Source organism: Apteryx mantelli, chromosome 1 (assembly GCF_036417845.1).
Source record: "Apteryx mantelli isolate bAptMan1 chromosome 1, bAptMan1.hap1, whole genome shotgun sequence".
NCBI classification, from domain to species: domain Eukaryota; kingdom Metazoa; phylum Chordata; class Aves; order Apterygiformes; family Apterygidae; genus Apteryx; species Apteryx mantelli.
The window spans coordinates 58,550,583-59,038,169 of record NC_089978.1 but is presented as its reverse complement, the minus strand read 5'-3'; the positions used below and the strand labels follow the sequence as shown (position 1 = coordinate 59,038,169).

Genomic DNA, 487,587 nt, shown 5'->3' with positions numbered 1-487,587 from the left:
AATTAATTGCGGATTAAATGACCAATGGTATTGCTGTTTCCTGTGGTCATCCGAAGTCTTCAAAGTGCAGCTAGTCCCACGTGCTGAATGACCGCTGAAGTAACAGTAACATCTATTCCTCAACAGCTATTTCAAGGCTAAAAAAGTTAATCTTTTCAGCCCCTATCTTTGCAAAAATCCTCCATTTGAAACCATGTAGTTCTCCATATTGAAAATTATTTTTTTTTTTTCAAATGACATTAAAATTTCTAACTTAAGGGTAACACCTAGCTGGGGAGTGTTTTGTAGAAAAATCACTGTTTTGTCTGTAGTTAAGCTGTATTTTTTTAAAGTCTATTATAAACATATCCAAATACAAGCCTCATATAACTCCTAGATTATAAAGTATAATTATGCAAAACATTTCATATTACAACTGATTTCTCGTCTAAGTTTTTAATTATAGAATGTCTTTTTAAAAACATTTTTCTCCTGGAAAATCACCATGTCATTTGCCAGTAAGCAGAACAGAGCAGCCATCTTCTCTCTAGGGAGATTTGACTCTCATCTCTGCTTTGCTTGTTACCTTGCATGCCTGCTTTCAAACTACCTATGCTTTCCCAAGTGTGTGGATTTAATGAGGTCACCTTTTAACCTTTCACCTTTTAACCTTTCTCTTTTACTAGGTGATAGGATTTCCCAGAGAAATATAAATATTTATAAATGTAAGATGCAGAAGCATTTTGCTCTCACCTCAGCCTGTTCATTACCTAACAAGCAAATATCAACAAAAAGAAGCAACATTAAATATAGCATTGTGTCTGTAACAGAATAGCATTAGTAAGGCTTGTCCTGGTAAATTTGTATTTGGAATAAAAGTACTGCTGAAGGGCTTAGACTGAAGTATCTCTTGTAATGTTTTTAGTAAGATATAGAAATGCTATTATAATTTAAGACTTTCTTATGAAATATCAGACTGTTGATACTATGCCTTCATCTCCATGAAAAGGAGATCAAAAGTAAATTTGCTAAACAGAAAAAGTGAACTTTAGTTATATTTGAAATTCTTTTTCTTTTAATTAATCAAAACAGGCAATGATTTGTGGAGACTTGCAAAAATCAAAATAACTTTTATGGGACAGAAAGAATGTACAAGAAAAACTTAAAATCTTTTATAATGAGATTGAGATTAAAAACTTGACTTTTGAAAAACTGTCACCTTTCTGAAACTAGTAAAAATTATGGGCAGGCCCACATGGATCAATATGATCATGCAGCTCTCAAGGACAGGCTTTTTCTGATAAATTTTAATATTCTTAATGATGATTTGCAGACCATGCTTTATGTACAGTTACAACACAGTATGGCCCCATTTATACATCCAAATACCACTCGGTTCTTCAGTTGCGTACAGTGTGTGCAGTTATACTGTAAGGCTGAAAGCAGTCCTAGTTTGAATGGTAGCAAGAGGGTCTAGAGTGTGAGTTACATGCCACTGAGCAGGGACTCCAGCCCTGGTAAATCTACACCTGCATGGGCACAGAGAAAATATAACACTCTCATTTGGTAGGATTTTATGTTCTCTTTATAGAGGTATATGTTACTGTGCAAAGTCCTGTGGAATTAAACTTTAATAAAATTAATTAGATTCTTCAGAAGGCAATGGCTGTAACTCATTAGCCTCAATGAAGGCATGATAAGGGACCACAGTTCCCATCAAATCAATGGGAACCTGACCAGGTTCAAAATGGTTATCAAAAACTGCAGAAACAGTTCAACTCTAACATTTTCCCTTTGAAATTTAACTCCTTTGTGAGATTCTAGTAAGACTTTGACTGTAAGGAAAATCTGAAGATAGTGACAACCTAATTTTGAGAGAGTTTCTCTCTCATAATTGAGAAACTATGAATGTGATTTCTGTCGTTTTCAAAATAAAACAATTACAAATAAGATTTAGGATTCATGTATGTCTTAGATAATAATTCTGCAAGATATTATGTTGTCTGAGTTCACCCAGTATTCAAATAAAATAATCCTGAAGTGATCTATTCCTCATAATATTTTCAAGTAGAATAACTTCATCTGTTAAAAATTACATGCAAGCTCTACTGTCATTTCTATCACAGAACTGCTGATGTGAATCTCTGCACACGGAATTATTTTAAAATTCAGACACAGTGTGTCCCTTCTCCTTGGCACTTCTTAGGTAACATACAACACATTTCCTGAGTTACTAAAAACAAAAATTGGCCTAGTTACCATCTATTTTAAAAGTAAATGTAACAATTGCTAGTCTGAAGCAATGGGCATATGAAACTGTCAGTGGGTTTGTACAAAATGCATGAGTAAGCAGATGATACTGTGAAGCAAAGGCACAAAAGTATGATTTCATTTAGCAATTACCTGTCTGACAAGGTTAACATCTAATAGATCTGTTAATGTAAAATTAAAGTGACACTTACCTCACATTGGTTTCTTTAAATTATTTATCACTGCTTGACCTGAGCTGTTTCAAAACTTTTAGCCAGTTGAGATTTCCAATAAACCAATTTTTCACTGAATAGTGAGTCCCATATGTCTCTCTTGTCACAAGGATACAAATTGCAAAACTGTAACTGCTACATTAATAGACTCATGCTAACTTCGGTCATCTCTTTGGGATTAATTTATTCCAAGTTTTATAGTATATAAACCTCCCATTTTTTGTCATATTAATTTTTAACATTTGCTCTTACTGAACCTTCTGTTTCAATGGCATATTGAATGCTGTATTCTTCCTTTTAAAGTAACTTATGCATTATACAGTCACTATTCCATCTTCTTGTAAAGTTACAATTCATTACTCCAGTTATTAGTTGTCACTTCTGGTGCTTGTCATTCTTTGCCTGCAGGTAATAATTATATTGAGCCTGTGAGCTTGTTTTTATTTCCTTTAGTAAGAACATAAAAATACGGAAGCAATGTTTTCAGTCTAGCAGAGATTGTAATACAAAAGATGTAAATTAAAACATGTCCTTCAGTTACCAGGGCTATTTTCATGCAATGTCCTGAATGTGAGATAGTATCAGTTTACTATTTCTTTAACACCTATACTATATTAATTCTGCATAGCCATATGCTATGGCTTCTGCAAGTCATTCATTACACATTGCTGCTTGTTTTCCTCTTGAGAGAAATAATCACCTATAATCTGATTTGAATATTCATAATTCCACCTGTGTAAGACACTGGCCTAGGACAAACAGAACATCTTAAATCACTTCCAGGATTTACTCATCTATTTAAAATTCATTTTTCTTTTTTTTTTTTCCTGTTCATAGAAATATTATGATAATTTTGTTTAGTTACATTTGTTGGGAACATGGTTTCCAGAAAATAAGAACATTTCTACAAACTTTGAGCTAGACTTTTTAGACCAATGCCAAAAGAAGATGTTTGCAAGTACATCTCCTTTCTATCAGGTAGACTCTTTTACTGTCTTTTATTATCTTTTACTCTTGAACCATTTCCAAAATGAAACGGTGCCTGGGATCATTCCTTGGCATTGCAATGTGATCATCTAGCAGAGTAAAGAATGAAAAAGGCTCTAGCCAGGCTTTGGCATGAGTCAACTAGCACTCTCCCAAACAACTCCTGGGCACAGTTTTGGAGCCCAACCATTCCCAGAACAGCTTTCAACAGGCGTTCAGTCACCAAGATTATAGCATTGATGCAGGCCAGGCCATTTCATGCTATTTGGCCTCAGTGTCCAGGAAGGTTCCTAAGCATGTTTAATTTGCTGTTGTAGACATCACTGAGCATTTACAAATCCTAAATTAAGGAGGGAAAGCTTGTGTTCTCTCTTGCCTTTTGCACTACGGCATAGCTAACTATTATGTAATTTCAGTTTAAGTTACAGTCCATTAGCTAATGAAGAAAATCTCTGGCACGTAGAACCCATTTATGGGGCTTCCTGGAGTCTGCCTAGAGAATGGGATGGTCCCTAGGAGGGAGCCTTGCTGAGCCGTGTTGTCATCAGAACTGTAGCAAGGATGTTGTGGTGGTGATCAGTGATTAGCTTGATGCCTCTGGCTGCTGTTGTTGTTCAAGATATGTGCAGCTTTACAACATGGCCAGATGGACGTGGTGAGTGGGAAGATATTTGGGTGGAGTTACAAATATTTCAGCTATTGGAGGCTGCAATATTGACTTACTAGCAGCAAATAGAGTCCTGAGCAATGTGCTCTAGGTGACCTTCTTTGAACAGGGGGTTTGGACTACGTGATCTCCAGAGGTCCCTTGCAACCTCAGCCGTTCTGTGATTCTGTGAAATGTTGGTCCTGCAGCAAAGGGAGAAGGCAAGGGATATGAAATGCAGGAGTTTTTGTAATCCCAAAGAAACTCAGCATAGGGTTGTTTGTGTACACTCTCTACAATAGGTGGAATCTGCAACACAAAGACAGCACAAGGAAAGCATACAGCAGGGCAGACACAGCAAATTGCTCTCCCATTTCAATTCTGTGCACAGAAAATTCTCGACCTGCTTACAAGCCTTTCTTGCCTTGGAATCCCGCAGTATTTTTTATACAGACTCTAGAGTATGGAGCAGCTTTTGTGATTTATTACAGATCATGTGCATGTAATCTCCACCTTTTCCACTTGTTTATCCAGCCTCAAGTACAAGCAGAAGCGTTACTGATTCTGTTACTGTGAATCACACAAAGATATCTCTACTGTATTTGCATAAGGTCTTCTCTTTTTCTCAAAAAAGAGCAGCCTAATAGCATGCAATAAAATCCCTTTCTCTAAGACTAGCACATCCAAGTCAATGTCTGAGTTCTCAATTTGCAACTTCCTCTCAAGAACTGACTCTGATCAGAGAGACCAGTGCAGAGATCTGTCTCTTCTGGAACTGGTACATGCTTCCTTCTGCCTAACAAAAACCTAACAAGTACCACTACCAGTTTTCCTTCCAAGATCCAAAGCTTTCTTATATGGTAACATACAGGAGTTGGAAGACTGTGTAGCAGTGCCACCTGGTGATATGCACTATAACAATACTTTCTTCCTCCAATGATTGCATTTCTTTCCATAGAAATTATCCTGATTTGATAAGCATTTGGACAGATCAAATGTGTTATTCTAAACAGAAATAAAATAAATAATTTCAAAAATTACTTACCTAGATATATGGGGAATGTAAACACTTTCCTAATAATTCTAAAATGTCACAGACTACATAAAATACTGTTTTGCCTCATGTCCAGTAGACAAAGGTTAGTAATTACAGAAGTCTTGATGGACAGTTTTCACTTTCTCATTAGCAGCTGTTCTCCTTTCTGCCATGCAGTACACTGTAAAAAATTGAGTTTTCCAAAAAAATTACCCTCACACAAAGACCTTTTGCTTCCTTTCAAGTGGCATTAACCTGCAAGTCCATATCAAACAAGTTATCCCACTAGCAGTCTATCCTGAGCATCTCTGCTTGTGTATAGAAACCAAATCACTCAAGTCTGAAAATTTGTTAATGCCATATTTTGTCTTTTCCTTCACTATTGACCTTTAGAGGTGCTGTTGTCTAACTTGATCCAAATCCCCATCACAACTTTGCATGAAGTCTAGAAAATTTAGTGTCTTCTGAGAAATAAATCTGAAGTAATACTAGAAATGATCCGCTAGACTTTCCTTCCCCATTCCCTGACACTTTTTTTGGTTCATCTTTCCAGCCTTTGGGATGTGATGTAAAAGAAAAACCCAAACCCAAACAGCAACAACAAAAAATCTTCCAGGAAGTTTCCCTCTCAAAGGTGGAAAAAATGATTTCTGTAATATTTGATCTCAGAGTCTTTCACATCTTACTTCTGATCTCTGTGGGATACAGATAGAAAATGGAGAAAAGCATTGCAAATGATAGGTCAACTTCCAGCACCTCTATCTGGCTTTCACAACTGTCTACAAGTCTGAACATTTCTTTTATAGCTGACCTTCAACTTCTTACTGAAAATCATAGCAAATTCCAAACCATTACCACTTTCTGTGTTGCTACTGTTTCTTACTAGACCTTTCTTGGATTCATTTCAGTAAGATGGCCTGGATACTTTGAAGTTCGAATTCAAGAACCACACATTTTTTATGTATGGCTCCAGGAGTTTTTAGACCAATTCAGTCCTTTCTGAGAAGGACTCCAACTCTTGTGTGGGGATTTTTTTTAACTCTTTCTCATTCATCTATAGTTCTATAAGCACCTCAGTTACTAATCCCACTTTGGTACAGCTAGGATACTACTTCACTATCATTCTCCTCAGAATCTCCTTTTCAAGTGACATGCTTACTCAATAATAAATTCTGCAAACTACGCCCTTAGTGGAGCTACTATTTGAAAAGTGATGCTCGTCATGAAGAAGGATTTTAGATTGGGGATAGATCTCAGTAGAACTGTATCAAAAGAACAGAAAGGTTGCATACTGTTTGCAAGGTGTACAAAAAGTAAGCTTTTTACCAGTAGCTTTGCTTTTGTTGTCAGTTCGTCCTAATGACTTAAAGGCATGTGATCAGTGATGTGATCACCTTCCCTAAGGTATATAAATGTATGAATGGTAATATTCAATTCTCTAAATTTTCTTATCAAGATCTGTGAAATACTGGTCCTGTTATCAGTTAAAAGTTCAGCTGGGCTCCTGGATAGTTTGAGTGAGAGAGATATTCAGGTTTACTTCTGAAGTGATGTAAGTTACTTCACACCTGAGGCTGCAATAGAATTCCCCATATGACCTCCAATCTGGCCAACCTACAGAAGTTAAAGCTCAGAAAAGTTACTAGTACCTTAAGTGGCAGACTAAATAATCATACTCAGTTTGAAGTCTCAGTTTGAGACTTCTGTCTCCATCCCTGATTTATTTCACCTTATGATCTGGGATTGAAGTATGCTAGGAACTGCAATCAGTGGAAGAACTGGGAATTTTAACCTGCTACAGCAAATTGCAGCAGGAAATGCAGGACTATATGAATAGCTCCTCTAATCCTTAACAGAGGGTAGGATCTGTTGGTCTTGAAGTCTGAGACAGGCCAATGACTAGAATAGAAATACTAGAGGGAAGAGAAATTGTTCAACACTGAGACAGGTTTGAGATGAATAACTGTGAATTCAGAGGGAGAATTAAGGTGAAGACTGTTTGAGTGTTAGTTCAGATTAAAAATCAGCAAAAAATGAGGGAATAATCCCTAGGCTGGCAGAAAAGGAGATTAAAATACAGGTCGGTCAAAGCAGATGCTTTGGACTGGGGGTCTATGGGCACCTGAAACTAAGGTGTTTTAGTGAGGAGAAGCATGTACATACCAACAACTAACATTGCGCATCCTTCTGTGGCCAAATAAAAAGCTGAAACAGTGTAAAAATTACACTGGTAAGAAAGGACAGAAGTGTCCTACAGCTGTGCAGTCACACTGTGGCCTGCAGACCATTGATGGTGATTAAAGTATCCAGATTGGATCTGTAAAACAATTACCATCCCTGCAGAGTTATCCATGGCTATGTGCAAACATAACTGGGAATGAGTTGGCATTAAAACATTTTAAATTGAGGAGTTTATGATTATAAAATAAAAATTTACAAGCTGTAAAACAATTTTATTTAAATCCAAATATTTCTAACTTCATTATCATTCCCTCTTCCAACTGCTAAGAAATAGTAGGATACAAGTAGTCTGGGGATTTTATAAATATGTTCCTTTAATTAAGTGTCTGACAACCATGGGCTTATGGCAAAAAATGAGGAGAATACAGGAATTTACACTTTCTTTTGAAAGCATTTTTGGAACCACTATTTTGGAAAATTTTGCTGGTGTCTTCAGTAGGCAGGATCTTCTTTTTCTTTCCTCAGTACCACAGGGCAGACCTCTCATTTAAACTTAATCCTTTCAAGATGCCTAAGTATATTAGCTAGCCTAATATAATACAGTAAATTGTTCATGATAACTCTCAGAGATAGAATAAGATTATAGTATGAAAAGCGGTTTAACAAATGTGAATGATCAGTACAGGTAGCATATGCCTGACTTAACTTTAGTTAGGCTAAGAAGTTTTTTGATCAAAAAATCCTGGAAAACAGGAATAAGGCCAATTTTTCCAGTCAGAAAACTAGCTTAATCAAAAGAACAGATAAATATAATTTTTTCCTTATTTTAAGATGCACTGTTATATCTGATTACCATATGCATCTGTGTATCATCTTAGAAGTTAGCCAGATATCTGTCTATAGACATGATCATTTTATATTAATGATAAAGATATTAAAAGAGTTCTACAACAAAATAGTGTTCTTCTAGCGCTAACCCTGCTGTCTTCTTTTTCTTCCTTTCTGAGTCTTCAGTGTCCCATAGTCTGGAACTGCACATCCTTGTTCCATAAGCACTAGCCAGGGATGGAAAAAACCTGTCAAACATATCCCACCTGTTTTTACCTCACCACTGAGGTGAGTTTGCATGGCTGGGCATCCCTGTACCAACAGAAAGATACAGCAGATGCCATTAGTAGAAGCTAGCACTTTAGGGGTTAAACAATTTGCATTTTGTTAATAACACTTCATTTTTATCTTCAAAGTTTATCTACATTAAAATATTCTAAATGTAGTGTGTTTCTGTAAGTCTAATTATATGCGGTATGTGAAAACATATTTGATAATCACATTGCCAATTATGTGCAATCACTTCAATACATAGGTGCAAAGCTCCAGAAATATGCATATTTGAATCTCTTCATGTACAGATATAAGCCATTACTTAAGTGTTCAGTGACCAGTTATTCTGCAGGGACTCTGCTTATGTGAATTTTTGAGTGGCTAGTGCTATTTGACCCAAAGAATGTGCTAGACTAATACAAATTTAGGACTGAATTCGTATGGGTATGTTCCAGTGCTAAAAACTGTAATTCATGACTCTTCCACATTTCACAGACATTTTAAATACATTTTATAATTTATCAACTGATACATCATACTGTCTTCAGACCTGTGGGAATCATAATTTATAATTTTCTTACTTGTGTGAGTTTTAATTTTCATAATGTTCCTTAATTTTTGCCTGAAATGACATATATATGTGCATGTGAATGTGTCTTTTCCAGTTTGGATTAAACTTAAGGGACCTTCTTAATGGTTTAATAATAGAAGGTAATATGAGACTTGGGCAATAAATCCATTTTCATTATATGTGTAATAGCTTGTGGCTGCACTTTCTGCTTCTCTTTCATTTATGCGTAGCTGTTATTTTTTACATTGATTTTTAAAGCTGTCTTCACAATGGATTATAATTAGCTTTGTGTATAAATCATAAAAATTGAAAATTTTATATACCCAGATTAATTGAAAAGGACATAAAATATTAATTTGCGTTATTGAAAAGTAATACTTCTATGTTCCCTCTAAGAATATTAGCTATAAATTATTGGAAGTCATTGCTTTAGATGACTTGTCCCTAAGTATTCTTTTTCAAATTCAGGAACTGAGCTGAAATAAGCCCTGCAAGACAAGAAACTATTTACTGGTTTACTAGTAATGTTACCAAAGGGTATAAACATGAAAAGGGACAGAGCAAAAGCTGAACAACGGCATTAGAATTTGTTCCACTAGAAACAAATCCATTACATTTCACACAGTACAGCAGCATGGTATGTTTTCTATCACTAGTTATACAAAGGCTCAGTTAAAATAAATTATATGTAGAGTCACAGAGTAATTCAGGTTGGAAGGGTGAACTGGAGGTCATCTTGTCCTACCTCTGCATAAAGCGAGACCAACTTCAAAGTTACATTAGGTTGCTCAGCGTCGCGTCCAGTCAGGAGTCACAGACCCACACGAAAGGCGGTGTCATCATAAACGTGGCACCCTCTGAAACCCTCTGTTTGGGCATCCGGGAGTCCTAGAGTCCAGGCAACAGGGAGTTATTGCGGAAGAAACCACCCTTGGAGGAGCACTTGCCTCTTTGAGGGGCAGTAGTTCCTGGCTCTGGCTGAGCTTGTAATTCAGCAGCAGCCAGGAGCTGCTGCTTCTCACTACGTCCCAGTATCTGTCTTCCATAGAGGCCATCAGAAATGCAGTCTACACACAAAGCCGCCCAAGTGAAAACACAATCGCAATTCTGAACCAGTTTGGAAGGGTTGATAGAAGGGTTTCTTCAAAGAAAATCAGCGCTTATTTTTAAGTAAACTGGTTTCAGTTAAACTGGTGTAGCTTCTGGAATGCACCCCAAACAACAGTGGTACTGAAAATAGTATTACTCTGTATACTAATTTCTGATTTTATCCTTCATATGGGATATAAGAAAACTACCTACAGAATTAGTGGCAGGAGAGTGATACTGAAGTAACGATGAAAGAAACTGAAATTACTTTAAGATGTAGAGTGTCCCTCACTCTTTTGTAAGACCTAAATAACAGTGCATGACATATGTAAGAAACTCCTATAATCAACAAGACATAAACTTCTTATACTGAGATGTCAATACTTCCCAGTTTATAACATCCCTACATCAATACTTGTATTTTGTTTTAGGTAATAATTCTATGCCATAGGTTTAATGAATGGACTTTTGTTGGAAACATATCTTGGACGAAGTAGCTTCTGATGTGCCCATAAATTACAGCATATATTTTCTGTATCATCTCCATGTTATATTTGTTTGTGTGTAATGTCTTCTAGACCCTCTGATTAAAAGCAGAAGAGGAGAGCAGTTTCAGTGTACAGACTTCAACTACAATAAGATTAACTGATTTATATCTCAGTTGATGGATACAGTGAGATGGAACACATACACCAGCCAGCCTGTGTGACCACTGTGGGAATGTGAATGTCTTGAATGACGATTTTCAGCATATGAACTCCCTGTAATGTTAGTAGGATTCATGTCTTGTGTTCCTTTGTAGGAGTAGGCTCTGTTGAGGAGTTATTTTTGTCTGCTTGCTTTATTTGATATCTATAGATAGTGGTGATGCTCCAGAAGAACATTTTCAATAAATGTCATATCTCATGATTCTGCAATCCTCATTCATGTCAAAGGTGTTCTAGGTGGCCAGAATTGTCCCGAAGCACTTTATTGCATATATCAGCTTATGAAATAATGGAAAAATACTCAACTGAAAACCTTTTATATATATATATATATATATATATATATGCAAACACACCTTTTATATATGTATATACATACACACACACATATATATACACACACACCTTTCATATATATATACACCATATATATGTGTATGTATGTGTGTATATATGTGTGTATATATGCATATATATCTTCTATCTGCTGAAATTACAATTTTCCAAACATTTACATGTGGCATACTACATTTAAAATACAAGTATGGGGGTATTATTTCAGTCAGTAGCAATGATGCTTTAATAGTCTTATAGTACATTTAAGCTAACTTTTGTATGATGTGTATCACCTGTGTATCATTTTCAGACCACATATCACCATTAAGAATTGTTGGACTGGAGATGGTAAATATGTAGAAAGCATAAGTTTTCAGGGCTCCTTTTAATAGGAGGTTAGCTTATTTAACAAATTGAAAATCCATGTAACACCTGGAACATTTGCATTAACTTTCCATTTTAGCAATTGTTCATACTATCTTTGACCTAAACTTCAAAAAATCAAACTGAAACAAAAATGAAACATCCCTTCAGTTATTAGAGTTCCTCTTGACTTTCTTACATTAGTTAGGAGTTAAGTCACTATACTCAGGCTTGAGATGTGAGAAGAATTTCTCCTTGAGCTGCATCATGTGCCCAAAGTGAGTAAACACACTCTTACACCACTTCACTTTATTCTACCTTGCACATGCCAACTCTATGCCCCACAGTTGGAACCACTAAGAGCAAATGCCAGCCTCTCAGATTCAGTTGACATGTCTGCTACTTTACCCAAGCATTCAGGTATTTTGTAGAATTCTAGCTTTACTGTCTAGGGTAAATATTAAGGTCCCATGCAGACCATTTTTCCCCCATTGATTTATTTAGTATTATAGCATTAGTCACCATTGCACTAAGATTGCCTGAAGGATGTCTGTTGTCATCTTTTTTTAAAAGCAGTTGAAGGACACAGTCCTGTACTCCTGACAGATTTATTGATAAAGTTTAGACAAACAGAAGTATACTATTAAAATGTTATCATGTATGTTGCTGTTTCTGAATGATAAAAATGGAAATATGGTAAGACATGTCCTAGGGATTACAAACGTGTCTGGAACCATGTAAAAAGAAGGTTTCCACTGAGACCCCCATGACATACTACAGTACAGTATGTTTCACTGAACTTTCCCTTCTAGAATTCAGACACAAATTCACAAGTTACAATTAGGGAAAACAGGAAAAATGCTTGTTTTCAACATCTGAGAACCTCATAGGTATCTGTAAGTAAGAGAATAATTATGAGAGTACCCCAGTTGATAACATCAAAAGTGCCAGCTCATGTTACATGATGGGTTTGATCCAGTAGGCCAAGATTTGGCATCGTCAGATTCAAAAAAACTGCTTTGTTAAAGTTACCAGTCCTACTGCTATTTGTATTTAGATTTTATTCATTGGTAGAGCTATTTGTCCAGATTTGGCATGTTTTGAACTACTAGAGTTCAGAAAGCAATACAACCACACCATCCTGTTGGCACAACAGTGCAATGTGACATCGCTAATGAACCTAGCTGGTGTATGCTAACGGAGCTGCATTCCCCCTTATGGCCAAATTAGAATATTGTGTTCCACTATGCAGTACAGGCATGCCCAGAAATTCATAGGAAGTCAGCTGATCAGGCCCATAAAGTATATGCTTTATGCTCCTGAGCTAGGTCAATTTAAATAAGAAGTAATTTCTACATTTGCTTTATAAAATAAAATGTTGTTTCAGTTCCTTTTAAGATTAAAATAGTGTTTGAAAGATGCATACTGCACAAGAGCTGTTTACTGTCACTGTAGCTACAGTGTAGGCACATCAAAGCAGCATAAATTCTGATCACAGAAAGCTGCCACTGAACAGCTGCTGTGAGCTGTTGAAGTCACACTTAGACTACTTCTGCGTCATTTTTTTTCTTTCATTTGTTCTTCCCTTCAGATCAAAATGAAGATTATAAAATATATTTTGTATTGTTTATTACATAGTACTATTATACCTAGGTATGCTAATTAAATAATCCAGGTTGGTCTTTATTTTAGATGGCATGGACAAAAAGTGATGCAGTGCAGCATGCTTAGCCTGCTCAGGGAAACACCTCAAATGCCTGCAGCGCTGATAATGACATAAGACTGATATTGATGTGTTTTGAAGAGACTGGCATCCAATCTTGCAATGAGGTGAAAGGATGCCAGCACTTACTGCTCAGGAGGCTGTCAATTAATAAGTAGATAACAGGTATGGTTTTTGACTACTCTTCATGATTTATGTTACCTCTAAGTTAGGGAGAATCTGAGCCTTTTAGCTAGAAGATCCTTTTCGATCTGTAAAAAAACAAAGTTTTATTTTCAGCTAACTGAATATGCTGATGAAGCTCAACTTATTCCCACTTATTGCTACTACTTCTATTAAATAGATATAGCTCACTATGATTTATAATATAAAATATTTGTGTCTTATCAAGAAGCCTTCATTAATCACTTCCTCTGTTCACACTGAAACAGCTATGATAATCAAATCTTATTTGCACAGCTGTGATATGAATAATTACAAAATTTTGCAGTAATTGTTTTCCTGTTCTGCTGAAAAACGATTTCAGAGAACTAAGGATATTTCTCACATATATATGAAATGTACCTACAAGAATGTCTAAGTGTAGTATTTAGAATACTTAATTACATAAAATTCTGCTGTGGAAATGAAGATTAAGTCTGCTTTCCATCTTCTAGTTTGCACACTGCTCAGAAGATTAAAATCTGTCTTTGCTCAAATATAAAGAAATAGATTTTTGAAATGTGAATATTGGCTCTTTGTGCCTGGAATTTAGCTAAGCTACCAAAGAAAAGTAAAAATGGATTATCATGCAAATCTTTTACAAGGAAGATGACACACACTTTCTGTTGCAACACTGTATTTATTTCTGAAGAGCAATCAGAACTGCAACTAACTCGAGCAGTGGAGCAGGCCGTCCTGGGACGCTGAGCAGGCTCCATCCTTGGAGGTTTTCAAAACCCAACTGGACAAAGCCCTGAGCAACCTGGTCTGACCTCAGAGCTGACCTTGCTTGGAGCAGCAGGTTGGACTAGGGACCTCCTGAGGTCCCTTCCAACCTCATTTATCCTAGCTATGATCCTAAATTTTAGACATCTAGTAAAACAAAGTTCCTAAGTTACCTGTTGGATCAGCTGAAAGACAGGGACATCTTGGCAGGGAGATTCTAGCTAATGGTGGTCTCTGAATTTAAGCAGAGAGGATCTTCGGTCATGAGAAAAACTAGACCAACTGTATTCTGTAGTTCAGCACAGACTAATTACCTGACCATTGATTCAGAGCTACCACTTTATGTTGCCACTGAATTCACAGCTATCTGTATTTCCATAACCCATGGCAACAAACTTTTATTTATATTTTTGCATAGCAAATAATAAATCATAACAGCATAACAGCTCAAGGTGAGATGAGTGCAAGCTATTAAGAATTCACATTCAAGCAACAATAGCAGCCTCTTCAATATCAATATAAAACACAACATAACACAGCAATTTTATACAGAAAAGCCATTAATAGATTAGGATAAGATAGACACATCCATCACCACAAATACATAGTATCTTATATAGATATGAAACATGCTTGGTGTATGTATATACACAGGAAACATGCACAGTAAATTTCAGTTTTGGTTGAAGACAAAGCAAAAAGCAACTCATTAGTAATTCCTTTAACCATTAAAGATCTGTTATGTTTTTGATATATGGTCAAAACAAAATAGCTATAATCTAAATACATTTTGTATGGAACAATTTTACTGTAAATTCTTCTAAGTCCAACATACATATTTTGAACTTTGCTAGGAAGTGATAGAAGTGCCTTTTATCAATTCATTGTATGCATTTTTACTTTCTATGGAAAGAAAAGAATTAAGCTGCTCAGACAGTATCTGAGTAACACAGTCTTTTTCCATATAAAGGATGCTGAATTTTCCTATTTTTATTGACCTTACACACAAACCATTTGGAAATTCTCTTGTGCTTTTAATTATTTCCATGGTGGTATATGAAGTCTTTACTAACAGTCTTATGTGAGGTTACTTAAGTCGACTGCTTTGCATTAAAGTTAGCATCACTGGTGTGGCATAGTGATACCTGGAAATTATCTGAAGCATTCTAACAGTATAGATTTGTGGGAATAAGTCAAGAAAAGTCAAAAACAAGGGCCCCAGACTGACTTTCCATCTGAACAACTCTCAAGGATGCCTTCATTATAAGAAACTGCACACCCATCAGCATGTATATACAAGGTTTTTGCTTGGCCAGGGTTTTTGCACCACAGTTTCAGAACACCTGGCAAATGGATTCCTTCCATTTGTATGTATGATGCTACATTATTTTGACTGCTTTGGAGCACGAACAAAACAAACTATACAATCCACAGAAGCTTTGAACAGTTGAGAGGTGATTGTTCAGAAGATAAATCAGGGTGCATGCAGCAGTAAGATTTTCTAGATTTCAGCCTCAAGGCCCATGTTTCACGGGTCAAGTTTTGAAAAAGGCAATACCCCATATATTTAATATAGGTGAATTCTTCCTCCAACAATTAGTCAGAACTGCTCCCTATTCACATCGTAATCCTGCTCCAGAAGCACCTGCACCAGCTGTCTTAGCTTTGCTATACAGGTAAAGAAAAAATGAGGAAGAGAGCAGAGCAATTGTGTTGAGGAAATAATGAGATTTCAAAATTATATTAAAAAAACAGGAGATCATGAGTCTGAAAATCACAAAATAAGTTTAAAGATGGAGATGTGGCTCAAACTATTGTATCTTAGTTTTTTTCCAGAGAGGCTGATATTTATTGAAAGTAAAATTATGTTGGTAAGAAACAGAACATATCTTGAAACAGAAATTGTTTTGGAAAACTTTGCTTTGAGGGAAAAAAATTTAAGTGCTTCCTCCTACCTCTACCCATTTCTATGCAAAGTTACACATCCTTAGTCAGTTCATAGCTATTGTTTTTAATCTGCAGAAGGATGAGAGGGACCAAGGCACATTTAGGGCGAAGCATGGGCAAAGCCATTTGGAGGCTTGGGGAGCATCATGGAAATCATCACATTTGTTCAGGTTCCAGAATAATTTCACAGGGCCCCTGGGCCCCATGCAGTATAAACACTAAAAACACGCTCCGTGACAGCTAGAGACAGCAGGAGAAATTCGCCCCCCTCCAGCTTCAAGTAGTACTAGCACCGTCAATAAAAATACTCCTCGAACAGACCACCCATCCCTAAAGGAACAGCAGGGCCCCAAAAGGGAAAATATAGAGGTGCCTCTCGCAGCACCCACGCTTATAAAGCGATCTGTGAATAAAAGCACAGCAAGAACAGCCGCCCACTAAAGGTGCCGCAACCCGCCGGCAGCGCTGCCCGACAACGGCTCGCCGCGAGCGAGCAGCCGTTAGCCCCGTCTCCGCGCTTGCGCAGGAACGCCGCGCGCGCACGCGCGCCTCTCCCCGCGCGCCGCGTGTCACCCCACGCGAGCCCTGGCTGGGCCCGCTATTTATTTGGCGTCAGCCGCCGGTTGGTCTCTGGGGCGGCCAATAGCCCGCGAGAGAGGGCACGGTCAAGCCAATGGGAGCAAGGCACGGGCTCGGGGGCGGGGCTGGCGCGCGCACGCCGAGGCGGAGGGGCCCAGCCAGCGTCGCGCGGGGCGGCCGTTGTTTTTGCTGCGCGCCCCTCGCTGCCCGCTCCTTCTCATGGCGGCGCCGCTGCTGCTTGCCCTCCTCCTCGCCCTCCTGTGCGCGCGGCCGTGCCCGGGCGGCAGGGCTCCAGCCTCCTCCCCGGCCGTGACGGCCCGGCTGGCGGCGAAGTGGCCGACGACCCCGCTGCTGCTGGAGGCGAGGTGCGTGCGTGCAGCCTCCTCCTCCGCTGCCTCCCTCAACTGCCGCGCGGGGGCCGTTAGGCCGGGGAAGGGGAGCGGCGGCGGCACCACCCCCTGCTGGCAGGGGGGACGGCCCGCTCCGCTGAGGGGCAGGAGGAGGGGGTGGCTCCTTTCTACCCCTCGCCGCGCGTGTTGAGGGGGAGAGTGGGCCGAAGTGCATCAAGAGGTGTCGAAATCTGTGTGGGCGGGCTGCCCAGCGGGTCTTTTCTGCTCCCCAGCCCTGTGCCAGGGTTTTGGCCCTGCTGCCCCCTCCCGGGGTGCTGCCCTGTGCCCCCTGCTCGCCCCTTTCTGCCTCTCAGGGCGCCTTCGGGGCGAGCCGGTTCGGGCTGGAGGAGGGCTGGCGAGCAAGAAGGGGCGGAGGAAGGTGAGCTGTGAGAGGGGGGTGGCTGCATTTCCCTCCTGCCCCCCCTTCTTCTAAATGTGTGTCTGTCTAAGTACTCCTTAGGTAGGAGGCTTGTTTTTTCCCTTTGTTCATAAAATGGCTATAGTATGGACTGGCTGTCCCATATCTGAAGTGTACCGCTTAAATTATTTTGTATTTATGTATCCTACTCAGACGTTTTGCAGGTTAGGTTGAGGAGGCACAATGAGCCAACCTACACGAACCCTATCCAGTACTGATTAACAGTGTCTTTCTCTCACCCCAGTTAATATACTCTCACTCATGAATGAAATAATAATGTATAAAGGAGTTAGTAAAGGTGTGTAGCTGTAGTAGTGAAACCTGTCTTTAAAAGGGTGCTGTTAACTTGTAATCATAATCAAAATATATAGTGAAAGTGGTTTCCAGTATTATGCATGTTCTTGGCTCCTCTGTCAGTTTGGTTAAATTTTTTTTTTAATTTAACAATATTTGCTGCTGTATGAAGAACTGCAATGAATGGGAGAACTGAAAGCTTCTGTAATCAAAGGGCTGGAAAACTTTAAAAGTAAAGATTAGAGAACAATACAGGCATGCTAGCAAGTAGATCTTTTTGGCAGATGGGGAGTATCACAAGTGATACTCCATTAATAACAACAAAGTTGAAAAGTGCTACCACTAAACTGAAAAATAGTATTTGAAATAAAGCAAAACCTCCATAATCTTTTAATGTTGGTAATGATTAACCCATCTTTGAAAGTGTTCCAGAGATTGGGGACCTCCACTGCATATCTAAGCCATCATTGTCATTCATAGAATTCTGTAATTTAATTAAAAATTATAACCTGACAAAGTTTGTGTTCTTATTTGTGTATTTAGTTGCTAATTAAAGAAAGTTTGTATGCTTAATTTGTTTTATACATAACTATATATTGGTATACATGTGGAGAAATAAAGTGAAAAATTTATGTGTTTATTTGAGTATCAGAGAGTAGTCTACTTGCTTTACAACTCTGATTACTGAATTCAGACTGGTAATATCTTGTTCTAAATTTCTTTTTATTTAACCAAATTATATTTATACCAGTATTTAGTGTATTATACTGCAGAGATGTTAGAAGACAATTGAATATTTGGTTATTGCTGTTTCTTTTAAAAAATTGAAAATTTTACTGTGGCCCATGTTTGGACTAAGTCAATCTATGGACAATTCATTTTTATTTCTTAAACAGTGAATTTATTGCAGAAGATGGTAATGAGAAGTTTTGGCAGTTCTTGGAAACTGTACGCGAATTAACAATTTATAAGCAAGGAGGTAAGTTAATAAAAAGCATGCTAGTTTTAATCTATTATCTTGTATTGTATGTGACTTTTTTAAAGTCAAGCTAATGCATTAGTTAGTTGCAGTCAGGTAAAGCCTAACTGTCCCACTACTGCTTGCTACATATTTTTGTTTCACAAAGTTTCATCATACTTCCTGTGGTGTTTCTTTCTGGAGAGGGTTTTAAAAGCAAGGAAGTCAAGATGGGCTGAACTGCTATTACAGGATGGAACAGGAATGTGAAGGTTAAAGCTACCTGCCTTCTTTTGTGATTCAGCAGCAGTTTATGCAATATTCAGACTTGATGTTTTCTGCAAGAAGAATGTTTGTAGATGAGAGAATCCAAGAAAATTACCACAAATACCTAAAAGGAGTGGTATAAAAATGAGAATGCTAGCTAAAGAAAATCGGGATCAAAAAAAGGTTTCATATCACAGAATCGCAGAATGGTTGAGGTTGGAAGGGACCTCTGGAGATCATCTAGTCCAACCCCCCTGCTCAAGCAGGGTCACCTAGAGCACGTTGCACAGGATCGCGTCCAGGCAGCTTTTGAATATCTCCAGAGAAGGAGACTCCACAAACTCTTTGGGCAGCCTGTTCCAGTGCTCTGTCATCCTCACTGTGAAAAAGTTCTTCCTCATGTTCAGATGGAACTGCCTGTGCTTCAGTTTGTGCCTGTTGCCTCTTATCCTGTCGCTGGACACCACTGAAAACAGTCTGGCCCCATCCTCTTGACACCCTCCCTTCAGATACTTGTATACATTAATAAGATGCCCTCTCAGTCTTCTCTTCTCCAGGCTAACCAGGCCCAGCTCTCTCGGCCTTTCCTCATAGGAGAGATGCTCCAGTCCCCTAATCATCTTCATAGCCCTCCGCTGGACTCTCTCCAGTAGCCTCATGTCTCTCTTGTACTGGGGAGCCCGGAACTGGACACAGGACTCCAGATGCGGCCTCACCAGGGCTGAGGAGAGGGGGAGAATCACCTCCCTCGACCTGCTGGCAACACTCTTCCTGATGCACCCCAGCATACCATTGGCCTTCTTGGCCACAAGGGCACATTGCTGGCTCATGCTTAACTTGTTGTCCACCAGCACTCCCAGGTCCTTCTCCGCAGAGCTGCTTTGCAGCAGGTCAGCCCCCAGCCTGTCCTGGTGCCTGGGGTTATTCCTCCCTAGGTGCAGGACCCTGCACTTGCCTTTGTTGAACTTCATGAGGTTCCTCTCTGCCCACCTCTCCAGCTTGTCCAGGTCTCTCTGAATGGCAGCACAGCCCTCTGGTGTATCGGCCACTCCTCCCAGTTTTGTATCGTCAGCAAACTTGCTGAGGGTGCACTCTGTCCCTTCATCCAGGTCACTGATGAAGAAGTTGAACAAGACTGGACCCAGGACTGACCCCCAGGGAGCACCACTAGCTACAGGCCTCTAACTAGACTCTGCACTGCTGATCACAACCCTCTGAGCTCTGCCATTCAGCCAGTTTTCAGTCCACCTCACTGTCTGCTCATCTAACCCACACTTCCTGAGCTTGCCTGTGAGGATGTTATGGGAGGCAGTGTCGAAAGCCTTGCTGAAGTCAAGGTAGACAACATGCACTGCTCTCCCCTCATCTACCCAGGCAGTCATTCCATCATGGAGGGCTATCAGATTGGTTAAGCATGATTTCCCCTTGGTGAATCCATGCTGACTACTCCTCATCATCTTCTTATCCTTCACATGCTTGGAAATGGTATCCAGGATGAGCTGTTCCATCATTTTTCCAGGGATGGAGGTGAGGCTGACTGGTCTGTAGTTGCCTGGGTCCTCCTTCTTGCCCTTTTTGAAGACTGGGGTGACATTTGCTTTCTTCCAGTCTTCAGGCACCTGAGAAGGTTTCATATGTCTAGATGGCATAAAGGCTGTTTTTAGCAGCCATGCTAGTGTCTTAGAGTAAATGTTTATCAGCATCAAAACAGGATATAACTTTGCATGATTAGACAGCAGAATATTAAAACTTGGTAGAAGTTTGAAAAGAAAGTTTGGAAAGAAGAACAAAGCATAAAATCTAGCAAACTAAACATGAAATTACAGTGGGTCACCCCAGAAAATATTTTGGCAATTAACTTACTGAAGTTGTTATAATAATGAAAAATTTGCAAGCCTGCTAGGCTCTCCAACAGGTTGATCGATATTTGTCCATCTGTTGACCTACCAAATAGGTCCAGGTGAAAGACAGAGCTGCAAAACAAGGTAAGGCTGTTTCATTTGCTCTTCACTTCAAAATAGCACAGTTCCTTAGGAATGAGTGTGAGTAATGTTTTCAAACTGACTTACCACTAGAAGAGGTTTTAAACAAATTGAATGTTAACACTGTCAGGGTCCTATTATGTTTGTCCTAAAGTTTTAAAGGAATTTAGCTGTGAACATGTTCAGCTACTAACATGCATGCAGCATGTATGTACAAATCAGCTTTGGAACCAGAGGAAGGGGCTGTCAAAGATGTGATTCCAGTCATTAAAAGCACTTGAGGGATGGTTCTGGGAACAACAAACCAGTAAATCTTAAGTGAGATTAATTACGTAAGATTATGTAAATCAATAGGGATATGCATACATGTAATGCAGTTGATGATAATATACTTCAAAGTATCCTTTCCTGGGTTAATAACTTAATATAAAATACAGGAAACAATATACAAATATGTAGAATTAGTGCAAAAGTCCCCCAAAGGTGATTGCTGAGCTGTTTCAGCTGCTCATAAGAGGTGATGAATAGTGTTGGGGTTGGGGGGAAAGCTAGCTGTTGATAGAAAGTTATATTAATAGTCAAACAAAAATTGACAAGTTGTAGGAAGATCATGCAGGAAATGGCAGGAGTGAATCCGTTATGCACAGAATATTGTGAATGGGATGGAGAGAGACCTTATGAAAAAGCCCATTTCTACAAACACAGTTGTGACTTTGACTAAATATGAGTCAAGAAAGAGATTGTGGTGTCCATGTGGATAGTTTAGTGAAACCATTATTCTGTTGCTCGTCAGTGGCCAAAAATAAAAAAGGCAAATAGACTTAAGGAATTATTGGGAGATGAACAAGGGAACAGTGTGATAAACAGTACCCTTTTGCAGCTTATAATTCTGTGATGTGCTTTTGAGCTGTGTAAAGCATGGCGTTCTAGTTCTGTCTCCCTGCCCTTTTCACCTTTCCCTGTATTTTTCAGAAAGGATATCATAGAAGAAGATGTACAAAGAACTGTATGATTATAGTTACGGGGTAGTAATTAGAGAGGTAAAAACACTTCTGTGAGCTAGTGAAGGCTGGGGATGGTCTGAGATCATAAGTATAAACAAAAGAAAGCAGAGACAATTGCTGAGAATAGTAGGCCCAGCTGGTGAATGCTGTTCAGAGCCATTCCATGTATGGGTATGAGAACGTGTAAAGCAGAAACAGGCCCCAGAGCCTTACTAGTAATTGGCTACTGGCAGCATTTGTCAGGGATCAGTACTGTGGCCAGTGCTATTTGATGTTTTCTCAATGCCCTGGATGGTGGCAGGCTTGCACCTTTCACAAGGTCCTGAAAGACTGGGGGGAGAAGTTGAGATGCTGGAAGGTGGGGCTGCCATTAGAGGGACCTTGACAAACTGGAGAGATGGGCTGACAAACATGAGGAAGTTCAAAAAGTGTACCTGCAGACTCCTGCATGTGGACTGGAATAACCTCAGCAAGAGTGTGTGCTGTATACTGACCTGCTAGAAAGCGGTTTTGGCGAAACAGCTTTGGGCATTCTGATCAGCAATGAGTTGTAGTGCACTCTTGTGCCTGTGAAGGTCAACCACATACTGGGCTGCATTGGCAAGAGTGTAGCCAGCAAGTCAAGAGAAGTGGTTAATCCCCTGTGGCTGGCGCTTGAGACTGCATCTGGAGTACAAAATCCAGTTTGGGGCTCCCTATTACAAGAAAGACACTGACATACTGGGGATCACCACAGTAGCTGGGGGCCTGGAGCACATGACTTAGGAAAGACTGAGAAAATTAGTTTTTTTCAACCTGGAGAAGGATAAGGGGAGATCTTTTGTCTTCAACTGCCTAATAAAGAAGGTGGAGCCAGGCTTTTCTTGAATGTACACAGCAATAGGACAAAAGGCAATGTGCACGAGTTGCAACAGGAAATTTTTATTAGCTAATAGGAATAATGTTTTTGCCATGGAAGAAGTAAACGCTGGAGCAGGTTCCCCAGGGAGGCTGTGGGATCTCCATCCTTGGAGGTACCCAAAACTCTGCTGTGCGAGGCCTGGAACAGCCTAATCTAGCATTGAAATTAAAACCACTCTGAGTGAAAGGTTAAACCAGATGACCTCCAGAAGTCCCTTTCAATTTAAATTACTCTTTTATTCTATGAATGGTTTAGACATACATAGCTGATCTTGCCCTGAGACAAGACTGGTGAATTAGATGATCTGCCAGGACTTTTTAATCAGCACTATCTTCTCAGCTTGCTTGGACCAACTTTCCAAGGAATTTGAAACTTCAGTAACAGTTACTCTTAGTGACACAGATATCTGTTAAAATTTGCTGTTAGTTACATACTCTACTTAATTTACCTAGATAAAATCAATGTGAGGATTTATATATTACCAGCAGGGTAATGTGCATGGTCTATCTTGCCAGTAAAGAATTAGAAAGATGCTGGTAGCAGAGATGTTTGTGAATGTGATAAAATATTAGTTTAACCATATTAAACATTTGGTATATATATTTATTTACCATTAAGGTCAACAAACTCCTGTATTTATAATGCAGGAGAACTTCAAGTTCTGACACAAAGTGTGGCTCTCCTAGAATTCAGTTCATAGTTGAGGTAGTATTACACAAACAAGCCAATGCTCTTTATGAATGAGATGGGAAGGAAAGATTCAATTTTAGAGAAAAAGTAGGTGGTTATTTAATAACAAAATCACATCAGTGTTGACTATTTGAACTTAAGGAAGTTGACTTCATATTGAAGTCAACATGTTAAGTGTGAAATGGAAATATTACAGGTGTCAAATGTATCTAGCAGTAGTTAAGTTGCTTTAGTGCAGAAGTCTGCATTAGGCATCTAAAATGAAATGGTCAGCTAGAGTAAAGAGTATTAGTACTGAGATACTGGAGTGGAACTGTTACTGAGGGGTGTGTAGTAACATACACCTGAGGAGAAACTGGTTCTTTGCATGTCATATAGCAGTCTCTGCTTTAGCCTGTTACACATTAAGAGACATTGACATAGAAGAATGTACATGACTTACTAAGGCTGAACAACAGTCTAACTGCTTAAGCAGATTAAAGCAGCTGGCTTAAAAAAGGGTTAGTTGGTGGTTAGTTAGTTGGAGGGTTCGACTTCAGTTGTGCACTGGGCGATGTGAAGAGTAGATAGGATGAATAACGAGGAAATAAAAATACTCTTGTTTTTAAGTATAAAAAATTTCCTAGCAGATAAAGAAATACTTGATTTGGAGCTCAGTTTATAGAAGATAGACGGTAGATTTTTACCCCAGCCTACTGTTGATTATTTCAGAAGCATCATAAAATATTAAGAGAAGCTAAGAGGCAACTGAAGAATCAAACATAGTGGTTTGTTTCTTTAAATCATCCCCTAGGTGATTTCAGATCTGTTAATTGTAAGTTCTTAAAATGTGTTGTTTTAAAATCAGAATAATCAAATCAACGCCAGTTGTTAATGTGCTCATTTCAAATAGTCAGCTGTAGCAAATTTGGTCTATTAATGGTCTGTTTATGATACAGATTTTACAGGGTTTTGATAGGAGCAATGTATGTGGAATTTGGTGAAGTATTTAGTAGGCTGAAATATTTGATTGCTTGTCATAAAATTTTATTTGATACAAACTCAAATCAACTTGGGAATGATTGAGATCATGTGCTATGAAAGAGATCAAAAAGGATAATAATGGGATACACTATATTAAATTAGAGTGAGGTCTTCAAATAGTGTGGACAACATTGTGCATTTCTAATTAATATACAGCATATTGCTCCCGGGCTTCCTGCAGATATGGTGGTGTAGGTGATCTTATTTTGGCCTGCTTGTATGTTATAAGGAAACCAAGGCCGTAAAAATTTAATATAAAAAACCAGCACAATTACAAGACCCTAAGGATTGCAGTTTAAACTCACTGCTGTTTTTACATCTCTAAAGGTTAATTTAGGAATACAGAGTGAAGGTAAGTAGCCAGTTTCCTGCTGATAACTAATAACTGAGCATTTACTGTCTTCCTAAGTGGTTCAGTTTACATTTGCCTCTTAAAATAAAATAAATAAAAAAAGCCACAGGCATATTAGTAGGGAAGCTATTTTCTCTGAAAAAATTATAACAGTATATAACATATAAACAACAATCATGCAAATTATTTACTGTAGTTTTAAAGACTACTCAGCACATACTGTGTTAGATGAGAATTATTCACAACTAAATTAGATAGATATTTATTATGCAAATATCAACCTTACAGATTCAAGAGGAAATAGTACAGTTTCACAAGCATTACATTTTTCTATAATAAGCATGTAATAAAATAAAGCATTTCATCTATACTGGTGTCTTGCTTGGATGTCTTGGGGATTTGACTGTTTGGCCAGTGGTTGATTGAACTGCGGTTTCCTGATTTGTTTATTATAGTGCAGTGGAGTCTTAGGCTGCAAAATGTAGTCTTTAAGATTTTTATATTTGTATCTTAGACCATTGAGCAGATTATTTTTTGGCAGAAGAGCTAATAAAGCCTGATTTTTTTTTTTTTTTTCTATGTCCTGTGGCTAAAGCAGAGGCCTATTGCACCCATAAAAGTAGAAGCATTGGCCTAATCTGTCAGTCTTTGAAATGATCTCATCACACAGATCTCTAATTCCCTGACAGATCTATAGATGTAGATATACACATACGTTCAGTTTGAACGATCCCCATGCTCTCCTTTCCTCAAAACAATAACCATATCGCCCCATGCTCTTCCCACTTAATCACATCCCTTATGTTTACTCTCTCTGCCTCCTGTGCATCAGTATTCCAGTTTTTCTACAGGGCACCTGCATATATTCAGATTAATTTTGTACTGCATGTGCTCACTGGAATGGACTCTGAGAAGCTGTGATAAATACCTTTCCTTTCGTGTCCATCCTGGTCATCTCATCTTATTTAAACATTTTTAATAAACCTGTGGTATGAGCTACAGCTCTAGATTGTGAACACTAAATTTAGATGCTTAAATATGGGTCTACTTCTTAGCTAGCTATTTCAGGTATTGTAGTCAATGGAAGTCTAGTCAATTCAGCCACAGGAGTTTAGACAGCTATTCGTTTGACAAATTTAGGCATCTTCTTTAGCATGACCTAAATAATAGCTTCACAGGTTCTGTTGGCTGTTAGACTATAATCTCTATTGGCTAGAATGGAAGTTTACAGATACGTGGCTCATGTACACGTGTTTAGATGTCTGAAATCTGGAGCTAAATGGTGTCATTTATTTATTTCTTAATCAACTTTATTAATGAGTTTAGTGATAATATGCTATCATGCAGCGTTTTATGATCAGAAACAGCTGTTTGTCTTTAGTTCCATGCAACATCCCAAAAAAATGTTACTGCTTCTACTCTTTGGCATTGAGTGCATTGTTCAAATGTGCCTGGAGGGTAAGCAGTTATCAAGTTTCAAGGAACAAATACTACATTAAAATAATTTTCAAGACTGAAACTGTAGTTCTGTACGTAGCAAACTTAAAAAGTGTTCTTGGGTGAGATGGATCATTTGGCATTTGATGTGGATCAATTCATCTCACTGAAGTTTGAAGAAGTACAGTGAGTCTGAATGAAGCTAGCAGTGTTAGTATAAGTTGTAGTAGTAGAAATGGATGCATGATTTGATAAATGTATCCTTGTCAATATACTATGCAATTATTTTTGAAGCCACATTAAAAATACTCTTTTTTTTTTACTTTACCTATTAAAATCATCATTGCCTTAATCATCCTCCAGACAAAAAGAAATCTACCTCTTTTATATGCAGCAGTGAAAGCACAGTTGGAATATGTAACCCAAAAAATGTAGAAACCTGTGAAAATATTTTATTAAAGTAGTATCTTCAGAATTGTATATTTAGCAACTCTTCATTGTGTCCAGGAGAATGTAATTTGGAGCTGAGTTGAGAGAGATAAAATTTCAGATGCAATTTTTATTTTTGTGGAGATAATTGGAAGAAAATAGGAAAATAAAGTTACTGGAAAGACATTTCAGTCTGGAAGTATTTGCTACTTCCAGAATTTTTGACATTCACTTCCTGAAACCTGTGAAGTCAAATCTATTTAATTTCAATTCTGCCAGGGTTATGGGTAGCTGTAGAAAGCAAAGAAGAAATGTTTTTTGTCCTGGGAATTTAACGTTAGACAGTAATGAATGTATACAATTTATGGGAAGGCAGCTTTCTGGAAATGTGGATTGTGCCCTTTTGTATCCTAGTTTTTTTCTGGTGAATTACAGCAAACTCAGCTTTTATAAATAATGCATTTTAAGAAGGAGGAAAAGGCAGAAAGGAGACCCTAGCAATTTTAAGAACAAGAGAAGGTAAGAGGTTGTAGAGGAAAGTGAGAGGATAAGAGGTTCTTAATTATGTAAATTCTTTGTCAAAGGACTTGCCAGTGGTAGGGCAAACAGAAGGAGAAAAGGTACTTCAGTAAACCAGTTTGGATACTGTGCTACTAGAAAGATACTTTAAAAGAAGTTTGTCTTTTTTTTTTTTTTTTTAACAGATTCAGAGCATTCTTACTACAATTTAATCTTGAAGAAAGCAGGACAATTTGTATCCAATTTGCAGATCAACCTATTGAAGTTTGCACTTTCTGTAAGGGCATACTCTCCAACTGTTCAGATGTTTCAACAGGTATGTATGTTATCTGATATATTTGGTATGTGATTTTATGTTGAATTTTGGTTTCAGAGTAAATAATTTTCATTATTACAGTTCAGTAAAATATCTGCAGGCATTACTTGAATCAAACCTGATCAATATTACAAAAGGTATAACATGATGTTTTATTAGCTGTGTTTAAGTGTGAAGAACAAATATTCGTATTTAATTGTATAGATAGCTTTACTTTCAGAGTAGGTTTTTTTCAATCCTTCTTTCTTAAAGCTCAGGTTTATTTTTTTGCATTGCTTTAAATATCCTTATGGGAATTCAGACATTCCCAAAGTTGGAAATTTCCTGTAGCTTCAAAACAGTTAATTTGTTACTTAGTGGAGTTCTCATCGTTCACATTATTCTAATATTTCAGAAGCTGGAAGATAGAATAGTCAAATATTTGCTTTGCTACTGATGAAAAAGTGGGAGGATATAAATGCACTGTGCTTCTAGCCTAAAGCCGCACTTCCTGTCAGCAATGCATCCTTCAAGATGAAGAGAGAAATCTGTTTTTGAATGAGGTCCTAAGCTTTGAGAGAGTTAGGTTTTTTGCGGGTGTTCTCTGGTGGAATATGGTCATCTCAGAATCAAGTCTTTTCATTATTATCCTTCCTCTGCTTGTGAGCAAAGAGTCATTGCTATGCTTAAGAAAAAGAGATGAAGCATCATAGTCAAAACTTTACCTGGGAATGGCTGAAAAGGGTTCTAAAAAAAAAAAAAAAAAAAACCAACAAAAACAATGGGGAGGGAGACAGAGAGAGAGAATCAAAAAACAATGTGAATTATTTAGGATTTATTGGTTAGTCATGTCTTTGTCCTTTAACGTTATTGCTGATAGCAACTAAAATAAAAAATCTCTTGGAGTGCATTCTGTGATTTCAGCTTTTGGACAAGATTTCTCAGCCTTGTCTGCAAAATGTTAATGGACTTGCATTTTCTGGAATATGACTGCATTTGATAGGCTACAGCTCACTAAAGCTTGTAAGGTCACAATCTTAATATTTTCCATTACTTTTTTCACATATACCCAATTTTGAATGGACTTAATTAGAAACACAACTCAGTGGCAGCTGTTGAGTTATTTTAATCAAAGGAATGTGTGTTTAAGTTGAACTGCAATCAGAGCAGTCTGGTTGAGTGTAATTGTTGAAATACTAGATTGCAGCTGATGAACCTCCACCAGAAGGCTGCAGTGCATTTGTGGTTATCCATGAGAAGCACACCTGTAAGACTAATGAAATAAAAAAGCTTCTGAAGAAGGCTACTAAGCGGTAAGTGTAATGAACTATTTTAAGAGGAAAAAATAGATAGTATTTTGAATTTGTACTTTCTACATACTTGATCTTACCAAGCCCTTTTCATTTCATATTTAAGGTTCTCCACTTTTAAGATATATTTTATTTCAAAAGAGTTACTTTTGGTTTTGATATAGTTTAAATGCTGCTACGAGAATTCATCAATTATGAATCAAAATAGCATTTTAAAATAAAATCATACTGCTTTTCTCCCCTAACCACATGCATAATTTTGCATTTTAGTCCCCTTTTTTTTTTTTTGTATGGGACAGTGCACTTTCTGTGCAAGCTTACTACCACATGCGTCTGAGACAGTACTTCTTATGACAGTACTTTCTACATAGTCAATGCCACTGTATTTGAGCCTTTCTGGATTGTAAGGGCTTGACACAGGAGTGGAAGAGGAGTCTACCTCAGCTGGCATAACCTTTCCTCAGCCTGTGCTAGACTCTGCATCTGTCAAGACTGCAAGTTTTGTCCTGTGGAAACTAGCATCAGTCCAGAATGAATTTGGGCCATAAAACAGAATATGTAAAATCTAGCAAAATAGAGAGTGCTTATCTAAAAATGATGAAAGGAAAATATTTAACCTGTATAAAAAGAGAGTTCATATAAATTTTTTAAAGACCTATATGTAGCATTATTTTGTTCTTTTTCCTGCAATGGTTGATGTCATCATAATATACACTAGTGTATATACCCTCAACTACTTCATGGAGGTGTTTAGAGCAGAAAGATGCTTGAAGAGGACATATTTCCTGGATTCTGCTTTCTATAAAATATAAACCGGGAAAAAAAAAGAATTATACATTTGTCTCTTTGGTGACTTGGTTGCTTCCAGAAAAAATTTTATGTCCTACATGTGTTCTTTATATTTTCTAAACCTACTGACAAAATTAAAACCTACTAAGTCATTGTCTTATTCAGTATCCAAGGTTTTGCAAAAACACTTCAATGTCTGGTCTACAATATCCCATTTTTAACTATTATGTCCAGCCTATCAAGTGTCTCTTACTTTCTTAGGATTTATACCTTGTTTTGGCTTTTAGAGCAATGTTGAATTCTTCTGGCCATATATTAAGGCATCTTGAGACCTTAGCATTTTACCATAACCTCTGAATATACTGCTCTTCTGAAGCGGTTAACAGCCCCTTTAAAGTGAATTCAGCACATTCTCATTTCTGGAGATATTATCTGCAAATTTACATGGTTCTAGAAAGTCAGGATAGTAAACAATAGTATTCTGAAATGTTCACAAATGAGAATGTTAGACTACTAGGAATCATTAGATTAACTTTAAAAACCCACACTGAAAGCAAAGCTTTTTTTATTAAATTGGCTTTGTGCTTTGAATGGTTTTGTGTTCCAGTCTCATTACAACCCTGAGAGCTGCAGGGACAAAATCTTGCTAACTTTCCTTTCCTTCTCCCTAGCCTGTATAGTTGAAACACTCAAATATTTACAACTCTTGAAGCTAGATGTGAGGAAAAAAAAATGCCTTCCAGTAATTATTCTTATTTACGTTTATACTCTGGGTAGCATATGCTCAATCATTTGTACTGGAGACTTTCAGCCTAAGTGATACAGGTAGGGCTGTTCTCCTGCTCTACCTTGGTGAACATGTTGTATATGGGACAGAGGGTGCCATCTTGCTGTTGATTTCTCTCAACCGGTCGTATGCATTAGAATGTTCTTTTTCTCTGTAGCTTTTATGAAAGGTGATCCTACTGTTTTTTGGGGTTTCTTTTGATGTGTCCTGCTTCCTTTTTATTTCAAACTATTTTCCTTTTTGTTTCATTTTCTTTTTTTTTTTGCCTTTTGTCTGTCATGATTCCTCCAGCCATACCAATAGGCTTTGAGTCCTTAAGTTCTGCTTATTGGATGGGGACACTAAGAAATGTTCTGTTTTTAGGGATCTTGGTTTCAAATCTGACTGGAAGACAGAGAAGAAGCTCAGCCTCAGATCTAGGAGATCTTGGGCACTTGAGTTCTTCATTAACGCCCAGGCATGATTGTTCCATCCAATTAAAGGGAAAAAGTCTTCTCAAAGCTTGACTCTGCTCTGAAGCCTAGGGATCAGTTCTTTGTGAGGCACTCACAAACAGTGCTACTTCGACTCTGTGTTTCTCTTAAGAGAAATACGTAGAGCCCAAATGGATAAGGTCTACGTGTCTCAAGGTTTTGCTTCATCCAGTCCTTTATGCAGCAGTTACCATGATTTGGTCTGTTACGCTTTCGGTCATGTTGCAATGGATTTCATGGCTCTAATTGTAAGTACCTTGTATGGAGATGCAATGGGCTGCTAAAGTGCTCTGGACATTTCAAAGGAAGAGCTTGAGTGGTAAAATGGTTGAGATTGCATACTTTGAAAACGACACTAAGATTTGTGGGGCTTTTACTGCCCAGAGCAGGCAGCATCTGATATGATGGAGGTCAAATTTTGTGCAAAACAATTAGTGCCTTTAAAGGTTTGTCAATAGACATGATATCTGCTCGCTTCTGTCCCTAACTTTCCTTCCTCATCCCCTTTTGGCAATTATCTAGCCAAGCGTATATTTGCCTGTACTGATTAATGGGTGCTGGACTACACATCCATGTATTATTGTTTTATCTTTTTTTGCCTGCCCAACTGCTGTTCCTTCCCTTTCAGGCAGCCTGAAGACAAGAAATTAATTGTTTTTTAGCTCTAAGGGCAAGAGAACCAGTTCCTCCTCACTACTATTTGGTGTCAAAGAGAAACAGAAAAGGGAGGCTCATCTTGGATTTATAAGGGCTGACACTAATTCTCAAATTCAAGGTTGTTATGGTAGCCTAATGCACTGTTATTTCACTGCAGCACAGAGGAGATTGAAATGCATCTCTTAGCTTTCAGGATGTGTACTTTCACATTGCAGTCTGCCCTTATCACTGAAACCATCTTAAGTTTTTAGTGACGTTTGGTCATTATTGGTATGAAATACTTTCTTTGAGACTGTCAGTATTCAAGAAGGTCGTAACAGCAATCGATTCGACCGTTTGAGAACAGAAGTCATTCTTCTCCTATGGCTAGATGACTATCTAGGAAAAAGGAAGATCCTTTGATTTAGGTTTTTAGCTCTGTGGATGACTGAGGGAGTTTTTGTCTCTCTGGATATGAGAATGAAGTTGCAGAAGTCACATTCCAGATGTATGCTTTTATCAGGGCAAATCTGTATCTGGTCTTGCCCAGAGCTACTCATTCAAGAATTTTTTCAGCCTCCTTGATGACACCTACTTTGTCTGCCCTGTCCTGTGATGACAGTGAGAAAGCTTGCCTGGTATTTCTACGGCACATGGCTGCGTGCACCAAAGATAATTTTCAAACCAGGCCCCTCCTCATGTCCTGTCTGTCTTACAGATATGGTCTCTGCATACCTATCAAGCTTATATAGGATGTTGATGTTAAGGCCCTGAGCAACCTGATCTAAATTGGCCCTGCTTTGAGTGAGGGATTGGAGCGGATGACCTCCAAAGTTCTCTTCCAATTTAAATTATTCTGTGATTCTATATTGAAGATATTCTTAAGACTTGCATCACAGAAACTGTGGATTGTGGAGTGCTGCTCACACCTTTCCCATATGATTTTTAAACAAGCATCTAGCTACAGTATACACATTTCTGCAGTGTGCGTTGGATTAGAATTTCTCAACTTGTCCTGGAGAGGTTTGAAGGGAGGTTACTGGTCTTTCAAGTATGACTATGCAAAGGCCATTTTGAAAAAGAAATGTACTTACTGATAATTAGCACTTTATCCATATCGCCTGCTGCTTTTTCCTCTTTCCCAGGGTTTTATTCAAAACATGTTTGCCATTGTCTAAGCATTTATTGCAGACATAGAAAGCATAACTTCTCTACAGTCATGGCTTTGAACGAAGAGGGTAAATAGGCAAACAAAATTAGCTAAATTAGCTAAATTAACAGAGCTTGACGGTGTCGGAGAAGCAAAATCCCATTAGCTTTCATGTGCGTTGGCAGCTTTCTCAAACTTCAGTGAATACACCTCTGCTACTCTGTTACTCACTGATTCTCTGTACTCTAGTCATAATGCATCATATTGAATTCAAAGGTTCTAGCTGTAACAGACTGTTGCACAAAATCTCAAAGCTCTGTGCTTTTTATTTTGCTGTTTGTGTTGTGATTTGATAAAATATATTAAAATTATGTATAGTTTATGCTGATTTTTTAGTTTCTTAGACTTTCATTTGGCAATTGATGTTGCAAGATCTTTTGTGAGCAATCATGACAATTTGTGATGATTATAACACTGCTTGTATACTTTTAACATCTAAATCTTTAATAACTTTTCAATTATGAAGTAGAAAAAAAGTCACTGTTTTTATTTCATTTCTGAATATATATAAATATCACAATTATTTGTTTTTAAAACCAGACCCAGGCCATATCTTTTTAAGGGAGACCATAAATTCCCAGCTCTCAAAGAGAATGGTCCAGTGGTTGTCCTTTATGCAGAAATGGGTACAAAAGACTTCATTAAATTCCACAAGATTTTATCTGAAAAAGCGCAAAAGGAGGAAATTGTTTATGTTCTCCGGCATTATGTTCAGGTATGCAATTCAAATTGACATTGAATCAATAACCCACCTGCTAGTATTGTATCTTTATTTTTCTTGCTTTTTGACAAAACACATCGTCTCCATTTATTTTTGTATTTGCCTAAATCATGTGTAGTACATATTCTAATTTTAAAACTTTCAGATGAAATAAATCACCTAATACAAACTTTGAAGCTGAGAAAAAAAAGATAGTGTCATTTGTTTTCTACCAAATTTTAAGATAGCTTTAATTTAGTAAAATGAAAAAGCAATGGCATTAGAGATAAGTGTTAACAAAAAAATGCTTGTAATTACTGATTTTTTTATGTATATGTATGCGACAGTGCTACTTTTAGTTCAGAGAAATTGGTAAAGGCTCAAGAAAATGTCTCAGTTAAGAATGTAACCACAAATTTGCAACCCATTGCATAAGCTGCTGCTTAACATTTGGAGTTTTCTAAAAGAAGAGTTCATTAAATGTTGATCTTTGGCACATCAATTTGTTCTTTTTCTTTTAAATGCTACTTTTTGTTCATCTGAACAACCAAGTTTCCTGTTCCTGTGTTTCATCCTTTCTTCCTTATTCCTTTTTCCAAATTAATTTTCATTATTCTGAGCTACACCAACTCCTTCTAATCCTGCACACAAACACTGTTTGCATGACTAGTTGATCTTGGAACACCTACCTTTGGTCATACGTCTGTTTTTTGTTCATTATACAATGATCTTGGGTGAATCTTGGTACAGCAGGCTAAACATATTAGTAATAAGAGTCAGAAAAAAATGAGAGCTAGAATTAGAAAATCAAGCTGAAAAAATCAATAATTAATTACACTTGTAATTTTATATAATCTCCGTATAGTCTTGTATGTCACATTAGAGTATGGCTGCATGGTCTATCAGACTCTACGGGGTTGGCCAGTTTTTCAGCATGTGCATTTTCACAGGATCATAATGTTTCTGAATGCTTTTCCTAACTTATTCTTTTCCCTGAAGCAAAACAAGACATAGCAAAACAAATACCAGTACATGGAACCATGTTATCCCCCAGGTTTGGTTATCAGTAGGTTTTTGTAATTTATATTCAAAGTACAGCTTTTAAATGCTGCAGCCAAGATAAGAATATTCTGATGCAGTGAGCAGTTGCTGTGCATTATGTAGATCAGGCATTTCAGGGAGATGAGACCCATAGTTTGCTGGTGACTTTTAGTTGTTTGCTCACACTAAAGAAATAGAGAATTTGAGAAAGCTAGTCTTAAATTCTAAATTGTATAGGGGCGTAATTTATACCCATCTTTCTGTTCTTCTTTTTTTTTTCCTTTTTAATAGTCTCCGTGTTATTATCTGCTTATTCGCCATGGTCTCCCAAAATGTTTGTTGTTGTCCTCCCTGCATTTTCTCTCTCTTCAGACTGCTCTTCCCTTTTTTCTCCTTCCTCACAACCTCCATTTTATTCTTGTGGTTCCCACTGCAACTGCTTTTTTTCTTCTTTTTTTCATTAAATGCCAGAAGAGGGAGCATTGAGAGCAGAAGAGGAATAGTCTTTCCACTGTCATTTTGTCTTTGCCAGTACTACTGAGACTGCTTAGAGGATGCACTTTTCACTCTGCACTGAGATTTGCTTAGAGGACCAATAGAGAAAACCCCCAACCCTGCTGGGTTTTCAGTCTTGGGCTTGACAGTTCTCAATACAGAAAGAGTCTGAGAAATTGTAAGCTAAAGCTGAAAGACTTTCAAGAAATTGCTGCTGTGCATGTGCAAATTGCATTTTGGAAAGAAGATTCTTGTACATTTTGGAGAAATTTGGGTGTGTTTTCAGAAAGAAGTATGCATCGAGCAGTTGTTACCCTGCTGAATGTTGGACTTCCACTCCAAAATTGGAAACACTTTTTCTTCTTAATAAAGGACTTATAAGATGTTTTTAGCAGTGACATTTTAATACATTTTCTTAATCTTCCTCACAGAAACCACTTAACTGTTTCCTTAAAGCTTTTCAAAAATATCGGCCTGATGCAAAAAATAGAGAATTTCCTCCTGAAATGCTGAAGTCCGGCAAAGTTACAAAGAAATGAAAAGATTTTAAAGCAAGAATTGTAAGGCATCATTAATTGCATAGGGTACTGCCAGTTCTACCTGTTCTAGTCCCTCTTTTAATATTATGTGAAGGGGCTACTATTTTGACAGCCTTTCTATGGTCTTTAGGAAGTAAAGGATGACTTTACTTTTTGTCACACACATTCTCAATGGTATAATGGACTGTCAGTTTGACTTACATGACTCTTCCCATGTATTTCATTTGATGTGGTGTTTTGTACCTTGAATCATAAATTGAAAGATCAATTTAAGTTACAGCTGTCATAACATTTTAAGCTTACTATAGTAGATGTTGTTAATCTTCTATAAATACAGTTTAAGTTACATTTTTTGTTCTGTTAAAATGTCATCAAACAGAAACCAAGTTCCAGAAAAATGTATTTATCTGGATATGGTGTAGAACTTGCAATAAAGAGCACAGAATATAAAGCAGTAGATGACACACAGATTAAAGGTATGTTTTTGTTTATTTATGATATCTTATTGGAGATAGTATTAAAAACATGTTATCATCTTCACTTATAAAGCCAGTAATATTTTGCAGGTTATACTTAATTTCTTTTTATAGGCTTTGTTAAAAACATTAAGAACTAAGACATACATGGGGGCATTTGTGAACAGCTGTGCTTAAGATATAGTTCATTGCTTAATCATTGTTATCTGTAGCTGTACTTCAAAAAGTAATCCATCAATAAGTATAGGATTGTGCTTGTTTGACCTTTGTTCTTCAATTACTTTATGTCAGTTGGCATCTCTAATATGTTAGTTAGCACAGTATCTGCACATTATTATTATTTTTTAATTTACATGGGAGTACTTTCACATTCTTCTGTAGAAAAGATTTACTGGAGCATAGGATTTGGTAGCACTATCTGTTATTATGTACTGAAGTGAGACATACACTACAGAAAGTAGTAGCTGTAGCATTCTGACAGAGAGTAATTACTTTGTGTGGAGATTTACAAGGCTTAAAGAAGGTTACAGTTAACCCTCATGTTAGTTTTGGTGAGGCTAATGTTCAGTAGCTGCTGAGCCACTACAAATTTAATTTTGGTTTTTTTTAAGGAAGAGAAACAGATCTCTGATTTGCATCAGATGCTGGCTGGGGATTCAAGAGGTTTAAAGTCAGCATGTTTTCCAAGCATAAATCTGGTATTACTTGGCTGATGAGTGCTATACATTACCACTTGATCAAACTGAGAAATGACTCTTTTGAGAAGTGAACTATTTAATGTATAATTTTCATTTATATTGAAAATGTAAACATTGGATGAACTACATGCAAAATTAATTTGAATGTTCATAATTTCTGTAAAGTGATTCATTCTGTTGCCAAAATATGAATGTACACATCTAAATCTAATTGAAATTACATCCAGGAATGACCACTTTTGGATTGTACATTTGTGTTAACAGTTTTATAATTCGTAAGAACATAATACATCAGTAATTTGCTTGTTTTATATTGTTTGTGTATGCTGCATGTTCAGGAACAAATGACACAACAGAAGAGGAGGAGGAGGAGGAGGAAAGTGATGTCCAAGGATTTGTCTTTGGCAGATTAAAGTGAGTTGACATAAGTTAAAGTTTTTGAACCTGAAACAAAAAATAAAAATCCTTTTATATAAAAAGTGATATTTATGTTGGCAATGACTTTGTTTGCCATTGGTCAAAATTCTGATTTTTTTTTTTTGTCTGTATGTCTTGTGAGTGTAAAGATGGAAACTTATGTTGTTTATACTGTTCATTTCTGTTTATTGCTTTTAGCATTCTAATTCTCTTGGAATGTATACAATAAACTGTTTTTAAAGATAAAAATTCCCTCTCATCAAGAGCCACAAAAATTTAGATATGAAAATGAAAATATGATGTTCTACAGTAAACAGCTGTTACTTCTTCTGTTTTCAGCTAATTACAATCAAAATGTTGGTTTTCAAAATGCAAGTAACAGCCTAACAAATCCAAAACCACATGTTGTAGCTACAAAGGGTGTTTTTAAGAGGCAGAGTCATTCGTTTCTAAGGGTTAAGGGGTGATATTTCTTAAAAGATAGGCCTATTATAAATGTCTTCTTATTTTGGAGTTCATTAATTTGTGTCCTGTTCTGGCAGGAACTCATATCTCTATGTTACGATCTGTTGGTCCAAGCGATTGATGAAATCAGATGCAACCCTGTTGAGAGCATAGGCTGCTTCCAGTCCACTACTGGTGGATTCTTTTCATGATTGCAGTCAGCAAAAGTGCTTCCTTCAGACTGTAGCAGATCCATGCAGTGAATCACAAATTTTGGCTTTTTCTTCAGCAAGAAACTTGAGAGTGTGGGTCTTCTCTGGTGTCATTCTCTCTCTCTGTCTTTCTGTCTTTCTCTCTCTCCTCCTCCTTTAAAGCAGAGAGTAAACTTGTTTGTAGTTATTCTCACCAAGCTGTAAGTCTTCTCAGAGTTCAGAGCTGATAGTGCTGTCTAAATTCTTGGAGTTCTGAGAGGCTATTCCCTTTCTGCCTTTTTTAAGGTAGACATGTTGAGGTAGAAGTGCACCCAAGTCTGCAGTCTTTCTTATTGTTTCTCCTATCTGTAGCGACCTTCAGCAGCAGGTAATATCAAATGCTTATGTCATACTGGCAATCTGAACTTTCTTCTTGGATCACGCTAGGCTTAGCTATACTTAGGTTCTTGGTGTCACATGGTGGCTACTTTGTAAAGCTGTCAAATATTTACTTGGACTTTTTGACCATTTCTAGACTCTGCTATTTTTTTTCTTCTCCTTTTCTTTATATGTGCTTGATTTTGTGCCCACGTTGACCTTTAGCATAAGTGAACGAGAGAAATGAGGCCCCAGGGATCAATACTAGATTTTGATAAGGGCTTGCAAGTAGGCCTTATTAGTCACTTGTCCTTCATTCACAGAAGAATAGATGGACTGAACAGAAAAAAATTAACATCAGGATAAATTTGCACAGAAGGAAGTTAAAGCAATAATTGAAGAGCTCAAAACTAGTTAAAAATTTGCTACTTCACAGAGGCATTTATAAGAATATGAACTATGATTGTCATTTCTAGGCTAGTGTTACAGGTAAGGAGCAAAAATGGAATTTTCTGTCTTTGCTCCTCTTTTCAGGTGAGCACGCGGTCTTTGAGGAACCCGGATTGCATTTTAATCACAGAATGAATAGCTCTAGTCTCCATCAGTGATTTATTTTCTTTTTCTGTAAAGGACAACAGTTAATGTCATCCAACGGCTATCAAATGAAACAGGGGAGGGATGCCTCACGAATCTTACTAATATCTATAATGCAATATAAAATATCACAGAAATGAAAGTCTTAATGCTTTAGATGTCTGGGTTTTTTAACTATTTTAAACTATTTTTGCTTCTTATTCTATACCTTTAGTGGAAGAGTCTTTAGAAATCTAATGGAGAATGTTTGCCATTGGAGAGTGTCTTGTCACAGGGTGAAGTCTTTGCACTCAAAACCCAAATTATGTTTTGGAAAAAAATAGCCAAGCTTCTGGGCATTGCGCTCTTTACATCTAACTAGTGATTTGTGTGATCAGTAGCTTGATTTTTGTCAGCAATGTTAATTAATAAAAGATGTTCTCTCTCCCTACAAACCTTGGCTTGTAGTGGGTAATACAACCACAATGCAACAAGCTCTGTATAACTGTATAGTGACAGTTAATATATAATTAACTGTATATTATGCTATGTTTAACTAACTATACAGCTACCATGTGTTAATGCTATTGAGATTTTGAATTCATTTATTCCATCAAAATTAACGTAACAGGGTCTGAGACAGACCACTACAAAACAGTTGAACTCCTCCATGAGATTAACAAGTGCTTAGTCTTTCTTGGTATCCTATTATGCTCTCTCCATGCACCCCAAATCCTCATCTTTGTTTCAAGAAATGAATTGAAATTTTACTTCTTCTTTGTTACCATAAAGATACAATATTAGCTGTAATCAATACTGCAGATATAAGCAGACACTGATGGATGTCATTGATTTTGTCTTTGGTTTTTGCATGTTTTGATGTAGACAGATGCATCCTAACCTGAAAAATAATCTGAAAGAGTTTAAAAAACATCTCATTGAAACTACAAACAACATGGAACCTCTGAAGGTCTGGGAGCTACAGGGTATGTATTTCTTTTTTTCTGAGTTAGTACCGCCCTCTGTTTAACTCTTCTTTGTTATGCTGGTGTATAAATATTATAATAAAGGCTACTTTTTTAAAAGAACATATAATTTCATAAAAAGATAGTATTGTATTAAGTATTTAGAAACATATTGGTATCTTGTCCTATTATTAAATGCTAGAAATTAAAGGAATATTGAAGTCATTTTATAAGGTAGAATATCATAACTAGCTTTACTGAATTTAAAGACAGAAGCTAAGTTGCCCAGTTTTTTGCCTGAAGTATTATCTCAGGTGCTAAATTTAGTTTAAGATGGTTTTTGACAGGAGGTTGAAAGCATTTAAGCACAGGGATGCTGTTTGTTCAGTGCCAAGGAAACTGGTGCTGACTTTCCTGTAATAAATAGATTCACTGTCTTTCCAGATAGGGGGCCTTCAGCGCCCTGTTTATGGTGCAGTTGTTTTGATATTCTTACTCTTGACATGACTGGGTGTTTTCTCTAGCTCATTCTCAGTGCCTAATCCTACTGGCTGAGTTAATGACAGCTACAGTCCGATTTCCTTTTATTAGCCTCCGAGTAAAAATTTAACTAAGTTTAACCAAAACTACTCCTTCAGCTGTAGGACATACTTTTATTTATAAATGATCCTAAACACCAGCAAAACTTTTCGTGTAAAAAAGAAATTTGTTTTTCAGGACTTCTCTTTTAGGAATCTTATGTTTTAGATAAGTAATTAGATTTGCTATTCATAATGAAAAATGATACAATGTGGTATTCCCCTTAATAATTTATTCTTCTGTCTGTGTGAACTGCCACTTGGTCCTCTTGATCTCTAGTGCTTCAAAGCATACTTTGCGATCTGCTTTAAGCACAGGATCATCTTTTCCCTGAGGTCTGCCTATTCTTCTTTCTCAGCTGTGTAGCGTACCACAACCGGGAAGTCTGCAAGTGACAGCCCCAGACCAGTGTACCTATCATCATCCTTTCTGATAAGCTTGCATCACCTCCTTCTTCCTGTATCCTAAACGATGATGAGTCAGTAAGAATGATTACAGAGAATATCAGACATGCTGGATAGTCAAATTTAAAACTGTCCAGGATAAAAGGTCCACGGGTTTATTGCATACTGCTCTGCTTGAGATGGGCGTAGCATTTACAACTCCCACTTACAGAGCAGCTGCAACTGTTACGGTAAACAGTGTATCTCTCACCAGAGAGAACCAAGCAGGTAAAAAGACATGTCAGTTTTCTTTAGTGGAATTTGAATATTTGTACTCTAAGCTATTCACCATAACATGGAAGAGATTAACAGTTTATGAAGGATTATGCAGCCGTCTTTTAAGCATACACCTAAGTGCACAGCAGATAAGGCATCAGGATCTGTAGTAGTAGCAGCAATCAGGTATTCCTTCAGCTGATCACAATTTATTGGGCTGCCAAAAGAGATCTGAGATGTTCTTTTTGAAAACAGTGATCTTTTTATGTGAGCTGTTGTTAAAAGTATTAAGAAATTTCCAGTTAACGGTCTGTCTCTCAGACCAAAGTCTTTTCCAGCCAAGGTCTGTCTTGTCAGGCTAAAAATGGTATGCATGCTGTCACCTTTTCTTCTGGCTATTTTTTTAATTCCTGACTTCTTCCAAAGGCTGGTGCAAAGTTCTATTAGGCAGCATGCGTCAACTTATTTCAAATTGAATAACTTGAGGCCTTCAGTTTCTCGTTAAATGTCTTAACTAGCCACTTATTAGCAAAAGATATCATTGCCCTGAGGTAGTTAGGCAGACTATATCCAAAGTAGATAGAGGCACCTACTGTATTATTTCCTTACAGAATAAGTGCCAAAATTTGTTTTTCCCCACTCTTATGTGCCAAGTTGTATTACACCTAAGATAAGCACCTAATGTAGGCTAATTAGATTCCAATTTTTTTTTTCAGTGGGTAAACAAATGAATTATAAGCCATGCTGATGTGTGCAAATTTACTTCATTCTGAGAAAAAGGGTAGAGAAAAAAATGACATCCCTTAAAAAAAAATTCTGATAACCTTTTCTTTGAGACATACTAGACACTTATGAGAACTGAAATTTGACTTTTTTTCATAAGTGCGCCATTTTCAGTTCTTCTGAAAATGTTGCAAGCTTTTGAAAATAGTGCATCTCACAAGCTCAATACAACCTTCTTAGATTTAACGTATCTGTTTGCTGAAAATCCTGTGAAGTCCTGGCATTGAAAAGATCTTGTTCTTTGTTGTAGTTACAGGCTGTTGTGGATTGGTCTGTATTTAGGCTTGAGCCTGATATTCTTGAGGTACTGGTACATGACAATGCGATGCATTGTATTTTTTTCAGTGTTTTTTTTTTTTTAACTTAGAAATTACATGTACAACATGTATACTCAAGATGGCCAAGCAGAACTTGTGTGAGAAGCCCGAAATTTGGCATTTCCAACTTTTAAGTGCCTGTCTTTTCAACCTTAATAATGTTACTTTATAAATACTTTAATGTGTAATTGAAACAAAAGGTATCTAATAATGGGGGTGAGTATATGGAACAGTTTTTCTGATTGTAGACAATATTGATTGAGAGTGGTCTTTCCAGTGATTTTTTTTTTCTTTTTTACAGATCTTAGTTTTCAAGCAGCTGCTCGAATTATGTCTACCCCTGTTTATGATGCCTTAAAGGTAATGAAAGACATAGCTCAGAACTTCCCAATAAGAGCCAGGTATGATACTTACGCTTGTTTTTCGAATATTGATTTTATGTTTGTATTTGAATTTCGTGACAGTAATACAGATTTATATCCAAATCCTGCAGTCAGATAATCATGTTTTACAGCTTCTTAGATAGATTTCAGGCAATTTCATTGAGTAGAAAATAACTCCTGGGAAAACTCATGATTGGTCTCTTAAGTGTTTCCTGTCTGAGGCATGAGATGCCGTGTTTTACCAAAGCGTTCTAATCTTTCAGGCACTTAAAACAGAAAGCCTAGTCCTTCAGGTGTTTACTGGAGTGGACATTTTGCTAGGTACAAAATTCTGTTAAATTAATAGCAGACTACTCACAGTAGTTAGGGGCAAAATTCTGTTAGTTTCCTAGTGGGTCTGCCCACAGTAGTAGGTTCTAAGCACAACGCTGCTAATAAGATTGGGTCCCAACTGCTGTATGTTGTTAGACTTCTTACTGGGGAAGATATACGAATTACTCAACAAAAGATAAAAATCAATCTTAAATAAACGAATAACATTTTCCTTTGTACTAATGTTAAAGATTGCTCTTTCTGTGAGCCAGTTGTATTATAATTGAGAAATGCTTTTCTTAACATTTCATAAATTCTTCATGTAATCCTAATCCTATCAAGTAATATTTGTCTGAGTTAATGAATTAAATGTGTTGCTAAATATGGTTTTTAACTCAGTGCTTTCACATTTTACACCCTTATTTAATCATCCCATTATGTTTTATTATTACCTGTGATTTTCCTTTAAAGAAAATATGCATCATAATGGAAAAACTACCTGTGTAACATCTTGTTTCAAGGAAGAAAAATAACTTTTTAGATGCCTGAAACATAATCATTGTGAAATAGTCATATGTGAGTTTACAATAAGATTAACAACCAGAAAATGCAACTTTTCAGTAAAGAGTAGTGGAAATGTACATAGTGTTGAACTGTAAGACCAGTTCTGTTCTTTAAAAGACAAGGAAAAAAGTCAATTTGAAGTACTCTTGGTGACATTTAAGTCATTGATTTAAAAAGTCATTTAGCTATTACATCCTACTCAAGACTCGTTTTGTGCAGTGTATTTGTGGCACAACGATGCTACTTACCTACTCTTCAAACAGTTCTTTTTTATTTTTCTGGGTAAAAGTATAAGACTTCAATGCTATTAAAAGGGGAATTACAGTTTCTGCCTTGTGTAATTTATTCTAATATGCTAATCTAGAAAGTCATTTTAACATGAGAGATTACAAATATTTAAATAATTTGAAAAGTTAGAGGGTATGTATTGACAACAATCCTAAATTAAAGGGACATTGTGTAAAAAAACTGTGCACAAAATAAAAAAACAGTGCACAAAAATTCCCCAATAATCTATAATCTAATCACGCTTCACCTGGCAAGTCATGAATACTAGTTTCAAAAAATAAAATCTAGAATAAAATGGAAATGCAAAGATATTGCGTAACCCCTTTAGTTAGATAACTGAGCCTTATAACAGTAGTCTTTTTAAATTGTTTACATTTCACTCAGTTTTGATATGAATAAAACCATTTTTTATTAGTGCAAATTTTTTTAGGTTGAAAATGCTGTATACAAATTTTTAGAATTACAGTTGTGAAAATAAAATTCAAGTATTATGTATGTTCCTTAAAAACCAAAGGGTCCTTTAGACCATAAAAAATTAATATACAGTTCCTCTGGAAGTTTCTTGTGCTTTCTAGTTTATAGGCTGCATTTTCATGTCTCAGTATTTCCAGTTGAAAAGGCTAGTCTGAGGTAGATTTTACAAAATGTCATCAGATATACAGACAGTATAACAACTAAAAAATTTCATCTCAACGTTTTGATAATTAATTTCATAAGATTTTTTCATCTTTGATTTATTATATATCGTGTTATAAATATCTTGCTATTATGTAAGAATGCAATAATAAACATGATAATACCCTCCATTTCTTGCTAGACATTCATAATTCATGAGTATTCCTATTTTGAACATAGGAATAGTTTCCTTTTTTCAGGATATGCAGCACTACATAGTTACATATTCTTCCAGATAAGAGTAAAGAAGCATAAAATTATGTGATAGGTACTATTATAACCTTAAGCTGATACAAGAACATTCTTAAAACATGGAGAGCCATTAGTGTATGTTATTTTCAGACAGAAAGGTATTTCTGTTTGGTGAGTCCTCATCAGTGAATATTTAGAAAAACAACGTATAAAACTTGACAAATCTCTGAACAAATGGCTGAACTCAAACTGAGCAGGCGTCTTTCAAAAGTATTTTTATGCGTGCTACCTTCAATGTATAAGGTCAAAGATCAACCCTCATACTTTCTCTTTAAATCTTTCTATAATCCTGCCACGAGAAGCTGCCATGCATAGACCAGCAGCTAGTTAATTCTTCTTTTATATGTTGCTGTCTTATTACAAAAAAAAAAAAAAAAGCAGTAAAGCCAACCATATGCTGATAAGTATTTTTACATCCTTGTTAATGTTTGGCCAGCTTTGTCTTCTCCTTTCTGGCTTTTCATTATTTTCACTTTCATCTTTTATGTTTCTGCCTTTCTATTCTAAGGTACTTGGAAAGGTTTAACTTGTACTTTTTATCTGTGTACATTTTATCATCAGTGTATGCAGAATGAACTATTAATGCTGAGGGTTATAGGCCCTACTACAAACTATGTTGAGTTTAACAGGATAAAAATTATAACTTTTTTTTTTGCAGAGTCAAAAGAATAGTTGTGTTAGTACTGCCACGCATTTAAATTTCCAGCTTCCTGTTGTGTCCTCCTTTTAAATAGCTTTGTTGGTCCTTGACTAAATAAACTCTCAATAATAATTCCCATCAATTACAGTTTTGTTTTTTTTTAATGGAGAAAATATGATGTAAGCTCTGTGGTGTTTCTGAAGGATGTTTATTGTGGGTAGAAGGTCCCTTAAAGCAGTGTCCTACAGAGTCAGCTTTTGAGACTTCTGACTTAATAATGTTTTTTCCTAATCCTTCTCCATTTTTCCAAATTTTAAATTAGGCTTCTTTCTTTGTACTCACATTTTCTTTTAATGTTTTTTTAATCTTGATCAGTAATGTGTCTTTTTAACCAGAAATGTTTCTAGTTTCTGGCCTCCTGTTCTACAATTTTTATTTCAAAGCTAATGAACACAGTAGGTAGTAGAGTATAAGGTGTATTTCCTCAGTATTGAATATACCCAGAACATTCTTCATGTTCATGCACAGTACCTAGGCAGTGATTTTAAAGACTTTATGAGAAAGAGTTTTGGATTAGTTGAACAATTATGAGCAAGTTATGAAGCTCGTCCTCCAATGTCTACCAATAATAATATATTTGAACCATGCTGTTTTGTAATGCTGTCTTTGGCAATGCAAATTTTGACACAAAGGATACCCACCATGTAGGGGTTTGTACATATACAGCTCCTCCTTAATCTTCTGCTGCTCTGTCGTGATGTGGTTCAGGAGAGATTCACAATGACAATCTGCCATAGTATTTACAGGGAATGGATGGAAAAAGGAATTTACGCAGAGAAAGATAAGCTGTGATATGTTCTGTAATATTTTAAACAGGGCTTGGAAATCATATTGATTGCATGTATCAAGTAATCTCTTTGATCGCCTGGAAAGCTTGAATATTTGTTTAAAGTAAATTGTTGTTATGTCTTATTTCTTACATACTGTGAAAAATATGTGGGGTTCTTTAGAAACATCTGTTCTAAACCATTTTTTTCTTTTTTTATTGGATCATATTGTTAAATGACTGCTTTACTGTCCATAAGTATTAAAGTTGGCTTAGTAGTATCATTCTCTGTTTAATTAACTTTCAGGTTTAAGATTACCCCAGTTTTTATTGAAGCCCCATTCATAGTTGCAAAAATATATACAATTGTGTTTTGAAAGAAATTACTTACATATGCAACTACAGTATTTATTTGGGAATTTATTGGGAGAATCAGATTTGTGTTAATATGGTTTGGGATTTCTTAAAACATGGTGAGATTGATTTACTACCAGGAGTATTTTGTCATAGCCTAGCCATGTTCTTGAAAGGTAAAAAAGGTGAATGAATGAGTTTTCTCCTAAAGATAAAATTACTAAAGAAAATAAATTTTTGACTGAAGCAGTTATTGATACTTTGCCTTTGGATATTTAAAATTTTCAAGGGTCTCAATCGTTACTTTTTTTTTCTTTTTTTTTTATCAGCCATTTTTAAAGTGGTCATTCTTTGCATACTTTCCTTGCCTTTGTCAATGTCAAACTGTGTCCCTTGGCCTCCTGTACTGTAATGTTGAGTAGCATGGGGTTAGTAACATTAACTTAAAATATCCAAATATGACAATTACATATAGGATGTTAGAGCGACTCCTTTGTTTATAATACACATGCTATTTTCCAGAAAAATAAGAGGAAAGATTGAGAATTCTAAAAATATGCTGATACTATCACTTCAACAAAATTTAGCATAAACTTGAAACTTAGGTTTACTAGAATAACACACAAGAAAGCATTTGTTTGGAAAATAGAACACTTATGACCCTATGCATTACTCTTTTTAATCTTAATTACTGCATTCTTCAGTTACAGTGCATTAGATACAGTATTAATAAATTTCATTTTACTTGATACATTTTAAAAAATATAATGGTTGAATGATACCAATATTTTATTTTTCCAGATCATTGACCAGAGTGCCTGTAGACAAGCAAATGCGAAATGAAATAGAAGAAAATCAGAAGGTTTGCTTTTGTTTCTTGAAGTACGCATAGAGTTACTATCATATTGCTGCTTTTGGAGATTTCTGTTAGTATAGCAAATTTTACCTCATTTCTATCAGAGAAAAAAAGTTAATAGCTTTAAATATCCTCTATTAATAAGTATCATTAAATACTTAATTCAGATTTTTCATTTTCTGTTGTTCATGTACCATGGTGCTTTTTCCCTTCCATTTTTTCACTTTACAGAATTTTGGCAATGATGAACAACTTTAATGGAGTGTTGTGTTCAGTCCTCATAAATTTTATGCCCTGAAAGCAAAATAGTTATCAGTTGATCTTTTCTACATATATTACGGCTTTGTTGTTGACGCTAGACCCACTGTCAGCACAGGCAGGTTCGAGCTTTCCAAATTCTTAGAATCACGCATGCAACTATTCTGCAAGGTATTTTCAGCACTGTCGGTGCTAGATGGTGGTTTAATATTCATTCTTGATTAACTGTATCTTTTGTGCCTTATATCACATGAAGAATCATTGTTAATGTGCTTTTGACTAATCTGAAATGCGTTCTAGGGTCACTTTACATTTGTAGAGTTCTCCTATTTTCTGTCTCAGATCAGAATTTGGATTTGTTGTTTCAAACTGAGTGTTAAAATTAAACATTAGCCACTATGCTTTTAGGACTGGTCTCATGAAATGGCAGGTCCAAGGTCAGCATTCTTGTATGTTTAATGAATTTTGCAAGACCTGTTTGTGTCTATGTTGCTAGACCATATGAACCTTGTCTTTCAGTGATTAGTACCTCCATATCACTGTCCTTAATCTTTCTTTAGTCACAGAATGTTTGAGGTTGGAAGGGACCTCTGGAGATCCAACTCCCCTGCTCAAGCAGGATCACTGAGAGCACGTGCCCAGGACCCTGTCCAGATGGCTTCTGAATATCTCCAAGGATGGAAACTCCACAACCTCTCTGGGAAACCTGTTCCAGTGCTCAGTTACCCTCACAGTAAAGAAGTTTTTCCTCATATTCAGACGGAACTTCCTGTGTTTCAGTTTGTGCCCGTTACCTCTTGTCCTGTCACTGGGCACCACTGAAAAGAGTCTGGCCCCATCCTCTTGACACCGTCCCTTAAGATACACATTGATGAGATCCCCTCCTGAGCCTTCTCTTCTCCAGGCTTAAGAGTCCCAGCTCTCTCAGTCTTTCATCATCTTCGTAGCCCTCTGCTGGACTTGCTCCAGTAGCTCCATGTCTCTCTTGTACTGGGGAGCCCAGAACTGGACAAGCACTTCAGATGCGGCCTCAGCAGGGCTGAGTAGAGTTAGAGGATTATCTCCCTTGACCTTCTGGCAATGCTCTTCCTAATGCACTCCAGGATACCATTGGCCTTCTTGGCCACAAGATGAGTGTTTCTTACCTAGTTTAGCTGACATTGCTGTTGACTTGAAAACTGTCTCCAATCAGTGTCTGAACTTCATTTTACATGACTAGAAAAACTGCTTGAAGTAATTATTTCAATTAAAAAAAAATACAGCAGTCTCAAATCTGGAGACAAGCTGGGCATGCAGGTCTGGTGGCATTATCTGAGACAATTGTCATCTTCCCTGATACTGTCTGCACTGATACCAGGGAGTGTTTTTTTAATCCTTGTTGAGGCCCTGTGATCATCCTTGCATGTGTATTTAGGTTTGGCAGATACAGCCTTTTTGTGCCTGTTTGTTTACCATTTGGTTAGGGAGGTTATCCCAGTTTGCCAGTTCCTCTCCCTTTATTTCCTGAATGGATGAAGCCCAATATGCCTTCCAAATCTTCTGAGTTGCTCCGTGGTCATTGGGCATCTTCCTGTTTTGTTCCAAGAAAGAAGCCTCCCAATTTGTACCATGTAAGAGAATTGGGACACCTTATATGAGCTCCATGGCCCAGCAACCTCTGCAAAGTAGGTATTTCAGACAACCTACATGGAGGCAAGTCTTTCATTACCTCACAGCTCTAGCTTTCATAACTAATGGGGTGTTGAGACAGCAGCTCTGAAGATGTGTTTGATTGCTTTATAAACTCTCCATTACCTTCTGAGTTACTTTGGCATTTCACAGTACGCTTTGAAGCAGACTGGCAAATGTACTGTAGTATCAAAATTACTGAATCTTTGGGACAGCGTGAGTGAAGATCTGCTCTCTCTTGTAGCCACATCAAAACCCCCTCTGCCTTTTTGTAATAATTTACTTCATCAGGAGGTGGAAGCTATGCTGTCATTGAGTACTCTAGATCCGGTTCTAATGCACCCAAGTGGCAGACATGTCTACAGTGGCTGTTTCCTGTCAAAGAGGAAGGATAGTGAGCAATTTCATAAACTGATTTTGATAAACTTGAATTTTTACATGCAAGTTAAGTTCTGAGTGTTAACATTCACCAGCGTTCTCCTGATTTTTAGAAGGACTGGTTTGTGACTTGATCTTCAGAGTATGTATTTTCATATAGTATTAAGACTGAACCCTAGTGAAGGGATGTATTTCTTACTTAAGGCACTCTTGTGCTTTTGCAACTTGTCCATATATCATTTTGCTTTGCATCCATTCAGGTCTGTTCCTCTGTTTTGCCAAGACCAATGTCTCCAGGGGAATGCCTTTCCAGTTTCTTCCACCTTCCAAAACAGTGAAAGTAGACAGCGTCCCTCTTGGGTTGCACAGCCCAGTGATGCAGCCTTCTTGTAGACGCTGTCATTTCCAGTGCAGCTAAAATTTCACATTAATGTGTTAGAGCTCTCCACCGTGTGAAATTAATTTAAGGCTTGCTGGTCTTGAGAATGCATGCCCAAATAGTGAGAGACTCAAGTGTTATGTACCTACAAAAGGTTATGCAAACAATTGTGTAAGTTCTTTTGTCAATAGATGATTGCATATAGGACTGGTGACAATAGGATTCATTAATCACAGCAGTTCATCTTCTTGGGTCCTTCAGCTTTCTTGTGAACAAGGTGTCAGGACTGTGTGTTTGATTCTTCAGTATGAGATGCACTCCAGTGTTTTAATAAAGTATGACAAGTGGACTCAATGTTGTGGAAACCTCTTGCTTCTTACACTAGGGCTAAATGCCATAGTTTTTGCTCAAGAGAGCAAATCAGTGTCTTCAGCCCTCTTCATTGCTTTCTGGATCCAGCTAAAATACGCATTTTCCTGTATCTCTTTTTTGCTACGGTGGCTATAGTCAGGATAAAGCAAAACAAAGTCTCGATGATCCTGATTTCTCCAGAGTGTCTGAGTGTTAATATCAGGACCTTATTTGTTCCTTGATGAGGTCTTCGCAATGTTTAGCTCTAATGTCAGCTTTTTTTTTCAACATAAAAAACAAAAACTTCTTAAGCAAAAACTCTCTACTCCAAAATACAAACAAATTAGAGGTTTATCTAGAATTAAAATGGCTATGTTTACTAAAAATGAGAATCACTTGGACAAAGGAAGTAATATTTAGTTTGAGATGAAGACACTTGCATTTAATAAGATGTAGTCAATGGACAACAAAAACAATAGCTCGCTCTACAGTTGTCATGTGGGGCTTGACTGAGTTGCCTAAACCTGACTTCAGCTGTCATTTGAGATGCTGCAGAGTATCCAAGGTATCTGCACAGACCTGGCAGAGGTGGTCGTTCCCTTCTGCCTGGCCTCCACTTTCCAGTCCCAGAAGCCTTATCTTGAGACATCTCAAATGACATTGGATATCAGTGTGACTGGTCAGCTCAATCACTTTCTTAACTCCATAGATTATACTGAGTACGTTGACTGTACCAGAATCTTAGGCACCTATCACACTAAACGTAGGTCTTGCACTAAGTCTTGTCTGAGACTAAAGGCCCTTAGCTAAAAGCTAAACTCTGTTTAATAAGAGTAGGGAAACTTCCTGAACACTGCTGCTAGAGCACAGTAAATTGGCATGTGAGTTCATGAACTGCAGCACATCCATCTAGCAGCAGGAGAGATATGATCTTGTACTGGGTGTAACTGAATGATTTCCACGCAAGATAATGAAAGTTGAATAGGAAGTGTAATAGGAGAACATAAAGGTATTAAAAGTTGAAAGGCACGTTATGATTTAGATGTAGTGAGTTGATATCTAACTAAGAAATAGACAAAGAACTGCTATTGATAAAAGGAAAACAAAAATCCCATTAAACACAACTCATAACTTCTGGTGTAGTAATTTGCTGACAGTTTAGCAAGAAAATACTATGTATTATCAACATCAAATTCTAGTCTTGGATGCCTAAATACTCCTTCCATCAAAGTAGTTACGGCAAATGAGTCCTCTTCTGAACAACCAAATGCCTAGTATCAAAATTACATAACGAGTCCCAACTGTGATTCAGCCAGTGGCTGATACTTTTATCTTTGTTTTTGCATTTAGTTTAGTCAGTGTGAGTTTTTGCATGACCAAAATTAGCCAGCTGCAGTCTTACACAGTAGTTCTGTTTATCTGAGTATCTGGGCTTGTAGGAATGAACACTAAGCTTTCAGTAACAGTACAAGAACTATTATCGCAAGTGCTGATTTCAGTGCTTCAAGGAGAAGACCTGTTCTAGCTCCTTGGCCTTTCACACAAGCCCTGATGGGTTCCAGCCCTTCCGACTGCAATCTTTCTTATAATTGTTGTTCAGTCCCCAAGTCCAGTGCCATTAAGGGGGAATTTTGTGTGTTCACTGCCCTTTGTGGCACAATCGTGGTGTTAAAACTGCAGTTGGAGTTATATTTGCTAACTAGATGAGAGTTTCAGTTATACCTTGAATGTGGGGTGCTTCTATGCACAGTGCAGATGTCTCACCACTGTGTCATGAGACTGGCTGTTTTCTTTTGTCCTTTCTGCCCTTGTCATTTGTGTTCCTGAATCAAACCTTGTGTAGGAAAAATGACCAGGCATTCCAGCTGCTGCAAGGCCACTTGGCATTTTTAGGCAGCCTGAAGTTGCACTGAATTTTGACAGCTTGTAAGAGATGTATGGAATGACATCTCAGGAGTGTTGCAGGTCATTACGAAGATTTGTCAGCTAAGGTTTGGGTAGACATAGTATGTCCTACATTGCTTTTTTATACCCTGGTATGTGGCCTTGTTTTTTTTCTTTTTTGGTCTTGCTTGCTATTACTCTGATCAGTGTGAAGTGCTTTATTGGAGCCGCTACCTAAGAAGTGAGTGTTCTAAAATTTGATTGCCAGAGGTGGAGGAATCCTTAGTATCTCCATAAGCCTTTTCATACTCAAGTCTTCATTTATTCTTAAAGTCAGACCTCTTCCTGTGATTTGAATGTTTTGCAGTTTTGGCCTTTCCAGCTTTCTGGGAAGTAACTGCAGGACAATGTTTTCAACCTTTCATCCTTTTCATCTGTTAGCTTTAAGTTGTACGAAAGTCAGTCTTGAAGAAAAGCCAGTCTCTAAGTAAAGGCTTTATAAGCTTTATTGAAATAAGGGTCTTTATTCATTCTCCTGAGTAAACTGTATGGTTTTTAATGTGATTATTGAGAGTTTCTCACCTTTCCTTTCTTAAGTCCTGTAGCATAGGCCCTAACTGTACATATCCTCATGGTGATATCTTGAGTAAATTCTGTATGAAAGTGTGGTAGGAAAAATGTAAGTGTAAAATACCAGCTACTTCCTCCAGTTTTTGTTTTCATGGTTGCATAAGGTTTAACAAATGTAAGTGTAAAGTCCTGCACCTAGGCTGGAGTAATCCCAAGCAGCGGTAGTTATAAAGGTGGAAGTCCTCCATCTTCTGTCCCAAGTTTTGGGATGTATACCAAAAATCATTTCCTGACTTTAGATGGATATATAATTTGGAGTAAAGTGAGTTTTATAAATCACAAAAGTAACTGAATGATCTTTATCCTTTTTCTTCATTGGGACACAAGAAAGCTACTGCCATGTATTTATGTTACTCGTTTTCAGAAGGCCTGCTGCCTTCCATTTCTTAGCTGTCTACTAGAACAATTTTCATGAAAGATAATAACTACCTAACTAACTTCAAAGAATAATATTTTTTTTGTTTTAAAAAAGACTATCTGATCACTTATTAGCAATAGTGAGAAGGCTGCAATCCCCCCAGATCCACCATATTCTTCATTTTATGTCAGAGTCTGAAAATACAGTTACAACTACAAAGACAATAGAAGTAATCAACAACTGGGTTCAATATCCTCCATTCCTTTCATCTTCAGGATTTGTCAGTGTTAGCATATTTAAATACTATTAAAACAAGCTCAAATAATTATTATTTAGTCTTTCGTAAATCTACAAAGAAAAGCTGTGAAAGCTCTACAAAGTTGGGACTGCACAATTAAAATGATAAAGGCAGGAAATGAAGAGTTCTCAGTAATGGGTACTTGGAGGCATTGTAGCAATTTCTAAAGCTATTTTTCAAGTAACAGGGTAGGTTTTAGACTCATAAAAGTTGCTTTTGTGTTAGGCTCAAGCTTATCACAGCTGCATTTTTCCTTCATAAACAGCCTTTTCTTTCATATGCTGATTTTAGGTGCCATTACATATTTCCATTCTACACTGGTTGATGAAAATGTTTAGACAGACTAACGAATACGGTACCTTTTCAATGAATGATTGGTAATATGCACTCATGTTAGATTTCAAGGAGCTTGAAGTGAACTGTTGTCTCATTTATGCCGGGGTTGCCATTTAATGCCACAATCTTTAAGTTTACTGACATGGTATTCACTTATATTTAACTGTATGAATAACTGCGCTACTTTAAAGGGATAGTATCACTTTCAATGTTTTTCTGTTTTTTCTCTCTTTTTGTTCAGTGACAGTCTCATAAGTGGAGTAATATACACAGCCTGAGTTGTCAGTTGCTTGCCTTAAGCGTGTTTTTGTTCATAGGCAACAAGTGGGAGCAAAATGGAAAAAGAAATCTTTCTCAGCTGTTCTTTTTTCCTGCATAGTTTTGGTGCTTTCCCATCCCCGCTGGGAGTTTAGGTGAGATCCTGGAAACCTGGCCGCTCCTCACGGTGCGAGTGGGGAGCAAGTACTGCTGTTGCTCCTGTTGCTTATCTTAGCCCTATCTACAGCCACTGTAGATAGTTTGAACAGTGTGGTGCCTCGCTGGTCCCTGAAAAAAGCGATGAGGCCTGCTTTCTTTTATTTCTCCAACTGATATCCATCCAAAGTTGGATGACCCCTGCTGTTCTCAGAAAGAAGCACCTCGCTCACAAACTACTTTCTTCCTCTTGTGTTTGTTTATTTTATTGTGAATTTCTTTTTTCTACTTTATCAAGCAAGCATATGCTGTTCCTTTCTGACCTGGCTTTTTTCCAAAGTTCCTCTTATAGATGAGGTTGTGTGCTTCTAGTCTGTTTTTCTTCCCTCCCATCAACAATTGCTACTGCATATTTTTGGACCTATGAAAGATTTTTAAGATATTAAGAAAGCTATCTTCCTGTGAAGGACTCATGGTCATGTATGGGGTCTCCTTTGTCCCTCATTTGGAAGTGAATGAATTTGTAGGAGGAATGTTCTAGGGGTAATTTTTCAAAAACTTAAGAGACGTATTTATATATTTGTGTGTATTTTCCCTTTCAGTTGGCAGACACTGAAAATGTGTCATGATCTATACATTATGCAGGTAGAGACACTGTAGGCTATTTTTGAGTGTTTATACAACTTTTTTCATTTGTATTAAGCCTTGAAAGTTTGTAAAATAGCATTTATAAAAGTACACTTTTAATATTTTACCTATTTTACACTATTTAATATTTTAATATTTTATTCAGGAAAAAGAAAATATTATATTGAAGAGAATTCATGTATCTGTTTTGTAGAAAAATTACTTAAAGTTCTATGTGTATAGACATGTATGTTAGTGTTGATATGTATCTAGGTAAGCTAGCAATACTTTTTCTTTTTAAGCATTTTTATGAAATACTTGGACTCCAACCTGGAGAAGCACGCTTATTTCTAAATGGACTTCATATTGACATGGATTTTCATGATCCATTTAGGTAAGGATACATTTTGTTTGAAAATTACAGAATTACTGATACTACAGGAAGAGTTGTGCTCATGGTGATAGATAATCTCATCTGTTGTATTTTTGGGGCCAGCAAGTACTCCAGTATAGGGAATATTGGTTTACAGTGGTTTTACTTTGAATATGAACATTAAATAAGTAATATAAAATAGTACTTTCTCTTGGAATATCTATTTTATGTTTCATTTACTATTTTAAACTTACCATGTAAAATTAATTTGCAGATGGAAAGAATCTGGCTTGTGTATGTTAAAGATGGGAAAAGCACTTTAAAAAAATAAAGTGCCTACACATCTTTGTTTCTTAAAAATGACAAAAAATTTTTAGGCATCACGTTTAGACATTCTGGATTATTTTTGGCTTGCTCGTGAGTCTGTGTCTGACCATTTTTTAAAAGGAGTCCTTTTGCTAAGATCTGATATGCTTTTTTATTGTAAAAGATCATTTTCTGGTTTATGTAATTATAGTGTACAGTATCTTTTACATGAAGAATCCGAGTTTTCATCTTCTAGAGAAGTGATTAGAAAGGGTCCTTGGAAGGGGCCTCTTGGAAGAATTTTCTTTTAAATCAGTAGTTCCACAGAAAGATGATCGCAACTTTTTTTTTTTTTTTTTTTTTTTTTTTAAGCACATTGAAATAAATCATTTTTGCCTTAGGTACTTTCCATGTATTATCTATGGGAACAAGTGCCTCTTTTATGCAAGTGCTCTGTAAATTTTAGACATTTTACCTTGTATTCTCCTGTATGTTGTCAACAGCAGGACCAATACGACTACTACAGTTTCCTCTTTGGTGGCCTGTAGTCTCTCAGTATATCTGCCAGTGCTAAGACTGAAGTTTTTTTTCACATTCCTATAATTTGTCAAAGGTTCTACAGATCTTTTTCTTTTTTTAAAAACATCCAAAACTTCTTCACTTGTCCATTATGGAGATTCTTAAACTTTCTTGCCTTTGGCATTTATAGTTACATTTTTTACTTAAATGTTTCTCAATATGTTGAATATACACAGTGCTTTGCTTGCTGTCTTAAAATCATACTTTGGAGCTTGATTTTTCTTCAGGTTCTCTGTGTGTGTGTCTTTGTGTAAAGATGTGTTCAGTTGTAAATCATGTAAGTGAATGTGTAATGTTTTTCTCAAAATAAGCATTGCATAATATTTAGAAATGTGAGATGTTTAGGGTGACTTACAAATTTTTCATAGTTGAATGCATTTAGGTTGACTTCAAACACATGACTATGTATTTATCTGAATTGCCTAGAGAGCTGTGGCCCCCTCTATAGTTAGTGGACAGAGGGTAGGCACCTTGAGAGATGCATGCAAGCTATTTAAAATATAAATTGCTCTGGAGTCACCACAATTATATTGACTACAAGTTTTAATGAAACCTTGAAGGACTGCGTTTCTAATTTTAGTCGCGGGTGGCCAAGTTTTAAGTGAGATGAATTGAAGCATTGATGTGTATCTATAACATAAATAAAAGTATTTGAAACAGGTACATTTTTAGCTCAAATTTGGATATTTGCATTTCTTATGTTGCCAAAATTCTCACAGTGACTTAACTCTTGCTAGAAGAATGTCCTTCAGCCTTGTGCTGCAACACAAATCAGCCAGAGTTTTGAGATGGAGCAACTTGCATCTTTTCTTTATAATGAGCATCCCAAATATTAAAAAGGATTTTTAATGCTAATGCTAGGTTTGATTTGAATATAATGTAGAAGTCTGTGTCCTGGCATGTGACTCCTTTCCTTCGGGTTTGTTTCCATTCTCATATTGAATTTTCAGAGAGCAGCAAATCTTACATAGTGCAACTGGGGTTGCTGGGAAGCAGTTTTCTTTACATCATCTTAGAGATATAGCTCTGTGTTTCCTCCCTGCTCTTTTCAGAGTTCTTGCAGTCACTGCCATGATGCAGACTTGCTCCTTGTCTGTCTCCGTCATTCGCTGCCTGCCCCTCTGCCCGCTCGAGAAGCTTCCTCTTAGGGAAGGAGCAGCCTCCCCCTCTTCTGGGGTTCTGCCTCAGTCGGGACAATACAAACAAGCAGCCTTCCACTCTGCTGTCCAGCCACAGCTTATTAAAGATGGATGATGTTTCTTTATATACAAGAAATGTGAATAAAGTGTTGTATAATCTGTTATAGTGTTTTTTTGAAATAAGTTAAAGATATATAGGTGTTGGGCTATTAATTAATTTTGTTTTAAACATTGGATTGCAGGAGAATTTTAAAATTATTTATAACACTAAAAATAATCCTCACATTAAGTCTTCTGAAATACTTTTTATGTCATGTTAACATTTATATGTAGATGCTATGCATTTTGTCTCCCTGAAAAAGTATCTTAGAGACTCTTAAACTGGAAGGAAAAGTGATGCATGGTCTTCATGAACTTGGAATCAAAGAGGAGATCCTAAGTAAATTTATGAGATTGCATATACATTCTGCAGATGACAGCTATGCACTAGATATTCGTCACTCTTCGATAATAGTGAGTCATTAAACAATTAGTTTTAAATGTTACATATTTGATTTGCTATGTATGAGAGAGTCTACCCTTTTTGGTAGTGTGTTTTCTGTTTTGCAGGAGTTTCCTTTGCAATAATAGACATAAAAGCCTGAGATATCAGTAAGCAGTGTAAAATACTTTAGAAGATGGTATCTCTTTGACATGGAGGATGTTTAAAAGAAAAGAGGAATGTATCTGTTTTTAAGAGTAGTTGCACAATTGCAGAACTATCTAAGAATTTGGCTTTATAGCAATTAATTTAGCTGCACACTATCTTTGTATTATGCAAGACTGCTAAATGTAGTTTACAAGTAAGACAGTTAATTGTAACTTAAATGTCTTGTCTCTAATTGTCCAATGATTCGACCTACTTGGGAATGGGTCCGATATGTTTGTACTGCTTCTTTTCCTCATCTTTCAAACTTTATACAGTTTCTATTACAAATGCTATATGTAAATGAAAAAGGCATAAAATATAAATTATTTTTCACCTGATAGAACCATATTTCACTCTTTTGTTTACTAACTATAGACAGGCTTGCACAGAAAAAAATATAAGAACAGTCCACAGTAATAAATGATAATATGAAGTAAAACGGAAAAAGGAATACTCATAATACTGTATTTTTATAGAGAGGCATATACAAATTGGCAGTAATTGGCCATATACTAATTATTTAGGTATTTTGATACATGTTAAGTGCACTCTGAGTGATAGATAAATATTTTATTTTTCTTACAAGATAGTTATGATATGCTACATACATATCTGATATATGTGTGATATGTTGTTATTACAACTTTTATACTGTAAAAGTAGTTGCCAGACTTGGGAAATGCTTTTATTTGCATTTCCTTTTCCATCCTAAATTAGTTTTATTATATACTGTAAATAAAAAAAAAAAAGTTCAAAAAGAAAAAAAATACTCATTTTAGAGGCTATTTTCTGTTACGCATTCAAAAAGAAGATAGATCATTTTACTCTTTTGAGGTTGTGTGCTTTAAAATAACTTTATTTATACATATATATTTTACTCATTGTTTAATGTTATGTGTTTTTTAAATGACTGGCCTTTCTGTTTTAGTGGGTTAATAATATAGAAAAAGATCACAGCTATAGCACATGGCCTGCAAGCTATCAGGAGTTGCTTAAGCCAGCATTTCCCGGAGTTATACAGCAGATTAGGCGCAATTTGTATAATTTGGTAAGTCTGGAAAACTTAATTATTTGCATAGTATATGTATTAATGTATGAACAGACAGTTTATCAAAAATGCACATGCTATATTCACTCTTAGATAGGCTAGAATTTCATGTATTATATTTGGGTCTGCTAATAGTAGTGAAATTTTTTTGGTTAGTAAGTCGTATATAATTATTAGCCTGATTTCCAGAAGTGTTGTTTCCATCTTTTAACTAATAACTGTAACAGACCTATATTTGGTAAAGTGTTTTATTTCTATAAAATGTTCCTAGTATTAATGTTAAATTTTCCATTCTATTAAAAAGAACTTCTTGGTACTTTTTTTCTAATTAGGATGAATATACATATGCTTCATTAATATATCATATTTTTCCGTATAATTGGCCATGTAACAAAAGGATAATAATAGACAAAAACAGTGGAAGCATTCAATACTACATAATCAAATTAAATACTTCAAAATGCATAAGGGTGAGAGGGCAAAAGTGAAGTTGACATGGAGACCCTGAGACTGGAAGTTCACAAACCTTTGATCATAACAGTTGAATATTCTTTATAGCAATAAGAAACTATTTTTACAGGTGCTTGATTTCTCAGGACAATTAACTCATGAACATCAAACTCAGATTTATTATTTGAGAAATTTTTTATTTTAGATGCTGCCATAAGAAGGGCTGTTTTAATTCCTTATCTCTTTCTCGGGTTTCAAGATCTGAAAGCAAGCTGTTAAGCTTCTGTATTAATACTAGTCTAATGTATTAATACTAGGCAAAATATATTTATATATATATATTGCCTAGTGTACACACACACACACACAGAGTATGTATGTATATATATTGCCGTGTGTGTATATATTTATACTTTAAATTAGCCTCTTGATTTATTGAAATCCTTGATAGAGTCACCATTATGATGTGTGAAGTAACGCTGTGAGTAACAAGAAGATGGAAATTTTGCACCAGCAGGCCACCAACTTTTAGAGGAAAGCAGGAATGTGTGGCCCATTTTAAGACTATTTTAGAACACTGCCAGTTTTATGGAAGATTCACCACCGACTTGGGTTTCCATTTCAAGGAACGAGATTGCTTTTATGCATCACTGAAGAATGCCAGTTGGAGATGTAAAATAATGAAAGGTCTGCTTTTGCTGCCCTGCCATATAGTTTAGGAGATGCAAACAATGCATAGGTTCAGCACTGAAGAGTATATAGGAAGGTCAGTTATTCCAGCCTATAGGGAAAAAAATCTTGTGAAATTCTTCTGATTTGTGGGATAACATTCTCACACTCCTTAACCTCTCTGCCAGGGAAATGGTGGAAATAAGGTTCAAAATGCAATATTGATAGAGTTTGACAGAGGAATGTGAACTCTCGTATCTCTTTGAGTAAAGGGGAAAATGAATCATGAGCTACTTCCACATGATGAATAAAGCACCACTGAGCTTATTTGCAATTTTTGATGAATGCCAGCATCCAGTCAGTGTTTATCTGGGAAAAATGTGAAATACAGTTTGTGTAAAAACTACACAGCAAGAATATTATTCTGGGGAATGGGAGGAAGCTCTGCTTGCGCGACTTTAATATTCACTCCCTTGTTCATTATAGTAATACATACTTTGACCTGTATGACAACACAAACTTTTTTTCCAGAGACATTTTCTACGTTCACTGCAGAGAATAGTGTATACTCACTGATTGGAAAAATACTAAGTATTTCATTTTCTCCTCCGCATTTACTTCATGACTTTCTGCCTTATATACTATATGATATCTAACTTGGGCTCAGGTTAGAATGACTTGTTTTGTCAGGAGCTTTTCTGTTCCTTTCCATGCTACATATAGCACACAACTAGCAATGAGGTAGTAGGTGATCATAACCATCCTTATTTTAGAGCTGGTGAACTGAGGTACAGCGAGATGAAGCTGAAAACACACACTGATTATGAATGTCTTGTAGCCTAATTTTTCCTCTGTGTGTAGCATTTGGTATCACCTAATAAGCTAAGGAAACAGCTGGTACTGATTTAATTTGAAAATTTATTTGCAAAAAGTAATCATATGAAGTTTAGTACAAAAATTTAGTGATACAAAAAGACAACAAAAGTTCAAACAATATGTAATAAAAATGTACATGTTTATAATGAAATATAAGACTGTGTAATATGGGGTGGTTTGCATTTGTATTTACAGTTAAATACTGATATTGATGTATCAAATAACTGTATTGTAAAAACCTACAACAAAAGCATTTATCCATTACTGGGAGGGGTGGGTCCAAATTTTTTAAGTTCTTCTGCTACATTTCAACTACTGCGCCATAGTCATGGTAAATTCTAAATTGATTTGCAGTGCAAAGCTGAATAAATAAAGTACTAATGTCATAATTAGATCTGCCTAAGTATAATTTACCCATGCTAACTGATCCTAGTTTTAGATTCTGTGCATGTCTGAAAGATCTGATCTTACACTTCAAGCTACAGTAAATTAAACAATGATTACAAAAATATTCAAGACAAGAAGAAAGAATTCTTTCCCAATACTCTATTTTTATTAAAGTTTTAAGTCATTAATATATTCAGTTGTGTTTATTTTAGTTTGGTTTTCATGTCAGAAGAGAGTTAGTTCCAGGAAATAATAGAAAATTAGTATTACATCCCTTTTTAATTATGTATTAATTTTATTACTAAAATAATAACATATTAGTACAAAGTTGTTCAAAAGAAAATAGTGTTATCACTGTCGGTTTAAAATTTTTTGAGCAGTTAAATCCCGTTGTTCAGCCTTTGGCCCAAATTCATGAATTCTGAAGTTGTTTTCATTTACAATCTTAATATTTTTCTATGATGAATGTTCTAGGACCTTGAAAATGGTTGGGATGCACAGCTCCTTTGGAAATTTCTGTTCTTATCTTAGATTTGAAAAAAAGTAGATAAAGTTATCATGATCTGAAAAAAGTAGAAAACAGGCATCAGGAATAAATATTGGCTGTATAATACTTTTTCTCTTATTAGGTACTTTTTATTGATCCCATCCAAGAAGATACAAATGATTATATGAAACTGACAGAATTATTCTCTCATCATAATGTACCACTTCGGTAAGGAAAAACTATAGCCTTAAATGAAAGTTGCTTTACTTTTCCTTCTTCATCCTCTGTTCTGCGAGGCAAAGATGTGAACTCAAATGGAGTTTTTGCATTTGTCCAGAGAAAACATTCTGACAAGCCACATTGATCAGCTACTTGTGTTAAGCTTACTAGAGTATTCAGTATTCTTGAGCAAATAGGTTGCAAGGGTTATTATGCCTGGGTGCGTGGGGAATGAACTGAAAACATGTTGTAAGAGATTAAGTTTCTCAAATATTCCCACTGGATGACCATGTGAAGTTACATTCTAAACAAAATATTCTGGAAGCATGCAGGTAATTAGTATAATGTAATTTGACGGTGTTTTTGATTTTAGTTCTTCAAACTAAGTTTGCTTTACAGCATTTTATTGGGCTATAAATACTTAAAGACCAAAGCATGATGAACCTCACTAGGTTCTGGATTTCTAAAAATTAGTCATCTGAGTTTGAACTAGTCATCTTAGGAGAGAAATAGGCACTTCTGAAGAAGAATCCAATCAGTCTTAGAGAGACTATTTTAAGAGAAAATGAAAGAAAATAAGGGTATTCAACCGAGATCAAAAATTAGTGAGATGAATCCCACTTTGAATATTTAAAATCTCTCCTTGAAATGCTTTTTTTTCTCCAGGGTTTTAAATTTTGAGTTTCCTTTAAAATTTTACTATTTCTGATCATAGTTTTTCTTTGTTTTTTATCATTCAATGACAGAGAAGTAATGGAGGACAAATATTACTTATGTGTGTAGTTTATCACTGTTGTTTTTGCTGGAATGTGTGGGAGACATAACTGCTTCAGTCCTTCAGGAGAGTGTGCTATAGATCCTAAGAGCAACCAGATTGGATCAGGCTAACGGTCCATTTAGGTGAATCAGTCTGCAGCAGAGGCCAAAAGGAGCTGCCTAGCTAAGAGTATAAGAACAGGGCAAGTAGGTACTTCGCCTGAGTGTTTTCCAAATCTTCGGGCATTTGGAGATCAAAGAATTCCAGACCTGGATGTGATTTCTGAGTATTTAATAACTCTCAATGGATTTGTCATCCAGGAACTTTTCTGGTTTGCCCTTGAATTTATGTAAAGTTTTAGCATCCACAGTATCCTTTGCCAAGGTTTTTCACAGTCTAGCTGTGTGTTGTATGAAGAACTTCTTCCTTTGTTTGTTCTGAGCCAGACTTTCAATGGCTTTATTTACTGCTTCCATAGTTCTTAAAATTGAAAAAGATGCTGAAGAGTCTCTCTCAAGCTCTCAATGTCAATCATTATTTTATAGAGCTCTACCATATTCTCCTGCAGTCATTTCTTTCTATAAGTTGCATATATATATATGTATGTATACATAATTATTCTTTAGCTGTTCTAAATATTCTTTCATTGTCTTTATTGTCCTTCTCTGAACTTTCTTAGTTTTTATATAACCTCTTTGAGATGAGGACACCAGAACTGTACACAGTATTCAAGATGTGGGCAAATGATGGGTCTATGCTGTTGCATAGTTTTTCATTTTATTGCCTGTTCCTACTGTACCAGATGAAACAAGACTTTAGGAAAAGATATGAGAGATTTCATTTCAATCATTCCAAACTATCTGATGTGCAGTGACTATCCAAATGAAAAGCTGACTTTTTAAATCATTGAAGTCATTAAATATTGCTTACAAATATGGAGATCTTCTGAAATGCGTACTCAGTGTTGTGGATTAGTATCTCATGTTCTTGTAGCGTCTATAATGGGGCTGTGTGCTCTGTGGAAATATTTCCAAGATGCGCAGTGGTATGTATAGTCAGCTTTTAGTCACTGTGATACTCCTTTAGATGTCACACTCAGAAAGACTGTGATTCCTCTGTTCTGGCTTATAATTCACCTCTTTTTGATAGCTGGCATCATTTTCAAGCTTTTAACTGATAGCTGCATATAGAACATTATCCTGTGCTGAGATAGTCATGAATAGGCAGCAGCTTTTTCAGCTGTATTTAATAGATGGATGTGATTGTATAAGTCAGCACGTTACTGAGTGGTTTTGCTTGCAGTTTGGCAGCCAGAGGGATCCCTGCCTGTAGATTTACTAACACGTAAATGTAGAGGAGGCTGAAGAGGAAAATGAGAACAAAGTTGGATAGCTGCTTCAGTAGGGATTTTTCATGGAACACATTTTTTTGTGCACTGCTGGTTTTGTCTTGAGAGAAGTGACAGCTAGTGATAGAGGATTTTGCTGCAGACCTAGTATGACTAGGAGTAGCTGCAGATATTCAGGATGATTCAAGGACAATTTCAGGAACTCTGCATGAAGTTGATCCCTGAGCTCTTGCAGCAGCAGCATGTTTATATAAACTCAGAGTTTCTGATTCATAAAAACATCTGTTTATGGCCATCTTTTTTCCATTCCTCTCTCTCAGGCTTAATGTTGGAGTGCAGGGGACGAGGTCTGTATTGTTAATAAAATGTGTTAATACCAAATAATGGAAGGCTTGCAAGTCGTTAGAAGGATACTGATGGCTTTACCATCACAAAATTCAGGGTGACTGGCAGAATCCACCTTCCTATTCTTTGTCCTTAATACAGACAACTGTGTTCATAAACAGGTATTTCTCTTTGTGGGAGTCTGTATATTCTAACTACAGATGTACACGTGATCTGTCACTTGAGCCTGGGAATTCTTCCTTTGAAATTTCCACAGAGGGCTCTTGCTTCTCCTCTCCTATTGCTTGTGACATGTCATGCAAGATGGAGTTTGTCTACTCTCTTTCCTTTTTCCAGTGACAGAAACTGACCTAGTGTTATTCTCGTCTGGGTGAATTTCTCAGTCCCAGAAATCCCTCAAGAGAAGGATCATTTTGTCCTTTTACTATAACAGCAACGATGCAGGGCTGACTTATGATGATCAGAAGTCCTTGCAAGCAGTGTACTAGAGACCAGAAGGATCTTTAAGTGTTCTTCTCAACAAGGAGTATAGACTCGAACATCTTCATTTTTCACTCTTATGGGTCTGTGAAGGACTGTGCTTTAATCATTGTACCACTTCAACATTTGCAGTGCTGTTTGACCAGATTGTCTCATTGCTCAAAGCTTTTGATCTCTGGAGAAACAAGTTCTTCACATCAGTATCTTGGATTTTTGAACTTTCTGGAATGTGTGCCAAACGTTTCAGTGACATCTTCATGAGTTGCATTTGCAAATAATGATGTTCAGTTCAATCCTAATGTATTATATAGACAAACAAGTGGCTGTTAGGTTTGAATTTCCGCTGATATTGTAGAAGACCAAAGCTCTGTTACAATTCATCCTTTATGGATAGTACATCCCCATCAATCCATCCAGTTTTGTTCCCCAAACAGTATCAAAATACCACCTCCACTAGGAGTTTTGTGTGTGGTTTTTTTTTTCCTCTTGAGCCTCATGTTTTAAAGGCTAATCTGTATTTCACATACTTGATGCCAGTGCTCATTCTTGATATTTTCTAAGATCCAGTTTTTGCTGGAAATTTCTCAGCTTATTAATTTCTGGCAGGTTCAGTGGCTTGACTCTTCCCATACAATGACTTTTGAAATAAACAGTGGGCTATATTAAGACTTGCTAAGAAACATTCTGATGGATGGACCAGCCCTGCAGTGGTCAGTGTGCATTATATCTGAACCCAAGTTACTTCAGTGGCAATGCTAAAAAGTGTCTTGATTTCAAATCTTAACCATGCAGCAGGCTGTCACAACTTTACCAAACATGCTCTCTAGAGCTCTGAAAGTCAACACAGTGGTTAGTAGAGGGGGTCGTCAGTCGTTCTGCAATGCATTAGACTCTTCCCCACGTGAATAGTTGGTGCACAGTAACTACACCAAATGAAGTTGTCAATAATTAAAAGGTTTATGTGGATTTACTTAAAAGAAAGGAAAGTTATTAACCAATGGTTATTATATTTTAGGTAGTTGTTTCTGTAGTTGAGAACTAATTGAAATGATGGTAGGCAGACTCAGCCATCATGTGCCGCTTGTGAATTAGGAAGAAGGAAGAGAAGAGAGTAGACAGTCTAAAATACTGTAGGAGAAAGCCATCTAATCTCAAATGAGGCACAAATATATTCATAGTTAAAATGTATATATGAGCTTCACGTCTTTAAGAATACCAGGTCCTGGTAAGTCAGCTTACCTCCCCTGTTGTGTTGCAGGACCTATTTCAGTTTGCCAGTGTGATACATTTACCAACATGAGGAATATTGGTATTGAATGCTAAAAGTTAGCATTGCTAGGATTTTCAAATACCCTGATTTATTTTCCTCCGATGCAAATGTAGAGGACTGTTATAAGTCTGTTAAAGTTGATATGACTGGAGGATGAATGGGAATGTATGGGTAGGGAAGCTCCAGAAGAGGGGGGAAAAAAAAAGGCAAGAAAGGGCTAATAAGTATGGCATTTGTTGATGACAGCTAGGTCATAAAGACTCAAGCATGTTTACATGCTCAGGACGACGAGATCAGAGAAAATAAATGACAGGCTGTGCCCAGGCTAAAACAAAGACTCAAGCCATCAAGAGATTATGCCAGGAACATAAAGAATAGGATCACAGTCTTCAGACACTCAGATACAGACGCAAAGGGCAGTGAGTAAACCCTAATAACTCACAGAGATCCTAATTACTGTCAGCTTTAAAGGGTATAAAAAAGCATATCCAAAGCCAGCGCATAGTCAGTATCCTAAGCATCATCTAGAAGATCTGATGAGGACTGGATAGCTGGCATCCCTTGTCCTCAGTGTCACCACAGGAAGTCATGACAAGCACCACCTACATAAAGGGGTCTTGATGTCTACTTGCTGGACTGATTACTTGAATGTAAACACCTTGTTCTGCTATGTGGTTAATGACTAAGTATGAAATTGGTTTTAAAATGTATGGTTTCTTTTTGTTTGTTTGTAGAATTGGATTTGTTTTCATTTTAAGTACACAAGAAGAAATTGATGGAAATGAAGATGCTGGAGTAGCGCTCTGGAGAACTTTTAACTACATTGCCGAGGAGACTGACACCTCTCAAGCCTTTACTTCTATAATTAATGTTAGTTCTTTGACAAGAAATCTCTTTTTTTTAACTTGTTACTTTTCTATATAGTTACAATTTTGCTGCTATGTATCTACATGATACATTTGCAGTTACTTTACGTGGAAACAAAGTGTTAAAAAGTATATAGCATTAATTTACTACAGAATGGTTTGCAGAAAGATTTTCCTGCTCCCCAAATCGACTTATTCATGTCTTTTTCCATGTCTGCAGGCTTTCCTCAAGAATGTAAAAAGGTAGATGCATATCTTATAGCTGTTAGTATTTTCTTGTGGAAAAATGATTCTGCATCATTTGTGTTTGTGGTGTGCCTGCCTTTGTATTCTGCATCTCTTGGAATACCAGCATTCCAGAATTGCTTTGGCAATTCTATAAGCTTTGCAAAACCTTGGTTGGTTTGTAGTGTAGGAAGTGGAACAGACTAAGATAAGTTCTTTTTGGTTGTTCTTGAGCTATTCATGGATGTAGAAAACATGGAAATATTCCAGGCTCACAAATTAAAAGGTGAGTCTGGTTTTCTGTATGAGAGAATGTGGGTTCATAGAGATGGGAATTTCAGAGACAGAGATAAGTGGAGGGAAATGAAGTAAGTGTTCTATGTGAAGACTCTGAAAGCAAAATTATATCAGCGAATATGGTATTAATAGACAACATTTTTTTCTAACTTTTGTTTTCTATTACTCTTTTCAGTGCATGGGGGAAGGTCACGAACAAATTCAGAGAGCTTAAGATAAAAAGGAATTAGAGTAATTAGGAGTACTTTGAAAGAGAAATAGAAATCCACAGTGTTAAATTCTGGTGCACCTGCAGGACTGTTACCCATAAATAGTCACAAAATACCAAACTACAGTGTGCTCTTTTGAAAATCTTAATGTGTTTGTTTATTTAGGATGTTTCATAATATAAAAGGAGGGGATAATAAATTAAAAGATGGCAAAAAATAGAACCAATAAAACAGGTCTGAGATACTTAGAGCTATAGAGAGAAATGTACTGTATTGTCTTCAATTAAAAAGCTATGGATTGAATAGTTTTATCACTTCAGATTTCTTTTGTATGTTTGAGAGATGAAAGTAATAAAATCTCATGCCATGAGATAAAGCATTGGTAAGGACTTACCTTATTGTAGGAAAAGGTACTGTTGACTTATTCAGGCTTGGTTTCATCCTATGTAGATTCAGATAACTAAGGTTAGGTAGTCTATATTAAGAGTTTAGATTCCTTCTCTGATCAGTGGAGAGAAATAACTTCTGGTAAGTTATTCAGCTCACATTAAGTGTGTTTTCTTTACCACTTTAGATTTAGGCTAAAGTTATAATGGTAGATTAATCAGAGCAGTGCTCTGATGAAAAATTATGCATGTGTATGATGGTGATAATTATTAAAACAATATTAATGTGTGGATGAAAGAGATTTATTTTTTTCTGTTATGTAATTTTTACAGATGTACCATGAAGTGAAAGATGGAAATGTTCTAACGGTAAATCATGTGAAAAATGTTCTTAGACATGAATTCCCCCACGCTGATGTTCAGAGTATATTAGGTGTTCACTCTGAATACGATGAAGGGAGGAAGGTATGTTGAGAGCAAAGTGGTAAGATATATTGCCTACTGCTTTCAGGACTGCAAGTTTTTTCTGATAAGCTTGTCAAAGGGTGTCTCTCACACCAAGAGAGACATTGTTTACCCAGGTGTTCTGGGTGAGGAACAGAAGCCTGTCATCTAGGCAAATCATTATTTCCTTTAATTGTGCTTTCTGGTTATAGTCTACTTTGGGGAAGACAGCTATGGATTTGCATTTAAAGAATGTGGAGAAGAGAAGAGAGGTTTTTTTATCTATAATTGATTATGTAGATAATTTTCTGATAAAATATATAAAAGTTCTGTTTTCCTTCATGTATCTTCAACTATGCCTATCTATAGAATGATGTATATTATGTTCCTTTGAAAGGATTTGTCTGGGCAGCCAAAAAAAAAAGGTGGTGTTTGCCTTGTACTGGTTGCTCTTCTCTGGGTCACATGGAGTCTTCTGGAGAGAAGGGCAGTTTGTATCTGCCTTGGAAAAAACTGAACACACTCAGGGGAGGAAAGCTCCCTATATATAATATTAAAGGAAGAAAAATAGATTGACACTCAACAAGAGGAAGCCCCATGTACAAGTAGGACTATAAGACTGCAATGAAGAGCAGCAAGGAGACAACATCATAGGCCAATGGAATGACAGAAAGATGGACCTTACTCAGAGATACACAGATATTGCATAGAGTTTGTAGCAATCCAGAAAGTCCAATAGAAAGAAAACAAGGAAAAATGCATAATAGGAAGGGCAGGGAATTGTTTACAATACCTCTTTATTTCTATTTGTCTTACTGAATTTCCTCTGTAACCTGTTCTGCTTCTTGCCAAATAAGCCTTGGCTTCTGAGCATAAAAGCCTTTTGAGTTTTTTGGGGGATACTGTCTTTGGGGAATCTACCTCAAACCATGAGTGTCTCAAGGTCCTTTTCCAACATTATTTGCTTAATATTTTTTGTTACAAATGTTAAGCATAATAAGAGAATACTTATCAGCAAGATGATAAAGCAAAGGTTTAAAAATCTGTATCTAGATCTATACAATTTTTTGTCATTCCATTTTAAGAAATGAGTCCAATATATCCTATCTGGTTTCTGTTCAGTCCGCTGCCCGTAAGAATGGGTGACAGTGAATAGTACTTGGAGATTAGAGTTCATTGTCTCTTGATATTAGATTTATTTCTTGTTTCAGTCTGCCACAGTCTATTTAATCCTGTGATATTTCTGATATGATCAGGCAGGAGCAACCTTTTATAAAAAGACTGGCCTGGGTCCATTGCCTCAAGCTCTGTTTAATGGCGTGCCCTTTAACAGAGAAGAGATGGATGGTACAGAGTTAGAGACAGTTATTCTCCAGAGGATTATTGATGCCACCGGGTTCTTCCAGAGGGCGGTTTTCATGGTATGTTTAACATTTCTAAGTGAATACAAGATGAAATATTTGGCAGTGGATTGTTTGAGTCATGTTTATATTCTGTATTCTTTATAATGAGATGGTTCAAAATTAATTGTATGACAACTGAAATTATATTGTTATGTTAATTTGCAGTCGTGGTTTTGAGACAGTGTATTTCGATTATGCAAGACTTAAGGTTCAGCTAAGCATATACTAATCATTTGGGATTTTTCAGCCAAAAACTGAGAGTATATTGTAGTTGTTCATTGAAAAACATGTATCTAATATTTTGAAATACTATCTGGGTGATATTTATACATTTTTCACCTGAAGTTGTTCAGAACTTGGTGTATATAGAGGCTTTAAGCTCAGTCGAAAGAGTATGTAAATACTTGGCCTTTTTTATCTTGAAACTATAGAATTACAGAATTTGTTTTTTCTCTTAATACAGGGTTTGTTGAATGATCATATAAATGCAATAGATTTCCTTATGGAACAGCAGAATGTAGTTTCCCGTATAAACCCGATCATTCTTGGAGCAGAAAGAAAATACATACATTTCAGATCCACATCTGGTAACTACCTTTCTTGAGTTGACTGTTATTATGATTTTTCCTTTCTTAATTCTTAATTAACATGTTGTGTTTTACATTTTGCAGTTCCTTTTGATGTGCAAGATTTCTCTACTTTCTCCTTTTTGGACTCACAAGACAAGAGTGCTGTAATTTCAGATGACATGAAGTATTTAACAAAAAAAGGTATATTAATTTTGTATATGAGTTGGTATTACAAATAGCTGAAATTTGCCAGTAAAATATCCTAGAATAATATTTACATAGGTATTTGGGATATGTAGCAAATATCCATATTTGTCAATGTCAGTATTTACTGAAAGTTTGTTTCAAAAATGTTACATAGATGTGATTCCTAATCTGTGTTGTTTGCACTGCCTGCAAGTATTTCAGGATTGTGAGCTTGATGAATTAGTTTGAAATTAGTAAAAAGACAGCTCACATATTTACTAAAACAATACCTATAACGACAGATTAAGTAAAACAGCAAGTAATTACGACCAGTTAACAAATTGTTTCCAACTAATAAAAAAAACCTATTTTTGTTAGTCCATTTTTCACTTCTAACAGTGTGATTCAGCTCTAGTTTGTGGACACCTCAGAGAAGTATCTGCATGTGATATAAAAGCCTAAGTTTTCATTATAAGTAGTGGACATCTAATCAATGCAGTCAGTGGGAGCTGGAAAACAATTCAAGTGGCTTACATGCAGCTGTATAGATTCTTTTGACTTTATTGATTAAGAATTTGGTTTAGTTGCCTATATAGAAGTTCCTGCAATATACAAGACTGCATGGAGTCAGCAGGTAGGACTTGGGACCTTCAAGAGGCTTGCACCATTATGGACTGATGGATAAAAAACAGGTGGCATCCTCAACAGCATCATAAATAGCACTGGACACACATGTTTAGGCAACTGAATGCTGCCCTTGACCTCTACTGATGACCTCCCACTAATGGGAGTGTAGACATTTAACTCACCTGTACTTATTTTTATACATCTCCTTTCAGGAGCCAAATCATACCTTAATATTCTAAAAATGAATAATGACAACATGAGAACCATTTCAGATATAGTAATTTTGAAATGAGATGGTTGTCATTATGTCATTTTAAAAAGCTTGGTACTGAACCATTAGGAGTTGAAAAAGTTCCAGGCATCTGAATACCTGTTTGTGTATGCACACGCATACACACATGCGCACACCCACACCTTTTTTTCCAGTTTCTGGGTGGTTTTCCTTTCCTCCTCTAAGAAGAAACGTAGCTACTTGTTAAGGGGTTGGTTGATTCTTGTTTTATAGACATGAAATAAAAAAGTTTCAGGAAGATTTTTGCAACTTCAAAAACGGACACAGTTTTTTGACTTAGTTTGACCAGTTGACCTGGTTTTACTTGAGGATATTAAAGAGGATGTATATTCAGTTTTCAAGAGACCCTTAGTTGCAGCATTATCAAGTGAAAACTTTACAGTCTTTGTAATACATATGTATATATGTATATATATACACACACACATACATACACCTATATATATATGTATAAAAACTATGCATTTCTGCAGTTTGAGGAATAATTGATTTTATTTCTTATTTGTTAGTGTTCAGTATCAGTTTGTTATTTTTCCTCTAGTTAGATTGCTCAATTTTTATATTTTGAGGGTTTTTTTTCTATAGAAAAGGGGGGAAAATTATATTCTGATGGATTAGCACTCATTTATATATTTTGTCTTGCATAAAGTCATGCTTTTTTGTACATTTAAAATATATTCGATATGAGATGTTTTTATTGCATATGCAAGTATTTCCCTGTCTAAATTAGAGGAAATTATGAGTACAACACTTGGGGACATGATACTGCACAGAATTTTGCATCAGTCTATGCCTTGTTAACATCTAGGAGTAGACAGTTAGCAACTGCTGATTTACATCAACCTATCAATGGACAGAATAATCCTGTTAGCAAAGTGCTATTCTTTCCATAATTTTTTTATGATATTAACATAGTTTTTACTTATTCCTTTATCAGAAAGAAATGCTGTATACTTACATTTCTTTAGAATAAAATTATTTGACTCTGACTCTCCTTCTAAAACCTCAGGGACATAGCAGTTAGTTATCAAATGATGACCAGGTTTTAATTTATAGGATCACTTCTGAGATTCAGATCTCTTGTGTAAAATCTATACCTGGAGGCTGTAATCCACATTTCAAGTTTCTGTCCCCAGTGTTTTTTTTCCAGACCCCTACAGACCATAATCATACCTCTTCCTAGAATCTCACCAAAACCTTCTAAACTTCCAGTCAACACATATTACCTTTCAGGAGGCATATGATAGTCCTGAGCAGATTGATATTGTTCTAGAGATAATTTTGCAGAATTTTTCACGTACCATTGCCTTTTGATAGAGAACATGAGGTTATAGACCAGTAGGAAAAAAGAAAATTTTTCTGAATATACACCTGTATTATAGTTTACCTTCTTTGGGATATATTTGGGTATATTCCTGTTTGTGTCCAGAAATGGTAAGTTTTAACCTGCTTTTCTCTCTTTGCTGTTGGAGAAAGCAAATGGCCTAGCTTCTGGATTTTTATAACTACTTAATTCTTTTTATGTCTGACTATGTGACCAGCTTCCATCAAACGTTCACTAGAATCTCTGATAAAGCTGTTCTTATTTGGAGATAGGTTATTATTTAGGGCCATCATGTTTCAGCGGAACAACAGCAGTTCAATGATTTTAGTGATTCTCTCATATTAACATGATAAAGTACCTCCTAAATTTTTTTTTCCAATTCAGACAGCAAAAGATACTGATGTGGCAAAGGTTAGTCTTGCACTTGAAGTTAGCAGTCAAACATACGCATAAACTTTAAATCTCCAACAGGATTAATTCATTGTTCATGAAAAAATTCTTTAGAATGTAATGCAGGTTTATCTCCAATTTTCAGATGAAGATATATTATATGCTGTTACTATGTGGATTATTGCTGATTTCAATAAGCCAGCAGGAAGACGACTGCTTTCTAATGCCTTGAAATACTTGGTGAGTTTCTAGCAGTTTTTATTAAAGTAATTATTTTATTATTATGTTCTAACAACACTGTGCACAGCACAACTTTTAAAATTATAATTTTAAATTAAGGTACAATGATTTTTTTTGTGGGTCAGCTTTGGACTCACTAGCAGGAGGCTGTGTGCTTTCATTGTGCTTTGTTGTACTACAACACTGACTTCATATATTCTTCCTAGCTGTTGCAAAACATTATGGCTTCTCTCTGTTTCCTTTGACCCCATGTGCCAGATGCAGCTTATGGGTCTGCAAACCATCATTTGATTCATGGTCTCCTGAAGCAGGATACAAACTATGATACTGTTAATCAAAACAGTATATTTCTTCCCAATTACAGACCTTCTCCTAGAAAGTGGCTTGGACCAGGGAAGTTAGGATAATGCCTGTTCATGTGAACCATTGTGCTGTGTTCTCCTGTATCATACGACATAGCTGTGGCCATGAAGTGACAGTTTTCCCACATACTGGATCTTGGTGTGCTTCTAAGACAGATTTAGGAGGATAATCTGCATTTATGAGCTTGCTTATTCTTCAGTATTCAGTATTCTTCAGTAGTTCTTCAGTATTGATGATAGGATTTAAAGGATACCAGTAAATGCTACCTGAATATAAATGGCAAAAAAAAAAACAACAAAAAAACACCCCACAGTTCTAGGGAGTATAGAAGAGTAATTATAGACTGATATTGGGAAAATGTCTAGCTTTACTAATCAGGAATGAAATAGGAAGCACTCTAAGAAAACTTTGAAATAGGTATGTTGCAGGTAGCTTATAATACCAAATGTGTCCTAGGAAGAGGCTTGGAAAACTGCAAAGGTGAATACTTGGTACAAGTCCCTGTTACAGAACAGTAGTTCATTTATCTGACTGCTAGATCTGTGACCCAAGCTTGATAAATAAATGCCTTCTGTAGCTTCACTTTTTTTTCCCCCTTAAGTGAGGAAAATAGGATAGAGTTCCTAACTCTAGGAGGTGAGAACTGTCTGGGCCAGTCGATGTGTCTTAATGAGGAGAATCTAGAAAAAGAATTAGAAAAGGGCTTTCTGAACAAGGTTTGTTGGATCTTCTACCAAATAGCAGTTTAACTGGTTATTTTCATTCTGAGATTTGATTTGGATAAAACTCATTTCCATAGGTACTGTTTGGTCCTGTGATTTCTAAGTTTTATGACAAAAAGACCTAGAACAGACTATTTTTTGAAGTCCATTTATTTGTGTATTGATTTTCTACTCTTTTCCAGTCCCTTTACTCTGCTGGCTCAGGGTGTGGTAGAATTCCTGATGGGTGTAGAACTGGCATAGGCAATTCTTGCACATAAGTTGCCACAGCCCCTTGAAGAAAAGCTTGTAAGAGGCTGGGAAGGGAAGTGGCCCAAGGGTACTCAATTTTAACTATTCCAGCTAATATATAATGATGTTGTTTTGAAAAGTGCTGCTAGTATATTTTAACTTAATTTGGAAAAACTATAGGTGTCTTCACTGGAAGAGACATCTAGAAGTTATCTGGTTCAGCCTCCCGCTCAGAGCAGGACTGTTGCCATCTTTAGATCAGGCCAGCTGTGGCTTTGCCTGAGTGAGTCCTGAAAACTGCCAAGGATGGGGATTGCACCCCCTTCCTGGGTAAGCTGCTACAGTGTTGCACTGCTTTCCTAGTGAAGTTTTTCCTAATGTATGCTGAGCCACAGTACATGGCCATTATGCCTTGTTATACAATTTCCTACTCCCAAGAAGAGTTTGTCATCTTTTTAACTCCCCCTTCGTTAGTTGTTGGTTGCTGTTAGGGTTGTCCTTAGCCTCCTCTTTGCCAGACTGAGCAAGCCCAGCTCCTTCAATTCCTCCTCATAGGCTCTTGCCTGTCTTGGTAGCCTTTTGCTGGAGCCTCTCCAGTGTCTCAACATCTTTACTGTGCTGGGCTGGGCCCAAAACCAGGCATAGGAGTCCAAGTGCAGCCTTGTAGGCACCAAGGAGAGAAGAACTTCTCTTGATAAGCTAGTCACGCTCCTCCCAATGTAGCCTAGTGTATGCAGCTCATCTTTTTTTGAATGAGAGCATACTTCTCAGCCACAGTTTGAAGAACAAGTTTTCAGGCTTTTTAAATAGACTTCTTAGCAAAACTTTTCTCTAGGGCTGCAGTTTAAAGTTTCTGGTTTAAGTATGTTCAATACCAGTGGTTTCATCCCTTAGTTTTTATCCTTTATTACAATAGATTCCATTTACCTTTTCTTCATTTAGTGAGGCCATTAATTTCCATGTATTTGATCCTCTCCTAGAGTAAAGATTTCTCATCAATCTCTGTAGTAAGGTTTAATTGTCATCACTGGTTAAGGAGCTTCCTGCTGATTAAGATTAAAATGATATGTGAATAAATATTCTTGTATGTATTTTATGCCATTTAAATTTTTTTTGAAAAAAAGAAAAAAACTTCAAAACCAATTTTGTAAATGAACACTTCTGTATGTCATTTATTAAAAATACACTTCTGCAGAATGCTCAGAGGTAATCATTCTATCACAAAAACATTCTGTTTAAAATATACGTTACAGAGTAGGCAACTCCTTTCCAACAGAGTTGTAATAAATATGCATACATTAGGCAACAGCAGGTGGAACTGTAAAATTGTGTATTATTCTGTATTCTTTGCAGAAAACAAGCAGACATACACGACTTGGGATTTTGAACAATCCTTCATCAAAAATAAAGGAAGATAACACAGCCATTGCAAGAGGAATTTTGACAGCTTTTTTAACCCAAAACAACAGCAGCCTGAAAAGTTTCCTAAGTAAACTCACTAAGGAAGAAACAGCAAAATCCCTTGCTACTGGAACTAAAATTGTTAAATTCCTCATCCCAGTGAGTGAACACTAAATTAGACTACTACTCACTTCATTTTTTTTTTTTCATTTTTTTATATTTTGTTGTAAGCAGATGTAGTTGAAAGTAACAGTGTTTGGCTAAATGCTATAAAATATTAAATTAGGGGACATTTTAACCCATATGCAGTTTCTGGGCCAGAGATTTGGATTTTTGACAACTTTTATGTTACAAAGAATAGAGAATTTCTTTAAAGTAAAGGAATCAAATGAACATTTAAAATGACTATTAGTTTTTACAGTAATCTAAATTTTTATACCTTTTTCCTAAAGGTGAGATTTAAGCTCAAGTTCTAACAGGCAGTGGTAGATACCCTACTGTTTTTAATGCAACTGTGTGCTGAATCTTAGAGAAAGTGTTTCAACTCAGGCTCAGCTTTACTCTCATGGTTCTTCACAGTTGCTCAAGGGTAAAAAATGCACACTAGCTAGTTGGGAGAGCGCATGGCTCCACACCAAAAGTCGTATACTTAAATGAAGCTGAAGCTGTTTTATTTAGATTTTTGATTACCACATAGCTTGAGAAAATCTTTGCTTGCTTCAGCTGCTACAAAATTTGTTTTTGCTTAATCAGTCCACCATCTCATTCTTTACATTTGCTTTAGGGAATGGATGACGATACTTTTGAGAAGAAGTACAACACTTTAGGACTGGATATAATTAAAACCCACCAGATGTTTTGCCAGGAGGTTCTTAAACTGCTTCCTGGGCAAATGGCTGTTATGAGCAATGGTAGGGTAAGTAAGGAAATAAATCATGTCTCATTCTTCATGTAGGTACTTTTTCTTTCCTGGAACTTCAGTTTCATGCTAAAGGTAATATATTATATTGATCTCTCACTTTTTCAGCATGTTAGCAGAGAACGGTGTAAATGTTTGCCACATTTTTATTTTTATGTCCTCCTAATTTGTTATTAGCTCCATTCTGTTGGAGCTACTATGTACTTCATTCCCACAGCTATTTAAGAGATAATATGAAGAAATAGATAAAATGCCCTAATTAGGTTAGTATTTGATGTATTATTAATGATATTTAAGAATAAATTTTGAACCTGAAGTTATCTATATTTTACAGAGTTGGTATAGGATAAACATGTATAATCAAAATATATTTAATATATAATGAAGAATAAATTACAATGACTAGATGTAGTGTGTTCAAGCTCTTCTCTTTCAGGTAAAAAGCAAATAGTTTATAAATATTTAATTGTTATATGATCTTAAATCTTAATATTCAAGTAAAATATGGTACTTTTGTTTTTTCAATTTCAAGTACATATTTTTTAAAACAAATAGCTTTTATTACAATACAGCTATAGCTTGAACTGATTAAAACTACAGTATAGGGTTCAGGATTTAGTAGCTGCTAATGACAGCCAATAGCTTACATTACAAAAAAAAGTTATATAAACTGCTTCTTGAATCAAGTCTTTCCTGTTTGTTGTTCCACCATTAGAAGGAAATAGGGATACTATTCTAGCATCTCATTACTGGAAACTCTCTTTAAATTGTGTTCTTAGCCATTCTTGTGTATTTTAAATGGCTTCTGAGATACCCCTGAAATACCACTAAGTAAACCACAGAAAACATTTTTGTTGATATAGCACAAAAGAATTGTGCTCATTTTTCTGTGATTTAAAAAAAAATCGTAACTAAATATGTAATTATATTTTATAAATGAATGGATATTACTGTTTTCCATGCTTAAAAAAGCTAAAAAATGTCATGTAGTAAGTTTTGAGGAAATACTTGCCCTGTAAATACTTGAATAAATTTATTCATGTGTATTCATTCATCTGAAAGTTCAGTTTCACTTTAAAAGCTGACTGCTAAAAAGGACACAGGATATGCTTTATTTATATCCCAGTTATTTCAGCATTAAAGTTTTGTATTTATTAGCAAAAAGATTTTTTTCTAATTCCCACCTCTACAAAATTAGCATGGTATTTCATAATCAAGCTATGGTTCTCTCTATCTTATGCATCAATAATAGTAATAAAAAATTGAAAGCTGAATTTAGTAAAATCACCTCATTTCTCAGAAGCAATTGATTTTTGGGAAAGAGGCAGTCAGCAACAAATTTAAATCTTGATATTCTACCTCCTGGGGGCTTAAAGGCCCTTGAAATTGCCCTGGGTCAGTTTAGCCTAGTAGACTGTGAGTAGGAAATCCACACCCACATCCTCAAAGCTATCTTCTGGGACTTTGAGGCACTTTATTTGCCTCAGATATCCAAAAAAGTGTTAGTTCTTCTGTTCCCTGTCTCTGAATATCCTGCATTCCTTCCTCTTTGCTCTCTGATGAATTCCATTCTATCCATTCTGCTCCATCTGAGAAGCTTTGAGAGGTGAAGATTGTAATCACAAGATTAAACAACTAAAGCACCTGATAGGAAGGTAGTAGTTTGTATTTCAGTTTAAAATAATGTAACTAACCAAGCTTTTTCTTAAACTTAACTTTGTTATTTCTAAATAGTGTAGTCCTTTACATAGGTATGTATAATGAAAAATACCTTGGATATTTGTGGATATTTCCATTATGACTGTTCCTTGTGACTGAGTATTCTTTGCTTGAATGAGATTTTTCTTCTAATTCAATTAGAGATACTCCCTCAGAAGAAGCTGTAAAAACCTAAGTGTTTACAAAATATGAATCCTATATAGTTACTATGTAGTTATTAATATAGCTGTGTAAAGGGCCAGGGTTTTGCGTATTTTTGCTTACAAAAAACCTATCATATTACTATGCTTAGTAATATCACTTGTTCTCTGTCTAAGATACTGGGTCCTTTAGATGAAAATGAATTCTATGCAGAAGACTTTCACTTGTTGGAAAAAAAAACATACAGTACCTCAGCAGAGAAGATTAAAACTATTGTCAAAGAGATGGGAATCAGTACTAAAAGGTAAAATGTTTGGGGGAATTGAGGCTTTATTGTCCACACCCATGAAATACTGCTTTGTTTATTGCCTGTGACTAATTAATAATCCTTTTGAATGTGGAACATGGACAAAAACTCAAAGTCATAGTACTCTTTGTGAATATGCACTCTATATGCACTTAGTTAAAGTGTTTGTTGTTTCTGTGCTATATCTGCACTATCCTCTTGCTTCTCATCTGAGTACTTCTATGGTAAACAGTCCTAATTGTCCCCTCCTTTCCTTTTTAGGATTTCCTTTATAGACTTAGCATACTTACCTACTCAAACGTGTGCCCTATTTTCTAGAAAAAAAGGCATATCTACTGAATTTTATATCCCTTTTTTTGCTTGTTCCATGATGCTATGTAACATAGATTTTCACTACCTGTATAAGCTATATATCTTGGTTTTCAACTATACGAATCATTTTCCCTGCTGCTGACACCCTGTTTAGTACCTCATTGTTCTTACAATGCAGACCAGAAAAAAAAAGCCCTGCGTTACTCAAGAGCCATGCACCCTTGATCATTGATCATGTATGTGAGGCTTAGGCGTAAAAGATCACTGCTTATCCAAGAATCATATCCTCTCCAAATTGCCTCGTAACATGTTTACAGCTCTGCTAAATTGCTCCAAATACTTCAGCTACTTTCACTGTAGTTGCAGCCAAGAGACAAGTTAATCTAACTGGAGTCAGTTCCTACTAGCTTTTGATTACTTTGTGGTGACTGGGGAAAGGAAACATTGTTGAACACTGTAATTTTTTTTTTTTTATATCCTGGTCTTGCAAAATTTGAGTTTTGATGAAGACTGTCCTGGGAGGTTGGAATGACTACCTTGGTGAACTGAGCTCTTAAACTGAATCTGCAACAAAGAGATTTTTCTCAAGAGAAATAATGTTTTCTTCAGAGATACTGGTTTTTTATTTCATTTTTTCTCAAACAAGATAGCATGTTATAGTTCACTGTAATACCTTTTTTTTTTAATTCATACTTTATAGTGTGCACTGAATGATGTATGAGCATACAGACTTTTCCCTATTTACTTTCTTTGTGACATCCTGTGCAATAAATGAAATGAGAGTTCCAAATAAAATTTTTATTAAAAAGATGGGACTAAGGACTTGAATTTTCAATTCTGTTCTGTTAGGAAACCACTATGATGAACGTTATGTTGGTATATCTTTTATTGTGTCAGGGGAAGATCTTTACTCAGATATGGCTAATGAGGCGACAAGAGGGATCCTTTGAAAGTATTTAAGAAGAATGTTATGGACCCATTAATAGATTTTTTTGGCACTGATTTTTACTTGTATGCCTTATTAGTCGTTCTTTAGTTTCAAAGAGTCTTTTAAGATGGAGCAAAAGATCACTAAAATGTATTTGTGCAAATCAGGAGCAAATCAAACAGATTTTCTCTGGAGAGAAAGGTAATGCATGAAGTTGTTATCTATACCTACAGTTCCCAATTATTCCAGTAATTAGTAAACAATAATAATAAACTTGATAAAATGCAGTGCATCTTAAAAAAACTCAGTAATATTTGAGTATTGATTTTTTAAGTAAGAAAAGTGTGTTGTCTTTGGGAATCATTAGAAAAGGAGCCTGTAGTTGCGATGGCAGATGCAGTGCTCTGACACACTGCTAGAGAACTGAAGGAGTATAAAGAGGAGTAGTAGCCAATTTCTATTCTAAGCATCCAATCTGCATACAAAAAGGGGGGCAAAATTATATTACTTTTACAAGCCAACTATGGAGAAATTTCTGCTGAGTGTTTCTGTATTTCTGAGTATCATTTCTGTTATTTGGGAGGACTAGCACAACTGAGAAAATAACTGCCAGAAAAACAAAATCAAGAAAATGTAAAAAAGAGGTAGAATTGTCAAGGAGATAAGTACTGAGGCACAAAGTATATATTAAGACTTGGTGATGCTGAAATAAAACTACCAAAGTTTCTAAGGAAATTCCAGGAAGAAATACAATAAATATAAAAGATGTGGCCAAATAAACTTTGTTCATTTTTGTCTGCTTTTACAAGTTGTCATAGAGGATTTTCTTTTCAACCAAAAAAATGCAAAAAAAGGTATAAAGAGTTATAAATATCAGAAGAATGCACCATGCAAACTGTGAGGCTGAAGGTTAATTCTGCATCTGTTAAATTTAAGAAGCATACACTTCCCAAGCTCTAAGGCACTAGTGGTTCTTGGCCATTGTTGCGCTAGAAATTTCACTCAAAGCTACAAACCCTGAGGTGATGATCTTTTTAAAGAATCCAGGTTTGGGAGGTGGGTTTTTAAATATTGCCTTATATAGACAGACATACATTAAAATATGAATGCTTCGTTCCTTTTCTAATGAAAAACATAGCAAATTATGTGTGCCTCATTTAATATAGTGGCAGTGATTTGATTATGAAAATAGATGCCCTACTGTCGTCTTTGCCTAAAACAGAGATGAGACAAGATGCTGAATTACTCAAAGAACAGCACAGGTAAGTTCTGTCTCTCATGATAATGCACATATAGTACTTTGATATTAAAATTAGAATGTACCAACTATAACTTTGTTATACTTGTCTAACAGTTTGTGGATTAGCTGTGTCACTCTTGACCACAGCTCGTGTGCTCAGCATAACCATAAAGTACAATCAGATTAGACCCTAAAATACAGCTAGATTTCTTACAAATGCAAAGTGATATAGCTCCTCAGCACCTAATTCATTAAGAACTGGGCAGACTGTCTTCAGCTGACAGATTTACAGTAGGAGAGTTGTATTAGTGGCATTAACATGCTTATGTATGTTGACTCCTAGTGTTACTAATCATAGATTTAGAAAGTCAGTATGCCACAAATGTCTTCTCTTGTTGTTATGGAATGAGACCCCAAATCCCAAGATTTACATCTGTGACTCTTAATTGGAAGACAGGCTTTGGGGGAATTCTGTCTTCTTGGTAATAGGATACTGGCTGTAGCCATTTTTAATTTAAGCTCTCCCACTTTCTGGGGCAAGGAAGGGTACATTTTTTAAAAGGACTTAGCACAGGAATCACGATCAAATTAAAAAAACAAAAACCTTGTTGCAACAGTATTTCCAATTCCTTACTTTTTTTTTATGGGCAAGGCTGCTCTAGCATGCTGTGCCAAAGTGCTGGCTCTGTCTCTAATACTTGCTGAAAAGACAAGGAGCAAAGTCAGCAGCCCCTTTTAAGTGGCTAAAACCTTTTTCAAGGCTATACTAATAACATGGAATAAGTAGTATGTTACTGCTTTATTGGAAGGCGTGTGACATCACTAATGCTAGTTATGTTTCTAGATTTTATTTTATTTTATTTTTTGTGGAAAACAAATTAAAATACTCCAGTTTGTGTATTTGCAGCACATGATTTTTTCGAAGTGAGGTTTACTACCATTTCCTTCCTGTGGATCCAGATTCATTTAAGCGGGGTGGTCTTGACTTCTTTCAACCAAGTTTATCAAGTTACTAAATTCTTTTCTGGAAGGCATAAAGCTAATTCATTGTATCAAGTTTCACTTTTCTCAGTTAACATTTTTCCCACTGTTATTTTAAAATTGTGTCATCAATGGCACTTCTAAAATATTGATACAAGTAAAAGAAACTGTAAAGGATTCTAGACACTGTTCTGTGTTTTATTTTATTGAATTAGTAATGCAGTATATATTTAACCCAGTAACCCTTATGGAGCTACGTAAATTAATGTTACATTTTAATTGCTGTTGATTTTGGTGTTTCTAGTGATATCACAGGAGGAGACAATGATAAATGTTTGAAATGAGGGAAGTGTCTTTGTGAGCAATAAAGTCTAAAGCAGCTCTGATATTACAGATTTGTGCCTAAAAATGTTTGTTATTTCCACAAATTTAATTTAGAGTTTTCATGTCACTTATTTATTAACATTTTTTTAACAGCGTAGTAAAAATAGATCCTCAACAGAATCAACCATTCTATGATGTTATTGCTATTGTTGATCCATTGACAAGAGAAGCACAGAAGATGGCTCATTTATTGATTGTAAGATGGTGGTGATTTCTTTTAATTTGCATATTTGTAGTTTAGTTTGTATTAAACTTATTTTCTTGTTTTGATATACAGTGTAGTCTAGCATTTATGGGGCAAACAGAATTTAGATACTTTTTAAATATGTATTTGATGATTTAAATTTATATTAAAAAGTTGGGGATGATTTAATCCGTCCTTGTAAGCACCATATTTGCAAGTAAAATTTAGATGTCCTGTGAACCAGTCCTCTTACAAGTAAGTGCATAAATGTTCTTTATAGTCAATAGAAGGAAAGGGGGAGAATGTCTGCCTAACTTACAGGGAAAGGGTCTTCCATCTCAGAATCTTTAGAGGCATATGCTTCTTTCCATTAAACAAAAGCACCTGAATTTTCCAAAGTACCTAAATGAGGTGGACTAAATCTGGCCCATAACACCGTCACAAGAAGATTGGACTATAAACCTTTCAGCTCGTGGAAGGGTATTTCTCAGTTGATTAATGGTACCAAGAATATCTAAAAATCTTTCACTGTATATAGCTATTGATCATCTAAAGAGAGACTGTCCTAGAATCACAGCTGCTAAAATGATTTCCTTTCTTCACTAGCTGCGAAATACCATTCTACCTCAAGTTCCTTTATAGTTTCTCATAAAAATGTAAATTTTGTCTTCTCTTTACGGTCTGTTAGAATTTTGAAGTCTGTATCTTGATTCTTACTGCATCCTGTTTTATCTTTTTTTCACAATAATTATGAAAGTTTCATAAAAACTTCCATTTTCATACCCTTTTCTATTCTTTGTATGGAATGTTCAGGCATCCAATTGCTCTTCATACATAAAGACTTCTTTAAGCTAAGCAATACACTTAAAATTTTCATGAAAATTTCTGCTATTGCAATGCTTACTTTTGTTCTGAGATTCTGAAATATTAGCTTTTCTCCAGAACCAAATCTCCCATTTCACCATTCTCAGTTGAAAGGAAAGTTTGATTTTACCAAATGAAAATCTTTTGATTGTGGAACCTGAGAAGTTTCTCCATTCAGCCAAAAGTTTGTGTTATGATAAGTTGCCTCAAGGTCCCTTTAGCTCAGCTCAGAAGTCTCCATTCTCCCTAGAGCAGGTTCTCCGATGAGCAATACACATGTCTAGGCAAATGACTCCCATGATGTACTAAGTTTATTTATCAAACAGGGATGCTTCATGGTTCATGGGAGCTATAGCCTTATTCAGGAAGCCACCCCTGAAGACATAATAATGAAATTCTATTGAAACTAAACAAATCAGAAATATTTTAATGCAGACAAAGCTCTTTTCAAATTAATTTTGTTTCTTTTTCCTAATCAAATTAAATTAACCTGCACATTTAGAAAATTCTGATTATCTGAAGAGCAACCTCTGTCAGGCATACAGACCTTCTAGAAGAATTTTAAACAAAATATGCAGACATACACCAGAACTGAAAGTTCCTAAATGGATGCCTCTTGGATTGTCTTGCCATATGTATAGGTGACTTAAATACTGAAAACTTTAAAGGCTGGGGTATATTTATATTTAAAGGATCTTTTTTGAACAACATAACCGTAGCAGTGCCCAATATATTATGATGGTAACTATTCATGATGCAAAGTTTGTGTAGTGACTACAACAGCAAAGAACATGATTGGTGCCCCAGTCCATGCTGAATGTGCCCACATTATGATTTTTTTTGCCCTGGTGAAAACATGCTATCATATTATCTTGTGTCATTTAATAGTCACTTCAAAGAAGTTTTTTCATAATATTTTTGAAATAAAAACAAACATCTATTCATATTAAACACAATTGAAATTGAGAAGGAGTAAATGGCACTAGTTAACCTACATGCTAACTTTACTGCCTAGTTTGAGGAGGCGGCAGTTTGAGGCTTAGGGGAGATATGAGTGAGACCGTGAATGTGTTAGAACAAAGCCAAGGCTTTTATCCGTTTTTAAGAAATGATAGTAGATTTTATCCTAAAAACTGCTCTATATCCTTGCTAAGGAGAGGCTGGTAATACTTTTCATATAGCCCTTGTTTTTGCATTTTTCAAAAACTTTTGTCCCAGAGCTCAGTGTTGAATATTTCCAGACAAGACAACAGTCACTGTCTACAGCAGATCCTGAGAAACTAACCTTAGCTTGACCAGGATTTGACCACATTAGCCATCAGCAGAATACATGGAACAGCTAATAGGTCCTAAAGTTACAAATGTGGTCCCTAAGGTAATGTGAAAATAGGAGAACTTGCTTCTTCTAAAGATGAGGACAAAGTGGAAGAGTTGTTTTGCTCATGATTCACCAAAAACATATGAAAAAATATTATTCACAGTACCATTGAACAAACTACCTCCCCTCAGACTTCAGTCAGTGGATTTCCTAGCCTAACTTCTCTGCTCCAGCAATATAAACTGTTGGGACCATCCTGCTCTTTTTTATCTTGTTCCAGCAGCTAGCTATTTAAGTCAAAGAGCTCAAAAATGTTAAGAGAAAAATCAAACTTTTTCTTTCTTTCTATCAGTTATCTTTTGCCTTTTTCCTTTGTTCTTTCTGTTTTCAGGGGAGAAACCTCTCCTTATTCTGTTCATAAAGTAAGGAGGAACCTCTGAAGGAGCCCTTTCTGATAATCTAGTCTGATTTCCAATATAACACAGGTCACAGAACATCTTTCTATCAGTATGCATTTGAAGTAGAAATAATTTTTTAAATCTAATCCTAATTTAGATATTGCCAGTGGTTGAGTATGCATCACAGTTCTTACTGAGCTTTTTCCAGCAGTTAATTAACTTCACTGTTAAACCCAGACTTTAAATTGCAAATTTTTTTTTTTAGCTCCATGCTGCAGGCATTCATCTTCTCATCATTTTGTCAGTTATATTGAGGATTCTATTATAAAAGTTTGTTTTCAGTGTATATGCTTCGTATTATGGTGTTGTTCACAGTGTTCTCAGTGACTGGTTGAATTACCATGGTTTAGTGAGTTAATGCTTTTCGGATAAGGTATGGTAACTGACAGTATGCATTTTGCCAAGTCATTGCACATGCAAGCTGAAACTTGGGTTTAAATCACTTTCATGCCATGTAAACTGAAGTAATTCAGTCATTTATAATAGTATGAAATACTGTCTGAACAAACCTCCCAGTCTCCCCTGAACATTTTCTTGGTTAAAGTAAGCAAACTGAGCTCTTGGAATACCTTGCTGTAAAAAATGCCTTCCAATCTTGTAACCATTTTCATGTGTTATCTTTGAATACTCTCTGGCTTTTGATATCCTCATAAGGTCTAAATAACAGAACTGAATGCAGTATTCCAGAAGTAGTTGTGCTGCCACACAGAAGTAATACGTTGTCTTAGTCCTGTTAGAGAGTCCCTATTTAAATTCCTATGAAATTTTAATTAAGAATGACATTATTCTTTTGGCTACAATACTGTACTAAATTTCATGATCAGCTAATATCTAGCATGATAACTTAATCCTTTTCAAGGTCACTTCTTCCCAGAAGAAGACCTGTCTAGTACATGGATGTGTGACTTTTCATTTGGCCATGATTAAATGCATAAGGGTTGGTTGTGCAAGGTAATATTGTGTACCAAGTTGTTTGAAATGTACGTGCTGCCTTATTCATTATTTATCATTTATGGTAATCTTTTTGCCATTTTAAGATTGTATATTTTCTCCATTAAAAAAAATCTCCGAGATGATAACTATAAAACTGTCCTTTAGGATCCTTCTGAAAGCAGAGCCCTTCGATAATTATTTTAATGTATACAGCTACATTTTAAGAATTGTTGAAAAAAACATCTTTTCATCTACTCATTGAGGGTTGTGTTTCTATCTTCCACCATCTTCTAAACTTCTATTAGCTGTTTTTTTAGCATCTACCAAGGTTATTTTTGGCTTAAAAAGTGTTTTATTCCCATCTCTAGCATCTCCAGACTTCATTTGTCTTTTTCTCAAAACTGGTATATAAATATTTATTGAACATATTGGCCTTTCATCCTTTTTATTGATACTTCCATCAAATAATAAATACCATTTTCTTAGATGCTTTTTGTTTACAACTTACTTTAAAAAATTTTTATCCTGTTTTGTACTATCTGTATATTTTGCTTTCCTTACCAGTTTCCTACAGTTTCTACCTTTGCTAATACCAGGTTTTCTCTTTTTCATTTATGATTTTCTTATTTTTTACAGTTGCCTCACTTCCCTTCTAAATCACAATTTTTCTTGGTTTTGGATTTTTTTAAACCAGTGCTTACTTCTTTCTCGGTGATTGGACATCATTGGTTTGAGCATCTGATAAAGCAATTTTGTGCAGTTTCTAATGTTTATTCATGTTTCTGATTAAACTCTCTCCCTTGTGATTTAGCTTTTTCCAGGTGTGTTAAATTGTCCCTTTTAGATCACCAAGCATACATAAATTATTGATTTGGTCTTCATTCTGCATACAACAAACAATATCATTCCAGATTGCTGAAGTACCACTAACATTGTTATTACTCATGGGAACAGAAGCTAAAGTCTAATATAGGTTTCCATCATTTTGGATGTAACATTTTTATTTGGGAAATTATCTTTAATGTTAAAAATTCAGAGTATGCTTTAGTAGATGAAACGTAGCACTTCTTACAAATGCTTTTTATTCTGAATGGTAGATGATTCAAGAGTTGCTCACTTTGCCTTCTATTTTGATTTTGGTGGTCTGTAGCCAACCCTAAGTAATACTTTCCCTCTTTATGCTTTATTTATTAGGATATTAATCAAGAAACATTAAAATTCCTTTATTTCTGGAAATAAGGAAACTTAAAATGCTACTTACTCCTCCCAGTTTTGTCCACATGCTCTTGTTTTGCATCATTTGTTGTATTTTATCAGTCCAAATATTCACACAACCCAGCAGGTTTCAGAAATGCCAGCTAGTTTGCCTTTAGGCTTAAAACTTCTATTTTCCTCTTGCTCATGGCCCCCACAAAATTTCTTCTTACTATTTGCTCCTTAATTTTTTTTTTAATATTATGAACTACTAGTTTTGGGATATGAATGTATGGATGGAATATGCATATATAGCTATGCCTTTAAAAAGTGTAGATCAGACAACAATTATAATAATTCCTAAACTTTATTCTGCCTTCAAATTGTTCCTCAAGCTTCCTCTGTCTAGGAAAAGATTTACTTGTAACTTTTACGCTGTAAGCTACAGGTATTGTATAATGAAATTAATTCTGAAAAATTAAATTAATTCTAAATTAATATGTTAATCTCATAAGCTTTTTGAGGATATGAAAAAGTATTGATTAACAGTGCTGCTTAGGTGGGTTTAGGAGGTCCTCATTTCTTTTTCTTCACTTGTTCTCATCCTTATGTCACTCCCTAGTCTTTTTTTTTTCTCAATAGTTTTTCAGTAATAGTATTTCAGAGTCACAAAGGATGAGAATGAGAAGCTAGGAGCAGAACAGATCCCTTGGACTATGTAAAGTTGTTGCACTATAGTAAAGAATACGTGTAACCATAGGTTGAACCGGAGAAAGAAAAATGCTGGTTATCTTAACAGAGAGATTTAAAGAAGATCATTGTCTTGTTTCATTCCTAGTTTACTTACCGTTATGTAATTTTAGCCTTAGTGATAGCAGTTTTTTATTTATCTTTATTATCATATTTATTTTTCTAATAATAACCACAAAGGTAGACAAACCTGCGTTATGCTTTCAAATAAGCAATTTGGGTCAGAAACCTCAGAAATGAAGATAACTTGGTAAAGGTATTTAGGAGCACTTCAAATAAATTAATGATTTTGTTAATTTTAAACAAGTTAGATTGCTCACAAAAGTAAGAACAAAATGCTATCCTAACACTATGGTTCCTATATAACAGCATCCAAAAAAATAGTATTTTAGAAATTAATAGGAACAGATCAGGAAACTGAGAAAAAGTAGACATATTTTAACTTTTTGAAACATTTTGAAAGTTTAACTCATCATTAATCCATTGCTGACATTATTAAAATAATTCTCTGAACTTTCCTGTATTCAACAGTTTACTATATACAACAATTTAGGAAGAGTGAAAGTCATTGTTTTAAGTTCAGTTATTGAATAAAAAGCATGTGCTGTACTTATAAACTTTAAAGTGCTTTAAAAGCTAGAAAATAATATAAGAAAGAGGTAGTAATATAATAATTTACTCATGCATTGGAAGATGGGGATAGCTGCTCTTTAAAATACTGTATCAGTAGTGAAAAACATTAACATTTTGAATATCAAGAATATTATGTGCTAAATCACACAGTTTTAGAAAAGGTCAAATCTTTATTTGAAATAACTGACAACATCCCTTAATACGCAGATATATGTAGGACTTTAAAATGTTTAAAATATCTACTGAAGCTGAGAAATGACAAAAAGATACATCACCATATAATAACTTTGGCTTGTTTTTAAAGTTGGATAATTACCAAGAACCATTTTTTACATGGAATGTTTTTCTGTAGGTCCTCAAAGACATTATCAATATGAAGCTCAGGTTGTTTCTGAACTGCAGATCTAATCTGTCAGAAGTGCCACTGAAGAGGTAAGTAGTTTAGAGCTGCTCTTACAAGTATGCCATCTCACTTGGTTTAGAAAAAGCCTTAACAGTATATATTCCCTTAAAAATAAACACTGGTTTATATTTCTGGTTTATTTGTTGTACTAGTTATTTTCTTTAAATATATGTTGAAGATTACAGAAGCAGTTTGAACTTATCTAGAGAAAAAGACATTCTAATTTAGGTGCATAATTAAAGTACTGTCTCACTAAGATGCTAAGCGTTGTATCACAGGAAACTGATCTAGTCCATCAAATACATCTCACCTAAAAATTTCTTGTACAAATGAATGGAGAGTCTCTCATGCCTGTGAAAACTTTCAGAGGAAGATTGTCTGCCTAACTTAGTCACTTCTTACAATCCACTCACTCTGTAATGAATTTCACAGATCCAGTCCACTTAATTTAGAGATGAAATTCATCTCACTAAATGTACAGTCTATGTTTGAGATGTTACCGTAAGATCTCATTATAGTTCATTAAGAATATTGTACCCTAAAAATTGTGCCTTAAATTAAAGTTTCTTTAACTGGCTATAAAGACCGGGGTTGACTTATTTAGTTATAGACATTTATGCTTAAGTGAACTCCCCAGAGAGGTTTCCTTTCCTTCTAAGAAGAATGTTAGGCACTGCCAGCCCTTTGGTAGCTATTTTACCTATCCTTTTTATGAGAGAGAGCCTACCCTTTAGCCAGTAGACTAGAGAATAAACCACTTGCCCACAAAACACAAGGCCTTAGTTTCTACTCAGTTGGACGGGAGCTGAACCTCATATATTGCAAGGCAGTGTCATCATCATCAGTCTTTTGAGTATCCTGTGTGAATGTTCTCATGATCACTTTTAAAGCTAGCTACATTGCAGGTTTTAATGCCTGGTTCTTTCCATGGGCTTGGGAAATGTGAAAGGAAGAAATATTCTGGTCCCTGCCCTGAGGATAGTTTGGATTTTTCTTACAGCAGTGTTTGCATATAAAATACATCCATATGCACCCTAGTTCAAATTCTTAGTGGGAAAATTTTCTTCGTCCTGGTGATGGGTGCTGACTCTTTCTTACCTTTTTACTTTTTTTTTTTTTTAGCAATTAAATGTTATTTTTTCTATATGAAGTACTCATTAATTGTTGCTTTCAGTCTCTCCATCTTCAGTGCTCTTCCTTCTCTGTTGCAATTCTTCTTATTTTGTTAAATATCGGTAGAGGAAGGAAGGAAATCATCATTATTTTGTTGCTCCAGGGATCTTTTCCCTGTGGAATAGGGGAAGATTTGGTTAGAAAGAGAGAGACTGCTCCTTTTTTCTGCTCTCTTGTTTTGCTGCAGCTAGTGTCAGGAACTGTGTTCCCAAGGACACTTCTTTTAGCAGATTGCTGCTTCTGCTTAGTCTAGTGACAGATTCTTAGAAGCCAAGACTGTCCACATTCAAGATGTTTAGATGCCCCTCTTGGGCATTTACCTTCCCAGCCGTTGAGAATGCAAGTGGGAGACCTGTGCTTTCCCGGACAAAATCATCAAAAGTGAATTGTTCTTCTGTGTTCATCTACCAACTCATTTGAGGTGGTATAGGTATGATTTGACCATATTTCTCAAGAACAGGAAACTACCATGCCTGCAAACATCATTAATTTGTTGATTGTTCAATGTAATCAAAAATACTTTTGAAAGACTTTTTACTTGGAACTCAGCCTTCATACTTTAATAAATGTATTTTTTGAACACTTCTATTTTCAACAGCTTCTATCGGTTTGTTCTGGAACCAGAATTAACTTACGGAATCAACAAACACCTTCCTTCTGAACCTCTGGCAAAATTCCTAGAGTTGCCAGAATCACCCCTTTTGACTCTAAACATGATCACTCCTGAAAGCTGGTTGGTTGAAGCAGTGAACAGTTCCTGTGATCTTGATAACATTCACTTGCAGGACGTAAGTGACAGTTTGTAAACATTATAAAACTTATGTTGGATCTTTTAGATCAAGAGGGGAAAGGAAATCTTTGGGGATTTTTGTCTCTGTTTTTCAGAAATACTTACTATGGTAATTGATTATTTGATCAGTCTGTTTCTAATTTCATCATCTTTCTTCGTATTTTCTCTTCTAAAAATAAGTCTCAGAGGAAAGCAATGAAATAATAAACATCAGAAAGCAGAATAGAAGTAACAGCAACTTATCTGCTATGTTGAGCTTTATAATGTTTATGAAAGTATTCATTTTTTGAGCAATTAAACAAGGGGTACTGTGTGTTCTCTATTTCCTTTTAATTTTTAATATTTTAATTTTTGGTAGTAATAGTGTTGATATAGGTGTATTTCCAAATAAATCTGAATATATTGCTGTTTTTTAATTCAAATTAAAATACATTTGACCCTTTTTTAGTTCAGGAATTGTTCTACTATATTTTTAATTCCTCAGCTTCAAAGTCACTAAATTTGTTCCAGTCACTAGACTTATGCAAAATACTGAAAGTGTTTAATCCACTAAAACTATGCCTTTAAGCAGTGTATTGTAAAATCAAAGGTTGAGAGTCTCAGTTTTCTTTCATAGTCAATGTAGAGAGAGAGGTGCTTCTACAGAGTGGTTGGTCCTCTCTATCTTGGATACCAATTGTAAACTGAGTGAATTTCCCTCTGGAAGGGCTTTTCTCTTTTTGGCAGTTAAAGTTAGTTGAGGTAAATTCTACTCAAGATGTCTGTTGTTGTAATATGTTGCTTTTTCACTTAGTTAAAATACATATTTTAGTGACTAAATGTTCCTTCTACAGATAAAAGGGACTGTTACAGCAGAATATGAACTAGAATATATATTGCTTGAAGGACATTGCTTTGATATGACAACTGGACAACCTCCTCGAGGGTTACAGTTCACTTTGGGCACAAAGAATAATCCTGTCAGGGTTGATACTATTGTGATGGCCAATCTGGTAAGTATTAAGTACAGAAATAGTCATCCCAATTGCACACTCTTCATGAAAATTCTTTGAGATTCTTGTTCTTTAAATCCATTCCTCTAGGTTGCAAATTAGAAATGTTAAAAGTAACAATAGTTATTCCAGAATTGAGATCATCTACAAAAGAAAAAGTACATCTCTAATTTTCCCAGCTTATTTTCCTGTTTTGATCCAGGATAGGTTTGGATTTAGCCTAATTTTAGACTCATAACTGAAGTGCCTAAACTAGCAATCTAGTTGCCTTAAGCTGATGATAGCAAATAGATATCTTCAGATGGAGATTCCACCAACAAACATAAGGTATGAATTATATTCTGATTAAGGTAACCATTTTTGTCACATAAGGGTCCAGGCAAAGAAAGCGCCTATTTTGGATGCCTCAGTTAAGCGCTTAAAACATCAGTGGGACAAGTCCACACCTGAGAATTTCTCTGGTCATCCAAAATAATTGTTTTTGTTGTTAGTATCCTGCTAATTAGTAGGTGATATAGCACAGACAGTAAACTCATGTTTGTGTCTTGTTCAGAAACACATGGCCTATAAATATACTTTTCAAAAGCTCCATGCAAGAAAACCTGAGCATTTGTGCTAGGTGGCAGTGTGAGATCCTCCAGGTAACACTGAGGTGTGCTACATTTTTCTTCATCAAATAATCTGTATCTGCATTAGGTCTCATAAGAGTTATATATATGTTTCCTTTGTTTTTGTATGAAATTGGGTTTTGTATGAAATGTGTGTTTCTTAGAGCTATTGAAAACTTTGGTCTCTGTTCTTGCACAAGGTAAAAGATAGGAATCATAAGCAATGGGACAGCATGATCATATAATTTTGGGGGGAGAAGAGATTAAAAAATAGGATTCTGAGGTAAGAAGAAATTTCAGTGAAAAATGCATGTGCAGCCCAGTGAGTCAGCTTTTGAAAAAAAAAAAAAGCTTTAACACAACAGATCACTATGTGCCTAGTGAATTCTGTCATACTTACTGCATTTTAGCTATTGTATTTGTATTGTTTGACCAACCTATCACTGCACCTGCAAAGTTTGAAATGATAATGAATAGCTTAATAATTAGATTTACTTGGAGCAAGACATTCCTTGTTTTGAGATGATTTTCTATGCTGGTTGCAATTCTAGGCATTTTCCAGTGAATACAAATCTCTGACAGCACCAATTTTTGAAAGAGAAACTTTACTACTTACAATTACTTTGAAAATACTGTCTAGTTAGAACCTTCTTTCTGCCTTTAGCTCATGGTCTGGAATGTTTGATTCTGGATAGGAACTTAGACATTGAACCAATATTTTTTGCTTTTATGGATGCTGTGCATTAATTGAGATATATTCTCCAGTTCAGCCAACAATTCCCTCTTGAAAAGCATGACTACAGGAAAATATTGTATCTTGAAAATGCCAATTAATGCTGCCAAGTGGGATTTCTGTAATCTAATTTTAGACATATTTAAAGTTAGGAATCTAATTCAGGCTAATCATCAATGCTTCCTTTATACTTAATAGAAATCAGCAGACACATCCAGAAAGCAGTATTTTGAAAACACCACGCAGATTTATAATATATAATATCATTTTAATCATATTGTCATATCATTTAAAATAATAAAATAATCATATTGAATTTTTAATAATGAGGGCTATATAAGTCATCTGGATACTATGAGACTGAAAACAAGCATTTATAATGATTGCTTAAAATGCAAATAAAAACATTAGAAGAAAAATGATCTTTTCTTATGTAATTTAAATTCTTAGTCTGTTCTTTTTCTTTTTCTTTTTCTTTAAAAAATATTTTCCATTTTAGTACTTGGCTATTGTAGAGCAGAAGTTCTTGTTATTTCTGAAGTGAAAGGTTAATTTTGTATTGGCTAAGGTAATTTCATAGGGAAATATTGATTTTGACATGTAGGACCTGTTAGCCATCTGCCATTCTCTGTTCTTTGTGAAAATTGTATCATAAGGAATAACATATTTAACAAAATGTGAATCTTTGGCTTTTACATGAATACTGATTACTTTCTCAATACTAGAAGGTGTTCAACATGACGAAACTCTTAATGTTTCTTCATGTTCCATCCCTTGTTTTGTCTGGGATTCACATAGTGTAGCTGTGTGCAGTGATTCTAAATTGTGAAAGAGCTGTATTGACTAGGAAAGTTGTTCCAGACAAAAATTTTAATTTTCAAAGAAACTTTTCATCCTAGGATCTGTTTAATAGTTAATTTCTTTACTGCTTGCTTACTTGTTATTGTAGATGGAGATTTTGTATACATCTCAATTTCAGCTAGAAACAAATGGAGCACTAAGAGACATTAATATGGACATAAAGGAAAGATGATACTTGGCTGCATCACTTCCAAGGCTAGCATGGCATTAGGTTAATAAGTTTGGCTGCAGTATTGAATGTTGGATAATCGATGTTTGTGTTTGTACATGATGGATTTTGAAAAGCTAACAGAACTGCTTTCTTTTTTTTTTGTTTCTTTTTTTTCATAGGGATATTTTCAGCTGAAAGCAAATCCAGGTGCTTGGACACTGAGATTGCGTGAAGGAAGATCCAAAGAGATTTATCATGTTTTTTCGTAAGTAGTAATCTATCTTTAGAACACATACATATACCTTATAAATGAGTTGGTTGAAATGCACCATATTTTTAAAAATTCTGAAATTACTGAAGAAAAACAAACAAAAATAACATGCAACAGTAGAACAAGAGGCAAATGATCATTTAAAGTTGATAACAAATACCTTTATTTGCTGGAAGGGTAAGTGGGAGGAATTATAAAACCTAAAACTAACATTTAAAGTCTCCCTTTTCAGGAGGATTTTTGGTAAAGTAGAGCTCAATAGCTACAATTTTACTATATTTCTGCATAGCTAAGTGGCAAAATAAAGAAGTGTTCTGTATAATCCCTTTGGGGATGATCTAAAATTGCATGTGTAAATTGAGAGCCTGGAAATAAAACAGACTGTATGTGATAGGAGTCAGACTATATTCCTGATATTCTAAATACCATAACAAATTTTTATTTCTGCCTGGAATCACAAATTCTGAATTTCCAAGACCAGACTTGATTTATCTGTGCGATTTTACTGATGATTCTGGCCTGATACTGTTTTTAATCAGGTTCTGGTTCCGAACAGAGATAACTGTCTTTCATTTCAGACTAGTTGTTTTGTGAGGATGTTTTTGTAATATCTAGCACTTCTTCTGAAATCATCATTGAGGCAGTATATTTTGTTTAAAGCCTTGATCTTTTCAACATCCTTTTAATATTAGTTGCCTTTTTTGTTCTCTTCAGCAAATTCTCCATTCTAATTAGACATCTGTTCTATTTACACTATACTATGCTGTGTTTTAAAATTTGAAATCACTTTTGTTTCCATAATTGAAAAATAGCATAAAGCTGAAGCACTAAATATTCACTGGTTTATAGTTTTCAAAGTATTGTTTAAAGGCATGTTTTATTAAGAAGAAGGAACTAATCCACTCTACGTCTAGTTTTCTGTTTGAATTTACCTGACATAAATACAATTATTTCTCTGTAATAAATGTGGATGGATTTGTGTTCATAATATTATAAACCTCTTTCTTATTTTCCTTCAGATTTCTCATTGCTAAACTGAAAAGTCCTAACACAGTCTTTCCTCTTGCAGAGGCCGTCCCTATCTCTGATCATCATTGTTGCTCTTACCTGTGCCTTATCTCGTTCTGCCCTATCTTTTTGAGAGGAGTGACCAGGAGGAAAGACACATTCATGTTGTGGTTGCAGCATGCATTTACACAACAACATTGTTAAATTCCTGATTGGTTCTCAATTCATTTTCAAGTAAATACTAGCATCCTATCTTCCTTTTTCAATATTGCTAGACACTGAGCTGACATTCACAGAAAACTACAGAGATCTACAGTCTCCAAGATCTCTTTCCTGGGAAATAAGAGCTAATTAGGTCTACTTATTGTATAAGTATCATTAGGTTTCTTTTTTTCCACATGCATTAATTTGCATATGTTTCTACTACCAACTTCAAAGTAGTATCTGACTTCCTAGTTAGATCAGGTTACTCAGGACCTTGTCCAGACTAGTTTTGAGTATCTATAAGGATGGGAGATTCCACACCTTCTCTGGGCCACCTGTTTCAGTGTTTGCCACCTTCCTTGTGAAATTTTTTTCCTAATATCTGATCAGAATTTCTCTTTTTGCAGCTAGTGTCTATTACCTCTTCTGCTTTCACTGTGAACTTACAAGTTTAGTCTGATTCTGTCTTCTCTGTGACCTCCCCTTGGGTAGCTGAAGACAACCATAAGATACCATCTTAGTCTTTTCTTGTTAAGACTAAACAAACATGATTTTCTCAGCCTCTCCTTGTATATATTGTGCTTCAACTTAACTGTCTTGTTGGCCCTCTGCTGGGCTCCCTCCAGCATGTCAGTGTCTTTTTCATCCTGTCACACTTGCTCAACTTTCTGCCCACTGGAATGGACCGTTCTTGTACTTGGAGGAGGTTGTGCTTGAAGACCAACCAGCTCTCCTCAACCTCTTCACCCTTCAGGACAGTCTCCCAAGGGATCCTGCCAACCCTGGACAGGTCCCTGAGCAAGAGGAAAGCTACTCTCCTGAAATCCAAAGCTGTAATTCTATTTGCCTTTTTCACTTCTCTCAGGATGATAAGCTCCACCATCTCATGGTGAAGCCAAGGCTGCCACTGACCTTCTATCCCTTCTTCCTTATTTGTGAGTAGCAAGTCCAGCAGAAAGCCTCCCCTACTTTTTGTGTCATTCACCTGTGTCAAGAAACTGTTCTCTACGCACTTTGGTAGTCTTTGCTTGTGTCCTGCCATGTTGCCTTTCCATCAGATGTTGGGATCTGAAGTCCCTCCCAAGAGAACCAGGGCCTACGTTAGTAAAGCTGCTTCTGGTTTTGTAAAGGCTTCATTTACTTTCTTTTCCTGATCAGCCTGCTTAAGACACCCACAACAATGTTGCCTTGCTCTCTTTGATCCTTACCCATAAACTCTTAATGGGGTTGCTCCCTGTTCCATGGCAAAGCTCTATGAATTCAGCCCACTCCTTTGTGTTGGGCACAAACCCTCTTCCTTGACTTCTCTGTCTGTCCTTCCTAAGGCGCCTTCATCTGTCCATCAAAGCACTGCAGTCATGGGAGCTCTCCCACCATATGTCTCTGATCCTAATGAGATCATAGCTTTTTGGCTGTGAAACTTGTAATTCCTCATGTTTGTTTCCCATCCTGAGTGCATTCATGGACAGGCACCCGAGATGAGCCACCATTCATGCCACTTTCTCAGGGGAAGTGGGAGAGCCTCCTGTATCATGCTCTCCCTGGAGCACTCCCTTATTGCCCCCATACCTCTAATTCTTTTCAGTCTTTGGTGACCATTCCCTGACAAACCTGTGGACAAACATTTTAGGGTACAAGTGTTCTACAGGGTGCCCTACAGTTCTTGTTTCAGTGGGTGCATACAGGCCACATGCTGACTTCCAAAAAATGTGCACATTTACACTAGAGTGCACTGTAGTTTCCTTCCAGTCCTTGAGTCCTGTCACATCTTGATATGGAATCAAGACATGGTCAGAGTTGCTGTGGAAATACAACAGTGTGTGCTCTGTGAGATGAATTTTTATCTATCCAACTAGATTGTTTTCTACACGTTTCATTTACTGCTTTGTTCTTGGTGTTGAAACTCAACAATATCTCACTCCTCTTTGATATCTTATCTAGAAAATCTTGTAAGATCTGAAGAGGCATGTCTGCTATGGAAAAATAAGCAGTTGTTTGAAAACTCTGTCTATACTTGAATCCATTTTGATACGTTAATACGTAATATGCCTAAGGCACTCAGCTAGGTTAGACACTGGCAGAATCTCTTACCACATAGCTACACAGCTACCAGACTGCCCTGTCAGTTCAGAGCATGGTTAGCATTATCATGCAACCATCTGCACTAAATTCTGTAGAAATGTCTCTAGCATTTTTGTTGATTAATATTTTGATATTCCTGATATACCTAACGTGTAGATTCACCAATATGTCTGCCTGTAGCATTGCATACCTAACCCTCCAACAGTGTCTTGATCAGCTTGAGCAAGTACCATCAATTTCCCTCTCAGAATTTTTCAGCCCTGAGGGTGCCTCTGAAAGCAGTATTATTTATGAGTAGCATCCCTTTTGAACAGAAGCATTATATTCATTTCAACTCTAGGCATTTTCTTCAATCAATTCAGCGTGATTTTTAGTCATCTAAGAATCACTGTGGTTGCACCTTAATGTAGGGACTTAGAAGCACTTTTCAATTCCTTGGACTGATTCTGTACCCTGATTGTGTTTTGACTGCACCATCTCTCTTGAAAGAAACTCCTGTGTGTGGAAAGAAAAGTCATATTGTACTGCAGTTACTGGCATTTAGGTGCCACCTATGGGGCTTACAGAGCTGTAATTTCCATGGTCAGCTTCCACAAGGAACATATGCTAGCTGTCATTCCAAATATTCCTTAGCATCTTCTTTTTCTCATGTTTTATGTGACAGCATAGATCTGTAACTTATTATGGTTCCTCTTGAAGTTTTGGATCTGGTTCCTTCTAGAGAAACAACATTGTTTTATTTCAGTTTCCATTCAGTTTTTTTTTCTCCCTGTAATTCTGTGGGCTGAAACAGGTCTATTTCCTTATATGATATTTATTATTACTCAGATTTCAGGAACATACAGATTCATATGATGTTTAGTCACCAGCTACTGTTAAAAAACGAAAAAAAAAGATGAATGTTTGCTGTTTTGATTATTTAGTTAATGCATCAATTTCAGTGTTTCAGGAAGTAATGTTAATGGCATGTTAGGTTCATCCCATTTCCTTGCAGTTTTCAATTTATGTTTTTCCAGAAACCACTCACACTGTGTCGCAAAAGCAGAAAAAAATTGTCTTTATCTTAAGAAGTTCACTTAATCTCCACCAACTGTAGCTGTATCGTTTGTCTAGTTTAAGATTCAAATCTTAAAATATATTAAGTGATTTATAAAAGATATCATGGTGGAAAAAAATGCAGCATGCAAGCTATTGTTGAACAGAAAAATGAAATAAAATGGAACAAAACTGCTCTACTTTCTAGGTTTAATCAAAGGGAACTTAAAACATCTGCAGTTTTTTAAGACTACTGATTTTCTTTAAGAAGAAGTAATACCAATAAGCTTGAAATGAGCTCAGCTAAGTTATGTAAAATTAATACGGGATGAAGAATATAAACAATAATGTTTATTTCATTTGATTATTACAAACCACAGGTTTAGAATACAACAGCTAAACTATGTTTGGGAGTTGCTGTTAGTGATGTCAATGTTAGTAATATCAAAATGTCACCAGAACTCCAGCAACAATTTGACAGCATGAAATTTAGCCAAGAGGTATTGCAGGATATAAAGATATTCTCTATTCTTGTATACAAGTAATACCCTCTCATTCAGTTGTAAGATGGCCTGTTCTCTTTGAGGCACAGGCTTGTACATTGTCATAGGAGTTTTAGGGGTGAATAGGATTTTGAAGTTACAGCATGTATCACACCTCAAGGCATATTTTGCTTCTCTCATTTTAGCATCCAATATAGAGGTAATTTATTCGTTGTCTGTGTAAATAGACAGCTTTTGGAATAAGCATTTTTTTTCAAACACTACTTATAACAAAGATCATTAATTTGAAGCAGTTATACTTGTAGATGAATTTGTAATTAATAAATAACTCTGAATGCTAGCAATACTAAAATTGATATACTCTGCAGCAGTATTTTAGTCTGAGTGCTACATATTTGAGCTTTAACTTTGTAATGTTGGTAGGAGAACTTAGGTAAGTATCACAAAATCAAGACTTAGCAGAAAATTGTTTATAATAAGAACATATAAGTTCTTACTAAATATTTCATTTTGAAAAAGAAAGGTGGATATATTGTTATGCAGACTGTGTAACTGAAAGTTGTATTTTTTGTAATTTAGGCAAGGTGGGGGTTGTTGTTTTTTTATTATTATTATTATTATTATTTTAAAGGGTCTTCATTTATTGAACTTAAATGTTCTTTTCTCCATGAAGAAAATTAAAATGCATTTATATTAAAAGTATCTATGTGTTTTGAAACAGAGCAAAGTTTTGACCTAACTAGTCTGCTAGACATGTTTAGTTCTATACAACAATTATACAACAATGAAGTCAATATGCAAGATGTTTTGCAGAGACTTAAAAAGGAAGCTGTGCCTACCTTCAGTGAGTTTACAAACAAAGTAGTTATGCTAACAGCATCCAAGAGTGCTTTAGGTACCTCACTCATGGACAAAACACAGCATTCCTTACTGGACTTGTTAAGGGAGTTTGTAAATCATGATCCCAGTTCTTGCAAACACCAGCTGACATTCAGAACCTTACTCCCATAATCACTCATGTGAAATGTGTATCTGTACATGAATAAAATTACAACATCCAGAATATCATTCACACAAAGAAAAGGAGAAGAGGTCCTGTATAAGATTCAGCACACTGATTTAAGATTAGAGGACAGTATGTTGGACTCAATTTTCTTTCAGAAAGATACTTACCTAAAAGCAAGAAATATCTTAGTTTGTAAGTACCCATTGAGAATATAGTTGGTTTCACTAGAAATAAAGAGACAGACTTGGTCAAGAAAAGCTGTTACCGTAGTGTGATAGTGGGAAGTATACAAAGATGTGACTGGAGAAACAGACAAATTGGATCTTGAGACCAGGATTAACTATCCAGGGTAACTAATGGTAACTATCATTATCTTCATTACATTGTTCATATTAGGCTGGAAATTCATCACTCCGAGTGAAAACATCACACAGAGTGAAAACAGTTGGAGTTGAGTAAAGATGGAGTTGACAATGAGGGATCCAGTGAAGAGATTTAGGGAGGCAAAGTTAAATTAAATCATTAAATTATTAAACTATTAAATGATTAAATTATTAAATTTATGGCCAAACCAAATATTTTTAGAGAATATTGTAAAGACTTTGGAAGATTATATTCATCCTTAGAACTGCAGCACTAGCTAAAGAGTTCAGAACATGAAGATTTTGAGATAACTTAGTGAACAATAGAAAAAAATTGTGGAAAAACTGACAAAAAATTGAAAACACTCTTTAAAATTTTGACTGTGCCAGCTGCTTGCCTTGCAAAAAGCAGTTTGTGGTTGGCTCTGATGTTACCATCTATAGAGCTTGTTATCACATAGTTTATTTAAAGTAGAGATCTGTGCCCTTTTGTTTTTAGTACTGTATATCCCTGTGATAAAAAGACAGTTCTTGGCCCAGTGTTCATATATGTGATATTGTAAAAGTGTGAAAATATAACTAAGAGATTGGAGAGGTCAAGATAATGCTGAGCAGATTCTTTTGTGCAGGAATCAGCCATCTCCATGAAACTTAGAGACTGTAGGCACATTTTATAAAAAATAGTTGAATAGAAAATGTGTGTAAATGTATAAAATCCTGTCATTTTTAGGTAAGTACCATGAAACAGATTGAAGCAAAATTTGAATAGTTCTCTTTTCTAGACAAAAATAAGTCAAGACTAAGGGGTAGCAGATTACTTTCTGAAATCAGTATTTCATCCATTTAGTCTTAGCAAGTAAAAGCTAATACTGCAAAAAGAAAGAAAACGACTGAAGGGAAAGTATAGGGGCTTCTGAGATACAAAAACTATGGGATTTGAGAAGTATGTTATTACACTACATCAGAGAGAGATGGCAACATTTTTCATACTTCTTTCTCAGTGGGCTGCAGTACAGTTTGGAGATGCCTGAATGGCTTTAAACTGGCATTCAGTAAGACAAATGTGCATATGCTGCATTGCTGCAGCCATGTCAGTAGGGATACAGTTACCAAAGTCAACCAGTTGAAAGCCAATCTTAATATTTCAACACTGTGGTGCAGCTTGCCCCAGACTTTAAAGCAGTTTTATTTTAAAAGTAGATTTAGTGCAGTCATGCGGCAATTTCTAGGATATGTGTGGTTTTTGTATTTGAAAAATAATAGACAGTTTAATGTATTTTAGTATAATAAATACCTGCATAATATACAGCTTTAGATGTCTGGTTTTCTTGACTGGTTGATAAAATTTCCTGTAAAAATCCAAATTAAAAAGTGAGGGCTACAACTGTGAACAATGTCTAGTGATGAATAAAACTCAGAAAGGTTCTAAGGTTAAGATATAATTAGGTGCAAGTGAAGAAATTTTGTTTCAGTAAATATCAACAGTCCTAAACCTTATACTGTAATTAAGCACAAGTGATAATGCATGTGTTAATGAGGCAGTATGTTTGCATGGTGTTTTTCCCCTCACAGCCATGAAGGAACAGATTCTGTAGCTGACCTGGCAGATGTTATTGTGGTATTAAACAACTTCAGAAGCAAAATTATCAAAGTCCAAGTATGTAAAGAGATCCTTTCTGTCTGTTCTATTTTTTTATATCAAACATGAATAATGCTCACATGTCTTAGGCTATATTTAATTGGAAGATGCATACTGGAATATAATCTTTAGATTTTGTATAATTAAATAGAGAAGGGATGTGTGAATTAATGTAGTTAATTTAATCCACTTGGGCTACACTACTTGCATGGAAAATCATTAAATAGTTGTTAAAAAATATGTATAGGATTCATCTCATCTAGCTTAAGCTATATGTGTATCTGTCTAAGGTATGATGTGTAGTCTGAACTAGTTGCCTTAAGGTCCCTCTGCGGTCAGTGTAAGGAGGAAGACAGTCCAGAGGACTTTTCATCCAATCTCAATTATGTATTTAAAATAAGGGGGATGAACCCCCGTCTAGAGCCACCCAGTTGTCTCCAATGACTAGGGAGTGGAGGTGGGGGTGTTAAATGAATATTTTAGTCTAGATGCTAAAGTTTTTGGAAGCTAAAATTAGGAGTGTTAAATTCTACTCTAAGTTACCAAATTTATGTAAGTGAAATTCCGTTATTTTCATTCTTCATGATACATCAAAAATAGATAACGAAACATAAATTATTTTAAGGAGAAAGAACCTCACAGTATTACATGTCTTCTACTTTTTTTGTGAAGATTTGTTTTGTGTAGGTGCGCTTGGCACATTATATCTTAATTTTAGACCTTGAGAGGGAGAGAAAGCAATGTAAACATAAATACAAAGAGGAAATAAGAAAGCCACATATTTTTCCTGAGTCTCTTCCCCACTCCTGTAACTGAAAATTTCCAGGACCATGAGAAAATTTGTAACTCTCTGTGAGGGGTGCAGAGCCTGCCTCTAAACCACAGAGAAAAGGTAAAAGGGTACCATTTGGGTCAAAATAGGAAAATTATTTTAAGTGAAAGGTCATGCATGTTAAGCTAATAACTAGAATATATACATTATATCATGTCTGATTTAAATTCAGTTGAACTATAGAATCACTTCAGTCATATCTAGGATATGGCTTCAGAAGCATTAGCTAAAAAGGCACATGATTTAGTGTGAGTAGAAATCTGTATGTGTTAGCTTGACAGTATAAACAAATGAAAATAATATGGGTATAACTGAATATATTCAAACACTTAATTTGTCTATTTGAGTTTCAAAAATAATAATCTTTTAATCAAGGAGTATAGTCAGCCAACAAATTAATTTTGAGCCTTTATTAAGCATCTGTGTAAAACAGCAGAAATTGCATAAGTTATATGGGTTCAGTGACAGATTTGTCACTTTCTCCTTGTGAACAGGTTATGAGAATCACAATTTCCCTTCTTCCAAGTTCCTTGCATGATGCAACACCCTACTACCTTTCCTCTGTCAACTGATAGCGGATCACAAAATCATGAGTTAATCTTTCATCAAGGAGGAAAATGAGCCACAATTCAGCATAATTTTAGTTACTGTTTGCATAAATAAGTACAGAGGGCTTGAACATGCTGTTTTATTTCAGATAGGAATCCCCATTTAGTCTTTCATAATTGATTACTTTGCTTCTCTTTACAGTAAGTTCTGTACAAAATACTTTAAAAATATGAAGTAACATTTTTACAGTTTGTTTTAAGGCAGTTCTGTAATTATTTTACTGAAATAGGAATTGATAAGATATTAGTCCAGCTAACTAGTAAGTCCACCATAATTAGATATTACAATTGAAATAGTAATTATCAGCTAACTTTCCAAAGTATGTGTATTCATTTATTTTGATGACTAGGTACAGAAAAAATCTGATAAAATGAATGAAGATCTCCTTACTGATGGAGTAACAGAAGAAAAAGGAAATTGGGACTCAGTTACAAGGTAATGAATAATTTGCTTATACTTTAACCATTCCAGGAAGTGCTTATTATTATGCATAGCAAAAGTGTTCCTTAGTTGATAGTGATAAAAATATATAAAAAGGCTCAGTGTTACCCCAAGGGATTTATAATAGAAATAAATGTTGAAGAAAGACAAGCTATAATGTCTGGTATATCTCATTATTTATTTCTTTTTTGTCGCTCCCTTCCATTTCTAGTTCTTGTTCATTTTCTCTATCAACATTACTTTTATTTTGTTGTGGCAGGGAATCAATCTCGGTATGAAAATCTCAGCCAGTTATGTGGTACTCAGATATATCAAATTGAACATCTAAAAGCAGGCTATGATGCTGCTTGTCTGTTATTTGATATAATTCATGAAAGCTCAAGAAATGCTTTCATATTTGTCAGCCAAATACCTTTTACTTTAAAGTTTGCCTTCATTATAAAGTATTATAATAATAAACACATAAAGCATATTTAATACGTAATCATTTGGGGCTAATGACAATGCAATATTTAATGTGTGTTACACCATTGTAAACCTTTGTTTTTAGGTGCTCATAATGTTGCTCAGAATTCTGTTGTCTGTTCATGGTGTCTGGTTTGGGCTGATTTTTTTTTAATTGGAATTCAAATTTTATTCTGAAAATACAAATTCTTATGAAATTGTTGAATCATTTTTTAGAATGAGGTTATGGCAAAAAAGGATGTTTCATCTTTGTTTAAAAAAAAAAAGTCTGACTTTTTTTAATAGACTAGTACATCCATGCTGTGTCAGAACATAGGAGTGTTATATCATTTTCTGAGACATGTTAGATGTCCTTTCAAGAGTATTTCAGTCAGATGACCTTTGATCAGTATGTTTGAGAAACAATGGCCTAGATGCTTTCCTAACATTCCTTCCTTGTAACTCTTCAGAGACATTTTGCACAAGAAATATCTTAAAAAGATAATGTTCTCTAGTTGAAAGTGGGAGTGCTCCAACTACTGGCTGAATTCCAAATGACTTGCTGAGTCATTTGTTCTCAATATTTCTTAACACTGAAGAAAAATGAGTTTGGGTCTTTAATCCAGAATGCTGATAACATAATAAATTCAGCTGCTGTTTCAATGTGACAACTGTAATGCATTTTCAGGATCTTCAAGACTGTCTTTTGGCTCTTAATTTGCAAGACCTTGTTTCCACAGACAACTATGAAATTTATGTTCTTATGTTCCAAATCACTTATGTTATGAAGATACTACCCCAATACTGTCCAGTTCATAGGAAATAGTCCTGTGTGCTGATTCCAACACAGCGTTTGTTTCTGCAGTATGCTGTGAAACACTAAGCTGTCATGGCTGTCTATCTGTTATGGCAAAGAACTGAAAATAATGTGTTCTGTAACTGCCAATTGAGTGACTTGATTCATTGACAACTATATTCAGTGGCAATTCAGTGACTTGACTATATAAACAACTTAATCCAAGTAGTCATGGACCTCTTTGCCTCAGAAGAAAAGAGAAGCTGCAATACTAGTCATGGGGCAGATGTATCGGATCAGCCTCAGATCTAAGTAGCTTTGATCATTCAAGGTCTACCACAGAAGTAAACTCTGATTCCTCCATTGTTCAGAAGAAAAGAACATCTTTGGACTGTAAGTCAGCTAGTACAAAAGGGATAATTTCAGGAAAAGGTATTTAAGGAGAGTAGCTTTTTTGTCATTCCTTCTTTTCTCATACCATGAAGACTTTCTGGCCACAAGGGATTGCTGCAAGGCTCAAAAAAGATTTTCTTCCATTTTCAGTAGCCTTGACCCTGGTTGTGGGTCACAAAGACATCTAAAAACGATAAAGAAAAGGCATAGCAGGTCTACTTTATCTAGTAAACAGTTGACTCCCATTGATCCTCAACACAAACATATTTGTTGCTAGATCCAGGACTAGCTTCTGTTTCAGCTTATCTTCTCTCCTGACCAGACCCATCTTGTGTCTTGCATAAGTACCTGGACATTTTGTCTGAGTCCCTGTTGCTGATTTGTTGTTTACCTCCGTTTAACCACAGATGATTTTACTATTACAATATTGACCAGATTCAGAAAGCCTCCCAGAATGTCATACTGCAACTCTCAAAAATTCTAACTGAAGCCACAGGTCAGGGAAATGCACCCACATTTCTGCATAAAGGTGACCTCTCTCCCAAAATGATGTTGGTCAAAGGAACTTTTCCTCATCTTCAAGCTTCCCACTAATTGGCTGCAGTGAAAGAAGTAGAAGAAAAAAAAAGAAGTCATCAAAACCTTAGCTCCCTCCAAGTAGGTTACAAGGTCAGAGGTCTCATGATGTTTCAGGTCTAGCCTTATTTCACAGTGGGTTGTTTCATGAACATGTGTCCGGCTCAGCACTTGACTGGGCTGTTGAAGTTCCTCACCCAATAAGGGTCTGAGTTGATTTTTCCCATTCAAGGTTATAGCTCAGCATATCTATACGGAGCATGATTTGAGGTCTGTGGTTTGTCTGTCAGCTACTTCCTATCTAGGAACTTGTTAAATAAAGGCCCTTCCTCTCTGGTATCACAGAATGAAAAGTATATCCCGTTAGCACACTTCTCATTAGAGGAATGTTCATGTGTTCTTATGTGCAACATGTCGCAAATGCATACCACAGCACACAAGTCTGTTCGTAACTGAACTGACCCCCTGCAATTGACTGCTTTTCCCATGTCACCTTACTGGCATAATCAATATATTCAAGATCCCTGCATCAGAAACTGATTTTCTTTTTTCACATCTGTCTTTGTAATCACATGTGGTGACAGTAGCGTTATAAAGAATGGGACAGTGTTTCAGTCCTGCTATCACTAGGTGTAAGAAATGGGCCAAAAAAGGCAGAAAGAAAGAAGACAGGATGTTCAGGAATGTGAACTACAGCCTATTTTAGCCTGTGAGAACTCCATGTTGAGGAGATGTGTTCTCTGGAGATGTCACTCCGTACAGTCATTGCTGCTCCACTTATGTCCTTCTTTTGTGTTTGCCATAGTCCTCATCAGGTATGATTGTGCTGTCTCCTTTTGCTCTTCCTGAGTGAAAACTTGAGTTTCTCAAAACATTCGTTAGTGTCTTGACACCACTTACCACATTGCAGCCTTATGAGTCTCCAGCTTTGTATTATGAGTGATATGTATCCTTTAAATGCTTTGTAAATCTGAGACTTGTATTATGTGTTCCATGAAGCTTATGAGAGAGATTTATTTTTATACTTTTTAAAACATATCTAAACACATGAAAAAACATTTCCTGATAGTTGTAGTCTCAACTAAAAGGATCTGGAAAATTGAGGTCTCTGGCTGTGAAATGAATAGAAATGGCTCACTTAATCTAGGCTCGTCTTTGCCTCAAAAAAGGAGTACTGAAGGGAATCTCCAACAATATCAAACCATGCTGTAACCAATTTGGCTAAGGCAGCTTTTGCAGTTCAGAGATCTGTAAAACATCTCTCTGAGGGAAACTGCAGCTATCTTTCCCTTAGTTGTATGTGCTGGAAGGCACACGTGATTAAAGAACAAGTATTGGTAGACTCTGATATTTAAAAAGATTTCAGTCTTAGAGGCATAGAATATCTGAAGAAACAGAAAATCCCTTGATAACTTAACTTTGAAGATCTACAGTAACTATAGGGAGAGTAAATGGACAAATTCATGGAAGAATCCAGCAAGAATTATGAAAAAAACACTTCTTGCACAGGATATGCCTTTAACCACAGGCCACTGAATGTTGTGAGAGTATTCTCGGAAATACAACTATTGCTTGGCCTTGTCATCTGCTGTTGGCCACTATAGAGAACAAGGTACTGGTCACTAAATATGTGATTTTACCTGGCATGGCCATCTTTGTTATGTCCAGTCTGTATTTCAGAGTATGTTTTCACCCATCATCATTCAGATCAAATGCTACTTGAAACCCTGGTATAACTACATGGCCGTGCAGACATCCTCAGGAAAATGCTTTGGTTCTTGTGATAGGAAATACAAGTGGGTGAAGCTTGAAAAATAATGATTATTGATTTTAAAATAACTGGTTCCTCAAGATATTTTGGCTTTGTGTATTTCTGATTTCTACTTTGCTGAAATGCTGAGTTCTTGTCAATTTGGATTCTGTTTGATAGAAAAAATTGCAATTGTTCCATAATTTGTCCTGAATGACTGGGTACTGATGACATGCAAGGTGAGGTGTTGTTCCCAAAAGATTTTAGTATTATAGGCATGCGCAGTGGAAGAGGAATATAATTGTATTCAGTTACTGTAGGGTGTTTCTTTTGTATATTCTCTGACTTTTGATTCTTTACAAGCTGAACAGTAATGTCATAGTATATTGTTTCTACAGAATATATACTTTTATAATTTTTTTTTTGGGGGGGGGGTTCAGTTTTTCAGAAGAAATGCCAGTAGAAGAGATGGAAAAGAAAAGTGATATTCTTAACATTTTTTCAGTTGCTTCAGGCCATTTATATGAACGGTTTTTAAGGTAAGAAAAGGTAAAAGGGAAACAAGAATTTCATAGAGATACTGTAGATGTTCATCCTAAAGTTAAGCAATTTAAAAAAGCTAACTTTTTTAACCAAGCATAAAGAATAAATTGTTAAAACGTAGAAAAGTTGTAAACAGTGAGGACCAAATTCAGCTTTCTTTGAAGACAAAGTGATACAATGTATAGATGTTCAAAAATATCATTCTTTTCTGGAGAAAAAAAAATATTCCTCATGCCTTTCATGATTGCATGGGCTAGTTGTGAGCATAGAGGATGAAGTTCAGCCTCTTTATGAAGATGTAACACCACTGACTTCTTTAGAGTTCTATCTGCTTATGTTTTGTCCAAACTGTGAATACTACTATATGCATATATATGACCTTACCTATAGCTCAGTGGGTTATTCAGTAGGCAATGATTACTTTGAAGGAACTCTTACGGTGAAGTACAATTGTATCTCTGTTACTTTTCTGATTTCTTTATTTACGTACAGATGTCAGATTTAGTGATTTTCTTATCCTGAAATGGAATTTCACAACTCTTTCATGCATACTTATTTGGAAAGTAGTAATATGTATGTTTAATCATTATTTCTTAGTAGGTCTGACTGACTTTGAATATTCATCGTTCTTTTCCTTCAGGAGTCTTTGATAAGCAACCCACAACAACCTTCATAAGGGAAAAGACTTCTTTATTTTAATGGAGAAAAAAATTAATTTTAAAACATTCTCCATGCTTCTTTATTTCAAGGCTTATTATTCCTTGATTTTTAAGGCAGACTTAATCTGTTCATATGATTCATAAGGTGTTGCTTATCTGGTTACACCAGCAAATGCTACACTTCTGAAAAAATTGAACCCAACATAGTTATTTAACTTTTTCCACATACCCGGACTTTCTTAACATTTATCAAGGGTTTTCTCGGAAGTTTCTTAACTGGAACTATGTGTTCTCTTTCCCGCTGTTTTTCTTTTCAGCTACCTATTAATCTCAGCCAATATATTTCTAAAATAAATCATCTCAGTAGCCAAGTTAACATATGGTATTAATAGTTACTTTAATTCTGTCAGGCATCTGTCTTAGAAAAAAACTTGTTAGAGGATCCACTTTTAAAAGTGTTCCTTCTAATTTTGCTTAGTCGGTGTGGATCAAATAAATCTGACTCAAAGTGGTCTTGAACACATACTCTTTCTAAAGCATTTATTAAAACTAGACAGAAATTGCTGCTTGAACTGGGATAACACACATTATAATTAGAAAGTTTTAGCACCTTTTTAGGTATAGTTGAAATACAATGACATGTGTATTCATTTGTTTATTATAGACTTATGTTTTCACAGAATTATGATGCTTTCTGTTTTACGCCATACAAAAACACCAGTTAAATTTTGGTTTCTGAAAAACTATCTCTCCCCAACGTTCAAGGTACAAGAAATGTCTTCCTTTTATTAATTTTTCTTAATAATTCTCAATGGTTAAATAAAAATTATTACAGTTGAATAATTATGTAATTAAAATTAAATTTTCACAGTTGGAAATGATCTCTGAATGTATTAAATACTGAGAGCCACTTTTAAAACTCTCATGTGTAAGGTTCTTCTTTTCTGGAACCCAAAGCTGAGTGGTATATTATAATAATTTATTTTCTGACAAATTCTTATCAGCTTGAAAGAAATGCTTTTTTGTTTATGAAGCTAAGGGTACTGCTAGAACTAAAGAAATATTTTAAAAGAATGACTAATGTAATTAATAAGGTCAACAGAGCTGTAACTGTTTTGCAACATTTTCTCCTTTTCCTTTTAAGTGCTTGTGTGTCACATACACATGCAACTAATATTTTTTGGATCTTCTTCTAGGATGTTATTCCTCACATGGCTAAGAAATACGGATTCAAGTATGAGTTAGTACAGTATAAGTGGCCCCGCTGGCTTTATCAACAAACAGAAAAGCAAAGAATTATCTGGGGCTACAAAATTCTTTTTTTGGATGTTCTTTTCCCTTTGGCTGTGGATAAAATAATATTTGTGGATGCTGACCAGGTAAGAAAAAATAATATTGTATAAATGTATCAGTTGGTCCAGTCTTATTCCCTGTGGCAGCTTCATCCAAGTGTTGGTCTCATAAGACTATTGTAGTTGTATGAGCAGAACCAGTAGTGATACATAACATGGAACAAATTCATCTCACCTGTCTTCAGTCATCTAGAAGTTAAGAGTGCCAGCTCACCTAATTGCCCTAAACAGCCTCTAATGTCAGTGAAAAGACAAAGGCACCTGGAGAGGTATGTGCCACCTTAAATGTGCCTTTCATCTGAGGCTCTCTGGGTTGATTTTGAAAGGATCTCTCCATTGAATATGGAAAGGGTCTAAGGTGATTAGTTTACACTGGTTGTCCAACTAAAAGTTGGCTAAATTTTTTTAAGATGAATCCTGCCTGTTGTTCTTGAATCTGTAGCAGTGTTTCACTGATAAATGAGTATCTCGTAATAAACTCAAAACCAAAATGCTGTCTGAAACAGATGAGAGACTGAACAGTTAGTCACATGATTATTAAAAATCTCAGAACAAACATTATGTATTTTGGTCCTTTTCCAATGCTTGTGGCTAAATTAAGTTTAGATTTAGCAATCCAAACTGCAACTTTGAGCCAATTCATCTGGATACAGTATTATTATTGGTCATTTGTCCTAACTGTTGTAAAGGATTTCTGTGTACTCTGAAGAAAAAATTCTTACCACTGATAAATTAGATTAGTGGGGTTTGAAGGAAGAATGATTGATTAATAAAGAACATTTGTAAAATGTCCTGAGAACCTGTTCTTAAAAGTACATTTCTACTAGAAGATTTTTAAAAGTGTTAAATCATTTTGCTGCCTTAATTTTTGAGTGCCCAAGTTTATGTAACAAGGAAGGGGATTTTTTTTAGAAGGGAGATGCTCAGTAGTTTCTGAAAATTATACTAATGCATCAAGGAATTTAATATTGTGCAACCAAAAACACTGCTCTATAAATTAAAAATACTTTGTTTTACACAATTTGCTTATTAAATATGATCCACAGATGGCCACAGAGCAAACATTTATTTTTTTACTGAACAATAATTAGGTAGGTTGCATTCTAATGGAATAATGAGTGGTTTCTCAGATTTTTTAAAAATTAAAATTAAACTTCAGAAAGTTTGCTCCTGTCACATGCACACCTTACAAACATAAATTATAAAAGTAAATACAGGTTTTCTTTTTTTTAGATTGTGAGAAGTGACCTAAAAGAACTTAGAGATCTAGATCTAAATGGAGCTCCCTATGGATACACGCCTTTCTGTGACAGCCGTACAGAAATGGATGGGTACCGTTTCTGGAAATCAGGATATTGGGCATCACATCTTGGGAAAAGGAAATACCACATTAGGTAGGAAAACTTCTACATATTTTTTGCAGTTTGTGAAACTGTTTAAAATGTTGGTATTGATCACTGAGGCATACAAAAGAATTGCATTATAGTAGATCTCAAACAGAGGTGAATAAGGCATGAATTCAGATGATAGATTGACTTCACTTCTTCTATAGTAGCTTTACCTATTTTCTTAAAATCATATTCTTTTAATATGTGGACAGTATTGGTTTCTCATTATTTCTTTTATTGAAGTTATCAAAAAAAAGGTGAAACTGCACAAATCTTAATTCATTTTTTATTTTTATAGTGCCTTATATGTTGTGGATCTTAAGAAGTTCAGAAAGATTGCAGCTGGAGACAGGCTTCGGGGCCAGTACCAGGCCCTTAGTCAAGATCCAAACAGTCTATCAAATCTAGATCAGGTATATATGGGTTCAATAAGCGATTTGTTTTTTAGTTTTCTTATCTTTCTCAAGATACATTGGTTTATTTTGTATCCCAAAATCTATATTAAATAATTCTCAAACTAGTTGCCATTTACTGCTTTTTTAGTATGTTTTCAGGTAGGCATATGAGTACTGTTAGAAAACAGAATACTAAATAATTATTACTGTAAATGATCCTTTTATACGAAGAGCACTGAGGAAAAAATAGCATGGGGACAAATGTACCCAAACTGTATTGCACTGCTGTCCTTTATTTGCAGTTGTTCTTTGTACCTTTGTGCTTTTTTAATGATAACCTTCTATTCTGATAATGATAATTCTTATTTGGCAAGCTCTTTTCTCTATTTCTTTTTTTTTCTTTAACATAAATTTAATTTACATAAGCTAACTGCTAATGGCACTACAGTGGTTGCTGTATCTCACAGAATCACAGAATGGTTGAGGTTGGAAGGGACCTCTGGAGATCATCTAGTCCAACCCCCCTGCTCAAGCAGGGTCACCAAGAGCACGTTGCACAGGATCGCGTCCAGGTGGCTTTTGAATATCTCCAGAGAAGGAGACTCCACAACCTCTCTGGGAAATTTGCTCCAGTGCTCTGTCACCCTCACAGTGGAGAAGTTTTTTCTCATGTTCAGATGGAATTGTCTGTGTTTCAGTTTGTGCCCATTGCCTCGCGTCCTGTCACTGGGCACCACTGAAAACAGTCTGGCCCCATCTTCTTGACACCCTCCCTTCAGATATTTATATACATTAATAAGATCCCCTCCCGAGCCTTCTCTTCTCCAGGCTGAAGAGTCCCAGCTCTCTCAGCCTTTCCTCATAAGAGAGATGCTCCAGTCCCTTCATCTTCTTTGTAACCCTTCGCTGGACTTGCTCCAGTAGTGTCACATCCCTCTTGTACTGGGGAGCCCAGAACTGGACAAGTTCTTCAGATGTGGCCTCACCAGGGTTGAGTAGAGGGGGAGAATCACTTCCCTCGACCTGCTGGCAACACTCTTCCTGATGCACCCCAGGAGACCATTGGCCTTCTTGGCCACAAGGGCACGTTGCTGGCTCATGCTTAACTTGGTGTCCACCAGCACTCCCAGGTCCTTCTCCACAGAGCTGCTTTCCAGCAGGTCAGCCCCCAGCCTGCACTGGTGCATGGGGTTATTCCTCCCCAGGTGCAGGACCCTGCACTTGCCTTTGTTGAACTTCATGAGGTTCCTCTCTGCCCACCTCTCCAGCCTGTCCAGGTCTCTCTGAATGGCAGCACAGCCCTCTGGTGTATCGGCCACTCCTCCCAGTTTTGTATCGTCAGCAAACTTGCTGAGGGTGCACTCTGTGCCTTCATCCAGGTCATTGATGAATAAATTGAGCAAGACTGGACCCAGTACTGACCCCTGGGGGACACCGCTAGCTACAGGCCTCCAGCTAGACTCTGCACTGCTGATCACAACCCTTCGTGCTCTGCCTTTCAGCCAGTTTTCAGTCCACCTCACTGTCCACTCATCTATCCCACACTTCCTGAGCTTGCCTATGACCATATGGGAAACAAAAGCCTTACCAAAGTCAAGGCAGACAACATCCCCTCATCCACCCAGCCAGCAATTCCATCATAGAAGGCTCTCAGGTTGATTAAGCATAATTTCCCCTTGGTGAAGCTGTGCTGACTACTCCTGATCACCTTCTTCTCCTTCACATGCTTAGAGGTGGCCTCCAGGATGAGCTGTTCCATCACTTTTCCAGAGATGGAGGTGAGACTGACTGGCCTGTAGTTGCCTGGGTCCTCCTTGCCCTTTTTGAAGCCTGGAGTGACATTTGCTTTCTTCCAGTCCTCAGGCACCTCTCCCGATCAACATGTCCTTTCAAAGACGACTGAGAGTGGCCTTGCAATGATGTCTGCCAGCTCCCTCAGCACTTGTGGGTGCATCCCATCATGGCCCATGGACTTATGGATGTCAGGTTTGCTTAAATGATCTCTAACCTGATCCTCCTCCACCAAGGGAAAGTCTTCCTTTCTCCAGACTTTATCCTTGGTCTGTAGGGTCTGGGATTCCTGAAGGTCAGTCTTAGCAGTAAAGACTGAAGCAAAGAAGGAATTCAGTATCTCGGCCTTTCTGTATCTTTTGTCACCAGGGTCCCTGCCCCATTCAGCAGTGGGCCCACATTTTCCCTAGTCTCCCTTTTGTTGCTGATGTATTTGAAGAAGCCCTTCTTGTTGTCCTTGACGTCCCTTGCCAGATTAAGATGAAAAGACTGATATAACAGCAGCAGTCAGGTCTTACCTGAAAAACTTTTCTGGACAATAGAATAAATTATCATCCCTGTATCTCACACTTAAAGAGTCCTGATGTGATGAGTTGTATTTTTTCATACATTGTCTTATCCGTATGCGCAATGTGTTTTCAGAAGGACCCCTAAGATTCAGAAACTGGACATAAGGGTTCCAGGATAATGCTGCTTCTCGGAAATAGTCATTAGTTTTGCCTAAAATTCTCAAAATATTAAAAAAAACTGTGTGTTTCAATTTTAAGCTTCTTATATTTTCAATTACAGCATAACTGTTGATAGTATATTCTCTCTTGTAAGTCTGTTAGATCAAATCCAAGCCACCTAAGTATCAGCTACCCATCTCTCAACACATCGGTACTGAGAATAGACATTAAGGTAGCTAAATCTTGGCAGAATGGAACTGGAATTAGTATGGAAAGGGGAATACTTCAAAGAAGCAATGCATACATGGTAATCTGCGTTCTGATTGTATTGACACCTTCTGGCTTCACTGCTCCTGGTTACACCAAATACAGCATCAGTTCCTAAAAATACGACGACAATACTATACATTTTACAAGAGTCCTGGGGGTCTTTTATCTACTGATAGGGATGCTTGATGATACTTTTTTGTCTTTTGATTTTATTTATTTATTTTTAAGTAATTTGTAATCCTGTTTGCACAGTTTGTGCTGTACAAACTGCCCTTCTCAGGGGAGAAACAATCTTCCCTCACCTCTTTCCTGATCTGCCAGCAGGATGGCATCTTAGCCAGATTTTGTACCCCTTTAAAATGATACAGGTTATCTGACTAAGTGTGAAAACTCTCATATTATAAATCATATTGAAGAACAACCTTTAAATGTTGCTTGTGAAACAAATGAAGTTCTTCATTTCAGATGCTTACATATTTTGAATGAAAAAGAATTCTGGCACTTACAGCAAAAACAATCATCTGGTTTTACCCTTGTTCATTATTTTTCTGATTCATTAATATTTCCTCTTTGATCTTCCAGATGTATTTTAGTGTTTTTGACATGAAGTCACTTTCTTTTGAAAGGAGAAACAACTTTAGTCTAGAAATATTAAAATTTTCTAAACATATTTGCTTCTATTTTCTTTAAATCCTAGAGTTAATAGCTGATTGGCTTTCTAAATGAAATCACAATTCCTGAGTTAGTACAGTAACTCTAAGTTTTAAATTTACAAATTGTTATATGGAATAGGAAGTAGAAAATAGCTACAGAGAACAACAGAAAAAGTCTCTTCTGTCTTGAAATTGGGATGATGATAAACCATTTATTTTATCTGTGTAAAATTCATAGAAGGTTTTCAAAAAGAAAACATTTAAGTTAATGTTGATGTCTTGATTCTCAGTTTATTGCTATTTGATTTAATTTTTCTGTACTCATGTCAAAATAGGTTCAGTAATTCTATGTCTGTATTTAAATTGCATGCTATTTGTAATGCAACTATGTACACTGTCTTATTCTGTCATTTTTAAAAATGTGAACTGGCAAAATAAGACATAACTAGTATGTCTTTGGTGCTGACATTTATTTTTTAAATATAATGTACGGATTGTGCATGTAAAGAAGCTTATGAATGAATGTACCAATTACACCTATATTATTTTTAGTGGTGGCCAGAGTGCATGCAGTGTTTGCTTGCCTGTGACTGTGTTTATTTTTAAATGCTATTCCCTACATCTAGCATGTATGAATATGTTCAATGTTTTCATAAACATCTCATATATTGAGAGTGCCTCACTATACAATAAAGGTGAAAAACAAGAAAATTTAAGTTAGGTAAGGAAGTTAGCCAGAATAGTGGTTTAGTGGCTTTTCCTTTTCAGATTTGTATTTCTGGAAACGGTTTTCCTAAAAGAAGACTTAAATTTAGAGCAGTGGCATAATCTTGGATTATATGCTTTTGAACTGTTTTTGCAGATTTCAGGAATAGAAAGATGGCTAGGTTTATGCTTTAATAATTTCACACAGTTTAATTCTGCTGAGTAGTACTTATATTAAGACATGCAGTATCTGAACCATAAGTATTAGACAGTACTGTTACTTATGTCTGTCCTTCCTTAGCTTGACATAAGTACGAGAAAAAATTACTTTACTTGAGAAATAAGAGGCGGAATTGGCCACAAAAAGTTAGTATTATCAGTTTTGAATCGACTTGAAAAAGATCTAGTTGAGCATGTAGAAGGAAACTTTGTAGAAATGATAATAGATATCCTGTGGAGTCTCTTTTAAGTAATTGTACTGCAGTTCAGCTCTTGATAATCAGTTACCTCAAAATCCAGTGCTAATTTATGATTTTACAAAATTTGTACAGGATCTTCCCAATAATATGATTCATCAAGTAGCTATTAAGTCTCTCCCTCAGGAATGGCTTTGGTGTGAAACCTGGTGTGATGACAAATCCAAAAAAAAGGCTAAGACAATAGACTTGGTGAGTTGATTTTAAGTTAAATGATTTTCATAGATTAAAAAATTGGCTACAATTACTGTGGCTTTTGAGATTTACATATGTGATTTCATGGAGTCAGCCTCACTGGAACACAAGTTCTATTTGGATAAATCCATGAATATAATGTACATACTTAAAATACTACTTCTCCTTTCCTCTGAGACCTCTCCCTCTTGCTGTGTATGACCAAATTTGCATATGTTGAAGCTGAAAACTGTACCCCAAAATTAAATGTTGCTGGCTGTACTGTACCTCAAATCAGGGTTTTTCACTTCTGTATATGTATTTTCCCTTGTTTTTTTCTGTATTGAGCCTCGTTAGTAGAACCAGTTCACAGTTTATTGTGAATGTTGTGTGCTGCTATTGCACCCTCTAGAAAGCAGGTTCCTCCAGAACCTAGTGTTTTAGAGGACCATTATTTGGTCTTTTTTTTCTGTCAGTCTTATCTCTATAAACTGGAGATAAAGCATAGTTTAAAAAGCATAATGTTGAGGAGACTACACATTTGGAAAGAAGAAAACATTTCTTCTTTGGGTGTTGAAACAGAGAGGAAATGTTCTTCTCTGTCATTATTTACCCCTGCCCCCTAATTTTTTTGACAGTCCCCACTCAGTGCAATGTGATACTTTAGAGCCAGAATTCTGAAGAAAAATAACCATTTAGAATCTGCTACAAAGATTAAGTATATGAATTATATAGTTTTCTTTGTCTTTACAATTTTTAAAGTAATTTTTTTTTGTCCCATTCATGGGTACTCTTCTAGAAAGTGGAAGATTAAAATTAACTACTAGACCATCTTTCAGTCCTCTTTATGATGTTCTACTGTTTATCTTCACTGAGGCTGAGGAGGAGATCACTTACAGTTCCTTGGAAAGGTGATGTTGTCACATTTGTTTTATTTACACATAATTAATATATTTTAAATTTTCAGTGCAACAATCCCCAAACCAAAGAACCCAAATTACAGGCTGCTGCCAGGATAGTTCCTGAATGGATTGAGTATGACTCTGAGATACGAGAGTTAATAGCAAAAATTGAAGAGGAGAATAAAAATCGAACATCATTCTTTCAGAAAGGTAATTTGCATGCATATTCATCTATTAACTCTTTAAAATAAATACTAATATGATTGAAATGAAGATTGTAGTCAATAGATACATTATTGTATTCATGTAATTTTCCCTCTCTTAGCGAAATTTTTTAAGAGTTGTATGATGCTTTTCTACATGGGAATTACACTAAGAGTATAAAATCTTTTGTTTCATGTCAAAATCTAAGAGAACAAAGTTTTTTTTGTGTTGTATTCTTAGACCACGAACACAACCAACTGGTCCATGTGATTTGATCCACAAATATTAAATAAAGCACATTAGCTTTGCATTCTGTGAGGCATAACCTAATGTTTTTTAACTCAACATAGTCTGCTAAGCAGCGGGTTACAGAGTCTCTATTGGAATATAATAATTTCATTAGTTCACAATAACTCTTTCAAAAATTTGAGTCCTCAGAGTCATCTGTATTAATTCAGTAGTAGAGGTATCCCATATATTCTTTCTGCTTGAAATTTGCTTGAAAGCCACTTGTTTAATTCTCTAGTATGAAATTTTGTAGTTTGCTACTCCTGTTCAAATTTCTTAGTCCTATTGACCCAGTGCATATTCAATTTATAAAATGTGAGAAATTTTAAAATAAAAGACAAAAGCTGTGGTGAAGAGTATCTTTATAAGGCTCCGTCACTCCAAAATTAAGAATGGCCAAATATTGAAGCATTAAGATAAATGTGATAGTTGATATGTGCTGGTTTGGTGAGTACTGTTTGTCTCAGCTTCCCTTCCTCCTACGTGAGCAGAATTGTCCCCTTCACTTTATCATAGTTTCACAGTCACAGTCTCCCCGCTCGGACAGTTATGCGCCTCTCCTTTCAGATGTTACTCATTCTCTCCAGAAATTTCCATGTCACTGTCCTCTTGTCCCATAGCTTTTCTGTCTTCAGACCGCAGTTTTCAGGTTTCCTCGCCTGTATCAGCCTCCAGTCCTGTTTTCTTTCCTGTCGCCCCACGTCCCAGTGTGCTCCACTCAGAGGCACCAAAACCCGGGTGCGTTTTGGCAGTTTTCCTCTCTGCATCACCCAGGCCAGAGGGGGGGAACTGAGAGCACAGACACTGGGGGCATTTCTAGACTGGAGTCACTGGGAAACGGTGGGAAGTCCTGAGAAGGCTGCTGAGCTTCTCTGAACTGCAGTTTTCTAATATGTTATAACATGGCCAAGTTTGGGCGATTTGTCACAGGGATAGAAATAGGCATCTTGGTGCCAGTTCAGATCTCCGCTGGAACACATGGGAATGCTGCTGCTTCTTAAATTAGAAATCAACAGAATGTTTTCATGGACAAACTAGTATATTTTTTTCCTAACTGCTGGTGTCAGAAGAAGCTGAAGTTCTCAGAAATAAATCTAATGTGGCAGATACCTGCCATGAAAACAACTTTTAATAAGGACTGGCAAAGTTACTAAGAATTGAAAACGCAATCTGGTATGCCTACAGGATGTGGCAGGCAATTTTCATAATAACATGCCACAGTGCTATGCCTAGTAGCATATACTGTTCCTTTTAAAAAAAAAAAAAAAAGTGAAATGACAGTATAAATGGGGTTTTAGATTACAAATAGGTTTTTTTTGGTTTTGGGTTTTTTTTTTACTTTTTTAGGAAAATAGTTGTAAACTGGGTTAGTTAAATGGCACAAGAAGAAAAACACAAAAAACCTCAGGACTTCTGATAAGGTGTGACTGCTTGGAGTAATATGTGGTCTGCAAAAGCCTCTTATTTGTTTAAAAAAGATGTTCTCAACTGTCCAGGTTGAAGAAAAACTTAGCAGATAAATATTGAAAAGACTCTAAAGTCAAAAAACAAAGTCACTTTTCATGTTAAAGAATTTTTAGTAGTTTCCTTCTTTGTGAAAGCTTATGGCCAGTTTTTAGCGAGGCTTTAAAATGAATTTTGTGTTTAGGAGTAAATAAAAAGTAAAGGGCTTTCTCTGTGTTTTACAAAACTGGTCATTAAGTCTCATATAATTGTTTTATATATAATTTTTTTTTTTTGGTTGCAGGTCTTAAGCACGATGAACTTTAGCATCACCTGTAAACAGCAATGGTGACAGCTCAGTAGTCTTCTGTGAAAGACTGAATGGAAGTTCTGAATGTTACATTGGCACTATTTTTAACATTCTTCAATGTTAAGTCAGATATTTTATAACTTATAATGTTATTTAAAGTTTTAAATGAAAGAAAAAGAATAGAAGAGACAAATCCCCAGGTACTTGATATTTTTAACCAGTATAGAATAGCTTTCCTAATTTTTTGGTTTTTATTTTCCTTCTCTAAAAGACAGTTTGCCCAAAGGATTTCAGAATATAAAGAATGATGTATTCAACTCTTCAAAGTTATATTGTGCCAGCTTTTTTGGGAGGTGTGGGGAGGAGGAGGATTAAATAGATACATGAACACTGTTTTATGCCTATTACATGCATTAAGCTAGTGTATTTAAATATAAAGAATTTTGATTATATGTCTATAATTTGGTCCCTGGAGAAATGCTGTGGTCACAAGACAAATTCTTAGTGCAGCAAAGTTATCATGTAAGAAGTAGCTTGTTAGTGGAATTTAAACCACACAAATCTCACTAAATCAACTTTGAAGCTTGCTAAAGCAAGGATTTTTAATTTATTATGCAGCTTGCTGCACCCTTATCAATTTAAAGGAATAATCTCTGATTCTTAGGCTGTTTTTGGTCAATTAAATAGTACGTTGTAGGATTGCATTATCTTTTTTGTTTAAGATGATTTTCCAACCAGTGTGCGTATCAGGAAGTCAGTACCTGCAAGCTGTTTCCGCTCAGTTTTAATCATCATCATTCTGTTTAAAATTTGAAATAAAATAATAAAATTCTTGATTAATTCTGACTATTGATGTTGTCTACTGTAATTTTATAAATATATACTCACATAACTATTGATCTAATGGGCCACTGACATTTTAATCCTCAAAAACTTGCAGTCAGAAAGTTCCTCCAGTATGCATATTTGGAAACAGGTAATTTATTAAATTGAAATTTTGAAAAATTGAAAGAGTCTTAAATACTGTGTTGCTTAGGTTTCCTGGTTTTAAAATAGACTGGATATTACCACAAATTCTTTTAAGAACAACTTAATGCAGTCTTTCAATCTGAATGCACATAATTATAGAAGATAACGTAATTTGCACTAAGTGGGTGAAATCTCCATCACCCACTCAGTGATCATCAACCCATCTCCATCAGTTTCATAATATTTGCATACCAGCAAATAAGTGAATAAATAGTAAGAAAAATGAAGCACATTTTTATGCACTGTCATTGTTCTCAGGTGGGGGGCATTTAAAATTGCATACTGTAAGAGCACATCTTTAGAATCAGGCTTTACTGAAAGTTTTCAAGTCTTAGTAATATGAGATATGCAGATCCTTACAGGATTTTATACTTATCTTTGTATTACGTTTATGCATTTTAGTAGTCTTAAATATTTGAATAATACAGTTTTAACATGTCACATATGGATTTTGAAAGCTCTTTTTGGTAGGCATTTTCTTTGTAAGAAGCACCCAATGACATATTTTTTCCTGTGTAACCCAATAGTCATAGTCAGATAATACTAACTTCAGTCCTCTTAAGCTCTCCCATTTCACTACAATATTTGTCTTGTTACACTTCTTCTATAACATAAAGTTAAGAATATCAAGCAGTGAGTGAAACACTAAACATATGTTTTAAGTTGGTATGTTTTATAACATACAGATGGGCATATAATAGACTGAGCAAATATGTGCACAGTTACTATAAATTTAATGTGTAGCAAGATAACAGCAGATACTCCATATACAAAGAGTAAAAAAAAAACCATTAGTCAACTGCTTGCTGTTTGTGGTTTTTTGTTTTTTTTTTAAACTTACATACTGGCATTTAATTTACAGCAGTGTTTCACATTGATCTGTCTTGGAATTTCAAACTTAAAGCATACATTAGAAAACTTTTTTTAACACAGATGTTAAAGGTTCTGTATCTTTAAGAAACCTTAGTTCTCTTTCTTTAATTATGATTATCTGTGTGGGAAACTTCTGTTACGAAGTATAAAAGGTGGATAATTTATGCAGTGATTTCTTGTTCATTTTATCTGTAACATTCTGTTCTTTTTAAAATTGGATTACTTCTACATGCTTTAAAAAGAACTATCATCTCCTTAAAAAACAATTTCCTTTAGATTATTTAAATGATTAGAATATAATTTATGAAAAATGTAATTTTCTGAAGATAGATACTTTGAAGATTTAAAAGGTTTCATGCCATTTTCTACAGTGTAGTATATGTTTGTAAAAATGTTTTATGGCTTTTCTTTTTTCTGAATAATAATCATATTTTCAAGGAAAGTTCTTTTTTTGAAATGATGTATTGGTTTATAAAGCAAAGAGGTCCAGCAAATATATTAACTACTTTTCAAAGATCTGTTTAAAGCAGCACTTTGAATAATTAGCATATCATTATATTTTTAATAATAAAAGAATGGATTGTATATGTTGTACAAAATATTAAAGATGTCACTGGAGAAAAAAACTATTTTTTGTTCTCGTATTTTATAGTATACAATAAATATTAAATGCTTGGTTAATATACCAATGGAAAAAATTGCCGCAATTCCTCAAATGTCTTTAACTGCTGAAGAAGTTGTTTATGCTGGGAAGCAACAGCAATATTCAAAACTAAGAATCTACTGTAGGGTAAGACCGTAGAGATACAGAGAAAGCTTATTTCTAGTTTCAAATTTGTATGCTCTACCATATGAAAGGGAAGAAAGCACATCCTGTATAATAGGAATATTACTGAAAACTGGTTCAAGTCAATAAAGCAGCATAGTAATTCTGTGTGATGGTGGACTGTACAAATTAAGAGATTATATAATTTGTACTAATATTACTATTTCAGTGTCTTTTCTAGAGCATGTTCTTAATGTCAACAAGTAAGCCCTATTAAAAAAGAAAAGGAAGAAACCAGACAGTAGTGCAGTATTGTTGAAAAGATGGAGCTTCTGAATTGAAAGTATTTCTCAATCTTTTAACCTTGTTTTAAATCAAACTCCTGCCTTCAGACCAAGAATTTAGCTTTCCAAGCTCAATAGATGATTTCTTCTTTCCTAGTTATGCCTTGTCATTATTATTTAATATTTTGAAATCTAGATTTAAGCATACACAGGAAAATTTGAGAGGAAGTACTGAAATGTTGTTGATGGGATAACAGTTAATATCTAATTTTATTACATTGGATCAAATGCTTAATCAGTTTAATCCAGCATTATGTCTCTTAAAGAGATTAACACTGAGCACTGAAATTGCATAGTGCCATATACAGGTTAACCTGCTTCCCACTGCGATCTTTACTAACAACACTTAAAGTGTTAAGAGATGGGTAGGGGATTGCGATCTAGACTGCATTGGTTTCTCTAGTAGCTGTTTGTCAGCATTTACATTTAGACTGACATGTTAACTAATTTGTTTTCATGAAGACCATACTCCTCGCCACAGCATGTTGCAGTCGGTTTCTGCTTCCACCATGCTCGAGGTGGCGGATGGGGTGAGTACTAGCTGTAGCCTCCATAAGCAGCTTCGGCTGCAGGGTGGGGAGGCCATGACCCTCCCTTCCCAAGGGAGGGCCTTCCTCAGGGCAGCAGAGCTGTAGCTACTCTCTTTGCTCAGGCTTTTGCACCTGTTTGGAAAATAACACTTTCTTCACTGCTTTTGTTGAAGCTTTTCTGCCTAGAATTGCTCTGAGGCTTGGCAGTAGCCTTGTGCAGATGCACTCTCGAGATGTGTGGGTTTAAATTCCCCCCAACCTCGAGGGATTCAGGAACAACTTCTGAGACAACTTCTGAGTGCTCTCACTGAGAAGACAAGGACAGTCTAGTTCTACCAGCCTAACTCTTAAATTTGGACTTATGCTAGCTATTCAATTCTGAATTTTAGACACATCCATTTGAGATAGTTCCTAGCAGCTCCTTTAGACATTTCTCAGCCTACTGGGTGTTTTAAGTCTCAAGCTGGTTTGTGAATTCCCATTTTGAAGGCAGGAATCCAATACCTAATTACGGCCATAATCTCTACCTAAATTGCTCTCTACTGCTGGTGGTCTCAGTTCTTTTGCATTTGAATCCTTACTCCTTTGAATGAAACATTTTGGCAGCTTATCATCACACATTGCCAGAAGCCTTGAGAAGTGTTTCACATAAATAGCTTCCTCCAGTAACACTCTTCAGTATATCACCACGTTTTGGCTCTGACACCAGTAAATTATGGATGGGCAGATGGTTTTGAAAGTGCCTTTTATAAAACAGTGAAATTAATTTATTTATATTGGCCTGGCATTAAAAAAAAAAAAAAAAAAAATCCAATGCTGAATTCTTTTCCATGCAGAAGTTTTTAGGAAAAAAAGAGAGATGCAAACAAAAATTGTAGAATTGGCACATCTGCTGAACTTTTTTTTAATCAGATGATGATTTTTCTCCTTTCCCCAAAATCATGGTCTTATAGGGATGAATATTAATGAAATTGTTTAGTCTCACTTTTATCTAACCCTTGAGGTGTTTAATCTCCAAGGACACTGTACCATAAAAGTCAGTTTCCTGGTCTAGGCAGATAGGATTGAGCTGTATGTAGATGTTGCAAGTCTGCTACTCCTTGTGCTAGTCACCTTGTGAAAGGCTTATAGTAGACAGTCTGAGCACAAGTAGTACAAACTGCATCCTGAGGCAACAGATTTTGTGAAGAGCAAATGTTTTTGCTTTCAGCTGTTTTCTTTCATGACAGAACAGTGCAGGTGAAAGAAGTAACCAAGCTTCTGCCTCAAGGGGCAGAAGAGTAGTGACTTTTTCAGCAAGGTCTTTCTTCCTCCCAGGTTCAGTTCTGAGAGGCTTTCAGATATCTTTAGCAAAAGGGTCATTTGCTTTTGGTCAGCTCATCCCCTTTACATTGGTTTTTACTTCCAGATTGAAAGTGATAAGAACTATGGTATTAGTACAAGTGGAGTAACAGGCATTTAAAAGGTTGATGATACCTTATGCTAAAGGAGTCTTGATTCAACTTGACTGTATCTTCTCTTCAATGTAAATTTGTCTTTGTCCATATGAGTGTATGTAACATGTTTTAGTAGTAGTGTTTGTTGGGGCCTGTGTTTTAGCTTCTCATTCAAATGTATAAAAGGCCTATTGTCATTCTGCTGTGATTTACTTTCCATACAGACATACCAGGTTTTCAATTCTTTACAACTTTGCCAGCCCTTAATATGAGCTACTTTATAGCAAGCATCTGTCAGTTAAAACAGCAGGAAATTTGTTTTGCCTCAAAAAATTTTTTTGAGTGCTGCAAGAGATGCACCTTTCTTCAGTCTTGTGGAAAATTGCCAAAATTTGGCCACTTTATAAGCCCTGATAAACAACTGTTCAGATGTTCTCTTGGCTTCTGTCCCTATACACTGCCTGTCTGTGCTCTCCTTAGATAGTTGGATGCTCTACTTAAAGCTATTAGCCTGAAAAAACACCCCCAAACAACAACCCAGCACTCATACAACAACCCAGCACTCATACAACTTCCTCCCCAACCCCTGTACAGTACACAGCCTACTAGAGCTGTAAATATACATAAGACAGTATACTGTAAGTTGCTTTCAACCAGTAAATACTAAAAATTAGCAGTTTATAAGGAAGAGGTTGGGATGTTACCATGATCATAAAATGCATATTTTGATGACTGATAGGAGCCATTTTACTTATTTCACACTCATCTATACATGTGTATAGCATGCATATATATACACACACACACACTTTGGATGACTTCAGGCAGGATTGCCACCTAGACTCCATAGATACAACTCAGCTTTATTTCTTATGTTGCTGCACCAGGGTCATACTTGGTGACCAGATCAAGCTCTCGGTGGCTTCTTTATGGCAGCCGTGAATAGACATGTTCAACAAGGTCACTGATGTATTTCAAGCCCTAGTGGAGCACTTTGAGGGCAGACCGGCCCTGAGTCCCATAATGCAGTTTCCACCCCAACCTCTTACCCACTCAGCCTTTGCAGAGATGGCAGTGCCTCTCCTTCTTGTCAGCTGGCCTTGAAGTTTAGCTGAAAGAGCTAGTATCTGAAGAAATCAAAGGATGTGGCTGTGACAGCTAAAGCCTGCCCCAGAGCTATGAGCTATACCTCTCCCTATAGTAATTAAAACATAATTATAAGCCCAATCCAGTGCTTGTTGTATCTCACACCCTAAGCAAAAGATAACCATGGCAGAACCAGAGCAGAGTCCAAACCAATTTCATTTGTAAAAAAGGGTCTTCCTCAGACTGACTGACACAACACAGTTTATCTTCTGAACAGGAAGCAACTGCAGCACCCCAACTGTTAACCATCCATGTCTGCTAGCGATTCCTGCTCCCCGCTCCCTCACTACAGCACAGCCTTCTTCTCTAGCTGGTGCGTTCTTTGCTGATGCAATTCCCACCCTTCTCTGAAGCAAAAATTCTTTGTCATTAACAAGAGCTCCCTTTCAACCCTTCTCTGCATCGTGTGAATATGGAGGCAGGCCCCTTGGAGGCACCTCACCCCTCAATACAAAATATTCCCACACTCTCACAACAGAAGCCATGGTAGGTATTTCTCAAGGACAAAGCAGCAGTAAGATGTGACATGAAGGTTTCACTCTCTGCAGCTCCTTTTCCAGGCCCCAGGAACACCTAAGGTGCTGTCCCCAAAGCTAGTGAAAACTATTGAGGAGTTGTAAATTAATTTTGGTCTTTACCAGATGAAGAAGAGTAAGCAGACACCTGCTTAGGCAGAGTCTGCTGTTGTGGCTCCTATTATAATGCTATATGATAGCATTATAATGCCCTCCTCTATAGCTGAGGACTTAAAGGTGGGACTCTCGCAGGCTCCTTCACACCTACCTTGGAATTCTGCTACTTTCTTCAGCCAACTTGGAACATTCACTGGATACACAATCATTGTTCGAAGTCTTTTTCATCATTACTTGGACTACCTGCATGTCTTAGATGTACTACACGTACTCAGCTACCCACCTGCCTCTCCAGCACTTGTGGGTTGAGTGCTGATGTCAGGAGGAAGGGGACAGGGATTCCTCCTTTTCCCCATGTAGCACCAGCAACCCAGGGGCGAGATGCTCAATAGAGCTTGCTGTTCAGAAAGACCCACTGCCTTGCTAACAAGACTGCTGTTAAACCAAACAAAAAACAAAAAAAACACACACACACACACACACCATCCACACAAAACAAAAAACCTCCCCCACACCACTCTTAACCTGACTGTACAGAGAACCGGATTTCTCCCCACACCCCTCGAAGAACAATACGAGGTACCAGTCCGAGAGATTGTCAAATGCTGTCTTCTACCATCATAAAAACATTTCACCACAGTGCTGCTAACTGTTCAGCTACAAGAAGAAAGGTCTACTTCAAGATACAGTAATTAGCTATTTCCTACAGAACTAGAGGATGACTAAGTTTTGAAACCAAAAATATGAAATATACAAATGCTATTTCACCTTGCATTTTACTTTTTAAAGCCTGTCAACTTTCGTATTAGCTGCCTAAAATTATTTTAATTTAACCCCAAAGCTAGTGTTTTGACAGCCTCTTACTGCACTCCTATGCAACTCCAACTTTCAAAACTTAGAGTGGGATGGGGAAGGAGGGATAGATAAAAACACTGCAGTGCATTCTTGTCATCATAAATATCTTTATTGTGAAAAATACCACAAAATAATTCCCACAGTTCTAGAAAAAACAGTTCTTGCTTTTTAGATTTCTTATGATTTTATATAAAGACATTTTATGATTTGAAACATTTGATAAATCTCTGGCTAACTTTACTTACCCTTCTTAAAACATAAAACTGCAGTGGGCAAAAACAAAAAAAAAGAAATCCTCCCATCTTTTTAAGTTTTATGGATAAAAGTGTATATTACAGAGCAAACAAATAATACCTTACAATAAGGCACTTTTAAATACAACTAACCTGCTATGCTACATTGGCTAATTTCCAGCAAGGCTCCTACAAGTCACAGCCCTAAACAGAAAAATAATTCTTATTCCACAAGTCTGAAAACTGAAATAAACTTTGAGTAAGCTGACATTTTCTGCTTATATCACAAGTTGAGCTCTTAAGTTTAAAACAGATTCAAAATGAATTTTAATACTGATTAATACATCAGTATTAAGCATGTATCAAGTAAAATACATTTTCCCACCCACCTCCATTTTAAAACACACTGGAAACTAGTTTATAAAAATTAAGCTATAGATTTTAACATAAAGAGTTTGCATCTACCTACAGGCCAATTATTGTAATGATGCTTCATGCACATTTTAGGGTTTACAAACTGTCAAGACATTTATTTCAATGTTCAGTTATTGAACATTATTGCACTACAGACACCCATTATAAATAAAAAAGTGAATTCAGCTTCCTTATATATCGTTTGCACCATTAACACTCTGTTATCAGAACTTCATTTTCTAAAGCCACATCAGCAAATACATCACTGTATCTGGAAACTGTTGAAATGAAAATGCCTTTGCTTTAACACAACTTTGTCCCTTTGTATTTTCAAAAGTACCTTAAAGCTAAAAGCCAGCCTCTGCTCCCTTAAAAACAGCATCTAAAACGGTAACATCTAAAATGATAACATTTCATATAATCAGTCAGCTTAATGTCAGGAAACCTCATCCTCTATTGCCATTTTTGTTTTCATTTTCAAGATCGTCTTCCACAAAAGGAATTAATGAATAGCATTCAAGCATTGCTTTTCTTCCTCCGCTGACCAGACTTGAGCCTTTTTTTTTCCCCTACATTATTTTCTTATCCCATTCATCCTCAAAATTGAATATAATCCCTTCTGTTACTGATCACTTCCAATATAAGGCAGAACTGTCCACTTTCCAGAGAAAGAATGCGCTGCTCTAACATCACTGCATGGTATGAATAATGTACCTAAGAGAGACCATCCTTTTCCTTCCCTAAAAATGATAAAAGAAATAACCAGGCAACTGGATTCTCTTAGGTACGGCCTTTAAAACTGAGAAGGGAGAAGGATAAGAACAAAAAAAGCTGAACAAGGGCTGTCCTTTAAAAGAAAAGGCAACATTTCTAGCACCTCTCTAGCACACAAACATAGCTGTCTGTGGCATTTACTGTGACTTCCTGAAACTGAACACCACTCCTGTCTGTACAGGCTTGCAACGTATTGCGAACACTGATCATTCAATAGTATTTCAAACCCAGCCCCTCCTGTGGTGAATAAGGCTATATACACAGAGCACAGGCTCACACACAGATGCCTAACTGCGCAACAGGCAATCCATATATAGAAGCCATTCAGCCTGCAGCAAGTGCAAGTAACTGGAGCTAGCTTATCAAAAAAAGAAAGAAAAAAAGTGTTTTAGTGACAAGCAACAGGAAGGCAGCTGAACCACCTAATCATCTTTTATTTATTGTGAGCAAAAAGCACATGTGCAGGAGCCCTCTGCCTCAGCTGATGCTGCAGAGTACCAGGTTATTGTGTAGCAAGTTCCTGTGTCTGAGCCCCAGAGGCCCCAAGAGAACCGGACCAACCTAAAAGGACACAAATGATGCCCTGAGCATCTTAGAGCTTAAAGATAATCTGGTCAAAAGTAGATGCCAAATTTCTAGAAAAATAATTCAACTTGGAAGATGCCTGACACTGGAGTTTAAGATGCTGCTAGGGTATTTTTGCACCAGCACAGATACCATAAGCTGCTAGAAGTGACCAAATACATTCTTCAGCTTGAAGATTAGTTTCTGCTGAACGAACACTGGCCTTTAAATTGCTGTCAAAAATACATTTTAGCAAGCTACATGATTTCAAAATTATGTCCAGAAGTACTTGGGGCAGGAGAGAAGGGTTATGCTTCAATAGCAACTGCACTTCAAGTAATAAAAATAACTTTCAGATTGAAGGTCTTATCTGCTCATTTTCTGTGTTTTACTGAGGCTGCTCATGCTTTTAAATGCAATGAGGTGCAATGAGAGAAGATTCCTATTAACTGATTATTGTTTTCCAGTTAAAATTCAAATAAAAAAATTAATGAATGGTAATTCTGGCATGCTAAGGAAATGGTTGCTGATGAAAGTCATCAATAACCACTGTTATATATTCAATTACAGAATGAAAAGACTACCTCACTCGATAGCAGCTACAGTCCTGGTAATACCTCATACTCACACACACACACACACAGTCCCATCAATACACTAAACCAATTTTACCTATGTGTATATAGAAAAAAAATAAAATCAGACTTTTGGCTAATAGAAAGTTAGTCACTTTCTGTACACAAGCAGTTGTTTTTGCAGTACAGTGGCTGTTACACAAAATATACAACTACTTCGAACAATTGCACAGAGTTAATTCATACTCATGTCACCCAGCAGAAATGAAGTTTAAAAAAAGGGGGGAGGGGAGAGAGACTAGAGTTAATATTTTATTCCTACAGTCCATAGTACTCTCACCTCACAATCTGTATCGGTTCTCAAATTATATATAACAATACAGAGAAGTTGCAAACTGCTGCATAGTTGGGAAATGTCACATTAAGCTGTTTTGCTCATATCTCATGCAGATGCTGTGTTAAAAAAGTACAAACCACTCAAGAATGATACTTCAGCTTCCCAAATTACATTCAGAAAAAGTGATCAAAAAAAAAAACATGTATTTTTTTTACTTTCATATTTGACAATTACTGCCAAGGAAACCATCCCAATCAAAAGTTAATGAATAAAGTGAGTAGATATTTTCAAGTCCCATTACTTACACACAATCTTCTTTAGAAAAGACTGTTTAGACTCCTGTAGCAGTCTCTTCACCCTACCTATGGCACTACCAACAGTAATACGGCAGATGGTCACCAGGATTTCCTTTTACCAATACTGAGAGATGGATCATTCTGCTGAGCACAATGACTAACAATTTGTTAATACAGAGACTATCAAAACTACCCTTTCCACATTTATTATTAGATCTTGATTCAGAAAAGTATTTACATGCATTTTTGCCTTTAAGCATATATTTTAGTCCTAAGGATATGTTTAGGTGCTGTCCTAAATAGCCTCTTACTGTTTTTTCATCAATAAGAATAAAGATTTTCTGCATACCCAGAACAAATACATAAGCAGTAACAAAACCCTTATTCAACCCACCCACCTACCAGTATAAGCCTGTCAAGTTCACCACAAAGCACGCCCTCTGAATACTAAAAGAAAGAGCTAGCCTTCTTCTAATACGGTAAGACTCTGGGTTAAGGACAACATTAGAAATTAAGATTTGGGGTCTTGAACTGAGAGACTTTTATTTTTAAACAAATTAAGTAAAAAACAGCAGCAGCCACCAAAACCAGTCTTGGCTCTAACTGAAGTGGAATTTGAATGTAAATGGTCCTCCTCCCGAACCAAAGGGGTTGAATCCTTGCCATGTGTTCCAGTTCCTGTGGAAAGGGTTGCCCCCACCCTGCTGACTCTCTGCATCCAGAGGGTCCTCTCCCGCATCAAACTTCCGCCTCATTTCTGAAGGAAACATAAAAACAAGGTGAAAACATTGCACAGGAGTTAGGACAATAAAACAAGCATCTTTGATGACTAATACTTAATACCATTTCAGAAAGCCCTCAGGGCTAATGACAACTTGCATTAACAGCATTTGGAGGAACCTGCCTAATTATAGATGCATTGATTTTTCAAAGTGTCCAGGAGACTGACAGAGGGAAAAAAAGCCTTCAATTCCCTTACAACACTGTAGTAAGATTTAATTCAAGCAAGTTGTTTAGTTTAAAGCAACAAGAGACAGTACCTGCCTATATATGTCCAATAGGACATATGTGAATTTCAACAGGGACAGCCACACTTTGGCCAATTATGTTCCACAAATAATTGGGACATTTTGTTCTTGACTGCGTTGGACTTGCTCTCCCACAACCACACACACTCAGGATGGGTCAGGGAACACAGCATGCTGTATCCTTCCAACTTTTTTTCAACCAGTATATATTGCAAAATTGATCCTTCAGCAATAGTATGAGGGTCAGTGAGCAGAGCCCCAAACTTTTTCAATCGTCTCCATATGCCATTTATGCTGGGAGATGGCACAGCTTAGAGCCAGAAAGTGTCTTCCTGAGGTAATTTTGTATCTGCACTGTCCAGAGAGGCAAAAGTCGAAAGCCTTCCTGAAGGCCCAAAGACCATAGACAAGTCAGAGTCTACCCCACTACTTTGTGGTTTACACCTGGATATAACTTGCAAGCAGTCCGCAGGCCCTGCAAATCCTACAAGGTTTTTGACTCTTTGGCCCTTTTCAGGAGACCCATTTCATAGACAAGTCAGAAAAGACAGCAGCAGAGTTAGTAAGGAGAAATAATGTGACCAGAAGTGGCAATGTGGAAGATTGCCTGAGGCAAAGTACACCAGAGCCCTATGACAACCACCTTGCAAATAAAAGCTCAGAGATCCAGCAGACCACAGGTTTGTGGTGTCTTCTTACATGACATGTCTACTAGAGCCAGAAAGTGAGCAGGAAAAATATTTAGAGGACAGGAAGAGAAAGACATTCCAGTCAGAGAAAGAATGAAATGCAGGTAGAAGCTCATCAAGAAAGCCAAGTATGACCAGTGCTATTTTTTTGCCCAGTTGGTTTGACAGGAACAGTAAATATGACATCAAGAACAATGCCAAGGAGAAAACAGAAGAACATATTCTAGAAATGCTGACAGGGCAAACAGCATCTTAAACACTACCAACATATAAATCCCCTAATACATATATATAATTATGAGCAAAGATCACGTCAACAAAGAATATGGTTTTCTAGTAATCAAAAGTGCTCGTAATGCAGTTCAGTACTTTTAGCTCCCTCCTTGCCCCGAGAAAGTTTGAGCCCATCTACTTAGCTATCACTTAGCTGACCCCAAACATTTGGCGAAAATAAAAAGGATCTTCTGATACCTGCCTCATTTATGTGTTTCTTTTTCCAGTGACCATCTAGGAACAGTGCAAGACAAATCTAAAAGACTGCTTTGGCTGAGGCTTTTTTCCCCCGGGGAAGCAAAATAAACTCGCCACCTCATTTTCTATAAAAATCTTCACTTCAGACTAAATGGTCCACTGCCTCAGTGTATCTCTCAGTTTAAGGGACCAGATGTCCTAGTCACTGCGCCATGGGGTCTTCCCAAGAGCATTCTCTCCTTTTTCCCTTCCCAAAAGCTGACCAGCAAACAGCCAGGCCTGACAGGGACCTCCTTGCTCCTGCTGACTGAGCTGGCCCAAGGAGCCAGGCCCTAGCCCAGACCGAGGGAACCCAGTCTTCTGCTCCTGGGGCAGTGCTCAGCCAGGCTATGATACACACAACAACAAAAGGACAGTTTTGAGGGTTTCTCTGGAGTACTTCAGGGGCTGTCTATCTAAATTTAGTTTGACACAGAGCTGGGCAATGCCAGGAACCTCTGCAAGGTTGTATCCTAAGAAGAGACCTCTAAAATATTTTATTTTTATCTTTAAAACAAAAGTCACTGAAATACAATAAAAATTCCAGGTTGTTACTGGTCCTTTAAATTCTACCTCTGGTGATTGAAAGCATCTAGTTGTGACCTTGTGCCTTACACTATATCTGTGACATATATGATGGACAACAAAACAAACTCAGAACTGGTTTAAGAAGAGAAGCAATTAACCACCGTTTTCAAGATTTAATACCATTCTTGGTCAAAAGGGTGGGACAAAAGGTACAATAACAGACTGATCTTGAAGCACAGTCCAAAGCTGGGGAGAAATCCAATAATTTTTTTATCTGACTTCAGACAACAGATAGTTACATCCAAATTGGGCATTGCCTTCTCAAAACAGATATTGGGGGGGGGGGGGGTGCTGTTAACACTTGTTAAGACCTACATTTGCTGCATTTTACACTGATGTAAAAAAAAATGAAGCCACAGCATATGAACCACCATTACCTGGGTCAGTGAGGACTTCTTTAGCAGCTGCTATATCAATGAACTTTTTCTCTGCTTTCTTCTTTTCTTCCTCACTCTGGAAGTTATCAGGATGCCACTGGGATGCCAGTTTTCTGTAAGCTTTTATGATTTCTTGCTTTCGAGCATTTCTAGGTGGACAAAATTGTGATAATTTACAAGTTTTCTAGTTGTTCATGTGCCACACTACTGAATCTACAGGTTTATTTTAAACAATAAAACAGAATTAAGGGCTTCAAAAAATTAAGCTGTTACTAGTTAACCTTTTGCAGATGGCACTCAAGACACTTCACACAAAACCAGAGGAAACAGGTTACTACATTAAACAAAAATTACTTTTTCCTCCATCACACATTTACTTTCTTTGGAAAGATGCTATTAGGAGCTATTATTCAGAATACGGCTCCCGGTCTGAAGAATTTAAAGAGGTGAGACACAAAAAGCAGAAAGAGACTGAATTAGTTCATGACTAGAGGGGTGACCAGTACTAGTTCAGAATGGAACATTTGGTTGGTTATCATTAAAAAGAAGTCATTAGTTTCTCCAGGTTAATGGCAGAAGCATATTTAGGTACCGCTTTCAATCAGTCCTTTCAAACTCACCCAGTCTATCATAGTATCTGCCACAAATTTTTTTTTTTTGCGTTCCATAATTCTTTCCAGCTCTAGTCTTCATTTTTTCCTCAATTTGTTCACCTTATTGTTGATCATCTCTACTACAAATTTCTTGCCGATTTATTTCCTTCCTTCTCAATGGTGCTTTTTCATTAAGTAGTGTTTGTTTAAAACTCCTTTAAAGCTGAATACTGTCCTCCCTCTTCCCATCCCTGTGCTGCAACAGCTAAGCTAGTACAATAGGAAAGTAAAGGTAGTAGAGACACATGAATGAAAAGTAACATGCAGCACGACAAGTTCAGGTGATCAGTCCTAGAGATACTGATTTAATAACCAGCTTTCAAGTAAACACCTCAGATATTAATATCTTACCTTTTCACTCCTAAAATTTTGTAGTAATCTCTTTTCTGTGATTGCTTCAACATCCTCTGGGCTCGTTCTAGCCCCTCACGAATCTGCTGGTCATTTTCACTATTGGCTTGAGCAGTTTCATAGTCTTTAATAGCTTTTCAGAAAAAGTGAATGAAAAAAGTTACATAGCTTCTTAAACCAAAGTTTAAATAATTCAAGCCATCTCCAAAACTGAAGTTTTGCTATTACAGTTTATAAACAGCGCAACTTCCGACTTTAACTTGCTAAGGTTCCCCCACCCAAATAAGAAAACCCTGGGGCAAAGGAAGTTATAACTTTCACCTATTCATTAGATAGTTTTATTTCTTTAGGTTCATCATACTTTTTGGAAAAGGAAGAAGAAAAGGGAGGTTACTAGCAGCAGGTCAGAACTATTTTTAGATGTTGCAAAGTCATATGGAGAAATACAAAAGCCTCTGGAACCCAGACATAACAGGAATCAAGCAGCAAGTTTCAACGACCAGTATTTGAAGAGCTAAATTCACAATCAATTAGTCCCAAATACTGCTGTGCAACTGAAGAATGCATTATACAAAATCTTTATACTAAAATTTCTTCCTCTCCCACACTGCGCTCGATCCACACAAAACTCTTCCTCTTCAATGACAATAAATATAAATTTCAGATTACCTGTATGTTCATTTACATAATACTAATTATGTAGCACTGTTAGTGAAAGACATAATAGAGAGTTATATTTTTAATTCTTATTTCAAAGACATGCTCTCCTGCTTCTATTTTAAGAATTGCATTTCTCAGGAATGAAAACAAGGGAGGGACTGTAATGCTTTTGTGTATTTTGAAGAGATCCTGCTTCTATACATTTTTTGAAGCAAAACATTAATATAAATGATAACTGAAGATGAAAGATACAAATTTTAAGTATTCTTTGATACCAATATTCATCAAGGGGAGCAACTGTTAAGCTCTGTTTAATGAGAATGCTCTTCTTTCACTGCTATAATCCTGAAAGTCTCATTTGCAGATCCAAGTCTCCTAGGTTTCCCAAGTTAGACAACGTACTTGCATCAGATTATTTTCAAGCAGATGCTTTTTCTCAGCAGGTGTTACATTTGTTTTTCACTGTTTCTGAGCAAGAAAGCAGGAAGTGCTAATGAATTTGTATTACTCAGACATCTGATACCACTGCAACCTTGTTTTGGTTATTGAAAAATTTCCAGAATGTATTTCCAGTGCCTCAACAATTTTATATGCTATTACAAACAAAATACAAACTTCCTGTTCATTTTCACAACATTGGGCATTCTGATTTGCTGCTTGAACAAAGCATTTCACTTTCTGCTGATATTTCCAACAATTTGTCCAGTCATTTAAAAAATCAAAAGCCTATACCAGTGTACGTGTGTAATATATGCTACTGAAACTGATAAAAATAATGAAAAAGCAGGGATTTCATTATGCTGCCTTACTGCCCCAGTAATTCTAAGCACCAGTGTACTTAATCTGCTTCATGTAATAAGGGAAGGTCCCATGGCAAAGTCCTGAGGAATGTGTATCAGATTTGCTCAGCTTCACTAAGCATCCCATCATCTACAGCATGCATCACTGCTGGAAACCAAGCCGCTTAGGGGTCACATATTTGCACTGACAGTACTAGCTTTCTCTTTTTTTTTTTTTTTAAATTGACTCATTTAAAGACTGCAAATGTTAAATATGTGGTAAGGTACGTTTTCTAGTGCTGCACACCCTCAGAGGAAGCACATTCTGCACTTTCTCTCAGTTGGAGGAAATGCAAATTTTGATGGCATTCTCCAATGCAGGAGCTTTTTTCCTCTTTCCTCCCCCCACCGAGGAGACCAGCTTGGGAACAGGTGTATCTGAAGCAGGATGACAGCTTCACTCACCACAAAAAGGTTGTTACAAAAGCAAGAGACTTATTACTAATTCAAGGAATGTTAAGTGAGTTACAGTTCCTTTTAGGCACTATTTCTAAAAGCAGCGATACCTCACAAGCTAACACAAGGATCACTACCTTTTATTGGCCTCTTATTTCAGAAAGCATCCTTTCTTCCTTTCATCCTGTCCCACAACATTAAAGGAGCAACAAGTTTCTAGTATCCTTTTTCATTTAAACACCTCAGTCAAATCCAACTCTCCTTCATCCTCACAGGAAAACTCAGGAAGTGCAGGCTAGATGAGCGGACAGTGAGGTGGACTGAAAACTGGCTGAGCAGCCTAGCTCAGAGGGTTGTGATCAGCGGTGCAGAGTCTAGTTGGAGGCCTGTAGCTAGCGGTGTCCCCCAGGGGTCAGTACTGGGTCCAGCCCTGTTCAACTTCTTCATCAGTGACCTGGATGAAGGGACAGAGTGCACCCTCAGCAAGTTTGCTGATGATACAAAACTGATACGCCAGAGGGCTGTGCTGCCATTCAGAGAGACCTGGACAGGCTGGAGAGGTGGGCAGAGAGGAACCTCATGAGGTTCAACAAAGGCAAGTGCAGGGTCCTGCACTTAGGGAGGAATAACCCCCGGCACCAGGACAGGCTGGGGGCTGACCTGCTGGAAAGCAGCTCTGTAGAAAACTACCTGGGAGTGCTGGTGGACACCAAGTAGACCACGAGCCAGCGATGTGCCCTTGGGGCCAAGAAGGCCAATGGCATCCTGGGGTGCATTAGGAAGAACACTGCCAGCAGGTCAAGGCAGGTGATTCTCCCCCTCTACTCAACCCTGGTGAGGCCGCATCTGAAGAGCTTGTCCAGTTCTGGGCTCCCCAGTACAAGAGGGATGTGACACCACTGGAGAGAGTCCAGCGAAGGGCTACAAAGACGATGAAGGGACTGGAGTATCTCTCCTATGAAGAAAGGCTGAGAGAGCTGGGACTCTTCAGCCTGGAGAAGACTGAGAGGAGATCTTATCAATGCCTATGAATATCTGAAGGGAGGGTGTCAAGAAGATGGGGCCAGACTCTTTTCAGTGGTGCCCAGTGAGAGCACAAAAGGCAATGCGCACAAACTAAAACACAAGCAGTTCCGTCTGAACATGAGAAAAAACTTCTTCACTGTGAGGGTGACAGAGCACTGGAACAGGTTGCCCAGAGAGCTTGTGGAGTCTCCTTCTCTGGAGATATTCAAAACCCGCCTGGACGCGATCCTGTGCAACGTGCTCTAGGTGACCCTGCTTGAGCAGGGGGGTTGGACTAGATGATCTCCAGAGGTCCCTTCCAACCTCAACCATTCTGTGATTCCTCTCATCACCAGAGTCTTTACAGTCTCTCAAACAAATTGCAATGCATCTTTAACCATCTTAGCTGGCTTTCCTATCTTGCCTGAATCTTTAAGATAAAGTGACCAAGACTGGCCATTATTCCATATGCAAAACTACTCTTCTATCAAATATGAGTAAAAGTAGATAACATGTCCATGCCAATTCTATTTTAAGTGAATAACTGAACCAGTGATGCTCTTGTCTGAAATAGAAACTGTCTCCTCCACAGTAGCAAGGTGGGGAAAAAGAAGAATTTCCTGAGCAATTTTGAAGTGAAGCAATAAATGTGATATGTTTTTTTTTCTTTGGTAAAACTTGTGTTACGTACTTTACAGACAGATGGACTCCTGTACTTATGTGGTAAGCCAGAAAGCAATTCATTACACATCTGTCTTCATACACAAGTCCTGGATCCCACGTGATTATAGAGTAATTAAAATCATTTAATAGGAATCAGAATGCAGCTACACATTCTGAATTGCATCTTGAACATTTAACAAGAACTTCCTTCAAATCTTTAAGTACTTTGAAATTACCTGTCTTTAAACAGGAAAATAGGTGCCGCCATCTGGAAATTTTCTCAAGAACAAGAATCAGTTTACCCCTTTAAATACCATGGAGGCTATGATTTTAAGTTTCTTCACTGTTCTCTACAGCCAAGACAAAAAAAATCAGCCATCATTTTATTGCAGTTAACACTGAAGGATAAATGAAGACACCTTCAGGCAGACTAACATTAATGAACTGTAACTTTTTTTTAATGGAAGCTGTACTGGAAAGTACAGCCAACTTGATATTGTCAAGGGTGGGAAGAAGGCAGGGATATACTGAATAACAGGGATTTGAGGGGGAGCTTGTTCCACATGAGCAGGGTCCTTTGCGCAGAACCAGGCCAGGCTAAGCACAGCAGGCTCCAATCCTGGAAATAAGCTCGGCCAGCTCCCAGGTATGTCCTCACCATGATTCCTCATATTCCATAATAAGGGTGCATTTGCTCCAGCACAACACTGAGTTGGTTCTGTGCATTTGTGCTTTACCTTGTTATAAGGCTTTTTATCTCTAATTTGCAAGAGTTGCAAGACATGCTCACTGTAGAGGAACCTGAAGTAGATGAAGATTTAAGAGAGTATAATGCTAAAAGGATCCAAATTCAGATTCATCAATTTAGAAGAAAACAAGCAGATCAATTCCATCCACTTGTAAGAAGCACAAGATGCATCTATTAAGAGGACTCGCAAAGGGCAGGGTTGTTTGGCTTACCCTTCTTGTACTTCTTTAAGTTGATGACTCAAACCTGAGGAAAACACCCTTAATTTTCTTTGTGTTCTTCTATCAGTGCACCTTTTTCTTAAATCAGAACTCTTCATACAAGCTGTAATCTGATGTAGATTTGTCTTCTGGATCTCAAACTATTTTTAGGGAGTTTTTTTTTCTTTATTCATTTGTAAATCCAATTTTCCCAACAGTGAATGAGTTTATCCAAGTACAGAAGAAGATGGAGAAATGCCTGAAGGGGGCATTATCACCACGAGGTCCTCTTGAGACTTGCTTTTAGGCTGAGACTGCAGTTCTAAATAATCGATAAAAAAAAGAAAACACCCTTACACTACCTGAAAAAATACAGGAAGACAGTCCTGGCATAAGCTTCCCCTCCATCTTTTTTTTTTTGTTTTTTAATCAGGTCCTTTGTAAAAAAGGCTATCAGTTGTTCTCAGAAACGCTATTGTTTTCCCCTCTTTTTCTTAAAAAGCGAAAAGCTTGCTGGCCTCAGCAGGGAAGGACTATTTCATCACTAGGTCACTTCTGAGGCACAAACTCTACAGGGCTGATGAACAGGAGTGCCTGAAAGAACACCAGTCCCGTTTACCTCACTTTCAGGCACTTGAATCAAGGAGGCCTAAGAAAAGAAGAAAACAGATATCTTTCTTCTGAAGTTCATTTGAAAAGGTGAACAATAGCATCTTTGTGATTAGTTTCCCAAAAAGAAAAAAAAAAGAAATCCAAGTGTGCCATTAATGACAACAGCTGTTCATGAATGTTTAAATTGAAGAGAATTTTGTTCAGTTGTGAAGCTAAAGATCCAGTACCAGCAAGTGGAGAAGGAGAATTGTTCTATGAGTATTAAAATTAATGGAACCAGTTTTCCAGCAGATTTAAGGCCTACAAATCCTATTCCTTATCACATTTGACTGAAACAGCCCAAGGCTTCAAGAACTACTGCATGAGTGAGCACTGGGGGGGCAGAACACATAGATTGTCCAAGTCTCACTCTTGGCCTAGTTTTTCATGGAAACAAGATTCACCACATTAAATTTTGAAGATTCTTATAGCACAATAGCACTTAGTACTCTTAAAGAGGTTACAAAACAATGTAATGGCATACACTCAATGACGCCAATTAGTTCCTACTTTCCAAGGCTGTAGATGGGACCAAGTAACAGTCCTATAGTACTCTGTCTTTGGGGAAAATAAGGAACGGGCAACAGGTCTGGCACGATCCCAGCAGAAATTGCTGGCAAGAAAATTCCAGAGAGAAAGAAAAAAAGAAAATTAAGTACTCAAAGATTCAGCTCTTTTGCCACTTTCCCTGCTCTAGAGTTGATTTTTACTCTCACAGGTCACAGAAGATCCACAGAGTTGATCTGAGAGAAAAACGGCTATCACTCTCCTTGCTAATGCTCTTTGGAAGAGAAGAGGGTTTCTTGATGTCAAAAGGCACAGAACTACAGCCACTGCCAGCTTGGAAAATAGATACTTCTAAGACTGTTTATGCAGGCAACTTTCAGCAGCAAGCATGCCTGCTACAGCAGGGGGAAGTCCAGTGGAGCCAGCCTCTCAGTCAGCTAAAAGGGTATCCAGAAAAATTTGAACCTCAGCTCTAGCATCATGGACCACATGAAGAGCAGCAGAATGAAGCATAACCACAAACTAGGACTTCCCCATGCCACCTGCCTCTGTCTGTAGTCAACATCATCATTCACTCTGCTCACAACAACATTTAGTTGTTTTTCCAGGTCCGGCCCTGTGAGATTCCTCCCTTACAGCCTCATCAGCACAATTCCATAATTCAAGAAAAGTGAGGTTCCACAATAACTTCTTTCCATGCAGGGCACTTTGCCCCTCTTGAAGTTATGTTAACAGAACCAGTCACTTCCCCTCAAACTCACACCAGTAACTGCATATGCATTGCAATTTACGTAACTATTCCCTGTGAAGTGAGCAACCTCCAGTGAAGCATCCCAGGGTTTTCTGCCCCTCAATACATTCATCATCCTATTATCTTTCTCAGAAAACTCAGAAATTTAATGACACTGAATTTTTAAAGTGCTTGCTGTTCTTCTTGCTGTGTTTCAGACTGCTAGATACAGTCCCATGTTAAGGGTTGCCAGTCCGCACGCACAGAGAAATACACACCAGTACACACTTCACGCAAACCCTGTACAGCAAATGCAATCTCAAGAGCAGATTCAAGTTACTGTTCCTGGCAGCATTACAGGGATTCAGGGAGGTGAAGCAGTGTGTGATCTCTTCCCCTGCACTGAAAACATGCCAGGGAGAAAACAATTTTGTTTCATGCTGTTATGTACTTCCATTTCTCCAAGCACTCACCTAACACATCCAAAGGCATTAAAACAGAGTCCTCCCAATGGATTTATATGACCCTTACTATTATTACCATTTACCTATAAATGGAATTGTTCGACATTGCTGATTATTTAAAATATATTTAAGTAAGCCTGAGTAAGCTGTATCCTTTTCTAAAGGATCCTGGACATAACCCACCATTTCAAAGACAACTCTGCTGAAGCTAGAACAAGTGCAAACCACAAACTAATCAAGATAAATTTAACAGGAGATACTTGTGTAAATCTGTAATTACTAGCACTGACTAGAGGTGAAAACATAGTGTAGAACCAAAGTGCATGTTAAAAGTTTTTGCAACACTGACTGCATCTTAAAGGTCCCCCAAATTTATGTAGGAACTGTAGATAACTGTACCTTCCTCATATAGGTCTTCTAACAAATAAGCTTCTGCTCTGTCTTTCAAAGCATTCACATTTGTTGGTTCCAGCTGAAGAACTTCTGTACAAACTTTTATGGCTTCTGTAGCCTGCTGATTCTAAAGAGAAGGAGGAAAAAATTCCAAATTGTGTTTTCTTTCTTTTTTTTGAAGAAAGAAACTTACAGAGGGACAGAGAAGTAGAATTACCTTTGATAAGCAGTGGCAGATCCTTTCTTTGGCACGAGTAGCATAAATTGGGACTTCTGGCTCCGTTTTCATCACAGAATCATATTTACTGATAGCATCTTCATATCTGTTTTAAGCAGAGATGAGCACGGTATCATGAAGTTTAATAACTATTTCAGACTGCTGTCAGAGAAATTTAGATTTTCACATCTTTCTAGCAATGCATCTTAACTGTAACAGCCTTAGGGGTCCAGTGCGAGGCAGCACTATGAAGAAAACTTTCAGCCACTTTAGGAATTATATTCCCATTCCCTTTTCTGTGCTATGAGACACAACAGGCACTATGCTGCGAGCACTGTATTATTTGCCTTTTTTGGGACAGGAAAGAAAAATTTCCTGACACCAGTTTGAACAAGGCAGTTGGGTTTTTTTCCACCTTTTTCTCAGCAAGTCACATAGTAAAATGTATTTTGCTGTGACAGTTTTAAGAAGGCTGAAGTTCAACAGTTAATAAGACGTGCATCAGAAAGTATTACCTAAAAATGTTAGTGTGTGACTGAACTCCTGGGTTGCTACAAGCTAGAAACAACTCAAGCTTTTAGTTCTTGGATGGCTCCCTGAAAATGTGCTGATACTGGGTTAAATGAAAGACTAGTCTTCAGACTAAAAGCAGTAATAAATCAGCAGTGTATCTTTAAGGCAAAAGTCTAAAGATATGGTGCTGCAGTATCTGAGAATTGACAAACATTATCCTCATCTTCTCCGCAAAGAAGTTAGATAAGCAAAGGTAAGACAGTGGCATCACAAGGATTTAGAATAGGATTGTCACTGCATGAGTCAATATTTATTTTAATCATAATTCGAGAGCTGTGTTCACTTATCCACTTCAATCGACAGATGCAAAAAGCATCACTCAAACAGCTCTTCAGTCAATAATGAACTGGTGCCTCAGTAGCGATCCTTTTCTATAGAATGAACACTTACCTGCCTTCTCTGATGAATTCTTCTGCTGATTCAATCTGTTTATTGAGTTTCTTTACTTGTTTATAGAGAGAGAAACATTGCTTATGGTCTTGGTCAAGTTTCAGACACTCCCGGACTTCACTTTTCACATGGGGGAGGAAAAACAAAACCACCACACATTATGGAATTCCATATGAAGACACCATGCAGTATCTATAAGCTATCCAGAACAATGACTGACTGCTTTACACACTTTCCCTCCTTCATTCAAAAAAATTCACTCCAAGAATTTAAAGTGAGTGAAAAGAGAGTCTTCCTGAACTCAGGAAATATTCGTTTGTTGTTGCTTTTAATTATTTTGCATTGCCAAGTATTACAAAACTGTAAAAGAGTTATATTAGTAACAGAAAAACAGCAGAAAAAAATATACCCTGGGAAATAATTTATATCCAGCTTTTAGCAGATACAATCATTTGTAATTTTCCTGTACATTTAACTTTGATATATTACAGCAAACTTATGCATAAGCATATTTAACACTGCCTGAAACAGACAAAGTTCAGGTAAGACCCAAAACTCTACTTCACAAAATATCAACCAAAACTTAGCCTGATTTTTCACTCTGAAGACTGTTTAATCAGGCCTTGATTAAGGCAGGTATCCTTTTAAAGAGACAGTGGTCTTTAAAAGTCTCCAGAATGCAGTCATTAAGGAATAAAAGTTGTCTATTCATAAAGAGTCATCATTACACAATCAATGTGGGATTTTCAGAAAAAGATAACAAAATGCTACACTACTCTTAAGCAAGGAAACAAAATGTGAAAAATCATTAAGTCTGTACAGGGAAGAGGAAGAAAATAAGAGAAAGACTAGATTAATTACCCACTAAATCCAAGAGCTATAAGACTTCTACCTTTCTTAGTACATCTTAGGATGCAAAAAGTAATATCAGAGCAGAATAAAGGAAAGATACCTATTCTTTCATTCTAATACCATAACATTATTCAAACAGCTCTCTCAAGTGCATTTATAAAACCTTACATTTGGTTATTAGCATGGAAAGTCCTTGTGTGATTTCACAGGACAAAGTGGACTATAAGCTCCAGAGATTAAATATATTCTAGAAAGGGGATCTCTAATGCAAACAAGTTGGCTAGGTGGTATCTACTATGACGAGCATATATATTTTTGCCCAGATATAAAATAAATTCATGTAACTACAGTCACACGCTGTTTGCACCACCTGCCTTTGCCACACACTGCCAAGACAAGACAAACTCAGGCTTTTTCAATTGCCCTCACCTCCTACTGAATAAGTTTTGTGGCAGAAACTATACTGGAAAGAGAACTCTGGAGATGCAGGTAATGCATCTGAGACCATGAGCTTCACAGAAACTGCTCACACGCGACACAACAGGATTATGCCATTTGTCCCAGCTGAGCTCAAGGAATATGAAGTGAACAGGCTGGACTGGGCAAGGGTAGTTATCCCACAGGCCTGATCAGGGACATAAGGGAGTAACACCTAAATCTAACTGAAGAGGAACAAAAGGGTAAGGGGTTACAAATATCATCCAAAGTACTGGAAGCCATCGGCAAGAACGAAAGACTTAGCTCTAGATCCCCAGCTCCTCAAGTCTGGATACTGCCTTTTGTTTTTGTTTTTTAAACAAACACACACACAAACTTATAACCCTTTATTTCCACTCTTAAAAATAAAAACCTGACCCTAAGACTTACCTTTGCTTGTTTAGTAAATTTAGCTCGAGTCAAGGTTCAGGGGAATCAAAACAAATAACTAAAAAACCTCTCCACCAAAGCAAGTTTAGAGAAGCATATTCTTCCAGGGAAGAGAAAAAAAGAATAAAAATAGTAAATGTAAGCAACTCTGATAGACCTGCACTATGGCATTTATTTAACAGAACAAGATGCTAGGAAGTATTGATGGCTGGCCTGCAAAGAACAAGCATGGTGCCTTCACTGCCAGATCTTAGCACCTGAAAAGGGTTAGATTCAGAGTAGAGTTGCTACTTCATCAAAAAACAAAAACAAAAAAACAAAAAACCCACAGCCAAAACAGACAACAGGGATATTTCACGGCTCATCATGAACTACGGAGTTTGTCACACTACGTTTTCTGTCTTAATTCTTACAAATACAATAAACAGTAAAATTACCTGAGTGATAACTCATGGTCCCCAAGCTGATAATATATTCTGCTGATTTTATAGAAGGCTTCAGTGTTATCATTCTTTAATTTGGCAGCAGCTTTCAAGTCACTAATGGCTTTACTTGGTTCCCCTTCCTTTATATAGCACTCAGCTCGAAGTTCCCGAAGCTCTGCATCCCAAACACAAACCTTGAGAAATCAAAATGAAAGCTTGACTTTGGTCCATAAACACTTCACTTCTCTCTCCCCTCCACCAAAGAACAGTCCCATTTAATTTCATTTTGCCAACTGCAATAGCATAAGGTTCAAGCGACATGCGGAGCACATGAAATCAGCATCTCCGCTTCCTGGTAGATGCTGTGATGCACCTGGCCAAATAGAAAACAAAGGCCTGAAAAGATTTTTTAATGATTCAATGAGCTCATGCAGGGAGATGAATTAAATCCACTGGCACTGCTTAAACTGGGACAGTCTGCTGAACCTCAAAAATCATAAATTACTGCATCTTTGCAAAACAATGAGGGAAATGAACAGCAAGAACCAAGCTGTCAGCTGTCTTTTAGAAAGACAACTGCAGGTAAGCTTCAGCTATGCCAGACTTCACCTCAGTATCTGGATTTTAAAGATTTATACAGAAGTAACTATGTCACTTAAGGCCAAGGATAATCACTTGCAACAAATTGCCTTGCATAATTCATTTTATAGTATTTACTCATGGTTTTATTTGTTTTTAAACCATGGTTTTAGAGAACTAGGCTTTTGTCTCTTCCGCTTTTCCATGCTCCTCTCCATAAGCAAACTTTGGCAGTTTCTTCACTGAAAGATAGAAGTGCATCATAAATCCCAAATCAACAATGTTAATTTGCACGTAAAAAGTCATAGCAGTTAACTGTCTCTGAATACATATTTCTGTAAGACACAGGATGCTTACATGATTGAGTTATTCACACTTAACAGACTACCAGACTACCTTTACTGAATGAGGTTCATCTACAAATATAGATATCTGAGGAACAAGCTGCGAATATGGATAGCTATATACATTTTGACCTTTCATTACTTTATTTTCTCAAGAGAAGAAAGCACCCACTCCACAGTGAAGATATGCCTATCAAGTATGATATTCAGCACAAATGAATTGCCTGCATATAGCTTAAGAAAAACCTAAATGTAAAAGACCCACGCCTCCTTTATTTGGCAAAACACCATTGCTTTGAGAATAGCTTTTTTCCCTAACTTCCCCAAGAATACTGAACCATGGAATAAGGGAAACCATATCAAGAAAGTTATCTACAATAGAAGTTTGGCTGAAATCATACCTTTAACTAACTACAGTGACCTACTATTTTAGCTTAGCTGCAGCTAGTGCTCAGCTTTCACTCTCCAACTTCATTATGGACTGCTGGTGCTCTGCAAAATTGAGCCAGTTACACCAACTGTTTTCACGTTGGTGAAGAAGTTGTTCAAACAAAAATACACGTCAGACGGAAGCTCTTACTTCCCTTTCACAGTACCATTTCACTTAACACTTACTGCCAAGATTTCATCAAGAAGAGAAATAGCGCCTTCGTAATCCTCTTGCTGGTAGGCAGACAATGCTTGTGAATGCAGGCGCTGTAGCTCATCAGATTTTGTCAGCTGAGACTGGGCTTCTTTTTCCTCATTATTGCTGGGATTGGATTTGAGCTGCAAACATTAACGAGAGAGACTGAACTGTTTGTTCAAGGATCTCTGTCCTATTAATAAAGATATCATGGAAAACTGACTGAAGCTGCAAATTAAGCAAAATGAGCTTTAAAATTCCACTGGAAACATTTTCAACTCCAAAACTGAAAGAAAAGAGTTCTTGGCCTCTGTACAAGTTGTCAGAAATCAGAGAATTCTTAATTCCTCCCCTCACCCTCCTTGATCATTTACCATTCGATATACGATACACAACAACAGGGCCCTTCCTGGAAGTCATGGACCTCCTCAGCTGTAACCTAATTCATCTCTTTGCAGACAGTTATTAAACATAGGATTTCTCAGTACCATTTACCAAGTATATCCATGCAACATATTAGATGCTCCATTTCAAGCAGGATACATATTTATAAATTCTTTACAGAAACAAATGCAAGATGTCACAGCTAGTATTACTGTATGACTGCATTTATTATTATTATGCTTTCCCAGAAAGACTGGCTATAGCAAAAAGTAAAGTTGCTTCAGATGGGTGAAGGGCTCAGCTGGGAATTCCGGCACTTTGCTTTATGTGAGGCTTCATATAGGTCTAAGGTTCTGTCTCTAAAGGCCCTCCTTTCTCAAACCCTTCGGACCAAGCAGGAGGAGTTGTGTTGGAATTACCTCCATTTGCATATGCAGCTTTACATGTTCAAAGAAAAAAACAAACCAAAATTCTCACAGACAACTCTGCTACTACATAGGAGGACAAATAGGGCCAGGAAGACTCATTTATTCCCTTGCAAAACCAGGACATCATTTGTAGAATTAGCGTAGCTCCAGTAAGACACTGGCTTCACACTTGCAGCTGATCAGAATGTCTTCCAGAGAGTTTTAAAGGGAGGGATCAGCAGGACTTCAACTCATTTTTATTAAACTTGCATGACCTTGCATTTTAAACACATAACTTCTTCTAAAATTACAGAGTTCTCAAAGTCATCCAGTACTTGCTCTTTCCTCCTTTACCTTGAAGATGCCTTCCTACATTTTTCTCATCAGCAAGTTCTTGAAATGCTCATATTAAGTCTCTAATGTAATGTAATAAGATCAGCCCTAAGAATTCCTTTAACAAGATTTCCCCTGGTTCTAACACTTAAATATATGAAAGGAAAAAAAGCTGAGCAAATGCAAGCCTAAATGCAACATCAAAAGCATGCACAGATCCCACCTCTGTTTTAGATTCTTCATTTAAGATCTCTTTGAACCTTATGCAGTTATTTATTTAGTCTACCAAAAATCAAGTTGCATTTAAACCTGAAATTTCTTACATTCCTCTTACACTTTTTCCTCTCTCAGCAGCAGGAGGGGAGTGTGATTGGAATTTTTTTCTTTGTAGGCTGATGCCCAATAGGTGTCTCAAAAATGTTTCTGGTTCGAATAGAAACTCTGTAAGTCCTCACTGCCGTGTATCTTCTTTCTCCCCAAATCTGGGGCTAGCAGCACATCCAAACTTCTGCATTGTCAATTTAAAAAGTTCCAGGACTACAAACCTTTTTCAGAAGTTCTGAACTCTTTAGTTCCAGCTGACTTTCTTAGTTTCCTCCCTTGATTTTTCAACCCTTTAATTCAAAAACCAGGAACCTTTGCTACAGATAACTTCATGCTTCCATTTAAACTGAATCAATTCAAGTTATTTTCCACAAACAGTTTTTCTACTAAAGTCAAATACTTACAAAAAAAACCTCACTCAAAACATCACTCTCCTTTCAGGGAATTTTCATGGACAATCTGTTAATAAACAAATCCAAGAACATCATGTCTAATACTACTTCAATAACTTCAGTTTTGTATTACATGCCAGTAGTTCTCATTCTGTTTTGTAGGCTCCTTATACCAATGTACAAACATTTTCTGACCATGATAACTGAGCAGTCTCTTTAGTAATAGTATTATCTACTTGCGCTAATAAAGAAAGTATACATAAGTACTTTCATCTTACTATCCATTCATCCACCACATGGCTGAAGCCTCATTTTCCTCTTTGAGACCTCCCACTAACCACTGAGGTCACACTACTGAGTCTCCCTAACACCTCTCAAAAAACTCACATTCAATCATTCTTTCCCTTACTTTGACCATCCTTCACTCATCTCATGAAAACACTGTGCTCCTTAGAATCGCAATATGTTTCTTGTAGCTTATTTGCAGCAAAACATCAGTGGAATACGGAAAACAAATGCTACAGGGGATTATTAAAATAAACTCCCACTGGCAGGCAACAAAGACCCATTTGAGTGAAACATCCTAGATAATTTTAGGTAGCACAAACTGGCCAGTAACAGAACAAAGGGAAATCTTTCAAACCATCGTTCAAAGCCCATCAAGTGTTTGTATGCTACAGTATAGTGAAAATATACATTCAGCAGAAGCTTTTAATAAGTAATTGGTATTTTGCCATGTCACTCTAATCTATGATGTTAATTAAGGAAAAAAAGCCTGTTCATTAAGCTCCCAGAAAATAGCTGGAAATGTTGTTTGATATTCTCATATTGGTTTACTTTAAACAATTTTTCCATCCTTTTGCCCAGTGATCAGAGGACTGTCACATCACTACCAATAACTGAACTGCAATTCAATTATTCCTTATTCTCCTTTGAAACACTAAGCTCGAGGGTGACAAGTCAAAACAACTGCTTGCATCTTTTCAGACCCCAGACAAGTCAGCAAAGAACAAGCACCAAGTGTCTTAAATTACTAAGAAAGGAGTAAAGGATTAATAAATAAAAACTACCTCAGCTGAATTAATACAGGTCTAAGGCAAATCTAATAGTCCTCCATGTGCTTCATCAAGGGCCTCAATGCACAGATTAAAGGTGTGCACTACTCAGGACTGCTGGACAAGTCCATTGCTACTGGTGAACATGTTCCAGAATGGAGTGACTGCTTTTCAGCGCAGTCCCCAGTAAACATTAGATTTAAATGGACTGCAACAGTTAGTAGAAGCCAGAGAGCTAAGACATGCAGTGTCTACCAAGGATGATGGTGCAGATCTCTGAATAGCCACAGTGCAGCAGCCCATGGAAGATACAGACCCTGGAGCATCTTTGTATTAGGGACAATACTTGGGAGGTGGGACCAGTAACGCCTGCATCCAAGGCAAAGGCAGCCTGCTAAAAGGGAACTTAAGTTATTTCCCCAATTCAGAGCAAGTATTTGCAAACTGCTATACATGTGACACCACCAGTAAGCTAACCATGTCAAAGTGGTACATAGAACCAACCAAGATCAACCCTCGCCCTCTAAAAAGTCTTCTCATTTTTCACTACAGGAGACAGCAAATCTTTTCCCATGGTCTGGCAAAGAGTTGGAAAGTCACGTGTTGCCTCCATTTGAGCAAAGCGCAAGACTAGAAGCAGCGTGTGCCTTCCAGACACACACGTGACAGTACAGAGCAAGAAGCTGCTGTAATCACTACTACTGCTGTGGGTCAACTCACTTTTTTTGACATCATTTAAACAAGTTAAATTTGAGAACCCCTTATTTAAATAAGTTTTTGATCAAAATTTCACTTTCTGCAAAAGACAGTGCCCAAACTAGAGTATTACAAGTATTTCAAGAGCAGCTACATGCAGACCAAAAGCCTTGGAGATGTTTATAGCTGATACAAAGGACTGTCAAAAGGTTTGAACCCCAAGCATTTAGAGTTTGGCAGTTCACCTGCTGTTCCAGTGCAGGAAGTAAAGCAGTTTACGTTCCAGTAACAAGCACTAGTCATCTTTTACAGCAGCTTTCATTCACTACAAAAAGCAAAAAAACCCCACTGCTATTTCCTTTACAGGAAGCAATGAAGGCCAGTATCAGGGAATGTCTTTATTACTAAAAGAGTAATTCTCTATCACAGGTTTACTACTATAAACACTGCTTTATTTTTAATTTACAGTCTAATCTCAGTATATGGGGCAAATATTCCAGAGCAAGCAAAACCCCCACTTTTTTGCAAGTGAGCAAGATTAAAGAGAACAAAGTCATGATCCTCATCCTATTCATCAAACAGAGCTTTAGAAGCATTTGAATTTATATTTTTCTCTTCTTCATGACAAGTGAGGAAGCTGGCTTCTTCCGCAGAACTTTCTAACTCAAAGACTTGACACAAAAACTTTCCAACATTCACCTTGCTGCACCCAGGACATCTGCAAAAAGATATTAGTAATTCACTCCTTCAAAACCAGCAATTTTTGGCACCTAGGAAGTGCTTAGTTCATTCCTACTTGAAGTAATGAAAACCACACGTATGGCAGGCTTGTATTTGCAGTCAAATATCCAGTATTTACAAGTTTTCTGCTGAGAAAAGCCTTTTAACAAGCTAAACAATTAATGCTGTTATTCAAGAAACAACTTTAAAAAATCCTCAACCCTGCCATACTTCATTATATTTCATAACTTTGTCAACATGACCTTTCTAACCATACACAAAAAATTACAACAGCCACATACAAAGCTACAAAGATAAATATAATGCAGCAACATTATTGCTTCAGAAAACACTTAGCTGGTATATTAGCAGTGACAAAAAATTGAAGCTAGACTGACACTAAAACTCCATGGGATCTATTTGCATTTTATGTGTCAGATGCAGCTAACCTGAAGACACCACGTGCCAGTCTGAGTTAATTCAACTCTTTACTGCAGTGTGTTGTACCCACATGTATCTTACAATTATATTCTTTGGATCAGCAATAAGTTTTTTATTTAACAAAGCTTTACAATGTTCTCCATTATCATGCTAAAGAAAGGATCCTCAAACACAGAAAACTTGTTACAGAACACACCACTGGAAATCATGAACATGGAGCATGTGACTGTCTCCTAGGGCTGGTCAGGACTTCCTGCTTCAGGACCTTTTTTTTCCCCCCCTCCCCTCCTCACTCGTTCCTCTTGAAGCTTAGGGAAGAGTTACAAAATATGAGTAAGCTGATTGGCTTGCCATGAACCTGTCTGGCTTCCAGCTATATAGTCCCACGTCTTCCTTTGCACTGGCTCTGAATATCTAGCTTCTCATTAACAACACAGCAAAGTTTTGCATTTAACACAGGAATCCTAAGGAAGAATAGTAGTAGGTATCTTCAGGGAAAGAAAAAAAAAGTCATAATCTATGTGCTCAAGGAGTCTAGATTAAAGACATACAGGCAATTCAGCTGTAGCATTTGTGCCATAGTACGTATTATACACAGATACTAACATAAACATTCTTAAATATTGTTGCTTAAAAAATAGAATATTAAGAAACTCCATGATGCAGTTTTCCAATAAATATACTTTTTTTTTTTAATCTAGCTTGCTTACAGTGAAGCAATGCTACTAATGTGGGCAGACACCTACAAATTCTGGAGCCATTTTATTTGTTTTTCCACAGTGGTGAACACAGAGACAACAAAGTAAATTGATTAGGCTTGTGAAAAACATTGAGGGGAACTGAAGGAAACCCCATAGCTTGTGTTATTTAAGATGCAAACATCCATAACCTCAGGAACATATCACGAAGGAAAATTCTGTACTGGCAGAGCAATATATTAGGGTAGCACAGCTATAGTTTTAGAGAGGTGGAAGAAAGGAAGTATTTAAATACCTTTTAGTCTTCAAGCAGAAAGCTACAGATGATCACATTACCACAGAGGAAACTATTAGGAAACAATCTAACACTAACTGCAACTTCAATCTCCTAAAAAAACCTGACAGTGTAAGTGAACTTCAGATACCCAACCTGATCTTGTTTAGTACCTTCCTTACAGTACTATAAGTTAATCTGAGTAAGATGGTCTCCTTCACCTACATCCAAAATAATGTTATTACACATATCAAGCAACTATGGAAAAATATTGTTCAGTATATTTTGCAGCAACAGACAGCTTCTCCATATTAGAAAACAACCATTTGTAAGTCTGTAACACTCAGTCGCTTAGTCTTGGCTGACATCTAGTGGAGTCAGAGGTGTCACTTTCCGTTTCCAGCTTCTAAATGTTTATGTAATTCCGTCTCTCTTGGAAGCATATTTAGGACATCTCAGTTTATGCTGTTTGTTGCCATGAACTGCAATTGTTAACACTACAGTGAATCTAAAAAAATGAAGAATTTAAAAGAAATATGACAACTTGGCCCTTTCCGCACTTTCTAAAAGCACAGGCAGAATTTCTGTGTTAACACCTCTTGGATTTTCATGCCTTCTACAGAATTCAGTAGCTTGCACTCTGCCACTGCCTTCCCTCACAAGTAGGGCCACAGGCAATACTAGAAGGCACACAACAGGACGCAGCCAGGACTCATACCACTTGCCTCCTTTTCAGAGGGCCTTCATCAAGCAAAGCACACCAGTATTCCTTTTATTTTCACTAAAAATCACGTGCTTAAATAAAGACTTTCTTGGACTGAGGCCTTGGATGTGAATGTTGATATGCCCTCAAATCTGCCCTGTTGACTTTTGTTATTTAGAAACCATTAATCAGAACAGGAGGAACTTGGAATTATAGCATACGAACAGCTGGCCAAAGTCGTAGCAGAGAACTACCATCCCTCCACTGTGAGCAATGGACTTTCCAAAACCAAGGAAGGACATCTGCTTAAGCCCCACTCCATGCTGGGCATTCCAAAGACAAGAATTAGATCCCCTTGCTGACATCTGTTAAAAGTTTTTTCCACCCTCTAGGTCCTAGGTTTCCAAACTGGCAACCAAGTTGCAAAGGAAAAGCTATTTTTTCCAGAGAGTGAGGAGTACTGATGGGTGTGTGTGCACATGTGTGCATGTGCGTGTAGAAGGGAAAAAAAAGTGGCCCATGTAGGAACCTCATCAGCCCAGCACATCTGTTAGCAAAAATGAGAGATTTACAGAAATGCAGTTTTGCCTAACACATCCCAGGATAAGTCTGAGTCACCATCCTCCTCTACCCAAGCCTCCTAATGATTCATTTCAGCTAGCAGGGAATAGAGGGGTTTGACAGACCTCTACAACACACAAAGACAGAGAAAATCGCATTTACAGGCAGCTCATTACATTAGTCACTTCAGTTTTGGCAGGTAACATTAGTTACACTGACCCTGCTACAGCAAGTGTCACACAAGGAACTCCAAACGGCCTCACTCCTACCTCTGTCCTTGAGTGGTCCAAGTGGAACTACTATACTTAATTTCCCCACCCTCATTTGGTTTCTCCAACTCAGAAGTTGGGAAGATTCTAAAATCTGATCTCCTCCCTTAAAATCAACACCTGACAAACAGAAAAAAAATTTCTAGTGAAATCACACAAGAGAGAACACACCTAACACCATCCAAAGGCATACAATCTACTTCTAGGAAGGCTGGCCTTAACAAGAACGAGTCCATCTCCCCTACACAATTATTTGCTTTAAGAAAAGGTCTAACACAAAGTAAAAGCTGTCATATTAAAACAATCAGAAATCCCCCGTTCATTCTTGTGGGCCTATGACATCCTCAGAACCTCCTATTCTAGATAAGGTCCAAGCTGAAAATCTGCACAGTAAGAAAGTAGATGATTTTTCTTCAAAATAAGGAGACTTCCTTTGCAGTTAAAAAAAAGTGATGGGGATTTTTTTTTTTTAAATACAGCATCTTTTAATTATATTTGACTTCTAAAGGCTCAAATGTATGACCAGATTGCATGTCTAGTGAGTAACAGTGACACTGTTCATAGACTTAGAGCGTACGCACAAATACAGGACAGCCAAAGTCTTACTATAATTCAGCTCCAGATTTGGACACCTACATTTGTGTGTAAAACAAAAAACGAATTAACATGTTAACCTATTATAAAGGATTATTTTAAATATTGTATTTTATTGAAGATTATACCCTTCTCAAAGAATACAGCAAACAATATACTGTATTTTGAAGTTCATAAGCAATATCATTTATAGAACCAAAGAAAATGAAACTAAGATTTAGGACCAATATGGTATCTTTGTATTAGTCATCCTCCAAGAAGAGACCCTGCTCTCCTTTAGCAGATTTAAAGCTTGGCTAAACCAAGGACTGAAACCATTTGACTGACTGAAGGCAGTAATCTATAAATTTCTGCAGCTGGTTTGGAAGAGAAGTGAGCTACTTGACAGTTGATAAGAGAAGCATTTCCATATGTGGTATTAAATAACAAATACTCAGAGAAACAGTAATTGCAAAAAGACACACACACAAACTCAGAACCAACAGTGACATCATGTAATTGCTATTGCAATGACTACAACCTCAGTTAATCAGAGCTGACTGACATTCTCCCACATTTGCAAACAGCAGGGCTGCACTGCAATCAGATGTGCAGCTGCAGACTGCACACTCACTCTTAAGTAACTTACTGAGGAAGCAGCAGCAGCAAGCAGAGCCACTGCAGTATCGATTTCAGAATAAGCCACTGCAGGTTTGCTGCCAACTCAAAGACTGTTTGGTGCATCTATACCCGCAAGTGTCACTCCTCCCAACTGCCCTGCAGATGTATCTTGAAGGATTGTAAACCATTCTGTTTTAGTCTTACATACTCATAAGATTTCCATTAGACATCAGTAGCCTGCATTGCAAAACTGCTTTCTCACTCATACACTTCAAAGAAAGCCAACAAGACAGCATATAGCTACACTTAAAAATTCTATTTATTTTGGCATATGGGACAGGCAAGCTGTTCAACAAAACAGCAACTCCTGAAGAGTAAACAAATGTAAGAATGAATACTATGAGTAATATCTAATCATGTTTGTATGAAAGCTCTGGGCACATCCTGGTCACAGAGAGAAAGTATTGTTAATACTTCCATGACTGTTGGGGAACTGCTTTGCAGATGAGAAGAGATGCACATGCACACCATTTGGATTTATCCATTTTACCTTAAGCCAATCATAGTAACTGAACTAAGGGCCCAGAATCCTTCTGTAATCAGCGGAAAGATACAGGAATCTTCAAAAGTTGATCCATGAGGTCCCCACTGATCTCCCAGTGGGACCTGGATATGGTGATGTAAAGCTGGGTTCAATTATATACTTTGAGTCCCATGTCACTATAGTGGTATTATTACCCTTTTTTCTGCAAGAAGACTGCTCCCTAGTACAGATGTCATCAAGCAGAGATCATGAAGTGCTAGACACAAAAAAGGACTTTTCATTCAAAGTGCTGTGTTACCTCATACAACACCTTCTGAGTTCATCTTCGTTACTCTACTGAAATGTTATCAGTTGTTTATTTATACAAGATGGCTTAGCTACAGCACTTTTAAAGAAAAGAGCAGGCTCAAACTCAGGTCTGGATATATATATATGCATATGTATATATATATGTATGTATATGTATACATACACACACATACATACATATACCCACATTACACACACACATTCTCTAGAGTGTCAGAGCTGAGATGAGACCTTGGCTCTGAACTCAAATTTAAAAGCAGTGATGTAGTTCTTCAACTTAGGCCTCCAACTTACCACATTTTTAAAGTCATCCTCTGCTTCATCAAATTTTCCTTGCTTGAGCAGTAAGTGCCCTCTCTGTAATCTTGCCTGAAATGAAGAGAGATAATTTCTTTTGATTTGCAAATTGGAATACAGGAAAGTATGAAAATAAGTTTCACTTCCCTTTAATAGGAAAAATGTTTACTTTACTACAACTAACAAGCTGAATCAGAGATGACAACACCTTTTCTTTGCCTTATCAATTTGACAATGTTCTTATTAGGCCTCTTTGATGTAAGCTAAACAGGACATGCTACTGCAAATGGATATAGGAGGTAAGAAAAAATCAGATGGAGAAGACTCCAGCATCAGTCTCCAACTAGTGAGGCAGTCCCTCCCTACATGGTGAGCAGAAATGAACAAAAGGTAAGTCAGAAATCCCAACAGTCTCACAAGAAGGCAGTGATACTAGGACAGGTCCTGTGGAGAAGAGACATCTCAAATCAAATGCCAATTAGGACAAAAGAAAGCAGAGGCACCTGCTCCTCCCTTTCTCTGAGGGTACAGCCTTGGCAACTGAGAGGAAAACAGCTAGCTGCAAGTGAGAGAAGGAAAGTGTTCAATAAAAATCTATGGGAAACATGAACTCAAAATTATTATTAGCTATTAAAATAACTGGCTAGACTGTACTCAGTTGTTTTAAGTTGAAGCACATGCCATTGCTATTATTTTTCCTATTTAAAGCCCTCTGTACTTTGTTTAGCAAAATCTGAAAAACACCTTTGAAACAATTTTTTATGCTTGAACAATTTTCAATTTCAGTAATACTTACTGATGTGAAGTCCTGCTTTAATTCAACCACTTTACTTAAATCACGAATTGCTGCTTTAGATTTGCCCATGGCTAAGTACACTGTGGCTCTTCTGTAATAAGCAATGTAGTTATCTGAGTCTCCCTCTGCAAGTGAATGAACAGTAATCAGAATACTGTCTCAAAGCAATTGAACTTTTGGGTACAGCTGAACTGTAGCGACTAAAAATACATTACTTGAGTTTTAACCCACTGGGAAAAGGTATTTATCAATAAAAAATAAAATTTGTTCCAAGTAATATTTCTAATACAGTTTGATTACAACAATACACATAACAAACACAATAAATTCCAAATAAGAAAGTTTAAGGTGAAACATGTACAGGTTTTTCTGCTTTGTACAGGGGGAAAAAAGTCACTGCATACTAAGCCTTTATCTCAAACTGCAGGCCCACTTCTGAAAGCATGTTAATTCATCATTCTCCTTCCCAGTCCCTGTCCATCATACAGGATGCAAACAATCCCCAAACGACCAATCTATGTTAGTCCAGCATGGATACAGATGCAAAAACCCTTTATATCTTTCATTTAGATAGTAGCAACTTATTTAATATTAAAGTGGGCACCAAAACCCTATCTTAATGGCAGACAAAAGCATGAAGAGTATCTGAACTAGAAGGTCAACTTTGAAGCTGACACATTACATGTTGCTTGCTGGTTGAACTTCAAGATTCAGCAATTTTCATACTTTCTAGGCCAGCACACAGGCATATACCCTTACAGGAGACAGACATGAGCCTCTGAACACAAGACCACTAAAAGGATTTTCTGAATATTCCCCTCTATACAGTATTTCAAACAAGCAAATGACAAGTTACTGTGGGCTCTCGGTGGGGGGTGGGGAGGGGAATTGGGCTACCCAAACAAATATACACAGTGCATTTACAAGACAGTAAACTTTTTATTGTGCTATTAAAATCAACTCAGAGTTTGTAGAGAAGAACACACATATCTAAGGAACAAAATGGATATTCTCTTCCTCACTTCATTTGAGGTTAAAGCTTGACTTCAAAACGAATGGAAAAATATTATTGCCAAAAGTCTTATGGTAGGTAACTGAGTTTCATAGATGGCCACCTTTATAACCAACACACTAGTTCAAGTCTCACTGTAAAAAGATATCTGTTTTCTTCCTCTACAATCTTTTGACCACCAGAGTATTAATATCCTGCATCAAAGTTTAGTAAAAGCCCCCAAGATGTGTGCCACCTTGTACACTAGCATTACAGATGTCAGCTAAATTCAAATGCTACCATCTTCAAAATAAAGAACAAGTTGGTATCGAGTCCTACTGTATACAATTAAAGGTGTAGACTAGGCACAAATCAATAGCTGAAATTAAGGAACTTAATGCACACAGAATGAAAGAAGATAGGAAAGAGCTAACCCTGAAAGCATGTTCCAGCATCAGGAATGATGACCTTTCTGAGAGCCAGAACATAGTTTTGACTCAGAGTTCCCCAGTAACAGCAATGAATAGGAATCCATATTTACCCAGAGAGAAGGCATAAGCCATCAATTTGATGGGACTGAAGAAAGTGTTAAAAATAAAACTGAAAAGAGGAAAAAAACTGGACAATAGCTTCATTTTAGATGTTTGCAAAAAGGAAAGGCGGCTGGCTAAGGCCAGACATAAGATGACCTATTTACCTCACATATGCTGCGATGCCATACAGGCAAAAATAAATTTCTTCTCTTCTATAAACACAGTACGTAAGCTATGCTTAAAATCTTTTCAAAAAGGCAAAGTACAAAAAGCAATCTGACGAAGTTTAGGCCATCAGACTCAAAACAACATTGTACTAAAAATCCCAGCAAGGTAGGAAGGGAGGCAGTCACACCGTAGTGGCAACCAACTGCTTGAGCACTGCTAGCAAAGGATGGGGGTTCATCCCCTGCAGGCACCTCACAGCTTGTCCCACTTCACACCACTTCCTCCTTTGCAACACCACCAGCATTCACATGGCTGCAGGCCACCTGGTGGACTGTTCACCAAATCCAAACTAAAGCTTCCCAAAAAAAATAAAAGAATGAAATACATGGTTAACATTAACTCCACTCAAACCACACAGGAATTTTTGCCAGGAACACAAGGAGCAAAAATAATAAGAGACCATCCCCACAGACAGAATATTTCTATAGCACAAAGAAAGGGGAGGTTCCCCTGTCCACTCCCCTTTTATAAGAGAAGTTGATCTTAGAGAGCTCAAAGGAAATACTAATAGCTCAGGATCAGCAGCTGTTTCATTTGCATTTCACTTTTAGAACATGGCATAAACAGAAAAGTCTCAATAGTATGACTAATTACTGTATAACACCTTGGTATTTATTCTTCTCGCAGAGAAGACACTGCACTTGTATGTACACAATATAACAAAGTCTATCAAATAAGAACACACTTAATCATCAAATTGCAGCGCTACCAGCCGTTGTTCTTCACTGGTGTCATTGTCTGCCTCTGTGTTTCAATTCAAAGACTCAACCCAGCAAAACTCCTTTAAAATTTATACAAGCACATATTTAATTCATCAGTTTGTTGATAACTCAAAACACCTGAACTCATTCACTAGCTGAGTACAAGAGGGACAGTTAATTACAGAATAAACTCTTCACTACTAGTTTAACATCTCAAGCCTGTAGCATCATTTTAATTGAGATTATCACCCACTATAAGATTGAAAAAACGTAAGATTATATTTTTAATGGTGCTGGAGAAGAAGAAAGTATGGACAAACTCCACCACTCAAAAACAAAATTTGAAAAACTTTGTAAAGATGAAATCTGATCTTGACAACACAGGGAGCACCTCATCAGATGGTAACACAGTCTAACTGCTTCCAGACAACCAGCTTGGAAAACAGCAATGACTTGGTGTTCACATATCATGTAGCTTATTTAACAGTTTCTTTTATCAAAAACAAAGCATAAATATACTACTGCATCTCTGCTGGCTCCTGGTCAAGATCAAACTGCTGCATGAAGGTGTCCTGATTTCTGTGACTCATGCACTGCAACTTGTAAGAAAGCAAGCTACTTAAAGCAAATACTAGGAAATAAGAGGTATTTCAGTGCAAAAGTCACTTTCCTCAAATACATACCTATAGCTGCATGAAAGTGAGACAAAGCATCTGCTAGCTGTCCAGCAGCCAATAACTTCTTTCCCATTTCAAGCTGTTTTTCTACTTCTGCATTTATCCCACATTCAGCTCCTTAAAGAAAAAGAAAAAGATCAATACTTTGATTGATGAGTTTAATTATACCAAAAGCCATACGATAAAAATAGTTACTGGTAAAAAAAAGTCACATTTTCTTGTATTACAACAACCTGCAGCCTAATAAACTTTCGATATATTTTGCTCTCCCCAAAGAGGATATCAAAGTGGATAAACACTGTAATGCACTTTATTACAAGAAGTAGCAGAATATACATATCCATTCCCATTCTATACATTTGGCACTATTCTTTTGCACATCAGGCTTTATACATCACCTACAAAAACAGCTTAGTACAATATATTTCTGTGGGCCTTCAATTTCAGAAGAATCTGGAAAAACACTCATAATGCACACATAACAAATACACAAAGGTTTTAAGCTAAATTTCATGACCCTGCCAATAACTTAGCACTCAGCTGTGAATTGTTAGCCACTTCAGAGGTTGGCTTACCTACTGCATACACTCTTGTCTCATCTTTATCATTTCCACATCAAACTGTTTTCAGAGGGCAAGCTCTGATATATACAATTAAAATTCTCACTCCCTTTTTAAGTGAGTATAAAAACCATACCAAAGTGGTATGTTTCAGAAGTGCTAGGGTTTTGAAACCTATAAATTGCTGCTGCTCAATCACCAAGGGAAGGAAGACTGCTGAGAAAAAGTGAGCAGAGAACTGCAAATATATGTTGAAATGATCGAAATCATGAATTCTGCCATGGAGGTCTTTATTTTGTATCACTTCCAGCATTTTCTTTTTTTTTTTCCTTAATATCGGGACAGATTTCCACTAAAACTTGTCAGGTTGCAACTATTAAACTTTCACAGCATAAACTGTCTTCTTTTACCAAGAGCATGCACTCCGCATGCATTTAAGCAAGTTAATATATTAAAATCCAGAACAACACATATTAGAAAATAATGAATTAGAAGGTATCAATTTCTTTTCCTCAGGTTTTGTAATGAGCTAATTTGGACAGAAACTACAATTCATCTAAAATACAAAAATTCAACAGCATTTTCAAGTTGTTTCTTAGAGTTCAAATAAAAATGTTACACTGTTCTGTTACATTAAAAGAAAGCTTATCAGGCCTTCTCACATTGAAAGTTGATTAAACAAAAAATCAAATATATGTAATGAAAAGTCATTTCTGATCACCAAGTCATCAAGACTTTAGAACTAGCAGCCTTCAACAGCTGAGATCTCATTTTTATTTTCCCTTCCCACTCCTTAATACAGTTCATAATTTTTTCAATTCCACATTATAAAAAAACCTCATTGAGCAGTCTATATTGAAATGAAGAAAACTCTCTGCATCCATTAAAAAAGCTATATCTGTTAAATATTGTTAATAATTCAACAAACTTTGGATTCAAGGGCTTCAGTTCAACTGTTTGCTTTAGAACTAGGACAGCAAACAAATCCCACCCACCCTTTTTTAAGTTAATGCAACTGACTTTACAAATATGTAAAGTAAGTCAATAAAGTTTTTGTTTAAATAGATGAAATTAAGATAGTAGTATTACTCATATACTCTTCTTGCAAGTCTTATTAAACTATGGGTTTCAAAATCCATTCCTAGTGCAAACAGCTCTGAATAAAATAAATAGCTCCACTGACAGTGGTACAGAAGTATTTCTTGACAGTACAGTTCTTGAATACAGTATTTCACTGCAAGGTAGCTTTTATGTGAATGTCTTGTTTTCAGAAAAACGGACTTTATTTGCCACTTTACTTTTTGCTTCTGTTCTGGCTCAGTTTTGATCATGAGTAGCCCAAAGTCTGTCTTTTATAATGACAAAAGTTGAAAAAATGACTGAAAAGTTTGGGGGGGGGGATTTTTTTTCCCACTGTCTTTGGAGGTATACTAGCAAAAAAACAGATATCAAACCATAAACAGATCAGTGTTTAACAGAAACTAAATGAAAAAAAAAAATTGTAAGCTTCAACCCCTGCTCTCCCTCCCCACATATTCATATTTGAAATCTTTCAAAACTCGTCAATTTGGAATTGCACATTTAGTCCTCCCATCCTGAAACTGGGCTGTGATTTACTCTTTGAGGAAGGAGAAAAGACAAAGCTATCAAAAGGGATTCTTTCTTCCACCTAAACATGGCATTCAAGACTCAGAGTCTCAGCCTCCAAAGGAGCTTCCTTGTTTCACCTTCAGTCACAGGATGACAGCTCTAAGAATAGGTTGCACAATACGATGCACCAGTACTATTCAATGCCTTTCACATGCATTATGTTCAATATAGTTTTACAGTTACATAATACATTAGGCAAGAGAGACATTTTTTTCCCTTGAAAATACTGACGATAATGGTGGCAAATAAGAGAGATGAGAAATGTGACCATTAACAGTAACCCAGTAAGTAGATATAGGATAACCAGGTAAGCAGAGTATAAGAAAAGAGCGGCAACATGGATAGAGCAATGAGGGAACCCATGAAGGACTGTAGGTTCCCTGATCTCTGTAGAACAAGGTTAATTACTAGACATATATTAAAACACGACCCTGCAAGTTGCTGAGCATCACAGAACAATCCCGGATCTCCAGAAATGGCCTATATAGTCAGTGCAACCATGATGGAAAGTGACCTGTACCACAACCCTTCAGGAACACTGTACACTGATCTAGTTATTGGGCTCTTTATTCATATATGTTGCTTATTCATTTTCCACATAAATGTATTGCTTATTCAGTTTTAACAATGTTTCTAAATAAACCACCCCACAACAGACATCTAAAGATTGTTAATGGACACAGGAGCTAGTACTACAGGCTCTAAGGAATCAAATTCTGTGTAACCTATCTGGGACCCTATTCATCTCCAGGTCTGGGAACGGGCACAAGGACTCCAGCTCAATGGGGGGGAAGGGAAAACAAAACCCAACCCCCCCCAAACAGAGCTCTTTCCAGCAGATAGACAGTGACTAAGGTGCCAGATATCAAGGACCCAGCAGTACAGCTGAAGCTACGTATGCTCCAGTAAGACAGCAAACTTAGCTTATACAAAAGATATGCAAGCATAACATTTATTATTTTTAAGATTTCCAAGTATTTTAATTTGAATAGTATTATTTCTAACAGCTGTGATTTGTATTATTTCTAAAAGCTGCTATATTCACCACTGGCCTCAGATTACCACATACAAGAGCCCCACGTGTCAATTCAAGTCAGATTTTCTGAAGAAATTCTGAATCTAAGGCCTGATGCAGGAATGGAACAGTGAAAAACACTCCTCTGAGATAAGAAATGGTACCAGCCCTGACACCTGAAAAGGAGCCAGTCAGAAGGCACAGTAAAGACACACAGGTGCAGCTAACCTGTTTTTCCAGTTAAATAGACTCACTGCAAATAAAACAAAAAAACTACCAGGAAGTTATAATTGATTAGAATAACTGGTGCTAATATGTTTGTACATAAGTATATGAACTCCAGCTATATCCTTATATAGTAACCAAACCCACAACATAAAAGCCTGAAGAAAACTCCGCAATTTCAGAAGAGTTTCAAGTTTCACATTTGTCTACACATTCCTCTCATGTTTCCTATAGAATTCTCCCCTACAAAATACTTTTTAGAGATCTTGTCTCTGAGCTGGGTAAGAAGCCTTTGAAAATAAACAGAAGAAATTATAACTGTGTACCAGAAAGACTTGATACAAAGTCACAAAGGAGTGACATACAGGCCGCTAATCTTAATTACAGCCATTTAAATTTTCTGCCAAAGCCCCCATTTTTTACCTGAAAGTTTAATGATTGTTTTATCATTTTATCGGGGGGGGGGGGGTGGTGGTGTCTCAGCTGTGTGATGCTTTTTATTAGAACCACCCTGCACTTAGCTTCAGTTGTAAGATTGTGACTATTTTAAATAGGTTGGTGGGGGGATGAAGGCACATTTTGGGAGCAACACCAAACAAAACAAGAAGTAGATGAGCAATCACAAAATTTCAGGAATAGTATGAAAGGATTCACGAGAAGCCTTAGAATACAGCAGCTTCCCCCCCACCCCAATTAAGTTGCATGTAATTTCAGTCCACAAAGTTTGTTACCTCCTCAGTTCCCAAAGAAAGTTGATAAATATAACGGAGATTGGCAAACCAAAAAACCATACCACAAAGACACCTCCTCCTTCCCAGAAAACTAGTTTCTTCCTCACATTAGTATCCATTGCAGTTTGGGGTGATTAAAAAAAAAAAAAATTCCCCAAACTCAGAAATATACAGAAAAAAGAAAATTCAAATAAGTTTAGTGCTCTGAAAATAATGAGTTGAGCTCTGTACACTGAAAGCTCATTTCTCTTTCCCCTAATTATATTTCCTTTTATCACTAGGAAGGAGAGGGGGAAGAGAAACCACACTCCTCTGTCCTCCTCAGTCATCTCTTTCTGTTGCAATAAGGCTGGACAGCCATCCGGGAAGGCAGAATCTCCCCAAGAGGTGATTAGTGTCAAATGAAAGCTTATTCAGCAGGCAGAACTCAAGGTATTCCAAAATGAAAAATTCAGGACATAACAACAGTAAAGGGTGAACTACAACTTGCTACACCAACAAGTATTCCAAAGCTTTTTACTGAACTCACCCACTAGCCAGATATAAATTAGTTTTCACTCTAACACCCAAGCTAATATAGGCTCACTTGTCCCACAGATTCATGATGGCACAATGAAGACTTCTACAATCAAGACAGCAAGACGTAAACATAAATGTGAAATTTAAGGCCTTTGAGTTTAAAGCCCAGTAATGCTGGAAAGAGAAATCTAGATACTTGAAGTAACATAAGAAAGTCTGCACCTCTTACCTGAATTTCCTGGGAAATGAGCTCATAATAAGGAAGTAAATAAAGTCAAGAACCATCACCTCTCATCCTATTACTCTCTTTCAAAACATATTTATTAAACTATCAAAGTTCCGTTAAGAAAATGTATCCCAAATTAGGAAATGTGGCTTTGGTAATTCCACAAAGTCATTAAATTGTTCATTTACAGAGAATATACTTGGAATAGGTCAGCACTTCTGAATAAAGAATCATCAGCAGGAACACCATTGCCAGAGTAGGGTTTTTTTGTTTGTTTGTTTGTTTTTGGGGGGGAGGGTTTGGGGGGTTGTTTGTTTTTACACAGTATACTTCGACCTTGATTAGGTTTTTTCTTCTAACAATAGCAGAATGTAAATCCAAAAAAGCAATTCAACACCACAGCACGTACTCATATACCACGGAGCATCTTTGCTACACTGTGTTCCTGTCACCACTTGGCCAGCTGAGGCTTTCTTTCATTTAGTACATCTTTCAACTGAATTTCTAGTGTCAAGCCAGGTTAGTTGCAAGTCCATACACTTATTCTGAGCAGTGACAGTTACAGTTCCATCTCAATCTACCCTTAACAGTAACAGGCTGTTCCTCAGGTACAACTGTGTTTCTGAAAAAGTGCACAATTGTATGACCAAGTTATAAACTTAACAGGAGCTTGTGAATATAGGTTTGACTAAACAGGTGTTGCTGACAGCATACTCTGAAAGCAAACCAGTTGCACAAGGTTCAGATAAACTGCTCTGCTGAACTTCAAATACCCATAGTCATACAAAAACCCATAAACAAATGAAACACAACGTCAGAAACCACAGGAAATTTGCAGGTTAGGCACTAACAACAGCTGTGGGTTATGGAGATCAAGGGGGGGGGGGAAGAAACTTTTAATTTGAAAACTGCATAAAACTGATACAGAAGCATGAAATTTGAGGTCAGTACAGAACTGCCCAGTGTTGCTGCACAGTTGTGCTGTAGGACACCACAACATTTCCAGTTAGCTCCCTATCAGGGGGCCACGGAAAATGAAACACACACCAAACTGCCTTAAGCAGCGCTGACTAAAGTTACAGTAAAGCGCAGTAGGTTACAAGCAGTGCCCGTGCCATTCATTACACACACCCTTTGCATTAACTCCGATGAGGTGGCAGTTGGGTATCGCCTTTTTCCTCCGACTCCTTCCAAAACTATTTTCTTTCCGGACGCCCTGCACGGGTTGCCCCGACGCCTTCCGCCGGCCTGGCCCCGCCAGCTGCCTCGCCTCGGGGAGGCCTCCGCTCCGCTCTGCCCCGGCCCCTCGGCCCGGCCATGGCGGCTCCCTGCGGGCCGCGCGGGGCGGGGGGAAGGGCAGCAGCCCAGGCGCCCCTCGGCCGCCGCGACCGTTAACGGCAGCGCGCAGAGACCAAACGCAGCGGCCAAACGGCGGCTCCCCGGGGCCGGTAGCCGCAGCGCGGGCCCAGCAGCGGCGCCGCTGCCTCCCGCCGCGCTGCGCCGCGCCGGGCCGCTGAGGGAAGCGGGCGACACCCGCCGCTGCCCCCACCCCGGCCAGGCAGCGTCCCCGCGGCCTCCGCGCAAGGCGGCGCGTCCCCCCCCCCCCGGCCCGGCGGCGCTGCGCCCCCTTTCCCCGTCCTCACCCTGGTACTGCAGGTCGAAGAGCACCAGCAGGAAGGGCAGCGCGGAGCCCAGGCGGCCGGCGGAGGCCGCGGGAGACACCATCTCCGCCGCCCCCCGACGCCCGCGGCGACACTGGCGGCCCCGGCGCCGACGAGCTCCAACTTGTCCGGGGTGGGTCGTGGGCGCCTCCGATTGGCTGCGCCGCGCCCCCCCGCCCCTCGCGCTGGGGGAACGTGGAGGCAGCGTGAAGGCGCCCGCCCGCCCAGCACCGAGCCTTGCCGCCGCCACTGCGCCTGCGCGGGCAGGAAACCAGGAAGCCGCCGGCGCCACCGCGCCTGCGTCGGACGGCGGCCGCTCGGCGCCTGCGCGGGAAGGCGGGGGACGCTGCCGCCCGGCGGGCTTTGCCCTCACCGGGGATGGCGGCGGGGGGTGGTGTGGGCCGCTTGGGAAAGACTGTGCCCCGCCGCCCTCGAGCAGGAAGATAAATGCTGAGTGTGTCCGCCTGCCTCTACTGTTTGGCGGCTTGCTGGCCAGTGTCTGACTGTCCTCGAGATACAGTCCTGTTTTCCACTCAGACTGAGCAAAGCCAAGAAAATCAGTATGCCCTTAACTGTATGTTGTCCTCCAAGTGTGCCAAAAAAGTGCTAGGGGGCGTACCCGGCTGCAGATAAACGCGTGGTCTGGCTCGGCAGTGCACAGCGTTTTTGTGCTTAAAAGTTCCCACTGGAGCTGTAAACTGAAAGCAAAGCTTGGGTGAGATAGCCTACCACCCAACAAACAGTTTTGGAAATATCTTTCCTTTTTTTTTCATAATGCAAATATAATGAGTTCTCAGTTATCACAAAAAGGGTAATCTTCTATGGGCCTAGTTTGTCGTTTCAAATTATCTGCTTTATGTTGTTGGATAAACCTTTCACATTAGGGGCCTGTTATATAATGTTATACCCCATCAATGTTAAAAAAAACCCTAAATCTTGTTCTTGTTATGGAAAATCAGGCTCGCCGGCCTCCATAACAGGGTCCGACCCTAGGTTCCTGCTGAGGCAGAAGTTCGAAGTCAGATTGGAGAGAAATAAAATTTAATGATACACATGCGGTAATTACAGCTCGAGCTGGGTGCCTCCAAAGAGGGACCCCGAACAAAGAAATCCCTGGGCAATTATACCCTTACAATCTAAATTCCCCACCCCTCAAGCGATAGTTTGGACAAATAGTAATAGTTAGGTCTGGGGTCTTCCCCTTCTTCACTGGGCCCCTCCATTTGTCTCTAGGCAGGCTGCTTCTTATCTTCAAGGTTGGCTATTCCTGCTGTCAGTGTAACTTCTTTATCTCTCCAGCTTGACCCGGCTCTGGGGCCCCCTTTTACTTATCTAAGTAAAAGTTCACAGCAAGTTCACAGCCTGAGGCCTAAGGCTTCAGCAAATTTAGCTACTAATGCTAAGCAAGTTATGCTAAGCAATTAATTCTAGACAGCTTCAGTTCAATATTCTCTGACAGTTCTGATGAGAATTCTGCCCAGCAAGTAACAAACTTGAGGCTAGAAATCTGATTTGGTGACCGCAGACTTTTTTTTTTTTTTTTTTTACATTCTGAAGATTTGGTCACATCACAGAATCACAGAATGGTTGAGGTTGGAAGGGACCTCTGGAGATCATCTAGTCCAACCCCCCTGCTCAAGCAGGGTCACCTAGAGCACGTTGCACAGGATCGCGTCCAGGCGGGTTTTGAATATCTCCAGAGAAGGAGACTCCACAAGCTCTCTGGGCAACCTGTTCCAGTGCTCTGTCACCCTCACAGTGAAGAAGTTTTTCCTCATGTTCAGATGGAACTGTCTGTGTTTCAGTTTGTGCCCATTGCCTCGCGTCCTGTCACTGGGCACCACTGAAAACAGTCTGGCCCCATCTTCTTGACACCCTCCCTTCAGATATTTATATACATTAATAAGATCCCCTCCCGAGCCTTCTCTTCTCCAGGCTGAAGAGTCCCAGCTCTCTCAGCCTTTCCTCATAAGAGAGATGCTCCAGTCCCTTCATCTTCTTTGTAACCCTTCGCTGGACTTGCTCCAGTAGTGTCACATCCCTCTTGTACTGGGGAGCCCAGAACTGGACACAGTACTCCAGATGTGGCCTCACCAGGGCTGAGGAGAGGGGGAGAATCACCTCCCTCCACCTGCTGGCAACACTCTTCCTGATGCACCCCAGGATACTGTTGGCCTTCTTGGCCACAAGGGCACATTTCTGCCTCATGCTTAATTTGGTGTCCACCAGCACTCCCAGGTCCTTCTCCACAGAGCTGCTTTCCAGCAGGTCAACCCCCAACCTGTACTGGTGCATGGGGTTATTCCTCCCCAGGTGCAGGACCCTGCACTTACCTTTGTTGAACTTCATGAGGTTCCTCTCCGCCCAGCTCTCCAGTCTGTCCAGGTCTCTCTGAATGGCAGCACAGCCCTCTGGCGTATCAGCCACTCCTCCCAGTTTTGTATCGTCAGCAAACTTGCTGAGGGTGCACTCTGTCCCTTCATCCAGGTCATTGATGAATAAATTGAGCAAGACTGGAGCCAGTACTGACCCCTGGGGGACACCGCTAGCTACAGGCCTCCAACTAGACTCTGTGCCACTGATCACAACTCTCTGAGCTCTGCCATTCAGCCAGTTCTCAATCCACCTCACTGTCCACTCATCTAACCCACACTTCCTGAGCTTACCTATGAGGATGTTCTGGGAGACAGTGTCAAAAGCCTTGCTGAAGTCTAGGTAGACAACATCCACTGCTCTCCCCTCATCTACCCAGCCAGACATTCCATCATAGAAGGCTATCAGATTGGTTAGGCATGATTGCCCCTTGGTGAAGCCATGCTGACTACTCCTGATCACCTTCTTTTCCTCCACATGCTTGGAGATGGCTTCCAGGATGAGCTGCTCCATCACCTTTCCAGGGATGCAGGTGAGGCTGACTGGCCTGTAGTTCCCTGGGTCCTCCTTCTTGCCCTTTTTGAAGACTGGGGTGACATTGGCTTTCTTCCAGTCCTCGGGCACCTCTCCTGTTCTCCATGACCTTTCAAAGATGATGGAGAGTGGCTTAGCAATGACATCCGCCAGCTCCCTCAGCACTCGTGGGTGCATCCCATCAGGGCCCATGGATTTGTGGGTGTCAAGTTTGCTTAAATGATCTCTAACCCACTCCTCCTCCACCAAGGAAAAGTCTTCCTCTCTCCAGACTTTCTCTCTTGCCTCCAGGATCTGGGGTTCCTGAGGGCTGGCCTGAGCAGTAAAGACTGAAGCAAAGAAGGCATTCAGTAACTCTGCCTTCTCTGCATCCTTCGTCACCAGGGCACCCACCCCATTCAGCAAAGGGCCCACATTTTCCCTAGTCTTCCTCTTACTGCTGATGTATTTGAAGAAGCCCTTCTTGCTGTCCTTGACATCTCTAGCCAGATTTAATTCCAAACGGGCCTTCCTCGTCGCACCCCTGCATACTCTGACAATGTTCCTATTTTCCTCCCAAGTGGCCTGTCCCCCTTTCCACTTTCTGTAGACTTCCTTCTTCTGGTTGAGTTTTGCCAGGAGCTCCTTGCTCATCCATGCAGGTCTCCTACATCCTTTGCTTGACTTCCTACTCATAGGGATGCACCGCTCTTGAGCTTGGAGGAAGTGATATTTGAATATTAACCAGCTCTTTTGAACGCCCCTTCCTTCTAGGGCCCTCACCCATGGGATTCCTCCAAGTAGGTCCCTGAAGAGGCCAAAGTTTGCTCTCCTGAAGTCCAGGGTTGCAATCCTACTTAGTGCCCTGCCTCCTCCTTGCAGGATCCTGAACTCCACCATCTCATGGTCACTGCAGCCAAGGCTGCCCCCGACCTTCACATCTCCAACCAGTCCTTCTTTGTTTGTTAGTACAAGGTCCAGCAACACACCTCTCCTTGTTGGCTCCTCCACCACCTGTGTCAAGGAGTTGTCACCAATGCTCTGCAGGAACCTCCGGGACTCTTTGTGCCTAGCTGTGCTGTCTTTCCAGCAGATATCAGGGTGTTTGAAGTCCCCCATGAGAACCAGGGCCTGGGATCGTGAGGCTACTTCCAGCTGTCTGCAGAAGGCCTCATCGACTTCCTCTTCCTGATCAAGTGGCCTGTAGTAAACACCCACAACAGTGTCACCCATGCTAGCCTGCCCTTTAATCCTTACCCATAAGCTCTCGACTCGCTCTTCATCCACCCCCAGGCACACCTCGATACATTCCAGTTGCTCTCTCACATAAAGAGCAACTCCACCACCTCGCTTTCCTGGCCTGTCTTTCCTAAAAAGCATGTAGCCATCCATGACGGCACTCCAGTCATGCGAGCTATCCCACCATGTCTCTGTAATGGCAATGAGATCACGGCCCTGCGACCGCACACACATCTCTAGTTCTTCCTGTTTGTTCCCCATGCTGCGTGCATTGGTGTACAGGCATTTCAGAGAGGAGATCAAGCATGCAGGTTTCCCAGGAGGGGTACAAGAGGATCCTCCATAGCCACATCCCATGCGCACTTCCCTGGCTGCATTCACCTGCTGGAGGCATCCTGACTTGAGCAGTCTTTTGCCAGCTACCCTGGCACTATAACTCTCCCCTTCCCCCATCTTTCCTAGTTTAAAGCCCTGCTTACCAGCTTGGCCAACCTGTTGGCAAAGACCCGTGTACCCCGCCTCGTGAGGTGGATCCCATCTCTCCCCATCAGTTGTCGATCTTCAAACAGGGTCCCATGGTCGTAGAAACCAAAACCCTGTTGCCAACACCAGTGGCGCAGCCAGTCATTAATTTGGAAAGTCCATCTCCTCCTCCTCTCATCCATCCCCCTCACTGGCAGGATTGAGGAGAAGATGACCTGGGCTCCCAGACCCTTGACCACCATCCCCAGAGCTCTGAAATCCTGCTTGATGGTCTCCAGTTTGCCCTCCACATTACCCTTCTTACCCTAGATGATCAAATTTGCAAACTTTCTAGGACAAGTTTTTCCGGAAAGATCAGCCTAACAAAGAAAACTGCACGTTTCCCATTTTGAACGCTTCATTTTGAAGATGGTGCTTCAGAAGGATCACCTTGAAATTTTGCCTGCAGAAGATATTCAGAGTTAAGAACTTGAATAATAGAAGTGGTAGATGTGAAATGAATAATTGATGGCTTTCTAAAGATGTCAGCAGGAGGAAGAACATGACAGCTCTGCAGCACTATGGACAAGACCAAATATGAAAGCCTAAAACTGAATGCGAGCAGAATGCGATCACTGTTACAACAAATGAATTCCTGTGATTTTACCTTAGAAAAAAAGAAGTATTAGACCAAAGCCAGATAAAGTGAATATGATAGGGAAAATTACACCTGCAACCGCCCCCCCCCCAAATAACTGGAAATGATAGTAAGGATAGCAATCTACTTAATGGACCTTCAATAACAAGATTAGGAGAAAACAATCTGGTATCTGAAGAAAACTCAAACAGTAGCTGATATTGGAATACCAATCTGAACAGACTCTCTAAGCGTAACAGTCCAAGCATCATATTCCTTAAAACAAAGTAAAAGCATTCTGATGAAAGTGAGCAAATACCATTCTGAGTATACACTTAATAAGGAGTCAGTATTTAATAAGGGAGGTCAGTGTTTCAGTATGCCATAGCAGTATATGAAAACAGTGTGTAATGCCAACACTACAAAAGGCTGGGCTCAAAGAGAAGTCATTTTTCATTGTCACTATGTGTTAGAGATGTCATCAATGTCATCAGGCACACTGATTGCCTATGCAGTATTTCTTGAAAGAGACCATAAACCATGAAGGAACATTCTTGATGATTGTAACTCCTAAAGGTATAATTTAGAGATTAAATATAAGTCTGGGAGAAGAAAGCACGTTAACACATCTTCCCTTGTGCAATTTCAGAAGCAGACAAGATGCAAAAGAGGAGAAAGACTTAAAAGAAAAAATGCATATGACATGCCAGCATTATTTTTTAGAAATAATTTGAGAAATAGCAAGCCAACACAGCTGTAATGCAATAAGTCTTTCGAAAGGATCAATAAAAATTTAGCTGACTGGGGCCAGAAACAAGTTTCCTTAACAGCCTTGAGTTTTGGAGTAAAAGAGTTGATGGCAAAGACTACGCTGATGTTCAAAGTGGTCAAAAGAGGGAAAGCCAAGGAATTTTCTCCGAGAGTTACCGCTTGTAATATAGATAGTAACAGCAGAGGGCATCAGTTAGCAAGGAATGAATTTTTAAGATCCTCATTGCTTCTAATAGGGATGGGGACCTGAATATGGTGACAGGTGTGGATTTAGTTAAATCTGTAGTTTCTGTTTATTAACTGAGAAACCTACTCAAATATAAAATGGTGTGGTGAGAAGTCTGGATTAAGCTTGAAAAATCACAAGGTACTGGGAAGGACCCTGCCCAGTACTTGTGAGCTAGTATTCTAGGCAATACATTTTAATTAACAATCTCTGTTCAAAAAAAAAAAAACCAACCAAATCAATCAGTTTCCTAATACAAGAAAAGAAGCAATATAACGGACTATTATGTTAATTTCACAGTCTTGTATGAAAATATGTGAGGAGGTTAGAGAAGATGATAACACAGAGTTACTATCCTCAGGGCTTCTTCTTGTAAGGGATCTCTCAGGCCTTACACTTTGTTTTTATCCATTCCCATCTATGTACAACCCTATCAGAAACTCAGCTGTGTTATTAAATTGGAGTGATGACTGAGCTAAATGGGATAGTAATGTACATCTCTGCTAGCAGGATAGCATAGGATTATTGTTTACCTAGTCACAGCTTTTGGTAGTTCCAAAATTTCCCATTTTGGGTGATATTTGTAAGAGATGACTATAATGAAAACCATTTTCTTGGGCTCTTTTTACAATAAATGGAAAGGAAAAGTCTCCTACAGAATGCAGTTCAGCACAAAAACTTAAGTACTGTAAATTTGCACTTGGAGAAGCTTATCTTTGTCCATGGACTTTAAAGAGAGTGTGAGGAAGCAGTCCTCTTGAGGGGAAGGTTAGCCTCTGTTAATGCTTTCCCCTCCATACTGTCATAACCAAATTCTACAAGTATATCTTAGTCATAACGGTGACGGGAGAACCACTTTTCTAGTGTGGAATTATTCAGCCATCTGTGCTATGACCTTGAGTTTTGATACTATATAAAGATATTAACTACTATCTGTTGTTTATATCGCTATAAATAGGCTCTCTATAGGTCTTTTGGTCTCATTTAGGCTAAGCTTGCTATAATACAGGTCCTTAAGTCACTAAGCTATATTGCCATAGTTGATTATCAACAGGGCTATGTGTGGTGAGACAGGCAGGACAGAAGTTGGAAAGGGGAATTAGACACCAGTGTTTCATTTTACAATTAAATTTATTTTAATCAGTGTCATGTATATTATATCTGCAACTTTTCTTACCAACAATGGCAGCAACAATGAACTCCAGAAAATTCCAGAAACATTTCAAATTCACACCTAATTTAAATTTGAAACAATTCAAAATGAAGCCAAAACAGTATTTTTCAAACATTTTGTTTTAAAAGCCACTTTTGTTGATTTCAGGAGGGTGAAGGCTTGACAGAAAGAAAAATATTATATTTATTACAAAATCACACTTACCTCTTTTAAAACACTTATTTTCATTTTTTAAGATGTAGAACATTTTAAAATGCTACTCTGAAATTAAAAGTCAAAAAGCTTTGATTCAAACATTAAAATATTTTTATATTTCTGAAGTAAAGCTTCCTGTTTTGAAAATATATGAAATATTTTAACATTAATGAACTCTTTTTTTTTTGATTGAAACTAAATTTATGAAATTCAGCCTATTTTCATAACTAGTTTTGATTCCCCTGCAACTGTTTTTGGTTTACCTATTATTTATTAAAAATATCTTTCCCAGCTGAAGTCCAAAAGCTGAAGTTTCAAATCTACATGATGACTCCAAAGTGCTTAAGTGTTTCTCTTAATCAAACATGTCTCTTCAGTTTTTAAAAAGTTGAAAAATATCAGTGACAAAGCACTATGTTATCAGTTAAGGTATCCATTCCTATCGTATGTCCTGTCAAAACACCAAGGTCTGCAAAGTTCACAATTCTGAGAATTCGGTCTATGTAGCAGAAGTGTGTACGTGTGCAACCTTACCTCTGCCTGCTGCGACACCTCCGTGCTCCCAGGATATGCCTACTACCCTTGTATGCAGGGGCAGTTGCCTGCGTCTCATGTAAATCACTCAACCCATCCACCAAAAGAATACTGCTTGTGCAAATTTTTACAAGCATGTAAGCCGTAGGCACATGATGCATTCTAGCACTGTCCTGTATTTACCCATCTCTGAATTAACGGGCTTCATTTATCCTCCGACTGCCAAAAATCCAAAAGATGACAAAATTTGTGCATTGCATTGCTGATGCGGCAATGATGGCATGGTGAAATGAGGCACACTGGATCTCTCTGATAATCAGATACCCAGAGGTCAAGCAGAGGAGATCTTCTGCATATATTGCCCCTCCTCACAATCACAAGTTTGCTCCAACTGATCCTTTTTACCATTCAATATAGCAACCTATAGGTAAGTGTAACACAACAAATACAAGTAAGATGTTGTATACTTACTGCAGAGTGGATAGTATGTCTATTAACTCTTCATTTCTTTGTTTTCAGAAATTTCAGAGTTTTGCTGAGTCCAGGATTTTGAAAAGTTCTAATGGGCACTTTGGGCCCTTAGATTTCTGAGTAACTAAATTGACAAAATTTGAAAAAAGAAAGGGGAGAGTAATATGTTCCCTTGTATGTTTTTCAGCTGAGGTTCTAAGGCTGAGAGGGGATTGTTCTTTTTCCTTTTTCATACAGTTTGTTTCCTACCTATAAAAATGGTTGTGTCCCAGTCAGTGTACAACTGTAACCTAGCCAGCTAAAAAAAGAGCAACAATTTAATGCATGCAATTAAAAATTCACCCAGAAGTTGCTAAGCATTATAAACTAGGTCCTTGATTTAGTGTTTATTGACCTGTCTATTGCTGCAATTATATAAACGATTTCTAAATACAGGTAATTTAAATACCATATAAGTCAGATGATAGACAGCAGTGCAAATCTGAGCTTCACTGAGTGGAGATCACTGAGTGAAACCCATGCATTGGAGTAGGGATATCCAACCTGTCTTGAGGTGCAGACAGCCTGAAAGCGGTCCAAATATGGTTCTTGCTTCGGAGTTGTGTCCCAAGATCAGCGGCAGGGCTCTGGAGTATGCTGACTCATTAGCTATGGGAGGCAGTGAGCCAGGCTGAAGCTGTGCTTGATGCACTTGATGCATGCCCAGAGGCTCCCAGGCAAGCTCCACTGCACACAGGAATGGCAGGGTCTGAGGGGAATCACGGTCTTCCTGCCTCTGCTCCCTGCCTGCAGCTTGCCACCTCCTCCTCAGCTCACAGAGGTACATATGGCCCTCAGATGCTTGGCCATATGCTTATTTTGACAGGACAAGAAAGGGGTTTGAAAGGTCAAAAAAGTATCCCTGGGATAAAACTATGGTGCACTTTCTGTTTTAAATACCTGTAATTCTCTTATTCTTGAGATACTGAAAAAGAAGTTAATGGGAAGGCAAAAAGTCATCAGATATGAGACAGTGATTTCAGGTTACATCCACATGAACGAGAAGTGAAAAAGCTTCATAATCCTGTTATGAGTGCGATTTTTGTGTTCACTGGAAATAAAACAGGAAGCTATTACAGTAATACCTATATGTAAAGTAAATAAAACTCACAATCTGTGTGTTTGCAGACATTTCTGAAGAGTTAAATTGAATTCCTTCCATGTCTAGGAGAAAGGAAGATAAATGAATTGTATTGTTGATGCAGTGAAATCAGCTAGACCTGTTAACTGACGACAAACCCTTAAAAGAGACTGTTTTATCTGAAGAAAAGAAGAAGATTTAGTTGGGGAAAGGTCTAAAGTACCCAAACTTGAAAATGAAATTTGTTAAACTACATGGGGCACTGTCTCTTCAGACTGATTAATCATAGTTGGTACTGGTGTGTTGGAACTAAGAAGGAGGCACAGGAATCTTTTTGACAAAGGAAACTTGGGAGAGTTGCTCATCCTACCTTTCTTTGCACATGCTCTATTATTCTCTGATAAAAATATATATTTTAATAATTTTCTCATGTAAAATAAGTGATGGAAAGATTGAAAGAATGAAATGACTACAGGCATTAAAATGTAAAAAATGTGCAGTAGAGAGAGCTGACAGGAAGGAAAAGATTAAATAACCTTAGAATCTGGCTAGACTCATTATTATACCTGTAGCATGTTAAGTCAACTTTCCACCGGAGTTAATGATTACTGGTGTGCGTCACTGTAAGATTACTGTAAGATTTCAAGAGAAAGATTGCTGAAGGGTCTGTTTTTCAGTTCCCGAGAAAACTTTCCCCCGTCCTCTCAGATTAAAACACCTTGCAGAAAAGGTATTGCATACCCCTCCATTCTATAAAACATGCAGATAATTCTTTCAGTTAATGCATTATGGATGCAAAAAATGCCTTCTGTCAGGTCCTTGGGGGCACCCCCAGCCCCAGCCCCATCTCAGCCCAGCCTGGGGCCATCAGTCCCTGCCCCTGCCCGGCCACAGGCCCCCCAGACCCCCACCCCGACCTTGGCCTTGGCCCGGCCCCACGGCGGTGCCCGATGCCCCGAGGGGCTGGGGCTGCCCCAGCTGCCCCCGGGCCCTGATCCCTTGGGGTAGGGGGATGGGCCCTGGCAGCCCCCGCCACCACCTTCCCCCACTACCCAGGACACTTCCCAAATAAGCATTACCCAGATGTTGGCATATTTCCCCCCCACAATCAGAATATTCTCTTTGCTTTGTGCTCTCCGATTGCAGATACCCTCTATAAGCCTCACAAACACCTTGCTCCAATTGCAAAATTCTAGGCTTGTACTTTAAATCGCTTATCCCATTTTGATTCTTTAATTCTTAACTTTCCTCACCAATTTCCCCAACGAGAAACTTTCTATTTCCTACAGTCCTCATTTCTTCCCTTTTCTCTTTTACTGAACTACTAAGAAAAAAACATACTCAACATTGCACTGTGTTAACAGAATATGGAAAATCTGCCTAGAACAACAGATAATACAGAATCATTTCACAAAACTGTAAGGCAAACAAACTACCCCTAGAGGGCTCTGTTAACTACGCAGTCTGCATTATTTGAAAAATGTGGACTGCAAACTGGCAATGATTTTTACATAAGCAGTTCCCTGTAGTAGGCTAGCATGTGGGAAATAACATCCTAGTGAGCAACAAAAAGGCATACTGGCTAGAACAGGAGAAACATGTAAATTAGCCAGGGTTTTCACACTTCATGAAAGAAGCTGGGAATAAAGCACTGAAAAGGGAAGAAGAAAAAGCTTAGGGTTAGGACTGTGCAGTCTTAAGTGCCTCAGCCTAAAGTTGAGCTTCCCCAAATCCCCATTCAGCTATCATCTATTACTGTAAAAGAAGATTAGAAGCTACCTGGAGAAGCTAACATTTCACTGTTTCACTAAGCACCCGAAATGCTGTAACTGAAAATGCCCAGAGCACCCAGTCTTCAAGAAATGAGCCGCTTCAAGTCTTTTTCAGTGCTTCATGGTGTTCACAGACTAGGCATATCCCTAAGCTAGTTCACGTGAGCAGTACTATCCCATATGTATTCCCACTGTACATCTGCTAAATTGCCTGGCAGAAAATATAACAACGATTACTGAACTTGAAGGCCAATGGAGCAAGTTTACCACCTCTTTAGACAGTATTTCAGAGGCTACATCACCCATCCAGATGGGTATCAACTGAAACCTATATTTCCAACCTTCTTGGCAGACGCAGATGTATTCTTGATCCCTGTCAGAGGCAAGAAGAGAAGAGGAGGAAGGAGGGGAATTGGGGAGAGACAGCACAGCAGTGACTGCACCATGTAATATGGGAATTTAGAACATTTTGCCCCAGAAAATATTTAGCAGGAATAAAAGGTTATGTGCATCATGTAGTATGTGTGTAATGAAAGAAAGAAACTTAAGTCTTACCATGTAAGTACTGCACAGATGGCCAAAATATGCAGACTGAATGCACGGGAGATCTGACATGTTCTGGACTTGTTGGATTTACGGTGATTGCACCCTGCTATCTGCTTTTGCATGAACAATAATCACCTGTCTGCTCTGACCAAACTGCTGGCTGTCCTAAACTTTCAGGTAATGTCCAAATGCACTGCCCCAAATCATGCTGATGGGGAAAAGCAGAAGGATGCTAAAAAGCTCTTGGTCCTCTCCTAGTAAATCCACACTTGTTTTAGGGGAATACCTTCTTCACCAAGCTATCTGATATAAGGGGAGGAAACAGGCACTAGGCCGGGGGTAAAGAATACCTATCCTGCCACTTGAGGCTGTACCACTCGCAGCAAATAATTAAAGATTAATTGGGCTTTGGCAAGAAGTAAGAGGGAGCAAATGATACTTCATCTAGCACGGTGAAGCCCTACCTTCACAGAAGAAAGGACTTGGTTCTAGCTCTTGTTCCAAGGGCTGTTTGTGTATTTTATATTAAACAGGTATTAGAGTAAGTGACCAAGATCCAGGTTTCCCTGCACACTTCATACACACCTCCCCTAATCAACTAGCAAGAGTCTTGAAAGTTTGCTCACCCAATCAGCATTTATTTTTATATATAAAACAGCTTTGGCAAGAGGCTGAACAGACACACACAGAACAGTGTTGTTGCTAGGGCATTAAGAGAAGAAGGATATACAGGTATAAAACTTCTCAGACACAGAAGGGATTAAACTTGCACGTCTCCCTTTCTGAGTGACTGCTCCAACTATTCGCATAATGTGCTCATCAACTTGTATTACATATTTGCCTCTAGGCCTGATCCATAGAGGCTGCAATTGTTACATTGCCTAGCCACAGAGGAAGAACGAAGTTATAACAACTGCTGCTTTTAGTTTTCAAAGTCCTCGCTTCAGTATTAGTGTTAATTAAGGTTTATCACACTAGGGCCTTGATATCCCCGTCTTCCTCTCGCAATGCCTGTTTTAGCAATGAGTGTAACCCAAAGAGAGTGATCTGTAGAAACAGTACAGAGTATTGAGTTCCCAACTTCCACATTTTACGTGTGTTCAGGTTTTACTTCAGGCTAGCTCTAGTCCAGGCCTATGGATTGAATGTCCATTAGTGGCTGCAGCTCACTGAGGTAGCCTTAGGACATTAAAAACTGAGGCATTCAAATCACTGCTTCTTTTTTTAAATCCTGTGTATGCCGCATGCATGCCCGCATCAATGCTATCTCATAACAATTTCACGTTTCCGGAAGGAAAGATAGTGTCTTGGCAAGCCTTTGGGTATGCATGTTAAGAACCAACGTTTTTTCCAGAACTTGTTGCCTACATACTTTGGAAAAAAAAGTGGTGTCTTCTTGAAAAAATTGAACTCCTGAATGAAAATTAAGTGTAGAAAAAAAAAATATTTGCAATAGTCATTCCTTCCACTGAATTTGCAAGAGTACTTTATATTAAAATATAAAATATTTGAGATTGTCATCCTCGCTACAAAGACTGCAGAAGAATTAAATCTAGTTAATAGCATTTATTTTGACAGGCACAATTTAAAATCTTACAGGGAAGAGGAAGAAAATTAGGAGGTTCTGAGGTAATCTGCAAATAAATTTAGCTGCTACATGGATTCTACCTGTACTCTGCAAATTTTATTTGAACCCAGTTTCTTCATCTGATTCAGACTCTGAGCACAGTTCAGGTATCATCAGGATATCACTGCCTGTGCCGTAAGAGGATGCTCTCACTGGAGGTTGGTGTCCTCTTATGTTGGGACACTTCAGAAAAACACTTATAGAAGAACCACCTCATCCATAAAAGTTAAAATTACCTTCCTAAATAATCATCTTAAGTCTTCTGAGGTCTTCATGGGCAGGAGTAATCCTGCTTCTGTGCATTACTGACATGGGACAGGATATCATGATTCTTCCTGTCCTGATGGGGAGCCTTCTCCAAATGCAGCAAAGACTACTGGCCTCACAGAAGACTATACTGTATGACAAGTTTAAATGTATTAGTGCTAGTCACTAAATGATTAAAAAGTGCCTTTAATTACAAAAGACAAGCTTCCAAAAGCTTCTGTTAACTTGCTTTTTGTTAAAAACCAAAGATCCTTCTGGTCAGAGAAATTTAGGTGCCGTGCCCGGGCTAGGATCAAGACAAAGAAAATCCAAGCTATGAGAAAACATCTGCCGGGCAGTTTGGAGAGCTGAGGCGCGGGACCCCCCTCCTGCGCTCCCCAGCCCCAGCGCGGAGCCGGGGGGTTGGAGGGGAACCGGCGGCTAGGCCGGCGCTGCCATGCCGGCTCCGGGCCGCGGCCGGCGCCGCCGCTGGGCCTCGCCCTGCCGCCTCCCCCTAGAGGCGCGGGCCGGCACTGGCGGCCGCCGCCGCGGCCCCGGCAGCTGCTCCTGCCCCGACTCATCCGCGGCGGCCCGTGGGGAGCGGTCGGCGCGGGGGGGATGGGGAAGCGGGCGGCGCGGAGGAGGGGATGAAGGAGGCAGCGCGGCGCAGGGGGAGCTGCCTCCCCTCAGTGACACGCACCAGTAACCGGCCGGGGCGGGGGCGGGGAGCAGCCGCAGCCCCGGCACCCCTTAGCGCCCGGCGGCGCGGCGCGCTCCCCCCCCCCCCAACGCCGCCGAGCAGCAGCGCGAGGTGAGTGGCGGGGCGGTGCGCGCGGGCCCGGCTCCTGTTGCGCCGGCCGCGGCGCTGCCCCCCTCCCCCCCCCCAACCGCCGTCAACGGCGGTTGCGGGGCCGCACGTGCCGGCCGCGCTGTAGCGCGCGTAGGGGCTGCTCCCCCCCGCGCGGGGATGCCGTTGGGGCGCGCGCCCCTCCGTGCGGCGTGGGGGAGGGGAGGGCTCGGCGGGGCCTCTCCGCAGGAGAAGGCGGGAGGCAGAGAAGGAGGGAGGGAAGGAGGCCGCTCTCTGAAGCGGAGCCGGAGTTTTTTTGGCTGAGAGATGGAGGCCGAGGAAGCGCTTCCCGCAGGTCCGGCCCCGCTGGAGTCTGTGCGGGCTCGGCCGCCACCCGCGCCCCCCTCGCCACCCGCCTGGCGGGACCTTCTCGCTCGGCCACGCAGGCGGGCTAAAAAGCCGCTTTTCCCCCCCTTCCCCGTGTTTGGGAGTGGGTAGGCAGGCGTGCCTACCGGCTTCAGGCCTCCGCTGCGCAAAAACACCGAATTAGGGCACTCCCGCACCTTGAAAAGAGCGCGCTTAAGTCAGGTTTCAAAAACTGCTGGTGTGGGTGAGAGCAGGACTTCTGCATCAAAAATAGCTGGCTGTGTTCCAGGTGTGGAAAATGTCTCAGCAGGCATTACATCCATTAACTAAAAAATTAGTTCTTTGGGCCTGGCCTTTTCAATCACTTTCTTTGTCTTCATTGAACTCGGCTATTTTTCTCCTGTCCTTTTGATCTACTCCCCAGTATCCTTCCACTGCCACCTCCCCTCTCCACCTGAGTGACATAAGGAAGCACCGTGGACAGATGCCATAACAGCTTTTCTGTCTCTTCTGTGTTTTATCATGCAGCGCTTCAACATTACATTCAGTTAAAACAGACTTAATTAAAACGGTATGAAAGTCTGCAAGGATATTCCCAACTAAATATGTCAGTCAAGGAAATGAAGCATGTCCGTAAGTCTGGTTTAACTTTGCTGGTTTTAAGCAACATTTTTTTAAAAACTTGTGCATCTGTGAATTAAAATATTTCATGCGTTCTTTTTCAGGCTCCTTCTGCATAATACAGTGAAGAAAAGTGCAAAATGCACGTTTTCTGTATAAGAAATTTCTCCTATATATATTAAAGAGCATGTGTAAGGCTCAGAGATCTTTGGGAGATAGATTTCATTATGTACTATTTAATAGTTCCTTGATGAGGAAAAACATCCTAATTTACATTTTCCAAGATGTTTGAAGGAATTCAAGGCATGAACATTTTGGACAGTTGCTATTTTTATTAAGTATTTGAGCATTTTTTTTTAATTTAGCTGTTTATAAATGTAAGTGTGTTTATATACTGTAAATGGAATAGAGTCTGCAGTAAAATACAAATAGTTGTAAAGGAAATTAGCAGAATATTTTCTAACTATTTCAGGTGTCAGAGCAGTGCAAAGTTCAGTGATAACCCAGGCAGAGCTATATTTGATATATAGCAAAAATGCTAAATAAATTTCTTCAAAGATAGCAATTGCTAGAGGCACTGTTCATGGAAAAAATGAGGTAGCAAAAAATGCTTCCTTGTAGGAGAAGACTGCAGTGTTACACTGCAGTATTGCAAACGCAACACAGGTCAGATGAAAGATGAAAAGTCTCAGTTGCATTTGCATATGCACAGGATGTCTGTGCATATAAATTCTGTTTGTGCTGGATAATGGTGAGTTGAAAATCGGATCACAGAATTTCCTCATTTCTGGTTGATTTGCCTCTTTCCTGAGATTGATACTTCATTATGTTAAAATTTTGTTTTTATAGCCCTCTGCAGATATTTTTCTGAATTAAAAAAGCCATGGCAAGTGATGGAAGATACTGGGGTATCTTCCTGGGGCATTGCCTGAACTTTAGGTATTGCAGTAAAGTGTGGCTAGTAGACTTGAGGTTAAAGGTTCGAAAAAACGAATTATAGTGCCAAATATTTTGAAAGATTGCCTTCTAGGGTGGCTCGAGTCGACAAACAGGAGGGCTCAGTATCCTTTGCTAATGTTAGCAACCTAACTGTTCAATCTTCCAGTATCCTGAAGTTCATTTGGTAGATTAATGAAACCCCCTGCTATGCCTAGATGTATTTTTGGAAAGACTCATCTTAAACTCATGTACAAAAGTGGGGAAAATAGAAGGGTGTAACTTTGTATGTGTGTGGACAAAGCAAGAGAGACATTCTCCTGTTTTTCCCTGGCTATGGAAAGAAAGGAATTTCCTTCAGTTTTCCCCATGTGCATGGCTACAAGTGAGTCTGAAGAATGAGAGAGGCTGGTAATATTTGAGACCTTAAGTTGCTGAAGTGAGTGTCTAACCTTTCCTGAGACAGATTTGGGTCTTTCTGATGTGAGATGCGGTAAGGGTTTTGATATCTGAGAGTTAAAGGAAACGCCTGGGTCTCCATGGCAATCTGTGCTGTGAAGCAGAGGTGCACTGCAGTGTGCCTGCGTCCGTGGTTGTAGGGTGTGCATGCTGGTCGCGCTGACTGCAAGGAAGACACGCCTGCTGCAGGCATTCAGCCCCAGGCCCCCAGTCCTCTCCATCAGGGGCCCACCTTGTCGAAGTCTGCTGTGTGCCTGGATTTCCTTTAGGAGGAAGGGGTATGTGACGTTTCCTTGTTCACTGATGTGGAGTCAGAATGCAGCCAGAGTGCGTATGGAGACCAGACCTTATGGTGGGTACCGGAGTGGTACCACCATGGGTACTGGTGGGTACCTCTGCCCCAAGGGTTGCCCTGACCATAGGTTGAATGTATATACAGAACCTATCTCTGCTGAGATGTGGAGGATTAAATGAGGTCAAATTTGTAGGGAGATATGATATATTTTATTACATCAGTTCCTGTAAATAGAAAAAACAAGCTTCTGGGCACAACAAATGACCATAGCAAACTTGCAGAGCTACCTAAAACTAAGAGCTTTGGTTTTTTTTTTTTTTTTGTGAGGGAAAGCTGTCCTTACTCTAGTGCATATAACAACATTGCTGTTGCTTGCATGGAAGTAGATGTGTGTTGTGTACTCACTGTGGTCAGATTACAGTTTGTATTGGAAGAACAATGTAAAATATGCAGATGCGAGGTGAGGTTCACTGGGAGTTGTATGTGGAGTGTTTCTAGGAGATGACTGAAGGTGAGGAATCTTACATTGAAGGGAACCTGAGAAATGTGGAGAAGCTGGAGGGGGCAGGAGGAGGGCTAACTAGATGGTTAGGGGTCTACAGCACATGATCTTCAAAGAGAGTTTGAGGGAGATGAGCTTGTTCAGTTTGGTGAAGAAGAGGCAAAGGGGCACTCTTAATAGTAGCCTACAACTACCTGAAGGGTAGTTACAAGCATGTCAGAGCCAAACTTTTCTTGGTAGTAGCAAATAGTATAATATGGGGCAGTAGCCACAAATTGCGACTAGGTGGGATATTAGGAAAAATGTTTTCATGAGGAGGATGGTGCAGCCATCTAACAGGTTGCCCAGAGAGGTCATGCTGCATACCTCCTTAGGGGTTTTCAAGACTGGGCCATACAAAAGCCACAGGTGACGTGATCTAGTGTCAGTGATAGTCCTGCTTCGAGCAGAAGGTTGGACTAGATTGTCACCAGAGGCCCCTTATAACCAACATTTCTATGAATCTGTGATATAGTATATAGAGGGACCTGCGGAATGGGGTGTGTTATCAAGTACAGTATGTGTTGTGTGAATCCTCCTGGAGAGGTGTGTGTGTAGGAATGACTGGAGGGATGAGAAACTGAAGGGTGTCGGGAAGGGACTGAAAGGTGTGGATGTAAACATGAAACATGGGTGAAATGGCAGAGGCAGCAAAGGGGACTGAAACACTAAGAAGTAGTAGCAGGAAAAGAAGGTTTTGGAGAAGAGTAGTAAGGATGAGTGAGGGGTTAGGATAATGTTGTATGGTGGAGGGGAAGGATATTTGTTCCTGAGGACAATGTTTGAAGCCACTGAGGAAGAGCAAGGGAATGGAAATACCAAGCTGGAAAGTCCTGGAAATTGTGGTGAGGCAGGGAGATAGGCACCAATTGTTGGATGCCTTTGAAAGAAATCATTTGGGGATGGGATGGTGAAATTGGTGTATATACACAGGCTGTGAGATGCTTTATGGGGATGAAGTGTTTGGGGATGTTGGAAATGAAGCAGGAATGACAGGCAGATGTGATGAGTCAGTAGAACTATGCAGTTATAAGAGATGGGCTAGCGCGTGGTGTGAGGAGTGAGGAAAGCACGGGGAAGCATCACGCCAAAGGTGTATGAATGTGTTAGGGTGAGAAGGTATGTGAAAGAAATGATGGAAGTAGCAGGTAGTGGTACTGATTGTGGGGAGGTGGCAGATGTATGTGGAGATCTGATCTGCGAGATGAATAGCTGAGGCTGGAGAAGGGTGTAAGATAGCATGTGGGTAGCAGAGTGTAATGTGGCAGAATAAGATGGGTTTATGAGTCACGAGTGACGAGGAGTGACAGAGTAGCAGGTGGGGAGGTGTATTGATGCAGTTAACTGAATTAGGTCTGTTGGGTATCATGTACAGACTATTGATGAAATGAGGTAAAGGGAGTATGGAGAAGTAAAGCATATGGTGTGTAGCCATGGTAAGAGTCCGTATATAGCAGAGTATAGTTGAAGGTGTATTTATTAATGAGTACTGTGTGGAGATGCTAACAGGTGTGCAGAGTTCAAGGCAGAAGGAGCACTGGGGTGCAAGACAGAGGGTTAATTGTTACGATGATGCCAAGAATGCCATGGAGAAACTGGGGGAAGAAGATACCAGGATAGGGAAATACAAAGATGTATATCTGGGGTAGGTGAGCATATGCAGCACTGAGTGCACATTCACACGGGGAGGTCTGGAACGGGGGGCAAAGGGGCGACATCTCCGAAGCGCACAACAGTGGCGAGCTCTTTGCACACTCCAGAATATTGCAGCTGCAGCAGCTGGGGGTGCAGCGAGGCCAGGCACACACCAATCATTGCCGAGCTGACGCTTCAGGGCCATGTTTTTTAGAGAGGAGAAGCAAAGGTTACATCGGCACGGTGGGGAGGAACATGACTGATTCTGCCAAGGAAGGGGCTGTACCAAAGCCCCGAGCGTAGGGTGCATTTGAAAGGAGATATTTGGGGATAAGGTGCGGTGGCAGGTGTGCTGGGTGGTACGGAGGCCCGGCGAGTGGACTGAGGTGTTTGGGTGCAAAGCGGGGAGGCAGTGGGGATGTCTAAACCTTAGGAGGTGAGCGGATGCCTGGCAGGAGGCATGGAATAGGGAGTGAAGTGCAGTGAGGGGATGCATGAAGCCCCGGAGCGGGGCATGCGTGGGTGCAGTCAGGGTGAGCAGTGCCTGCACCAAGGAGCCACAGCAGCACCAAGCCAGAGGGGAGGGGAGATGCACAACGAGGACGAGCATGGTGGGGGGAGCAGAGGGGGCCAGATAGGGCTCCCTGAGGGAGGCTGGAGTGCACAGGGGACGGCTGGGGCAGGGAGCGGGGGGGTGCTGCTGGGGTCCTCACTGCTGCTGTTCCCGCAGGGGCGGCCGGGCTGCAGCTGCCATAGCAACACAGAGGATGCCGGCACTCAGCAGTGCCTGAGGGAGCCCCGGCACACCACAGCCGAACATGGTAAGCACCAGGGCGGCGGGCAGCTGGCGGCCCGGTGCAGTCGACCCCCAGCTGAGCAGCGGTGTTTCTCCCACAGCCCTTCACTGAGCGCGCCTACTACCCAGCAGTGGCAGTGGCAGCGGCAGCGGCGGCGGCAGGGGGAGCGGGGCCAGCGCCATTTCCCACCTTCCAGTTCCGTGGGCGCCATGAGAGCCCGGACTGGCGGCGGCTGAGCGCGGTGGACGTGGGCAGAGTGTCACACGAGGGCGATGTGGCGACCCTGCAGGAGCACCTGGGCCATGTCACCTTCTGCAGCGCCGAGCAGGAGCGCTGCCCCCACTGCCAGGGCCCTGCCGACCCGCTGCTGCTCAAGCTGCTGCGCCTGGCCCAGCTCTGCACCGAGTACCTGCTGCACTCACAGGAGTACCTCAGCACCCAGCTCAGCAGCCTGGAGGAGGCCCTGCAGGCGGCGCAGGCACAGCGTGACCAGCTGGGCCAGGAGCTGGCCCGCAGCTCCCAGGAGATCAAGGGGCTCAAGGAGGAGTGCCGTCGGAGGAAGAAGATGATCAGCACCCAGCAGATGATGCTGGAGGCCCGTGCCAGCTACCACCAGGTGAGAAGAGAGGTCCTGGCAGCCTGGTCATGCGCATGCCACAGCCTCACCAGCTCTGTGCCCGCTGAGGACGAGCAGCAGAGCAGCCCCTCCCTTCCAGGGCATGGTTGCCTGCTGGGCGAGAGGCTTGTGCTGCAGAGATGGGGGACATCCCGAAAAGGGAGTGCGTCACTTGTGGGTGTTTTGCTTCACCTCTGTGTTTCACAAGCTTTTGGCTGGTATCTCAAATTTTTGAGAATGCTACATCTGATTTTACAAATCTTCTGTTTACCAACAACTGTTCTATAGATTCACTTTTGATGTGTCTAAAGCGTCCGATATGTGCACATACATATGCAGCCTGTGATAAATGCGTTGTCACTTTCTGTTGCTGTCTTTTCTTGTCTGTCTACTGCATGGTCAGAAAACATATATAGCAAGTGCAGCAGAATTGGTGATGAACAGTAACCTGTTTGTATGCTAGTCTTCACTTTCCTGTAGTATTCTTCCCCAGGCACCAAGTTTCTGCCTCTGTGCATGACTTTGAAGTGACTCAGATGTACAGTAATGAGCACTGGAGGGTTAGCTCATCCCTAACTCCACAACAATCTGTTCCTTAAGCATCTTCCCTGAGAGGCTTAGTACATTGGTGCCCAGACTCTTTGTGTCATGGCACTCTTCGGTTTGTTCTTTTTTTTTTTCTTTTTGATCTGAATATAATAGTTTGAGGTAGCTATTTCTGGAATGCATAATTCAGCTTCAAATGTCTGAAATCTGAAAAGCCTACTGGACACAGACTTGACACAGTATTTCAGGCCAGCTTTGTGTCTTTGTGTCTACAAGCTTAAAGTCATTTGTTTGTTTGTTTGTTTTTGGTAGTTCTTGAGATACTAGCAGCCCTGATTGTCAAAATTCTCCTTAATCATGGAATAGTTACAGCATAAAACCGATACAAGTTTTCTTACAGTATGTACAACCTTATACCCACAGTATAATAAAGATGTCAACAGACTGGCAAGGTTTTACTATTGAGACATTCTGAGCAAAGACACCTCCCACAGCAACTTCCATTATCCCATAAGAAAACAAAAAAAGCTATATATTTAAAAACAAGTTAAGGCAGTCATCATTTTGGAGGCTCTTAGGGATGTCTGCACAGCTACTTCCAAGAGCAACAGAGCTGTGTGAACTGTGGGAAGTAGAGCTACTTAGAGAGAGCTGGGGTTTTTGCAACTTTCTGGTTGCAGTAGACAAGTTGGCTTGAGTGTTTCCGTAAGGAAATACATACCTTCTGCCTCCTGTGTAGAGTTGTACATATGTTAGACTTCATGGGAACCCTGTCTTATGTATGCATTTGAGTATTTGAGTCAGGACAAGGGCTTGATGTGGCTTCCTTTTAAAGATCCTTTATACATCTTACAGAGCAGTGTGTCTGTTCTGTGTTGCAAACTGATCACCTGCATCATTTTACCTGTCAACTTAAATAGCCAGCTAAATATGTGATAGCCAGGTAAATATTACAAAGCTTTCCCAAAGTACTTGTGGGCTACAGCTGTCTCAGTGGAAGCAGAAGAGGAATATGGTAGTGAGCTTGGCTTATCACTAATCTTTTTTCTGCTTGGTGGTATTTTAAGAAAGCCAAGATGGAAAGCTACTTCTCTTTTTTATTTCATTTCTTATAAAGTAAATCCCTGCCCCTCCACTGCCCCCCCTTTTTTCCCTCTCTATTAGTAAATTCTTACCTCTAGAAGTTATTTAGATTTATGTGGGATAAATGAGTTTAGGGAGTGATGTTGAATAATTCCTACAAATTCTACAGTGGTTCAGGATTCTGAGTCTGAATGCAAGAGTTAAATTAAACTCTTTCTAGGATTTGTAAATACAGGTCAGCAGTGTGTTCAGTAAGCAATAATCTTATATTATTATCTATGCCTTGATTTCATCTGCTGACCTGCAGTGCCTGATAATAGGAGTTTCGCTGGTGTTGCTGAGAGGGTAGTCCAGGTTCCCTTAAAGTCTTGGCTGTTTTGCAAACAAGCTCATAAATAGTTATTTACCTTTTTTAGTAGAGACGCACTTTATTTCTAATGAGAGGCACAGTAACCATGTTTTGGAATTCAAGTTTAATGTCTTTAATCCACCACCAATGTAAGTTCAACCGATAAAATGCTACCATAAAATGATACTGTTACCCACATGTCATAAATTTAAAACTCTTTTGCTCAATACCTTCATCTTAATAATAAAACTTCAGTTTTAAATATTAGTTTTTCACTTTTTGATACATTGTGCAGAAATCTATGTGCGAGTATTGTGCATGTGCCTATAGGTGCACATTGCATCTAACACTGAAAAGTATTTGCAAAAATAATGTCATGTGATTCAAAACCTGAATATTCCCTGTGTTTATCCTGTCTCCTGCAATAAGAGCTTTCTTCTACTACCAGCAAGTCAAACTGACATGAAGTTTGTGCTTGAATGGACAACATTATTTCACAGCAAATTTCATTCCATAAATCATGTGCAATCTGTTACACTGTAAGTTCCCTTCTGGTTCTTTGCTGCATACTATATTTCTTAGCTTCAGTTTTATGTTAGTACTTTCTTGCATTTATCCAACAAAATCTGTCTTAATAATTCATGGTTTTAGTGTTTGTTGTAAGATATTTATATTTAATAGCCTACTGGCTATCAGTAGCTGTATTTTAAATATTAGATGACATCTGGGAATTTGATTATAATGACATGATCTTGAATCTGTTAAATCAGTTCTTAAGTGTCTTTGCATTCGTATCATGGTGAGGAAAATGGACTCAGCTGAGTAGTTGTGGCTTGTTAACATACTGAGAGACAGGTAGTGAGCTGCCCTACTTTACTTAAGGAAATTAGGAGCTTCACAGTCTGACTAGTACATTCCACAGTCTGCAGATGTGGTTCAGGTTTTATAATATTTAGCTGTTTTTAATATTCTGTAAATTAGTGGAATGTACTCTCAAGATGAACTGAAAATCTTTTGAACTGGGGTCAGATCCAAATTTCACTTAAAATATGGTTGAAAAGAAGAAACTGTCATATATACCATTAGAATGCAGGACAAGCAATAATGAACAGATACATTTTTCTAGTGTATTTCTTTGAAGTTAAGTTTACAATAAAGGAACTTGGTAAAGCATCTGAAGCATTTTCCTGGAAGTTCCTTAGTTTGTATTATACCTTGTTAAGTTTTGAATCTTAATAACATAAACCTTCAATTTATAAACATTCAATTTTCTACTTGTCTTACATCTTCCACATGACTATCACAGATTCTTCTTTTTTCTATCTGATTCCCTTTGTGGATGTGTGGGAAAGTAATGATGCAAGAAGACAGTCTAAGAACAGTCTTTCTGCAAATTAAATACAGATTTTCAGTACAGAATAGAAAAAGGCGATTTGGGCCTGTGAGAACAGAATAAAGGGAAAAGAAGCAGATTAGCTCTTTTTTGTTTTAAAAAAACTTTGTAGCATGGTTTTAATTTCTAGCCATTTTATTAACAGAAAAATGATGAAAATTTTGAAATGAAGCTAGGAGCTAGAGAGACTTTGAAGAGAGAGAGAAAGGTAGATTTATGAGAAGATATTAGAGATCCCATCTTGCACGATATCTGCTACAGTTTGTGTGTCTTCTCATACGTTTAATAGAACTTAATGGGGGATTAGGAGTATTAAAGACATGGTTTGACTTGGTCGTGAATAAGTATCCATTGGCAGAAGAATTCACAGCATAATAGAAAGACACTAGCTAGGGATAATAGAATTAAATTAAAAAAGAAAAAAATTGACATGAGATATTAGGGAAAGGCTTCCAGATAGTAAGTTTTATTAACAAAAAGAGTAATTTTTCAGAAGTGGAGGTAATTTATAAAAAAAATCCATGTTGATGCATTTTCGAAGCAGCAATAGAACAGTCTATGGGATTAGCTAGTGGACTACTAGGTGTTTTCTGTCTCTAAGTTTGTTATACTATAATTCAGTCATTTTCCTGTTTCCTAAATCAGCCTAATTAAATATAGACTTTCAGACTTGTTCAGACATTATCAACTTACATGGGTTCAAGGAAGAAGCAAAAGTATGGTCATACTTTTTTACAGTGGGAAAATATTCATGTTATTTTTTCTGTCTTTTTAAACTCCTAATTATGACATAATTTTTCTTCAAATTTAAATTTTCTTTTAACCAACCACAGAAAACATGAACTCAAATGGAGTTGTAATTTAAAAATATTTAGTAAATAATAGGACCAGTAATTTGAACAGTTTTATGCTTTAGAAAGTGGCTGCTAAATAGCATACTAATGGGTGTATATATCTTTTCTTACAAAATTATCTACTGTTACTGTCTTTGGGCTGAAATAGTTGACCTTTTTATGTGTCTATGATCTTTCTAGTACTTTTATCTTACAACTCATTAATGTTTGTACTCAAACCCAGCTTCAGCGGTTGTTCCAAATATGTGTGCTCTCCGTTGCTGTGATACTTTCAGGAATCGTAAGAATACTTAGGCTGTTAGTAGGCTGGACTCGATGTGTATTTTGCTGAGCAGTGTTGTCTTAATTTTTCCTTATATTCCTCTACCTGCCTGTATTCATCTCGTCTGTAGTTTATATCTGAATTTGAACTTGCCAGGTCACAGTCTTTTATGTTCAAAGTTTGTACAGTGTCTAGCATAATGGGATTCTTGTCTGTGACCGTGACTGACAGACATTAAATAACACAAATATATTAATAATTTTTATGGAAATGTGACACTGTGAGAATTCTAGTCATCATTCTTTTGAAATGGAATTTATTAAAGTTGCCTTTTTTTGACATTGTCTGGACAAAATATCGTAACCTGTTAAAAACATTAACTGCTGTGCTTTCCAAACACAGAAATTACTAACAATGTAGTTAGTAATAGTTGTGTAGTTAGTAATTAGTAACAATTAGTAATACTAAAATGTTTTTATTTGTTGTTTTTTTTTTCTAGTGTCAATTTTGTGAAAAAGCTTTTATGAACTATTCATTTTTACAAAGTCACATGCAAAGGCGTCATCCAGAAGAATCTCATGTTGGTATGTGATTTAATATTATCAAGAAAATTATTATAATAGTGTAGAAATGTGTAAATATATTAAGGCTGTGCAGTCTACAATTTTGCGTAGCTGGGAAAAATGATTTTGACATTCCATTTTTAGGTGGCAGATAACAATTTGTGTGAATGTAAGCAACATGGACTGACAAAATGTATTGGGCAAAATACGTTTCAGTCCCTGGAAAGTAGTTGACAAAAACTTGTACGCCATATTTACAGTACCTTTTCAAACTTACTTCCCTGCTGAATAGTTTTTTTCAGAAGCAGAGTTCAGAGCACAGTTTTTCTTTAGGTTTGTGAACCTAACATGCTATAAATGTGTGGGTATAATGAACAAGATGCACTAAGGAAAATGTATGTTTTTATATGCAAATTATCAGCAACGAAGTAATCCAGCTCTCCTGAACTCAGTTTGAATAGGATCAAGCTCTCCTAAACTAAACTGTGTAATATAGTAAGCAAAAGAAACTGTCAAGAATAATCCAACTTCATATATCTATGATAGTTTTGGTTGCTATACCACTATTGTATATACTTTTGTCTCTGTTCCTTGAAAAATGTTTAGGTTGAAAAACACTGCTCTCATTGTTTCCGTCATTCATCCTAATTTTTTCCCTTCCTGTTAGGCTGCATGCTTATGATTTATTGCTAAGAACTAATAAGTAGTGACCAAGGATAGTAATTAGAAAAGAGTTAGGAAGAAAGAGCATTTGAGGGGAGAAAGAGTAAGAAGAATCTGGTGAGGTTTGAACTGTAGTTGTCAGTCAAATGAAAGAGCAGGAACAGTGAGGGGAATCTTGAATAAGCATCTGAGGAAGCATTAATATATTGGTAGAAAAAAGAAGCTCTTGTGCAATTGTGCAAAAAAGATAGTGGAAGGAGTTGCAGAACCACTTAAACTAAGTATCAAAATAAAAATCAGTCTGAAATTGCTGTATGAGGGAAATGCTCCATGCAGTTATATCTGAAATAACTTATTCCCAAATAATATTTGGCATTGTACTCAGATTCCCAAATGATGAGCAGCCTAGTAAATCCTTGGTAAACTGATAACATGTTTCAAGATTAAAGATGGTTATAATTTTTGCATATCTTTAAACTGTTTTTTACTGTGATACTCCAAGTGAAACTTAGGGAACAGAAGTTCTGCCTGACTCATTACAAATAAATGAAAAGTTGAATTCCAAATGGACTCATTACAAAAATTGGTTAGAATAAGTTAAATTAGATGTTAATAAAATCATATAATTGAGATTCATTTTATCCTTCATCTGTCCTTTTTTGAGCCTGTGTTGCTTATATTTCTGTAGTACACATTGAAATTAGATGATACTTTCCCCAAGACTTGCCCAATACTTTTTCTTCTAAATATTTCATAAACTATTTCACAAGTCACTAATGCTGTTATTTTTTGATCTTTGAGAATAAAGTTAGCAGTCCAGAGGACATACCTATTTAAAGGCATCTGTGGAAAATCATGTGGGAGGGGAAATGGTGTATAAGAGTCACACTTGCTGAAGATGTTATTGAAACACTGTAGAAAAGCATTTGCACTAAGTATCACATTTCCAAAAATGACAACAAACGTTTTTTAAAATCTGTGTTTCTTTCAAACAGAACAAAAGAAGAATGCAAAGACAGACAAGTTGCAGGAAGAGATCGATAAACTGAAGGAGCAGTTACAGCTCACCAAGTCCCAGTTAGAGGCTGAACAACATGCTAATATGGTTAGGTTTTCTAAGGTAATTATGTAGGAAGTAATGTGAACCTCTCAAAAGAGTTAGTACTTTGGACTGTGTTTGCTTATTTTGTAACTAGAACAGAATGAAAATTTATCTACAGCTTGCCTGCTTGGCAGCAGTGTTGCTTGGATGTTAGAGCATAGCCATCCCAGTAGTTTTAAACATCCCTTTTCTCCTTACTTTGATTTTAGACATATTTTAAATGACTACGAAAGACAACCCTTCTGTTAGCATTTGCCAGTTCGTAAGATAAGCATAGGCTATTGTTTAAGCAGATAGAATTGGCTTTTGCTAAGAGAGGCATACAGCAGTTCAAGGAAGGGAGACTGAGAAGAAACAGACAAATTATACAGAACTTACGTGTTAGACTTTACATACTTAGAATTTGGCTGATCAGAGAACCAGAGCAGAAAGTAGTCTTAGCTATTACTGAGTGAATAAAAAAAATTAAAACAGAGTAGCTTAAAGCAGTAATAATGGGTTTGTAATCACATGCAAGGGTTTTATTTAGGATGGTGTTAAAATTTGTGGTAATGCTTACTGACTAGTAAAAAGAAAAAAATAATCCATGGGTAACGTATTTAAGGTCTTTTACAGTTTGATAATTCCAGATTATGTCACAGTTTTTATTTTTATTTAAGTAAATACAATCAGATATTTTGCTATCACAGCAGGGGTGGAAAAAATTTAAAAAGTGGGGAGGGGATTTATGATTCATTTTGAGAAACAAATTTGTGGCATAAGAGACAGCATATTTCTAATGACTGAATTAAAGACCAATCTCGATACTGCAATTTGCTCCTCCTTATTCTTGTATCATGCTCAAAAGCAGTGTTAAATTGTTGTAAACATAACCCATTAGAACCTTCTTTTGATAGATCACCCAATATTCAGAGCTTCTAAATGGCTTTCCTTGTATAGTTTGAGGACCTTCAAACATAACACTAAACATTAGGTTTGGAAAGAAACACTAAATTTTGAATTTAACAGGAATAAACCAAACATTGCTTTTACTAATTGTTTTCTTCTTTATTTCCGAAGGAAGAAAACAATCTTCTGTAAAACACGCAGTGTTTCCTTTCCTGAACACAGTCTCAGTCTCTCTCTTTCCTTTCTTCAGTCCTCCTATTTTTCTTTTCTCAGGACCGTTCATCTTTCTGTTTTTTTTCCATTTCCAAAAGTACTGAATGTTGAAAATGAAGAGCTGGGGTAGAGTTTCACTTAGGAGTGCAAGCAGCTATATTTCTAATTACACTACAGCAGATATCTTTTTCATGTTGATTCAACAATATATCTTATTACACAGTGTTATTAACTTTTATCCTGCAACATCATCATATAATATATTCAGATTAGCCCACACTTGGTCTATTTATTTTATAAATTGCGCTATATCTTTTTTTGTTGTTTTTGAATTTTTCCTGTCCCTTGCAACTGTAATTCTGTAGACCACAGCCATAACATTTTTCTAACTTCGGCTGGAAATCTCACTCTAAAAACACCACTTTCACATTCAAGAGGCACTGCAAAGACGCCAAGAGAGGAAGAGCTGCTAACTCTGAAAAAACAAGCAACCAAACAAGCAACCTAATTTCCTATGGAAGAACCAAGAGAATAAGTGCCCTATGGCTGTAAAAACAGCACAGCCACCTGTTTCCAAGAGACAGTCCTCTCTGGGTAGAAAGCATTCAGTGACTGCCATAGCCAATTGATTGTCCCCTGCTGTCATTCACAGCGTCTGAGCTTTCCCTCAAGGTGCCTTTACGCTAATGAGCTTCTTGAGCTCCTCTTTCTAGCAATGTAGTGAAACAAGTATAGCAGATGCTTAGACGTCCATGCAGTTTAGATGGTTTTATCCGTGCTTGCTTATGCTATCCAGCTACCCATAGCAGCTCTAAGTCTTGTGATGCTCTGAGTGTTGTGCTTCTTGGTTTCTTGTGCTGGCTTCATGAAGTCTGTAATTTACAGATCTATGAAACTATATCTTTAAAGTTTACAACTTGGTCTATAACTGTATCTTGAACTCACACTTTAGATAGACATTATAAAATATTCTGATTAAAGTAACTTTGATGGAAACTGTGTTCCATGAGGAGTTTCCTTTACCGGAAGAAGATATAGGCTGATCCCTAACTTCTAGTATGTGTCAGTTGCCAACTTTTTCTCTGCACTAAAGTGGGTCAGTGAAGGCAGTTAGAAATGAGACAGTGCCTCAGCTTTATTTAGAAGTATTTGAGTGGAGAACTGCATGAGGGAGCCGGAGCCCCTTTTTTTTTTCTCATTAAAAGCTCAGGTAGAAAGATAGTTCCTTATTCCTGGAAGCTGAAGCTTTCGTCTAAGGTTACCAAAGAAAGACTCAGTGTCAGAATAATGGGCCTGAACTTACATGGGCTACTGCTAGATACCCTACTCATTCTTTCTGTACCTCACTTTTCAGAGGTACATCTGTAACACATTTCTCCTGCACCTAAAGCATGGTTCTTCTCATGATATAGAATCCAGGGTATTCGTAACAGTGCAGCATGGATTTTTTGGTGCCTTAGGGGCCTATTCTGAAGCCAGTTGTCTTAGCTGAGACTTGTAACTATAAGGGTCTGCCTTCAATATCCTGAAACTACTGCCTTCAGTGTTACACAACAAGAGGCTTTTGAAGCTTATATGTTTTTCTGGGATGTAGGGGAAGGTAGGAATTTGAAGTGTAACTGGTTGAGGCTTGTCTGCTGTGACTGACATCCAGTGTCAATTTAGGTATCCTTTTGTTCAGGAGAGAATAGAGAAAGTCTTTCCCCTGTTTTTTCAGGGGTTCCGCTATGGGAGAGGATTCAGACGGAAACTGTACTGCTTCCAGCTGTTCGTCCCTGCTCCTTTGAGCTGAAAGGATACTGGAGATCCTTTGCTTCTTAAGTGTCCAGATACTAGAATGATTGCTTTTTATAGATAGCAGGAGAACAAATTCAGAGTGAATGCCTTGAAGGAAAGGAGCAGGGATTGCCAGAAATGTGTATATATTCTGGGCAATGAAAATGCAGGATTTTGCCTGAGAAAGGGTTAAAGGCAGTGAAGGAGTGAGCAGCTGTGCTTGAGAGGACTCCCTTTTCTTATACAACTAAATACTGTAACACTGGAGCATGCCTGGCCTTGTTCCCCCTTTGCCTCTTCCTGTTTTCCCCATTCTCCTAGTAAGTGGAAGATAAATGTGGACTCAAAACTTGAACTAAAATAATCCTCATTATAGTATAACAATAAACACATTTAAAGGAAAAAGTATTTTTTATAACAATGGGAATGAGAAAATGAGATGGCAGGAAAGAGGAAAAACAAGGTTGGTGTGCACTGCTGGAAAAGTGAAATGGATTTAGAGAAATCTCTGTTTTATTTTACCCTTTAAAGCTTGATTGTTACATATTTTTGCCCAGGAAGGGACCTATACTGTCACTTCTGAAGAACTTATCAATAAACTAACAGTATGGGCAGTTGGGCAAGTCCAGAGTGTCTCATGCCGCTTTCAGATTTTACTTTCAAATTTGCTTTCGAGGTTTTTGGTCTGTGGCAACAAAACATTTCAAACTGATGTGCAGACTTCTTCAGAAATGTCATGTATATATACAGACTTCTGTTAAGTATCTGTGAGCCTGCTATTTTGGGGACTCTTAAGTAGGCCATGAATCACAAACAGGAAATGACTAAGGTAGACTCACAGCAGAGGTAGTCATTCTGGTTATAGCTTTATTATTTTTGTTCATTTGGAATTATATTCCATATCCAGAAGTTATTAATTTTTTCTCAAATATAACCCAAATATGAAAAAAGAAGCTTTTTTTTGGCATCACTGGCATTACTGAACGTTTTAATCCACTCAGTTCCTTTTATTCCGTTCCTTTAGCTCCCTGTTCTGTATAATGCAGAATTCTGTAGTGAAGGTACAAAATTATATTCCATAAATTGGCTGTGGAGACTGAGTTCTTAAGAAGAAATAGATAGGTTCTGAGGCCTGGGAGACAACAGGATTAATTCAACCTGTGTTTCATAATAGATTTCCTGAGGGAGTCCTCAGATTAATTCAGGGATCTGTTCAAGAACCTGTGGTGTTCAACATATTCATGCACAACTTGGAAAAGAGAGTAAGCAGTGAGGCAGCAAAGTTTGCTGATGATACTAAGTTATTCGTCCTCCTAAGAAGAAAGGCCAAGTGTTCAGAACCACAGAAGGACTTTACAAAAATGAGTGACTGAGTAATGGATGGTAAATGAAATTTAACAGCTAAAATAGGATACATGCATATGGAAGAAAACTATTCTGATCTTCATCTACAAAATGATGGGGTTCTGAGCTGAGCGTCATTATCAAGGGCAAGATCTTAAGATTATGATAGATGGTTTCATGGAAGTGGCAGTCTAGTGCTTAGCAGTGATCAGAAAAGCAAAGCAAATATTATAAATAATTAAGAAAAACCACTGTGTAAATCCGTGGTTTAGCCACAGCTTAAATACTGTGTGTAAGTCTGGTCCCTTCATCTCTAAAAGGATATAATAGAATGAAAAAAATTCAGAGAAGGACTACAAGGATGGAACAAAGTTCCAAAGCCTGGAACAGCCTGTCTATTTAGAATGACTGAGTAGGCTAAGAGTTGTCAGTCTGAGAAAGCAACAACAGCTTGGTTGTGGTGGGGAATATTGATGTCTACGAAGTCGCAGGTTACACAGATAGAGTGAATAAGTATCAATTCTTCAAAATTTGTTCAGAATTGTTCAATCCAAAAGTAGTTGGTACTTCATGCAACTTGTAGTAGACCTGTGGAGCTCATTGGCAAAAGATATTGTGGTTGCTAAAAGTTGACACAGCTTCAAGGGGAGACTGGAAAAGCACATGAGGAGAAATCTGTTGGAGGTCACTAAATTTACAGAACCACATCTGGCTTAAGAAGTCCTCTGAGCTGAAAACAGTTGGCAGCTGGGAGACTGTTACGAAGAACATTCATATTTGCTGCTGTAACTGTCCTTTCCCAGCTATCTACTGACAGCCTCTTTGGGAAGCAGGATAGTGAACTAGGTGAACCTTTGATATAACCAATTAAGGTCATTCTTGTGTTCTTATGTAATGAAAAATAATGAACTTCTGAGACTTCCTGAGGCTTACTTGTTTTGCTAGCAAAATGTATAGTTTGTAATTCCAGAATTTTTCAGAAACTAATGTTTTTTATGTTTTTGATGTCACAGTGTTGCCCATTGAAAGTGACTGCCACACATAGTTTGACAATTTGGATGCTTGAATTAGTATTGTATGTGGGGGGAAAAATGACAAATAATGTTTTTTAAATAATTTCAGGAATGTGTACAGCAAAAATCAAAAGAAGAAGAAATTCTACAATCATTTCATAAATGGAAAGAGGAGGAAAAGGAGAAATTGGCTGATGAAATAGAAAAAGTGAAAGAGATGTTTATGAAAGAGCTTAAAGAGTTATCTTCAAGAAATTCAACGTTAGAAGATGTAAGTGGTTTAAATTTTTCAACATTTTAAGGCATAAATATCTTACAGTAGAAAGTAATGAACTTGACATGTTTGAAACATGATGTAGTCATCTGAAGGGCCTTCTTATGAAATTTCTAAAAGATGGTTGAATGATAGCCATAATTGTATCCTTGTATTCTGGTATTTTATACACATAATTGCGTTATTTTGCTTGAAGGAGTTATGCCATCAGAAAGCTTGTCAGTGTTTTCTTACTCCTCAACCACTGAGTTCTTGTTTATGTGTTAGTAAACATTGTTATTATTGCTGTCTGTTAGGCATCTCTTATATTAACACTCTTATGAGTGACATGGAGAAGATTAATACTCCTGACAGTAGAACTGCCTGTGTTTTCCGTACAGTCAAAGGAAGTGCTTTTCAGAGATTTGTCTAGAAAGAGATTTGTGAAAGAACAGCTAGATCAAAAAACAAGCACGTGTGGCTTTACTGAAGCAGCTTATATTTTGTAGCTGCTGGTTCCTGTTTATATTTACATGGTATATTCATATAAAATGTATGTATTAATAATCACATGAAATTTGATAAATGCTGACCTCATAAGAAATGTGTGAGAAAAGTCTGATACAACTCTTTGTACAGTTACCTTTAAAGTAAATTTCATATTAAATGACAGTTTTATAAAACAAAATCTGTATACATATTCTGGCCTTAAATTGTTTTTTTCATTCCTTTTAGCAACTGTTAGCATTACAAAAGTCCAATGTGCAACTAAAATCCAACTTAGGGACATTAAAAGACAGTCAAGAATTTATAGAAGAAAAACCTCAGAATCCTCAGGATTATCACAATGTGGTTAAACTTCTTGAAAAACAGGTAACATAGTAACTTAAAGTATTGCATCTGACGGATTGCTGATTTTTTTTTTTAATTTTTACATCTGTGAATAGGATTTTAAATTCATCAGTGAAATTCTCACCCTTCTGTCTAAAATAACTAGGTTTTTAAATTTACTACTATTTAGTACAATCTCTGTAATGGAAATGAGGGAATTATTTCTCTTATGCTTTATAATTAAATTTATTGTTATTTATTTATTAATATTCTCTTATTCTTTTTTATTAAAAGTATCTAGCCATACCAGATATGCTCTGTTTGCAGTTCAGTGCCCAAAGGCTCTAATAAGCCATTTATGTTTGCTAATCTGTGAGGCCACTTTAGAGAAATAACAATAAAATTGGAATTTTCCATTTTCCATGATGAAAAAATGCTAAGAAGCTTTCAGGCAAGATTTCCCAGCCTGTGGCTTTTAAACTATATGAAGCTATAGAGCTCATCTGGTGCAACTTCTGTACTGGAACTATATCCTCTGCCCAGCACAGATGCTGGTGCTAGTGCAAAGTTGTTGGCCAATACAAAGTCCTGTCTGTCAGAAAGATTGAGTTAGGAAGGGCCACTGAGGCCATGATTGTTGCATTGCGCTGAGACTCACCTGCCTGTCCAGGCTGTTGCTCTCAAAAAATTGAGTTGTGAGGCTGTTGGCACCCAGCAGCCTCTTCTCCTTGACTCTTTCAGTTGTGCATTATATATCTCATGGTTCTTGGGATATGCTGCTGTCATCAGGAAGTTTGGTCACTTATGCGCAAAGATGTGAAAAACAGTGAATTTTACTTTATACTTTTAATTTAATCAAGAAAAATCATCTCACTTAAAAATTCAGATATTAAGGTTGTTTTTTATTATCACAATATGCAAAGTACATTGTTAATGAGTGTTTGAAATAACATTATTTGATTAAAAGAAAGACCCTACTCTTATCACTCCTTATTGTTAGTAAACAGAGATGTATCAAAATACTTGTGTATTTCTCAATTTCAGTCACTACATATACAAATCAAGGCCTTTTATGAACAAATACGTAGTTTACAGACTGTTTGGTAACAACACTATACCTGCATATATGAAACATGGTGATGACTGTTCTAGGTCTTAAATATGGGGTTACTCAAGTTTCATATCATCAATAACATATTCAGTACATATGTTTTATTTATAAAAATAAAACTGCAATATGTTGAAGTAAATGTTAATGTGTAATTAGCAAGAATTAACATTGGTTTCCTTTATACAGGAAGGTAAATGGACATCTAGAATACAAGCCCTTCATCAGGAACACGAGACAGAAAAGAGTCTGGTAAGTTGCACAGCAAACCACTTACACCAGCAGGAGATATTTTCTTATTTTCTTACTCTTGCAATGGTTCTTGATGTGCTATAGTACATCTGTTAGATTAGAAAGCCTAGATCCCGAGAATTTGGTAAGTGTATCCTCCTAGGTGTTTTTATTATCTTTGTATTTCTGTTATGCTAGGATCTTGAAGTTTCAGTGACCACAGCTGAAATGGAATTTATCATTTAAGAATCTGACAAACTCCTGAAACTATGCCTCTGTTTTGAAGAGCTCACAACTGTACTGTTCTGTGAACACTGTTTTATACAGTGTTTTCTGTTATGTGGATATGTCAAGTATTTAAGATGCAACTTGCTGATATGCAGTTTTCATCTACCCTATACCTTTAGCTACTGTGGACCTATGGCATATGTCTCAATCTTTTTTCTCTTTTCTTTCACTTCTCTGTTTTTTGTGGTTTTTTTTGCTGTAGCTGTCTAACTCAGAATCTGTTGAGCTTTTCCAGGAAAGGGTGCCATAGCATTTTATTTTGCATCTGTTTATATGTTTTACTAGACAAAGTTTTATTCCTCAAGTGTTTTTATATGTCTGCATTTCTTTTTAATGCCTTTCCTACTTTGTTTCTGTTACCTCCTTTCCTTTCATTTTCTTTCGTCTCTGTGAACATATAAGAACTGAGCAGGTCATAGTGGTCTGGCCAATACTTCTCCTCCTCTGGCAAGAGAGCAGTGGGGAAGAACCATGGAACATTCCCCCAAAAGATGTAGTTAATGATACACCCACATACAATGCAAGAATAGAATAAGGGAGGAGTAATGTAAGTATTGCTTTTGAGATGGTACACCTAAAATATTGTTCCTCTTCTATATTTAGAGCTAATATATTAGGTTTATCATGCAAATTCACATCTTGTTTCCTTAAGATGCCACTGTTTGACACTGCTCATAACCAAAACATTTTTATACAGTCATATGCTTTTTCTGTAATCTTATTTTTAGGCAATCTCAGCAATGTGTTGGTATGTCCTTTTCTTTCTACTGACATTTAGGTAGTTCTCCTTGTGTAAATAAAAAATGATTCAGGCAGCTGTTTTGTAATATATGCAAGTCCCAGTGGAATCACATGTGACATCGCATCCCTTGTGAAAAAAAGCCTTAAAAATTTTTTAAACATGACTCTTGCTTGTTTAAACGCAGTAGCATCGAAATAGTTGTATATAAGATTAATATCGAGTTACTTTTCTGCTGTTTGTTTTCTAGCTTCTGTCACAGATTGAGAAGCTTAAATCATCAGTGAGAGAAGACCTGAATAAAAGTAACACCTTTTACAAGAGGAGGATAGAAGAGTTGGGGCAGAGGCTTCAGGAACAGAATGATCTAATTATTACTCAGAAGAAACAGGTCTGTTTTGTGAAGCTTTCTAGGTTTCAGGGAGCATAGGACACAGAGAAACATTTTCCTAATGTTTGATCACTGATGTATCTCCAGTTGCATGGGTGATATTCCCAATTGGTAAGAATGTTACCAGAGTATTTTGGTTATATTTCAGAAATGATGTTGATAAATAGGAAAAGATCTGGAAAAGAGACACAGAAATTAAAGCATGATTTAGAGTGAAAGATTTAACAAACAAAATGTTTTTAACAAGTTTAACACAAGTTAAAAGATTACTAGATCACAGTCTCCAAAGACCAAAAATGAAAAATTTCTGATAGTATACAGGATTTAATCTGTCACAAAATGATCATAATGAGATCTAGTATTTGAAGTCTGAAACTACATGATTTCACACTAGAAATAAAGTATAATTTTTATTACTGTGGGACTAACTAATGAAATGATTTATTTGAAAATGTTTTGATTTTTCTTAAAAATATACTTTTATTCAAATGTAACAGTGAATTTTTTAAGGTGAGCACTGGGTGAAGATCTATTTCCTTTGTTAGTCTGGAGTTTAGACTGAGACATCATTATGCTGTCCTAACAATCTATTCCTGTATTAATTATGTGTTTTTTACAAAACACACAAAATTTTACATACTTTTATGAGATTAATGATAGGCCTGTACATAAGTATTTACAGATTTGGAAAGACAGTTTTTATGTCTCCATCTTAGCAAATTTGATAGGTGTTCAGTGAAGGTGCAATAGAGGAGGACTTAGTCCTAAACAAACTACTTGAAGTGACCCTTTTAAAAAAAGCGAAATGTAAAATAGGTTCAGAGGAATCCAAGTTTGCTATTTGTGAAATGTAATTATGAAGATCTGTATTCTCAAAACTCTAAAATTGTAAAGGCTTGAGAAATAGCTAACACTTTTGTAGAATCCAAACTGGATAGACCATGAATTGAGGCACTGCTGGCTGTGCCTAAAGTGCTGAACAAAAGAGGCCAGGGTCCAGTACCTTGTGCCAGCACTAAATGGTACTGACCAAGTATCTTTACTGTTCAGGTTTAGCTTCTGGATTCACCAGTTTCCTGTTTTCTCTAGACTGAATTGCAATCAGCTTGCTTCCTCCAGGCTCTCAGATTTGTTCAGTACATATTTTGAGTAGCAAATAGGCAGAACTGTAGAGCAGACAGGAGAACTGTTCATACAGCTAAAATCCACTGTGTGTTTAAATGTTTTCCTGGAGTGGAGCTAACTTGTAAAACTGAACATGAATGCTGAAGCAGAAGGGATTGGAGCTGTAAGTGTGAAAGTGACCTGTAAGACCACTCTCATTTCACTTTAAAGCTTGTATTATAAATGGTGTACACAGCATGAAGTCACCTAAGATAGCAAACATAATTAATGAATGTTTAAGACTTATTCTGAATGAAGTATTCATTAGGTAGTTGAATAAAGGAAGAGAATAATAGTTTTCTCCCAAAATCGTTAAAAATAGTTTCTGCCATGGAGTAGTACTGAAACTAGGTATTTCATATTAAATATGCATTTCTAGATATTGATAGTTTGCATTTCTAACCATTCGTGTTCCTGTCTTTTTTTTTTTTAGATAAAAGAATTGTCCACAAGGTCAGTTGCAAGTATCAAACCATATGATGGTAAGTGCAAACTGTAAGAAAAAGCAGATTTTGTTTCTGATTTGAAGAGTTTGAAGCATTATAATTTATTAAAAAATATAAACATCAACTTTATTAAATCTTGAAATCAAATCAGTACTTACAATTTATTTGTGTTTCTCAGAAAACCCACCTGTAATACTGTGTTTCCATGCCTTTGTATTGAGTCCCAAAGTTCGTATTTTGCAGCTATAAGGTCTTGTGATGTACAAAGTTGATCTCTTGAGTAGTGAAGAGACATGAACTATGGTAGCTGTATTTTGTATTATGTAAACAACTTTTGGTTTTGCTTTGTAAAGTATAAATTGTTTTTTTTTTCATATTTGACTACTTAGGCTGTAGAATTCATAAAAGGGCAAATATTGAAAGGATAGACAAAATTGATTAATATATCAGTTAAGATGCAGATTTTTAAGAAATTTAAGGATTCTAATGATGATTTATCTGTGCCATGACTTTCACCATTTCACCGACATCTCACCAAGTCCATTCATTTCCAACATTTCACTGAGTCTATTACAAATAGCTAAACCTAGTAATACTTGTGTTTCAGGATGCAGTCCTAGACAGTGGGTACCCTTGGATGTTGCAATGACCTGAAATAGGTTTACTGCAACAGATGATGACAGCAGGATTAAGACTAATTCCAATTTGGAAACCATCTTGCTCTGTTAGCAGAGCATTGGCTCGAACTGAATCTAACAGCAGGGCGTAGGTTAGTTTGAGGATCACACAGTAACAGAATGGCTGTATGGCCACACTGGGCACAGACAAGTGTAAGCCCATGGCATACAGGTGGATTTGCTCTTAGGCTCCAAAGAGATGTGAGCAGTGCAGAACTGATGTGATAATTCAGTCCAAGGTTACACTCTATACATTATATAGGTAGGATTTGTACTCATTGATAGGAAATGTGGATGCAGCACATCCTTTCAGGGGATACTAGCCTTGATCAGGCTAGACACAGGCTAAACTTCACAAGGTGGCTTTGCATCAAGTCTTCTTCTGTGGGGCACAAAAACAGAGTAGCTGCATAGCCAAAGACATGATCTGGCTAGTGCAGGTTTACATTCCAGTTCAGTGACAGTTCAGTTACTAATTTCTCTTCCTGCTTCTAGAAATATTAAAAATATCATACATATCTAGAGATGGTACAGTAGTACTGTGAAACACCATTTTTTACTTTGCAAACTATTGTTTATTTTTTTCCTATTGAAACCGAAAATTATGTACTTCATGAATACAACTAAATGTTGTTATATTTATGAATCTGTATACAGCTGTGACTGTTTTTTTATAACATTTACTATAATACATTTACTTTTTTTTTTTTTGCTTTTTCCTATTTTAGCGAATGCTACTGTACAGCCTCTTGTAGAATGTAAATCAAGTCTACCAGTGATGCATGGTAAGTTTTTGTGATAGGTTCAGATTCAGTACTTGCTGATCTAACACGCTGTCTTATGAAAGGTGTTATTTGCTGAATCATAGCTGTAAGAAGAGTTACACTGAAAGAACTTAATTTGAATGGCACTGCTGTATGTCTTCATTGAGAATTCCTGTGAAATAATTGTAAAAGGGACACTGTTGAAATGTGTGACACTGTTTGGATATGGAAAAAATAGAAAATAATTTCAGAGTATTTCCTAGGAGATGGATAGTATTGGAGCACTTTATATTCAATGAAACTAACTGTGAAGGGGAGATAATATGATTTCTTTTAGAAAATACGTTTGTTTTGTGGTATCTGCATATACTGGAATTTGCATAGAGAAAAATGTGAAGATGTTTGTTTATAGCAAGTCTTGAAATACTCTATTTTTCATGTGATTTCAAATATCAAGGAGGAAAAATACAGCAGAAATAAGCAAAATAGACAGTCATTCCATCTAGACAGTTCTTCTAAAGTAGAGCTGTACTCACCTATGGATCACTGTTTGGTTATTTTAACCTGTGGCATTGTGGTGATGTGTAGTAGTAAGGAGAAAGGAGGAACCTACTTTGACATTGTTCTGTTTTGTGAAAGCAGCTTTAATTTTTTGTCAGTATGCAAAGTATACTAGAGAGTATTGTTTTAAGACCAATGTTCTGTGTTCAATTAATTCTTTACTTTCATTTCAATTAGGAAAATAATATAAAAATGACTTTGAGCAAATAAAATGCTTAAATGTTAAAAATAATAGTTAATTAATTATTTGAATTATTAAATAATGATTTATTATTATTATTTCTCTTAGTTTTAAAACCTGCCAAAGAGAGAGGAATGTAATTTGTCTAAGACAAATATGCAGAATTTTTCTTTTTCAACAAATTCAGAAATTTTTAAAATGGTATGTGAGGGGAAGAGGGAGTAGTATACAACAGAAGCTTTAGATAACTTGATGAGGAATGAAAAACTGATGAAAACGAAGTGCTGATTTCAAAATATTTGATATGACAAATATTAAACTAAGGAAAGGAGATTTTTATTTATTATATGGTAAAATTATTTGAATAATGCAGAGATTTCTTATTAGCCTACGTGAGGTAGCTGTTCATTAAGAAGAAGCGTTTAAAGTGAAACTGCATATAGGTGGAATATTTGTGTAGTGAAAAGTAATAATGTATTAATAATGTTATTGATAATAGTATTTAAAATAGTCCTCTTATTTTTCATTCAAACAGCTTTCACTGCACCAAAACAGCAGTGGTGGTTCTTGTTAAGACATCTCACAGCAAGTAGCTTAGCTATTGCCCTGAATTTAAAAATCTAGTTTTATGAAGAATTTTGCTTCTGAGGGCTTACATGCTAAATTTGTCCAGAACTATTTTTTTAGTCCGTCTCCTTTCATTTGGACTGAGTGGGAAAACAGTTCGGTGAACATCAGTATTTTTTGTACTATGACAATTTAAGTCAGCTCATTCAGATTTTTGTTTGTGTCTTGCTGCTCCAGATAGGAAGTTTGTGACAACTTAAGATACTTCTGAGATAGAAAAGGCTGTTCCCGCCATTGATATAAAAAAGATTCACTATCAGTTTATTATGAAACATTAGAGAAGGTGTCTCCTTCAGATTCCTTTGCTGATGATTATTTTATTTATCTCTGCAGGTCTCTCTGTCCCCTTTCTTCCCTTCCTCATGGATTTTTTTAAAACTTATCTTACCTAATTTCTGGATATAAAGGTTAGCAGAAATTCTCGTGTCTTTCCCAAAATTGTAGGGTGCTTCAAGGGATTGAGTTACATACTGGATTAAGATATCATGGCTGCATCTGATGCCATTATGAAAATGAAAGTGCCTGCTGGTAACTTCTGAACACAAATTTATTTAGCCTGGAGCATCTCTGACATCAGAATATCTGTAGTTTTCCTGTCAAAATGTTCCTGATTTCTTAGGATAACGAGTAATATGTCTGGAATACCATCCTAGCATAACTGTTCTCTGAGTTTCTGAGCTAGCTGTACTGTGTTGTGTAGATATAACTTAAGTGTTATTTTCAAAGATGACTTCAGTCTCCTGAGAAGGCTACAGATGAATTATGATTTTTTAAATGGTCTTAGGCTCTTGTATCATTCTTGAAATATTGATACGTGCTCAATATTTAATCTTTCTTAGGTTGATAGCATTAGGTGGAATTGAAGACAGTAGTTAAAAGGCAAAGATATTAATGAAATTGTGCATTGAAACATAAAACTCGGTCTTCAAACTTGCTGTGAACTACAACTGAGCTATCATTAGGGACTTAACTGAAGCATCTGAGGCAAATCCAGTCATAGCAGTCTTCCAGGACAGTTAATGGAGGAAGGGGGCACCTTCAGATTTTGGTTCAGCTGAACTAAGATCTGAATTACTCCTTGAAGTTGCCTGTGTCTTTTTGTTGACTGTAGAAGGAATCTGAGGTGACTAGGATCCTAACTTAGATGCCTCAGGTAAGCGTCCAGAATTTGTCATATTTAATAATATTGGTTTAAAATTAATGTTATTATAAGCATATATTTAGGCTGCTTATGTGCAGGATATGGCTTTCCACTGATTAGTTAGAAGGAAAGTATATGAAGCCCATTGATTCAAAGATGACGGTCAAAATAATGGGTATCACAAATTAAGTCTGGCAGCTCTTTGGATGTGAAATCTGAGTATAAATCAGAAGAAGGTTAAAGGAGTAGATTGTGTTTGTAACCATGGCTTACATTTCTTACATCCTTAGGAAGAGCAGCAAATTACAGCAAACAAATCTTAAATTTTATCCTTAGTTTCCATATTGCAAGTGCAAAATGCTTACTGTAGGCATTACTCCACTATAGATAATTGTAACGCTTCTGTTCAGGCTAAAGGCATTTTATATTTAATGGTAGATAGACAGGATTTCTGCTTCACATATTGGTCAAAAGACTGCTTTTCCAATAGTACTGTCGGTATATTAGTTTTTTTAAACTACTAGTTAAGAACAGGCAAGTAATACATGATATGCTTGAAATATACATAACCTGAATTTATTAAATATATTTTCCTATTCCACTTGCAAGGAAATTGTCTTCAGATACTATTTAAAACAGATATTTAATGATTTAGCAAAGTATGCCAGGGGAATCATTTTTTTAGCAGTATAATTATCCACTGAAGAAATTAAGGCAACCTGTACTTTTGATGCATCTTATCTATATGAGCACAGGTATTAGCTGGCAGAGAAGATATTCCGGAGGATGTGGGAAGACAGCTACATCACTGTAAAGGTTGTCTTCAGGTTGCTGGGCTTAGCTAGGGCTAGTATTAATATGGCTGGATTCAGGCCAGCAACAGCCAGTGAGATATGACTATGATGGTATCCACCAGCCTGTGTTAAGACTGGTGTTGGCAGCTACCATTGAGCTAGGTTTAAGTCTGAAGCTGACAAGAATAGATTCTTGTGAGGATCAAGCTAGGATTAGTTTTAGGACTGAGGCTGGCTGAAGACACACAATGAGGGATATGAATGGGCCTAGAATTTGCCACTGGGCTCGGTATAGAGTTTAGCAATGGTAGCAACATGAGCCATTTGGCTGGAGTGAGGTGTAGGACTGTTGTGGAGGACCAAATAGGATTAGGTTAGGAGTTAAGATGGTTCAGATCAGCAGAAGCTGGTTTATGGCTACGTCTACAAAGGGCTGATTTTACCAGGAGACGTCTGGCTATTGCTGAATTGTATTGTTTTTATATTGTTACTGTTACCGTATTGGTTTTACAGGGATCACTGGGTTTGAGTTAGAATTAGGCTTAGGAAGATATCGATTGGCAAAGAAGAGTTATGGTTGAGTTAAGAAGGCTCAATTAAGCAAGGCAGCAGCAGCAGGGCCTGCCTGAGTAGGTTCGAGGTTGGTATTTATCACAATTTTATAGCCAAGAAAGGGGTGGAGATTGCAGTCAGGGAACAAAGTATAACTGAGGTTTCAGCTGAACTACAAGACAGATGTAATCTCTGGTTCTGCTAGTTCCTTGATAGTCCAAAGTAGGTGATTTGTGCAGCACATCCTGCCTCCTTCCTTGCCTCAGCCTCCTGGGGTCCATTTCCAGTAAGGCAAGGAAACAGTTTGCGTGCTCATCAGATGTGTTCATCTGGAGCAGGGAACTGAGAAGTGTCTTGGAGCAAGTGGTTCAGATGTAGGTGTGAGTCCAGAGGGGAAGGTTGTTGTTTGTCTAGGTTTGGCATTCAGTCTAGGACTAAAGCAAGGAATAAGATTCTGGACTGCAAGGTCTGATGTTGAAGATGTTGATGTAGAGCAGAGTCCACTAGGGTCAGCCAAACTAGATTTAGAGCAGGTAATTGACAGAAAGGCAAATGTTGATAGTCAGATTTAAATGATTCCTAAAAATAAGATTGTTAATATTAGAATGTTATCTGTAGATGCTGCTGATTTCAAGGATGGGTAAGCGCACTAAGCCAAGAGCTAAGAGGTCTGATCAGGTAGCTAGAAGAAGCACATCTCTGACAAACATAGAGAGGGGCTCCTTAGGAGCTTATCTCCCCACCCATCTACATAACAGTGGAGTGGTGAACCAAGCTGCTTTTTCTTACATTGGATTCCAAACTGATGATTAATAAATGTCTCTTAATATATGTGCACAGTAGGAAGAAAGAAGAGGCCTACTTACATTGGAGTAATTGGTGTTTCTAGATGTTCCACTCCCCCATGTCTCAGGATTTGATCTCATCTGTCATCAGGCAGTGAGCAATGATATTATACACAGCACTAATACCTTTTCAGCTTTTGCTACTGTAACTCTTTTACTGATTTTAAATTCTTCTGTTTCTAGTATACTGAGGAAGAGAAACACTTACCTTTCTGATATCAGCAGACTATTTTCAGGTCTGAATTCTGGGGACTGAACTTTTCTTGTTACCGTTAAGTTACCTCACAAGGGCTTGTGCTGAGATGAGTCAGCTGCTTTAAGCAGATTGCATTTGAGTAAAGTACAAGTAGAATGTGTATAGATTAAATCCAATTACACAGTAACCAGCTAACTCTGTAGCAGTTCCAGCCAACAAACTCTGAGGCTATGCTCCTGCAACTAAATTAAATCTCCCCAGGAACATCCCTCATCTGTGCTAGAAGCTTTGTTCTTCAAAACAGGCTGGCTTTTGGGAATGTTCCCAAACTGTGCCTGTATATCGTTTGGGAGAATCACACAGAATGGTTGAGGTTGGAAGGGACCTCTGGAGATCATCTAGTCCAACCCCCCTGCTCAAGCAGGGTCACCTAGAGCACATTGCACAGGATCGCGTTCAGGTGGGTTTTGAATATCTCCAGAGAAGGAGACTCCACAACCTCTCTGGGCAACCTGTTCCAGTGCTCTGTCACCCTCACAGTGAAGAAGTTTTTCCTCATGTTCAGATGGAACTTCCTGTGTTTCAGTTTGTGCCCATTGCCTCGTGTCCTGTCGCTGGGCACCACTGGAAAGAGTTTGGTACCATCCTCTTGACACCCTCCCTTCAGATACTTGTACACGTTAATAAGATCCCCTTCCCGAGCCTTCTCTTCTCTAGGCTGAAGAGTCCCAGCTCTGTCAGCCTTTCCTCATAAGAGAGATGCTCCAGTCCCCTAATCATCTTTGTAGCCCTTCGCTGGACTCTCTCCAGTAGTGCCACATCCCTCTTGTACTGGGGAGCCCAGAACTGGACGCAGTATTACAGATGTGGCCTCACCGGGGCTGAGTAGAGGGGGAGAATGTTAGTTGTCACAGGGCAACAGCGTGTCCAGAACAGCTCTATGAGTTCAACAGTGTGGAAGATCATATTCTGATGCCCAGGAATGCTCTGGCCACTGTTTAATTTACAGCCTTAGAGACTGAAAGACTAGAAACCCATATGCCAGTCAATCTCTCTGAGTTTTGTTTTTAAGAGTTCCCATACAATATACTGATTTTTACATCTTGTTAGCATCTTTTAATGATACAAGAAGCTTTTTTTTTTCCAAACATTTATTTAGTGCAAATTATATTGGAGTAAATCTTAAATCTTGTAACCTGCCTGAAAAAGCGGGTCAGAGGCTGCATATAACTGCAAGTATGGAAGGCACAGAGAGAGCAGTTACTATACTGAAGCATTTACAACAGACTTTTTAGTCCCTTCACATTGGGAATATTAGAGGTGTGACAATAAATGTTACTTAGCTCCAAGTGCTCATTTCGCTTTAATCCACCACAATGCATCCATGTTTGTACCATATCGTACAAAAAGTACTGAAGAGCAGGCATGTTTACTGGAATGTCACTTCCCTCCTTCCGCCAACAGAGAGTAACAATCATTTGTAGTGCCAAAGGATTTTTGTGCAAATTTGCAAGTCTAACTAATACAAGAGAACTTGTTTAAGTACTGGCCAATAAATTGTTTTTTCCTATACTGCCAGTAGTTGAATGCTGAAAGTACACTTCGCACATTCTTCTGCTTTTGTCATAAACCCCAGAAGAAACTCAGGTTCTAGTTTTCATTGAAATAAATTCATTTATGCAGAGTGAATATTAACATTTAAAACCTTCATTTTTATTAATCTACATATAAGCATTTTCATTCATCTCCTCTTACATCTCTTTTTGAAGTCTATAAAATTGTAAAGAAATTGTACTCTGGCTTCATTTGTATAAAGCTGGTTGTGCCTGATGGCCTATAGAATAATAATTCCTGTGTGCTTGGAAAGTTGTTTTCAGCAGAGGACATTTCAAGATCTTTTTAAGGCACATGACAATACTGAAGCTCACTATAGTGGAGTCACTGAAGATTTTTTAAACTGATCTTATTGGAAAAAAAGATTTTAACTCTTGAGTTCCTATATATTGATAAGGTTTCTCTCTGTCTTGCACATATGGACTTTCTACTTAATAATCCTCTAGATTAATGATTTAACTCATATTTTTTGCCATATATTTCTGAGGAATTCTATATCCATCCATTTCGTTTGGCTTTTGCAAACTTCTAATATCAAATTGCATATAAACAATATTTTAAAAACACATTTTAAAGTTAAAATGCATCTTATAAGAAATTAATGACAGTGTTCATTTACTTAATCTGAGGTGGCCTTGTCATCTTAGATGACTAAAAATATCCCACCTGGCCTCTGAGTGCTATTTTAGAAGGGCACAGGTTTTCTATAGGTTCTGTATCTTATCAACCAGCCTTGTGCAGATGATTTAGAGACTCTGTTATATCTCAGATGACACTAGACACCTGTGTTTAGGTGCCTGAATCACTCCCAAAGTGGCATTAGGGTCTCCCCTACAAAAATTTTCCACCAAGGTGGTATTTAAGACTGTGAAGAGTCATGTGCATTGGGTTTGTGATTGTTAAGCAGGATGTCAGAAACCAGGAAAATTGACATCAGTGTGTTATTTTGCTCAACTTTCCCACTCTGGACTTGACCTTCTTCTATCCTGTTTGTCTGGTGTTCCTGTTCTTCCTCGTTATTAGAGCAGGCACCCTTGGTACATATGCTGGAGCCCATAGAGGAGCTTTCAGAAGAGGAAAAAGGTAATGGTTGATTCAGATCAAAATGTAGTGGCATGTTTTTCTTGAATTTCTGATTTGGGTGGGAACAGTCCTTGTATGTGTTAATTTACAGTTTGGTTTTGGTGCTTGTAAATATTATGATTTCCTTATCCAAGTTCAATGTTTTTATGGAAATCTGAAAAATTTTCTTAAGCAGGCATATTATGAATGTCTAAAGGCTCTTCAGATAAGCAGAACAAAAATAAGTGATGGAGAATACCCCCTTACTAGGAAATTCTGTGGTGTAATCTGGTAGTGGTGGTGCTTTTGCCATGTATGCTCACTTCTTTTTCAAACTCAGCATAAGAGGATAAAGAGTTCAGGTAGGGGAAGGAAGTTTGTGGTGAAGCGGAGCTTGAAGCTGTTCAATTGTCTACTTTAATAGATGCATCAAAGGTACTTTTACAAGTAATCTAAGTTATGACTACCTCTAAGCAGCCATAACTCCAGCCAGGGTTGTGCAATTCTGAATGAAATTCTGTAATCCAGTGTTTGCAGCTGTTCCTCTTCTTCATCTGAGGAAAACTTGGACAAGACCATATTTACAGTGACAGAACAAAAAGTGCTGGTTCATCCTGAATGGTATTCTTCTCTTTGAAGCAACTAAAAGCTAATATTTTAGATAAAACACCAAATATCTGAATAACATAATAAGCTATGCACAGATATATGTAGAAATAAAAATCCTTCTCAGACCTTATAGCCAGTGAGTTTAAATATTGAAGGAATGCTGCTGCTGCTGTTTTGAAAACAAAAGTGTCATTTGAACACATCTGTGCTTACAGGAGAGATTTTCCCAGGGAAAATCCAGTGACTGTACAATTTGAAATAAGGACTGCTCACATTTTTGTAGTTCTTTCTGCTATTTCTCTTGCTTGCTATCTTCTCTCTTGATGGATTGTCTTTGATTCTTATGCTGTGCCTAAGGGCATGCCCTGCAGTACAATAGAAAGAAAGAATGCTGTCTGAAAAGATAGACCAAGATGTTTTTGTTTTCAGTGACAGCCGTTTGTAAGGGAGAGTGTGAAAATTCTTGATTTGGCAGAATATTTCATAAGCTTATGTAGGAGTTGAGACATTGGTCCAAACTCAAGGTCTCCAAAGATGCCAAATCTAGGGGTTTTTTTAAAAAAAGAAATGAATAAGAAAACAGTTTCTTGCATAGTAGGTCTCTCCTGCAAAGAGGGATTTGTCTTAAGTTAACTAGCAGGAATTAATGTTGTAATTAATTAGGATAATGCTGAATAGTCTTGTTACCCATGTAAGTATGTAGTAATTATGAATTAAACAGTGATTTTAGATGGATCTGTTTTATTGCAAGGATTAACAACTGAAAGGGACAGGATTTTCAGAAAGCTCTTTGGAGCCTTCCATGAAAAATAAGATGTCTCAGGTTGGGCTCTTTGGGAGGACTTCATACTGCCTAATGCACCTCTTCGTGATTGGAGATAGCTTCATAGGTTATAGCACTGCCACTGCATATCTTCCAGCAGGCTGCCACTTCTAGGACTCAGCTCTCCAGCCAAGTCACTTTTAATCCTGCCTCTGTCAGGTGGGATTAAATCCCACACAGTTCCCAAAACCGGATAAAGTTTCAGGCAGATACTATCCTTGTCAACCCCAGATCTCTTAGTACTGGACTCTTTTTCAGTTTTCATTTCCTACAGTTCTTTCCAGGATCCATCAAGAGCCACTTCCTCAAAACAACCTAGATATGTCATTTATGTATTTCAAACCTTTTCTGGGTCCTCTTTTTTTCTTTTTGGTAAATAAAATTAAAATTAAACTAAATGGAACTGCTTTTTAAGTAATCATTGTTCAAAAATAGGAAAAATGGCACATTTGTTTTGAAAGAAAACATTTGAAAGTTGCAATATAGAATTATTCCTTCAGTTGTCTCCTTGTCTGTGGGGTGGCAAACGACTCTACTGCCCCATAGGGCATGTTGGAAAGAGAGAAGCTCCTGACCTTTTATGTCAGGGGAAAAGGTGAGAGTGTGGTTTATAGTATGCGTTCTGGGATGTTGTATGCCCCTCTACGTATGATTTGCAGCCTTTGCTGACCACTACAGAACAGAAGTGGTTACCATGGTCCCAGAGGTTCTTGGTTTCACTTGGTATAAGATTTATCCAGTAACATTTCCATCTTGCCAGAGCCACTTTCCAGGCAGGTTCCAAGTGACAGTGTTTTGCTTCCTTACTCCTCTGTATGACCGTACATTATTTAGGCCTTATTTATAGGTGAATCTTTAATTTAGGTGTAAGGATCTGTCTAGATGATAATTTCTTGTGTAAGAGTTCATGTCATTATGTTCATTCATTTCGCAAAAAAAGCAAAAGAGATAGAAACTTCTTCCTCTCCTTTTAAGTATATATGGTGTCGTAGACCTGCATAGATGAAAACATGACCCTGAACTTTGTATTTGGAAGAGTTTTAAAGATAAGTAGTATCAGTCATGTGTATTCTGTGAAATGGTCTGCCTCAGACTAACATTTTTGAAAGTATTATATAACTTTCTGAAGACTTGATCTCAGTAGGCATTTTTATCAGAGAACATTGCATTTGAGGCAATGTTGAGAACAAGTCTGTTGTATTCCTGTTTTAATTTCTACTTTTAGAGAATTTAGTTATCAAAGATAGTCTTTATCAGAAGTTCCAAGGAACAGTTCTAAAAGTAGATCTTTGTTGTTAAATATTCAGGTGTATATCTTTACAATGATTCTGTAACAAGAAAAAGAAGTCACTTATGATGGTGAGTACTAGGTGCTGAGTTAGAGATTCTAAGTAAGCTGACTTTTGTAAGGTGGCCCCAAATTTGAAAAAGAATACAACTCTGTGTAGACAAAAAGTACACACATATATCTATGGTGTTTCTAAGAAATGCATGTTTCAATGCAGTCTCATTTACTGTGGCTTTTTCAAATGTCTTTTAAAAGTAATTTTCCATTCTTATTTCAGAAATTGAGAAAGGTGATCATAAGACAGGTAGAAGTAACCAACAGTTAATAAATGCTTTGAAGACTGATCCATCTTTAACTAAAGAATTACGAGTTGTTTTAGAGCAAGCCCTGGAGGAGAAGCTGGAATCCTTGGGAATTAAAGCAGTAAGATTATTTTGAATTATTCAGAAGAGGGGAATCTTCGCCTTGCTTTTTTGCTCTTCTCTTTCACTTCTGTACTGCACTCCTCAAGCTAGAAAATCCAGAGCAAAATTTCCAGCCATTACAAATCAGTGTAATTCATTAACCTGAGAGGTTTTCCATCAAATTACAGCAGTGGAGGATATGGCCTCACCTATGATCAGTGTTATCAACTTTCGTGATTTTGTCACGAGCTTTGTAATATTTGAATTTTTATGGCTACTGTAAGAGTGTATATGGTTGTAGAATACAAATCCCACCTATATTAGCCCCTTTGCTTACAGCACAATTTGTTTCTTTAGGGTGTTCGTGGTATCCCAAATGATCGCTTAAATAGAATCTTACATGCTATTGAATCTGCTAGAGAACACAAACAGAAGCAAGAGCCTGACATTCAACGAATTCGAGAGCATCTTGAACGCCAAGTCCGCTTTAGGATCGAAGAGAAATCATCATCTTTTAATAGATTTGTTTCCTGCCCTCATCTTCCTTCAGAAGGTTAAAAAAAATTTAATTAATTTTTAGTTCTTAGGTTTTTTGAAACCCTTTGTAAGTCTGTGACATAACTATCACACTTAAAGGATTTTTAGATCCATTTCTGGGTAGCTGCTTTCATAATTTTTCACATAAATATTCTGTATAGTTCTGGCCAACTAAACTATTTTCTTTAAAGATTTCTTGATGTTTTGTTTAACTCCAGAAATCTTGGCTCTTATAATTGGCAAGATCCACAGTTGCTTTGAACTGCTTTGAAGAAAAAATAACTGTTTTTCCTTCCTTTTTTGTAACACCATAATCTGCAGCAGTGACATCTTTCATTTTAGAAGGAAATCAGATTCTAATATAAAAGATACCAAACATTTTTTTTAATACTGAGGCAGATAACTTCTCTTGTAGATAAACAAAAATTCAATCAATTGAGAATTTCTTCATCTGCAGTACCACAAAACCCAGTAAAACGGTCTTCAACAGCTGTCCGCCCAGCTGGACAAAGAACAACCATCGCTGAGAATACATCTACACCAAAGTAAGAAATGCTATTTCTCCTAGTATTCCTACCACAGGTAACAATTTTATGAGTTTGTTTTTCTTCTCGTGCCTTGTCATGGATAAGGGAACTGATGTGAATATTTCCTGCTAATATTATAAGAATTGAGCAAAGAATTCATGTTACTTCTTTATAAGCTTTCTGCTTATGTAGTTGACTACCAATCTCGTCTCATTGTTTTTTAGATCCAGGAAGCTCTTTGGAGATGGAGTTTCCAGAAAAACATCTAGTATCACGTATGTTTTGTTCCCTTGTATTTTAGAAGAAAGCATTTTTGGTGACTGGATATTGATATGCTTGCAACATAAAAAAAAAATTAGTTAAAATTATAAACACTTTCTGGACTGTATGTTTCATATTTTGTTTTAAAATACTATTCCATTTGAGTTTTTTGTTACAATCCCTGAAAGATAACACATACTCATTTCAACAGATACATTCTTGTGAACCAGATGGGGCAAAATCAGGTAGTATCACTACTTTTAGTCTCTCCCACATGCTTTGTCTGAGCCAATTAAAAGCGTTTGAAGACTTTGGCCTTATTTTTTCCAGGATATTGATAATTATCTTACTATGACCGGAATTAACACAATATTCCAGATTCCAGTCACATCAGACATACTACTTTGTAATTTGCAGCACTATAATTTTTCTTCTGGATACCATTCAAGATACCTTTTCAAACTTGTCAAGACAGAAATAGCTTGGTCTGGTTGTTACATCTAATGACTTACTCAACAGTTATGGTAACTTGGGAAACCACACTGAAAAATTCGTAAATTATTTTATGTAACAGAATATCGGAACAGACTTTTTGTAGTGGAGAGTCCTTGGTCCTGAACTTTGCTCTCCCTGCTGAACCATGAAAGCGTATCTTTGTTTGCCTGGCAAGACTTGCTATATACCTGGGGTGTTGGTTTTGTAGACAGTTGCCTAGACAGAGATAATCGTGCCTGTATAAGAGATCATTTTGTGATAACTATTTCAGTTTACTTAGTAATGTGATTTCTTTTAAATAGTTTTACGTATACTGAGAATTTATGGAAGTTGCTGTTTTTTCAAATAAGAAAAACGCTCACGTTACTGGAAAGGAAAATACAATGCAGTTTAAATATGTGTATTCAGTGCAGTCACTGAAACCTGGTAAATTCTCAGGTCTTATGTGTTTTGGCTTAGAACTCCACCATTCAGTTCAGAGGAAGAAGTGGATGATGATGATATTAAGCAAGCTTACATATCACCAGAATTGCTGCAAAAACAGTCAAAAACATCAAACAACAATGTCAATGCTTTTTGGATGGCTTCTGGCAAAAGTGATATGGATGGGACTGAAGAAAGTGAAATGGAGGAAACTGAAACACCTGCCAAAGCTTCGAAAGGTTTTTTTCACTACTTTTGTAGAACAAAAATGTCATAACACCTATGCATGATTTTGAATTTCCTGATACTATTTCTGTGTTAGAAGACATATTGAAGCCAGACTGTCAAGTTTTGAGTGCATGTGCCTTACTTTACGCTTACACTTTTGAGTGTATGTGTGCTCTTACTTTATTCTTTCACTAACATATAAATATTTTTGTAGTCCTTAGAGATGTCAGTTGGGGTTAGACCAATATCATGCTGTTTTATATAAATGCAGAAAAAGAGATGATCTCTGCCTCAGAGGGACTTCAATCTAAAACAGTTTTTCTCAGCATTTTACTTATTTTTATTTTGTGGAAGATTTTTAGAGGGTTTACAGTAAAGCCCCAAGCACAATTACATCATTGCAACTGGGGGAATGATAAACCATGCAGTGGAGTGGAGAGAGGAACAGAGAAGCTTGTGACTTCCTAAGCTGATGTGGCCGCTATAAAAATGCGTCATCAGCTCACGTCCTGAATTTACAAGACGTTTGTGTTTCAGATTTTATATTCAAAATGAATTTTGGAAGTGATATATAGGCACCTAAATATCTACTCTTATTTTCATAATTGCTGTTCCTCTGAAGTACCTTCAACCAAACCAGATCATCTGCTCCAAGAAGTTAATAATCTGTAAAACTCCAGACCCGCAGCTACCTAAAAACAAAGCTGCCTGAAACATGTAAAAAGATTATGGGAAAAATAAGGTAGTTCTGTAAGGTAGATGGAAAACTCAAACAAAACAAAAAAAGCTATAGTTACGTGTGTTCTTTACTTTAAGAACATGTGTGTTTGTAATGCTTAAATTAGAATTCTTGACTCATTTGTGGACTAATTGCCAAAGCTTAAATGAAAAACTTTTTTTAAATAAATGGAAAACTTCCATCTTTTTGATCTTTATTATTTTTTTATTTGGCATACTTTAGACATAATTGGCAAAAAATTTTTTTTTCCTTTTTTTACTTTTCTTATCTTTTCAAAGTCAACCCTGCTAAGGAGGAGGAAGCTGGTCTCTAGGGCTTCTGTCAGCCTTAAACAGAAATATTTCCTGAATTCCAGTTAACGAATCAAATTTTTAACTGACAGATCAAATCCTAGCACATGAATAGTGCCATAGGCAGCCCCAGAATGACAATGGTGTCACTGAGCATCATGTGACTAGCAGAATCTGTTGTAAGGAAGAGTTTAACTTCGTAAAGTTTAGTTTACCTGCTGAATTTGCAGGCTGATAGAGGAAAAATATATTTATCTGAGCATATTTTGTATCCAAATCATTAAAAGAAATACACATAGAATTTAACATCATTTTAATTACAAATTTGAAAGGAATTGATTTAAAATCATAATATTTTTAGTAGTATGGGGGAAAAAACATAGATACATATTTTTAATTGTTTCTCTCAATTCAAGTGATTGCTGACACAGAAAGATATCTTTTCATGCCTCATTTGTGAATGAAGATTGTCAATATAATTTTTTATGAACTTTAGGAACAGTTATTCAAAAAATGACTGAACAAGTTGGAAAGAGTCTTTTTAACCAAGAAAATAAGAATAAACCAGCTGGAGGGATTAACGTTGCACAGGCATCTATTAAGAAAGAAGAGGTGCAAGAACTGAAGGTATCGCTTATAATAGTCATTATTATTTCATTAAGTAATTGAACTAGATATATTTCTGTTACATTTTATTTCATGCTGAGACCCTTTTGAAGCAATGAAGAACTGTCTTCTCAAAGAAAGTTTTGAAGTTATAGCTAAGTAGTCTTTTTGAGTACATCTGCACTGTTATATATAAGAGTGTTAGGAGTGAGCTGTGACATGTGACCTCTTCATCCACACTGCTTGTTAACTTATAACATGACTGTTTTGAACCACTACAGCTAATCAGAAGTTTGGGCACAATTGCTATCCTTTTACCTCTTATTTTAGCAGCCCTTCTTTACTTGCTTTTACTAGTATCTTGTTTCCGATGTACAAAAACTCAATTTGCTTATCTAGTATTTCAGAGTGTTTTTATTTCTAGACCTTTATCTGATATGGAGCTTTTATACGCATTTTCAAAAGGGGACAAATTCCATTTCTGAGTATGGTCTTTGTTCTGTTCCATCTATTTACAAATCACGTAGTATCCCCAAACTACAGCCAATCTAGCAGTGATGTCTGTGCATTGAGTCTGGCATATGTTCACAGTCAGAATACTAACACAGCATATTCTTTACCTCTTCTCAGGCTTTGCTAAGGTCCACATCATCCCCTTACTTTAGAGTTTTATAATTGGTGAGCCACTTTGATGGACATTGATCTTTACCTGAACAACTTTTTAGATCAAAAGTTGCTCCAGATCAGAAATCAACAGCAGATAGTGCTCGTTTACTTCAGTTTTAGTATTTGTTATTGAAGTAGACAGCCAAACAATAGTTCTGCAACTCATGAAAATCTTTTTTTTTTTTAACTAAACAAATAGTAATTACTGAAAATCATGTTATCCATAGTAAAACTGATACCTTTGGGGTTCCTGACTAACAAATGAATCTGAAATTGAGATGATCAGAATCTGAAATTTTATGGGAGGAGTGATTCTTCAGATAAAAAGTGACACGTCTATAACAATTTCCAAAAAGGGGCAATAATCTTAATCAACTTGAACTGTAATGGTAGGGTAATCATTTTTAGCCTGTGTGCTTTTATTTGCCACTGGCAGCACCTACCTTGTCCATTGACTGCGTGGGAGCTGCAAATCATACCAGAGACAAAACCATCAAATCAGACCTGACTATTACAGTGTAATTTTGTGTCCAAATGTTACTTTCAAACACTCTGCAAATTCACATGATACAAAATCATAAGATGGTCACAGTGTAAAAAGATATATATTTTAGAGTAAATTTAGGGGATGTTATGTTTTATACAGGTCTGTAGACAATTGGCCACTGTGTTAAGAACTCTGGGCTTCAAGAAAAAAGAGCTGTAGCAAAATAAAACTTACAACCAATGTTCTAAAGATGTGGAAAATATTTTTGCTATAATTCATTTAGAATATAGAGAATATACAATGGTGCATTGTGATGTGGACATGAGTCTGAAAAGAGCTCTATGAACACAGGGCAGATGTTGCTACTTTGTTTCTGGAGTCTTTAAAGAACAGCACACTATCTTGTATTCTTGCTAATTCTATGCAAACATGATTATCTTCATGACCATATTTGTATGTTTAAATGTAGGCATATAAATTTAATTATTTAAATTTTAGTGGCAATTTTCAAATGTCCCCAAAATTTTAGTGGCAATTTTTGAATGTGTCCAAAGACATAAGCACAAAATTCCAATGGAGTGATGGTTTCTCTTAAAATTCACATTTTTTATTAGCTTAGGATGGCTTAAGTACTAATAGCTGCTAATGGTCATTCTCAAAACTGAAGTACCACAAAATCTTTCTAAGACATCCTGTTGTCATATGTTTTATAGAGGTCACACTTTACAGAAATTAATTTAGAAACATTTTAGAGAATATGATATTTTAGCTTGACTGTAGCCATATTACGGATGTTATATGGATTATGGTGTTTCTTTGAAGTAAATCTTTGAGTTAAAAAAACTGCATAGCAGTTTGGAGTAGTGCTGTGTATTTACACTTGATCCAAACTGTATGAAGAGTTCTGTTCAAAGTTGACATTTTTTCTGTAGTTTGAACTTCAAAAATCATTTGGCACTGAGTGACTACTTGAAGAAACTCTTACTATAGCATTTCCGAATATATGCGACTGTCTCTCTCATGACCACACCCTTCAAATGTATATAGTTTAAAGTAATGACATGTTGAATCCTGGTATGTTAATAATACAGCACACTGAGTAGATCTGTCACTTTTTGAAAAACAGTTTGCAACAGTTACAAATGTTAAAAATTGAATTATGTAACATACAGCATTACTTTAGTCTATTCACTTCTGTCAAGACACACTACATGTTCATATTTGTGGACTTTTCTCTGGTATGTACATAACTTACATTGTTTTCTAATAGCATCTGAATCTTTCCTCTGTGCAGTATAAGCACATTCTACATTTTATTGTAATATTCTGAAACTTCAGTGAAATAAGGTATTAACTTTGTGAGAAAACATCTCTCTCTTTCAACAGTTTGGCCCTCTAATAACGGCTAGATTCCATTGCACCACAACTGATTGACAAACAGAGAAATGCTGTGGCTCTTTTTTTTCAAAAGCTGAGTGAGGATATTTGGTTCTCAGGTGGATGAGATAAGAATGGCCATGGACTCACAGCCTTCAGGTTCATCTGTTTGACTTAGCTCTCACTTGGTGAAGTCATTATGCAAATCTGCTGCTTAATTTAAAAAATCATACTTGTACATTCTGACAGTGAGTCTTAGGAGGAATATATATTTTAGCTTTGAGCACCAGTGTTTCTTTAAATTTTATTTTTTAATTTTCCTTTTAAATAAATTAATTTTAAATTCAAAAAGCCCTTATTGCAATGTTAAATTTATGTAGTGCAAACAAAGAAAGCTTATATAGCAAATCAAACTTCCACCTTGCATGATAACATACAGTATCTTTATTTTCATGTAAGTAATATTTAAAGTCTAATATTTAAAAGATTTTTGATCTTATCGGAAAAGCCAATTTCCCAGCAAAGACGACCCCTATTTAGTTAGACATGTTATGCCACAAAACACAGGTTTCTGCCAGTTATGGAAATGGTTCTTTAATTTTTGCAATTCCTGACTTTTTAAAAAAAAAAGCTTTGCATGTATAGTAGTGAATTAATATAATTTATGTATTTGAAATATGTGGAAGTTAAAACTATGGTGATAGATCTCATAAAGGCCATGCACCACTTTTCTGCCCTTTCCTTCAGTAGTTTCACATTGTTGGGTTTATGGAAGAACCTGGTCTCAGAAGAACTTGAAGAAACAGAGGAAAAATGCCTGTTTTTTCTTCTGTTAGTTCACAGATGTTGATGAAGATGACTGGGATATATCATCTGTAGAAGATGACTTTTTATTGATGAAAGCGGATAGAGGTCAGAAGGCACTGACAGCTCAAAAAAATGAGTCAAATGCTGCATCAGTGGTACATGCATGGGGTCTTCCGAAGACAAGTGTACCAAAAGAGGAAGGTAACACAATCAGACTTTTACAGTATAAGTCTTAAGCATCTGACACACATAGAGGAGAGCTTGTGTAGTGTATTACACATTGTAAAATACTATACATGAAATTACAAGAAAAGAACAAAAACAAAAGCTGCATGTTTGTATTTTTTAATATATACGTGTGTATGTGTGTGTATATAAAAAGTATATTTACATACATACATACATACGTGTGTGTGTGTATATGTGTGTGTAATATATATATATATAACCCCCCCCCACATGTATATAAATACACAATACACCAAAACACTTAGATTTGAGGTTTTAAAACATATAGTACTATTAGGCTTCAACCATCCTCTTAAAAATTAATCAGCCAGGAAATTTTTTTTTATCCTTTCCAAAATTGGGGGGGGGGGAAGGGGGTAGTATGAAAATTACCTTGGCATGAGAATAATAATCAGCTCTTAAATTTGTTGAAGATACATGTCTAGTGACCTGTGAGGCTGAGATAAATATCTGAATCACTGGTAAGGAAAGAGCCTCAATATTATGTAGCGGAGGACTCTATATCATCATTCTATACTATTTTCCAGCTCTAACATTTCAAGATAATAAAGGTTAAAACTGTGTCTATTATATTTATAGAAAAGATACTTCAGGTCATTTTTAAAGGGAAAGTAATGTTGACACCGACACTGCTTATATTGTGCATTATATTCTGTGACAGAAACTTCCTTCATACTATCAGCATTTGTAATTTCCAAACTGGTTGAAATTCTGGACTTCCTGAAGTCCACAAGTGTTTGTTCACATAGCGCATGATTTTATGTCATAAATCAATATAAAGAAAAATAACCCCAAAATATTACTAATCATTTTTAAAAAATTCTTTTGTTATTTTAACAGGCCTTCATGAAGCTGATAATACAAGCACATTAAAAAGCAGCTTAGTCACTGTAACAGATTGGAGTGATTCTTCAGATATATGACTGCTGTATTCCTAATAAGAGGCACTGCTTTTGGGTTCTGCTGGGGTTGGAAATTTAAGTGAAAACATCAAAATTGTTTCATATTCATTTGTCATATTGTTCATGTAGTAACCAGGAATACTGTTTACAGAGCCCTTTGTCTTTCAACCCTGAATTGGAAACAAGAGTATTTAAGTACACCTTACTAGCCATCACTATGTGGAAATTCAGAGTTAATTCTTAGTCCTGGCAAAGTCAATGGCAAAAATCTCTTTGATTTCACTGGGGTGAAGATTTTGCCTCTAATGTTTACTTTTAAGACTGCAACTGGTCTTGTAAGAAAGCCTGTTAACCAATGAACAGAATTTACTGCAGAGTATTACTTTATTTTATAAGATTTTTAAATGTATATTTTCTTGTATTTTATCATAAACTTTATATAAAATTGTGAACATTTTAAATAAAGTATTTCCATGTATTAAAATGTTACATTTCTAACATGGTTTACAATAAACACCAAATGAAAAAAATGGCCTCAGTTATAAAATTAGTTGTTATTGAATACCTTCAATTTTGGAGAGTTATTCTTTTTTTTCTATTAGAATAGAATCTTACACAAGTTAACATAAAATTACAGAAACTGGAAAGAAATAAGAACATCAAGCTGAGGTAAGAAAAGTAGTGACCTGTCACTGAGCTAGTGCTTTCATATTTTTGTTTTGCCCATATTGGCTGCCTTCTCAAAAAAGGCACAATGATGCTTTAAGATACAAAACATTCTTCTTCTATCATACTGTGCCATAAATAAATAGGGCTGATCATTGTTCATATTTACACCTTTTTCCCCAAATAACCAATTTAACGACACTCCAAGGGTTCATCTCTTCAAATGTCAAGACAGAACCTGATTTTGTGCCTAGTTATAGGGTCTCAGTCTAGAAAGTATTTTGTGGCTATTCATAATCAGTTCTTGTTTATTGAATCATTGTACAAATACTTGCTCAAAAGCCATCACATTTCTATAGACAGACAAAGAAAAAATACCAGCTGAATTTCTGAACTGTTGTAACTAACTGCAGACTATTTAAAAGGTGCTATTAAGTATTGCATGCTTTTATTTGGTCAACCCTTCAGGAATGTCACTCTAAGAGCAGGCCAGCTGGTATTGCCGAGGGTTTTTCCCTTCCGTTGCTTAACCCAGTTGCTTGGGGCTGATCTGTTCGGCTCTGGGCTCCCTAAATTCCCTGGTTTTTTTCTACTTTCCCCAGCCTCTTCCTCCTCTTCTTCCTAGGGCACCGAATTGACTAACTTATGCTTTCTTCCACTCCTGGCAGTACAATAAGGCGGTAAGAGCCTGCTGATTCCTCTCGGCTGTCGTCGCCTGGCACTGGAGTTACAATGCGCTCTGAAAATCAAATTCTAACATCGCTGCTTCTAAGTGGAGACATTTTACAGATGAACCTGCACAGAATATAGCAGTTTTGTCCAGTACTGAACCCATTTCAGAATCGGTTGCAAGGATGTGCTACAGTAAATACGAGTCTGATGCCATTCTGGCAAGCAATTGACATACTGCATCTGTAAACACCCTATTTATTTTTTTCTAGAAAGCAACATAAGCACATGATTTGCAGGTATAAACTTTACAATACCAACATCAATCTTAAAATATTGTATTACAAAATTTACATCAATATGTAAAAAGCTGCAAGTTAATATTTTAAAAATTCATCATCTTCATGGTAATTACATTGGGTTTTGAGGGGAAAAATCACTCTCTGAATGAAACACACACACTGATTTTTATAACTGGCTTTGGATCTTGGAACAGTACAATTAAACATAAGCATTCTTGTCAAAGTGCTTTGGTGGGGTTTTGTCTGGAATGGTGTTGTGGACCTTTGTACGAGAAGACATCACAGATGTGGCTCCGTTATATGCATACCCCATCCTGAAGAGAAGAGAGAACCGCCCATTTAGAGCTTATCCCACAAACAGGTAACATCTCTGAAGCTAAGCATTATAAGAATTTAAAACTAGAAGAAATGCATAGGGGTTTAAAGCTGGAGGAAGGGGGACACCTTCCTTCCCTGTGCAAGCTCATTCTGTTTTGATGTTTCAGTTTCCTCTCCAGCATCTTTCTTTGCAATTCACTTTCATATAAACACGCATCCCTTGTTCACAGCCAAGTAAATTAGGACCCAATCAGAAGAAGTTTAGGCTGTGGCAGGTCCTAGATTAACGGTTACTCACCCCAGCTGTGCCTCCTCCTCATCACCCCCCTTCCTCTGCTGGAGGTCCCACTACCACCACCACAGGTCCTCAGCTCTGTCGGTTTTTATCTGATGACTTGAGGTTAAACAAACTTGTCTCTTAATAGCATTTTGCCTTCCACTCACATTTCTAAGGTGACCTGTCCACTTTTCCTACATCATGGAGTGGATTTTTTTCCAGCTCTAATAAATGTATTAAGTATATATAATACAAATGTTTGTACTGAGTCAGTAGCTTTTCTTAATTACATTAATGATGGAAAGAGAATCATCCTTAAATCCCACTATTTTCGTTCATCTGTACAATCCTTTTCTGCACCTCATTGCAAAGTGTTTTGGAAAAGTAATCAAACTGCATACATATAGCAGGTACAAATGTGCTAGTATTGATTTCCTTCAGTAAGCACAGCTTGTGTTTTACCTTGGAGTATTACTGTTTTCAGCTATTGAGAAGCAGAATATACTGCCACCAATTATGCAGAGTGAAGCTCCAGCCCAGCCAATGAACAAAGCTGCTCCCAGTTCATACCTATAAGTTAATAAATGTGTTTAGTAACAGTAGAATGAATTTAACTGTTTTTTTTCCCAGAATAAAACAACTAAATTACATTTTTCCTAAATAACTTTCAGTACTTGACATATATATTATCCGCAGAAAAATCAGTAGTTCTGACACATTCTTTTCATTATTTTTCTTTTACTCCAGAGGCAAATTTTGTCCCTTTGGTGCAGTTCTGCAATGCTTACGTCCCCGCACAGCCAGCTGGAGTGCCTTTCTTTCCAGACCTCTTCCTAGATCGTTTGACTGAGTGGTTATGGGACTCTTCAGCCCTTGTACCGTGCTCAGCTCTGGCCCCCGAATCACTGCAGATTTGTCCCCCAGTGTCTCCCTCTCCCCCTCCCCCAAGATGGACCACTGCTTTCAGTGAGCTCTTCTCTAAGGCTATTTAGGCTAGTGATGAGAGCTGCTGCCTGCAACTCTCCTTATTTCTCCCTTTTGGTTTGCAGGATTTCTGTCTCTCTCTATCCACAATCCAGCCTACTTCAAGCATTATTTGTGTGTGTGTGTGTGTGTGTGTGTGTAAAAAATATAGGTATCTATATATGTATAGATGTGTGTATGTATATGCATATATGCACATACATGTGTGTATATATATAAATAAATACATGCATATATTTACACACACAGATAGACATGCGTATGCATGCACACATGCATGTGCCTATTACTTTCTGCCTCTAGAGCTGTTGCTGGATTGAGGCTGGCAGCTATAGTCAGAGCTGTAGAGTTTCAAGACAAGCGGAAAGCCGTGGCTGCCATACACCTCCACTCCTTAGCTCTTCAACCAAGATGATATTCTTGTTTAAAACACCTTTAAGACGCAACCTTTAGGTTGCGGGCCCAGTAGTCTCCAGAGTCTGTCTTCACTATTAGCACAGCCTGGGCACATTCCGCCCCATCTTCCCCACTCTGGTTGCTCATGGACAAAACCTTCAGGTCCTTCCCGCAGTTTGGATCTTGCGTAGTAAATACAGACCCTATGCCCTATCCAGTTGCTGTTACTACTCAGATGGCTCTGTTGTATATGCTATTAATTTAAGTCTTTGTGAATAAGCTTATTGTGAGCTCTGGTGAGGTAGTCCAAAGAAAGCCTCTGCTTGACAGCCTTTCTGAACGACAAAGATTTTGTGGTTGCACACTTGTCAGCTAGTTCTGAGCATTTCCACGTGAACAGATCCTAATTTACTCTTAGTTAAAATTTATGATTAAAACTACCAGAAAGCTGTTTGTACAAAGATGACACTCTGGAAACACTCAAAAATCCTCACTGAGCTCAGAGACCGAGAAAATGAGAGGACCTTGTATAATAAGTCACAAAAGGATGAAGGAGAACACAAAGTCAGTTTTTCATTTTTTCTTAGGGTTTCAGCATTTAATTCCTTGACCCGGAGGTAAAGCACAGACTTTTAGAAAGCCGCAGTGGGAGAAAGCCACACTTAGAATATCAGTCATTTCTGACTCAGTGACTCATTGCCAAAAACAGATGGAGACATTAGAGCTCAGAGGTAGGACGCTTGGTGAGGGCTTGAACCTGACTCCCCATGGCCCTGGTAGTGCTCTGACAGGCTGCTTTTCCATTTTCCATCCACACTGTTCTAAACAGAGGAGCTTTGATTTGTCATCCCTTGCTTAAAAAAAAAAAAAGGGGGGGGTCAGATGCCCCCAAATGCCCTATATACCTGATGTTGGATTTAGGCACCCAACCCCCAAATTAAAATGCTGGGAACTGTAGCTCAGCTGCCTTTCACCCTGGAGAAACTCTGCACACAGTCCCCTGTTCGACTTCCAAACCTGCCAAACGCATGAAGTTTTGTTTCTAACCCTCATGCTCATGTTTCTAACCATGTGCTACAGTTTTCACTAGACTAAACAACTTTCCTTCTGTTCAAGGACTGGGCTTTACCTGATTAAAAGTAAATGTCTACATGAGAGCTCATCACCTCGGATGCCATTATAGACAACACACAGGAATAAACATGTGCTCACAAGCACACTTCCAAAATACTCGTGCTGAATCTCACCCTCCAAGTGCCCTTTTTAACCACCTGTAAAGGCAGAGCAAGGTGATTTGCTCTGATGCAAAATTGTGTGAGGGAAGTCCAAGCCTGGGGATCCCTCCATCCCAACAGGTCCAGTCAGAGCACACCTAAGGGACACAGTGCATGGCCAGGCTCCCACACACATCTGCACTGACCACTGCGCTCCTGGAGGATGCGGCTGCACAAAGACCCAGTGGGGCTGCAGCTCTGACAATTTAACTGCCAGACCATTTGCCAAGAGAAGAAGTAACACAAGCTCATTTTCACATTTCCACCTAACAATGTTTAAAATGCGTTTTGCCAGAGAGATATAAGAGGACCAATTGCCGTCTCCTCTTTGGAAGCTCTTCTGTTGTACAGAAAATAAGACTAAACTGGGGTAGAAAGGGGTCGCCTGGCTGTTGCCTACTAGTTGGGAAGCAGAAGACATGGGGTCTGGTCTTTGTTCCTGGGGTTGCTTGTACATTTTAACCAACTTTTGATATTATAACATACACAAGCAGATTGTATATATGGACCCTTCTTAGGTTACTGCCATCCTGCTAGGTTAATGAGTTGCAGAGCTAGCCAAATTGGCCTTTCCTGAATATCTTTGCACAGATAAAGACTTCTTTGACTTACACCACAGCTTAAGGAAATCTAATTTTCAATTGTATATCAGCCCATGTATGGCTCCCTGGATTTTATCCAATCCAACTTTTCAGTATTTAAGATACCAACCCTAAGCTTCCATCCAAAATCCACTACGTACCATATTCAAAAACATTACATACTTTGGTGGTTCCTGAAAAAAAAACTGGAGATAGGATTTTTTTAGAAGAAGCTTCCATATTTGTTGTTTCTCCCTTCCCTTTTTTTATCATGAAAAAACTTTCCAGGAAACAGTTTTCAGTTCTTATAATTTTTTTGTAAGAACTGGGTAACAACAAATTCTGTGGCTGCATATCCACTGGTTCCAATCAGTGAAATCCACCTGATTAAAGGTTGCTCAGAAATTGATGGCCCTTCAGAGGGGAACAAGACACTGAGGAAGAGGCTAAAGGTGGTGACTTCTGAAGACTAGATTTCAACGGTGGTGAACTGAAAGCCACCTTCCACTGACTGAGTAGGCTAACAGCAGATTTTGTACTGTAATCCAGGGAGGTAGAATTCAGCGAAACAAAGGAAGTCTAATACCAATATAGAAGAAAAATAGCCTAGCTGTTATGTACATTAAGACTGTGAAGCAAACTTTCAAGAAAACTAGTTGAAGTTTCATTAGGTAACTGGATGAACTCCAGAACATATATAAACAACATATCTTCTCAATGAATCAACACAACTACCCCAAAAAAATACATATTTTGAATGTCTAATTCACATGATTCTTGGAAAATGAAAAATAGATTCAAAGCTATGTGACAGTGGGACAACGCAAAGAAGTAGGCTAATATTCTTTGCTTCTCCTTCCCATTTAGGTCCCTCAGCCCAAAATTAAGTCTGAGCACTACAATAAAAAAGCAAAATAAAGGCACAGAGACGAGTGTAAGAAATTTGATAAAACAGCTGAAAAAGAAGGCCTGTGTGAACTGTGCATGATCAATTCACAGAAAAGAAGGCTGAAGAGAAACAACTCTCTATAAACCATTCATCAGTAAGAATAATCATGATTATAGAGCTCAAACTGTAGCATAGGAAAAAAAGATAAATATTGGAGAAGTTTTTATTAAAAGTAGCAAAGCAACAAAATAACTGTCTAACAGAAGCTTTGGGAACAACTTTAGCAAGACCAGAAAACAGAGAGAAGCACAGATTTTTCTTCTATTAGAGGTGTCTCAGGAAAAATGAAACTCGTCTTGGCTGCAAGCACCCAGGTGTCCAATGCTGTCCCAAAGACTCCACAGGTGTTATTACACACAGTCAAACAACTCTTTGAAGTTGTTTTAAAATGATAACACAAACTATTGCATCAGAACATAAAACTCAGCCTAAGAATTCTTTTTAAGTAAGGTTGTTTTTAGGGTGTCCTGGAGATGCCTGTCATTCCTCAGTTGAAGACATAAATTCATATCAGAAGTCTCCTCCCTCCTGCACCCATCCATGTTTGGGGTGCCTCTTCTAAATGCAGAAGAATGGAGTGAAATTCTAACAGCTGAAACGATGCTAAACATTTCATGTCATTCACTGTCAGCTAGCGGTGTCTTAGGCCCCTTTTTCACACCACCAGAAGAACTTCAGGAGAGCAAAGTGCAGCAGAAGGCAAAAGGCTGAATCCCACAACAGCAGCCTCTCTCAGTTAAGGGCCAATGCCAAATTTCCGTGATATAACAGAAAAGCATTATTCAAAGCATCTGCATCGCATATCAAAATATAGTTTGCAAAAAGCACGAAATAAATTCCCCAGCATATTTTACCCTGGTTCAGAGAGAAAGCGGTCAAATGCCACCATTATCTTAATCTGTCACAAGGTCATTGCGTCAGCTACATCACGCACAATTCAAATTACAGCTTCTGGCTTTCCCCTCTGCCTTTATCTTTGTCATTGCCATTATGTGTGCTCGCAGTTGTACTATGTTTGTTATTCTTGAAAAAGGCCACTTCTGCAGAGGGTGTTTTACTACCTTTATTTTAATATTTTAAAGTGGATTTCTCATTTGCTCACAGGCAAACTCTGCTGCAAGTTCTGCCCGCTTTTTCACAACAGAGCAGGAATACAGTATAGCAAAGGGGATTCTGGCAATAACTAAGGCATTTCTCGCAACTAACAGTTAGCCTGATGAATAATTAACTTCTGGCTATATAGCCAGTCTCCATTTTCTTCACAGTAGCACACATCCCCGTTTCTTTTGGTGGCCTTTGGATCCTGTTTTCAGTGTGTGAAACAAGCGGAAACTATAGCTGACTTAGGAAGGAAACTAATATTAAACTTGTTTTCAAGAAAAGAGAAGTAGTGTCAGTCCTACGACAGATGTAGATCCTGTAGATGTAGATTCTATTTATTCAGCCAAACTATTTTGCTTTTACCAAGAAGAAAGGAAAAGGCTCAGGATTCCCCTCTGAGAGCCTGGGCCTCAGGGAGATTTGCACCCAATGCTTGATGCATCCTGGAAACACCACAAAGAAAGCTCTGAAATCCTTGTTTTTAAAGGGAAGTTTACATTACAAAAGAAACCAACACATGAAAATCTAAGATGCTGTAACTTATGGCCAACATTTTCAAACTTGGTGGCTAAGATGTGAATCAAAAATCCAACCACTGTTTTGTGAATTGCTGGTGTTTTGGACTCGCACAGGCTAGTATTTTAAAAAGAGTCTTAAGGGATGCTCATTATTTCTGATATGACTCTTGCAATTCTGTAAACACACACTCCCTAAAATTTAATCACATGTATAGCCAAAGCAACCTAAACATTTATATTAGTCATGGTATGATCATGGATTATGATAAAGTTTATGATCCAAATTTTAGGCATCTGGATTTGAAAAATCTGTCAGGAAAAAAAAAAAAAAAAGCAGAACCTGTAGAAACCTCTCCTCCAGAGGACTCAAGATTTGTGCAATGCTCAACACCTTTATGAAAACCATCTTCTATCCAAAGCTTATAAGGAAACAATTTTTTCACTTCCTATTAAATTACCTGCCTAATGAGTGTCTTCTGATATCCTTTTTTCTGCATCTCTGAGACAAAGATAAACTTAACCGAGATAACCAGAGTTGCTCTGTGGCAAGGGCTGCAGAATCCCATCAAGTCATGATAAGCCTGGGTACAAAAGCTGCAAACCAAGCACTGTAGAGAGTATCAGTTCATTAAGTTTCAGCTCATGGTTACTACAGTTGGATAATATGATTAAACAAAACTGCAGCCCACTTTTCGTTTTTGACCAACAGCAGGAGCATCTGCTTTCTGTATAAATGGCTTCTGGTGTGCAGTAACTTGAGGTCTATTTCTTTGAAAGATTCATGGGTAATAAAAAAGTACTTACTTTTGTGCAATAAAAGTAGGATCAAAGAACTCAGATGTAATCTTGTTCGCATACAGGGAACAACTGGTCATAGAACACAACCCTGAAAAATGTAAGACAATCCTGTCTTCAGTGGGATCAGTAGAAGAGCTTTGGGCCTGACACTGAAGCCATTGAAATCATGCAGTATCATGCACTGATTTCTGAGGAAAGAATCAGCTCTGATACAACTTCAAACATATAAACTTAAGAGAAATAAAGTCATATTTACCAGAAAGAATGAAAATCAGTCCAGCTAAACAAGCTATTTTTGCTTTAGTCTGATCGGAGCCTCCAACTTTGGTACACTTCATCCCAACCAGTCCAAACACGGCACCAAAGAAGCCCAGGCAGACGGCAGAGATCATCAGTCCTCTGCAGGCTTGGATGTAACCTGCAATCACAAGGTGCAATGCAAAGTTAGAGCAGGGACCATGCTGGATTTCACTGCAGCTCCTTTTGCTCCACCCAGCATTGGGCATTAATTATTGCAAACAGAATTAGACCTCCAATGGAGCAACATCACCTCAGCACCGAGTGTCTTCTTCTAGGTGCAGTCTGCCATTTGCAGGGCATCCTCACAGGACCCCAGTGCCTGACAAACATACTGCTTCCTTCAGGACTGGCTTAAAAAACCCCTGTGGCATCAAGCACAGTATCTGCAATAGGTGGCACCTGCTTGGTCTTGCAGAGCAGCTGCACAAGGTCTGGGCCAACATGGCACTGATTTGACTTCTGTGAGCCCCTAAGGCTCTCACTCGGCAGGAAAGTGAAACACGTGCTCAACCTTGAGGGCGTACTGACCCTTTGAGATCAAACTACTGCCATGCTTAAACCAGGACAAACAAGTAAAGCCTGGCTTCAGCCATACACAGTTTTTCAGTCCTGACTGAGGATACTCCAAACACCCCCAGGGTAAGGCCCTGGGAAAACTGATTGCTTGGTATCTTCTCCCTTCTGAGAGCTCTTTGTAATAAAAACTCTGTGGTAACCACACATCCCTGGTTTTGGGTGGAACATTGCAATCTCACAAAGCTGAATAATCATCCCAGGAAGTTCTTCTCCATAAGCTGTTACATCTCATTTAAAATGAAAATGTACTTCCATTAGTGTTTTCATTCTCTTCTCTTTGATCTCCAGTGGGTGGAAATATTGAGCACTAAATCATGTTTTCATTGCCCACTTTCACATAACAGATACCAAATAAAATGTATAAAAGACCTTAATAAAGGTGTTAATTAATATACTAAAACAGGAACAAGGGGACACCAAATGAAAACAGAAGGCAGCACATCAAAAACGAAGGGGTGGTTGTTCATACAGCACATAGCTAAGCTGGGGAACTCCTTGCCCCAGGACCTTGTGGATGCTACAAGCTTACACAGGTTCAAGATGCTGGATAAATTAATTAAAGAGAAATTCACGTCTGGCTGGGGAGTCCCTGAGCTGCACATGACGGGACGCTGGGAGAAGCTATCACAAATGCTTGGTCTACTATTATACTCTTTACTGTGCATCCACTTTGACCGCTGCTGGAGACAGATGAGCTTCAGTCCGACCCAGGATGACCACCCTTATGTTTGAACAGAGTGTTTTAAAATAACATTGATTTCCAGCACACAAGCAGCAATTAATAGCACATCACACCATGTTTAATCAGTCCTACAGAATTCAGGTGCTACACTGTGTGTCTTTGAACACAACCTACTGGCATTTATCTATTGTCCGTCTGCACTCATAGACATCTTTCATTTCCAGCATACTAACCTGTCTGCTAAAGAAACACAACATTCAATGAAATAACTGTAACTGCCGTAAGACTCTAATACTGGAATATAAGAGAGAGAGAGTCATTTGTGCCAGCTTAGATGTCTAGCATTATAATTAGATACATTAAGTCTGAACTACTAAGGTAGACACCTGTGGTAGGTAGATGAGCTGCCCTCTGGAGGAACTTCTTTTTCTCCATTGATGATAAATGAAGTATAGGCTGACAAGTTCAGACTTGGGTATTGCTACACATCTAACTTTCAGATATCTAAAATCAGGTGTAATAGCTCTTCTTGTTTACATGCAATAATGTATCACCATTTGTAAATACCTGTTTTGAAAGAGGGTAAAGAAGACACCTTCAGTTCTTACAGAAACCTACCTCAAATACATTTTTCCTTGCTATAGTGTTGCTTCAGCATTATCACCCTGTTTAAACTTTGAGCTGGAAAACCATCCTGCTATTTGCATGCAAATCAGCTTTTCCTTTTGGTTTCTGGATTTCTATTGTGCTGCACATATGTACTAATATGTTAATGCAGAATATTTTGACAAGTATGGCCTGTATGTTCCCTTAGCAGTTGTCAGAAAACATAGGACATAACTGCTCCTAGAATAAAAGTTTACTGTCACCTTGCTGTTCCTTAAAAGCTTTTCAAAATACCTAAGAAGTAATGCATCCCAACACTGGAGCTGAGGAACCTCTCGCCTGCTCTCTCAGCAGCATAGCTTAGTTAGGAAACAATTGCTGATTCTGGTCTTCTCCGTCTCTGCTCCCTGCCAAGGGGCATCAGTCCTACATCAGCAACCATGAGAAGTGTTCATCTGCCCAGGTTCCTCTCAAACCCCTAAACGTGCAATCAGAATCCCCTACATTGTCCCACGGCACCCTAACGGAGACACCTTCACCCCAAACACCACTCAAAGAACAGCAAAGCACCCCCATACCCCGTAGTACAGGGGCCGCCTCTGAAAACGTTAGAGGAAAATCCAGCAAAAGAACTATGGAACAAAGACTTACAGAACCGAATCAAAGATTGCCGTCTGCCTAAGCTCTGCCTAGGTCCTAGTTCAGTTGTCCTGATTTTTGTTTGGGATCTCCAAGAACACAAAACGTAAGGGTATGTTTAAGAGTAAACTATTCTGCACAGCATGCAGTCATATACTATAAAAAGCTTCTTCATTTCTGGTATTCACTGGACCAAATGCTGCTATATAATCAATTGAGAAAACCAAGCATTTTTAAGGTGCTATTCACCGTATCCTAATATACCTGCCTACAATAGAGCAAATGAATTGAACTTAATTTTTCTCGAAGGATTGTAACGAGAGCCTAGGGCGGTTCACAGCAAACAGCTCTATTGTGGTTATCCGAAATGAGGTGAGATAACTCCCCTTCTAATGAAACCGCACAGAGTAAATTTCCTTAACAGCGAAGTAAAACCAAATTAGTGAGGTTCAAATTCTAATGATAGGTACACTTCTGTTTTCGAATCAAATCCTTACCCTGTATTCTCTTTTTTTTAACTCGGGCAAAACTCAAGGGATGTCAGCAGGAGAAGGGTTTTAATAAGATTTCAAAGTGGCTCTTGGTTTATAGGACACAAGTCTGAAGAAAGCAGTCTTGCGCTGTTAATTTTAGCTATAGAAAGCATGCAAAAGTTCACTTTTACTTCTTTCTCTGGTGTGTAAAGGTATCTCTTGTAGCACATTTAGGTAAAGCAGGAGGTGAAAAGTGCCAAAGAAGCTATTATTTTTGACAGGTCCAATTTATGGACACTGTTAGTAGCTAAGTGACACATTAAGGTGCTGAACCATGAACACATTTACCCAGAAGTCCTCTAAACTTTTATTTATGTCTGAACCTCTGAGGAGAAACAGTAAATATTCACCCCAACCAAAATAACTAGCATATGCTAGAAACAACATGGCTGAAATTCAATTGTTACTGAAGGTCAATACATAGGTTTCAAATAGGTAGAGGGTAGTGAGGCAACAAGAAATAATTAACTCACTCACCCACAAATCATTTTCAATTATAAATAGCATGACTTGGAGCGCTGCTCAGCTCTGCTGAATGAATAACCTTCCTCACTAAATGTTTTACCAAATTCGGTAGGCCAAGCCAGACTCTGACTTGTTTCAGTTCGCTATAGTGATTATTCAACTGGCATATATTTTTAAAACAAAATTTATGAAAAGCTGACAATCTACACCAGTAATGAGGAAGAACAGATGACTTTTTGCAAGATCTACTAGGCTGACTGAAGTATTAACAAGCATAAATGGGTGGGATCAACATTTTCACCAAATCCATCCTCCTATTGCTTGGACCTGGCTTACAAGTGACTGTTGAACAGCATTTGGCCGTACCAGTAATTAAACTTTTTCTTTGCTTCCTAGAAAATAAGAACATTGCATTGTAAGACTTATAATGGAGAGAAGTGTAAGGGGGAGTTGCCTATTTCTTCACACTCTTCAACTGAAGACCAAAGACTGCCCCCTTTCCAAATATTTATTATATGTATTTGCATCAATATCTGTCAGAAGCTGGTACCTAACCATGTACACACTGAAGAAAAACTTCTTTACTGTGAGGGGGGCTGAGCACTGGAACAGGTTGCCCAGAGAGGTTGTGGAGTCTTCTTCTTTGGAGATATTCAAGAGCCATCTGGACAGGGTCCTGGGCCATGTGCTCTAGGTGACCCTGCTTGAGCAGGGGGGTTGGACTAGATGATCTCCAGAGGTCCCTTCCAACCTCAACCCTTCTGTGACTCTGTGATTCTGTGACTACCCAAATGAACAGCCAGAGCGACAGAAAGCCATATGTTTTAAACAGACAAGTAGACAAGCATGTATTACTCATAAAGTCATGTTTAGCAGCATTCCAAGAGAAAGCTATCTCTTTTTTTTTTTTTTTTAGACAAATGTGTTTTGTCTTGCATTCAAATTAATCTTGTTAGGTTATCGTCTTTCTTGCCTCACTGCTCTTGTGTGAGTCAAAGAGGCAGGAGGAATTCATATATTCATATTGTATGATACACAGAAAAAAATGCATACTGCTGTGGGGATTGCCACTCTCATAATAAATACCTCCAATGGCACCTCGGAGTCTGCGTCACATGCAATATAAGAGGTTGCCTTACAGATACAGCGCAGTTTCTTTCTAAAAGTACACACCCAGAGCATTTGTGCTTTTGTATGTTTTCCTAAGCTCTAATACCCTCTTTTATCTCATAGGTAAATTTTTGTTCAGCTATGTTCTTTCAAAAGGTCATTTGTTCCCCTGTAGGAAATGCTATAACTGATAGGGCCGGCTTTGAGGAGGCCGTTTTGTGGCTCAGTCGCCACCTATAACCACTGGTGCGCAAAAGTAAACCCCAAATGAATCTCAGTGCCACAGACAGCAAGGGGATTTTTGCTTGTATACAAAATGTGAGATTGAGCCTCCTGTTAGGATTGGCCAGATGGACTTATCATGCAGAAACGCACCAAAGTGGGAGGGCGTCACATGCAATTTTTCCTCTGACAGCCACTAGGATGGCGTGATGGCCCGAAAGCCTGTTAGTGCCCCGGTCTATCTCAGAGCTTATCATTTATATCAGTTTATCTCAGAGGAATCCAGTTGCACAGCCCAAGACCACTCCATGAGGCAACGATCTGGAGATGTGCTTTGCTCTCCTGATCGCTCCTCACCCAAACTCAAACACTTACGTGGGCACCCCAAAAGGACGGACTTCTCCTGGGGTGCCCTGGCATGGGCACGGTGATACTCTGATTATTTACCCCCTCGTTTTGACTGGTGATTCTATCATGGACCTGAGCAGTCGCTCCTGACACGATCTCCAGCAAAACTCAGAGCTTTCCAATACAACAAGTAAATATTGCCTTAGAAAAGGAACTGCTTTGCTAGGGAAATGCTCACCAGCTATGTGAGGAAGGAGTGGAGCTAGCCCTGAAGAACAAAACAAGTTGTAATTTATTTCCCCAGCCTGCCCTACCATTTCAAAAGATGCAACCTGTTTTCCCTACGCTTATCTCAATGGGGCTTACGGTTTCTGCTCACAAAAATTGCAGAGAAAACAGGAAGTCAGATCTCTCCTCTTTTGCTTCTTGTGAAGCCCCCACCTGAGGACGTAGTGAAGAGGTTCCCATGTTCCTCATCACAGAAAATGAAATTCAGCTCAGCAAAGTAAGTCTTGTGCAAGGAGGAAGAGGAGGGAGGAGAGAGGCTACTCAGGGGCCAAGGGAAGATTCAGCTGCATGCTGATGCCCAAATTCTTCTGAGCTACGTGTGACACATTGCAACCCAAAAGTATGCTCCTGCACCGGGGAAGGATTAGGGTGAAGAGGGGACACACACACACACACACACTGCCAGCAGCTAAGAGGTTCACGGGAGATGCCGTAGCTGCGCTGAAGGGGAACTGGGGTTAGGCTAGCTGCTGCAAGCACTGCTGGCTGAGGTAGCTGCTCCTCTGTGGCGACAAATAATTACATTGTTCTCTATCCCACCCACCTTTTATTTGGATTTTGGTCGGGTACCAGGATCTGGCCCCACAACATTTAGAGATCCTGTTAAGAAACCCTGATGCCAAACCTCCCTCCACCACTGCTAAACAGCCTGGCCATGAGGATGGGAGGAGGTGCTTTCCGATGTGCTGTTTGGAGTAGTTTCTGTCAAAAACAAGTTCCTGCCCTATAATAACAGATAGGTGTTTCACTGTGCAACAGTTACTGCCAAAACTCATCTCTGGGAGAAGTGGAATGTGTCACCTGAGAGAAAAGATTTTGCAGGTTTAAGTTTGGAGGAAGGGGGCAATGGGGACTTTGCTCTTCTTTCTCCTCTTCCCTCTGGAATTTCAAGCGTCCCTCATTCTGCAAGCTTGGTTTTTAGATATATTTTTCGTGTTCTAAAACCAGATTAACCTCAAACTAAAAGAACAGCTAAACAAGAGGTCCAGCGCCTCTGGCAGGCCACGCAGCGGCAGCCGCTGGTGATCGCTCTGTACCTGCCTGCACGCAGATGATCACAGCCCCTACCGAAGCTGAGACACGGCGTTTTGGGGCCGCTACAGCGTGTCCCAGGGCTGCCGGTGCCAGCAGAGGTTGGGCAGCTGCTTCAGAGGAGCTGGCTGATGGGAAACCACGATAGGACACCAGTCTGGCACCATGGGATTGGCTCAAAAAAGCCTTGAGGAAAGGCTCGTCTCCATCCAACAGAAACATCCTATAATACAGCAATGCTCAGGGGTTGCCCATGTCCCCTTGCTTTGGTATCTTTAATCTTAATCCCTGGCAGGGATTTGGCTGCCAGGCTTTCTTTTCCTTGTAAGCACACCTTTCACACCCAGAGCCACTCGCCCAGCTCCAAGGGGTGCTGGCCGGACCATGAACAGCAGAGCCGACTTCATTTCAGAGTACCAAAGCCACCGGGAAATTGTGCAGGTTATTCAATTACGCCCCTAGAAACTTCCAAAAGGTGCCATTGCTTTAAAAATGTTTCCTTCTTTCCCTGACAGTCACTCCTGCGGCTAGAAACCGATGCTACACTTTCACTGTTTCTATCAAAGTCCTAATTGGCACGGCTTTATCAACTGACCGTTTAACGACTTCTTGCAGTGACTCAGTTTCCCACTAGGGCTTCCTTGAAGAGTAAAAATGTTTTCTCTTAACGAGGAAAGAAACGCAGCACCTACTCAGCCTGTGGTTTCGGGCACCATAAGAAAATTCTAAGTTTTGCTTCAAAATAGCATTGCTGTAAAACCCAGCCCCGCTATGCACCACTCGCGCATACCTGCCCGTCGCAAGCTTTTACACAGTCATTTATCAGTGAGGCAATTACCTCAGAGTTAATAACCACTTAAAAAAAAGAAGAAAGAAAAGGCACATTAATAAAAACAGAATGACACAGACGCTTGTTCTCCTCCACCAACCGTTGCGCGGCTGGCACAGCCATTGAAAGAGCAACGTCGCGACAGGTGGTGGTGGTGGGGAAATCAGCCTAAATCTTTTGTGTGTCAAGTCCACATTTGAGTCTTCTAATGAAAAACAACAACAAAAAAGGAGATGGTGGAGAAGGGCAGACGGGCCCTTATGCACCATAATGTGTCTATTTTTGGGACCCTCCCCGGTCGCTCCCCCATCGCCCCGTGGAGCCGGGGACGAGCTGCGGCGCGGAGGTGGTGCCCCTGCCCCGACGGCGCGTCCCGCCCCAGCCCCCTACCGCGGGCCACCCCCCCCAACCGCGGCCCCCCCGCTGCCCCGGACAGACCGACAGACGGCGGGGGCGGGGGTGGGGGGAGCTGACCGTCCAGCGCCAGCATGGAGGGGAAGTCCTTGCAGTTGGAGACGCCGGTGGAGTCGGTCACGCAGGTCTTCCAGAGGTTGGCCCAGAAGGTGGCGGTGGTGATGACCGTGCCGTCGATGGAGGACACCTTCCAGTAGTCGGTGGGCAGCGTGGAGGACACCAGCACCCAGCCCGAGAGGCTCAGCAGGAAGGCGATGATCTCCGCCGACGTGCTCGCCATGGGGCCGGCAGGCAGCGCCGCGGCGGCGGCGGCAGCGGCGGCGGCAGCAGCCCCACGAGCGGCGCGTCCCGGTCCGTCCCGTCCCGTCCCGACCCGGCGGCGGCAGCGGCGGCAGCGGCGGCGGCAGCGGCGGCGGCAGCAGCGGCGGCGGCCGCCAGCCCAATCAGCGCGGGCAGCTCCCGGCCCGGCCCGGCCCGGCCCGACGGGGCGGGACCTGCGCCGGGCCCGCGGCCCCCGCCGGGTCGGCCCGCGGCGCGGTGGCGGGGCAGGAAAGCCCCGAGTTAGGATTATCCTCGGATGATAATAGAAAAAGCGCCAGAAAAAAAAGGAGGGGAAAAAAAAACCCTCCACGCCAATATGAGCTGTAATGTGGCTTCTCCTCCCTCTGACGGCAGGAGTTGCAGGGTGGCAGAGAGGGTGCTGACAGGGAGACAGGTGTTTTCTCGACATTTTCTCCCTAGTCTTAAATTCCAGTTTTGGGTTTTTAACCCTTCCACAAGCCCTGGTCACCTGCTCTGGAAATACAGGCATGCGTTAAGCCAGACACTTCACCCATATTATGCTTTAACGTATCTCATCCTACATGTTACATCCATGCACACCCGGTCCCCCGAGACAGCCTTGCCAGGGTGCCGTTGAAGCTACAATAGTTTTGAACAACACTTGCAAAATACAGGTCTGTTGACCATGTTGAATGCTCCCTATTCATATAAGGGGGAGGCGTTGAGGTTTTTGCATGTGTGCGAAGGTTTTTTTAATCCTCCATATTTCAACTGATCTTCTGTTATTAACTGACCACAGACAATGCAGCTTTTAATACTTCTGTAGCTTTCCAATGTTAGGTGATGAACTTGGAATTTCCTACCTCAGTCTTAATGTATTGGTGTTTGAGGCTGAAGTTTGCAGGAGTATAGTTATGTATTATGGCTTTTCTTGTTAAGAGCTATTTGCTTTCCACTTCAGTAGCATATTTGGCATTGATGTGGAAAGTACACTGCCTGTCTTTACTTTCCTCCTATTTGCTTCAAAACTATTGTTACACTTTCTAAACATTTTTTGCCAGCCAGGCAATCACTGGAGGACAAGAAAGCCACATTTACATCATTCTTGTGTGATGAATGCTCTTTGGAGTTACCGTGTGGAAACAAACCCGGATGCAATCACCTTATCGCTATGTGGTTGTTCAAAGAAAAAAGAAAACCAGCAAGGTGTACACTTGGACATGTGTCAGAGCACAAGGGGAGTAAGCTGTCGGAGGGATAAAGTGGGATCTGTGTCTGCAATTACTGCTGTAGTGTCTCTCTGCCTGCCTTTGCCCTCTCCTCTCCTCTCCTCTCCTCTCCTCTCCTCTCCTCTCCTCTCCTGTTTTCGGGAGGGAAAAGTCTTTCAGGGCTGGAAAGCTAGGTCAATCCAAGTAGCTCTCAGCTGGGGATTTAATCCAGCCTGGGTAGGAGACTTGAGTCCAAGTCTGGGTTATGGTGTTTTCTCGGTGTGGGGAGCTCACCTGTTCTTTTGGTGGTAAAACTGCTTGGGGCTGTGTAAAGTTTGTTGAATCCAGGGGTCTGGGCAAATCTTGGCCAGTGCCGATCAGCAGTTTTCAGTGCGCTGCCAAACTAATGACCGGGACCCTGAGCCAGCACAGGGACGTCAAGGTCCGAGCCTGAGCCTCAGAGGATACAGGGAAGAGGAGTTTCTGACGAGCACGGCAGCTTCCCAGGGGGCGGTAGACAAGGGGGGCTAGGGAACTGGTGGGATTTTAGCAGCAGAGCTGAGCTCCAGCTGCGACGTGCAGCGCGGGGCCGCCTCTCTCACAGCCTGCGCTGGTGGCTTCAGGGGTGTGAGATGTACCCTCCTGAAACTATGTGCTGCCTGTGACCAGGGAACCTGAAAGCAGGGTTCGTTTATACCTTCGCTCCCTTGTAAAACCCCTTTCCACTATTTTTGAGGGATACGAAAATACGAAACGGCCCTGGGGTACCTGGGAGTGAGGCTCACTGGAGCGTCAGGAAAAGACTTCTCTTTTCTCCTGAGCATGCTGACTGCTTCCAAAACCCCCTGGGGACATTTGTGTTATTAGTCCCGCCTTTACTGTCTTTCTCTTCCAAAATCAAGGCAAGACGCTGAGCTTCTGATCCAGTTTGTGGTGGTGTAAACCCCAAACAGCCTTGCCAGGGATGGCAGAGTGGTCACTCTGGGCTGAAGAGTAAGGGAAGCTGCAACAGATGCTCTTCACCTGTGGCTTTTTGTGTGTGTGTGTGTGTGTGTGTGTCTGTGTGTGTGTGTGTTGCTTAGTATCTGCAGGGCTTCAATACTGGAAAATGTTCATATGTGAGATTGCATTTGTCCCCTTATTACATTTTCAGCTTCTCTCTTCTGCGGTCCTGGGAGTTCCTCAGTTCTGCTCTTAACTCACAAGTCTTCCAACTCTGACCTTTCCAGAACACAATGGCTCCTTTTCTGCCTGTTGTTGCTCTGAGAACATGATACGTATGTAAAGATATGCCTATAAATCCCTTCAACCTGTGTCTCCGTGCTCCTGCCTCCATAGTTAAGGCTGTTGCTTTTCTTACTTGGCTTTCTTAGTTGTTTTCTGTAATAGGGTGAAAGGTTCAGCCTTGGCTTTGTTTCTAGGTCCAGAGTTTGGGGACAAGCTGTGAGTCTGGATTTTTTTTAATATTATTTTTATTTCAGCATATCACTGTGTGACTAATTCCTGTTCTTTTCTGTACATAAACTGATTACCTGACCATTACATTAATATACTTTCGTGGTCAGTCAGTTAAATGAGTGTGTGTTTATCCCCTTGGACTGCAAAGAAAGGTACTGATACCTCTTTTTAAGAAAAGCATCCCCTGTGGTTCATTGTCTTTTGCAAGTCTCATTGGCTCTTGACCATAAAAATGTCAATTTTTTAGAATTGCTATTAAGTATATTTTAAACTACACCTACTTTAGAAATTGCAAAGGAATATTTTTAAATATTTGGGTTTTTTTACAATGTACAAACGTTTGTTGTATTGCTGTGTACAGAAGAGTCCTTCAGAAACAGTTTTGTTATGAAGTCTGAAATACAGGATATTATTTTAACTTTTGCAGGATCAAAATCACAAGCAATCATTATTGCCTCATAAATTAAACACTGGATGACAGCATCATTTGTTCTTTAGCCAGGATAAGCAGACTAGGGTCGTCATGCCTTTGTCCTGGAGTAATTTTTCTTGTAATTTTACCATGCATAGGTTGGGCAACTTCAGACTCTTTCCTGGCTCTCTTGCGTTATGATTTTCAGGGTGCCTAGAGCACCTGTGCAAAAGAAGAAAGAAAACAGTATTTGTGTAAGGCTGAAGGACAACTTCCTTGTTTGCTAGGGTTTTCCTGATGATTTAAATATTGTAAAGGTAAGGAAGAAATGCAGGGAATATAGAAGGACTTTTAAGAGTGTTGTCAGCTGGGCAAGGTCAGATCTGTTGTTAATGACAGTTTGGGGGAATACACCTCAAAATTGCCATATGTATTGGAGAATATTAACAAAACTGTAAGTAGAGACTTGCACGGTTTTGTGCTGTGTGCTGTGTAGAACAAAAGTGCTTCCTAAAGAAAAGAGCAATTAGTTCCTCGCCTCCAAAGGAGAGTAGACAAAGGAATGCTTCTTGTTTTTTCTTTTGTGTCACCTAAAAAAAATCCATCAGAGGAGGAACATCAGTTAATAATCACCAGTCCTTGCTTATGTTGGGTCACTGCAGCTGTTTTTCTTAAACTACCAATTAGATTAAGCTAGCAGTTAGATTAAATTAAATTACTGCACATCTTTTGTAAACTATCTGGACAAGAATGATTATAAGTTGTGTTGTACATATATTTTGTAACAAAAAGTAAAAAATTAATAGGAAGTGACAACCCACAACATTTTAAAGGAGTGAAAAATTACATTCCTTAAGTCAATAAACTTTCCTCTTTCCATTTCTGTGCAGTGTGTTTGGACATTAGAGACTTTGTTTCTTGACACTGAGATTAATGCATTATTTCTTTTTTTCAGGTTGGCTTAATTTTGTTGAAAAAAGCGTGTGTTGTTCCCTGAAAGTTGGTAATACAATGCTTTTAAAAATAGATAACCTGTTTAACAAACTGAGCAGGAAATTTGAAGAAATGCATCTCCTACTTTACTGGAGGTGCATTCCACCTGGCAAACAGCACAGGTGTAGTTCTCCATAGTTCGAAAGTTTTCTGCACAGAAAATACAGTTTTGTTATATGCAGGAAGACCACAGTGTAAAGTAGGGAAAACTTTCTGACCATTTTTAGAACACAGAGTCTTGTGCAATGTGGTGTAGAATGTGTTTGCAAAATGTAAGAATACTGTACTAATCAAATTTAAAAGGATTTAATTTGCGGGGGTGGGAGGGAGGTACTAAAAAAAAAAAATGTCTTTCCCAAGGAGCCACTTTTCAGAAGTGATCCTTGCAGTGAGCCATAGTGATTCAGAGAGTGACTCCTGACCAGTGGGCTAGACTCAAGTCCAGGGTTGAGACCTTTCACTGGGAACACTTGGCCACCTAGCTCATGCCCTGCTCTCATATGCCATAGCTTATCTATCTCTGCCATTTTCTGAGCACTGGATAGATCTGGGCTTAATTAGTCTGTCATCTGGCACCAGGATAGCTCTAAAAATACAAATGACTTAACAGGAAAAAAAAAAAAAAAAAAAAAAAAAAACAGAGAAAGCAGGAGATCCTCTTGTATCAGGAAAAGATACAGGGTCAAATTCATCCTGGGCTATATGAGCAAGAGCCTAGCCAGCAGGTCCGGGAAGGTGGTCCTTCTTGGCGCTGGTGAGACCACATCTGGAGAGCTGTGTTGAGTTTTGGGCTCCAGTCGGGGGCTGGAGCACAAAGCATACAGGGAGAGGCTGAGACACCTGGTTTGTTCAGTCTGAAGAGGAGGCTCAGGTAGACCTCATGGCTGTCTGTGACTACCTCGTGGGAGAAGATGGAGACAGACTCTTCCTGGAGGTGCTCAGTGATGGGACAAGAGGCAATGGACACAAGTTGGAAGCTGGGAAATGCCCACTAGATATTAGAAGATATTAGGAAAGCACTTTTTACCATGAGGGTGGCCAACCACTAGAACAGGTTGCCCAGAGAGACTGATGGATCTCCCTCCCTGGAGGTGTCCAAGGCTTGACTGGGCACAGGCCTGAACAGGCTGATCTGCCTCGAGCAGGGGGTTGGACTAGATGACCTCTGGAGGTCCCTTCCAGCCTAAATTATTCTGTTACTCTATAGCTCTACTACCTCTCACTGAAGCCAATGAAGTAGCACTGAGATACATCTGGCTCATTACATTTCCATGTTAAGTAGAGCACTGGGACACTAATGATTACATATTAAATGCTTCATACAAAACATAATTGCATACGGTCCCTGTTATCCTATGATTTCACTCACACATTTTCTTTCACAAATAAATTTATTTCAGTTCATAATGGTGGAACACGTTACTTCTTTTCCAGCTGTTTGCACATAGAGGATGTTCTCATGTGAACATCCATTTTTTTCAAGGTGTCTCTGGGTATGCTAAAGAAAAACCAAAGTGGGGAGCACAGCACCTTTTGCGCTGCTGCTGTAGTATGCTTTCTGAGACAGTGGAGTGGGATGGGGTGAAATGAGGAGCTTCTGGAAAAGCTGGGCTCATTTCCATGGTGAATGCAGGCAGTGGGTGCAGGCAGGGATTTGCATCAGAAGACGGTTCCCACCAGTGAAAGGGGACTTTTGGTCTTGCCTGGGCATGCACTGGCAGGTGCCATGGGGATGGCTGGGCTGGCCCTGCCTCATCCCAGGCACCTTTGGTTCACAGCAGTGCAACGCTGTGGGGTCCCCGCTTACTGGCACCTCATGGCGCCGCGGCTCCTCCTGAGCAGAGCCTAGCTTAGCACCACCAACAAATGCAACAAATTCAGAAAGTGGCTGCAGAGTCGGTACCTGGTTAGTTAAGTTGCACCCAGCGTAGCTAGCCAGCACTATTTTCAGGTTCCTGTTAACAGGAACACTTCTTCAGGTATGGTGGTGTACCCATTCTCCTTAGAGAATTACCATTTATTTGGTAGATGTTCTTCACTGAAGAGCTAAGCAGTACATCCAGCTTTTAGAAAACATAGCGCTAGTATAGCTGATAGAGTTGTGTGACTTTGCAAGGACTGTTACAAGTAGCTAGTTCAAATAGTCAAGAATGCATAGATTTTACAACCCTTTATGTCCCTAGAAAAACAGGAAAAGCTGATAAGCATGTGCTTCAACTAAATCAAATGTAAATTTATCACCTAGCATGGCTATTTTTAAAGGTATTTTTGAGGAATACACTGTCTTGCCTATGATATACTCCCTTTTCTTTGTATTTAAGTAAAGATTGCATGATACTACTGCAGAAAGTCTCAGAAAAGTTGTGATTTATAGAATGACACAATCCACACTGTCATGGAGCAGAAACAGGCCCCAGGAAAGCATAGGCGAGGGGACATGATTTGTACCCTGTTCCTCCTCCCTAGTCCTACCTAGCCTCGGCACAAATTTGTCCTGGTTTCCATTTTGGCAGGAAGGGGAGGCAGAGGAAGGTGATGAAGATGAAGGTCTGCTTTATACCCTTCCACTAATACTGGTATCTGAAAGGAAACACTTCCCTTTACCGCCTCCAATTCCTCACCCCGGTTCCCACAGTGGCCCCTTTTTTAATCAGAAAAAAGGCCATGGAGAGGGTTTTGTGGGCTGCTGTCTCCAGCCTCACTGCTTCTCTAAGGCTCCGGTTGTCCCTGCTACTGGTTTAGAAAGATTTCATTTAACCAAGGGCATGAGAACCACAACCTGAAGCAAAGCAGCTTCTGTAGCGTGACTTAATCTGAGTGCAAACGGGCTGGGATCAAAAAAGGTCATGGTGACAAAGTAAAGTTAAAAGTTGACTTAGATCAACATGCTCAAGCAACTCAGAAACAAAGAGAATAAGGAAATAGTGCGACTTTTGCAGATCAATGCAGATTTAAAAGAAATTGATAAGCTGAGGTTCAAGTTAATGTGCATTTCTGAAGTGGCGTTTGTATTTGAAATATAAGAGCCATTTGACAGAGGTGGGTAAAATCCTCCAGTGAAAAGAGGAGCTGCTTGAAGAAACAGAAGCTCTTTGATAAAGAGGACAGATTTAAAATCAAACTTAAACCTGCCAGGCTTAAGGAACCACAAATAAAGCTGAAAGCAATAAAATCTGAGGAGTGAAAAACAGAGGAGAGAAACCTTAAAAATACAGACACACATGGGAGCATGCATGTGCTGAGGGACACAGTTAGGTTCCTCCCATCTTCCCTTCTTCTTTCTCGGATAGCTTTGACTTTTCAAACATCAAATGGATCAACCGTACACTGAATTTTTTGGGGGGACCAAACAGCACTTCAGCTCATTTGTGTGGCTGATGCAGCCAGGGGGCTTCCTATTCCTCAATACAAGGTGGTGCCCCCCACTCTGGCTCTTGAGAAAATGGTCTGCCAGCATCTACTACTTGTAGTAAATAAGCCAGCATTTGACTTAGGAGAGAATTCATTTGGACTGATTTTTCCTGGCTCGCAGTCCGGAGTAGCCAACTAGGTATTACCAAGGACTGTGCACAATGTACTCTGCTTGTTATGTTAATGCTTTTATGCTCCCATAGTGGAAATATTTTTCTTTTATTGTAGTACAATGGCTCTACTTTGCCATTGCTCTTGTAAAGAAATAAAGCTTTCTCCACTGGTAATAAAGTTTCAGAATTGCACTGCATTTTTCCTCTGGTTTTTTTGTTTGTTCAAGTGTCTGTATGCATTAAAGACACTTCATTCATTACTTTGAATGGATCATGTAGGTGTTAATTCCAGCTTTTTAATTCATTTTAATTGCAAGCCAAGTGAAATAGGGCCAGAATCACTTTCAAGAGGTTTTGCATTAAAATTAATTAAAACAAAGTATTTTTTTCATGTCAGAAAGGCTTTTCAACTTTTAGAAAAGGAGAAATTCTTAAATAATTTTGACTTAAATCCAGTTTGTAAGGAAAGTTTGCCACACTGAATAATGCTTCATGTATAGTGTCAGTTTTTCTGCTTTTCATGGTAACAGTCCTTTATTTGGATTTAAATATTGCTGCACTTTTTGCAGTAAGCAAAGCTGTAAAGAAGGAGAAAATGGGGAAATGAAGTAATTTGCTTTTGGTGTGCCAGCTCTGTGAAAATTTAATTTCTTCCTATTTCTAAAATTTCAATGTGTTCCCTGCCTAGTATAGTTATCTTACATGTTACATGTAGGTAGGAATCGGCAAAGCTTCCAACAGCAAATTCATAGATTTCAGAAGTCTCCGTGTGACAGGATGGCAGATTTTGGTTGTAAATAGGTTGAGCAATAACAACAAAATAAAAATGCCAGCAGTTGCCAGACAGTGAGATTGGAGACACCAATGCTTATTGTAGTGACTATTCTTTGTTTTCCTGCAGGATAGTGCACTATTGACAAAAATGACTTTCAGTGATGTCTGAGGATTAAGGGTTTATTTGGAAAGATGCCCCGGAGCGCTTGTGGTACAGCAAAGCATTCATATGGTATTCTGGGAAGTTTTAACTTTTCAGTGTCCATATGGGAAAAAACTGATTCAGTAAAAGAGGGATAATAAATAATCTGATGCATAAAAGCTACAGTTTTGCTGTGTCCATTAAAGAATCTGATACAAATTTTAAATTTCAGACCAAGGAGGTGTTTGTGTTATTACTTCCTATACTGTTAATGCAAAATAGTTCATTTCAGTACGAAATGCAAAACATAATCATGTGGGAAATTCATTGCATGGTCATAGATACACCCCAATTTGCACAGACCCACTAGATTTAAAGCATCTTTGGCAGATGTGCTGATTTAGGGGTGGATTTTTGTTCACCATGAGGGAAATTTAGAGTGACTGGCTGAGGCACGGTCATCAGCTTTTGAGCACGTGTGCAGGTGGTCAGCGGTCGGCTTGTGCGGCTCCCACACTGTGCCAACTATTGTGCTCACTGTGCACTTTCCAGTGCCACGTCACATGCCCTGATCTGTGAAAAATATTGATTTTGGTATCACTTGCCTGAACCAGTTTCAGTTTTCCTCCCATCCCAAAAAGGATCTAACATCAAGCTGAGATCCCCATGAATCCAGTGTAATGCCTTGAAGGTTACTCTGAGCCCTTTCCCTGCCTGGACTTTACTGAAGTTTTTATCCAGGTACGTCACAACTTTTCCAGCACTGGCAGCATGAGTCCCTGTGCTGAATACCTCCTTGCTCTCAGATTTTCTAAGCAGGTCCCAAGGTACAGCTCCCCCTTGTCTGCCTGTTGTGCTGTATTTCAAGCCACTGCTTCAGGAGGACATTGGCCTCAAGCCACCAGTATCAGACCGACTTTGTTCCCCAACTCTACATAGGGTGATCAGAAAACAAGCAGAAATTGCATTTTTTTGTGGATAAAGTTTAAAGGGTGGAAAGGAAAAGCTAAAAGTAAAACGAAGGGAAAAGGCAGTCCTCACCTATGTTCAGCAAAAGGCTGTTTTCTCAGTTATTTGAGTAAGCCTAGCCAAGAGGGTAGCCCTTGGGCTGCACCGACCGCGCACCCTCTGCTCACCCACTCCACCAGCCGAATATTGTCCTGGGCTCGGATGGCTCTTCCCAGCCTCCCACCTCATCATGCACATGGGGCTGCCTGCTCTTACCCCACAGCATTACAGCATGTGCGGTTTGGCTCTCAGACTCGTGTGGGTTTTGAGCCCCGGCCCCTCCGCCCCCCTTGTCTCACCAATGGAGGCTCTTGTGGCCAAGGGCTCAACCCCGGATCTGCCGCTGTGCCTGCCCTGCAGGAGTGGGAACAGCCCCTCCGCACTGCTAAACTCATGGGTGCCGGTGCATTCAGGGCTTTTGGCAGCAACCAGCAGCATCCTTGGACTCATTCCTAACAGCCGCCAGGCTGTCTGCCCAGAGATGTGTTAGCGATGGAGCTGTTACCTCCATGTGTCAGCTGAGGATTTGCTCTGAAAGGACAGAAGAGTTAGAGATTTGCTTCAACTTTTTTAGGGCTTTATGATGTCTCAAGGGTGCTAAAATCCTGTGGATGGGGATCACAGCGACTTGGTGGAAGGGAAGTGGCCTGGGGGAAAGCTAGAGACTGCTCTCTCCACAGCTGCAAGTCCTCTGGTTTTGGACCAGATATATCAAGGCCCCATGAGACAGTACCAGTCAACTGCAAGAGGGTGAGGAAAAGGTAGAAGTACGTCATGAGCACTACAAGTGCAGTGCTCAAGTCTATCTGACTAGAGCTCTATCTAGATGCCCAGCTAGCTATCTACCACGTGGTCAGGGCAATCCAGATAGCTATAAAATCAAGCTCGTCACAGCTTGCATTGCAGACCTTGCTCTCCAAGCAAGGCTTGGAGAAGCCGAATGGCCATGTTTTCCAAAGTGAAGCTGTCAGAGGTAGCTCCACTATTTGTGCTTTCTCTCTAATCAGTGCCTCTTCGCTGGGAAACTTCTCTGCCCACCACCATCCATTGGCTTGGGAGGAGGGCCACTGCCAAGTTTTTCAGGCGTGGAGTAGGTCATTCCCTTCTAGTTTTTAAAGTGTCATGGTTAATTTCTAATGAGAAGTGCCTTTGAACTTCTGAACTTTAAACTCACTGGAGGAAGCCCTCCCTTAAGTACATCAAAACCTGTAGCTGTGCTTAATGGGATGATTCATGCTGCATACTCATCATGCCAAGAAATTATCCCTAGTCCTTTATGTGGCACATGCATCACTGAATATATTAATATAGATGAGTAAATATAATAAAGTCATTAGACTAGGATGTGTGTCCCTGAGAGCAGAATTTGCCCCGCAGATTATCAAACGGACAAACCACTGATTTTTCACAAAGAAAATCTCTTACATCCTGAAACAAAACACGCACACACACACACACATATGCATATTTGTATATACTGAAAGACTGCGATCCATAGCAATTCTGGTAAGAGTCTGATCTCTGTTTCCTAGTCTGAGACATAGGATATAGGCCAGGGATATAAAAAAAGTCTATTTGCTTGATATAGGATGAAAATTATTAGCCAGGAGCATTACCAGCCACTGTTTCAGCTTTTCTTAAAAAATTTAATACATATACAACTCAATAAGTAAGCACCACCACTACAAACTGATAAAGCCAATTTATAAAATAAAAAGAGAGAGAGACAGATTTAAGATGGACAAGGGAGATTAGAGTAACCCAACCCCCCTTTGGCAGATAAAAATGTTCTTTTCCTTCTCCTCACAGAAATCAGTAACTAGGGGCCACAACTGGTATCCACCTGCTCATAAAGCTTCTCTTTATTCACAGAATTTCTTCTGCACTAGATATTCCTGCATACTACTACCTACCACCTATATATCCCTAGGATTTTTCATTACTAAAAGTGGGATGGGTGTGTAATAATCCCAGCAATACATTAACTTTGTCAGGAATTGTGTAGATTTACTTGCAAAACAGAGAGGTACTATTTTCATAGTTTTGTCTAAAAGATACCTGGCCTAAGAATGTCTATCAGGACATTCATTTTTTTTTAGGATTTTGCTTTTCATACTTCTATTTCTTTTTTCTTCTACACAGTTTGTGTTCTTGTTAGTAAGAACCTGCATTAGTGTGTTTAATCTATTAGGGAGTATTTCCCAAATGAGCCATCTGCGACTCGTGGGTCACCATCTCTCATTAGCTTCCCTCCAGCAGTGGTCTGCAATGAGGAATGACATTCTCACTTGATTTGTTTGTGCAACAGCTCAGATTTTTGTAATGGGGAAGTGATATACACCGGGGAAATCTCCATTTATTTTCAACAGTGCTGCAGTAGCCTTGAACTGAGAGGTGTTTCATGAGATTTCTGGGGTTCTTTTCCATTTGGATTCCAATGTTTGTTGCAGATTTCTTTTTTTTTTTCCTTTTTTTTTTTATGGCAGCAGTCACGCCTGGCTAGATAAGCTATCTCAAGCTCAAATGGGCAATAACGATTGCGTTCAGCTTTTCTGTGGGCATGCTCTGTAGGGTTACAACATAGAGACCCATCACCGCCAATGACTTTAGCTCTACTGTCCCAGTATATTTGTAAGCTTGGGAGTACCAGAGCTTTGGTAACTGTGTAATTATTCTCTCATGTGTGTAGATTTGAGGTAGTTTGTGCCCATCAGTTGAGCTTGGCATATTTTGTATTAAAAAGGATGAAGCTGCCAGCTTATGTAAATTTGCTGTAGTCCCATGTTATTCCTTCAAAGGGCCATTTGTTGCTTTGTGCACTTATTTTTGCACTGTTTATGGTCTCATCTGAGTGATTTCTGCCCATGGCCAACTCACTAAATAGTTCATATCCAAAAAAAATTGCCAGTGGTTCTTTCTTCCTTAGGAGCCTGATCCCGGTGGGTTTTATTATTTTTTTGGAAGCAGTGAAGAATGAATACCAGAAGAAGTGAGTCAGTGGGAGATTTTGTTTGCTGGTTAATATCAGAATATCTTAACGTGAATGCTGTTTCTTCAGATCCCAAACTCTTTTCTCTCACCCTTTTTAGTAGGGGTCTCTACATTGTGATAGGTTAGGGTTGACTTCATCTCATGCATTAGCATGCTCTTGAATTTCTCTTCGACTTATTTTTTGTTGTTTCATAAACTAAGACAATACTACTAAATAATTATTAACTATCCTTGTTTGCTGGGAGCACTGCTGAGGTTCAAATGCACTTGTGCCTAGGAAGCGATCTTCAGATGGGAGACCTCAGAGAAATGCAAAATATTCCCCACCTTCCTAGGCTGAGGCAGAAGGAGGGCACACTGTGCAATCTCCCCATTTGGCTGCAACATGGCTAAAAACGTGCCTCTTGCTATGCACCTGAGTACGCAGAAACACTTCAACGGAAGTGTTTTTGTGAGGTGACTGCTGTATATGTGTTTAAGGGGCAGGGTTACATCTTCAAGCTGAAAGCAACACTCTGTGAATACATAAATCACAAAACTACTGTGCTTGAAGATTGTATCATAACCAATTGAGGTGATACAATCTACACAGCATGTATGTCTCTGAAATGAGTCATTCTTCTGAATAATGATCCGTACTAGCTCATTTTTGTGCAAACAGTTATGAGGAAGGCTTGACAGGGAGGGCTTAATTCAAGCTTTTAGCCCCTCCTCAAGATCCACCAGTCTGTGAAGTTTGAAGAGCTCTGACAACGGCCAAGTGAAGTGGTAACAGGGATTGATGGGACACAAAAGGAGCCACTGAGCTGCGCTTCAGCAGACTTCTGCAACCATGTGGTCTAACTGCAGTGACTCTTCTTCTTCTCCCTTCCCTTCCAAACCACTTTCACAGTTACTTCTGCTCAAGGTCCTGATCTCTGATCGGATCCTGTGGTCACTACTGTAATGCTAATAATAGCCCCCCCCCAAAGGAAATGATGAGAACTTTCCATAAGTATGCTTCAATTTACACGGAATGTGGTGTAATATGATAATTGTTTTTTGGCAGTAAGTGCAGTAAGGTCAATCCTGTCCCTGGTTGTCAGTGCAGGGTGTTACCTGGCAAAGGAAGCACAGGGATCCAATGCACGAGGGGTGGGATTCCCTCTCAGTTAGGTGTCCAAAGGATGGATGTCCATGTCTGAGCTGGTCACCCTGATCTCTTTTTACAGTCAGGAAAGGGCAACAGTGGAACTATCTGAAACAGCTTGGGTGAAGTCTACCCCAGATGTGGGATTCAGCTCCAGATTGCCTCTAACTGAAGGTGTCTACATGTTTGTCAATGTCCAAGCCCCACAGGGGTCAATGGAGCTCTAGGCATTGTATTCAAAGGAGTTTGGAGAGCTACTCGGCTGATAAATGTAGGTGTCTGTGAAATGGGATGAACTGTATCCTTGAACTGCCTCTTTCTTTCTACTGACTATAAAGGGAAACAGACTGATTCGTGTGCAGTTATCTATATCGTAGGTGTCAGGGAATGGGATTTCCACTATGTTTAATGTCTAATCACATATTCAAGAATAAAAATAGAAACATTCTTTAAAGTTTTTGCTATGTGCAAATACAACCCAGCAGAAACGTATTTCTTTAATGTTGCTATATATGAATTTTGCGCCCTCTTCTGGAAAAAAAACGGTTGGCATATTTAAGTCATAAGGAAAAATGACTGACCTCTACCTAGGGTGGTGCTCTTTTAATTTCCCTAGAGCGTACTTAGCACAATGACCAGCTTGTTAGATACTGACTGTTCCTTGAATTGTAATCAGTAAGGATACTGGTGTGTAGGGCTACTGAACTGGGAATTTATCTGCTGATGAGATTAGCAATTCAACTGTGATTTCAGTGAAATGTGGCTTTGAAATGAATTGCCTGAAGCACAAAGAAAGCAAAGATTAAAAAAAAAAACCCCAAAAACTATTGCTATCTGTTTGTCTGGAAGATCCAGAGCAGAAAGTGACCTGGCAAGTCTGATGAGCTCAGCTATGGCAGTTTTATAGTGATGTCACTCAGTTAGCTTCAATGGCGTTAAGATTTATGCAGGTTTGAGTTCATAATCAGATCTTATATGCAGCCATAAGAAAGCAAACAAGCAATTACTATTTCACTTGTAAGAAGAAATGCTATTTTTCAGGGCTACATCACACATGTTATCTTCCTGAACAAGGTGAAATGTGGCAGATGATTGATAAAGCAAGCAAAATAAATGTTTGGTCTCAGTGATCTTGGAAGAATGGTAATTTCAGCTATCAAAATAAGAGCTATCAATTCCCCCACTTATACGGCATGTTCATTATCTGAAACTTGTATGAAAAAGGGTATGAGAAGAGTATGGCTAACTTTCCAGATGGCATCTGCACATTCCCATCTCTGAATGGCTTCATCCTGTTCAGCTGAATGACACCTCTTCCAAAATCCTCATTTAAACAGCGTAAAATAAAATGGAGTAGGCAGTTAGTCTGCATGATCTCAGCAGGTTTTTGTAAAGTATTTGCCTTCCGCTGACACTGTGTGGTCACATGTTGAAGAAGGGTGATCACTTGGATGCTGCATGCTGGCTAAGTGAACAGCAAATGAACACTTATGTCAACAAATTACATTTTGCTATTTAAATAGCAAAGATAGCAAGCTACTCTTTGTACCTCTGATAGACCAGCAATGTATATTAATGCTTTCCCTGTGTGGCTAGCAGAGTCACTTCAGGGTGAGCAGGGTCCCCAGCAGCTGCTGCCACTTCTGGCCACCATCTGATCCCCCAAATGCGGATCTTGCAGCTCTGGCCAAGCTCTCAGCCCCAGAAGCCATGAGCTCTCCCTGTTCCCAGTCTGGCCCATGGGAATCAGGTGCTGGCTCCCAACTCCTGCGGACCTGAACGGCAATTCGGCCTCCTGAACTCCTGCTGGTCTTGGATCTGAATCTACACATTTCTTTACTGTGATCTAACAGTAGTGGGACACCTAGGATTTTTGGAGGATGGGAAAATATCTGTTCTTTGGGAACTGAATTTCTTGTAAGTTCTCAAACTCCACAGTGCTACTGAGTAATAGGTCTGTTCATGCTTAATGATACTCTGTAAGAGAAATGTGTAAATATGGGTATGCAATAGGAGGGCAAGGTGAAAGAAAGTGTAAAAGTGAAAGAAAGAAACTTCTGTGGATGCCAGGGACAAGGAAATGTGTGGCAGTTTGGGATATGCTATGGGTGGGCAGAGAAAACACAGGTGTGAAAAGCAGGAGCAGGTGCTGAGGAAGAACCTCACAGTACTTCTGACTGTTTCGACACGGAGCGAGGAAAGCACAGCAAAATGAGACATATGGTCATTTTGTGAGAAAGACTTGTTCACTGCATAGTGGAGCAGCCTGTGATATATGAGCCACAGGTCTCATATTTGAACCACGTCTGAGCCACCTGCTCATTTGGATGGGATTTGTCTCTTCTAACTTAGCTGTCTAAAGATTAAGTATGTAGCCTAAGCCAGTGACTCTAAGCTCCCTATCTAGTCAGTAGAGAAGGAGGGATGCTTCCAAACGGTAATCTATCCCATTTATTTCATATTAATTGCCCTCTGGGGGTGCCTGTCTTTACTTATTGCAGAAGGAGTTTAAGCTGATTAGCTTAGACATGCCTTTTGGACTGCTAAAATTAGTGAGGTCAGTCCCACCTCCCAAGCACTCCTTAACTCCAGAGGTAGTGATGTTGAAATCAGTGGCTATGTCTGGAAGGGCAACTTTCTGGGCCAGTGGTAAACTACACATGCTGCTGGCATTTCGGCCTCCAGCTGTGTCATCTCCTATCTATGGACAGCCCCTGTGATCAGGCTTTGGAAGGATTTCTTTCCTCTAAGACTGTGTCTGCTCCAGCTGTGGTTAGATGACTGTGGCCTTTGACTGATAATGTATAGACACAATGAAAAAATCTGCTTTCAGCATAATGAGTGGGTTGGCTTTTATGTGCGTGGAAGGGTATGGCCTCAAATTATGGTGGGACCAAGGCATCCTACAGGACTGCAGACAGCTCGAACACCACAAAAATGTCACATCCGGAAAGGCGAAGGAGTAGACCTTTGTTCATTGTCTCCCCAGTGGCTGCTTGTGTTTATATAATCTGTTTGCTCGGTGTACGCTGCCTGCCAGTGTGCACCTTTGGGAGCATCTTTCTTTCCCCAGGCAATCAGGAGCAGTGGACAGCAGGATTCCTGCAGATCTGCCTTTTGGGGCTAAAGAGCACGGATGCAACATTTACTCCCCATCTGCTCGTTAGGGAAAAGTACCTGGGGAAATACAACATTCACATTTATTGCGTTATTCATGAAAGGATGAAATTTCACACTCAGATGCAAGTCCGGTGGAATGTGTTTACCTTGGCATTTCCTCTTACTGCCTTCAGTTGAATTATTGCTCTCTATTCAGATATCTATTCATGTAGATCTTGTTCATCTAGTCATTAGCTACCTTTTGGAGAAAGGCATGGCAGGCTGTTGCCGCTCAGGGCTCCGGTACCAGGCTCTTCCAGCGCTCTGCAGGCAGCAAAGGAGGGCAGCCTGGGAGGTTTTTACCACTTAGTGCTTGTAGAATTGGGAGCTGATTAATGTACCTTTAAGCTGTGCACCAAGAGTAGCTTTGGACCTGTTCTTGCTACATTTTTTGCTGTGAAATGGTAGGAGTTTATCAGAATTTTTGAGACATATTCTGTGCAAAGTCACCGGACAGAAGTGTCTGGTTTGTTTGGCATTCGGTGGGGTAGTAGGGCAGCCCCAGTGTGAACAGTTCTGTCTTAAAAATAATGCTTTTCCTGTGTAAGGTCTGCTTCTTCAGACTTTGCCATGTGAATGGGCCTGGATTACGGATGAGCATTTGTTGGGCAGACTCTCACAGTGCTCTTCAGCTAAGTTCCCTGCCTGCCTTTTACAGGTATTTCTTAGCACTTCATAGCATCTCCGTGGGGAAAGGGAACTGCTTTTCACCTGCTTCCTCTCCTACCTGAAGTCCTTTGCTCTCTTTTCACTCTTCTATCACCACTTTTGTTTTTCTTGTGTAGTTATTTTTTCCCTTTTCATAGCCAAGAATATGGATTGCAGTATTTCTCCATTCTATCTTGCTCAGCTTTACCCTATTATATTTATTCTTTAGTCTAATTTTTCCCCTTCAGCTGCCTCAGCTGCCTCTGTGTTGAAATGTTTCAGGTGTTACAAGAAAAATTACATCTGCTCTCGAGGATTCATGTCTCAATTGTATCATAATTGTAAAATGACTGCGGGAGCTTTCTGGACATGGTGATTCATTCTCATTTTGGTGAGAAGAACAGAGGAACAAACACATTAACATCATAAAATGGCCATCTGCCTTGCTCTAATAAAGTCTCATAAAGCTGTCCATCACCATCCGTTCTAAGGAAGTTCCATGCAAAATGGCAATTAATAGCACATTGCTATTGTGGACAGGAAATATATCTTTGTTCTTGCAGGCAAAAGAGCTATGTATGAGATGTTCTGTCGTTTTTTTCCCTGCCATTCTAAAATGCTGAGCCAACATGGTATTGATTCGTTACACTTGCTCACCTTTCCAGACAATTTGTCTAATTCTCTGACACTGATTAATTTTTTAATATTAATTTTTTTATTTGGAATTAGTGAACAAGTACCTAATTCAACTCTGTTTCTCCACTGCTTGGCCTTCTAAGCATCAGTTCACCGGGTGTTGTTACATTTCAGCCTTTCAGCACAATAAAAGTAAACCATACTAAATGACCTCATCCATGGTCCTGCTGAGCTCATGACAACATTTGTTTTCTTCATACTGTATTAATTTGTTTCTTACATCTGAGCCTTGTAGTAGTTGGAACACAGTTCTGCATCTTTTCTCAGTGACTCTTTGTGTGTTATATCTTAAGTCAAACTTTTTTCTTGTCAGTAGATCTTTCTCTCCACAATATACTGTATTTTCCCTTTCTAAAACCCTAGCTTTGTCTAGGATTTGGCAGTTACCAGGAGATGTGTAACAGGCTGGACTGCAAGACCTACAAGAACACCATATTTGAAAATCCCAGTATTAGTGCATGGAGCTACTCCTGCTTTCCACTCAGCCTTTAAAATGGGTGATCTCTGTAGGCATGGAGAGGGGACAAAATGGGGAACAAAGCAAATCTGCAGAGCAATGTATGCGTTAAAAGCCTGGAATCAAATATGGGCCAGCACTACAGTCCCTTTGACCCAGATTCATTTCACTTCACTGAAGTACTTCTGCGAGGAATATTTCAACTTTCATTTAAACTTAAACTTTCTCCCAGGCAATGGAGGGAAATCCCACTAAAGGGTGGGTGGAAAATGTTGCTCTGCTATCTGGAGGCCCAGCTGAGGGAAAGGTCTTAGTGGCCCCCACATCCCTAGTGCTTCAGCAGGTCTCAGCCAGGGCACTTGTTGTGATGTTTTTGGTAATGATCTAGTACCAGCTGGTCCTAAGATCATCAAACTGCATCTCTGTGACCTTTCTCCTCAAATTTGCCAGGAACTTCTTGACGTCAGTACGTGGTACTTTACTCCCTGGAAACCCATAATAAAACTAGGCTTTGCAACTCCTGTGTGTTCAACACTTAAGAGATGTGAAATATTGAGGAGCATAACATCCAGACTTTAGATCCAGTACTTTCAGATTATGGAACTAAAATTATTTGCACAATCAGCCAAGGGAGACACATAGTTACCAAATGACCATTACAAATAGCACTCTCTGACCATCTGTCAGTGTCATAGATACATAGCTAAACCTCCCTTTCCAGAGGTGATCTTCCTAGATCCAGGAGAAAACACTGCATAGGAAACTTGCACTGTTTAGCTGCGTTTCATCTAGCCTAACTTGAGCAGACTAAAATTTCAGGGAGTAGTTTATGCTAATTCTCTAGGCTTTCCTTATAGGCAAGAGAGAGACAATGGAGAGGAAGGACATCATATCCAAAAATAGTTGTCTGAGGTAGGTGGAATGAGTTGTCTCTTTCTTCCTCTTGACAGTAGGGAGAGCAGAAACTAGTTATTTAATTCTTATTGTCCTCTTTGCACTTATTTTTTGGACAAGAGAGGACTTCCATCTTCAGAGGTGATTACCTGGTACCTTCTGGTCATAGAGTATTTTAAAGAAGGTAATATCTTTTTCTTTCCATGTGTGGTATAGTGATCTACCTGAGTGGGAAGAGCTAGAATTAATTGTTTGCACTTTCTGCACACTTATTCAGACAGGAAACCCCTGAACAACTAATCTGAGTGATCTTGAGATCTGTCATGTGTCTCTGAGAACAGCTCTTTCTGCAAGCCAGTCATATCATGAACAATGCTTTCTGATGAAGCTAGTTACTAACCCGTATATCTGCTTATTCCACAGGACTGAGCTCCTGCTGTAGGCATACTTGGACCCACAACTGATAAAATCTTATTGGCTTTATATAGTTTCTTTCTATGAACCACTTCTTGGTAGAAGATTTATCTCACACACTTTCCTGTTGTAACGCCATTTAATGACCCTTATCGCCTGCAGAAAGAACATCATGGTTTATGTAAATAATACTTAACTGTATTCAGGATATCTCATTTTACTTCATATTGTTCTCTCTTCTCACAGAAGTCTCTCACAGAGGTTTGGACTCTGCAAATAGTCTGGACACAGTTCTTGCAAAACTGGTTATGTCTTATGTTTTGTAGCTGTTCCAAAACATCTATGGCAACATGTGCTCTCTTGTGTATTTTAACAATTTCTTATGTATTAACTTTGAATGTTTTGTTGTTTGTATGGGCTTTATGCCTTTGAGCTGGCCTCAGAAAGTGCTAGGCATGTAGCAATACACCCTTTAGCAGTAGCAGTAAGTACAGAAGATTGCAGGGTGGGCTGTATGAATGTATAAACCAAAGATAAGCAGTCTTAAGAAACACCTGGATTCAGGATCAGCTTGAAGGACAAAGGTGGTGTGCCTTCAGAAAAAGGCATTGTAGCTCAGTATTCAGAGCTACTTCAAAGTATATAAATCACCAAGGTGGTTTAATTTTGAATTTGCTCTGTCTTCTTTGAGGATGGTAAAGATCTATAGAGGACTTCCTTCACAATACCTTTGTAACTAATGCTTTGGACAGGTCCCTAGTAGCAATGGCTTTGCTAGCAAATGAAAGAGCATTGTTATGTGGGAGAGGGATTTTCAAAAGAGCTGCACAGTAAACTGGACTGGCCACTCTGAGCACTGTGTTCATGCATAGATTTGTTAGGTTCCTAAAGGTGTAAGAACTGTCTGCTACATCTGTGAGGCTAAAGGCATCTACTCCTGGGGGTGAGCCTGTGCTCCCAGGTCAAACTTGCAGGATGGCTTATATCCTCCAGCTAACTTTTACTAAAGCAAATTGTCCATGATCTCATTGTACATCCTTTGGTTTGGAGCTGTTCCAGACCCAAAGTGGTTGCCCTAAGTCATACTTATGAATTTTTGGAGGTGTCTTTTTCAGTGCAGGACATCATTGCTTTTATAGCATGAAACTGAAGATAAGGTTTTCACATCCAAGTATAGGATGAGGGTCTATGGGGGATACTTGGTGGTGCAAGGCCTGCTTGGATAGTGCTAACGGACTGTGTGGGAGGAAGTGTTGCCTGTTGGTAATGACTGTCTTCAGAATTACACTCAGGTTTATGTTTCAGAAAAAGTAATTTGTTCTTGCCAAAAGAGATCCTGGAAGTGAACTAAATGACATGGCGTGGACAATGAAGGGCCCAGGACCCAGCAGCAATGTGGGGCATTCTGTTATTTCTACCTAGGGCACCTGGAGAATTAAGTGTCTAAGAATGGGATCCAAAAACAGCTGGGAGCCACCTGAAGTCAGTACATCACATCTGAAGTGAGCTGGCTAAAACACTGAGAAGGGGGCCCTGCTGCTCCTTCCTCTCTAGTCACCTCCCTGGGGCAGGGCACATCTCAGTCAGCTTTAGCTAGTGGAAGAGAAAGCAAAAGAGAAAGTGAAAGAGGACAATTCCTTCTCTGATTAGGGCAAATTAGACATTAAACAAAACACCTAAAGAGCAATTCAGGTGCCTAAGTATAAGTGACTAGTGCCATTTTAAATGTCCTGAGGCATCCTCCTGTGCCATGACTGCAGGCTGTGGGTCTCCCATGTCATATTTGCCAGGTGTGTGGAAAGTCTGATATTTTAAGGGCTTCTAAAATGGCATGCAGATGCCTGTGTTTAAACATCTGAACTGCTTGCTATTCTCTAGACAGCTAAAGTTAGATGAGACCTGCTCTCAAATTCAGGTTCATGTGGTTAAATTCAGGAGTATAACTGCTTTGTGCTCCCCCTACAGAGAGGATTTGCGAGAGATTTTCAGTTTATCTAAAATCTCATTCCCCTTCTGGAGACATCTGTCCAGTTCTGAAGCTGAGCATAAATGCTGGTTAATGGTGTTTATCACTCAAATTACAAGCATGTGCAGAGATTATCCTATTTCTCACGCTCTGCCCAAGCAACAAACAAACAAGTAAACCTTAACCTCCTCCTTTTCTTTTTTCTAACTAAGCAGGCAAAATTACCATCTATTCAGTATGTCACTTTAGCCCTGGGCGTCCTTTTATCTACTGAGTGCAGTGGGAGTCCAAGGACCCTGAAGAGAGGGTACAATCTCATTGATGCGTAGTGAGGTGAATGCTAGCTAGTAAAGTAGATGAGGTTAAGGAATTCATCCTACCTTCCTCCATCCTTGACCCCCGCTGGCTTAAGTCATCACTAAATCCCTTGTGCTTTTAACTTATCGCATGATTATAACCAAGTTGCAAGTCCAGCTGGCTTCCTGTGGTATCCTTGAGATTTGTTTTAATTGAACACTTTAGGTATAAAGTGTAACACACAAGAGAGCAATGACACTTTTGGGGATAACACATAGTCTGCCCAAACTCTACTACACCAGAAAGTTCCTTATCCAGGATTACACAAAACTGCACTAATACTACTGTTATGCCTAAGAGGTCAAACACTTAAGAGTGTTCAGAGAGAATTACTTACCATTCTGAGCACAGGGCTGGGAACGAGGATGGCCGCGTTCTGGCTTCTGTCTTGGACAAGACAGTTCACCTTTGTGGTTCACCTTACTGTACTGTATAATAAGGAACTACTCTGAAAGCGTGTGCTTTAGAGTCCAGTGTAGATGGGTTTTATCATGAAAAGCTCTGTTTGCTGATAAGCTTTGTATAAATCTTTTACTTAAATCTTATTTCTTTCAAACTCTCTTACAATGAGAAGTAACCTTTTAAGTATTTATTCCTCTCATTCATATAGCTCAGATGATACCTTTCCAGATAAGGAATACATCTGAGTACTGATTTAACATTAAGTCTTGCTTGATGTTACTGGGCAATAGTATAATTCATTGAATGGCCTTTAGAGGGAAGCAGACCCAAAGAATCCATATAAAAAGAAGAAAGAATTTTGCAAGAACAGAGCACAAGATCTTGATAAACCAAGCCAGAAATGAGTGAATTTGCTTGTTTTCTTTGGCCCTGCATAGTTTTAATTCAAATTTGAATGCCCTTCACATTATTCTAGAACAAAAACTCTCACGAAGCAAAGGAAGCCAGGGCTAAATTATCTTAATTTGTTGGTGTAAGAAAACCTTGCTTTAGCCTTCAAAGGGCTTTTCCTTTAGCCTTCAGAAACTCCTCTGAGAGTAGAATCTGGGGATGACAGAGAACCACAGGGGCATGGCTTTTGAGGGCACTATGTGATGGACACTTATCAAGGTTGGAGAGAGTTGCCTTCCTGTCCCACCTTATAAGGCATAATTTGAAGTAAATCTGTGACCCGAAGCTTCCTGATTTCTGTCTGCTATCTTATGAGGCATCAGGTAACAATCCTGTCTGAAAAATACCTAGATACAGATTTAGGGCCAAAATCTTTCCCCAGACACAAACGCAACATTCTCATTGAGAATGGTCTGTTTTAAATACTACATATTTGTGACGTAATTCTATCTACTTGAAGCATCCCTTTTGCATAAAAAATAGTTTTAAAGATAGAAAATTTCTTTAAAGATCAGAAGCAGCAGCAATTTTATGGACTTTATGGATAAAGTTCACTGCCTTTGCTATGTTCTCTTTAGGTCTAGGCAGCACATTGACAAGGCATTAATTTCTCAGTGGGCATTCTGCCAGTGTAGTGAGCCTGTGTGCCACACTTCTGGCAGACCACAGTTGTTTTATGGGGAGAAGAGAGATGTCCTATATAAAGCCTGGAATGAGATAATGAGTATGGAGCAGTCTTAGAGACGTTCATGTAATTTTTAGTGCATGTATGCTTTTAGATAAAAGAGGTCCGAGCAATGAGCTCCGGCATCAGACCTCTAACCACCAGTTCTGCAAGTTTACGGCTCATTTTGGGCTATACCAACTAGGTCTCCCCAAGACAAATCTGCTCTGGAGTGTGTCCTAAGCAGTCCTAAACACCAGTCTGGCCTGTTTTACTTGGTGGTATAGGCAGAGCCTTCAAAAGCTCATGGAGGATTTGTAAAGTGACAGAAGCCTGGAAAATGGCAAACAGTGCCAAACCTTAAAAAGAACAACAGGAAATTATAGGTTCCCCAGCTTAACTTCAATTGCTGAAAATTTTCTGGAACAGGTAGTCAGATAAACTATTTGTAAATACCTGTAAGACAATGAAGAGCTGTGTGAAGAGCCAGTATAGATTAGTCATGTCAAATCAATCTGATTTATTTCCTGATAAAGTAGAAGGCTTTCTGGGTAGGCAGTTGCACTTAGATGTTGTATACCTCGATTTTTTTTAGAGACTTTTGACCTGCTCAATAAAAGTGATATGAATTTGATGAAATCATCCTAAAGCAGAGGTCCAAAACATCCACTGAATCGCTATGAATGGCTTTCTGTCAAGGATGTTCTCAGTAGGGATTTGCAGGGATCTGTCCTGAATGTGCTAGCATTCAGTGTGTTGTTAACATAGCTAGCAAATAGGAACTCTGCTGTTACTGGCAGATCTACAAGAGCTATTGAAACTATGTGCATATAAAAGTATTTCTAACTCTTGTTTCATTATTTGCGAGATTATTTTTAGAATTTTTCCGAGATCCATGAAGGCCCCTGTCCTTTCTGAATGGGAATCCTGTCCTACCTGATACGTACCACAGTGCAGTAAGGTCAGTCTCCTCTAGAGTTCTCAGACTTATGAAAATAAGTACTATTTACTAGCCCTCCTTTAAATGAGATGTCATGCCCCAAAATTACATAAAAACAGGTTTATTACGTTGGTCTTGGTGTATACCTGTTCATTGATATTGCTAAGGGAAGCTGTAAGCAGATTAATAAGTGCTGGGTGTAAGCTTAAACTATAATCTTGCATGTTAACATTCAAGAGTTGTGCAAGATGGGTTTCAAATTAAACATATAAACAATGTTTGATAATGTATTGTGCATTGTGGAGCTGTGTGGGGTTTGTATACTCTTACAGGTCTTAGTCATAATGGCCTTGAACTTCCGAGTTGACTCATTTTAGTTTTTTACTGATGAACTTTTGAATCTCTATTGAGAGAAATATGACTTAAATTTATGGCAAAAATAAAAGACAAATGAGAAGTTTCACTTTGTTGCACATTCCAAGGACAAAAAAGATTATCCACCATAAAACCTCAGCTCTTTCTAAGTAAAGTCCAGGTGAAAAGGCCAGCATAAAGAATGAGAGGAAATGAGGAAAGAGAAACACCTGTGCCTGGGTAACATAACACTTTGCTGTCCTTTTTGTCTTTAGGTGAGGAAAGTACTGTATGCACAGTAATTTAGATTTGAGTAGTAAATCCTAGCTGTGACCATTACTATCTTTCCATACTTGGTGGCAAGGAAGGAAGATAGATTTTTTTAAATAATAATAAGAAAAGTATAAGGAACAGCAATCACCAATGTCTGTTAAGTAGAATTAACTAACTCTTCTTTATGAACAATTTATTAAATATCTGAAGACCTTCCAGCCATTCTATCTTGACTAATCAATAAAAATGACCCAGAGTTATTAATTCTAAGCATATTTTTATTACTTTTTCACCATATATTTGAGATTGACCTAAAGTGTAGGTAAACAGAAAACTGAATAAGGAGAATTAAGTGAGGGCACAACATAATTTAACAAAGGGATTAAAGAATCAAATTTTTGGAATTGCAAAATTTTTAACCCTGCCACAAAAGCCAATTGTTGATGCATGTACATAAAATTCTTCCCCTAATGGTTGTTTCCTGGACCCTAGTTTCATGTGAAACTGGCCATATCAAGAGCTTCTGTAATACACATATTAGCGGACAATAACTAGCAGATTAATAGCACAAAAGCATGACACAGAGTTAAAGTAATGGACTATTTATTATTAGGTATAAGACAGAAGCTCAGATATGTGTCCTACATAAATTCTTGCTTAGAAGGTTAGGACCAGACTGGTGCATACTTCAAAGCCCCCTTCCAGAGCTTGTAAATTAATTCCTCCAAATACATAAAACAATAAGACCACAATGCAAGACATATAAATTGTACTGAAGGGGAAAATCCTAATCTTTTTATGGGATAAAAGTTTCAAATTATGCAATTAGCAGCACATTACAGATGAGGACTACTATCTTAATCTCTTTCTAGGTGGTATCAGCAAACCTCCTTGATCATTTTGGAGGGCTTCTGGTACAGCATGGGGAATCTCCACCACCAAGTCTTTTTGTCTCTGTGGTAGTTAGTGGGAATCTGTGTGATCACACAGTCTTTATCTAATTATATAAATGTTCCCCACATATATTCCTCTGAGCATCAGATACATAGTTCAAATAGCATAAAAGTTAGAGACACCTTTCTCCCAGGAAGTCTCTGCTGTCTTGCTGTCCTCTCCTCAAGAAACTTGGATTATTTTAATCCAAAAACCATCTTGAAAAACATTATCTGTGTAAAAAATACAGGAATTAAATGGTTGAAGCTTTTATGTGTTTAAATCATTTCTTCCTTGGAGAACAGATAAAGCAATTTAAATTTGTGACTGGTCTGAGGTTGTGAGTGGAGGTACCATTTGAATCTTTCCCGTATTGACACCAGAGAAGTACTCTGTTGCTATTGATAACTCTGATATCACTAAACAATTTGGGAGAGTGCCCACAGAGTTTCAGAGTGCTGAGGGTAAGACCTGGGTTTTTCTCTCTTGCATAATTAGTCCCTTTCTCACAAGCTTGTTTTCTAGCTCAAAAGTTGGTCAAACATCTGAAAAACCCCTCTCGTCGTATAGACTATTTTCTGCACTAAGATGCACTAAGACTTTATGGGAAACTCAGAGTTAGGGAGACTTAGGTCCTCTTTTCATGTGTAAAGCTCTGCCATTCACAGGCTGGCCACTTGCAAAGTCCAGTGCCGGCAAGTGCCCCGTGAGCTCCCAGGGGACACTGCTGAGCAGGCAGTGACGGCTCGGATCCAGGCTGCCGCTGTTGTAGATACTGTTTCCTATCTGGCAGAAACGTTGCTGCTAACAATTCTGGCTCACATCTTATTTTTGGGTGTGGTCTGATTGGACATTTTGATCCTTTTCTTGAGGACATAGTATAACTATATATAAACTATCAAACATTTCAAAAGGAGAACCAGTGTGCTGTGCTTGCCAGAGAAGGGTTTAGAAAGAAATGGGAGACTGGGGAATGCAGCATTGCCTGATTGAATAACTGCCAGCATGTTGGAGGAACAACTTAACAAGGAGCCTACAAACCCCACCAATCCTAAAGATTTTTTTCCTTTCTTTTTTCTTAAAGCAACATGATCAAACAAGCTTGATCCTCTTCCACCTCCCTCTTCTTCCTCCTTTTTGAGATAAACCTCCCCGCTTCTTTTGAAGTTTACTACCTAGATTGTAAACTCTTTGGGAAGGAATCTGCCCTTTTTGTTCTGTGTTTGCACAGCACCTATTACAAGATGTACTCCTAGAAGCCAAAAATAATAATTTATAATAAATATTTGTTCTGATTTCAGTAGTTCCTGATAAGTGCAAACTGAGCACAATGCCTGTGTTTTGGTTCCTCTGTGGAGCACTGCATGAGAGAGATATTATCCCAAAAGTATGTGAATAGAGCTGACCATCCGCAGAGCACTGAAAATATCTCATGAAGTCCAGTCAAATGCACAAACCCCTAAGCATTTGATGGAGTTCTCTCTAGTTCTTGTCAGTTCTAAAATCTTTATGGTTTCTGGTAATAATGAAAGCAGCACAGCCTTTGCTATAAAACTACAATATTGACTTCACTCTGATCGTTCAAAAGAAAGTATGCAATGTTATTGCTGGAATTAAAACAGCAATATGGAATTCAACCATATACAAGCTACTGTAAAAGGGCAGTAGGGTAAGTGAAGCTTTAGTTCTCCTCTTGGCCAGATGGTTGCTAATTTGATCTCAACAAGGCTTCTACTTTTCCATAAGGAAATCTGTGGAATTACTCCGCTTTGAGGATATATATATATATGAACCTTGTTCTGTAGTCTTTATTCAGTGGAATTTGATGGGTATGCACAGAGGTGATGACACATCCTTTCTGTATACATCTGTTGAATTCAACATTGGTGAATAAATGTGCTAAAAGCTATCATTTTTAGGACGTGCCCTCCTGAAGGACTTGGTAAATGATGAGGATTTTCATTTTTTGGGAGAGGTATCTCATGGAAACAAATACTCAGTAATGTAAAGGAGGGGAAATCACCTCTCTCTCAGAGGTCTTTCAGTCCTGACTCTCTTAGAAATCTCTTCAGCAATCTATGCAAATGGTAGTATGGACGAAAATACAAAAGCAGCTCTCTGCTTTGATAACTTGTGCACATCCAAGCCTGAAGTTAAGCGATGGCTGGAATGATTTTTACTAAACTGAAGTAATTTTGAGCCATTCTGCCATCGCACTCAGCGTACTGCATGTGCTACGGAGGGGATGTGCTGGCCGGTCCTGGGCCGGGGCGCTCAGCGTGGGACAAGTCGGGCGTACATGGGACAGCTCCACACGCACAGCTTGAGGGCTTCTTGTGATCCCTCAAATCCTGTTGCGATTTGATTTTGGCAGCTCTGGCAACTGAAGCCAGTGACAACTGCATCCTCTATGCACAAGGCCAGTTAGCCTAGTTACTGACTTCTCTAACTTTATTCACTCAAAATGTAATATTTTGGCCTGAGAGAGCTGCTATTAAGAAGCAAACACTAAGTAGATAAGAGAAGTTTCCTCGCACTATTTTTGACTTCCTCAGCTTATTTAAAAGAAATGCTTCTTCCCTCTCACAAACTGCAGCTTGAATCTGCTGTTGCAGCTGATGGTCTTTTTTCCATACCCCAGAACTTAGGTCCTTTGCCAGACTGTTTGACAGGCATCCCAAGAAGTGGGGTAGGGTAATAGAAAGTAGGACTGGGACACTGGTAATAGAAATAGATTTTTTAAAGTATTTTATACAAAAAAAAGAGTGAATTATGAGATAAACATAAGGATAACTGGAATAATTATAAAGGTACTGATATTATTTTTTCTGTATTTTGGGTCAAGAAAAATTAAAAAGACTTCAAGCTGTTTAAACCTAGTAAGGTGGATTATTTAAGGCAACATATCTGGGATAAGGCCATCAAGTGAGCCTGTCTGCTGGTATTTACACCAATAATAATAATAATAAAATTGTTACAGAATGTGATTTCTGTAAACACATCCTGAAACTTTCTTTTAAAGATATTTGACAATACATTTTTAATAGGACTAAGTTCTCAGGGCCTGATTCAGACAGAGTCTGGTGTAACCCCATCAAAATCTGTGGAGTTTCCCTGGCATCAAAACTGGAGTAATTTAGGAATTAGGCTTTGAATTGCTCAGATATTGCCATTGGGTACCTGGAACCAACAATTCAAAAATTACTTTAATTGCATCTGGAGATCCCTATTTACTTTCAAAGATACAATCTTCATCGTCACATACTCTGGAACAGTACACTTGCATTCATGTTAGAAGCTTAATTATGCATCAGTTACATGGGGGAATTTTAAATAAGATTTGCTGATCCTTTGTTTCATGGATTTCACTAAAACATTCTGTTTATTTTGGTATCACTCTCATAGCTGGCATGACTGATTTATCTGATGATAAATTTATTTGACTCTAGCCAGAGATATACTGCCAAAATTTTAACAAAGCCCTCCTTTGGAAAGGGAGGGCTTTGCAGCCCTCATATATTGTCTCAGTGCATTATAACCATTAAACACTTTATGAAAATATCCATTGATTCCCCAGAGCTGCCTGGCAACTACACAGCCTTAGCCTTAACTGAGCTTAACCAACCACTCGTGGTGGTTAGCCTTTCTGCCCTCTGTAGCTGCTTCTCCACCATCCTGATATTAGTGAAGCATCTTTCAGGAATGATAGCATTATTTCTGTATGAGGAAAAAACTTATGAGAGAATGAAGGACAGATAGACTTTGTGTGTATGTGTGCGTGCATATGTTTTATGTAATAGGTCAGTCAAAAGAATAAATGTCAGGTTTAGTTTTTGAAATAGCTGGTAGTATCTCTTGCATGAGTGAGGTGTAGGCTGCCAGGGAATGGCTATCAGAGCTGTTTTCCATGCTCATCCCCTTCATCCTACTATTGTTAAAGAAGAACGTGGATTCCATTGGGGCATCCTAGTTGTGGAAAGAGGGGGCTACAGGACTTTGTGTATAACATACAGTTTGAGTCCTGTATTCAATGAAAACTGATTAACGCAGGGTGGAGAGGGGGTCCTCAGTTCATGGTGAGGTTTCTAAAAGGGCTGCAGCGCTCTACGCCTGCAGAAGCTTTGGGCAAAGGTGTTGCTTCCTTTGGGTGCGGTCTGATTTGGAGAAAGGAAGATGTGGAATATGGGAAAGTTAGTGGGGAAGGAAAGGAGCAGATTGTTCTCTGTGTGTACTCTGGTTTGAATTGGGTCACAAGTTTAAATTGAATGAGATGCGAGTAAGGGTAAGATTTGGTTCAGTGGCATCCCCGTGTGTCTATACCTTCGCTAATCATCCCTTTTATTGTCATTTGGCTGTTCTGTACTGCTCCTCTGACCTGTTGTAGGTGTCACCCTGGGATAGGATGGATTGCATCCTAGAAGTGCCTGTAGACTATAAGGAGAGCTGAGGGTGCCTAGCTCACACACAGCATTTTACACTGGGATAAATCACAGCCCTATGTGTAAGATCCAGTGGAGTTCCTTATTTGTGCCCAACTCCAGGTGCCTGGTGAAGCACTACAACATTTCCTATGTAGGAAGAAGGGAGAAATATGGAAGCTACACCATTCAAGATTAATACTAGGTGAATCTTTGTTCCATGCATATGCTTACAACCTCATGGCAAATCTCAGATGTTATAGAAGACATTAAGCTTCTGCAGAGCATTGCCTCTTCCTACCAGCCTCACTTTACTCTTTCTTGAGCTGGTCGTTAACTGGGTCTTTGCTGTTCAAATTCCAGTCCAAGTGCTGTTTATATTTAATGTAAAGAAGATATGTACAGCTTGAGTACTTCAAGCTTTTTGCTCTGTATTGTCTCTCCATCTCCTCCATTTTGGGCTGCTTCAGCTCTTGCTTTGAATTTAAAGATATGTCAGGAGAATATTATTTGGCAGTGAAAATAGCACAGAGATGTGAAATAGGATGAATGCGAGTGTGCTGCCTTTGCTCAGGGCATGCAGCCTGTAGATCTGTCAGCAATATCTAGGAGGCCAAATCAAGGATAACAATTCTATTACACAGAGCTACATGCTCTACAAACATTGTGCAAAAAGCCTGCTCCTAATTCAAACAAAAAACAGGAAGTGTATATAAAGAAAGTGCAAGTGGATTTAATAATATTAACAATCCTTTGCAGAGCAAGAGTTGCTAACAAGTGGACCTTGGGTATTTTATAAATTATATTTTCTGAATTACAGCTTTCCACTTAAGCAGGCTGCAAAGGGATGTTAAAGAAAAGAAGTAAGGACTTCAGGGTTAACATTTCACTTCTGACAACTAGAACTGACAACAAGGTATAACGTTGGACTGATTCAGGTAACCACAAAGTAACAAGGTTAGGCTAAGGGCTAGATCTAGTCTATCCATAGACAAGTGAAACAGGACAGCTGCTTCTAGGTTATAATGCTAAAACTGTAATCTTTGTGGTAATTAAAGCCCACTGTTTCCCGTGGTATTGCCACTGGGCATAGTGAACTGATTACTCTCTTCCTGTTTGCAGCTGCTTTTTACGTATTTGAAGGCTATTTTCATGTCTCTCCTCAGTCTACTCTTCTTTAGACTAAACAGTTTTAACTCTCCCAATCTTCCTTCATTGGTCATGTTTTGTAAATCTTTAGGAATTCCAGTTGCTCTTTTCTGTACGCTCTCCAATTACTCTGCATCTTTCCTAAAGTGTAGTACCTAAACCAGACACAGTACTGCAGCAGAGACTTTACTACAGCCAAGCAGAAGCCACCTCACATATTTATTAAGATTTGCTTTTTTGCAACACGTTGACTTTCTGCAACATTTACAGTTTATATCCCATGTATTGTCAGATCCCTAACTGAGAGGATCCTGGATATTGAATTAATCAGTACTGTACCAACTATACAGAACTGATAGTCGATCAGAAGGCTGTGGGAATTTTTTTCATTGATTTCCAGAAATTTATTTAGAAAAGAGAACATAGATATTTTGAGGCAAGCGAGAGGATAGATTGTAAAATCTTAACACAACACGAGCAGCTGTACTGGGTCAGACATAAGACTGAGCTAGTTTATGATCCTGTCTCTGCTGGTGGCATGAAGGAGACAGTAAGACTGCAAAGATATTGAGAGAAAAGGAAAAAAAGTAATAGATCCATTTAGAAAATACTGCTATTTGTGAAATTAAGTGAAAGCAGATGTAGCCCTGTGAACATCAGACCTTAAAGTAGTGATATTTCTTTTACTTAGTGAAGAAAGTAAGCCATGCCAGTGAAAAATCCCTGGCTCCAAAAATCACTTTGTATGACTCACACATAATAGAAATGAGTCTCATTTGGAAACAGCCTTTTTCTCATCAATCCTTCTTCTTTTAAAGAGATACTCACAAGCCTAACACACCCAAAATACATTTCTTTATTTCCTAATTCCTCTCCCTTCTTCATATGTCCTTTCCCTTCAATGTTATAAACAATAATCATCTTGCAGCAATGCTGTATTAGCCAGTGGGCACAAAATGGAATTCTGTTGCTGGACACAGACTTTCATTTGAAACTGTCCATGGTGGTAAAATTTCAAAGAACAGGTGGTTAAAAATGCCCAGATTCCCTAAACAAGAACTCCTGCTCACTCTTTTGATTAAAATGCTGAAAGTTCTTGGAACTGATCTAATTTCTCCTGCTTGAATGCTTAACATCTGCCAAGATTGCAGAGAACCTGAGCCCAGTCCTTCTCATACCGAAAGTGGTAGCAAAATTGTCAGGCTTTCGGGGGGGGGGGGGGGGGAATCTTCAAGACAAAGCCTTTGCACCTGACAAATTTACTTTTTGCTTTCCAGCAGCTTGTTTTCAGGTTCCCAGCTAAGGGCAGCAGTGAAGGGCCCTGACCTCAGGCCTCTTCCCCCCTGCTGTACTTAGGTGGCTCCTCTGGGGATGCAAATGTTCTGGAAGGGGACATGTGGTGCAGGAGTTTCCATCCCAGCTGCAGCATTGCACTTGCTGGGCTATACTTCTGCACCCAAGATCTGCCAGACTCTGAGGACACCAGAGCTGATGCTGGTGCTACCTTTGGGATGTCTAGACAGTGCTTGGTAGACACAGGTAGGCATCCTGCAACAGCTTTGACTGGGGCTGCGCTGTTTCTTTAGACCAGTCTGCTGACTGGACTGCTTTTCTCTCAGTGACTCACCCATTTCATTTCCAAAATCTCTTAATGACGTGCTTCCATTAAGCTGTCTGATTTCTTTTTAGGTGGCTATGGCCTACGTATTCTGCTAAGAGCTCTCTCATTGCCATGTGCCCAGCTGCTCTGTGCTGGAGTCACTGTCCTTGGCTGCAAGTGTTTTATCTCCTTGCAAACTGTTCCCAATAAAGAGGAGAGCAAGAGAATGTTATTCCTCTCTCCTTCCTTTGGGCTTTCCCTGGGGCCAGTCTGCAGTGGTGCTTGCACACTCAGATCTTGCTGATTAAGTGCAAATCTTTTCAGTTGGCCCAGACAATTAATTTATGCCTTACTCTGCCCTGGGCCTTCCATTAGTCTCTGCAGTAACCTGAGCAATCACTGCACTGCAGTACAAATAGCAAATGACCTTAAGGAAATGATCCAACATTAGCATATTATTACAAACATGAAAATAATAATAAAAGTCAGTGGGATGTGAGGTGGTGTGGAATATCTCTTATCAACAGACTCCACAAAAGCTCCTTCTTCTGTTTATAGGGAACTGTAGACCAGAGATGCCTGGATCTGCAGACAGGAAGGGTGAGGGAGGGAAAACATCCCCACTTGTTTTCTCCTTTGAGCAACAACATTTCTCTTAATTGTAACCAAAGAAGGTAGCAAAGCCACTTGGCAAACAGATTTGTATTAAGTACCTTGGCTGGAAATGTTTGTGCTTGTTCCTGTAACACACACAGTGTTTCTCAGTGTAACAGCGCTCTGCTCCGTGGGTGCCAGCTGCCGAGGGAAGGGAGAGGAAGGACTCGCCACCCCTTTGCAGCTGGCCCCCTTGCAGCCCGTCTTGCTCCTGCACTATGTATCAGAGCGGGGGCTCCCACACTGGCATAACCTCTCGCTGCAGGGAAGGGCATTTGCTCTGGCTGAGCCTGTCTCTCCTCCACTGCCTCTTCCCCTGACCATGCCCAGCACACCCCTCGGGAAGGACCACCACTGTCAGCGAGGGCAGGGGAGCTGCACCTCCCGCAAGCGAGTTAGCTGAACCATGCGCTGAGATGTGGTTATGGCATGTGATATCCCTGGCTCCCTCTGTGGCTGCTGCTGCAGAGGTAAGAAAGGAGGTGGGCAATGAAAAGCCTGTGATGCTGTCAAGAAACACAGTGGAGCTGCATGTAGTATGTGGGCACCACAGAGCTGTCAAAATCAGGCCCCAAGACTGAACCATTTTTCTATGTCCCCTGAGTCTTGCAGGCCGATGAACAGATTTGGCGATCTGGGACATCCTCGCTGCAGAGCCCAGCTGGCCACCAACCTTCTGTGAGTGAGCTCTCTCTTGTAATGCAGTCTGGAAAGGTGCTGAGATATGCAGTGCTGGTGAAACACAACCCCTTTATTTCACGTTATACCCCTCCACTGAACGTCACCATCTCCAGCCATGCTGTGTCTCTCATTCCCTTTAGGCGAGAGGGACCATACCGTCTGTGGCCTTCCACTCCCTCAGATACACATGGTTCCAGCTGTAGATTATTTCTTTGCCTTGAACTATCCTACCTGGTACCTCAACTTGGCTCCCTGGGAACAGGGCTTCCTGGAAGGATCTACCCATCTCAAACAACTAAATGGGGGGCTGCTCTCCACTTACCCTTCCCCAGGCAGAGATAACAGGAAAATCCCTCTGCAGCCCATGCTGCCAGACCCCAGGGTCTGCAAGAAAGAGAAAAGAGCCCTGTGCAAGTCTCAGCTGGAGACACACTTGGGAGAAGAGCATTGAGGAAGAAAAGAAAGAGGACTCAGGTGCCAGTGTTGGCAGGGGACAAGCAGGACGGCTGTGCTGTTGCAGAGGTACTGATGTTCAGAGTGCGACAAGCAGTGATCTTCCCAGCACAGCTCAGTGAGCAGTGCCAGCCCACTGTACTTTCTGAACCTCTGGGACATGGGGCAAGAAGTCCTGGCTGCCATGAGCCATCTGTGACTGCAGTAACTGTTTCTGACTCAGCAGGAATTAACCCAAATCCCTGCCAGGAAAGAAAACAAGTTATCCGCTTTCTGCTAAGATTCTGTCCCCTGCTCTGGCCAGTGCTCTCATTTTAAAAGCCCAAGTCCAGAGCTCTGACTGAAGCTGGATGACTTCTTGATTGGTGCTTTCTTTGGTCAGGTAGCGTCCCCTTGGGATTTCAACAAATCCTGTCTCTGGGTAGGAAGATTTTGTAGCCTAGCAAGATGATAGCCAGTTCATCAGGAAAACTGAAGAAGCTTTGGCTTTTGCACTGCAAGGACATCTTTGCTGGGTGCCTTGGTCTGAACCTGGATGCACTTATGAGGGTCAAAAAGCCTGTTGGGTCCTAGCCCTGCACCAAGCAAGCAGAAAAGGTCTGCTTGAAGGGGAACTTAGTTTTGCTGCACATAGAGGCACAAAGTTATGTCTTATCAAAGGATGACACTTTTAAGATGCTAATTTTTTGTGAAGATTAAATGTGAACCACTAGGTTTCTAGAGAGAATATTGTGCCCCGGGCAGCTGCTTGGGCTCGTGGTGGGTTGGCAGGTGAGAAGCTGTCTACATCTCTGGAGAGGTCTGTTCTCCTGGTAGCCCAATTAAACAGTGTATTGAGATATGGTTAGTGAGTCACTTTCACTGTTTCTTGGTGGCTGGGGTTCGGTTTCTGGTTTTGCTGCTTACAGGATGAAATATCAATAGAAAGGCTTTTATGTGACATTCTGTGTTATTGTTTATAAATTCAATGGTGGAGAAGGAAAAGGCAGTCTTCAAATAATGGAATATTTTGGCAGATGTCCATCTGCAGCGGAAATTTAGAACTTCTGAGTTTTCATTTCCTTTGGAAATATGAATCAGCATGCATTGCCCTGAAAAAATTTACTGTGTAACAGAATATAAGCCTTAGACACATCTTGTGTCTAACTGGTATCTGCAGAAGAATAGCCTCACATCTTAGCTGATCTCTCATGGACATAAAAATAACAACAAGCATAGAGGTTGGTAGAATGGACCTCAGAGAAAAAAACAGTATATATTATTATAAAAGCAAATTTGTGAGAATCTTCAAATATTCAGTTTTGCTTCTCATTTTGACTGTCAGGTTACGTAGTTGTGCCCATTCAAATACTATCTGAATCTGTGTAATTAACCTTTGGGAAAATGGGGGAAGGAGGGTTTAAAGGGGAAATTTTGGGGTCTAAACTAAAATAGTCTTACAAAATAAGATTAATTATATATCCAGTTGATGGTGTACAGTATTAAAATCTACCACATGGAAGCCTTGGCCCATGGAAAGCTATTCAATAGTATCACATAAATCTTACCACATAGTTCTCAAGATGTGGAATTTGAAATCATAAATTCCATCTTTAAGCAGATTAATACTGAAGACATGTTTTACTAGATCTTGGTTAATTACTTCCAGACTAAGTTGCATTTTCTTTAGATAAGTTAACACAGTAAAAAGAAACATAACTGTAAAATGATCATATTGGTAGACTATTGGACACGGTTTTTAGAAGTCTTTAACACCTCTGCTTTTTTAACTGTTTCAGTTACCTTTTTTAAAATTTAAAGGGCAAGTGTTTGGGTCACCATTACAAGTTATGTAAAGTGAGAGGTGAATGAAAGGTTGTCAGGAGATTTTATACGTGCCTAAATTTCAATATGTGCTTTGTTGAATTAAGGCCCTAAATCTTAAGTTCTAGATTTTTGAATATTTGGCCAGGCAATAGTGTCTCCCAGCATCCCATACAAAGTCACTATAGGAGCAGAACAAGAATCTGTCTTTCTGGCTTTCACTGCAGTCCAGGACACTGTCTCATCCACTGGCAGTCCTTCACGGCATGAAGTAGATGTAAGACCTTCTCATTCTACAGGTCAGTCCCATGTAGCCACCATCCTTGTTCTTGAGCAATCCCTGTTAGCTAAATGCCAGTTTGGAGGGTCTGTACACTAGCAATGGATACTGGTGGATGTCTGCTCAGTGTTGCTGGTTACCTGTTACTGGTTACCTGTTCTGCTCTGATATCTCTTGTTCTGTTTCCTTTGACCCCAGTTTCATGCCTTTTGGTTCATTTCTCTCTGACAAAAAGCATCCCACAGAACAGAAAGACTGTGCTAGTTTAATATTAACACCGAGTCAAATGAATGTTTGAAGGCTTGGCTTTCTGGCTTGAATTTTGTTTAAACATATGTGTTTTTTTAAATAAAAGTGAAGTAATACAGTCCAGGAAGATCATCATGGAATAAAACCATTAGTAAATCCTGAATAGCTTCAGAAGGGAGATGGTGCTTCTTCACTTAAATAGTGAAGTACCATCAGAAATGCCTCTTTAGCTTGTCAGGCAACAGTAACCCCTCCAGTCTCACACAGCTAGTTTGCGACCCTCTTCAGCTGCCCAACTTCTAGGCCTCTGTCTTACCTCATGCATCTCCCTGGCTGCTCTCCCCAGTGCTAAAATCATTTGTCAATAGACCCGTGAGTTGCTATGCTGGACATGTGAGGCTGTGGAGTGAAAGGTGTGCAAGGGGGAAAGGATGTGTCTTTGCATGTAATAAAGCCTAGATTTTAGGCACATTCTTCTGAGCTGATGTGCCTGGCTCTCCTGTGTTAGGAAAGAAGTCAGTGGAGAGGGAAGCCATGCAGAAGCCCTGGACTTCAACATTCAGTTTGTAGAGAAAAGACTGAGCAGATTGCAGACCTCCCCTGGGCAGAGCTGGGGGCCCCTCACCAGGACTGAGTCAAAGAATAAGCCCCTGAAAAAGATGGTGGGAATCTAAAGTCTGCAACAACACCTCTGGTAACAGCTCTGCTGCAAGGGTTTACTCTCATTTGAATCAGTGAAACACCCAAGAGAATATTTTAGTCAGCCTCTAAAACACCATCCACTCCAGAGACAAATTTTAAGGATAAGCAGAAACTGTAGGATTCGAAATATGGGCTACATAGAAAAACCCCATGTGTACAGCTCCGTTAAAATGTCTGTGCCCATCTAGCATCTTGCTTGACTTTGGAAAGCTCCTTGTAAGTACCATGAGATGTCGAATAACATCTGCATTGAGGGATTTAATACCCCTATAGTCTGTATCGCACATACTCTCTCTACCTAATTAGCAATTCTCTCTTACCTGCCCAGTCAGCTCCATGTGGTGTCCACAGCAGAGATTTTAATGTATATATATATTTTTTCTTTCTACAGTTCCTAGTCTTGTGACCATTGGCTGTGCTGATTCCCCCCTGTGCCCCTTCCCAAGCTGTTTGCTGCTCAGTCTTCCTCCTCCCCTTTCTTCTGCTCCCTCAAAATGTCATATGTGCTAGAAAGCTAAAGATTTAAAATCTTAAATCTCAGCAATGTGAATTCCAAAAACATCAGCTATAATGGTTTGAACTTCAGCCTCCTTCTGTCTCACACCCACCTACCATGGCTGTCTTTGCCAGGTTTCCTCTCCCCTTCTGCTGCAGGGACTTTTAAAAATAACTGTGTAAATCTGAATGAAGCTCTGGATGTAGCATGACTGTTAAAAAATTATAAGAGGTATGTTCATGCTGCAGGGAATCTCCCTGCATCCACCTGAGTGCTCAAAAGGCAGACCTGGGCACAAACCTGTTTGAACAGCGGTATTTTAAGACATTGTCTGCATACCAACTACTGCAGAGTCCTTTTAATTTTGCAGTACACCCTCTGCTGCTATGTAGGAGTAATCAAAGAAAGCTAAAAGCAAAGCACAGATAGCAATCTATCCTGGCGTGAGTATTTGAAGATGAAAGAGCTTTGTTATTAATGCCCCAATAACAATCTTTGCTTTCCCATCCCTGCACCAGCTGCATGGGAACCATCCTAGCAAACAGCAGTACTTTGCACCTTCCAGGGTTCATCAGTGACTTTCTGCAAATGAAGACTGTCTCCAGGTAAAATCTGTCAGAGTAGGGATAACTGAAGAAAAGCATGAGCAGCATTACTCTTGCCTAAGTCCTGACAAAAGTGAAAAAGATGCTCAGCACCTCAACCTCTACCCATGTACAGGAGCATGAAGACAGAAGGCTTATAGAACAAAAAAGGCATTGCAGGGATGCTGTCAAATTTCCAGGTGTAAACAAGAGCTAAAAAGGAGGGCTGCTTTGCAATGCCTTATGTTTTCCCGGAACCTTACAGGTTTTCGAGCAGTCACAGAGTCTGCCCTTTGTAACCCTCTGGTTCAGCTTCTCCTCCAAAACTGGCAGCTGGCTTTGTATGCCCCCACCCTCAGTGTTTTGCCGCTGGCCCCATGCAGTCTAGCCCTGCATTTCTTGGTCTCTCTTTGCATATCTTTGTGGCTGCAGACCTCCCTAGTAGGCACACCTCTTTCCACTCTGTCCCATAGCTTCCCTGGACTATTCTAGTTCAACTAATTGGCCTGGGCCAGACAGTCTTCACAGTAAACTGCAGTAAAGAGTGATTCATTGTGGTTTCGATTCATGAATTTTCATAATGTATAAATTACACTCTTGGAAACAGAGCTAGGAGAGAAAACAAAATTGAGCAGCAGGATTCCCTCTCAACCACTTCAGAGCCTCTAACCTAGAATGTCTCAGCTCTGATATCCAAATATCGAGGTTTCAGAGAGTGGTCCTGCCTCTCAGGGGACTCCTGGGCTCTGGAGGCTTCCTCTGTAATTTACCACAGGGAAGCACTGGGTTTTGCTTTGGATCTACTGCAAAGCTCCCAGTGGAGCTCCTTGGGGCCAAACAATTTGGATGCTTGGGGGTTAGCCCCCTCCTTCAGTTCATATCTATTCTGCCAGGGGCTATTAGGTCAAATGTGGCTCTCTGCTTCTTGAATGGCTCTGCTATACAGATATCAATTCCTTCCTTTACTTTAAAACCAGCTGAATGAGACCCATTTTTTTCTCAGACTAACTCCTACCTAGATTGAACTGTTTAATTCACTTCTTTCAGTGTGTGTGTGCAATCATATACAATGCATAATATATCCCACAAGGCATCTGCTGTATATTGACATGACATCTCATGACCTCTAGTGCATTACCAGCTTTCTCTAGAGACCAAACATGCATTTCAGGATATCTTATTTGAGCAGAGAGCAGACTTAGCCATCTGCTCTTAAAATAGAGGGCATGAGCTTGGAAAGAGGCTTGCTACAATGAGGAGGCAAACTGTGACACTGGAGAACCTTTGGTTACCAAGATTAAACACCCTATTACTCTACACACACAGAACTCTCTATGCTGGAATTATGCATGCCGTTGACATGCAGGCAATCCACACAGTGGCTCTTCTCCCTATTGAGAGTTGGAGAGCACTTTGGAATTAAGCCATAATGCCTCATAGTCACCATCTCTAAATTTGCACTATTGATCCTAGTGTATTTTCCTCTCTCCCTTTCTTTCTTTCTTTCTTTCTTGGAACCTTGCCAATGCTGTTTTGATTTTGTGTTTTCTAAATCAGCAAATGCACATTGTACTCATTGGGCAGAAAAGCTGAACTGAGGGGTTGTTCAGTCTGTTGAACACAAACCAACCACACCTCCCTTCAGTTAGCATTTTTCCTAGAAGGATTTGCTTGCTTCAGAAAAGTTCTTAGACATAGTTCTCTAACCTCAGAACAGGACCCCTGTGACTCTATCCCTCTGTTTCGAGCATCTCACAGCAGAGTCCTCTGTGGCTGGCCATCAAATCTGAAGAAAATTTCCCCAGTACTTGCTCCCACGGGATTTCTCCCTTTTTGCTGAGGAGGGCCGTGCTCGCCCGCCACTCCCGGGGCCCGGTCCTGCAGCACCATGGAGAGAGGCGGGCGGCCGGGCCGGGGGCGGCGGGCAGGGGGTGGTGGGCAGGCGGGGGGCAGGCGCCGGCCCGCCCCAGCCCTCAGCAAAGCAGCCGTGGGGAGGGAAAGGGAAAGCCCACGCAATTCCCCTGCCCTTGGCATGAATGCAAAGTGGTAGGGTTGTCTGCTGGGGGGACTGAGCGCCCAGCCCCCTCCTCAAAGTGTCTGACGTGTCTGCGGTGGGTGAGCCTTGGCTATTGGGCTGCCTTGCTGTTTTTTGTGCAACTTTCAAGTTAGTCTTTTCCCGCTCCAGACTGAGCTCTTGTGCAGGCTCGTGGGAAAGCTTCTAGCGTCATCCCGAAGCTTTGCTGTCCACGCTGGCTTTGCAGCACTCTCCCCTTCCCAGCTGAACATGAATGTTGTTTGACTGAGTAAAGCTGCTCTTGGTGCAGGTGCTGCAATAGGAGTTGCCTTATTTCAGTTTCCTTTCATCCCTTAGCTGTATCGTGATTAACACTTCGTGAAATAGCAGATCTGAATCCACTGGCCTACAATACTTGAATGCATGTGCATCATCCTTTCTGTATCAGTTACCATCAGGATAGCAATGCTCACACCACTTGGCTCCACTAAGAAAGGCACTGGCAAAACTAAAAGGTCAGCAGAGGATCTGAGACTCAAAGCAGAGCACTTCTAGTTTCTGGTATAGCTCCCTGAATACACACCTCGGAAAACTGGAGATTGTAGAGGAGGCACGAAACAGAGTGCCACACACTATGCGCGCTGAACTTTGAACCTGTAATTTGAACAGGCCTAGGGCTAGTTGCTGCCCTGGTGGACTTAGAAAGTGTCATAAGAAAGGGCTGTGACCACAATTCAGTTTTCTAGACTTAGAGTTCTGCATCTTATGTGAGCAACACAGCTCTCCTGTAGCACCACCACAAGGGGAATACTTGAGTAAGTAAAATATCTAAGTTGTGGCTACCTAGGACAACTAAAGCTAATTCTCATCAAATTCGAAGAATTCTGGGATTGTTAGAATTCAGGGTGATAAGTGCAGGACGAAGGAGAAGAGAGGTAACTAGTGCCTGTGGAGCACTGAGGAGTTAGCAAGAGGTGCTACTTTCCACTCATGGGGTGGGTAGAAACTCTGCCATAAAAAGTCAGTATCTTTCCGGAGTCCAAGACAGCATGACTCCAATGGAGCTGTGAGCTTTAGTTCCCAGGCTCACCCTTGGAAGGTATTTTGTGGGTCTTTCTTACTGATAAGGCCTGAGATGTCAGTAATGTGCTGGTGGTTTTGTTAAACCATATTCTCTGTTAATTTTGATTTCTGTCATTTATTGATTGTGTGAGTTTATGCCTATGTGCAATTTTCATGAGTGTATCTGGTGTACTGATTAACATAATTAACTGAAGAGAAAGTGTTCCCAGATAATATTTAGCTTGAGGTTTGCTGTGTATTTGTGTGAGACCTGATAAATGACTTTGTTGTCTGTTTCTCCCTAAATCAGTTATTTAATAAAAGATACTGCCATGTCCCACAAACATTGCCTTAGATGATTGTAACTATGACAACACTTACTCCTAATTGTGCTACGGTAAATACTTTGTACTCCTCCAGTATCTTTCCTTTGAGTGTTTCAGTCACTGTGGCCAATTATACTGTGGCTGTACATGTGCATGTGCATGTACATATATATATGGACACAGCCCAGCTAGCTTTGGTACAGCGAGCAGTGCGACTGGGCTAACCCAGAGCTCAAGAAACACTGACTCCTCAAGATTTGTAGGTGGGCTGGGTTGTACAGGCTGAGCTCCTATTGCCTTGGCTGTCCTGCTGCCAGCACAACCGGTCCTCCAGCTGACAGTCAGTTCTGGTATGCACATACACAGCCAGTGACCACACTGGGGTCCTGCTCAAAGTCAGACCTTCAGGGTCTGGGCTTTGCTTAATGTGATTTAAATAGGGAAGAAAAAATCTTAAAACTTGATAGAGCTGATGTAGAAGTCTCTCCCTCAAAAGCTGCCAGAAGTGCAATCCAAACATTAATGACAATATCAATCTGCTTTGGAGTAGAAGTGACTCATGCTATTTACTGCTACTGCTTGTTGTGGGGAAACTAAGGATGGATAGACAGGAATGCAGTGAGGAGCCAGTGTAATAGAGTTATCTTTGGCTGAGGGACAAATTGCAGATAGATTCCATAAAAACATAAATGTGCGGTAGAAAAAGTTATTTTGCCATCCCAGCCTGCAGTCAGTTATGCAATAATGATGATACATTTAAGCTCTGAAGGCACAGATGTGAGCTTATTACTTCTTTAATATGAATGCTTTACTGTTTTACAATGTAGGACAGAGTGCAAAGCCCTTTCCCTGCTGAACTATTGTTTCCTTCAGATTAGCAGGAATTTATGCTTAGCAGGTTTTCCAGACCAAACACTGCACTCTTTTTGAATTCATGCTACATGTAACACTACCCTTTGCTGGTGCCTGCAATAACAGGTTAAAATTAGATTTCCTAAATGTCAGTTCAGCAGCTTGCTACCCTCTCATTTTAACAAGGGCACATTCCTTTAATTTGTTGTGAATTTTTCTATGTTACTCTAAACAGCAGATAAACAAAATCTTACTGGGATGCTTAAGTATATTATTTAAAGGATATATGCATACTCATAATGTATGTATTTTATTTATTCAAGTTTCAGTCTGTCAGTGCCCAAAATAATAGTAACAATACAGAGTATAAGTGGCAAATTGATTGCAGCCGATTATTCTGAAAGCAGCTTTTGTAGAAATAATAATAATAATAATAATAATAATAATAATAATAATGCAAGTTTGTAGTTACCAAAGTATTTTACATTGCTTTGAACAAATTTGATTGTACATGCCTGAGAAGAAGAGTTGCTTTTTTTCTTTAAATCTCAGGAAAAACAATGCATAAATGGTTATTTACAAAGGGATAATACTAGCTTTTAAAGAGTATATTTGAGTTTCTATGCCTTTTAATTCATTTTCTGATGATAGCATTCTTTAAAGAAGTAAAAGTATTTTTATCCATTCAGATCCCTCACCTGAGATTTGCAAAGGTTTGGAGGAGAGCATGATAAAATGTGTACAAAAATGATTCTGTGAATTTTGTCTCAAGATCCTCTGTACATGTAAGAGCTCTCTTGACCTTACTGAAAATCAAGCTGCACAGTGGCAGTAGGATCAGGAATCATCAAAACAGCATTTAGACAAACAGCTTTCTTTTTTAATTGTCGAAGTGGGTAAACACCCTGAAGGTGAAGCAGATAGGTTCAGCAGTGTATTTAAGCTTCAGGTAACCATTATGAAAGAAATACCCATCCCACGAAGTTAGTAACACAACTTTCTCCTTCTTCCAAAAGCCTGGGAGTTGATCTGCCTGTCCTAGCATGCAGTCTGACCTGGGGGGCGGTGAGAGGTGAGGAAAGGTGTGGGCTTGTAACATCCCCATGTTTCCATGTCTCCACGTGTGTGTTGTGTATCTGCCTTGTGCGTGCATGTGCATGAGCCTGTTTATATAACACTGTAACAACTGTGCAGCTGCACATTGGAGATCTGGTTCAGGTACTGGCTGCTTGCATTTTATAATCACGCTTCTTGCTGGTCTCATAAAGGCTTTGTAAACCTGGACTTCATTTTTCATTCCCTAAAATACCTGTCTTAACCTGTTGTTTCCTACTGTGGCCTGACTCCATCTTGCTCACGTGCTGCCCACATCCAGGGGAGAGCAGTCCCTCTGCCTCTGCCCTCATGGGAAGCAAATGCTGCTGGCAGGCAAGCAGTGCTGTTGGGCACAGTCTCACTGAAAACACTCTCTTGCCTAGTGTCTCAAGGCTTAGCAGCAAATAGAAAACAAACCTCCTCATTTACTGCTTTATACGCAGAGCAAAACAGAAAACACTTTCCTTAGCAGACTTGTACTTAGCTTCCAGCTCTGAGAAAACTCTTTCCTGATTTAAGGTAAGCAGTCACAGTTGTTTTTACATTTTGATAGATGGCTTCCAAATACAACTCTTTCCATCAAAGCAGATATTCTGAAAAAGCACACTTTCGATCTTTAAAGTTAAAATATTAGTCTCTGGTACAGCAAACATATACACGAGCACTTAATTTCCAACATGTAAGTATTTTTGAAGTATTCACAGACATAGTGCTTTGTTATCTAATTTCCGTAGATATTAAAAAGAGTTCCGATGACTGACACAGATCTTGCTGTCTTTCCTCCTCTCCCCATCCATCAAGCAACATGCTTATTTTCACATGGAAATTAGAGCTGGAAGACACCTTTTAGACGGTTTAGTCCACCTCTCTGCTAACAGTGGTTTGTTACTGACTGTATCTACTGGAACTTTGTCCAGTATACTTATCTTATATTGCTAACCACAGAGTAGAGATTACTGTCTTTTCTTGGAATGCATATCATTCCCAGGAAGTTGTTTCTGATATTCAGCCTACAGTATCCTTTAATTATATTCATAACAATGCTTTAATCATAATCTCCTGCACAAGCCAAAACAATCTTTTTCTCCTCAGGCTCATATCTTGCAATACACATAGCTCTCCAAATGTTCCAGTTAAGTTACACTTACTTACCTTCTACTTTGAAGAGAGTAAGGTGAGGTCTGCAGTGAAAAGCGCCCAGTGCGTTGCCTGCACAGTTCATCCAAAGGCCCTGGAAAACCCAGGTGGCAGTAATAACAGATGATGCTCGGCTAGTGACTTTCCACTCATTAGATGCAGTAGCAGCAATAACAGCTCCTATCCCACAAAAACAAAAAATAAAAGCTATAATCTGTATTCCTAGCATGTTTCACTGTAACCCAGGCGCTTGGTAATGTCACTGTGGGGAGAGAAAAGTACTTCAGTCATGTGGGTAAGTAAAAAGGCATAACATAAGCAAATTATACTTGAACAAGTTCAGTAACACTTGTTACAGAAAGTTAATGTGGCTGAAAGAAATTGTCATGCTTGAGTGATTTAAGAAAGGCCTCAGGCATTACAAATGTTTAGAAAGAAAGATAAAGTACAATTTTACAGGAGCTAATTACTAGTACTTACTTACTAATTTCCAATTGTAAAAATTAATTAATTTTTTCATATTTTTTCAATTAAGATATCCCTGTTAATGCTTAATTTTTAGTTAATTGGAAACTTACAAGCATCGCAATCTAGCAAAAAAGGTTCAGAGTCCAAACTGTACAGCGCCATTTAACAGATTACTGTAACATTTTAGGAGGATCACGCAACACTTGAAAATACATGTTTAAAAGGCTGTGAAATTAATTCAGCTGTAGCTAGCCATCAGGCAAGCAGCTGTGCTTCGAAGATAGTAACATCTTGGAGGCAGGGGCTGTTCATAGGACACCAAATCTAGTGCAACAACAGTAACAACAAATGGTCCCTAAGAAGTGAGACAGCTGCGGTGGCGAGCAGAATGGACTTCGTCATGTAGCTCCTATTGAGATTTCTCCTCTGGTCAAAAGTCATCATAGAAAATTCACTGCTTCTTACGGTATGTCTGCTTTGCACAATGAACGTAGCACAGAAATATCCATCCTACCATTGACTGAGCTCCTGTGACCTTATGCTGCAGAGCAGCTCAGGTCCTGAAAGGCTATCGCTGATTTAATAAAAAGTCGTCCCTAAAGTGGTAGACACTGACTCTTAGTGGAGCTAGTTAGCCCAGACACAACACCATTTTGAAATAGCTATTCTGTTTCCTGTTCTTGAGTAAACTCTGTCATTACTGGTGTGGGATCTATGTACAGCTTTGCAGGCATAAGTGGCCTTCAGTCTCTTTAGGTGTCAATGTCCACCTTTATCTGTGGCCATCCTCATGCTCTGGTCCTTTTGGCCTCGTCTCTGAAGAAGGAGCATGTCTCCTCTCTTTGGTGTTATCTTATGCCATTTGCTGATATGAGATCACCCTGGATGTTGAGTATACACCATAACTTAGTCTTTTTTTTTCCCCTTGGATGCTTTCAGTGTTGCTTCTCCATGTTACAGCTGTGATCACCACCACACTGAACTTTGGCGTCTGAGTTTTCTTCTAGACTTCCCAGGGCTCAGGCAGAAGTAACCAAGGATACTGAAAGATCACTGATATGACCAAGAGGAGTTTTACAAAGACTGTCCTGTTGGACCATCACCTGGTATTTCCACTTTAATCAGGCTTGGGTTCAGCACTGAGCAACGAGACCCAAAAGTATAGTTATACAGACCAGGAAATCATACTATGAGAAGGAATTTCTTTTCAGAGTAATTAGTAGACTCACATCCTACACACCAAGTGCAAATAGAAAGTTTTTCATTAACATGGTCAGCTTTAGAGAGAAGGAACGCAGTTTTGCTACAGAGCAACACTATAATACAGCAGGTTGTTTTAATGCTGAGGACAATATTACACAGAAAGCATCAATTTTTCTTTGCTGTCAAATAGTCACACATAGTCAAACATATTTGTCCTATGACAAGAGTTAATCTTTATGTAATCCTTCCCATTTTTCACTAACATTGAAATTGTATAGAGGAGAATATAGAAATGGGCCCATCTTTGAAACAGATTACTGGGAGCTAATATTACTTTTTGTTCAACCTCTGCCGTATGTTGTTGGTCTTTTTTTGTCAAAGGCTGTGTTAGACTGAGAAGAGATGTCATTAGGTATTTTTTTTCAAACCAGCTCTGTGACAGTCCTGTTGGCTGAGTGCATGGAGAAGCTCAGAGGCATGTTTGGCATCTGATGCTAAATTCAGGCCTTGTTCTGGACTTGCCCTGAGTGCTCTCCTCACTGATCCAGAGATATCTGAGAACTTGTTTGTTTGGGCTGAGGAAGCAAAGGTGGCTGGATGTGACCACCAGCCCATCCCTGCCTGCTCTGCCCCTCGCTATGCACGGCAGTATGCCTTACCAATGTGACCTGCAATGAACTACCCAGGCTCAGCGGGACAGGGATGTCTGGTTGCTTCTTAGCAATGTGCCCCAAAGGCAGAGGTACCTCCTCTGTAGGTCCTTGTTCTTTTACACAAGTATCATGCTATCAAGGGACTTTATATTTCTGTTTCTAGATGGACTGCAATGCAAACTCCTAAGAATGAACCATTTTCCCTTCTCAGTGTTAGATGATGATATACGAAGGCCTCATCCAGTGCACATTCACTCATGTTTGTCATGCTCTTGGGACACCAAAAGCCACTTATTTAAATGGAGTGTGCCTGTACAAGGAATAGGCACCACTTGAACTATAGACTGTTTTTAGAGCTTAAGTAGGGCTTAGTGATTTCTTGGCCTTGATCCTGATTCTGGTCTAGTGCATGACTTTCATGGTTAGAAACACTTTACCCTGCATTGTTTCTAGGCAGTCAGTGTGTGAGTGATGAATAAATTAAACAGATACTTAAGTGATAAGAAAGAAATAAGCAGTCCTGTTTACAGCCCTCATTTCTTCTATAAACTGTCAGGAAGTAAGTTAATCAGTCATTTAAGAATTTCAAGGCAAAGTTGAAAGTTAACCTGTTAATGGTGTTTTTCATTGTATCAAAGCTTCTTTTTTCTGTTACTGAACAGACAAAACTTGGAAAACAACTGATAGCTTAATGAGTATTTAAATATAAAGTTGGAAAAGGGAAAGCATTGCTACAGGCCTTCATTGAACTATTGCTCCCAAAACTCCACAAAAGGCACTAGCTGATCATGTGACATATCACTGACTCTGTTTAATTGAAAACTACACAATTAACATGCGATATTGCTATTACTGCTGATATCCCTTTTTGAAATCAGTCCAATGCCAGTTTTTAAATAAAGCTGACACCTTTGCAGCAGGGCAGGAATGCTTACATTGGTAAGCTGTAGCCTCTAGTTTATGATTTTTACTTTGATCTTCACGAATTGTGGCAACCTGGATGAGTAAAGACTTCCCAAGACTTGTATGTTGGCTGATACAGATCTGATTGCTGACCATATATGGTTCCCTCATAGAGACATGTACACTTTAGCAAACTGAATTAGTTGTGGGGAAGGCTACAGTAAAATTAAAAAAGAACTAAGTGCAACAAAATCCAGATATCATCTGAATAAGCAAAAGGAAAGCTCTACAAAGGAGGTAGCTAAGGTAACATGGGGAGGGCCTGCTAGATAAGCAACTAGTAATGCTGAAGATATTCCTCTGCAGAGTGGATGGGCAACACAAATTGATCCTGAGCACTGTGAAGGGAGTTATGAGAGGCCTACACAACCATGGAGAAGTTGGATGAGCACAACAAGAACTTACAGAGACAGAATAAGTGATCCAAGACTTCTGGAGAAGCTGAAGAAGAAAAAGCATTGTGTAAATGGTGAAGAAATCATAAAGCCTAGGGTTATCAGCACACAACGCAGGCAAGGGCTAAGCTGTACGGAAATATGGCTGAGCCAACAGCACAAATACAAAGAAGGTTCCTGGGAACTGGCAATGACATATGAGCCAGTGCCAAAAGTAGGAAGGATGCATTTCAACTAAGTGCCAAATCCTGCCATCCATTCCAGATGCATGCACCCTAGAAACTCTGGGTAAACAGCGTTGCAGGCAAAGGTCAGATGGGCATCAGTGATGAGTCACCAGCCAGAGAGGAATTTGAAGGAGCAATGAAAATACTAAAAATGGGAAAGCTGATGGAATAGACAATTTCACAGGTTCCTATAGGAAAAGGGCACCAGAACATTAGGCTATGGCAAGATAAAATAATTGTGGTTAGAGATGTTTGCTCTTCACCTTGTTATCCAGGAAGTGCTGGGCGGCATACGCAGTTAAAGAAGGTAATCTCAGTGTCTTACACTAATTCCAAATTTGTTTCTTTTTTATTGAGCTCTACAGTCAAGGTGCAATAACATGATTGTAGTATTAGTCTTATACTATAGTATAATCATTCTATTAATCATAGTACAATTGTTATATTGCTATAATATAGTACTGAAAGAGGTGCTGCATATACCCATCACTAGAAGAATTGCTTTGAGACTATATAGACACCTCCATAGTGCTGTCCCCCAACCCAGCCCTGGGCTCGAGTGACTTCCCCAGGCCTGGCCCTGGGTCCCAATTTTCTCAGTGGCAGCCTGAACCCCTCTGCCCAGCCTTGAAGACCCTCGGGGCAACGTGAACGCCCCACATGGTCCTCTAGGCTCTTCCTGACCCCTCTCCTGCCCATCCCTGGACCTTACAAGGACTCACAGCCACTTGGGCCCACCAGCGGCTGGGAACTAACCCATGGCAACCCTGACCCATGGAGCCGCACGGTCCCTTGAAATAGCCCCCTGGGGACCTCCGATCTGACCTGGGACCCAGGGGACAACATGCATGCTCCTGCTACGACCAGGATGTTTCATACCCAGTGCCCCCAGCTCCAGGGGACTCCCCACACAGGGAGTCCCCAGCCCTTGCCACTACCTGGCAAACCATTATTTAAATGTCTGGTCATGAATGGCCAAAATTAGGGTCAAACTGACTAATCAGTAATCCTGTCTGTACATAGTTCACTTGATTGGATTGTATTAGTAGTTTTAAAAGACTGAATTTAAAAATACATGTAAATAATCATTCCTTCCTGTGTGCTGCTCAAAATTATGGAGTACAGACATAGAGCAGAAAAAAAAAAAACATAATGTGAAGAATATACCTGAAATAGTAATGTAAATTTTGGAGCAAAGTTCTACCTGTGGCAAATCTGACAACTGATCAAAACTGTGTGAGACATTTTGATATAAAGTAATAATGATATTATTATGAAAATTAATAACTAAAATGAGTTACTCTGAATGAATTTCCTAATACTGTGCTTTGCATATCAGAAAAAGTGCTCATGCTTTCACAATATTCCACCTGCTAGTACAACTCTTTAAAATTACAACACATAGTCAGATTGCAAAACACTGTCTTTCTCCACATTTCCTCTTTAGTCTATCTCATAAGGAATGTTGCAAACCCATCTTCTCCCCTACTGGCCTGCTGTGCTATCAGCCTTCTTGGATACCATCACTTTATATGGGATTAGGCAAGAAGGAAAAAAAAGTGTTGTTGCCCTACTGCACCGATTAACCTCCATACCTCCTTGAAGAGGGTGCCTCCACCCCATCCACTTCCCATCCCAGTGTGGCAGGGAACAAATCCCTGAGTTAAATTACTACACTTACTGGACACCTGCCAGTGTGCTGTTCTAATGATTTTTGCAATACTGCTAATCATTCTTTCCCTAAAGACAGTAGAAACATACCTGTTTTACAGTCACAGATATGTACTCCTTTTGCCTCAGATATCTGAGATAATGAACATAAATGCAAGTTCATTTGAGCAACCACCAACCTCTCCTGTTCACATAAGCCCTTTACTATTGCCCTGTCTGCTGATAAAGGCTAGGTGATTCCCACTAGAGCAGACACACAAAAGTATGCCTGGACATCTAAGCATCAACTCCTGTGACTTGCTTATATGATACTGGAAGCAGAATTTGATAGATTTTAGCATATTTAGACCACTGAGGAAACATCCTCGGTAGGCTCATTTACATATTTGCTTGTCACCACTGACATCCCAAATCCATGAGATGTTTGCTTCAAACTGCTGCAGGTATAGCCACTTGAGCCTTGAATGAGAGGGACCCCCTTTACCTCAGTGAAATATGCTTTTTGTTCTCATCAACTGTAAAAAGTTCTTTTTTGAAGTGAAGCAGGAGTTGCCTGGGAGGAGCAGCCACCATATTTGATCCATTGGTAGTGGTCTGACTGGGCCTACCTCAGTATTCTACCCTTCTGTGGGACAGTGACTCTCTTTGGTTTCTTTTGTTTGGCTTTTTTGACACTGAGTATCACGTCACTTCCCAGTTCTGCATATTCCTAAGCTTCAAATTTGTGTCTGAATTCTCTCCTACTAAGCCTCTCACTGCCTCGCTCAGAGACCTCTTCATCACTTTAACCAAGATCTGATACCAGGATTTGAGTAGGGTCTTCTAACAAAAAACTCCAATATTGCTTCTGAGAGCAACCCAAAGTTCTCCATTCTTGCTCCAGCCATGTTTTCCTCAGACGATTTCCTCCAGAGAAGAAAAAGACTCTTGGGTGTTAACATATTCTACTTTTCCTACTTGAGTCTTAGTAATTTAACTCAGGGATTAGTTCCCTGCTTGCCCTGCTGGAAAGTCGAAACCTAGTGTTTCACACAGCACATCTGAATTAGCTTTCAGGTCCACCTCCAGTCCTCCCATCAAAGGCAAGCCTTATTGCAGTGTTCAAGAGGTCCTCCACCTCTTAAGTTTCCAGGTAGTAATGCATTAGATCAAGCCATGCTGAGAGGAGCTGATACTGCCCAGGGCCCAAGTTTATAAAACTAAAGGTAGCCAATATTGTTCAGATAGTCTTTCTGAATGTCTCAGCCCACTGAGCCAACTCTCTCAAGCTTGCCAAGCAATGGAGCATGGACTACGTACCTCTCTCTCACATCTCCAAATGGATCAGCCCCTGAGCATATGTGAGGAGCTAGAGGTGTGGCACTGCTCTTTCTTTGCTGGTGAGTTCCCAGCTTACTACCCAATTTATGGCCTTATGCCCAAGGGCTATGGCTCTTTGTTAACTCACACTTGCTGCTAATGAAAAGCATATCCAGGCAGCCCATCAGCTATGACTCACAAACCTGACAGGGAACCGCTTACCACGTTAACGCCTTCCAAAATCATCATGAGCCAGTAAAGCATGATCAGGGCTGTCCATGGGCTACGCCCAGCTTCACCTGTCTTGTAAAACCCAGCACATTAATGCAGTAGCCAGGAGCTCTTTAGTGGCATCTTGGTCACCTTCTTGGTCTTGGTCCTCCTCACCACTTTGTTCATAGCAGGGCAAAAACCAAATAACAGGGGGATTGCTATGCCACATCTTGCTCATCATTCATTAACTGCCTCTCATATGGGGTTTTTGGCTTTTGATATTCCAGCATCTTAAGGCAAGAAGGAATCCTTAAAATTACCTCATCTTTCTGTACGTCACCAACTGAATTAGATTTCAGACATTTTCCCTTTTTACTGAGTCAAATCTGACAAAAGTCCATTTTTGGAGAAGGAATTCACTTTTCAACTTAAAGGATGAAGCTAAAGACAGGAATGTGTTATTGAGCATTTTTTTTCCAAAGGCAGTTTGTTCAGTGTCTTAAATTTGTCTGTCTACAGCATCCAGTGACCCTTTTTTTTCCTTCATTAAGCAGTCTTAGTATTGTCTACTCTGGAAATAATTGTGTACTGGAGTCAGTGTATAATTGACCCTCAGTTATATTTTTCATAAACTAAACACATTAAGCTTTCTTGCATGAAGCATTTTCTTGAACTTTCAGATAATTTCTGAAGCTCTTTTCTGCATCTTTTCCAATTTGTCAACATTCTTATCAAATTATTGGCACCAAAATAGAAAGTGATGGTCTGGTATTGTCTGCTCCAGTGCCATATGCTGCTTTTTATCCAGAAGAATCTCATTAACTTTTTACCACAGTACTGCATTAGAAACTCATATTCAGTTATGACTCTTGAGCATTTTCTGCAGGCATTATTTTACAGAACTGGAAATTGAGCAAGCCTCATGTGCAATTTTGCAAATGGCTCTTTTAAAAGAAAGTAATGTTTGATGTTCCCTACGTCAAAGAAAGGCTTGCTGATTTACTGCCCTGAATGCAATGTATTAATAAAATAAAAAATACTAAAAAGTATTAGTAAAAGTATTAGTCCTTGGTATTAGACCATCTTAGACAAATAGATCTTGTACATGAACTGTCTACACAGCTGCATTGGCACAGTAAAACCAGCCCAGTTGGAAAACACCTAATTCAATAACCTTTCAACAGTAGAACTTACTTGTTCTATGGGTTTAAAGCACTGGAATCATATCAGATCTACCTTTTAGATCTACTGAACATCCTTCCCCATTCTGTGCTCTGCTTAATTTCACAGAAGTAGCCAAACATATCTCATGTTGCTTGGAAAACAAACCACTCTCGCTATTTATCATGAGTAATACATGATTGACCTGCTTCATTTTTGTGGTGCTATCTACTTTGGGAATGGGGGCAAAATGAGTGCAGTGTCTTTACATTTCTGTACCTATACTCGATCATGTTACAGCAATGTTTGTATATTTGCCCAGGAAGTTCTCAGACAGACCATAGCAGGCTGAAATGCCAAACTCCAGAATACTTCAGGACCAGAATTAATGGAATTCGTGCAATTTGAAAATAGCAGTGGAAAAACTTGCCAGTTTTTATAGCAGTGTGAGCTCTGCAGGCTCAGAGACTAAATGAACTTCATTGGTAGGATGTTAGTATTTATATGGGATTAGGCATTGTCCTAATGTTGGTAGTTTATTATCAGTATTAAATTCGGCTGGGGAAGCAAAAGATGGAAGCAGGAATGGGGAACAGTGTCATGGGAAGTTCTTGCAAGAACAGTCAAGACCTGTGATAGTTATGTTATTCAGAGGCTGAGCTTTGGCAGGGATGAACACTTTATGGAACAGATTTCTAAAGGGTCCAGGAGTAGAGCAGTAGTGAGAAGATCTGTGCCTTCCCATCTGATCCTAGGCCCTGAGACGAGGGAATTATTCTTCTCTTCCTCTCTCTCTCCCCACCTCAGAAATGGTGATGAGAGGCAGAGGAAGAGGGAGATGACTCTGCAGTCAGTCACAGTGACAGGCTATTTTTGATTCATTCTTGAATATGGATGCAGTGATGATGCCCAGGTATGCTCCGTGGGGCAGTCTAGGGCTGAAGCCCATGTTTAACACATAGTGGGAATAACGGCTTCTCCATTGAAAAAGCTCTCTTTTTTCCTTTTATGTTCCAAAAGCCTATCAAGTGTATTTATTTTTTCTGGACATCCTGAACCAAACCTTGATCTTCACAGTAGGTGACTGAGCTGCTCAGCAGTACTGTTTGAGTCTGATGGAGAAGTATCGTGAGGATGAGATGTGAAAACACTCCTATTGTCAAAGCCAACATCACCTTATCTCAGTCATCTTGCATGCATGAATTGTCTTTTTGTCTATCTTTTATTAAGTTCTGTATTCACAGCCAAGAGAGAATTCAACCTTGGAACTTCTTCATTTTTGAGGAAGAACTCCAAGAAAGTAGACTGTGTGTAAGTGTAGGGCAGAATAAGACTGTTGACATGACTTTAGTGAGTATAGAACAAAAAATTATTTTTCATTTAGGCTATCAACTACAATCTTTCCAAAAGTTCTGTATCTCCCTGGCACTGCCAGGCTTGTCAGCCATCAGTTGTTTTCTGGAATCATCCAGGTTTGGATCTCAGATATTTGGGAAGGACTAAGTGAAAATATGTTCTGCAGCAGATATTTTACAATGGTCTGAGTAATGCCATGCCAAAGCCAGTATTATTTTGCACAAGCATTCCAAGTGTTCCAGTGTTTCTCCAGGGTGCCTTTCAACAGATTTGCAGTGGGCTCAGAAAGTAGAGGACTTCTGTTTAGACAACTGTAATCAGATGTCAGTACAACCTCTTGTTTCATATCAATAACAGGTACAGTTTAGCTGTGATGAAAAATATGCTCTTTGCAAAAAAATTTTGTTTGATTTATCATTCTCTCTTTGTATTCTTTATTGTTCCAATATAATACAATTAATCATGCGAATTCTTACAAGAAAATGCATTTATTGATGGGTATATAACCACTGTCTGAGTCCTCCCTGATGATTTATAATCTTCCTAAATCACCAGTCTATTTCGGATTTGATGGAAATAAGACTTGGATGTTTAGTAAGAAGGTTAACTGTGTGAGATGAATAACAATATTGTACTGCCACCTCCTCAGCTATGGAAATTTACAAAATCTCATTCAGAGAAGAGAGAAAAAAACATTTTTTAAAGTGTAAAATTCTTTGTCTACCCACCGCATTACACACATACTTCACAGATCTCTATCTGTAGTCCAGTTCCAAGAGCAATGTCTCATTCTGTGATAGCTCCACTGTAGCCAGTGAAACTGCCCTTGGTGTTAATGCTTTCCTCAAAGCTGCTGTTATTCACCTGTTTTATTTTCCTTTCATGTTTTCTATCCACCTCAGGCTGTTGAATACCAATACCAGTTCTTGAACATAGGTAGACAGATAACAATGTTTTCAAAGTCATGTTTATAAAATATATCTTTTATCTTCTTTAAATGAAAGCATTGAATCTTCATCTTTGCCACTGAGTACTTTCCTCTGATAAAACTAAGATTAGGATGTGACTACACATATAAACAGTGAAATAGAATTTAAGAGTGAAATACTCATTTTGAGGGATATATACTGCTCTAGAAAAAGAAAAGATGAAGGCAATTGGTTTGCATGTCACTAGCATGATTAGGCTGCAAGGAAAGAGAATACAAACAGACAGGAAACCATTTAGGTCAAAGTGACTTTTCAAGAGATTTGTAGGAGATGGCCTCCTTGGGTAACATTGGTAAAGACCACAAAGCTCAGTTTTGCAGAAGAACATACATCTTGGTAATTTAATCTAAAAGGTAAATAGCTTTGAGAATTTGGAATTATTGTATAATTTAACTTTCTAAGGACACTGCTTCAGCAACAAATTCCACTGTGTTTTCTGTCTGTTCTTGATTACTCTCTTTTGCTCCCTGTGTTCTTTGTTGATCCTGTTGTTCCAACTCTGTTTCTTGACCAGACCTTGACTACATGTTCATTCTGTATGTAAAACATTGGCAGGCATAGATGGATGTCATCTCAAAATGTTAGCTACCTGAGCTGCTTTACTCCTCCTTGTGCTTACAAACTTTCCATATATATATTGAAAATCTGTAATATTTCCTGTTTCCCTAGTAGCAGTATGGCACACTGTTTCTGGTATGAGATGATAGATTCTTCACCAAATAGTAATTTAACCATCAGGAACTGATGTAATCCTAAACTTGGTTTTGAAATTTGTGCTATATAGAAGATTTGGTTCTGGCAAATAACCTTAATTTAAGTGGTCACAGCATGATTCCGTTCAAGATAAAGGGAGTAATTAAGATAGTTCTGCAGCTAAGTTCCCAGATTTTGAAACAGGAAGTGTTGGTGAATTCATGGGACTAATCAGTAAAATCAGCTGCCTTAAGAAGTTTAAGGACTTGAATGTAGAGGAAGTCTGGAACCTGCATGTTATACAAGAGGGAAAAAACAGCTTCAAACCTACTGGGTGAACAGGAAAGACCATTTTAGCCTGCTAAACTACTTATCTGCAGTTCAGAAAGCAAAGGCATATCACTAGAAATGACAAAAATCAAGCTGAGTCAGAGCTCACAGAGAGCTTCAAGGAAAACAACAAAAAGTCCTGAGATGTACAAATGAAGAGAGAACAAGCAAAGAAAACGTGGATCAGCTTTATGGAAAGAAGGAGGTAGAAATTAATGATATACAGGTATGAACACAAAATAAAGAGTTGAATCCAAAAAGGGACGTGGGTTTTGTGACAGTCAGCATCCAGTCAGGAGCATCAGTGTAGGTGCCTGAGTTTGTTATAGATTGACTAGGAGAGGTAAACATCTCCAAATGAGATTTACAGCACCGAAAGGCTGGAGGAGGAAGGCACATCTGAGACAGTTAATTGGGAATATCAAAGGGGCATCTAAAATGCTGACTGTTGCCTGGATTTAAGCATCCAAATAAAGGCTACAGTAAATGCCCCAGTGAGGCCTGGATTAGTTCTGTGCTTAGTATGCAAACTGTACTAAGTTGCAGGTGACTAGCTCACTTTTTTCTTAGGAAAAATGGTGAAGAGGAATAAATGGAAAAAAGTAGTAACCACTTCTGTGTAATAATATATTAACTAAAATATCCAGCAAAGAAGTGAAGTCCCTTCCTCAGCTTGTGTAAATACAAACCCACAGATCCTAGGTAAATCCTTCAGACTCTGTGATCAGTGGATTGTGGATCGACAGGATGGAATCACACTTCAGCCCCTGCTCTAGGCAGCTGGGCAGTGATGCAGCTGCCAATTCAATATTTGTGAGTTCAGAAAAGACATCAGGCCTGACCCTGGGACCTAGCAAGTGGGGGACTTAGCTGGATAAGAAGATACCCAAAGTCTAGTCTCACCTTCCAGAAGTTCTTATATATTTCATGTTATCCAGTGTAACAGAATAAAAAGCTGAAATAATTTTGGTGCTAGGGACCATCTAAATAAAGGCTGATGTAGAGAGTTTATGCTTATGTTATCTTTATTCCTCAAAATCATTAAAGCAGAAAAGCTTCCATCTGGTTTGCTCTCCACTCCTAATTGATATGAGCACTTAGTGGGACACAAACTCCTTTTGCAGTGTGCAAAACAGGGGGTATTAAGACAAGAATGATACAACATCTTTATAATTCCCACACGAGTGAGGAAATCAATATCACAAAGTGCAGAAGCAATCTGTGCAGGGTACATTTTCTGGATGCAGATTTGGGCTCTTTCTCCTGTGGCAACGCTTCAGTGTGTCTGTATCCTTTAGGTTCCAAAAGGTGCCTGCAGTGTGACTTTCCTCCCAAGGTCTTAAGGGAGTCATTGTCACTAGGCCAGTTTTACAAATTAAAAATTCCTGCATCTCTAATGACTGGATCATCTGCAAAAATTTTTAATCTAATTTTAAAATGTTTCAAAGTAACAGAAGTTCCATTCTTTGCTGCAAAAAAAGGAACAGCAGGACTAACAGTTCTCCTGTTTTCTGAGAAGTTTGAATAGGAACAGAGCTTCTACCTTCCTCTGAAGATAAGCTTAAATGAGGGTTCAGATGGAGCAAAAATATCATATTTACTAAGATGTTTAACCTGCATTTGGGAACTCATGCTTGGGGTTCATGTAGAGGGTATTTGCTTTAAAATATCTATCTCATAGTTTCCTTGTAGATGGAGTGTTTTACATTGATAGGTAGCAGTGTTACTTTCTATTAAAAACACAAAAATATCAATCCCTTAAAAAAGAAGTCAATTCTCCTTTAACCTCTGTGACAGCGATTTGTTGAAAAATCTCTAATGGACCAAATTTAGGGGTGTTACAAATGTGCCACAGATTGGCTCTATGGAGGATAATGTAATAGTACTTCAGAGTTTATTGCATCTCAGGAAGTGTCTTGTAGTCACTCAGGATTTGTACTAAGATCTTAATCTTGCAAGAACAAGTAGATTTGTTTTTGCAGATGATTTGCAGGAAAATCAAGTGGATTGCCTTAATGAACAAGTATCATCCATCATCACCATGCATGTTTGCGAGCCCACAAAAGTAATCAGGTAGATGCATAACATCATCTAAATCAGTATAGGACCTAGGCATCTCTGCCAGCCCGGTTCCTGGGGCTGCTGCCCTATTACAGTGCTCCTGGGCCGTCAAGGCCCAGTACAACCAAATGGAACAGCAAGAGGTAAGTTTATGATGAACATATTAATGTCATGAGCAATAGCAAATAGAGCAGAAAAGAAAATTATCCAGTTTGGATGCAAACACAGTTCGGTGAAGCAGAGATGAGTGACAACCTCATGCTGCTCAGCAGCCAGTTGTTGTGTGGAAATCAATATCAGAAAGTGCAGAAGCACTTTGCCACTGCAATTAGACCGATGTCATTTTTAATGCAATAACTATAACACATAATTTGGTTTCATGCTTGCCCGGGCATGGTCCCCCTGCCTTTATTTCTTCAAGCAGAAGCAAGCTGCTCAGAACAGGCACCAGCTTAGGCATCAGCACTCTCCAAAGCTGGTGCATAGGAACACATGGGAGAGAAAAGTCAAACATATTTCATGGCTTTGCTGTCCTCTCCTCTCCTTCTCCACTCAGCCTGCATCTCAGAGGCCTCAGAGCCTGACTCTGTCCTCATCCCCTCCAAAAACTGCAGCAGTAACATGCTTCAGAGATACAAGATGGCACAGGATGACCCACAGAACTGTCTTGCTCTTAGCTCATTTCTGGCTAGACTGTAGGCACAAGAAAGAAACACTGTTCAGAGTAGACTGTGTCATCAATACGGCACAGCCAGCTCTTGGAAATCTCTCTCCTCCTATTTACTTGCCCTGATCTCTGTCACAGACCTCCTTGCTTGTGTTTCTTCCTGCCTGATGCTTGTGTCTATGTCCAGGTAGGTAGGTAGGGGAAAAAGGAAAGAAGGAAAGAAGGATTCCTTTGTTGTGGGGTGAGCTGTTTTGGCCTAGGGAGAATGAAGGAGGAAGCTAAGTCAGAAAGAGACAGGCCTGATGCTGGCCACATGCTGAGAAAATCTGTCTGTCACCTTCATAGCCATCACTGCATGCCAGAGGCCGCACAACCTGAAGCCCTTCTAGCTACATTTATCCTGGTAAATTATGTGCCAAGATTCCCTCTAGCACTGAAGCCAGCTGGCACTGAACAACTCATACCCATATTGTGAGAATCTCTTACCCTCTAAAACAGGTGGCTGCATCCAGACTGCCTACTGGGGATGGGCCCTGCCTGTCTAACGCCCAAACGGTGCCTGTAAGTGCTGGAATTTGGCACAGGCCAAAACTGTGCCAGGGACTATCCTAATAACGTGTCCCCATCAACTCTTAGTTTACTGGTACGGAAGTACGGGAAGTTGCTCGGGCATGGATATCCCTCAGCAGAATGGTATTAGAAAACAAGACTTCTGGTGTTGGCTGGATGTTCTGCCACTCCTCTGCAGAGATACAGCTGCCTCCATAGTCTAGCCCAGGTGCTCTGGGGAAAGGAAAAATACTCCCAGGACTCTTAGAAATGCATGCAGCCTGCCAGAGCTAGAGATGTGGAACAGCACCATCTCTGACAGAAAAGAAACTTTGCTTTCCCATGTCTGAGAAAAGATTTTCATGGATTTGTCCTGGAAGAATACCAAAACCTGTTTTTGGCAGGAAGCTGTGCCTAAAACAGATTGTGAGCTCTTTTTGCAACAAGGGTGAAAAACAGGAACAGACCTAGAGGTACTGCAGAGAACTTTTTTATCCTTGGGGCATTCTCATTAGATGGTTGTGTGTTGTTCTAACCACATTATTTGGCTGAGTTGCCTGGACTGAGTTAGCTGAAGCTAAAAGCTATAGGCAAAAAGCACATTTAACACAGGGGTCTTCTGTGGAAGGTACAGTAAGAAGGTTTCTTTTCACATTGCCCGGTCTATCAGAGTCTCCTTTCAGATTCCTGGCAGTCATCGCCTGACTATGCTTTTACATGCCAAGTTTCAAAGTTTTCTAGGGTGGCCTGAGAACCACAGTTCCCATGTCGTACTGCTTTAGGAGACCCACAGGAAACATGGGATTGCCATCTTTTGGGTGCTGGTTGCAAGGGCCTGATATTTGCCCATGGTCTTTGTGAACAGAATAAAAATGATCCATCATGGATATCATTCTTTTTTGGCTTGTAAATGTGTCTTTTTGCAGATGGGCCTTATTTCCCAAAGTCCTCCCTTCTCCTGGCTTCACCTCTGTCTCCAGAAAGGATGCCCTCCCTCTGCCCTCCTTTAGTCTGAGCTTTTCTGAGGCTGGAGCACCCAAAAAGAGGGGTCTACCTGGCAAAGACCAGGGATGAAGGGAAGCACACAGCTCACCATGGGATGAGGTTGGGAGGCAGGAATGTCCTGCCCTGTGCCAGCATTTGGGCAGGCTGGGCCTGCAGGAACAGGCTCAGGTCACTATCCCCCAGCTGCCCAGTTACACCCAGGAAAATCCTAGGAGGACCATATAGAAGGCTGTTAGCCTGGAGGGTCAGTTCTTCATTTTTGCCTCCCCTTTTGCTATCAGGTGCTAATGTATAAAGGCATGAGGTGCTGTGTACATGGTAAATGGGTGCCTATGGAGCGCACAGGGAGTGTGTGGCACAGGCATCATGTGGGAGAGGTGAGGAGCATGGGTATGATCAGTATGATCGTACTGATATATGATCAGTATCATCAAAAATATTATGATCAGGTATGATGCTCCAGCCCTGAGCCCCATCACTGTGATAGCTCTGAGAGACTACATGGTGCTTTCTTGGCAAAAACAGCCTGAGTAGGGCTTCCTTTTTTAAAATGATGCTGGAGAAGTTGTTACTCGTGCTGTTCATCTCCTTCATATTTTACTTGCCCATGAAGTATGTATTTAATGTTCAAGATGGCATAGTTAGAGGGACACCTTTCTTTTTTAAGCAGGTCCCCACAGATAGTGTGACACCTCCTTAAATCAGGCAGTTGGTAGTAAAGTTCTGCATGAGCAAACAGTAGGGATAAGTGGCATCTCATTTCCTTGCAATTGAAAAAATGCTTTCACATTCAAATATTTAAGAATTGTTTTATCTGCTGCTACCTTTCATATGTCAGATCTGTTTCTGGGCAGGAGAGAGGACCAACTGTATGTAGGCAATTGTGTGTAGGTTATTTAGGGCAATGGCTGTGTCTATGTCTATGTATGAATTAGTGCAGTGCATGCTTTTGATCTTGACTGGATCCTCTGAGTAATATAGCAATGCATGTATGTAATCATAAAAATCTGCTTGTAATAAAAATGAAAAGGTTAATTATTCCAGTGCCTGTGCAGATGTTACTGATAATACCTTTTATGTGAAAGGCAAACATGAACAAAGCAGAGTTCTGACTTTCAAAGAAACAAAAAAAGGAAAAGCCCAAATACTGTGCCAAGTTTTAAAAAGAGAAACCCTTAAAGGAAAGAAAAATAGAAAGTTTGAGAGTGCAGGGTAAAAAATGTAAGTATTAAAAACTATGAAAAAAATCTTGTCACTACCACATTCATCAGAAAAAATGTATTCTAAGTACCCTTAATAAAATATCAAAGCTTTATATCCTAGCAACAAATAAGAAACATAAATTAAATTGGGAGTGTTGAATTACATTGTATATTGCTTCAGTTAAGTCTCTAGCTAGTCCTGTCCTAAGTTTATAAAATGCACTGTTTCTGGAAGACAAAAATGCTGTTTTATAGGATCAGAAGAAGAAAAGCCCTAAAATCATATGCTGCCTAAAACCTGTGAAAAACATAATGTTCTTGGTTTGAAAAGCCACCATGCAGTTTGACATTTTACCTTCTTTGTTCTTCCTGGTTGCTCAGAATCTGTTTTGCTTGTGGTCCTACTTAGGGCAGCAAGTTGCCGAAGGTGTCATGCAAGAAGAGGTGTGAGCCTGGCAGCAGTTAGTGGCCCCCGGTACTGAGGGGCAGGATTGCTGGGATAGAGCCCTAGCAGAATAAATCAGGAGTACCTGCCATGTGCCATCCAGTTTTAATTGAGAAAAAAGTATGCCCCATGTACCACAAATTTTAGAAACACTGTTTTGGAGTCAGTTTAAAAAGAACACATGAACCTATAGCCATAGAGAAGCCAAGAAACAATGCCTGCTAATCATGGAAAGGGGATGTTGATCAAAAGCCAACTAGAGATAAATTTAAATGTGGGCCCAGAGAAACAAATGTAGTAAGAGATTGCTCCGGGCCTCATAAAATCTGAATCAAAAGTTTCAGGCCTAATAAATTCTAAACTTAAATTTTTGACAGGAATAGGTGAGGGCTACCACTACTGCTGAGTCAGTATGAAAAGGAACACAGGGAAGGGAATATGGAAGGATAAGATATGCCAAGTAGAAAAAAAAAATTTTTCTGAAGGTCTCCCAGATCATAATTTGCTTGAGATCAGAGAAAAAGAACAGTGCAAAATGTTCTGACCATAATCTTTTACGGAAAAATAATTTGGCAACACAGTTCTGGTTTCGCTGCGTTGTGTCAAAAAATCCAAACTGACAATAACAGCAAAAGAAAAAAAATATATGTTAAATAAAATATTTTGAATTTTCTATTTTAAATTATTTTTCCAGTCTGGAATTTCTTTTAAGATTAAAAATGTGAAGTGCTCAACTTTGGAGGCCGAACAAAAAGTGTTCTTCAGCCTGAAATTAACCTTTTTCTGCAAAATTACCAGCAAATCAAAGAAATAAAAGTATCATTCATGTAGGTTCATCCATCCATCTTACCACCAAAACAGTATCCTTTTTCCACTTCCCTCACTGCTTTGACTCTCTATCTTCGTTTATTTATTATTACTTAATTGGGCTGCCATTCATCCATGCCAGGGCTGTACTGTGTTAGTTGCAGCTGATTAGGTAGCAAAACCTTTAAATTTACTGTTTCAATAAAGAAACCTTTTAGATTAGATACATAAATAAAAAGGGTTTAATCAAATATTTATCACAGTGTAGTAAACCAGCAAAACTGGTTGCCATGGTAGCTAAAAAGTTCCCTTACAAGTGTTGGGAGCTGTCACTGTCCAGTGGTCAAGGCACAAGCTTGGGAGACCCTGCTTTTCCCTGCTCTCCTACCAATTTCCTCTTTGGCCTTAGGCATGTTGTGTAGGCCCCTCTCTGTTTTCTTACGTACTTGTTCAGCTGCCACCAAAATCTTTTTTTTTTTTAAGTTGCAATCTACTAAAGATCACGAACTTTCCTGCCCTCTGCACTGGCCCCTTGTTGCCATTTGTACAAATTGTGTCCACCCAAAACACGCTCTGTAAATGATGCTTGTAGCATCATGTCTCATTAGGAAGATAAGGACGTGTCTAGCCTGAGCATTTTGCTTTATGATCTATAATTGTGCTTCAGCTTGAAGTAAAACTCTAAGCATGTTTACTGCCTACTGTAAAGCTGCACCAGCAGAAACTTAAATGCAGGCATACAGCAGTTAGGAATTTGTGGAATTAGGCCATATTATGTTTCTAGTATATTGACATGTTTTTTTTTCCTTGTGACACAGACAGCCAGAACTGTATTTCTATGTTTCTTCTGTAATGTTGCCACACCTTTAGAGCAAGACAAGTTATCTGAATTGTCATCTTCTTCACACAGAAGTGACAACATGCAGCACTTTATATTTGATCTGGACTCTCAGCAGCTTAAATTTTTCTTAATAAATAATAGCTGCAGGGATGCTCAATGATGTATTTCATCTTTGGACTGACCTGAGGGGTGGTAGAGCAAATGGGAACAGGCTTTGGAGCCTATAGGGAGCCTGGCACATTGTTATTTTTTGTTTTCATTTTCAAAAGCCCCATTTTCTCCCATTTTCATAGCCTGGCGCTCTCTCTAATTGATGATGTGCAGACAAGTCCAACAAAACAACTGGGTGTACCAAGCTACTCCTGCTGAACAGACACTGTGATGGAGGAAGTCGACAGCACTTACCCAGTTCACCTACTCACAAATGTTCCAACACAAAAATTACTAATGCCACAGTTGCCTTATTCTGGGTGGGCCTTCTTCCTTCAAAGAATGACCTTCCTATAAGGAAATATTATGCTTACAAAATTACTAAAGGAAAATCTCTTAAAAATTTAGCAGGTTAAATGATTCGTTCAAAGGGTCAGAACAAAAGCTGGCAAGATCATTATTACTCTTTATTTGTGATAATGTAGCTCCTGGGAATCATGCTCCTGAAGCAGAACACACTACGCAGGTACTGGACAATTAAAGAATGAAAAAGATAGTCAAGCCCCAAAGGAGCTCAGCACCAAAGCAAGAAGGCAATAATTTATCACATTTATTTATCTAAGCCTCTTGAAAACTGTGTATTATAATGGTTGCCTGGTAGCAAAAATAACTGTTAGGGTTGACTAAGGTTCTTATACCCTCCACTTTCCTGTGTTTGCAAGAAGACTGGGAAGAGAAAAAGTGTCATCAGCACAGGTGCCAAGTTGGAGGAGGGGGTTCAAAAAGATCCCATCTGCATTGTTAGCAGCCATGTAGGATCAGGGGAGATTAATTCAATTAGAGCCTCCCTTTGGGAAGAATAATCCTGGTGCTGTCTGCCTGCATTTAGGAGGTGGGAAACCTTTGTGTTTCCTTTTATTTGCTGCAAGAGAGAGGGGTAGTATTTTCATGCAGTCCCTTGAAGGATGGACATCTCCTTGAAGATCAGCTGGAGAAGACAGGCGCACACATGGTGGCACTGACTTCCCTCAGGAGGGATGGTGGATTAATAGTTTGTTGTTGTGGAGTGTGTTTTGCTCAGTATGAAATGGATTTAACTACAGAAGCAGAACTACAGCTATGACCGCTGATATAGCTTAGAACTATCCCATTAACAGCGATATGAAACTATAAATATACACACATATCTATCCTACCTATTCCTGCCTACCCCTAGTCATAACTGAAGGGATTTGTAAAAGAGTTTCCTCTCAGCCAGTTTGGTCTTGAATTTCAGCTGGTGTCAGGACCTGATATGTACCCCTTGCTTGTTGGTCACACAGGTTATTGCACACTTCGCCATCCACTGGCCACTCTTAGTACTTGCCACAACCATTTCCTTTCCAGTCCCCTTCTCGTGATTAATCCCATCACTGTCTTACTTTTATCATGCTCAGGCTTCTTTCCTTCTGCCTCATTATCTTTGCTTCTCCCTCCAGCACCAGTTCAGATCTACATCCTCTTCCATGCATTGGGTAATATCTGCCCCCTGGTCCTTCCTCCTTTCCTATTCTCTCTGGTTCACCTCTCCGTTGTTCTTATGCTGAGGTTTCTCATGGTTATGCTTTTCTTCATGCTCACTTTTCCTTCCTCCCTCCTTGTGCTGTGTCTGAAACAACCATTCCTGTTCCGAAAAAAATCCATAGTCTCTTTATATTGTGTCCTTTATGGCCCAGGGTATTAAGGTTGAAAGGCCATCAGACTGAGTATGCTAGGAAGAGGGCACTAAAGAAAAAAATAAAAATATAATGAATACAAACATGGCCACAGGATTCCCAGGAATGCTCTGCAGCTTGAGAGCAAGACCTGAAGGTGTGTATGTATGGGTTTACAACAGACCAGCTCAAGTCATGGCACAGGAGGGCTCCTTAATTTCTCACCAACCACAGCTTTTGCATATTAGCAAACATGAGTACTTTCTCCTATTATCTCCAGTAGAGCAGGAGACTGTTACTTAGCCTGGTATGACACATCCAAGGCCACGACATTCTTCTCTCCTTTTCACAGTCACCTATCTAGCCATTCTCTCTGGCCTATACCCACTCTGTGCAGTTGGACATGAAGCCCTCAGCCCACGGGAAGTACCATGAAGTGCAGAACACAAGGGGCACATCCCTGAGGTGACACAGACTACCAGAAACACATCTCTGTGGTCTGCTGTCTGCTTGGCCTTCCAGAAACTATTAAGTCAAATGCAAGGTCTCAGTTCTTGCCCTCTGAGTGCTCTGTTGCTTGTTTTCAGACATCTAAATGAATGCCTAAAGCTCTGAGATATAGACCAAGGTAAACATCTACCCACCACAGGGGGAGAAGAACGTCCCTCTATAAGGCCAAGCCTCACTGTGCAGGAGACACAATTTTCCACCTTCACAGAATCACAGAATCACTGAGGTTGGAAGGGACCTCTGGAGATCATCTAGTCCAACCCCCCTGCTCAAGCAGGGTCACCTACAGCACGTTGCACAGGATTGCATCCAGGCAGGTTTTGAATATCTCCAGAGAAGGAGACTCCACAACCTCTCTGGGCAACCTGTGCCAGTGCTCTGTCACCCTCACAGTGAAAAAGTTTTTCCTCATGTTAAGATGGAAGTGTCTGTGTTTCAGTTTGTGCCCGTTGCCTCGCGTCCTGTCGCTCGGCACCACTGAAAAGAGTCTGGCTCCATCCTCTCGACACCCTTCCTTCAGATACTTGTACACGTTGATAAGATCTCCTCTCAGCCTTCTCTTCTCCAAGCTAACCAGGCCCAGCTCTCTCAGCCTTTCCTCATAAGAGAGATGCTCCAGTCCCCTAATCATCTTTGTGGCCCTTCGCTGGACTTGCTCCAGTAGAGCCACATCCCTCTTGTACTGGGGAGCTCAGAACTGGACGCAGTACTCTAGATGTGGCCTCACCAGGTCTGAGAAGAGGGGGAGAATCACCTCCCTCGACCTGCTGGCAACGCTCTTCCTGATGCACCCCAGGACACCATTGGCCTTCTTGGCCACAAGGGCACATTGCTGCCTCATGCTTAATTTGGTGTCCACCAGCACTCCCAGGTCCTTCTCCGCAGAGCTGCTTTCCAGCAGGTCAACCCCCAACCTGTACTGGTGACTGGGGTTATTCCTCCCCAGGTGCAGGACCCTGCACTTGCCTTTGTTGAACTTCATGAGGTTCCTCTCTGCCCACCTCTCCAGCCTGTCCAAGTCTCTTTGAATGGCAGCACAGACCTCTGGTGTATCAGCCACTCCTCCCAGTTTTGTGTCATCAGCAAACTTGCTGAGGGTGCACTCTGTGCCTTCATCCAGGTCATTGATGAAGAAGTTGAACAAGACTGGACCCAGTACTGACCCCTGGGGGACACCGCTAGCTACAGGCCTCCAACTAGACTCTGTGCCACTGATCACAACCCTCTGAGCTCTGCCATTCAGCCAGTTCTCAATCCACCTCACTGTCCACTCATCTAACCCACACTTCCTGAGCTTGTCTATGAGGATGTTATGGGAGACAGTGTCGAAAGCCTTGCTGAAGTCAAGGTAGACAACATCCACTGCTCTCCCCTCATCTACCCAGCCAGTCATTCCATCATAGAAGGCTATCAGATTGGTTAGGCATGATTTCCCCTTGGTGAAGCCATGCTGACTACTCCTGATCACCTTCTTTTCCTCCACATGCGTGGAGATGGCTTCCAGGATGAGCTGCTCCATCACCTTTCCAGGGATGGAGGTGAGGCTGACTGGCCTGTAGTTCCCTGGGTCCTCCTTCTTGCCCTTTTTGAAGACTGGGGTGACATTGGCTTTCTTCCAGTCCTCAGGCTACAAAACAAATACTCATGGGATGGGAAGACTAAGAAAAACCTCACTATCTTCTGCTGTAACTAGAGTATATACTACTTCAGCCTTTTTTTCTCTAACCTAAACAGAGCTGTGGGTATATAAGCTGAAACTGCACTAAATCAAAATAGTGTATCGCATGCACACAATTCTTCAGCCATGCCAGAGGGATGAAAGAGAGGAAGAGAGCAAGAATAAACAACACTTGGCATGTATTAGTCATGGTACTTAATGTGCTGCTAGAAGATACTCAGATACAACAGTGATTAAGATGTTGTAAGAATCTAAACACAGAAGAACTTTGTGCATCTAAATATCCTTGATGCCCATGAGCCAGTATGCACAGATGTTTGTAGTATTGGGGTTTAAATATAAAATTTAAAATTAATCCAAATAAGTAAATATAAAGAATTCAGCACAAATACACTACAATAATTATATTACAAAATTCTGATGCACAAAATGCATGTTATTTAGAAAAAGGTTCATGTAGTCTTGCTGTCTAGTCAATCCTTGCTTGCCACACTCAAGACAGGTGTCAGGCTTTCAAAAGGGCATAAGGAAGAAGAGCCTTGCCCAGAGTTGCACGGTTTGGAGAGGAGGAAAAGTGTGCCACTGGGATGCATTGTGGCAGAGTGATCAGAAAAGAAAAATTGCTTCAAGTGCTCTGTGCGGGCTGGTAACTTTGGTGGTCTGCTGAGAACTGTGCCCAGAAGTGTCAGAGAAAATTCTGTTTCTTCTCAAACTGTGGGTGCCCAGAAAAGGTGGAAATTCTGTGTGACCCAGCCAAAGGGTCAAGCCACTGACTTAGATATGTTAGACTCTGGTTCAGCAACTGAGAGCTAAGAAGGGTCAGGTGATAACGGTGTTGACAGACTATATTGGCCAAGGCTGAGAAGAACTATGCTTACACTTACTTAACTTTGTTTGCATTCTGATTTAACAGTCTATACTTGGTGGTAAATGCCTCATATCCTGGCTGGATAGGAAATATTTTGAAAACAGCTTATGTTTTTACATGCATATAATTGGCTCCCTTCTCTTACCCTGCCATATCTACACAGTGCTGGCCTTAGCTTATTTCTGTTAGGACAGAATTACCTTTTCCCCTTCCCATCTGTCACTAGCTTTTTACTAAAGTACTGAGAACTGAGTAAGCCACTCATTCCTGTCTCGACAGAAAAATGAATAATAAATATGAAATACTGAGACCTTTTTTTTGTTGCCCTTAGTGTCTTGCTAGAATGGGTGGTCATTTTCTGTGCCTGTGTTTAAAGCTAACAGTGTATGCACAGCGTATGCACTAACTTCAAGAACAACCAGGAAAGTCTGGGCTATAAGGTGGACCTGATGATTGATTTGTTGTGCCTTATAAAAGCTTGAGTGCTTGCCATCTACCTTTTCCTCCTCTACTCCTTAGGCAAGGGAGAAGTTCAGCGCAGTGCTTCCACCTTTGCTCTCCCTCCTCTGCCTCTTGCCAGTTTAGGTTGACACTGAATGAAAGAGATCATGCCACGGAAACCATGTTCATGTAAAAAAATGTGGAAAATGCAAGGGACCACTGTAATCAAGAAAAGCATTGAAAGAAGCACAGGTTTTACTAACTCTAGTGGGAGAATGTTGTCTGCTACTAGCTTATTACAACGCCATTTCTGAATCAGCTTTGAAAACAAAGCTTTACTGAAGTCACCTGAATTCTGTTTTTCTCGGTGTCGTATGTCCTAAATGCTGCTTCAAAAAATTAAGACAGAACACTCATATCTAAGATCCTTAGCTGTACAGCAAGAGCAGAGTATCACTGAAATCAGACTTACATGAGCTGAAGTGGAGATCTACCATTCATATCCAGGCTCTGAGTAGAGTTTTTAAAAAATAATATTAGTTTCTGTTGTGTGGAAGTCATGGTAACACCCTGGGAATCTTGCCTAGTTAAAGGAATCCATGGACACCGGCATTCATAGAAAACAGGGATCTCAGAAGGTCAGCTAATCAACTTCTTAGCCCTGGAAAAGGTTATCTATGTTGATCAAGCATCATGACAGAGATTTATTTAACCTGTTTTTAAGATTCCAGGGGTGGGAAGTCTTTACTTTCCCTAGGCTATCAATCACAGCTTGCACAATACTCGGAGTAGTTTGTTTTCTGTTTGCTGACTCACCCTTGCCCTGAAGGTGGCTCAGTTTAATTTTTCTGTTACTGTAATTCACTGTTGCATGGAGATTATCCTAGGCTGTGCTGGCTAGCATTAAGCTTGAAAGGCAAGAGGTGAGGGTATGAAGAAGGCAAAGGAAATTCAAAAATTTCTACCTCACATCAGTTGATTGAGAATGTAAAGAAAGACTTTGCTCTTCAGAGTCTTACTCCTTCCAATATTAGGAATGTGGGTTAACAAAAAGGAAGAACTGAAACTGTAATGAATAGAAGGGGAAAGTTTAATGCCTGTTACCTGCTGAGACGAGGATAGTAAAATAAGCTCCCAGCTGCTTAGGAAAGGATAAAATAGGGGTATGCAGCTCAGGGTAGCATTATCACAAATACACATGAACCAGTGTATTAACTATTAGCATAAGGAGTAGCTGGGCCTGCTGTAGCTCATCCAAATCAGCCTGCAGAAGTATCAGTCTTAAGGTGTATGTGCATGAAGTACAGAGATGAGATTTTTACAAGGAACATTTGGTAGTTATGCTAATTAAAACTTTTAGTACAACTTCTACTGATACTTTTCTATTGCAATAAATACTGAATTTAATAGAAAGCAACTGTTTTGAATCCCATCTTAGCAGATAATCACTAGAAACTACTATTTGCTATGGATAAATGAGTGTAACTTTTTTTTTAATGAAGGAAATAATTGGACATCCAAACATCAACAATGAATCTAGTGATTCAAAAGAACTAAACTATGAAAACTGACAGAAATATCATGTGTATGTGTGTGTGTGTGTGTGTGTGTGTGAAATGTAGACAGAAAAACATGAATGGAAATTAAGACCTCTTTAGGACGAATCATATCGCCAAAATGACTGGATATTGCTGTGAAAGATGGAGAGGACTTTGGCCTAAAACCCGCATTGATTCAGAAGCGAAGATGGTAAGGATGGGGTTCAGTTGCCCAAACATAGGTGCCTATTGCTCTTTAAAGGGTACTTGAGACATTGGCATGAGACTGGCAGACACAACACAGAAGCTATGGAAGACCTGAAACCTTCTGAAGTGGTAACCGGTAGCCAAGTGGAATATCCTACCACATCTACAGTGGCAGTAGGCACCTACATTTAGGCAACTAATTCCATCATAATTTGAAGGGAATGAATAAGTCAATTAGCATAAATTAGAAAATATGGCATGTAGAAAATTGATACGGATAGTTAAAGATATAGGGAGAACAGACATGGCTAGCAGAGCAACAAGAAGAAAAAGCACCTGAGAAAAAATGCTGCTATTATATACTAATGGCTAGATGGAAACAGCAAAATTACTTACAGCTTGATTCCTGATCATTGACATTTCTGTTCTGCAGCTGAACAAGAACAGGCCAATCTATCTATATTGCAGGAGGATGAGAAACTATTCTTCAGCGAGTATGTCAGCGAGACGATGAGTCAGGCCACAAACTGGATGGTGACAAGCTGGGCTGTGAGCCAGTGGACAGCCTGCTTTCTTGCCCGTGGCATGGGAGGAAACGGGGCCGTCTAGTTGGTTTGTCAGGAAGCATATGGACTGCCTTTCTGTCTGGCTTTGACCAAAAACGTTAAACAATGCACCGTGGTAAAGCCTTCGCAGCCTGTTATGATAGTGTGTCTTTAGAAAGCTACTCTGAAACCTTTCAGACAGCTTTGAATCTGATTCTGCCCTTAGTACTGCCTCAGAGATATCATGTAGTGCTCGGTAAATCTTTTATCCAGACTTTTAAGACACACTCAGGCACATGTCCTTGTTTTCCAGGTACCTGACTTGAGATGCTGGAGTGCGATTTGCAGAAATTGTTCAGCTCTGGAGCTGCAATCAGTGGGCGCTTGCCCGAACGTGAAAGGTTACAGCACTACATTCTTGGAAATATTAAGCCTTAGGTTCCCATTGCATATTCAGAATCAGTGGCTGCAATTTGCCTTAAGATCCACATGCTTCTCTTCACCACCTGGAAATTAGATAAGCTGCCCAATTATCTCTTAAGGGTTTTGTGAAAAGCAGATGTGTGCGAACTCCTCATACTATAGTGATAAGCGCAATAGAAAATGCACATGAAGAAACTGGTGATTCTGACTGTATTCAGAATGAGGAGAGAGTACAGCAAAGAGGGCTTAAAGCCACGCATTGTACAGATGCTTGTTTAATGAATATTGGCATTTTGTGTATCGAATAAATAGGGAAACTTGTGTGTTTGTATGTTTGTGGAATCCCTTGTGATCATCTAATTACCATCACATAAGGTATATGCATAAATGGCTTAATTCAAATGCCACTGGCTTAATCTGGCCACTGGCTAATCTGAGTACTTGGCTTTGCTAGAGTGATATCTTTATTACAGATTTGTGTAATATTAACTTTTGATTAGGTCATTTGCATATTTCATCTTTCCATGTTGTGAATAGGTTGTTACCACAGCAAAATATTCAATGGATAACTAAAAAAACAGCAGTTGCTTTTCATTTCCCCTAAAATAAGGATTATTAATTTCCTTACTCTGTGCTGTCTATTCTCCCTCCTCTCTCCTCTCCATGTGCAGTCTCAGATTTTCCGGAGCATCTCTGTTACTGTTTTTAATTGGTTCACAATTCTGTCTTGCTGCACCAGTTTCTAATGGTTACTTGTACACTTGACAGAGTTACTGATTAATTTGGCTTTCAGGCTTTTCTTTTCCTATTGAATTTTAATACAATTCTTTGGGCTTGCTAAATCTTTAGTTTACCCTTCTCCAAACCTTTCTAGAGTGTTTTGTTTCGGACACGGAATTCAACAGCAAAATTTATTATAAAATTATGCATTGTCAATAATTGTCACTGATGACGCTGGGAAGGAAGAAATTTACTTCTTGAGGTTTGTTCTTTGTTGTTTTCCTACCATTACAATAATCTTGGAAAAAGTTACTTTCTGATCCTGTGTTCTTAAAAAAAATTACTTGTTCATGACTAATATTCTACTTTCTTGTCCAAACAAAGAAATGTTTTGATAATCTTTCATTGCAAGAATCTGGCTTGATTTTATTTCAGAAAAATAAAGCTTCATGAATAGATGTCAGTTTAAAGATTTACATCTTCCTTTCCCCCATTACCTGACCCAAACTTTATTGAAGTTTTGGGACTTGCATTGGGCTGTCATACCTTTTATTCTCTTATTAATACCTGTTCAGACAAATTTGCTTCTCAGAAATCTAAACCTGGGTTGCCAGACTTTGTTGATGGGCAGACCTTGTCTTCATATGTTTTGGGAGGTGACTTAAGTTAATTCTTCAAGTTCTGGAATACATAAAGCACTTTTTTTTGTTAAAGCCTGTCCTTTCAAATCTCTACGCCATTTCCCTAAGTGTATTTCTTTGTTTTAATTTGGACAGATCTATAGGCAGTTGTTGAGAAGCATACTACTTACTGCTTGCAAAACCTGTGGCACATAGTAGTATGCTCAGCCAACACCTTTTGTTGCCAGCTCTCTCAGCTTTTACTGATAGCAAGCTTAAGCTCAATTTATTTGTGTTATGGTTATTATGACATCCTTGCAAGTGTGAATTGATGCTGTTTCTTCAATGACACAGTGTGGCCCGGACCTTACCACCTTCTTTTATCTTCACCATGTGTCAACTGCATGTGCCTGTGGTGATAATCAGATACCAGAATTATTTCGCTGATAAGCCATTTTAGCCAGAAGAGATAGGGTGGTTGCTCCTAGGGGCAAAAGATGAATAAACAGGAGACTTGCCTTGCAGCTGGCTCAGCTTGAGGGGAAAGGAGTCTGGGAGGCTGCAGAGAAATTAGGGCATGGCAGACACCTATTCTGCCTGTTATTTTTTCACTGAGCTGAATAGTTTTTTGGTTATCTCCAAACACGTGCCCCACACTTGTATTATCTTAGATTTCTTGTGGTCCCCTCTACTTCTTGCAGTCACATCCCCTGTGGCAGGCCACAGAAACAACTGTGGAGAGGAGTATGGTGATCATTCACCCTGACAACCATCGCACTGAGCTTCTGAAAACTGCTTCAAGGATCTCTGTGATGCACCTTCTCTTGGAATTAAATAACTACTTTTGTGTGTATGTGCATTCTGGTTTATTTCTGGGGTACTTTTTGTACCACCAAACTCTCCTCAACATCATTAAACTTGAGCTGCAGATAGCACTGGTTTGCGGACTCGGACCAGCATGTAGCTGCTCTCACGCTCCCCTAGCGCCCTTTTGCTTGCAATTCTGAATACAGACCCTTCCTTGGGGTCTCATCCCCAGGCTGGAAAGGCAATCACAAGTGTGCTTTTTTTTTTTTTTTTTTTAATAAAAGTCACTGCAATGTTTAGGAAGGAGAGGTGGAAACAAGTGTTTCTGGCTGGTCAGGCCCGTTAGGCTGCAATTGCTCCTCACTGGTGGCTTGCTTCTCCGTCCAGTAAGGCCTGCTGGTGCCTCGCTGAGAAGACAGTAACGCTTTTAACCAGCAACAGCACGGTAAGGAGGCAGTAACTCACACACAGCACGGCGAAAGCGATTTTGGGGAGGTAACATCACCCGGCTGCAGCCGGTGACAAAACAGGGAGACTTCCTTAGGTCAATAAACAGAAAAAAAAAAAAAAAACTCGCAGGCTTTAAAACCTTTTATTCGAGCACTACGAGGGCAAAAAAAGTGACTCCCTTCAGGCACACACAGGCGAGAAGCCGGTGAGGGGGCAGCGGAGCCCCCCTCCTCCCCGCCGGCGGCGGCCGTTTCCCCTGGGGCGCGAGGGCTCGGCCCGCGCGGAGGCACCTAACGGTCGCCCGAGAGGGGGGAGGGGCGGCGGCGCTGCTCCCCGGCCCTGCCGGAGGGGAGGCTGCCGCCTCGGCCCGCCGCGCCACGCCGCGCCTCCGCCTGTCTCCGCACAGGGGCGGGCGTCGCGGGGGAGCCGGGCCGGCAGGAGGCGTCCTGCGGCGGGCGGGCCGGCGGGCGGGCGGGAGGAGGGAGGAGGCGGTGGGTGCCGGCTCTCCCGGAAACAGCGCCGGCCGGCGGCAGAGCGGCGGCGGCAAAGCGGCGAGGAGTCGCCTCCGGTGCTGCGCCGCCGCCGCCGCCGCCGGGCGGGATGGAAGCGGTGCCCCGCGAGGAGAAGCCCAACCCGCTGCAGGATGCCAACCTCTGCTCCCGGCTCTTCTTCTGGTGAGCGCCCGGGCGAGGGCGGAGGCGGGGGGGAGGTGCGGCCCTGGGGCTGCCCGCCGGCGGGGAAGGCGCCGTGCCGGGGCTTTACCGCCGCCGCCTCTCCGTCCCTCGGCTTCCCGCCCGGCTCCGGGGCCGGCGGGGGGATGCTGAGCCCCGGCGGCCGCGCGGGGGGCCGCCGCCGCCACCCCTCCCTCCTTCCCGGTTCGCGCTCCCCCCCGGGAGGGTCTGGGCGCCCCGGGGGGGGGGAGCGGCGCGGTCCGAACTGCCCCCGTCGCCTCCGGGCAGTGAATCCGCAGAGGCGGCTCAGCGAGGGCCTGGCGACTTAACGCGGGTCAGCGCCGCCGGCCCGGGGCGTCCCTGGCCCGCAGGTGGCTCCGGAGACGGAGGGGGAGCGGCGGCGCCGGGGCGAGGTCTCCCGAGGTGAGAGCTGGTGCCGCCGGGAAGCCCCGCCGGTAGCAGGTGCGGGGTGCCGGCGGGGTCCTGCTTCTCCCCCGTCCCCGCCGCTCTCCGGGGTCTGGTAGCGCTTCCCCGGGCCGAGGGCGCCGGCAGCCCGGCTGGAGCACGTGTTGGCCGCCGCGGCGGGCAGGCAGCGTGCGGGTCCCGTGCGCTTCCTCCTCGCCGCGCGCCCCGTTGCCGGCGGCGACCCCGCTCTGCTGCTCGCATAGCGGATCGGCGGCAGGTACTGCCCGTCGCGGGAGCGCTCGCCAGTCTCCCTGGCCGAGTCTGGTGGTGGTTCTCTTTTTCTTTTTTTTAATTTTTTCTTTTCGCCTGGATGAGGCTGTTTCTGAACTGCGCAGTCTGCTTAGGGGTTTCCCGGTGTGAGGGCAGCCTCCTGCTTTGACTCCCTGGGGGCGTGGGGTGTCGCAGAGCGAAGGTGGGGGACGGAGCGCTCACGCAAGCTGCTAGGAGACCAGTGACTTCTGTGCTAGACCAGGTAACTACTGTGGCAGTGCAGAGTCGGCGCTTGTTCTCCTACTAGCGCTGCCTTTGGCGCAGAGGCACATCGTTACTCAAAGCAATTACGGTCCTGCAGTTTCGCTGCATTGAAATATGATAAGAAAAAAAAAGACATGCAAGGTGAAAAGGAGAAGTATCAAGCTTGTCTCTCTGAGCAGCACCCCTTTGGAAGAGGACAGTTACAAAGGTAGCACTTATCCTGCTTCACCTGTTGTAGCCTGAACTCCGGGCGCACATCCTGTATTACCTGGGGAAGAAGGAAGAGGGGGCATGGTGCATGAGGCCCCTGTGTTTGGAAGCCTCTGAAACACAAGCAGAAAAAGCCTTTGATCCTAAAAGCGTCTCTGAGCAGGTGTAGGGATCCTTTATAGGAGGCAGAGGGATTTTAAAGGCCCAGGTCAATTTTAGCTAAACACGTTTTCAGTCAAGGAAATGTCCTTGGAGGTACTGTGTGCAAGAAACAGAGGTTGTATGCTTGTGTTGAGCTCCCTGTGTTCAGCAGTTTGACTTGTCATTTCTTTTTTAGCATTGGGGTGCCCATGTTAGAAACAACTTTGCTAGGAAGTCCAAGCAGAATGAGATGAACTACGGGTTGGCCAGATAGCATTGCAATGCTGCTTTTACTCTATTCACTGTCTCTTGCAGCAATCTTGTGCTGCTACCAGTAGTTAGGTTCAAAACAATCCTGCTAGAGGTGAAAAAGGAAGTGTGCAATGTTCATGACTTTTTTTTTTGACTGTTCCCATCATCCATCTTACTGCTCTCCAGGTGGATTGTTCAACAGCACCAACAAAAGCCGTTTTAAATTTTTGAAGTTTTAGGAAAGCACTTCAAAAGTTCCTTTTACCCCAAACATGTTTGTGGGTTCTTATTCTGAGAAGGGCAAGAGGAAGGGGAGCCCTGTGTTTGTGAGATGATAGGCCTGCTGAAATTTCGGAGAGTGACTGGGATATTTTGCTTTACAGTCTGTTACATTTCTTACTCTTCAGACAGTAGGGCTCAACTGTAGGGCTTGTGCTGTGAAGAAAGTTTTTAATAGAATGTGAAAAATTTTAATGAATTAAAAAAAAAAATTGTCCTGTGTACTATTTGCCAGGCTCTCACAGGCTTCAGCAACATTATGTTACCCTTCTACCTATGCTGCATGTGATCATCAAAAATACCAGTATATTCTTGCTGTTTGCTAGTCAAAAAGCTTTAGTATTTTCTCAGTGAAAAATTCAGCTGAAGTGATGTCTGCAGTGACATAAAGCGAGGATCTAGGAGCTGTCATCTTTATGCAAGTTAATACTTTATTACATAAAATCAAGAAAGGATTAAAGTACGCTTCACTAGCTATAAAGCTAACATTAAAGCTAGCTTTAATAATCGTTCACTGCTTCTACGAAGCACCCAGCTTTTGACAGTTGTGTGAGCATTTCTTGGGCACTGCTTCATTGGAAGTGCTGTCTCTGAACATCCTGTGAGAAGTGTTTTCAGTTGGAGAATTGGAAAACCAGTGCTTGAGGAGGGCTGTTCTGGGAGTAGTGGCAACAACTGACCTGTGGTTGCTCCAGTGTGCCTGCTACGCTGCCCAAACCCTAGCTGTTGACTGTTAGCCCTACTTTCTGTCCTTATTAACAGCATTGCAGGCAGCTGGGCAGGTGTCCTTTTTCTTCTTCTATTTATTTATTTTTTTTCAAAAGTCCAATCTAGCTGTGGTAAGAAGGCTCTTCCCCCCCTCCCCCACCTTCTTTGTTGCCAGTGGTGTAGAAGTAGAGCTAAAGTTATTCTGTCTTGCAGAAACAGGATCAAACTCACAGGGGAAAAGTAGTCATGTTTTCATTGAATTATAAAACTCAGGTAATGAGTGTGTAGGCTGAAGACATTCTTCTCCCGTTGTTCAGAGCTTGTCTTCTTGCTTTTGGGGTTGTGACTTTGACAAGTATGAGCTTGATAAACATTAAACGCTCTAATACATTCATGGGAAAGAGGAGCATCTGGATTGTGTGTGAATATTGTTATTTTATAATGCATCCCTTGTGTAATGTTAGTTGGATGTTAAAAAAAAATAAAAACTATTTATGACAGAAGTATGAAGATGAGGGCAGTTGCAAAATATTCTTGTTTTCCATATCTCTCACTGAATTATCTATATTAACATAGGATTATCAAAGAACCAATTGCTGTTCTGGGTATTTCGGATATTACTCTATCTATTGACCTTCATAGTTGCTAGTTCCCATGCTCCCAGACTTCTCTAAGCTCTGGCTGGTAGTTCAGGTAGAGTTAGAGCACTGGGATATACTTCCAATTGTCTGCTTTGCTTTACCTCATCCTCGCTTCTTATTTTTGGCTCAGCTTGCTGATGAGAATGAGGGCTTTGAAGGATTGATTGGAGGATTTGCTTGGTTTTTAAGGTCATCCCCCCCTAGCAAGATACGGTTCAATTTAGTGATTTTCATGTTTAAAAACCTGCTCTGTTGCTGCAAGTTTGGGTTTGAAAAGCTTTGCAAGTGTGTCTGGAATTGAGAAGAACACTTTTCACATCTTTTCTCTGCTGTGAGGAGTGGGGATTCTTAAGTTAATAGTTGTATACAGTAAGAGTATTTCTTTTTCTAAATATTTTCTGGGTTTTGAGCATGTGTGTTCATTAAGTAGCTGGTGTGTTTTTATTTGCTTAATAGCATTTGCTCCCTTGAGTTGTCAAAGATGTTCTTGCTATACAATGCTTGCTGCTTCGTTATGCACCCTGTTTTTCAGGCATGGAATTCACTTCTGTGGAAGGTTACAAAAGAAGTGCTATAATTACATTTTTGAAAGACTAGTTAACTTTTGGCCCATTAATAACATGAGAAGGAGGGCAAGCTGGAACACCCTGAATAGGGAATCCAGTCTTCTTGTTCAGAGAAGTAAAAGAAAGTAAAGTCCTGCTAAATTTCATTTAGCATTTATTTTTAAGAAATTAATAATTAAATAAAATTAATAATACTTAAATATTTGTCTGTCGTAGAATTGCTGGGCCTATGACAAGTTTTCAGCTTTTTGGAACATTGGGCATTGTCAGCACCCTAAAGCTGTATGCCTTTTTATATCATCACTTGATATGCAACAATTGCCATTACAGTAAGGGTATTAAAACATGAACTGAAAACTTGCTTCAAGGCATCTGCACAGTTATGATTCCAAGGAAGCAATGAATGTTTTATCATTACCTTTCTGTGTCTGGCAGTGTTGCTCTTGGCCTACCGAGGAAGTGCATTAGGGAAAATGACAAAATGAAAAGGCTTCTTCACTAGTCTGACCTAGCATGTAAAGGGAGAAGATTAAAAAAATCTTGACCTTTGAATTTAAATGAACAGAACGCGATAAGCAGAAATATGTAGGTCCCAGGGTTTTCAGTGACTGCACATTGTGTAGCTGTTTATGTCTGAGCAAATATAGTCATGCAATGTACCTCTCTTGTACCAGTGTAAATAAGTACGTACTTTTCATAACTTGTCCTCCTCTCACATCCCAGAGTTTAGAATTAGAAGGGCCACTGGCTAATTTAGTTGGGCTTTTGAGTGGGCCTAAATGTCGTATGTGCTTTGGTCCAATGACTTTGCTCCCTTGTAAAGCATATCTTGCCTTGCTTGGAAAGAAGTTAAACAATTGCTTTTCTTGGATGTTCCAGTTGGAATTGAACTGTAGCAGTATTAGATACAATTAGTGTTCTTTATTGTGTCAGCAAATAAATTTATCTATGGTGATTTTATCTTTACTTCAGGTCATGAATGAAAATACCAAGCAGTATCAGGCTTTGTAGTGAATTGCCTGATACCTGGTGAATTCCCACCCAAAATGTCCCAAATTAATGATGATGCTGACTCCTAACTGATAACACATTATGAAGATCTCTGAGATGGCTAATTTTTAGTTCATTTAGTGATTTATTGTCACAAGATGACTACCCTTAGCAGGACTATTGTGGTACTATATGAAACTCTAAAAAAAAGTGTAAACATCCTCAGTTTATATAAATGGAAGGTACGTTTTCAATAACCAAAGAATGAAATCGGACTTACTTTTTTTTTTTTCCCCCTCCTTCTGATTGGAAAGAAGACTGAGGACATGTATATAACCTATTATAAAGATAATGCCTTTTTTTAAATTTATCAGATGTTTAATAACCCATAGTCAAATTTTAATCATTTGGTCTCTTTAACTACTACAGAATCACAGAATCACTGAGGTTGGAAGGGACCTCTGGAGATCATTTAGTCCAACCCCCCTGCTCAAGCAGGGTCACCTAGAGCACATTGCACAGGATCGCGTCCAGGCGCGTTTTGAATATCTCCAGAGAAGGAGACTCCACAACCTCTCTGGGCAACCTGTTCCAGTGCTCTGTCACCCTCACAGTGAAGAAGTTTTTCCTCATGTTCAGATGGAAGTGTCTGTGTTTCAGTTTGTGCCCATTGCCTCGCGTCCTGTCGCTCGGCACCACTGAAAAGAGTCTGGCTCCATCCTCTCGACACCCTCCCTTCAGATACTTGTACACATTAATAAGATCCCCTCCTGAGCCTTCTCTTCTCCAGGCTAACCAGGCCCAGCTCTCTCAGTCTTTCCTCATAAGAGAGATGCTCCAGTCCCCTAATCATCTTTGTAGCCTTATTCATTTGTAAGTTTTGCTTATTTTATTGCAAGATAGATACATTATGTAGGAGAAAATATTGCTTGAAAACAGCATTTATGAGCTAGTTAAGTTAAAAATATGTGGGCCCAGAGTGCTAAATAGATTATACTGATTATAGCAAGTATGCATAAACTGTGAGAATGTTGGCATTTGAAGTATCTGTATGAGCGTAAAGCTCTGATGCATTAGATACACCATGAGATGACCCGTTTATATATAACAAAACACTGAAATTACTTGTCTTTGAAATGCTCTAGCCAGTGTGTACTGTGTCATTTCCCAGAAAGACTGTCCTTGTTGCAACCTCCTGAAATAATCCCTGCAAAACTTCAAAATCAAGGGTAAGTTGTGCTGTTTTTTTCCCAAAGTCTATTTCCTCCCTCCCCTCACCCAATTCTAAAAATTTCTTTGAGAGCTTAAGAGTGGAGTAGAGGGAAAACAATTAGAGTTTGGGAGTGGAGGGTCAAAAAGATTAATTATCTTCTATTCTGCGTACCCGTGTCACCCAAACATGTGTCATACCAATGTGAACTCACAGCAGGTGGTTTTAAATATTCCTACTTCCATTACTTGCAGAAAGGGAAGTTAATACTGAAATTGCTGTCATTATGCTTCAGTATTAGCATTTTCTTTTGGATATTGAAATCGGAGCCCATTATGCTCATCTAGCCTTTCTGCATAACTTCATCTCTTGATTTTATTTTTTTTGTTGTGCTTTTTATCATTAAACCTATATATGAGCTCTAGCACAGTTTTCTAGATATATTTTTCAAGTGATGAAGAATTTGCCCACTCCAGCTAAATTGTTTGACTAGTAAGTTAATTAGAGATTAGGAATTTGGATGACCAGTTCTCTTCTGCTAAATTGAAGAACTCTTCCCTTCCATTCACTCTATGTAACTGTTTAGGTTTTAGGTCAAAAAATAGCTTATACTACTTAAATTTCTTGCTATAAAGCATTATCTTCAGACCTTTGCACCAAATCATCTGTATGATGAATATTTTTTCTTGGCATGTGGGTACCAGATCTGGAATCAGTATTTTGATAACAGTCTCTGAAATAGTCTAGTATGTAGTTAAAAGCAATGCCACTTTCCACTCCCTTTTCCCAGGCTCTGCAGGAAGCATTAGCCACTGTATGGCAGCCTTTTTCTTTTTTGCCTCCTGTTTTTACTTCTGCTTGCCATCTGGAATATTGGGAAGGGTGTTTGAGTAATCAGATAGTTCATACCTGGCTAATGCTGTAGATGAACAGCATGAACCAGCCTGCTTTAAGTGCAATCAATACCGATTGAGTTACTGTTAGCATAGGAAGAGGGCTGTTCAGCACTGTAGCTGCTCACACCCTGCTGTGAAAAACCAAAAGCAAGGAAGACAAGATGAAGTTAAGTAGCAAAGGTTATTGCTGTCTGGCATTGTAACCGAAGGCGTGAAAGGCGTTTCTGAGTTTACATGGCTTTGAAGTAATTTCATTCTGTTCTTACTGTTCTTTATATTGTACACAATGAGAAAATCCACTCTTTAAGCTGCCAGTAAACGGTGGAGGGAACGTGTGACTAAAACACTAGCTGAAAAGCATCTGAAGAAATATGAGAACTTACTCTGTTTATTAATTGTGTGTAGCTGCTTTGGTAAGGGGAAGTGGGAAATGACAGCTTGCTGAGGAGAATGGGTGAGCATGCGGAATAGTGATAGTAAAAAAAATAGTCACGTGATGATTACAAAATGTTTGTTGCTGTGAGACTTGTGAGTTCTTGCATAATAACACTGTAAGACTGGGTGTTCATCTGTCTGTACATCCCATCCCAATGGTGCTCCTCTGCACTAAAAGCAAGCAAATGGCACACTATTGGATTTACTCTCATGGTTTTTAACTTTGAGTCATGTCATGAAGTTGGGTAATGAACAGTACAAAAAAACATATAGGCACCTGAGGTAAGCTATAGAGGATAAACAACATGAATTTATAATCAAAAGGTCTTGTGAGGAAATCCAATTTGTTTTACAAAAAACAACTCCGATTTAAGTGATTAAAGAGAAGGAAATACATGTTACTGCACAGCTTAGTATTTGAAGTAGTGCTTCCAAGCTGCTCAAGATGAAATCCTAGCGTTATGGAAGAATTTGAGTAAACAAAGACTCTCCTGTGCAACTTTTGAAAAATAACTGGACATTGAGTATAAACAGATGATGCTTGTAATGTAATTCACAAATAGGCTTAGGAGGAATGGGGAAAATACAGTTTGTAAACCACCTTCTTAAGGAATTAGTTGATGAGAGTATACAGGATGTGGCTTTTACCGGATACTGTGAGTTTACCCAGAAGGTAAACTCCTGCCTATAATTAAAAATAGAGAGGGGAAAAAAAGAGATGAATTATTTAGTTTAATCAGAAGAATAGTCCATTTAGCCTGATTTTTCTAACTCGGGCAATGATAAAGCAAGGCTTTTTTGTGAAACTGATGAGGGCAAAATTTTGCACTTGTATAGAAGAAGGTAATATAATGTTTTAGTTTTTGACTGTGGGATAACAGCTGTTGAGGAGCAGTATGAGCGGGGCCACTGCAGGACGCGGGGGTGAGCCGGGAGCTGAGGGTGAGCGCAGTACAGGCGATGCCCTCAGCTGCCAGGCACAGTTCCATGGTGCACAGGCACCCCCATGGTGTCGCCGGCGCTGGGTGCCAGGGCTGGGCCAAAATGGGGCTGCTGAGACGCTGGGCAGGGGGTGGTGGGGGGTCCCAGGTGAGGCCCCTCAGGGCAAGTAAGGCCCAGTGCGGCTTGGGGCCCTGATGGTAACACCCTTTCAGGGAGACTTCTTTGTGATTGTGGCATATCTTTTATTCATATCCAGTCTCTAATGTAACTAGAGATGCTTCTTGGCTGATATTTTGTGACAGACTTTCTCAGGTCATGAAAAACTTGCAATGCGTGGATTTCTGGAAAACTCTGCAGGCCTGCTCTGCAGTGTAGAAATATTACTTTTTTGACTATTTACAAGCAGGACATTATATTAATCCAAAGGTAGAGTGATTCCCATCCCTAGGCTCATGAACCAGTTGAGCTGGACACTGCTACTAGTTCGGCTTACCTATTGGTAATGTATTTCTTCCCTGGCTAAAAGGAAATTCTTTTGGAATGCTAACAAACCTAATTCAAAAGCTTCCTCATTTAAGAAATTTAATTTTATGCATCAAATACAGTGGCGTGGCTGTTTTGGTTTCAAAATGACTGTGTCTTTAGGATAGCAGGGACTGGTTCTCTTCCATGTTGCCTCAGTGAAAAAGTCAACCATCCCTCAGGTCCCACTTCTTTTTTTGTGGATAAGACAGCTCTGTGTTTTTTATCTTTTTCTGCAAGCCCCATGGAGTCTTTCCAAAATACTGGTGTAGTTTCTCTAATTACAGCTGGTAAAACTTGCACTTTCCTGAACAACTGAGTAAAACTACAGCTGGTCAACTGGGTTATAATGTCACAAAGAGTGTAATGTCAGGGCCCAAGAGTAGGAAAATGCAGGAAATGAATGTTTGTATTGTGGTCTTTAAATATCTGTTGGTTCAGAAATGAATCACTTTTTTTTTTTTTTTTTAAATCTGTGCCCAAGGTACGGCTGTAGAAGAGGAAAGGCTTTTAGGGTCAGAGCAATGATCTGCTGTTTTGCAGTTGGCTATCTCTTGGGTTTGCACCAGGTCACCAAGTGACTTTTTTTTTTTTTTTTTTAATCTTGAGTCCTAGCGACATCAGTATTCTGGCAGTAACAGGAACTAATTCTTGGCTTCTTTCCAGGGTGATGTCTTTGATCAGCTAATTGCCTTGATAGGAGAATAGAGCCATTCCCAGCAGAACAGAAGGTGCTCAGGATTCTTTCTAATGTTCCCATTTTTATATACAGTTTATGCTAGCAAAAATTTGGACTATGCCCTTTAAAAGGCATCACATGAACATTGCGTTTCAGAAGAGTGACTAGAATGAGGTACTGCTTGCCTGATGCCTAAGAACCAAATAGCTATTCAAAATACTTATCAAACAGAGAGGTACCGAGGGGAAGAAATGATAGTCACTGAGGGGTCCTTTATTGTTTGTTTATTTTTTTTAAGTTGAACAACTTTTTCAGAAGGAAAGGTAGAAATATGGGGCTGAGCTATGAGCCTTTTCCATTGCTCTGCTCCTCATCTCTTTTTCTTCAGACTGTAGATTAGTAGCGGGTGCGTTTTACACCCATCCATGGGATGAGAGGAGTAGTTTGCATTTGTCTCTATATATTCCCTGTTTCTCTATGTCATCTTAGCCTTTTTTTTTTAAAAGCTTTTTTTTATTAAACCATAATACAGCTTGGGCAGTTTCTGTATTCATGATGAAATCTACTTTTCTGTAGGTTTTTTTTTTTTTTTTTAAATCCTTAAAGGGATCAGTGTTAGCTGATCCCAGTTTTGACAAAACAGACATGCTGCTGTAGTGGAAAGTCTCCCTTTATGGCTCAATCTGGCTATTGAGGTTGCAGGGATGTTCTTTATCTAGGCCATTGCCTTATGTTTCCTGCTGCTTTAACAGTCCTCTTACAGCACGCTTTTTTTATTTACTAAGCTTTCAGTCAAGAAAAGAGCCTGATTTTTGTTATGAATGTGTGACTCCTGTAATAGCAGCCTGGGTGAAACAGGATGGTCTTGATGCTGTCCTAAAAGGAGAGAATTCAATATTGCCTAATCTGCCTTCATATGTGGCATCCTGATGCCAGATCTTCTATCTGAAAGTAGACCTTCCAGCATGAAGTTCAGGACACATCAGTGAGGCAGCAAACTTGTACTGTTCTTGTTGTACTGACAATTTGTGATGGACAAATAGAAGACATCATTTTTGAGCTGAAAACTCTCCCAAAGACTAAGCTTATTTTGAAATTTGTAAAGAAAAATGTTTAGCCTTGTTCTAAAGATCTTCAACTGTAGTATGCAATAGCACAATATACTTTTAAAAAGCTTTCATACTGTTAAGACCTCTCTAGCAGTAGTTCTTAACACTTAATAATTGGAGAGAGAGTAGTTGGGTGTAATAAAATTAGAGGCTTGTATCACTGATGTCTAGGAATCTTAAATAGGTTTTTGAACAGTGTAGAAAGTATTCTGGTAGGTACTCCATTACATAACTTGTTTTGCACATTAAAGGTGTGCATAGCTGTTCTTGACTGTTCCAGAGTGGTGGTTAGTTTAAATTGGCACAAGATTTTGCAAATTTTTCCAATCTATTTGAGAGGAGTCAGAATTATGAGAACAATCTTATAATCCCTCTATTAATTATATGACCTTTGGAAGTGAAGTTTTAATTGGAGTCAATATGAGAATCAAAGCAAGACCACAGAAACACCAGACTGACTGTGACTTGTCCTGTGTGGAATTCTGCATCTCTCCAAGATCCAAAGTTGCATTTAAGTACGTAAGTGTTGGCTGCAAGCTCAGTTATCCAATGAATAAAATACATTTTAGAGACAGAGCAAGGTAAGCACAGAGTCGGCAGCAAGGCACAGGAAAGCTCGACAGTGGGTGGTGATATTTACTTTTTTTTGTTGTTGTTTTAATTCCTGTCCTTTTTTTGCCTAACCTCACAAAAACATGTGGACTTGTTCTGAGTTTTTGCCCTATTGTACGTTATAATAAACAAGTCACAAAACAAATTACCACAGTTTTTGGCATACTTTGGCTTGTTTTTGTCTTGCATTTTTTTTAATGTTAAAATAGAGTTTGCAGTGTAATTACATCACTGTTTTCGAGATTATAGTTTTAACTAAAAGAAAAATATAAGCGCCCTGAATTTGTGCTACTTCTGATTGAACCAATAGTCTTAAAAATTTGAGATTTTGGCAGTTTTTACTCTGCATTATCTCCATCTGCTACTTAATTTGGAAATCCGTTCTCATAGTATGTACAGTCCTTGATTGACATGGGCCGGTTAGGGTGATGAGAGATTTTCCACAAACCATACAAGTTCAGTGGAGGTGGGTGTATTATCAGTAAGTGTTTTGGAGAGTTTAAGGCTAAAGGATAAGCTAGATCATTCTAGCAGTCCCTCCTGCAGACTTGAGACCATTATATTTCATCAAGTTGTTTTTCAAGTGGACCATGGTCAACATTTTTTGCTACTGTTGGGTATACTACTGAATCAAACTGACATCAAGGTAAGGTAGTCACCTTCAAGAGAAGTGTAATTCTTTCTGTGGCCAGGTTTTTACAATGTTTTAAAAAGTATAAATCCAAGAAGTTTGTTCTACAGAGTAAAACTGAGAGCATTTTTTCATTTTTAAACTTTTTTTTCTGATACACGCACCAATATATGGTAATAAATATCTTATTTATGCTCCTTGTTAAGATTGAATGTCAGAACACTTTTCATTTTTACCACCTTGACAGCAATAGTTAGTGGAATTCTTAACCACTTACATTGCCGTGAGGAATAATCTCTCTATTTTCATGAAAAACAGCCTCATCATGGTTCTTGTGCTAAAGCAGCGGGAGAAGATTGCTCATCCTCTGTCCTACTCTGTTAGAAAGGAGATCTGTGTCTCATTTACAGAGTACACTGGAAACTCATACTGATGTTGCAAGAGGAGGAGCAATTAGTATCAACCACAGGAGTCGACTGAAATTTGCAGCTCTTTCCCATCATTGTCTGTCCTGGAGCAGATAGAGCCTCTCATCCAGCAGGCAGAAATTGTGCTTGAATGACCTTGAGGTTATTTGTCCCATGTCTGCTTTTTGCCTGTGGTAGGCAGCAGAACTGAGCCAAAGAAGCAGCGTTTCAGTGGAGCAGGTTCACTAGGGCTATTCCCAGTGTCGAACCCCAGAGCACAGCTCTGCCATTTGACGCAGAGGTCTTGTGTCAAATCAGGCAGAAGCTCTTTTGCTGCCTGGAGCAGTTGATCTTTGAGGCTTTTGGTCAGGAGCTTTAAGGAAAGAATCACAGTGATTTGAGCCCAGAAAGTTGTACTACTTGGTCGTACAGTCGAAGCAACAAGCAACTTGTATAACAAGTAACTTTCTATTTCTAATTGTCTCTGTATGTTTAACATATGTTGAGGACTTAGCTCACGTATGATACAGCAGATCTTTAGTACCCGCCCCACGAGTTTAAAAAGGGCTGTTAGCCATCAAAGATGCTACTCCAAGCACAGACTTAGTCTTTGAATGAGTCACATGCTGTGCTATACCGTGCTAAGCAGCAAAGGAAAAACACCGTTGATCCCATTTGTCACATAGCACTGTGCTGTGGAGCCTATGCAAAAGGTTGTTGCAACAGCCCTACTTTGGAGAAAACTCTGAGTCCTTTCTTCTAGCATTCAGCCTGCCCCTCCACCCTCTCTAAACTAATCCCTGTCTAATCAACAGACTTCTCATAAGCCAGTGTATACAAAATTGAGTTGGAGCATGCCTGAGCAAGAAATGCAAAGCTGTGATGTGTGTTCATAACCACTGTTGTGGTTGTGAATTAATAAGTGCCCTCATTGCAAACCATCACAGCCTTGAATTCTCACCTCTGCTTTCCAGCAAGTAATACGCTTCATCTAGTGCACCAGCTGCTCTTTTAAAAACTGCATTGTGAAGTCAAGGAATAACTTTGCATCAGAAACTAAACAACAGTTACAGACTTTCACAGGCAATTGACATGAGACAGAAACATTTTGTCGTGAGTGTAAGAGTATTTTTTTCCAAAACAGGTCCATCTCTGACTTCTTGTTTCTGATCCTGCAAGATGACCTCAAAAACTCAGAAAACAAGCCTGAGAGCTAAAAGTCATGCCTCCCCTGGAAACCAAATATATGGATTCAGTAGAGAGAGTTTGTAAACTTTGTGGCAAACTTTTAACCCCTCTCTTCTCACTAAGCCATGCCTGTTTCATAGGTGTCCTTCTCTTTTTCATGAACAACTTTATCACTTTTGTCTTTGCTGTCATGCATCTGTCCGCTCTGTGGAGCAGACCTGTGTTTCAGGTTTGAAGAAGAGTCTAGGTGCGTAAAAGCTAGTCTTAGCCTTTTCATCAACAGTGTCGGTTGATCTAACAAAATATTACTTATTGCTACAAACCTTGCCTTGCTTATATCCTTATTCTGTTACACCTACAAGAACATTATTATGAATTTTTTGAAGCTCTCTTCTGCTGAGCTTTTAAAAATCTGGCCATATTTGATAGAAAATATTTTTTTCTTTTTTCAGTCTACACACTTAATTTCCTCTCTAAAATGTGAGAATGTGCTTTGTGTTTATAATTCCAAAATGTGTAATATTAGTTCTAGTAATAATACATTATTTATCTGTTTTACATTTGAGTGGGTGTCTCTAAATTACTTAACTTTATTGTTTGTCAAAATGATAATTCAACAGCAGTTCCTTTTTTCATATAAATGAGCAATCATGCTAGTTACAAAAAATGTCTTTTAATATATGATACCATTTGATATACAATTTGTCAATATTTTAATAGTTGGATTAGTTCCGTTTTTAAATATTTAAGGAAAGGCTAATTTTGAATGAGATTCCCACTATAAGAAAACACTTACCTTATGGCCAAGAAGAATTGTATTGGCTATCTGGATGACTGGGAGTAAGGTGCTGTGGGGCATAAACACCTCCAAGAGCTTGCTTTCCATTTGTAAAATGGAAGTGATTTAATTCTTAGGTGTTGTGAAGATAAATGTAGTAAAATCTGTGGGATATTGAGGTTACAGATGCGAAGAAGAGGGAGGAAAGGCGTAGAAAAATGGAATTAACATGTAGTGGAATTACTCTTCTGGTCCACTGATGAGTTTATTAATAACTTGTATTTAAATAGGTGGTTGAATCCCTTATTTATTACTGGACATAAACGGAAGCTTGAAGAAGATGATATGTATAAAGTGTTGCCAGAAGACTCCTCGGAGAAGCTTGGAGAAGAATTACAGTGGTAAGGAGAAAAATCATTGTTCTGTTTCATTGTATATCTGCTGATGAAGATAAGAATTGTATTCATATTCTGAAATTAAAAGAGGTTGCTGTAAAGTTTACCAAAGTGTTCTGTTAAACCTTCTGGGGAGTAGAGAGTAATACTGTGAACTTATTTACCATGGAAACATTTTAATTTTTTCAAGTTATACATAATAAAAATATATTTGAGTATTTTCACTACATCATTTGCAGTTCCTTTGGCACTCTGCAGAGTGCTTAGAACAGAAGACTCAACTGTTATTGAAGTAATACTTAATAAATTAATGGGACTCTTCTGATCTGTGGTACAATGGCTGTTGAAACTTTTATACTTTCTCTGTATAGAAACGAGGCAAAAGATTAATGCCTTTTGTTTTGGAGAACACCTGAATTAAAAGTGACAGCTGTGTACCTTTTATGTGTGTATGTATATATTCAAAATATACCACTTTCTGGTTAAATGCTATATAAGCAAAATAAAAACAAGCTAAAATGCTTTGGACATCTAAGCTTGCCTCTTGGAGGAGTTCTTATTTTGCTGTAAGTATCCTTTCTTAGACTATTTTCCAGTTTTCCAGTTCATGTGATTATGGACTCAAGAGAATCTCTCTTTTTTTTTTTTTTTAATTTGTAAAATATCTTCTGAAAATAACGGTTTATGTAAATTGGCTTGAACCTTACATTAGAGAAAGATTATTTTTGTCTTCAAAGTATTTTTTTTTTAATATAATTAGAAGGAGACTTGTTTCCTAGTGAAAGGTGGCCTTTGAACTAAGAAAGTGGTAGCTTGGCCTTGCTTTTTCTTGCAATTACGCTGAAAGATGTATGGCAAATCAACTTTCCTAATAATTTGGCTGGGAGGAGAGACTTCTCGAGAAGAAAGAAGCATCCAGAAAGTAAAGATTATGACCAATTCTTTCATCTTTCTGCTCTGGCTGAGTTAAATGGAGAAAGAGTGATTGTGATAAACTCATGGGAATGCAACCTTTAATATCTTTCTAGCTGGAGATCCTTGTCAAATTCCACTGACATGCCTTGAAGCAGTTCAGAGGGTTTGCTGTACAGGAAGATGAACTCTTTCCAATGACTTACAGTAAAAACACACACTTTCCATGAGTTCAGGAAGCAGTAGAAAATAGAGCATCCAAAAAAAAAGTGTTTTTTTTTTTTTTTTTACTCTTTAGTGTATTGTCTCAGAAGCAAAGAATACAGTTCATAAGTAGCCACCTAAATAAGTAGCCTTTTCACCTAGGCCAACAAATCCCACAGAGTCTAGGCAGTTTTAATTCTGAATCTGAAGCATTTAGGCAATGTCTATATAATTCCTGTAGCATAAAGGAGGGTAAAAAATTAAAAAGTTCTGTTCTTCTATCCACACTATATGCTTCAAACCTGTGTGCCTTGTTGCAAAGTAATAAACTAGGCTTTCATGTCTTAGACTAATTTCAGCCCTCAAACTAGCAAGGTTGGAGGTCATGGCAGAAAGTATTTAGCATACAGAAACAAGGGAGAACATCTTGTCTGACAACAGTGTACTTTAAGAAATCTGCTTAAGTCCTGATTTTTTTTTTTTGTTCATATTTAACTGAACAAACTCACGTTTGTTCTTACTGTCTTTGATTTTAATGTGAACGGATTGTATCCTACTTGTGGGCAAGCACGCGGTAACACAAAGATCCTTGCCACTCTGCTGTTGTAATCCTTGCCTTTGGAGAAATGTGGGGAGCGTTAAGTGACTAAACTGCTGTAGACAGTTCCTTTTGGTCTTGTGCCATATCTGCTCCTCTTTATCGAAGCACATGACAGAAACAAAAAAGGGATCATGCATAACAACCTTTCTGGGGAAGTGCAGAGCTTATAGAAAGATAAAGGCGCTCCATGTTGCCTCAGTTTAGTCCATAGTTAGGAGTTCATATGGTAATTGGCTCTTAACTAAGGTTACTGGCTGTCTGAACTGAGAGGAAATAAAGAAAGAATGACTTCATCTTATGCAAATGCATCAAAGGCAATAGCAGTTAACCATGGCCAAGCAAATATTTTTGCTGCCTCCGTGTTTGTGATTGTAGGAGAACAGGTAGACCTGTAATGCTAAATACGTGTTTTTGTAAATGAGAAAACATGACTTTTTATTATCGTGTTAATGTCTTAATGAAAAGTGATTTACAGAGGTGATTGTGGCAATCCTACTGCAGGTCTGAATCTGTTTTATTCTAGCTAATTGCCTTGTGGTTTTATACTTGTCCTCCAGTATATTTGCTTCTTATTTTTCAGGTACTGGGATAAAGAAGTGCAAAAAGCAAAAAAGGATGGAAGAATGCCACATTTAACAAAAGCAATCATACTCTGTTATTGGAAATCCTATTTAGTTTTTGGAATTTTCACAATGATTGAGGTAAGTGGTGTAAAGTACGATACAACATGCTTCCTAGCCAATAGCAATGTGAAATTTGGCCTCCTGGCTTGCGTGGTGCATACTGGTGACTTCATGCTGGGCCATTCAGAGTAACTGGAGTGTTCATAAACTCTGTCAGAAAAGTAAAACAGAGCTACATTCCCTTAGAGATTGAAAAATCAGGTCAGATATTTTTTCAGTGAGTCTCATAACTGTGGAATTGTGGACATGGAACTGAGAGCTATTTTCAGTGCACTACTGCTGAGATGATATAAGCCATCTGACTTGCTTTGTAGGTCTTACCTGCATTTTATGTATCTGAATGGAATGTCCCATAGAAAAAAAGATTTTTGCTATGTGCAATGTCATACTATGTCATCTTGAAAAATGGAAGCGCAATACATATTCATGTAACTTGCTTTTATAAGATCAAAATTTTTATTAATAATTGAGAGAGTTCTTTTTTAAAGAATCAGCTAAACTTTAATATGGGATATATTTCAGCTTGGCATTTTAGAGCATGATAAAACAAAATAATATGGGATGTGACTTGCAACAGTAATTTGGTTCTTACTGGCCTGGGCACAAATTTGGGTAGCATAGTATGATACAAAATTGTTTATACTTTTTTTTTTCTTTCTTTTTCCTTTAGGAAACCCTTAAAATAATTCAGCCAATATTTTTGGGAAAAATTATTAATTATTTTGAAAACTATGATTCCTCTGATGAGGTAGCTTTGAATTTTGCATACTGCTATGCAGCTGCTCTGTCTGTGTGCACACTTATTCTAGCTATAATGCACCACTTATACTTCTATCATGTACAGCGGGCTGGCATGAAGCTGAGGGTAGCTATGTGTCATATGATTTATCGGAAGGTAAGCAAACATGTTTATGGTTGTATTTGGCATTTGATAGCTATTTCTTTGTATATAAGGTTAAAAATGTGGCTATTTGTTATGTATACTCTTGCAATTTCCTGGAAGTTATTGATTTGCAGAAATGTTATGCATGCTAATAAACATCAGTGTTTGAATGCATCTGTGTGCATTTTATACTGTTTTTAGTAGAGTGGTGTCTGAATGACAACTTCAGTCCTTTGAGTGAAGGTGATGGATTGAAGAGCCCTAAAGACTGGGGGAAAGCTGCAGACTTTCACCTACTTGTGCTGTGGGAGAAAAGCCTTCCCATCGCTGGCGGAGGGGATATTTGCTGGAATAGTAAAAGGTGGTCAACCTATAGCAGGAGAAGGGCAGAGATCCCATCCAATGGATGTTGGGTCCTAGCCATTTTGAGGTGGTAGTTACCTGGCCTCCCAGTTTCTAGCTAGGGAGGACATCATGCTTGGCTGTCACCATCTCCTTTAGCACTCTCAATTGCCTGCCAATTGCTGCAGTGTCTTTTCTTTCCCCATGCTGTGATTTTATTTATGTTTTCTTCCAACAGTGCTGTAGAGGTAATGAATTGCCTACTTCTTAACTCAGAAAGGCTCTCCCCCCTTTTTGGTATGCCACATTAGTAGGTTTTCGGAGGGTACTCACTTTGTCTGTAACAGTGTGGAAGCCTTGTTTAGATTAAAAGTCATAAAAACATGCAAGTCAGTTTTAGGAGAGGACTCCAGAAATGTTAATATTCTGTAAGGCAGTAGGTGAAAACTGGAGTAACTACCTCTGTAATTTGGTGAGACCCAGGGTATTGCAGTATTGCTGCTACCTCCTCTAGACTGGAAGGGATGCTTGGCATCTTCACAGATAAGTCCCCTTAGTATCTTTTATTTCTCTTACTTGGGAGGGAAGGAAAGAAAGAAGAGTGGGGAAAGCAGAGACAATTCAGAAGCAAGGTGAATCCTGGAGATAGCATAGAGCCAGCTGTTTTTTAGTCTCAATTATTGGTTGTACTGTGAGAGCACTGTAGTCCTGGACTGGACCCAGTAATGTGAGAAAGGAAGTATGTTTGGAGAGCTGTGGCATCTTTCTCTTTGCTGTCTGCCTGTCCTGATTGAGATACAGCTACCCTCGACTACTGACGGAGCTGAGGCTGCTGTCAGATGGCAGGTGGGACAGGAGAAGCTATAGGTAGTACTGCGGGAGAAGTAGGCAAACAACACCCAGGATGAAATGCTGATCTCCATGTGCTCTTGGGAGGAAGCAAACCAGTTGTAAATGTCTGCTCCTCTCTTCTGAAGCTGTTGGTAACACCCAAACTACCAAGCCTGTCTCCATTTCCAGGCAGGAACGCCACTGGGGGCACTGGAAGGGAAAATGGCCTCTCTTTGATGTTACTGGGATAGTGACCTGCCAGTGTTTACTTCAGCAAAGAAATTTAAGCAAGGGATCAGGAATGTGCAGTTTATTTAGTATATAAACAAATCCATATTATTTTAACTATTAAATACGGGTACCATTCACTTAAAGCAAACATTTATGCTACCTGTATAGGTCATGCGAGGTTTAGGGCAAAAGCTCAAAGTGAGGGCAGTAAAAATGGCTGCCTTGTAAAGGTGATTGTTTTTCATGCACATATTTATTCTCCTCCCTCTTCTGATACCTTGGAAATTATCCTCTGGGAACTTGGCTCTAACATGGCACACTGCTTTCTTGTACATAAACATATCTCTAAGGTATTAATTTAGTATACTGATTATCATAACACACTTTGAAATTCATGAAATATGTACATAGCAAAGTTGTTTGTTACGTTGTTGATATTGGCTTAGGAGCCTAGAAGCTTGGAAAAGAAATGTTCATAATGTGTACCCTTATTTCTAGAGATGTGATTAAATGGAAAATTAATCTCCCCTCATCTCATAAATGTTTACTCCTGAGGGTGAAGGCTGAAGTTACGGCAGAACACCGATAAACCTTACTAATCAGTTGTCTTCATTATTCAGGGTTTATAGATGGGTCATACTTTCCCTTTATCCTCACCTATGCTTTTGAAAGAATCTGGATGCTAATTTACAAGCACTTTTGCAGTGGTCATTAATTTCTGTAGTAAATAAAAACTAGGATTTGCAAGAATGAATGGGGTGGATGGGAGAGCATCCTTAATACAAAATATCAACTGCTAAGAATTCTTAAATTTTATACCGCTTTTCTTGGAAGGTTAAAAACTGATGTTATTTGCAAAAAGCCTGTATTCAAACTGTAAGATGTTTTGTAATCTGTATGAAGTATTAGTGATTCACATAGGAAGTTTGTAACAAAGATGAAAATGGACTCTCTTGTGACTTTCAATCTCATGTTTTAAAACCAAAGACTACTTATGGAAGGCTGCTTATTTATTTTTTAAAGACTTCAGTTTTATATGTTGCTTGAGGTTTAGAATAGACACTAGGGCAGTTTAAGCTGTGTAGTAGCTGGTTGAGACAGGAAGCAGACAATTATTCAAAGGTGGCAGCAGCTATTTGACTGGAATAGCTGTATTAGTCCTTTCTATGGTCAGTTCTCCCTTTTTCCTCTGCTTTCAAATTAACAGTTTGGGGCAGGGAGAGATTAAAATGAGTGGGAATACAGAATGCGAAGAATGGTTAAAAAATGGAAATAGGGTCAATGCAATTACATCTGGAGAAAAGGATGAATTCTAAACAGACATCAGGAGTACAAACTACTGTCATTAATTCATGCAAGTAAAACCTATTTTCTTTGAAGAAGGGTGCTTGCTGGGAAATACATATGCATGGAAAACATATATAGAGAAAAATCAAGCAGCTTGTTGTGCTGAAAACAGGTATTTGGCAAATGTAAAATAAAATGCCAGTTCAAATTGTAGTTCCTTTTTTAAAAGGTGTGTAACTTCTTAAAATATGTAGCTTTAGTCTTTGGTACTCTCTCTTACCATCAAAATGAATTTAGGAATGTTACGGTCAAAGCAGTTTTTAAAGACACAGATAGTGGGCAGGTAAAGGAGCAAAACAGGACTTTTGGTAGAAATTTGTAAGTAAGTGAAACTATTCCATTGTGTTCAGTGTTGCCATTTCCTTCTGTCTAGACAGGTCCATTCAGCCAGGAAAATGTAAAGTTCGTTTCACTACCAAAAAAAAAGATATTTCAAAAGTAATTTTGGAGTGGGGAAGAGAAGAAAAGACTAAAACTGTGTTGCTGCTGCCTCTGGGAATGGCTGTCTCTTTCCTGGGAAGACCAAACGTCACAGACAAGCCTCCTCCTTTTGGCTCGGCTGCTTGTGTGCTTCCTCCTTAGCCTGTCTTGGTCCAAAGGAACTGGGCTAATTTTGAAACTCTTTACACTAAGGGTGCCTAAAATTAGCTAGGAAGAGATCGGAAAAGCAGCTCAGGTGGTGGGTCTGAGAGGGCCACTGACACTGAGCTAAGTGCAGTGTTTTGGGTAGCCTCAGGTGCACCTCAAAAAGCATATATGTCTGTGTCTTAAAGGTATATATAGCAGTAGGTGCTGTAAAGGCACCCTAGGGACAACATTCCCAAGTACTTGGTGCTTGAACTCCTATTATTATGGTCTATAGGTATCTAACAGCTTTTCTAGCAGCTTATCAGCTTTGATCTTTGCTGTGGATTAAACATGATAGAAATGTGGATGTGCTGGGACTGCATTACAGACAGGCAGGTTAGCTGGAGGTTTCAGACAGATGGGAGGCAAATGGCTTAAGACAGAGTATGAAGCAATAGTTTTCTCAAATAATTAAATCTTGCTTCTCATATATCCTGTTTTCTAGTCTTATTATTGGAATATCAGGGGAGTTGCTTTGTAGGGTTCTGAGTCTTGCTGCCAGCTGGTTTTAGTGAAGTTAGGGTGGGGAGTCTGCTGGTAACGAATACCTCCGTAACCTACCAAAGAGGTGCAGGCAGGTAAGGCGCTTTGTTTGAAACGGTGCTTTGAATAGCTCTTTGGTGTCTGATGTTCTTGCACCTGATTTCAATTACTGGGAAAGTATCTTTGAAGCAATTGGTGTTCTTCAGATTGGATTCTTGATCAAAAAGGAATCCTAATAATGACTGATTATTTGGAAGGGGCGAAGCAGATGTGCGTCACCTAAAAAGGCTAAATGTTTTTGAGAAATTAAGTATTTTGGTTACAGGAAAATGTGTAGCACATTTTGTGTATTATTTTACTTGTGCTACAAAATTGTACTTTTTTTTTTTTGTAGCAGGCTATAGAGTTCTGCACCTTTGAGTTATTTCGGTTTGGATCTCTGCAGTAATGTTCAGACTGCATATTTCCAGATATGTTTTGTGGGATATTTTTATAATCAAATACTATTTTCTACTGATTAACTTATTTATTAACCTCTAAAAATATTTTATATTCATTGTTACTGCTTTTCATAACATGTGCTAAACTTCTTTAATATAATCCAGAAATCTATGATTTTACAGACCTATTAACAAGGGAAATCTTATATTAATTTGTAAAGGGATATTAACTCCGATCTACAAAGGCAGAAGGCACAGTTTGCAGTGTTACTAAGAACTTATAATTTAAAATTATAGCTTGGTTTGTTGTCTTCTGTGATGAATCTCATTCAAAAAATAATTCTTTTAATTGGTGGAACCTTGTCCTGACTTTCATTTAGCCCCAAGGTAGAGTTTTCTGTTCTAATGTTACACCTATGCTCATAATACGAGGGAGAGGGAGAGAGCAAAGGGAAGATTACAAGATGTGTTGTTTAGTTTTAATAACTTGCTATGTTGGTATTTTCCCATTTTTAATCACTTCTGAGAAAGTAAAGATGGTGTTTTTTATGGCACTTTTTTCCCCTCATAGTCCTTCCCTAGACTTTTTTTGTATGTTCATCTTCAAGATTTTCTTCAGAATATTAACCCAACCAACATGTTAGATAAGGTTCTTGAACTATAGCCCAGATATTCTCAGGCAAAATCTGTAATGTGCCTTCAGCTTTTGTTCCGATATAATATTTGTGGATTGAGTCTTCTAAACATAGGTGTAACGTGCTATAGAAGCAGTGATAATTTGAGACTGTTTTTCATTTTTTAGGCACTTCGTCTCAGTAATACAGCTATGGCAAAAACTACCACTGGTCAAATAGTAAATCTCCTGTCAAATGATGTGAACAAATTTGATCAGGTAAGAAGTATTGCAGATCTTGCTGAAGGGTCTGAAGCTGAAAAAGTTATAGGATTTGAGTTATGAATATTTTATTCACAGCTGGTGATAAAAGTGTCTTTTATGAATATTTTTCCTAGTTGTTTCTCAAACATCATAGGAATAGAAATAGTGTCTTGAAATATGGGAGGAAAACATACTTTTTTCCCCTTAAATATTTTCCTGCTGTTTTCATAATTTCAGAGATATGTTGGTGCATGTAGATATGCCAAAATCAATATGGTGATTTGGTCACTTTCTGGAGCATAGGTACTTCCATTTAGCCCCTTAAGTTTAGGTCTCTGAATCTGGTGCAGATTCTCCCTGAATCTTCTGACTGAATGTCTCATTACTTGCTGCAGGCAGAGGTGCTGCTTCAACTTTGCATTTTTAGGGTTTTATTTTTAGCTAAGGCTGAAAGCTAATTTTTGTTTCTTAACTGTTTGCCTAGGTAACAATTTTCTTGCACTTCTTGTGGGCTGGACCAATTCAAGCTGTAGCAGTAACAGTACTTCTCTGGATGGAAATAGGCCCATCGTGCCTTGCAGGAATGGCAGTTCTCATTATTCTTCTTCCTGTACAGACCTGCATTGGGAGGCTTTTTTCTTCTCTAAGGTGAGGTTGCATGTACTGGGTTGTAGGTGTTCTGTCCTGGGTTTGACAGTGGGTGTCCAGGATTGGCTGAGGACTGGATTGAGTCAGAGTACTGCTCTGAGATTGACTTCTGTGTGGTGAGGTTTTTTGCTTTGTCTTTTGTTTTTGCCAGTGTTTTTTGTAGTCACTAATGTCATATTTCTGAATTCCTACTTAGGGACTTGAATCAGTGGTCTGTCTTCAAGTGATGCTGAAAATCTCTGATGCCTGATGGCAGTTCTGTACCTTGAAGAGTTGGGCTATTTCTGTAGCTGCCTTGCTGTAGATTTAGGTGCAGAATTTTACAGCTCCTTGAACTTTGCCTTCCTGCACCGTTGCTGCAGGTGCCTTCCTGCACTGACATGTAGGGAGAAGTTATTGCAAAGGCAATACTACCAGTCCCATCATAAGTTTAACTTATGGGCATATTACAGAAGTTTCAGCAGAAAGCTCTGAAAATTTTGTGTTCGGAGATCTTGCTGCCTCCCCTCCTAGACAAAGATCATGAGAGGAAAAAGGGGAAAGAATTGAGAGAGAAGGGAAAAAAAAAATTATGATGGTGGTTCTGATGACTCCGTTGACATTTCTAACTGTGAGGTTCTAGGTTGTGTAAATATGAAATGAATCTGCAGTAGTTTTCCATTATCAAACAAATCTAATTTGTTCTTCTCTGACTTCTTCCTGAAAAATCATTTACTTCAAATGACAATATTAACTACAACATTTTGACTTCCTAACTTTCCTTTTCTTGTATAACTAATAACGTTCTACTTACATCAAGAATTTATAAATGACTCTTCTCTCTTAATGAAAATATTTTTGTGTTATTAAAGTTCCTTTACTATGTACTTGTATACTTAGTAGTGTTATTCATCTTTGTTGCGTTTTTCTATTCAGGGTGAACAGAATGCATCCTTCTAGTTGTTTGGATAGGAAAAACTCTTTTTAGTGAGTTACTTTTTCTTTCAAGTTGTATTTTATTGAGACTGGCATTGCTGTTGCCTGGCTAGATATGAAAAGAGATCTGAGAATTACAAAGTCAGAACAGCTCATGGACTTCCTCCTCTGTTTATAACCACTGTGATAGTCTTCAGCTATTATGCTCATGTAGTATTTCTTAAATAATTAGTCATTCAGTGTCCTCTGCCAAATTCTTAGTTTTATATGATAAAAGGTGTTTTTAGAACACTTCATTATTTTCTTACATGCTCATTTTTACTGCCTAAGTATAATGTATGCATATGTAATAAACTATATCACTGTTGTTTTGTTGGGGTTTTAATAGTAACGGTTAGAATACTTAGCACTTGAATCGTGCTTTATCCATGGTGTTCAAAGTGCTCTTCCAAAGTGGTAAGCATTGTTATACCCATTTTACAGATGGGAAACTTGAGGTACAAAGAGATTAAGGGACTATGGTCAGACAACAGGGTGAGAAAAATTTCTTGGAAATTACACATTTAAAAAGTTTGTCAGTGGCCCTATAATATTCTGTTTTTTCCCCCCAGCCATTAACAGTCACTAGTTTGGATGCAATGCAAGGAAAAGAATTTCTTAACCAGAAAAACTTTTGCCTGCATACATGTGCACAGATCTTTGTATTTGTAGCCCAATGAATGCAAAGAGTTAATGGAAAAATTAAAATAGATTCCAGCCCTGTAATGATGTTTGTGTTCACATGGCAGTTGCTGGGAATCTGCATGGGTTTAAGGAAATCGGCCTATGAAGAAGTAATTTAAGGATTAAAGCTTTTGCTAAAATCCAGGCATGCTCAGTGTGGCAGCTAATTTGTGCTATTATTCAGCATTATACTTGTGGCCCAGTTTTGTAAGCACATATATGCACGTCCGTTTATGATGCAGACACTTCCATTAGCTTCAGTGCTGTAGGAGCTTGCAGAAATGGACTCAATATTACATGGAATAGTATACACCATATTACTGAGTATTGCTTTTATCTGCACAAGTACTAAAAGTTGTACAAAATACACATGCTATATGATATTTTAGAAATAGTTTAATTATCAAGCTGAAGACCATGTTATATATATTCATAAGAGCTTGGCCCTTTACAGTTGCATGGCAAAGCACTGAATATTCTCATTTAAAGCACTTTCTAATCTGTAAGTTAGATTTTTTTAAAAGAAAAAATAGCTTTATGTGGAACTGTTGGGTTAAACATAATCAGAACTCACTGAATATGCCTTATGAAAGCAGAAAGGAATTTGACAACTTATAAAATGGTTAGAGGACTTCTTGGACATTTGAAAGAGTCTTGAGGAAACCTTCAGGTCCTTCACTGTTGTGCACTTAAGCATGCTCTGTGCCCATGTGCGTTCCAATTATCCTGATCTGTGCTTACTCTTTTTAAAACTTGGGGATCGACTTCCACTGCTGCAAATTGGTATCAGTGCATTTGAAGCCTGCATACTTCACACCACTATATAACCACTGAGATGGCTCAGTGGCTATCTGATGGTCCAATGGCTTCTGGTATGTATGTACAAAATAAGATTTTGCAACATAGAGGAGTGTAACTAAAAAAAACCCCAAACTCTTGAACATTTTAAAGCAATTTGTAAGAGGATGGTTATTTTGCTGTGATAAACTAATTTTTAAATTTTCTTGCTGAAATGTTACTCTGAGAACTGTTGCTTTTTTCATCTACAGCATTTAAAAAGAGAAATACTTCCATTATTTTTTTTTTCCAACCTACTATTATCTGGAGACCAACTATGTAGATTAGGTCTGAAAGGTGACTTTCAAAAGATTGCAGGTGAAAATTATTATTTGCTGCAGAGACATGAACAGCATATTCTAAATTTCTAAATTTTGTCTCTTGCAGTGGTGGTGCATGTATATGGGAGAGAAAGGAGGAGCTCTCAAATTCTTTGAGGACTTTTCTTTTTGAAAAAAAGAACTTAGCAAAGATAATCTTGTTCCATGCCAATAAGGTTGGTTTAGGCTAAGCTATCTTCAGTCTTACAAAGAAGCCTTGATTACATTAGGGCCACTTTCCTATGTTTCTTCTATCACTTTTCATGTATAAATATTTCGTAATATGTTGCTTCAGTCGTCCTGACGTTTCTGGAATACTGGTGTTGAGGAGTCAGTTTAAAATGCCAGGCGGTTGCCTGAAATTCTTTCTATGTAAGTGCTTTGAACATGGCTATTACTTCCAGAGCACCAGAGAAATTTTAGAGGACAGGTTGAACTGAGAAGACGCAGCAAGCCTTTTTGAAAAACATTTTGTTATTTTTTTTATATGGTTTCTAAACCTAACTTTCATTGGCTTTATATAAAATTATATAATTTAGGAAAAAAAAGATACAATTTATCAAAATAAGGCCTACTATAGGCCACTCTTTATATGCTAAGTATGTTTGTATGCAGGAATGAATTCAGAGTTGCAGTGTGCATGGTTTTGGTTTTACATGGCTTCTAACTTTCAATGATTTTTTTTCCTAAATAAAATTGTAACTTGATTGTTTAGTTATACACACACACACGCACGTGTTTTCCAATTTATTCATCATTGCAAATGTGGGACCAAAATAGTTTTGTTGTTTTTTTTTAATTTGGTGTTAATTACAAATTCTTGTAACATTTTATAGAATAATAAGCAAATTTATTTTCTATTATAATTTCTTTTTTCTTTTTGAATAAAGGGTATGTATGTATGTGTGTGTATACACACATGAACACACACACATGCACGTGCGCATACACACAGATTTGAATAACAGCTGGTCTTAATGTGAGAACTGATTAGTGATGAAAAAATGTCTTGCTTGTAATCCCTGTTCTGAGAAAGTAGGAATGTTGATTAGCTATTAAAAGCCTAAAAATCAATACAGTCTTCCACTGGTCAAAAAACCTGAGTTTATACTTTGATCGTTAACAGCTCTTAATGCATATTTTTGCCTGGAACTGCTCACAGAACAATTAAAGGCCATTTGTTTATTTAGTAAAACAAAAACATATCTAGATTTACTTTCTTAAATTGTAGCTGATGCACTAGTGTTGAGTAATCTTTGCCTCAAATAGAGTTAGCCTTAACAAGACATAAACAGAGGCCAGTTTCTTTGACACCGTCAAAATGGCCTTTTGAGAGAGGTTGTTATTTTGGCATTTCAAAACCTGCTTTTTAAAATACTTTCCTAATTTTTGTTTAATTCTAAATTTAATATTTGGATGTGTATTTTTTAATTGAAGTACTTCATTTTTTGTACATAAATATGTTGTTTAAGGAACACCATGTGTTTGTGCACACTGAAATAATAATTTTAAACATTGAATTAACTGTCAGTTCCCTGAGAATACACAATACTGTGAATACAGACATACCAAATCTTTCTGCTGTGTGTCAGCTGTAAGAGACTGTTTTAGGAAAAAGCTTTAATGCAATTACAGTTCTATGAATCTTCTTTTCAAGTAAAAGTAAAAATATCATTAAAATGAGTATATTATATGAAAATAAATAGTCTGTCTTCTTTTGAGAGTCTGAGAATTTTTATTTTCTGCTAATTACAGAAGCAAGACAGCTGCCTTTACAGATGTCAGGATTAGGACCATGAATGAAGTCATAAGTGGTATGAAGATAATAAAGATGTATGCTTGGGAAAAATCATTTGCAGAACTTGTGAATGGTTTAAGAAGGTAATCCTGTAAAGATACATCTTGTTACATGATATATATCTATTTCCATTTTTACAAGTCAATAAATACCTTATTTTGTGCTTTGAAGAGCTTTTTACTTGAACCTCTGTGTGGCTTTTTTTTATAACTATAAGAAAAGGGAAGGAATGAAAATTTATCTTAAGGAAGCAGAATGAGAACAACCCCTTTGATATTTATAAATTCTATTGCTTTGTGTAATAGAGTATTTCTATGTAAGAGAGTTTATGTAAATTCTTATTTTTTTTTATGTTTCCTATCATGGAAGTTTTTCTTCTGACATATTTATGGAATCTGACTTTGTCCTAAATGATAGCATCCTCAGATAGTATTTTAATTGCCTTTCTGTCCCCTTTGAAATATTCTCCAAACCACCTGGAAAGGGTGGAGGGGAGAAAGGCTGCAGCTCAGAAATTCTCCAGCTGTATATGTGCAAGGCCAACTGAGTTTGGTATCATTTTAGAAGTCTGTCAGCATCTGATTAAAACTTGCTGTTAAATCTGTTTTTCAGGCACTGTTTATTCTTTTACTTGACAGTATGAGAGTGTTCAGTGTTAAAGGGTAACTGTAGGAGTTCTGATGTATATTTCCCATCACTTAATTTTCATGTTATGTCCATTACTTGCCTAAGAGAAGGAGGTTGTCATCCTACTGTGGCTTCTCTGACTTTTTTCCCCACTCACTTAATCCTTTCCTTTTTCTAAATAGAGGGTCTTGTGCTAGTTGAATGTTCTTCATTGATTAGAGGCTTCATCTCTTGCATGGAGCCAGAATTTCTTTGTTGATAGCTTCCTCAGTGAGAGTATTCACATCACTAAACCTTAGATTTCTAGGTTAAATATCTCATTAAGTTTAGAGGCTTCCTATTTAATGGTGGAAAGAAAGAAGCTCTTCCAAAAGGCATCCTGAATCCTGCTACTTTTTATCGACAGCACTGTGGAAACCTGTAGTTAAGTCTTAAATTGAGCCATCATTACCCAGTATTTACACAGTGACACTTGACAGTCATTAAGAAGACATCTGAACTCCTCTATTCTTTTTCCTGTGGTTGTCCATATTAGTTTCCTTTGATTTAAATCTGTGCTGTAAGATAGTGTAGTCTTAAGGCTAAGACACAATTTTTCTGATATTTATGGAGAGTAGTACAAAGGACTTGCTGATTATCCGCAGATAGTGAGGGATTATTAAGGATTATTAGAGGGTGGGAAAAGGGTTTCATCCAGGATTGTAGAAGTATTTGAATTGGACCCAATTCAAATAGTTTATCTACAAATGTTCTTTCAAAGTACTTTGGAGGAGATCAGAGATTGGGAGCCCTTAAGCTGAAAAAATAACTCTTTGAAACTCTTTGAAAGTCTGTCAATTCAGCCAATTTGGCAAGTATAGTTGGAAAGTTGCTTAACTAGTTTTCCAGTAGTGCATCCTGCATCCTTCTCCCCATAAGTGAGGACTTAATATATTTCAAGTGGTATAATCATAGCTTGAATTTATAATCTTAGTATATAGTTCCAAGTGGAAGGGAAATCAAGATGATCGAAATTTTCCCTGAGATTTACCAGAATATTTGGAAAGAGAAATTAGGAATTGTTTTAGTAGAATTTATTCTAAATTAATTCAAGCAGATAAAATTAGAATGTGTGTGGAAGGAGCAAGTTATTATGGCTCTCCTGATAAAGAAAAACTATTATTTTAATAACAAATTAAGCCTGATGGCAGCCACACTATAGATGCACTGTAGGTGCAGCAACATTTCTAGGATCTGATTTGATGAGTCATTTAGAAGTGGAAACTGAGATTTAGCTGGAGTGGAAATTAAAAACACATGCATCAGCAGCTTTTCAGTTGCTAGATGGAGACTTGTGTGTCTGTGCAATTTATCAATTACAATTTAGATAGCGTAGTGGCCAGCAGAACAATTGGTCACAGACCAGTGTTTTCTGAATTATGAACCAGAATTCCTAGAGCAAAGGGAGCCAGGAGCAGGGTCCAAATGTAGGAGGAGGAAGGAATTAGAATGAGATCAGAGGAAATATTGCAAATATTACGATGCAGCTTGAGGAACAGCAGCTGAATTAACAGTGGATTACTTGGGCCAAGGGTGGACTCTATCTTTTGGAAGTTGCACTAGTTTTTCAGCTGTGGATGTACTGATCTTGGCAAGAGTTTTGTGACTGAACTCAACTGAATTTTGATACTGGAAGGGTTAGGAGCTTCTGGATGCTTTGCTTTTATGCAAAAATTTTTTTCCTCTTTGCTCTTGTAGACAACCCAGCTTTTGATTTTGATAAAAGCGTGCAAAAAAAAAAAAAAAAAAGCCCCCAAAATAAAAGCTTCAGGAAAAAAGAACAACCTTAAATACCTTCCTCAACTTCTAAGCCTCTCTTTTCTCTTTCATTATTTACACATTAGTACACTTCTTCCCAAATGAGTTGGGGTGGTAGAAAGGGAGGAGAAAGGATATAGAAGTAAAATCCTGAGTGGGGTTTCCTCATCCTATTGTTGAGGGCAACTGTGATAAGAGATTGATGTGAATATTTATATTTTGCATTTTTAGGAAGGAGATTGCCATGGTTATGAAAAGCTCCTACCTTCGAGGACTGAACTTAGCCTCTTTCTTTGTGGCAAGCAAAATAACAGTGTTCATGACTTTCATGGCATATGTACTGCTTGGCAATGTTATCTCGGCAAGTCGGGTGTTTGTTGCAGTGTCGCTGTATGGTGCAGTAAGACTGACAGTAACTCTCTTCTTCCCTGCGGCTGTTGAGAGAGTATCCGAGGCAGTGGTTAGCATACGACGAATCAAGGTATGGTTACTGATTTTTTGAATGGTTTATGGATTTGTTATCTTAATCTAATAATGCTTCAGTGTCACCAATAAAAGCAGCTTCATTTTAGTTTTGCAGAATTTGGGATTTTTAATGAAATAATCTACCTCCAAAATTAAACATGCTGCTGCGTAAAGTATGTGGAAAAGTAAGAAATAAACTGCAGGGCAACTGGTGGGGTGAAATGTGGGAGGAAAGTGTGTGTATAAAGAGCTCTTATAGACATTTTTGAGATAAGAAAAATGTGCAGATACACAGATATGTTGTGTTTGGCAGTTGTGAGCCTGGAAATAAGGAAGACACAAAAAAGCAGATGGGAGACATAGGGGACACACTCCATGTGCGCTGCGCTGCCCTGTCAAATGTGAAGGACAGGCATGGGCCCTAGCTAGTGTATGAACTTCTTTCAATACTGGAATGAAGACTCTACAAATTCAGTAAGAATGAATATCACTCATGCTGCTATTGTAGCAGAGGGGCTTTATTTTGTTTGTTTTTGTTGTGTTTAGTGTGATGTTTTGAATAAAATAAGTACACAAACTATGTTTCCTGTATGTATCAGCACTTTAGTGTAAACTACAAGAGCAAAAGACTTAAGTGCAATTTTTTTTTTTAATTTAAAACTTAAAAAAAAAAAAAAATCCCAAATTGCCAGGCTATGGAAATATACAGTTAAAGCATGTCAGCCATTCTAGACCTTAATTGTGTGAAAAATCAGGTTAATCTAGTCTGGAACCAGAAAAACAGAAGTGCCTTTCATGTAATCATATGGCTGTGTCACTATGTAATTTGTTGATGAAAGTAGCTAAAATCTCCTGTTAAAGTTTCACATGCCTGAGTAAAATAAATCAGTTTTCTTGCTGATAAATTTGCTAATTGTACTAAGCCCACACATAAACTACATATTAAACAGGTAATCTTTGCCCTTCGAAGAAGGGTTTGTTAAAAGTTGATGCAAGTAGAGTTAGCAAATGTTAATGTGTGAAAATCGCAACAACAGCTATATTGTAGGCAGTAACATATATTACTACTGCTTAAACTAAACTGTGGGAGGGGAGAAGAATGCTTGGGATACTGGGTATTGTGCGCTGTCTGTTCTGTCCTCTCATATACCCTGTGTTCAGCTCCAGGGCAATGCTGTTTGAAGGGATCTTTCAAGCTGTGCAGGTGGAGATATGCTTTGGCTGAGAAAGGTGCCTTAGGAAGAGCAGAAAAACAGTTGAGCAGAGACAGTGATGATCTGTTCCTTTTTTTCCTGTCCCAATTTCCAGTGTATCCTAGGGTGCATCCACTGTATTCCACCATATTACAAGATTTTGCTTCTAACAGCCTGCTCCAATTCCCCTGTCACTATGATTCCTAAGGATGGTTATTAGAAACCAGCTCCAAAATTCATTGGAATAGGTAAAGAACTCTACTAATGAAGCTGTAGCGTTCTTGGTGCAGTCATCTACCTTTACCCTTAATTTTCCGAACTGCAAAATGGGTCAAGGTTAGACATTCTACTATTGGATGACAGGGTGTTGCCTGACTGAAGACATGTGATTGAAATGTAGAGAAATGTAAAGGAATTGCAGAAAGAGAGTAGGAGATATGGAAAAACTGATTAAGACTATGTCTAGGTATATTTGGGCAAAACTGAATATAATATTTTTTGCAAAGAAGGTGCCTTTCCATAGGCTTTATAGAACAAGTAAGGTTTCAGCAGTGATGTTGAAATATGCTCAGATGGAGACAGGGAAACAGGATATGTTATGTTTCAGCTAACACAGAAGAAAAATATCAGATGGGAAGTAGCCTTTCCTCCATATTCATGCATACATACATAGGCCACCATGTGACAAAAAGACCATTAACGTCTCATTATTATTTTTTTGTTTTTCCTAAGCTCTCTTCTCCCCCTCACCCTAGCTGAACAGCTAAAATCTGGTCTACTTCTCTTCTTGAAGCTTATCCCCTATTTTGTGATGAAGCAATAGGCTCAAGGTCCCCTCCTGAAGCACAGCAAGAGCTGTTGTTTTTCGGAGGCTTATTTTGGCAGAGACTATGAAAGGAGGATAAATTTCATCTGGGTATGAAAGATAGAGGTTTCTCTCTCAAGGTCGCAGTTCTATCTCAAGCTAATGTTTGCTTCTCAACATCCTGTGGAAAGCTAGCAATTTCATTTTTCTCTGCATGGAAGATTAATAAGCACAAAAAGAGTGCAAGAATGTTTTAAGAGAACTTAAAAATCTTTAAGGATTAAGTTATTTTACTGCTTTCAAAAATTTTATTGCTGGTGTTGATTTCCCCCTCAATGTTTACAGTTCTTGGAATTAGCCATATAATTTTTTTCATCATTTGTACTAATTTTATTTGAAATGATTCCACCTGTGGTGCTGTCACCTTTTTGAATCAAATGGCTAGCTAGAATTTATACCTGGTGAGAATGCTACTGCTATCAGAAGCTCCTCCTGAAGTCTTGTAATATAAATGCAGAAAGAATTGAACAACAGGAGACTGATTCCTTGCTCATAGTTCCCACGATATTTCATTCATCATCTAAATCCAAATCATATTTCCAAGGTCTTTTCTCAAGCCACACACCCCCATACTTATTTAGGCTGTTTGGTGTTTCTTTCCCCGTCTACCACCTTTTTAACCTGAGTTCTCTCTTACACACATGCCCATTTACTCCCACCTGTCAAAAACAGCCCTTGGCAAACTCGCTCTCTCTTGGCTGGAGAGCTCAGACTTGTGCGGCCTTGTATTTTTTTTTCCTTTTGGTGGAGATGTATACTTGCATTGAGTTTGGAGACTGCTGCATTAAAATGCTCGACTCTTCACAGCTCTTTTAATGATACCTCTCAGCTGAATCTTGAGCAAGTTCCATTGTACCTGGTGAGACACAGCAGTACTGTTCCTGTCCTCTCATGTTTTTTTCGTCTTTGTTCTGTTTCTTCTTCTGTTACTGACTTCTGTAAGTCTTCAGTATCTATCTAATTTATGCAGGCTAACTATTAGTTCAGTACTTGTTAACAGCTTTGTACAGTGTCCTCACAGGTCCTTTAAGCAAAACGAGAATAAAGTCAGTCCTCACCATTAAAGCAGTGGAATGATAAGGTGTTGTAGTTAGGGCTTCGTCCCTTCTGCATGGAAAGAGGGAATCGAATCATTATAAGGTTTGTCAGTATTTCGAGGAAAAAAAAAAACGGAGCCAATTTCTTAAATTCTGTTTGCTTCAGGAATTTGCTTTTGAGCAGGTTGTAATTAGAGTCCTGCAGGACTCTTACGCTGTGAAATCTATGCTTCTGGGTACTATCTGGAATGGTTAGCTAGTTAGAGGTGCACTGTTCAAAGGTGTTGAGCATTGCTTTGGAAATATGATTTCTTGATCAGTGTGTATTTTTTTATGAATAATTTTTTTGTATGCTGCATACAGAACCATGGGCTTGCATTCTTTTCCTAGTTGCAAATTAAGCAATACCCTGTGCTTTTCTTTTGTTGCAGAACTTTCTGATACTTGATGAGGTTTCACACTTCAAACCACAACTGCATAGTAGTAATGAGAACATCATTCTTCATGTTCAGGATTTGATTTGCTATTGGGATAAGGTAAACTTATTTCTACTAAACATTAGGAGTATATTGATGGTGCAGGCATTTTAAGTTTACATAACAGTATATCTATATATAGTGTGCTGATGTTTCGTATGGTATCTTTTTATATATGAGAAACCTTTTAGTATGTTAAGCTAACTCCATAGAACAGTATGGGAAACAGTATCAAGTGCATCTTAGTAGTAGCTATTCCTGAATATTAAGAGTAACTAACTAAAATATGTACATTTCTATATGAAAGTATCTCTTTGTGTTATTTAACAGCACTGCACTGTAGCTCAGATGCTGAATTTGTAATTAAAGGCAGGCAGCACATCAGTCCACTGGTCTAGAACCAGAACTATATTGTACTTCCCATAACAAATTTGAAGGCTTAAGAGACTAAGCTGTAAGTATTTGTTACTCTGTGTATTTTAATGATGATTGTTCAACTACATATTGTCCTTTACTTGAAATGGACCAAAACCACCAAAATGATTAGAAAAAGGGACAATATACAGGTGATAAATCTATTACATATCCTTTTCTTTAAATGAGGCAAAGACTGACATTCTGTTTTAAAACTAGAATTGCCATTATAAGCGGCAATTTGTGATGAGTTATTGGAGATGTTATGAGCTGTCACTATCCTTGCATAAAAGAAGCTATGAAGATTTCAGTCTTCATGAGAAGACATGAGAAATATTGGAAGCTCTGAAAATGAATTTGGCATATTAATGTACAGCAAATAAGACATGTCAAATACTTCCCTTTATACACCTTCCTCCCCCAACACATGCTGTGTCCCAAGGAGGATAGAGTATGAAGATATATGTGAGGATCTACCTAATAATACTACTCAGCAACACATTGCTACTTTATGTTGGTGTTTTGCTTTCTCAGATTTGTCTCTATGAAATAAGTTCTTTCTGAGATACTGAACACTTTTTTCATTAATTAGTATGAAATACTTAATGATGAATACATTCTAATGCAAAATGGAATGTATTTCTTAGTCTTTGGTTTGTCGCCAAACCAACATTGGTACCAGTGTTAACAATCTATAGGAAATGGTTGCATAATGTGTCCATAAAACATCTTCATTTTTTTCATGAGAAGTTTACATTACATAAAGCTGGTGAGTATGACTGGAATTACTGGTTTCCTTTATGCAGTTTTCATTTGGATATTTAATTGAAATGTACATGGGTGTAGAATAGTTCTCCCAGAACTATAAGAGAAACTCAGGTCACTTCTCCTATGTTCTGCTATAATGTTGCAAAATAATTTTATAGGTTCTTACTAAAAGATGATGGGTTCTGAGAGAGAGAGAGAGAGAGAGATGAGTTATGAAAGGAATAAAAATATATATTATACTTTGTCATGTACCTGCTTAGCTTGCTACCCTACTGGGTTTTTCATGACTCTTTGGGTCTCTGTTTAACAAAAGTACAGCTGGATGGTAATTTTTTTTTATTTTTAAAATTATGAGCCAAAACAGATATTAAAAAAATAACAAATCCAAAATCACTGGAAGTATGAAAGGGATTATTAGCTAGGCTTTTAGGAAAACAACTTAACATGGTATATTGCAGTTTATCAAAAGATAAACAAAACCAATTAATGTATGGTCTCTCTCTTGTTTTACAAAGGCAAGTATTATCCGAGTCCCCCAGGCTAGTTCGATAGCAGCATGGGACTCGGAATTTTTGTGTGTGGATTCTTATCGACAGTCCTTTAGTTTATGGAACAGTTTGCCTTTTCAACTGAACAACTTTCAGTCTAAAACTCAGGAATTTAAGCAGAAGCCAAACGTATCCCATGTAATTTTACTCATCTAAATGAGGAGCCTAAGTAGTGTAGTATTTTTATGCAGTATATGATTTTTAAAGCCCTTAGATGGAATGAATTACTTCTCTCTCTTGACTGAAGCACACAAGTTCTGCACAAGCTCACCTGAGGGGTAGCAGTCCCTGAAGGGACCAGTCTTGTATCCTTCTCTCCATGCACCCTACACCTACGTTCCTTCCCTTGTGCTGGCATTAATGCTCGTATGCATGACCCTGCCGATGAACCAGCTCAGAGAGTTAAAGCAATAGAAACCACGTCACTTCTTATGCAGTTTGTTTTCTGACAGCTTACTTCCCTGAACAGCCTGTCTGCAAGGTTAGGCAAGAACAAGCAGCAAAAGAAGGAAAATGAAAGGCAGGGATAGTTGACAGGGCACAGGGGAGCTGGGACATTTGGTGGTCATTAGCTGTCAGCATCAATTGTGCTTTAATTTAAGTGCCTCAGTTTAGTGCCTAAAAATAGGTATGATGAATTCAGGGCAAACTGTTTTTTAATTATGAGGAATGCTGTTTTGGAAAAATACCATGTCCCTGAGGTATTTGTGGCCATGCTTTTTGCTTGCATTATTACTTTCATACAGGGTCTACGATACCTTACAATCATTTGAATACTTTTTTTTTTCCTGTAGTGTTTTTAGGCTCTTATGCCATTGTTTTGAAAACCTGGACATGGGTGGAAATTGATTTGCTCTTCTGTGAATACAGAAGCACAAGCTCAAGAGGTCTGAAAGAAGGACTTGTGTGTCTGAAAGCTTATCTGCTTTTCCATATAGACTGATTGTTTTAATAAAAGATGTTATTTCTTCCTACAAACTTTGCATTTCAGAAAATGCACTGGCTGCCACAAATTGGTACTCTTCTCTTGACCTTAACACTAGTTGAGCACCTGGACTGTGTACTCTGGACTGAGAAATCAAATTCATGGTAAAAGCTGGGGGGGGCAGGCAGGAGAGAGGAGACGAGAAAAATAAAAAAGCCCCGTTGCTGCCACCTTGTGGAGATTAGTAATAATAGTATAAGTAGGTTTGCAGAGTCAAACACTGCAAAAAAGTGTGGATTCTTGCACTGAGATCCTGACTTTGTGTAGGCTTGTTTTGCTGGGTGGCTGGGTGGGAGCACTGAAGGGAGGCATTTTGCTGAACCTGGGGTGCCTTGGTGCATCTCCTGGCATGAACTTGCATGAAGGTACGTGTGCATTCGCTGCACTCTCCCTGCCGTCCTAGGTGTGAATGAATACCCCAGCCAGGTCTCTCCCAACTCACTTGAAGCAGTTGGTCCTAAATTCCTCCTTTACACAGTCCTCGAACTTGGTCACTTGGCATATTTATACGGATGCGGTGATAGGAGATGCGTCTTCAGGCTCCTGAACGTCAAAGGGTAACTAGAGATTTTAAACGCTCTGCCAGTTGTGCAGCGGTTCACTAGGTTTCCTTGGTTTTGCTCTTTTGCAGAAGCTTAAGGCTAGGTTTCAATTTGGCCCTTTAATAGAAATACTAACACTGTCCAGCTTTTTTTTTTTTTTTTAATGCTCATATTTTTCTGTTTGCATTTTGGTATCAGTCGTGCTTTGTGTGGTGTAAGATGCACTTAAAGGCAGATTCTGTTACAAGGATGTTTTGCTTTAATGAGAGGGAGCTGAATCAGGCCCTTAGGAATTAGTTTAGCACAGCTGTTAAAGGCGGGGGTATCCTTTCTTTTCATAAGAAATGGGCATTTTTGCAATTACACCTTGATAGGAGAGGTACAAAATATGTAGGAGAAATAAGCGCTTATCAGTAGTGTAACGTAAAGGAGAGGCATGCTGAAGAGGAAATGGCGAACAAACAATTCTCGGTAATGTATTTGCACACAAATAGCCCACGAGTCATCTGTCAAAAGCTTTCGAGAATCTGAGTCTACGAGGCAAAGTTGCGTAAAACCGACCAGCATCTTTCTGTTTTCACTTTGGACAGAGTCTTGATTAGAGCAGATACAGGCCTGGCTTTCCAGGGGCTTGGCATGGCCAGTGCTCTGCCCAGCAAGGGCTCGGGCAGGGTCATGGTTTCTTGCGGCTGCGAGAGGACCAGCAGAAGCCTGCTGTTCTCAGGACTGCTGTCCTAGCTTTGGGGGTTTTGAGGAAGCTGCTGCTTCTGCTGGCTTTGGGGGTCCTCATTCCCTGAACTTAATTTTGTGTGTAACGTTTTAGCACTTGTGGTTAGGGATCAGTGTCTTCTGAAAGCGTTTGTGAATTATTGAAGAGGCAAGTTGTTGGCCTGAAAATATGTTGGGATTATGGGTTGCTTATTTGTAGTGATTTATATGCATTGTTCTCTGTTTCTAAAGAGTTGTTTTGATGGTATGTGTTTCATTGCTGAGTAAACATAACCTTTTCTCAAATCCATAGAGTTTAGAAAGCCCAGCACTTCAACAACTTTCATTTACTGTCAGACGAGGAGAACTATTGGCTGTGATTGGTCCAGTAGGAGCTGGAAAAGTAAGTCTTAATGTGTTACACTACCTTGCGAGGTATTTATAAGTCTGTTAAGCACAACTAGAAAGTTGCAAATATACAGTCCCTTTCCTTGTATAATAATACACTTTACATCAAGATAATGGGCATTCAAAAGGGCAGATGTCCTTTCTGAGGGGAGAGGTGTGGCTGGAAGTTGAAAAATACTTTGTACTTTGCTTCTAGACTGCATGTAAAGGTTACTAACATTTATGTACTAGTATCAATACTTTATAGGCCATCATGCCAATAAATATAACTCAATATCTGTGATGTCCTTAATGCAATCAAACTGCTTTTGAAAAAGTTGTCCAAGATATCAACAGTTTATTGAAGTGCTACTATCAGGAGATTAAAATTTGGGTAGCTTTTTTCAGAAACAAACTTTTATCTATCTGGAAGGTTCATTTCTGAATGTGCAGTTAGGATGCAGGTCATTTCTGTCTCTTATTTACTGTCTTCAAGGGTTTTTGTGTGCCCCCCCCCCCCCCCAAAATCTTTTTCAGTCTTCACTCTTAAGTGCTGTGCTTGGTGAGCTGCCTAAAGAGAAAGGATTGATAAATGTTTCTGGAAGAATCGCCTATGTTTCTCAACAACCCTGGGTGTTTTCTGGTACAGTAAGAAGTAATATACTGTTTGACAAGGAATATGAGAAAGAAAAATATGAAAAAGTTCTAAAAGTCTGTGCTCTTAAAAAGGTATGCTTTTCTCTGTGTGTTTTATTTTAGCCATCTTAATTTTTATTTTAGTGTTCTTGTGGACTTCTAGTACATGCTGCAATAAATAATATATAGAGTGAATTATTATTAGTAGCATGTGAAATAAGTTCTGTCGTTGAAAAGAAATGTGTAATTTGTGACATCCATGTATGAGCACATTCTTGTAATTCCTAATAATTTCACTAGAGGGAGATGTAGTTTCTGTGAAGCTCAGACAAATTTAGAAAAAGCCTTCCAAATATTTAATTTCATAATCACTTTTAGTGCTGTTGATTGCTGTTATACTAGATAAGTATGTTATTAGATGTAATAAAAGGTAGAAAACAAACATTCAGACTAACACTGTCGCTCTCATTTTGTAAATATCCTTTATACTGCTTTATTTTTTTTAAATAAATTTCATGTATAGCATATATGCATTGCTAATGGTTATCAAAAGAGCCTTAATGCTGTATATTGGAGAACTTGCTAAGCCCAAGAGTTTTATGAAAAAACATTTTTGAAAGGTCTGTGTGTAAAGGAGTTCATGACATGAGATATAGAAGAGAATTAAGCCAGATTTGTCAAGAAACAGACATTTTGCTTGGCAGCTAAAAAGTTTTTACTCAGTATGTTATGATATTCCTGTCAGCAGCAACACAGGTGAAAAGCAGATGGTTACTGTGATGAAAAAATTTTTTACAAGTTTTTACACGTGGTAGACAGTTTTAGTATCTTCCCCTGATATTCAGTCATACGCTGTTGTCTAAACTTAAGGGCTTAATGACTTTAAGAGACTGCAAGCTACATTAAAAAAAAAAATTGTATTTTATGGTAGATTTGCTTTTGTAGTTTACTTTCAAATTTATGGATCTTATAAAAGCTGTGAATAAACTTTCTGAATTTGTTACATAGCTCAAGGTAAAACTTCTGTGTTTTGTGAAGAGAAAATACACTAGTATGACATGGAACACTATATAATTTTGTTCTCTTGCTTGTAGTACCAAGTCCCATAAATTAGCCAATCTTTTGTAGTGAATGGCATGGATTGGATACATTGTAGTACGAATAAAACTGATGTAATTCTTAGGGACATTGGCAAATGGAAAATAATCTACTTTTTACTGGTAGTACCTATTCAATTTTATTTATTGTGACAGCTTATTGTGACAGCTCATTATGTTATAGTAAAAGCAATACAAAATTAATTTACTGTTGTATGTAGGGTGGTCTGAATGATCGGTGAATATTCCATATGACACTAAGAATAATAATGCACTTCCCTCTGGCAACAGCTGTAGAAAATGTGACCTTTTAGATGTGTATTATTTTTAAGGTATTTTAATGATCTTTTGCTGAAGGTACAAATCCCTAAAATATCTGTGAATATTTCATCTTGTATGACACTTAATATTTTGATATGAGATGATGCCTTAATACTATTTGAATAGGGAAATGTTATGTTGAAGTAGGTCTGTCAGTTTTTGCGGTTAAAATGATGAAGTTTTTTACTTGCTGGATGTTCTTTATGTCCACAGGACATGGAATTATTAGCAAATGGTGACTTAACAGTAATAGGAGATCGTGGAGCTACGCTGAGTGGAGGACAGAAGGCTCGTGTAAATCTGGCCAGGCTAGTGTGTTTTGCTGCTTCTATTATTTACAAGTTTGGGGAGGTTTTTGACAGGTGTTAGTGTCTAAAATAAATAAGTGTAAGAATTTGTCGTACTGACTTTTGTTTAAACCTTGTAGAGCTGTGTATCAAGATGCAGACATCTATCTTTTGGATGATCCACTGAGTGCAGTAGATGCTGAAGTTGGGAGACACTTGTTTGAAAAGTATGTTACTGTTTTATTTTCATTTAAAATCTTTTAATTTCATTTCAAATTAATTTCCTTTATTTTCATTATATTATTATCTTCTGATTCCTTGCAGAAAGTCTTGAAAAAGCATTTTTTTGGGGGGAGATGGTTCTATTTACAAAACTTAACGCATTCACTTCTGCTTTTATTTTTTGTTTATTTTATGCATCCAGAAGATGCATCTTTTTTTTTCGCATGTGTCCCTGTCATTTTATTCTTTATTTTTAAAAGCCCTCTAGAGCTCTGTTTTGAAGATACTATAGTGAGAATTATTTCTTAAGGGAATATGTGCTTTTTTCTTGGGGAGAAAAATCAGATTTCATGCATCAGTACTGGATTTTATTAATATTAGTACTGAGTGAAGAATAATGTGGGGTGGGATTTTAAATCACTTCTTATTTTGCTGCAGCTTTATTTGCGTAGTAATAAGCACTTATTTCAGGTGACTAAAGAAAAGGACAGAACTCACTTCTCTTAGATTCTTGAGTAATTTTTTCATTTCTGTTCTTGAATGCTTGAAATTTCTCTCAAATACATGAAACAGGGAACCATGGCCTGCAGACTCGACTGTGGAGAGCAGAAATAGTGAAAAAGAGAATGTGTAAGCCTTACCGTAAAAGAGAGAGATATTGGACCTTTCCCCATTTCTGAAGAAATAGGACAGTGTTCATTAAAAATCAGGTTCCCTTTTCAATATATTTCCTCTTGTCCCTCTCTCTATCATCTTTCAAACTGCTTAATCTACAGGACATAGAGAGTACAGGAATAACCCAGTTATTCCAGCCAGTGTTTCCTCCTTGTTTCTTTATAGCCTGCTCATCCCTCTATCAAAAGGTATGATCTAGAATTTATTAGAAGTGGAAGGAAGAGCTTCCGTTGACTGACCTTAGTGGGCTTAAACGAGAACATTTTTTTTGAGCACACTCGCATCCTTTATGAATTCCACTGTACAAATACATGAATTAATTTGCTTTTACTGTTGTTCCCTCCCCCCACGCCCAGGCAACCATAAAAACCTGCCTTGCAGAAATGGTTGTAGAATTTGCATTGACTAGGATTGCATGCATGTTCTTTTCTCCATGCAGGGAAGCTGTCAATATCTAAATTGGAAAATTGTACATCCTGTTGATGTTTATAGTTTCAAATCTGGAGATCCCTCTAAGACCCCATCAAAATTATATTTTACTTTATTAATTTCTTAAAATGGCTACTATTTGGTTCCATGAGCTAGTATGGAGTAAAAGTTTTGCGATACATACGCTTTACATTAGTTATTCTATGCAGGATCGTTTTCACCTTCCATGACTGATATCGGGAGGTCATAACATCTGTAGTTCACATTTTATCAATTTTCTTTTATGCCTGTTGAAACTACCTAAGCTTTAGCTGCTTTTTTTTGTTTGTTTGTTTCTGTATAAGATTGCTCTACAGATTCAGTTTCTGAATGTACCTGAGTTCTGCAAGTGTACACGTCTGAGCTGTCAACTGTCCCTCCCTTAGTTAGGTCTTGAGGCTTTTTCACAAAGGGGAAAATAGGAAAGTGCAGTAGTGCCTTGCAGAGGAGGTCAGGCTGCCTCTTCAATTTATTCTGCTTTTTATGTGAGCTATGATATTGGGAGTGTCTACATCCTACTGCAAAACTGGAAGTATGTTTTTTTATGTGCAAAAACATTAAAGAGCTGGAGAACATTGCTCTGCTAGCTCAGTGTATGTTTTGCTGATAAATGTGTGGCGATGGGGAGGAATAAGGAGATGATCTGAGAATATTTGAAACTTGGAAAACTAGCTAAGGTTCTTTCTCAAAATGTGTTTGCTTTAGTTTACCCCTTACTCCTAGTCTTTAGATCAGTTTGAGCTGGACAGATAAAAGTAGAATGAAAGCATTTCATGGGGAGAACAGGCTGCATGGAGTCATGGTGGCAAAGAAATCTGACAAAGGTCTGCTTGTTCAGGATCTTAAGGAAGGAAGGTCTTTTCTTTAACAAACAGAAGTTGTCTTCTGGAACCTCCATTGCAGCTATAAAAGGTGTTAGGGGGAGTGCGGAGAGTGCTATGTTCAGTAGCTGGCCTTTAATAACAAAGCTGGGCATGCTTTTTGATGTATTCTGCTTCCTGAATAGTGCTAGAAATCTGAAGAGAACATTTGGACAAGAATGATTTCTTAGAATGTCATGCTGAGGAATGTCTGAGACACCACTTCATACAACTTGCCCCTAGAAATTCAAACCACAAGGCATAAAACAATAGATGAGATGGAAGAAATAGAGGATTATTTAATGAGAATCTGAAATGGATATTGTTCTGTTCCCCCACTCTTTCTTTTAATCTTATATTCATGTTTAATTTCTTAGAAGTGTCTGATCTATGCATTTCTGTCTAAAGATAGGTATGTTCCTATGTAATACCTTGAAGCTATGGTCTGTGAAGGGTTGGTTCATTACATTTGCTGCTTCTCTTCCTTCTGTTCAGCTGCTGCAGTAAATAAATACTTTTCAAATGAAAAAGAATGTGAATAGTACAGCTCCAGTGGGAAAATAGTCCACAGTATCATTAATGTTGTTCTGTCTCTTAAGAAATTCTTCATAATACAGACAAGTTGTTCTATGGATGATGGAACAAATAAAGCTTGTTTTTCAATTGATTTATTTTTCCCAATCAGATTCCTTGGGGCCTAATAAAGTATAAACTGGAGATTTTTGTGTTATTTATAGCCTCTTTTCCTGTGGGTTCTCTGACATTTAACAGTGGATAAGCTTCAGCCCTTTCCCAGTGGGGAGCACGAGTAGAATTCTATCTTTTATGCATTTATCTTTTATATATATCTCTTTTCATTAACTTTTAGGGAAGGAGATATTTTGAAACCTCTGCTTTTTCTATCAGATTTAAAATGAGGGACACGCACACAGATATTGTGGTCACACAGATTTCATTTCCTTGGATGACAAAGTTTGGAATAGCCCGTGTTTTAAGAAAATCTTGGGGTCCAAGCATGACCAAATGAAATTATCTGTTCTCCCTGTGGATCTTTTTAACATATTTCTGTAGACTACATGATTGCAGATCACCTTTGGATAGAAACACAATTGTGTCCTATCAGTGATACTGACTCAGAAATGGTTGTTTTAAGAGTGGGATTTTTATTTCAATAATGTATTGAGAGAAACGCTTTTCTCTAGGTATTGTTCTTCCCTCAAAACTTTTCCGGAGACAGGAGCAGCATGCCAGTCCCAGCTGATGGACAATGTGGTTTCATTCTGTTCTTCCTCTGCACTCATGAAAGTAGATGGAATTGCAGGACAGACTGGGGTTCTTTCAAAATTAGACCTATTATTGTTACGGTGTTTGGGAATGGTATGTGCGAGTGGAATATCCCTGCTATCCAACAGAATTCTGCAGATCTTTGTCAGCTGAAAGCTATTTTGAATGTATGGCTGTTTGTCTTTTCTCTCCCATTTTCGCCTCTGGAATTAGATAAAAGCTGCAGGACAAATTCCTGCATCTGTCACAGCCCTAACTGTGAAGTAATTGGATGTTAGCATCTATTCAAATGGAGCATGTTGGCACTCAGAGGTGGCCTCAAGTGTGAACTCAAGGGGCACGTAATTGGACAACGGATCACTGGATTCCCATAAGTTGAGGCTGACCAGAGAATCACCGGGCAACTTGACCAGGTGCTCTGAAAGATAAAGCCTCTCCCTTGCCATTTGAGATAACTGCGAGTTTCTCTGCAAGAGAGGGAAGGAGACAGGCATGATTTTGTAGCAGAGGTTTCCTTCATGATTGCAGAAAAATGTGAGGGAGAAGTGAGGTGACTGCAAAGGAGAGAGGAATTCCATTGTGTGAAGTGCAGGGATAAGAGATCCTGGATTCCTTAGTGCATGCTGACCACAGTCTAAGAAGGAAATGAGAGGCAAGGAAACTACTGTAGGGAAAATGAGTAAAAGAATTTTTTTTTATTAGATGTACAGATCTAAATGTTTATTTTGTCTGTTTTTAAACTGTTTGATTTTTGGAACCCTTAGCAGTCTGAGTGCTTCCGCTCATACCCCTCAAAGTGAGGCGCACTTGGAAATTTCCTGTAATGCTGGAGCTTTGAGGAAGAAGTGCTGTTATGGTGTTGTAGATAATTAAAAGCAAGTGGAGTGCATCAGTTCTGTAAACCTAGCACATAGAAGCTAGAAAGTCTTGTTTCTGTAGAGGGATTACAGACACAATCCTTATGTCAGAGGAACCAAGCAAAAATAACCCTGGCATATACTCTATCAGTGCTGTGTTTAAAGGCATACTGTATGCTTTGTCTGCGGATGGTGAGGGCACAGGGGAGCTGGTGTGTATATTTAAGGATTTTCTCCTGCCCCCTTTTATGTAGGCTCTCTAGAAATCAAGGGTTTCTCAAGGAATCAGAGACTCCCATTTTGTGTGTCACATCTGGTCCATGCTCTTCATGTCTGACATCACTGCAGTGATTGCAGCCCTACTGAAGTACTGGGCAAACTTGAATGCTATGTAGCATTTTTTTTGCTACAGAGACTACTCTTAAAGACTTCTTAGTTATACCTTTACATTTAGATGATATAGGTGGGATTCCATCAACTTCATTATGTTTATGGTAGGGAATATATTTTAAAGGTATGAATATATCATAGTAATGTGGCTTATTTAAAAAAAAAAAAAAAAAAAAGCATAAATGTGACCACTGTGCATTCTGTGTTTTTATGAAACTAATCTTTTACACTTTTTATCTCAAAAAAAATTTTTTTAATCACACAATATAAAAGCAAAAAGCCACTTATAGAACACTCTTGTAGTCGCATTCTTTAGTGGTGATAATTGAAAACTATATTATGAATACCAAAATATAAATGGGCTCAAAAGAGAATTATGCAAATTAGTGTAGGAAAAGTTCATGAAGAGCTGTTTAAATACAAAGATCTCAGGTTCAAGAAGCCCCTAATATGCAGACTACGGAAGCGAGAAAAGTATGCCAAAGGAAGCACCATTGTATGTTTGCTTGTATACTTTCTCTAGCTGTTCACTGCTGGTTGGTGTCTGGACAGGACATGGGATTGGGTGGATCATTGTTTTGTCCAGTGTGATCATTCTGTGATCATCCTGTGTTAGCCCAGTGGAGGCTGGGACTTGTCATGGGATAGAAATACATGTTTAACATGATAGGCACAGGAATAGAAATGGCGTAATAGATATAGGTGTGCTTTTAGTGTCTCTTGCAGATATGTCATGTATATTTTTTTCTGAAATTCACTAACTTTCAAAATATAGCAAAACAGATGGGGGATTGTTTTCCCTGAAATTCTTAAATTAAAGGGAAAGGAGAGGAAAGCAAAGGGAGTAAACAAATTAATATAACAAAGGTTTTACACCTGTGACCACTTCTGCATGTGCTTTAACTTCATTTCAGTAGGTATTTCCATTGAAACCAATACAAGTATTGACTAGAATAAAGTTAACTTGTATGTGAACTTCCAAAAAGGGGAGGCAAAAAGAATGCTGAGGAAGAAAGTAGAATCATAAAAGAAGAAACACTGCAGAGGTGAAAGAAAGCTGGTTCTTAGAGGTTAAAAACTAAAAAAAGATTAAAGAACAACTTGTCTCAAAGAAAAGAGAACCTGATTTGGGAGAAAGAGCAAATGAGGATTTGTATGCACTGATGTGCCAAGACCGTGACTGACTGCATAGAGAAAGCAATGTGCTGTTGTAGGCCCCCCATCTGAGTAAGTGTCCTCTACCACTTGCCCTGCAGCATCAAAGCTCAAGTTAACTTTTTTTTAATTGTACAGAAGTTTGCTGTCAAAATACAATGGGTTTTAAAATGAATAATAGCATCCTGTTGCTTAGATTTGTTAATTTAATTTCTTTTTTTTTGTCAAATTGGAAGAGTGTAATTTCTGGAGTTCTAGAGATATCTGCCCTGAGTCTGGTGTTACTCAGTGCCTTGGATGATGAATAAAGGTCATTGATGCTGTATTTGCAAGTGATACAAAGCTGGATAATGCTTCAGGCAGTTCTGGAGATGGGACAGAGATGTAAAAAGTCTTCATTTTAATCATTTTGAATTAATGGATACAACACAGTGGGGATAAGTGCAAAGTGTTGACTCTGCATGAAGCACAATGGATAGGGCTCAACTGTGTAACAGTTTTGCGGAAAAGGAGGTGCGAATTATGATAGAGCCCAAAGCCAGTACGAGTTGGCAAGGTCATGCTGACATGTCTTGTCAAGGAAACTATGCACTGGGATTTATACTAGTATTGTATCCTGCAGGACAGGTAAAGTAATCCTCCTATTATGTTTTGTACCTGTAAGGCCTCAAAATGATAATGTATCCAGTTTGGGATTTTGCACTTCCGAAAAGATGTAGACCAGCTGCAAAGTCCAGTGTAACCCGTAAAGAATATTCAGCTGTGTAGGGGGAAAAAAAGAGAACTGTTTCTCATTTATAAGAACTAAATGAACTAGTATTTTGGGTTTTGTTTTTTTTTTTGTCTAGAAAAAGGCAGAGAAACTGAAGTCTTAGTGTATTAAAGGGATGCTGCACACAAGAATAAACTGGTCTCCTGTCCTTTGGAAAGTAGTAGGCTTAAATTGAACCAAAAGACATAAACTTAGACTTCAGAGAAAAATTTTGTCATGGTAAAGGTATATTTTCCCTGGAATACGTTTTCAAGGATGTTGAAAATTTCTGTTGAGCTTACAAACAAGCAGAACAACATCCTCCAACGTCTGTCAGGAGTGACCTAAGTTTAAATTGATTTTCCCTTGGGGAAGAGGGGTGGACTTTCCATAGTCCCTGTGATCCTGTTTTCCTTGTGCTGAAAAGGCTAAAGAACCTTTGGGTCTTCCCTGTCCGCATCTATTCTAGCTGTGTGTGCATGTGTGTGTGTGTCTGTGTGCATGTGTGTACTTAATAAATGTGCCAATGGCTACTGCATTTTGTGCAGTATTTTGTCCTGCTGTCATGCATTAGATATGCTCAGAGTCTAACGCACAGAGCAAGCTCCTCAAGAGAGATGGAGGAGCACAAATATTGATGAACTTTGTGGGGTTTTAAACAGCAGGTGAAAAGATGGTGGGTGTACTCCATAGCAGAAATCTGAACACTTAGACCAGATTTATCCCACCTACTGAAGCATGTTTTCTATAGTTTTTTTGCATAATCAATAAGAAAGTGAGACACTGTCAGCTGGTGTTTCACCTAGAATCAGGCACTTTCAGTAATGCTGTTTTTTCTTCAAACATGTAGAGTGATATTTTTAAAGCTAGGTGGCACGCATCTGAGGCTTAGGGAGCTAGACTGGTTAAGTGTTAATGCTTATGGATTGTTTTAGATATTTTTTTTGTTTTTCTACTCAAAGGCAATACCACATTTTCACTCATTTAAATTCACTGTGCTTCTCTGAGTTTTGTGCCAGGCTTTTATCATATTCTGTTACAGTGAGCCTTTCTTTGAACTCTGGCTTCAGTCTCCTGTGACAGCCAAGGCAGCATGTAAACATAATGCTCACTACATTCTGCAGTACGGATCTTGTCAAGTGGGAGAGGGAATATTAAAAAAATGTTTAGCGCATAAAACTCAAATAGCTTGATGTGTTCAAACAGATATTTAGTATCTGCTTCGTATTTTACTAGTTTTGCAAGTCCTGTGTTTCATCATGATACAGTATTTTAAATGGCAGAATTTTCTAGTGAGCTGTTTGAGCAGTGAGTTAACTCAGTAATAGATCTAAGTATACACTTTGTCATGATTTTTACTCCCTGTGCTCATACCACTGAATTGTGACAATTTTTCTACTCACCTGTTATCAACGAACTATTCAGCTAGCTTCTTCCTACCCAGATAGACATCAGATGGAGATTTTTTTTTTTCTGTATTTGAATGAACTGATACATCTTAGCAATTCATGGTTTGAATTTGCTTTCCGCAGAGGTCGTTTTTGCCTTCTGTCCTGAGATCAAGATCATTTAGGGTGTTGTGCTGACAGCCCTAACGGATCTAATTGGTTTGCTCTGATGCTGTTGTAATCCACTTTTTCTGTCCAAATACAGACTTAAAGTGCAGTGGGTTCACTGTGACTCATAATCATCAAGGTTTAAAGGTTTTTCAGCCATTAGGTTTTATAGTGGCTGGTTTGTCCCCGTAAGCTGTTAGACATATATCTCGCATGCAGAAATTAAATGATCAGAGAGTAGTACCTAGGCTGTGGGACTGTCTAAGGGAAGGCTTGATCTCTTGACAGTCAATACCTGGCATTTTCTCTTTTGGTAGCTTTCCTTCTAGGCAAGTAACTATTTTGCAGCTCCTCAGATCTTTGTCCAGTTGTCTGGATATGTTTTGTTGAAGGGCTTCTTGCGTATCTTAAGCTGGTGCTCCAGTTCCATGTGGCTTGATCCAGCGAAGGCTCAAAGGGTCTGCAGTAACTGCACCCCAAAAATACTCCCACAAACAGTCTGGAGTATAAAAAGCTGCAGCTGCTCAGCAGCTGGGTACTATGCTGCTGCAAATACCTAGTCATGGTTCATTGTTATCTTGGTCACCAAAGAACCATTCTGTTGGTTTATAGTTGCTTCTTGAATGCTGTATAGAAGTCATAAAACTTTTTTAGTAAGAGTGTTGCTTTCAACCTAATTTTATCACATAGTTTATTTAGAACTGTATAATATACTTTCTGCATGTAATTATTTATTCTGATTAGTACTGGTATTAACTATTTTACTGTGCATTACTTCCTACAGTCTTTGTAGGAGTGATAAAATAGATATTAAAAGTTGTGTGTAAGGAGTTAAGCAGATGTACAAGATGAATTTATTAAACACAGTAAGCAATATGATATTGTTACTGTTAAGCTCTTGTTCTTTTTATACCTTTTCCTCCATACTGCTTGTTTGCATTTCTCCATTGAATTTGTATTATTAGGTTGCAGTGGTTTTTGTTGTGGAGTTGTTTGGATTTTGTTTTTTTTCCTAGAGAGGAAGGTAAGCCTTCAGTCCATGAGAGAAGGTCAGAGGTGTGTGAAGGATCTCACTCCTCCCCCTCAATATATAGCTGAATGTGGCTTAGGTCAATGGTACTGTCTGCTTCTCCACAGCTCTGATTTATTGTAGCAGCTGCTCTGAAAGCTTAACTCAAAGTTGTTACTTTTTTTCCTTTTTTTTTCCATAATTATCCACAGTATGTTGCCCTGCTTTGCTTCTTTCTGTTTCATTTTGGTTAATTTTACGGTTTGTAATCCTGCTTATGTCACGTACATTTGTTAGCAGGAAGTTTAATACACTTTTTGTGAAATGTCCTTAGGATACCTTCTCCTCCACCTCCAGCCAGAAGTCTGGAATTTTTTTTCCCTACTTAGAAACTTAAAAAGTTAAATAAGGAATATGATTGTTAAGCATGTGATACCCATGCTTAAAGCACTTATCTTTTTTCTTATTTTGAAGGCCATATAGTTAAGTAGAAGTAGTTTTCCAGAAACGCTCAAAATGTTTTAGGATGCTAAAGTATTTTTTAAATTCCTTTTCTATCTCTTTGCAGGTGTATTTGTCAGGCCTTACATCAAAAGGTTTCTGTTTTGGTGACTCACCAGTTGCAATATCTCCGTGCTGCAACTCAGATTCTAATCTTAAAAGATGTAAGTGATATCAGTATCTATTCTTTAAGTCTGATATACTTTCTAATAATGTTTTGTAATCTAAGGATGGAAAAATGTATTTACAAGCCAAAAATAAAAGTAGTTTTAACTGCATTTTCTGTCACCTTATGATCATATATGTTTTTAAGGATTAAAGTTATTAATGAAATCAATTGAATTTTCTTAATATATCTTCCCTGAAAAATCTGTTTCTGAATTTTATCATACATATATTTAATCTTATTAATTTTCTTACATGTATTTACTATACTATATTTATATATAATATAGTGTGTGTATATATATATTCTCTGTGTGCGTGTATATATAATATAGTATATATAATATACTGCAAGAGAATTACTTCTATTGAGACCCAAGACTACTTTTACTCTTGTTTTTTATGCTTTTGTATGAATTAGGAAGAACTATGTTGGTTTTGCAACTGGTCCCTTTTTTCGTTAAGGCTGAGAAATGATCACAGATATCTTTGAAACCAGGCAGTCCTTCAGCAAAGCTGGTTCCAAGCTTGGTTGTACCAGATGTTTGAGGGTAGGGGGAAAATGCAAGAATTTCAACAGTTTTTTGAGGTTGGGTGGTGAAGTTCTTTAAATTACTTTTGATGTATCATAAAACTGCAAGAAAGGGCACTAGCCACCTTTTTCCTCCCATTCAGATCACTTTAAAGGTTGCAGTAGTTTTCCAGAGATGAGTTTGGGATGGCTGAGATGTGTGGAGACATTCTGTGTTGCTCCTCATAGAGCTCTGTGAAGACTGAAAAAAAATTAAGCTGTGTTCACCCCTAGCTTTGAGTAATATAAAAAGCCTGATGGTCATGTGCATTGTTCAACAGCTTGTCCGAAAGCTGCGTAGCTAACTGCTGCAGGTTCTCCAAAGTAGTTCTTACTGGCTGTAACTGGGACTTTTGTCATCCCTTTTGTATGCTGCTTGGCCTGGTTAGCTACTGGGGAGAGAGGACTGTTTAGAGACTTAAAAGCTTGTTTCTGCTCTTCTGAATGAGGAACTGATGGTAAGAGGCTTCACCTCAGTTACTGCAGCAGGACTTGGGCTAAGCAACCACAGAATCTAGCACTCATAACCTGTGCAGCAGGGAGAGGGAGGAAAAACTGTCCTTTACAGAAAGTGTATAATGAAGATAATCAAAGCTTATATTAATTGTAGGGTAGAATGGTGGGGAAAGGTACCTATTCAGAGTTCCTGAGATCTGGCATCGACTTTGCTTCCCTTTTGAAAAAAGATGAGGAGGGAGAACAGCCATCAGTTCCAGGCACCCCCAATCTGAAGACCTCAAGGAACCGTACCTTTTCCGAGTCCTCTGTCTGGTCCCAGGGTTCTTCTGTCCACTCACAGAAGGATGGAGCAGTGGAGCAACCACCCGTGAGTGCGCAAAAGAGACTCATCTCAATTGTTGTTTGGCTGGTTTTTAACTTGGACTATGTTAAGGGTTTTCTCTGCTGCATTTGAATTTCAGTGATTATTGGTTTCCATTAGCAGGTGAGAGTTCACCCATAGTGAATCTGCCCAGCTCTGTGCTTGGCTGACAGTCCTACCACCTGGGGTACAGAGGGCAGGCATCCCACAGCTCAGGTTCAGGTTCAGCACCAACTCTCCTGGATCCAGGGATCATTCCTATAGACGTATCCAAAGGCACCACACTGTGCTTCCTATATCCTCACATGGGGTGCTCTAAAGGGCCAGTGCAGCACGTGGTTCAAATGGTTTCTGCGTGTGCATGCAGTGCTGAGCTCAAATTAATACTTCCCCTAAAATCCTGAGCTCTGGGAAGTGCACACAGAGGCTGTGGCTTCATACAGAGTCTGCATTTGAATGGTTGGCACTAACTTATCTGTATGATCATGAGCTGGCCCTGAGGAAGGAACCATGGGACTCCGCTGCACTGCTTTCCCCAGCTCTCTGGTGCTGAAAATAGCGTGTTTTGTACGATGCCAGCTTGACTTCCTGACACCTTGCTATCTCTTGGTCTGCACTGTGTAAAAGCAGCCGTAACTTTTCTGTACTGGAGCTGGCCTGGAGATGGTGTATCTGTATTCACACAGAACAGTGCAGGAGTTCCGTAACCCTGCTAGACTTGGGCTAGCACTGCATCTGTGGAACAGTTAATCACTGTGTATCCCTGCTGCTTTCCACCTTTATGCTATGGGAGGGGGTGTGTGTGCGCATGTGTATGTGTGTGTATTTTTTCCTATAATAAACATGAAGATACCAAAAAAAGGCTACTGACTGATTTTCATTCAGCCTTTTGTTTTTTATACCTTTTTGGAAGAATGTTTTTATGACAGAAAGCAGTAATCTAATCTGGTATTATTAATGTCTCAGTGGTGACTCTGCTCTTCTTAAATCCACAAACGGACCAATGTGTGCCAAACTTTTTTTTTTTCCCCCCCTCCCATCTGACAGCTCTCGTGCTGCTAAAATCAGGATAGGCTTCTCTACTCTTATGGGCAAGTAGGTGGGATTTCTCTCTTCACATCTGAGTCAGGTCTGTTGACTCCACAGCTCTTGTACAGCTGTGTCTGCTGACAGCAAAATCAAGTGTTAAATGTCCACTGAACTGGCACCAGTTTTTCTATCACATGTACTGTAAAAAAACTTCAGAATTTTGTTAATTTGAAAAGCTCTTTTGCCTTCTTTATGCCTATCTTATTTTTTCCTTTTTGGTCTTTCAGTGTCCCCTGTCCATTGTTTGCTTAATATGATTTGTCATTTAGCATTTTACTCATTTTCCCTATTAACAGATGCTTTGTTGTACTTGCAAAGAGGTGATTAAAACTTTGTGACTAATTTCTTACCCTGGGCATGTGTTGATTAAGCTTGATGCATACTTTCAGAAGAGTATTTGCTTTGAATACTTTCCTGAAAATAAAAGGTTAGACATGCTTGCATTGTGAATACTGAAACTTTCCCAAGTCAGGGCCTTAGTTTTCAGAACCCTTATGAGTGATGGCAACGTACAAGAGAAGACCAACTCAGTAAACAGTTAGCAGTATTGTCAGGGCAAATATTTCTGATTGTAAGTGAAGTCACGTTACATGCCTTGATGGAATACAAAATAAAATCCTTGCAATGTCATTTTACAGAGTAGATTTTTCACTATTATTGCACTGAGATTTTTTTTTTAAGCCATAGTTCTGATGTTTAAAGTTTTTATGTGCATAATCACTTTATCTCCTTATTTAATTGCTTGCTAATTCTGAACTCTGACTTTCAAGTGACTTAGTTTTGAATCTGTAACTGCAAGGTTGACACTCTGTTCTGTGAGGTTTTTTTGTTTGTTTGTTTTTTTAGGTTGAAAATGCACTGGCTGCCCTGCCAGAGGAGAGTCGCTCTGAAGGAAAAATAAACTTTAAAGTTTACAGAAAATATTTCACTGCAGGAGCAAACTACTTTGTAATTTTTATACTTTTACTATTCAATATTTTGGCACAGGTAAGTTGTCTGGAGCCACAAGTAATGAAAGTATTTTGATTTTGTCTTTCTTTAAATATAGTGTATGCTTGTTTCAACTGAAATGTTTGAGAACATGATGTTCTTTTATCTAATAATTGTGTAATATACTCAGTCATGCTTTGTGTATTAACGTGTACTTTTTGTATAGTATTGAGCAGTTTTGTACTGGTCTTTATTCAGCAGTCTTAATATTTTCATTAAGTGATTATTTTACTGGCAGTGCAGCACATGAATTGTAAGCCTGTCTAGTTTTCAGAGATACAGAACAAAATTATAAGGTACAAGAAATAGTCTTAACAAATCTGAAGAAACAACGTTTTTTCAGTTGAGGAGGGCAAAGAGGTTGACTGGATATGGGAGGATAGATTCTGGCAGAAGTGTTGAAAGAAAAACTCTTTTGCTGCTGGTAGCTTATGAAGAGGACTAGAAGGAAGGTCACTGTTTAACAGATTAAGAAAGTAAGGAGGAAGGTAGGGAAATATGCTGTGTGTGATGCAGAGTGTAGCAGATACCTAAGTTTTTTTGTTGTTGTTGTTGTTTTTTGTTTTTAACAAGCAAAAAGGTTTTGAAAATTATTGAAAGAAATGGCCAGCTAAGGAAGCTGTGTGAAGATAGCTTATTGCCTTTTTCTCTGTTTCCTGATGAGAAAGCTCAAACTCATTTCATGGAAATGATTGCTGGTCTTGGCTTTAAAATAGTGTGCGTATATATGTGTGTATGTATTGAGACACATTACTTCCTTTCTGATTGTCCTTGAATCGAGGCTTTTGAAAAGATCACTGAGCATGATCAAATGTTTGCAGTAGACCATCCAGAATTTTAATTCAATTGAACACAGGTTTATTTTGAGATAAATAACCCTATTACAAGTTTAGAGTCACCTCTGGGCACAGAAGGAAAGTGGCAATACAGTTTCTTTTCTTCTTTCTCCTCCCTCCTCCTTCAACTCTGTTTCTAATAATTATCTCCCATAAACACAAATTTCTGGACTGGTAACATCAGAAAGTTTGCTAATCAAAAAGCATTTTGGAATATCTCTAGTAGTAAATATAGGAACTGAAAAAATGGATTCTTTAATGTGCAATTAATATATGTTAGGGAAAGCTACTATATTTTGTTTGCTTAATTGTATTGCTTTCCTTTAGTTCTCTATCAAGTAAGGTAATTCAAGGTAACTTCTTTCTTTGTAGAGGGTTCTAATGCACTTTCTAATGTGCTTTGCAAATTGCTGCTGGTCTTGAAAGACTGGATGGCATACTTTTCTGAATATGCGATGTTTTCCCAGAGAACATAAAAGAATAGCTAAGGAAATTTAATTTTCTAATGTTTTTAATTTTTGTAGGATGATTCTTGTTTTTGTGTTTGTTTTTTTTTTTACTCAAGGTGGCATATGTGCTCCAGGATTGGTGGCTTTCTTACTGGTAAGTTAATGATAATAACCGCTCAGCTATTTCTGCCTTTTCAGTCAAGTGCTTTTTGTCTAATAGAAATCAGTGCTATATAGGTAGGAGAGAAAAACTTGCTATGGGAAACTTCAGCATTTGTTCAGCTTTCTTTTCTGATCTCCTCTTATTTTATCTGTGTGAAAAATTTCAACTTTTATGGTGAAGTCTGATAGCTTCTCCTCGCAGTGTGATCCATGACAGCATCAAGTACATGTGATCCTTTAAGCTAAAGGTCTCAGCAGAGTTAAATCTAGTAGAAGTTAGATGTGTGTATGTGTGAATATTTGCAAAAGGTGATTTGATGATCGTTATCTTTTGTATGCATTTCCACAGGGCAAATAATCAAGAGAAGTTGAATGTCACAACAAATGGAAATAATGGAGTAAATGAGACTGAACATCTAGACCTTAACTTTTATTTAGAAATATATGCAGGTAATTACACACACACATATGTGTTTGTGTATGTATATAGTTTATATTAAAAAGCTATTATTTGACTTATTATAACAGGCAGCTTTGTGGAGTGCACAGCAATGGCAGTGTGGGGAAACGGGATTCTGAGCAGTGACTGAGTAATGTCTTAACAGATTAACAGCCTGAGCCTTGTTTCCTGACTAAATTAATTGGAATAATTAAAGAAAAAAATCTAACAGAAAAAATAGGTTGAATGCAGAGTCTTAATTTGCTTTGCCTGGATTTTTAGAAAGTAAACTAGGAATTGAGTATTCAAAAAGTCAGTCACTGTAAGCTTGTGGTTATTGTCTATACCAATAGGTCGTTCAGCTAAATCTTCAGTCATTATATGGATGTGCAAGAGGGATTAGAAATTGATCCTCATTCTGCAATTCAGTGTTCCAGTTTTTTTATATAATATACTGCTGTTTTAAAACTTGGCATGGCCATATTCCTTCTGAAGTACCATAACAAAAGAACCAATTTTTAAAGTAAATCCTAGATAAGTATGCAAATCAAGATTAAAAAAAAAAATTTAATATATTTCAGTAGGACTTAGATAGATATATGCCTCTGAATATCCCAGAAAGGGCATCAATCTTTATCCTCAGACATCGAAACATCTTAAAATACTATTCTGAAGGATAGTAAAAATGAGCATAGAAAAATAATGTGTAGAAATATGCTTTCTCTCAGATCCTAGCTGTTTAGCACTTAACTTCTAGTTATTTACAGGTTTGTATGCATAGTAATTTCTTGATGGAGATTTTTGATAGATCTGAGCAAACAGCGGAGTGCCAGAAGAATATGCACAGAGAGGACAGGTCTTTTTTATTTATTACTTTTCTTATTTATTTTGTTTATGTTTATATATATATTTTTAATGAGAATCCATGTGACCTAGGCACTTGACAGAAAACATTGTGCTGTCCTGAGAAACAACAATTTAGGAGCCAGATAATCTCAATTCTTATTTGCTCTGTGTAATATCTTATTTTGTGAGCAGTTCCAGTGGATTGCACAGTATGATTAAGGATGGTAAACTTGGGCTTCTCTGGCTGTATAACCTAAACCGTATTACAGAAAATTTTATACTTTAAGGCAAATTTTGTTTTAGATAACAGAACAGCAGAAGTTAACCCAGTACTGAAATAATTAGATGGCTCAATGATATATTTGCATTAATTGAACAGAAAGCAATGATTTGCTTACAGAAAGTTGTAAGTCGAGCTGAAAAACAGTTGCAAAAAGGTTGTTAATTTCATATATGTAGTACATAATTATGTAATTTACCCTTTTCTATAGCTTCTGAAACTGTATAAAATAATTTAGTATTTTCATTTCTGATCCTTGGTGTTTGAAAAAATCACCATGGTAGTTCCTTCCTAGTCTTTGTTCTTTTTGTAAGATAAAGATTTGGAAGAGTAAAAAAATTCCGTTACAGGAATCCCCGTTGGCCAGAACTGAGGTACAGCTTCTACACCTTTCTGTGAAGGGAGCCTGCCAAGAGCCCTAGTCCCTCTAGTACGGAGGAGATAAGCTTGTAAATATGGAAAACAAAAACCTTCTGCCTGAGGCAGGCTGGATAAAAGACTTGAAAGGAAGTCTCATTCTTCCCCCTTCTCCCCACCACTAGGTCTTTTCAGGTGATTCATTCACTCTGGTTGTGCCAGCAGCTTCCAGTGATTTCCAAGACTGAAGCTGTGCAGAAGTGCAGGGTTCCCAGGAACGTTTTCCTCTCCTCCTATCACTCCCACAGGCTGCTTTTAGGCTTGGGCTCTGCCATAGCCCCCTTCCTTGATACCTCTTCTGCTCCTTTTCTGCCTGACCTGGCTTTCCTGCTTGGGTATATCCAGTTGCTCTTGGAGAATTTGGTTTCTTCTCCCTGACTCAAAACGCAGCAGTTGGGACAAGGCAAACAGGCTCCCATTCCAGTTGCACTGCCACGTTATTTTTTCATGAAAAACAGCACTATGCAGAACCTAGGCAATAAACTCTGAGCAGGCAAGTGGAGTGGTTATCCCTTTTCTTGCATTGTGGGAGGATACAGCAGTGTAGGCTATTAAACAGGATGGTATAACTGATTGACCTAACTGCATCATGTCATTTAAAACTTCACTCTTTCCCACTGTTACCATAGGAGTACCTGAATTGCGTCCAGTTTTTCCCTGTCCTTACAATAAGCAATGTTTGTGTTGATAGTGAGGATGTAGTTTAAAGGTATTCTCAAGTCCGTGCAGCCTGAGCATCTGGGCCAGTGGTATCTAAGCTTGGTTTCTGGAGCTCCTGGAGCATGCCTTTCACCGGCTCGGAACTTGCGCAGGCATGTTGCAGGTCACAAACATAGGAAGCGGACCAGCAGCAGTCTTATCGTTCTTCGTTGATGTCTTTTGACCTTTAGCACCCCTGTCTTGTAAGCAGAGAGGTGCCTGAAAGAAAGACTAACAGTCTGCAGACCAATTCCCTAGAAGGGCTCCGTTTCACATGGCGTAAAGAATGCATCTTATACTGTGTTAAAGAAATACCCATAATTTAAATGGTTTGATGTGGTTTGTAAGGTGAAGAATAACATGAGTAGTTTGGGCTGACTGAGAATAACTCAGGATTGGCTTTAAATAGCCACATGTGTATTACTTGGTTAATACCTGCTGGCAAATACTGAGTATTCGCAGTGACCTCTGCAAACCACAGTTACGCATGACACTGTGAAATGCATTTCTTCACAGAACTGGTACTTGGAGGGTTTTAATACAGATTTATTTTATGGGGTAACAGATATTTTCTGTATTTTTATAAAGTACTGATTCTTTATAAAAGAAAAAGAGAAATTGTTTAAATTGGTAATATGAGAGTAACTGAAGCTATTAACAAATATAAGGTGTCTATGTTCTGCACTCAGTCTGAGTCCTTAGGCTTAAGTTTGGACTCTTGCTGTACACAGAAAGCAACAAAGTTAGTTTTTAGTTCAGTTTTATTTTGAAACTCTTTTTCTTGTGAAAGATGCCTATCTCTATGTATTCTCTGACCATATCTTTTTAATTTCAGGTTTAACAGTGGCTACAATACTCTTTGGCATAATAAGAAGTCTTCTGGTTTTTCAAGTTCTTGTTAATTCTGGCCAGACTTTGCACAACAAAATGTTTCAGTCCATTTTGAAAGCTCCTGTGTTGTTTTTTGACAGAAATCCTATAGGTGAGTTTAATAGTCAAAACCCTTCCATATAATGTACCTCATTAATTATGTTAAATATACTATTTTTGAACAGTTCTGAAATTATAGTATTTTTGTACAATTGTGTTTTTTTGCTTCTTTAATTAAAGTCTTCACATTTAGTAGTGTGGTGTTTTAAATTGGAAAGTCAGAATATCAAATGCTTATTGTAAATTAATCTTACTCTTTTCAAATGCAGTCTAAGGTAAATGAATGAACTGTGGCTTTGGTCTGTACATCAAACCTGCCAGTTGCATTGCTAATGATCTAGTTCAGTTACACAAGTCTCTCTTTTCTGTGTTGTGCTTTTATCTGAAAAGCTGACCCCAAAAGTTATTTGTTCTTTTTAAAAATAATTTTAAGTAAGGGTGGTAATTCGGAGTTGTGGAGAAACTCTGTAGTTTGCCATCCTTTGAGAATGGACAAAAACATAAAGCATGCAATTTAAAACTGTAATCTGTATCCTTAGTTATCAAAGAGAAAGGAAAGGGATAATTTGAAGCAGAGTGAAGAGTGAGGAAGTTGGGTAGTACTGATTTAATAGCCATTGGTGTATGAGAAACAGAAATCTGATGGCCCTTTTGGTCTTCATTCTCTTGAAGAAAAGTAACAGTTTTTTTCACTCAGTTGCAGAAGTTGTTTTATAATCATAAGGCTGTATGGGGATGGCTTTTCTGTTTCAGAGAAATTACTAATATTTTTAGAAAAAATATTCATGTGGAGAAAAGGTCTGGATCCATAATATGATAAATGGAACGTGTACAATTTCTACTACTTTTTTTTTCTTTTATTCTACAACGGCATAAGTCTAAGGCCATGTTATGATGGTCTGCTTGTGCTGTGAGTATGTGGTAATTTAAAATGAAGGCCACTGCAAAGGATTAGAAGTGAAACTCTAAACTCAGGAGACAGGTTAGTGGAGAGCTAATGAGTGTTATGCATCACAAGAAATTGTAGTACTGACTAATGGGGGTCGTTGTCAGGTAGGCAAGCTTTTTCCTTTTCTCTTTTCTTTTATATGCCGCAGTTGCAGTTACCTTATTTTTGAGGGAATACATAGCCGTCTTGTAAGAATGTTCATAGTTTGGCTGATTATAACAAACTAATTCATAACAATAGAGTAAACATGAGGGGCAATATAGAGGAATACATAATTACTTACCTTGTATCACACTGTAAGCCTAAATTAGCAGTGCTTTGTAAAAGAGTGACTTTCATAAAACCTGCCTATTGCTGCTATTCACATGCTGTCATGGCTTACAAATGTGTACTCCCATTTATCAGCAGCTGTTTTATAATAAAAGCTTAACTTTGGTGTGTATATGTTTCTCTTTCTTCATCTTTCTTTTGCTCATGGTAGTCTGCAAAGGCACTCCTGTTCAGACGTTTTATACATCTTTAAAAAAGGAAAAAAGAAAAGGAAGAAGATGTGAAACTCTTGATGCTCTTATTCAGAACTGCAGTGTGTAGTAATTCTGAAATTCAGTTTTGAACATCTTTTTTTTTAAACAGCTGATTTTGGCTTTTTTTTTTTTAACTGTATATGCATCTGATTTTAGAACTTCATTCTGAAGATGCCTTTTTTGCTGTACTAATGACTTCTACATTGGGATGAGGTTGGTTCAAGTAAAAGAAGTCTTCATTTTTTGTAAAGAGGTGCTTTACTTTGAAAGAGATATTGAAAAGCAATTGTTCAAGTCTCATTTTTGTAGTGTTGTCATTGTAATATCCAAGCCAAGCTACTAGTTATCATATCCCATATTAGCATAGCTGAGATTGTAGTGACAAAAACAGTGATGGATTTGTCATTTAAGCATCCAGTGCATTCTCAATATGTGTTAAGTTTCTAAGACCATAGCAGAAGTGATTTCGAACTGACCTTATCTTTTGCTGTTTGAATTTTCCAAAAAATAAGCAGCAATAAAAAATGCGACAGACAGTACTTTGAACACACAGTGATCTATGTTCCAAAGTCTAGGAAGGAGACTTAAATAAATAGAAGTCCCAAGCACTCAGTAGTTCTTATTGGATAAACAGACTAATGAGCAGCATCAGGGAGTTGACATTAGGAAATGGAAATATATGGTGAATCATGACGTGTCTGTCAACTCCCAACAGTGCAGATGAATCAGTCATGGTGATAAAGGAAATGAATTCTCTTTAAAAAAAAAAAAAAAAAAAAAAAAAAAAAGAATCAGCTTCGATATGAGACCAAACCTCTCTTTATATATTGTGTTAGCAATATATAGGGAAGGGAAGGTTGTAAAGGGAATGGTAATGAGCATCTTACCCAAATCATACAAGAATTTGAATGTATTTTTGCGAACTTAGGTGATCTAGAGTAGAAGCAGGAGGGGAATATGAAGACCCCTCCCCTTTCTCCATTCCCACTCAAAAATGTTTTATGTACAGATTTCACCTTTCTGTAATTTGGCACATATGTAAAAATTGAGTTAGACGTTACTGCCATATTAACCATGTTAATAAACAACTGTCTCTTTTTTTAAGGACTTAACCTAACCCTGTTGAATGGATTTTCTTAAGTAATTAAAGTATTTTGTATTATCCATCATTCTAAAAGAATGATCAGATGTTTAGGACTGAAATTCAGATTTAGCAACAGATACCTACACAGCACCAATTAATAGTGAAAACTTGATGGAAAGTGATAGATTATGTGGTTGTATCTTAGGGATTACTGCATTTTACTTGTCTGCATTTGTTAACAGAGCTTGTTTACTACTTTGGAATGTATGAGTTGACCCTTTCTTCTCCAGCTTCCTTTGCTCTTCTATCCACATTGCAGTAAGGGGATTGCATGCATGTCAAGTTATATATACGGAGGAAAATGTGGATGTTTTCTGCTTCATGGTGAATGCTTCATACATTCTGCTTCATCTGTTCACGTGCAGGAATGAAGGAGTTGATTTCTGTGCAAGTCTAGCACAAGAGGGCAGCATGATCTGTTTTATCCCAGTCCAGCTTGTTAGACAGATAACATAATGTATCTGTAATATTTTTGGAGATGATATTTGAGGAGTGAATTTCCAATCTCTACACCGAGCAATAGTAACGTGGTTCTGTTCAGTTATCTTCATTATCTGCAAATATAATATTTTGTCTGAGTATTTTACACTGTAAGTGTTTCATCTTCATGTAACTTTTGAGTTCAGGAACTTTGTTGGCTTTGTAATTAGTTGCCGAAAGAGTCAGATAACCCTATAGAGTCAGTTGCTTTGGCCCAGTCAAGGAGACCTGCAGCCATTATTCCTTTAATTTCTTTTCCAAGATGTTTGTAACATTTCAAAACAAATTTGATAGAAAGCTAGTTTAAAGGGAGAAGGGCTTCAGCAGTGATGATGGTTAAACTGGGAGTTCCCTTTTTTGAAATTAGTTTCTTGATAGTCTAGGAGATGCTAGTTTTGACCGGCTTCAGGATTTGATTCAAGATTACTTGCTTAGATTGTAGATAAATTGTTCTTTTTCTGGGATTTAGTGGCAGAGATTTCTTTAGAGAAGGAATGCTAATATGTGACTGCATCACTTCCAGTAATGGTACTTTTTGTGGATATTGTGTGTAATTTTGAATTACATTGAGTTTAGGAAACTGAAACCTGCTGCTGCTGTGCTGATAGGTGCTGTAAGAATGAATGAATGATAAGCATGAATTTGTTCAGAAAAATAGGAGTCGGTTCCCCCTCCAGAGATCTGTCTAAAATTCAGATTGAACCAGAACCACTACACTACAGAAACACACACGAAAATCTTAACTCATTTTTCTTTTTTTAATTGTGCCTCTCAAAACTCTTGAGTCTGATAATTCATAGGAGGAGGATAAATATTTTGGCAGACATTACAGCCATCCTAGAGATAGAAAGCACCCAATTGTGTGACAGTTTTCCTCCACCTGCTAAATTAGTGGCTTATTTGCACAAATGCTTTGTGGAAGCTGTAAATAAACATTGATCTCTTTGGGTGCTTACCCAAACATTGAGGTTTGACCAGGCTATAAGAAAAATGTTCTCATGTCTTGGCAGCCAGAAATGACATGCAAAATTGATAGCTAATAGTAGCATATAAAAGCGAACTGTTAACTATTAAAAGGGAGATAAAAATGTGAAACAAACTCTACAGTACAGCATCACTTTTGTTTTTCTTTAAGGCATGGGGATTTTAATTATGGTGTTCATAAGTCAAGTGTTGAAACACCTATAATGCGACAGAGAAAGTTCCTTTATAGGATTAAAAGCATGTTCATCAATACACAAGTGTCTATCTGCATTTTATCTGACAGAAGCATCAGATGGGCAATGTTGTCAAAGTATTTAAACCATATAATATTTGCAACAAATATGATATTTCAGCAGTCTGAAAATTACAGTGCTGATAATGAGGTTGTTTAAATTATAGCTCTATCAGTTGGATAGTGAAACTGCTCTAGTTGGTGTACATTAATATATGCTTGTTCACACAAGTTATTCTGCTGAACAAGTAGCATGTTTGAACAAGAAATACTGGTCTTAAACCCTGTGATTTACAGTAGGTGGTGTTTTGGCATATCATACAGTTAACAAGGCAAAGCTTCATGTTAAAATATTTCATTTGTAGTCTCATTCATCACCGATATAAATATTCAGCAGCGATGCCAGAAAATGGATTGTATTCCTATTTGACTCAGCGACTCAATTGCTTGCTTTCTTCTGAAACAAGATCTGTGCTATCCTTTTGATGCAGTTTTCAGGTATTTTCCTTGTGGTCAAGATGAATTCTGAGGGATTGAGAGAAAGGATACGAGCTTATTTGTTAGCCTTCATGTTCCCTTAAACTAATACAAAAAGTATGTTGTCCTTAAGTAGGGAAGGCTTTATTTTTGACTTTCTGTGCCAAGTTCGGAAACCTCTTCACGTGTACACAGGTTTGTTAGTTTATGTTGAAAAGAAGTCCCTACAGACAGCCTTTTGTTGTAAAATAAGAATGCATTCTCTGTTCCGTGTTGGTAATCACTTGCATTTGTTGTTAGTTAGATGGCAACACAATAGATTCCATCAATCACCGAGATCCTTAGCAACCACAGAACATGCTAAATATTATGTTTGGGTGTTTGAGTGGAACAGCTCGTCACTAAAGTAGGTGTGGTAATTAAAACCTGTTGGGTTGCTACATGTGTTTAAAAAAATCCTTAATATTTCTTTTCATGTAACAATGGCTACATGTACTTTAAACCTTATCAGGGCGTGATTATTAAATGGTATTTTGTGGGAGTTGCTCGTTTACTGCTAGTATTATCATAGCTTTTGTTAAGAGTTTAAATAGCCTTACACTTCCATGTATTTTATCGCTATTGTGATTTTCGTCAGGAACCTTTATAAAGCTGATTACTGTAGGAGTAGTCTTTAAAGTTAGTAAATAGTACTCTGGAGTTTTGTTTCCATTTATTATCTATTAGCATAACTCAATTCAACTCCATCCTTATTTTTCTTTGCAATAATAATTGAATGAAACTTGCCCATAAACTGATGAGACAAGCCCATTACATTTTCGGTTCACCCAAGTCAGTGCTCACCCTATTTACACTTAATATGTGGGATAAAATTAAAAGGTTTACAAAAGCTGTTTGTAGGTGGGGCAGTGCATTATTTGATACAGGAATAGTGTGAAGCTTGTACTGACAACCACTTCCAAGTGCAATCTCCTGCTTTCCTGGCACAAGATTTCAAGTCCTTTAACAGAAATTTTCTATCTTTCTCACATTAAGACCCCCCTGGCAGGGAAAATGGCCTGCGGTGAAACTCATTTCTGACTGTATGCTGACCTGCCAAGATACTACAATTCCAGGTTTTCCTTTGCTAAAGCAACCACAAAGAGAGCTGCTCCTGCTCTACCTCGACCAAATGCAGAGTAGGCAGAGAGGAGTTGACAGAGATAAAGACATCTAATTAAAAGTATTGGTTTTATAAGACTGAACAAAAGTAATTCAGGAACGTGGCAAGGGTAGCAGAAATGTAAAAAAAAAAAAAAAATAAAAAAAAATAAAATAAAAAAAGGAGTTATGTTTCAGTGTCACATAGATGACAGGAGATCTGTGACAAGCAGGAAGAAAATACTGGTCTGAGACACTTGGAAAACAGAGGGACAGACCGCAATAATATCAGTGAAGAACTGTGAGGGGTTGAAAAGAATGCCTGGCTGATGTGGTGATGCTACTGCAAGTGAGCTTTTGGAGATTACCTGAAAGATGGAGTTTGTCTTTGCTAATGATTAAATATATATTTGTTTACTGTTTTTCATCTGCTTAAAAACTGTGGGATGCTGCTATGTTTGCTGTAAATAGTGGAGGCTGGAAGCTGCACATGGAAAGGGCCTTTTTTCTTGCTGTTTATGAATAGCAATTCTGAGTGGGAAATGAAAATTTTGAGGGATGAGGAAAAAGGTCTCAAAAAATTCTCCGTTTTCATTGTCTTGGAAAAAAGTATAAGCATCCCCCAAAAAGTTATTTTGGGGAAGAGCAGGGCAGGGATAACAAATAGCCAAGTGTTTAGAGCATGTTACGTGGAATGTGTGAAAGGAAGTCCCAGTACCCTCACTGGCTGTTTTAATAAGGGTCTTGAACATGTGGCTCGCGCATCCTAGGTGAAAGCCCTGCACATCAGGCAATTGGCTTTTCTGGTCTCTTTCCTGTGCTGTAATCTTCCGTTGTCATCTTGTGGATACACAGACACAGAGTACTGTGGTGTTTGCAGAAAAACCAGCCCATTTTGTGTTTTTTAAGAGTGGCTGTAAATTGCAAGAAAACAGACTATTACAATGCAAACGCATTTCATTAGCTGTATTCTTCTGTTTTATAATGCACAGAAATCTCTCTCCCAGATGATCCTAGGTAATCTGCACTGCAGCATCTGGGTGACTGAATTAGTCTTTTTTTCAGGTTGCCAGCATCTTGCAGATTATCCAACAAGTGAAGATTAGTTTGTGCCTGTGGTGATCTTAGAGAGTGTTTGGAAACAATACAAAACAAAAAGGCACTTCTCGATCCAAAATTAAAATTTTAGTATAGAAAAGAGTGATTCATGTATCTGAATCTGTCTTTTTTGGCTATCCAGAATAAAACTGAATGATAGAACCGAACAAATAAGGGAGTGGGGCGCTCTCTGCCTTTAGAGGTATTGAATCAAGGACTGCTTTAGTGTGCTGTTCAGTTTGAAAATACAAACCTGATAGCCAGAAATAAGTACTAAGCTATTTGCAAAAAGTACAAGACAACATTTACTTGCTTGCTCCAACCTTAGCTTTCCCAGGTTTTCTTTTTGTCCAAATCATTTTGGATAGATTCTTTGTCAGTGGTGTTTTATGTCTTCAGATGAATAAAAACACAGGACCTCCTTCAGGTTTGATTCCTGCCATTGTTTTACACCAAATAACATCATGTTATATTTAAAGGAGGCAGCACTATGATGTCCTGTATAGGTTGACAGCTAGCAGTCCTAAGGTAGCTTTTACATTTGTAAAAATGTGGTTATTAAAGCCATACAGGTACTTTAAAATAGTATTAAGCATATGAAGAAAACTTTTCTTGTTTTATTAGTTTCTGGACAATAGTCCTCAAACCAGAATACTGTTATGTAGTGGACATTTATTGCTTATTTTCTTCTTTCAGAAGTAGGTGGCTTGAAACTGGAAACTGTGGGTTCATGAAAGCTTGTTTTAATGTTCATTTAAATTCAACGTAGCTGTTGAATTCTGCTTGAACAGAATATTTAGTTGTGGTTGTCTGTAAGAAGAGGCTGCGGAATGAGGAGACTTCTGTAACATGTAGAGAATCTAAGGCTGTGTTTAGCCATTATTCATCTAAATTCTGAGTAGAGGATTGTTCTCACAGAGCCGCACGCAAAGCTGTTATATGGGATAAAGGTATCAGAGAGTTCACTGATTCGCAGCTGGGTGGTTCAGATTATAAATGTATTGTACACTAATGAGTCTTTTTTTCATGTTGACTTTTGCTTCTGTGGAAGACTTGTGAATGACGACTGACCTGCAGTTCTGCTGTGCTTCTATATTTTGCATGCCTCCATCCTTCCTTGTTCACTAATTCAAAAAGAATATTGATGTCACTAATATGCCTCAAACTTGAGCTTTTAGCATGGGCAACAAGTATGGCATCCAGAAAATCTAAGGAAGACTAAATTAAACTGCTCATAAGTTCATTTCTTTTCTGTCTGCCAACATGTTTCTTGTTAGTTTTCACCTACTATATACCATTATTTATCCTCTGCTTTCTGTGCCTATGAATGCTACTTTTCCATCTCTCCCAATGCCTTTAAGCTGTCTTCTGCATATACTCTGCCCCCTTTCAAACATAAATCTGCACTAACCTATTAGTATTTGGAGACACAGGGCAGAATAATCTGATGGCATGTGGAAGAATGTGAAGGTGAAGATTTGGAATATGGACTTATTGCTAGCAATGATAAGACACAGAAGATGGAGAAGGGACTAGCTGGATAGGTGGCCTAACTCTTCTCCTCCACAGTTTTCTTTTTATCAGATGTGATGAGATTTGTGTGTGGTAAACCTGCTTTTTCTCATTGAAGTTATTGTCTGTTTAATACACAAATGGTGTAACGTAGACTATTGCTAATTCACGTGGGGGCAAACGAAATTCTGCTTTGTGGTAAGCTTCCTTTCATAAGGAATACAAGTTCCTTTGTTCTTGCTTATATTTGCTTTTCAGCATAATTTCATGTTCATCAGTTTGAATATTCACTACCCAAAATAGATACATTTCTAAATCTTCAGAGAAGGTTTCTACATCTCTTTTTTAAGATGTCATAGCTGATTTCTCATACAGAACTACTATTCCACCCTCATACTTCCTAGGACATGCCCATAGGTCAGTAAGTAATTAGTTGCTGGGGACATTTGCTCAGTTTTGCTTTTTCTCTCTCTCTTTTTTTTTTTTAATATGAACATTTAAAGCTATAAATAAAGTTTACAGTACCTCATTTGTCGCGGTCCGCGGGAGTGACGGGAATGAATCATACGCATTCACAGAATGCAGGTTCAATTCCAACTTTATTCAGCAATTTGCCCACCTTATAGGTGCAGGCATGCGGCGCCTTGACCCTTGATTGGTGGTTCATACAGATTATGTCACAGGTAGCCAATCATGGCACCGATCACGCACGCGGCGGTCATGCCTTGTACCTTGCTACTTATTTAGCAAAACTATCTAGCCCTTAACCTTGGTTCCCACTGGCTTCTGCTAGTTTATCTGTACTTTCTCAGGATGTATCATTTCCAGCTGCACCAGTGTCCTTGGGTACGTTTGTCTGAGACTCCTGTTGCTTGCTACTTGCAGCTTTCCACCAGTTTAACCCTGTCATGGCCCTCCACACTCATTCATCTTTTCTTCCAGTGTGCTGATTTTATGTTTATAAGCTATCCTCCCTTCCCCCCCAAATCCCAACAGCCAACCAAAAGTAAAAAATTGGTGTTAGACTTCCAGAACATTTCTGGTATTACCTGATTTTAAAAAGGTGCAAGGAAAATAGGTGGTAGATACCTCTAGTCAGGTAATGTTCCTCTACTGTTGGAGAAAAAAATATTTGAAACTCATATAGGACAAAAGATATCTAGAAAAAACTCTGCAAATTGAAGATTATCAGAATTGTGTCATATAGATGATTTCAGTTTTAGAAGCATCATCTTTTTTCCTATTTGAACTAAGAGCATAGAAAGAACATTTTTTCTTAATATTTTTTACAGAAAACTGGTTATACTGGACTTGTTTTAATATTAAGAAATTTAGATAAGGAGCACTTTCAAAATAAAACCAAACTCTAGAGAGAAAAGTGCCTTGAGGTTTTTATGAAACTGACAAGTTTTAATATTCCAAATATGTTAGTGACAATGATCTTTTTTTGTAATTAAGCTACCAGTATGGTTTAGTATTGAATTCAAACCCATTCATTAAATGCTGCTTATATTTAAAAACCTAAAAATCCCCAAAAGAAACACACGGAAAAACAATCTCAGCATATTTTTAAAAAATTGAGATAAGAAAAAATAAACTCTGCTCCACCTCAATTTAATAACCAGTGTTGCTAGCTACTACTAATGGCTTAAGGAACAGTGTTTAGAAGTGATTGTTCAGAAATAAGTGTTTCTCAGAGATTATGAGGGCTTTTACAGATGATTTTGTTCACCTGCTGAGTATTTGAGAGTGGAAATGCCCAATCTGTCACTTCCAGAAGTATTTGTTTGCTTTAAAACTTAGAAACATTCCTGTGGAAAATTAAGATTTCATTAGTTTTTTTCCCCATCTTAGACACACAGTAAAGCCATACTATGCCATATGCCTACGCTATATGCAGAACGCCATACTAAAGCCATACTTATGTGCTTCTAGCAGAGAAACAAGCATTTTCTGAAATGCAAAATGCTGAGTTACTGAAATGATCCGAGATGTTTTCAACTTGAAATATAGTCCTATGAGGATAGGTTAGTCTGTTAATGTCTTCACTCTCTGCTTTTGCTGTTTGTACCTCTTGGGAGCTGAGAGATTTAAATGCCTATTGACTGCTCTTTATTAATTGTAAAGTAGGCACAGAGATATTTTGAACAGAAATCTTGCATCTTACTTTTTTAATTAAATGTGCAGAAGGAGAATATTGGACCATTCCATGAGGAGATGCAAGAATATTATACCAGCTAGCAACCTAGAGTGTTAGAATTTACAAACTTCTTTGGGTTGTGTCTAAATTACTGCAAGGTAAATGTGATAGCCTTTGGCAAGGAGGAAAAAGACTTGGAAGACCCTTCAAATGCCTTGGATTTGGCATACAGAAATGAATCGTGCATATTTTTCATCTCATCTTTGTAATGGAGTTTGACCAGCAAAATACTTCATTCATCTAAAAGGAGGTGTGATGGGTATAATGCTTACTCCTCAGACCAAATTTGCGTCTTTCTGTGTGTCTCTTTCAGCTGTAATACCAAAAGTAATTCAGAAAGGAAACAGAGCAAAGCAAATAAGGCAGTTATTTTAATTACTGGATTCTAGACTATCCTCAAAGACTCCGATACTTCGATCTCATTCAGTCTTCTGAGTTTCTGTTGATTCTTCCAAATGCTTCAGACTTACTTAGACAAAAGCCCCTTTCTTCACAATTGTCAAATTTCATTGAATCTCAAGTCTTGGTGATAGAACTTAATTGTCAGCAAAATAAGTCTTGGTTTCTGTAAATTGTTTGATCCTCAATTGGTTTAGAAGTGACGATATACTTTCTTTTACAGGGTTTAGATATTGTTTCCATGTGGCATATGGAGCAAAGTTGGATCAGCTAAAGAAATTATTTCAATTGTTTTCTTTCAGGAAAGCTTAGACAAAGAGCTTAGTCTCAGATCCTTTAAAGTTCAAGCATCTGCCACTAGGGGCAAAAATTATTTTCCTCTAGGCATTCATCTTTTATTATAGATTTACTGTGATGCTTCACTTCGTTGATAATCTAATTTAAACCTCGGAGATGAGTCATATCTCCTCAATAGGATTCAAATCTAGTTTAAATTCTCTGATGTCAGAACCTTTCAGTTCTTCCAGGATCTCTTTTCTGAACATAATGGTCCTTGGGGTGTCTGTGTGTGCTGAGGAAAGAATGTGACCCATGCAAGCAGTAGCACTCCAGTGAAATTATTTACAATGTATCTGAAGTTTTGTTCCTAATATTCATTTGGATTTCTGCTTTGGGAAAACTTATGATGGCTTCGCTTCATTCATCCTTATCCTGCCAGGTGGTCCATGTAGACAGACTTCTGCAGGTGTATGGGTGGTACCCCACTGAAGTAAGAAGCCTTCTATAGGGTGGAATAAGCCTGACTGTATGGACTGTGTGCTGTACTAGAGACTTTTGTTTCATAAGTCCAGAATTTTCTATACTAATTGTGATACTACAGTTTTGCAGAAAAATACTTGATTATGAAAGTGTACAAAACCTTCATGTCAAGTCACATTCCAGTCTTCCCTTCTTTGGAAAAAAAGACCCAGTCATCCAGAAAGTCCTAAAAGTCTTTAGAATGATCCAAACACTTCAACTTCTTGGTATCCTCTTCCTGAACGCATGACCACTGTATAGTTGTCCACTGAGAACTTTAGAAATGAAATGTTCATATTTGGAAGGTGAATTGCTGTTTAAAGAGTTCATCTCTGGAGTCAGTCAAGGACAAAATAGACATTCAGAAAGTTGAGGTGTTGTAAATATGATTCATCTGTGATGAAAAAGTTTATTGGATGCTTTTCATTTGCATTCTAAAATTAAGATACATTTTCAAATCTCTCAGACCCAACATTTTTTCTGTAAATATTATAATTAAATATCTACAATACTAACTTGTTACTGATTAATATTCTGAAATGGTGGTTGGATTATTGACACTTCCTCTAGAAGCTACACTTTTGTTTCTTATATTTTAACAATGTACTCACAAACTAATCCAGGATCAAGTTCCCCGGTCGTGCTATTATATGCAGAGGCAAGAAGAAGCACAAGATTTTCTTCTGTCATTTAATTTCATTATTGTATGTGTATTTTTCCATTTTAATTTTTCTTTATCAGAGATTTTTTTTAATACTTTTTAATGCAGAATAATAAAGCAGTTGTTTTATAACAGCCTTTCTAAACATGACTAGGACCAGACTACGACAGTGATTATTTGCAAAATTTATAATACTTACCCAAAATACAATTTGCTGTTTAGTTCCATTAGAGGATTTTATAGTGTTTTATACATTAGATTTAGACATCTGAAAACAGACAGGGGTTTTTTCATCATCTTCGTGTTGTTCCTCTAGCTGTCCAGTTCTTTGCAATCATGGAACTTCTTTTCATCCCAATGCATCTGATATAGTTGAACAGATAAACTGATAATAAAACAGGACAATGCTGTGAAAATGGATGACAGAGAGACAAAATGGGCAAATATCAGTTCACTTTTCAGTTATTTAAGACTTAAGACAGAAATGTTTGTTTTGAAGGAAGAAAGAAAACTTGACCAAGAATTTCTCTGCCTGAAGTCTTAATTGACATAAGATCATGTGTGAATGAAATCAAGCTAAGCAGAGTATACACGAAAGTCTAACTTTAGGCACAAGAGGCTATTGCCCCTGCAGTTCTTCTATAGTTAGTGGAGAGAAATATGCTCCTGTAAGAGCAGTGCAAAGCAAGAGATTACTAAGAGGATCTGTTCTCTAAAGGTGTCTCTCTCAATAGATCGTCTTGCCTTTTATGTCTAAATATAACTTTGCGAGTAGTTTCTATCTATTAAATGACTTATGGTGATGTCGTATATTCCAAATGCATGATGCAATCTCCGTTTTAAGTGACAATGGCATTGTGGCTTCCACTGTTTTAAACTGGGGACTATTTCACTCTCTGATCTCTCCTTTGCTGTAAGCATTTTCCATGTTTTTCAGTGCAAAACACACTTTCTGTTGCTTTTACAGCTCATGCATAGTATTGTAGTTCTGCTGTCTAGATCCTTTTGTCTCTCTACAGTTCCAAAATATTAATTCAGGCACTCTTCTTTTGTTAAGTGTTGCAGCCACCTTCTGTTCAGCCTTCTCGTCATCTGCTTTGTCCCACCTAGTAAGTCAACCTAATAAGCTGCTGCTTAAGTTATTTTTCTGATCCATTGCTTTGACCAAGTGTTCCCTCTCCACTAGCTCAATATACTTTATTCTTCCACACTTCCTAGTCTGTATCTCACCTTGTCAGGCTTCACACCTTGATTGTGCTTGTGATGATATTCTCTTTTGTTAGTTAAGCATGTTGATTTGTGTCCCGGAATTTGTATCATTCCACTGTGAAGCAGAGTAGAGGAAGAAATATTGAAGGAAGACGGAGGTGAGAAAAGGGGAATAGATATGCAGTGAAGTAGGGTGATGGAGAAGGTACGTGCAAGCAGCCAATCTGCACAGGGCAAAAATTCAGGTCAATATGTACAAAGCTGTCTGAATATCCGAACATCTCGGATTTGGCAACTTCTGTGACTGTTACTACCAGCTAGTCTTTTGACAGTTCTGCCTTGCAGTTCCTCTCCTGGGCGAGATGGAGAGAAGCCTCTTTCTTGATTTTATGGCCTCAGTGTATTTTGTAGGAGTCTACCAGGAGGTGCAGAAAGGAGTGTGGCTTCATTTGAGCCTTAGCCCTCTTCCTATGCAAAGCTTTTACTTTTTCTGCTCCTGTTAGCTGGAGCTCTTGGCAGACTCCTGTGTTTCTTCTGCCTCCCATCGTCATTTTGCCTGCTTGTCTCTCATGCTTACATCTTTGTAACTTCCTGCTCTCTGTGCAGTAAAGTTCATGCCCAACTGGATCTTCTTCATCTTAAAACCATCTCTCAAGATACGCCAATATTACTGTAACCACAGTACAACTATCAACTGACAATAGTTTAACATAAGGGTGGAGAAACTCATTAATTCTCTGACCCCTTTGTCTTCCCATATTTAAAAAAAAAAAAAAGAGAGAGAGATACATCTTGTCTTGCAACTTTATGTTCCAGCTTACTGCTGCATCTTCCCTTTCCTCATTGTTCCTTTTACCGTCAATTGTGATGGTTTCTCTTAACTGACATGACAAACTCTTCAGGGCAGGGCCTGCCACTGGCTAGGTGATAGTCCAGCATGCATCATCATGAGGCTTCAACTCCCACCTTAGATAACATTAATCCTCTTCTGGGTGTTTCTGTCATGCAAATAACCGCTGATATCATTCTCAGGAGTCCATTGTTACGGACTGCACTTTTCTATTTTTGCCTGTTTATTTAGGAGTTCATACTGCTGGACAGCTGTAGATCAGTGTTTCTCATTGAGGTCTTTCAGTTGAACAAAGACAAAATAGATTGTAAATCATGTTCACTTTTGCTTGAATGACTGTTCAGTGAAGTCAGTATATACTAATTTTTTTTCCTCCTTGATGCGTGTGAAATTTGTTTATAGAAAAGTGAAGAAATGTTTCTGTTAACATGATTTCTGTTTACCATTCTGGATTTGCTTATTATTATATAAAAGGCATGAAAAAATACAGGGCCATATGAGATTTTTCCTCAATTTTAAGTGATTTATATGTAAACATATGTATTTTAAATAATTTAATGTACATGGGTAAAAGCTTCTAGCATTCAGCTATCCAAAAATCTAGGAGGATGCAATTAGGTTATACTTTTATGTGAACATTAAAAGTTCTTTGTTTTTTATGTATACACTACTGGTGTTTTAGTATAGTCATCTTTTGCAGCTACTTGTTCCTAGTATGATTTTCTTTTTTGTTTTTGAGATGAAGCTGTCTAATAGTTGCCCAGTAGAGGGGGTGCAGTACAGGCATATACAATGCAATATAACTTTGCACAATGCTTAGTGTTTAATTTATTAAAATTCTTCTTTTAACATAATGAATCTAATATACAGTAGGGAATAGGTCATATTTTGTTTTTTTTTCTCATTTGAATGTATATTATACCCCACATTTCCATTTCAGTGTTTGTTGTTAATTATAGTTTAGGCTGTAAAGTTTATACTATAGTGATTTTTTTTTTTTCCCTAGTAGCTGATGGCACAAAGAAATGCATTGTCAGACTCTATCTAGATTCCTTTGGATAGCACTTCTTGCTTGAAGAAAATGCTTGGGATGTGGGTGCCGTCAGCTTTTTTGAGACAAAAGATTTTTTGGTTGTTTCTCAGGTGAGATTTGCAAAGTGGAATTTGGTGCCAATCGCAGAACTGAAGAAGAGGTGAAGTCCTTCCTCCTTATACCCTACAGCCCATTCCGCAGGGCAGGATCCAGTCCATGCCCCAAACCAGGCAAAAAAAAAAGGGGGGGGGGATTTGAATCCAGCTGTAGCCTCTCCCATGCTGGTTGCCGTAGCCTTCAGGCAAACACTCATTTGCCTTCTTCTGGTGCCATACTTATTTACTGATTCATACAAAGGGAGAACAGCTTCAACAGGAGAGACTGTAAGAGGCCTACCACAGAATTGCCTGTAGTATAGCAATTACCACACTCTCACGAGAGGTAGGTGACTTAGACTCAGTGCCTGCTCTGTCACTGGAGAAAACAACACATTCCAGCCTTCACCTCTCCTATAAGTGTCCTGACCCCTGGGCTAGGCTATACGTTATAGAAAGGATGACAGATTTCCCACTATCTTTTTCCTTTGTGGTTTTGTGAATGGAACCTAAGTTGTGAATCTAGTTATTCCCAAATTTTCTGTGGTTTTGCTCTTAAGATGTGGTTTAAAATGTCCTAAGTTGAAGCAAAATATTGCTTTAAAAAAAGTGTTGTTTAACACACAGCAGACTTTCAAAGCAAATGCTTTAATTATTTGCACAGCAAACTAAAATAAACACAATTCTAATTTTCTGGTAGTTCTAGCAGAACTTCTCTTGAACTCAATAATAATGAGATTTCACCTGAAACAGGGAAAAAAGCCATTGAAAATTATCTGATGTAATCTGTTGTGAATTCTGGATAGTCAAAACTGGCGTTGCAGTGGCTCTTCTATGGTATGAGTTGCTGAAAAGGAGAAGTATCTCAGGAATCATTAAATGGGTGTTTAATGAATAAAATTTAGAGATAACTTTCCTTACGAAACAATGCACATTTTCCGGAAGAAGAAAGAAGAAAAAGAAACTGAGCCAATGTAACATGGCAAATAGAAGATGAGGCTTTAGAAAATCACAGGATCACAGAATAGTTGAGGTTGGAAGGGATCTCAGGAGATCATCTAGTCCAACCTCCTTGCTCAAGCAGGGTCACCTAGAGCACATTGTACAGGATCGCGTCCAGGCGGGTTCATATGAATCATATGAAAACATGAAATGCCTCTGCTATTTGAGCTGTCCAAAGACTTTATCCTCAAAATGGATGGACTAGATAGAGGCCAGAAGTCTTATTTGAGCTTTCAGATGGTGCAGTCTGTATAGAATTCTCTTCAAGAAAGAGAGAAAATAGATGGAGGATGTTACAATCATTCTTCTCAATATGAGGGAGGGGATCTGATTATATATGATTGGTAAAGTGTGGGGTAATACTTATTTTCCTGATGATAACTATCACCCAGAGAGCAACTTCAAAACAAGATTTCAGGAGCAAAAGCTTTATCTTCAGTGCTGTTCTAATTGGTTATTGTCATCTCAGACTGGAATGATGATTTAGCCCTTCTAACTCCAGTGCCTTTAAAAAAGGAAAGAAAGAAAGGAAAACTTTTTAAAAGGAAGCAAATTTAAATTCTCATTCAGGTAACTATCTTAGAAGATGGGACAGTCAGAAAAGCAACAAATATGAACGGATTTGCCTGAGCTTTGTGAGATATTTTCCTGATGTTTTTGGGAAATACAAAATAGGATTCAAAGCTTATTCTGAATCCAGTCTTGGATAAATAGCACAGCAAAACTGCTTTTTGTTGATGGAAAATCCTTACCAAAAAGAGAACATATTCTTCCTTCTTTTTGTTCTTCTTTCTTTTTGTTTTAATCCTTGTAATAGATGTATATTCCCAAAATCTGAAAGTAGCTCTAAAAGCTATTTTTCTTCTCTCATGTATGAATTAGAGAAATAGAATAATCTTCAGATTTTTCAGTCTATTGTGGTTGGTCATGTTTAGTTTAAATCATTGTAAGGACAGAAAAAAAAGGGGGGAAAAAAAGAAACAGGACATACTTTCAATCCAAATTGGATTTATAGAAGAAAGGAGAACTGGAGTATACAAATGCTCTTTCAGACAGGAATGTCTTTGTGGATCACTAGTTTAGCAAAAAGTTAATTTTATAACCTTGCTAATAAAAAGCCAACATAGGTCTACCTTTCATATGTACTATTCCTGGTTTCTATTACAGTGATGCTTTGTATCATGGTGAAGAGTTAAAGCAGATAATTTTGGTATCTGAAATGGAAGAGGAAGGTGATGTAAATCAACAGTGAAACCCTGTAGATAACATAAAACATGACTTCTTTTAAAAGGCCAATTGATAAATTGTGAGTGGTTGCCATTCATATTTTTCCTTCAAGAGGGAGAATGAAGCCAGTGTCATCTCTTGCTGTTTGCCATTACAAATAATTTACTTATTCTATTGGTTCAGTTGGACTATGAGCCTTAATATTAATCTTATTCCTTATAATATGCAGCAAAAATTAAGTAGTGCTATTTTTTGGCAATACATTAGAATTGGTGGTTTATTTTTAGTTTTTGATAGGCTTCACTACTCTTAAATGTAGATTTTTATTAATTTAACTCGTGATAACTTAAAATAACTCTAGTGTACAAAAACGAATTAGAAAAGGAGCAAAAAATATCCCCAGTTTAACTCATGGAGTTGCTGGATTTTCTTTGTCTGTTTTCTAGTAACTTTCTTCACTGTATTACAGAGGTAAGAGTTAATATTACTCTTGGCAGGGGAAAAAAAGGCAATGCGTACTATGCTAGATGCATAGTGCCATTGTCTTTCTAATTATAAAGCAAAGAGGTAGTTTTGTACTTAGACCAGGGTATAAAACTTTGATATATAGCCAGAAGTTTGATGTTGTGAATGATACCTTTTTCACAATAAACTAAACCAAAAATAAATAAATAAATAAACCCTGTGAATGTTAGTTATTGGCGTAGGAGGCAATATTACAATGATCCATAATTTGTAAGTTGCTAATGAATGTATTTTACCAGAAATAACTTGCTTTTATAGGAGATACCATTTCATTACTGAGTATTGATACAGCTACTAAGCTAAATTCTGTATTGAGAATTCCAGTACAGCTGAACTTGTAGTTAACATGGTTAATTGGTAATGAGTTTTTATATAATATGAAAGGTGATTGCAACAGTCAGTATTTTGACTCTTCCCAGGAAAGCAATTTAAGATAGTAAGAAAGCTGATTTTCTTTGTGTGCGTTGTTTTTTAGTGGGGAATTTACGTACATTTTCTTCATTGAATCTTACCTGGGGAGATAGACTGGCTGGTGATAACCGATGTTAATACGTGCGCTTTTCTGGCCACAGCCAGAGAAAAAAGACGCACGGTTTAGGGTAAGTGGGACTTGCATGGGGCATTGACCTTGTGTTGATTTTCTGTGAGCAGGGTGATTCTAATCAGCAGGTCATTAAAACAAAGTGTAGTTCTAGTAAACTGGAAAGCTGTAGAAACAACTGCACAGTCAGAATCAATATATTTGTACCAGGTAATTTAGACATCTCTATCATCAGGAAAAGCATACAGTTCATACGTCTGTGTGTGTGTGTATATATATATATGCTCTCTCTCTCTCTTGCGCGCGCTCTCTCTCTCTCTTGCGCGCGCTCTCTCTCTCTCTTGCGCGCGCTCTCTCTCTCTCTCTCTGTGGTGTATATATAGTTTATATATATTTTAGTAGGGTGGTAAATGAATACAAATAGAAATTCAATTACAAAGCCTATTTTTCATTCTTCTCATCATTGTTACCATCTTTCTTTTTCTTTAAATCCTACACTTAAAAATAAGATCAAGCACTAACAGTGTACACATTTGCTTACAGTTTCCTAACTTTGTTTTCCTTTTTTGACAGCTTAGTGTAAGAAGTCCTTTTCAAGTAGTAAATTAATTTGGATAGAAAGCATCCCACCTGAATTTATTACATGCTGGCAGTCTAGATAAAAGGATATTATGATCTCAGCATATTTTGGCCTAGCACCACTGGGCCATTTGCAAATGTCCAAGAAAGTGATAATATTCCTGTCCGTTTCAGGCTGCTAAAGAAAAAATGGGGTAGGATTTCTTATTTATATTTGTAGGATGCCTGTAGGGAAGACAGTAATGCTGTATATGGCAGTTTATGTGGACATGTGGTGCTAAACGTATATTAAAAAGAAGATAACAGACCTATTGACATTTCTTTGTAGAAATATGGAAGAAAAGGCAGAGTAGATCAGTAATTGACAGCTATGCAGGAGATGCATTTCCAGATTTCTTTCTAAAGAAATATTTCACAAACTTACAATTCCTTTCAGAGTCAGTAATCCATCTTTAATTATTTTGTTGATTTCCTAGTTGTATTTTATGAGGTTGATGTAATGTCTGTTTCCTGCCAGCATTTGATATGGACAATCCACTTTTGTCACTGCTTTGATAAAATGAAAGCCTGCTTATAGTTACAGGATTTTTTTTTTCCTTTTTTTGGTGTATGTATGTAAAGTGAGCATGAGTGAAGACCTATAAGTCTTTGAATGCCACAGCTTAACAGCAAGATATGTGAGGAGCTATGGGTTTATGCCACTGACAGAATGGAAAACATATTTAGTGTAGTTAAATTGATATACATTTAAACATATCCAGTTCTATGCAGTCACTTCTTTTATTCCTATCTTTGTGTATTATTTTATTACCATGTGTATAGTTATGAACATTATTTGGCTACCGTGTGTACATTTAAAATGACTTTGGTTTTATAATTTGTAATCTGGACTGTTAAAGCACATTATTTCTCTCTTTAGGGAAAGTGACTGCCTTTCCATATAGCTTGTGTTGTCAAAAACTTATGCATGGCACCTCGTAATGCATCTTTCCAGAGTGGAAAACAACAGTAATACACTAATGTCACCATGCTTTCACCTGCACTCTGCATCCCTTTTTCAAATGGTGCTCTGAAAAGTGTTGTCAGCAGAGTATGATCCACAGGGAGGACTTTCTCCTTCTCCCTGAGTGTAAAGTAGGTGGGTGTGAAGTGCGTGCTGTCAGCGCTCTGACATCAATCCCTCTAAACTAAAGTTGTCTTGAATCAAAGAGTGTTTCTGTGGCGTGACTGACTTTGAGCAAATGCACAATCCCAGTTAAGATTATTTGTGTTCAGTTATTCATATCTGATTAAGTACCTTATTTTTTTTAATCCATTCCTAACAGTACAAGTTGCTTTCAGGCAGGTTTCTATGAGCTTGGGGTGAGGAGTGGGAGACTGTTAAATTTATTACTTCTTCATCAAGACTGGGCAATAGGGGAATGCTGCTTCCTTCCCTGTTGTGGAATAGATAGAGAAATTTTGAATTTTTTTTCCCCACCTGGTAAATGCAGTGTACTTGCACATGAAAATTGACATTCAGGCCTGTTGCCATGAAGTTGTTTAGATTACCAACCAAAGCAATATTTATTTGTAAAATGTATATTGAATTAGAGTGATACATTTAAAATTCCCTGGGATGAGTATTAAGCTGATATCTGAGGAAAAGGAGTTTTAAGAGTGCGCACCTGTGTGCGCGTGTGCGCAGACTACCCCCACTCCCACCCCCCAGTGGCAGAAACTTTCTGTCCCTAGAGGGTCTTTCTCTACAACTTTCTTCCTTTAGAAAGAATTGAGTCAGTGGACCAGTGACCCAGCAAAGTAGCAACAAAGTATTTCTGAAGTGTATGATGAAGCGAGTGGGTATAGGGCTTTGTAAACTCTTTGCAAAGCATTAAAATCAGGCCATCCACTTTATTCTGTTGCACAGAAGTATTTCAGTGAATACACTGGCTAACAAAGTAAAATAGAAACACCAAATATATTTAAAAATAATGTTTCACCGCTCTATAGCATCCTTGATATTTGGAATTTAGGTTGCACAATATTGAATGCTGTTGGTGGCATTTGGCTGTTCCTGTGGACGATCCTAGTTTCTTGTTTAAAAAAAAATCTTTTTTCTGGTGTTTACATCATAAATGTTGATTCAGTTTGGATGATATTTCTTTCATCATGAGGTATGTATAAACATTTTAAATAGGTGTGGTACACTGTCAAGTGTTTTCATTATTTGGATGATAGGTTTGAACATCTATTCCCGAGTATCAGTAGGCACCTGCAGAAGCAAAGTGGGTATATAGCACCTGAACACATTCTGATTCATGCAGTTAAAGCAGTTTACAGAGTTAGTAAGAAAAGAATATCACATACTGAGGTTTGATGTCTTTTTCATGCAGAACAAAAGAGTTTTGATTCTTTCATTTCAAGTTTAGCCTAACTATTGTATAGTGGAGGAGGTTTAATGAATCATTGTTTAACTTCAATACTGCCAAGTGTTTGACCATTAAATAGTCTCAAATGTGTACATAGCACTTTGGTGACAGACCCTTATTTAACTGTGATTAGTTGGCATTGTATAGTTATTTAATTACCTCGGAAGAAATCTAACAACAGTGTGTGTTCTGATTAAGTTATTTGATGTAAAAACAAACATGGAATTGTTGAAGAGAGCACATTCCCTGTTGCAGCTTGCTACTGATGCTGCACAGTACATGGAAGCTAGAGAAGGACTGAAGCAGCAGACACTGTAATAACATCAGCATACTTAACTCTTGATTTCTTAAAAGACTCCTTGTTAGCGTTTTCATGAAATTTCACTCACCTTACACATTTTAGATTTAGTGTTTTCTTCTTGCTTTTGAAGCCCAGACTGAAGCTCATTGGGATAAGTAAAGGGTGCAAGCAGTAAGGGAACTTGAAAATTTTATGAACTGAAAACACTGGGCCAGATCTAAGAATTTTCATCTCTTGGCACATACCTTAGCAGAAATGCTCACTGGTCATTTAAGGAATTCGGGTTTTTGGAAGTATTAAGTACTGCATGGAGGTGATGTAGATAGTCTATAAGTTTTAGAGAGAAAAATAATATATTTTTTGATGTGAGTTAATGCAGGTCCTGCCCTGCTTGAATAGCAGGTGCAACAGTTCTTTTAGTCTGAAGAATGGGCTCCAAAAAGTTAGATTTGCAAATTCTGGTAGAAACTGTAGTCATAACGGCAAACATTTTGAATCATGACTCAAAATGACTACTTTAACTTTCACAACTGGAATTTTTTCTTTTGCATGGTTAATAATGCATAAGCAAGCCACTGATTTATTGTGCTTCCAGTAAGTAGAAACAGTTCTGTTTCTTCATACCTTGCGAAATAGACCTCATTTATTCTAGACAGCCTTGAAAATTTAGCAATCACTACGTATGCAATATCATAATGGCTATGAGGCATCTTCTGACAGTTCCAGAGTGTAGTGCTTTAGTTTGGAGGTGTTTTGCTCTCTCTGATTGGTATATGGTGATGGAACTTGCTTGCTTTGATGGGTTGTCATAGCTTTTTTTCTGCTTTGAATATGCTGGATAAAGTGCCATTTCAGCTGTATTTGTATGAACAGGATCTGAAATAAATCTCCAGGCTTGGGTCTTCTCTTATACAGTCAGTAGAATAATATCATTGAAAATCAGCATCAACAAAAGTAAGACCAAGGCTTGTGGCTTTGTTGCTTGCTTTTAGGAGTAGGAAAGCAGTAACGGTCACTAGAATAACTGAGTAGCCTTATGAGAGGGAGATATGAACCTCTTAGCAAAAAGTAAGTTATTTTTCTAAGCTAAATTATTTCAGGTGTTATTTTCCTGAAGTACTTAGGCAAACCCTAAATAGGCTGTAATCGAGTTTTTTTCAGTAACTTGAAAATTCCAAAACAATGAAATTCTGCTAACAGAGACCTGAATATTTGGGAATTAGCTGGTTCATCTCCCCCTTGTTTACATCACTTTTAATTATATCAGGTGGCCTGTAAAAGGTTCCACTGTTTTCAAGTTTTGTCATCTTCATATACCATTTCTTTCACACACTCGTGTTTTAGTCCATGTCATTTTACGGAATTAGTGTATTTATGTTTGAATGAGGATTAGGCAGATTAAAAGATGTTTTCATGTTTTATTGATAATGTCAGATTAATTTCCACTTTCCTAGTGGCAGCTCACAGCTCTGTCAAAAAAGCAGCCTGTAGAAGCACTGTTATACTTAACAATTTCTTAAGGCAATTGCCAAAAATACAGTTTTGGTATTTAATTAGCAGCTTGATTACCCGTGGGAGCTTGAGTAATTGGTTGTTTGTGGATATATGGAAGAGAGAGTAAGACCAAAGGAATACTGAGGCTGGTTCAAGTGAGCTAGGTTTTCGTTTGTGTCTATTTTCCTAAAAACTTTAGCCAGAAGAGATGTTACTGTAAAGCAGACTATTCTGACACAATCGCTCTTGGCATTCAGGATGAATGCAAGAATTATGCAGTTCTCATTTATATGTGTTGGCTTATTATCACTGAAAGAGCCAAGACAGATCTGTATCATGCTTGCTACCTAAAACTCTCGTTGTTGCAACACTGAAACTTTTTCAGGAAATGATTGGAGATAGTCACAGCCTCCAAACAAATTCTAAAAAAACAAAGAAACAAACAAACAAACAAAAAACCTGCAAAATTCTTCCTTGAACAGCTTTAACTGGTGATTCTTCAACAGAAATCTCAGTGGGGTGAGGGTGTGAACTGAACTCCAAGATACTGTTGGGACTGAAACTGCGAAAGAGTTAAATTGCTTTTGAGAGTTAGCATTTTGTAATGGTTTCTCTCCTCTAGCCCTTAAGGCCTTGTCCTTACCATACAAAATGAGAGTAAGCATAATGCTTTTGCAGCAACAAGTTTGGATGTGCTTTTCCACTTGTGGAATCATGGAAACTGTGAAGGCATTGCTTGATTCCTGGCAGTGCTAGTATTGACCTGAATGGTGCTGCTGGTGTGGAAAGCAACCAGTCTGAATGACCTTGCTTTGCTGATGCAGCGCTGTGTTGGATGGCCCTTGAGGAATGGCTGCTTCTGTCTGTCTGCTGCAACTATTACAAATACAACCCATTTTGGGTTAAAAGGCAGAGGAAGATTTTAAGACTGAATTAAGCTGAGGATGCTACAGGAATAATCCTCTCTGCCCTTGTGTAAAACGTGTCATCAGGGGTTCTCACAGCATTTCACAAAGGAGCTCAGCACTGTTTCCTCCCCTTTCTGTCCCCTTCACTCTGTAACATAAAATGAGGTCACTCTGGAGACAAGTGGCAAAGATGGGAATAGAATGCTAATATCCTGAGTCCAATCCTTTATACCATGTTGTTTCCCTAATCTGCCCCTCCTAGACAGGCCACTAAGGGAAGTCCTGTCAGAAGTAAGTATTTAACCTCTTGGAATGATTTTTTTGTTTTGCCAGTGAAGCCTTCATGGTTCATTCGAAAATATCCTGGAATATAATCTTAAGAGATATTAGAAGTCTAAGCAGTTAAACTTAAGTCTAAGCACATATACTCTATATGCCAGAAAACACTTTCAAGGTCAGTCTCCATGTAAGGGAATCACAGGAAGAAGAAACCTTAAAAAATTTCCTTGGAGTTTCTTCTGATTTATCTATTCCAACATGAAATAAATGAAAGGGTACATTCCCAGCTGACACTTCCAGTAGAAACAGATGAAAGATTTTTTGCTGAATCTTGTGTTGCTGTATACACTTGCTCTTTGTCTTCAATGCCTAAAAATAGGATGGATCCTATTGTTACCTGCCTAAGTAACTGCTTTTGGCACAAGAGTATTGTGGAACAAGCTGTTCAGCACCAGAATCTCTATCTTTGGAGCTATGTCCCACAACTGAAGAAGGGATGATATGTCTTGCATATTGCTTGGCCTGGAACAAAAGTTCCCTTTAAAAAAAATCAGTATTATGCAACAAGACTCATAATTCCAAGACAATCATGAACAGAAAAATAGAATGATGGTTGCTACAAAAGTTGCGGTAGTTAATGCTCTTATCTCTGAATTTAGTCTCCAGCACAATCTGTGGAAACTTAAAAGTTAACTTCTTTCAGTTTAATGAGCTCCTGGGGGGGGGGGGGGGGGGGTCTTTTGTTGCCAGTGCAGTGAATGTGTTTGTACCAGTTAGAAGTAATAATTGAATCAAGATATATGGAGACAAAAAAGCAATGTGAATGCATGTATGGGCATACACACCTTATAAAAGGCCAGATTCTCATCCTTTGCCTAGAGTTTCTTTCCTGCAGAGTGGAGGTATCAATTAATAGAGAAAGATAGTAATCCACTTATGGGTGGCAGAGTTCTAACTTTAATTATTAAAGAACTCTTGCTATGACTGATTTTTTTCACTCAACTAGAACTTGGGAAAATAGAGAAGTGTAAATGCTTCAGTGAGAGCAGATTAAAAATTGAGCTATTGGTTTTAATAAAGATCAGCATTGTCAAGGTTTTGAATAAGTATAAATATAAGGTTTCATGAACACAAATCTACCTCAAATTTGATTTCAGAAATGTCTGCAATTTGAACTCAAATATAATGGAGGGGCAAAATTTAGAAATAGTCAACTATGATCTATCTAGGACATGCATGCACTAGTGAGAGTCTCAGAATCTGCTGAGATAGGAGCAGATTCTGGCTAGTGTTGCTTGATGAAACTTGTATTAATATGTCTGAAATATAAACCTTTACCTCTGCACATTGAGCATGTAAAGCTTGCGTGTTTCACCTGTTAAATTCTATTGAACAACTAGCTTAAACTGATCGGAAAAGTTTAAAATCAGCTTTTAAGTAAATGTTTTATATCTGGGTGAAATGTGTTTGTTAAAAAGTGTTTTTATTCTTCTATAGCAAAATATATTCCGCTGGTTGTTTAAAAAACAAACAAACAAAAAACTCCCTTAGTGGTGATTTGAAAAGGTGTCTTTTTATCTTTAGATTCCAGCTGTTTCCTTTTAACTGTTACTAAACTGGTAAAACATTGTGTGTTTAAGATATTTTGATCTTTTGAGAAATTGTATTTAGATTTTCTTTTCTTCTCCAACCCTGTTTCTGCAGGAAGAATCTTAAATCGTTTCTCCAAAGATATTGGCCACCTGGATGACTTGCTTCCATTGACGTTTTTGGACTTCGTGCAGGTAATTCAGTTGCTACTGTCAAATAATTCTGCACTGCATTCTGAATTTAGATTCCTCTATGCTTAGGTGAAAATCAGCTATTTGTCACAGATGTAGTTGAGTTAATGAAAGTCCTTGTTTGTGAAAGAAAGGTGCGGTTGAAATTTAATGTGTCAGTAAATAGCTAACATGAGTAATAACCTGCAGGTAGGAGTGGCTATACACAACTTGCTATTATATCAGGATTTCAGTTCATAGTAGCTACATGCTTGGTAAATTGCTCCTGATTTGCCTCCAAGCAATCTGGCGGGCTTATTGCTGTTATAAGAAATATGTCCATAGTAAAGAAACAATCAACTCACATGAAAAGATAGCACAGATTAACCTAATTATGTGTGTACTTCCACAAAGAATCAAATGCTTACCACACCAGTTTGGATTAAAATAGGTGTGGCTATTTACAAAGAAAAGATTAGTAGTAATAGGGTGAATATAATAGCCTTAATAGGAACAAGTGAAATAAGTTGCAGCAGACAAAAAAGATGGACAAAGCACTGAGATTTTAATGATGACGAAAGGATAAAGGATTATACATGACATCACGGTGATTTTTCTGTTGGAGCCGTTATTATTCTTCCTTATAAAATACTGCAGAAAGCAAAAAGCTACAGAAAAATGTGATCATACTGCATCAAAATACATGGATCATGCAATACATAGAGTAGCAGAGGATAGAGATAGAAATGACTTATTGGATCATCTGGATCCACTTAGTGGATCAGGCCTGTCATGCTCAGGTCAGAAATGTTCTTGAAGTACTACTGCTAACTTCATTTAGTTTTCTAGAGATAGCTTAATCTGGATCTCAACCTAATTTTGACTACTTTAAAATTAAACCAGAACCCTCTCAGGTTCTTAAGAATTGTTTAATCACATTGTTAATGCCAAACTCTTGAAAAAAGAAAAAAAGTGGTTCCAATAAGTTAGTAAAAACATTTAAGAGAACATCTTTTTGCTTAGGTTAGCGAAGATCTTAAAGTTGAGCTGTGTATTTGTTTATGAAAGCTTTACAATGCCACATGCCATTTTGAGGAAGAGAGGAAGGTGATGTATTTTATTTGCCAATTAAAAACAAGTGTTTTTTGTGAGCTAGCTGCTTATAGTGAGTATTAGGATTTTGAATTCACATTTTTTAGGCCCTGATAAAAAATCTTCCCTGATAATTGATCATTCTGCAATATGCTGTCCATTTTTCTATTGTTTATACAGATTCCAAACTTTATACAGTCTCATTGACTATCCTTCATTAGACAGACTATCTTACTATATTTCAGCCCTCTTTGGTGCCTTTCTTTTTGGCTGGAAGCTCAGGCAGTCCTCATTCTCTCCTCTTAGTGTAGGAGTTGCATCCGCAAAGACAAAGCCATCTCTTCTGTGTAGTGGTCCTTGGCCATTAGAGCAAGCAGTGCAGAGAGGCTCATGTTTGCACAGGTTTGTCCCCTTTACAGCAGGCTGGGCTATGTATGCTCACGCTAGGTAGCAGTCTTGGCCAGAGCGTCCTCTGGGCCCTGTGGTCATGAGATAAAACGATTAACTCTTTTTCTTAGTTTTCTGCATTTATAATAATGTGAGGGTTGTTTTGCAGCCCACTTGCATGGTGTGTTTATAGCAAGAAACTGAGTGGGTGTTTTGCGTACCCTGGCATGTGGTTTAGAGGCACATGGGATTGTCTGAGGATGCAAAACTTGCTGGGAAAATGTTGGAGAACTCTCTGTAAGCAGAGGGAGCCAAAATTGGTGTGGTCTTGTCCATACTTTCTTTTGGGAGCAGACCCTGAAACAAACTGTCTTGACAACTACATTCTAGTTTCTTCTGAGGGAGCCAACTGCTTTGCTCCAAAGAGAGCCAAGGAGGGGGCTGACCCGTACGCATGGGACACAAGCAGAGGACTGAACCATGTAGTAGTGAACTGGAGAGCTAAGTTATTTGACTAGTATATACATACCCTGGGCAGTATATGCTTACCAAAACTTAACCGATCTGGGGTGAAAGAACGAAGGCTGTTATTGTAAATGTGATTGTATTCTTTTTTCTCACGCTCATATTGTGAAAAGCGTGTGTCTTAAGCATTTCCCTTCACGTTGATTACTTTGCTCATTTCATTTCAATAGGCTGTTGCATAAATTGTCACACATTCTGAGGTTTGTATTTTAAGCGAAAGGTTTGTTTTTCCAAAAATATAAAGTAGACATTATATGTCCAGTACACTATTAAAATGATACTTTGTTTCAAAGCTTGCCTGTTCTGTTTGTCATCAGAAAAGAAAACTTAGGATCTTACTATTGTTTAGTAATAAGCTGCTATCCATAAGACAAAAGCACTTCCTTGTTGGCAAGTTTTCTAAAACTTACTATTCTTGATTAGCAAGTTTGTTGATTAGTTGGTGCCTTTTGAAATTCAATAGCAAAGATATGTTATTTATTTCTGAAGAAGCACAGATTTGTACAAAGGATAACTGTTATCAGTTATGATAAAGATCTTTTGTTGCTTGTTTTGTTCGCAGGTGTCTTTTATAAGACTTTCTATAATCCCTTCAGGAAGAAATATTTTCTCCTTTCTAAAAACAGTATTAGCTAAATATAAAAGCTCTGATCCCAACTATTGTTGTTGATTCTTTGAGAGACGTTTCCCAACATTCATTGTCTAAATGGTTGTCAGGAGGAATCAAGTGAAACTTAATACAGTGCAGTAACTGGTTCATCTTACTTTGTATGTAGAAGCTTTTCTTGAGCGGATTTGCATTGAAGAAGTGGTCCTGTTTCTGAGTTATTGCTAGGATCATTGTGAAGCATTCCAGCCTTTTACCATATTAGCAAGTGAGTGTATCATTTCTGCACAAATAAACACAATGTGATTGGGCACTCAAAAACAGCAGCATGAGCCCATTGAAATACCTATAAATAAATAATTAAAATCTGCTGGTTTCAAGAATATTATTGCATTGCGCAGAATACAGATTTTAAGGCAATGCTAAAAATTCATGATGTGCTTTTAGAGCCCCTAATAAGATTTATACACTGTACTACAATCATAATGACCATGATTGGTCTAGACAGCTATACTGGATGAAAATTAATTCCTTAAACTAAAAGAATTGCATTTATTTGATCTTCCATTGAGTAAATGAAGAAGAATAGTCATTTATATTCAAGACAGTGGATGCTTAATTTACACTTAGTTGTTAAAGCAAAAATGAAGGCAAGCACAAAAATGCCTCATAGACTTTGTGTTTTCTTCCTAAAACACAGCTAGATTCTGCAGAACTGTTGGTCAGAAGTAGCTCCCAAAGTAGCAGCTCTCACTGTCTACAAAGTTTACTTCCTTCTGTCTGTCTTTCATGTTTTAACTGCACCAAAATATAGCATATCAGTCTTTGGAGAGACAAGGGGGGGGGGGAAATTTGGTCTCCTCTAAGAGAAGGCAATAATTTTTTCATCTTAATCTGTGCATTTTAACAGCATATGAGAAATGTCATGTTAGTGCAGTGACTAAATGTTCATAGAAATCACTGCATCCATAAGTTTTATAAATAAAAAATAATTCTCTTTTTTGAGAACACATTTATGTCTACATTTTACTACAAGGCTGTTGAACAGAGCTCTGTGGGTAGGCATAAAGTATAGAAACTGAAAAGAAACCAAAGGTAAGTTATGCATTTTAACTGAGATATCTTGAATTGTACATTTACAGCCCTGTTCAAAGCTGATAAAAGTAAAAAGTAAACTTCACAGGCCCCAGTTCTGTTAAAAACAAAAAAAAGGTAAATTAGCCTGGGCCCTTATGTTCTGGAATGGATTCTGGCTAGGCGTAAGGTTTCGTACCAGATCCCCTTGGTAAAAAAGCAGTGCCGTGTTCACTGCATCACTTGTCATGTATACTAAATACGGCACTAAATATATTTGTAAGATCAGGTAGTTAATTCATGTCTGTATGTTGATTCAGATAGCCAAAAAGTTGAATGAAATTGTTTGGCAGTGGTGGGGTTTTTTGTTTGTTTGTTTTTAAGTAAGCCTGCATATCTTTAATCACTTGCTTATGATCTATTTCATCTCTCTTTCTTTTTCCTATTCAGAGTTGCATATTTTTGGCAGGTTTTCCAACTAAGTTACAATCTCTTCAGGTCAGGGACTATTTGTATAAAGGCCATTAAAAGTGCTTTCAAACCTTTAAAGAGGATTTAAACACCTACTTCATCTAGATATATACGTTTTTACTTATGTGTTTGTTGGCTTAATCAGAGGGCAGGCCTGATAGCAGCCCCTAAGAGCTGCCCACATATTAATAATCATAGGAATGTTTCCTTTAGTTGGTATGAACTTGACTGTCCCATGAAGTCCAAAGGGACTTAAGGAAGTTAGGCATTTTTTAAGGTGGCTGGGATTTTGTTACTCAGTTTTCTTAGGCTCCTCTGAAAATACCAGCTAAATTTACTCAGTGTTGTAGCCAACTGTTGTTCCCACTCCTGCTCTAAGCTCTGTGGGAACACAGCGCTCTGTTGATGTAGACTTCACTGATCGGTGGGTGGCTTATAGTTTAAAATGTCGTGGATAAAATGCATATCCATCTCTAGCTCAATGTAATTAGTTAATAAAACACGCTATGCTGATTTGAGAAAAGATCAACAATTATAATAGTGTAAAAGTGAGAGTTTCATCAGGAAATGCAAGGAATTAAGAATCCAAGGTATTCAATAGTATTTTATGCTCAAGAACCGAGATATTCCTAAGTAGCCAGTATTTTGGATGCTACATTTTTGAGGGCCCATCAAAGGCTTATTTTCAGTATCTGCATCTCACTTTGATTTAAGATACATCTGCAGAGGCTGAACATCATTGAACTTGGCTCACAGGTGATTCAGGATGAGCACCCCCAAATTCTTAACTATTAGTTGAAAATTGTGCCTATAAACTGACTGAATATATTAGAGGATGAAGTACATTTCAGGTTTTTTTAATTTATGTTAATTATGTTGATAAATCTTAAAGGTTTTTTTGGCTTTAGTTTCTGGCCCTCTTAATTCTTCAGTGATCTCATTACCTTTTAACAGAGTCGAATTTCTTCTTTAGTTCTTAACGAATTTAAGTAACTTCATGTGATGGCCTTTCATTTTGATTTCTTCCCCTGTGTTGGACTGGAAAAAACATCATGATTTGTTTTGTTTCTGGAGAACACTGTGAACATGTGAACTATCTGCAGCTGCCCTTGGAAAAGGGCAGTGATTTATTGAAGAAAACTGAATTGCTAAACCTTTTTCCTCCCCAAAATCAACAGCTTGACTGAGTTTAAATAACTGACTTTTCATATCCTTTCATCACACACAAAGACCTAATCCTGAGACTACTTGAGCCACCAATGTAGACTGTGGCTGAGACCACCACTGAATGTGCCATTCCCTTCTCACCACACACAAAACACATTGACTGCAGCTTTATGAAGTGAAAATGCTGAAGAAAAGGAAAATGTGAAGGAGGTGTCCACAGTCATTTCTTAAAAAAAAAAAAAAAAAAAAAAAAAAAAAAAAAAAAGCTGCTGCATCTGGATATTAGGAACAAAAAGTGCCTTAGACTGGAATAATAGCTTGGGTCACTTGCTTTCATATGTGCAAAAGAGTGGAACTGCCGTTACTTGTTTCAGTATCACTGACCCCTGCATTTTATTGTGTGAAGATGTCAGGGAAAGTGTGTAGAAGGAATTCCAGTATCTTTTAGTTTAACAATGACTTCATTATTTTGTGATTTCTGTGAGAGGCGAGGGTCTTGGGCAGCGAGGTGTTCAAGTTTTGTATGTATGCATGTGTGAGATAGTTTTAAGAAATGTTTGTGTTAGCTAAAGAATAGTTCTTTCTGTGTATGTATGTGTGTGTGTAAAATGAACATTAAATGAACATTAAATACACTGCGATAAAATAACCAATAGAGGGATCTGTCTTAAATGTCAGTGTGTTCTCTTCAGCCTGGTGTGGAGAGCAAGCCTGTATCTTGGAGAGACCTTTTGGGTTCCTTTCTGATGCTTTCTGATCATTTTGAGTGACAACGGTAGTCCAAGATTGTGCAGCTCTGCTGAGGTTTAGATAGGAAAAGAAAAAAAGTTGCCTGGTGGCACCTGACCATTAAAGTTTCCCTGAACTTTCTCTGCTTGCAGTTAATATTCCAACTGTACTTTCCCAAATATACAGGGCATCTGCTAGTACATAACAAAAGACTGATTAACACTTAAAGGAAAATAGGGGCATATGTTTTTTTCACAGGCCACTTTTGAGCTATAGTTTCAGAAAATTTTGAAATGATCATTATATTTAAAAAAAAAATACTTTCTTGTACTCTAGTCATTTGATATTTGCATGTGCTTTCAGTTTTGCTTTTTTCTTTGAATTATGAAGGGATTATATATTCTGTAAAAAATAAAAAAACCTGCCACCCTGGCCAAACACCACCCCTCAAAAGGAGTAAGGGGTGTGTCGGAGAAGGAGGCTTGGGATGCACTTGTGTCTTTAAGACCAAAATGCTGGAGCTGTGAGTTTAGCACAGAGCCTTCTCTAAATAATGCGGTTCTTTACTGACCTTTCATTCCTCTCTCTTTGAATGCCTTGATTGTTAAATCTCAGTAACCAATTAGTCTTCTTGATGGTGACCAGCAGTGGAGATAATCTATGCCAAAGCTATTGCTGGTCTTTGCTCTGTAGTTGTCATCATATTCCTTTTAATTTAAGAATGGCTGTCTTGCATATGAATTGCGTATTTACTGAGGTTGTTTCTGTGTGTGTATGTGTGTGTGTATATGTGTATATATATATGATAAAATATGTAAAGTCTCTAGTCATTGCTAATGGGCTGGTTCCTATTTACACAGAGACTTCAAATTTTTAGGGAAAGCTAAAGGTCTGTTCCCACTGTATCAGTCATGCATAATCCAACCCAATACTTTCCATTACCCCACTTTTTTTTCCTGTTTACAGTAGTGTGTATAATCTTTATAAAAATCACTATGTATGTCATTCTCCACATATTAGTGTCAAGGCAACAGGTGTCATTGCAGTAACAAAACTAACTGTGTATGGAAATAAAACATAATTTTAAAATGTTTTAGGGGTTGTATTTACTCAGTTTTGACCCTATTAAAAAAACTTGTAGAAGTAAGCCTGTATCTAACATGGGAAAGAATACAAAATAATTCTGAGAAATGCTATTTTATTACCTTTATCTCATCTTGCTTTCATGTGTTTCCTTTACCCCTTTTCTCCTTTTCATATTTTTCTTAGCTCTTTTTCTTTTAGCTTGTATACTTCTCCATTTACACAGTAAATGTAGATCTTGTTTTTGTTACTAGGCTATTACTTCCATTTTCTCAATGCAATGTGGAAGACTGATGTTTTGAATATAGTACTCCTCAGAAGAGCAAAGCTAGATTTCACTTATTGGTAGTTGAAATCTATATTCTCTATTTTTTTCATCTAGAGCATGTAAGTCTTGTGAGATGCAGTCTTTCTCTTCCTTTCCCTAAAATTTTCAGCAGGTTGTGGCTTAGTGCCAGGAAGACTAAAACCTAGTTTTCATCACAGTATTTTGGTGTATCTGACTGAAACCAGTAGGTATAAAATTTAGATCAGATTTAAAGCAATTCTTCTCTTCTCCAAATTGGCTTCTCTGTTTTCTTTATCAGATTATTCTCAACTATGTTTTCATCTACTGAAAATCAATACAGTTGTATGGAAGCCCATTGATGTCCCAGTTGTGTATGATCTAGAGGTTCCTGCCCTCTTAGGGTAGAATTTGCAGAAGTCCTGAAGAGAGATTCTGTTCATCTGAGGTTCTTTATATCCATTGGAAGTTTTTTTGTTGTTTTGTTTTTCATTTTTCTTACTGTGAAAGACAGCAAAGAAATGCTGTAAGTGAACTTATGTGTTACAGTTTTCTTATTATGATATTTTAAGACCTTTGAAGATCATCAACATTTCTAACACTCCACAGTAGCTAAAAATCTTTTAATTCTGCTGTCAGCCATAGAGTGTAACAATTGTGTTCCGAATGGTGATAAGTACAAATCTTCTAGATTGCCTTAAACTATTGATATACTATAGATAGGATGTGTGCTTACAAACAAAGAAGGATTTCACTGTTTGGCAAAAGGACTGGAGATTTCACTTTGAATTCAAGAGAGAGGGAGGAAGAAACTTTGAGGTAATTTAAATTACTAAGCTATATTACTGGTGTGTGTGTTAAATCATTATGTATGCACAATGCCCCAAACAAACATGCGGGACAGGAAATTACCTCTAGCAAAAAAGACTGTATCTTATAAAAATGTGCTCCTAGGGTTATATGTGCATCTCATGCAGAACATGAGAACTTTTTTCTTGCTTTTCACAAGATCTGAAATTGATACTGTGGTTGACTGGTGAACTCTGCAGCTGAATTGAAAACTCCAGATGAATTTGTTGTTTAAAAGATATGTGCTGCAGTGTGGGCAGTCTGCTAAAGTACAAGATGAGAGCTCAGCTGGGAACTGAATGTCAAATGTCTTAAGACAGACAGGTATAAGCTTCCCTACCTTTACGTTATGTGATAATTTTGTTGTCATTTAAACATGTTAATTAGTTTGGATTACACTCTTGAAATTGTAAAAAATTATGCATTAGGAAATGCTCTTTTGTGGTCTAGACAATGACTATTCCTACATGGTGGAAAAACAGTGTGCTAAGTGATTGCATTTTCTTCTGCAGTGACATCCTTAAATCTTTTGTTTGTTTGTTTGTTTTATTGAGTTTTGAAATAGTCTAATTATTAGTTTAAACAAGCAGAGCTCTCTTATTATGAATGTCGATTGTGTCATGCTAAAAGAATTGTTTCAGGTCTTCCTTTCTAAAAATTGTTAGACTAAAAATAAGAACGTGCTGGCTTTGATACCCGATTCAGTTGTCCCTCCTGCAGTTAATCATAATAGCCTGCTACTGAGGGGTAAAGAGTTAGTTATCTTGCCAGGTTGAAATTTGGATTTTGGGATCAGGCTTAGTATATGTTGTTTACTGTGGGGTGTGTGTGTTCATGGTTTGTCATCAATACACTTCTGAAAGGTGGTCTTTATGGTCTTGTATTTGTAACAAATCATGAATGCGCATTTAGCACAGTAAATAATGTTTATTGTCTGCCGAGAAGGTTTCTATTTGCTTGCCCAGATGCTACTGGGATCTGGACCTGCAAGAAGTGGCTGAACTGGATGAAAGACGTGGCGCGGTGGTGTTCAGAGGCCCACGCGGATTAGTTAGAAAGCAGTTGCTGAACGCGTCAGGCCACTGCTAAGCTCCTTGGAGCTGCGTGATTACTGAAGAGTGTGTAGTTCTGAAGAGTTATGCAAGTCAGGAATTTATTTTAAGTAGAGTAGTATTTTATAGCCCCATCAGAGTTGCAATGCTCTGGCGAACCTGGGAAAAAAAATTAAAGGCAGACTAACAAGCTTTAATTTTTTTTTAATTTTTTTTTGCGTATCTTCTAGGAAAGAGGGCTATGAGAAAAGAACAGAAAGTAGTTTTATTTCTGAAGACAGCTGATTCTGTAGTGATTAATATTTTTCATAGTTTTGATTTGACTAAGGCAGAGGGGCCACTGTGGAACTTGCAGAAATTTGAGTAGTACTTCATTCCACCTAAAAATAAACATATGAACAGTGTATATCTAAATAGCAAGAACAAACAGTAAAAAAGTTTAAAAGCTTGTAATTATGTAAGGCTGAAGACCTGCGTTACTGGAGAGCTGATATGCTTTTTAACAGAACAGCTTATGGCTCAAATGTAGCACAAAGCTTTTAAGGTTGCTGAAAGACCCCAAATTGACTTTTGGCCAAACAATTAGACTTGGCTGAGCAGAAAAGCTCATGCAGTTGAAGCTGAGGTGTTTTTGGAGGGGAAAGGGGGTTGCTCTTACATTATGGCCATGAGTCAGATGCTTGAGGCAGAGAAGTCCATATAGCTGAAAGCCAGAGTTTGCAAAAACTACAACATATGGAGCAGTAGCATCTGTGGTAAGCCAAATTTTGCCTGGCATTTGGAAAAACTGGAAGAATGTGCATAGCATGGACAAAAAGGGTATGACGATATCATCATTAGCTCAGAAGAATTCCTTGCAGGAACAGTGTTTTAGCAAATAGTTGAATGGACTTGAACATAAGAATGTATTAACGCCATACTGGATAACAGCAGTGGTTGATTTAGCCCAGTATTCTTTCTCCAGCAGTGACAATAGGAGATGCTTTTTGAGGAGAGCATGTGAGCCTGGCCACTTTCTGTGGGCCATTCCCCTTTTACTCCAGCATCCACAGTCTTGTACTGGGAATGCTGGAAGATCCATCCCTTCCCAGCCCTTTGGTACCCATTTTTTCACATCCTTTTGTATGTGCTTGTAACATCTGCCTCCTGCAACTTAGTAGCCTGACAGCAGTGGAACATTTGTTGATTTTTGTTCTGTGTATGTGTGCCCCTTCTGTGGAAGAAAATGCACTAATTATCACTGAAAGAAAAACTGCTTTTAGAAGAGTTGTAAGTAAGATATGGCTGAGGACAAGTATTGGCGAGCCAGTCTATGCTGAAGAGATAAAGTACTAACCGTATGAGCAAAGAACAAAATGGGAAATATGCCATTTGTAGTAGTACTAAAGAAAAAATACTCATTATTGGATGAAAAATGAGTCAGACCTTTGATTTCATCAGAGTCCATGCTCAGTGGAGTGCTATGGGACTAATACAGCTGAAGAGGAATTTTGGAAATGGCTTCTAAGGGATTGTAGGAGAGCAAAAATTGTCCTGCTGTCCTTTAGTTTTCTCTAAAAAGTATCAATTGTAAGTACATTACCCTGGGAATCTTGGAGCAAGGGGAACAGCCAGCAAAGTGACCACACTTGCTGGTATTGCGGTGGGGGTCTTAAGCCCTTCTTTGCATATGGTCACAAAAAACCTAAATTATTATGCAGGAAGGGGATGCTTTCCACCATCTGAGAAGAGGAGAAACTCTGGAAGAGTAGGCTGGTGCCAGGCATTTTTCTGCGTTGTCCCAGACAGGTTCTGGCATGAGCTGTTGAGAAAACGTGTGTGCATGTTCTTTACTCTCCCTGAAAAATGCTGGTTCCTCAAACTACCATGTAAAATGTGCTTGGCTTCCAAGGTGCTTCACAGGAAGATATAACATATTTGTCATGGTACAAATGGGGTGATAGTTTAAGTGACTAGTTTTCATATATGTACATTTTTACCTTTGGGAAAATAACAATGTAGGAGCATAGCCAGGGACTAAATACAGACTTTTTTAAAAAGAGGAGGAAAACCCAGCAGAGAAATTTTGCATAAAGGAAATAACAGAAGAGAGAGATTAAGTCATTTTTACAGGGAAATCAGAGTAAAGGTAACTTCAAGAAGAGAAAATCCCCTTTTTATGTTTAGATCATCATTGTAAAGTTGTGCCTTGCCGCCAGATGATTGAGAATGCTTTTGTGCAGAAGTGTTTATTGGGCACAAGGTGCAAGTAGTAGCAAAGAATTGGAGAAAATCAAGTTAGAGGTGCTACTCCTCTAACTTGAGTTTTTACTGCTTGTAAATAGAAAGCTATGTTGTCTGCAGTCTTTTACAAGAATAGGTATGGGCTCTGTTCTGTTTAAATAATGGGTCATTATTGGAGGCAATGTCTTCTACATAGTGGATATGAACAGGAACCATATGTAGATACGCATAAATAGAGGCTGAAGCTTTGGCTGTGATAAAAGCTTGTGTTTTCATAAAGCTCTGTATTAAATTGTGGAAGGATGAGCATCTTGAGTGTCTGGCAATCACAAAGTCCAGGGCTTGATTACGTATCTGTTTATAAAGCATCAATATCTGGAAGTCTCAGACAACATATGTACTGGGATTTTTTTTTTTTTTTTTGAGCTGCTGTTGAGGCTGAGACCTGTATAAGATAGTTAAGCTTCTTGGCACAGGGTGCCCAGAAAACCTATTTCTAGCCCTTGTTGTGGGGTAATAGGCTTGTGACGATAGGATGCTCTTCAGATATGGTGAAAGAATGGTGGCAGTGCCAGTGTATTAAAGAGAAACCTTTTTTATAATAAAGTCACTTGTCAAAGAACAGCCGGACAGAATTCATCATGGTCTCAAACAAATCTTAAGACTTCTCACTTACGGTAAAATGCGTGCCAAATCAAATGAAAGAGCATGTTGGTGGCACAAAAGCATTTGCCCTGAGGAGCTAAGGATATGCTGGTTTACTAGGAAAACCAATGATCCAGAAAGACTATCTCATAGAGACAAGATTAATCAGAAGGTACAAGCATTAAAGATGTGATTGTGAGTTTCATATGTGTTTTTAGGGTTAATCTGATAGTCACGTGCTGCAGTGATGTATGGATTTAGTCAGGTAACCTGTTGTCCGCTAATTGGTAACAGCAGGTTTCTGAGGAAGAGAGGGTGACTCATAGGCTCATAACATGAGCTTGCTGGTTTTGGGGCTTTTGGAACTGGCACTATTTAGTTCTGACTCTTCTTTCATCCATTTTATCTGGAATTAAAATTTTCATTTCTTTTCTGTGTCCCTCCGCCCCCCTCCTTCAGTGTCTCACTTGTCTGGTCTTTATATTTTCAAGCATGCACATTTTTCTAAAGCTAAATTAATACTGACTGGAGGGCAGTTGCTGCAGTCATGGATTGCTATCGTTGGTTGCTTCAGGAAAGGACCATGACTGAGAGGTCTTTTAAATACAATATTTACATGCAACACTTTTTTTCCTCTACCCATAAGTCTTCATTGCTTTTCTCTCAAGACAAATCTCTTCCTGGCAGTTTGATGCAAGTAGTAGTATAGATAGCCATAGTCCTGCTGGGTTTTTTTAGCCTGATTTGACAAAAAAACCACATGTATTTAAAAATACCTTTGTTTTTTTGCTATAAAAGGCAAGACTGCAGGCCTCAACTCCAGTCAGTTTAACTGACTAAAACAAAACAGGGTTGTGTAGGTACTAGGTTTGTTTTACAAAGGTAAAGAGTTTCTATGTGTATGTTTTCTGGTTTTTAGTAATAAAGAAGAGAAAATGAAAAAACCTACAGTGTGGGGTCAAATATGCTGTGCTGGATGCAGCTGATCTGAGTGAAGTGTTTACCACTGTGATCTGCTCATCACAATGCTTCCTCACCACGGAAGGTTGTCCTCTGCTGTGCCAGTGTAACCAAACGCATGTATAGCTGTTCTTTAACAGAGCTGTGTGATACAGTCTGTCCAAACAATCTGATTTGAAAAAAAAGTTCAAGGAAAAAGAAAATGTTTTCAGAATTGCATTAGGAATTGATTGTATGTGCAGTTATTTGGCAGAGCCAACAAGGAAATAATTTTAGTTAGATGGAGGAGAGGAGGAGGAAGCATGATGCCAAGCGTGTATGGACAGAGTGGGGTTTTGTAGTTTCTTGGCCTGGCTTTACTTCAGACAGCAGAGCATGACTGGGAGTGCCCCAAGTTAATGCAGTTAAGGTTTACAAACTTGAAATCCAGGATATGCATGATTACTATATTAAATAGCATGGCTATGTGGCAGTGTCCATGAACTGATACAATCCTTAGATGTACATAGTGGGGTACAGAGTGTAGGAGCTGGAGGAAGGTGTGTTTTACTTCTGCTTAAATATCAGTAAACGCAGTTTTACTGCAGTTCTTGGGTGGGATTTGACTGCAGATTCAGTCATCAAAATTCAGGTATCTACTTGCGGGGCTTTAGATGTGTACTTCACTGTAATCAGAGGGCATCTAGTCAATATCTAGACCTAGCAGAGCAGAGAAATAGTCAACTATCTGGTCATTAGACAGCCACTTAAGGGTTAGCTAAATCACTTTCTGAACTCAGCTGAATAGGACAGGAGCTTAGCCATGTAGATCGTATGTATCACAGAATCACAGAATGGTTGAGGCTGGAAGGGACCTCTGGAGATCATCTAGTCCAACCCCCCTGCTCAAGCAGGGTCACCTAGAGCAGGCTGCCCAGGACTGTGTCCAGATGGCTTTTGAATATCCCCAAGGATGGAGACTCCACAACCTCTCTGGGCAACCTGTTCCAGTGCTCAGTCACCCTCACAGTAAAGAAGTTTTTCCTCATGTTCAGACAGAATTTCCTGTGTTTCAGTTTGCACCAGTTGCCTGTTGTAGATTCCTACATTTTGATTTCTGAGCCTCCCATGCTTGGAACTCCACTTGTTCCATTAGAGATCCTACCTGGACTCTAGCTGCGAGTCCAGAATGGTGTGGTTCCTACAGTACTGGTCCTACGTCATAGTTATCAGCCCCATGCAGATAACTTGGCATCATAAATCATACTAGGCACTTAAGAAAACAGGCCACAATGGTACTCCTTATGTGTATATTTTTTAAAAGATGTTGAAAAAAATTATGAGGTCCATTAAAAAACAGCAAAACTTCTTTTTGAATGATGAAGAAAATGGAAAACCTTAAAGATCTGAATCTGTCCAGCTCATTAGAAAGAAGATGGAGAGGTGATTGATAGGCTCTTTCATGAGGAGCTAAAGAACTGAAGGGCTGAAGGGCTTTTAAATCCACAGTAAGTGACTGGAAGCATAAACCAGAAATATTCAAACTGGAAAAAAGACTAAGAAGTGAGGGTACATACCCATTGGAACAAAGCACCAAAGGACTTGAGGGATTCTTAATATCACATCAAGACTAGGTACCTTTTTCAAAGAAGTACTTTCATCGGACATGAAATACTGAGTTCAGGATATAACTGATATGGAATGGCTGTGGTCTATAGGATGGAAGAGTAAATATTCTTATGAAATATCTTAAATTCTACTTTTACATTTTAATTCTGTTGGCTTTCTTGAATGACTTAATATAGCATATGATTTGTCATAAGATATGTAACAATATATAAATGATATATAGCTTATGCAACAAAGAGAAAGGCTGACAGCTAGTGAGTTATAATTGCAATGTTTCCAGATTTTTATGATTGTTTTATTATCATTTCTTTACTTCATGTTAAATGCTTTTCTGTTGCGTGGTTATGGTACTGAAATACCTTGTTCTTTCTATACCAAGACCTATTTGAGATAAAAACTCCAGGATATCACTCACAGCACCTATAAGAATTACAAAGATACAGATCATCAGAAGATGAAGGGAAGGCACATGTTTCACAAGTGGATGTGCTGATCAGAACATTCACTTCCCCAGAGGCTTATAGGAAGCTATGCTTGGTCTAGTGGGGACTGCAGCACGTCAGTAAGACAGGAGTGATTTTTCCTAAGGAAAGATAAGCCACGGTCAATTGAGTGACTGACTGATGTATGAAGGAAACTTCTTGGGACTCTTGCAAGCAAAAGGGTGACCCCAAAACAAACAGCACATAAGTTTCTGTCCTCTAGACAGAGTATGGATAGAGTATGTGGTCTGAGGACCAGTCTGTGAGTGGGGGATTCATCTTTCTTCAGAGAAACTGAAGCAAATTTGGATATGGACGTGGGATGATACTGTGGCTCTGCTTGGAAGCAAATTTATTTGATTTCACTTTGTATCTGGGTCTCTTCTCTTCAGTATTTGTAGCTTGTGCATCTGTTGTCTTTTGCCTAAGCTGGCCTTGTTTCCATTACTGTGCAGGTAGCTATAAAATGTAGTTAATCAATTCCTAATTTTTAAAATTTAGCTACTGTGTTTTCTGCACAGTCATCACAAAAGACCTTTAAATGCTAAAAATAAGAAATATAATAAAAGATACTGTTTTATAGGCTATATTTCTTTATATAGGGAAACGTTCTGTTGTGCTTAGCTTTTTGATACAATTATCAACTGTAGGCAGGTTCTGCTAGCCAAGGTCTAGGTATGCAGTCCCAAGCATTTCTTGCTGTGCAAACTGAATCTGTAGCTTGCTCCTTGACTCCAGAGAAGAGGATGATCAGACTGCTCATTATCATCAGCCTGCTGATTATCTCTGGTCATCCTGCTTGCATGCAGTGAATCTACTAGAAGTTCGGGCAGTCTTAAACTGTAGAGGTTAGTTGTCTGTTGTGAAACTCAGGAATTAGAACCTTTGACTTACCTCACACAATAACTACATGATTACAGTCTTCAGATAGTTGTGTCTGGCTTTCAGACTACTTCATTAAGAGTTAATTTATATGCAAGTTTGGTTTTCCAAAAAACAACACACATGACTGATCCACCCTATCATAAATTTTTGTAATGATAAGGTGGTGCAGGCTCATCTGAAATTCCTTCCAAAGGTGGTGTCCGATTTTTACTTTAGTCATCCTAACCATCTTTTCCTTCCCTGTATTTTCATCGTAGCGAGGCACTGTTTACATGAGCTGGATCCTCATAGTTCTACTCCCACCCCCACCGGCACTTTGCAACATATTGTAGAAATCATCACTAACACTTCACTTTGGAATTTTCTTTTTTTAAGAAAAAGATTTTCCTCATAATTCTCTTCCTTGAAGCAGCCTTCCTCAATGCTTCACATCAGGTTTGCGGCTGATGATATGAGGAGGCAGAAGTGCTTCAGAGACTGCTTTTTTGACTGCCTAGGAATCAGATAATTCAGCTTGCAGTCCATTAGAGGTGACTGAGGGAGAAGTGGAAGGGAAGAGGTGTAAAAAAACAGATTTGGGAGTGAGTTGTCAGAAGTAAGGAGCTGACTTCAATCTGTTTGCCATTGAGGATGGAGGTGAGGGAGCCTTGAGAGCTTAGCTAGAGTGCAGGTGGCTGGCAGGCTAGGCAGAGAGTAAGTGGAGCGGGGAGAAACAGTGGTCTAGACCGGAGAAAATTTGAAGGTGGTAGGGAATTTTTATTTGCCTTCTCATCCCTTCTTCATGATAAAAATGAAATGCACCTATAAGATTTTGAAGAATGTGCGGAGAAGGGCTGACAGCAGTGCTGGTGAGGAGTCAAGGTGTTTCCTTTTGCTTTGTGCTGACATAACCACATGCATAACTGATACAAGTGAAATACCGTGCACTCTCGCTGCCACCTTACCTCCCTGTGATGAAATCTAGGCAAAATGCTTGCAATCTACTGTATGCATCTATAAAGTCAAACAATATAATTCTATCAATAACTTTACCCACAGATGAGCAATGCAGTAGTCAAATGGCTTCCTTCAGAGCTCCTACGTCATACCCACCCTGTAGCTGTTTTCCTCAACTGATCATCCATCATTAGGAGACCCTCCAGTGTGCTTTCAGGGTCTGTGAGGTGCAAAGGCTGCTGTGCTGATAAATCTTCCGTTGGGAGTTAGGATCTTGCCTAGAGCCGAGGTCTGAGTCGTGCTGACTCATGCAGTCATAACGTGCAAGGTGCGTGGGTTTGCCGTTCAGTCAGGTGAAATTAGGGTGAAGTCAGAGAAAACTCAAGAAAAGAGAGATGTGAAAGGTTATGCTCAGTTTTAGCTTTAGAGTGCGTTCTGTTTCATAGACAGTACCATTGAAAGTATTTGAAAATCCAGGTAGCTCTCTCAATATCCATTCTTAGCTGACATGTTGCTTAGCTTTTCCAGCTAGATCCAGAGATGCCAGGATGGAAGATCTTTAGCTTTAAGACACATGTTCTCAGGCCCTGATGGTCACTTATGCATTTTTTTTGGCATTCAAAGATTAAGCAGCCACAAAATTCAGCTGGAATCTATCTATGCATTATGATGAAGAAGGTGGCTCCTATGTAGTCCATAAAATGGAGGCATTTTTAAAAAATAGTGTTATTTCTAAGAAAATTTGTTAATTAATATAATATAGGAATTTAGTGTTGAGCTAGAATTTCTGCTGTCTGGTAGTTATACAGGGTGGATTTCTTTGTGTATGTGTTCTTTCGTATGTGTTTTTTTTTGCTATTTGTTTGTTTGGTTTATGAGCAAATGGCAGGACCCTGATGTCAGTTTGCCAGGAAAAAAACCAAGCTGGTGTTCTGAAAGGGTCTAGGAGTTTGCGTGCAGATACTTCTGTTTGTTTTTCATAATATATTCAAACTGGAAGTTTGATGGGAAGGGTGTAAAGTGGTCTGCAAGAAATGTGAGGTTTAGTTTAGAAAGTTGGGCCAGGATCTACTGTCCTAAACAACAAGATTTCCTTTGCCATCATATCCAGTTTTCTAAGAGTAAATTCAGGTTTAGCCTAGCTGTTCATCTCTTATTTTTTAGTGATAAAACTAGCCTCTTGTAACACTTATCTTGCAATGTTTGTTTTTTTTTCTTAATTATAACATTTCACAATTACGATCCTTTGCAAAGAGAAAACTTACTTTCTCTGGTGTCAGGTTTTCTTTTTGTATGGGACAGAGTGGTTCTTAGTGGAAAGCTACAAGTCTCTGTTGAACATCAGTTTAACTCCTAACCTGGAGTGACAAAACACCGTACTGATTCATTGGATGGCTTTGGACCGTTAAAGATTACTTGTTTATCTCATTAATCAGCATTCTATTATTTTGTTACAGCAGTCACAGAAATAGTCCACAAAGTAAGATGTTTATGTTAAGTCAACCAATTTTGTAAGGACATCTCTTAACAAATAATGCAGAAGAAAACCATAAACTGCACAATTAGTCAAATTAGGTATTGCTGTAAATTCTTCAAATTGCATAAAAACAGATGTAGTTCAAATGTTATACAATGCATACACTCTTAAATTTGGTAGTTATGTCTAAATATTTAAATGTTTCAATAGTGTTAAATAGTTTTGTACTTGTTCTAAATTAAATTCTTCTGGCAAAGAATTTTTTTTGTTTGTTTCTATTGTGTTGCAGACTCTCCTACAGATTTTTGGTGTGGTAGCTGTGGCTGTGGCAGTGATTCCTTGGATACTGATCCCCTTAATTCCACTATTTATTCTTTTCATTTTTCTTCGACGATATTTCTTAGACACTTCAAGAGATATTAAACGTCTGGAATCCACAAGTATGTAGTTTGGTGGGACTTGATGTTAGCTTGAACCTGCTTATGATTATGTTAAATGCTGACATTTTATAGACAATTTATTGATTAGTTTTTCTTTGGCTTTGCAAATAAATTCCTCATTGTCTTGGGTCTCAACTAGTGAAATACATGCTTACCTCCTGCTTTTGCACAACAATAAATCTTGGTTATGTCAGTTTAACTATGTGTAAGTCAAGTTAGTTAAGAGCTTGTTTAAGTTGCTCGCCTTTGGGACCTTACATGCACATAGTAATGGTATTTCTGACCTAATCTGACTGTTGTGCTTGGCTTTAGCTTGACTATGATATGAAATATTAAGCATCATGAATAACAAACATGGTTGCCTCATGTCATTAATAAAGCTTAAAGAATTTCTTGGGTGACAACTATTGTTTAAAAATGTACGACATTTTGGTATAAATTAATCTGCCTGGCTGTCTGAATGATTCTAATTGAGTAAACGGACTTTGGTTAAAGATATTGCATATTTATTCTAAAAGGATGCAGTACAGTAACTCGTATGGTTAAATATAAAGTAGTAGGATTAAAGATTAGCATAGTACAAAAAGAATTAAATGTTGCCCTCGAGCTATTGCTAAGTTACTCTCATTTCCCTTTGTAGCTCGAAGTCCAGTGTTCTCCCACTTGTCGTCATCCCTCCAGGGACTTTGGACTATTCGGGCTTTGAAAGCAGAGGAAAGATTTCAAAAATTATTTGATGCACACCAAGACCTCCACTCAGGTTTGCGATGAATTGACATGAAAAACCAAATACTTTGCTCTGTAAGAGGGAAATATCTTATGCCCTCAGTGACATGTATATAATGTACATTAAAATCAGTAGGAGCTGTGCGTTTGTCTCTTTAGGGTAAAATTTCTCTATTAAAACAAAAAAGTTATCTGTCTAGACTTTGAGAGTTTACTTTGGGCTGTAATGTAATTTCAGATACCCGTGCATATGTTTTAACAATGTTTAAGATAAACATTTTAAAGTATGCCTGATAAGAATATTTAAAGAATCATTTTGACATTTTCCTGGATTTTGTCTTTTAAAAAAAAAAGCAATAAACAAGCTAAGCTACATTATGAAGCATTTAATATTAAGTAGTGTGCTAGAAGTAGGCAAAGATATTTAATATAAATCATCTTGCTGGAAAAGTTTTGTAAATCTCTTATCTTTTTTTGCTTTGAGCAACTTTCAGAGCTCAAATGAATATACAGTATTAGCATGACCAGAAGGAGTAAAATATTAGTATTCTGCAAGCAAAACTAATATAGTTTAGGTTTGTACTATGACTCCTTTCCTCTATCAATTAAATTTCTAACTAACTGAAAATGTTACCAGCTCTCTATTACAATGTTCTTCAAGATGCAGCAGAAATTCTAAACTGATAAAGAAGAATGCAAACTTGTGATTTTATATTTGTTAGATAAGTTCTTGAGTTTTCCTCTGTCATAAGATATGCAAGTATATCCTATGGCTTTTTTTTAATTGATACACTTTTAAAGTTTCAGGCCAGAACAGACCAGCTGATCTTGTCTGAAGTATTGTTTATCACAGGTCATAGAATTTTGCACACTTGTATCTGTGATGAGCGCAGTGACTTGTTAGTGAGTAAAACTTATCTTCCAGGGAGGCACATCAAGCTTTGAATTCCCCTTTTCTTAGTATTTTTGAGCCATTACCAATCTGGCCAAATCAATTTGACATTAGCTGATGGTGAAGGAAAACAAAGTTGCTTTCTAAGTTTTGTATGAAAAGATATCCTTAGGGAATAAACTGCATATACAAGATTCACCATACAAAGAGGAATGTGACCTTTAAAATAAATCTTTTTTGTATTTTATGGTCAGATCTAAGGTACATAAGCATGCCATTTTTCCAGTGTATTTTATGCATCTAACTCTAATAAAATGGTTCATAACACTCCTGCTGCACAGTTCAGGAGCATGCTTTTGAGATAAAATTTAAGTGCCTAAAGTTGCACTGTTTTTGTGTACCTGCACTTCTCATCTTGGTGCCTTTCCTACCAAAATATCAAAGTATACCAGCTCATTTAGGGTGTGTGGGTTTTAGATTCTTTGTGTGAACATGAGCCAGCAGTGTACCTAGACAAAAAAGGCGGCCAACAGCATCCTGGGCTGTATTAACAGGAGCACTGCCAGTAGATTGAGGGAAGAGACTATCCTCCTCAACATTCATTAGACCACATCTAGAATACTGCATCCTGTTTTAGACCACCAAATACAGGAAAGACATTAACAAACTGGAGTGAGCTCAGTGGAGGGCTGCTAAGATGGTTAGGGGACTATGAGGAAAGGCCTCCCTATGACGAGAGGCTGAAGAAACTGGACTTGTTCAGCCTGGGAAAGAGAATGCTTTGAGAAGATCTAATAGCTGCCTTCAAGCACCTACAAGGATGTTATCAAGGAGGAGCCAGGTTCTTCACAGTGGTGTATTGTGGGAGGAGAGAGGAAAACAGGTATAAGTTGAAACAAGAGACTGGATATAAGGAAAAACTTTTTCACCAAGAGGACAGTCAAGCAGTGGAACAGATCGCCCAGAGACGTGCAGTGTCCATTTTGGGAGATTTTCAAGACCCAACCTAGATAAAGCTCTGAGCAACCTGGTCTGACCTCATAGCTGACCCTGCTTTGAGCAGGAGGTTGGAGTAGAGACTTCCTGAGTTTCTTTCCAATCTGAATGATCCTGTGATCCTAAACGTGCTTAAACCATAGCTGATAGGAGAGGATACCTTCTGTGCTTGCTCAGAAAGTTGGAGTCCTGGGTTCTCTTAAGTTCCTCCTCAGCTGAAGAGGCTTGAACTCTTTCCTGCCTCACAGAAGGCTCTCCCAGCCAGCAGTGTCTTTGTTTAGTGCTTTTGGCTAGAGCACTTTCCTCCTCTCTATATGAGGCTGAGCTTGGGAAACAAGACACTCCCTTGGGAGCCCTGTTTCAAGGGTTGCCTATCAATTTGGTATTAAATAGTCTTTAGATAAGAAAACAAAACAAAACACTTAAAAGACATGTTGAGGATTGATCTAAGCCTAAGCTTCCTTCCTGCCAGTGCAGCATGTTTCTGAGCAAGCTCATCAGAAGTTCTGTCCTGATGAGTCCCCATGAAGGGTGCATTCCTGCATGCACAGAGGCCCCGATTACACTGGAAGGTTGCAGAATGGCCCGTCTCAAGCTAGCAGTTCTTAATACACCTTCCTGGACAACAGCACCAATAGAGCAAATCCTTGGAGCTGAAAATCTACAACCCAAGTCTTCCATTTTGTGGTCTTACTACTAGGCTCCCATCTAAGTGTAGGAAGGTGTTATAGGCTTGGTTTCTAGAGTCACTTGCCTCCTGGGCTTCAGACAGGTACCTAACTCACCATGATAAATTTTATTTCTGAAACTAGGTTTGTGACTTTATATGGCCCTCCTTTCTGTACATGTAAATCCATGTGCCTAGGTGTATGACCTTCCATTAGACCATATCAAATGTCTTTTGTTTAATGAAGCCAGCTGCTAAATGTGTGGTCAGGCATGCAGTTAATGTAGAATGAGAATAACAGATTACCAGATCTAGAACTTCCTTGACTGCCTGTTATCATCCCTTTCCCTCCACAGTCCTCCAGAAGTTATATGCAGTCCTGTTGGCTGAATTACTGATTTGATCACTCCTTAATCTGGCTATCCAAATGATCTGACTTAAAAACAGACTTATCTCTCTCTCTGTTATAATAAGGATTTTTTACTTTGAATCTTTCCCAGCACTGATCTAAGGAACAGTTAAACAGTTCAAACAGCACGAATTTTTAGCATGGAGCAGTGACAAGCAGCGCTGAAAGAGTTGGAACAGTAACCTTTTACTGTGACTTGGTAGCAGCTGGGACAATTTGTTACTTTGTTATGGCTATTTGACTTCTGGTTTTGGCCCTGAGCTCAAACATTTTGCCTTCTGTCTTACAATGTCTTTATGCTGTTATGCCCTGTATGTTGTACTGTACAGTATCTGGGATGGAATTCAGCACCAAATTGTGGACACGTAAATGTAAGTGCCCGCCCAGTGGAGATGTCCACCTGTGAAGTCCTCCAAAACTAGATGTATGCATTTGGTCAATTGAATAGCCCTGCACCTCCACTGACTGTGTTGACTAGATCTCCTCTGCTTGTAATGGGAGCTTAACCCCAGCACAGCTGCCTCTGAAGTGGTTTAGACAAATGTGTTGTGATGCAGTCTGTCTAAAATAGCCTGTAGACTATAGTCCAACTACAACAAATGTAGCTGTACTTCTGCATTTTGTACAAGACTCCCATTCCGAGTCCACTGAAGTTAAGGAGGGGCTTCCATTGTAAGTAACTGGGCTGGCTTCAGGCCTTGAATGTTTTTGTTTTTCTTCCTACTTCTGTTTGTTATACTATCCTTGGTTGTATTACTGTGAAACTAGGTCAGACTCTACCAAGAAAACAGGACAAAATTCTAGTTATCATCAATCCATACAGACATACACTTGAAGATGACAATACACTTTTTCTCCCCCCCTTTTTTTTTATAACAACTTGTAATATCAACAGGATTTAATTTAATAATAATTATACAACTCATTTTTCTCATAACCCACTGTTCTTATGTCTTTGTAAAATACACTTTAGAGGCCTGGTTTCTATTTCTGACGACTTCGAGGTGGTTTGCTGTGCGTCTGGATGCCATCTGTGCCATTTTTGTTATAGTGGTTGCCTTTGGTTCCCTGCTTCTTGCCAAGAGTAAGTACAGATGTTAGGAAAAGTTCTCCCAGTAATTACCATGTATAGTAATGTCTAATTCTTTTTCATAGTTTACTGTTTCTAATTGTTTAAGGACTGTAATTAAGTTAAATGTTTCTTTCTAGATCATGATCTCTTCCTCAGTCTCGGGCATTGGAGCTCTATCTCCTTTCCTGCAAGTACTGGAGGCAGTTCAGACATCTTCAGGGCTTAGGCATGCATCTGCCATCTTCCTCAAATATGCAAACAAACTTGCAGATCTGTAGTCTTCACTTTCAAGATTCTGGCTTTCAGGATAACAGCAAATAAATCTTTTCTTTTTCCTCATCTTTGCCTTTCCTTTGCAAGCCTACAGGGCTTTGCTTTTTGTACTGAAACACCCACAGAGCTGCTTCTTAACACTTCTTCCCTTTCTACACATGGCACAGTAGGCCAAAAGGCAAACTAAAATTCTGAGGGATATTCTTCTAATACCTTGGATCAGCAGGATAGGCCAGTTCCAGAAAGAAAATCACCTTGTAATAATACAGTTTATATTCACTGTCACTCATGAACTGTCTTAGTGTATGCATCATCCAGGATGTAATTGGGTTAGATGTACTAAACTGAGATAGTCATCTAAAATATGAAGGAAGAAGTAATTATCTTGGACATGAAAATTAGTGCTAATTTGCTGTTTATGTTTCTTTTTTCTTTGGATAAGTTTTGTGTGTGTGCATGTGTATTTTAAAATACTGTACGCTGCTTAACACTGAAAAATTTGAGCTAGATTTGAAGTTATTAGAATGCAAAAAGACAAGTCAGAACAATGGTCCTGAATCTTTTCTTGCCTCTGGATAAGGAGTAGCTCTCTTGAAGTCAATAGAGCTGTGCTAGGATAAAGTTCAAGTAAGTCAGAGGACAATCAGGCTTAATATTAGGGCAGGCAGAATTCATTTATTTTACAAGAGCTGACCCACTGAACATAGTAAGCGTTTATGTAAATAGAGGAAGAAATATTTTGTCCTGTTATTTTCTGTGGTCATTTGCAACTGTACAGAGTTGATGTAAATGTTCGTAACTTATTTTGAAATCACTTTACGCTCATTTTTGCATGGATCTGGGGGCTGTTCTAGCTCCCTTAGAAAATAACTGAGAAGATATTAATGCTTAGCCAAATAGGGGTGACCCTAGAAAGCTATGTAAGCGTGGTCTTGAGTCTGAACTTCAGGTTTTAGATAAGTGCCAGGTCAAGGAGAATCAGGATTGTCTTTTCAAATACCCAGATAATTTCCAAAACATTCAAAAAAAAGTGGGGAAGAGGCAACAAGTAATTATTCTGCCCGGAGCTACTGGTTGCACAGATGGTAAGTACTGTGTAACCAATAAAAATTCTGGCTGTGATGCTTCCATTATGTATTTGTGTGAAAGTGAAGTTAACTAGAACTTTGTGTAATTACCAGTTTATCTATTCAATTTTCTTTTTTCTTCTTTCTGCAGCTTTGAATGCGGGGCAGGTTGGTTTGGCACTATCCTATGCAATCACTCTCATGGGGACATTCCAGTGGGGTGTTAGACAAAGTGCTGAAGTTGAAAACCTGGTAACGTTTATTCCTTCCTTTTTCCCCTTCTTGATTCCTTTTTGCTCTTGTGACATGAGGCCTTAAGGATGGGGTTCTTTTTACCTAACTTAGGACATCAATACTTCCACAAGCAATTGAGGCACCATTTACAGTCAGTGGAAAAAAATAGCCTTTTCTAGTGTATAGTTTGTCTGGCTGATTTTGAATGTCTGTTGAGTTGAATTGTTCCCAAAGGCTGTCCTTCTCCATTGACAAAGAGGGAGTCTTTATAATCGTCCCTTATAGCAGTAAAGAGACTGTCTATTCTGATGTCAATGTGTACATTGAAAGTTGCTAAAATTATATGAAATTAATACCTCTCTAGAAGTAGAATTTTTAAAAGATTTGGGATTTTTCAATTTTTTATTACATATTCTTGTTGTATTTTTATTTATTTTATTTATATCCCTTGTGGGATTTTTTGGGGGTCCTGTTAATTCATTGTAAAGGTTATATCTTCTTCATTTGTTTGAAATTAACAAATATTTGAAAGTATTAAATTTATATTCAGCTGAGCTGATGATGTGTGTTTTCCAAAATATATAAAGTAAAACACCTTCCACCTATCTACAGTATTTACTAGTATGCTGTAGTTTGCCTGTTAACATTTGTAGGTTAACGTATAAGAAAAAATACTGCAAAACATACTGCACCTTAAAGAGCATACTGCATCATAAACCTGTTTTTTATGTGCATTGTGTTGATGATTGAAGTTTCCTTGTAATTATAATTTGCTGACCATAGTCTATGAAATACATCTAGTACTTTTGTAAAAGTAACAAAGCCGTGTTTAATAATAGATAAAATTAATAATGTTAGATTTGTATTTATACTGTCTAGCACATAGCACGTAGCTTCTTCAAGGCATTTTCCAGACATGAATAAACTAGTGGTGCCAGATTTTGGTGAGAAATGGGAAGAAAGTTGGTCTTTCTTGTTCAAGTTAGGAAGTTTTGGAAACGCAAATCTTTGGGATTCTCCAATGGTAGGGAATTACTCTGTGAGAAGCTGGGATTCAGAAATACTTTGGAGAAAGACTTACTGTTTACAAAGCTGTCTTTGGTGTTGAATGTGGATCATTTCATAGAGCTGTGATTAGCATTAACTTTTTCCTTGTTAAGTTGACATCCTCCAAAAATCCCCTGTTATTAAAGTCCTAAATTGAGGAAGGCAAGAATATTTCCCCTCTCTTCTACTCTGTTACTCTTTTCTTACATGTTTTTCGTTGGAGCTTATTTCATAGTGTGGTGGCAATGAGGTCAGAGAACTTGCTGCCTGGTAGCGCCCATCTTCAAAGCCACTCCAGGCAAGATAAGCCTACTGGGTATCTTTATGGTGGCCTTTTCAGAATCCACCTATGAGTGGATACAGTTGAGTAAAATGAAATATAATAACCTATACATTCAACATTTCTATAAAACTGAAATTGTAATGAGTAGATGCATGGGTGAGGATCTGCACTAGAGCCTAAGCAGAGCTTTTATTATTTGCCTGAGGGGAAAAAAATGTCTAGCTAGTTCTTCTTTTGTTTCTCTTCCCAGTTAATGTCCCATAGACTAGAGTCATTAGCAAATATTGCAGTTTCTTTCATATCTGGTATCACATACATAGGAAAACAAGTTTTATTGCGTATTAAGGCAATAATATGGTGACAGCTATTTTGAATTTTGGAGTTGCTTGTGACAAATATATTAAAAACATTTGCTGGGGATGAGTGCAGTAGTAACAACAAGGATGAAAAAAGGAATGAAGGAATGATGATGCTGGTAACTTGATGCTAGTAACTGTTGTGGGTCTGCCTGTGGTTTATCTGGCAGTTTCATTTGTAGCTGTTTTTTGAACACATGGAGAAGTGTGGGGTTATCTTAGTTAGGACTGACAGACAACTATCATAGCTTAAGTTCCTTAATACTTATGCATATACTTAAACTTGTAATTAATTCCACTGATTAAAGACTAATGCTAACATGGATTTATGTATCATAGTAGACTGGGATCTGTATTAGAACATGTAATCAATTCTTTCCACTTCTTTAGTTGTATTAAGTAAGTATAAGATAGTACCAAGATTAATCTCTGCTTGAAAGAAAAACTCTAGAATAATTTGTTTTGAATATTTATAGTCAAAATCCAATATATATACACACATATATATGTGTGTGTGTGTATATTAATATATATGTATATGCCATAAGCTGAAATTCATGTATACATGTCATCTTTCCTCCCCTAGATGATATCAGTAGAAAGAGTAATGGAATACACAGAACTTGAAAAAGAAGCTCCTTGGGAGACTGACAAGCATCCACCACCTGAATGGCCAAGCCAAGGAATGATAGCATTTGAAAATGTTAACTTCACTTACAGTCTAGATGGACCTTTGGTGTTAAGACATTTGTCTGTTTTAATTAAACCAAAAGAAAAGGTATGTATATGTCTGTGTTTGGCCATTCACCGTAATTTAGCAAAGATGATAAATTAAAAAGAAGCTATGTGATAACGATACGTTATAAAAGATATGGATGTTAGGAAACAAGATAAACATTTAAAAAGTAAGTCTTAATTGTATTTATTAACAAAAGTTAGAGCCTATTTATTTCCTGTAAATTTAGCAGAAATATGTTTGAGAACATGACACTTGCAATTAAGACAAATTATCTGTCTATCTATCCCTTTAAACAAAGGGTAAAACATATTTGATAGTTTTCTGACAAAACTTGGATTTCATCAGGAAGTGACAGTTATTTAAAATACCACCCAAGCCCAAAATGTTTGTTGATATCCAAAGCAAATGGAGCTGCATTAGGAAACTGGGGATTCAGTAAATGAAACGCAAATGGAATGAAGGGTGTCAACACACAAAGTGAATAGAGACAATTAAAAATAAAGAATGTACACGTTCTTGCACAGAGGCCAGAAGGGAGGAGAAAAGAAAGAAATACAAATCAGTTGCATAACTTTAGAACTGAGGATTTTATTTCAGTTCCTTTCGGCTACCAATCCAATTAATTGTTGCAACTAATTAGATTGGTAGCTAAAAGAAACAGAAATAAAATCCGTCCTCCTCTGCAAATTTGACTCTCTTTCCCCAATTTTAACAATATCCCAATAGAAAGAGTGCTGTGGGGAAGGTCTCCCCCACAGACAAAATTAAATTAGAGCCCTGCAGTGTTAATTCGTGCTTTGCTACATTTCAAATGCACATGTACTTTTTTGATTAGGTTATCTTCCCTAGGAGGCTGGTTCAACTCTTCACAATCATTGCCCTGGCCTCATTTGTAACATGCTTTTCCATTCAGTCCCAACCCTGTTTCATTCCTCAAGTGGACCTTATTAATAGCATTCATGTTACAAGAATTCAGCCCAACTTTGCTGCATGGAGATGATCTCATGGAATTAGGTACGTGTAAGTTGAGAACAGGGTGTTTAAGAAGAACAGCAAAAGGGATGTTTGTCTTCTCATTACTTTTCTTGCCTATGGGCCAGCTCTTTAGCTGTTGTATGTCACTCCCATGTAATAGCAGACAAGAAGATTTACGTGTCTTAGTGAGAGATAGAAATAAAATAATAAAGAAAAGGAAGCAAGAACTATTAACAGTGTATTACTCAATACTTGGGGGGGTGGGTATTAAAGGTATTTATTTTTGCTGTGTGGTTGTGCTGTGGTTTTGTCATCCTGAAGTGAATTTGCCCAGCTTGAAACTATTGCCAGCAATTTTATGTTTGTTTTCTATCATGTTTTGCACAATACTGCAGTAGACTGCCACTGTGTAAAATAAATCTCCCAAGCATCTGTGCCGCTTATATTGTTTTTAATAATGGCAAAGCATCTCTTCAGAACCAGGTTTCTGGCTACACTAGGGGATTCTGCCTGTAAGGCTGTCAGTGGGAGCTTTTATGCCTGTTCATACCCCTGGCTAGCACAGACTCCTTGTGGCCACAGTGCCACTGACAGAGCAAATAAAGTTAAATTTCTGCCGTGCTTGGAGCTTGTCTTATAACTACCCCAGCGCACAGTTTGGGAACCTCTAGATATAGTCAGAATGGAAGATATCGGTAGCAGATCACTTGCTTTTCAGTGCCACTTGACATCATGGGCTGCTCTCTCCTCGGATCTGCCACCTAAGCTGCATGTCTCAGCATTCAGTAATTCCTTACCGTCAAAACAGGCTAGGAAGGACCTTGTGTTTAAAACATCTCTGCTAGCGCAGCACAGTCTGCCTGAGACAGACTAAAGAGTGCTCACATAAGGAGCTCTGCAGCAGCTGGCTGTTCACCCCCTTCAGCTAGCGTGGCTGAAGCAGGAGAAACAGCTTTATTTTATTTTTTAAAATGCCACTTTCTTTGTTTTAGCAGAGTGTTTAGTTGACTGTAACAATTTCTGAATGCTTATTGACTAATATTTTGTTAAAAGGACCATATTTTCCTTGTCCAGACATATCCTAAATCTGAGGCTATGGCAACATGAAAAAGTTAGTGTGAGGAGGCTGAGTCTGGATTTATGGCATGGCAGCTGTTCACGTAAATACTCTTACAGCATAGCGTGAAAGGGAGGTTGCCTGAGGTATAACAAAGACACGGGCAGTTTCTGTGGAGTAGCTGACATGCTGTAAATCTCATCCTCATTTTTTGTGCAGCTCTACTTTGAAGTATGAGTGATGCTTGAGTAATGATGAGCCCAGTGTAGCAGGTGTACTCCAATGTATACACGTGGCTTACGTTGGGCAGCAAAATCCTGGCCGTACGATTTTGGCGGCTGGGACTCCTGTTTGCAGACCATCACTGTGTTTGCACTGGCTATGAACATGGGCCTCTGAAGAATACAGTGTATAAAAGAAATGTGTATACTGAGAGCTGTTTCAAATTCATGTCAATTTTCAGCAGCCTATAGTCAATTGGACCAAAAATACAAATAGATTTTTCTAAATAGTGAAGAGCATAGTCCTTTCATTTGATGCCAAACTGAAAGTGGGATTTTGACAATATGCAGAGCAGCTGCATTTTTATTTTAAGTATCAATGTATTTTTTTATATTTTTTCTTTATATTCTTAATACAATACTTTATATCACCAACATTTACAAAGAAACAATTGAACTTCTGTTTTTACAACTCTGTCTGTGTGTTCTCCGTTCAGCATTTTCTTTCTGAGCTGTATTGTAACTGATCAGAACCATTTTTTTGTTTCATTGATTTCATTTAGAATACTAGATAATTTACTTTCTCTTATCATTTATTGTAACAAATTTGCTTAAATTATGCTGTGTCTTTACTAATAAGTACTGTATAAATGTTAATTAGTTTATATACAGTTGTACAGTGATGAACTGTTGGATGAAATTGAACCAGAAAAGATAGAAGTAGAAAATACCTTTTAGATTATGCAGGGAAAGTTGCCCTTACAGTATACACTTTTTTTTTATTTTTTAATTTTTTTTTAGTTTCATGCATTTGTGATTAAATGTGGACATTGCTGCTTTGTTCGTGAGCTTAGTGTCTGACTGTTAGAAAGTTTTTCTTTGCTGTTCAATGTAATGTTTCCTATCCTTAATTTCATTCCAGTAGTCATTACTGCATACATCTGAGTCTCAGGCAGTGGGTAATTGCCCTCTGGTGTCTGTACGTATATTCATGATGATTTTCATGTTTCTTCCTCCTTCTGCACCCCAATCACTTCGCTGAGCTATATTGTACATGTTTAATCCTCATAAATCCTTCCTCATAAAATCAGTATCTCCAACCCATATTAATTTCATGTTGCGCTTCTCTGAACTCTTTCCAGTATGTTGATTTCTTTTTGGAAATGTAGTGATTAGAACTGAATGCAGGAAACAACAAATCCTGCCAGATCAGATCTGTGGGGGAGTTATGCCCATCACCTTCTATGATACAATTGATTACTATACATTGTTTTCTCCAAGAATCCTTTACCTGAAGACAGCTTTAAAAAAAAAGAGTTTGCTGTTCAAATAGCATTTAATCACTACTAATTATATGTCTCTTCTCATTTATTAATGGGCCTACTTTCTCCTTGATGTTGGTTTCATATGAAATATTTGTAAATCTTAATCTTTTGACATTAAAGTTAGCAAACCCTTACTTTGCATCGTCTCTACATCTTTTTTCTGCAGGTCTTATTTTTTCACATTGTAAAACAGTTTATATTTTTTCCTTGGGAACCTATAGAAATAGAATGATTCTCTCTAATTTTATTCACTGTTTCTCCTGCTTGGAAAGGAAGTGCAGCTTGCTCACATGGCCTTGTAGTTTCAGTACTTGTATCCTCTCTGTTGTTGCAGCTGTGTGAAGCATGAATACTGCTTACAATCCTACTGCTAGTTTTAGCTTTATTTTGGCTTTAAAGTTTGACTACTTTAAAGTGCTTCCTCTTGACTGTACTAACCAAAATCAGTTGCAATGTTATTTAAATTGGCAATACTGCTTATATGTTGTTCTCAAAGTGCTTTATGAAAGTCTTTTTTTTGGATTGAGAAATAGGTGCATATCTGAAATGATTTGCCTGACATCACCCTGTAAGCCAGATTTAGGAGAGAAATTAGCTGCCTTGAATCACATTACTCTATGCACTGAGCTGCTTTGTCTTGTTGATACAATACAGTAGCACATATTGAGGGAAAAGCTTTGTTAGAAAAAGATTTCTTTCACCTTTGAATGGTATGATCCAAGAAATCCAAATGTCACCTGACTCCAAACTGATTTTGAGAGGGGCGGAGGGGAGACATTTCTTCCTTTTGGAAAAAATGTTTATAAAAAAATGTTTTATACCTGAATGGTGTAAAACTATTGCTTAAAATATTAGTCAATCCTGAGAAGTTGTTGGTTTAATCATACTAGCTTGGTTTGTTTCGTAGGTTGGAATTGTGGGAAGAACGGGAGCTGGAAAAAGCTCTCTGATAGCAGCCCTCTTTCGACTGGCTGAACCTGAAGGAAGGATTTGGATTGATAAGTACTTGACATCAGAGCTAGGACTCCATGACTTGCGGAAGAAAATTTCAATTATACCTCAGGTAAGAACTGACTTTGTCTGCTATATACGTTTTCACTATAGTGCCACAGTATTTAAAATGTTTTGCCAGGATATGTTCCCCTTGCACTCCTTATGCAGTAGACTTAGAAACTTGAACAAGACCCTGTTCTTACTTGAATGAGGTCTCAGTTATTTTAAGATTAAGAGAATCAGCTTAGGAGACTTGGAGGGTTTTCTTCTCAGTTTTGCCCCTATCTACTTCTTTGGAATAAGTTTGAGCAGATATTAGCGGTATGCTGTCCTCCTCCAGCCTGGGAAAGAGCAGAGAGATCTGACAGGAATACAGCAAGCTTCAGCAATCTCCAGAGGTCCATTGATTCTTTGGCAGCAAGTGCTGCGTGATGCATTGCCCAAAGCTTTGTTAGAAAGGGACTTTGAGGGGTCACTCTGTAGTCACCCCTATACAGACTGACTGAGGCTACATGCAGAAAGAGCAAATGTCCCGACTAGAAGCGAGCTGTCAGCCTTGCCATTATTTGGAGGTCGGTGGAGAGGAGGAGAGCAGAGACAACAGAGAAAGAATGGGTCATAAATTAAAATTTGCTGAGCTTCAGAAGCCCAGGAATACAGGAAGAAATGACAGTGTTGTGAATGGCCTAACCTCTCTGATGTTAGAGCAGAAGAAAGGATGTTCCAAGAAATCCAGTAGGCCATAGGTCTATCGTACTTTCAAATGAGACGTTGAATCAGAGAAGGGATATAGATACATACAGTACATACATACCTCTATGTATAACCTCTTAACTTCCTGAAGGCAGAGCCTGTGCAGGTTATCAATTTTTGTGAGACCTCTGACCTATCCTATGATCTTTTATCCTCTACTGGAGGGGGAGGAAAGGGAGGAGGGCAGAAAAACTCTAATGACTACAAATACGAAGTTGTGTTTTGGCAAATAATTCATCTTGGTTGTTCTAGCCGGTAGACAGTACAATAGGCTGGAAACCAGAGAAATTTGTTTTCCATGTTAGCATTAATTCTTAGATCTCTGTATTTTATCACAGAAGTTGTATTTAGAGTCCTTTGACCATCTGAATGTTTTGCTAGTCTGTTGGCAAGGTAGCACTCAGCATGTTTATGTTATATTACTTTCTTTAAATTGAAAATCTGATAAAAACAGTAATGGATGGTGTTTCTTTTAAGCCTCTCTTGATTACCTGCCATTTTTTTCCTGCCCCTGTCCAAAGAATAGGAATCAAAGAGAAAGAAAGTAGGTATGCTATTACCAACAAAAGGTTACCCCCCCAAAAAAACCCCACACAATTGTATTGTAGCCTAATGCAGGCTTTTGTTTCAGCACACTGAAGACTTCATTAATGCGCAGTGGTACTACTCCCTGAAGTTAGTGACCTTTTTGTATCTAAAGAGGACTTTACATGGACTTAAATTCTATTTCTTTTGTTTGTGTGCAATGGTTTTTTTTCTCCTGAAAATAGATGACCATCAGTTCATTCAAGGTCTACAGCTTTTTCAAGTCCTTATCCATAGCTATTGCAGATGATTTCTGTGTTTGGAAGCATTCAGCAAAACTGAATAAAAATCCAGTCCTGAGACAGGAAAACTGCTGATCAAATACAGTTTCTACATCTTGAGCAATGCAGATGCTCCAAATTCACTGCATTTAGTTATACATGTTTTTATTTGTGCACTGGTTTATTGACATGATCATGAAACTATTTTAATCTAGCTGAGTTCTGTGACTTTTATCAAGTTTTATGTTATGTGTTTTCATCCCTGCGGGTTTTAAGTGTCTGAGGGCTAGCTGGTAGGATTTCTTTTCCACATAAAGGTAGACTTGTTTTCACTAACAATATGCAAAACTTTGCAGTGCTGTTAGTGAGAAGGGTTTAGAATAAGGATTATACTGTAGTATAAGTGTTGTCTTTGTATTACATTACTAATAATATTATCAGTAGTAGTCATGTAACATCAGACAGTTATTTTGCAGCAAAAATCTTCATAATTATGTGGGAAGCTAAGAAAACAGAGAGAGAGGGAGAGATGCTTATGAAAACTATGACATAAAGCATGCTAAACTGAGCCATTCCTAGAGAGTGATGAGGCAAGACTGAAGTTTTCTTATACGTAAGTTTAAATACCTCCCCAGAGAAATAAAAATGTGCTTAGACTTCTAATTGCTTGCTTAGATGGAGCTGTGTGAAGGTTGTGTTTGTAAATCTTTTCTATGCAAATGTTGTCTGCCTCCCTGACTGCAAGCATTTTTACAACAATTATTTACAGTTTGTCTTATTACTTTCCTCTCATAAACCAGACTATTTTAAATAATAATCTATGTGAGAAATGATAATTAAAAATAATCCTTATCTACTGTTGCAGTACACGCCTGTTGTTAGGACTTTTATAATACTTATGAACATTTTATAAATTCAGCTTCTTATTTTGTCAACCTATAAAAAAAAAGAATGAAATGGAATATAAACCTAACAATACCTTCAAAACACACCAAATGGTGTATTAAAATATGTATTGTTAAACAAATTATTTCTAGGTGTTTTTGAAGAAAAATGTTCTTTAACCTGTTAATGTTCTTACTAAATCCTTTTGTTCATTCAACAGCTTTTCAGTGATGTTTTTTTAATGCAACAGATATTTTCAAATAATTGGTGTGTTACATCAAGAAATGCATGTGTTCTTTTACATTGATTGTGCCGTGTTCTGTCTTCGTTAATCCTTTTATATCACTCAGAATGGTTTAGAAATAAAGACACAATAAAAAGGGTTTTAGATCTAAATTCTGTTCTGATTTGGTGCTGCCCTCTGGAGCTGGACATCAACTAGGGTTAGATGGGGCGTAAGTCAAAACAGAGGTTAACCTTGGAGCAAGCTGAAGTTACCAAATGTAAATTTAGACTTTTTTTTTGGAGGGGGGGGGAATACTTGTATAAGATTTCTCCAGTTCAAAGGAGATGCTGATAACATGATGAATAGACTCCATTTCTGACCAGCAGTGTTACAGCTTTTGACTTACTGTTGTCTTGTGTGTAGTATTAAGAGGAATTTAGCCCTGTACCCGTGCATGACTCTCAGATCTGGCAGCTCACATGAGTGAGTATTGGTCTGTTGCTTAGGGAATTCTGAATCAAAAGTCGTGGTTGCTGTTCTCAAATATTACATGTTTCAATGTGAATTGATTTGAACCAGTCTCATTAATGAATTGTTACTGGCCTGAACTAGAACTGAAGTGGAACAGCTGCTTCAGCCACAGGTAAACCCACATTGGTACCTGAATGGGTGAATGTACTGGTTTGAGGCCCTAGTTTATTTTGAGTGATATCTTTGCCCAGCAGTGCTCCAGTTCTGGGTGAGATTGGTTTGATGCTTTGGCAGTATAGATTAACATCAATGTGTATAGATTTGAACATTGCATTGAAATGGTGAAAATTGTTTCTTTTAGACTTTGTGGTGGTAAAATTGAAGAGCTTTTATGGTATGAAATGGGGAAAGGAAAAAGAAAAAACAAACAAACAGAAAAGCAAAACCAAAAAAGCATTGTGAGCTCTTTGATTCCTCTCCATTTTATGTAGTTCAAACAGAAACTTTTCAGAACTGCCCAAACGTAATTTTTAGGAGTGTAAGCTCATTGACAGTGGTTGTTGCTGATGTTCATTAACAATGCTGGGAGAATAGCAGTAATTTCATGTAAATATATATATAGCTTGTGGTATCAAAACAGTGGCATGTAAGTGCTGACCTGAGTACCGACAGAACTGCGTACAGCAGTTCTACCAACAGACTTGCCCTGTTTGTTGAAATATCTCTATATAGATTTGTCTAGTACTTACTTTGTCTTTCTTCCTCTTTAAATGTGCTTCTTGTAAAATACTCTTTTGCATTTCACAAAGATAAGTTGTTGTAGGATATTTCTGTGCCATTGCTGATATAGATTAGTTGTGATTATTATTAAATTACCTATTGTGTTATAAAACCTGTGTATGTAATAAAATCTTAATTTTTCTGGGTTTTAGGAACCTGTTTTATTCACTGGAACTATGAGGAAAAATTTAGATCCTTTCAATGAATACACCGATGAAGAGCTGTGGAATGTCTTGGAAGAGGTGACTTAATCTAGTAATGTACATCTGATATTTACGTGCCAAATAACATTATAGTGCTTGTGTATATTAGGTTTTAGATGTTTCAGATTTGATAAGGGCACAGCTGTTGATGAAAAAAGGTAGACTTGTGTGTGTGTGTGTGTGTGTGTATGTATTTGTGTGTTTGTGAATGTGTGTGTAGATGTGTATATTTTTATATATGTCTTTTATGAAAAAATTATCCTTTGAGATGATGATTTGGTTATGTTTTGATTCATATCTTAATTTTAATGAACAATAATAAAATCTTAACAATATGCTTTAATGTTATTAGAATTCTAATAACTGACACAGTGTAATCCGACTTGGCACTTGCTTGTTTTGTGTCAGAATATAAAAGGTAAATCTTGCTTACTTATTGTTGTGTCATCAGACAAACAATAGCTGATTTAAAAGGAGTTACTCATCCTACACTATGTTGACATGTCAACAGGTGCAATTGAAGGAGGTTGTGGAAGATCTACCTAATAAAATGGAGACACAGCTGGCAGAATCTGGGTCTAATTTTAGTGTTGGTCAGAGGCAGCTGGTGTGTCTTGCCAGAGCGGTTCTAAAAAAAAATCGGATCCTTATCATTGATGAAGCAACAGCAAATGTGGACCCAAGGTAAAAACAAAATCTGTCATGTTGAGATGAGCTGTATTTTTTTTAATGTGATCATCTGTACTGTAGAGATGAACTTAAATACTTTGTATTTCTTGTAGTTTGTATTGCTGTTTTGTGTTTTCCATGACAGCATCATTATTGTCTATTCAAAACGGGGAAGCTGAGCTTTGGATACAAAGCAGATGATATAAACTGGGAATGTGCTCAAAATATCTCTCATTTCAGTGCTTTCCATAGAGTAGGAAAATTAATATTCAAAGTTATTTGTCCTGCAGCCATAGACAAGAACTTCTTTGGAAATGCAGATCAGTAACAACAGCATAGCCATGAAACTTCAGTTGAGTTCTGTTGATTTCGGGAAGAAATGCCTCTGCAAAAATTAAAACATAGCAAATTTGTTAATAAAAAAAATGGGTGAAAAATTGGTTATAAACAAAAACAGATACTCTTCGTTATGAGATGCTATCCCTTCAGATTACTTTGGTACCAGTATAACAAGTTACAGATGAAATAGGGTAAAAAAGGTAAAATATCCTAAACACCACAGGAATTACAAAACAGATTTGGAAATTTTTAAAGCTAGAGGAAGGACCCATTTATCATTTATTATTGTCTTGTATAACTCAAGCCAGCAGAACTTTCCTGATTTCATTCCTGTTTTAACTAGAGTATATTTCTAGAAGAACATAGAACCTCAATAGAAAAAATTGCAATGACAACCCTTGTTGAACTGTTCCAATAGCTAAGTACCCCCACTGTTAATTTTTGAAACATTTGAAACGCCAATGGAAATATTTGGAAACAATACTGCAAACATACTGCATCAATTAGTCTGAGCTGAATATATAGTTCCACCAACTATGGCTTGAGGGAAAACTCAAAGTCCAGAGAGGACAATAACACAGCAAGTCCCTCAAACAGATGCATTAAGGATTTTGTATGTCATCTGGGCGTGACTCATTTTTATAACATTTTATTGGGGGAGAAGTGGTGCCACTAGAGTAGCTTTGCAGTTCAGCTGACAGTGTATTTCTAAAACCTTTAGAAGAGTGCATTCCCTTCCCAGAGTGGTTTTGTTTTTTGTTTTTTTTTTTGTTTTTTGTTTTTTTTTTTTTTTTTTTTGACTATTAGTTTATTTTTGGCTGAGCACTGATAGATTAACTGTGATTAATTGTAGCTGTTGAAATTTAATACCATCTTACTCATCCTCCCCGTTTTGGCATCTCATGTGTGTGTTCGCAACTTGCACTATCCATTTAATCGATCTTGATTAATGTGTGCTGCAGTATATATTATAATAAGGTAAATGTTTGTTTGTGTCAACTCTAGGCATAACAATACAAATAATAACTTGAAACTTCTTCTTTGAATTCGGTTTGCATTACAATCATTATTACCTTTCCCTTAACGTGTTGCTATAACTAGAGCAGGGTATTTTTCAGCTGTGCAATCTGATAGGATGCTCATAAGGAAATGCTGATGCGTGTTGCTTAACTGAGCAGTTAGGGAGGCATTTTTGGCATGTAAAGAAAACCTCCTCCTTTTTTGATGCACAACCCCCGTACCTGGCACCCTTGTCTCTAGCCTGGTGGCAAGCACACATCATACCAAGCACCTGGGTTAGGAAACCATGGCGAGCTGCCCCCGGCTCTGGAGATACTATTTCTTTTTTTTTTGATTGTTTCTCTGGCTCTTGATCTCTTTGCCTCAGCCACTGCTGCAACCATATCCCTTCTCCAGTTCAGCCTGGAAGCAAATGGGAGAAGGCAGGGTTTGGGGGTGGGGGGAGGAGGAGGGTGGGAGAAGGTGCGAGGCAGTGGATAGGACAGAGGTGTGCAGCATGCCTTCCTCAGGGCTGAAGGGCTCCCCACCATGGTCCTCTGGCTCGGGCCATTCTTGTTTGCCTCTGGGTAAAACTGAGCAATGGAGTGAGGGGAGGAATTTGGAGTGCTGCTTTCTCCCTCCTTCCTACATCTTCTAGCTCCCAAGTGTCCCCTTATCTCCCTTGCTCCTCATAGCTGCTGGCTGCTCTGCACCCTGCAGGGGTGTCGTTGTTGTCAGAAAGGAGGGAAGGGGCATGCCATGAAGAAAGTTTGCCTAAGTCGGACTACTTACCTGTTTTACATGATGATTGACAGATGTTTAATGTGGTTTTATCTTTTTGGTCATGCAGCTGGAATTCTTATCCCTACAAATGAAATAACTTTTTAACAGTTAAACAATTCTGGAAAGTTGTGTCAAATCCAAAGCAGAAGAGTTGCAAATCTTTCTGTAGTCACTTCAGTGATATATTAAAACAAAATCCCTGGTAACAGAGCTTTTTTAAAAAGAAATGCTAGCACTGATCTTACTAAAGTATTTGTGCAGTGAGTACAGTAGTATGTTTTTACTGGTATTTGTACTGCTTGTAGAGGATAAAAACTTTTGAGACTAATCTACTGCCACATTTTTAAATTGGTTGTTCATGGAGTTTGGTTAAACACAGCTGTTGAACATAGTTCAGTTCATCAGCCAGTTTAACCTTGTAAGGTTTAACCTTTCTTTACATCTAAGTGCTATCTGTAACTGTCTCTTTTTTGGAGAAATTATCAGCCTGTGCTGGCTTCTCCGTGGCCACTCAGGAATTGTAAAGTGTGAGATATGCTTCCGGGACAATCCCGAGAGGACATTAAACTGAAGATAATGACTTATTCAGTGTTTCTGTTTCAGCAGCCCAGTTGCTTCTCATTCAGATAGTACTTTTTCTTGCTTTTTAGATAGTTTTCTTTTTACACAGTCAACTAAATTAGAAAGATGTACCAAATCTTGTGTTGCTTTGAAATTTGCTGTTGGATTCCCAACCCACAGTGCTGATGGGACAGCTATACCACCATTTTGTGCCTTCTTATCGTGCTTTTCCTTGGGGAGTATGGTGGTTCTCATTTTCATATAATCAGATTAGGGTTGAGCTTTTGTCATCCAGCAGCCCTGGTTTGGTATTCAGGTTGCATCTTTGGTTTCTAATGTGCCTGAAAGATGATGGGGCTTGATCCACTGAAATGGATGATGGAACCGATTGGCACTTGCCTGACCACTGGTGTAGGCAGTGGCCAGGTGTGTAGGCACCACAAAGGACCCATTTATGCCCTCAAAAAAAAAAGGACAGAAATGCTGCTTCCTTTGGCACTTTGGAGGGTAGGCATATTTAATTGGCATGTGATATAGTCTCTGCACTCTGTCAGCACTTTATTCTGTACTTAGTCTTTTTGATGTTCTTGTCCCTCCTACCTTCTTCCCAAGATTGTCTTGCTAGGTTGCTGGTGGTGTTTCTGCTTGCCTTCCTAAAAACTGTGCTTCAAGATCTCCTGTGAACCTGAAAGAGGATCTGGTCCAGTTCCTATCCGTGGACATGTCTACATGAGATTTCATACTGTGATATTTGAAGATGAAGCTATTAGATCTTTTTCTGATTACTTTGTAGTCTCATTTTAGAATCTTTGTAGCACCCACAATACAGCCAGCAGTTCCTTATTAGAGCTCAGTTTATATTCAAGAAATACCTGTTTAAGATAATAGATTGATAGTATCTATCTAAGAATGAGAAATGGTTTCTATCCTAAATGCAGGAAGAGGTGGTGCTATGAAGAATGCATATAATAAATAAAAGTTATAAATGAATGCAGAGGACAGGGATGTTCAACCATTATCCATTCTACTGAGATAACAATAGGTATAACCTCAGATTTGCAAATCATTTCAAGTTCTTTTAAAAGTTGTTTTCAAAATTTCCGAAGAAGCTGCAATTCTCTGTGCTCCTTAGCTCTTCAGGAAACCTCACCCTGAGCTTGACTACAAGGAAAGAAAAAGGCTTTTTTTACATTCTTCTAGGTAGTATTATTGAGGCTTTTGTTTTGCTGTTCGATGTAGGCTCTCTCTAAACTGTTGCAGAGAATGCACCCTGCTGTCTGTATAAGCCTCTTCCCTGCTGAGTGTTATCATGTGTGGCCCTGATTTTCTCTGCTGAAAGGACAGTCAGGTCATTGAGGCATTGCTGAGAAGATGGCAAAAATATATGTACATTAATAATGGAGTAAATACCCTGGTATTACTGTGATCTGAGATATGCATATGCTAGTGGGGCATTAAGGGTGAACAACTTCCTTTTCTTAAGGAAGCTGTTACCCACTGGACTAAAGAGCCTGGCTCTGTCATGATTTCTGTCTCTGCCCCTTTCTCTGATTGCCTTGTTTGAAAGGAGTTGAGGCTTCCCACCATCTTCTTTAGCTTCTTTAGGAAATAGGAGCAGAAGGCCCAAGCTCTCTCTGACTGAGGCCCAGAACATTTATATTTCTTGAATGAATGCTTTTACAGCTAAGCTATTAGCAAAAGATGGTCAGAAAAAGAGTATGTTAGGCTGCAAACCTCTCTGGTGGTTCAGGCTGCAACCAGAATTTAGGCAAAGACTGAGTTTTTCCTTGCCAATTTCAGAATCATGATGGAGCTTAAATGCTTCTATCCCCAGATGGGGATGACTGTGAGCATGCATGGAAGTTCTGTTTAGTTGCTTAGAAAACTTCCTGGTCCAAAATGGAGATGTGAGTTTGTATTTAGGTGATACAAACCTGGCAGCAGGCGATAATCTGAGACTTAGATTTTTACAGTCTGCCTGAATAAGGATTTGTGTGGAGTTTAGGCTATGCCCCCCTTCCCTGTAATGATTTGTCCTGTCATCAGTAGTGATCTCTACTGCAGAGAGCTATTGCTCTGTGGTGCTGAATGCTTAACCTTACTTTGCCACAGAAATTGTGTTCAGAGCATGAACTAGTGCTTTCTGCTATGGAAAGTCATTCTGTTACTCCATTCATCTAAGTCATCCTGTTCTTCCAAAGTTAACTTTGTCACCTTTTTATTGTTAGTGCCTCCTAACTTGATGCCATCAGAACAATTCTTTTCACTTAATTTTTAATGTGATACCAAATGTTTATGCAGGTCCAGAGAGATTCATTCTAGAGTACTACTTCTACCTAAAAAATAATAATTTGTCAGAGGAAGACATTTGTTAATGTGACATGAATCTTTGTTATATTTTATTCAATTTTCTATCTACTTTTAACTGGAAAAACAGCTAAGGCTTTGCGTGCAACTAGTGCAGGCTAATGTAACTGCCTGAATATACAAATTTATATAAATATATATTCTTTGTCTTGTTTTAATTCTAGGTACAGCATTTATTGTTCTGCAGTCATTCTATAAAAGTACAATTTCCTGTTTTAATAGAAATCCTAGAAATGAGACCCCTGCCTTCAAGTGCAGAATTCTACGTTGGCGTTTCTTTGGTCCCACTAACCCTGTTGTATCTTGAGCTGTTTGGCTCTTCTTTCTATCTTGGATGAGAGTTTTAATTCTCATACTGCTTTTTTTTTTCTCCATTGGCACTATTAATCATATTTTTGAAAGCTGGTACACAATATACGTATATTCATATAGCCTGGCATTGTGCCCAGGTTGGGAAGCAAGATTTCTGTGCAGTGTGGAGTGTCAGGTGCCTCTAGAGGGCATTCATCACCTGGTGGCTGCCTAATTAAGGTGCTCTGATTCACTTTTCAGCCATACCTTTCCTCTTTTCATTGACTATAGAGAGGGTCGTATAGACTCCCAAAGTTATGCCTCACTGCAGTGCTTTAAGTTATATGGTGTCAATACTTCTCTACAATTAGTTTCTTGAATAATTTCCAGTTTTATTAGTATAGCAGCTCTTTTGCCTTAATGCTCATTTATACAGCTAGAGAGCATTTTAGCCTCTATTGTTTTTTTCAATATAACTTTATTTTCAGTTCTTTCTTAATGTATTGTAATTTTCACTTTAACCCTGTACTTCAGTTCAGTATCTCTGTTCTAGCTTGGTTTTCAAGTCTTTTTTTTCCTCCTGATATCCTTTCTTTGGTGGTTATTCATACAGGAGTTTGAGACTCTTAACTGAAAGCTTTTATCCCTTTCCTTGGGATGTGAGTTCCAGTTAACACTTTTGATTTAAGGATATGCTAAGTTTTCTTTTTCTGTATTCAAGTTCTCGAGCTACTCAAGTTTGAACTGATTTATTTACCAGCTAGTTTACTTTATTTCTTTACACAGCTGAAGTTAAGAACCTTAGTTGTAGGCTATCTTGTGTTCACTCTTCAGTCCATTTATGATGAAGAGTATTTGCTTTCACCAGCTTTTCTTCACTGCTTGGGCAAACTAAAGCTTAAACTAACAGTGACTTTTTTGGTGAAGAAACCTATAGGAATATCTGAATATAACTGCTAATAGGAATGTTTTTTCTTCTGTAATCAAAGCCTGGAAAGTTAGTCTCCAAAAGTGAAATTTATTGCTCTGCTTCTAAGAAGAAATTCTTTTCTCTTCAATCTTTAGAGGACAGCTTTTGGAGTATGTTTAATGATATGCCTTCAAGTCATCTAATATAGCAAGAGGAAGAAGCACTGTAATGACTTCATAAATGTATATTTCCTGCTGTACAGTCATGTTTGATGAAGTCATAGAACCTGCCTACCATTCAGTTTCCTATGCAAACATCTCATTTTTGTCTGAACTGCTCTTGCTGTGTTTCAGAACAGATGAGTTCATTCAAAAGACGATCCGAGAAAAGTTTGCTCAGTGCACAGTGCTGACCATCGCACACCGCTTGAACACCATTATTGACAGTGACAAGATTATGGTAAGGCAGTCAGCTGCTTAAATTCTTTTTATTCCCTGAATAAGATTAATTTTATTGACTTTTTCTTTTTAATTTTGATCCAGAAATGGCCAGAAATTTAGCTGTCCTTTAAACTTATCCTAGTTAACCTACAGGGATTGGGAACTCTTAAAACTGTAGAAGTAATGACCTGAAAAGACTTCTTGCATTGTTTGGCCTTGTGGTTTCCAGCCTGCAAGGCATGAACCCATGACAGGTGAGGTACAGCAGCAGACCCAAGCAAATAAGCTCTGCCAATGCTAGGAGCCTGAGGAGACACACCCAGGTGGCTCTGGACAGAGTCAGCTGTATTCAGTCAGGTTTATTAATTCAGTCTCGGTGGGCTGAGGGAGGCAGTGACAATAGTTAGTGGTGTGGGATTTGTAAGAAGGAAGTGGTAGAGGTTCTGGGGCAGGAGACATGGTGGTAAGGAGGCAGCAGCTGCCCTTGGGCAAGGGTGGTGGTGGGAGAAGTGGAACTAGACTGGTGAGGTAATGAACATGGCCAGCTTTCTAAAGCAGGATTCAGACAGAAAAGATGAAGCACTGCCTCTGTCATTTTTGTTCCCTATGAGCAGTGATGTTCTCTCTCTCTCTGAAATACCCTTCCTGCCATCCTGCCAGCTCCGCAATGCATTGCACATGCACAGAAAATGAGAAATCCTTGCTGATTATTTTCTTAGAGGAGATGGTCTTCCCTAGGCTCTCAGGAAATCTGGCTGGTCTGTGTCCTTGAAATGATGTGTAGCCCACAGTTTTGCAATTTTCTGCAATAGGAAAGGAACTCTTTGCAAACTTTTTCTTCACAGCCAGTTAGCGAAGTAACTGACATAGTGGGTAAATCGTATTCATAAGGGCAACTCAAACTTAACTAGACTTCAAGCAGAACCCTTCAGCCCTTCCCCTATCAGTGATGACCTTAAAAAACCAAAAAACAACAACAAAAAACCCCAAACCTCTTTATTGAGGGTTTTTTGGTGAAAATGAAGCACGTTAATTCTTTTGGTATTTTTTACTGGATGCTCCAAACATTTTAAAATCTATGGTTAAGAGTTATAACAGTTGCCCGAAGTATGCACAAATGAAAAAAATGAAAATCATGAAAAATCTGAAAATTATAAAAAAAATGAATGAAATCTACTGAGGTGAATGGTGTTCTGAGGCATAGAATAGAGTAAATTGTGAAGTGAGTGATTATAGTTTACTTGCAAGGAGAGAAACTAGCAGAACTGTCATAATAAGTCATGTAATTGTGAGCATTTAAGGTGTAATAAATAAATATTTTCTTCCCTGGTGAATACCTCCCCACAAGTCTGATGGATATGTTGGTGTTTTCTACAACTAAAGTGAACAAAAGACTTGTGAGGAAACAACTGTGACCTAATTAATAGCTGTGTGTGTTTGTTAGTTGTCCAAAGGGATTTCTGTGGGTTTTGGTTCATTAACTACCATTAACATGTTATGCACAGAATGCTCTTTCCATGAAGATGTTTTCTTAGTTTATCTTTAATATCATACAGTTGTAATGAAAAGTAAATGTTTTTGTTTACTTTTTTGCTAAAAAGCATTTGAGCAAAGCATGCAACTTGGAAATCATCTCTCTCCCCAAACTGCTCAGTGTCTTATTACCAATGGTATAGCTATTCTGTTGCATTTTTACAGTCAGTATACTGTTTTTAACTTTATGTTGTTTCATCTTAGGCCCTACTAAGAGTTCTGCTTCCTAAAAGGCCATTTATTTTCATATATTGTCTAATACAGTCTTTTTAGAATGATTTAATGACCTCTTTAGAGTGTATCAAGGAGCAGATTTGCAAAAAGTTGTGCCTTAGGGTCCCCAGTCTTCAGTAACTTTTAAAACAATTTTTTGTTCTTTTATATTACTTCATTTTGGTCTTAAGACTTCTGTAATTTTTTGGGACAGAGGAGGGCAAGAAGAGTAGTACAGAAAAAGGGAAACTGACACACATGACCCATTAAGAAATCTGTTTTTCTGACATCCTTATTCAGAGTAATTGGTTCTGTTTCCATACAAATTGGAAATATTATAGTATATTAAGAATGATCAGAGTTATGGCAGGTTTACCTTTGTTATACTTTTATTATTATTATTACTTTGTTTACTCAGGCATGCACTTCCTAGTGGGGACAGAACAGAATTTTGAAAGAATAATGAAAGTGTGAATTAAAAATCTAACAGACAAGAATGTCCTTCTGGAACAACTAACAACTAAATGAGTGCCATTAACAATAAAAACAACTTTAATTGAAGATTAATTATTTTCTTAAATACTAGGAAATTTGAGAAAACTTGGCTAAAGAAGGCTTTCTGTTTTAAAATTCGGTCTCAAAAATACATTATATTTTAGTAGTATACAAGTTTAACTTGATGCACATTCTTTTTTAAGAGTAAAAATGCACAAACTGAAGTGCACTGTTATTCCATTGCCCACTGTTCTTAAAACTTTTGGTTTTGTTTCCCCTGTAACTGAGACCTCTAGATGCAATAATGCCTTCACGTATAAACCATCCCAAATCCCTATTGTTTGCTATCAGGGTAAGCTTGATAGAAAAATGAGTGAAGACGAGCAAATATGGAACCTGACAGTTGGAATATTGACAATTGTCTTCTGACAAACAATAAAGTTGTTCTTCAAGCAAATTTAAATTTTGATCAAAATTGTTCAACTCTCTTGACTCAATCACAGAAATCCAAGCCTTGCCATTGAACAAGTCACATAGTCTGAACATAAGCTAGGGTGTTTTTTTGTTTGTTTGTTTTCTTCCCATAGAATCATTCAGGTTGGTGGGGACCTCAGGAGGTCTGTAGTCCAAACTCCTGCTCAAAGTACGGTCAGCACTAATTTCAGACCAGGTTGCTCAGGGCTTTGTTTACTTGGGTCTTGAAAACCTCCAAGAATGGAGATTCCACGGCCTCTCTGGGCAACTTGACCCAATGCTTAATTACCCCTGCCGTGAACTTCTTTTTCATTATATCCAGTTGGAAGCTCCCCTCAGTTTATGGCAATTGTTTCTTGTTTTCCCACTGTATACCTCACTAAAGAGCCTGGGTCCATCTCCTCAGTAACCTCCTTGTAAGCATGGGAAGGCTGCTGTTAGGTCCCCCAAAGCCATCTCTTCTCCAAGGTGAGTAAGCCCTGCTCCCTCAGTCTCACCTTCTGGAGCAAGTCCCCTGACCACCCTGATGGGTCTGTGCTGGACTCCATCCAATTTGCCCTTGTCTTTCTTGTACTGGGGGGCCCAAAACTGGACACAGTAATTCACAGTAATTCAGACTTGATCTAATAAGCACTGACTAAATCACTTCCCTTGATCTGCTGGTTATACCTCCTGTTGATACAGCCCAAGATGTTTTTACCCTTCATCACTGCCGTGGCACACTGTTTGACTCATATTTAGGCAACTGTCCACCAGAACCCCAGTTCCTTTTCAGCAGAGGTGTTGCCCGGACAGTTACTTCCCAGCTGGTACTAGTGCAGGGGGTTAGTCCGTCCCAGATGCAGGATTTCACATGTGTCTGTGTTGCATTTCATGAGGTTTCTGTTGGCCCATTCCTTTAGCTTATCTAGATCCCTTTGAATGTCAGCCCTGCCTTGAGCATATTGACTGCCATCCCCGGTGTAGTGTTGTCCACAAACTTTTGATTTAATTCAATTTAATTGCTTGTTAGGCTAAAACTTTCCAAAAAGAAAATGTTCACCTTTAGGGTTAATTCATATATTAGAAAAAAAAAATTAGACCAAAAAGAAATTTTGAGGAAGTCATGAGAAAATGTCAAGTTGAATGAGTATGGAAGTAAGAACTGAATGTGAACTGTTGCATGTCTACTCACACCCATCGTAATAACCGGTTCTATTTTAGAAGAGAAGAAAAGCCTACTGGAAGAGGGGAAAAAAGGAAGAACAGAATACATTTTATACAACTGTAGACAAATCTGGCCTCAGGAGTTGTTTTAATTCTCGTTTGTTCCATTCCCAAAACCATACCTCTGGTTTCATAATCCAGGTCACACCTTAAGAGTATTTCCATTATATCTATCTTAGTGATAAATACTTTTTATCAGAACTTCAAACACTTAAAATCTTTGAGGGAAGAGCTGTATTGTGTAATGTGATACTCTCTAACCCAATCACCTCAGTGAGTAATACTACGTTGCTCTTGCATAGGACCTTTCATCTGGAAATTGTAACGCTCTTACAAACAATTAATTAAACTTCAAACACCTGGGTGAGATAGGGAAGTATCCATACAATCTTTGGAACCAGAGTTGGAAAGACTTGTTAAGTCAGGCCATCAAATACTACTACCATAAAATTATAATGCAGCGGTTTTCAAACTTTTTTTTTCTGTGCTGCTCCTGATGCTCATAGGACACCTTCTCATTCCCTTTTCTTCATTTGTTTGAGAACCCAAGTTTTAATTCCTCCTGTCAGGTGCTTACAGTACCCTTTTTGGCCATTTGGCACATGCAGACACCCTGCTCCCTGGTAGAGGGCGAGGATGGCAGAAGCACTGCCGTTGCCTCTTTCCTGATGGCAACCTGGAGTGGGTGCCCATCCTGGCCAAAACTTAGCTCATGCTTGCTCCACTAGCCCCTCATCCCACATAGCTTCCCCGCCACCACAGTGTGGCAGCAGCTCTTTCCCTGTCTTTTCCTCACCTTAAAGGGTGAGGGCCTTTTACCTAAATCACCTCTGCAGCTCACCAAACTGAGCCAGGAGCAGCCTTGTTCAGCGAAGAGGCACCACTCCCAAGACTTCCAGTGGGATCTCAGAAAATCCCCACCATTCATTCCTCTCCCTCTGTGATTTCTTCTCCAGGTTGAGAAATCCTTTTTTATAAACCTTACTTTTACACAGGAGAAAACAGAAGCATACAGAAATTGAGGCATAGTGAATCAGTAGTAAATTAAGTATATGCATTTGACAAGAGCCATGCTATTTTTCTGTAGGAAATCTGTAGACTAGTCAAGATCTGTGCATTATCCAATGACAAAGATGTCTCTCCCTAGAGACTTTTCATATCAGTGCAATGCTTCTTTGAAATGGAAACTCTATGTAAGCAGGACTTGATCTTGTAATTAAAAACTGTCATTCAAATAAGATGTTTTTGTTGAAGAGAAACATGGGAAGAGGTTTGATTTATGGGAAAACCTGTTGTGATTATGTCCTGAAATGACTAATATTCAGATTAACAATACAGTGTACTCCACAGCCAGACCAAGAGTTCAAAACATAACCGGCCATTTTTCTGTTGAAACTGATTTCAACTGTTGCTCCCCTTTCTGTATCAGAAGCTATTACATCACATTGTCCTCAACCCCATCCGTAAGTATCAAACATAGGTAACAAAATATGGTATCTTCTTCCTTTGCCTTTTCCCTTTTAAAGCCAGAGAGCTTATCAAAGCATTAAAATTGAGATTGATTCAGAGAAGGGAAAAAAACCTACATTCTGTGTCATTGAGCTAGCATTTTTATTTATTTTTCCTTTAAAATATTTGCATGATGGTACAGAGAAGACATTGACATCTCATTTGTGCTACTTACAGTTGTTTTATGATACCAACAGCAGAAATGCATATATCATGCATGTTGAACTTGAGTACCTTTTGGTCAATAAAAATGACTTCCCACATCTCTCCGGTAAGCCTTCCTCATTCAGTTGTTACCATTTTTCCAACATTATGTTACATTTACTGTGGTGGAACATCTGGGCCTTATAAATCAGGCACAGTGTTCATGCACTGTAAACAGCTAACTTCAGCAGGGCAAACCAGACAACCAAAATGAGGCCTAAACACCTTGAAAGAAAAGGGGAAGCTCTGGAGGGCAATTCTGACCAGTTTGTGCAGTGAAAGGGGAGTCACCTGTAGCTAGCTAGAAAACACTGAGCAGAATACGAAGTCTAAACTCTTGCCTCTCTCTTGAATTCTGGCTTTTGACCCAGCGTTACACGTTAGTGTCCTTCATCCAGCAGGGGCTGAGACAGTTCTGTTAATAGACACCTAGGGACATGGTGGTGATGGCTTAGGGATGAAAGCAATCTTCCAGGAAGTGCAGAAATACAGGCTCTCTATTTTCCCTCTGTCTGAGGAGGTCTGGACATAACAATCCCCGTTCCCAGGAAAATGCTATACCCGCCAGGCTATACAGGGCAGTCAGGTTAAGGCCACTCGCCACCCTTCCTTTTGAAGCGTTGTGCTGCCAGAAATGCGAGAGTCATGGAGCCAGAGGGAGAATAAGCATGAGGGAGTCTGAATCTGCAGCCCAGTGGAAAATGGAGCTCTGGAAGCCGTGGAGGAGTGCTGACTGCCTTGCTGATAACCTTCACATGAGCTTTCTTGCCAGTGGCTCAGCTTTGGATGGAGGAGTGGAAAATGTAGGAAGGTAGTGGTGTTACATTAAAGGTAGTATTACTGAGTTAAAGCCATTGATGCTGAGGTCTGTTGGCTCTTCTTTTGGGGGCATTTTTCCTGCCTATTTAAATACCACTACTGGAAAATCTGTGTTTTACAGTAAAACTTACACAATCCACTAAAGAAAATGTCTGAGTTGTAAGATGTCATAGAAATATGCAGTCCTAGTTGCAAAACAGTCCTTTGTGAACACTGTGCATGTTGCCCAGAGTGTTGACTTTTTTAGCTTAAGCATGTGCATGTAGGACTGTCCATTTGGTGGAGAGCTACCTGCTCTCATATACAGGCCCTCACAGGCAAAATATGTCTAAGACAGGTCAGCTGGCAAAAGCCATAGATTTTTCCTGGAGCCCAGGATGACCTAGGAAAACGTGGAACTTGCTGAAAAGTAGAAGCATTTGAGCTGCATTCAGAGCTCTTGTTTAGTCCCTTAAAATTCAAAAGTGGGAAGAACTGCAAGGGCATAAAATGGGTATTTTTTTATTGTATAGCACAGAAGCTGAAAGCGTTTTTGACCTTATATTAGCTCAGAATCCTGAATGTAATTAATTATTAGTGGATATTCCACTTGTGCTGTTGAAGTCTGTTAAAAGAATATAAAGGGAACTTGGTGGATTACAGCAGCTGAGTGGAAGCCAAATTTTCAAAACTAGGGATCAGATCCCCAAAGATATTTAGGCATCTAATTCTTCATTGAAACCTTAAAATAGCTTGTGAATCTGGATTCAGTTGTCCACAGAGAAGTTGCTACATTCATATTTGTGCACCTGCCCTTATTATTCTAAAGAAACAAACACCAGTAACTCCTTTTTTGACTGAGCCTCTGTCTTGAAAATACTGACTAGTGAATACTGGATGAAAACAATATTTTTTATGCAAGCTAAGAAAAATCCCAGCTGTGCTGTGGGACCAACATCTGTTGGATAAAGAGGAGTCAAGATTGAAATAAATATAAAGGATAGTTGTAGAAAGAGGGGACCTGCATGGAGCAGAAGATTGAAGTTCATGGTGATAGCTGAGATAGATAGCTTGTACTGGGGAGATGAAAGAATGCTCACTCTCAGGATACCTGAGTATCAGTATCCCATAAAAACATTGCTTGTATGTATGTGTTTTGTCATGTGACTGGTAAATTGTCTGAATGTCCAGATTTTCAGGATCCAGAAGATCAAATATGAAAATTTAGGAAAGATCTCAACACTGACTGTAGGGGCTGATTAGAAGTATTTCAGAGAGGCTCACAGGAGTTTTAATGCACTTCCACCAGAAAGTGGATGTGATTACCAGCCTACCTGCTTGGCTCCTACCTCCCTTGGAGCCTATCTGGCTGATGGAGAGGCAAGGGCCTGAGAACCTTTAGGTTCCTCCTTTCATTTGATGACCCAAGACTTTCAGAGTTTCTGGAAGAGCTGAACATTAGCAAGCAATTTTTTAGAAATGATCGATTTTGTTTTGAATCTGAACAATGCTAAGTTCCACAGTTCCCAGATCTTTTGAAATCCTCTGTTCAGCAACCCACAAGGGAAAAACAGATCCCTCAGTGTTCTTTCTTGGAATTTAATAGTTCAGGTTAACAAATATTAACAGTGAAGGTGTTGTTGTGTTTTTACCATAAAGAGAGGACGTTATATTGATGTTTAGACCAGGTTTTGCATAAAATACTGACCTATGTGCCGCAATCATGTATCTGAGCAAGTGTTGTCAACTGAAATAGTGTGTCAGTCACAGTCCCTCAGTTGTAGGTATCACACCTGGCCCAGCAGTCTCTAAAATGAGGAAGTTGAAATCCCAAAGGGCTTGAAAAGGTACTAGGGTTGTTGATTCTCTTTGCCAGTATTAAACCACACCTCGCCAAAAAGTTGGCGTCTCTGAGAGAGTTCTTAAAAGCTGCTCCCAATTTCAAGAGGGCTGCCCAACAAGATTCTTCTTTTGCGTAAATAAAACAACTAATTACTGAAGCAGTACTTCAGCTGGGAGCATTCAAATGAGGAGCTGGATTTGAATTACTGCAGGAAGTCAAGCCAATGTTTGATGAATCTTGATCTCTCATTCTGTTAGGCATTTGGGTGGATGTATTTCCATCAGTAAAAGGACAGGGCAATCAGATCATATTCCTTTAAAGGCAGTAGTATGGCATCCACACTGTACTAGTAATACTAGCAAATCTTTGCAGAAAGATTTTTTGCTTTCTCAGAAGTACAGTATTATTTTAAATGTAAATCACTGCAGGACATGCTGGTGGCTGATGCTTTGAGCAGAGAGTTTCTGATAAGGTAAAACTGTGCATGGCAGCCGAGCCACAAATTTATTGTCCTAAGAAACTGATAAAATCAAGAGAGATGCCCAGTCATCTGCAACAATATTCCTTAACCTTCTGAAAAGTATAATTTTCTTGTAGCTTACCTAACTTCATAAGACCTTCAAAAGCTGTATTAAAGAGTGGGATTTCTTAAGCTGAATGTGTCTTCTGACACTTCAGGTCTATCTTTGAGCCCTTCTGCAATCCAGATTGAGAAACGTGGCTTTACAGTGATGAAAACAGACATCACTGATTGGCCAAGGAAGGGTTTTTTCAGCATGTGTGGCTCTTGGTAGGAAGTGACACTAGATCCCTTCACACTCTCTAAGGGAAAAGTTGAACTTGCACTGGTATATCTGATGTTTTGAGATGAGGAAACTGAAGAATACAAAAAACATCTGCAGTGACTGGTTAACAGCCTTTTCTTTCCTCAACCAAGATACAGAAGGAGTTAATATCAAATGATTATCAGTAGAGTAAGACTTATTACAGCATATAAAACTGTGATTTTTTTCCCCCCACAACATTCCAGCTAGCTTACAATAGTGCGCAATCAGATGGAGAAAAATAGAAGAAGGGTAGATTTTTAAGCCTCCGTGAGAAAAGTGAAGATAACTCATATATAGAACAACTTACCAGGCAGTGCTGTACGCTCAGTTTTCCATGAACTGTGTCTCAGGAATAATGTCAGTTTAAAGAAACCCGCTAGTTCTGGTTGCAGAACAGGATGACTGAAGTTGTCTTTTCTGTGAAGTTTATGTATGTATTTAGGGGGATGCATGTCAGCTCCCAGTAATCAATGGCAGACTTGGCATTGTCACAGAAAAATAAGCTCTGCTGAGGTGAAATATTTTTAAGTTGCAAAAATAATTATTAAAAGTATAAGAAGATAAACACTCAAGTGTGCTCTGCTTTGTTCAGAGGAAAAAAAAAAAAAGAGTACCCAGCTGGCACATGATATATGAAATGTGCTTGATTTGACACCAAATTTGGCTGGGGTTACTTGCAGAACAATTGGTATATGATCCCTAAAGGAGCTTGGGGAATGCTCAGATTAAACCTGAAAGAAAACAAAACCAAAAGACAGCCACTCTCCCCTGTGCAGAAAAATTGTAGTGAAAAAATTTAACAACCAACAACCCCTTTAAAATGGTTCCTGAATTATATCTACACCCTTCTCAATGTTCTTCGATGTTTGCAAACCTGTTTAGGTAGGTTGATATTTATAGATGACTCTTCAGAGAAGTATGTACATGTTTCTGATCTGTTTTGACAAACCATGATGAGACGGAAGAGGCAAACATACTTGCATCTGAACTTAATGCCAACTGGGACACGGGCTGTTGACTCTTTCCCACAAAGCTATGTATTGTCTTTAGTAAATATATTTCTTATAATATGATGTAACCAGAAGCATCTCCTGAATATTCTCCTCTTCCCAGGACTTTATTGAAGATCATCTTGATGTGTGTTCTCTGAGGAAAACATTGTTTAAAGTTGTACTCCTAGCATAGTTTTGAACTTTTATAATAATTTTGTTGTTGGTGATGTCTTCTCCAAGTCTAAATTAAATCAGATATATTCCCTAGGAGATAATTTGCTTGAATTATTTTCCTTTTGAATAGGAAATAAAAACATTTATGATCAACTCTTAAAAGTCCCATTTTCTCTCTGGCTTTGTGGTGAAGATGAACGTGAATAGGAATACTAGCCATTCCTCAATAATAATTGAAATAAATTCCCATGTCCCCCTCCTCTGTTGCTGAACACTTCCAACCTTGTACTTTTTTTTTTCTCAGAATGTTTTATAACTATTGTTCTCTTGGTTTGTCTGCTTTTGTTGCTGAAAGTTAGAAAATGCAGGATTTAGAACTTCCTTTTTTGTGTCTATGGATAGCCATAAGTACTTGTTTGTTACAGCAATCTTAAGGGAGTATGTTCTTTCTTTTTCTGTGGCTAATGACACTTCTTTTACCTATATTAATCCACCAAGACAATACTAAATTCACTTACAAAGTGAATGTTTGCTTTTCAAAAGTCCTGTGTAGCAGAACAATAAAGATATTTATAGGATTCCTCAGAGAGAATAGGTACTGCCCTGGTTCTGCAGTCTATGCAGAAATTTGGGCTATCTCTATAGAATATATTCTTCCTTTGCCTTCATTGCCCTGTTTTTCTCTTCTTTTCTTTGTGAAATGGATCTCTGATTTCTTTCTCACCATTTTATGTTTTCCTTTTTGTCTTTTTTTCCATATTAAGTCACACAAATGCCAACATGAAAACAGCTACAGAAATGTATTGAATGTCTAAACTAATCTGGCTGAGAGAAGAATTCTGGATATGAATAAAGCTCACTTAAACTAGTAGTTAAGCCAAATATTTATGTGCCATGCCTAGGAAGTCTGTTGGCCAGCTCTGTATTTGCTGTGGATACTTTGGCTTTATTGTGCTATTAATTGATAGCTCAGTTACTGAGCTATCTCTTCTCCCTGCAGTGAATTTGTCCATAGAGAGCAGAGTTGATACATTAAAAAAAGTGAGATTATGGAATGGAAATATTGCAAAGTTTGGGGGTTTGGAGAGCTTAGACAGAGTAGAGGTAGATTTTTTGGCAGAAAACAGTTGAGGCAAAAATGGACCACTACCTTGTAGTAGCCAAACTTTATACAATTTTAGTTCAGCAACATTTTTGTGGCGTAAGCAAATAGCTCTTCTATGGTAGCTAGTGTTAACATAAACAATGCATTGATGTGGCTAGTATATTTTCACGGTTGCTTTTGCAGGTCACTCAAATCCAAATCGCTCCTTTTCTGTTTCTCTGCTCTACTCTCCCCCTGACCAGATACTTTTAATCCCATTCTTTCTATGCTATTCTGTGCCTCCGTGTCAAACAAAGTAGTAGTTCAAAACTACTTTGCCTTCTGCCCAGCATGGTGCTTGCCCTTCTGAAAATTTCATGACTGTGATGAGCAGTCACTGCCCCAGACTATTCAACCCAAATAAAACATTAGATGGAGTGGAATTAGATGGCATGGGGATTTTACTCAAGAGCAGTATAGCATTTAAGCACTGGTAGAACATAAAATGTCTGAACAATGCTGCTTGAGTAAAGATAATTTGGATAGATGTAAGTAAAGATCAGCTTCACCATACATAGGGAGGGGAGTGAATTGCACTGAGTAAGAATTTTCCTGCATGCAATCTTTTGCATGATCACCAGCATCCCACTTTGTAAATTTTGTACTGTAGGAGTTACTCTTCCACTTGGGAGAATCCTGTTGAAGTCACAAGGCTCTGACTACAAAGGCAAAAACAGTGCAGAGGACATAAAAGAGGCTGCCAGTGCCAAGGCAATGGAGAATCTGGCCTTGGTTTACATATGAGAGCTTTGGAATTATATAGTTTTTAGTGTTTATTTTATTTTACTCTGGGATGTCTAATTATTTCACAGACAGTTAACACCCACAGCACTATTATGAGGCTTTATTTTGTCTGTTTTGCAAACGGTCAGATTGAGGAACTGAAAAGTTAAATGATTTGTCCAAAATCTTTTGTCTCTCAGAGATCTGTTAAAAGTTTGTAATGAAGTCATGGTCAGATTTCAAGTCCCGTACTCTTTTGTGTGTCCTCTGTAATCGCTGGGCCGATCTGATTTTGCGAACTACAAGCCTCCCTGACTTTTCTGTATCAAGTTCCACAGGTACAACTACCTGGGAATGTGTCTGGGTTCAATTCAGTCATATTGTACAATGATAAGAGTTGCATGCAAGTGGATCAGAAAATATGTGGCTAGTAAATACCTGATTCCACCTTTCCTGAATGATTAGCTTGCTTTTTGAAGTCCTAATGATTTTAATTTGGCTTGGAGTCGGTGAGTAAGAGTATGCAAAGCCTTAGCCAAAGTATCTGTTTGTTTATTTAAATTTTATCAGCACATATTTCTTCAAAGAAGAGTACCTAGCTCTTTGTCTAAGCATTTTTTAATAAATGTATAAATATGTAAATGAATAGCTCCCAAGTAAATCAACTCAGATTCTCTCCATTGTCACGTAGATGAGAGCAGATAATAGAAACACCTTTTTTCCTTAGTTAATATGGTACCTGGAGTATTCCTGACTTGTAAGAACAATGTTGTCTGTTCTCTTTCATTCTTTTTTTCATTTGAGATTTTAAAAAAGTAACATGTTTTGTTTTTCCTATATTTGTTCTATCTATTTTCATAACACAAGTTTGTATTTTCATTTCTCCAGAAAGGGCATTAATAGCTTAATAATTTGTTTAAAATGTGAATGTAATTTTTCTAGATGCAAATTACCCTAACTCTCTGTTCCTCTTTTGGACTTGACTGTTTAAAACCTGTCAAGGAGGAGTAAATTTCTCCTTTCTTCCCTCTCAGGTTCTTTGGAGGAGAAGGTTTGTCCATGTTTATGGTTGTTTCAAATATTTGCAAATTTATTGTTAATTTAGCAGAATCTGAATACTGCAGTAATATAAAATTTAAAGTCTACTTTTCTACATAGTTGTGAGAGAGGGACATTTAATGAGTATGTTTTTTCTTCAATTTTCTAGGAGTGGTTACATAATCTAGTGCTGTGCTGAAGAAAAAATTACTTTTTCAAGGCACCCAAGATGTCCTATAATGTGGCATCCCAATTTAATTGCTATGTAGAACTATTTTGAATTATTGCATTCTTAAGGAAACTGTCTTTAATTGTGACTTACTGAAGTATCTAAAAGATGGTGATGAAAATTATATTGTTAATTTATCTTCAAATATTCAAATTATATGGGATAAAACTAAATGTACTGAAATATCTACATATGTACAAGAAATGCCTTTGCAGATGAAATACTGTATCTGTTGTATATTAAATTACTATGTACTGTGCTGTGTAGCGCTACTGGTGTTGTAAAGCTTTTCTGCTAGCACTTTCTTCAGCTATATACCAAACAGTATTGGAAGTCTCTTGCGGAGGAGATCACAGCATTAGCTGGGTGCTCTAAGATAGGAGCTTTTGAAAATAGAAAATAACTTTTTGTAGGTTTCTCTGCAAACGATTTATAAAATTAGATATAATTATGCTGTTATTGTTGGCTGACTTGTTATATGTTTTAATGTGATATACTTAACTGAGCAGGAAACTCAGGGGTGGGAGTCTTTGCCTTGGTGTTTGGTCCTTAGTGTCAAACAAGTCGACAGAGATCTCAGCAGTGTCTAATTTTCACTCTGTTGCAGCCAAATGGGTTGGCTCAGCTGTCCAACTTCGTAGTGTATTTTGTCATTAACAGGTGTCCAGTCTGCCTGTAGATTCAGCCGAGCTCTTGGCCATTTAGGATATTTTGCCTTAAGGAGTTCCATGGGCAAATTGCACGTGCTTGAAAGTTGCCACACAACACTTTGAATTTATCTCCAAGCTCGCTGGAGTTTCCTCTTTCAAACATAAGTTTGCAAACTATTTTTGTTGTTTTGGAAGTTGTCCTCATGATACCTTTTATTCATTTCTTTCCTGAAATGAACAGCTCCAGTTTTTTAGGTCTTTTTTTCTTACAGGCATGTACACCACAATTATGGCTTTGGTTGTGAGTCCTTGAAGTCCCTCTGTTGTGGCGATATCTTTTTCAGTAGTACACCATGTGTATTCAGTTTTTTATTTATATGAGAACAAAAATATTTTCTGTATTACTTTATTTTCTCACATAACTTTTTTTTTAAACTTTGCTGCTCCTACACATGGAATACAGTACTGAACTTATAGACTGATACTAAATCTCTTTCTTGAGTCAATACCATTAATTTATAAGCCAGTTAAGTATTTGAGTATATTGCATTTGTCAGTATTGACTTTTTCCTGCTATTGTGTTGCTCATTCACTTAGGTTAGTTAGGTTTATCTGAATATCTTCTGGTCTAGACTTACCTGCACACTTTTGTGTCATTTGGAGGTTTGTCACTTTGCTGATAGCTCCTTTTTCTGATGACTAACACCTATGTAGCTACCACAGAATGCTGTGGTACCTACCAGTTCCTAGCTGCTAAGCTTTCCTCACAGCAAAAATGCACTGTTTATTTCTAATCTTAGTTTTCTATCCAAGTTCTTGAATATTTTTTGTCTCTTGTAGCATGACTATTTAGTTACCTCAGATACATTTCTGGAAATCCAAATAAACCATTTATCCTTCACTTTTTTTCTGGTGCATTTGAAGAATTCTGTCAGATTTGTGAGCTATAACTTTTATTACAACTGGGGAACAGTTACTGCTGTCATCTGGTGTTTGTCTTATATTTCTGTTTTAATGATTGTTTTGACTAAATTACTGTCTCATCTAAAGAATTATACTGGTCTGAAAGTTTCCTGCATGATCCCTTAAGGCTTTTCAAAATGTAAGTGCAGTATTTGCTACCATGCAGTCTGTAAATAGAATCACTAGTATGAGAATATTTTCTTAGAGGTTCAGTCAGCTTATTCTTAAATTCTTTTAATATTTTTGACTGTATATATCCTCTGTGGCCAAATGACTTAATGCCTGTTTAATTTCTCTATTACTTTTTCCTTCTCCCCTCCTCTTTTTGGGTACCTCTGTCCTTGGTGGCATCTCATCTTTTTTATGTAGAAAGAATAGGTTCAGGGTAAGTATTTTTCTAATATGTAGTTGGCAAAAAATGATGCAAGAAATTGTTTATCTTTTCAGCAACACCCTCATTTTCTTTAATTACATCTTCACCTCCTCTAATCCAAAAGACCTTATTCTCCCCTAATCGTCTTGGTTGTTATTACTTGTTTTATACCTATAGCTGTTTACTTCAGAGCCCATTTTAGGCCTCTCAAAAACAGGCCTTTGTTTTTCTTACACAATGAATCTTACAATCTGCTTTGTTGGCTTTACAAGCGTTGTATTTCCATATTCTGCATAACTTTGCAGTGGATTCCTGTAGGTAGAATGGCTGGAGGGCACTCTAAAATAGTACAACTGGTCTCTACACTGAAAAAGTGTTTGAAGTGCTGTTTGAAGACACCGTAAGATTTCATTTTCAGGATACAAAATTCATCTTAGTACTTAATATGCTTATAGTCCCCCACACACTTTGCTTATAGTCTCTAACACTTGCTTTGGAATTTCTTATGTTAATAGGTTTATTTCTGTTGTTTGAACAGGTTTTAGATGCAGGAAGACTAAAAGAATATGGTGAACCTTACATTTTGCTACAGGAAAAAGATGGCTTGTTTTACAAAATGGTGCAACAAGTGGGCAAGACTGAAGCAGCTTCTCTGATAGAAACAGCAAAACGGGTAATTTTAAAAGAAGTGTTAATTAAGTTTGTCTCTGCAGTTTGTTTTTTGCAAGTTCGCATGTCCAGTGTTATGGTAGGCCTTCCCCTACACTTAAGAATCTGTCAGCTTTGCGAGACTAAACCATCATTTTCAGTGCTTTTTAGTGGGTATACACAGACTTCCAAATGATAAATGTATTTATGTACCCTGAGTTAAAAGACTGTTTGGATTTCTTGCATCCATCTGTATGTACACACAATGGTAAGTGTTAATAGTATGTGACATACCCTCCTGTGGTAGGCCTTGGTCTTACAAAAACTTGTTGTAGAAGGATGTTAAGGCTGCGTAGTCCAGCATTCAGTTCTGTTGTTTCTACATTTTTAAAAGGACTCATGCAATTTTAGTTTCAGGATCAGTATCTGTGCACTCTTTTATTGTCTTTAAAAGTGAGATCATGTTCTTATTTTTGTGCTTTTTCTTCCTTTGTTCTTGTATCCTTGCTTCATGCTGCACACAGGATGAATGGTGCTCAATTAAGAAATAGCCATTGAATGTTTTGTTACCTCCTTGTTCCTTACAAGGCTCTGTGCCTGCCTACTACTTACTATTCAAATCCTACTCAGAGTACAAAATTATTAATGTAATTGTGAGCATTCCTCTGGCAATCAAGGTGTTTAAGAAACATCAATGGATTAATTTTCATAATATGCCTCTGAGGTGAGGCTGTATCATCTCCACTTTTCAGATGGAAAGCTGAAGCAGAGATAAGAAGATGAAAAGTGACCTGTGATTGAGGAGCTCATTTTGACTAGCTTTTGGCTTGATTTCTATTTTTGTGATAATTTAGTGCCCAGGATGTCCAGAGCAAGGTTTTAATTTCCCTCTGTGCCTATGAAAGCTGAGCACTGCTGCAGCTGAGACCCCCAGTACTCAGGCTGGGAGCAACATATTCATGTAACATTACTTTCAGTGTACAAGTAAGGTACCGATGTTAGGCATGTAGAGACCTAAGAAAGTCTTTTCAATGTAAGAGATAAAGGTCTATCTCTAGTCCCTATGCTTTCCTCTTCTCAAGCTGCTTGATGTCTGGAGCAGAAGTATGGCAACATACATTGCAAAGTATTTCCTGGGGAAACAGGAGAGGAATAGGCAAGAAGTAGTGCATAAAGACAGGAAATGGAACGTCAGGTGCCGGGCTACAGTAAAATAGTGGATTTCCAAGTAAGAATGGACACATTACTGGCATCTTGGAAAAGCCTGAAAAAATGTGCTGTTGTGGAGGCTACATGCTCCTTTCTTAAGACTATTTTACTGGACTTTTTGAAGGTTAGGAAAGAAGTTTCTGTTCATTAGGATTTTTTCAGAGGAACTAAAATCCTTTTGGGGGGGCGGGGAGTGGAGAGTTTTTCAGGTGAAGCTTTGTGGCTAAGAGCATACACTATAAATTCATGTGTGGCACAGCTTTTTCCTTAACTAGACTATCTAATGAGTTCTGCTGTCCTCCTCAAGTGCTTCAATGGAGCTTCTTGTATTTTATTACTAGAAGTGTAATGGGTTACCCATGTTTTTCATGGTATATGTATGACAATCTGGAGCTTATATAAATTATGTTACAAAGGATAGATTCAAATTCATATGACCAGTGTTTGTCTATAAAGTGAAGGCCAGCTTCCTAAGGCTTGATCCTTGGAATGGCTAGAGGTGAGGCTGTCTAGCTGTCATCTGTAGATTTAGCCATGTCATGCTGTCTCTCCTTCCTTCCCTGCAGCCCTCCCCAGTTGCACAATTGCATTCAAAGATAATTCAAAATATATAAAAATAATTACTTGATGTTACTTGCCCATATAGTCATCTGCAGTTATGTGATGTGATTTTGTACAGGAAGGGAAGAGAGCCAGGAACCAGTCTCTGCTGAAATGTGGTTTGATGAAAAAGTTTGCTAACTCTCAGGCTAGAAGGCAGATACAAGCTTTAGCATCTGCCAAGAGTGCAAAGCATGGTGCTTATGCACACTCAGTCCAAAAAAAATGGGAATCGAGAGACTATATCTTCAGACAGCAGCTTATCCAGAAGCACAGTTACAGTTCTTTCTGTTCAAATGACTTGGACATTAATTCAAGGTTTTCTTTATTGATGTCCCTTGTGCTTCATGCCTACTTTCAGAGAAGTTCCTTAGTCAGAAGAGCTGGTTCTCGTGGCTGTTCTTTTTACACCTTATAAGTCTGTTACATGGATTGCTCTTGGTCTCATACATTCCTGTTGTGGTTATTAAGAACTGTTTTTATGAAGAACAGCTTTTTTTCTGTTGTTGAAGAACAGCATGCTGCACATTAAAAGAGATGATAGTATGGCATATATATATATATATATATATATATATATACACACACACACATATATATATACACACACACACGTTTCAAAAGGCATTACAGTGGGTTGCTAAATAAAATGGCTTGGAATGGAGCCATGCTTTGACAATGATCACTTGATTTATTGCATTTTGGACCTGAATCTTGGGCAGAACATACTTGTATTAAGAGCTTCTTTCAGTAAGGTGAGACTTCAGATACATTTTTTGGAACAGTATAGCTTCTGTATATATTCTTTAAGTGCCTGTAATGCACATATGAGTAACCATCACAAATGATTAGGGACTATGCACTTTAAATTGGAAACCTAATTTGGGACATCTTTGAAGAAGCCTAATTTTCCAAAAAATCTCTTAGGTGTCCTAGCTAAACATTGAAAGATTCAGCCATTCAAGATCACTATACCTCCTGAAACCTTAGCGCAGTCTTCCAAATTGATCTAAACTTGCTATTTGTGTGTCTGTTTTGGTCGATGAGTATCCCTGATTTTTGCACAAATGCAGAAGAAAACCACCTCAGTACAGCTCAAGCTGGAGACTGCCGGGTACTTTCTAAGCAGCGCATGAGCCTGACTGCAATAGGGTTGTGCTTTGCACCATTAGACTTGTCTCCAGAATGACGCCCTAGGAGAAAGCTATTTTTATCTTTGTTCAGTTTACAAGAAGCTATTAGGAGAAAATCCTATGGGAAAGTGAGATATAGTCATCAGACAGTTAAAGAAGTGTGCTCAGTTATTCAGATAAACAAAACTTAATGTGTTCTCCTGTTGAGAGAAGCTTTTCCATGAACTTTGGTGGCAGCAGGATAGGGCTGTTTTTCTGTCAATCAGTTTTTGAATACTTTGAGGGAAAAGTAAGGATGATTTTGTATTAAAGCTATGACAGATGTGTAAATATTAAAATACTAGCTGTTATCTCACCTCAGTGATTACTTTTTAAAAGGTTGCAGCTCTGTTGGCAATGAAAGAAGCTTGAATAAAGACTTGGGCATTTAATATCTTGAGGGATTGGGCCCAGGGGAAGAATTGCAATGAGACAGCTGAAAAGCAGCTGCCATTTCATTATGTCTCTAGTAACGTGCCAAGGTTTTCTATTAAATTAAAAAAAAAAATTGTATTCAAAAGCTACAGTAAAAGTATGTCAAAGTTATGTTTTAAACCAGGAAAATGATGGGAATATGCGACTGAGGTTCCAATCTCTGTAGCCTGCGTGCAGCCAGGCACCTGATTGACTTTCTCCTTTTGCATCCTATTGTGGCTGGTTACTGAGGAATGCTTCTTAACAGGACTTCCATTTCTTTTGTTGATTCAAATCAGGCCTTAATGTTCTTTGAAAATTCTAAAGATGCATATAAAGTGTGTTAGTGTGTGTACACAAAAGAAGACAGTGGTACTTTCAGGAGTGTTTATATAGTATTTCTTTTTTATCCCACATGTCTTATTCAGATGTATGAAAAGAACATTATTATCAAACAAACTGAACTTTGTTGACAGCACTCCCAAATATAAATTGGAGAAATGTTTCATAAACCCTAGTCTGAGCAGTATGAATATGAGACCTAACTCGTGACACGTGTCAGCTTCAGAGAGATAGTGTATTTTCTGTTTTTAAAGACTCAAACAAAACTTTGCACAGTCGTCTTTGAAAAAATTGCATTTGAAGTCCTTTTTCACCCAAACACATTTTTAGATAAGAGCACACAAGTCTTGACGTTATTTCATTTTGTTATGCGCATCTGTCAAGGAACAGAGATATGATACAGCTACTAAAAACTGATGATTGTGGAACAGTGAAACTTGACAGCATTTCATTTCCTTTATGTTCTGATTATACATTTATCAGGAAACCTGTATCTCTTCTAGTTCAGCTAGAAATTGGTAGAATTCAAGAACTCAAAGGCTTAGCAAAGAACTGTCCTATTATTTGGTATCATCTTACATTTTAGAGAAGTTGCTTGGTTGAGTCATTGTTAAAGCTTTTGCTTCTTTCGTTATTGTGATTCACTATCCAGAGATCACGTTTCTATAGGCCCTATAACTGCTCTGCAGCACAAATTAAACACTGGGATATTTCATACATATATCACAAAGTTTCAATGGTTGTCAATCATAGTTTGTAAAATATAGGGATTACAACCTGATATTAACATCCAAATCCATTATGTTCATTTTATGTGTGAAAATGAGAAACCCTTGTGCAGACGCAAGATTTCACAGCTTCTTTGTCACCCTGTTTTTAATTTATCTCCATGTTTTGAGCTAGTAAAATGATTTTACTTATCAGTTTAATGTAAAGTGATAACATATATCTTTGTATCTGAATTACCAGAATCTGAGTGGATCTACAGGTTGCGTGGGTTTTTCTCAGACTTTGTTATAATGTAAGATCAATACTGTAATTTTACTAATTTTTCAATGACACTGAATGCCACTAATCTAAAGTTCCTGCTTTGATTCCTTATTGAAATGTATTTACCTATACTGTATTAATCTCCAGAAATTTTATCTGAAACTAAAAGTTTAGGTTATAATTAATCTATAATTACTTACAGAATATAATATTTGTCCTAGGTTTACGTCAGTAAGAATTATCCAGAAGTTGTTCAGAATGGTCAGCTTGCCATGGACTCCTCCTTGGATCCTTGCTTAGGAGCATGCATCACCGAAACTGCACTGTGATTCCTGACGACCACAATTGTTTTCCAGAGAACGTAAACCTGAGATCCTCTAAACTCAGTGGCTGACGATGTTTGAAAGTTTCATCAGGGGAGGAGAAGGCGGTGATTCTTTGCACTGGACATCCTTTCTATTTAATACTGAGAAGAAATGTTTTTCTGTGCCTGTTTCTTTAATTTCAGTGCAATATATGTTTTCCTTTCCAACTAAGTATGTTTTTATTGCTAAGGAAACTAGGCAGACTAAGATTTTATTTGAAAGTTATGTGGTAGAGATCTCTTTTATTTAAACAGGTGCAGGACACCTAACAGATCTAGGGTGCATTTTTGGAGCTTATTAAAAAATTGAGAAGTGTCCTTTTTCTCTTTTGGAAATATTTTGAGAGCAAGCAAAAAGAGAATTTGTTCAGTGTCACTTTAACACAATAACTAGATCTAAACAGTGGATTTGGTAGTGTACAACTTAGTTGTCTAATGCAACTGTCTTTCTACCTGTCTTTCAGATTGGTAGAAACAAGAATTGAACAAGCCAAAAAACTTTTCTTTTTGATAGCAAAAAATACTATATACTTATTTTTTGATAAATAATTCAAATAATGCTGTCCAAGACAAATGTAAATATTACCTTTTTTTGCTGAAATCCAAATGCTGAAAAATCAATATCACTCTTCTGTACTTTAGAAGAAAATTACTACATTTGCACTGAAGAAATATTTAAATAATTTAATATACATTCCTTTTTTTATCCAGGTTATCAAAGAAAAAAGTATTAAAATAACTTGAGGAAATGCTTGAATGACATGTCATTAGACCTAAATACCATGTAGTACAAAGTTATCTTCAGCACAACACATTGAAATGTATACATTATTTGCATTTATTGTGCCTTAATATTTGTGCCTTCAAGCCAAAGCTATAACTGCAGGGTACACAACAAATTCATTAAATATACTTTACAGATATTTAACCTTAGTATATTTACAATTTTACATCAGGGGTTCTCTTGAACTCAAGCTGTTTGAAGTTACCATCCTACTGGAATAGGTAGGAAAGTACAAGCTGTAGTTTTGAATGGCTGTTGCTGATAGTGAGAGGAATGCAGTGAGAGAGAGAGATTCTGTGTTCATATGTTATGTCCTGATTCAGCAAAGCACTTTAACATAAAGACACTATTCCCATGCTTAAAAAAGTCAGGCAAGTGCTATGCTGCTTCAGATTTTTTCATGTTTAGTGAAATACCTACTTTTTGAGGTCCAGTGCAGAATAAATCTTGCTGTTTAAATGGCACAGGAAAGACTAGAAAGTAACAGATCTCTTCAGGACACAGAAAATACTGTGCTCTTCAAAAAATATTGAAGATGCTCACTATCACTGCTGTAAGATAAATATTGTTTACCCAATGAAAAAAGTGGTCTAAAACCAAGGCAAACTAAACTGTTTCTCATTTCAAGCAGTCCTACGAGCAAATATCCGATTCAAATACAAAATTACTCTCTCCTTATCGGGAAGTAAACTGAGGCCAAAACCTGTGCCTCAGCATAAGGGCTCACCTAGGTGGTCTTTGTCCTGCACAGAAACCCAGTCCAGTGGCAAGAGGCAAAAGCTTCATTTCCCTCAGGCAGCACCTTTCCTGCAGCAGGGCTCGCGCTCCTGCTGCAAAATACCAGGAGAGAGGCGAGTACCTCTTGCTGCCTGAGCTCCCCGGGTTTCTCTTCGTCCCCTTCAGTTCGAGGGGGGGTGCAGAGGCCGCAGAGCTTGGTGCAGGAGGTGCAGCGCTCCGCGTGGTGGTTTCGTGAGCCCCAAGGATCCACCGCTGCTTTCCTTGGTTCTGGTTTGCTGGCCTGCACAGGGGTGGCGGCTGGTTTCTGGTAACAATCTCTTGTGCTGTTAGCAGGATGTTACAAAATGAAATACTTTGTCCCTAGGCTTTTTTTTTTTTTTTTTTTTTTTTTTTTGGCAGGTTCTGACACTTTTTCTTTGGTGTGTAGCACCTTACACTATAGCCAAGGCCATCGAAATCAGCAGAAGTGAGCTTCGCACAGTGATGCAGAACATGAGTCTTGTGCTATGTCTGGTGCTAAATAAAAGAGAGTTAGGGACACGTACCTGTCCCCAAAGCCAAATGGCACAGATTGGCTCATGTAAGCAGTGCTTCTGGCTAATCCCTTCTCGAGCATGCCAGCCAGGTCCACATCCCATATCACTTGGCCCTTGATCTCCTCTAAGCCCCTGTGGTCCCTGCTATGCACCTAATTCACAGTTATTATCCTGTATGCTTTGCTTTGTTTTTTTACTTTTCAAGTTCAAAGTGTCTGAAATAAGGTTATGTCTATTCTGCAGCTCAGTAGAGTGATGTTTGTCACTCTACTAAAGCAGAGGTATGTCAAGGTGTAAAGAAGTGTTTCAGTGTGTCTGGTCACCTGGTATGATGCTGGGGGACTGTGCAGGGAGTGAAGAGAGTCCAAGCTGGCATGGTCTTGTCTTTGCTGCCTTTTGGAAGGGATCCATGGTGTGAACTATCTCAGGCTCTGCCCAAGCTTTGTCGTGGAGACACCAAGCTGGAGCGATCCAGAACAGAGCTAGGGAGTGAGCTGATGGTTAAGCAGTGTAGACATGTTGTGGGGCCTGGTGCTTGAGCTTATTTGTGTTTATCTTTTTTTAATGACCAGCTGGTACATACCCACAGAGTCTAATCCTGTTTGACAACTGTGCATTCTTTTAATTTCTAAACAGTTAGTTCTTACAAGAGAAGAAGTACTATGTATAATACATGAAGACTTTTATGCACTCTAAGAGAACAGTGCATTGTCCTGGCCATATATCTTGAGTTTATTTTTTTATCAAAATCGAGGAGAAATATGTGTATGAACCAAGGGTATAATTATAGTTTTAATACATTTCAGCTCTGAAATGAATCTATGGTGAGTTGTATTCCAGAGCAGAACTCCAAGATGCTGGCTGCTGCAGAGCCACTGGTGTGAGACCCTGACAGATCTAGCTATCAATCTGTAAGCTAGAATTAATTTGATACTGTAGCTTTTTGAATGCGCACAAAAATGTTAGGAATCTCTGAAAATACTGATTCTGCTTCTTCACATGTTTTGACAGGACATTACTAGCTCTACGTATCATATCAAATATCAGTGTAAGAAAATTCAAATTAAAAAAATCACACTGATAACCCATAAATTGCTGAATAGAGCAACTGGTAGTGAGTCATTCATATCTGTCATTGGCATTATATCCATCTTTTTAGTTTAAAGAAAGTAACAAAAATACTTTAAACAGAAAATTGTTTTGCAGCTTCTTTTGTTGTTTTTGTTGATACTTGTTTTGTTTAGCTGACTGTTTGTTAAGATTGACTGATCCATTTAATTTCAGTTGAGGAAAAAAGTGCAGTGTACCTGAATGGTAAAACTCAAATCAGGTATGAGAAAGGCCTTTCTTTAATGAATGTCTTGATTTGTTAAAAGTACAAATTATCTTTCTGGCAGTGTGCTCTATATTTCCTTTTAAGGAAAAATTCAAATAGTTCTAAACTTTCATTCTGAAAACACTCATGCTTTATTTGGAAATAGCAAAACTGGTTATTATAAGTTACATTCCATCATGGGGATCTTGGAAAAAGAGCTCAGTCTTCTGAGTTATTAACGCCTTTAAAATATTTCTTCACCACCAGGTGCCTTAAAGTATTCTGGAGTCTTCTTTCTAATATATATCATTTTATACAGTAATTCTGAAAATCATCAGTTACAGAATTGTTGTTTGTTTGGTGTAAGAGACGAGGAACAGCCTCTACTTTTGATCTAAAGAATTGTACCGGCCATTAAATTTGGTATAACTTTACTTCACCCCTCATCAAAAGACCACTGGTAGAGTCAAAACCAACACAGTTCTCAAGAATAGGTTATCCGATGTTTTGCCTGTTCTGCGGGCAAAATTTTGTTTAGTGAACTGAACCAGAGCTCATTTGCAAATAGTTTTAGTCTTCTGCAGTATCATTCACCCTGCTCTTTGGAAGAGGGAAGATGTTCTTCTGGCCAAGATCAGTAATCTTCATTGTTTAATTGACATTGACTGTTTCTTATAACCTTCCCAATATGTGTTTAAAATAAAATTAAGAAGCAGAAGAAGACAAAAGATCCAAATGGTATAGAAACCTTCTTGAAAATACTGCTTTTCATGTTAATCTGACCTTTCCAAATATCTAAGTATGTTTGCCTTTTTTTTGAGGGGAAAAAAAGAGAAAAAATTAAAATCAGTTACTTCCTTTAAGAGCAATGAGCTTCTCACACTTTAGCAGAGGAATGTGGCTTTCTGTATATGTTTTACACTGTGTAACATGGCACTGCTTTTTCATCATTTTAACTCTGGTTTTGTTTTGGATTTTTTTTGGCATTTGTATGATAATTTGATTTTGTTGTTGCTACAGAATGGTTTCTTTTGTTGACGTTCACATGACAACTTCTGTCATACAATAAAATGTGTTTCTCAAAAGTGTACAGAATTCTGTTGTTATTGTAAATGTGCGGTTGAAGGCAGAAATGCAGGGCTGTGCTAAGCAGACGTCGTGCCTGTAAGCTCCAAATAACACTTTTTTGTGGCATTGCCAACTCCAAGTGCTGAAAATCCTCCATTATGAGGTATAAAACAGAATAGTAAGAATAATACATTTCAGCTTGCTTTTACCAGTCTTCTGGTTTCAGAGCTCTTCACAGATGACATTTTCAAGCTTTTTGCCTCAATGACAAGGGCTAGAAAGTAATTCCGATAGATTTTCAAAAACTGTGATATGACTTGAAGAAAAAAAACACTACAATTGCAAAAGCACAGAATCAGACATGGTCTCTACCTCAAAAAGCTACAAAGCTGAATGGGCTGGGCAGGCAGAAGGTGGAAAGTTAATGGACACACAGGTGAAATGCGCTAGCAGCACAACTCCAAAATCTGACATCCTCTTTCTCCATCTTCTATCTGATGAATTGCTTAATTTAACAAGACACTGTCAACAAAAGCTTGCTCTTCAGTGTTACAGGCCCAGATTTTTTGTAACATAAATGCAGTGCATGAACGGGGCCAGAGAACACTGTAGAACTTTTTCTTGAAAACATTGCCAGGACACCAAAAAAGAGGATTTCTCTTCCTTCCTTCCTAAGCTGAGAAATGCTACATTTTTGTTTGTTCTGTACTAGCAAGAAGACTAAGGCCAGGAATATGGACCATATGGTGCTTTGGTTGATTTAACATGTGTGCACTTTTGCAGAGTAGGGATTTCTGCAAGTGGAGTTATGCAAGTAATTCACTGTGAGTCATTCATGCATTAAGTGCCTCTTCCCACAATCAGGTCATCTCCTGACAATCATTCCTTTTTTTTTTTTTTTTTTTTTGGAATTACTCAACAAATCCTTTTGCAATTACTTTTAAGCATTCTGTTTTGATCACAAATAATTTTTGTATCTGGTTAGTTTATTGCTTTTTGAGTAATATTTATAATAGTAGATCAGAGAAACTACATAGTATTGTCTCTGTATCAATTGGTGTAAATGGCCATACCCATGAATTTTCATTCGTTTCAGGCATGCAAGCGTGTGTTCATTTCTGTGAGTATCCCTGTCAGTAAGGCTAGATTAGCTTGAATAGCATGTCATGTCATGCATACATGTCAACACAAAAGGGAAGAGAAGCTGCATTTTTTGAACAGTTTTATGGAAAAGCCTCCTGTCTCATTTCTAGTAGCAAGGACGATCATGGCCTCTAGAGGAAGGTGCCTCTGTGAATGACAATAGATGGAGGCAGGAATGAATCGTTTGGGTCTGTAAGGAGAGAATATGTTTGGAAAGCACAAGGTTTGGAAGGAGTCTCATGGCACTGTTTTCACCTGGGAAGGTCTTGTATATATTTACATGCTCGTGCGAAGTTGCAACAGATGCTGGGCAGAACCAGTTCGTGCTGCTGAAAGAAGAAAGTGAAAGGCCAAGTGGTGCCGGGAAGCACCAGCAGATGCTTCTCCTCTGAAGGGAGAGAGCAGGGAAGCACGTTCCCCGCAGGTGTCACCCTTACGGGTACGGTGACAGGGGCGAGCACCGCGTCTGTGGCCACTAGGAGAAACCAGGGTCTTTTGGGAGGATGAGCGCTCAGAAGAGTAGAGACTTGTAGGGCGAGCTTCCTCGACTGTGAAGGCAGCAACAGTGGGGTTTCCCTCTGAGGTCTCAGTCTTGCAAGCAAAAAGTTGCTCTTTTTTTCCCCTCTTTTAAGGACGTGTGCTGGAGCAACAAATTGCGAAGCTCTTGGGTGCTTTGTGAGGAAGGTGTAGCCGCTGACAATGGTTTAAAGGACCTCCTAATGGGCTAGTTAATTGGCTAATGGGGATTCCTTTGCTGCAGCCTAATGAATGTGAGTGCAGCGATTACTTAACAGAGACGTGCAGATCTCTGCGAGATGACTTTGCAGGGTTGCCAAAAGTAATGGGTAACAAACCAGTCAGAGCTGCTGATGCTGTTGTCACAGATTTACCAGAAAGGCTGCTTTTCCGTCCAGCTTCTCCCTTTTTTTTTTTTCCCTCTCTCTCTCTTCTCACGAGGAGATTATCAGTCATCCTTTCCCTGGAACTGTTATTGAGGCAAACTGCTATCACAGTGTATTAATGTCTGTACCGTGCCTTTTTGTGACTTCTTGCTGGGTGAAGGTTGTCAAGCTCACCCGATTTTTAAGCCCTGCTACTGTAACTGTGGCTACTGTTGGTAACTTTTCAGGGCTTTCATTTGCCTATCCTGAGGGGACTGTAATAAAGTCTGGCCCCTGCTGTTAAATTGTTGGCATAATTCCTTTTTTTGAGTGGGAAAGTTGATCTTACCCTGGAAGAAACGTCAGCTGTGCTAGAGTTTTAACACCTAACCATATCATAACTGAGGCAATCATGCAGCTTGCTTAAAAGCTGAATGTGTTTCTCTTCTCTGAGCCATTGCCTTGAAGTTAGGATAGAGCTTGATTTCCCACTTTGAGTTATCTGGACTGAGCTTAATCCCAAATTTTAGTGAGGAGTTGATTTATTGTCTAAAATCAGGGAGGGTACATTAATTCCCCATCTGCCACCCAGCACGCCCACTCAGAAAGAAAGAAACCTTCTCCGCTGTAGGTAGGATCAAAACCAAAGGATATAAACAGAACTGAAGTTCATGTGTCCAGGCAGTTATTCTGGAAAACTCGATGCTGCTGCCACTTAACCCTCTAATTGCCTGAAAACTCTACAGATAGATACCTTACTTTTCACCTTAAATTTTACCCAGGAGCCCAGAGCCACACTTCTTCGCATGTCCAGAGCTGTCCCTGAGATAAGACTGGGCAGCCTGGTGCCTCGCTCACACACGAGTCTCCCTGGCTCCAAGTACTTCTTTCTCTGTTTATGGGGTTTGATGGGCCCCCAGGACTCAGAGCCTCCCCACACATGGCAGTGGCAGCTCCAGCCTTAAAGCACATGCACATGGGAGAGGGAAAATGAGGATCCCACCCTTCCTGTACTCTTAGCCCTCTTCTGTTTCAGGGCTTTGAGCCCACGTTACCGTCTCTTGGGAAAGTGCCATCAGGCTAAGGGGTGCCTAGGGGCTGCAGGAGAAAGGCAATCTCTGTCCATTATAGCAGTGCCACCTTCCTGAAGGCATTTCCTAGAGTCATGGTGCCCAGGAGAGAAGAAGAGAAAGCGGGATGCTGTAACCACTCATCAGTGAGGAGAAGTGCGTGGCTGTGCCTCTAGTCTACCCAAAATAGTCTTGGGATAGCAAAAGTCAGGGGAGCAGGGAGTGAGCCCAGGACTTCGCACTCCCTGGTGATTGTCCTCAAAAGCAGGTTTCAGAGTCATGCACGCGCTCTTGCGCTCTCCCCTCCACCCCCCGACCTAATGAGTCTGAAATTCCTTGGTACAGAGTGGTGCATTTTCAAAGCAGGGGTGGAGGATCCTCCACCCCAGGTAGCCTCCAGCCTGGTTGTTAGGGCACTCTCATGGGATGTGGGAGACATGAGTTTGAACCCCTTGGGCTGAGGCGGGAGAGGAACCCAGGCCTCCCACTTCCTCAGCATATACTTTGAATACCAAGGCATTATATAATAAAAGCTATCACCACCTTTTCTTCTTCCTGCTTTGTTTTTAAAAGGCTGATCTGTGTGGAATCTTTTGAAAGAAAGGGCGTAGGTACCAATCTCCAGGAGAAGATTTCAGACAATGGATCCCAAGCAGACAGGATTGCCTCACTCCAGCCTCAAGGGGCTTTTAGTGCAAGAGAAAATTTCAGATACACCCTTGTCCTCTACTTTTCCTGTTGCTTGAATGTAAGCAGCTGTGTGATCCCTTCAAGGAGCTCCCACTTCGCCCTGCTGGCTGCTTTAGGTTCAACTCTGAAGCGCCCAAGCTTTCACCATAAATCACACAGGGAGGCTGAGCACAGTTCACAAGCTGCTGAAGGCCAGGCACCTAAAAATCAGGGATTTCAGTGCCTAAACCTCTGCTGAATCTAATCTTAATTTCTCTAGTGAATTCAGGTTGTCAAATCCAGAAAAAGCTACCTACCTCTTTGAAAAAAATATGAGGATGGAGGCCAGATGAAGCAGGGTGTGTTTGTATAATTGCATAAGCAGGTAACACAGTTTTTGTTGCTTTGAAAACTTTAGACTGAAAGAGACTAAAAATAGCCCTCCACAAAAAGTCTTAATTGTTGCGCTCCATGAACACTCATTTGAAATAGTCAGTCTGGGCAGTCAATTCTGATGTAGTCCTTTGGGTGTAAGTACCAAAGTCCAGACAGACAGTCCCAGGTGTCTCTGATGCACAATCACACAAAGATTCAAGTTTCCATAGCTCTGATCAAGCAAAATGTCCTCTGCCCTAACTGAGGAGGAAGAAGTCTTTATTTCCCAAAGTTTAAATGAATTGTACGTGGTGCCTATTAATCAATGGAGTCAAATTTGGATCAGCCTCAACTCTTTTAATTTATACTCATTGATGAGCTTATACAAATAAATCTTATGCAAATAGTTTTGCAACCTTGAAATTTTTTTGTGCAACCAGTTTTTAAAACATTCATATATGGAAATCTATTATTTCCCCTTCATTTTCTAGACAGAAACCTCACTCTAGAGCGGACTATGCTAGACCAGCAGTAGGATCTTCACGAAAGATAGAAGACTGGCTTATTGCAACAGATGATACTGTAAATCAAAGGAGACCAGGCAACCAAAATGAAAAAAGGATGCTGCTGTCCTCATCACACTTTTGTCAATAGAAGCATGACAAAGCCTGACAAAGACCCACTGGATCCCCTTCACTCACATCTCTATTATCATAAATTGTTAGGGAAGAGATCATCAGTATCTGATTAGGTTGATTTTCAGCCACAACGGTTCCATTCTCTTTTCTGTGTAAGTGTTTTTCAATGTTGATCACTACTATCTGAGGAACTCCAACTCTTGTAAAGGAGAACAGAGTTGTCTCCACTTTTGGAGACATTCAAGAAAACTGAAAGACACTAAATGTAAATCCTTCCCAGAATGTCCTGAAAGGCTGTCCTACGTTCGAGGAAGCCCAGCCGCGGCAGAAATGGCTGTTTACCCCAGGCCTGGTCTGCATGCCCAGATATGGTGCTCCATGGACCCTTGGGTAGTTTTTGCCAGGTGCTGTGATGAGATGCCTGCTCTGATACCATCAAGAGATCCTCATCACAGTAAAATAAAAGAAAGAAGGTATTACAGAGGATCGTTTCAATACCTGACACTCTTACACTTGGCTAATTGTATTTCTTCATTAAGATAAGGATCAGTATTCAGCTTCTCCAACATTTAGGTCAGCCTTCCAGTACATTTGCACTTGCAAGGAAGAGCTGCTTTAATGATGGAGAATGAAGCTTTCCAAGAGTTGCATCATGACTTCTGTGTTAATATCATTTAAACACGATAAAATGCAAATAGTATTGACTGTCAGTAGACAATCAAGCTTAATCCTCTAAGCCCACACACATACATGTGCTAAAACTAATCTCCCTGACAGTAAACACAGATACATCTTTGCGTCTCTCTGCCCACCTGAGAGCATTCACTTTGACTAAAGTAACACATCAGCTCTAGTCACTCAGCTGAGCAAATGGGCTGCCACTGGCTCAAAAAGGTTCTAACTCCTGGAGGTACCCTCATTCCCTGTTTGCTGTTCACAGAAGTATGACATTGCCACTAGACATTACTGTAAACAATTCTGTGTTAAATAGACCCGCACACTGAATTATAGGCAGTCAGAGGGCATTTCTAATGCATAGCTCCAGTTCACTCTTCCAATATGCTTTGGGTATCAAAGTCTTGCACACCCAACTTTTGAAGACACTCTGAATTGTGAGATGGGGATGTCAGCTAAATGTTAGCTAGCAGAGAAGCTCAAACTGTTCTACATTTGGGATTTATGGAAGTACAAGGGTACCCACATACTCTTTTTTAAGTCTGGGTTTTGGAACTGGAATGAAATACAAAAGGAAAGACAGATAGATATTAATTTGAAGTGGGCTCAGTTAGTGACTAGCCATCTTCAGTGAATAAATGTTCCCTAAAGGTTAAATGGGACCACATGTGTTTTAAGAAATGCAGATTAAGCACATGGTGGAAGTTAAATGTGTTTAATTGTAATTCTATTGTGGGATGTTCAGTTTGCAGTGTCAGAATAACTGAACTACTTGTAGGTAATTGTTAACCTTAACACCATGCCAGTGTTCATATTCTTTGAACTGTAGGGTTTTAGGGGTTGCCCGAATCTGTGGTTCTCTAAGAGGGGTGATATTTTTTCTATCAACTTTTGTTGCTTTGTGAACATAAACAAACTAGGATCGGTTCAGGGCTGATGAAGCTGAACTTCAGAAGTTTCTCACTGCCCTTATGAACTGCAGGTTGCAGCAATTTTGTTTCCTCTTTCTCAGCTCTACTGGCAAAACACTGCCTTGGGTTTTAATGATCTGGAAAAATGCAACAGCCAGTCAGCAGGTGTCTAGAGAAACCAAAAGGTGGTGTAGGACATGATCCTTGGAGCAGCCTCCCACTGGTAAGGAAATCCTGACATGCAGTTGAGCACAGTTGGTGTCCTTCAAGGGCACCTATCTCTCTCCTTTGATTATATAGTCCCTTATTTTAAGGCGACTGCTTCATAAAGCACTTTAAACCTAGCTTACAGATGCCTACCAGCTGAATCTCACCATAAAAGTCTTACCAAACAACATCTGCTCTCCTAGCTAAGCCTGATGTCCACAAGCCTGTTCAGAGAGTGCCCAATCTTGAACACAGATGAGCCCTTTAGACACTTCTCTTCCCATTCAAAGCTGTGCAGATATATACATACTCCCATCTGTAATCACATTACATTCCCACAGAAGCTACAACAACTGCAGTGTGAAAACTTTTCTGATAGGTATTATTTAGTATTTATTGTATTTTCAGCTGGAAAGAGGAGTATGTACCCATGCTGTGTTAGAAAGTAAAGAATCTTACACCCCAAAATAACAAAACCCACGAACTCACAAGTATTTCCTGTGAATAAACACGCCAGCCTACTGCAAAGGTTTGAATCAAGGACCTGAAAACACGCTGCCTCCTAATAACAGTTGAATGCCGACTCCTCCCAGCTGGATGGCGTACTCAGTTTGGGGATTATGTGTGTTAAACCCTTGCTCTGATACCTTTGCTTGGGCAAAGCCTTCCTTGACTTCATTTGTTCTGATGCAGTCAAATTTGGGTGAATCAGACTCCCTCAGAGTGTCCAGCCTGACTCAAGCGTTAAGAATCCCGCCTTTAGTTACTGCAGAATAGCTAAAACAGACTCCAGCAGTGGATTCTCCTTTAATATTAACTCTGTAAGTGTTTTTCTACATGAACTGCAGGGGTGAAACCACGGCCCCTTTGAACCCCCGCTAGCAGCGGTGTGTTCTGAATTACTCCAATAAAGTAGATTTGTAAGAATGAATCTGTGGACATAGTGGGGAAGCCTGTGCTCATAAATAAATGGCCCAGAGCTTGTGTCTATACTACTAAGCTAAAGGCAGCTAATGCTGTGCCAGGCACGGTGCAGGCTACACCATGGTCCCAGCATGCTCTTTAGGTGCCGTATAGAGGAGGATCGGTGTTTTGGAGGGGAAAGAGGTATATAAACATATATACAAGTCTGGTGCCACTTGCACTCAGACTGGGAAAACTCTCCCCGGCCCCTCTCTTTGCTTGCGTCCTCCCTGCAGCGGGCTGCCCTCCCTGCGACAGTTTCTCTCTGAGGGGCGTTTGGAGTATTAGGTATTAGGAACTTCTTTCACAGCTGGTAGTGTGTATACAAGCACACAATACACTGTGAGATACATACATGTGAAATCCGTGCACACATGCACACACACATATTTGTATATGTTCGTATATACATACACTTCACTTTTATGCCATACACAATTTGCTGTTATTACCAATATTGCAGACTAAGAGTGGTGGCCTGTTGTTCCTTTACAGTGTGAAGTGTTTTGTTGTGTATTTTTGGAGAACATATGCCAATCCACACTGATTTTAACAGGTCTCATTTTCTGAGCTTCAGTGGGCTTCAATGCGCACAGCACAACACTTTGGTGAGTTGGTTTTTCTCCCCCAAGGATGACAGGACTGAGGCGAATAATCAAAGCGCTACATCCCCTCTGCATTTTTCTTTTGACCAGAGCAGGGTAGCTAATGCCTAACTCCAGCTTCCCTCTTATCATCCTACTGTCAGGTCCCAGGCACCCGATTTTGTTACCTGCCTTTTGCTTAATTCTCTGGACTCATCTCCAGAAGAGACTCACTTTACTGACAAAGAATGCTAACAGTGTATTTGCCTAAATTCTCATGGATGAGAAAATTAATGCCCCCCCTCCTTTTTTTGTTGTTGCCATGGTCACAGGAAAGGAATTAAAGCATCAAAGCCTTCTATTTCCTGATGATGGATTAAGGAAATTATTAATTTGTCTTATAAAAAGGCAGGTTGTGTCTCTGCAATTAATGTTAGAGGTCCCTTCATGAGGGGAATTTCAGCCTCCTGGGCGGAGAAGGCTAAAGCATCTGCTTATTCACCAGCTTAGATATATGGGGCTGCTATGGGGTCTATGCTTTCATTAGTCACTGCAGATAGGATTTGGCTGCTCAGGCAGTAGTTTCTTTGGGGCACAGGATTAAAGATTCAAGCTCCCCTATAAATTAAGCCTTTTTCTTTATCCATTTTTTATGCTCCATCCATGATCTCTTAGGATTTTTTTCCATCGCAGGATGAGGAAAAGGAAGAACTTAGAAAAAAAATACTTATGTTTAATTGTGTTTGATATGTTCTTACTCATTCCCTACCCTGCTTTTCTGGCTTCTTGGCGCCTGGTGGCTACCTACCTCTGAGGCTGCTATTTATATGTGAGCTCTTCACAAAGGCTGGCTCAGCAGCAGGAAGCTTTGCCCTGGTGGCTCCAGGCCTGTCCATGCTGCATTGCTTGTCCACAGCCACCATGGTGGTCCCAGCCTTGGGAATGGAGGTGCCTGACCCTGGCTCATGCCTAGGTCCTGTAAAGACCTGCTGTGAGGTCTGGGCCTCTTTTCCCAGCTCTGTCTCACAATATTTCTCTAAGAGCTGCCTTGACAGGAGCCACTGCAGGGAGCACGTTGGCCAGCAAAGCCCTACTCCTTCCCCTGCCTTTGGGCTGCCCGTGTTGTGGGACATGATGGGGAGAAAAATATACTACTCTACTCGCCTCTGTTATAGGGAATTCTTGGTTCACCTTTTTGTCATCTTTTCTATTTTTTCTAAACAACTGCAGAGTGTATAATTTTTTATTACGGCATTTGTTTTCAAACATTTCTTCAAAGCTAGGAGAGGAAAAAAGCAGCCAAACCAAAACATGGAGACTTTGATCTTGATTCTCAGCAGAAATCACTTGACTCCCCAGAGAGTCCTACCATCTCAGACTTTGTTTCAGCATCCTCTGAGCAGAAAGGTGCTACTCACCTTTGACAGCCAGGAGCTGTATCATCCAGCCATACAATCTTGAAAGTCTTTTTCACATGCTCTTTTTCAGATGTGTCCTTTCATATTTCTTCTTGGTGAGTTCGGCTAATTTGCCCTTTTATTTACTTGAGTCTTTTTTTTTTTCCTGAAGGGGATTTCTTAATACTTTCCATTGAAATCAGTGGAATTAAATTGTTGCAGGATAATACCTGATGAGTTAGTGCTAGTTGGGATGAACGGAGTCAGAGTGGTGCTTGTGATGGGGAGCTGTAGCTCATGCGAATCTCGCGGCTCGTCCCTTTGATATAATGTCTCTCAGGCACTTTGCCTACCTTGCTGCAAGAAATAGGAACTTGTTTGTCACTCTTCCCAATGCTGAAATGACACAAAGAAGGAAAAGCTTTTCTCTCCAAGTGATTAGCTCCCATTTCTCTTTGATCTGCTTTATGCTAGTCCCTTTCCTTTTTGAGTGAAAAAAATGCCCAGACCTCTTCTTGGAAAAGCTGAATGCAATTTAGAAACTCAACAGGAGTTTGCATACCCGCCATATTTGTATGAATAACGCAGTGCTGCTCTCCCATTGACCACATTTAGATCACACTCAGCTCTGATA

The 487,587-nt window shown here is 38.5% G+C and overlaps 5 protein-coding genes across 8 annotated transcripts; 3 read left to right on the top strand and 2 right to left on the bottom strand.

Annotated features, from left to right (window-relative positions):
* The first annotated feature begins 16,840 nt into the window (after positions 1–16,840).
* On the top strand, positions 16,841–122,397 carry UGGT2 (UDP-glucose glycoprotein glucosyltransferase 2). 4 transcript variants are annotated; one of them, XM_067293435.1, is made up of 39 exons: positions 16,841–17,020; positions 18,653–18,735; positions 27,504–27,634; positions 28,814–28,926; positions 33,359–33,533; positions 35,973–36,069; positions 37,106–37,181; positions 39,656–39,756; positions 42,375–42,474; positions 47,169–47,229; positions 55,107–55,198; positions 57,564–57,714; positions 58,818–58,937; positions 61,949–62,034; positions 66,960–67,095; positions 68,542–68,673; positions 69,909–70,073; positions 70,519–70,642; positions 70,727–70,825; positions 73,589–73,683; positions 76,353–76,559; positions 77,185–77,316; positions 79,356–79,483; positions 81,893–81,988; positions 83,425–83,527; positions 90,018–90,097; positions 91,840–92,029; positions 92,865–93,023; positions 95,556–95,641; positions 103,420–103,504; positions 105,277–105,362; positions 109,768–109,866; positions 111,210–111,294; positions 111,726–111,908; positions 113,115–113,275; positions 113,568–113,682; positions 118,303–118,419; positions 119,369–119,513; positions 121,543–122,397. In XM_067293435.1, the coding sequence occupies exons 1-39, from the start codon at positions 16,875–16,877 to the stop codon at positions 121,563–121,565; spliced, it is 4,563 nt and encodes a 1,520-aa protein (XP_067149536.1). In that variant the 5' UTR covers positions 16,841–16,874; the 3' UTR covers positions 121,566–122,397. The 4 variants fall into 4 exon arrangements, with proteins under 4 accessions (XP_067149536.1, XP_067149542.1, XP_067149549.1 ...); XM_067293441.1 differs by lacking the exon at positions 109,768–109,866; XM_067293448.1 differs by lacking the exons at positions 118,303–118,419; positions 119,369–119,513; positions 121,543–122,397 and adding an exon at positions 115,521–116,084.
* A 6,849-nt stretch (positions 122,398–129,246) lies between these two features.
* DNAJC3 (DnaJ heat shock protein family (Hsp40) member C3) lies at positions 129,247–168,957 on the bottom strand. Its single transcript, XM_067293426.1, has 12 exons — positions 168,773–168,957; positions 162,210–162,320; positions 159,074–159,198; positions 158,275–158,349; positions 148,667–148,819; positions 147,141–147,322; positions 144,985–145,104; positions 144,022–144,127; positions 143,811–143,931; positions 136,549–136,681; positions 135,545–135,693; positions 129,247–133,109 (listed from the first exon to the last, which is right to left on the bottom strand). Exons 1-12 carry the CDS (start codon positions 168,852–168,854, stop codon positions 132,952–132,954), a joined length of 1,515 nt encoding a protein of 504 aa, XP_067149527.1. The 5' UTR covers positions 168,855–168,957; the 3' UTR covers positions 129,247–132,951.
* Positions 168,958–183,421: 14,464 nt separating this feature from the next.
* Positions 183,422–228,113, top strand: DZIP1 (DAZ interacting zinc finger protein 1). The gene is made up of 20 exons (XM_067293403.1): positions 183,422–183,507; positions 184,378–184,482; positions 189,067–189,157; positions 189,234–189,749; positions 194,736–194,820; positions 196,458–196,582; positions 201,908–202,069; positions 202,787–202,924; positions 204,180–204,242; positions 205,499–205,639; positions 207,237–207,285; positions 208,655–208,711; positions 219,261–219,406; positions 219,745–219,940; positions 220,340–220,469; positions 220,676–220,726; positions 221,667–221,869; positions 223,384–223,514; positions 226,860–227,031; positions 227,920–228,113. Exons 3-20 carry the CDS (start codon positions 189,155–189,157, stop codon positions 228,000–228,002), a joined length of 2,451 nt encoding a protein of 816 aa, XP_067149504.1. The 5' UTR covers positions 183,422–183,507; positions 184,378–184,482; positions 189,067–189,154; the 3' UTR covers positions 228,003–228,113.
* Positions 228,114–228,192: 79 nt separating this feature from the next.
* Positions 228,193–245,242, bottom strand: CLDN10 (claudin 10). Its single transcript, XM_013951320.2, has 5 exons — positions 244,919–245,242; positions 237,071–237,232; positions 236,821–236,902; positions 230,676–230,783; positions 228,193–229,932 (listed from the first exon to the last, which is right to left on the bottom strand). Exons 1-5 carry the CDS (start codon positions 245,136–245,138, stop codon positions 229,818–229,820), a joined length of 687 nt encoding a protein of 228 aa, XP_013806774.1. The 5' UTR covers positions 245,139–245,242; the 3' UTR covers positions 228,193–229,817.
* A 76,148-nt stretch (positions 245,243–321,390) lies between these two features.
* ABCC4 (ATP binding cassette subfamily C member 4 (PEL blood group)) lies at positions 321,391–473,485 on the top strand. The gene is made up of 31 exons (XM_067293393.1): positions 321,391–321,464; positions 335,887–335,997; positions 338,289–338,409; positions 339,062–339,286; positions 344,378–344,467; positions 344,937–345,100; positions 349,651–349,776; positions 352,349–352,598; positions 356,109–356,213; positions 360,432–360,521; positions 361,043–361,234; positions 362,773–362,867; positions 362,987–363,073; positions 372,642–372,738; positions 373,921–374,136; positions 376,066–376,206; positions 377,611–377,648; positions 378,006–378,106; positions 381,173–381,319; positions 408,024–408,103; positions 426,907–427,057; positions 427,698–427,817; positions 431,721–431,831; positions 433,311–433,411; positions 435,666–435,857; positions 440,304–440,459; positions 444,463–444,552; positions 445,025–445,197; positions 451,786–451,891; positions 467,799–467,933; positions 472,857–473,485. The coding sequence occupies exons 1-31, from the start codon at positions 321,391–321,393 to the stop codon at positions 472,962–472,964; spliced, it is 3,993 nt and encodes a 1,330-aa protein (XP_067149494.1). The 3' UTR covers positions 472,965–473,485.
* The last annotated feature ends 14,102 nt before the right edge of the window (positions 473,486–487,587 follow it).

What these genes read in the sequence shown, in the direction of transcription:
- UGGT2 (XM_067293435.1), top strand. Translation starts at nt 16,875, where the DNA reads ATGGCGGCGCCGCTGCTGCTTGCCCTCCTCCTCGCCCTCCTGTGCGCG. An exon ending in AATTGGGACTCAGTTACAAG is followed by an intron (nt 105,363 to 109,767) that starts GTAATGAATAAT and finishes GGGGGGGTTCAG; the next exon opens with TTTTTCAGAAGAAATGCCAG. An exon ending in AAAAGGAAATACCACATTAG is followed by an intron (nt 113,276 to 113,567) that starts GTAGGAAAACTT and finishes TTATTTTTATAG; the next exon opens with TGCCTTATATGTTGTGGATC.
- DNAJC3 (XM_067293426.1), bottom strand. Translation starts at nt 168,854, where the DNA reads ATGGTGTCTCCCGCGGCCTCCGCCGGCCGCCTGGGCTCCGCGCTGCCC. An exon ending in TAAAGCAGGACTTCACATCA is followed by an intron (nt 158,350 to 159,073) that starts GTAAGTATTACT and finishes TCTTCATTTCAG; the next exon opens with GCAAGATTACAGAGAGGGCA. An exon ending in GACCATGAGTTATCACTCAG is followed by an intron (nt 145,105 to 147,140) that starts GTAATTTTACTG and finishes CCATGTGAAAAG; the next exon opens with TGAAGTCCGGGAGTGTCTGA.
- DZIP1 (XM_067293403.1), top strand. An exon ending in AATCCTTGGGAATTAAAGCA is followed by an intron (nt 219,407 to 219,744) that starts GTAAGATTATTT and finishes TTGTTTCTTTAG; the next exon opens with GGTGTTCGTGGTATCCCAAA. An exon ending in CCCTCATCTTCCTTCAGAAG is followed by an intron (nt 219,941 to 220,339) that starts GTTAAAAAAAAT and finishes CTTCTCTTGTAG; the next exon opens with ATAAACAAAAATTCAATCAA.
- CLDN10 (XM_013951320.2), bottom strand. Translation starts at nt 245,138, where the DNA reads ATGGCGAGCACGTCGGCGGAGATCATCGCCTTCCTGCTGAGCCTCTCG. An exon ending in ACTGATTTTCATTCTTTCTG is followed by an intron (nt 236,903 to 237,070) that starts GTAAATATGACT and finishes TACATTTTTCAG; the next exon opens with GGTTGTGTTCTATGACCAGT. An exon ending in GAAAACAGTAATACTCCAAG is followed by an intron (nt 229,933 to 230,675) that starts GTAAAACACAAG and finishes TCTTCTCTTCAG; the next exon opens with GATGGGGTATGCATATAACG.
- ABCC4 (XM_067293393.1), top strand. Translation starts at nt 321,391, where the DNA reads ATGGAAGCGGTGCCCCGCGAGGAGAAGCCCAACCCGCTGCAGGATGCC. An exon ending in TATTCAATATTTTGGCACAG is followed by an intron (nt 376,207 to 377,610) that starts GTAAGTTGTCTG and finishes TTTTTACTCAAG; the next exon opens with GTGGCATATGTGCTCCAGGA. An exon ending in ACACCAAGACCTCCACTCAG is followed by an intron (nt 427,818 to 431,720) that starts GTTTGCGATGAA and finishes AATACACTTTAG; the next exon opens with AGGCCTGGTTTCTATTTCTG.